The 576,716-nt window shown below is 37.2% G+C and overlaps 1 protein-coding gene and 1 pseudogene across 5 annotated transcripts; one reads left to right on the top strand and one right to left on the bottom strand.

Moving 5' to 3' along the window:
• Positions 1-50,437: 50,437 nt before the first annotated feature.
• On the bottom strand, positions 50,438-50,919 carry LOC105942756 (60S ribosomal protein L21-like; annotated as a pseudogene).
• Positions 50,920-260,985: 210,066 nt separating this feature from the next.
• Positions 260,986-511,101, top strand: TP63 (tumor protein p63). 5 transcript variants are annotated; one of them, XM_004603014.3, is made up of 14 exons: positions 260,986-261,047; positions 354,401-354,529; positions 355,293-355,425; positions 436,370-436,624; positions 481,832-482,018; positions 483,949-484,064; positions 484,995-485,104; positions 485,790-485,914; positions 488,774-488,856; positions 491,089-491,225; positions 504,086-504,243; positions 506,217-506,361; positions 507,972-508,065; positions 510,805-511,101. In XM_004603014.3, exons 1-14 carry the CDS (start codon positions 260,986-260,988, stop codon positions 511,099-511,101), a joined length of 2,031 nt encoding a protein of 676 aa, XP_004603071.2. The 5 variants fall into 5 exon arrangements, with proteins under 5 accessions (XP_004603071.2, XP_004603067.1, XP_012791649.1 ...); XM_004603010.3 differs by having other exon boundaries at positions 485,790-485,926; XM_012936195.2 differs by lacking the exons at positions 506,217-506,361; positions 507,972-508,065 and having other exon boundaries at positions 485,790-485,926; positions 510,805-510,830.
• The last annotated feature ends 65,615 nt before the right edge of the window (positions 511,102-576,716 follow it).

Here is a 576,716-nt window from a genome sequence, read left to right as displayed (position 1 = left end):
GGAATCACCCCTGGCAGTGCTCAGGGGATCATATGAGATGCTGGGAATCAAACCTGGGTCGGCCACATGCAAGGCAAACGCCCTACCAGCTGTGCTATTGCTCCAGCCACAACATATGACATATTTTAGAGGAAATTAAGTTTTGGCTAAAAAAGGTAAAGATGAAAGATGTCTTTTCCAGAAAAGAAATAACATGCAGTAATCTCTAGGGACATAGAAGAGAAGGAGAACAATATAATAGGAGGCTGAAGGGATAACTGGATGAGTTTTCCATTAAGCGGAAAGGTAAGGGGCTTAAGAAGGATATTTATTCTTTTTAATTTTTATTTATTTTAATATATTGTTTATTTATTCATTCATTTATTTATTTATTTATTGCTTTTTGGGTACACCCAGTGATGCACAGGACTTACTCCTGGCTCTACACTCAGGAATTACTCCTGGCGGTGCTGGGGGACCATATAGGATGCTGGGAATCGAACCCGGGTTGGCCTCGTGCAAGGCAAACGCCCTACCCACTGTGCTATCACTCCAGCCCCTATTTATTCTTTTTTTAAAAGTTTCTTAATATTCTCTAAGAAAGCCAATCAGTCTTGAGCTTTTGTTTTATGTGAGACCATTGGTTACTGTCTTAATTCTGTTACTTGTGCTAGGTCTGTTCAAGATTTCTCTTCTATTCTGATTCAGTCTTGGATTGTCTTAGTTTCTAAGAATTTATTCACTTTTGCTGTATGACCAGTTAGTTGACATTTGTAGTACTCTCTTATCATCCTTCATATTTCACAGTATGCTTTAAGTTATCCTCTTTTATTTATAATTCTGTTTATTGAATTATTTTCTCTCTTTCATTGTGATTCTTGACTATTTTGTTCATCTATTCAAAGAATTCAGTTCTTGATTTTATGGATCTTTTGATTCTTTTAGATTTCCATTTTAATAAAAAAAATAAGCTCTTCTTAAAAATTAGCTTTCATTTTCCTACTTCCCTTTTCTCTGTTTGTGTTACTGCACTGGTAGAGGGATGTGAATTTGTTCAAATGTGGTGTCTGAACTTTTTTTTTTTTTTAATCACCATGGGATATAGTTACAAAGCTTTTATGTTTGAATTTTAGTCATCAATGATCGAATACCCATCCCTCCACTAGTGGATATTTTCCACCACCAATGACACCATTATCCCCCCTGCCACTCCCCCCCAGCCCATCCCAACCCTCTGCCTGCCTCGATGGCAAACAATTTCCCCCATACTCTCTCTCTACTTTTGGGCATTATGGTTCACAATATAAATACTTAGAGGCTATCACATTTTGCCCTTTAGCTACTTTAGGTCTAAACTTTTGGTTGTGGTCCTTACCTAAATCGCACACTTAACAGTGGTGCTTATTCGGAGTTATGTTCTTCAGTTTTGACTTTGGCACACATCTTGGGTATTGTGCTTAATGGGGTTCAGTCTGGTGCTCCGAGTGACACATGAATGCTCAGACACACTCCTTATTATAAGTGAAAATGACCTGTGGCACCAGAATAGCCATCACGCACAAATAACAGAGATGCCAGGTTTGGAGTCAGCCTGTTTTGCAGCTTCAGGGATTAAATTTCTAGCCTCATGCTTGAAAGGCAGACACTAGCTACTGAGGCATCTCCCAAACACCTGTCTTTATTTTTATTACTTCCTTCCATTGACTTTCAGTTTCACTTTTCCTTCTTTTCCTAACTTTTTTAGATGCAAGCTCAAATTTAATTATTATTATTATTATTTTTTTACCTTGTATCACTTGTCATCCTGATGCTCATTGATTTGCTCAAGGGATCTCAGTAAAGTCTCCATTCCTCCCAGTCGAGTGCTTGTGTAGCCCAAAGGCAAGGCGTCTGCTCACTCCAGGAACATGAAGAGCCTCAAACCATTCATTCAGGGTCTTGACAAAGAAGTCTGACTGTCTTGGAGGTGGGCGGCCAAGCGGTCTTTTGACGTCCCATGGAATCCAGTCAGTAACAGCTCTAGTCCAGTGGTCATCTCTAAATCACATTACATGTCTGGCCCATCTGATTTTCGACGCCTTGGCAAACGAGACAGCATCCCTGATTCTCAATCATCGATGGGGGTCAGAACTCCAGATTTTTTATCTTATTTTTTTATATTGACCTATGTTAGTATGAATCTAAATGTTTTTTATATGCTATATCTTCATTTTAATCCATCCCAAGTTATTGTTTGGGGCCACTTGCAGTGCTCAGAGCTTATTCCTAGCTCTGCATTCAGGCATCACTCGTGGTAGTGGTTAGGGAACCATAGTAAGTGTTAGTGATCAAATCCAAGTTGGCTGTGTGCAAGACCAGTTGCCTGCCACCTGTATTATTACTTGGATCCCTTAAATTACTTTTTCACTCACCTGTGACTTCCTCATTTACTCAACAGTTGTTCCACAACATATTTTTCTTCTCCACAAATTTGAAACTTTACTCTTTTTATTATTTTTGTCTATTTCTAGTTTCACACCATTCCAACCTAAAAAGATGCTTTTGATGAGTTTAATCTTCATAGACTTGTTGGGATTTTCTTTTTGTCCCATCATATGATCTATCTTCAAGAAAGATCTATGAATACTGGAAAACAATGTGTATTCTGGCATTTGGGGGGTTCGATATTCTATGAATATCTCAAGTCAATTTTGTTTAGTACATCTTTAAAGGACTTTTCTTGCAGATGTTTATTATTAATTATCTGCAATTCTGTAAGTGGTATGTTAAAGCACTCTGTGATTATTGTGTTGCTATCAAGATATCATCTTAGGGCCAGTAATTTTTTGATTTGTATATTTAAGAGTTTCTATATTGGCTACAAAGGTTAATAATTGTTACATGTTCTTATTATATTGTTTGTATATCATAATGTCCATTTCTTTATTTGGGGGGGTCACACCCAGCAATGCACAAAGGTTATTCCTGGCTCATACACTGAAGAATTATTCCTGGTGGTACTCCGGAGACCATATGGGATGCTGGAAATCGAACCCAGGCCGGCCACGTGCAAGGCAAACGTCCTACCCGCTGTGCTATTGCTCCAGCCCTCAAAATGTCCATTTCTGTTTATTGTTTATCCTTTTTGCTGAAAGTTAAATATATCTAACATAAATATAAAGGTTCTTAGCTTTGAAAAGCTTTTGATTGATTGAAATCTAATTTCTATCATTTACACAGTGAGTAGGACATTTGTCTTGCACACAGCTGACCCAGGTTTAATTCCTCTATTCGTCTCGGAGAGCCCAGCAAACTATCTTGAGTATCCTGAACGCATGAAAGAGCCTGGGAGGCTGCTCGTGGTGTATTCGATATGCCAAAAACAGTAACAAGTCTCACAATGGAGACGTTACTGGTGCCCGTTTGAGCAAATCGATGAACAATAGTACTACAGGGACGACAGTGCTACGGTGCTATTTTCATAGCTTACATGAGCTTCTTTTAAACAGCATAGAGTTGGGTTTGATATCGAAGTTCATTTAGTCATTCCGTGTCTTTTCATTGGTGAATTCAATACAATTTCATAGAAGATTGCTATTGATATATTAGGGATGAATATTAACATTATGATTTTAGTCTATTTTTTCTACTAATTTCATTCAGTATTTTTCAATGTCCTTTTTAAGTTTAGGCAGGAAAGCTTATTTAAACATTTTTAGTAAAAGTAGTCTTATGGATGTGACAAATTTCTTCATCTCTTGTTTTTGAAGACCTTTATTTCTTCTTCACATTTGAAAGAGAATCATTCAGATTATAGCATTTTTGGCTGGTCATTTTCTTCTTTATTTTGAATGAGTCATTTCATTTTTTTTGCTGAAAAATATGATGAAAATCTTAAAGGAACATCTTTTATGTTGTCACTCCACCCTACAGCTACCTTGAATATTATTTCACTGACTTTAATATTTCATAGTTTCACTATGATGTGTCTTGGTAGAAGTCTCTTTTCTTTTAAATAGCCAGGTATAACATTTGTTTTGTAGGCTCATATATTCAGTTCCTTCCCCCAAGATTGGCATGTTTTCTGCTATTTTTGTCTGAATAACCTTCTGTTCTCTTCATCACTCTTATCCCTTCAGAATGTCAATTATTCTTGCATTTTTCTTCCTTTTGCCGTTTGAGAGTTTTCAGTTTCCAGATTTAATTTTGTATTTCTTATTTTCTCTATTTCTCTCTCTCTTGCACCTAAATAATTTGAAAATTACTATGTGCTCATTGATTTGGCTCTCCATTTTATCTATCCTATTTTTATAGTTTCCTTTAGAAACCTTTTCTGTGCTTTATCTAGCTTTCTGCATACCCAATTTCTATTAGTATTTACTTTTAATACAGGGATCACACTCAGTGTGCTTTAGATCTTGGGGATATTAATAGTTATGTTTAACCCAGCCTAGATCAGTTTCAGATTTGGCAATTCTCCAGAATTACCACGGCCACATCTTGGTGGTACTGAGGTTCACTAGAGCTTCCGCAGCTGGTACTCTGGAAGCAAGCAATAACTGGGGAATGGACTCAGAAACCTCATGTGTGTAAGGTATCTGCTCTCTTCGTTAAGTTATAAGCTCAGGCCCTTTGCTGTTTTGTTTTATTTAAAGCATTAGCATATACCTTCAGTTAATTAATTTGGGGAAATATTTTGGGTTTATTCCTGGACCTGCACTCAGGGATCTCTTCTGATGGGATTCAGGGCACCATACAGAATGCCAAGGATTGAACCTATGTCAGCTGCATGAAAGAAAAGTGCCTTACCTCTCATATTATCTGTTCAACCCCCAGTTTATTTGAGCTCTTTAGCTTACTTTCTGAGGTTCATCATATATCATTAATTAGATTTCCTGAGTCCTGCTATGTCACTTTAACCCACCTTTCTGAGCTGTCTTCTACCTCTTTGAGTTTTAACATTGCAATAATTTTGAACTTACCATCTTCGTAGGGAGATATGATCACTCATGTCTTTGAGGTTAAATTCAGTAAAGTAGTTCTTTCCTTTGATGTCATAGGCCCTTGGATCATATGTTGTCATGTGTTATATTTCCTCATCTATCCATTATGATGCCTTAAATTTCCTTTTTGATTTTTTTTGGGGGGGTTCCTGGGGGAACTTTTAGCAGTCTCTCCTTACTTGTCTTTCCCAATGGTTGGAGGCTCTTTCAGGGTCAGAGGAATGAGGCCTATAGTTACTGTTTTTGGCATATTGAATACGCTGTGGTAAGCTTGCCAGGCTGTGCCCATGTGGGCAGGATACTCTCGGTAGCTTGCTGGGCTTTCTGATATATATATATATACATATACATATACATATACATATACATATACATATACATATATATACATATATATGCATATATATAAAATTTGTTGCCTACTGTCTAAAATCCATCAAATATGGTGTGGTATTTATGGAAAATGGGTAGGAAGTGTCTTATAATGTGTCCGAAAAGCGGCTTGGAGCTTGGCAGCGGTTGGGTAGTGGAGGTTGGCTGCCAGGGCTGGGTCCCTTGGGGCGGGGTGGGTTCTCACTCCCTGCCTCTGGGGCACCCCAAGTGAAAATAGCCTGGCATGGAGTCTCAATTATTTGGTTGTTTCTTAGGTCACACTGACAGTGCTCAGGGCTTACTGTTGGTTCTTTCCTCAAGACTTACTCCTGGTTGGTATCAAGTCAGCATATCAGGGCCATATGGGGTCTCAGGAAATGAACCCTGTTCAGTCATGTGCAAGACAGATGCGCTACCCACTGAACTGTCTCTCCAGTCTCAAGAATGCTGAGTACTTTAATTTTCATTGCTGTTTGCACTATGTTTACTTAGATCCAATGTTATGTGGTTCTGTTTTTTGGTTTGTGTATACATTTATTTTGGCCTTTCCTTGCAGCTTAGAAGTTTTGGTTTTGTATTTTGTAATTAGTATCAGGTATAGGTGGACTTGGTGGGACCCATTCACTTTTGAGAATTTGCTGAGGGGAAAGTAGCTCTGATTATGTCCCTACCAATACATCTCCTTTGGTGCTGGGAACAGAGCACTCACAGTCAGTCACCTCACTTCACAAGTCCAGAAAGGTGATATGTGGTGCAGAATCTTGTTGAGGCCAGCAGTTTTCAGCCAGGATATCCTAAGGAAGTCATAGGTGAAATTAGGGAAGTAGCGAAGAGCGTAAACATCACAGGACCAGGGGAGAAACTGGTAAGGCAAAGGGGCATAAAAAGTAATTAAGATCAGAAGTGGATCAAAAGAGCAATACCATTTCTGGAAATATATGCTGGGGGCCCACAAACATACAGCAGAAACTCCATATCCACTTCTATGTTCATTGCAGCACTATTCACAATAACCATAGACTGGAACCAACCTGAGGCCCAAAAACAAACAACTGGATAAAGAAACTCTACTACGTCTACACAGTGGAATACTAAGCAGCCACCAGCAAAAATGAAGCCAAGAAATTTGCTTATAAATAGATGAACTCGGAGAGTATCACGAAGAGTGAAATGAATCAGATGGAGAGAGACAGACATAAAATAACTGCACTCATTTGTGAGATATTAAAAAACAAACAAACCCAGAGTATGAGACCAAGAACAGTAGAAATAGGTCTAGGAAGACTGGTCCACTATCAGAAGCTTGCCACAAGTGAGAGAGGGAAGGGCAGTTAGGATAGAGAAGAGACTACCATGACAATAATAGTTGGAAATGATCAGTCTGGATACGAACTGAGTTCTTAAAGTACATGGTATCCTTTCAGTAGTTCCTGTTTTGAAAACCATGTCAAAAGGGGGGGAGAGAGAGAGGGATATGGAGAGAGAGAGAGAGAGAGAGAGAGAGAGAGAGAGAGAGAGAAGTGTCTTCCACAGAGAAAGGCAGGAGGATGAGGGTGGGAAATGTGCACTGGTGAGAGGATGGGTGTTGGAACATGTATGAAGAATAGGGGAATCAAGGTTAGAAAAGGGTTGAGAAATGATAGTCCAGACATTTTCTCTATTATCCTGTCTCTGGGCTGGAGCGATAGCACAACGGGTAGGGTGTGTGCCTCAGACGCAGATGACCCGGGTTCGATTCCTTCGTCCCTCTCAGAGAACCTGGCAAACTACTGAGAGTATCCTGCCCGCACGGTAGAGCCTGGTAAGCTACCCGTGGCATACTGGATACACCAAAAACAGTAGCAACAGGTCTGAAAATGGAGATGTTACTGGTTCCCGCTCGAGCAAATAGATGAGCAACAGGATGACAGTGATACAGTGATACAGTGATCCTGTCTCTGTGTCTGACCCATGTAGAACATGCCAGATCATCCTTCTAGGCTTTGCCTGAATCAAGATCACATACCTTCATGTTATTTCTGCTCTTCTCTCCTCTGGCTAGCTCTGCTGCTTTGCTGCCTGACTCCCACCACACGCTTACAAACCCATGTATCTATCTCCACATACCTTCTGACTAATAGAGCACGAATCCCGTTCTGCTTTGCTGGTCTCTGAGGTGCAGTGAGTGCCTCACCTCACCCTGATCTGTGGGACTCCCTCAGGTCCTAGATAGTTGTTCTTTGGAGGAACAAAGAGAAAACAGCACTCTTCTTTCCATTTGGCCCTGGAAGTCAGTCCTCTGCTGCATAGTTTTAGGAATAATTTGACAATTCCTACTTAACTTCTTTCACATTTATTTTTTATTTGGCAAGTCTTCCCTTTTATTTGGATTTATATTACAGAAAACTTCACACAAGCTGGTAAAGTCATTAGTACAAAGATATTTTTCCCACAGCTCTTTGTTTTGCTTTTGCAATTGTTTATATTTGTTCTTCTGAACATTTCTATCTGTTCTGTACATGTTTATATTTTATATCCTCACACCTTGCTCTACCCTTGTGATAAATTTTTCTAGTTTGCCTGAATGAAAATATTGCAGTACATCCCTAATTCTTTTTTTAAGTAACTATTCTTCCTATATCTTACCTAAGTTCAAATGTAAATTTCTATTTTGATTACCTCTTAGATGCTAACTTTCTCTTTCTTGAATCAACCATGATTCTGAGTTTGCCCAGAATGCAAGAACTCACATAACAATTAAAATGGTTTATTCAAAATGCCATTGTTTCTTATAATTATATCTGGCAATTCTGGGCCACTTTATTATTTAGCTGGATTTTAGACAAATGCCTTTATATAGTTTCTTTTGAGTCATCTAATGAGATTACTTTATTAAGTGGTTGTTGTAATTATTTTCACTTTACAGTTGATGGAATGTAGTCACAGACTAAGCAAATATGCAGCAGAGATAGAGCCAAGCAACGGAAGAGATGAGTTCAAGGATACGCCACATATGTTTTAGCATTCTTACTCATTAGCTATCCACCTAAATGCTTGTTAATACAACTGGGTTTGCTAGCATCTATAAGCTATAGGAGCTTTAAAAGGAATTCAAAGTTTACTGGCTTAAATCTTACTAAGTCTATATATGAAATTTTTCTTCCACTTATTGATACATATAGAAATTTTATTTTGTACAAGGCACTATTCTAAATTCTGAGTAAATAAAATGGATTATTGTTTGGTACTTAGGAGCAACTAATAAATCAGGCAAATGACCACAAAAGTCTTACCATATCCTTACTATAAGTCTGGCATTGTATCAAATTTTTTGCATTATTTTTAAAACTCAGAAATATTATATTATTATTTTTATTTTATAGAGAAATATCTTGAGATTTATAAAAATCAGCTAACTTTCTCAAAGCAGTATACCAGGTAAGTGGCAAAGCCAGCATCCGTATCCTAAAAATTGCTTCTCAAGTCCTGGGTATTTTTTTAATCTTTTCACTCTAGAAGTTCTGAAAATAATATTTCAACTTTATTGATTAAATAAAGACACTTATCGTGCCATCCTCGCTGGGAAAAGGTGTTTTCCCTTCTGCCTTCCCCACCCCCCCCAGGTGACACGGTGGCCACCGTGCATCTTTGAGAGCCTATTGGACAGCTGGGTATGAACCTGGAATGACAAGATACGTGGGGCCTCACAGGATTGGGGGGGGGCAGAACCGGCCCTTCTCTCCACCCCAAAGAGACTCCAAGTTGCCGCCCACAAACAGCAACTCTAGCTCCTAAACAGCCATGATTCCAGAGGCACACAAACCAATCTTGGAATCCAGCGGCTTTTGACAGAAATACCTCCAGATTTAATTGCTAAAATATCAGAAATCCAAAATCACATGGCTGCTATCATATGCTCTTTATAATCAGCAATAGACCTAATGATGTCTTTTTTGGCAGGTCTGATTATTGGGGGAAAATTCCAAATAATAATGGTGGGTCTGTTGCCAAGATATTGAGTGTAATCAAAGTTGAGAGAGAGAGAGTAAAGTGGAAATCACCTGCCACACAGGCAGGGCAATGGTTGGGATGGGGGAGTATATTGGGTTCTTGGTGGTGGAAGATGTGCACTGGTGAAGGGATGGGTGTTTGATCATTTTATTTTTATTTATTTATTTATTTATTTATTTATTTATTTATTTATTTTTCTTTTTGGGTCACACCCAGCGATGCTCAGGGGTTACTCCTGGCTTTGCACTCAGGAATTACTCCTGGCGGTGCTTGGGGGACCATATGGGAGGCCGGGGATCGAACCCGGGTTGGCCACGTGCAAGGCAAACGCCCTACCCGCTGTGCTATCGCTCCAGCCCCTGTTTGATCATTTTATAATCGAGACTTAAACTTGAAATCTTTGGTTGGTTCTTTGAGAAAATAAATAAGATTGATAAACCGCTAGCAAGTCTCACAAGGAAAGAAAGAGAGAAAACTCTAATAAATCGAATCAGAAATGAAAAGGGGGACATCATAACAGAAACCAGTGAGATTCAAAAGATCATTAGAGACTACTTTGAAGGTCTTTACGCCACAAAAAAGGAGAACCTAAAAGAAATGGATGGATTCCTTGATTCCTACAATCTCCCAACACTGAAGAAAGAAGACCTGGAATACCTGAATAGACCCATCAATGTTAAGGAAATTGAAACTGTAATCAAAAACCTCCCCAAAAACAAAAGCCCAGGCCCAGATGGTTTCACTGGCGTGAATTCTTCCAAACATTTAAAGAAGACCTATTGCCTGTTTTCCTCAAACTTTTCCAGGAAATTGAAAAAACAGGAACTCTCCCAAACAGTTTCTATGAAGCACATATCTCCCTAATACCAAAAGCAAACAAAGACACCACTAAGAAAGAAAATTACAGACCAATTTCCCTGATGAACACCGATGCGAAGATCCTCAACAAAATACTAGCAAATAGGATCCAACAACTCATCAAAAAGATCATACATCACAACCAAGTGGGATTCATCCCAGGGATGCAAGGATGGTTTAACATTCGGAAATCAATCAACATAATCCAGCATATCAACAAAAGCAAAGATAAAAACCATATGATCATATCAATAGATGCAGAGAAAGCATTTGACAAGATCCAACATCCTTTCATGATGAAAACCCTCGCCAAAATGGGGTTTGGAGGAACTTTCCTCAAGATAGTCGAAGCCATCTATCACAAGCCTACGGCAAGCATTATCCTCAACGGGGAAAAACTAAGGGCCTTTCCTCTGAGATCAGGCACAAGACAAGGATGCCCACTCTCACCACTCCTCTTCAATATAGTACTGGAAGTACTTTCGATAGCTATTAGACAAGAAAAAGAGATTAAGGGCATCCAGATAGGAAGGGAAGAAATCAAACTCTCACTATTTGCAGACGACATGATACTATATCTAGAGAAGCCTAAAACCTCTACTAAGAAACTCTTAGAAACAATAGACTTATACAGTAAAGTTGCAGGCTACAAAATCAATACCCAAAAATCCATGGCCTTCATATATGCAAACAATGAGGCAGAGGAAAGGGACATGAAAAAAGCAATCCCATTCACAATCGTGCCCCAGAAAATCAGGTACCTCGGAATCAGCTTAACCAAGGAAGTAAAAGACCTTTACAAAGAAAACTACATAACGCTACTCCATGAAATCAAAGAGGACATGAGGAAATGGAAACATATACCCTGCTCGTGGATAGGGAGAATCAATGTTGTCAAAATGGCAATACTCCCTAAAGCATTATACAGATTCAATGCGATCCCTATAAATATACCCATGACACTCTTCAAAGAAATGGATCAAGCAATCCTAAAATTCATATGGAATAACAAACGTCCAAGGATAGCTAAAACAATTCTTGGGAAAAAGATGATGGAAGGCATCACCATGCCCAACCTCAAACTTTACCACAAAGCAGTAACAATTAAAACAGCATGGTACTGGAACAAAGGCAGAGCCGTAGACCAATGGAACAGGGTGGAATATCCCTACACACAACCCCAAATGTATGACCATCTAATCTTTGATAAGGGAGCAAGAGATGTGAAGTGGAGCAAGGAAAGCCTCTTTAACAAATGGTGCTGGCACAACTGGACAACCACATGCAAAAAAATGGGTTTAGACCTTGACCTGACACCATGCACAAAAGTCAGATCAAAATGGATTAAAGACCTCAACATTAGACCACAAACCATAAGGTACATTGAAGACAAGGTCGGCGAAACCCTCCACGATATTGAAGATAAAGGTATCTTCAAAGGTGACACGGAACTAAGCAATCTAGTAAAAACAGAGATCAACAAATGGGACTACATTAAACTAAAAAGCTTCTGCACCACAAGAGATACAGTGACCAGAATACAAAGACTATCCACAGAATGGGAAAGGATATTTACACAATACCCATCAGATAAGGGGTTGATATCAATGTTATATAAAGCACTGGTTGAACTCTACAAGAAGAAAACATCCAACCCCATCAAAAAATGGGGCGAAGAAATGAACAGAAACTTTACCAAGGAAGAAATACGAATGGCCAAAAGGCACATGAAAAAGTGCTCTGCATCACTAATCATCAGAGAGATGCAGATCAAAACAACCATGAGATACCACCTCACACCACAGAGACTAGCACACATCCAAAAGAACAAAAGCAACCGCTGTTGGAGAGGATGTGGGGAGAAAGGGACCCTTCTTCACTGCTGGTGGGAATGCCGACTGGTTCAGCCCTTCTGGAAAACAATTTGGACGACTCTTAAAAAATTAGATATTGAATTCCCATTTGACCCAGCAATACCACTGCTGGGAATATATCCCAGAGAGGCAAAAAAGTACAATCGAAACAACATCTGCACATGTATGTTCATCGCAGCACTGTTTACAATAGCCAGAATCTGGAAAAAACCCGAATGCCCCAGAACGGATGACTGGTTGAGGAAACTTTGGTACATCTATACAATGGAATACTATGCAGCTGTTAGAAAAAAGGAGGTCAAGAATTTTGTAGTTAAGTGGATGGGCATGAAAAGTTTCATGCTGAGTGAAATGAGTCAGAAAGAGAGAGACAGACATAGAAAGATTGCACTCATCTATGGTATATAGAATAACAGAGTGGGAGACTAACACCCAAGAACTGTAGAAATAAGTACCAGGAGGTTGACTCCATGGCTTCGAGGCTGGCCTCACGTTCCGGGGAAAGGTCAACTCAGAGAAGCGATCACCAACTACATTGTAGTCGAAGGCCATGTGGGGGAAGGGAGTTGCGGGCTGAATGAGGGCTAGAGACTGAGCACAGCGGCCACTCAACACCTTTATTGCAAACCACAACAGCTAATTAGAGAGAGAGAACAGAAGGGAATGCCTTGCCACAGTGGCAGGGTGGGGTGGGGGGGAGATGGGATTGGGGAGGGTGGGAGGGACACTGGGTTTACGGGTGGTGGAGAATGGGCACTGGTGAAGGGATGGGTTCCCGAACTTTGTATGAGGGAAGTATAAGCACAAAAGTGTATAAATCTGTAACTGTACCCTCACGGTGATTCTCTAATTAAAAATAAATAAATTTAAAAATTAAAAAAAAAAACAACTTGAAATCTTTGTAACTGTTCTCACTGTGATTCGAATAAATTTAAAAAAAGAGCATTAACTCCTTTGAAATCAGGTGTTCTTTTGGAGATATTAGGAAGTTTTGGTCCATGATCTACTCTGCCCTTACTGTTTATGCCCTGTTTCCTCATGTATCACATATTTATTATGAATTTTTTGCATTAACCAGCTTGAAATCAACCCAAATTTCTATATTCTTAACCTCAAATCTCACCTGTACATTATGTTTCAGATCAAATAACATTGGTTTCATAAGGGCTTTCTTGAAACTCAAAATATATTATGTTTCGGGGCCAGAGCGATATGACAGCGGGTAGGGCATTTGCCTTGCATGTGGCTGATCCAAGTTCTATTCCCAGCATCCCACGTGGTCCCCTGAGTATCGCCAGGAGTGATTCTTGAGTGCAGAGCCAGGAGTAACACCTGTGCATTGCCGGATGTGACCCAAAAAGCAATATATATATATATATGTATATATATATAAATACATGTATATACATATGCATATATATTATATTTCTTTCCTCCATATTGTTGTCTTTATTGCTTCCACCCTCAATATTTGTCATTAGATTTTATTTTTTATTTTATTTGTCATATTTTGCTTTTTGGGTCACACCCGGCATTGTGCAAGGGTTACTCCTGGATCTGCACTCAGGATTTACCCCTGGTGGTGCTCAGGGGACCATATGGGATGCTGGGAATTGAACCTGGGTTGGCCACATGCAAGGTAAACACCTTACCCATGTGCTATCACTCTAGCCCCTAGATTTTAGATTTAACTTTTTAACCTGTTTATTATTTGGCTTTTTTTGTTGGGGGGAATCTGGGACCATACCCAGTGGTCTTCAGGGCTTATTCCTAGCTCTATTTTCAGGATTATCCCTGCAGGTATGAGGGACCATATGCAGTGCTGGAATTAAACCAGAGTTGGTTGTTTTAAAGTCAAATCACCTAAAATCTGTACTAATACTAGACCTGTGATTATGTACTCTTTCTGTGCCTTTCATGAGTATAAAAATGGGATTATGGTTCATTCCTTATGCCTACGATAAGGAAAAGGAGTTGCTTATGGACTATCTTAACACATTCATTTGAAATTTTGTCTAGAAGTAGATTACTATAACCTTTCAAGATGTTTCAATACAATTTTGAAGAAAATATTTGCTATGAAGCACTTGCATTTTTCTTTTAACATTTTAAATTTAGTCATCTGCCATCACTTCAAGCAGGTCTTCTTCCTCCAAAAGAATAAAACATTTCTTGAATTCCCTTTTCCACTTTGTGTTCCTCTTAGGGAAATAAGACCCAAGTTGAAGCAAGTTATGAAGAAGCAATTGAAGTGATAATCAGACCTGGTCATAAATGTTATAGAGCATGTTTCCCAAATGTTTTCATCAAATCTCAGAGATATCCTAATGGTTTAGCATAGAACAGTTCCTTTCCAAAAAGCAGTTCTCCTCATGACATTAAAGAGTAAAGCCAGCCACATTCTCTCGTTTTGTTTTCTCTGCCAAAGATATCCCGGGATTCCGGAGCTCAGTAGTACAAGGTCCATACAGGTCTGACAGAGGTACTTTTCATCTATTTCTGAATTTCTGCATGTTGGTTTTGAGGGGTTAATTGATTTGTTTAAGACCACAAAACTCCTTAGCATTTCTAAAAAACTAACTCTTTCAAATCAGATGAAGCTGAAATGAAGTCGTCAGGTATTGATTATTACTTAAACACCTGAATCATGATTCATTTTCTTTTTTTTCCTCACGGACAAGAAACCCTCCATAGTATACCACAAATCAGATGCTACACAGAAAGGGATATTTTTATTGCGTTTACGGCAATTAAAAAATAGCCTTAGTTTCTGGTTTCCTTATCACTCCAAGTCCCTTTGGATGAAAGTGTCTCCCATCACAGCTAGAATATTAATTTAAGAACAGTCTTCTCGGAAAGCCGTATCTATTTCAAGGTTGTAGCCCTGGCTGTCCCCCTCCTTTTTTTTTTTTAATTCAGAACTGTTGGGCGGGTGAGGGGTGCAGAAGGGTGAGGAGACAGAAGGTGGAAGAGGAGGAGGGAGGGGTTATTTCAGGCCTCGCTTCTCCAAGCTTTCAATGTCTGAGCTCCAGAACAGGCCTTCCTGTTGTGAAACACGGGACCAGTTGTTGCGGTCTGAAGATAAACAACATTCCAGTAGTTCCCCTAGAGACTCTCCGAGCCCTTGTGCTTTTTAACATTTCCCTGGCCCTGTGAGGATCCAGGAGTGAGGATTATTTTATGCCTCCTGCAGCACACACAGCAGAGTTTTGCGGTCTCTGTGCACTTAAACCGGGTTATGGTAATGAGCCTGGGGCAAGGGCTGTGTGCTTCTGCCTGGTCATTAAACTGACGAAACACCAGCATCTTTTGTGTAACTTTGGAAGCCCAATCTGTGCTGAAGGGAGATCGGTCAGAACCAGGGCGCTTTGCCCCGATGTACAAAGTTTCTGTCTTTATTACCCTTTGAGGCGGAATTACTCTTTACTGGGGTTATGTAAGGGCAAGTTTGGAAGCAAGATGTAAGCCATGAACAAAAGCAACCTGGATTTATCATGAAAGGGTTGGACTAAGGTTGTTATGCCCACTAGAACAATCATTTCAAATAAATTTCTCATTTATTTGGTTCTTGGTTCTTATATAGGTAGGTGTGGCTTTAAAGGACATAAAACAACAACAAATCAAAGAATAGCTCAGACTTGCCTTTCACTTTATGACTGAGGATTTGAGAGATGATTCAGGGACTATGAATGCCAGTGTTGGTCCCTGGCGTAGGGCCACCAGCGAACACCACGAGGGCCAACAAATTCAAGACAACACATTCTCCTCTGTTTAGGACAATTTTCTACTCTTTATCAATTGAATTCATTCCTGTTACTATAATTTTTTTCCCAAAATTACCTATAGGGTACCCATAGGGTATTTTAAGCCCATTTTAAATAAGAAACAGATTAAGAGAAATGAAATGACATTTTCAAAATCTTGCATCTATCCTCATAGTTTGTTCTCTTTTAAATGAAGCTCTCATGGGTGTTGAGTATGACTTTATATTTGAATTTTGCATCTATACTAACAGTTCAGTAGTTTGAAGATGCATATTGCAATCATATATCTATAGTGGTCTGCAGACTTGGGGAGCTAGCTTCACAGGTGAGTGCATACTTTACGTTTGAGAGGCCTGGGTTAAATTTCCATTTCCATTAAATTTCCATTGCATGGCATTACAGCCCCTGGAAATGACCTAAGAGCATGAATGTGGGAGTAGCCCTAAAACATCACTAGGTGTGGCCCAATAAAATTAATTAAAATAAAATTAAATGGTCTACAGGAATTTCTACTCCTTTGATCTTTACAGAATAGAAACAAAACAAAAGAACCTTCATGATCAGATTATGGATACTTCACTATGGAAAATCTTGTTCAAATGTTGATGAAAATGGGATGGGAGCCCTCCCTCCATCCCCCTGTTCTTCTGGGTGTGAGGAAGTCATACCCATGAACTGCCTCTGGCACCATATAAGCTCATTTATGGGCTGTGATCCAGAGACTTACAAATAAATCTCGGAAGAGATTAGGAAACTGCAGAGATGCCTCTGGACCCCAAAGTCACCCATCCAGTTAAAAATTTAACTCCAGCTGTAAAACCCCGTTCAAAATTTTAGACTTTTGGAACGCGTGGCCACATGACATCTCATATTCTTCACCACAGGATTAGCACACCACACGGGATGGGATATAACATAGAAGGTAACCAATCTTGATATTAATGCACAAGTCTCAGTCTGTAACAACAGGTTAATAATTTCTTGTGAAAGGGCTTAATGGCTCTAAGGTGAGATACAACAATATTCACACACTTTCTTATATAGGAACCTTTTTAAAATCATTTTTAGTGAATTATTCATAACAAGCAATACAACATAAATTATTTAGGGTCTCCTATTGGGGCAGGCTTGGGTGGTGGTTGGGAATATTGGAAACAATGGTGGAGGAAAGGTGTAATGGTGGTGGGACTGGTGTTGGCATATGTTGAATGTAATTTATTATTGTGAACAACGATAGAAATGAAATAAAATTTTAAAAAGAACATAAAATATTGAAAATGTAATTTTATTTTGAATATAAGAGATGGGGCCTGGAGCAATAGTACAGCAGCTAGCATGTTTGCCTTGCATGCAGCCAACCTGATTCAATTCCCCAGCATGCTATATCGTCCCCAGAGCTGACTAGGAGTGATCCCTGATTACAGAGCCAGGAATAAGTCCCAAACACTCTAACTATGACCCCTTCATCCCCATTCCCATTGATCCCTGCCCCCCTAAAAAAAAACCAGAAGGACAAATGAAGAGAAAAATAACTGACTCTTTGGAGTAGAACTCTCAACCAGAGCACACAGGACCCAAAGCCCATTCCTGATGATACTCTACTAATCAGTACTGGTAGTCCAATGCTCAGTCCCTGGGGTGTGCTACTCCTGCAGTCTCATTGACCACCAGAACTACTCTGCAGTGCTCAGGGGCCTCTGGTTGTGCTTAGGGAACCATTTGGTACCAAGTTTTATTCTTGGGTCCGCTGATATCTGGATTATCTCCTTGGCCTCCCCAAATTAATCTTTAATTATAACACAATGAAACCATTAACCCAATTGTTGAAACAATTACATAAAATAACAAACTTTAGGAGGCAGGAGAAAACACTTACAGAAAGTTTAATACAACCATCAGCTATATAGCTGTAAGATAGAAAAGTAGTTAAAGTTTGCAATATTTATAATATGATGCAATTATTGTCACTGTCACTGTCATCATGTTGCTCATCAATTTGCTCGAGCGGGCACCAGTAACGTTTCCATTGTAAGACTTGTTGTTACCTTATTTGGCATATTGAATATGCCATGGGTAGCTTGCCAAGCTCTGCCATGAAGACTAGATACTCTCAGTAGCTTGCCGGGCTCTCCAAGAGGGGCAAACAACTTGAACCTGGGTCGCCTTGTGGAAGGCAAATGCCCTACCCGCTGTGCTATCACTCCAGCACATGATGCAATTATTACTCAATAATATGGATCAGGGATTGATAAAGGGATAAAACTGAGAACACTTATATCCACAGTTAAAAATGCCTTCCATGTACAATGTCATAGGTTTTCAAAATTATTTTATATTAATAATTTTCATTTTTACAAAAATTCTGTTTTAGTAAAGGGGATATGATAAAGATTATTACTTTTATTTTATCTAAATGGAAACGGAGGGCCAGAGTTGTTAAGCCTTATTCACAGTCACATATAGAAAAGAGATAATCATATAGATAATCACTTGTAGCTTCTGGTCAGTGTTTATAGTTTATAGTTTAACATTTTATGATAAGTTGATTGTTAAATGTGTTATTTTGCTTACAATTAGTTATAATAGAGAACTTTGATGTTCAATAAACATTCACATCCGACAAAACAGTAAAAAAACTGACTTCAGCTATAGTAAAATCCCAAAAGAGTAATAGTAAAACAATTTTGCTTCTCATCAAAAACAATTGAAAACTTTCCATGAAATAAGCATTTGAATAATCTGACAAATGTGTTCATACAAACCTTCCTTTATCCTGTTTTATGTTGTTTTGGTTTGTAGGGATGACAAGTGAGTATCTATAAAATAAACTTATTAAGAGGTATTTTTATCTGAATTTCAGTGTCAGTTAAGTGTTATATATTTTTATTTTATTTTATGAAGTTGTTTACATTTGATTACATCTAATATTTAAATACCAATCCCACCACCATTATAACTTTCCACCACCATATTTCTATCCTGAACCCCAAATTCTGCCCCCAAAGCAGATCTGAAATTATTTATTTAGTATTGCAAGGAATGAATAATCCACAGAATTTGACACTAAAAAAATTTCTTAGAGGAACGTTTGTGAAGATTGTTGAATTTCACTCAGGAGCCATTAAGCCTTTTTATATGAGATTTGTAACATACTGTTAAAGGTTGAGCCTTGTGTGCATATATATATGTATATATATATAATTGTAGAAATATATTTCTACCTAAGATTGGTTTCCTTCTACTTTAAACCCCATCAAATGTGGTGTACTACTCTTGGTATATTGGTGGTGTAAAGTACAAGATGTCCAGAAATAGATTGACAAATGGGTGAGGCTCATCCAAGCGTGTGGAGAGCGGCCGTGAGCCTGGTGGTGATTGAGTTCTGGAGGTTTTCTGCTGCTGGAGCTGGCTCTGTTGGGGCCAGGGAGGGGCGTCACCCACTGCCCTCTGGGTTGCCCTGAATGAGACAGCCTGGCGTGGGGTCCGGCAGCATGGCTATGGCGTATCATTTTATATGCTCTCTTCCGAGAGATTTATATTGAGTCTCTGGATCATGGCTATTAATGAGGTTATGTGGCGCCAGTGGCAGCTTGTGGGTGTGACTACCAAGTGATATATTTAAGTGATATATTTAATGCAATATGCATATTCCTTTTTTAAATGTACTTTAAAATGAATAGAGGGGCCACACCCAACAGTGCTCACTGCTTCTAGCTCTGTACCTAGAAATAACTCCCATCAAGGGGGATTGGGAGATCAGTGGATTATATGGGGTGCCGAGGATCAAACCCCAGTCAGCTGCATGCAAAGCAAGTTTCCAACTAGCTATACTATCTCTTTGACTCTGAAAGGTTCTTCAATGTGTGATGTAAACTAAGCAGACCATAACACCTATTTTGATAATTTGCATGTGATGAGATCTCCTTCAAATGACAACAGCTGGAATCTGATTTACACTCTCACTTCTTCTCTTCATATTTGTTGGAAAGAACACTTCCTGTTCCGATATTCATGGTACTTAGTGACGGAAAGTAAGAACACTGAGTGTCACAAAGTTGCCATAACCTCAGAAGACTATCCTATTGTTCTTATCTTTCCCAGGAAAAAGTATTCCCCCTAAAATGTCTTGGATAGAGACTTATTCATGATTTGTCTGCTTTGCCTCACTGAGCTAGCTCTGGTCTGTCATTATGGTGATGGCAAAACAGTGAATAAGGGCTCAGACATTTGTTTGTGCAGTTTCCATAGGACACCTAAGACCAGTTTCTTAATTTCACAATACCTAAATCTTTTCCATCACGTACATGGGGTCTAAGAGCTCCTATCATGACATCTTCCCACATTTTTTATGAGGATTAAATAAAATAAAGTGAATTAAGATTGATAAATAGGAAGGGCCATACACATTTTAATTATCATTTTCTGTTCCCAGTGGGGAGTGTTGGGTAGTAGTTAGAAACTCAGGATCTATAATTGAATAAAGTTCACTTAAATGCCTCTTACAAACTATTTGAATTCAGGTGTGTTGTGTAAACTTGCTAAGCCTTAACTTTCTCGTTGTGAAATGGTACTACTGATTGTCCCTACTTTATATATATATATATAAATATATATATATTTATATGGTTTTTTTTGTCACACTCAGTGGTGCTCATAGCTTACACCTGACTCTGGGCTGAAGGATCACTCCTAGTGGTGTTGGGAGACCATCTGGGTGCCAGGATCAAACCTGTATTGGTTGCATGCAAAGTAAACTCCCTATTTGCTGTACTATTGTTCTGGCCCCCTTAATAAATTATTTTGAGCAATGCCACAGTAGGTGACTCATAGCAACCAAACAACACATTTCACTTTTAATCTTCTGAGTCTACAAATTACAGTGGTTGTAGAACTGTGGGGTCGTTCGGGAAGTTCCCATTAGAATTCTTTATACTACAGTAATTGGTGCTCTTTAAAGGCAATACTTAATTATTTTTAGGGATTTAATTATTTTCAAAGTATTTAATGTGGGGTTTTATTTTGGGGGGTGATCTCCTAAGTAGCGCTTAGAAGGTCACCTTAATCCCCCCTCCCTGGGATTTTCAGCCAACCTGGCTGATAATGAAATATGACGTCCCAACAAGACAGTGTTGCTCTGGCCGATGGTGTGGAGGATTAGTTGCACTACACTCAGCAGTTCTAGAGCGCCTCCAGGGATGTACCTAGCAATGCTGCAGTGACCAACTGAAGCAGGAGATTCTGATCCTAACATGAAATTACCTTTCTAGTGATCAATAGAGGTAAGAAAGAAAAATCAGAATTGTTTTTCATTTTCTTTTCTATTTCAATGTTTTACAGATGTATCCTAGTTTTTACTAAATGTATTCTCTCTAGATTCTTTTCTGGCAAGATAACCAGTCTTTCAGGGAAGTTGCAGGTTGGGTTGAGATTACCAGGAAAGGGACATAAGCAGACTGGAAAGTTCACCAGACCAGGTGTGGAGTTGTAGTGCTGCTCTTTACCCATGATGTGAGTTGTGATCTTTGCTTTCTTTTCTGAAAACTTAAATTTCTCAATTTTAAATAAGAGATGACTTAGTACTTAAGACTACCCCCCCATAGAGTAAAATGACTTGGTAGAAAGGGTAAAGCATCTAACATCATTTTGGGAACGGGATTAGTAATAAAGAATCATTCTCTTTCACTGTTATTTCATTTTATCAATTATTTAATTTAATATGGCACAATCCAGTAATGTTTGATCAATACCACACAGGGCCTGGCAATGTTGGGAGCCATCAGGACTATGCACGAAGATAGTTGTGTGACCATGCAGTTTCAGGGACCAAACACAAGGCATTGTATGTAGAGGCATGTGCTCTTATACTTTGAAGCGTATCCCTTGTCCCCACTATCCTATTAAAGGAATGCCCATATCTGGACAAGTTACAATGTTATAGTATCCTGTAAACTCAAAATTTGTATATTTGGGTAAAATGCTCAGATATGTAGAGGTGTATAGCCTAAGGTAGATGCAGTGGCAAAGGTCCTAAAAGCCAGAAATTCCTTTCTAGTTTACCCCTAAGATAGCTCGTTCAATAATAACTTTGTGAATTCTTCCCTGTTGAGGCCATAACATTATTGGGTATAAAACAGTATGGTCTTTGAGTCATTTCCCATAAAGTTTTGATACATATCGTGATGATTTGTTATACAGATCGTTTAGAAAGTAATACTCATTGAAAGAGGACTGCACTAAGCCAAGTTCTGCAGACCACACAGAGAATTGAAATTGGAATCCACATCTAATTAATTTCTCTAATTGACCCTAAGTAGCTACCACCATTATAAATCCATTATCTGTGAAAGTAAAAAAAGGACCTTATTTATCTTCCCCAGAGTCAAGTTCCTCATTTTCTAAGAAAGGAAGCTGAGTTGAGAGCCTCAGTGATTATCCAGGAGTCAGAGATCAGTCTGAAATTAGTGCCTTTGCCCCATGACTACTATATTACCAATACCTAGATATAACATCCTGAAAAGTGAGAACAATTTTCTGCATGTTAAACTGAAGTTCCTTTAGTCAAATTTCCAAACCTCCCATAGATATCTATGTGTTCACTTTAGTGACTTGAGGAGAATATTTTTATATGATTTAAATGAAATGTATGATTAGAAGCTTAATTAAAATGGTATTGAGATGTAAGCTACTGCCCTCACTTCACATCAATCTCCTTTCAGTAGTATCCAACAAAAGTGGTGGCAACTCACAAATGCAGTCTCCATGCATGGAATTAAGGGTTTGGGACTGTGTAGTTAACTTGGCTGTTATTCTAGCCATTCATGTACAGACTATATTGTCTCTGACCATATATGTGAGGGGACAAAATAGTTTGTACATGAATAGCTAGAATAACAGACAAGTTAACTGCACAGTGCTTGGTGAACTGCGATGGTTTTAATATAGTTCAGAGGTGGTACTTGGTGCTCCTGCATGTTAGCATGTGTTCCAGTCCTTTGAGTCATGTTCCCAGCCCCAAGGGTCTCATTCTTAATTATAACAGAATCACCTAAAGGCTTCGTATAAGAACAGGACTCTGGCTTTATTCCCAGCATTTCTGACTTGGTAAGCCTTCATATGCCCAGAAAATTTGCATCCTTATCAATTTGACTTATAATGCTGATGCAACAGCATTACCAACTAGAACCGCTTGCACAAAGCTGATGCCCACAGCTGATATCCAGGAACACACAGCTGATATCCAATTATCTGAATGGAATATAAAGAATTCTGGAGGCTTTCTCTCTAATGGGTTCGTTCTGTGGGCAAGGACTTGAGCTTTGTTTCCTTTGGGTCAACTTGGGCCTTCGATAATCTGGCTAGCATTTAGGAAGGCATTTGATATTCTGGTTTTAATGTAAACACTTCCCACCTGTCCCAAGTATGTGTAGCCCTTTCCAAGCACTTCAGCATTTCTGACATTGGTGAACCCTAAGCTCTCTCCACCCCTTCTCACTCTCTCCCTTTCTCCCGGCCAGCATCTGTTCTTCTCACAGCTGTGGTTGTTTCATTCTGTCTGCCTCTATTGCTACTGGTCCCCAACATCACACTGCCCCTCCCCCCACTGGGATCAAAATACTGTTTTTATTTATTTACTTCACAGTTGTCAGTGTTGTGTCTGGGTCACTGCAGTGTGCAATGTGCAGGGAAATGTGATCCATGGGGAGGGAGGGAGGGAGGGAGAGAGAGGGAGTAGGAGAGAGAGAGAGAGAGAGAGAGAGAGAGAGAGAGAGAGAGAGAGAGAGAGAGGAGGGAGGGAGGGAGGGAGGGAGGGAGAAAGGGAGGGAGAGAGAGCTTAGTAGTGCAGATACTTGTGGTAACCAATGTACACACACCAGATAACACAAACACTTCTTCAGCTGCTGGGTTGATCTGAAAAATCACTGGTTTGGGGGAGGGGTGTCAGTGTAACCCAGGAAGAATGAAGCTTAATGGTTCTTAGAATATACACCAGAATCTTCAATGGCATTTGAACATTTTTTGCAAACATTCGACCAGAAAAGAAGGAAGAATTTTCAAGTGGAGAGGGTTCTAAATGTGGACTACAGAAACTAAAAGTTATAATAATAGGTCTGCCACTAGTAATCTGAAAGAGAGTGATCTCTCTTTCATAATTTGAAAATAGAAGACTTGATAGTTTCTAAATTATCTGGTTCTTTTTTTTTTTTTTTGCTTTTTGGGTTACACCTGGCGTTGCACAGGGGTTACCTCTGGATCATGCACTCAGGAATTACTCCTAGCGGTGCTCAGGGGACCATATGGGATACTGGGAATCGATCCCGGGTTGGCCGAGTGCAAGGCAAATACCCTACCCACTGTCCTATTGCTCCAGCCCCCAAATTATCTGGTTCTTAAGAATCTGACTTATAAAACTTTAAGATTCCTATGTGTTAGTTTCACATAGCGATGTCAGGTTGGATTCTAGGCACTTTCCAATCTGTTCCTAGTATATCAACAAACCCAGAAAGAAAACATGTTGAACAGAAAGACTAGAAAAAAGAGGGTGTTATAAATTAATATATCAACCAGTGCAAAGTTGTTCAACAAATTGTTGCTTTAAAAGAATTTTATCAAGGCAACCAGACATTAATTCCATGAGTGGAGGAAAAGGTACTAATTAAAATAAAAAGGAAAGATAAATTCTATGAAATAAAAACAATTATGATACAGAATTAAAATGACTAGATTTTGAATTTGTGCTCTCCTCAATCCTTTATATGCATGTTGTGAAATAAATCAACATGAAAATAAATGGCACAGCACCAAGTTTGACCCTTACCATTTCATGGCCTCACAATACCTCCAGGTAGAGGGGCCAGAGCGATAGCACAGCGGGTAGGGCGTTTGCCTTGCACGCGGCCGACTCGGATTCGATCCCCGGCATCCCATATGGTCCCCCAAGCACTGCCAGGAGCAATTCCTGAGTACAAAGCCAGGAGTGACCCCCGAGCATCGATGGGTATGACCCAAAAAGCAAAAAAAAAAAAAAAAAAAAAAAACCAATACCTCCAGGTAGAGTTCTGAGCACTGTTCATTTGGGCCTAAATGCTGAATCTCAGCACCATAATGGGGTTAGCAACACTATACTACCAGTTCCTAGCTTTTAATTGTCCAACCTGGTTAGCCTAGTATGTTTAGGTCACTACTGCATCCCCAAGAGTATCCAGTTGTACCAATTTCTCATATTAGGACATCTCTTTGATAATATTTTTAGTGTAATATGGTCAAAGAAAAGCAATTCTTTTTGTGACCAAAATAATCCCATATAAATCAAATTAAATATTTTCCTTAGTTCCCTTGTATCTCATATTTTTTGTTACTAAGTACTATTAACCATTAAAATAGAACATTTGGGGTTTCAACATTATTGATTAAAAACTTGTAGTATGCACACACAATGCAATAACACTCAGCAGTAAGATATATTAAAATTATGCAATTTTCCACTAGTGGAACTAAAGGGTATCATGCTGAGTGAAATTAATCAGAAGGAGAGGGGCAGTTATAGAAACAGGTAGGATGTAAAGATACATAGTTAGGGAGCAAGAAATGGCCGGAGGCATCAGAACTGGAAAATTAGTCTATGGAACTGAGATACCTGGGCCAGAGGTTGGACTGGGGATGGGTGAGAGGAGTCCTTGGGCCACTGCGAGAGGAAATCATCATTCTGGTGATGAGTGTGGTGTTGAAAAATATGCGCATAGCACTATCATACCAGTATTGTAAAATACAGCAACAATAAAAATGGTAAGGGAAAGTAGATAGCACATTGCATGAAATAATTCACTTTATAGAAACAATTATAGTTACAATTACAGTACACTGTCAGTACATTTTTTAATTAGATTACTGCAATCAATACACCCATGACTACATCTAAGTAATGCGCCTGTAAGCTAGCCCAATAAATGTTTTCCTCATTAGGAGTTTTCTCATTAGTAATCTAGGATAAGACTGGATATCATGTTTTGCTAAGTTCACAGATAATGATTTTGAAAATGTCACTAAAATATGAACTGAACTTTTATCATAAATTCATTAATTAATTAAATTTATTTTTGTTTTTGGGTAGTGGTCAGGGTTTACTCGTGGCTCTACACTCAATACTGGAGGGTTAAGGGGACCATATGGGTTGCTGAGGGTCGAACCCAGGTTGACCACTTGCTAGGCAAATGCTTTAACCACTGTAGCCACTTTACTATTGCTCTGGGCTTCTTTGCCATTAATTTAAACTCATTTAGTATGTATGTCTTCGGACGGAGCAATAGCACAGCAGGCAGGGCATTTGCCTTGCACGTGGCTCACCAGAGTTTGATTTCTCCGTCCCTCTCCAAGAGTCCGACAAGCTACCAAGAGAATCCTGCCCACATGGAAGAGCCTGAGAAGCTACCCGTGGCATATTCCATATGCCAAAAACAGTAACAACAAGTCTCACAATGGAGACATTACTGGTGCACCCTGGAGCAAATCGATGAACAACAGGAGAACAGTGCTACAGTGCTACATTTTATAACAAAAGTGTGAATATTTGTTTCAAAGCAGTGCTTTCAAAAGTAGGCAACAGAAGGTGCTGAAATAATAAAAGGAGTTGGTAGTAGTGTTAACATAGTTGTGTTAGTAGTAGATTTAAGTTGGTGGTAGGTTTAACACAACTGTGGGGAACATTGTTTAAAGAAGGTAGAGTTTTCAGGAGGGCACGGGTTGCCTTTTTTGTTTTTTCTAAAAAGTGGTGATGAGGGAATAAAAGTTGGTCAAATAAATTTGGAAACCTCTGATTAACATTAGGGAAAGATGAAGATTATGTAGATTAGATTAGTTTACACAATGAATCAATACACCTGTTTAACATTCCCACATCAATATTTTCTATTGAAAGTTATCTTTGGATTTTATTATGATGAAAGACTCTTTTACTAAACATATGTGCAAAATTCCTTCAATAAATAATTACTGAACAAACATAGCTATGTTGAGTAAATGAGTGACGCTCTCAGAGGTGCCATAAATTGATTTCATTAAATCTTTTCATTATAGAGCAGTTCAGTAATTACCACATCATGCCCAATAATTCAGAAAAGGATATGGTGTGAAAATATCACACTGGTAATTTCCATTCTCAGAGGTTGATTTCAACAACTGATGTAAAGTCAACAGTATTTTCAAATAGGTAATTTTCCAAATCTCAACAATTTTACCACAAACGTAATTTAGTCATAGGTTCTTTAGATTGTCCCAAAGCTATTTGGTAATAATGCTTCTTGGAAACTTCAATCAGATATATGCAGAATCCTTAAGCAATTAACTGATCCTAATATTCTAAAAAGCAAGTCTCAGTTTTTCTAGGTGCTAGTTTTATCATTAGTAAAATTATGAGACCATTTCAATGATCTCTGTTTTCTGACACTAAAACTCTAAAATTCAAATTTGATTATTAATGAGATATTCTGGAAGGTATTGACAAGATGTATATTATTAGTATATGATTATCTTGAAGGATGTGTTTGTGTATCATCTATATATTTGGTTGGTGTCTCATTGCTAATTGATTTACTTACTTTCTAGTAATGGTGAGGAGTGGGCTCAATGCACTGAGCACATGTTAGATAAGGAAGATTTGGAATCAATCAGAATTGATTGAGTACCACTGAGTACCCTGAGTACCCTGAGTACCCTGAGTACCCTAAGTACCCCTGAGTACCACTGAGAGGAGCCTCTGAGTACAGATCCTAGAGTAGCCCTGAGCATTACAAGGTGTGGCCCAAATTATGAACAGAGACTCCACCTTATATTGCACCTTTTAAAAAAAATTCATTTTAATATGTTCATGTATTTTTATTTAGTTTAGTATTTTTGGATTTTGTTTATTAAAATATTTCTGTCCTGTGGGAGTGGTAAATAGTTGTAGAAAATTAGCATCTTCCATGGGATCCACTGAAATCCAACTGTGAATAAAGTTAAAACACCTCTGTCCTTTTGTTTATAAAACTGACTGAAGCCTGGCCTTGGTGAAATGAATTCGGCACTCAGTGAGAGGAATTTGGTAGCTAATACCATCCTCAGAGAAGAGACTACAAATTCTTAAGTGGACTGAAGCTGGAAGGGATTTCTTTGTGAATATTTTTTTCATATCCAATTCTCATGATTCTGCAATAACTCCACTTCCTGAATGAAAAAAAAAATAAGCTGTTCACTCGAGAGTAGAATGCTAATTCCCGCCATGCTAGGAAGAATAGTTCTCGGTAAGGTGAGTAATTCACAAAACTGGAAAGGCCCAACTTTCAAACAGACTCCTCTGTATTCAACTTAAGTTGAAATTAGTCACCAGGGCAACGTTTTCATAAGCCCCCAAGTTCTGAAAGGTTGTTGATCTGACTGAGAATGCTGAGTTGTAGTGGACACATTCTTGGAAGTGAAGGGGATTCTAAAAATACAGATATCATTGACCTGGCGTCAATCAACTCTTACTCCATCTCTTCCCTTCCCTCCCCCCATGGTTTATCTTCAGTAAAAGTAGCATCCAAATATAAAGTAGATGGGTCGTGTCCCATTCCATGGGATCTTGAAATATCTGTACTTAAAATGGGATAAAGTTAAAGCTGGGTTTGAAGTGTCCTAAACTAGGGCACCAAGAGCAGCTGCTCTTATTTCCAGATGGATCCTTCAGCCTGGCAAGAAAGAAGGCTAGGGAAGAGTTACCTTGACAAGTTCTCAATGCCAGGCATTTGGAAATTCACTGAAGGCAAAAGTAAAACAAAACATAAACAAAAGAGAACATAGGAGTCAGAACGACAATAGCAAAAAATTCGATGGTGATTCCTTTTATAAAGAAAATGATCCACTTAAAAGACAATATCACATAGTACAATTTGTAGGATTCAATATAACTAATTCTATACTATTGTATAATTCATTTCACTCAGTTGCTTCTGAATTTTTCTGGCTGTTCTTACTCGGGATGAGCAGACAGGCATTCCATCTTTCTCAGGTAGATTTTGATAACTACAGTCAGAAAATTAGATGTAATTTGAGAAGTGGACTATAATAGTATCAGGACTAAAGTAATGAAGAATTACCACAATTTGAGAAAAAAATAGTATTACCTGTATAACTGTTTATAACTATATATCAAGTTCCAGTTTATATCAGATATTATATTAAAATACTGTTATATTATTTTATTTATTATTGTATCTTTATGAAATGAGGCAAGATTACCACCACTTTAAAAATTCATGAAATCAAACTTAAAGAAATGAAATTAACCACACATATTCAGTTAAAAAAATCCAAACTCAACCCAATTGTAGTATAAACTATCTTTAAAATACAACAGTGTGGGGCACAATATATAAATCAATTGGTAAATCTCAAGTCTAATATGGGTGAGACCCTCACTTATTTTTTCTATTATTGAATCACCATGAGATAGAGCATGACAGAGTTCTTGATGATTGCATTTCAGTCATGCAGTGTTCCAACACCCATCCCTCCACCAGTGTAATGTCCCAGCACTAGCGTTCCCAGTTTCCCTCCCACTGCTTCAAGCCCCCCTTCACCGAGATCCTGATTTTAAAACTCCAGCACTGTAAATCTGCCTTTTCTTCTTCTCCCCCAGTATGGCTTACGAATACTGCTGGGAATGGTTGATAAGAAACCAACCAACCAACCAACCAACCAACCAACCAACCAACCAACCAACCAACCAACCAATATTGTATAGTTGGAAAGTAGTTTGAAGCTGTAAATGATAATCTCTTCCTTAATCCTAGTACTTTCTCTAAATTCAGGGTACCAACCTAAGTCAATCTAAATTTGTTAAGAAAAGCAATAACAACTGAATGATTATTTATTTGACTTTGAGCACAAAAATATAGCATTCAGCGAGAGCAGAAACTAGCTGAGTTTTAAATTAGCCCTGTTTTGTCTTTCTACTGGTTATAAAATAGCACTGCTTCTTGGTTTCCTTTAAAGTAGATTGAGTAGAAGTGAGGCGCAGCATGCCCAGCAGAGTATTGTGAAAAATAAAGACTTTATAGAAAATCGTGCTCCAACCTCCCAACCCCCTGACTTGTCACTGGAATAAAAAGACCTGCTTGGCAGACTCTGGAGGCACACCTCACAAGTTTCAGCGCCACAACAGTTTTCTAGTGTTCTAGGTCCCTATATCCTCTTGTGGAAGAGAGCCATCATTTTGGAGAATTAACAGTCTATATTTTATACTTCACTCAGAAACATGTTTCTGTTGTGTTAAACCTCTTTGAATAGAGATTTATCCATCAAGTGCTAAGTGGCTAAAAAAGAGAAAGCATTGCCAAGTTTCAGGAGAAAACTGAGTCACAAAAGTAGAAGTATGTGAATACAATGATATTATGTAAAAGTCTCTGCCACTTTCTCTATTCCAGACCAAAGTCCTGGAAAGGAAAATGGACCCCTCCTCGTATAGATTTGTATAAGTAGAGTGCTGAGAGAGCTGTGCTTTGGTTTCCAGGAAGTCAAATCGAGAATCAAAACCCAGGATGGAAATAATTGATAGGGTCTTGGTTGCACAGAGGCACCACTGTGGCCCAGATGGAGCAGAAGTGGCGAAATAAAACCTGGAGGAAAGCAAAGTTCTTGACTCCAAGAAACAGAAGGGTCAAAAGTAACCTGTGTGGGTCTAGACACATGAATCAAAGTTGGGGGAAATCTTAGTGGCTAGGCAGTAGAGGACCAGGTGTTCCCTGGTGCCTTAGCATTAAACAAATCATTTAAAAATTGGATCAAAACCTGGGAAGAGGTGATAAGCCCTAAAGTGACCTAAATTGTTTTCCAACACCTGGAGAATGGCAACCTAATAGATACAATAGGTTAAATTATATAAAAATAAAAGAAAAATTCTGCCCACCTGCATGTTTGAGTTGCAATTCATACACACTACAATTATAGTGCCTTTCAAAAACCCAGTGATTACTTCCAGCACATTTAAGTACACGAAATGAAGCCCTAAACATATCCTTTTATCTTTCTTTTTCCTCTTCATTACCTTCATCTCAGTCCCTTGAGACAGTTAAATATTTAAATTCGTAGTTCCTATAGAAAATACTCTTCTGGGGCCTGAGAATTCTGGGTGGAAGTCTTCTGCTAGAAACAGTGTGATGAGAAGATAATTCTTCTCTCTGGTCCTGAGTTACTTCTTTAATAAACTGTGGCTTTGATTCCTAATTAAAATTTGAGTTCTCTTGTGATGTTTTCATAAATAATTTCTCAAGTTGGATAATGGATTTGTATAAATGTAATAAATATTGCAAATTACATATATAAATGTAAATAATTTATGCATCATTTATGTCACCATGATGCATACAATTATTTCTTCCAGCCTCAACTAAAAAGCTGTAGACTTCAATTCTTTTATCTTATTCAATTTCAAATATCATTATTGATCACGTGTTTTGAAGGTTTCCCAAGATGATTACAACAGTCCTTCCTAAGGCTTGGTACGTTGACATGTGGATTTTTTTCAAATTTTTTTTTTTCAATTAAGGCATTGCAGGCATACAAGACATCTATGCTACTTCATTAACTACCTAGAAGAGTGGAAATTGAGGACATTACCCCAAATTAGGGTTTTTACCAGAAATAACCTTGCTATCGGGGAAACATGTCTATATAGCAGAACAAACATCTAATTATGAAACATCTGGTGTTTATCATATGAGTCACTCTTATCATGTGAGTCCTTTTCTCTCCTTGAAGCTCCAGACCTCTCTCATCCCTGAGCTTAGGGTATATATGGCATGTTGCCTCATTGTCTTTGGAATATATATATATACATATATATGTATATATATAAAGATATTCCAAAGAATATCTTATGCATGCATTGAATTAGTCTTTTTTTGGGGGGGCGGTCACATCCAGCAATGCTCAAGGATTATTCCTGGTTCATGTACTCAGAAATTACTCCTGGCAGTGCTCGGGGAACCATATGGGATGCTGGGAATCAAACCTCGGTCGGCCGCATGCAAGGCAAATGCCCTACCCGCTGTTCTGTTGCTCCAGCCCCCTGAATTAGTCTTTTTCTCTATTAATCTGCCTGAAGTTGATTTTATTGTTTGACCAGCCTGAACAGAACCTATAGGTTGGGGTATACTTCCTTTCCTTTCCCATAACCTTCTAGCAAGCACTTTGAAAGTTTCTCAACAATTAGGGAAATTCTACATCCATTTTTTGAATGGAAAGGGACACACATTTTATCATACCAAAGCTGTGTGCTTTGAGAGGAGCTTTTCTGTTTTTTTTTTGTTTGTTTTTGGGTCACACCTGGCGATGCACAGGGATTACTCCTGGCTCTGCACGCAGGAATTACTCCTGGCGGTGCTCAGGGTACCATATGGGATGCTGGGATTTGAACCCGGATCAGCCCCGTGCAAGGCAAACACCCTACCCGCTATGCTATCACTCCAGCCCCCACTTTTCTATGATAAGAACCTTATAAACTTGTTTTGAGTGTAAAGTTTATTTTGGGAAATGGTATTTGAACTGGACAGTTTGAGTATAATTTTATGAACATTTGAATTGGAAGAATGGGGAAAGCTATTTCAGGGTCTAGGTGAAGCATCAATAAAGTCTGAGAGGAAGGAAATGAAGAGTAGTGAGTAGGGGAAGAGTACAATATCATTGTAACAGAATCATGGAAAGGTTCTAAACTAGAGCTGCAGTTGTTTTTTTTTTAGTAAAGGAAAAAGGTGATGGTAAGTGTTCTGCAGACACAGAGACTTAAAATTGATTTCAGAATTTTTTAAAATTGTATTTTATTTTCATAAAGTAGTTCACAATATTTGATTACATCTAATATTTGAGCACCAATCCCACCACCATTACACCTTTCTACCACCATATTTCGGATGTTGCCTCCCAAACCCCAACCCCTGCCCAAAAGCAGAACAAAAATAATTTATTTACAAATACAATTGTTTGTTATGAATAAACCACTGATAATGATTAAAAAAATTTCCTTAGAATAAATTGTGTAAAGATTGTTGCAGTACACCTAGGGACCATTAATGGTTGAATCTAAGATTGGTTGCCTTCTACTTTAAACCTCATCAAATATTGTGCACTACTCTTAGAATATTAGTGGTATGAGGTATGAGATGTTGCACGACCAAAATGTGGCTGTGCGTCCAGAAATAGGTTCACCGAGTCAGTGGAGAGCATGGAGGAGGTTGAGTTCTGGAGGTTTTTCGCTTCTGGGGCTGGTTCATTGGGGTGGGGAGGGGAACTCACCTGTTCCCCTCCAGGTTGCCCTGAATGCGACTTCAGAATTTTATATCACTGTATCACTGTCATCCCATTGTTCATCAATTTGCTTTAGTGGGTGCAAGTAACATCTCCATTTGTCCCTGTCCTGTGCTAGTGTAGCCGATGGCAGGTTGGGGGCTCTTTCAGGGTCAGGGGAATGAGGACCATCAGTGTTACTGTTTTTGGCATATTGAGCATGCCACGGGTAGCTAGGTAGGCTCTGCCATGTGGGCAAGATACTCTCAGTACCTTGCCAGGCTCTCTGAGAGGATGGCTTTTGGGGCGGCCTCTAATCATCATTACGGTGTTCCCAGTCTACCGAATGTAAGCTTTCAGTCGACTGGCATGTTGTAACGATCTGCACACTGAAAAACATGCACCTGCCTGCATCTCTGGGCAGCACCTGTGACATCTGCAGCCTCAGGTTGATCTCCTTGAGGTTGATGGAGTGCTCCCAGAGGTTGTTGAGCAGCTGGCAGAGCTAGACCCTACTTCGGAGGGTCTGTGCCAGGTTGAACACCTGTGCCGAGTCCCAGGTCACCCAGTGGTTGGCTGACAGCACCCCACAGTGGATGAGCCACTGTGCGCATTGCCGCCACTGCTCTGTCCGATGGCACTGCGGGCAGGTGGCGATGCTGCAGCCACTGCTGCAGTTTCTCCATGCCCTGTGGATGCCATTTTCTCCGAATCTTGCAAAACAGCTGGCGATGTCCAGCAGGAATCACACGTAGAGTTCTAGCAGGCATCATGCGTAGGGTTCCATGCCTGGCGTGCTGAGCCGAGTGCTGTCTAAGGTGAGATGGTGAGCTGGGTTCAGGAGAGTGCGAGGGGTTCGGGCGGTGTCAGCACCATCTTGCCTTCGTGTCCAGAATTTTATATAGGTATTTAAAAATTTTTCTGTAACAAGGTTAACAAAATACATCCCTATGTTTTATTATAATATAACTGGAAAAGTTATAGTGAATAATTTTCTCTGAGTCACTAAAGATGTGAATAAAAGTAGGCTAAACTTCATTGGAATCATGCATTTAATGTTTTAAGTAGTTTAGGAATAATAGTAGGACTTGGGTGCTACTGTACGGGACTACAAGCCAAAATTTAAAAATATGATTGCGATATTAATTGGAGTGATTTAAATAGTTTTAAATAAAACCATTTGCTTATAAGAACATTAGGGCTGTGTAATGGCCTGAAATAATTCGCAAGCTTATATTTCAAAGAACAGAAACAACTGATATTGTCTACTTTGCTTTTTCTCCCAAGGGCCTAGCACTGGAATATTTTCACAGTATATAAGTTCTATCTTTTTGTAATAAAGGCCAATAATCAATTTTAAAAATTGACAATAGCTTTTCTAGGCTTTAATGGGTTTGTTAGTTTCCATCTGCACTGCCTCTGCTATTGTTTCTGGCTGATACTTGCAAGTAACTATTGGCCCTGGGGAATCAATTATGCCAGAAACATAGAAAAAAAATAAATGAAGTCTGTGTGCTTTACTATGGCAGCAGATGAACCTGTAAAAAAGTTCTTTTATATGTCAGGTAACTTAAAATACTGTGTAAGTCTTAGAGTTCTGATTCCATAGTGCAGTGTCTGTTCTTTTGGTTTTCGTTTCTCTGCTTCCTATATCTGAAAATTTGGCGAACTTTTAATTTATCTCTACCTTCGTCCCTTCATTTTAAATGTGGGGAAAACAGTAGCAGCTATGCCATAGAGTTGATAGAATTGTTTTCAAACTTAAACAGGTTTCTACTGGCAAAGAAGCTAGACTGGTAATTGGCAGACATCCAGCATCATATGATAAGCTAAATATAATATTAATCATTATTACTTATTTGCATCAACCTCTGTTCTCTGCTCCTTACACTCTGACTGTGAAAGATTATTTGTTCTTCCCAGTCATGCTAAGCACATTCCCCTCTCTCGTGATTATGCTTATGCTCTTAGAGTGCTATATTCTATAAAACTCCCTTCCTGAACCTCCTTTTCAAAAATTTCTCATTCCTTAAACTTTGTATCTGTGGCATTTTAATTGTGAACTCTCTTTACACCAGATCATTCTCTAGCAACGGTATACCAGCAGAGTTAACGACTTTTATTATGCCCAAACTGTGTTTCAAATTGCATCATCTTTATTGTCATCACTACAGAAATGTTGGTTAGCTTCATGGGACTGGGGAAGTGGGGCTAGCGTTCATTTCTCTCGTGGACAACGCCTCAAGTAAGGTCCTTGGCACCGCAAGGTCTGACAAGCACCATCAGGCATAGTCCCAGAAATCCCCCAAACCACAGGTGAGGTGGGCAAAACTAAAAAATAAACTAAAAGACTGAGCTGTTTGGGTCCATGTTAGTAAAACATCCTTTAGCCTTTTCTTTACACAGTTTTACACAGATGCTGTTTTTTTTTTTTTTTGCTTTTGATATTTGGGTCACACCTGGCAATGCACAGGGGTTACTCTTGGCTCATGCACTCATGAATTACTCCTGGCCGTGCTCTGGGAACCACATGGGATGCTGGGAATCAAACCCAGGTCAGCCCCCTGTAGGGCAAACACCCTACCCACTGTGCTATCACTCTAGCCCCACAGATGATGTTTTACATGATACATATGTAGCACTATAGCACTGTCCTCTAGTTGTTTATCCATTTGTTTGAGCAGGCACCAGTAACATCTTCATTGTGAGACTTGTTGTTACTGTTTTTGGCATATTGACTATGCCACTGGTAGCTCGCCAGGCTCTGCTGTGTGGGCAGAATAGTCTCAGAGAGCTTGCCAGGCTCTCCGAGAGGGGAAGAGGAATCAAACCTGGTTGGTCATGTGCAAGGCATATGCCCTACCCACTGTGCTATCGCTCTAGCCCAAATAATACATATGTGTGTACATATATATATGTTGTCATTTAATTTACTTATTAGATATCAATGTGTATATTGATATCAGAAAAAGTAAAGCAAGAAAATTCCATTAAAGAGATCAATAAAGTTTATAAACTATAAAGAAATGAGTATTTAAATAATTAAATACCACAACAGAATTATAGCAGAAAGGGCTATCTAAGAATATTCCTTTTATAACAAGCCCAATTAATTTTTATTTAATATTAAAGTAATTATTCATGGTTATTTCTATAAATATCATAAATCTTTTCTCCACAATTGTGAGGACTTATCAATGATATTAACAACTTACTCAAAAGTCTTTTTAGGGACTGGAGGAATAGCACAGCGGGTAGGGCATTTGCCTTGCATGTGGCCGACCCGGGTTTGAATCCCAGCATCCCATATGGTCCCCTGAGCACCGCCAGGGGTGATTCCTGAGTGCAGAGCCAGGAGTAACCCCTGAGCATCGCCAGGTGTGACCCAAAAAGCAAAAAAAAAAAGTCTTTTAGGTAGGTCCACCATATTCTATCTGGCCTCAAAATCAATGTTATGCCTCAGTTGTAGACACAGAAATGCACAGACACATTTACTGCCACTATTACACTAATTCAATACACATTTTTAGAATTTATTCTAGCTAATCATAATTTATTTTCCATACACCCCCATTCCAATGTCATGGTTTTGTAGTGATGATCAATATAACTATTACTTAGCAACCTGGTGAATGTATTAAATAAGAGTACTACTACAGAAATTTGAGGATGATAAAATCCCCAAACTCTTGAATGCTAGAATAAACTATTTTGTCCTTATATTTAAGTGATACTTCATTCAATTAGGATATATAAATATCATTTTATTAGATTATAAATATATTGCTCAATGTTGTCTATAGAATCAGGATCTTATATTTAGGATAGAATATCTTTTTTATTTTCTCTGGAAGTTTTAATCTTTCTGTTTCTGATTTAAATATACCCAGATTGGGGATATCTTTCTTCATCCTTTTTGATAAACTAGCAGACTTTCCAATATAAATAAGTATGTATTCAATTTGGTGAATTTATATTGTTAGTTGTAGCAAGTGTAGTATCATCAAGCAATTAGTGTTATCAAACTACATCTTCCCTTTATTTTCTTTTTTATAACTCTACAATTTTGTTTTGAAATAATTATTAATCGAAAGAATTACATTTATTAATTACAACCTTATTAAAACCTTAAAAGTATTCTTTTTGTTTCTTAACTTTTCTTATTATTCACTTTTTCCCTCTATTTTAGAAAATTTATTAGATTTTTTATTATATTATTTTAATGATATTAAATAAGAATATCATATAATGCTATTCCAGTAACCTACTTATGATTTTTATCTGAACAAACATATTACATTTTTAAGGTCTCTAAATTCCACATTAGAGTTATTAATTCATCAACAAGGTAAACTCATTACCATGCAGATACAAATTTGCATATATCTTTTTTCTTTAAGAATTTTTTTTTTGAGTGTTAGTTTGTGTATTTATTGAAGTTAATTCTATCATTGTATTGCTTTTCCTCAAATATTGATTCCAGATTGTTTTCAAATCTTTTAATTTAAGATTAATTATTCTACTGAGAGTATTATTTTGCAAACAAGAGAAAAGAGTTTTAAATGTAACCAACTTAAATCTTCTTTCTTTTAAATGTAACCAATCATGTGATATTCTACCCTGCCTGGGGTCCAAGTATTCAGTTATAGGTTTGTTTCTTCATTTATTTCGAACAGAAGCCAATTTTATGCCATTGTGCATTTTCTAGGGAGTGAGAGATACAGGAAGATCGATATCCACAGTAGATGTTGCCTCAAGGATTGCCTAGGGATACTTCCCTTCTTAAAATTCTATTACCTTCAAACTTGGCAAACACATTCAGAACTTGCTGTACATTTGATGTTCTTGAGCAGTGATTTTCTCAGTAATCAAACCTGGCATCTATTCATATTTCCCTGTATCACTGTCATCCTATTCATATTTATGCATATAAAAATGATCTGTTATTATTTCTCTTCAACATAGGTAAATTCTCATTTTTACCATTATAAGTCATTTATGTTGATTCAAAATTCATGTTTAATATATATGAATATGTGATATATATTGATATTCATGATTTTGAATAGATAAAAACACCTGCATATATACATATAGTAGAGTAGACTTCTAATGATGTAGAAGGTGAGAAAAGGTAGGGACACATTTATCATTTGATTAACTGAATAAACAAAATCACTTGACTGGTTTAAAATTATACTGCAATCTCCCTAGCAACAGACTTTTACCTAGCTAGAAACTCCATGTGAGAGAAGGCTGGGGAAACCCTATGAAAGTCACCGTGAACAATGCCAGTGTGCATATGCTGCCTGAGCCCATGTGCTGCTTATGCCCACATGGCTGGGCACTTGTGATGCCCCTTTCTCCCCTATTGAGATGTGCACTTTCCTTTCTAACGCTGAGATGTGTATAGGGGCTTATCTGCCTTTGAAGAAGCCTTATTCTCTCTTGAGCACGTTACTCTCCAATCTCTCCCACTTTCTCTCCTTCCTCCTCTTCAAAAACCTCCAAATAAAATTTTAACTTCTTTTTTTTTCCTTTTTGGGGTCACACCCGGCAATGCACAGGTGCCACTCCTAGCTCTGCACTCAGGAACCAGATGGGATGCTGAGAATCAAACCTGGGTCGGCCATGTGAAAGGCAAATGCCTACTCACTGTGTTATAGCTTCAGCCCCAAATATGTTTTTACTTACAATAAAAAAAGTTACAGTCAAAGGAACACAGAAAGACATATCTGCTATTTCAGGATTTTAAATAGCACAAGCTATTTGTCTATATTTGGGTTGTCACTTGTCACTTTTCACTTGTTATCCTGTTGATCTTCGATTTGCTTGAGTGGGCGCCAGTAACGTCTCCATTCATCCCCTGTTGTGTGTTAGCGTAGCCCAGTGATATCTGTTCACTCCAAGAACAGGAAGAGCCTCAAACCATTTATTCAGGGTTTTGACTAAGAAGTCTGACCATCTTATAGGTAGGCGGCCACTCAGTCTTTTGATATCCCATGGAATCCAGTCGGTAGCAACTCTAGTCCAATTGTCGTCTTTGAATTGCATTATGTGTCTAGCCCATTTGACTTTTGACACCTTGGCAAATGAGATAGAATCCCTGATTCTTGAACTTTGACGAAGGTCAGAACTCCGATTTCCATCTCTCACTTGAGTGAAACATGATACTCCAAGCATAGCTCTTTTGATTCCTGTTTGGGATACCCAAATATCGTTCTCATCCTGTTTTTGTAGGGCCCAGGTTTCTGAGGCGTATGTTAGTGCAGGAAGAATGATGGAGTTGAAAAGATGTGCCCAGAGCCAGAGGTTCTTTGTCCTCCTAACCACCTCTTCGACGCTCTTGAAGGCGTTCCACGCTGCTCTCTCCCTCCTGTGCAGTTCTGGCGCCAAGTCGTTCCTTATGTTGAGTTCTCGACCCAGGTACACATAGCTACTGCATTCGGAGATGTTCGTTCCACTGAGAGCAAATGGAACGTCAGGGACTAGTTTGTTTTTCATGAACATTGTTTTGCTGAGATTCAGCTGCAGTCCGACCTTTCCACACTCCTCGAGATCAAAGTCAGCCAACATTTGTGCCACTTGGCTAATGTTTGGTGTTATTAGAACGATGTCATCAGTGAAGTGGAGGTGGTGTAGTTGCTGACTGTCTATCTTCACTCCTATTACTTCTCATTCAAGTCATCGCATGACATTCTTGAGGGTGGCAGTAAAGAATTTTGGTGAAATGGTATCACCCTGCCGAACCCCTCTCTTTACGTCGATGATCACTTCCTTGTAGAATGGTGAGATCCTGGTGGTGAATCTGTAATACAGCTCATGGAGGATCTTGATGTACTGAGTTTGAACACCCTGTTTGGCTAGGGCTTCAATGACTGCTTTAGTCTCAACAGAATTGAAAACTTCTTTAAATCAATGAGCATTAGACAGAGCACCATCTGAAACTCTTGTGAAACTTCAATGAGTTTTGTCACCGTGTGGATATGGTCGATTGTGCTGAATCCTTTTTGGAACCCAGCTTGCTCACAGGGTTTCCTTCGTCTAGTGCTCTGCTTATTATTCTGGATGACACGAGTGAACAACTTGTAGACGACAGATAATAGGCAGACTGGCTGATAGTTGCCGATGTCGTGGATGTCTCCCTTCTTGTACAACAGAACAGTCCTGCTGGTTTTCCATTGGGACAGAACCTTGCCTGTGGACAGGTAGCATATGAAGAGCTGAGTCAGTATATTGATGGGTATTGGCAGCAGATTCTTCAGGTGTTCAGGTCTGACCTTATCTGAACTGGGTGCTGTACGTGTCTTTACCAAAGAAATGGTGTGTCGGACTTCGGAAGGGAGGACGTTGGGGATGACATATACATCCTGTGGTATTCGGTATCTGGACAGGTGGACCTGGTTTTCGAAGAGATCCTAGAAGAAGGCGTAAATAATCCTCTCCTTGCCCTTCTGGAAGATGTGATAGATCTCTCAGGACATCGAAGGGCAGTCAGCTTGGTCTTGAATTTGGTGAAGGAGCCACATCCGCCAACAATGCTGCTCTTCTCTCTTTGAGGTCTTTATCGCTTCTCTGCACAGGTTTGTGTTTGTATGTTAGCATGTGGTTGCCTGAGGCTTGTGCCAACCACACAAGCTGTGGCTGAGCTCGAGAGTTTCTGAACATAGGCGTCTGTTTGTGGCTATTCCACTCTCAGCATTTTTCGAGCAATCATGGAAGTGCTGAACCAGTCGATAGAATTCCTTGTCGATGTTGTCAACAATGGCATCTTCCCACATTGCTGCAATATTGCCAAAGAGCTCCCAGTTGGAACTCATTCTGGGAATTCTCTTCCTAAACTTTAATTTTGCAGACCTTTCTTCCTGCTCTGTGAAGTAGAATTTTGCACAAATTAGATGGTGGTCCGATCCCATTTGGAATTTTGGGAAAATAGCAACATCGGTCAGGCAAAGACTTCAATTGAATATGATGTGGTCAATTTTGTTGTGGAACTGTCCACTGGGAGATTCCCATGTCCAGCGTTTAGATTTGGCCTTCTGGAACTGTGAGTTACCACGAATGGTCTTGGTCGACATGATGAACTCAGACAGTCTCTCACCCTGTTTATTCCATTCTAGGCCATGGGACCCAATGTGGAGTTCTTCGGGTGACCTTCTCAGTCCTATCTTGGCATTAAAATCACCGACAATTATCTTGTAGGGGGTGTGGTCTCCTTTGTAGAACTTCTCCAGCTCCATGTAGAACTTCTCGATTTCTTCTTCGTCATAGTTGGATATTGGTGCGTAGACAACGAAGATAGAAACTGCCTGCAGTGAGCCACATCTATTCAAGCGTAATCGTCTAATTCGGGTTGTTAAGCATTCGAATGAATCAATGCTCATGGCCAAGTTCCTGTTGACAAGGACACCGACGCCACCGATGCTTCTTTGTTGTATGTTCCGAAGAAGAACAGTTCTTCTCCAGTAGAGAAGAACACTGGAGGTATGTAGGTTGTGTTTTTTTAAATGATAATTATAAAATTTTAGTTTTATAAATTTTGAATGATAATTATAAAATACCAATTAGTTCGCATTTTTATTAAAACAAGTTCTGAAATTTGCTTCTCTTTATCAACATGTGTAATTAAAATTAGACTTAAATCATTTGTTAAAAGACTAACTTGGGCCAACGGTGAAGGAGTTGGAATATATCGAATGTACTAAGAGCCTAAGCTGGCTCTGTGCTCAGGATCACTCTGTGTAATGCTGGGGAGACAGTAACTGTGTTGGGAATTGAACTGAAGTCAGCAGCATAAAATGAAAGTGCCTTATATCCTGTATAACCCTTAATCCCTGAAGAGCATTCTCTAAAATTCTAGAAATATAATGAATCATTCAAACTGCATATATATTTTGTACTATGCACCCTTATAAAGATATAAATGAGTATAAATTTATTCAGAATTAGAAAAGTGTGCTAAATTAGGTAAACATTAAAGTTAAATAAAAACTTTATATAAAATTTTAATTCAAAATTTTATGTAAAATCTTCAAATTGAAAGATATTCTAAAGCCTCTGAGAATTTTAAAGCAATTTATCCCATATTATTTTCTCTTTTTAGAGGTCTTCACTGTACAAAGAAATGATATCAATTCATACATTTTAAATTTTGATGATTAACTCATTTATTTTCCTTATGACTGAAATTTTAATTGAAAATTTAACTGTGAAATTATATTTTGTCAATCTATTTCTGACACATCTGAAAATCAATTTTCATTGATAATTTTCATAGAAAAATAATAGTTAATGAATAACTAATTACCTATGATGTTTTAACTTTAAGATTACCTAGGATCAAATTAGCTATTGTAATATATGAGGTTGTTCAGAACTGAACTTGCCAAATGTGTTTCTCAATGAGATTAAAACAAATGCAATAAATTACTTGAGCAAATAAAATCATGAAGATTATAAAGAAATAAAACAAGGGAACAGATAAAGCCAAACTAAAACTAATTCATGGAATTTAACTACAGAACTTAAGTTATCAGAGGACAGGGGAAGTAGAGTAGGATTGAAGAGAACAGAGAGGCATGTAAAGAATTATGTCAGAGGGATACTGGTACTTTTGTTATGGATCCACATCTGTGGTAATATGCTTAAAAGTGTAAAACTGTACTGTTAGATTACACAGTGCTGAGAGCCAACATTACCTCAATTAAAACTATTCAGGGGGAAAGGACAAATGATAAATAACTGCCCTGTGTGTTTAAAGCCCCAAATTTAATCCTCAGCACAGCTTCAACTTTGGGCACAGATGATAACCTAGTTATCATCCCAGTGCTAAGAATCACGTAGGTTCTTGAGTTCACTTAGGTCACCCTTCCCATGACAAAATGTATGTCTTTGGTAATTTGTATTTGATTTTATATTATTTATGTTTGAAAGTGTCTTATTAAAACCTTTGCATCTATTAATAACTTTATTAATATTATCATATCTTATTTAATATTACTGAATTGTTATTGATTTTGTCCCCTTGTTCCTAATCCTTGTTTTTCTTTTTATTTATTTTTTTGTGATGGTTCTTAAGTTCTTCAATTTATCATTTAAATTTTGCTAAATTGTTACTTAGCAACACACATTTAATTTTTCTAAATTAAAAACTTTAAAAATATTTAAAATGTACTAGTAGTGCATGGTTTCAATAATGGTTTAGAAATCAAAATCTAGATTTAGACTGTCTTTTATTACATCTCATTACGTTTGAGATTTGGGACCTTAGTTTATCACTCCAAATTGAAAATTATATCTATGAATAAAACATAGAAACATAGAAACATGGCACAGTTATAATCATTCACATTATTTTTAGGACTTTGGCTTAGCACCGCTATTGTTATGACTCAAAATGAACAACAATGATGTCTTCTAAAAATTACAGAAACACTTTACAATGTGGATGGAAATAATTATTTTTACTGACCTGACAGGTTATGTGTCCCAGTAAAGGAATTGTATTATTTTTGATTTTATCTTTTTAAGTTGGGCTACAGCAAATCAGCTGGTTCTCAGAGTTTATTTGTGGCTCTGTGCTCAGGTGAGCTGGGGGGACTAGATGAGATTCTGGGGATTGAACCTAGGCTGGACTCATGCAAGGAAAAGCACCCTACCTGCTATATTATCTCTCCAGGCCAAGCAATTCTAAATTCTTAAAGTATTCTGAGTTTCTATGTGATGTTCCATGGTAGATACTACCTATTTAAAGAAAGGGAAGCAAATGACTCATTTATCATCCGTCTGAGCTGAGTTCTGCTTATAGTTTTGACTTTGGGGCTTCTTTCTTTCTCTCTGGGATTGCCCACAAAATTTTTCTGTAGTAATCATTTATTTTTAAGTTTTTAACTCATTTCAGGGTCAAATGGATTTGGGGGAAACGCACAGGGTTCTATCTTTTTTTAGGACTCAGTTTGCATGTTAACCTGAACTGTGTAGCTTTATGCAAATTAACTTCACCAATGTGATGTGGGGCAAACCCCGAATTTCATGAGTCACAAATGAAATAGCATGTATGAAAGTTCTCTTCCTACTTCAAAAAAAGTGGAATTAGGAAGTTTAAAGAGGTTTAATCTGGGGTAAGCAGTCAAAGAATTATGATTCCATAAATGCCTCTGATCACCCTTTCAAACTTGAGTTATCTTTATGTGCCTCAGTATCATTCTCTATAGAATGAATAAGCTGGACTAGACTATCTCTGAACTTCTTTCCAGTGTTTATAGTAAATCAATTCATAATTTACATGTGAAGAATTTCCTTTATTTAAAAAAAACACTTAAACATTTTAGGGAATTCTAAACTAAAAATCACAAGACATAATGTAGTTTGTTTTGAGCTGGAAAATTAAACTAGTCAAAAGACAATAATTTGGTTGGTTGTTATTATGTTTTTATGATAGTTTCTCCACCCAACATCTACTTTTTGATCCTGTACATACAGGATGATATAGACAGCTGCCTTGGAAATATATACACTATGTATATATTATGTTTAGCATAAGCAAAACACCCTTATGCTAACATTCTATCCTAATGGGATTTTTTTCATTTTTAATCAAAAGTAAAGACAAGATAAAACTTACCAAAACAACAGCATAGCAAGCAGGCCATTTGCCTCACATTTGGCCAACCCAGGATCTGTTCCGGAACCAAGTATGGTCCCCTGAGCCCTGCCATCATTTGAGGATGAGCAGAGAGCATGGGACAATAAATAGAGTGGGCCAATATGTTTAGTCAAAGAAGAATTCTTGCCCTTTCACGATAAAAATTGACATGATTTAATGCCTCTAAAATACCTATTGGGAGAAAAATATGTGAGCGATATGAAAGATCATTTTATTCTTTATAATTTAATTTTTCTATAATTTCTAGAAAAATAGGCTTTATGAAGCATCTGTGATACCTCTGGAGGGAAAACAGTACTACATCTCACGTTGTATGAGGAAACAAATTTACTGAAAAAGAAGAAACAGTGGTATGGAAATTATAGGACTGAAGGGGTGTTAACGTTGAATTTGTTATGAAAAAATGATGTTCTGCCCCATACATTCTGACTCCTTGGTGTCCCATGATCATATTATTCTTTATTTTAAATTTATTATTTTTATTTTTTGGATTTTGGATCATACCCAGCGATGCTCAGGGGTTACTCCTAGCTCTGTACTCAGGAATTACTCGTGGCAGTGCTTGGGGGACTATATGGGATGCTGGGGATTAAACCCAGGTTGGCCATATGCAAGGCAAACACCCTACCCGCTGTACTATTGCTCCAGCCCCTGTCATATAATTCTTTCTCACTCTCCCTGCCTATATAGTCCCTGTTGTTTAAACTCAAGAAAGTCCCTGTCTCCTATAAGAAGCAAAAATGTGAGATTTTTCAAGCACTCCCGATTGAACTACATTTTTCCATAGATACCATGTTGTTTCTGCTTTATTTTGTTCTGCTGTAGAGGGCCACACCCAGCTACGTTCAGGGCTTACCTGTGACAACATTCAGGTTTATGCTTGGGGGACCATATGGGGTGTGGGGACCAAACCTGGTCAGCCACGTGCAGGGCACGCTCCTTACTTGATGTACCATCTCTCCAGTGCCTACACTGGGTCACATTTGACAGTGGATTCTTAAAAGATAGAGAAGTACACTATCAGAGTTGTAAGGCAGGCTGGCTATAATTATTTCAGTACAGTAATATAAACATATAGTGGGTGAAAAGGGTTTTGATTTTTGATAGTATATACTGAGGTTCATTAATAACATACAGACTTAAGAAAATAGAACCTCAGTTCTAAACTACAGTAAAGAAAAACTGAGGACAATTTTCACCAAATGCATTCTTCAGAGTTGCAGTTAGAAACATATGAATTTTGGGGGTCCAAACAAATCTTGAGTGATACTCTATATCTCCTGAGTCTTGGGACACGGGCTTAACATCTTTGAACTGTTTGCTCAATAGCAAAGCAAGACAGAAACAGTGCCACAGTGAACTGATAGTGGCATCACTAAGTTTCCCTATATGCTCTGTCCTATTGAACCTCTCATTCCAAGAACAGCCGGGCTGCCTTACAACTCTGATATTATACTTCTCTATCTTTTAAGAATTCGCTCACATGTCCTTTTCAGGAAAATATCCCCCAACGCAGCACATACCTCCAATACAAATACATATGACACAACCCCCATGGAGCTTCCAAGTGCTTCCCGCTTTCGGTATTGCAACACCTCACTGTTCAAAACTTGCCTCCTGCCATCACTCAGTTTTTGAGAGCAGGGCTCATTCATAAAATTTCTGTATACCTAAACATGCTGGTCTATGTTAAGTAATCAATAAGTCTCTTGCTGACAATATAAGTTCATAAATGATGATAAGGCCTTTTCCTTGCAAAAGTTAGTCTTTTCTCTTTACCTACTGAGTGATGAGCACCTCCAACCCTAGCTTATTGTTTAGTTTACCTAGGCCAACCATTTCGTGCGTTGGGTCAGTAATCGAAGCCGTTTCATATCCCAGGACTCATTAGAAGGATCCCTGCAGTATTAGACCATGCTCTTTCCCCTCACTCACCCAGTCCTGCTGACAAACCTAGGGAACTGTGGTGCCCAGAGCCCACGCCCTTATTTCAGACCGTACCTTGCCCCTTAGGCATCAAGTGTTCCGAGGGCTGAGTCAGCCACTCTTGCACATCCACATGCCTGGATGCTATCCAAGACCCAGATAAGAAACCACCCAGGTGCTCTGCCTCAGAAAGCCAACAACAAGGTGGTCCTTGCCAATAAAGACCAAATCTACTGAATGCATAATAGAACAGGAAACAAATCCTAGGAGAGTCTCAGGAGATCTGACTTCATCTCTTTGTGGATGAGGATGTCACGTACACTGTATATCATTTTTTGTTTTGTTTTGTTTTCTTTTCTTTTTGGGTCACACCTGGCGATGCACAGGGGTTATTGCTGGTTCTGCACTCAGGAATTACCCCTGGTGGTGCTGAAGGGACCATAAAGGATGCTAAGAATGGAACCCGGGTCAGCCTCGTGCAAAACAAATGCCCTACCCACTGTGCTCCAGCCTCCACTGTATATCATTTAAGCTAGTCATTTCTCCTTGCTAGTCATACTCTCATCATCTGAAAGCAAATTGATTATGCTCAAGGTATTATTTAATTCTCAAATTGTAGAATCTGAACTCAGGGTCAGGCTACATATTTACCACACCTAAAGAGGTAAGGGTATTTGCCTGTGTAACAACCTTGTGGCCAGGGAAGGATCACAAGGGATAGTTTAAGGTTACAACCAGCACTTTTTCAAATTGTACCCTCTCACCCAGATTTCATTCTATGGGACTAGATTCTAAGAAAGCTTAGTCTCACTGTCTCATCAAGCCTTATTTATTATCATGGGTAATATTAGGCATTTCAAGAAAATACCAAGAAATGGCTTTAGTCTCTGCTGTGTCTTTCATTAAAACAAGCACACACTGCTATAATCTACACACAATGTGTGGGTGCACTATCCAAAGTTTTTTCTGATGAATTCCATGGGACACATGGATAAGCTAAGATCAAAACCATATTTCTCTGGCATGGTTCAATAGAACACTGTACTATACTGTCAGCCCATTGCTCATCGATTTGTTCGAGCGGGCACCAGTAACGTCTCTCATTGAGAGACTTACTGTTACTGTTTTTGGCATATCCAATACACATAGGTAGCTTGCCAGGCTCTGCCGTGCGGGCTCCATACTCTCAGTAGCTTGCCGGGCTCTCCAAGAGGGGCGGAGGAATCGAATATGGGTTGGCTGAGTGAAAGGCGAAAGCCCATCCGCTGTGCTATTGCTCCAGCCCTGGTTAAATAAAAAATACTAATAATAGCAATACTTCGTCCAATGGCTTTACTCTTTCCCTCCAAAACTTAGTTTCCAAGAGTCACGTAGTTATATGCTTCACGTATTTACTCATTTTATTCTTAGAACTGCACTACTAAGGAAATATTTTCATCTCCATGATAGAAGACACTTGGGCGCACTGGTACCATAATTTAGACAAAATGCACATACTTACTGAGATGACAATTTTAATCCCTCACATTTGTATAGCATTTTAAGCCTACAAAGATATAGCATCATTCTATGTGGTTTTCACTGGTGAGGTAGTGGTTTAGTCATGAATGTTTCCACTTAAGAAATGGAAAATTAAAGTGAAAGGAGTCTAGGTAGGATACCTCAGAGGCAAAGAGGGACCCAGGCAGAAGGAAAGTTTCTTTAAGCACAGTGATTTGAGTTCATCCAAAGGGTATGAAGCTAAGTTGTTAGGCTTAGGTAATACTGTAGAGGAGATCCTGGCATGAACACATGTGGAAGTAGAAAGAGGACACGTGATAAAAGATCACTTTGTTCATAGTACCCTGTACTATTTGTGGCTAATACCAACAGTATACAGTCATATATGTACTTAGCTCATTTTCAGCAGCACAGTGTAAGATCCCAGAGTGTGGTAAGAGATCATTCTGGGCGGGGATGCTTCTGCTTCTGCAGCCGGGGTTGTGCTCACTCAACTTGAAATTTCTGATAAAACCCATTATGTGTTGAAGAGCAGGTGTTCACTTTCAACGTATTTGCTTGGCCTCACCTTCATCTGTTCTGCATCAGTGTCTCCTTTACTCTTTTACCTAATGTCAAGTCATTAGTGAAGACAGAATGAATCATTCACAATGTTTAGAAAGGAATTATATCTCTGAATCCTTGTAACAAGAAAAATTGACATCTTAGGTTCTGAGTAAAACTAGGATTACCCAGCATCTTTAGTGGTGGTTTTCATTTGATTAAAATAAAATCTTAGAGAATTCGGAGTTTCTCTTATTTTTGACAGAAAGAAGTGTGAGTGTGCAGGCAAAAACCCCATCAAACAACTGAGGGTTCTACTAGTTTGGGGGATTTGATGTCTTTTGATTAATTTATTTAGACATTCCCCCAAAGAGTATCTTCTTCTGTTAATGGCTGATTAGTGTGTGTTTAGGTCATCTATATTGATTATATTTTGTAACCTCAAATTCACTTTTATTGTGGACACTGGCAGTGTTCAGGGTTTACACTGGGCTGTCCCCTCAGAGGTCAATCCTGGGGATTCTTGAGGGACCATATGAACCTTTAACCTGTTCTATCTCTTTATCCTACCCTTTTTTGCAAGTGCTCAGAGATTTCTTCTGACTCTATGTCCAGGGACAATGTCTGTGAACCTTATGGGGTGCTGGGAGTGGAATCCAAGTTGGATGTGTGCAAGACAAATGTCCTAACTACAATACTATCTACCCCCACCCCACACATACTCATTTAAATCCTACTTCTAAGTCTTAAGATTTGACACACTTGATCAAGTGTCTTGCAGTCTGTGGCATTGAACATTTTAGCCTTGTCCAGACTCTAACCTAGGTAAGATTAGCAATACACTACAAATACATTACCCAATGTGTCCTATACTCCATGATTCAGTATACACTAGGTAAAATTCTAAACTGTGCACATTGTCTCCTGAGACAAGATCATTTGCAAGTTAGTCACCTAAGTAGGAACTGAATAACTTGTAGCTCCTCGAATACGCTATGATCATTTTAGACTCTATCTTTAATGATAGTTCTCCTTTCTCCACAATGCATTTTCTCTCAGTGCCCAGTTCTAGATTTATTTATCATACTTCCTCCACAACTTCCTTCTGACCTGCAGCTCTAATTGTTCTCTATTTCAGGTCTCTGCAACCTTTGGCATGCTATATATCTCCTGATAGTTCTAATACACTTATTGACATAAACATTAGCTCATGTATTCATCTCTAAGAAAATACCTATGCTTTTATGCTTTTAGACCCTAAAAACTCAACAAATACTGCCAGAATAAATACTTAAATAACGCACTTTACATTTTAAGTAATATATTTAATTTTTTCCCAGTGTAAAAATTTTAAAAATCTATTATTTGTTTTTTTAATAAATGGTAGAAAAAAGCCCTCTTATTTTTTTTGTTTGTTTTATTTTCTGAGAACAGTTTTGTTTGATAATAAAGTTTGGTTAGTTCAAAAATTTTGAATTCAGGGCTTCACACTGTTGAAATGAATGCAATTTTCATAGTATTCTTGTTTTTTCTCTTTAATGTGTAACTAAGTCCTGGGGATAATAACTTGGGATTCAGCCTATCTATAATTATTTTTACCTCAATATTATTTGTACTTTCAAATTGTCATTCATTGTTTTTTTTTCATTTTTTAGTCCAGGAGTCTCTTTATTTTTAAACAAACACTTCTCATGCCATGAATTCATATGGGATGGGCTCCAGCAGCTCAGGTTCCTTTCCATTGGTTCTTACAAAGTGGGCCTCTCTGCGTGGAACAGGCTGGCGCTTCAGTTGAACCCAAGTCCCTTTCTCTTTGGCTTCCTTCTTTTTTTGATCATTTTCCTTCACCCGTTTCAGGAAGCTGTCTGGACTCTGAGATGCTTAATATGCTCAATGCGGACATTAATTCTCTTGGCAAGAATCTTGCCTTTGACTTGTTTGTTAACAACAATGCCAGCAGCATGCTGGGTAACATTATAGACTCTTCCAGTTTTGCCATGATAACATTTGTGGGGCATTCCTTTTTGGACCGTGCCCATTCCCTTTATGTCTACAATATCACCTTTCTTGTATATACGCATGCATGTTGCCAAAGGAACAACTCCATGTTTTCTGAAAGGTCTAGAGAACATATAGCGAGTGTCCCTCTGCTTTCCCTTTGTTTTGGTCATTTTGGCCATGTACTGGGTGCAGGCGGTTCCGGCCGAAAAAGTGTCATTTATTCTTTTTTGAAAGATATTGGAAAGAAATATTTTTAGTCTACACCATGAATGGCAAGTTGTCATGTTATAATGAAACATCTACTCTTAGAAATACTGATAATATCATGAGAAGGCAAACATGTTTCAGCTTGTTTATAATGGTCATGGAATATAAATGTCAGTTTTACCTCTTTGTTTTCATTTATGGGTATGTCTGCAATCTCAATGCCTTACTCTGTATTCTGGCTCAGCCACCAAATAAATCTGTGGCTTCAGAGAAGTTAATTAACTTAGTTTTTTCTTCATTTGCAAAGTGAGATTTTCATTAAACCTTCCTCCCAGATTATAGTGAGGGCCACAAGACAAAATAACCAAGTGCATACATAGTACCTAGGCAGGCAGAATTTTATTTTATTTTAAAATTCCTCTCTCTGAACTTCTTTACCTTGGGATACTTGGTCATCAATTTCTGACTATAGAAACTACTAAGTGTTACTAAGAACAAATAGATAATTATTGTCACCCTAGATTGTATACATTTCAATGCACATTTTCAAATCTTGTTAATTTCTAGAAAGAAATTGCTAAAATGTTTTATATTTTGGGGGAGTTTGGGGTAATTTAGAAATCAATTAAGGGATGGAGACTATTAACACTATTTTTCCAACCTAAGTATATTTAGTGTCTTCAATACTACACTGTTAATTTATTCAAAAATTATTTCAGCGATGTTTTGCAATTTTCTCTAGACATTTGATAAATTTGCTGATATATTAATTGACGCAATTTTTCTTTTTCTGTTGTTCATTAATTGTGTACAGAAAGAAAAGTGATCAATGATTAGTTATGACTTTAGTATATGCATTTACTCTAAAAGTATTTTTTGTGGATTGCATTAGGTTCTTAGCATTAATAACTGAGTTATTGACAATTATTAATTACAGTTTTACTTCCTATTTCTGATCTCTCTTACTTTTTTTTTCACTTACTTCATTAATTGCTTCAGATTAATACCAAAAAGCTAAGGAAAGACAAGGGTTAAGCGATTCTTTTTTCCTTTTATTTATTTATTTTTTTTGCTGGGGGACCTATCCAGCTTCAATCCCTCTCATCTCATATGGTTTCCAGAGCCAAAAAAAGAAAAAAAATCCCTCAAATCTTGTCTGCAGCCAGGCCTCTTTGTGGAAAATGTTTTGATCAAAAAATTCAAGTGACATGATTCAGAGACATACTTCAAGGCAGAAAGCACACGCCTGGCATGAGACCAACCAACCTTGTTTGATCTCTGGAACCACATGGTACCTCAAGCATAACCAGGTGCTGCTGTGAAGGTCCCCATACACCATGAGATTGGCCCAGGTAATCCCCAGCACTGCAGGGTCTGAGAGATACTACAACCAATGAAGCAGTCATCCACTTAACTGAGAACTGCCAGGAGAGGCTGTCAAGCCTCCTCAGCACTGCTTGGGAACACACCTTTCACCAACCACCAAAAGTAAATTCAAGTGTCTTACCACTTGGGCGAACTTTGAATTTTTTTATTTTTTCTAATGTTCATATTCATTAATTATACTCATGGGCTGGAATGATAGCACAGCGGATAGGGCATTTGCCTTGCACGCACACAGCCATCCATGTTTCAATTCCTCCGCCGCTCTCGGAGAGCCCAGCAAGTTACCTAGAGTATCTCGCCTGCATGGCAGAGCCTAGAAAGCTCCCGGTGGCGTATTCAATATGCCAAAAAGAGTAACAACAAGTCTCACAATGGAGACATTACTGGTGCCTGCTCGAGCAAATTGATGAGCAACTGAATGACAGTGACAGTGATGCAATGATATGTGTACATGAATTTTTAATTCAATTTCACCTATAACATTTATTGACATAATTTATTAATGCCGTCATCTAATTATTCCTTTATTATAAGTAGGGATACCACTACTTATCATTAACATAGCTAATTCCTGCAGTATTAGTATTCTGCTAAATAACCAACGCTTTTCAAGAAAACAATATTTGTCTCAATTTTCCCCCTTTGTCCAATTTATATTTTTTTGCTTTATACAATATTTTAATTATTATTTTAGCGTTCACTTATCTTATTTTGTTGTTTTATTCTAGAACTGTCAATGTTAGAAAGTGATCTTATAAGTTTACATGTCTTTTCTATTATATGTGTTTAAAATGCTATTTTTCATATTTTTCTTTTTCTTCCCTCTTCTTCCTGATCAGTTACATTAAAAATAAAAACTAAACAAAGTGTCTACATTGATATGTTGAGGGAAAGGGAAAATTATGGTGGTCCATATAACATTGGCATACTATCAAGGAAAGGCGTGTGTGTGTGTGTGTGTGTGTGTGTGTATGTGTGAGAGAGAGAGAGAGAGAGAGAGAGAGAGAGAGAGAGAGAGAGCGAGAGAGAACGGTGCAGACAGACTTTTAACACAAAGTACAATTTTTAGAGTTTCAGGAACCGAATTTAGCTCATGGTATTTGAATCTGTTTCTGAGTTTTGCTGTAGGTATTGTCACTTGCACTTAATACCATATTTTTACCAAAATATTGATAATGAGAATTTTATATTTCACTTTAAGTCTGTTTAAATGTGTGAGGTTGAGTTCAAATATTTTAAATTACTATAGCATCAAGGGCCAGAGTATAGCAGGTAAGGCTTTGTGCAGCTGATCTATATTAAATTCCCAGCATTTCATATAGTCCCCCAAACACTACTAGGGGTAATTCCTGAGTGCAAAGATAGGAGTAACCCATGAACACAATTGGGTATGACCCAAAGCCAAAAAAATAAATTAATAAATAAGACAAAACCCAAAAATAATATTGCAGCATCAATTTACATTAGCTTTTAATAAGTTGAACATGACTAGTTTGGTTACATATTTCAGGTGTGTCTCTAATAGACAGAACTTACTATCCTTCATTTGTTCTTTGTGGTTTAACTAGTTTTTTTGGTATATCTTTGTGATTGGGATTATTTAGGGAAAATTCTTTTGTTATTAGTGAATCAGCCTTACATTTAATTGTTTTTACCTTCACAACCTATTTAGATTGGAAGGAAAGAAAGGACTCTTTCCTTTAGTCTAGAAGTAAGTTGAATCTCTTGCAAAGCAAAAGTTTTACTCCTTTCAATTTTAGAAGGTTGTCATAAGTCATCATCTAAGAAAGTTTTATTTTATTATTATTGTTTTATTTTGTTTACTTTGGAAGCCACACCCAGCTGTGCTCACTGGTGCTGTACTCAAGGATCACTCCTGGTGATGCTCTGGGGGACTCTATGGGGTGCCAGGGATTGAACCCAGGTTGGTGGGTATAAGACAAATGTCTTCTTGCTATAATATATCTCCAGCCCTGGATCTAGAAAATATTGAACCAATAAATGTTAAGGAAATAGTTGTAGAGATTTAGTAAGCCAAGTATAACCTCAAAATTTATAAAATAATGTGTTGCTAGTTTTAGAAATAGGAATGAAAAACTGCTAACGCAAATAAGAAAATCTAGTGACAAGAAGTTTGGAGCTCTAAGATTTGTCTCTTATAATCTGTTTTGTTGGTGGGGAGTAAGTTTAAAAAATTATAGGCTCTCCACCGAGATGTGACCTGAGTGGCTGCACATCTGCGGCCTCTCTGTCGCTGGATGACTATGATCCCGGAGGAAGGCTAAGCTACTTTTGGTACCAGCAGCTTTTTGCAGAAATGTCTCTAGACTGTGAACTAAGCCACAACCCCATGCCACCCCAGGAGGCGAAAGGTTTTTCTCTCTCGACTTTTTCTCTCCAGGGGGGAAGGTATGGCGACCGCCATATTATAAGGACCACTAAAGAGAGGTACGAGCTTACAATGATGCTATTTATGATAAAAATTTCCCTGGACTTAGTTACTAAAATACTAAAATACAGAAATCCAAAACCTCATATCTATTCATTCTCAGCAATGGAAAACAAATTATCAAATGCTTCCTTTTCAGCAGGTCTGATTTTGTGGGGCAAACTCCAAACAATAATAGTGAGTTTTTTGTGGAAATATTGAATGTAATAAAAGTAAAGAGAAAGTAAAGTGAAAATTATCAGCTACACAAGCAGGGGGTGGTGGTGGTGGGATGGGGAGGTATACTGGGGTTCCTGGTGGTGGAATATGTGCACTGGTGAAGGGATGAGTATTCAATCATTGTATAACTTAGACTTAAGCCTGAATGCTTTGTTACTTTCCACATGGTGATTCAATAAAAAATAAAATAAAATAATTATATAAAGCAGTCTACGATAAATACAATGGTGTTCAGTGTTTGATATGAAGGGAGTAGAAAATTTTAGAATGCTTTTGAATTTGAACCTTAAATCTCTGACATCATGTTATAATGACATCAAGAGCATAATGAAACCTAGTTTAAATTCCTAGATTTGTGTCTAGGAATACAGGTCTATAAGGAACTTGTTCTTTCACCTCAGAAGACTCATTTTTACCATCTATAGGACACAATTATTTTATGTAAGGAAAAAAATATTGCACATTTAACTTATCTTTCCTATTTTGCTTTATTTTTCACTACATATTTTGTTTGCCTAATATATCCTACTTAAATTGTAAGGAAATCATATTTGCAAATGTCTTAATACCTTAGTCTTAAGGAATTTATTTTAGAAGTGAGTAACAGAAGTCCTTAAGGGATATTTTAGCTTTTAACTATACATTGTGAGCCTATTTATTTAAACATCTCTAATCTCAGAATTCATATAACTTATAACTCTATATACAATAGATATAATATAGCAATATTGTAAATCAGAACAATGAATTGTTGAGCATCTAATATTTGCCTTAAATTTCAGTGTTTTGGAATTAGAAAGACAATATAGCTGATAAGGTTATTTGCCTTTCATGTGGCTAATGTGGTTTCCATATCAGAACAGCATATGGTCCCCTGAGTGTGTGAGGAGTAATCCCTAAGTACAGACCCAGAAGTCAGCCATCAGCACTGCCAGATAAGATCTCAAGACAAAGCAAAACAATCAGTTTTGAGAAAATATGGGATCTCAGGGGGAGGAGAAATGTTTTGATTCTGGAGACTGGAATAGATTCCTAGTATTGTGGAGGAAAAACTAGGCCTCTTCTGTTGGGGTGTGTCGAAACTCAGTGGGCTCTGGGAAAAGAGAAACCTTTCTGGAGTCAGGAACTGAGTCCCCCTCAACTCCATGAGCACATAAATTCAAGAGAAAGCCTTTGCTGGTTGGGGTTTAGAAGCCACAATGAAGCCATCAGATCATCTACATTCTGTCATGAGAATTTCTATAGGACTGTGAAATGCGCACTGCCTACTGTGAGGCATTTTGTCACCTCCCTTTCTTTATGACCTGGACAGACAAGGCAGGTGCTATTTCATCACCCCATTTGCTGCCCAGTAAGTCTCCCAATTTGCTGTCCACTTTTAGTGCCATATATTTGATTTATCTTGACACTTTGCTGAGTGTCCACTTAATTTGTCCAATGGGGAGACATTTTTTTTTTTAATAATTTATTTATTTTTAAATAGAGAATCACCGTGAGGGTACAGTTACAGATTTATACACTTTTGTGCTTATACTTCCCTCATACAAAGTTCGGGAACCCATCCCTTCACCAGTGCCCATTCTCCACCACCCGTAAACCCGGCGTCCCTCCCACCCTCCCCAATCCCATCTCCCCCCCACCCCACCCTGCCACTGTGGCAGGGCATTCCCTTCTGTTCTCTCTCTCTAATTAGCTCTTGTGGTTTGCAATAAAGGTGTTGAGTGGCCGCTGTGCTCAGTCTCTAGCCCTCATTCAGCCCGCAATTCCCTTCCCCCACATGGCCTTCAACTACAATGTAGTTGGTGATCGCTTCTCTGAGTTGCCCTTTCCCCGGAACGTGAGGCCAGCCGCGAAGCCATGGGGTCAACCTCCTGGTACTTATTTCTACAGTTCTTGGGTATTAGTCTCCCACTCTGATATTCTATATACCATAGATGAGTGCAATCTTTCTATGTCTGTCTCTCTCTTTCTGACTCATTTCACTCAGCATGAAACTTTTCATGCCCATCCACTTGACTACAAAATTCTTGACCTCCTTTTTTCTAACAGCTGCATAGTATTCCATTGTATAGATGTACCAAAGTTTCCTCAACCAGTCATCCGTTTTGGGGCATTCGGGTTTTTTCCAGATTCTGGCTATTGTAAACAGTGCTGCGACGAACATACATGTGCAGATGTTGTTTCGATTGTACTTTTTTGCCTCTCTGGGATATATTCCCAGCAGTGGTATTGCTGGGTCAAATGGGAGCTCAACCTCTAGTTTTCTGAGAATCGTCCATACTGTTTTCCAAAAGGGCTGAACTAGCCGGCATTCCTACCAGCAGTGTAGAAGGGTCCCTTTCTCCCCACATCCTCTCCAACAGCGGTTGCTTTTGTTCTTTTGGATGTGTGCCAGTCTCTGTGGTGTGAGGTGGTATCTCATGGTTGTTTTGATCTGCATCTCTCTGATGATTAGTGATGCAGAGCACTTTTTCATGTGAGACATTTATTTTAAGTTTTTAATGCTATTTGGGGAGTTCTTCCAGTGATGTTGAGGAAGCTGGGGTCCTTACCAGAAATTCTAGGTTAACCTAACTGGCGGTCCAAGGAGGGCCCAAGAGTGCATGCTACACTGCTATGGCCCTATGGGAAGAGGGAGCATCCATGGGCCGTCTCTTCAGTGTTGGGGGGAGGGGAATACACCAAAGGTCCTGGGAATCATGTTGCAGTTCTGGGGATTGGACAACTGTGTGGTGCAGTAGTTATGTACCTAATTACAATACTATCTCCTGACCCCTGGAGACATTTGTTTTGGTGTTCCAGCTTAAATATTAGCATTTTATGTGGAGAAGAATGGCAAAACAATTAGTTTCACACAACAGGGTGGAAAGCAAAGTTCTTCCTTCACCTGTACCCCCAAGTAAATATCCATGTTTGTTTATAGCTTGGCAGAAGTCACACAACAAAGTTCTTGATCTTATTCAACACATCATTGATTGAAAAAATAACCACAATAAAGCACCACGTGAAAAATAATTTTGAGAATTGGCTCAACGGCATAGTGCCTGTCTTGCATGTGTGAGACCAAGTGTTTTGATGCTCAGCACCGCCTCACATTGCCAAGTGTGACTCTTGGCACTGCTGCAGTGATCCCCACAACCACCAGCGTGTAGCCCCAACAATGAAGGGTATGCAAACATCACAGCCATAAGTGCAGGCACTGGACATGGCAATAAAAAACCAAAAGAATGCTGCATGTAAACTAAAAATATATCAAGAGACTAAAAATAGGGGCAATTCTCCTTAGGAGTAAAACATAGTGTCATAAAGTTTTAAACTGAAGAAAAATGATGTTACATAGTGAACTCTCATGACTGCTTAGATACCCAGGAAACTTCTCCCAAGAACAAAAAATTTTTTTGTATTTTTTTTTTGTATTTTTAATGAAAACTTCATGGTACTTCAAAGAGCTGAAGTTCTTATACTACCGGAACTATGTCATTAATACCTATTCAAGACAATGTCTGCCAAAAGTTAAGATTCACTGGCTTTTATTCCCTAAAGAATATGTGATTGGTTGGAAACAAGAGCTTTTTTCTCACTATTTAACAATTATTTTAAAATGGGACACTCTTGGAGTCTAGGTTTGCCTCAACCACTTTTATTAAATAATGTAGAAGCATGTTTCTCTGTATGTACTTTTGCAAAAAAATATGGTACATTTCCCCAAGTTGACATTTGTTAATTACTCTGCATCACAGTAAGCATAAATATATGTGATTCTAAACACCAAGTGTCACCAGTCACAGCAATAATCAGAGAACTTACTATTGACACCAGACTTCCTTATTCGGGGTACTGCTTGTGATAAATGGATGAGTACATTCTACATCTTGAAGAAGCAAGGTGAATTTTTATTCTTTCAAAAGAGAAGCTATCTCTTTAGTAACATTCTGGAGTCAGGTTAATACAGTACATTCATGATATCCAATGATTAATGACACCCAAATGTTAACTACAAACTATTGTTAATACAGTGCCATTTCACATCACATATTAGTTAAGTTCAAAGTGACTCATTAGGCATTATACTTTCACAATAGATTAAATTAATTTGTATTTCCCAAATTAATTTTTGTATTTCCCAAATTAATTTTTATTTCCCAGTCAAGAGATATTACCAATATAATCTTGTTTGAATAACGTGGAAGTAAGTTACCTTCATTCAAATTCCTACTACTCCATTATTTATCAAGCCTCTGTTGTATATATCTAAAAGTGTATTTTGGGTGTAAGAGAAGGAAAAGGTGTATATTTTGAAGTGAGTAAGACAAAGGTTCTTTGTTTAAATTTCTCTAGGCCTGTGGAGAAAAAACAGAGACTTTGAATCACAAGATCCCAAATATCCAACTCATAAACTGATTTCATTTGGAACTTCTTCTTTTTGAAACATAATCATTGGGTAATTTTATTTTTAAATGTTAGTAATAATCTACCAGGTTTCAACTGTTATACTAAATGTTAGAGATATAGGCAAGATTAAACAGAAGGCATTTTTGAGCTAACAGTCAAAAAAGTAAGGAATCTATAAATATTGTGCCATAGAGTAAGAATAGTGCCCCCAAAGGAATCCCAAATTGTGTTAAATAGTAGCAGAATTATTTGAATATCTATAGGCTTTTTAAAGAACTATTTTGAATGGAAAAACCCTCATTTACATATTTTTAAAAATATGACTTCTGATCTGTTTTGAAGGCATCAGTAGCAAGAAAAAGAACCCAGAATTGCAGGAAATAATAAGACACTATCCAGTGAACCTTGACATTTGACTTCTTGTTTTATCCTTTTTGCATCATCTTAGAAATTATTTACATAACCTTTGATTATATTTTTTGTGCTATAAAATTAATAGATCTGATTGCTTATTCTCTATTCTCTGGGTCATTTTGATGGTTACAACTACAATCATTAGATATAGAGCAACTATAGTGAACTTCTTTCAATTATTCATCAGCCTCCTGGTGCCATCTTGCCTCATGCTGCAGTGAAGAGTCCCAGTGGGCACCATAGCACCAGAGAATTCTCCAGGCCCCATACAGAACCGATATCACCAGGAGGCCCAGATGGTGGTGCAACCTTTCCTGATATGTGAAGTGAACAATGGAAAATAAATTATCTAGAGTCTGCCCCTGGAAGGCAGGCTTGAATGGCGGCGGGAATATCTGAGCAAAATATAATGCCCAAAAGTAGAGAGAGAGTATCTGAGCAATTGTCTGCCATAAGCAGGGTAAGGACTGGAATGAAAGTGGAGGGGATAATGGGGATATTGGTGATGGAAAGTTTGCACTGGTGGAGCGATTGGTGATCGATCATTATATAGCTGAATATCAAACATGAAAACTTTGTAACTACCTCACAGTGGCTCAATAAAAATTAAAAAAATTATTCATCAGCAAGGTCGATGATGAAAAACACTAAGTATGTTAGCTTAAAAATGACAGGACCAGCTGTATTAAGAGCTTTCAAAAATGAACTGAGAAATGGTACTTAGAAAACAGAGGGACTTCCCAGGGAACTTGGTGAAAATCCCATTTTTACCAGTGCCCAGCTTCTAGTTTCCATTTCAGATATAAAAATTTAAAGCAAAGAAGGCTGCAGATGAAACTTCATGATGGCAAACACTCTCGTTAAGGCTCAGGACATCCTAATCCCTTGACCAGGGCTTGTAATAAATAGAAGGATTAGGGTATTTAATGTGAAAGGTGAGACATCCTGAGTTTAGAGTTTTGAAGTGATGTCACTGTGTTGGTCCCTTAAAAGACCTCAAATAGACTCTATGGCAATATAAGGGATATTTTCTTTTTATTTTTTTAAAGTAATTAAAAAATAGCTTTTAGTTTTGTTACTATTTTCCTGAACTGCATTAGGCTACTGCAGAAGGAATGGTGAAAATACGTGTCATCTCAATCAGCTTTCTTGGGAGAAATATTAGTAGCCCTGAAAGATTGTCTTCTCTCTGACACGCCACTGTTGATTTTGAATTAACTATTGCTAAAAAGATTTAAGTTCTTAATTTACCTTAAATATATGTGTTCTTTGAAATTGTACACTTTCAATTTACTATTTTCTTTTATATTTTATTCCAAAGTTATTTTAATTAGAGCTGGTTTTGGATGCATGAGTAATAAAGGGATTGTTTATATGTGTATATGTATGATCATACTATCATATGTTTATAAGAAAAATTGGTTGATTATTAATCTGGTGCCTTTTATTAATGAACAACTTCTAAATAATTGGTTTTCACACACTCTTAAACTTAGTTCACTCGATGCAAAGTGGAATAAAACAATGAATTTTGCTTTTTCCAAGGAACAGTGAGACAGAATACTTTGAATTATCAAATAACGGATATACTATATTTTTAATTTATACTTTATAATTATATCTATTTATATTTTCTAGCTAAATATGTTTTTATGTACTACCAAAGACTTTAAACTATGAAAAGGTTTTAGTCACTAGAGGGAGATGTAATCAAACTCCCTTTAGCGGACTGGTGTCCATGGGAGGGTTGGGAAGGCTAATTAGCCAGGAAATGACTTGGTTCTGCCAGATATCTCAGTGGTAAGGGAGCTCTGAAGGCTATCTCATGTTAAGTACACTCTCCGGTATCATGATGGCCACTTACCAGAAAACAGCTCATCAATTCAAACCTGCAAGGACATCTCTACTGAAAAATTGGCAGTCTTACGAGATGATGGTTTCCATCTGTGTTTAAGTAAGCACCTGTTACTATTAGATGTCATAGGTTGATGAAAGACTGGGATACCTAATAGAATTATTTTAAAGAATATTTATGATCTCCATCAATATTTTATTCTTAAAGAATCATACAGTTAGGGGCAGGAAATTCATGTATTATATATTATCTAGTCTCATCACCTTAGACTAAGAGACAAAGTCTTAGAAAAAAATTATTTAGAGAGACTAATATGGCAGCTAAGTCTTCTGTCTCAGTTTAATTTAGCTGGAGAAACAGTAGTTAATTTATTTTTACAAGGCTTGAGCTATAGTACAGCAGGTTAGGGCACTTGTCTTGCACACAACTGACCCAGGATTCAATCCCTGACAATCTATATAGTCCCACAGTAAATAAAATTAAACAGAATTAAAGTAGGCAACAGACAATGGATTGAAGAGAAGAAACAACAAAACATAATGACTTAGTGATCTTAGCTAAGCACAGAGAAGCAGGTATATGATGTGAGAAATGAACTTCAACAGCATAAGGACTACTTCAGCAAATAGACTGACGCTGCTTTTGTATATTCCAAACAGAGGTATTGAGTATGAAGTGTGCATTGAATGGATTCAATTTCATAAGCAAAGTGCATTAAGTAGACTCAATCACAGATGAAAGATTTTCCAAAACTGAGAATAAAGTTACAGCTAAGACTTAATTGGAAAAGAATAAAGAAACAAAATTTCGAGACAATTTTAAAGATTCAAAGTAATTTTCAAACCATTAGAAGAATAAACCTTCTGGGATTTTCAGAAGATGAAGCAAGAGAGGGAAAGGAACAGACTCTCTATGCAGAGCTAATTGCTGAGGGATGGAGAATTAATACTAAAGGCAAAGTACTTGCCTTGCATTTGCCCAACACTGAGATAATTCCCTGGTACTACTTAGAGTCCCCTAAGCTCTGACAGCAGTTCACTGCTGAGCACAGAACCAGGAGCACTCCCTGAAAGCCATCATCGGTAGCACACACCCAATTCCCTAGGCCCCAAATTATTAACAGCAGAGCCCTACCCGGAAGATCTAACCACAGAAGAGAAATCACCTACATTTTTAAGCCAAACTGACCTACATAAAGACATATCATTGTTAAATTATTAAAAGTTGATAACAAGGAGAAAAATTAAGACTGTTAGGGAAAACAAAAGTAACAAGACCCACAGAAATAGCTTCAAGCAATGCAAATGCATTACATGCATAAGGCCCTGAATTTTATCCCTAATATTACATGCTCCCCTCCTGTATTATAGAATTTATTTTTTTTTTTGTTCCAAGCACTGGCAGGATGAACCTCACTAGTTGCCCCTCGAACCACTAGAAAGAGAAGCACTTCATCACCATTAATTGTACGTGGCAGGTTGAATATCACTGGAAGTGACCCTGACTCCTTCCCCTAGAAAAGTAAAAGTGACATAATAAAGAGGTCATTATTGAGCAACTATCAAACGTCTCAGCAGAAACCTTACAGACTATAAAGAAAGAGAATGGCATACTCATCCTACTAAAAACAATATACTGGTCAAAATTACTTGACTCAACAAAGTTATTTTTTACTATAGCTGTAGTTATTTATTTTACTATAGTTATTTATTTTACTATACTATACTATAGTAAATAAACTAAAGGATACTATAGTAAAGTTTACTATAGTATAGTAAAATAAAAGCTTTTTATTTATTTTATTAGACAAAAGCTAATAAACCTTAGAACCCTCACACTTCCTGCTCTTAAAAAACATTAAAAGAGATTTTAATATGTCTTTTAAAATATTATTTAAAATATAAAATTTTGTTCAGGGAATAAAAGTAATATAGAAACAAGCATGAAGAACGGTGGTATGAAATAATGATAAGAAGATTAAAAGGAAAAACACAAGGTTGGGGACTGGAGTGATAGCACTGCAGGTAGGGAGTTTGCCTTGCATGCAGCCCACCTGGGTTCGATTCCCAGCATCCCATATGGTCCTCTGAGCACCCACAGGGATAATTCCTGAGTGTAGAGCCACAAGTGACCCCTGTGCATCACCGGGTGTGACCGAAAAGAAAAAAAAAGAAAGAAAAACACAAGGTTGGAATCTGTAGAGTCAAAATATGATAAGCTGATACCAGCACAAAAGACTTTTTCATATGTAGAATGTATGATAAAATATTCATGATACACACAAAATAAAAATCTGAAGCACATGCAGAAAATATAATAGAAATAGAAAGACTCACATTTGCTAAATCATACAAACAAAAACCAGAAACAAAATCAACAATGTATAAAACCAACCATACACAGAAAATAACATTACTGTTAAAGTCCAACTTACTGTTATGTATGCATAATCATCAAATAGTGATTATGAGTGACCTGTGCTCATTAATTAAGGTCACAGGTAACTACAAATGTTTAAAAAAAACAATCCATTTATCCCTTAAGTAAAAGTCACACATCAAATATAAAAACAAAAAAAAATTGAAATTGAAGTACTGGAGCAAAGAACTATATCAATTCAGAGAAAATGGCAGGAACTTCCAACCTCAGATGTGATTAAATTCTGAGGTCAGTATAGACATAAGTGCCATCACTAAATGTATATCCAACACTTAATTGTATAAAGCAGGAATTAGAGACCTCGAAGACCACAATAACAGCAAAAATAATAGTAGGTTCTCCATATTCCATTTTAAGTAATAAACATATTGTTCACACAAAAGATAACAAACAATTACTAAAATAAACAGAGATATAGACAATAAGTTTAAATCAGTTCTATACAATAATGAACTAGGTACACATTTTTGTCAACTTCACATGAAACATTTTCAAGAAAAGATATTGGGTTGTAAAAGATATCTACTATCATAATAAAATTATTTTTTTTAAGTTTTAATATGTGAAGATTGAACGTATGTCAGGTCATTTTTCTGAATATAATGAGACTAGAAACAAATAGGAAAAAGAAATTAGGAAGATCTCAAACATGTGGAGACCAAATGAAGTTCTCCTGAAGAGACGAAAATGTGAATGTTGAAACAAATCTTTGACAACATCCATTTATTTAAAAGTGATCAACAAAATTGGAAATAGAAGCAGGAGTCACTGAATATAGGAAATATATATAAACCTAGAGCTTAAATAATTCTCAATGATGAAAAACTGAAAGCACTTCTCTTAAGATCTGAAGGTAGGCAAAGATGTCTCTCATCTGTTCAATATAGTTTTAGATATCTTTAGTCAGATAAAACAGACAAGGAAAAGATATAAAAAGGAATCCAACTTGGAAAACAGAAAGTATGGCTGTTTGCAAATGGCATACTGCCGCACATTAAAATATAACCTAAAGATTTTTCACAAAATACTACTAGGAAAAATTAGTCTTCATCAAGCTACAGGATAATAGATGAATATACATAAATCTGTTGCACCACACACCAGTGAGACTGACACGCATCACAAAGAACAAAAAGCAAACAATACTGATGTGAATGAACATGGGGAAAAGGGGGTCTGCATCCTCTGCTGGTGGAAATGCCCAATGGTCCGACCTTTTGTCTAATGGTCCAACCCTTTTTGGAAAACAATATGGGAACATCTCACAAAAGCTTGAGCTGGACTAGCAATTCCCCCTCAATTTGAGATGAATCACCAATTCCCCTTCTTGGCATCTACCTGAAAGTTCCCAAAACTCTCTTCAGAAAAGATGCTTGTCAATAGCCAAAATCTGGAAACAATACAAGTGTCCAAGAGCAGAACACTGAATAATGAAATTATGTTTTGTATGTATATGTATACATATATACATATATGTATATTTAAACACACATACACACACACATATATACATATATATATATATATATACACACACACACAGTGAAATACTTCTTGATTGTAAGACAAGTTGAAATCATGCAGTCTGCTGCTACTACATCGATATACCTGGAAAGAATCATGCTGAGTGAAGTTGGTCAGGAGAAGATATATGCAAAATATATACAAAAAAGAACTAACTCTTCTATTTCATAAAGAAACTCAGTAAAGGAATACTAACGCTCAAAAAGCAACAGAAACTGAGAAGTGGTCTTCAGTAGGACTGCCACGGAGGAGTGTGTGAAAGAATACGATTTGGGATGGGGGAGGCTATGTTAAGACAATAGTGGAGGGAAGTAGACATTAGTGGAGTGTGATGTTGAAACATTTTATGCAAAAACTCTACAATTCACTGTATTGCAAATCACAATAACTAAATTAGAAATAAAAAAAATTCATGTGTAAGTACCTTGGTTACATCTTTAGTTATTTTAAAATGTTTTCAGTATATATTTATCAATTTAAAACTTAAATGCATATAATAACAAGTGAAATACAGTAAGGCTGAAAATGAAAATTATAAATTCTGTCTTATCCCTTTACATTGTCATTACACTTAATATTTCTTAGTTCTCACACATCTTTTGGTCTAACACACCTTTTCAAGTTCCTAAGTAATGTGCTTATTACTTATTACCTCTATTATTTTTATTTGCAACTATTATGCGATATTTACTGGCTCTATTTTATGAGAATTCAACAATGCTGTGCTTATTCCTGATATTTAAATAGATTCCTTATTATCTCAGTTCTTATTGATTTTGAGACTTAAATATAAATATAAAATTTTACATCATATAAATATAATGCTTATACCATTTTTTTTTGTTTTGTCAACTTCAGATGCTCAGCTATGCATTCTCTAAAGGGAGAAAATTAGTATTCCTACCCCTATATTCACGCCACCTCTTCCCTCCAACTTCTAGCACCTGTCAGCCATACTTTTGTACTGCATTTCCAGTGATAACATTAACACTACCTTCTAAAATTAAAGATAACACATTTTGTACATTGCTTGTAAATTGACACTAAAAGTTCAATACAGATAGCAGTGCTACAGATAGCATTAGTATCATCCTCTCAATCTTATTATGCAAAATATGCTAATATGTTTTAGAATGTTTCCTTTCCTGAAATATCTAATGTAATGGTCTCTTTGTGTTACTTGATAGATCATTTCCCTGGAATATGTGTTATGTGGTTTCACTTTTCCTATACTCATTTAATTTCTCAAAATTGAATGTCCACTATATTTTTACTTTGAGTTTATGCTGTATTTTAAAATAAGATTCCTTTATACTTGGAAATAAAAAAAGCAAAGATTCACCATATCCTCATATTTTTCAGAGTAATCACACAATCATATGGAACTTCCCTTCCCCCTGCTCCTTTTGAAATTATTTGTCAGGCCCTCTGACATTCCACTACAATCAGATTTTTGTGGCCTTTATCTCTGCTTGCAAGATCAGTATTCTGGGGACTCAAGAGTTCCTTGATTGGATCTTCTCTTTCTTGGATTTCATCTTTTCTTCTTTTTCATTATCTCCTTACTTTCCCGGGATGTGTTTTCAATTAATTTACTCAGATGAGGTAAAGAGATGATAACATTCTGGAGCTGTGTCATGTAGAAAAATCCATTTTATAGCAACACTGGTCCAAAATTTGGCATATTATAGAATCCTATTTCAAAATAATCATGTCAGCCCTTCCTTGTCTTACATGAACCAGATCCCCATTCAGCCTGTCATTATATATGGTCCTCTAGCATTTCAGGGGTGATTCCCAGGTACAGTGGATGTGGCCAACTCTTTTTCCCCTAGTAATCATACTTTACTACTTTGAAGCTATTTTTCTATTAGTTTCTCATTTATGAAGCTCATGAAGACTGAGGTCAGGCTCTAAATCATTCTCCTGTAGGAAAGTTTTCATTCTTTTGGTTATGTTCACTTCTGATTTTTTTTTTTTGAATCACCATGGGATACACAGTTACAAAGATGTTTCTGATTGGGGTTCTGTCACACAGTGTTCCAACACCCATCCCTTCTTCAGTGCACATTTCCCACCACCAATGTCCCAGTTTTTCTCTCACCACCCTTGTAGAGGCAAGCACTCCCTCCCTCTCTCCCTCTTTCTCTTACTCACTAACTCTCTCGGCATTATGGTTTGCAATATAGGTACTTAAAGATTATCATGTTAGTTCCTTTACCTACTTTCAGCACACACTTCTATCAATAATGATCATTTCCAACTATCATCATTATAGTGGTCCCTTCTCTACTCTAACTGCCCACATCCCCATCACTTGAGCTTCCAAGCATGTCCAGTCTCTGCCCTTATTTCTATTGTCCTTGAGTATTAGTCTCATACTATTTTTTTCATATCCCACAAATGAGTGCACTCATTCTACATTTGCCCCCCCTCACGCATTTAACTCAGCATTGTACTCTTCATATTCATCCATTTTTAAACGAATTTCATGACTTCATTTTTCCTAATGAGATTTGTTTCCTTCTAATATTTTAAGATTTCTCATTTTTTAAACTTTGTATTGTTATTTTCCCCTTCTATCATTCAAATACTACTATTCAAATTTTATTCTCAGGATTGTATTTTTAATATACAACAGGTCTAATTCTTAGCTATTTGTTCATTTACTTTTTTGCCTTCAATCTTGTCTTTTAGATGCATTATCCTCCAGAATCTCTGACATGACATTAGAAGTACAAAAATATCATCTTTCCTGTCATTTTGAGGCAACTCTTTGCTCATTGTTGTCTTTTGTGTGATGGCATCTTTCACTTAGCTCTCACAATTCTGTTTCTATCCAAGAATAAACATGAAGGATTCATTGGTTATTCAAACAAGTGGTTTTCTTCTGCTTTTGTGATGTGGCTCTTTACCCTCTGGGCTTCTCTCTAAATGGAAGACTGACAGGTTCAGTGCTCTGGGCAAAGTTTATAACTTGCTACTTTTTTATTCAGACTGTGAGTCAGTGGTGAGTCTTCAGAATTTCCATATGCAAGAATAAAGAGGATGAAACTCTGGTTTAACTAGCACTGACTATAGTTCCCACTGGAAAACTTAGATATTCCAGGCATTCAGTTTACTTAGGAAATAATTTCCAGTTTGAAGGTCCAATGTTAAAAGTTGATAAAGTAATTCTAATCTCTGAAACGTCTAACTTCGAACCTTGCAACTTCTTGGAAGGGTAGATTCCATTTTCTTTATTGAACCTACCTAAAAGATTTAATATCCCAGAAACCTATTAAAATGTCTCTCCTTTCCTAATATTTTTGTTACTCTGAGTTTGTCATTTTTTTGTAGACTTAGTCCCTTTTTAAAAAATTGTCAATATTTTAATTGCTGGTTTATTATGCTAAGCAAGTTGCTTTGACTTTGTAGACTGGAATATATTAGAGAAGCTACTTCCTAAGAGAAGAACAAAAACTTGTGTCTTTACTTTGGAATATAACTAATTTAACTAGTTAGTATTTTCCTGTTATAAAAGAAGGAAATAAAACATGAAACTTGCAGGAATAGATATTCTTGATGCAGGGAGAATGCACTATCCTGTTTTGTACCTAGCTATGGTATTTTATGTATATCTTTGAAGATGTTGAATGAAAAGATTAATTCATATATTTATTGATTATATATTGGCTACCTACTATGGACTACACATAATATATATATATATATATATATTTTTTTTTTTTTTTTCTTTTTGGGTCACACCCGGCAATGCACAGGGGTTACTCCTGGCTCTGCACTCAGGAATTACTTCTGGCGGTGCTCAGGGGACCATATGGAATGCTGAGAAATGAACCCGGGTCGGCTGCGTGCAAGGCAAATGCCCTACCCGCTGTGCTATTGCTCCAGCCCCCAAATTTTTATATTTTAGCAAATGCTTATATGACAAAGTGGAGAGGTGGCCTATCAAGATAAATATTGAGGACAAATGGGTGGTAAACGCCAAGAAATTCCAGAACCTAGAGACAGTAATTTTATGTTTGGTAAGTCAGAGTGACTATACCTTACAGATATTTCTTCCACCAGATGGGATTTATATTATTCACTACACAAATGACAAAATAAAACAACATGTTCTAAAGTATTTGAAAAACATGAGATTCATAAAAAATAGTTATTTTCACATACTTATATCCAAAACTAAATTAAACTTCCTCATTCAATGTTCTTACATATTTTAAAAAGAAAGACATTAATACATAGCTTCAGAACATATTTTAAAACTCTTTAAGAATAACTCTGGAAGTCAATTTCAAAAGTGTTTAATGCTATCTGGAGCTAGAATCCTGAAAAATTAAATTTTCTATTAAAACTTCTAAAACTTCTAAAATGCGTTAAAAATAATAAAATTATTTTTAGGTAAAAGTAGGTTTAATTATATTCAATGCTATCAGATTTATCATGCGCTAGCCTCAAAGCTTCCTCTCTTTATATCTTATCATATAGTTCAAATCTGGTTTTATCAGTTCAAACTTATGAACTACTTGATGAACATCAATTCCACTTCTATAGAATGTTCATCAAGTTGTTCATAAGTTTGAACTGATAAAACCAGATTTGAACTAAATAGTTCCATGTATTGCTTTCACTAGTATGGATTTCCCAAAATACTGACTGTGAGTAAATCAGATAGAGTCAAACATAGACCCTATAGCCAAGATGTTTGCAATGTCTATGAGATAAGATCATTATCTAAATCAGGTTAACATAAGGAGAAATGGAAAGCTATAATAATAGATACAATGAAAGACACAACAAAAAAATAAGAGGTGCATCTGTGAGGTCAGAGCTCTATGTAGCAGAAACTATTTGATTTTGGATTTGAAGACAAGAGAGTTGTTTGTGTGTGTGTGTGTGTGTGTGTGTGTTTATATGTATTGTATTTTGCTGCATTTTGTGTGCTGTATTTCTTTGCATGGAAATGTTACACACAGAATGTTGTATATAATTGTGTAATTAAAAGAATATAAGATTACTTTTTTTTTTGCACTTTGGGTCACACCCAGCAATGTTCAGGGGTTCCTCCTGACTCTGTAGAATAGAATTACTCCTGACAGTGCAATGGGGACCATATGGAATACCAGGAATTAAACCTGGGTCAGCTGCATGCAAAGCAATCACCCTATCTGCTGTACTATAGCTCCAGCCCTAATGATTACTTCTTATTAGTAAAATTCTCCCCAGTGCTCTTCATATATCAAATAGCCAAATGCCTTCACTTTCATAAATGACTTCTCTTATGAATGTTAATTATTCTCTGATTACTTGCCTTTTTAATGTAGTGCTCTTTCCAGTACACTAATGTTAGATGTTAGGTTCAAAGTAAATTTAAAACATTTATTACCTGCTATGTGCCAACTCTTTCAGATATTTGAAATGTACATCTTGTAATAGTAGTGACGCTGGTGTTTATTGCTATTATTTTCAAGAAGTCATTTCCCTTCCCTGCATATTGAGATTTTTCTTTCTTATGTTGGATTCTAATATATATATATGCATATATATGTATATATATATTCGTGATACAGCCTTTACATATATATGTATATGCACATATGTATATACATGTATACATATACATATATGTGTATATATATACACAATATATATATATATAAAGGCTGCATCACTAGTTACCACGTGACTTGGGTAGTTAGCCAATTACTACCTAATGGTAGTAGAAAATGAGGGAAGTTAGACAGCATTTAATGAGTTTATGAAGTCTCAGGACAAATCACTTCAGTACCTAGAGAAGCCAAGTATCCTGATCTCCAGCACACTACGTTGAGATGATTCTATTCTAGGGAGTATCAAATCACACTACACGTTCTACTTTTGTTGAAACAAGGGAAAGTGACACCTAAATTTTCCACCTGGGTTATTCTTATAGGTTAGACCTCTCCTTTTCAGTCACTAGAGGATTGTTTTGGTTTCCTGTCTTCAGCTTCTCTTCAGCCTGGTATGTGACAGCAATGCATGAGGGAAAGAAGGGTGGAAGGCAGTGTGGGTGGGGTTGAGGAATGAAAAGCAGATGACTGGGTGCTGCTTTTGCTGATATTGTCTAGTTCAGATCCAAGATGCGGGCTCTCTTGTTGCTGTGTACTCTTTGCTTTGCAACTCAGAAGTGTTTACAATGACAAGCTGTGAGCAGATGGACTGGAGAGAGGAGAGAAATTTGACCCAACAAGATGTCACTTAAACAGCTGAAGCTAGTATTTCACCAGATGTCCAAGCATTTAACCCATTAAGACTTTATGAAGATCAGTAGTAGTGTTTGTACTTGCTAAAATATTAGCGTCCCCCCCACCCACCACACACACACACACTTAAACTTTTCTTCTAACCAGTTTATGGTAGTGACTATTTTCCTATAACAACACACAATTTACATGTAAGGACATTTACTTATATTTAGTCTCAGAATCTGGGCTGAATTCCCAGTACTGCAACAAAACGTAACAAAGCAACAAAACTTTGCATGCGTGTTATTTACCATTCTCTTAGATACTCTTACCAAACCAGATAGATAATGAAGATACGCGCTATTTACTCATAGTGTAAAAGGTGAGACAATTGAAATATAAATTATTCATATTTACATGAAAGACATAGGATGAGTCCACTCAAGAATCGTGAATGTGGGAGAAACTTAGCAATCACCTGGTCTAAACCTAATGAGAGAACTGAGTTTTAAAGGTTGTTATTTGCTGAGCACCCCCCCTGAACATACTCATTTCATTTGGGACTTGAACCCAGGTCCTTTTCTGGTAGCCCCAGGGTTTCCGCTACCAATTTTTTTTTGTTTGTTTTGTTCTTGCCTGTTCACTGTTTCAACATGCCTACTTTACTAGCTGGCAAAAGAGCAATCCAAAATGCTGGCTGAAGATGAAGGAGGAAAAGGGACTGCCATGTTCTACCCAGTCATCCCGTACAATTGTGTCAAGCTTCAAAAGCCCTCTGACTCTTAATAAGTAAATGGGTTACCTGAAAAGATTGAAATCAAACATTCCTAGTAATTTTGAGAATTGCCTAACTTTCTGAATTTTAAAAACAAGTTCATCTCTTTGATTTCCTTACTCTACCAACATTTGAGAGAAGGAAAAAATATCATATTTTAATGTCCTCCTAAGGGAAAATAGAGAATTGAGAAAAAAAGAGTGTGGTATGAAGAAGAGAGAATTGAGAATATATAATGTGTTAGGAAGCAAAAATTAATAGATAAGTAGTCAAACAACAATTCTCAGAGTTTCAGCTATGTGTCCTAAATATTTTGATTCTAAGTCCAATTTTTGATTATGTAAAATATAACTAATAGTCTTATGTGCTTTCTGAGACTACAGAAAGATCTGTGGTTGATCATGGACTGTTTTTTATAAATTGAAATTTTGCTTATTTAATAGGGTGGCATTAAATATAATATATGCAACTTTTCCCTTGGTATTGTATGAGACATGGAAGAGATTTATAATTAGGCAATATATTGGAGATTCTTAGTATCTGGGTCTCAGTGAAAGCTTTCTAACCTCCCTGTGTGATCTTGGCAAGAAATCTAAGATCATCAGTGAAACATGGCTGATAACAAACTCTCCCTTGCTGGTTTGATATAAGTAGTAAATATATATAGAGTCTTTAGTCAATACCTATTGCATATTGAGAACTAATATGCAAAAGTTATTTATATATTATTAAATAAATATTTTAGAAAATATAATGGGTATTTCAGGGCATTCATAGTACTTTCTTGAGGTTCTTATCTGATGACTAGGCATCACACCACAGATTCCCGATCATTGTGAAGGTGTTAGGATAATAGGAAATAGAGTTGGCGTTATTATACAATTTACTATTCAGATAGGGTAACTGGCACAAATTCTAAGATAACTTGCTTCAAGTTATACACCAGTAATACAAATCCAAATTTTGAATGAGATAATCTGGATAATATTAGAAGTTGTTAGATTAATCTGCCATCCATTTTGTTCACAAAATGTAGGCATATGGCACAATCTAAGTACAAAATGGACTGTTGAATTGCTTACAGTAACAATTCCATTCTATGTATAAAAAACTTGAATATTGGGTACTTGACTTCATAAATTTATTATGTTTTTAAAGTTAATTCACCTCTCTCAATATTAAGACCTATAACAAATCTTCTTATTCATGAATGAGACTTACTTTCTAAAAGATTTACATACTAATTGAATGAAACACCTGTCTCACTGCACACTCTGGCATGGCAGTATGTATTATCATTGAAACTTTCTTTAATTTGTTATTTAAAAGCTTCATCTCAAGGAGAGTCAAAGTGGTCACATAGGACATTGATTACCTCCTCCTATTATCCCAGTGAATACACAATAAAACGTGTTAATCTATGCAGAAATTGTCCTGAAACCTCAATAAAGTATCTCAGAAAGTGACCAAAGAATAGACTACAAATAGATTTTAGACAGAGAAATAGTCTCACCAAGAAAGATCCCTACCCCATGCCCAATGGGATTTATTCCTTATAATCATACATAAAGATTGTCAGAACCTGACTCACGTCTGCCTCTCATATCACTTCTTTTTCCATTCTTCATTTGCTAAATAACTCATCCACAACAACTCATCGAGTCTCCCAAAAACGATTTTGATAGATCATTCATATATTATTAAATAAAAACCCAATAACAACTGGCAATAAAATAACCGGGGAAAAAGTTCTAAACCTTTTAAAGAAATACTTCTTCTCCCAAAGAAGTGCTGAGGGGGACTGGGATTCGTAAGTCTGCCATGAGCCCCTGCCATAGTGTAGACACTTGAGTTACACCAGGCCCTCTAGGCAGCTGTCACTCTGTACCCTGAAGTCCATGTGATCAATGTGAAATGGGAAATTCTAGGGGAGCTGTGTATGCAGGCTGGAATGAGGAATTTCTCTATTCAAGAAAAAGAAAACTTATCTTGACCTCCACCCAGGTTTCCAGGTTTGTCATCGTCCCCTGTAGAAAATAAAGGGAAGAAAACAAATCTGGAATTTCAGGAGAAGGTGAATAACAAAGTAAAATCATTTTAGTTAGAGATAAATATGGAGGAGAGAAAACTACATGTCCAGAGGGAATATAGGTTTCTCAAGAGGGGAGAGAGGGGTTGGAGTGATAGCACAGTGAGTAGGGCATTTGTCTTGCACGTAGCCAACCCAGGTTCAATTCCCAGCATCCCATATGGTCCCCTGAGCACCGCCAGGAGAAACTCCTGAGTGCAAAGCCAGGAAACCCTGTGCATCGCCAGGTGTGACCCAAGAAAGAAAAAAAAAAAAGAGGGGAGAGAGCTGAGAATATATAGCTCCGGTGGAGTTGAGGGTGAATTCCTAAGAACAGACATTGATTGCCTTCACAAACTTGGTTTTGCAGGAATATTCCCAAATCTATGTTGTTAGGCCTTATTCAGGAAAGAGCTTTGGTTTATTGATGGTATTTTCCTGTGTATTTATCATAACCTTTTACTTACCTTGGAAACTCTTTTTTTCTAAGGGGTTCCACCCTTTTTTTTTTTCTACTTATTTCTTGCTGTGTAGTGAGGTGGCTTGTTTGAGTGATGTAGCTGTCAAGTATGGCTCTTTTAAAAATTAGAATCAGAATATTTGAGGCACTAACCCTGTGGAAGATCTTTTGGGAAAGTATTTTCATGGACGATAGTAAGAACATATTATCAAGGGGATTGCATCTCCAACTCACAGATAATAATTTGAGACCAGTATCATTGTTTTGCATGAGTATCATTGCCTTGTATGAGAAGTAAGTGCTAGGGTTAGAATTAAAAGTCCCCGTGATTAAAATTTCTTGCAGTCTGCAGAAAAGTCTTACTGTGAACCTAGGATGGCTCAATAGAAATGAGCTTAACCTGAAAATATGAGGCTATGAATTTTATCCTCAGTACCACCCCACAAAATCTAATGACTGCTATTTGGGATCTTGATATCACAGCCAAGTATACGTTCTGGTGCATTGTTACAAAGTGTGTGTGATCCCTGCTTATTGAAACTGCAATCACAATAAAGAATAGAATTTCATTTGTAATCTTGTGAATTAAGACAAACACATTGATTGTGAGAATTACTACATAAGGACACACACATGAATCTCGGAAGCGAGCAGCTTGCTCCAGAGATGCCTAGAGACTTTGCAATAGGCCACTTTTGCCAGGCCATTCCACACACAAACAGGTACTGTCCCTCCGCCTGTCCCCTAGGAATCTCAGTGGCTGCCATCTTCTACAACTCAACAAAAGCTCCAGGTATGCGGTGGCAGTGGCAGGAAACGCCAGGCCTCACGGGACAGGAGAGGAGCCAGTCCTTCTTCTTGCCGCTGCCCCATGGGACTCTGAGATGACACCCACAAATGGCCACCAGCTACTAAAGCTCCCACGCAGCCATGATGTAGACACACACACACACATACACACACATGTAAAAAACTAAAGAACGCCGAGGGGCGAGTGCACTCGCGGGCTCTCCGGGCGGCTGTGCCTCACCGCCCACGTTCGGTGCTCTGGATCGGGAGTGTGTGGACTGGATCGGGACGGCCGGTGGTCAAGGACAGGCGAAGGAAGAACGAGGACCAAGCTGGTTGCTGATTAGTTACCGTTTATTCAATCTTCAAACTTTCTCATCTCCCGCACTCCCAGCTCCGGCCTCTCTCTGGATCTACTCTGCTCAACTGCTTCTCCCTGGCTTCTCTCTCTCCTCCTCCTTGTCTCTCCCACCTTGCCCCCCAGGCTACAACCAGCCAGGTAGCCAAATCAACATAAGAAAGCCCTTCCTGAGGGCAGGGCACTCCAAAGCCCTTCCTCACTCTTAAGGTTTTTTTCTTTTCCTTAGGAACTTATTAACATCTTAATACTAGTTATTTTTGTATGGACATAGCAAGGGATACATTGAGGCTAGCAAGGCAGCTCTCCTGGCAACATCTTGCCACAGGCTCAGACCACAGCACTCAGGCCAGATTAATCATTCCTCACCTTAGCAGGGTCCAAATCTAGTATCCCATGTTGGGACCGTGCTTTGGGGGTGCTAGGAAGTAAGGGCAGCTGAGGCTTAGGTCAAGAGAACAGATGCCCTGGAGGAAAATATCAAGTAGAGTCAAATGACTCCCAGGTTACAAAAGCATAGCATTTGTTAAGTCTTCCTGTGTCCATACAAAAAGGACTTGCTCTGAATAAACTATGCAAAGGACTCAAGGAGAAGAGAAAAACATTATTTACAAGTCAACAGAACATCAAGAAAGAAGCTACAAATAAACAAAGAGGAATAGGAGCACTGTAACGGGAGTAACCCAATAAACCTAAACTACTGAGGCTATGTTATCCTACACACACACACACACACATACACACACGAATCTCAGAACCAACCAGCTCCCTGCATAGATCTCTCCAGACCCTAATTATTAAAATTTTAGAATTCTTAGAGAATTTCTAGATAGCATATAATAGATATTATGTGTTATCCATAACAAGCAATACAAAACAAAGTGTCTAGCACTGCCTTTTCGGCAGGTTTGAGTGGTGTTCGGACTGATGTTGAAATATCAAATGTAACCAAAGTAGAGAGAGTATTGTGCAAATTGTCTGGCAGGGGGAGGGGTTGACTGGGGGGATGAGGGGGGATACTGGGGCTTTTGGTGGAGGGAAATGTGCACTGGTGAAGGGATGGGTGTTTGATGATTGTATGATCAGAACTCAAACATGAAAGCTTTGTAACTGTATCTCATGGTGTATCAATAAAAAAGAGGGGGAAAAGAATTGTTACATAAGCACTAAGCACTGATAAAGAGCAATAAGTTGATGATACATAAAGTCAAAGGTAAATTGATAGACATAGATAATGCATTTAATAGGATAAGGTTTTTAATGTATTCTGAGATTTACTTATGATATGCCAAAGGAAATTAAGAAGAAATTCTCCATTTGCTACTATTTCTTAATGGCCCCCATAAATGGAGTTACATTTAAATGAGGGACAATTAGCAAGTGCATATTAGTGATTCAATATACTTATTCATTTCCTAAGATGAGTATCTTATCAAAGTGTTACCCTTGAATTGACTAATTTTCAGAATGAAAGCCCAGAGTTCCAACTAAAAAGGATTTTCTTTTAAGTTTTCTCTTCCACTTTTCTTAATGGATATCCTTGTTCCTAAGACAACTAATTATTGAAGTAATTATAGCATCTGTCTCTGAAATAATTTCTGATTTTACAAAAATCTTGTTATCTCTTTTTCTTCCCCAAAGTGAAAAAAAATCACCCTAAAAAAAATGAAATCTCTTTCTCTGTCAGTAACTATTGGTTTTGAACTTAAAGTATTACCCTGGAATTTTTTAAAGCACTTCTATAAGCCTTTTGAAGATAAAGGTCTATTGTCAAAAGGAGAATTCTATTCTAAATGGATGAGGATAAGGTATATAGGAATGGTCATCCTCAATTTACTTTGCTCAGTGCACCTCAATTCACTTAGTTCTCTTGATTAAAACCTTTTCATGACTTTCTACTTTCTTCAGGCATCTTTGGTATTAAAGGCTCTGACTTTGGCTTTTGTCTACCTCTTTATAAAAAACTTCTAGCACATTATTTTCTCTCTGAAAGATTGTTCCATTTACTAATATATATATACATATATACACACACATATATAATTGTCCTTCCTCATCTATAATTTTTTGATCTTTGACTGAGTAACTTTCACCTTTATATCTGCATGATTAATTGCTCTCATTTCTTACAAAATTCAATTTAATCTTTGCCTCTCTTTGAACAACTTTTATTTATTTATTTTTTGAACAACTTTTATATCTGTTCTAATTTTCCTTCAATCTCTAACTTTATTTTTGGCACTAGAAGTTATATCTATTAGACTGATTTGCAAAAGTAAGAGGTGCAGAGGCACGTGGGGGACTCGAGTGTTTGGTAGCCGAGAGCCGTTTCGTCACCTGGGCCAGACGAAAGTGGCAACGGACAGGTGAAGGACCGGGGAAATAGAGAAACTGGGCCTGGGCCCCAGGCTGGTTGTAGATGGTTTATTTCTCTTTTTTCCCCAGCATAGTCCAATCTCTCCCCTTAATGCATGATCTTAGTTGTAGTTTTGGTTGTAATCCTCATAGTTTCATCATCCTACTGTCATAGACCTCAAAGTCCTCTACTTTCAGTCATCGTCATCATCTAGTCCTCCTTCTAGTCCCAAAGTCCCAAAGTCATTATCTTTCTAATCATTAACTTTTTAGTCTTCACAGACCCTCTAGTCATCAGTCCCAAAATCTTTTACAGCATAGTTACATAGAAATCATGACGGGTGGGGATACACAAAGGTGGGATTGAACATGATCATGACAACAGATGGAAAGTCACTTCTTCAGGAGATTAACTCAAGGACAAAATCTCATCTGAGGGTTCAGCATTCCAGATTACTAGGAGATCCACTCAAGTGCAGGATTCCATCCAGGGTGTATTGCTTTCTCCTTTCCTCAGCTAGTAATCCATTTAAACAATCATAGGAAATTTACTTCTTATAATATTTCTAGTTATTTTGTATGAACACAGTAAGAGATATATTATGCTTAAGGGTTGTTTATTCCTGGGGACATCTCCCTATATATTCCAGACCACAGTCATCAGGCCAGGTTAGTCTTTTCTAACCACAGCAGGGTCCTTACTTGTTTTGGGGTCATGGCAGAGTTTGTCCTATTAAAATGCTCTTAACTTATATTCATAGCACTTAGTTTCTCTCCTTTTTTGCCTTTACAGCTTTCCCTGAGTCCATCCAGTCCCTTGGTTGGGAATCCTGCTTTTGAAGTGCTAGAAACTAAGGGCAACTGAGGTTTAAGTCAGTAAATATGGATGCCTAAGAGTAAATATGATTTTGGAGTCAGTAAGCTCTCATGTTACAAAAGCATAGCATCAACTCTCTTCCTGTATCTATACAAAAAGGACATTGCTAAATAAACCATGCAAATCACATAAAGGAAAAAGAAAAGCAATATAAGATTATTAGTGCTTGGTGGAATTGGGTGTGCCTCCTTGGCACTGTTGTGGGAGTGGCTCAGTAAAATTAGGATTCCTATAGGAGGAGCAAGGACAACCAATGTTATCCAACATTAGACTAAATACTCTTCTCTGCACTTTCATAATATTCTATATTACTATTGTTATCAGCATTTTAAGTTTAAAAAGTAATAATAAAAAGGAAAATTTTAAGAAGCAATATAAGTGTATCAGAAAATGTAACAAATGGTAATCTGTGACCTTGATGGAAATAATATCACAAGGAGAGAATAACCCTGCAGAATCCTGTGTCAAATATATAGATTATGTCTCCCAATCAGATAGAACATTCAAAGCAATGAAAACACAATTCAGATAGAAAATTCTCCATGAAAACAGAGGTTTTAAGTACAAGGTGAACAAGATGAATTTAACAGAGACATACAAAGCATTTCATTCTAAAACACTGTACATATTATTTTCAGAGTTCAAAGAAGCATCCTTAAAGATAGACCATATGTTATGATATAAAACACATCTCAATATGTTTATAAGATTGAAATTCTATTTTCAGCTCACAATACTATGATGCTAGAAATCAACTAAATGAAGAAGAGAAAAGCAACAATTTGTGCAGAATAAAAATTTTACTCTATTTCTTAATTTTATATTAATGAAGAAATAAGGCATACAATAAAAATATGCCTATGATAAATAAAAATAAAAGACACATCCTAACCTATCAGAAAGTAAGGGATGCAGCAAAATAAGAAGAAAGTTAATAGTCATCACCGACCTAATTCATAAAAAATGAACAGTGACTGAACATCTAAGTTTGAACCCTAAGAAAAAACAAGAATCAATACACAAAATTACCCAATAAAAGTTATGGAGGGGCTGGAGTGATAGCACAGCGGGTAGGGCGTTTGCCTTGCACCCGGCCTACCCGGGTTCTAATCCCAGCATCCCATATGGTCCCCTGAGCACCGCCAGGGGTAATTCCTGAGTGAAGAGCCAGGAGTAACCCCTGTGCATCGCCGGGTGTGACCCAAAAACCAAAAAAAAAAAGTTATAGGAAATTAAAGGAAATAGATATTTAGAATTTAAAAGATCATTAGAACAAAGAGTTGGTTCTTGAAAAAGATTAACAAAATAGAGAAAGATTTGGCAAACTCAGTAAGAAGAGAAAGAAATTTGTATGAATAGAATTATATGCAACAGATACCACAAAACTACCACAGATAAGGAAATAATAGTAGGAACACAGCAATTAGTTGAATAGTCTAGAAAATATGAACAAGTTCTTAGGAATATACAACATTCTAAACTTAATCAAGATGAAACTGAAAACCTTACCTGTCCCATCTCACTGTCACTGTCACTGTCATCCCGTTGTTCGTTGATTTACTCAAGCAGGCACCAGTAATGTCTCTATTCCTCCCAGCCCTGAGATTTTAGCAGCTTCTCCTTACTCATCTTTCCCAACAAGTGGAGGCTCTTTTAAGGTCAGGGGAATGAGACCTATCATTACTATTTTTGGCATATTGAATAGGCCACGGGTAGCTTGCCAGGCTCTGCCCGTGCAGGTGGGATACTCTCAGTAGCTTGCCGGGCTCTTCAACTCAAGCAACAAAAATAAGTAATAGAGAGCCTTCCACAAAATAAAAACCCAGGACCTTATGTTTTAACTAGTGAATTTTACCAAAGGTTAGAAGAATACCTGTGCTTCTCAAACTCACTTGTGAAATTAACTTAGTTGGGGGAGGGAAGCCAGGGACCAGGAAGTGGGACAGTCAGCAACTACTTCTGGCTCTCTGCTTAGGGGCGATCCCTGGAAGTGCTCAGGAGATTCCTGCATTTTGTGTTTGCCTCCTGTTTATAAAATTTAAAAGGAGATAGAATTTTTCCAACACATTCTATGAAGTCAAGGATTCTTAAATGAGTGAGAGAAAAGAGGAGAGAAAAACCATACACCAACATCTCCGATAAACAAAACTGAAAGGAATTTTGCAAAAATGTAATCAGACCAAATGTAGCAATACTTAAAAGAATCATGCAGCATAGGAAAGTTAGATTTATTGTCATGATAATAAGTAGTTGTCAAAACCAGTTCTGATGTATTTTAAGTTGATTCAATCAATAGTATCTTGTCTTTGTGAACACTATCATGCCAGTTAATTGATTATTACCCTTTCCCCCCATAGTCAGCAAACCAGTGATGGACTATTCTTATATATTCACTTTTGAGTACCAATAAATCAGTAATATCCTTATCTGACTTAACCACATATTCAGATGACATTTATTTACTTATATGTATGTAGGCCATGTGTGTCCCCAAACCATAAATTAGATTTTATGTCTGTTTTCCTCAGAGACTATAATGGAATCCCTCCTACTTTTTAGTAAACAATAAATATAGCTTCATCTTTTGGCTTGGGTGGTGATTGATTTCATCATATTTTGAATGAGTAGCATGAGTAATTGTGAAGCAAATCTCATATACATAGACACTTGATATATAGCAGAGATGACATTACAGGTAACTATGGAATGAATAAGGCTGAGACAATTGGCTGACCTGGTCACACAACAGGTATACAATACATTCAATGTAGTGTAAGACCTTAAATAAAGAAGCCAACACTTAAAAACCTTTCTAAGATAATATATAACAGTATCACATTCTAAGTTCAAAAAAGGATTTCTTAACCTTTCCAAAAGGAAGGAACTTATTAGATAGTTAAGATGAAAGTTGGTTGGGCGACATTAACAGTGGTGGGTTGGCCCAGGGCTACTGTATTTTTGAGGATGTTTAAGGCTCTGAGAGTGGGCTTCCCCCCAGCCCCTGGATGTATTTCCAATTCCTAATATGCATAAAATAATCCTTAGCTTATTAAAAAGCTCAGTTATTTGGCTGTGTCCTATAAAACCACAACTATCATCTATAAACTTAAACTTCTTACATAGCAACGAGAGTAATCGAGTTTTAATGGAACTTAAGAAGTTCAAAAGGTGAAGTCAACTAGGTTCCCTCTAGCAGAAAGACATCGTGAATTGTTCCCAAACACCATTTGCCATGGTCAGCATGGTCAGCTTTTAGCATGACAACGGAAATCCTTAGGTTTGTAAAGGCACCCTCACGGACCATCTAATGCAAAGCCACATGTGAATCTACCATACCTTCACCTTTCTAAGAAGGTGTAAATTGAAACTGTAACAGAGAGACAGTCTGAGAGTCAAGAAGTGTAAAAAAATGATAAAATCAGGATCTCATTTCAGTTCTACTCTAATTATGGCCTCAGCAAGTCAGGGGACCACACTTCCTTGCTGGTGATGAAGAAAGAACCTTTAAACGGCTTCCAGATAGGGTCTATAGAAGCTGAGACATGGACATAGCTTTGTAAATCAATAGTGTTTTTTGTAAATCAATAATGTAAATCAATAGTATAAAGCAATAGTGTTCACAATGACAAGATACTATTGATTGAAAAGCTTTGAGGAGGCAAAATTTCTAAAGAAATTATTTTTTTTCTGTATTCTCCGTGTAGCAAGAAAATAATTTCTTCCTACTTCAATAAGAGTCATTGAAAGTGCTAACAAATAAAAGACATAGCAATATATTTGACTCTATGAAATATTTAAACTTGTATTATCCAGTACAATAATGGAAATAAACAAAAGCCCCATGTGATTGTAGAAGATATTTGAACCATACTATCTAGTCCTAGTACCCTTATTAAGAGCTCTTACAAATATACACTAAAAAGGGATACCATAATTAAGCAGCAGAAAAATGTTTGAATTTGAAAATTATAAAATAGCATAGCTAACTGGCTTGCACACATGTTAAAATATTCTCAACAGAATTAGAAATTGTTGAAAATGCAAGTTAAAGCCATAAAAAGAGTAATCAGATAGATGGTTTAGGGATTAAGTCACTTACCTTGCATCCGACTAACCCTGATTTGGCACCCAGCACCATATGGTCCCCTGAGTTTGCTGAGGAGTCTTATAAAAAGTGATTTGGGAATAGCTCCCAGCACTCCTGGGTGTGACCTAACCAATGCTACTCCTCCCCACACACACGCACACACATCCACATAAAAAAAGACTATCTTCTTGATTATTCAGCAAAACTTAAAGCTGAGAATAGGTTATTATTGATGATCTTACATACTCACTGACATTATTTTTATTTATTTATTTATTTTGCTTTTTGGGTCACATCCAGCATTGCTCAGGGGTTACTCCTGGCTCTGCACTCAAGAATTACTCCTGGCAGTGCTTGGGGTACCATATGAGATGCTGGGAATCGAACCTGGATCGGCCGTGAGCAAGGCAAATGTCTTACCCGCTGTGCTATCCTTCCGGCCTCATTATTTTTTTATAAATTTTTAAATTATTTTTAACATTCCAATACACAGAAGTGGTTTTTTTTTTTTTTTTTTTTGCTTTTTGGGTCACACCCAGCGATGCACAGGGGGTTATTCCTGGCTCTGCACTCAGGAATTACTCCTGGCAGTGCTCAGGGGACCATATGGGATGCTGGTAATCAAACCCCGGTCGGCTGCATGCAAGGCAAATGCCCTACCTGCTGTGCTATCGCTCTAGCTCCCCTTCACTGACATTATTAATAGGCATGCCGTGATGAATACAATATTTGACATTATATGCAGCAAAAGTAAAAATATGAGCATCCAATGATCTAGAAAATTCACTTTTTGGTATACAATATAGTAATACCTTGGAAATAGGCACCAAGATAGCTTTACATAAATACAAGTATAATTTTTAAAACAAAAATAAGCAAAATACAAACAGTGGAATGACAAATACAGAAATGATACATAATTGATGCAATGGAGTACTATACAGTAGAACAAATAAAAAAATCAGAACTTAGTCTGTGTAACATCAATGAATATTACAAGGAAATTGACAAGATGAATAAAAAATACTGTGATTTTATTTGCAGTAAATTCAAATGGAGACAATGCTAAATTATATTACTTAGTGGTAAATTGTTGGTGGGCGCCACGGGTGGCTCATGTGAAGTGGGGAGGATAAAGATGATCACTTTCTCCCCATCCGCCTCTGCCATCCAGGACCCAGGGTTACTGGGTTCTTGTCTCACCTTGAAGAAAGGAATTTCAGGAGTAGACTAGCAGTGAAGTAAATAGATTTTATTTGGAGGGTTTTTTAGGGGGAAAGAATGAGAGAGAGAAAGAAAGTAACACGCTCAGTGCTCAACGGGACCCGGAAACAGAGATCCTCTGCCTGCTTCCACCATCTCTGGTGACCCAGGGGTCACAGCCATAAAACCCACCCTATCCGTGCCAAATAAATTCCTCATTGGCCGACCTCTACTACCCAAGTGCCGCCATGCTCCAGTCTGCTTTTCCGGGTGTTTGGGTCGAGCTTCACACATGAGTGAAGTCCCACAGAACTAGGTAATATGGAATTTTGTGACCTTGGACTCTAGGCTCAATGGGACCTGGAAACAGAGATCCTCTGCCTGCTTCCACCATCTCTGGTGACCCAGGGGTCACAGCCATAGTACCCATCCTGCCAGTGCCAGATAGATTCCTCATTGGCCAACCTCCACTACCCAACTGCTGCCACAATCCTGGCCACTTTTCTGGACTGCGTGGCCACTTTGCGGCCAGGCGACACATTATAAACTCTTCCTACCCCTTTTCCATCATTACTGCACCATATTTGATGGGGTTCAAATATGGTGTGCACCATCCGAACACCTATAATGGCGATTGGAGGCTGCCCTAAAAGCCTCCATCCCTCTCAGAGAACCCTGCAAGCTACGGAGAGTATCCAGCCTGCATGGCAGAGCCTGGCAAGTTACCCCTTGGCATATTCAATATGCCAAAACCAGGAACCATAATGGGCCTCATTCCCCTGACCCTGGAAGAGCCTCCAATATGGCAGCATTAATATGGACAAACAAGGAGAGGCTGATAAAATCACAGGGCTGAACTAGCCTGCCCAAACAAAGATGGATTAAAATGACTGTTTGCACTTTTAATGATCATATTCTGGCATCGGACATTGGAAGCATCCATCGAGGACCTGATGGTGCAAGCATGGAAGATCAAGCATGATCAAGAGATGAGAAGGCATCAAACACATCACGCCATTTTTGACACTCAGAAGAACTGTTTCTCGAAACATGCCACAATAGAGACGTCAGTGGTGTCGATGTCCTTGTCACACAAACTTAGCCATGAGCATTGATTCTTTTGAATGCCTAACAATCCAAATTGGATGTTTACATTTGAATAGATGTGGTTCATTGCTGGAAGTTTCTATCTTTGTTGTCTACGCACCAATGTTCAACTACGATGAAGAGGAAACTGAGAAGTTTTACATGAAGCTGGAGAAGTTCTATAAAGAAGACCACACATTCTACAAAGTCACTGTCGGTGATTTTATCACCAAGTTAGGACATAGAAGGTCACCCGAAGAATTCCATATTGGGACCCACGGCCTAGAATGAAACTAATAGAGTGAGAGACTGTCTGAGTTCGTCATGTTGACCAAGACTGTCCATGGTAACTTGTAGTTCCAGAAGGCCAAATCTAAATGCTGGACATGAAAGTCTCCCAATGTTGTCCCAAAATTCCAAATGAGATCAGACCACTGTCTTCTTTGTGGGAAATTCTACTTCACAGAGAAGGGAGAAAGGGCTTCAACATTTAAGAAGAGAACTCCCAGAATAACCACCAGCTAGAGAATTTGGGAAGATGCAATTGTTGACAACATCGATGAGGAATACGATTTACTGGTTCAGCACCTCCATGATTGTGAGAGGAATACAGAGAGAGAAAGCCAAAAAAAGTCATCTGACTTTGGAATCTCTTGAGCTCATTTGCCAAAGTGGTCTGGCGTGAGCCTCAGGCAATCACAAGCTAACATCCAAGCTCACAAAGCTGTGTGGAAAAGCAACAAAGGAAAACCTCAAAGAGAGAAGAGCAGCAGTTTTAGCTGATGTGGCAGAAGTTGGGAAAAGAATTCACAACACCTGCCTGTCCTTTGCCAAGTGTAAGACCAAGATGACTGCCCTCAGACATCCTGATGATCTATCACATCTTCCAGAAGAGCAATGGAAAAGGTTATCCATGACTTCTACTCATATTTCTTTGATAGCCACGTCCACCTGCCCATATACCAAATTCCACAGGATGGATATGTCATTCCCAGTGTTGTCCCTTCCAAAATCTGACATGCAATTTCGTCGGTAAAGAAGTGTACAGCACCTGGTCTAGACAAGGTCAGACCCGAACACCTTAAGAATCTGCCACCAGTACTTGTCAATACGCTGGCTCAGCTCTTCACATGCTACCTGCCTGAATGCAAGGTTCCATCCCAGTGGAAAACCAGCAGGACCGTTCTGTTGTACAAGAAGAGAGACATCCATGACATCAAAAAGTATTACCCGGTCAGCCTGTTTTCCATAATCTACAAGTTATTCACTAGAGTCATCCTGAATAGGATTGGCAGAACACTCGATGAAGGACAACCATGCGAGTAAGCCAGGTTCTGAAAAGGATTCAGCACGATAGACCATATCCACACAGTGACCAAGCATACTAAGGTTTCACGAGGGTTCAAGATGCCACTCTGTCTAATGTTCATTGATTTAGAGAAGGCCTTTGATTCTGTTGAGACTGAAGCAGTCATCAAAGCCCTAGTCAAACAGGCGTTCAAACTCAATTCATCAGGATCCTCCATGATCTCTATTACAGATTCACCACGAGGATCTCACCATTCTACAAAGAAGTGATCATCAATGTAAAGAGAGGGGTTTGGTAAGGCAATAACATTTCACCAAAACTCTTCAGTGCCACCCTCAAGAACATCATTCCATGACTGGAATGGGAAGGGATGGGAGTGAAGTTAGACAGGCGGCAACTATACCACTGCCGCTTTGCTGATGACATCATTCTTATAACACCAAGTATCAGCCAAGTGGCACAAATGCTGGCTGACTTCAACCGTGAGTGTGGAAAGGTCGGACTGCAGCTAAATCTCACGAAGACAATGTTCATGAGAAACAAACTGGTTCCTGATGTTCTATTTGTCCTCAAGAGTGGAATGAACATCTCTGAATACAGCACTCATGTGTCCCTACATCAAGAACTCAACATGACAAATGACCTGGCACCGGAACTGCGCAGGAGGAAGAGAGCAGAGTGGAATGCCTTCAAGAGTGTCTAAGAAGTGGCTAAGAGGAGGAAGAACCTCCGGCTCCAGGCATATCTTTTCAACTCTATCATTCTTCCTGTACTACATATGCCTCAGATACCTGGGCCTTACGAAAACAGGATGAGAACGCTATTCAGGTATCCCAAAGAGGAATTGAAAGAGCTATACTTGGAGTATCACGACTCACTCAAGTAAGAGAAGAAATCTGGAGATCCGACCTTCATTGACGATCAAGAATCAGGGATGCTGACAGTTTCCCTGACCAGAACTATGATATGGTTATGTTATTAATTAAAACGTCTCATTACACAACACCACTTTGCATTTCACCCACTAAAAGATATACCACTACATGATACATGTGGTCATATTTAAAGGAAATACATTTCACTTTCTCAATCTTCTCACTGTTTGAGGAGGTATGTTTATATGCCCATGGTCATGAACACATGTGCATATACATGTGCATGTGTGTGCATACATTCATCTCTGTGTTACATAGATACTGAGAACATTCGCTTGAAGCATAACTGCAAGATTCTTTAGAGATCATCAGATTGAAATATTATTGGTTTACATCTCTCTCCACCACCAGATGTTGCAATTCTCAAAGCTGGGATCTGAGTCTCAATCATCTCTATAATATCAACTCTATGTATAGGGCTTGGCATTTGTTAGTTTACAACAAATGGTGTTAAAATAACAAGATGTAGGAATTATTTAGTCTAATCTTCTCGTGTTATAGTGAGGAAATATGAGGTACAGGAAGATGTCAAGGTTGAGTTTATAGAATTAGTTAGTAGCAAAGCTATGTAAAGAATTCAGTTGCTGACTTTTATAGAGTGTTTTCTGACTTAAGACTACCTTACAATTTTCAAATTATACTAGAAGTATTTCTCTAAAACAAATTCTCATTAGACGAGGTTAACAGTGCATAGTAAATGAGGGTGTGGGAAAAATCAGAATTTCCTCAGTCTAGAACAATATAGCCACTGCATCCAAGATTAGCCACTGTGAGTGTGTCGGTAAGATTAATCGTGCTTGCTGTTTACTCTTACATTGAGCTTGAAGGTAAACTCTACACCCAATGATGCTTTGAAATGTAGGTGTTTCTTTTCAAAGAGTAGTAAAGCCCATAATCAACAGGGACCACATTGTAAGGAAGATGCATTAGACAAACTAACAAAACCTTGTAGTTTTATACTCCTTTATACTTTGTGCAAGTATTCTCACTTGCATCCATTTATTCCTTTGATCTCTTCAAATTGCTTGTGGAGTAGGCAGAACGGTTATTAACAACACTCATTTGAAAATGGGGAACTTGAAATTGAGAAAAAAAGTTAAGCAATCACCTTACCTTAAGGTCTTATAAGTAGTAAGTGTTTCACTAACTTTGAGATCAGGTACTGCATCTGCTTCCACTACCATCTACTTAGATAGCTTTCGGTTAATTAGTTCTGATTGAGACTTAGTTTTCTTTCCTTACTATGCAATGATACCCAAATGTGAGCTTACGAGAGAATTACCTGGAAAGTATCGACATGCTCAATATGTCCTAAGCATTGAATGAAAGTGAATGAAGTTGTGTTATTAATAATGTTTGTAATATTCCTTATGCTCATCAGAAAGATGTCATTTTATTAAAAGGAAATCTTATTTCTGTAGTCTCAAGAGTATCTTCTTTTAGACAATTGTAATTTTTCATTGTTCAAATTTCTTTTTATTCAATCACTGTGAATCACAAAGTTGGAAAGATTCTTTTGATTGAATTTTAGACATATATTGTTTCAACACCAATCTCTTCACCAATGCCCACTAGCCTCCCCAATGTTCCTAGTTTCTTTACCAACCCCCAGCCTGACTCTGTGACAGGTAATTTTCTCCTAGAACACATTGTACTGGTGTTCCGTTCCCTAATGAAGTCAATTGTTTTATATTGAAAATAAGTACATCATGAAATGGCAATTGTGAATGTGAGAGAAGAGAGTTATTTGATCCAGATGAAAATACTACACATTTGCAAAAGAACAGCTGAAACCAGTTGCAAATATTAAGTGAAAGCAAATACAGAGGAAGGGAAAATGAAGTTTCTTATGGTAGAAACGGGATTACTAATTTTTCTAATAAATGGTAACAAATTGAAACATACCAGTAAATAAGTAAGGGAGATGGAAATAAGAGATTTATTAATATTTCATAAAATTTTTGGTTAGTTGGTCATTATTATCAACTTCAGTGACACCAGAAAATAATGCCACAGGAATTTGCTTTTCTTGTTTTCTAATTCTATTACGTAAGTTATTTGTCAGCCTCTATCTTGGTGCCTCACTCTTATCAGATATGTGTTCTTGGCTGAATTCATTGAATGTCTGCAATCACTTCCTCATTTGTGAACTAGATAACAGCACTGAAAATTTTATAGGTGCTTTTAAGAATAATATACAAGAAGAGTGCAATGTGCCTTGCACAATGTCAAGCATATAACTCTTTCTCCAAAAAGTATTTCTGAAAAGTATCAATACATATATTTTGTAGCAATTGCCAGAGCACTGTATCATGTAGATCTTGCTCCTTTTTCAATATAAGTATAGAAAATATATTCATAGTCATTTATTTTATCAAAGAGCAATATATTTCCAAAGGAAATTGCTCATGCATTAGAAAGTAAATGGTAAGCTATATTACTATCACATACAATATGTATATGACATGTTATTATATATTGTGCTAATGCTTAGTATATGTTATTTGCACTGTAGCACTGCACTGTCTTCCTGTTGTTCATCGATTTGCTCGAGTGGGCATCAGTAACATCTCCATTGTGAGATTTGTTACTGTTTTTGGCATATCGAATATGCCGCAGGTAGCTTGCCAGGCTCTGCCATGAGGGCAGGATACTCTTGGTAGCTGGCTGGGCTCTCTGAGAGGGACAGAGGAATCGAATCCAACTCTGCCATATAGAAGGCAAATGCAGTGCTATCACTCCAGTCCGTGTTATTTGTATATTAAATAAAATATATTAATGTATTTTAATATCAAAATTGGAGTTTAAAACTCCTTTAAAGTTATAAATGTTTATAAAATTAATAAAATAATTTTTATACAAAATTTAATGAAAATACATGGAAAATTATGCAGAACTAACTAATGAATAAAGCCAACTCCTTGAATCTTGGTAAATGTCACATAAAACAGAAAATTAATTCCCAGATGCTGGGATCTGTGTTATCCAATTGTTTGAATAATGAAATTCTAAAAAAAGGAAAAGACAAATATCTAAGAAAAATACTATAAAAGAGACTGATACAATTACTAGATGAAACTCATCATGGAAAATCAAATGCCTAAGTTATTTCATTTCTAAAAGTCATTCTGCAGCAATAGTTGTATTAGGAAGTTTAAAAATGGTTTCAGGCTCTATCTAATATGCAGCAAGTAACAAATCCTAGATGTAATCTTATTTATTACTTTGTGTCTGGTTAATATTTTTATGGGTTAGATAGACATAGTAGCATCAACCGCACCAAATTTTGTCTGAGCTTAAGTAATATATGTGAAGTAACATTTATTAACTTAAAGTACAACACAAATGTGATTGTCTTTCCTCCTCAGTAATTTGAATAGTAGTACTCATTTATTTATGCCTTCCTATCATTAGAATTGAACATATTTCTTTATTTGCAATTATTCATCCAAATCTGGTGAAATAAGAAGACTGGCACAGTCCAAGTCCATTTTACTAATTGGTGTTTCCTTGGTATTATCATGTAACTACAATTTTATGTCCTTTTTAACGCTTATTTATCTGAAAGTTAGGAAAAATCATTTGAAGTACAGTTTTCTCCCATTTTCTTTCCTGAACAGTTTCATACAAATGCTATTTTTCTATTGTATAGATAATTGTTGGCATTTAATGCGAATTTTTAAATGCATTAATTTAATTTAAATGCAAATTTTTAGCGATTATGCTTATGTAACAAATGGGTTTTTATCCCTCAGGGAGGACTTTCAAGGCTCATATTTGTAAAAGAAACGTATGTTTATGACATTAAATACCTGTTATTTGTCCCTCTCCCTTTGAGTTACAAAGTCAAGATATCAGTAAACAAGGGGCTGGGGCTATAGCACAGCAGGTAGGGCCTTTGCCTTGCATGCGGCCGACCCAGGTTCGAATCCCAGCATCCCATAGGTCCCCTGAGCACTGCCAGGGGTAATTCCTGAGTGCAAAGCCAGGAGTAACCCCTGTGCATCGCTAGGCGTGATCCAAAAAGAAAAAAAAAAAAGATATCAGTAAACAAGACTCCCTGTCTACCTCTTAGGTAAAAATTTGTTGTTAGAGGTCAAATAAAACTGGTTTCAACAAGATATATTAAAATTAGAGGGTTTTTTTTTTCACTTAAATGTACTTTCCAAAAGGAACTGCACAGTATCTAGCTTGTCCAGTTTCCATAAATATTAAAGAAATGATTATTGACTGTTTTCAAATTACCATCATTCTGTTCTTCATCCTAGTCTACCAAATGCAATTTTCTATTACCTATTTAAATATCTTCTAAATGGGAAAAAATTGCATTTGACTGCATAATAAAGTAACTGAGGGCCTGGGATCATGCTAGCTGTAAGACTAAAAAAGTGGCTACTTTTTGTTTTGTTGTTATGGGTTCATATTTTTGGACCTTGTTCAAAGTCCATATATGGATAAAAGAAAAGTATGAAATTCCTTTAATTATTTTCACCTGTTGAACTATGCTGGTTAAACTTGATGTGGTTCTTATGCTGATCCACATGGGCCTCTCTGTGCTTTAGCACTGTAATTAAAGGGATGAGTGAAACTATGGATCAATTAAAGTCTGAGAGAGTCTTGAGGCATGTTGTTTAATAAGCAGGAATTTTGGCAACAGTAAACCGTGGACTCTAATGAGCCCAGTGAACTGGCAGCTGTAGCTTCAGCTCCTTCCTTCTCTCTGAATTCCCTTCACCTCCCACAGTCCAATCTTGGATCTGTTGGCTAACTTTTGAGAATCAGATCCAGTGTCCAATTTCATGAGTTTTTCTTTGTGAGAAAGTACTGTTTTAAAAAATTAATCTAACAGAACTAGAAGGCACCATAGTGAGTGAAGTGAATCAGAGGGAGAGGGATAAATACAGAATAATCTTTCTCATATGTGGAATAAAAAGAACATTTAATAATGAAATAAAAAAAATTGTCCCCAGGTTCTGGAGAAATAGTAGTGGCTAAGGTGCTTCTCTTGGAGTGATAGCACAGCGGTAGGGTGTTCGCCATTCACGAGGCTGACCCGTGTTCGATTCCTCCACCCCTCTCGGAGAACCCCGCAGGCTGCCGAGAGTATAGCGCCCGCAGGGCAGAGCCTGGCAAGCTACCCGTGCATATTGGATATGCCAAAAACAGTGACAAAAAGTCTCACAATGAGGGACGTTACTGGTGCCCACTCGAACAAATCGATGAGCAACGGGATGACAGTGACAGTGACAGAAGGTGCTTGTCTTAGTGAGATGTGCTACTCCAATCATAGCTCTTTTGATTCCTCTTTGGGAGACCTAAATAGAGTTCTCATCCTGTTTGCATAGGGCCTAGGTCTCTGTTGCATATGTCAGTGCAGGAAGAACGGTGGAATCAAAGAGGTATGCCCCGAGCAGGAGGTTCTTCGTCCTCTTAACAACTTCTTCAATGCTCTTGAAATATTTATTCAAATATTCTTTCTAAATATCTATCTATCTATCTATCTATCTATCTATCTATCTATCTATCTATATAAATGTATATAAATATCTATCTATCTATATATATAAATGTATATATGTATATATATTTCCAATTGTAACAATCCCTGAGAATTATCCTGTAAAACTTAGTTTGCCAAGGGATGAGAATCAGGGGAAAGAGGAGAAGAGAATCTGGAGCCTTTGTGAAAGGACATTGACATTATAGGGGGTAGGAGGCAGGGAGTTGGAACACTGTATGCCTGAAAATTTTCTATTTAAAGTATTGTAAATCACAGTGCATAAATAAAAATTAGGGGTAGTGGGCTGGAGTGATAGCACAGCAGTTGGGCTTTTGCCTTTCATGTGGCCGACCTGAGTTCGATTCCTCCGCCTCTCTTGGAGAGCCCGGCAAGCTACTGAGAGTATTGAGCCTGAGCGGCAGAGCCTGGCAAGCTACCCATTTGTATTGGGTATGCCAAAAACAGTAACAATAAGTCTCTCAATAAGAGACATTACTGGTGCCCGCTCGAACAAATAGATGAGCAACGGGATGACAGTGATAGGGGTAGTGGACATCTAAAAAATAATCTGAATATACAAAATAGAAATTGTATCCAGGATACCTATCACTGACACATGTAGCAACTGAGAATTAGACACATATCCAAAAATGTGCAACTAAAAATTTTATATAGCTCTATAATGTACTATATAGCCAGACAATTTTGCTGTGAACAAAAATATTTTAATATATAATCAAGCAAAAGGATGTAAATGGACAATACCAAGTGATCCATTAATTATGTTTATGTATGCATCATGTATATAAATATCTACAATGAGTATACTCCATTTGTGTTCAGGAAAGCACACCCACAAATACAGCAAGAAAGAAATGAAAGGCAAAGTTAATAAATTGCTTACTTATTTCTGAACATCTGCTGAAAATTCAGTATTGACGAAAATTATATATTAATTGAAATTAAACACACAAGAAGCTTTCACAGTTAGCTTCTAATTTACCGAGCCCCTCCCACCCACCTCAAAATATAAAGGGGGAAATGAATCCTTGTTTGGGCCGGGAAAGCACGGAGAGACGAAAGGCAGGGAGAGGGAGACTGAAGCCTGCTCATATGTCCTGCTCAACGGAATTTGCCGTTGCCTGCTGTGTTTTAGATGCCAAACATCTTTCCTCAAAGAAATATTGAGGAGCTGCTGTTATGGATGATGAAATCAACCTGACCAACTCTTGTCTGCTTTCCTCCCGGGCCTTCAGTGAATTGTGCAAGAGGAAGTTCATGCTATTTCCTGTCAGGGGGGATGAGACCATCACCAGGGCGTCATGCTAGTGGTCTTCAAGCTTGTAGTGTTGCTGCTGGCCCAAAGTTCAGGCCACCCATTAACTGACAATTTTCTAGGCACAGAATGATCATGTTTTATCCAAAAGACGGAGTTTTAGGGTTGAGAAGCCAGATTTTTGTGTTGTAAGATTGAATAACTAAAAAATACATAGGCCAAATTATTTTCCCACAGGATTTCTACCTGTCAATTTTGAGAAAGACTTCCTTTGCTAAGTGGAATAAAATCTAGCCATTAGTAAGAAATAATAATAATAATAATAATAAAAGAAAAATAAGAAAAAGCAGAATATTATATTTAATTCAATCGAACTTGAGTTATTACTTGCATTTATTTCCAAGTGGTGCCGAGAAGGCCCTTAAATTTCTACCTCTATTTTTATGTTCCTTATCTTTCTTACTACTGATGATAGCCCCATTTAGTCTGAATTATATTGAAACCTCTACAGTGTTAAGTTCTCCAGTTGGTTTATGCTCCCACAAGTAAAATAGGAACACAGATGTGGGACTGACACATTTCGGTGTGTCCCTCATTTACATTTGCTTCTCATCTCATTCAATTCACGCTGGTTCACCATGCGAGATACCTAATACGGCAGCTCCATTCCTAATTTTTTGTGTCAAGAGTGAAAGTTCAGTTATACTTCTTTTTTTTAATTTTCAGGTCTTACTTTAAAAAATATATTTAAAATATACAATGTTTTTTGAAAAGTTACAATGTTTTTCTATTTCACTCTTAATTCTGAATTTGAGGACATTTTGGAAAAGTTGACAGCAAAAGAGGAAATGGGAAGAGTTCAACAAATAGCAAAAAGATGGGGCCAAAGTGATAGCACAGCAGGTAGGACGCTTTTCTTGCATGGCCCACCTGAGTTTCATCAGAGCATTTTATATGGCTCTTGAGCTCTGTCAGGAGTGGTTCAGAAGTGCTCAGGCAGGAGTAGCCCCATAATTACTCCTGGTGTGGCCCCCAAACCAAAACAAAACAAAAGAAAAAGCAGAATATTATATTTAATTCGATCGAACTTGAGTTAGTACTTGCATTTATTTCCAAGTGGTGCTGAGAAGTCCTGGAGGCCCATTTTGGAAATTCTTTGCCAACCACAGTGGCATTTCAGTGTTAAGGCACAAGGATTCTGTTATGCCCAGGCCCAATGATGGTAGAGAATACTTTCGCAGCCTGGCAGTGCTTCGAAGACCTCCAAAGTCACACTCAGCAATGCCCTGGGGACCACGTGGTTCCAGGGATTGAACCAGGGCAGCCACATGAAGGCATGTGCCTGAATTCCTTCCAGTACAATCTCTCCTCCAGCTTCTGAACTTGAGATTTTGGTTCCTTAAAGTTTTCCCTAGGTGCTAGAGAGAGATGAAGTGCGTTGGCAGATCTGATTCTAAAGTATCTCACAAACCTTATCAGGAAGACCAATATGCAAATGCCTAAAGAAAAAAACTGAGTGGAATAGCAATTACCATAGAAAAAGGAAAAGACTGTGATATATCTTACCTTTTTCATTTCCAGAATGGATAGAAAGTTGTAAGTTCTGACATGCTAGGAGAAAACAAGAGATAACCTTGATTCAAGTAGGCCATTTTTCCATAGTTTCAAGCAGTCTCAGGTCATTTATCATCGGAAATGTAGCAAATTTCTTGCTACCTGTCTGCATCTATTTTCAGGCTCCAGGGGCCTTCAGAGCCGACTCAGGGAAAGGCAAATGGAAGCATCTTATGACCCAGTAGCCCAGGACAAGGAGCTCCAGGGGTTTTGGACTCTTGCCAAGCAGCCTGATGAACCTGATAGGACTCCTAAATAACAGCATGGCCTCAAGAAGGGGCCTGACTTCATGCTATTCCAGTCGTGTGACCTGTCTCCTTCACTGATCTAAGATAACACTTATCACGGTCTTGCCTTGGAGTCAAGTTACGTGTGTGTGTGTGTGTGTGTGTGTGTGCCTGCTTTCACCACTAGACAAGAGAGCAATGACCGTGCCTTACTCAATTCTATCACCCACAGCACTTGGCACAAACTCTGGCACTCAGTACATGCCCAGTAAGCATGCAGGGTTAGCTGGAATTTTGGCAGCCACTTCATTTTTCGTTCATAAAACCTATGGCTCTTCTTGCCCAGTTTGAGAATGACAGTGTTGAAAGTTCTGAATCTGCTATCACTGTCCAGGACGCTGAAAGAAATTAAGATCTGTAATTTTTGTGTAACACTGTACAGATTCCAACCTCTTCCACACCTGGTTTTCCTGTAGATGATTATAGGAGTTAATATATATTATTCCCATAGTACATGCTGTTTTTTATGATTTTATGAAAACATAGGGACCGAAGAAAGAGTGCTAGCTGGAATTGATAAATTGGCTTATGCAAAAATTTCCTAAGTTTGTACACACTATTTCATAGAAACAGGCTTGCAGAGCCACTAAAGCTAAAGGTCTTTTGCATAAAAGAAAAAGAAGCAGCAAAAACTCACTCGGACACCATTCTCTCCCTTATTCCTGCTTGGTCTTTACCGTCAGTGAAGCCAGAAAAATGCAAGACTGGTACAAGTTGCAATCTTTGTTTGTTTGTTTATTTGTTTAATGAGAAACTGCACAGAAAACACAATTTCTTCTGTTTCTCTAAAAATACACCTCCTGTTTTAAGAAAAAGACAAGATAGAAGTTTCAAGACACTCCTTCTACCTGTATAAATATTCCCTGAAACAGGCAGGAAGTAGATTCAAGTATTTCTCCTGCTCCCATCATACTGCAGACAGCAAGCAAAGCCAGTGTGGCATGAGTGTTTGCATCTCTGTCTCACCGAGGAGCTAGCAGGTCTTTGTTCAACAGCAGATGGTAGCCACTAAAATACTATCATCCTATTTATCTCCACTTCAAGGCTGGACTCGCCACTGGTGGGGTTATCTTTCCAGACAGAATTTTGCAGCTACCTAGGACTTCTCTAAGAAGTACCTAGCTGTTCTCTTCCTGCCAGGCAGCCAGAGCTATGCATGTCTTTGCAAGGGGAAACTATTTAAACTAAGATACGAGCATGTGGGGCTGGAGCGATAGCACAGCGGGTAGGGCGTTTGCCTTGCACGCGGCCGACCCGGGTTCTAATCCCAGCATCCCATATGGTACCCTGAGCAACGCCAGGGGTAATTCCTGAGTGCAGAGCCAGGAGTAACCCCTGTGCGTCGCCGGGTGTGACCCAAAAACCAAAAAAAAAAAAAAAAGATACGAGAATGTATAAGGCAAATTGTCCCATTATATATTGTGTCTTATTTTGTCCTGGGTGATATTGTTTCTGATTATGGTATGTATCTCACTCGTATTGCTGCTACCTTAGTTGCCTCATATACATTGGTGGTGAGAGCTTTCCGTACAGGTATCCAATAGGGTAAAAGTCCTAGTTTGACTAGGTCAAAAATCTAAGTCTCAGACTAATCAATGACAAAGTGATCTCCCATTTTTTTTTTCTTTTTGGGTCACAACCAGCAATGTTCAGGGCTTAATCCTGGCTCTGCACTCAGGAATTACTCCTCGCAGTGCTTGGGGGACCATATGGGACGCTGGGAATCGAACCCGGATCGGCCGCATGTAAGGCAAACACCCTACCCGCTGTGCTATTGCTCCGGCCCTGTTAACTCCCATTTTTAACCTGATTTGAAGAGCTCTGAACTCTTCTTTTGTCAGTTGTTCGATTTACCTTGATAATTAAGGACTGCCTTAACAGCTGTTTCTTAACCATTGGTCTTGAACTTAACTCAAGAAATTAACTTACTAATGAACTAAGTTTTTTGTTCTGTAAACTTGTCTTAAATATACTACAAATTTGGTTGTTTGGGAGTTGAATTTCCGGGTGACTATAGTAAACTCCAGAACAGAAATTTGCTATCATCACTTACTTTATAATTTGTAATTATGCCCCCGCCCCCAATAATTTTGTTTTATTTTCTCTTCAAATGGCATTATTATAATGTCTGAAACAAATGTTCCTAAGAAATATAATCTAGGATATTTATTGATGAATAAAACATAGTTAAAAGTTGAGGTTTTAATTTTAAATTTCCTTGTCCCTGAAGTCTTAAATTTAGGTGATTTTTTTTTCTGCCTGTGTTGATTGGTTACGAATTAACTCATATAGTCTAAAAGGAGAAATAGCTGATCTCATGTAGATTAAATAAGAGACATTTATTTAAAGCTTGGACCGTTTTATTAAAATACCAATAACTGAATATGGGTTTGGCTTTGAAAGTGTATTAGAATTAGAATTAAATCTATGACTAGATTGAGTCTGTGTCACTTGGATAATTAAAGAAATGTTTATTTCTTCTAAAATGCATAAAATTGAACTTGCATGTCTTCTAAAGTATGTGATAAAGCAATGTTTACAATAAAAATTAAAATATTGAGGATTTTTACAATTTATTTTATTTGGTTTGTCAGTGCTCAGGTTCACTTCTCTCTGGCTCTGCATGCAGGAATAACACCAGGCAGTTGGGGGGAACAAATGAGGTTCTGGGATTGAATCAGGTCAGTGAAGTACTGCATTATCTCTGTATTATATATAATAATACATATTAGCAATATATTATTAATTGTTATTAATTATTAATGTATAATATAATATAGTATTATATATCCTCTGTATTATCTCTCCATTTCCAAAGAGTTAAAAGTCCTTTAATATTGAATGGAAATAGTAAAAATATTTTTAAAGAATGCAGTTTGGACCTGCTAAAAGCAAAACCATGAATATTTATATTCATCACTTGGACATCCTATAGCATTTGATGTCACATTGAGTGTCATTAGCCTTTGAATATCATTAGGAAGACAGAAATATAATATTGTAAATAATGGTTCAGCATATTGACAAAACAGAGGAAAAAGGTGATACATGTGGGATAGAAAAAAGATAAATTATTATGTTTGCACACAAAAAGTTACTATTTTATGTTATTTAAAAAATGTAAGGATATTTTAATAGTATAAAATACAATTAAATTCGAATTGTCAAATTATAAAAAAATATAAAAAGAATGTAGTTTGGGCATAAATTTGTAGAAATATAATATAAAGTTGTAGAATTATTTGTGTTAATAAACAAACAAAAAACTTGAGCAAGCCAATGGATGATAAAACATAAGAAAATTAATAAATAGGTTCAATTTAATTCTACAGTATTCTTGTTTGAGTGTGATACTGGGTAGTAGATTAGATTTCTAGAAAGTCCATTCTCCGGGTGCCTTATCAAACTTATATTTGTTTATTCAACTTTTTTTCTATAATGTCAAAGTTTTACTTGTAATTTGGAAGGTAATATGGTATTTATAGAATAGTAATATCCAAAGTTAGTTGTTTTGATGTTATGTATTTCTGAATATATGACATTTTTTACAAGTCTTTGAATTGGTAATATACAAAAGCATTTTTTGGAGAGAAGTACTAAGGGTTTGTAAGTTAAAATCAGATAACAGTGTTGATATATAAGATTGTTATAATATGGACTTGTTTACAGACCAGTTAATTTTTTCTAGGGTTTTAACTGTTAGCTCACTGGTTTGATGCTACTTTTAAAAGATATTTCACTGATTATACTCTTACACAATGTTCAAACTTATTTGGAAAGGAAAGAAACATTCTGAGGGTACAATAAAAGAGGGTTTAAAGCCTGTGATAAGTGTACCTAGTATATATTTATTTCCAGAAAAGTTCATTTTAATTATTCATATATAACTAAGTTGTGGGTTGCTGTTATGCCTAGTTTATAAATCATTCAACTATGACATTGAAGTTGTCACTTATTTTAATATCAATAGCAAATTTCTCTGCTCTCAAAAACTTTATCTTCCACAGGAATTCACTTCGGCTCTACTTATAGTTGAGTATATTTATGAGTTGAGTTCAACATTAATGACTTCACACATTATCTTCTTCCCTTTGTAGAGGAAGCAGTCACCTGAGATAACAAATCATTTTCAGTGAATTTGAGAAATAATAGGCAAATACTCCTTTTCCTCTTCATTAACTTTGTAATTCCTGTGCCTTGTTACTAGTTACTATAAGCTACACTTTTCTTCCCTAATTTGGTGCTTGACATATGTACTTGAAAATAATATCTACATTCTTTAAAGATAAAATGTATTTGTCTGTTACAGACCGATTTTCCTTTTTCTCAAGTTCTGTAAGTTCACACTGGACAATAATGATTGTATTTAACTATGAACATCTGCATAGCATCTACATTTACGAAGAAAACTCACGTATTCTCATTTGAGCTTTGTATAATAAACTTGTTAAGAAAGGTCTTTTGACATTAATGTTAAAATTTTTATAAAGAATAATCATATACTAAAATCTAACTCACATGTCCTCAATCCCCAGGTATTTTTTATTGCTTCACAGCATTAAATCTAGTGCTATAGCATGACGAGAACCCTAACTCCTAAGAGATTTTGGGGTCTAAATAGAAGAACTTAGTGTCTAAAGCAATAACACTTTACAGAATAAGAGAGCAGCAGGCTACATATATATGGGATTTATACTATAAAAAATGACAGGGCCTTCTACCCGACTGAATGAAAGCTTTAACAAGGTTCACAATTTCAACACAGGAGGACACTGTGAGTATTTTAGAAATGACTAGATTTTGTTTAATATGGATTCTAGATTTTGGATTTAAGATTAATCTCTCTATGAAACCCTCAGAAATGAAGATAGTGAATCAGGAACAAATCCTGATGATAGGGTATCATTCTAAACTATATAAAAATTAATTAAACATGTTGCCATAGAGATAGCATGACTATTGTTTATTCTTTTGTTGTACAAAATTTCTGCATCTCTATCACCACTAAAGTGCCTTCCATTCTACCACTGTCTTTGTGCCACTTTTAGACCTGTGCTTTCTTCCTAATCCCTCATTCCCACATACACACACTTGTTAAATTAATAAGGGTTCTAGAGTTTGTTTTTATTATGTATTGTTAGTCCCTTGCTTGATTCTTTCATATACCACATAGTGTGATATCATCTAGCAATTTTCCTTCTCTTTCTGACTTATTTCACTTAATATGACACACAAGCTCTATCCACATTATAGCAAAAGGTGAGAGATTTTATCTTTTTATATAGCTGAGAAGTATTCCATTGTGTATATATACCATACACTCTTTATCCACTCATCTGTTGGACATTGGAATCTTTTTCACATCGTGGTATTCTTAATAATACTACAATGAGCAATGGCATAAATATATATATAGAAATACATATTCTCATAATAATGTCTTGGAATATAAATCAAGGGATAGAATTGTTCTGTAACATGGACGCTCTATTATAATTTCTTCACAAGTCTCTTTTGTGTCTTCTGTTGAAGCTGGCCAGAGAAACTCAAAACAAGGATCTAGGCCTTCACGTATGTACAAATCCAACACATGGTATATACACCCACGTCATTGAATTAAAGAAACTATATTGCTCACTTCTGAAAGACTAAGTGAAAATCAGGTTAACTTATTGGACAATCCAGGTGTAAAACTGAAGTCAGAATATTCTTTAGATTTCATCACAGTACTCAATAAAAGAGTTTATTTATGGCTTTTTACAAATGCAGAAAAGCTGATTCCAGCAGACCCTAATTACTCAAACAACTAATGGAAGGTCTCAACACAATGATTTTCACAATTGGGAGTAGCTTTATGTACAAGAGTTGACTGTATCATAATACTCCATGATGTCCTAGATGCCAATGTTCTCCCGTCAGCCACCTTCACACACAGAGAAAAACCCATAGCTCTCATAAAACCTTCATGAATATCTTAACCTGGAAAGCTGATATAAGCTCTCATTCCACCTTGCCAGATATTTCTGTGAGTGCAGATAATATTGAATCTGCCCTTCTGAAAGAAGATAAACCAACAAGGTGACTGATAAAAGATTCTTTAAGTTTTGGTATTTTTTATTTTTTCCAATCATTGAAAGATATTCCAAACATTATGTTTCTGTGTGAGCATTAACCTTTTTTCCTATAGTACATCTTATTGTGCTTTAGCTAATTCTTTGTGTTTTAGGAAAATATTTTGACTGCTTTTTTTCTCCAAATATGTACCTACTGTTCTAGTCCTGTTCTAAGAAAGGGTTCTCCCAATAACGTGCAGTTCTCAGCTCTAAATTATGTTCCTTAGTTGGTAGCAATGACAATAATCACCACCCCTAATCCCTCAAAGTTGAAGAATGACAAAATAAAGGGGTATGGTTAAAGTTATAACCTTTAAATAATAGGGATGCCTGACTTTCATAATTAATATAAAAAATCACAATTCTTGTACACTGTTTTGAAAGAACTGTTTTGCAATCTCAGTGAATATGCTATGACTTTTCCCCAGAAAGAAACAATCAGCAGAAACTCAATCAAACATAACCACATTTTTTAAGATCAATTTTTACCTTCAGAAAACCAAGAAAAATCTATGACAAGGGGCAAGTTGAATTTTATATGAAAATGTGCAAAATTTAATTCTAAAAACTAACAAACAAAAATACTGTATTATTTTATTTATCTGTAGATATTCTGATTTTCCTGAAGACCCATATTTTGTTTGTCCTGAAATTCATCTGTCTGGTAATAATTGTTTTTTAATGAATAAGATCCTGGGTAGGCTGCGTGCAAGACAAATGCTCTACCCATTGTATTATCACTCCAGTCCCGGGTTTGATTCTTCCGTCCCTCTCAGAGAGCCCGGCAAGCTACCGAGAGTATTCTGCCTGCACAGCAGAGCCTGGCAAGCTACCCGTGGCATATTCAATACACCAAAAACAGTAACTACAAGTCTCGCAATTGAAACGTTACTGGTGCCCGCTCCAGTGAGTCAATAAACAATGGATGACAGTGCTACAGTGCAGATATAAGACCACAGTTTCAAGACCCCTCTTCTACTTGTATGAGGATTCTCCAAACAAAAGGAGATTTTTTTTTTTTTTTTTGCTTTTTGGGTCATACCCGGCGATGCACAGGGGTTACTCCTGGCTCTTCACTCAGAAATTACTACTGGCGGTGCTCAGGGTGCCATATGGAATGCTTGGATTCTAACCCGGGTTGGCCACGTGCAAGGCAAACGCCCTACCTGCTGTGCTATTGCTCCAGCCCCAAAAGGAGATATATTTGAGCATTGGTCCTGCTGCCTTTGCATTCTGACTACACCAAAAGCATCTTTCTTGGAAAAATTGATATTAAAATGTTTGGGTTTCTGTAGCACTAGGCAGAAGGCTCCTCTTTCACTATTAAGTCAAATTTAAATGTAAAACATTTTGGTTCCTTTCTTTCCCTCTATCTCTACCAATCCTTCAAATAACAAAATGTAAGGTTATTTGATTTTATTAAAGAATATTTAAAAGGTAAACAACAGCAGCAGACTGTAAGTGAAAGAGCACGCCACTATCAATGAGAATAATCATTCATTAACTGGCTCTTACCCTCCCAGCTCGAACGAAAGGTTCTTTGTGAGTATCAAGAGATTTCTTTCATATTACAGCCCTGAGGTCAACTTTGCTAATTCTGATGGACTGATAAGGAAATGATTCGAGGATGTTAAGAAATTCTACATAACTGAGCCACTCAGCAGTAGAAATACAATTCTAGTTCAGATTAAACTTCGACTGTACTACTCTGTTACTCCCACCATTTTACCAAAATTGTTGAAGATCTCTGGAATTCGGTGTGGCTGTAAACAGAATTAATAGTATTTCATAGGATTCATGAAAAATTTAAATTATATATATGCATATGTACATATTTGTGTATATATGTATATATGTATACATATACATATATATGGCATATTTGCTTGACTTTCAATCTCTTTCAAAGTTGAAAGTCAAGCAAATCTAAGAGAGCACCAATTTTGAGTACCCAGACATGTAATGTATGTAACCAAATCCTGCTTCCAAATAAAGAAGTTTGAAAACTGTTGATTTTAGTAAGAGAAATTGCTTGCTCTTGTTTTGCTTAGATTCTTGTAATTTTAAATCCATAGAGCAACTCTTTAAATTACATTTCTCATGAGACCCAGTTTATTTGCCTAAAGAATTTTAAAGAAAAAATAAAAGAAGCAAACCTAACTATTATTCCTTGATTAATTTTGCACTATTGGGTTTGAAAAAAATCAAAATGGTAATTCATACAAGGATACAGTGAAATTGTGAACTGGGAAGTTTCCATGGCTGGAGGGTTCTTGCCCTGTGATGCAAAAACAATTACTTGGCAGAGGTAGGCGAACAAAGAGCAGGTTTATTTCTCTAAGCCAAGCTTAGAGAAAAGGGGAAACCAGGACTGGAAGCTGAAGCCAAATGTCATCCTTGCAAAACAGTGTAGTAGTAATGGACTTTCAGAATTTTCTCTTTTGGGGTGGGTCCCAGTGGTAACTAGCATTTCTGCATCCTAATGAATTAAACTGGCGATAGCAGGTACCTATAGATTATGTCCTACAGAGAAATGTTGTAAGTCAGCTTCTAAGAAACAACTTGCAACTGAATAGAAATTTACAAACAGAAATTTACAAACAGAAATGTACAAATAACTTGATTCTCCAAACTTCTTAAAAATTAGAAAACCCAACCCAATGATAATTTGGGTTTTCTAATTTTTAAGAAGTATGGGGAATCAAGTTATTTGTACTTTTTTATCATAGCAGATTTAAAACCAATTATCTTTTTAAAAATAATTAAAAAATTTATTGTAATTTGGATAACATTGTAACAACGTCAACATGTTCTGCTTTTGACGTACAAAGTTCTTGTACATTTAACACCATCATCAAAGTGCCCACGATGCCCCATTCAAGTCCTTACATCACTCTTAGCCTGCCTCTTCATTTTCATTATCACTCCAGACCCTGACCAACTCTTCTACTGGTTGGTAACTTCAGTTTTGTAGTCAGAGACTAAGGGATGGTCATCATTAGATGTACTGTTTCCTCCCTTGTCTTATTTATATAAAACAGATAACTGGGCTGGAGCCATAGCACAGCAGTTAGGACATTTGCCTTACACGCAGCCGACCCGGGGTTCAATACCTTCTTCCCTCTCAGAGAGCCTGGCAAGCTACAGAGAGTATCTGGCCCACTGGGCAGAGCCTGGCAAGCTACCTGGGGCGTATTTGATATGCCCAAAACAGTAACAGCAAGTCTCACAATGGAGACATTACTTGTGCCCACTCAAGCAAACTGATGAGCAACAGGATGGCAGTGACAGTGACAGTGATAGCAGGTACCATTAGAAGCTGAAGAGTCTCAGATGGGTTTCCCAGGCCTTTTGTTGCAGTGAAGGAAAAAGCCAGAGGAACGAAAAGGCTTATGTTTCTCTGTACAGGGCCTTAGCCTGGCCAAGGCACACAGCATCCAGGCTGTGCTGAAGCCATGCCCGACACACACACATACACACACAAAAAAAGCTTTTGGTGCCACTAACTCTGAAATGATGAAGGAGAGCAAAAAGATTGACGGTTAAAACAGTTAAAACATGATAAAATGGTGACAACTCTAACAAAACTAGTGCCCTCACATACAGATTGATGCCAGAGGGAAAAAAAAGTGAAGTAATTTCTAGATACACTCAGATGATTGTGTTCATAGATATATATTCTTTTGACCCACTAGTATTTCTTAAGATACATACTCAAAAGGGAGAAATGGTTTGGAGATAAGAGAATTTGCTTCTCTCGCTCTCTCTCTCCATATTCTTACTAATTTCCATATCAGCCTGAAAAATTTATAATTTCTAGGTAATAGAAAAATACAGCGAGTAAAAAAGCTTGCTATAAAGAGAATGAAGAAAGTTGAAACTTTAACGTTGCTTCTGAATTCCAGATAGAATTTTTGTTGAGAAGAAGATATGCAATGCAAAGCAAAACTTTTTAAAAAAGGTTTGATTTCCTAATTCTATTGTGTTCAAATAATAGAAAAATATTTCTTGGAAAATCTAAGTATTTTTATTACACCCTACATTTTCTTTCCTCCAACCACCCTCTTCTCAGTTAACTACTTAGTTCTCTTGTCAACTTTTGCTCAATTGAAGAGGAGGTCTCTCAAGCCATGCTCTGGGAATTTGAGAACTTCTTCTGATGCTCAATTCAACTGGATTGATGATTTGGTGCTCGGGCTCAACAACAAAACATTGTTCGATCCCATCAAAGTTGGGGATACAATGGTTATAGCCAGTGCAGAGGGGGGATTTTGTGGTGCCAGGGATGAACTGAGAGTCTGGAAAAGGAGCTATCTACACTAGCCCTTGTATATATTTTGATCTGTTTATACTAATCAGTTTTATATCATTATGGTACCCACAAGGGATCATCCAATAATGGCATATTCTAATTCCAATTTATTTTACTTTGCAGAAACTTCTAGTTTGATGCAAATTGCAACATTCTACCTGTTTTATTATAGCTGAAAAATATTACAATATAAAATGCATTGTATCGTCTTTTTTTTAATTGAATCATCATGTGGAAAATTACAAAGCTTTCAGGCTTAAGTCTCAGTTACACAATGCTCAAACGCTGCCCATCCCTTCACAGTGCACATATTACACCACCAAGAACCACAGTAAATCTCCCCCCACCACCCCACCTCCCCAGCCCCCCACCCCACCTGTGTAGCTGTAAAGTGTAAAATTTCACTTTACTTTCTCTTTACTTTGATTACATTCAAACAAAAAATTCAGTTATTGTTTGGAGTTCCCCCCACACACACTCAGAGTCGGATCTGCTGGAAAGGAAGCATTTTATAATTTGTTTTCCATTGCTGAGAATGAAGAGATATGAGGTCTTATGACCACAATAGCGGCTGCGAGGTTTTGGATTTCTGTATTTTAGTATTTTAGTAACTAAGTCCAGAGGAATTTCTGTCAGAAGTTGTATCGTTGCTAGCTCGTACCTCTCTGCTGCTTTATATTCCTCTGATCTATCAATGTCACTTTGGTTGCTTCCTTATTTTGGTTATTATAAATAATGGGCAATAAACATTGAACTGAATGGGCCATTCTGTGTTAATGCTTTTATATTTTTCCTCCAGTAATAGATACTCAATAGTGATAACTATGGAACCTCTGTACTTAGCTTTTTTTTTTAATTCAGGTTTAAGTCTCAGTCATACAATGATTGAACCCCCATCCCTTCACCAGTGCACATGTTCCACCACCAAGAACCCCAAAATACCCCCTTCCCACCAAGCCCTCACCTAAGTAGCTAATGATCTTCACTTTCTTCTCTCTATACTTTAAATACATTCAATATTTCAATAGAGAACTCACTATTATAGTTTGGAATTTTCCCCCAACAGTCAGGCCTGCTGAAAAGGTATCATTTAATAATTTCTTTTCATTGCTGAGAGTGAAGACACTATGAGCTCGGTTTTGGATTTCTGATATTTTAGCTCAGTTCACAGTCTAGATGCATTTATGTAAGAAGCCGCTTTGGGTGCCAAAATGGTTTAGAAGACCTCTGGGTTCATAGTCTTTGGGGGCAGAGGGTCCTGCACTTAGCTTTTTGAGGCAGCTCCATACCATTATCCAAATGACTGAATCAACTTACATTGCAAACAACAATGCACAAGGGCTTCTTTCCACCCACACCCTTCGTAATATTAGTTGTACCTATTACTGTTGATTATTGCTATAAGCCATTCTCACAGTTGTAAAGGTAGAATCTTATTGTGGTCTCAATTTACTTTTCCCTGATACTCAGTGATGATAAGAATTTTTCAAAACAGAAAAAATAATGTATGCTTATAGGCAATCTGCATGTCCTCTCTGCAGAACTGTTTGTTCTGATCTTTTGCCCCGTACCCTTTTGTGGATTAGATTTATTTTCTATAGTTTAATTGTCTGAGTTCTTTATTTATCTATCTTATATTTAGCTTGTCATCAAAACACGCATACAAATACCTACTTCTATCCTCTATACATTTTGTTCCATTGATACCATTGATATTTTCTCTTGCTGTAAATGAGACTCTTCCTTCCTTCCTTCCTTCCTTCCTTCCTTCCTTCCTTCCTTCCTTCCTTCCTTCCTTCCTTCCTTCCTTCCTTCCTTCCTTCCTTCCTTCCTTCCTTCCTTCCTTCCTTCCTCGCTTCCTTCCTTCCTCCCTTCTTTTCTTCCTTCCTTCCTTCCTTCCTTCCTTCCTTCCTTCCTTCCTTCCTTCCTTCCTTCCTTCCTTCCTTCCTTCCTCGCTTCCTTCCTTCCTCCCTTCTTTTCTTCCTTCCTTCCTTCCTTCCTTCCTTCCTTCATTCCCTCCCTCCCTCCCTCCCTCCCTCCTTCCTTCCTTCCTTCCTTCCTTCCTTCCTCCCTTCCCTCCTTCCTTCCTTCCTTCCTTCCTTCCTTCCTTCCTTCCTTCCTTCCTTCCTTCCTCCCTTCCCTCCTTCCTTCCTTCCTTCCTTCCTTCCTTCCTTCCTTCCTTCCTTCCTTCCTTCCTTCCTTCCTTCCTTCCTTCCTTCCTTCCTTCCTTCCTTCCTTCCTCTCAGGGTTAACTCCTATTTTGTGCGCTTTTTTTCTGTTTTTAAGGTATCTTACCCACTGTGCTATACCTCCACCCACTCTATTTTATTTATTAAAAAATAGTAACTGTGACTTTTATTTTCTATGCTGAATTTTATCTTACTGTGTCCCATTGTCACTGTAAAACATGAGTGAAGAAATCAAATGAATGTTAAATTAGTATATGACATTTGGCCTCTCCTTCAGGTTCAGATGCACTCTTGTTAAAAAATATATTTTGAGTAGTACTATAAATTTGAATACTACAATAAATTCAAAGTAAAAATCATATGACTGATTGAGCTCTTAAAAATTATTCACAACTATCTCCAAACCAACAATAATTGAAAGAGTTTGAATCCATTAGGTTAAACACAGTCATGATGACTTTATATGGTTTTCCATGCCATGAGACTCTGGGGACAGCAAAGGTAAAGATGCAGGCACAGAATGTCCACTTTCTTCACACCTCAAGTACACAGGCCCATCCTTTATCTGTCAGTGCTAGTTGGTTAAAATGTTCTTTTATTGCCCTTCAGTCTCAGCCAAGGTAACACTGACAAATACGGTCAGAGTTGGGGGCCAAGGTAAGCGAAGCATTCTATATTTATATCTGTAGACACACACTACTGTGTATGTTCCAGTGACTTCAGGGGACTTTCCACAATCATGGGTGTCTTGTGTCTTGTATCAGGTAACCAGACCTGGCACACTAAGCTCTTTGGACTAGGGTAAGGTGTGGGTTCCAGGGCTTATGGACTGAGGTGCAAAAGGGTATCTTTTTCAATAAGTGGACTATCTCTTCTGTACCATCTATTTACTGTGATGATAGCATGCATGTACTATTTCTTGATAGAGCCTTTTTTTTCCGCTCTCTATGATTGCTAGCTCCAAGTCAGAATGCATAGACTTAAGTGGCTTCATGAATTCTAGTTTAGATAGGACTGGACCATTTTTGAGTGTGTTCCTTATTTCACAGAGAGAATAAACAAATGATATGAATATCATTTAGAAGAGTTGTTGGTACAAAATCAATGTTTGATTAGAAATGATTATTACTTAGACACTTTATGAAGAAACAAAACTTTCTCTCTGGACTTGAGAGTTTTTGTGGACATAACAAGGAGGGTCTCATATATTTTGAGAAATGGTAGGAAACAACAGATAAAGAAATTTAGAAACATATTCAACTTGTGATTTGCAAGGTACTGATTGAGATGTAGGGGAAACATGATGAAAGAAAATAAAAGTGCTAAAGAAAATAAATAAAATCCCTGCCCCTGAAGAATTTACAATTAGAGGATGCAGTTTAACTGAGTTAACTTTACCTCTCATTTTGAAACAAAATCCTAGTTATTCTAGTATGTCTACTGTAATTCATAGATATTTTAAAAGCAGCTCACAAAAGCTTACAATTTAATAGGGAATTGTCAGGGTCCTTTCTTTATTAATGTATTTAGAAGGCAGAAAATTGTACCAATTGCCCTGGTCTTCTTTTCTCCCTTACTTATATCATCTCTCATATGAGTTTGAATAAAATAAAAATACATTATGGTTGCTGTGGAAGTCATTGATTTCCCACTGAGCATTACTTTCATTTTTTTTATTATCAGCAGAATTTGGTTTAGTTTTGCCTTGAGAAAGCTGTGTACTCAGAAAAGATGCCTTTCAAATTCCCACAATCCCAGTTATTAATTAATTTAAGACTAATGTTTTTGCTATGCCTTTCCCTTTTGCCAATGATTGATTTATCAGGTCAAGAAACTCCTTCTGTCATTAGTGAATGAAAGAATAGAAAGTTTCAAATGAAGGAGCTTGGGGAATTAAGGGTAAATTCGCTCACAGATACCTGAAGAAATTGAATTTCTATGTTGCCTTAAGCATATTGTATTAACCCCATAAGTCTCAGTTTACCTAACATATTATACTAACACTTATTCTCTGTTTAATTAACAGGGTACTTTTGATATTACAGAAAACTATGGCTGTGAATACAATTTCCAATTTTAAATGTTCCTAATATATAAATGATAGTTACTAATTGTAAATTATCTTTAAATATTTAGTTTAAAGCTCATATAAAAATAAATGATGAGCTTTAGGAATTGGGGTTCCAGCAAGTGCTTGCACCCATGTATGGAGACTGTGAACTAAGCTTTTGCCCCACGCCGGCTAACGGAGGAAATAACCTTCCTTCTTGGTCTCTCTCCCCTCCGGGAGAAGCCGTGGTGTCCGACATTTTGTGGGTCCGTTGAGAAGGTATGAACTTGTGGCGCGAAAAAAAAAAAATGTGTGCTTTGAACTTGAAACAGCCGCGGGATACAGGGCCAGCCCCAGCCGGGGCCGGTGGCTTGGCTCCGGCCGGCCGAGTTTTCGGCCCGGGTGCCCATGCCTCTGCAGAGCCGGTTCATGTGGAACGAGTGGGAACCAGAGACAGCTTTAGGAATTGGGGTTCCAGCAAGTGCTTGCACCCATGTATGGAGACTGTGAACTAACTTTGGCTACATGCTGTTCCAGGAAGGGAAATGATTCATTTTCAAACTTAAATCTTCATGGATTTAATTACTATAATACAGAAATTGTAAACCGCGCAGCCGCAGTAGCGGCCGCGCAACATTTTATCTCTTCATTCTCATCAGTGGAAAACTTATTATCAAATATTTCCCTGTTAATAGAGCTGTATTCTTAGGGGATAAATTCCAACAAAAATAGTGAGTCTGTTTTGAAACTCTAACAACAATAGTTAGTTATGTGTTGAAATCTGGAATGTAATCAAGGTAAAGAGAAAAGGAAGTGAAATTATCACTCAAGTATGGGGTGGGTTGGTGGGTGAGGGGTGGGATCTATACCTTTTTGTTTGTTTGTTTGTATGTTTGTTTTGTTTTTGCTTTTGTTTGTTTTTATTGGTGGTGGAATATGGGCACTGGTGAAGGGATGGGTGTTTGAGCATTTTGTAACTGAGATATAAGCCTGAGAACTTTGTAACTTTCCACTTGGTGATTCAATAAAATAAATTAAAAAAAATAAAAAATAAATGATGACATGAAAAATTGGTATTACATTACATGTAGTACAATATACATCTTCTTAAGCAAGGTAAGTATAATCATGTGAAAGATAGTTCTTAAGCACCTATTTATATGTGTGTATTTTTATCTTATTATCTTTCCTTCAACATTCATATGTAGTTTTAGAATTATATTATTTTAAAAGATTCAGTAAACTCATCTTTGTAAAGAAAAGCAATTTTGAGATCTTCACCTCTGCCCTTTGAGAACATTAGGACATTCAGTAAAAGAAGATGAGACTGCTTCATTCTGGACTCCCAAGAAAATGTATATTTTTAATAAAAAATATTTTAATATACAGAAAATATAATTCATCAAACATTCACAATGAATATGAAATAAGTTTGACTCTTTGCCATAATGTTTTCAAATATATCCTTAGAATAGTCATATTTTAATTAGTTTTTATATTTAAATTTTAAATTTACATGTTAATGTTTGTAACTCAAAAATTGTTTTTAATATTTATGACGCATATACACATAGAGAGCTTTTATATGTTTATTCATTTAAATTTTCCTATGGTAGATAAATAGAAGATTTCTAGTTATGTACTCTTAGCAGCAATAGCATTATAAACATCCTTTTGAGCATGAACAGAGTATTTTTCTAACATTTGATGACAAATTTCTGCTCTGTCGGATATCCATGCAAGATACCTACACGTTGTTAAAAGTTGTTTAATTGTTCTTAAGAATAGGCATGCTAATTTACAAGTCTCCTTACATAGCAAGAACGTTGCTCTATCCTCTATGCTTCACTCTTTGGCATTTGACTTCTTATTGATTTTGTCAAAATGATGGAACATAAATTGAAAGTAACTATTACTTAATCTTCATTTTTCTTCTTAAAAATTAGAATAGCTAGAAATAGGTATGATGGCAATCAATGAAATAATAGTGATTACACGATTGAGTTTTTTTCTCACATGTCTAGAGTTAAGTAGTTGCTATCACTGGTTTTGTAAATTACTAATGTAATCAGGAAAATTATGTTCAGTCATATTTCTCTTGCATTATTCTAAGTATGTTGCATTTTCCCCTTAATGTTCTTCTATCCTCAAAGTTGTCCTGCTTGATATGTGTGGGAAATTACCTTCCTAACCACAACCCCCTCATCAAGAAAGTTCCTGATAACCTTTTAATATCTCTTTCAACTTAAACAATGGGTCTTGTGCTGAGGCCAGAATGGTGGAGCGAGATTGTATCCAGTAGATTACCAATCTGTGAGCTCACTCATGGTTGACCCTAAAGCTCGGATGGTTCTTTTTTGTCTCTTTCTCTATGACTTACCTAGCTGGACCAAGGTCAAAAATGCCAATACAATTGACTTAACTGTGGTAAATTTCCCCCAAATTACCACAGGATTCTTCGTTTTCATTCCTGTTGTAGACTGAAAAAGAACGATGATTTTCCCCCAGACCACACTCCCACCACACCAGTACCACAGATATCTGTATCATTCCCTTTATCAAAACTTTCAAGAATTATTTCTTACCAACATTGGTTAATATCACATTAGTTTAAATTTGTTTACAATTAGATTTGTAGCTATTTTCATTACTACTTGCCTCTGCACCTTACCAATTATTATACTTAGGGCACATGTAATAAACAGAATGAAGTATAGAGATATATACTATATCTGAACCAGAATCTTGTAAGGATTTGTGAATACTGTTTTGTACAAAACTAGAATTTTATATTTTGATAAATTGTGATTTTTAAAATGGTCAACAATTCTATAAATAGTCATACTAAAACATACTTCTATAGATAAATCCTACCCTCCCTTTCTCCTTTCCCCCTTCTTCCTTCCTTACCTCTGTTCTTCCTCACTTCCCTCCCTCCCTCCTTCCCTCCCTCCCTCCCTCCTTCCCTCCCTCTCTCCTTCCTTCCTTCCTTCCTTCCTTCCTTCCTTCCTTCCTTCCTTCCTTCCTTCCTTCCTTCCTTCCTTCCTTCCTTCCTTCCTTCATTTCTTCCTTCCTTCTTCCTTCCTTCTTTCCATCATTCCTTCCTACTGTATTACTTGAAAATGATTTACCACATACTACCCCTAAAAATCAATGATAAGCAAAATCATTATTGTACCTGTCCTTATGGAGTTCATAGTCTTAAAGAGTTAGTATCTCAATTATATCTCAGCTAAAAAGATAATATTTATATGCATATGGGTCTATAATACATTTTTATGAATTTCTCTTTAACTTCATTATTTACCAATTAAATTATCTTGAAATCATTGCTTAATTTCTTCACGGGTAAAATAATGATAGTATCTAATTGATAATATAATGTGATTAGACGTAAAACTAGAACAAAAATACCTGGAATTTATACCAGTGCATCGTACTAAAAATTTTACATAAGACATATATGATTCACTTTGAAAAAATTACTTAATTTACCATCGAATTACCAAGAATAGCAAGTTAAAAATGCAAATATATGCCTCACATGTTTGATAATTTCCAAGCCATTCCATCACTGTATCAATGTCACTGTCATCCCATTGTTTGTCAATTTGCCTGAATGGGCACCAGTAATGTCTCTATTCCTTCCAGCCCTGAGATTTTAGCCATCCTCTCCTTATTCGTCTTTCCCAATTATTGGAGACTCTTTCAGGGTCAGGGGAATGAGACCTATCATTACTGTTTTGGGCATATCAAATATGCCACGGGTAGCTTGCCAGGCTCTGCCATGTTGTGGAGATACTCTCAGTAGCTTGCCAGACTCTCCAAGAGGTATATATATATATATACATGTATATATATGTATGTGTATATGCATGTGTATATGTATATGTATATATATGATTTGTTGACTACTGATTGAACTCCATAAAATATGGTGTGGCAATTATGGAAAATGGGTAGGAAGTATCTTATAATGCATTGTGCGGCCACAAAGCTCTCACCCGCCCCACTCTGGGGCATCTCAAGTGGAAACAGCCTAGTGCAGAATTTGGTGGCATGGCTATGGGGCCTCATTTTATATTCCCGACTGGGAGGAGCAGTCGTTGAGATCTGGAGTACATGAACTCCCAAAACGAAAATAGTAGTGATTCTTAAGACTGCCAGCTTACAGGGATGGAGTGCTGGTAAGATTTTACCCTGCACATGACCAACCCAAGTTTGATTCCCAATATTACCTTAGATCTCCCTTTTTTTTGAAAGAACTTACCATTTTTTTGAAAGACCTAAGCCATTCCACACCATTAATAAATTCATTTAAATTTAATTCTCACTTTTTACTTCTTATAATGTGCTATTAGGTGTTTTTTTTCCAAAACAATACATGTAAGATCCTTGATAGTGCTTCTGTGATAGATGGTTTCTAAGATATTATTCCATGATTTCATATACTATTGTTTATGCCCTTAAGCAGTTCCGTCACTTTGAATGTGGATTGGATCAGGGATATGATAGTAAGCAATACAATGTAGAAAAGGTAAAGAATCCTTCTCCCATTATATTACATAAAGCTTCACGTTTCAGGAAGAATTTTTCAAGATAACATATTTGTTAGTTTGGTAAAGTGAGTATCTCTATTGAAATTGTGATTGGTTCCTGAGTGCAGAGCCAGGAGTAACCCCTGAACAGCACTGGATATGGCCCAAAAATATAGAAGGAAAATAGGAAGAAAAGAAATTGTGAGTGGCTTATAGGCACCATTGGAGAATTCCATTTTCCAGCCAACAAGAAAAAAGAATTTTCTGTTCTACATCTGCTAGGAATAAATTCTGACAACTCTCTTCTTAATGTGTTTAGATATAGGTTATTTTCCAGTTGAGCTCTTTAGTTGAGGACAGTGTTCAATCAACATTGAATTATCTTTATGAAATCTCAACTGAAATATTACACAGCTGATGAATGATAGAAACTAAATATTAAATTAAATTATTTTCAGTCACTTAACTTTGTGGTAGTTTAATAAGCAATACTAGATAACTAGCCAAAAAACTCAACTTCTTTCTAAAACTATTTATGGTATATGATTTAGGAAAAATCCATTTAATTCTAATGTATTTCAATACATTCACTTTTTAACATGCCTAGCTTTACACATGCTATTATTTACTACTTATAACACTTGCAACAGGTTTTACTGTTACTTGTTTTATTTATTTTACTTATTTATTTTTCTTTTAATTGATTCATTGTGAGATACATGATTACAAATTTGTTTATGATTGGGTTTGAGTCATACAATGTTTCAACACCCAACCTTCAATAGTGTACATTCCCCACCACCAATGTCCCCAGTGACCTCTAGCCATTCTTCCCCAACCCCAGCCAGCCTGTATGGCAAACACTTTTATTCTCTTTTTCTCTTTCTCTCTCTCTTTTATCTCTCTCTCACGCTCTCTTTCTTTTTGGGAATTATGATTTTCAATACAAGTTCTGACAGGTTATTGTGTATATGCCTTTACCTCTTTCAGCACTCAGTTCTTATCCAGAGTGATCAATTTGAACTATCATTGTCAAAGTGATCACTTTTCTGATATGACTCTTTTTTTCTTTCCCTGAAATCATTCTCAACTCATTAGAGATCCATTTTATGTGTTATCCATATCATGGAGAATTTTCATGTGTACTGGCTAGAGTTTATTTGTTTTATCTAGGTTCCCATAGCATTTGCTTTTTACTACTATAAAACCTCTCTGTTATACCATTACATATTATATTGCGTTTAGTTATTTTTAACTATTGGTTGGGGGGATTCAGGTCTACATCTGGTAGTTTTCTAGTTTTAGTTCTACATCTCTGCTCAGGGGTCACTCCTAGCAATGCTTGGGAGATTAAATGTGGTCCCAAAGATTGAACTGGGGTTCTCTGCATGTAAGGCAGGTATCTTAAACCATGAACTATTACTATATCCTTAGAATGCTGTGTTTCATTTTTTTTATTGTCTTTTGGGAGGGCCACACCCAGCTGTACTTGGAGCTTACTCCCGGTTCTATGCTCAGGAATCACTCCTGGCAGCCATAAGGCAAGGAAGCATCTTATCTGCTCTGTTCTTTCTCTGTCGCATGTTTAGCTGTTTTTAAAAGTTGACATATTTTAAATCCTTAAAATATTTTAGGCTTTTTAGAAATAAAATGTTCAGTTCCCATCATGCAATTTGAAAGGCTTAATCATGTAAACATTATCTCCAGTTAACTGAGTCTCTGCCTGAAAAAGTAAGGGGCAAAATCACAGTCAGTTCTTCAAATTTCTTGCTACCACTCCAATGTTGGCTTTTGTTCAAAATGGTACTTTGGACACTGTGTGTGTGTGTGTGTGTGTGTGTGTGTGTGTGTGTGTTATGTGTGGCTGAGGGTTTGGTGAGTATAACTCTCATGACTATGAGAGTGAAGCAAGTCATTGTAGGATCTTCTCTCTTCACTGATATAGTTACAAAGATCAGATGGGTTGGTGCTGCCCTTTGTATGGCTGCCACTTAAATATGGTTTCCCTGTCGATTTTTTTTTTCCAAATGGGGAAATATGTTGCCGTTTAAAATTTGGCTCTCCTTCCTCTTGATGGTATAGCATGCTACTTTCAAAGTATGCAAATTCATTTTCCCAATACTAAAGAAGAAAAACAAAAACATGTTATTCAGGATTATGTTTTACCCCTCACACGCAGTTGGACAGCATTCCCCAGGTGACTGCGCCTCTATCTCTGTGCAAAGTTGACCTCAGTGCTTCGTTGTGAGTTTGGGTTCTCCAAAAGTTTTTACATAGCCCAGACACTCAAGGAATTGCTCAAAAACGTCTATTTTAGTAGGCTTCTTCATTCAAGTGCAATTATTCAGAAGTCTCTAATGACCCATCAAAGTTTCAGGTCCTTATGTAATAAGAGAAAGAAAGAACATTAATACTTGAACATCAATCTTTCAAGGTGGTGCCTGGCAGACTCTGAGACACTAACTGAACCAATAGTGACTAGCATTTCCAGTGATGCTATATTTCTATTATTGCTTCCTGGTATAGTGTGCTAAGTAGCACACTATGGTTTTCTATCCTCAAATTTGTAACCTATATGATCATAAAAGTTTGATAAGAAAATCTGTTAGCTCTTTTCTGAGGGATATGTTATAAACTGCTTTCAAAACTCTCAAGGTCACGGAAAACAAAGAAGAAAGAAACTTTTAGATCCCAAATGAGACAATGGAATGTGATGAACAAGTGATTAGTAAATATAATAAAATTAGTTGGATGCTAGAAAAAGTAAAATTGCAATAAAATTATAAGTATTGCTAAAAGTAATATAACATCACTTTTTTAAAAAAATGTGGTCATATGAAATGCTAGTATTAGTGGTTGCTAAGGGAAGGGCATATAGAAATCTTTGCAGATACCATGTTTCATTGTGCATTTTCTGTCCATTTCCCCAACATGATAACCTAATTTCTATAGTCAGAGTCTAAGGTTTCGTTTCAATGGACAGTTTCTCCCTAACTTTGTTTCTTTATATGCCACACAACTGAGATTATCTGAGTCTTTTCTCCTTCTAACTTATTCTGCTTATCAAGTTCCTCTCTAGTTCTATCTATATTGTAGCAGAAGGCAACATTTCATAACATCTTAATACCTACGTAGACATGTATTGTGTACATATACCACCTTTTTTTTATCCATTGACATGTCTGGGAACTTGGGTTGTTTCCAAAGATTGGCCCTTGCAAATAGCATTGCTATGAATTAAGTGTGTGTATATAACTTTTCAAAGTGTTTATCCATAGAAGCTCTACCAATTCACATTCTTATTGAATGTGAATGAGGATTCCTTTATTTCCTCACTACATCCCTACCAGTACTTGTTGTTTCAAGTCTTGTTGTTATTGGCTTATTGATATTTTCACAGGTGTGAGGTGATAGCTCATTGTTGTTTTAATTTGCATTTCACTAATAATAGTGATAATGGATAATAGCCTTTCTTTTTCCTTGCCTATTTGCGTTTTGACTTCCAATAGTTCTTCTTTGGAGAGTCAGTTAAACTCCCACCCCTATTTTTGGCTGTTTAACCATGTCCCATGTCGTGCTCAAGAGGTCCCAGAAACCCTCTTAGAAATTCACTGCAAATCAAGTGACTGAATGCAAGAGCTGGAGATTCCAGTGCTGCTTGGGTTTGCAATTCTGGAAATTGTCCTGGACACCTGTGCAGAGCTTGAGGGTGGAGGTTTGTGGGGATTCTCCAAGACTGTACCTTGTGATGCTTGGGAGATCATGTAGTAATGAGGAATTGATTTCATGCAGTTCCAACACCTTGATCCCTCTGTATCTCTCTGGTCTGATTCTTCCTGTATAGGTACACTTCCCAACAATGCTCAAAGAACAAGTTGCTGTGCTCTTTTTGAATACTTTGATTATTTTACATAACAGTCTTTATTCAGACCAGATTTATCAAACTTTAAAGAGCTTCCATTTTTTATCATTTAGTTGGTGTCTAGTATTATAACATTAACAGTATGATGTGCACTTCTGTGACAACTAATGTTTTCTTTTCCAGATACTTATTTTTTTAGATATTCTTGAGATATATGTTTTAGTATTTTGTCTATTCTTATGTGGATTTCTGTTCATTGAATTTCAGAAGTTACTTATGTGCCTTGGCTATCAGTTTTTGTCAAATATATTTATTTGTATGATTTCTCTCTAAACTTTAAAGGCCTTTTCATTCTTTTGGAGGTGGCTTTTTAGTGGAAAAAGTTCTTAATTTTATGTAGTTTAATTATCGCAGTTTGGAATATAAATTTATATAAGAACTTTGGAACTTGTTAGCAAACTAGCTCTTACTGTTATAAATATATCTGTAAGAATATATTTACTTAAAATATATCCATGCTCATAAAAATTATGGTAGAACATTTACCAACAGCAAATATGCTATTTGTAATAATCAAGCATGGAAAACTGAAAAAAAAGCCTATACTCAGTGAACTGTATAAATTGTGGTAGCCTCACAATAGACTGTATTTTACCTCAATGAAAATAATCTAAAATAACATTTAAAATGTGAATCTGCCTCACTAAGAAATTTGTTCTATGAACGATGTCAGTCACAAGAAGACATGTATGTTATCTCATATAAATGCAATTTAAAAAGTAAAGAAAATTTACCTATTTTGTAGAACCATAGTAATCATCAGGCCAAGGCCAATAAAAAACTTGATAGTATTTTTGAAATTATGGGATAATTATATGTCTTTTTCTAGTTATTGAATAGTCAAGTTATTATTCATCATCTTGACATATATTTATCTACATCATGCATAACTATATGCAGCAGTAGAATAGTCTGTGCTGTATAATGCATTGTTAATAAAACTCAACTCTAAGCCTCTAAACAAAAGTTGCAATTTGTGCTTAATTACAAAGCACAAAAATATTGGAAATGGCAATTCAGAAACTATTGCAATTACAAAAGATCATTTCTTTAGAAATAGATAAAATATGGTTTTGAAAACTCAGTTGCATCAATCTAAGGTACGTAATATAAGCAGTTCTTATAGGATAAGTTATAAAATTACTCACAGAAAACATGGCTGAAAGAGGTCATAGAATTTTGTCAATAGAAGGAACCCAGACACCAACACCACATCAGAGAGATGTCAAAAATATGGATTTTGTAGTGTCCTGATTTGGGCTGAGCTTATAGTTTGAACACTTACTCACTGAGTGATCCTGGGCAAATTGCCTATATTCTTTCTTCCTCAGTTCCCTGATGGGAAATGCATTGTTAATCTATGTCAAAGCAAGGCTTTGAGTCTAAATCTTCAAACTCTGGGAGCATGCCCTAGCACACCACCCAACAACCAGTAGTCACAGGTAAGCCACTATCCCCTTCAAAGGATGTGAGGAGAATGACTCAAAGGTCAGCAACGTCTCTTGAATGCTTTTCTGATTCTTTAAATGTGTATAAGCAAGATTTCTGGTCAGGTACACTGCAGATGTGAAGCTCCTGCCATAAATAGCTTGCCCACACTTCAGGAAATCTGCTTGTGAAGTTTCTTTGTTTTATAACCTGTGATTCTGGAGATCTGGCCCAGATGGGAGGCTAAAGTACTGATGATGGTCATACTACTCTGAGAGTAAATAATTCTTTCTGGGAGGAAAGCTGATACAGCTAGCCTGAAAAGCACACGTTCTTGGAGGCTGAGTAGGAAAACAAGCATAGATGAGCCAGGACCACCATCTTGGGTGTGTGATGCAGAGTCTTGGGAATGTGTCTGAATTCAATCCTTCAATCCAGTGACAGTCCTCATCACACTATACACCCCTACGGATTTTGGCAGCTGTCACTGTGATTGATGCATGAAAACTTGACCTTTGCTGTTACTGTCCTTCCTTCTTGTCTTTCATGCACTACTGTCCCGTTTTCCACATACATGTAGATGATATACAGATCTATGAAATTTTGGGAGGGCGAAACCGATCTTTGTCTTAGGACTTCAATCTCCCATTATTTGGAGATAAAAGAACACTCCAGAAGGCCGAACACTGCATTCTTCTCTGTAAAAGTCTCTCACTGCACTAACCATTTTCTCTGCCTTTCACGACGAGAAAGATTTAGAATATATTCCCATCCGTGCAGAATCCTTGTCGCTTATAAAACAACTTTACAACCAATAATTCGTTTGCTCCTTATAGTAGCTCCCTGAGAAAGTAGACAAAGGAATCGTTTCCTTTTCACTGGTAAATCCAAGCTCAGAGTCAGTTTCCTGAATTAGTTTACAAAATGAAGTAAATGACCAAGAGAATACAATTCATGTTGACTGGAAAGCAGTCCATTGCCTTACACTGTGTTTGCTCCATACTCCACAGATTATATGCTTACAGTTCCTGCTGCCCAGACAGCGTATTTATTCCTAACATACTTATGCCAGAAACGCTATCAGAAAGAATTATCTCTGTCATTCAACTTATTCTGTGAAACTAAAGCAGAGGCATGAATAAATCAAATAAAAAATGTGAGGGACTTTTGAGGTTTTGTTTGTGTTCAGTCTCCAGGAAGCTATGTCTTACATCTTCAAACTTGGGTTGTCACAATCTTCTCTTTATGTTCTCACAATATCCTGTGAGACTTTCACACTCATATTTCTGTTATTCATTTCTGTCTGTTTATCTGTCTCTCTCTTTCTTTTGTATAAATAAGTACTTTTTTTCTTTTTGCTGAGGCATCATGAATGTAAAAGTTATGGGTAATTGACTTTCACATGTGCGATTTTCCAACCTCTTCTCACCAGTGTCAGCTTCCCTCTCTGCTAATGTCTTCAGCCAGCCTCTTTAATAGCCACATTTATTTTTTGCTTTTTTTTGGTCACACCCATAGATGCACAGGAGTTACTCCTGACTTTACACTCAGGAGTTACTCCTGGCAGTGCTCAAGGGACCATATGGGATGCTGGGAATCGAACCCAGGTCTGCTGCATGCAAGGCAAACGCCCTACCCACTGTGCTATTGCTCCAGCCCTAATAGGTACATATTGTTGTTTGTTTTTCAACCACACACGGCAGTTCTCAGGGTTTACTCCTACCTTTGCACTCATGAATCACTCCTGGCAGGCTCAGGGAACCACTTGTGGTGCCAGAGATCAAACATGGACAGACCGTGTGCAAGGCAAGAAACCTGACTGCTACACTATCACTCTGGCCCCGATTGGCATATGTTTAAGTTTAATTATTATAGTTTGGATTTCTTGTCTTCAGATGTGTTGGTTCTGTGGTTCACATAAACATTTACACAACTCCTCTACATTGCCAGTGTGCTGGAGGTCCCTGATTCCTATCCCTGGAATCTGTCATTATCTTCTTACTTTCTTCCTTCCTAAGTCTCTGTCCTCTATTTTCAATTCTGAAACCCAGGGACCAGGGTAATATAGGTGTCCCAACTTTGGTATAATGTTTCCTTAAATTCAGGGGTTATACCTTATTCATACATTAGGGATTTGGGTTTATGTGTGTGTGTGTGTGTGTGTGTGTGTGTGCGTGTATGTATGTATACCTGAATACAGTAAAAATAAGAGACCAATTAGATGGTTGATTTACATTGAGAGTCAAACATAAATTGTTCATTGAGAGTCAAAACTATGAAAGAAGATGTTCCTTGCCACTCATTTTACTTGTTATATATACATTTTGAGAGTGAAGAGGACATACGGCAAGACAGTAAGAAGATATGGAGATAGAGTCACTTTTTCAAGACTCCTATGCTGATCAGTTGTGAGATTTTACTGTAATGTTCTCTAACTCTTTGAATCATGCAGTTTAACTATTTCTGAAGAATTGTTTTTATATGTATGTTCCCAGTTAACTTTTCTGGATAAATCACCTCCTTCAGAGGTATCTCTGTATATTTCAGAAACATCTGTAAGTTCTGATAGTTCTAACTGTGACCAAAAGAAAGTGCTTGGTTCACCTTCCACAGTCCACAGTTACTTATGAGTTATGTGTCATCTCTCATTATTCGCTTGCTTTATCAAAAACGAATAACTATCTTAATATTGAACATGAGGTTCAAAGCCTCTTTTGAAGATATTAAAAGAATAAGAGAGCAGAGCCAAAGCAGTTAAGTAAAGTGTGTAGGGGGCATGCTTTTCGGGTTTGACCAGGTTTGATCCCTAGCACCCCATACGGATCCTTGAGCCTGCCAGGAGTGCTCTCTGAGCACAGATCCAGGAGTGAATTCTGAGCACTATTGAGTATGACCCAAATACAGCTCTCTCCTCTCCACACACAGAAAAGAATAAATGGAAAATTCAAAACCAGAATGGGGCACTAAATATGGATATTAGCAAACCATACTTCAGGGAATCCACCTACAAAATCATGTCAGAAATGAACAGTGATGACTTTTGTATTTCTCCCCCCCGTCATACTTCTAGTGCCTGCTCTTCAGATATAAAATGAACTACTTGTATCCCTCTTAATCTATTTTTTTTTGCTTTTTTGGGTCACACCTGGCATTGCACAGGGGATACTCCTGGCTCTGCACTCAGAAATTACTCCTGGCAGTACTCAGGGGACCATATGGGATGCTGGGAATCGAACTCAGGTCGGCCGAGTGCAAGGCAAACACCCTACTCACTGTGCTATGGCTCCAGCCCCCCTCCCTTAGTCTTAATCATCTCTACCCACACTCTGTTCTTTAGTCTGTCTCTGTTACAAGAAAATAAAAGGCACATTTTACTTGAAAAACAGAGTATTTGAGAGGACGTACTCTGCACCTTACCTTCATAATGGGGTAAGTAAATCATGTGGACACTTACAGATGTTTAACAGAATTGGTTAGCCAATGGTCAAAGGTTAGATACTTTTGTGCAAAACCAGAATATTTTACAGAGCAATAGCTTTGAGGAAAGTAAATAAAATGCTTCAAATAAAAAAGCCTTACTTCCTTATTAAAACATCATAAACAAAGTTACAACAACTTTTATATTTATTTCTTTACTTATTTATTTATTTGGTTTTGGGGTCACACCTGGCGATGCTCAGGTGTCACTCCTGGCTCTGCACTCAGGAATTACTCCTAGAGGTGCTCGGAGGACCATATAGGATGCTGGGAATCAAAGCTGGGTTGGCCTCATGCAAGGCAAACGCCCTACCCGCTGTGTAATCACTCCAGCCCCGTTTTTTTTTAATTTTATTTTTTTTTTAATTTCACAATGAGTTTCGGATGCCAACTCTGTTTCACTTTCCATCAAATATCCTAGTGTTGAGCCCCAGAGCACTTCCCCCCAAAATTGGGAATTACCTGATCAGATTGCCAATGGCAACCGTGTAGGACTGCATGTTATGAACAACAATTAATATTTAGTTAGTGGGTACTATATGCCAGGGACCGTCCCTAAACTTACATCCTCCTATTTAATCCACCCAAATTCCTGTGAAAAGGCCCAGTGATGCATCTGGGTGTGGCTGAGGGTGCGGCAGGTTTTGTGTCCAAATCCTACTATTCATCCCTCCTCTTCTCCAGTGTTCCCAGCCAAAGAACATATTCACCAAAGAATTACCAGCCAAAAGGGAAAGAAAGTGCTGATCTTCATGTCTGGGAAAGGCTACAAAGGAAAACTTATGAAATAAGCCTGGAGAAGGCAGCTTAGGTCAAAGCTTATGATATGAGAAGCAAATCCAGCTTCATATTGAATGAGAAATCAGAACGAAACATAGAGTATGGTTAATTTCATAAGAAATGCCAAAAGTGAGAAAAAGATTCAAAAAAATCTCAGTCTGTTAGTATGCTCAGCGACACTTTCTAATTCTGACCAATTCGCTGACAGTTCTGCTCCGTAGCAAGGCTGCAATGAAGTAGGGCAGAGGTGCGGGATACAAGGACGGGCACGGAGATAACCTCATAGAGAGTTCTGCAGAATTGATAAATGCAGAATATGTGAAGACATACATGGGTTTCCTTCTTCATTTTGAAATATTACTGCTTGGTGAAGTTAAATATTTTTTTCTGCCTATCCCATGGATCGCATGGCTGAAGAACAATCTTCAAAGGAAGCTGCTTTGGTTCCAAATTCAACTCTCACTATTGAGGATCTTGTCACTTTTAAAGTATTATTCATTATTTCTAGAGATCTGTAAGGACTATCTCTCATTTGTGTTTTATGAACTTGGCTTGCCATCAACATTTGGTTCATACCTGGTTTTCTTTTCTGTTTTAACATCTAAGAAAGTGTCACCTGTGCAGCAGCTTAAGTCTTTCACAGTTTTTGAAGACTTAAAGAACTGGATAGGACATGGAACTCAGGGGCTGGGAGATAGTTTGGGGCTAAGATACTTGCTGTACATAGCACCAAATCTAGTTTGAACACAGGCATTTCTAGGAATTGTAATTTCCTAAACACAGAGACACGAGTAAGTCCTGAACACCACAGGGTATGAACCAAACATAAAATAAAAATAAAACAAACAAACAAAAAGCCTCACAGAATGTTGAGGGTTATTGATAAAGCGTGTACATTCAATGAATTATTTCAAAATAATTTATTAAGATGCATAACATGTACCAGTAACATAAAAGACTATGATTCAATACTATATGATATAAGAGTCATTAAATTATTATGAACTCATTTATTCTAACAGAAAGAATCATAAATTAATTTGGAAAATTTGACTGCAGCTTGATCTGTGATCATTAGAAATTACATTAGTTTAAAAATGATATTTGTATAAGTTCTTACAAGTAGGGAGTTGAATTTGATATTAAGCTTGAACTGAATGCAAAACTCATTTAGAGAAAATGTGAGTTCAGTAAGGATACCTATTTGGGAAGCAAACTAGGGGATGTTGGTTGCTAATGTCAAAAACTACAAACTATTCTGTAGGGAATGAAAAATCCTTAAATGATTTCCATCAGTGAAACTTCTGATTAGAAAGTGATTTGTTTTTTTTTTTTCAAGCCAAACCTGGCAGTGCTCAGGGATTATTCCTGGCTCGGAGTTCAGGAATTACTTCTGGAGGACTCAGGGGACCAAATATAAGACATTGGGGAACAAACCCAGGTTGGCATATGCAAGGCAAAACTACCTGCAGTACTATCACCCTGGCCCTTAAGAATATGATAGTATGATGTACAATACCGTTGGATGTACTAGGAAGAAAGAAACGGGATAGTTCCTGGCAATCTCCTTGAGTCTACAAGCACTGTTATGCATATATTAAAAATATTCCATATGTCAAAATTATTTGTAATAAATAATATCTTTTCTTGTCTTTTTCCTTATGGTATACATTTTATCTAATTGTAACATATTTGGAAAATTCTGAAAAATTTTAACTTCCCACTTATGAGCATTCATTTCAATACACATTTAATATCCTCTTTAAACCTTGTATCCTAAGCATTTTTATACATTATTTATTATTTTAATCATCCTTTAGAAAAGTGATATAGAATTGAATGGAAAACTTTTTTTTTCTTTTCTGTTCTGTTCTTTTAACCTCGAAGGCAGTGTTCAGATGGCCCCAGGAACTCTTCCAGGAAGTTGTACGAGCTCAGGTAAGCAGTGCTTCTGGGGTCCCAGGCATGCAGTGCTTATGAGGCTCTGCAGTGCCAGGAATTACCTGGACCATCTGAGTGATGCTCTGGAGCCCCCAAGGCCACATCAAGGGAAGTTGAATCACAGTGTAGTGTGGGTAATTCAACTGGAGTTAGTCACCTACTCCCTGTACTTTCAGCCTGGCCACTTAAGTGACTAACTGTAAAGTAATTTTTAAAACAATTAAAAATATGAAAGGAGGAGGAAGAAAATATGGATAGTTAGAATTAAACCTTAGACATAAGCACCGATGAGAACCCCTGGAGCATATTTTAAGGATAAAGCACAGTAAAGGTGGGGTATTATAGTTTAAAATCATTTAGAGTTTTTTCTTGGTTGTGATAAGGATCATTTAGAAATGGTTTAAGTGTTGCATAATTTATATCACATAGATATATCATCATCTATTCTTGCATGACAATAGCTATAATTTATTCATGACTCAGAGCTAAAACTGCACTCAGTGGCAGACTATTTCTTAATATTTTTATTACAAATTACAAAAGAAAGTAACCAAGCACGAAAGATAAGAGCTTAGGAAGACACCAATAAAATGAACTTGAGAAGAGTAGTAGGAAGGATTTAATAAAGATAACACCAAATAGCAAAGCATGGGAAAAAGAAAAGTAATAAACTTCCTAATGAGAAGAGTTGGTAACACTTTTATTCGAAATTAACAGCTTTGGTGTTCAATTTGTACAGACTCACCTCTAGATCTTATAATAATTGTCATGGGGAAGTATAGTTAGATATAATTTCTGTCTTCTTTTCCCTACTCTGTATCAATAAACACTTAAAAAACAATAATCCATAAACGTGAATCTCATTTGGTGGAGATTGAATGAGTATAATGGGCTTATGCAACAACCAATATGTTATTTAAATTTAAAAAGCACTTTACTATAAACTTAAATATAATTTAGAGAATGTCAAATGTCACATCTATAAAAGATGTTTCTCCAAGTCCTAAGAACTCATTTAGAATAGCAAATCCTTGGACCGGTTTTATGAGTAAGGTCTAAAGTTCTTTACTTCTGCTGTGAAATGCAAAAGAAAAACAAAAAAAAATGAAAAAAGTCCCATTTCATAGAGGAGGCAGCTAAAAGAGTTTAGTGGAAGCATCAAACATGAGTCTAATGTCATACTCCAGTGTCAAAATTCTGCCTTCATACATATATAATTTTTTTGTCTCATGGATTTGGGAGAACTAATTTTTCTGCACCTGTTTTAATAATTGAAAAGTGAACCATGAAAGGGTGTTCTGTTTTCTTACAACACACTAAGAAATGGGGCGAGGGAGGGAGGAAGCGGGGAAGTACCATTTTGAAAACTATTGATCAACAACCACTTTTCATTATTGTTCTGAACAATCAGCCAATATTTCATTCATATCCTGTTTATTTTTAAAACAACAATGACAACATCTTTACCAGCCTAATCTATGAATTAAAAAAATATATGTAAGGATATGCAATAGAATATAAAAAGCGCACTGGGACCATGAAAGCTTTCTCTCTCTGCCTATTACACATTTTTTCAACTTCTTCACAACCTGACTTGAATCTTCCTTGCTGAAATTAAACTTTAAGATCAGGAATTCCCTATGAAGAAACGACATCGATCCTTTTTTTTTTAAAGTTTAATTATAAAAATAAAACAGCTAATTTGATTTTCAGTCATCACTCAGTAAACATTAAAAACTGATTAAGCTCTCCCTGTTAATGTTTTGCAAGATACAACAAATAAATAAAACATGGTTTCCCCTCTCTCAGGACTTTTCTCATTCATAAGCAATGCCCTTACACAAAAGACAGAGAAAAGAAGTGGGGATGGCTCTCAGGAGACAGAGTTGATCTGAACTGAATCTTGGCGGGGAGGTGATAGCTAAGCTGCAGGGTAAGGAAAGTAGAATTGTCACTTTTATCCATAAGAGAGGAAGTTTTGTGATGGGTGAGAAATTCTTGCCTGAAGTGAGGCTGATCTTGTTCCATTGTTCTAGGCAATGGGGATGCTTTTGATTCATGTGGAGACTTGTAACAAAACACAATCTAAACTCTAGAAGTATTAATTTGGCCCTAAGTGAACGGGAAGAGGCGGGAAGTTTAAGGATGCAGCTAGTTTCTTTTCTACAGGAAGAGACTAGAAGATCTAGAGCAGGACTTTGGGGGAAAAGCCAGAGAGGCCCAGAAGACATCACCAGAAGAAAGCATTCTCTTCTGTGAATGCCAGCTCAGAAGTGTGAAACAATCTGCTGGCATCCGTTCGTCTTTATTTACCTTCTTTAAAATAGCCGGCAGGGTCTGTATGAATGATCTCTTTCTGGCATGTTCAGATTGCAGAGACATTTTCTTCCCTCAATAGGAAAATAGGCACGTCTGACTAAATCTGGGAAGTCTTGTTGCGTGACTGCAGTCATGCTTTCTACAAAAGCCTGAGAGTGGGCCCTGTGCTTATATCTTTGTAATTGTCGTCATTGTTGTAATAAGCTAAAAATGTGGCACTAGCTCTGGCACACACCCAACCCTCTGCTTAGCTATGAGTTCATCTGAGAAAACATCACCACCTATCTCCACAGAAAGACTGGGAGTTTATTTTGCTCCAAGATTGGAAAGCGAATAATGTTGGAGCAATTTAGACAAAATGGTTATTTTTATCAGGGTATCAGTGGAAACATTTTTGGGGACTCATTTACAAGAAAATGGTTGCGGTGTATTTTAGGAACGAACAGCTTATAATGAATGGTACAGTGGTGGAGTCTAAATTAGCTATTTTTTTTTTAAGTTTGATCTATGCTCTCATGAGTTTCCTTTCTGTAACCTACCTCCGTAATATATAATGTATATCAAATAGATTCAGCTTTATTTCTCTGAGGCATAATATATAGAAATAACCATAGAAAAGAAAAAAATAAAAATATTTTATTTTTCGTGTGTAGTAGGACTCTAAATGACATTCAAGAAAGCACCTACCATGTTTTAGGCTTTATATTGAAGACCAGGTGTTACTTTATTCCTTGCCTCTAAGAATTTTTTTTTTTCTTTTTGGGCCACACCCAGTGATGCACAAGGGTTACTCCTGGCCCATGCACTCAGCAATTACTCCTGGTGGTGCTTAGGGGACCATATGGGATGCTGGGAATTGAACTTGAGGTGGCCACGTGGAAGGCAAACGCCCTACCTGCTGTGCTATCGCTCCAGCCCAAAAATTGTATTTTTATAGTCATGTAAGGCATGCAAACACTTATCTCTATGGTAGTACTACCATACAAAAAGAGTGGAGCATCTAAAAGAGTGGAACACAGAAAAAAAGAATCTTTATCCCATAGCAAAAATAAAAAATATTCACAGAGAACATTATAGATGACTCTAAGGAATGAATCAGGTTAAACAAATTAAAATAAAAAGAACATTTATGGCAGAAAGCATGTGTAAAACAACAGCATAAAACATCTTTGGGAGGGTAGCACAGATTGGTCAAAAGATCCTGGAAATACCAACTTGGGTACAAACCTGGCTCCATCCTAGGATAGCTGAGAAATCTCAAGAAAGTTACTTGAACTCACTTTAAAACAGATAATAATTCCCAACTTTAAGGATACTATTTGAGAAAAAAAATACTGTATGTTAAAGTATCTTGTTTGAGAAGGTGCGATAAATAAAGTCTGTGTTACTAGAGCAATACATGAATCCCTGAAGTGGAGTACAGAATGTGTGGATTAGAATGGAGGAGAAACTATTCAGAATTCATTTCTGAGATTGGACAGGTAGGTTGGGTTCTCCAAAGTGAAATTTCACGAAAATGAATTCGATTTTATTTTCCAGGCAATCAGGAGTCACTTATTTTTGCAAGCAGATTTGAGTTCTGTATTGGCTCTAAGCTACAAGAAAGGAAGAACTCTTAAAAATAAAAATAGATTGTGTATTTATCTGCAGAGACCAAATTGACAGGTATGGGATTATTCAGATGTTGAAATGAAAAGTCCCAAATAATATCTCAATGAAAAGCAAAGAAATTCATGAAACATTGCATTTCCGTATGTAGAAGCACACAGATGCATTGGCTAATTTGTCCAGCTGCTTGGAGTTAGAGTAAACTAAATCCACTCTGAAAGGAACATGGCTATTTTCTGCTGCTAACTCATTCACTGGCAATTACACGTGTAGAAAGAATTTAATTGTGCCATCTACTAAGCCTTTTGCTTTTTATTGAAAGAACTTTTATTATTTGGGAGAACAAATTTAATCATCTAGTAGGTCTCACCTTCATTTCATAAATCAAGAATTTGAACTCAGGAACAGAGAAATCATCTATGAATCATAAGATACAAAACTCCATCCCTGGTTTTTTCTCCCTTACTCAGAAAGTTGTTGAGAAGAAAACAAACACTGTTGAAAGTTAAATATCGCATGTTAATTTGTTCCCCTCCATGTTTACTTCAAGATGTAGATACTAATTTTGCTGTATCTATTTCTTTCAAGCACACATGAAAGTTGAAATTTAATAACATATAACTAAAATATTCTATAACATATATAACATATATAACAAATATAACATATGCAATTAGCAGTGATATGAGTTAAATTATGAAAAATATTTATATAACAAATACACAGGGGCACCTGCTAAAAAATCAAGCCCCCCAAATTTATTTTTTTGTTTAATTACAAATTCATGTGAACTTGTTTACAAAATACTAACTAGAGGCTACCAATTAAAATAGCTTAGAGATCATTCTCCATTAATAGAAAACATTTATCCTCTTAAACTTGAAATATATTAATAGAAAAATTATTATTAAGACACCATTAAGCTAAAAATCTCCTATCCTTTACAGTAACTCATTATTTATCTTTTTTGAATGACACAAATATTGTGCAAAATATGATTACAGATACCTATCTTTTTAAAGGCAATTTAAAAATCAATTGAAAAGTATTCTAGATTCTGTTCATATATTTTGGAATAATCCAGAATAACTGGGTTGGAATTATTATTGTGAATATGGAATCACAGAATTTTTAAATCTGAAGTGTCATTAGCCATTTTTTTTAAATTAACTACTTGTATCCCTCTTAGTCTCTTTTTTTTTTACTTGTTTGGGTCACACCCAGCGTTGCATAGGAGTTACTCCTGGCTTGGCACTCAGGAATTACTCCTGGCAGTGCTCAGGGGACCCTATAGGATGCTGCGAATCAAACCCAGGGTGGCCGTGTGCAAGGCAAATGCCTACCTGCTGTGCTATTGCTCCAGTCCCGCCATTTGTTGTTCTTACTGTCACTGTCATCCCGTTGCTCATCCATTTGTTAGAGCGGGCACCAGTAATGTCTCTCATTGAGAGACTTATTGTTACTGTTTTTGGCATATCCAATACACACGGGTAGCTTGCCAGGCTCTGCCGTGCGATTCAATACTCTGGGTAGCTTGCCGTGCTCTTCGAGAGGGGCGGAGAAATTGAACACAGGTCGGCCATGTGAAAGGTGAACTTCAACTGCTTGTGCTATGACTCCAGCCCTTTGTTGTTCTTAATGTGATAAATGTATATGTAGCTTTGTTATAGATCCTTGTAGGATAAGAAGAATATAAATCTACTGGGTGAAGGTTTGGAGGGTCTCCAGCCTAATGACTTAATAATATACCTTATCCACAGGAAGAAAAAATAATGTAAAGTGTATTTAAAGAGGAAGGGTGGTTTAATTGACCACAGGGAGAGAGAATACAGTGGCTTTGCATGAGGCCAACTCAGATTCAATCCTCACCATCCCATGTGTTCCCCTGAGTACCAATAGGTGTGATGCCTCAGCATACAGCCAGGAATAAGACCTGAGCACCGCCAGTTGTGGCCCTGAAACAAATAAAATGTGGAAGGATGTTTTTAAAAATAAGTCAAAAAAGGACAAAAATAAGCAATAAACTAAGTCAAAGTGAGTTTTCATTGCAATTCTTTCCCTGAGCCAGGTTGGGTTAAATATTCACATCTGGTGATTATGGTAGTTCTTTTCCTTTCTTGTTTTTTTCCTTTGCATTATTGTATCTATAGACAGGTGATAACTATGAATGTCTCTTTCAGATCTGAACTCTAATTATGTGATTCTTTCATTGAAGGTCAAGAAAGAATGATTAGTGAGTAGACTAATTTATTCATAAAATCAAGCATTCAAATTCACTTTTATTTTCATTTTTCCCAAAGGTGTTCTTTACTAAGCATTTATTAAGTGATAAATTGTGTGCAAAACACATTAACTATGGTCATGAAATCTTTTAACTCTATGAAAAAGCCACTATTTAGCTTTAGCAGCTTCTTCACATCATAGGATATTTTTGTCATGTACCTAATAGGAAATTTAAGGAGCCTTGCTAGTGTTACTGTAATCAGGATGTGAATCCAAGAGACCCATCTGAAAGCATTACCAGAGCATCTTTCTTGACTAGAGAGAGCTCATTGGTCATACATTTCCCTGCTCTGACCAATGAGATATCATCATGTCCGGAGTTACCAGTATCACTAGGCTGGTAACACGTCTTAGGAAGTTTACATCATCCCTATATTTTTGTAGTTACCAAATGTGAAAAATATCATGACCTCAGTGTTCCCTTGCTCAGCCAGATTCATAGCATTACCACCACCTGCTCTCCAAAGGTTTCCATTTAATGAAGATTTAAAAATAAGGACTCTGATTTCTCCCCTGCTTTCTTTAGAGAAAAGGTGTAAGTCTCATTGGAGTGTTTAATAAATTCCAGAGTGATGTAGTGGAAAGAACTTGTCTCAGCTCTGCCACTTGACCTTGGACACATCCACCACACAGAGTTTCAATATCACTATGTGTAGAAGAGTAATTGAATAAGACAATTTAGTTGGAAGGTAAAGGATATTGATTAGATCATGTGACAATCAGTTTACTTTTTACAGTCTGTATAAATTCTTTAAAATAAGAAAATGTACACTAATAGATTATATATCAGCTATTAAAATGGTTAAAGCAGATAATTTAAAGTCAATAGTCCACAATGCCCAAAAGGAGAGAGAGAGAGAGAGAGAGAGAGAGAGAGAGAAGAAAGTGCCTGCCCTAGAGGAAGGTAAGAGTGCTGGGAGGGAAACTAGATACATTGGTGTTGGGAAAAGTACACTGGTGGAGAGACCGGTGTTAGAATACTGTATGACTGAAATCCAATCATCAACATCTTTGTAAGGTTATATCTCGCAGTGATTCAATAAAATAAATGTTTTAAAAAGCCAATGGTCCTTCCTTCCTTCCTCCCTCCCTCCTTCCCACCCTCCTGCCCTCTCACCATCCTACCCTCACTCTCTCTTTCTTCCTTCCTCCCTTTCTTCCTCCCTCCTTTCTTCCTTCCTCCTTCTCTTCCTTCCTCCCTCCCTCCCTCTCTTTATTCCTTCCTTCCTTCCTTCCTTCCTTCCTTCCTTCCTTCCTTCCTTCCTTCCTTCCTTCCTTCCTTCCTTCCTTCCTTCCTTCCTTCCTTCCTTCCATCCTTCCTTCCTTCCATCCTTCCTTCCTTCAATCAGTCCTTCCTTCTTGCAGTTTTCCTTCATTCTATTTTTTTAATATAAAATTATCCTAAGCTCTACAAATGCAGTACTGAATAACACATACAAGACATCTTCTATCATCGAACCCATACTGTGATGATGGAAAAGGGCAGTTAACAAAAAAGACACAAATTAAAATAAATTAAAAAATTGTGGTTTCCATCAATGTACATTGAAGTAGCACAGTAGCCAGGATATGAAAACAACCTAGTTGTCTGGCAATGGGTAAATGGATAAAGATATTTGGGTCTATATACACTGTAGAATGCTACTCAGCTTCAAGGGAAGATGAAATCTTTTACTACAACTCATATAGAATTGGCAGCTGTCAAGAAAGCTAGAAGGACAAATTCTGCATTAGCTCATTCTTATTATAATATTAATAATAATGTAAGGAAATTGACAATGGTCATTGAAAACATCCTGATATTTTATTAACAGAGCTGGTGTCATCAGGGGTGGTAAGGGGACAGGAAGAGACCTAGGGAAAGTAGTGGGGCGATGTAACAACCTTGCAGTTTCCATTGTATATTGTAACATTGTATGCCTAAAACATTACTAAGAATGGTATTGTGATTCATTTATTCAACAAGAATAAATAGACAAATTAAAGTTGTGGTTGCAGATGGGTCTTTCATATTTCATAAAGTTGTCTGGGATGGATTTCTGAAGAGGAAACAGTGTGTTGGTGATCTGAATAATGAAATGGAGTTAGCACTGTTGTAACAAGAACGCATAATTGACATAAGACACGGATTGTGAAGAGGAGCCAAGAAACACACCAGCTGATCTAGTCAAAGAATAGAAAGAAAACCTAAGGTCAGATCCATGGTGAACATGAAAGAGAGTGAAAGGAATGAAACCAGAGATTTGAGCATAAGTGGAACCATATCAAGTGAAGTAACAAGATTTTTTAAAAATTCTAGTGTTTATAAAAGTAATTGTAGTATGTCAGGAGAAGTGTGATATATTTCCCACTTTTCAATTTTTACTGCAACTGTGATAGATTGTAGGAGGCAGGAGTAGAAAGATGAAGGCAAGCTAAATAAAATAATGTGAGTGATTTAGAAACACGGGAAATCCAGGACCCAGGAAATAAGTCATCAACACCAGCCTCTTTTCACAGTGCATATGGAACCAGAAAACTAAATTGAAATGGGACTTGAATAAGAATTTTGTTGGAAAGGTTCCATTAGAAGGCAACTTCTTATAGTTGAAGATAACCTGCTCTATCTTTAGGCAGCAATTTTATAAACTAAGTGCCAAAGTCAATCAATTGTACTTACACAGAAAGAATTCAATAAGTGTCAGTTCTCTTATATTTTGCATTGTAATATGAATGTATCAGTTCTAGATTCACCCTTTGAGGTCATACATGATGATTCAAAGACCCTAATTAAACCCCATTCTGTGTATGAAGACTGACTGAGCATTCTAAATTCCTTTAATCAGTCTAATTGTGCAGTTTCATACTTGCTTAGGGACAGAACAACAGTCATTACTCTCCCCCATAGTCTAATTACTGTAGGTTTACATTTTTGTTATATGCGTGCTAGAATTGTACGGTGATTAAAAACATTATTCCGCTTTACCTATATACATGTGTACCATGAAAAGAGGCTGGGCGTGGTGACATGGCTGGGTCAGAACTCTCAATCAGGTTGTATTCCCATTGGTTGTCAGAAATAGGTGTCCTTCCAGTTCACTTTAGTGGTTTAGCGTTTTATAGCTTTAGTTACAGACTGACCAGAGAAGAGTTCATACTCTGTGAAAGGGGAAGCCTTCCATTGCAGTGGCCAAATGGGGTTCTGGAAAATAAGGAGTGAGGCAAGAGGCAAAAAAAAAAAAAAACCAGCACAGGATATTCTACCTGTCTTCTTGGGAGAGTGGGTGTATAGTAGCTCTTGACTAAAATGTTTCAAGTATTAACGGTATATAGAAATGTTTATTATTTATTTTTTAGTCTTAGGTTTGGGGTCATACTCAGCAGTCACAGAGATTATTCTTGAGTTTGCTGAGGGATCATTTGTGGAGGTTCTTTTGAACCAAATGCAAAGACAGGATTTAAACAAGGGTTGGCTGCATGAAAAGCAACTTAACATCTTATACTATCTCCCCAGCCCAGAATTTTTGTAACTAGTCCTTATAAATCATATTGATAGTCATTCATGCTCAAAGTTCCTGCTCATATTGGTCCTGAAGTAAATAACTCAGAAAGTCTCCCATTTGCCTGGGAGAGGTAGTGTGTAAGAATTGGAGGATCCCCATTAGATTCTGTGACTAAGTTGGATCTAGGATTAAAAGTCAGTTCTGCTTGATCCTAGGTCAGAAATATTCCTATGATGTTAAGGTCTGTACTTCACTCCTAAGAAAGAATTACTAAACTGGTGGAAATTTAGAACATCATCCTTGTTTAGCTGTATGGTCTACTAAATTAAAGAAAATGCAAAATTTTGAGATCTAGAATTTGAACTTAAGAAAGTACTCAGATATTCACACAAATCTGGGTGCATGTATTTTAATTAAAGTGTTATTTGTAAGAAAAAATTAAAAATTGAATTCAAAAAATGTCAATAATCAACAATGGATAAATTAATCACTTTGTGATATATATACTGTATCAGTGTCATTCTATTGCTCACAGGTTAGCTCAAGTGGGTACCAGTAACATCTCCATTGTGAGACTTGTTACTGTTTTAGGCATATCGAATACGTCACGGGTAGCTTGCCAGGCTCTGCTGTACAGATGAGAAACTCTTGGTAGCTTGCTGGGCTCTCTGAGAGGGGCAGAGGAATCGAATTCAGGTGGGCCATGTGCAAGGCAAATGCCCTGCCTGTTGTGCTATCCCTCCAGCCTGCTACATATACATGTTCATATGAACATTGTAATATTATGCTGCTTTTTAAAAATCATATCTGGGCTGGAGCCATAGGACAGAGGGTAGGGCTGTTGCCTTTCATGTGGGTGACTCAGATTTAATTCCCGGCACCCCACGTAGCCCCCCAAGCCTACCAGAAGTCATCCTTAAACCCAGAGCCTTGAGTAGGCCTAGACCACTGCTGAGTGTGGACCAAAACACAAAAACAAAATCAAACTCTATTTTTAAATGATAAATACTGATATGGAGAATAATACCTGCTGAAAAAATCCAAAGAAGAATATAAAGCCGTGCATTTATCATAGTCCTTATGTTTTAAGCATATACATTTGGACTAATATATATATATATATATGTATATATATATATTATGCATTCTCTTTCCACAATGCACATGCATATAAAAAAGAAAATTAACATTTTTGAGGTATTAATCCTGGGTTAAGAGTCTGGCAAGCTACTCGTGGCGTATTCAATATGCCAAAAACAGTAAAAACAAGTCTCACAATGGAGACCTTTTTGGTGCCCATTCGAGCAATCGATGAACAACAAATCGATGAAAATATTCAAATGCTTGAATATTTTGGATGACAATGCTAATCCTGGGTGATATTTAATAATAAATTTTAGTTTTTGCTCTTTTTCTTGTTAAATATCTTTTATTAACTAATTTCTCAACGTTATTATGAAATAAGAGGTGAGCATCTCCTAATACAATATGCCTTTAATCATTCTCATGCTTATTTATTATTTTAATATTACTGCTCAGCTGCTGAATAAATTTAAGCAATCAAACCACTATATATCCCTGTTTTTTTCTCCTTACCCAGAGTATTAATCCTTGAGTACAAAATGTCTTATTAGTATAAAACACTCTGTCAGCTAGAACTATTATTAGGAACAGAGAGATAGTACAGTTTTTTGCCTCAGGTACTTGACTTTGTAAAAATTCCATGGCACCATATGTGGTCCTCCCCCTGAGCACTGCCGAGATTGACCTTTGAGCACAGAGCAGGGATGATCTCTGAGCACATCCAGGTGTGGCCTCACTCCTTTCCATACATACAAAAGGAACTGTTACTAAACATGATTATCAACCATGAATTTTCTTGTTTTTAATCATATGTTGGAAAATATTAAATACAGAGAAAGACACAAATTAAAGCTTTATTTTTCACTGTAATTTCTCAATTATCTATGATCTTACATCTTTATTATTCATTTATATTACAGTGATATAAGTATTTCAGGGATTATCAATTACGTTTCTCATGAGATTTCCCCAGTGAATTTATTTTTCTTCAACATGGCTTTGTTAAAGTTGAGAACAATGTTTTCAAGAAATACTATATAAAGTTATTCAACAGAGCTCACTCTGTGATACCAGTATGTCAAAGCATACTATGATGTTTATAGTCTAACAGAACTTGTAAGTTTTGGGGATTATTAGACACTGGAACTCAATCAGAAAATTTTTAAAAATTTACATCAGAAAAACTATGGGTCAGTAGCTATCAGTTTATAGAAGAGAAAATTTTACTCTACTAATACTTGAATATTTTGGAGGTAAGTGTAGGAGAGTTGATGAAGAAGAAGATCTTCCCAAAAAGTATTAAGGAAGAACTTTGGGGTGGAAAATTATATTAATACATGGGAAAAACAAGCTGCTATATTTATTAGAGAATTCAAGAGAGATTTCCCTTCTAGTGCCATTTTTAGTTTTATCAACAAAATAATGTAGAATAAGTGTTCATCCAATATTAGCCCCTATTTACTCCACAGAATAGATTTATTTAGAAAGCTATCGGAATTTAGTTTGAGAGTTCTAAAAGATCTTCTGCTGCCCATCTACACACTCTCTGCCAAACCTCAAGCCAACCAACCAATCAATCAATCTATTTAATCCCAAAGCTAATTTAAGACAATATGAATGAGAATAATAATATTTTTATCATTTTAGTATAGTATTATTGAAATGTCATTATTTAAATTTTATTATTTAAAATAGCATAAAAAATGACCTCTTAAGAAGACTATAGAAAGAATTTTCAATGCTTATAAAATGCTGAAAATTTCAAAAACCATATTTACTCTGCTCTTTCTTCGATTTTCTCTCCTTGTTTCGTGATATGGTTTATCCTCTCTTGTACAGAAAACAAAACAGTGGAATCCGGAAAAGGAATTTGTCTCCAAGAAACATTTGCCTGCTATTCTGGTGAGTATAAATACCCATTTTCAGTAAGAAAGAAGCAGAAACATAGAAGAAGCAAATTATGTGCAAACACAACATGTGTTAAGTCTGATCCAAAGTACTTACATCATGTTACTCATTAAATACTTTCATTACAAAGAAGATGATAGGGATGAGACTCACCAACGTCTTCTTCCAGATATTTTTCCCTCCTTTTTTGCATGACATCAAATCTGTTTAGTATATGGAAGAGGTTAATGTTATGTTATAAATTAAGAATGTGACTTTGATAGGAATACTGTGAAATGTAGAAACATCTTCTTTTTTAAATTTGTTTTCTTAGACCTGGTAAAACCTTCAGCAGACCCTGAAGAGGTTGGACCCCTCCCCATGAAGTTCCTCAAACCCTTGAACCTCTCCCTTAATCTGATTAAAATGTGATTCAGCCCTGAGAAGACTCCAGAACTTCCATATCAAGACAAACCAACAAGAGCCCATAAAAGACACCTTGAATAAAGGAAGGGCACACATATGCTGCCTGAGCCCATGTGCTGCTTATGCCCATGTAGCTGAGCCCACGTGGCGCCCAAGCACATGTGTCGCCCGCATCTCCCCTCTTGAGATGTGTACTTTCATGCATTCATGTCTAATGCTAGGATGTGTGTAGGGGCTCTCTCTGCCCCTGGAGAAGCCCATGTTCTCTCTTGAGTGCATCTCTCTCTCTCTCTCTCTCTCTCTCTCTCTCTCTCTCTCTCTCTCTCTCTCTCCCTCCCTCTCTCTCTCCCGCCCCCTCCACACCTTAAAACCTTAAAAATCCTCCAAATAAAATCTGTTTATTCACACAAATAAATAAATAAATAAACTTTGTTTTCTTTATTAGTAGCAGAGGAAAAGAATTCTAATAATTATTTGGGGTTTTATTTAGTCAGTGACTATATTGTATTGTTAGGTGATAATCTGTGACCATATAGAGCAAAGCAGTACAATGGAAAGGTAGTATCAGGGATGAGAGAAGGATCTGGGGGTTATAATTCTAGTACTTTTTCCAGTATTTGTGATTCTAAGGAGAGACTGTTTATCAGGACAAAAGTACAAGGGAAAGGTTGGGAGTCGTTTTGGGGGAGGGTTGGTTTTATGGGAGTTACTTCTGGATTTGCACTCACAAATGACCTCTGGCAGGTTTGGGTGGGGGATTATGAGATGCTAGCGATTAACCCTGGTGCATCTGTCTGCCTGCAAAGCAAGTACCGTACCCCCTGTCCTGCTGTCTTTCCAACCTTTTCAAAGGAAGCTTTGTGACTCCTGCGTTAAGAGAAGAGAGACAGATAGCCTTTGTGAGCCCATGGAGAATTCAATAAATCTCAGGTAATGCTTCCGGTCTTGACTGAAAAATTAGAATTACGAGGAGCAACCTCAGCTCTTCTCTAAAGAGGTCAAACTTTCATTTTATTTCTCTTTGTTCACTGTTTTCTTCCTTCCTATCTTTCTCTTTGCTTCTTCAGTGGTCTCAGGAATCAAACACAGGGACTTGTGCAAACAAAGTAAGTGCTCTACCATTGAACCACAGCCCCAGCTCATTCTGTTTTCAAAGTTGTCAATTCTAAAGTCCAGTCTGGACTAAATAGTCTTCTGCAAAGGGGCTGAAGAAGTGGCTAGAAGTGCAAATTATAAAAATAAAAAAGGCCAAATGTCAATAAGTACAATAAATAATTTCCTTATGTTTATCATACACTTCATACATACCAAATTTAACTAGATAAGTAAAAACTTTCTTTTTTAAGTAGTATGCCTGACGGCAAAAATTGTTTGAGAGAAATGACAAAATAACAGATGTTTTTGGATAATAATTGTATATAGGTGAAGATTTTTCTATTCCTTCATATTTTTTGTTTCCTCCAAAACCAATTTAGAATGTGCTAATTTTATCATCAGAGGGTATAAATAAGACCCAAAATAAAAATCTGCATATTGGATCATTCTATCTACCTTATATAGAAATATGTACCTATAATTACATGATAATTTGAGATATATTCACATAGGAAAAGATTCTTTTAGCCTTCAAACAATCCAATCTTTAAAAACAGTTCACCATTGAATTTAAATATCACTCACCTTTTTAAATAACAATTTAAAAAATGTCATGAGGCTGGAGCAATAGCACAGGGGGTAGGGCATGTGTTTAGCATGCAACTGACCTTGGCTTGTTCCCCAGCACCCCGTATGAGCCCTGAGTGAGACCTGAGCACTGCCAGGTGTCTCTGCCACTCACTCTCATACAAAAAGCACATGCCCATAAATGCTGACTGGCCACCAACTATTTTGCATTTATTCTTTTCTTTTTAAAACTCACGGATGTTTCTATTTTCTTAGGCCCTTTCATAAAATGGAAAACGGTACATCTGTATTAGTTAATTTGTGGAAAATCAAGAGGCTACTGAATATCAGAGGTAAAGTTGAATCTCAGTCTTGCTCCATGACCTAATCTGGGTGGTATTGCACCTAGTACCGATGTGCCACTTGATGTTTGACAGTTTTCATAGCTCACACAAACCTTGGAACTCAGTACTCATTTCACCAAGGCACTGTTGTCAACTCTTTTTAGTGTTCAGGCAAGCCCCCAAACTTTAAGCATGCTACCAGGTCCTCAGCAAAGTTTGTATTTTAAAGAATTTCAAATGGACCTCAAATCTACATAGTTAATAAATCTTGAACCAATCAAACATTGCATATTCAAGGTAGTGAGTTAAGGGTTAGTTTCCACTTAAACAACAACAGTCCTTGGAGGTGGTGGTTATCAGGCCTCATTAGTCTTCCCTTTAGTTTAATAGCCATTAGTGACAACAGAGATAAATTTTATAGGTGCTAATTGACCCTGAAAGAAGCCTTTGAAGCTCTCCCACTAGTTTAGGACTTCTTTGAAGTTCTGTTTTAGCTCAAGTGCTAGGTCAAAGACCTGGGAAAAATGCACCTTAGTGAAATAAATGAAGATACCAAACCTTTACTCCATAGGAGCAACTGTAAAACTGTGGTTCAATGACTGTGACCAAATCAAAATGTGACCAGCGCTTGACAGTAGAGAAATTCCCCAAGTTGCTCAACGGCTTCTTTTTGTATTGTTTTGTTTTAGTTAAGAGGAAGTGCTTAAGATTTTGTATATGTTCTACCACTGTTCTGGCTCTAGGAAGGATGAAATCGCTTGCATATTTTAGGTGTTTGCATCTTTCACAACTCATTTGAGTCGCATAAAAAGGCCATAGTAAACGGGATGCTCATAGAGGAAAAGAAACTTGACCAAGGTGTCCCTGCCAAAGAACTGGAATCCTTTGGGATTTAGAAGACCAGAACAGGTTATATTTCACTACGCCAAAGTCGCCTCTATTCTTCAGTTGGAGAAGTCGAGTTTGAACAAGTAGAAAGAGGAGACATAAGTCTATTCACAGGTGAAATGAAAAGGAAATTAAGATTTTTGTTTTTGTGTTTGGAAAAAGCACAGTTACCCAAATAGTTTACCTGCTAGTTAAGCTCCATATTGACTAATAGCTAATCACAATGAGATAGAATAAAAGCATAAGTAAAGGTTTGTAATTTGACTCAGGAATTATCCCAAGTTTGCTTTCAACCCATCCTCTTTGTCCCTCATTGATTTCTGGCTCTATCTGATTTCTACATCGACTTAGAAGGTGCTAAATTTGGAAGATGGCAGTCTTCCAGAAGAAGGAAGGCTGGTATGCTAAGAACATTCCAAATAAAGAAAATCAAGTACAAGAACTCTGCAGGGACACAAGTTATCATGGTGGCTGGGCCTCAAGGAGGAGACTTAAAGTTAGTTATTAACTCAATAACATAAAGTCCTCGTAAAGCTGAAAATGATTGTCTCTTGAATAACACCCCAGGTTATTGAACTAGATCTAAGTCAACCAAGAGGCTAGAGTCAGGTAAACTCAAGAGTTACCTTAGTTTATACATTGTAGCTAGGAGGAAGTATTACTTTATCACAGAAGCTAGTGAGAGGAGAGACAAACAGTTGGTGCAATACTGTACGAGTTATCTTCATACTGGGTTGGGGAGATATTTTTCTTAAAATATCAATATTTAAAACAACAAAATAAGTTACGTAAAAGGGAAGCTGGGATTTAAAAACAATAAAACAGTAGAGATGCTTAAGAAAAGGTCGGTGTAGACTTCATATACCTGGAGTATTTTCTTAATTGAGAATAGTTGCCACTGTCGCTTTTTCCTTAGATGGTAGAACAGTGTCACGTGAGCTTTAAAACTACTGTCAGAAATATGGCATAACAATAGAACTATTTTTAAAGCATCACAGTTTTCTGAATATTTGAAGATTACTAATGACAGTAATAGTTTCCCAGAGACAAAGGTTTTCAGCTTCAAAGAGAAAATGAGCACTGCGGATGTAAAAAAGAAACTGTGTGGGCAAATAGAATAGAGAAGGGAGATAGTTAGGTTAACTGCAATTGACTTGCTTAACACCACCCTGATAGTACAAGCAGTGGTGAGGGAGGTTGCTTTAGAACTCTGTCCCAAAAGGATAATTGCAAGTAGAAAGTCTTCTAAAAAAATAGAATTAACTGGATAAAAAACAAAAATTCTGAAATACTGTGGGATTGACTCCACCAATAGTAATGAGAGGAATGGTCTGGTTTCACTGTGAGTGGCTTCAACCCAAAAAGTGCAGTGGATGCACCTCACAGCCCGTTTCCCGTTTGATTTAATATGCAGTCTCTGCTCTTTCATCCCACAGAACATTGGAAAATGTCCAAAGAACAAGTAATCTTTGCACATTTTGTGTCTTTTGAGATCTACGGATGAAAGGGACACATAAATTTCAGTTAGTACTACTACGTGCAGTAATTTTAGTTGAATTTCCCTGACACACCTTGTCCTTTGTAATATTTTTCAGGGAGCACGTATATGTGTGATTGTGCATGTGTATGTGTGTATGTGTGTGCATGTGTGTGTGTGTGTGTGTGTGTGTGTGTGTGTGTGTGTCTAAGTGGCTTTGACCCTAGGGCTCTCTTTGATTTATAGGCAGCTCTATAAGTTATGCTGGGGTGGTTTCAGAGCCTGTTTGTTCTGGCATCCCAATAAAGCCTTGCTTCCCATGGCAACTGCAACCTATGAAGCAAGGCCTAAGGGAAAACACAGTTTTCGTGCCAGAATGAGGCAATAGCACTTTTGGGGTGCTATTTTGCTGGGTGGTAAAGCATTTCTCAAGCAATCTTGATCTTTCTCTAACAAGTTGGGTGAGCCTTTTTCGGCATGGGGATTTTCAGTCGCTCTCTTCACAGTAGCAAGACAGTGGGCATGGTCCTCTGAGTAAAACCAAAATGTGCCCAATTCTTTGCAAACATCATTTCTATTTCTATTGTAAATTCAATGTTCAGTTGTCATTTGCTCTTGGTTCCCTCTGTTGTCTGCATGCAGAAGGAATCTGCATATTCTTAGCTGTGGATATACAATAGAAGTCTGGAGAGTTTTTAAAATATACCAATGCCCAGATGACCCACCTCTGATCTGACCATCTGACATTCTATATTACCGATGATATCTAATCAGAACTTGGTGGTCAGTAATTTTCAAAGGTCCTCAGAAGACTTAAATATGCAATAAATTTATAGTGACACTGACATGATTCAATCTCTGAGATTTTCCGAAAGAAGTAAGAACCTCAATTTTACTAAGAAAATAGGTTTTATTTACCCTTACATGGTGAAATTTTGTAGGTTAGATTTTATGTGTGTAGTTAATTGTGCTCTTCTATTACTTAAATAGTTCTCAGGGATTTTCATGGAAATCAGACTGTGGCAATTGAGTCCTACTTTGCAGGGTGCTAACTTTCATGCACTCTACATCGAATCAGTGAACCAGTTTTCTATAGGAGTATTACTCTGACAAGAAGAAAAGGATGACAGTGGGAAGAGAGATTATTTCCACACCCACATACATAAAAGATATCTGATAACAAATGTATTTTTTACTGGAAAGGTGCTATTCCAGTGACAGAGAGTAAACCTAGGGATCTTAATCCTTTTATGTGCAGCATGTTCTGGTGAAACAGTTTTCTAGTTCTGTTCTGTTTTCCTGCTTTCACTTTATAATGGTTTATCTAGGGAAGAGAGAGAGAGACAGAGACAGAGACAGAGAGGCAGAGAGGCAGAGACAGAGACAGAGACAGGGACAGAGATAGAGACAGAGACAGAGACAGGGATAGAGACAGAGAAAGAGAGAATGTTAGACTAAAAACTTTCTACCGGAATGGGAGAGATAATAGAGCAACACAAGTGTGATGCCCCCGACACCTCATACTGTAGGACGGGCTCCACCAGGAGTAATCTCAGAGTGCAAAGTCAGGGGCAAATCTTGAGCACCACTGGTTGTAGCTCCCCTGAAATAAAAATAAAATAAGAAAGTGTAAAGAGGGTCTAAACAAACAAAGCTAAACTGAATTTTAAACTTATTGCTTTGTGTTTAAAAACAAGACAAATTTTTCTGTTGTTGTTGTTAATTGTATGTGACATTTACTGTGATGATGACTTTTTTTTAAGTACTGTGCAGCTATATATATGTATCCGGACATATATGAATATGTATTTCCTTATGAATAAGATTATGTAAAAGCCAACAGCTATGTCAGACAAGAAATTCTTTGTTTCTAAAGAAAAACAGATTCAGAGTGTATGAAGATGTCTCCATTTCTGTTTTGCTCATTGCAGTACCACATAATCTTTATCAACAAAGAAGGAAATTCTCTGGAATTTGTCTTGGAGTAACCATTGTCTTTTATGTCCAAGTAACATAGATATTTCCATTCACAAAGACAGGAGGATTAGAATTACGCCACATTCTATCTCACAAAATAGTAGAAACTGAATGGTTCTTGGGAAACACAGTATGCAATCTTTCCCTTCTTTCACCTTACTATCTGCTTTTGCTTCATAGTTGAATTCATTGAAATTCATAGAAGTGACTTTGCCATCTTCAAAAAATGCTGTCAAAAGTGGTTTAAGATTAAAAATAGAATGAACAACCTGGGCACTTAAAAGGATATTTGCCCACTCATATTCATAGCAACCTTATTTATAATAGGAAAGATATACACACAACCTTAGTGTTCACCCATGAGTACATGGATATAGAAATTGTGTATTTGTACAATAGATAATTTGTATGCCATAAAAACCAATGAAGTCTTATCATTTCTGACAACACTATCACAAATGAAGGCACAATGCTGTCATGGCAGCACTGTTGCCCCATTGTTCATGGATTTGTTCAAGCGGGCACCAGTAACGTCTCCATTTTGAGACTTGTTGTTACTGTTTTTGGAATATCAAATATGCCACGAGTAGCTTGCCAGGCTCTGCTGTGCATGTGGGATACTCTTGGTAGCTTACCAGGCTCTCCGAGAGGGACAGAGGAATCGAAACCAGGTCAGCCATGTGTAAGGCGAACATCTTATTTGCTGTGCTATCCCTCCAATGCTAAGTAAAATAAATCATAAAGGAACCAGACAGATAAAATAAATGCTATGTGACATTATTTAGTATCTATCAAGCCAAAAAAAACAGTCATTGATATATTGAGAAACTGTTAAGGCATTAATTTCTGATTCTTAACCCAAGGAGAAATTATTTTCTTATTCTTTTATTTTTATAATGTCTACAGAGGAGAAAGATGTTCTTTTATCATATTGTGATAACCATTAACTATAATATATATTTCAAACCATTTTTTCTATATACCATACAGCAATATATGCCAATTATTTCTCACATAGAAAGAAAAACTATTTTATCCTAAAACTAAAACATATTCAATATAAAATTATGTTAGTACAAATTTTATGTGCTCTTAGATATTGTTTAATGTGCATAATATAAGCATATTAATATTATGTGCGTAAATACTTGCTTAACTCTTGCTTATCCAGGCCGCTAGAGGCAACAATCAACTTGATAATCACCAGTCATTGAGAACATAGCAGAGAACATTAAAGCTTGGAGGCATATGCAATATCATTACTTCAACACTTCACAGCAATACATAGACTTAGAAGGACAAGTGGATTCTTGCAATCATTCACATGATGAGAAATAATGCCAGGAGCTATTAATCTTGCTTCATGTTAGGCTTAATACACTCAGAATTCTAAGACTAATATAGCTAATATCATGAATATCAAATTTAACATAAGATAAATCTACCGAGGTCTAGATAATGTGATTTTAGTTCCTTGGAGACATCAGACAAATATCTTCCCTTGTTTAGGTGCCAGCTCTATTGTCAACTGTCATTAGAATGTCAAACAGGGCATTAGGATAGAGGAGTTTTATGGGTCTTATCCTTAAATCACCTTCTCTTCTGGCTTGAAGACCACTATTCAACTGATTCTGATCATTTGAAGGGAGGAGAAAAAAAAATCCTGATCAGTTATGCTCCATGTCAGAAGGATTTTTTCCAAGTTGCAAAGGTCTGTAAAAAAAAACAGTTGGAAAACAGAAATTGAATCCTTCATGTCTGTGGCAGCACGTGGACTTTTATCACCTTCACTTCTTCTAGGTAAGGGACATGATAAGTTTAATGATATGGTGAGCAAAATAAAGAACAAGAGAAACTCTGTAAGTGGAAAAATATTCTACACATTATAATAACATGTGTGTATTGTCCTACTCTGTAGGGTACTTGGGCTACACCCAGCTATCCTCAGGGATGGCCCCAGGCTCTGTGCACAGGACTCACTCCAGGAAGTGCTTACGGCTCCATATCTAGTGCTGGAAAATTGAACTCAGCGTGGTCATATGCAAAGCAAACATCTTACCAAATGTACTATCTCTCCAGCCCTAGATTAATTTCTTAAAATAAGGAAACCTAGTGGTACTTGGTGGCTCCAGGGGCCACTCTCCATGACAGCTGGCCTGTTCTAGTTGTATTTGGCAGCCTCAGGTACCACTCCCTGTGATACCTGGCCTGTCTGTGTGGGCCCAATGGTCTATGGTCTGTTGCTCAAGACTGGTGATGCTGGGTTCACATAGTTTTTGATGAATAATTAATTTTTCTGAAAAGTAGATAATCCTACTAGAGATATCCATATCTATATAATAGTGTATGTAAAGGAAAAGATCTGCATAAAGTCAGCAAGTTTGCAAATGATAAATAACCTAGAGACAATGTTCTTCCAAATACCTTAGCAAGGGGAATGAAGAAATACTTCCTAATCTTCATCACAGAGATGACTTGTATGCAGAGCTTATGAATAAGAAGGGTAGGTGTTAGAAGGAATGGTGCCTAGTAGTGAAAGGTTCAAAAGGTGAAAGTGCAGGTGGCAGGAGCTCATGCCATAGTGCCTGAGTTCCCTTAAATTTCACATTTTCTAATGCATTTTCTGAAGGACAATATCACCCCTCCTCAACCCCACCCCTGCCCATGCAAGTGACCTGCAAAGCAATTGTCAAAGCCAAAATATCTTAATCATGCTGTTGGCTACTTTTTTTTTCTGGCAGAGCTAAAGCTGAATGCAAATTATACACTTACACATCAGTTCCTTGTTCTTAGGGTCAGCCACCTAATCAGTTCAAAGAATTGCGTTTTTGTCTTCCCGGCTACTGAGGAGAGGGAAAATAGAGGTAAAATAGCTTTATTTTACTCCAATGGTTGGATGAGTCTTTGGCTCAGGGAACCAAATTTGTCTCCTGATTGTAGACTGAAGTTTGAGTGTAGGTGTTTGCTTTAGGTTAGGATGACAGCAATGCATACCTTTCTGAGGCGAGGTTTGGGTGTACTGGGTGTGCCTCAGAGGAAGTCAATGTTCAGAGCTTTATTTGTGTGTGTGAGAGAGAGAGAACTATTCAGTTTAATTATACCATGCTGTTAGCTCCCTTTTTATTATTACTCTTATTCATTTTAATATCCACTTCCCTTGGCTAAGCATAGAGAAAACGATTCATTTGTTATTTGAGCAGACCCACATTTATGATGCCCTATTAGTTTGAAAATCTGGAAACTGTACTGTAAACGGGCTGTAATAATTAATACTCAGAGAATACGAGTTCTCATCCAGCTTCTAGCTCGGGGCAGAACAGCTTCAGAGTTGAACAGAATTAAAAGCACTTTACTGGTGTGTGTGTGTGTGTGTGTGTGTGTGTGTGTGTGTGTGTGTGTGTGTGTGTGCAAACGCGCGCGCGCGCGCTCGAGCACACTGGGGAGGCTGGGGGAGTAGTGCAGGAGGATAAAACTGGGCACCAGGAGCAAGATCAGAGGGATGAGAGTGACAGTGCATATGTCTCTGTTCAGTTTTAAGTTGCTAAGGAGAAGAACAGATTATGCATTGACATCCCGCAAACAGCAGCTGTCAAAACTGTCAGTCAGTGGGAGATTGATTTCTTTCCATTACTTGAGGAACCAAGAAGTTAAAAGACAGAGAAGATCTATAGGGCCATCCAACTCACATCAAGTCCCTCTGCTTCAGCAAATTTATTTGTTAGAACCAACATCTGAAGACAAAATAAAAGTTCATTATTATTTTGTGTTGACATAATAGAAAGATGAGGAAGTAAAACATCTATTTATTCTATCATTCATTCATGTACTTAAAAATCTTGTCTCACCTCTTCCCCTAGCTCTTCCTTTAGGTCAGGGCAGGTATTTGGTTCAGGTAGCATAAGCATGTGTTAAACGGTAAATGATGATCATTTGAAGTTGATAAAACCCAGTCCCTGTCCCCAAAGAGCTCCCATCTTCTGTGGGAGTCGGGAAGGTGAGCTAAGTGCATAGGTGCGCTGTGGTGGGTGCGCTCAGTGCAAAGTTGGAATACCACGTACAGGTGCGAAACAACAGAGAATGAGGCAATCACTTCTCTATCTTTGCAGTAGTCACAGAATCACCCTTCTCCAAAATTCAAGCTGCTGAACTGGATCTTAGAGGAGGAGGAAGAATAAGCCTCTGATTTCATTTTTCTCAGGTGGGATCTGAATCATCTCATTAGCTTGAAGCCAAACATACAGAGAAGTCAACATGTAACTCTCTCATTATCTACAGGTTGGAAGCATCTTGGAGGAATGATCCAGCTGTAATAATCACCTGAGAAAATTTAGGGAAAATGTATTCCAATACTTGAATTTTTCAGTTTTTGATGTAGAAGATCCAGGTGGAATTTCCAGAATTTGTACTCTCATGAACTTTAGGAAGTAATTCGGCTGAGCGGTAACACTTAGGCATCACTGTCTGGCATTTATCTGCAAAATGTGACTACCTAGACCAGCAATTTCAGCTGGGAGCTTGTTAGAAATGAATTTTTTTGACAGTCTATCTCAGACCAATTGAATAAGAAATGCAGTTCCAGTAATATACATTTTAACACGTTCACCAGATAATTCTAAAGAAGTTAAAAAATTCAGAACAACTGCTCTGAGACAACTAACCAGCTCATCAGCTGTCACTCCTACGTGGTGGCTGTCGAAAGTTTGCTGGATGCACTGTTTGTATTGGTGTGGGCAGTATTAAGAAGAACAAGGGAAGCAGCAGCCCGCAGTTATTCACACTTGAAGCGGTTGCCACTGCAAGCCCAGGAGACACAGAAGAGACATGGTATTACAGGGATCTATAAACACTGGAACATAGAATGCAGTGTATAAGACCGAATCTACACCTGGATCTGAGCTATACCTTCTGACACTTATTTATGGAGGTGGACAGTGACAGTGGTGGTATAAATGCACAATGTAATCTCTTCTCTCACTTTTCAGAATTTTACCTGTGCTTCCACTTCGCAAATTATTACCTGAAGCCAAAAGGCAGCATTGCCCAGGTGGTAATGACTGGGGAGATCAATTTACCAGGTTATAGGCTAGAAGACTGAAAAGAATGTCTTGAGAAGAGGAACAGACGATGATGTAACTAACATATTATTCACCCTCCTGGACTTTTTTCCTTCTTAACCTCTACTGTGAGGATTATCATTTCAATATTTGAAGGTACTTTGATAAGGCCTATCTTCTGATTTTTTTTCTATACAGCAATTTATAATAAGAAATTCACTATTATTCATAAAAGAGAAAAAAAGTCTTCCTATCCATAATTGGTATCCATTATTTCACATCTTTCTTTTATCTTGAAGAACATCTTCTCATTATTTTTTGAAGATGTATATTTTTCACCAGTAATGTATATCTTGGGGTTAAACATCTACTATTTCTGCTGTTTTGTCTCCACTTACAGGGGTTGAAGTATTTTTAATTCTGATGCTCATAGTTCAATTTGCTTTGTTCCTCAGGTTACACTTAGAACACTGCCTTTTCTATAAAGCAAAGATATTTGCACAGAGCAATCTGATTCAATAAGCATTTCTTGTCAACTTCTTGTGTCTATATGTTTAATAAAAGGAGGACATTTCAAATGGCCTGGCTTCAAGCTCTTCTCAAACCTATACAGATACAAAAAGGATTGAAATTGTATCTTGCTTCTCATAGTATTAAAGGTCATAAGCTTCAGTTCATAAAGCTTTCTAACATTTTAAGGTAGTTTAAAGCAGTAACTAAGATTATTTCTTAGTTTACTTGGGGGTTGCAAAGTATAAGTACACACTATCTTGCCAAATTCATGAAGTAAATGCAAGAATTTGCACAGCACTGATTTTCTGCTTTGCAGAAGAAAGATGTGTGTTTTATTTCAGGAAAGAGAAAAACAGGATGTTCTCTTATATCTTGATTTCTATAGTTGCTGAAATATCTATATCTATATCTATATCTATATCTATATATTTGTTTGTGCCTCAATTTTTTTAGCCAGCAAAGTAGAGAATATTCAAATGTACTTTGTTTCACAGAACTTGAAACCCATAGTTATCCTTAAATTTATCAGAAACGATGTAAATTACAGTGTCAAAAATATGGCGAGTTAAGAACCTTAGATACAGAAGACTTTATGGGAAATCTTTATTCAATTGACCTCAAATTTTAGAATGTATTATGAATCATCTGAAAGGTTTCAAAAGATAGAATTCAGGCCTTACGCTTAGAATTTCTGCTTTAGGTGGTATATACATGAAGCCTGAAAGCTCTCATTTTAACAAGTGCTTAGATAATGGACATTGCTCTGGACAGAGAAACCCTACTTTGACAACCACTGATTTAGTTCAGCCCCTTACGCTAACAATGAGATCACTGAAGCTCAGAATAATAAGGAAATATGCCCTAGGAGATTAAAACCATTACCAAAAGCCGAGTCTTTCATTGCTCATTTCAAGACTTCCTTCCTAACAAAACTGTTTCACTCTTCTGAATGGACATTTTGTTCAGGTTATTCGTGTCAACTTTTTTTTATCACCAGTAGTACCAAGGCACTGCTTTTCTCTCAGCCTACCATTACTTGCACTGAGTAAACATTCACTCTAGTAAAAATTGTCATTTTACACAAAATAGAAAGGCTTCAAAAGAAGTATCCTGTTTGCCCTTTTTTCAGATCTCAATAAACAAATCCCTAAAGATAAAATCTGGAATCTTATACCCTGGTCTTTTTATTTTCTGGGGAATTGGGTGGGGACTTTAATACAAGATTGTAGCATAATTTAGTTTACTCCAGTCCAAGGGCAGATGACTTAAAACTGATTGGGAACTTTGAGAAATAGATTTCATCTCTCTGTGTTTCTGTTCTCTCCATCTGTAAAACAGGGTCAGCTGTATTGTACCTCATGTGCAAATCTGTGTGCTGTGAGGTTTAGCGGGTAAGTGACTGCAAAACAAGTTGCAGATGGATGTGTTATGGAAGAATGCTTAATATCAAAGTGAGATGTCATTTTCTTTCACTCTGCATCTGTAGTTTGTAAAACAAATGCTTCTAAATTCACAGTATTTTTCTCACATGTACTATTTTTTCCAAAGTGATATTTTCCCAAAGACTCATGCTGACTTAAGCTTCTGGAACCTGGTGGGTGGCTCTGCTAAATTAAAGACTTGTATTTAAATTTCTGCATAACACTAGTAGGGTGAATGTATCACCGTGAGTGAGAAAAGTAAAAATGATTTGTAGTTCTTAGAGGCAAGGATAAGACTGTAGGTCAGGAGACCAGGATTCCAACCAAATGTGAAGCCATTTTCTTACCAAAGTGAACAATAGAAGCATCACTGATGCCCTCGGTAAAACTCAGATGTAATCATTAGACTAACCAGCATAATAATAAAGAGATGGTAGGTGAGAGATAGATAGAAAGATAGCATTAGTCTTTTATAAATGTATGTATATATATACATATTTCTATATACACATGTAAATGTGTGTATATACAGACAGAAAGCACTGGAGTTGTATGTATACACATATATGTGCATATTTATTTGTGTGCATATTTATGCCTATATGTGCATAAAATATATGTGTGTATGCATGTATGTATATCAGGACCAACCACTATACATCTTCAGAAAAAATTATGCTGAAAAGTATGAAAATCTGTACTTAGTTATGGGTATATTCTTTTCTTTATGACACCCATCACAAACTTAATTTTCAGTTTATCACTCTTAAAATGGATTAATAACATCTCTCTTATGTTTCAGAAAATACTACTTTAAAGATCATGCAAGAAAATGAAAGTTTCTTGTAAAATGCATCCATATCTAAGTTATTATCAATGTTCATACTTTGTTAATCTACTTCCATTTCATACAGAGAGAAAAACGTTTTTATTTTTATGTTTTTATTTTTTTGTGGTCATATTCTTAAACTGTCTTTAAAGTATCAAGGCAATTGGAACTAAGGAATGAATTTTACTGCAATATGGTTATCTGTGTTTGTGTGTGTGTAAGTCTGTTTGTGTATATTTAGATGCTTTTCAGAGATAACTTCCAGTCCTAGAAATATCTTTGGAAATCATGTTTAAGGAAACACAATGTAGGAAAGAAGGAAAGAATGTTCTATTTGGGAGGAGAAATAGACACGTTCCATATACATCCATGGAGATATTTCTTTTTTTTTTATTTTTTTATTAGTTTATTTTTAATTAGAGAGTCATCGTGAGGGTACAGTTACAGATCCATACATTTTTGTGCTCATGCTTCCCCCATACAAAGTTCAATAACCCATCCCTTCACCAGTGCCCATTCTCCACCACCCGTAAACCCAACATCCCTCCCCCCCTCCCCAGACCCGTCTCCCCCCACCCCACCCTGCCACTATGGCAGGGAATTCCCTTTTGTTTTCTCTCTCTGATTAGGTGTTGTGGTTTGCAATAGAGGTGTTGAGTGGCCATTGTGTTCAGTCTCTAGTCTGTATTCCACCCGCCTCACCCTTCCCCCACATGACCTCCAACCACATTTTACTTGGTGGTCCCTTCCCTGAGTTACCCAGAATGAGAGACCAGCCTCCAAGCCATGGAAACATTCTCCTGGTACTTATTTCTACTATTCTTGGGCGTTAGTCTTATAGTCTATTATTCTATATTCCACAGATGAGTGCAATCTTTCTATGTCTGTCTCTCTCTTTCTGACTCATTTCACTTAGCATGATACTTTCATGGAGATATTTCTTTTCTCCATGATACAAATCACAGTTACTCAAATTCAGACGTTTTGTTCATTTTCTATTATCCAGAATCACAGGTTGAAATGGATGAACATTTTAAATAATAATCTTCTGTGAAGAATTATAAATTATGTGTTCTTGAGTTTCATTAACAAACACAGGCACTCAACCCATAGCTTCCCCAAGGCAGACTCAGTCATTTGCATGCCATACTTTTGTCGGGGTTTTATCTATCATTGAGTGGCATATAGTTGATTTCAGGAATTTTATTGACTTACATAAACATACATGTACACAGGATTATACAGTTTTCTGTGAGCTAAACAATATTAAAACAACCTAAAATACCTAGTGATACCATTTTCTATTAATTGAGAAATTGTTGATGATTTTGTAGGCATTTATTTATTTATTTATTTATTTATTTTTATTGTTCGATTAGTGAATCACTGTGAGACAAAGTTACAGGTTTTCATGCTTATGTTTCAGTCATACAATGATCGAATGCCCATCCCTCCACCAGCGCCCATTTTCCACCACCAATGGTCCTAGCATCCCTCTCACCACCCCCACCCTGTCCCCTTCACCCCACCCTGCCTCTGTAGCAGGGCATTCCCATTTGCTCACTCTCTTTTTTCGGGTGTTCTGGTGTGCTACAGAGGTATTAAGTAGGCATCTTGTTCCATCTATAGTCTATTTTCAGCCTGTATCTCCCATCCCTAGTGGGCCCGCCTAGCACCCTTTGCTTGGTGATCCCTTCTCTATGAGAGCTCCTTCTTCACCTAGTGTATGAGGTCAGCTTCCAAGCTGTGGAGCACTCCTCTTGATACTTACCTCTACTATTCTTGAGTGTTAGCCTCCCATCCTGTTACTTTATATTCCACAAATGAGTGCAATCATTCTATGTCTGTTCCTCTCTTTCTGACTCATTTCACTTAACATGATACTTTCCATGTTGATCCACTTATATGCAAAGTACATGACTTCATCTTTTCTAACAGCTGCATAGTATTCCATTGTGTAGATATACCAAAGTTTCTTTAGCCAGTCATCTGTTCTAGGGAACTCAGGTTTTTTCCAGATTCTGGCTATTGTGAACAGTGCTGCAATGGACATATAGGTGCATATATTACTTTTACTATACTTTTTGCATATCTGGGATATATTCCCAGAAGTGGTATTGCTGGGTCAAGTGGGAGCTCAATTTCTAATTTTTTGTCCATATTGTTTTCCAAAAGGGCTGAACCAGTTAACATTCCCACCAGCAGTGAAGGGTAGTCCCTTTCTCCCCATATCCGCACCAACACTGGTCACTTCTGTTCTTTTGGATGTGGGCCTGTCTCTGTGGTGTGAGATGGTATCTCATTGTTGTTTTGATCTGCATCTCCCTGACGATTAGTGATGAGGAGCATTTTTTTTCATGTGCCTTTTAGCCATTCGGATTACTTCCTTGAAAAAGTTTCTGTTCATTTCATTGCCCCATTTTCTGATGGGGTTGGATGTTTTTTTCTTGTGAAGTTTAACCATTGCCTTGTATATCCTTGATATCAACCCCTAATCCGATGGGTATTGGGTGAATATTCTTTCCCATTCAGTAGACTGTCTTTGTATTCTGGTTGTTATATCTTTTGAGGTACAGAAGCCTCTCAGTTTAAGATAGTCTCATTTGTTTATCTCTGTTCCCACTTGCCTGGTCAGTGGTGAGTCCTCTTTGGAGACGCCTGTAGCTTCAATGTCATGGAGGATTTTGCTGACCTTGTCTTCAATGTACCTTATGGATTCTGGTCTAATGTTGAGGTCTTTAATCCATTTTGATCTAACTTTTGTGCATGGTGTTAGGTATAATCTCTGAGCCCATTTTTTTTTTTTTGCATGTAGCTGTCCAGTGTTGCTAGCACCATTTGTTAAAGAGGCTTCTTTTTGCTCCACTTTACATTTCTTGTTCCCTTATCAAAGATTAGATGATCATATATTTGAGGTTTTGTGTAAGGGTATTCTAACCTGTTCTATTGGTCTACTGCTCTGCGTTTGTTCCAGTACCATACAGTTTTAATTATTACCGTTTTGTAGTAGAGTTGAGGTTGGGGAAGGTGGTTTTAAGTATTTCGTTGGTCCCTCATTAGGTGCATATACATTTAGGAGTGTGAGTTCTTCCTGATGTACATATCCCTTGATTAGTAATAAATGACCTTCTCTGTCCCTTCTAATCTTTTTCAACCTGAAATCTATATTATCCAATACTAGTATGGCCACTCCAGCTTTTTTGAGGGAGTTGTTTGCTTGAAGGATTGTTTTCCATCCTTTGACTTTGAGTCTGTGTTTGCTCTGACTATTCAGATGTGTTTCTTGTAGGCAACAGAATGCTGGGTTCAGTTTCTGAATCCATTTTGTCACTCTATGTCTCTTCATGTGTGCATTTAGACCATTGGCATTGAGAGAGATTATTGTTGTGGATTTTTGTGCCATCTTTCTGTAGGAGTTTGTTGTGCTTGTAGGGGTTTTTCTTTTCTTATAGGAGTCCCTTTAATACTTTTCTTAAATTTGGTTTTGAGTCTATGAAGTTCCTTAGTTGTTGTTTATCCATGAAATTGTGTATGGTTCCTTTGAGTTTGAGTGAGAGCTTAGCCAGATAAAGTATTCATGGTGAGGTGTTCATTTCATTGAGCTTTTTCACTATATCCCACCATTGTCTTCTGGTTTGAAGGGTTTCCTCTGATAAGTATGCTGTGAATCTAAGGGGCTCCTTTGTATGTGTTTTCTTTTTTTGACCTTGCTGCTTGCAATATTGTGTCCCTATCCATGGCATCCATCATTTTGACTATGATATGTCTTGGGGTCTTTTTATTAAGATCTCTTCTAGCTGGCACCCTTCGGGCTCCCAGGATCTGAACATTTGCATTATCCAGCTCTGGGAAATTTTCAGCAATGATTTCTTTAACTGTGGCTTTCTCATTAGGGTTGCCTCCCTGTCCTTCTGGAACTCCAATGATTCTTATGGTTTTCCTCTTGGCATCATCCTCTAGGTCTCTGATTCTCCCTAGAGCTATTTTAAGGTCTTTTCCAATTGTTTGTTATAGCCTTTGGGCTTTCTGTTGCTCATCTTCAAGCTCACTAATTCTATCTTCAGCTGTAGTCATTCTACTGTTGAGGGCTCCCACTGTGTTTTTTATTTCATCTAGTGTCTGTTATTCGTGACATTTCTGAATGTAGCTTTCCTATTTCTGCTCATTTCTTCCTGCAATTTCTTCGCTGACTGCTCCACTGTTTCTTTGAGTTCGATGAACATTCTCAGAATTTCTTCTCTGAATTCTTTATCAGAGAGATCATATTTGTGGGAAACACCTACCTGCTGAGGCTTCTGGACTCTTTCCTTTGTCCTCTCCTTGCTGTGGGGATTTGAGCTGTTTCTTCATGCTGTCATGGTTGTAAGGAGGTGAGACCTTCCAGTTCACTAGAGCTAATTTCTCTTTTCTGTGAGTTTTCGATATTTTGGTGCAACTGAGGTAGGCTAGTGGTTAATTTAGCCTTTTGTGTTTGAGGTAATTGGGGAGATCTCCACAAAGTTAGTTAATAGGGATTGCGACCTCTGTCAAGTATACTAGAACAGGGGAAAATAACTGCAGCTGCATAAGTGGTCACTGCCCCCAGAGACCACGCCACTACCAAAGAGGCCACGCCCCTTCTGGCCACTGGACATTGGATTGAGATTGGGTCCCGGGGCCGGCAGAGCACAAGGGCACGGGTGCGAGAGGGGAAGGGGGCTGGGATTCTCAGTGAGTGGATCAGGCGCACCTAGATGAGGGAGCAGAAAGCAGGGTCAGCCACGGCGAGGGGCGGGGTTCTTGCCTGCTGGACGCTGGCTGGAGATCGGGTCTGGGGCTGCGTTTGCATTTATTTTTGACTGTTTCCCTCACCTCAATTTTCAGGAAATAACAGATTCTCTAAACCTGAAGTAATGAAGTGATCTAGTTTGGGCCTCAAACTTCCCCTAGACAGAAAAAAATCTCTTAATATACATAACTTCTCTACATTCTGCAGATAATTATATTCATCTCAAGTTTTAAAGTTAAATGACCAATACACACACAAGGAGAATTGGTAAAATATATGCTCAATTATTTTCTCAATTAATTATGGAGTCATTCCATTTAGAACTGGGGCATTCTTTTCAGAATAGTGGGATACAGGGAGGTTACATGGAAAGTGATAATTCAGTCTTGCAGATAAACTTAAGTTGTTACAGTTGGCTAAAATGAAGCTACTGAAAAAGAATAATTTTTGCTAAGAGGAGAGGAGACATATAACTTTTCTTTCCCTTTCCAGGAAGTTCTGGGTAAAAAGAAAGTGAACCACAGGGTTTTTCACAAGCACCTTAGCAGTCAAAATTATTAAACCCACTATTTTTGAAATCTGTTTTTTCTTTGAAATGAGTAAACATTGTTATAAAGATCTTCAAACACACTGAAAAAAATAAGTCTCTTCTCAAATGCATAAGCATATTAAGTAACTCTTCTAAGTTCAGTAGTCTAATACCCACAGATTTATCTTATATGTGTCTATAATTTATAGGAGTGAGATTTTGTATTTCATTCTAAAAATAAAAATCTTTATGTATATAGGGACCTAAAAAATTATTTGATTGAGATCCTGCATACCCTACTGATGTTTGGTCATAATTCCAACCAAAATGACAACTTTGTGTCGAAACTAGTGGTATTATAGTAACAATAATAGTAATAGTAACATTAGTCTTACTAATAGCATTGAAGTAACTTTATTTTTTATGGCTCATAAAATCACAGTCTTAGAATTGTTACATATCACTACAGTGATATCATATGATCTCAGCTCCACTATGATTAATCTCCATAGTCTTATATTAGTAATTTAGTTTAACAAAAGAGAAATGTGTAGATGTGTTTCTGTGTTATGAACTCTAAAGTTATGTTATAATTTGTTTGTTTGCATTATCTTATCCATTAGAATTCAAAATTGTATTTTCACAAAATTTTAAAGCACCGTTATTAACAGTTTTAAAGCATAGACTATTTTTAAAACAAACTAATTTTCAGAAAAATTCCAATATATTAAGATTTTAAAATGGAAGGCTATGGTTCTAAAGTGAACTCATACCATACTATCCCCTGAAACTTATTTATGCAAACTTACACACGTATAAACACACAAGCATACATGCACAGCACACACACATATAAACACACAGCATGCATGCACATATGCACCCATGCACACCACTGGTTTAATGGTATCACTAAAAATGTATAAGTAAATCGGGACCAGAAAGATACCTGTATCAAGGTACTTGTCTTGCATTCTGCTCATTTAGGCTTGATTTATATCAGTACATGTGGCATTCTATGTCATTGTGATACAAAGCATGTTGATCAAGATAATATTACATTCATTTATTGATTCAGTTTATATATTTACTTTAATAACACATCAGATTTACATTATATTTCAAGAATTTAGGCAAATTTCATCCATTTTGACTGTGAACTGAGCTAAAATATTAGAAACCCAAAACCGCGCGGCCGCTATTGCGGCCGCTATTGCGGCCGCATGGACTCAAAGTATTTATTTTTAATTTATTCTTTTATTGAGTCACCATGTGGAAAGTTACAAAGCTTTCAGGTTTAAGTCTCAGTTATACAATGCCCGAACATCCATCCCTTCACCAGTGCACATATTCCACCACCAAGAATCACAGTATAGCTCCCCCTTCCCCCCACCTCCCCAGCCCCCCACCCATCATGTGTAACTGGTAAATTTCACTTTACTTTCACTTTACTTTGATTACATTCAGTATTTCAACAAAAAAAAAGAATTTAGGCAAATTGTTTTAGAATTAATTTTTGGTAGGAGCTATCATTTTGTCATATTTAGTAATGAAAAGCTCAAATTAGAGAAAAAATCTATTTTTGTGATCTTTTTCAGTGTGCATTAGCACTATTCTTTGAATAGTCTAAACATATAATGTGATTATATTTCCTTGTTTCTCCAAAGAAAAATGCTAACTTTTGACTGTCTTTGACCGAAAGAATATGATCTTTTGATGAATGATATAGATATATCTATATACTTAAACTTATAGGTGCCCGCTCAAGCAAATCAATGAACAACTGGATGACAGTCACAGTGACAGTTGATGTCCTGTGATTGGAGACTCACAACCTTCAGAATAAAGGTTGAAGATGTCCATACCTTAAAACAAATTTCTCCCGACTTTCAAGTGATGATGAACACACCCATATATGTAGATCTGTTTTCCTCTTATTGAGGAATGAGACATTTAAAATATTTTACTACTGAGCTAAGATGGTGTCAGTAATGTCAATGTTTACACTTTTGGTATATAAAGTTACTGCACCTCCACCACTACCAAAATATCCAAGAACCTCCAATATCATCTTTTTGTCACTTCTAGTTTGCCTATTTTTTTTCCCATTTGCCTGTCTGCTCCCCCAACCCCTGTCACACTGAACTTGATAGCAGTTCTTTTATCAGAGTCCAATAGTATTATTTCATTGGATATTGTCTATTTTGTTCTTTCTTTATATGTCATATATGAGAGAGATCACCTGGCATTTCCCTTCTCCCTCTAACTTATTTTACTTAACACCATTTCCTCTAGTTCTTTTCAAGTTGTATTAAATGGTAAAACTTCAGTTTTTTTTTTCTCACGGCTAAGCAATATTCCACTCTTCACATTCCACAGTGCATTTATCCACTAACTTGTCATTGGACATTTAGGTTGGTTCCTACAATAGCAATCATAAAGGGTATTGCAATAAGCAAATTTTTACATATTTTTACATATTTTCCTAATTAATACTTTTACATATTTTTACATATTTTTCCTAATTAATGTTTTTGTGTTCCCGATATAAATTCCAAAGAGTAGAATTTTTTATTCATATGGGAATTCTGCAGAGAGTCCCTTGCCCGCACGCCTGGCTGTCTTCCCCAGGGCCCCTCGGAGGGGATGGGCTCCAGCTTCCCTCCCCACACTGAGCAGAGCTCCCGGCGGCCGAGGACCACTGGAACCTAGCTACAGCCAGGCTGGAGGCCCCTCTTCACACGTTTGGACAGGCCTCATGCATGAAGGTACAGCATCAGAACCCAGGTGTGTGTAATCCCATCAAAGGTCAACATCCAGAGAGAGACTTAAAAGCAAGCTCTCAGAAGCGATATCTTTAGCCTGCTTCTCCCTTTGGGAGAAACTGGCAGTCTTCTGAGAGTTTCCTGCCCACATGGAACAGCCATGCAAGCTTCCCATGGTGTATTTATATGCAAAATCCAGTAACAAGCTGGATCTCATTCCAGTGACCCTGAAGAGCCCCCAATGCAACATCGTTGGGAGGGCCAAGTCCAGATGGACTTCTAAGATCTCAGGGAAAGGACGAAATGAGATGTTACTGGGCCCGCCCGAGAAATCAATGTTTAACGGGCTCTCGTGATCGTGATCGTGATGGGAATTCTAATGTTAAAATTTTGTCAAGTCTTCGTAATATTTTCCAGAGCCTGAACTAGATATTTCCACTAACATTGAATGTGGTTAGCTCTGATTATTTCTAGTATTTTTGATATAGGACATGGTATGAGTTAATGCACCATTGTTGTTTTGATTTGCATTTCCCTTATAAAAACTGATATCGAAGGCTTTCTCACATACTTATTAACTGCCTATAAGTCCTTTTTGAGTAAGACATTTTAGCTGATGTCAAAGAGAGACATAATCAATTCTTTTCAACCAATTGACCACAAACACTATTTTTTGTGTCAGGTGTGTGGGAATCACACCTGGCTTTGCTCAGGGCTCACTTCTAGTTCTGTGCCTCGGGATCATCTTGGCAAACTCAGGGGGTCATATGGGGAGCTGGGGAATGAAACTGGGTTAGCACCACGCAACACGAGTGCTCTGTCTGCTGAACTATCTTTCTAGTCTCCTCAAACACTACTTAAAAAATATTAAATCACAGTGAGATAAACAGTTACAAATTTGTACATGTTTGGGCTTCTGTCATACAAAATTTCAACATTGTCTTCACTAGTGTGCATTTCCCACCACCAATGTCTCCACAATGTTCTCAATTTTCCTCCTTTCACCTCCCAGTCTGTCTCTACAATACTCTCTCTCCCTGTCTCTGTCTCTCGGTCTCTGTCTCTGTCTCTCGGTCTCTCTCTCTCTCTCTCTCTCTCTCTCTCTCTCTCTCTCTCTCTCTCTCTCTCTCCCACCTTTTAGTTATTACTATTTGTGGTACAGGCATTATAAGGTTAAAATGTGTATCCTTGGGATCACATTTAGCACTCAATTCTTGTTCAGAGTGATAATTTCCAACTGTTATTGTCCCTTCTTTATCCTAATTGCGCTTTCCCACTCTCCCCCATTTGCGACATATTTCCAACTGTGGGCTAGTCCTCTTGACTCTCATTTCTATCTGTTGCCCCTGGGTAACAGTCTCAGTGTTTTTTTAAAAATGTTTTAAAAATTTATTCTTTTATTGAATCACCATGTGGAAAGTTACAAAGCTTTCAGGTTTAACATTTATACAATGTTCGAACACCCATCCCTTCACCAGTGCACATATTCCACCACCAAGTATCACAGTATACCTCCCCCCACCACCCCCACCTCCCCAGCCTTCCCACCCCGCCTGTGTAACTGATAAATTTCACTTTACTTTCACTTTATCATATTGTGTTTTTAGTCTCACAATCAAGTGCAATTCTATGTCTGTTCTCCTTTAATTCATTTCACTCAGTGAGATAAGCTCCATGTTCATCCATCTATAAGCAAACCTCAGGACTTCATTTTTCCCAGCAGCTGCATAGTATTCCATTGCAAATACTACTTTTAAAAAAACTGCACTAAATCTACCCTTCTTTTTCATATGTTTATGGTGTCCTATATATTTATATATATATATATATATATATATATGAGTACTTGTACTCAGTATAAATTCTGTACTTCTTCTACTCAGCACTTGTATTTGCCCTCTCCTTTCTTTCCATCTGTTAGTCCGTTAATCTCAGGTATTATTTATTTCTATAGGATTTTCTTTGTTTCTTGTTGTGCTTTGCACTTTCTACTCTGTCATGCCTAGCCTAGAGGATAATATTTATGTCTTATTCATCTTCATATTTCCTTTCATTTCACTTCTCCCACCCAACTCAGAAATTTTTAGTGTGTAGTAAATATTTGTGGAATGAATAGTTTTTTTTTTTCATCTTCTTATTTTCTTTGTCTACTTTTGGGGGGGAGGTGGGGGAGCTGAGGCATGCTTCCACCAACCCCCATTGTATTTGTTCAAATGTAGATTTGACCATATTTGACCATAGTGAATATTCATTCATTCCAGATCTTTCATTCCCTGTGTTTACTGGGGGCCCCAGCCAGTCCATTTCAGCTGTGTAAACGAAATGTCAAGTCTCAGAATATTTGTGGTTAAACCACTCGACCACCTTGGGATTGTATTAACTCTCTTATAGTTTGAAGGAGTGTGTGTGTGCGGGGGGGGGGTGTTAGAGACTGATTTGACTTAACCTGTCTCCTTTTCCATTTTTATCAACCCCCCCAACTTTAAGAGCTGTAACAAGATAGTGTGCTTCAGGTTCACTTAGGTAAAAATGAGGCACCTAGAGAAGTAATTTTGTTTGCCTTCCATCAATATTTGATATAAAAACTGTGTCCAAACAAGGTGAGAGTTCTGCGAAGCATTCTACTTAAAGAGAAAGTCACTTCCTTTCCAGCACCCAGGTTGAATGTAATCTCAAGAGTTCTTGAAATAATCATTTGTGAGGAGAGGAAGAGTTTGTTCCTTTTGGATTTTGTGGTTGCCTCAGGTTATGAAGATTTCCTGTTAGAGGCAACTCTGGTAGAAGGAGCATAATGGCCAAGAGGGATTACCCGGCCAAGTGGATTGCTGCAGTCCGTAGAGTCTCATTTCTCTATGGTGCTTTTACTTTCATTTGATTTCTCAGTGGTACTTTTCCTTCCTTGGGTTTAAATTTATTGACTAAATCTTGTTATGAAACTGAACCTTTGGCAGCCAGAACAATAGTATGGTGAGTAGGGCACTTGCCTTGCAGGAGGAGGTCCACCCAGTTCTTTCCTGGCTCCTCATATGGTCCCCTGAGCCTATCCCTGAGGTTAGAGCCAGGAATAAGCTCTGAGTCTGGCCAGGTGTGCCCCCACCCTGATTCCTCCCAAAAAAGAAAGAAAATAAAGTGAACTTTTAATCTCTTTCTGCATTTGCCATTGTTATAAGTGGAAAATATGTCTACGATATATGTTTTCTTTCCTTCCTTCCTTCCTACCTTTCTTCCTTCCTTCCTTCCTTCCTTCCTTCCTTCCTTCCTTCCTTCCTTCCTTCCTTCCTTCCTTCCTTCCTTCCTTCCTTCCTTCCTCCCTCCCTCCCTCTTTCTTTCTTTCTTTCTTTCTTTCTTTCTTTCTTTCTTTCTTTCTTTCTTTCTTTCTTTCTTTCTTTCTTTCTTTCTTTCTTTCTTTCTTTCTTTCTTTCTTTCTTTCTTTCTTTCTTTCTTTCCTTCTTTCCTTCCTTCCTTCCTTCCTCTTTCCTTCCTTTCTCCTTCCTTCCTTCCTTCCTTCCTTCCTTCCTTCCTTCCTTCCTTCCTTCCTTCCTTCCTTCCTTCCTTCCTTCCTTCCTTTCTTTCTTTCTTTCTTTCTTTCTTTCTTTCTTTCTTTCTTTCTTTCTTTCTTTCTTTCTTTCTTTCTTTCTTTCTTTCTTTCTTCCTCTCTTTTGTCACTCCCAGATATGCTGAGGACTTCCTCCTTGATGTCCACACAGGGATGAGTCCTAGTGGGGCTTGGCAGACCATATGGGTTGTCTGGGATTGAACAGTCATACAGAGCAAAGAACCAAACATCATACTATTACTCTGGCTTCTTTATTCTTTTCGTGGGAAGTTGCTTATATACCATTATGGCACCTACTGATACTATAAATAAACACTGTTATTAATCTACTGTCTCTTAGTTTATAACATAATATTGTATTTAGTTATAAAATCAATTGAATAAAAAATGTAGGACTATGACAAATGTTAGAAATTTTAAGATTAAGAAATACTTGTAAATTCTTGCCTTCTAAGCCCTTTAAACAAAGGAAAAAGAAAACAATAACACTTATGATGGAGAAATTATTCTCCCAAAACATTTTAGGTGTTCAGTAACAAACCAAAGACAGAAACTATTCTTGGGGCTGGAGGGATAGTACAGTGGGTAGGGCATTTCTCTTGCATGCGACCCACCTGAGTTCTATTCCAAACAACCCACATGGTACCCTGAACACCGCCACGAGTAATTCCTGAGAGCAAGCCAGGAGTAACCCCTGTGCAGTGCTGGGTGTGACCCAAAAAGCCAAAAAAAACCCTATTTTTTATTTTCAAATATGTTAAAGGTAGGAGATTAAAAGAAATACTGAGGAACGAACTAGCTATAAAGAAACTAAATAAAATGATGATAAAAGGCAGAGTATATCTTATAATGAGTGTGTTTTGAAATAACAAACATCATTGGAACAATTCAGTGGGTAGATTATGAGTATTCGATGGTAAAAATGGATTGGATGGATTGGTAACTATTTTTCTATTTTAATTCCTGTATTATGGTTATATAAACTATTTTCTGTAGAATTGCATATTGAAGAATTCAGGGACATATAACTTTAACTAAGTAAGATGACTTGTCTGTTGGATAATTTGTAAGGTTTCTATACTATTGAACTTTTTCCTTTAAGCTTGAAATTTTCAAAACTAACCAAAAAGAAAGAAATTTTTCCACCTTTTATTTATTTTGGCTTTTTGGGTCACACCCAGCACTGCACAGGGGTTACTCCTGGCTCTGCACTCAGGAATTACTCCTGACTGTGCTCAGCGGACCATATGGGATGCTGGGAATCGAAACCAGGTGGGCCGCATGCAAGGCAAGAGCCCTACCCACTGTGCTATCGCTCTAGCCCCTTTCCTCCCCCCGCCCTTTTTAAAAATAAAAGTTTCTAGGAATCAAATCCAGAAAGAAGGCATTTTAAGGAGAAAAACCTGACTATGAAAAATTGAGAAAATTTGTTTGGAGATATCTCAGGAGTATTTACATATATTCAAGCCAAAGTATTCCCTTGCATGCAAAGCTGCATCAACAGCATCAAAAAAATATCAATGTATCTTTAAAATCATTACCTCATATGGGTCTTTCACCTATTCTTCTGAATATTTTGCTCATAATGGGATAACAGTTTATTAAATATTCTTTTATATAAATCTTTGGGAAAATATTTTTAACCATGGGTAAATCTGAGTTTTATATTTAATGTATCACTCAAGCTCTTGACAACTTCTTCGCATTGTGTCCTGTGCCATATTTGAAGAAATATGTTCAGACGAGCCCCCATTTTCCAGTAGCATGGCAGCCACACCCACAAACTGCCCCCAGCGCTGTGTAATCCCACCAACGGCCAACATCCAGAGACTATAAGACCATGCTCCCAGAAGTGCATGGCCACAAAGTGGCCGCACGACATCTAATAGACTTGTTGTCCCTCTTGGAGAACTTGACAAGCTACCAAGATTCTATTGCCTGCATGTGAGAACCTTACAAGCTCCCCATGGCGTATTCATATCCCAAATACAGCAAAAGATATATACATACCTCTCAGAGAGCCCGGCAAGCTACCGAGAGTATCCAGCCCGCATGGCAGAGCCTGGCAAGCTACTTGCGGCATATTCGATATGCCAAAAACAGTAACAATAGTCTCATTCCCCTGACCCTGAAAGAGCCTCCAATCGTTGAGAAAGACAAGTAAGGAGAGACTGCTAATATCTCAGGGCTGAGTGTAATAGAGAAGTTACTGGTGCCTGCTCGAGTACATCGATGAATAACGGGATGACAGTGATGATAATGATGATGATGGGTCCATTTTTCTCCAGAATTTACCTCATTCTGGATTTCTCTCGATCACATAGTATCATTAAAGCTTCTTCTGCATATCCCGCTACCTATGAAGGCTTAAATTACATGTTCTCCATCTTTTAGATCACTGTCACTGTCACTGTCATCCCGTTGCTCATTAATTTGTTCGAGTGGGCACCAGTAACGTCTCTCATTAAGAGACATGGTTACTGTTTTTGGCATATCCAATACGCACGGGTAGCTTGCCAGGCTCTGCTGCGTGGGCTCAATACTCTCAGTAGCTTGCCGGGCTCTCCGAGAGGGGCGAAGGAATCGAACTCAGGTCAGCCGCATGAAAGGCGAAAGCCGTACCACTGTGCTATCGCTCCAGCCTTAAAACTTATTTAAGTACTCTGTTTTATTAATTCAGAGACCAAATATTTTCAAGTTTCATCCTGTTCCTGGGCTGGAGCGATATCACAGCAGGTAGGGTGCTTGCCTTGCACGAGGCTGACCCGGTTCGATTCCTCCGCCCCTTTCGGAGAGCCCTGAAAGCTACTGAGAGTATCCTGCCCACATGGCAAAGCCTGGCAAGCTACCTGTAGTGTATTGGATATGCCAAAAGCAGTAACAGCAAGCCTGACAATGGAGATTTACTGGTGCCCACTAGAGCAAATCCATGAGCAACAGGATGACAGTGAGAGTGACAGTGATCCTGTTTCTAATTCAGGATATCTGGTCTACCACAATATTCTTCAGGCTGGGGGGCAAGAAAGAAACTTTTGTTCAATATTTAGAGATAGCCATTTAGAAATAGCCCAAAGGTCTGAAGCACATGCTGGTGCAAACAAGATCCTGAGTTCCCGGGTTCAGGCTTCCCCACTGCCTGAGCATGAGCAGTTCTAACCCTGGCCACCCTCGGCACTACAGGAGAGGTCCCTCTCAAATTAAACGGAATTATTGTCTTAGTTGGATAATAGCAATGGCATGATGGCATCATGCTTTTAACATTATTCCTCCACATAAAAAAGGGCAATGAGAGAGAAAGTTAAGATTAATCAAAATATGCCAAATATCGTGCACCATATATACAATAAAATCAAATGACAAAATAAAAAACACAAATACCAAAACATTCTAATAATTAACCAAGATATCAAACTATGAGGGGGTGTAAATGGAAGAAATCTATCAGCTTTGTGAGGAAATCTCAAAACAGATCATAGATATTCACTGCAAATCACAGTAGATTAAAATGTAAATAGCTCTTAAACTGAGAAGGGTTTGCCCAGGGCAATAGCAGTATTAGGACGGAAGTTCATAGCAATGCAAGCATTCATCATCAGAAAACAAGAAAAATTCATAATAATAAACCATAGTAATACATAACAATCAATGATTCAAACCCTCCTAATAAATAGGGAGATTAGGGGGTCTAGATTGTAAAATAATTCAAACTATTACTTTTTACAGATGACTTGATACTAAGAATACCTGACTGTTCAAAAAAGTAGTAACAATAAAATTGTGCTATGAAGTGCCAGAGTACAAAATCAATGTGCAGAGATCTGTAACACTTCTCTATGTAAACAAGTAAATAAAAGAGAGAGAGAGAGAGAGAGACAGAGAGAGACAGAGAGATAGTGAAAGAGAGAGTGAGCAAGAGGGGGGAAGAGAGAGAGAGAGAAAAGAATACTCATTTTTTTATAATCGCTCATCAAAAATGTAAGTATCTAGGAATATCATCAACAAAGGAGGCAACAAAATTATATAATGGTAACTATAAATCACCAGTAAAATAAGTAAAACACAAGAAATGGAAAAACATGCTTTGCTCATGGATTTGAAGTTAATATTGTTAAAATAATAGTCCTACCCAAAGCACTATATAGATCCAATTTAGTACCTAAAAAATAGGCATGAAATTATTTTGAGTCATTGACAAAATGCTGTAGAAATTTATATGGAGTAATAACACCTCATTTTAAGATGGAAGGCTTTTTTTCTTCAGCTTTAAGTTATAAAATAAAGTTATAGTAATCTGGACAATGTGGTCCTAGAATTAAGACAGACTTCCAAAGCAATGGAACAGAGTTGAAAGATAACAGTCAAATACCCAGCTATATGGTCAGTTAAGCATTAACAGAGGAGCAAGGGGTATAAAGTGGAGCAAGAAAAATAATCTTCAACAAAAGTTGTTGTTAAAACTTGTCTGTCAAATATATATAAAATGGAAAAAAATTAAACTCAGACTTTTTTCTCACACAATAAATTACTTCAAAATGGATTAAGGGTTTGGGAATCAAGCCTCAATCCATACATTAAAGTTGGAGAAAATATAGGCATAAACTTCATAAATTGATATTTAGAGGAATATACATGATGAATATCACTGGACAAGCAGACAGAAACATATACAATGTCAAACAAAATGGCTTCTGCACTACAAAAGAAATAACTAGAGTAAAAAAAAAAGCTATAGACTTGGAGAAAAGTATTTTCCCACCAGTTATCTGACAAAGAGTTAATATCTAAATTACATAAATCATCTGTAAAACTTAATAACAAAACAAACAACTCCAGGACAAAAATGGAGAGAAACAAGGAAAAGGTACTTTCATTAGAAAGACATTTGCATGGCCAAAAATAAATTCTCCTCATCACTTGTAAAGGGAAATTTAATCAGGAAATAAGGAGATACCTTTGTACCATTGACATTAGGTCACATAAAAGGAGAAGACCCCCAAAGAACCAGTATTGGAATATATGCCTGGGGAAAGGGAAACTTCATTTACTGCTAGTGGAATTTAGACTGGTCCAACTCTTTTAGAAAACAATATGGATGCTCCTCAAAACAATTAAGAATTAAACAATTCCACTCCTGTTCATCCACCCCAACGGCCCCCAGATTTTATTCAGAAAAGACATTTACACTCCTATGTTTCTTGCAGCATTATTCATGATAGCCAATCTGGAAAATATCAAGTATTGAAAACTAGATAACTTGATTAAAATCTATGGTACAACGGGATAGCTAAAACAATTCTGGGGGAAAAGACGATGGGAGGTATCACTCTCCCCAACCTTAAACTTTACTACAAAGAGGTAACAATTAAAACATCATGTTACTGGAAGAAAGGCAGAGTCGCAGACCAATGGAACAGAGTGGAATATCCTAACACACAACCCCAAATGTATGATCATCTAATCTTTGATAAGGGTGCAAGAAATGTGAAGTTGAGCAAGGAAAGCTTCTTCAACAAATGGTGCTGGCACAACTGGACAACCACATGCAAAAGAATGGGCTTAGACCTCAACCTGACACCATGTACAAAAATCAGATCAAAATGGATTAAAGACCTCAACATCTGACCACAATCCATGAGGTACATTGAAGACAAGGTCTGCAAAACTCTTCATGATATTGAGGATAAAGGAATCTGCAAAGATGACACGGAACTAAGCAATCAAGTAAAAATGGAGATAAACAAATGGGACTACATTAAACTAAGAAGTTTCTGCACTGCAAAAGACACAGGGATCAGAATACAAAGGCAATCTACAGAATGGGAAAGGATATTCATCCAATACCCATCTGATAAAGGATTGATATCAAGGGTATACAAAGCACTAGTTGAACTCTACAAGAAGAAAACATCCAACCCTATCAGAAAATGGGCCAAAGAAATGAACAGAAACTTTTCCAAGAAAGAGATATGAATGGCTAAAAGGTACATGAAAAAATGCTCTGCATCACTAATCATCAGGGAGATGCAGATCAAAACAACCATGAGATACCACCTCACACCACAGAGAATGGCCCACATCCAAAAGAACAAAAGCAACCACTGTTGGAGAGGATGTGGAGAGAAAGGGACCCTTCTACACTGCTGGTGGGAATGCTGACTGGTCCAGCCCCCTCAAAAACAATATGGACACTACTCAAAAAATTAGAAATTGAGCTTACATTTGATCCAGCAATACCACTTCTGGGAATATATTCTGGAGAAACAAAAAATTATAATCAAAATTACATCTGCACTTATATGTCCATCGCAGCATTGTTTACAATAGCCAGAATCTGGAAAAAACCTGAGTGCACGAGAACAGATGACTGGTTAAAGAAACTTTGGTACATCTATACAATGGAATACTATGCAGCTGTTAGAAAAGATGAAGTCATGAACTTTGCATATAAGTGGATCAACATGGAAAGTATCATACTAAGTGAAATGAGCCAGAAGTAGAGGGACAGACATAGAAAGATTGCACTCATCTGTGGAATATAAAATGGCAGAGTAGAATAGTAGTATGTATTACCAGGAGGTTGGCTCCATGGCTTGGAAGCTAGCCTCACACGCTGGGGGAAAGTCATCCCAGATAGAGAAGGGAGCACCAAGTAAAATGTGATTGGAAATCCCCAGCAGGGAGGGAGATGCACGCTGAAAGTAGACTAGAGACTGAACATGATGGCCACTCAATACCCCTATTGCAAACCACAACACCCAAAAGGAGAGAGAGAGAACAAATTGGAATGCTCTGCCACAGAGGCAGAGCAGGGTGGGGGGATGGGATAGTGGGATGGGAGGGATACTGGGTTCATAACTGGTGGAGAATGGACACTGGTGGAGGGATGGGCTCTCGAACATTGCATGAGGGAAAAACAAGCATGAAAATGTGTGAATCTGTAACTGTACCTTCACTATGACTCACCAATTAAAAATAAATTATAAAAAATAAATAAATAAAAGGAAGGAAAAAAAACTATGGTACATATACACGATGGAATACTGCTTGGTTATAAAAGACAAATCATCCCATTTGACACTACAAGGATAGATCTGAAGAGCATCATGATGAGAGAAGTTAGTCAAAGGAGAGGGACAGATACAGAATGAATTCTCTCATGGTAGACATTTAGTTATATAGAAAATAAAGAAGCATCGTAAGGAAATAAATTCCTAAAGGCGACAGAAACTGAGAAATGTTCTTTGTATCAAGCTCTCCACAGTGGGAGCATGAGAAGGAATCCTGGTTTAGGTAACAGTGGTGGACGGTAGAAGACCCTCTAGTGGGGAATGTTATGATGGAATGTTTTATGCATGAAACTCTACCGTTAACAGTATTGTAAATCATGGTGTCCAAAAAAAATTTTTTTTAATTATCAAAATCTTGTCCTTACCTTTCAACATTAAAGTCAGTTGTGCTAATATAGATATAATTTCTAGGCTCACTTTTCCTGGACTATTAACAATGTGATACCCTATTTTATTTTTTCTGTTAGAGACTTTACTTGGAGCATCATTCACACTCCACTAGAACATTCTCTTCCTTCCACCATAACCTCAGTGTCTCCCTTCCTGTCCCTGTTCATCAGCCATGGTAAATTCAGTTTTATGTACCAATTTTCATGCTCTCAAACCTTTGGTCATTTATTTTTCTCCTACTGTGTTCCTTTATGTATCACATATTGAGATAACATTGTCTTTATGTCCCTCTTGCTTTGACTAACTTCTCTCATTATGAGAGTCTCCAGAAATGTCCATATAGCAGCAAATTGCACGACTTTATTTTTTCTTTTGATATCATTTATTTTGTTCTAAAAGTTGGATATTTTTAATCAACTAATTTATCATAGAACATCCAAATAATACTATACAATATTTTAAAATATTTTGCAAAATATCAAAATCAATAGTACTATCTTATAAATGTGTTTAATATTTGACTGTCAAATTTTAGGTGCTAATTTGAGAGTAGGATGCTGAATCAAAAGTTCTAAAACTAAATTTATTCTACTTTGTTTGCTAACTACTATTTTTTCAGGGAATCAATTTTCAGAGGCACAGTTATGAATGGGATTTTTTTAAATTCACACTTATATTTTGCATACAGATAAACTGTATTTCATTTTATTGTTATGGTATACTACTTTGACTTGTGAATATTAATCTATTCTTGCATCCCCAGTGTGAGTTCTACTTGGCCATGGTGTAAGATCTTATAGATGTATTGTTGAACTCAATAACACTGTAGCACTGTCCTCCTGTTGTTCATCAATATGCTCGAGCGGGCACCAGCAATGTCTCCATTGTGAGACTTGCTGTTACATGTTTTGGCATATTGAATACATCATGGGTAGCTTTCTGGGCTCTGCCATGTGGGCAAGATACTCTCAGTAGCTTGTCGGGCTCTCTGAGAAGGGTAGAGGAATTGAACCCAGGTTGGTCGCATGCAAGGCAAATGCCCTACCCGCTGTATTATTGCTATTGCTCCAGCTCATGTATATATATATATATATATATATATATATATATATATATATATATATACATTAGCACACAAGGCTCAATCTTTAACAAAATGCTACTAATCTCTTATGTAAAGGCTTAAGGTTCCAGGGTGAAATAGAACAATCTTCGCACACTTTCCTCTAAGGAAAAATTTTTGGATCATTTTTAGTGGGTTATTCTAAACAAGAAATACAAAGTAAATTAATTAGATCCTGCTTTGGGGGGCAGGCTTTGGGGATCAGGTTGGAGACATTTGAAATATGGTGGTAGAAAGGTGTAACGGTGGTTGGATTGGTGTTGGAATATTATATGTGATAAATGATTGTGAACAACTTTGTAAAAATAAAATGTAAAAGCATAAAACAAACAGAACAAAGCAAAGCCAAATGTGTTTATTGGAGACTGAAGAGCTAGTACAGTGGGTAAGGTGCTTGCCCGGCATACAGCGAGCCTGGGTCCAATTCCCAGTATCTCATATGGTTCCCCAAGTTCTACCAGGAGTACAGAGTCAGGAGTAACCTCTCAGCATTGCCACATGTGCCCCAAGACAAAGACCAACAAAAATCAAATATGTTTGTTATTCCATATCACATAAAAAGATAGGAGTTTCATCATCAAGAAAAATTCTTTGTTTTGGGGGCCACTTGTATGCACTGATGAGTTGTTTCAAGCCTTTAAATAAGACTTACTCTCACTCCTTTTCAGGTTCTTTCATAAAGCTGAAGAAAAACAAGAGTGTTCTCAAAAAGTTTTTATGAGTCCAGCATTACTCTGATACCAAAACCAGAAAGAAATAACTAAAAAGTAAAATTATAGACTTCTATCCATGATGAACATAGATGCAATATAGCACTGTAGCACTGTTGTCCTGTTGTTCATCGATTTACTTGAGCGGGCACCAGTAATGTCTCCATTGTGAGACTTGTTACTGTTTTTGGCATATCGAATACACAACAGATAGCCTTCCAGGCTCTGCCTTCCGGGAAAAGACTATTGGTAGCTTGCTGGGCTCTCTGAGAGGGACAGAGGAATCAAACTCTGATTGGCTGTGTGCAAGGCAAATGCTCTACCTGCTGTGCTACCACTCCAGTCCCAGATGCAACATATTTCAAGAAAATATTAACAAATAACTTATTAGTACATACAAGTGAACATGGGATTTTATCTTTGGAGAAACTTTTGATTAGAATTTTTACCTCCTTGAGAACGACACAGAATCTCACACGGCAGAGCCTGGCAAGCTACCCGTGGCATACTCAATATGCCAAAGCCAGTAATAATAATGGTCCTTATTCCCCTGACCCTGAACACGACAGGGATGGATGGAGACATTACTGGCACCTGCTCAAGCAAATTGATGAGCAACAGAATGACAGTGATACAATGACACAGTGATGGTTCCTTGATATAATTTGGCCATTCAAGTGCTCTCTTTCCTCGTGACTAAGTAGTGAAGTTATGGCAGTCCACAAATGTATCCATTTGTTCTATGTTATCAAGTTTCATTGCATAAAAATTTTTATGAAAACCCCTGATGATCCTTTGAATTTCTGTGATATTTGTTGCAACAACCTCCCTTTCAACTCTTATTTGGTTTATTAGAGGTTCCTCTTTTTATTTCTTCGTGAGTCTTGCTAATGCTATGCCAAAATTAAGGGAATACTTTTCCCAAAAAGTGATTTTGAAGATATTATAGAAAATAAGTTTCAGACCTTCAAAAGGTAGAAGAGCCATTTAAAGTATTGGGTTGACTATCAAATAAATAGATATAGAATTTTAAAAACCTAAACGAGTTTATTTAGTTATTTTCAGGGGCCCCATCAAGTGATGCTTGGGGCTTACCCCTAGCTCTATGCTTAGGGATCAGTCCTTAGTGATCGTCAAGGACCTTATATGATGCCAGGGATCTAATTCAGACCAGCCATTTGCGAGGCAAGCACCCTGCCCGCTGTCTATCTCTCTGGCTTCTAAACAAAAGTTTAAAGAGATTACACATAATACATATTGGTCCTATATTCTAAAGAGTAGCTAAAACACAAACATAAAAAAGAAAATGAGGAGAAAAAAAAGAATAAAGAAAATGAGGTGAGCATGGACAAAACATGCTTAGCTGACCTCAATAATTGCATTAATGATGTTAGCATTAGTACTATTATTTTAAGACTGTCATCTGTATAGCTCGAGAAAAAGAGATAAGTAATTCTGGAACATGGTATATCTAATAGATGCTCCATCGTTGAGAAAACTGATTCCCCTTTATGGAAGAAAGGAGATACCGACATTTATGAAAGAGGGTAAATAAATATCTTGTAATGCTAAAGTTGAGTGTCAGTGTGATCTCATAAAGTAATTTGCTTAAAATCCATGTATGATTTCCTTTTGCTTTCCTGGAAAGAACACCTAATGATGTAGCATCGAACATTGCCAGTACCCAGATTGTAGTGCTGAGATATCATTTAGCACTGTAAAAAAAGATTTGGAGAAACAAGTAGCCCCAAGTATGAAGTAGGAAAAGAAGATGAGCCTGGATGTGCATTTTTCTCTAAGTAAAGGAAGAAAAGAAGAAAAGAGATGTAAAGTGCTGAAATTAGAGATAAAATTTCCATCTAATAACTCTTCCTCAAAGATTTTTCCCAATTACCATATTTAATCACTACATTGGGACTAAAAACTCCATCCATGAAGCTTACCTAGATAGCATTACAAGTCTTTGTTTAGAAACTCTCTTAGTCTCTAATATCTTCAGTTCATAGTTATGGCAAATTTTATGGCAAGTACACCTGTTCCTTGGCATCTAAACTCTAATCCATGGCAAGATCCCTTCTTATTGGCAGCAGTAGTTTCCAGCTTCTATCTTCTTGGGATGGATCCAAACAGGTGTCTCAGAGGCAAAAGTCCCTTTATCACATTACAAAATGCTTTGCCATGTGGTAATGTCCATTAATGAAATCCTCCTTGAATTAGTATGAAAGATGTTAAGGGAACTTCTTTCAACAGATTAGAGAAAAATCACCTTTGTTTCTTTTGGCTTCATACATATTTTAAGCAGATTTGATAAGCTTTATTTAACACATTTGATAGCTTATATGTGTTATCATGAGCCATCATGGCTATAGGCTCTGAAGATGACAAACAATAATAACAAAATACCGAAGTTTATTTGGTCTCTAACCTGAGAACTACACTATCTGTTCATCCTGATGACCAAAGAGAAGCTAAGATGAGAAATGTTTGACAATGTTTTTGATACACAATGTAGGATAAGATCTATAAAGTGTCTTGTAGAAATAAAATATTAATTCTAGATCAGTATGTTAGCAGTTATTCCCTTTAGAAAAACAGAATGATATCATTTTCTAAAGGATTGTGAATCCTTCCTACACAAACACACACACATACAATCACACAAAAGCACACACACACACATAGATGAAATAAACAACATGAAGGAAACTGAGTCACTTACTAATCAGATTTTTAGGTTATTCACGGGTGTCTAAAGATAAAGTTAGCAAAGCATGTGTAAATTTCTTGCACATTGAGTCATATTTTAATAGTCCCATTCCTCACTGATGCCTTCATTCTGTCTAGATTCCTAAAATGTCATTTCACTTCCTCTTCTTTCTGTTTTGATCTCAGAGGCTCACACAATAAGTGTGAACAGTTTTGACCCTCAACTTGAATGTGGTGTTTTACATATTACATGTTTTTAGTTAAACATGAGAGCATGGTGATACATGTGTCTATGAGATGAGCAGATAAAAAAATTGATCAAAATTTTACTTTTTAAGTAATACTCAGTGCCTTAGGATAGCTTTTTTATAAAAAAAAGAAGTCTTACTTTGGGTCTTTTTATAAAAATAAGAGAAGTACCAACATCATTTTTATTAGACAGTACTTAGCATTGTGTACTATTTGCTAAAACCAGTATTTGGAGTGCAAATTGTAAGTACAAATATATCATTTCCTATCACTTTCCAGGATTTTGTTGGATCTTGTCTAAGATGTATAGTTGTAACTCACCTAAAAAGATTGTGTTTTTCATGATAAAGCAAGGTCTGACTTATTTGCTTTTTTCTGTCTTCTGGAGGAAAGTAGAAGTTGTTTTTAATTTATTTTCTATTTGGGCCACACTTAGAAGTGCTCAGGGCTTACTCATGTCTCTGTGCTCAGGGATAACTCCTGGCATAGCTCAGGGGACAGTATGGGGTCAAACCTGAGTTCAGCCTGGCCATCTATGAGGCAAATGCTTTACCTGCTGTTCTATTTCTCAGGCTCACAGTTTTAAAAAATTTAATCAGAAGCTTATATCTTGCTTGCAGTTATCTGGCTCAATTCTCCATTAAATTCACCTAAAACATTCGCTATTCATTAAAAGAAAATCAAACTTGGACATAGGTCAGAAGCTAAAGGTGGTAAGCACTTGGTGAACTCTGACAAAACAGAAAGGTTCTCATTCTAAAAAAATGAGCCACTTAATAGAATTAATACTAGTATCAGTGTTTCTGGGCTGGAGCGATAGCACAGCAGGTAGGGCATTTGCCTTGCATGAGGCCGACCCGGGTTCGATTCCTCCATCCCTCTCAGAGTGCCTGGAAAGCTACCAAGAGTATCCCGCCCACACGGCAGAGCCTGGCAAGCTACTCGTGGCATATTCGATATGCCAAAAACAGTAACAAGTCTCAAAATGGAGATGTTACTGGTGCCCACTTGAGCAAATCAATGAACAACGGGAGCACAGTGCTATAGTGCTAATTTTCAAAACACAGTTATTTGAGCACAGTTGGCAGCAGTGCTCATGGGCTACCTGCGTTGCCTGGTGTTCAGGAGAAGCCATAGCTTGGTCAGGGCTCCTTCATGCAAATCATGTGCTCTGGTACTTTGAGCTATCTTCCAGCCCTACCGTTATTTTTTTTCAAAAAATTTTAGAATAAATATGAGAGTGGGTAATTGTCTTTTATTTTACATAAACTAAGAGTCATATAGTAGTGTCCATTTTTAAATAATATGGCATTATTTTATTCCATTATTATGGGTCAAAATACTTTCCAAACTAACCTTACCTCTTACTTGGTATAACAAGTAAGTTTCATGGTATAACAAGTTAATCTTCATATAAGTTTCAATGCCACCCGACAACATTAAAAATAAGTTTCAAAGTATTTTTAATTTTTAAAAGTGTTACATGGACTGAAAAGAAAATAAATAAATAATTGCTGTTTATTTAAAACTTTTGAGGTGTAGTCAGTTTTTCACACATCCCACATCCACCTAGAATTTAGATTGAATATTAATACATATATATTGCTATAAATACAATTTGAGCTTTTTTGGATTGGTTACATTTTTATAGGTTTCCTTTCATCTTTTTGAATATTTTGATCCTGTCAGATTTTCCCATACTGACACAGCAGTGTTGAAATATACAGGCCTGTTTGAAAAATAAAGCCTGAATGCTGTTAAATTTAGTTAGACAACTAGAGGTTACTTATTAGAAAAATTGACACATTGATTGAACTTTAAAATGTAACTCTGTTCTCCAAGATTTGTGGCAAAAGGGACATAAAATAGTAAGTTCTTAATTACCAGTCAGGTTCTATTGGGAAAAAAAATCAGGTTAAAATTGTTACTATCCAACCTTCCTGTGTGAAAAATCAAGTCTATGGGTCAAGAATCATCCCATTACATTCTAAGGCCAAACATAAAAATAAACCATAGCATCTTCATATTTTATAAAATGACTTTATTTCCTGCATATCTATGTTAATTGTCTCTGTCTCTGTCTCCCTCTCCCTTTTATGAAGAAGTCATACTCTCCAGTTTCCTTCACTAAATAGAAACTCTCGCCTATGCCATAGAAAAGGCACTTCAGCTCCTTACTCTGCTCTCAGTTTAATTCATTCTGATTTTCCATTGTGGATGTGTGTCTAAAGAAAGAATCCAGAAAAGATGCTACGAGAATGGTTTTGGCTGCCAAGATTCTGAAAGAACAGAAGAACGTTAAACCCTGGATTTTCCATCTTTTATTCTCTGCCCCTGAGAATAAATATTATGAAGTCAGTCTCTAGATACCAACTCCTGGAAAACAGATGGATTTCTTCACCCGAAATATTTCTTTTGTTTTGATACTTCAAAGGAAGGATCCACTTTGGGAATGGAAAAATTGCTGGGTCACTTTTGCAGTTTTGTAAGCTCCTCAAGGCTCACCTGTTCCTCCCTACATAGTTTGATAGTCTCTCTCCCTGGATGTCGTCTTTCTTTTCCTCTACCTGTGTTCTAAAATGTTCTCAAATATTGTATCTTCAATTTTTTTTTACTACTCACATGAATTCAAACTTTCCATCATTTTTATATAATGTCCATTCTAAAGTTTTTTATTTATATTATTTTCCTTTCTTAACTCCAAACCCTGCAAACAACTGCCCCTTGGAATTCTTCTACAGGATCTTCAAACAACATGCCTGGAAACAGAATTATCTTTTCACCCAAGTTAAATATAAATCAGAGTGAATGTCTGACCCTTGATATTTCATTCTGCCTACATGAATAAAATGTTGATAAACTGAGGCGAGTGGCAATCTGTTTGAATGAACTTCAAAACTAAGTAGAGGAACTTGGAAAAGTAAATGATGAATGTGTTTATGACTTTAATGGGAATTTCAAGCTAAGAGTTCTCCAAGCTTCTGTTAACAGGCAGAGTCCAGTGGTACACAAATCCTTGCTACGGCTCACCTCTGGTTCCTATTAATAAATCATTAAAACTTTCTTCTCTTGGGACTGGACAGGTAGTACGGTAGGTAAAGTGCTTGCCTTAAGCACCGTCAACAGGAATGATTCCTGAGTCAGAATCATGAGTACGCCCTTAGCACGGCTGGGTGTAGCCAAACAATAACACTGCCGCTGTCATCCCGTCGCTCATCGATTTGTTTGAGCGGGCACCAGTAACGTCTCTCTGGAGCGATAAGCACAGCTGTTGGGCGTTTGCCTTTCACGTGGCCGACCCGAGTTCGATTCCTCTGCCCCTCTCAGAGAGCCCAGCAAGCTACCAAGAGTATTGAGCCCACACGGCAGAGCCAAGCTACCCGTGTGTGTTGGATATGCCAAAAATAGTAACAATAAACAATAACAACAAGAATAAAAACAACAATTTCTTCCCTTTATGTCTCTCTTATATTTAATGTCTCTCTTATATTTAAGAGAGACATAAAGTACATATGTCTATGTACCTTAGACATAGCCACCCAAGTTGGAAACTGGAACTATCAGTGTTCTGTTCGTCAAAATTTATCTAGGAAATTTATGGACCATTTTAGACAGAAATCATATTGTAAAGTCCGAAATTGTCATTGAAGATTGGAGATTTGGAATTTTTTTTCCTCATAGATTCAACATATAAGGTTTTTTTTTTATCCATGGGTGCAACAGACAGTTGTGTCTTTAATTAAATACAAGATAAAGTGCTAATCCATATGTAAAAATTAAGTGTCTGTTCCAGAGAGAGTTCAAAGGGTTGGAGTGCAAGCTTTGCTGATGAGAGTCTTGGGTTCGGTTCTGGTTTCTCATGGTTCCTTAAGCAGAGCCTGAACTTCTAGGCTTGCCTCCTACCCCATCAAACAAAGTACACAATTAAGAATACATTGTCTTTTGGGGCTGGAGCAATAGCACAGCGGGTAGGGCGTTTGCCTTGCATGTGGCTGACCCAGGTTCGATTCCCAGCATTCCATGTGGTCCCCTGAGCACCGCCTGGAGTGATTCCTGAGTGCAGAGCCAGGAGTAATCTCTGTGCATCGCCAGGTGTGACCCAAAAAGAAAAAAAAAAAGAGAATACATTGTCTTTGAATCCTTTTTGTTTATTTTGAGCCACATCAGGCAGTGCTCAGGGCTTCCTCCTGGCTCCATGCTCAGGGTTCTACTCCTGGTGGGCTTATGGATCACTCCTCCATGCTCGGGGATCAATTGCCAGTAAATCACGTGCAAAGCAAACGCTCTAGCCACTGTCCTATCATTCCAGCCCCTAATTGTTTTTAAATTTTTAAATGTATGTCTCACATGTAGGTTAATAAAATGATGGTGAGATCGAAGAAATTCAGGAACTGTGGCTGACCAAAGAACTCAAGTCAGCCACGTACAAGGCCGCTGCCTTACCTGCTTTATGATCCAGTCCCCATGCTATCACACAATTTATGTGGAAGGAAATGGAAAATTCATCACTATCAAAGCCATTCTTCAGTGATTTTTGTGCTCTTCACAAGTCCTCTATAATGGCAAGCATTATCTATTTGTAAAAGTGCATATGATGTTGAGAATAAAATTGAAGCATTTTAAGCAGTAAACAAGTTTCTGAGACTAGATGCTTGGAAGGCCCTGTGAGTTGCCGAGCAGGCAATTTAGAACATGGTTTTGGGTTCTGTAGCTACTTCTTCAGCAATGACAGCCTTTCCTACAGGCAGTGCTCACTCATTCTTATACTCTCCTAAGGCTATTAAAGAGGGTGGCACTTCACATGGGTAATGTTATTTCTTAAAAACAATATTTCACATTTTACTAAATTGGTTTCATGGCTTTATCAAATAATGGGCTACTGGGAAACTTTCATGAAACTCTGAAAAATCCCATTTTTAAAAAGAAGGAAAAACAAAAACAACAACAAGAAATGTCCAAAAAATCAGAATGGAAATGCTAAGTGGAAGAAGATAAACAATTCTTGCATTTGAAGATGTACGTAAAATATTGTAATTGATATGTAGGAGTAATTTGTTGGAAGTAGCACAACAAACTTGACAGAAAATTTAGAGTAAATTAACCAAGAAAAAGATTAATAGATCCTTTAGTTACTCCTACCCTTAAGGATTTTGCCAGGTGGTAGCACTGTAGCACTGTCATCCCATTGTTCATTGATTTGCTTGAGCAGGCACCAGTAAAGTCTCCATTGTGAGACTTATTACTGGTTTTGGCATATCGAACACTCCATGGGGAGCTTGCCAAGCTCTGCTGTGCTGGCATGATACTCTCCATAGCGTGCCGAGCACTCTCCTGCTCCCCGAGAGGGATGGAGCAATCGAACCCAGGTCGGCTGTGTGCAAGGCAAACGTCCTACACACTGTCCTATTGCTCCACTCCAAAAAGCTTAACCTCTCATGGGGCTAATGTTTTTATGTTATTTAAATGTATCCATAGAGTGAAATTTCTGTGTTATTTAGTATAAAGTAAAATAATATAGTCTATTAAATGACAGATTATTTCACTAATACAAGGGTCACTAAGAAATAAAATAAGAATATAGGTGAAATCAGGTCAAAACAAATCATTAAATTGAGGTTCCAAGAGAGGGGGAAATCAAAGGATAATGGTAGCCCAAGGCACTTTGGTGAAGGTGTTATTGTTACTGTGGGGGAAGGGGTCATAGTACTGCATCAAAAAGGCACGAAAATGTTTAATGGTTAGTTTTGTAAATCAACATTACTGAAATAGTAATAAATCAGAAATGCATGTATAAGAAAGACATTCATTGAGGATAAAGGCATGATAAACTCTGGAAATGTTTGGCAATATAAAACTTGAATTTACAAAAAAAGTGAAGCACACGATGTGCTTACGAGTGTCACTGTCACTGTCACTATCTACCCATTGCTCATCGATTTGCTCAAGCGGGCATCAGTAACATATCCAATTTTTTATTTTATTTTGAGACTTGTTGTTACTGATTTTTGGCATATCGAATTACACCACGGGTAGCTTGCCAGGCTCTGCCTAACGAGCAAGATATTCTTGGTAGCTTGCCAGGCTCTCTGAGAGGGGTGGAGGAATCAAACCCGGGTCGGCCGATTGCAAGGCAAATACCCTATCATTGTGCTATAGATCCGGCTTATTTAATAAATATCAAAAAATGTAAAATTGTAACCCAACAAGATAACATATTCAAATCAGATATTTGCACGTATGGAAACATGACTATAGTAGAGGTGTCTGTATATCACTAAGGAATTTAGATTTCATTTGATATATGGTAATGAATAAATAGGTTTACCATGAGAGAAATAAATACAGGAGCTTCTTTACTTCAACAGCATACATCATCTTTTCCAGTGTAATAAAAATCTTAAATATTAATGACAGCAGTTTTAAATGCGTGGAAGACAGAAGAGACTGATATATTTGGTAAGACAAAATATATCAACTAAAGAAAACTATTTATGTAACTCATGACATTAAATTTAATATCTCTGGTCTTTGCTTTTGATAAAAATAGAGTAACAATAATAAAAGTACAAGAATTTTTTTTAAAGAAAGAAAATTCTTCAGTGGCATTTAAAAATTGGGCATTTAGAAATAAAGAGAGATTAAGTAAGTGGAAACAGAAGAAATATGTTTACAGACTGGACTGCAATAAAGGGGCACCCAAACAGAGTACTGGACTACCAAGGAGTTGAGCATATGAGAACACCAGGGAAGAAAAATACATGGGGCAGGGCATCCAGATAGGAAAGGAAGAAATCAAACTCTCACTATTCGAAGACATTATGATACTCTATCTAGAGAAGCCTAAAGCCTCTATTAAGAAATTCTTAGAAACAATAGACTTATACAGTAAAATTGCAAGCTATAAAATCAATACCCAAAAATTCATGGCCTTCCTATATGCAGACGATGAGACAGAAGAAAGGGACATGAAAAAAACAATCCCATTCACAATCGTGCCCCAAAAAATCAAGTACCTCTGAATCAGCTTAACCAAGGAAGTAAAGGACCGCTACAAAGAAAACTATAAAACACTACTCCATGAAATAAAAGAGGACATGAGGAAACGGAAACATATCCCCTGCTCATGGATAGGGAGAATCAACATTGTGAAAATGGCAATACTCCCCAAAGCATTGTACAGATTCAACGTGATCCCTATAAGTATACCCATGACATTCTTCATAGAAATGGATCAAGCAATTCTGAAATTCATATGGAACAACAAATGCCCACGGATAGCTAAAACAACTCTTGGGAAAAAGACGATGGGAGGCATCACTCTCCCCAACCTTAAACTTTACTACAAAGAGGTAACAATTAAAACAGCATGATACTGGAACAAAGGCAGAGCTGCAGACCAATGGAACAGGGTGGAATATCCTTACACACAACCCCAAATGTATTATCATCTAATCTTTGATAAGGGAGCAATAAATGTGAAGTGGAGCAAGGAAAGGCTCTTTAACACATGGTGCTGGCACAACTGGACAACAACATGCAAAAGAATGGACTTAGACCTCGACCTGACACCATGCACAAAAGTCAGATCAAAATAGATTAAAGTACTCAAAATCAGACCACAAACCATAAGGTACATTAAAGACAAGGTCGGCAGAACCCTCCACGATATCGAAGCTAAAGGTATCTTCAAAAAGGACACGCAACAGGGGCTGGAGAGATAGTACAGTGGGTAAGGCGTTTGCCTTGCATGTGGCTGACCCGACTTCAATTCCAGCATCCCATATGGTCCCCTGAGCACCACTAGGAGTAATTCCTGGGTGCAGAGCCAGGAGGAACCCCTGTGCAATGCCAGGTGTGACCCAAAAAGAAAAAAAAAAGATGACACGCAACTGATCAACCAAGTAGAAACAGAGATAAACAAATGGGACTGCATTAAACTAAGAAGCTTCTGCACCACAAAAGAAACAGTGACCAGAATACAAAGATAATCTACAGAATGGGAAAGGATATTCACCCAATACCCATCTGATAAGGGGTTGATATCAAGGGTATAAAAGGCACTGGTTGAACACTACAAGAAGAAAACATCCAACCCCATTACAAAATGGGGCAAAGAAATGAACAGAAACTTTTCCAAGAAAGAGATATGAATGGCCAAAAGGCACATGAAAAAGTGTTCTAAATCACTAATCATCAGGGAGATGCAGATCAAAACAACCATGAGATACCACCTCACACCACAGAGAATGGCACACATCCAAAAGAACAAATGCAACTACTGTTGGAGAGGGTGTGGTGAGAAAGGGACCCTTCTACACTGCTGGTGGGAATGTTGACTGGTTCAGCCCTTTTGGAAAATAATATGGATGCTTCTCAAAAAATTAGAAATTGAGCTCCCATTTGACCCAGCAATACCATTGCTGGGAATATATCCCGGAGAAGCAAAAAAGTATAGTCGAAATGACATCTGCACTTATATATTCATCGCAGCACTGTTTACAATAGCCAGAATCTGGAAAAAACCTGAGTGCCCTATAACAGATAACTGGTTAAAGAAACTTTGGTACATCTATACAATGGAATACTATGCAGCTGTTAGAAAAAATGAAGTTATTAACTTTGCATATAAGTGGATCAACTTGGAAAGTATCATGCTAAGTGAAAAGAGTCAAAAAGAGAGGGACAGACATAGAAAGATTGCACTCATCTGTGGAATATAAAATAACAGAGTAGGAGACTAACACTCAAGAATAGTAGAAATAAGTACCAGGAGGTTGGCTCCATGGCTTGGAAGCTGGCCTCACATGCTGGGGAAAAAAGCAGCCCAGATAGGGAAGGGAACACCAAGTGAAATGTGGTCAGAAACCATGTGCAGGAAGCAAGATGCATGCTGAAAGTAGACTAGAGACTGAAAACAATGGCCACTCAATAGCCCTATTGCAAACCACAGCACTCAATTGGAGAGAGAGAACAAAATGGAATAGCCTGCCACAGAGGCGGGGTGGGGTGGGGGGAGATGGGATTGGGGGGTGGGAGGGATACTGGGTTTATTGTTGGTGGAGAATGGACACTGGTGGAAGGATGGGTTCTCGAACATTGTATGAGAGAAACACAATCACGAAAATGTGTAAATCTGTAACTGTACCCTCAAGGTGATTCACTAATTAAAAAACTAAATAATTTAAAAAAAAATACATAGGGCAGAATACCAGAGAGAAGAAGCTGCATGGAAAGAGAACTTTGGAGAAGTGCAGATGGTTCCCCTCAAAAATCCATCAAAGCATTTATTAACATATGCACGTGGAAGCTGCTTAAAGTATTATAGGGAAAAGCAATTAGAACTTGAACAGAGGGGTAGTGTCTGTTCCCAGTAGACAGAATGAAAATTTTTATAAATTAGAGGGAGATGAGATTTACTAAAAAGAGTTTTGCCTCAGTACTGGGCACAGAATTTAAAGAGAAATAAATTCTGTGTTGGGATCATCAAATTTAAATAATAAGATCTTTAAAAAGGTGATATTATTTCCCAAATAACTTAACTTTCCTTGAGAACAGAGCCAACACACATGACTCTTTTAGGAATATAAAAGTCTCCAGTTTCCAACAGGATAAATTTACAGTAAAATATTGCCAGAAAAGTCAGCAAGTAAAGTACGGTTGTTAAAAAAAAAAGTGAAATTAGTACATTGTAATCAACAGAAAATGGCATTGATGTTAGAATTAGCATATACAAAAATAGAAAAAATGTTGTTATCACTGTACTTATCTTGTTCTATAGAAGCCTGGGGAAATGTCTAACATGTCAACTCTGTGCATAGTGAAAACTATGCTAGAAGTGAAAAATAAAATGACTAAAATTAAAATTGTACTGGATAAGATGAACAAACTGAAGATATTTCCATAAACACATATAAAAGAAAACAGAATAGAAAAACAGTAAATTAATTCCACAATACAAGTTCAGTGAGCCAAAAGCTAAGACAAAACATAAAGAAAACTGCACCAATGCATTTTATAATTCAGTTGTTTAAATATTTATAAGTAAAAATATTTTTAAGAGAAATAAAGACACTATTTATAAGGAGGAACCTAAATAAGGATGAGAGCAGATTTCTCATCAGAAATAAAGTAAATTAGGTGTCACAGAATGCCCTGAGCACTGCCTGGCATGGCTCAATGATTTTTTTTTTAACTGAATGTAAAATAGAAGACCTTTCACACATGGACACACGATCTGAAAGCATTTGTCAGTAGAGACCTGAGCAAGAAATTAAAGGGAAATAAGTAGACATAAAACCTGGATCTATTCAAATAAATGACAAGCACACACACACAAAATAGTTACAAGTGGGTAGAAGGAAGGAAAAAAATCTCATTTAAATATTTTTTAAAAAATACTGAGGTGAGCTGGAGAGATAGAAATGGAATTAAGGATTTTTGCCTTGCACACAGTAGAACCTGGTTTGATCTCTGGCATCACATAAGGTCTCCTGAATACCAGCAAGAGTAGCCCTTGGCACAGAGCTAGGAGTAAGCCCTAAATACAGAAGTTTGTGGCTTGAATACTAAAACAAACAACAAAGACAACAACAACAAAAAAAAACCATAGCGGACTCTTTAAAGTAGCATTGAGGAGATAGTATAGAGGTTAGGGCACTTGCTTTGCATCCAGCCAACCCTGTTTGAATCCCAGGCACCAACCCCACCTGGCCTTTGAAAACTGCCACGGAGTGACATTAAATTGCAAAACTGTGAGTAGCCCAAAGCATCACAAAGTGTGGCTGAATAAAAAAAATAAAAAATAATAAAGGGTAATTAGAAAAAATGTGTATTATTGTATAATTTATTCTTAATCGATATATAAACATATCAAAACAATAGCACATTATTTTTTTAAATTCTTTTATTGATTCACCACGTGGAAAGTTACAAAGCTTTCAGGTTAAAGTCTTAGTTATACAATGCTCAAACACCCATCCCTTCACCAGATAGCACATTATTTAAGAGGAAATAATTCTTTAAAAATAACTGTGGTAGGGGCTGGAGCAATAGCATAGCCGGTAGGGCGGTTGCCTTGCACACAGCCGACCTGGGTTCAATTCCCAGCACCCCATATGGTCCTTGGAGCACTGCCAGGACCAAGGCCAAGATAATTCCTGAGTGCATGAACCAGGAGTAACCTCTGTGCATCGTTGGGTGTGACCCAAAAAGCAAAAAAAACAAAAAACAAAAAACCTGTGGTATTCTTATATTAAAATTTAAAACTTAAAAATCATGAACAGAAATATAACAATTATAGGTAGCAAATAAAACTAAAAGTACTTAATAAAAAAACAGGCAAAGAACAATTGGGAAAAATTGCAGATAAATAACAAGATAGATTGAAAACTAAAGAAAGCAAGGTATATAATAGATTTAAATCCAAATATATTATCAGTTACGTGAAAATTTACTTTTTAATTTTTTAAAAATCCTTCATTTACATAACTGAAACAATTTTTTTCTTTAAACTTGAGGCACCATGATTTAAATTGTTAATAATGCAGTTTAGCATATGTTTAGACCCTCCATCAGCATATCTGCTTCATTCACTTCAACATTGTCTCAATGCTCAGCACTCTTTATCCCAGTCTCCCATAGCCCTGCCATTGTAAGCTTAGTTCAATAGCAAGTTCTCAGGGGTTTTGTTGCTTTTGTCCATTTGTATTTGTTATGCCCTTGCTATATTTCTGTTACATCCCACATACAAGAGAGACCATTATGTACCTAATCCTGTCCTCCTGATGGACTTCATTCATGAAGATACTTTCAAGATCCATTCACACTGTGGAAACTTGAATACACACACACACACACACACACACACACACACACACTGGAACACTACACTGCTATAAGGAAAGACAAAATCATGGAATTTTCTGCTATGTTCAATTTAAGTGATCCAAACACTGAATTACAAACAAAAACTAGGACCAGAGAGATATGACAGCAGATACGACATTTCCCTTTCATGTGGCCAACATTGCTTAATCTCTACCATCCATATAGTCTCTCAAGCTTTCCGGAAGTGACCCCTGAAAACAAAACCAAACTAAACCCTTAGCACAGCCAGGTGTAGCCCAAATACCAAAAAATAAATAAATAAAAATACAAGTAAAACCAAGACTATAAGATTATTACAGCAAAACATATGTTGCCAGTTCAGAGTCTAAACTAATTATGAAGAAAATACTTGAAAAAGATAGGCTATGCAAAGGAATTCTAAAGTTGATACAGCTATTTTCATTATTTATAATATTGTTATTTGTTTTCCTCCCACACTTAGTGGTGCTCAGGGATCACTCCTGCCTCTGCCTTCAAGGGAGCAATGCAGTGCCAGTGATCAAATCCAGGTCAGCAGTATGCGATGTAAGTACCTAACCCCCATACTCTCTTATCCCCTATACCATTTTAATACATTGGTAAGTGTCCGAACAAAGAGTATTACCTAGCCATCTCATACTGATAAAGATACTGATCAAGAGAACAAAGCAATGGTCCCAGAGTATAGTGAGAGAAGGAAAGAAGAAAGAATAAATGGGAAGGGAAGAAGAGATGGAAGCAACGAACTGCAGGGGCCACGTCAATGGATTAAGGTACAAAAATGGTCTTTTTTTTTTTTTTTTGGCTTTTGGGTCACACCTGGCGATGCACAAGGGTTACCTCTGGCTCTGCACTCAGGAATCACTCCTGGCGGTGCTCAGGGGACCATATGGGATGCTGGGAATTGAACCCGGGTCGGCCACGTGCAAGGCAAACGCCCTACCCGCTGTGCTATTGCTCCAGCCCCCAAAAATGGTCTTAAAGAATGATGGAGTGGGGCTGGAGCGATAGCATAGCGGGCAGGGCATTTGCCTTGCACACAGCCGATCGGGGTTCGATTCCCAGCTTCCCATATGGTCCCCTGAGCATTCCTGAGCTAGGAGAATTCCTGAGTAAGCCCTGTCCAAGGCCGGGTGTGACCCAAAAAGAAGGAAAAAAAGATTAATGGAGCTAAATATCCAAACGACAGAGTCAACCACACTGAAATCAAGAGACCCAATCTTAACCAAGCTTAGAAAGATCCCTGTCGAGAGGGTAGTCTGAAGGGAGGGTGAGTTAGAAAGGGGGATATGGGATGGGGCCTGGGGACACTGGTGGAGGGAAGTTGAGGCTGACGGTGGCATCAGTATTGCAATACTGTATGTCTAAAACTCAACTATAAGCTTTGTAAATCATGGTGCTTTAATAAAATATTTTTGAAGAGAAAATAAAGTTATCTTTTTTGGAAAAAAAAAGACAATAGTAAAAGTGCATCCACTTAATAAGAAAGCTTCCACAAAGAAAAAACAATCAATAAAATTACAAGAAAAATAGACAAATTAACAGACTTCTCTCAAGAAATAGTCAAACTATACCAGCTATAAATAAGATAAAGAATATTGTATTGGTGTTGCTTTTTGAGCCATACCTGGTGGTATGCTGGGCTTACTCATAGCTCTCTGCTCAGGGATCATTCCAGATGGGGCTCAAAGTACCATGTGGGATGCTGAGGATCTAACTGGATCTGCCTTATGTAAGGAAAGTGCTCTACCCACAGTAAGAGTTCTTCAGCCCCAGGATATAGAAGTATCTATTCATTTTACCTACAATACTCTTTTCAATTAAACCAGAACACATATTTGTTTCAAATGTGAATACAGTATTTATTCTAAGCTTTAATGAAATCAGTAAACTTAAAATGAGTCAAGTCATATGAGACTATATAAGACATATTATTACTATGGATTAATTTTCAAATTTTCAAATCAGTGAGAAAACTTCTGGGGAATCACAAAAAAAATTAGAAATTAAATGAGACATTTAAATTGTCTATTGTCAAATAATAAACTAAAGGGAACATAAGAAAGTTACTCTGAACTAAATAAAATATAACAATATTTCAAAATCTGTGGGATGCCACCAAACAATACAAACTAGTTCTTGTGGTGAAAGGTTTAAACAACAAATAATTTATAAAAGAAAACTGAAAAAAAATACAATAGATTGTCCACCAGAAAAAATATACCATAACAATTTAGTACATGAAGGATTCTGAGCCACATTAGGCAGAAGAAGAAGCAGACCAAAATGAAAATACAATGACAGATACTCTATCAGAATGACTAAAGTTAAGACTGAGCATATTAAGTGTTCACAAGAATGTAGAAAAAGCCTCAAAATCTTAACCACTACTAGTAGGAATGTAAAATGGCAAAAACGTCTTGTAAACTAGTTCAACATATTTCTTTTTCCTCTTTTTTTAAAAACTCAGCTCCACTTTACTTGCCTGTCTAATCAGTTTTCTTTTTCCTTAAAAGTTTGGATAAATATAATTATGTTACTATTATGGCACATGGCATTGATACACACATTGTATGTCTACCTATCTACCCGTCCATAATCAAAACATCCACACATCCACATTTCTCTTTATCACTACTCCTATACTACCTATTATATTATTATTCATTCCCACTCCTCCCACTAGGGTTTGGCAATCAGCATTGTAATCCAAGGTCAATTGCTTGTCTAATAAACTCTTTTACCTTCAACACATTTCTTGAAAGTTAAACTTTGATTATGAGTTCTTTGAGTCCTATACACATACTATGGTATTAATTTACACCTTAGGCAATATTGGCAATATTTACAATAAGGCAATATTGCAAACTAATGTAAAATCAATATAAGCAGAGGCAAAGAAATTATTTAAATATGTAATATAATCCAACCCTTACACTACTAGGTGAATGTTCACCAATAAGACATGTAAACATGTACTCATATAAGTAGTTATCAGTGAAATTCACAACCGATTATAATATCCAATATTGAAAACAACCCAAATGTATATTGCTAAGTAAAAGAGTAAAAATAAATACTGTAAATCCAAACAATAAAATTCTATTTTGAAAAAATAAAAATGTAATTGGTGACACAGCATGTAACAAAGTGGATTTATATCAAAATAATTGTCCTGAGAGAGTTCAAACAAAAAACTGACATGTTGAATAATCCAATTAATTTAAAGGCATAAAAAATGAAAATTAGTCTATCACTATATCGCTGTATCACTGTCATCCCATTGTTCATGGATTTGCTTGAGCACAGAACCAGTAATGTCTCCATTCATCCCTGTTTCGTGATAGTGTAGCCCTAAGGTGTACTGGGGTCTCTTTCAGGGTCAGGGGAATGAGGATCGTCGTTGTTATAGTTTTTGGCTTATCGAATACGCCATGGGTACCTTGTCAGGCTCTGCCGTGCAGGCAAGATACTCTCGGTAGCTTGCCGGGCTCTCAGAGAGGGAGGAAGGCTTTGGGGGCAGCCTCTAATCGCCTTTACAGGTGTTCTCAGTCTACCAAATGTAAACTTTTGGTCGACTGGCATGTTGTAACAATCTGCACACTGACAAACATGCACCTTTCTGTGTCTCTGGGTAGCACCTGGGACATCTGCAGCCTCAAATTGATCTCCTTGAGGTTGATGGAGTGTGCCCGGAGGTTGTTGAGCAACTGGCAGAGCAGGACCCTATAGTGGAGGGTCTGTGCCAGGTCGAACACCTGCGCAGAGTCACAGGTCACCCCAAACAGTGGATGAGCCCCTGTTCTCACTGCTGCCATGAGTCTATGTCTGACAGCGCTGCAACTCCAGGTTCGGGAGAGTGAGGGGTTCGGGCAGCATTGGTGCCATTAGAAATTGAGTACTATCAGTGTCAGGATTTGAGAAAGGGATTGCAAGAAAGAAAGTAGAGTAAGAAGATTGAAACTCTAATTATATTATGTTGATTTAATGCAGACCTACAACTATCAAAAGGTAATCAATTATAGACTTTAAATGTGCCTAGTTCATTGTTTACTAACTATGCCATCACCAAACTGCTTAAAAAATTAACTTCCCAAGAGTAGTAGAGATAAGAACCAGGAGGTCTGCCCCACAGCTTGGAAACTGGCCTCGCACGCTGAAGGAAAAGGCAGCTGAGATAGAGAAGGGAACACCTATTAGAGAATGTTGGGAGGACCCACTCGGGTTGAAAACTGCGTGCCGAGAGTACAGTATAGACCGAACATGATGGCCACTCAATACCTCTATTACAAACTACAACATCCAACAGGAGAGAGAACAAAAGGTGGTGGGGGTTGGGGTGTGGGTGATGGGAGGGATATTGGGAACATTAGTGGAGGAGAATGGGTACTGGTGGAGGGATATAAACAATCATTGATCACTGTATGACTTAAATGTAAACATGAAAGTTCATAACTGTGTAGCTGTACCTCATGGTGATTCACTAATAATTTTTTTTTAAATTAACTTTTTACATTTGCAATATTATATTCTTTTTCTTAACAAGCTACCAGGAGTATCCAGCCCTCACAGCAGAGCCTGGCAAGCTACCTGTGGCATATTCAATATGCCAAAAACAGTAACAACAAGTCTCACACTGGAGATATTACTGTTGCCTGCTTGAGCAAATTGATGAACAACAGGATGACAATGACAGTCACAGATTCTTTTTCTTGCAGAAAAAATAGTGAAGTGACCCTAAGTGTGACATTCTGTTAGCTGGTTGGTAAAGTTACCAAAAGGTTATTCAGGCACTGTTTGGGAATGGTGGCTTGATTCATAAATTTATCTTACCCCCCCCTTAGAGAGTCTTATGTTATATAAATTCTCTTCTTCTGTAGGTCACCTCTTGATGTCAACCAAAGAGTTACAGGAGGCAGTTATAGCTCTTATTTCACCACTTTGCTCTTAAGCTATTTGTGTTATAACATTTTCTTAATTTCCTTCAACAAGTCAGTCTTTTCTGAAGGATTCAAGACAATTGGTATAAATTGTAAAAAAAAAAAATCCTAGAAATCAAAATATGAGATTATTCTCAATAGAATGCTGGAGCTGACTTCCATGGAAATCAAATGTTGAAATGTTCAGTAATTTGACAAGAAACTGCATAGAATCAAGCATCATTAGGTATTACATTAGATAACTTTCCTATTAAATGACACTGCAAAGAGAATAACTACTGGACTTTAGATGTGACTCAAGTGCTAGAGTACTTGGCTTCTGTGCCTAGTGCCCTGAGTTTGATCTTCAGCACAGTACCTTAGCACTGAGCATTCCAGCCGGAGTTACAGCATTCCAGATGCTGTCTCTACACGAACACCCCGGCAACACAAGGTGTGCCTCAGCCCACAACAGCAACAACAACAAAGATAACAGTCACTTATGTTTGGCCACTTTCTACTTTAATATAGTCACTGTGATTTGTGCCTTGAAGTTTATGTCGTTTTCCTATTTTAGTTTCAATACCATTGTGTTTAACTGAAATTAAGCAAACTGAAAGCATTTATACCACTGAAATAAGCAAAAGCCAGAAATACGGACTTGTTTTGTGGATGCGTAAGCAAAGAGGAAAAGAAAAAATATTCATAATGTGTATTAAATTAAAATTGAATCACAGCAGTGAATAATAGCACAAAAATAAAAATATAATATTTTAATATTTAAGCACTAGTATCTGATTCATTAGAAACGTAATTTTGTCATTTGCAAATCAGAGTTAGAGAGAATATTTTTTCAGCTTTGTCATATGCTTTAATATATACTGTCAACCAATATTTATACTAAAAGCATATTTATTCATTGCAAACAAATTTAGTACAAACTTATGGCAGTAGGAACCAAAGAGATAGTACAGGGGATAGGTCAGGCATTTGCCTTGCTTGCAACTGACCTGGGATCTATTCCCAGAATCCCATAAGTTCCCTGAAGCCTCACCAGGAGTGTTCCCTGAGTGTGGAGATAGGACTTAGCCCTGAGCAACAACTAGAGGTGACACATAGCAAACAAACAAACAAACAAACAAAAAATCCAACAAAATCAAAAACCCAGAGAACAAAACCTGATGGAAATAATATATTGTTTTTTATCATATCTATAAATGATGTTTTATGAAAACATCTTGTTGAAATTTGTAGTCAACTTATTGACATAAAAATATGCACTCATTTCCTCTCAGAGATTCAGCTGTGTAGCATTCAACTGCATATTACTAGAGGGCTTTCATACTTCATCAGTGCAGATGAAAACCTCCCTGTTCAGAAGTTTTCCTTCTAAGCACCATCGAGTCATTTGGTTGTAGTTGCCTTCGCTGCGATGGGATTGCCTGCCCCTAATATGGAAACATGGACAGGGAATTTTATTCACATTTATATATACTGAAGAGGTCTTCTGGAATAATATGATCAAAACACAAAAATATCTCATTTTCGAAAAAGATCTTTCTTTATTGATGACTTTTTAGCTTTTATAGGTTTTCTATTGTTGAAGTGAAACACTGAAATACCAAATACCAAAATGGCAATTGTCAAAGCACTGTTGTTAGACTCAGTACATTCAAAAGCAAAACAAAACACCAAAAGATTTCACAGAACAATAAACATTAATACATTTTTAAAAAGTGAATGACTGGGGCTGGAGCAATAGTACAGCAGGTAGGGCATTTGCCTTGCACGCGACGGATCCAGGTTCGATTCTCAGTATCCCTGAGCACCGCCAGGGTTGATTTCTGAAGTTCTGAGTGCAGAGCCTGGAGTAAACCCTGTGCATTGCTAGGTGTGACCCAAAAAGAAAAGAAAAAGAAAAAAGTAAATGACAGACTAGAAAAATGTATGCCATAAATACTTCATTGAGCAAGTGTTTTTGTGTTTTTTTTTTAATCTCTAAGATATTTTAAACATCTATGAGAAAAAAAAAAAAGATGAGATTCTGGGCAGAATGTTAGGAGGGAAAGGAAAAAGTTATGAACCAAAATTTCATAGCCAATAAAACACAATAGCAGCCTTACTAGTAATAGCAATACTATCATTTAAAATGTCATACCCTCCTTTAATATTGAAGCACTTTAAGTCCTAATACTGGAGAAGGACACACCAAAGGGAGAAAATACAGTATGCTAAAATGCTCACAAAGGGACCAAATTGGTCCCTATTTTCAGCAGGGCTGTTTGGTACTGTCCTTCCAATTTCACTTCAAGTATTTATTTGTAAGTAAGCATATGTGGAACTCTCTAGCTTAAAGTATATTTGTCTCAACTTTGTTTATAAAAATAATGCATGTGTAACTGTACATATTACATTTGTAATAGTAAATAATTAACTATGATTTGGTATTTATCTTTAAACAATTTATACGTCTAATAAGACATTTCTAAACTATTTGGCAACAATAAAATTACACAATGAATGTTAATACTTGTCGCGATGACTCTTAATCCTTGTCATGACCGATGTTATAAAATTTTCATGAGACAGACAATTAGGTTTAAAAACTGTGTATAGTATTGTCGCACGTTTGATGGAAATACACATAGGCATCCACATAAACACACCAACAGTAGTTCAAGCTTGTGAATGCAAATATTAGCTGAACTTTTATTTTAGGTGGTTTTAATTCTTTCATGATCATGACTTTCTTATTGGCATTTAATTGCACATGCATTGCTTGGAGAGTAGAATTTTAAAGCCTGTCTTTCTAAACTATTTCAGCACTTTATGAATTTCATAATCAGGTGATTCAAGGACTTGCTAGTGCTCAGAGTCTTTGCAAGAGCAGCTGTTTTGATTAGGGATGCATTTGGAAGTGGCTCAGTTAGATAAATATGACCTAAGAGGGCACTCCTGGAAGGAAGAGATTTCCTGGTGTTTGCATTTTTTTTTTTTTGGCTCTGCAATGCTCTGCAGCCCACAGGTGGCTGCTCTCCGCCTCAGTGAGGAAAACTGAGGAGTCACTGACTCATTTAACTGAATCATTTTACTGGTGGTATGATTTTGGCTTTGGTTACCCACAAGCATTTCTCTGGGACTGGGTACCCCCGGGGAGGTTTTATTTTAACATACTAAGAAAAGCTTTTCAGCCCAAGTGATATGCTGTGAAAGCCACCAAGGAAGACCACGCCCCATTGATACCATTTCCAAGAAATGGGGCAGTCTGACCTCCTGGGCTTGTTTGCTCTGGTGTAGTCTTGGCCCAAAGCCTCACACTTATAACTGATATTAAAATTTGAGCTACAGGATATGTAATATTTGAGACCACTTTGTGCTTATCTCCTTTAAGAGATACCCCAGATCTATCTATATGTGAACCATGAAAGGGCAAACACAAAGATTCCTTTTTGAAATGAAATTAAAATTGCCATTTCACATGTTAAAAAGCTTTTCCTTGATTTAAGTCACATTTGACAGAGTCTGCATTCTGAATTATTATCAGTCTCCCCATCAATTTTTCAGATAAGCTAATTGAGCAAGGAATCTTTAAGAGTAAGAAATTAGCTCTCAACTGTATAATCTATACTCAACTTCAGAAACAAGTCAGGAGTCATTCTGTATGTTGAAAATAAAAATAGGGGTAGAAGGAAGCTAGAGGTCAAATCTAGTAACATAGAATCCACACAGGACTCTTTGTAAATTAATCTGGGTTATCACTAAAGTCTGAACACATCTATTCTCGGCAAGAACTTCTCCAATATGTAAGAATGATAGCAACCTCAGGACTGGAAGTGGTCGTACAGTAAGTAGAGTTCTTTCCTTGCCTATGGCCAACCTGAGTTCAATTTTGACACAACATATGCTTCCCTGAGCATACCAGCACTGATTCCTGAGCACAGAAGCTGGAGTAGGCCCTGAGCACCTGCTGGGTGTGGCCCCCCAAACAAAACAAAACAAACCTCCCAAATGATAACATATCCCCAAGTTTTATAGATATCTGTTGACTATAATAAAATAAGCACTGTGAGGCAACATAATCAAACCCATATCCTTCCCAGTGAATAATTCTTTGTGGTGAAATTAATCATGGGCAAAAGACATAAAGGTAGTCGCATAAGTAGGACATTGAGAATACACTCATAAGGTAAAATATACAGTCATAAAGAAAGGGTATCTATATAAAGAAAACCAGAAGCAAGAGGAGGGGTAATACCCAGTCCCATTTGAGGATAGCAGTTGTGGGATTTTCTATGAAACATAGAGACAGAATGATGTTATTGGGGCTGGGAGACTATAACTCACTGAAGGGACTATAGTTCTAGTTTCCTTCCACTTAAAAATCTATGTGCTGGTAAGCAGAGTTTTTATCATTGTAAGACTGGTGCAAGGGCCTAAGGAGATGGTACGAGAGGCTGGAGCACAAGTTTTGCATGTGAGAGTCTAAGATGTTATGACCAGTACCATATAGTGCCCTAGCACCTCAGTAACAACCTCCAGCCCTTCTGGGTGTGACCCCCTCAAACGAACAAACCACAAACTATGACATATTTTAAGAAAACAAAGCCAAAAACCATTCAAGTGAAGGGTGATGCAGTTAATAGCAGTAACAACTTATAATAAAGGATGTGTTAAGAGAACATCCTTAAGTGTAACTTCTTATAATTCTGTAGTGATTTGCATACTATAAATAGTATAGTGCCTTAAACAGTTCATTGAGGTCTGGGGCCAGATGGAAGAGTTTTCGGGTTGAGAATGTTGGGCCACTTAAAATCCTGAGGTTGGAGATAACCAAAGCCCAAGTTTGGGGTTCAAGGGTAAAATGAGTTTCAGATACCTGACATGAACTGGAAACTTGCTAGAAATGTAGGATTTCTGCACAAACTCAACCCTAATGAATGGTGTATGTTGACAAATCTATATTTATATTATCTGCTTTACAGACAATTTATATTATTTGCTTTATATTGCCTTAATCATTCTGCTTTCTACTGCTTTAATCATACTGCAGTGTAGAGCATAGCAGTGTAGGGCAATGATCTAAAGGGCTGGTTCTGTATTGTGGATGTATATGGACTTAGCTGGGAGTTCTAGGAAGTGCTAATCATTTCCTAGTGTGGGTCAGTATTGCATAGTAAAGACTAACTGGCAATCAGAAGACATTCTCTAGTTATATAGTGTCAGGTACCATGTCTTTGACTAAAGATGTTTTTCTCTCTCTAAAGTGGGGACAAAAATATTTGATTCAGTAGTCCCCTCAGACTTCTGGGATATAATGAATATAAAAAAAGACACTCTAGATATTGTAAAATTCCATTTAAATAAAATAATATGCCGTTAACTTATTCCTTTTCTCTGTGCAATGTGGGAAGTTTCTAAACTGTCATCTTAAATCCTGACACCACCCTATTATTGTATTTTAGAAGTTCTATAGCCCCTGTCTGTGTCAGCCAGAAAGTTCTTCCATGGATCGAAATATGTGTATCAAGTTGCTCACATAAAAATAAACCGCAGCTGTAATTTCCAAGGTTGTTTTGACTTAGCCCCTACATCCTAAAGCCTCTTAGAATTTCCCCCATACACATTCAAAAGCAGGTGGTCAATGGGAAATTCCCATTAAGTCAAATGAACAGCGTTTTTTTTTTTTTAGTCTGCCTTTGGGCGTTTGTATTTTTCTCTCTCAATTTCTTTTTTGCTACTTCTTCCCATGTCTTTTTCTTGCTTTCACATATATTGTGAAATGATAATTTATGCCTTTGCTCCAGATGTCATTCATTTCTCCTTCTATAAACACTTTCTGCTTCAACCCTAAAAGCCTAACTCTAAGGACTCCATTAGCAAGCATACTATCGTGTGTGTGTGTGTGTGTGTGTGTGTGTGTGTGTGTTTGGGATGGGGATGAGGGCTAGCCAGTAAATAGCCCCTTTAGGAAGTTAGAAATGGTAATAAGAGTACAGTACGACATGAACTCTTTGTTTTCTATCTCCTGAAATATCCAGGCTAGTGTGTACCTTCACAGAAGATCATTTGGTCTCTGTAAGGTAACTATTCTCTTTTTGTTTTTCCAGTTAAATTGATCCTACCCTTTGATTCTTTGGCTTTTAAGGCGGAACAATGCTACCAACTGCTACTCTTAATTTTGACACGGTCTCGTTTCCCCTAATCTACACCTATACCTTTACTTTAATTCTCTTTTGAAGATAAATCATTTTGAATCATCCTATTCTGAAGAGAATATTCTGAGTCCTATTGGAATCTACATAGATATCATAGTTCAATCCCAAAAAAAAAGAGTATTGGACTTTGAGGATAGGAACCAAAGTTAGCTCTATTTCTTCCAATAGCTTGCCAAAGGACTTTTTGTATTCTTCATGTCTAAAATAATAAAATTTCAGACTTATAATATTGAAGGTACATTGCCTAGTCACCTAAAGTTAGATAAATTTCTGTACGGTGTGTTTTTTCATCTGAGGATCATTAATAGAATTTGCATGCCTCTGTTCTCCTTAGCGTCATTTCATCAAGCAGGATGAGTGGCATCTGTGCAGGTGGAAAAGGAGCTTTCTGGTGTTTGAATTACTTTGACACTTATTAAGGTATGTGATTCTTGGTGGGCGGTGGTTTTGATCGTTGTTTGCGTATTCAGAAATGGTATGCATATTAAATTTAGAAATGCCTGATTGTTGGCCCATGTTGTTCAAATTTGAATGGCTCCATGAAGGAAATGCAGCGTTTCTTTCTATGAGACATTTCTCATCGTCCATCAATCAATCAACTAGCTGTCTGGGAATATTTACTGTCATTCATACCATTGCTGGCTTCTCAGTTATCAATGTTTTGACTTTGGGGAGGCGAAGGGAAGCACCCTGAGAAGAGGAAAAAACAAGGATTGCTGGGCCACAGCAGCCTTTCATTTGGAGCCAGCAGCAACACTGCCAGTTTCCTTCAAAACAGGGCTGCTCTTTTGCCATGTTGCAGTTCTAAGTGAAATCTCCCTTGAAGGAGGCGAAGTCAGAAAACTTGCAGTTCACTGTTGTTGATTACAAAGGTCTATTGAGCTGATAGGATGGCCTGTCAAGACTCATTCAAGAATAAAAACCAACTTCTGTTTCAGCCATTTCTCGAGAATGCAAGCCTAGAATTATGTTGCTGATTTTTCCTATTCTACCAGAGTATTTATATTGCTTTAAAAAATAATGAGTTGACAATAAGTAATTTTATTAATATATTTCTTAATTGAATCACAATGAGATACACAGTTACAAAGTTGTTTACGATTGGGTTTCAGTCGTATAATGTTCCAACATCCACTCCTTTGTGCATTTTTCACCACCAATGTCTCTGATTTTCCTCAGGCCCCCACCCACCCTTCTGCCTCCCTTTATGGCAGGTACTTTTCTTCTCTCTCTCTCTCTCCCTCTCTCTCGCTCCTTTTGATGTTTTAAAATATATAACTGCCTCAAAGATTTAAATAATTATATAAATGAAATCTTGTAAACGACATCTGAAAATAGTTTTATTTCTCATGCTCCCAATCATGTTCCCTGTTGTCCTGTGGATTTTGTTTGTGGTGGTGACATTTGATAAACAATAGCACCAAGACACAAAGCCAAGTTTGCTGATACAAGAATCGTGTTGTGTAACAGTGATGTAAACTATTCCTATGCTCTCAACAGTGTTACACGGTTAGAGTACAAACTCATATTATTATTTCTGGTTTGCCATGACAGGAGAGCAGACAAATTTGCCTGCATGAGGCAGAGCAGAGGAAAGAGCAGTCTCCTAAATTGCACGAGAATAGCACCTGAGTTCTCTTGTAAAATGTAAAACTTCATCCAAGAAAGCAACTTTAAGTCTACCTCAACTTCCATTCCATTAAATCATCTCTAGACAACCTTCACATGAGACTAACCTATGTTGTTTCAATAATCAAAGTCTGAATTCTAAATCTCTAATGCTATATGTAATCACTTTCTGTGAAAAATTTTCTATCATGGACTTTATCATTCTCTCTCCTTCACTTGACAATAATCTTGATCTAAACACTTATGCTTAACCACATGCTACAATGAGATTAGTCTTTCTGTTCTCATGGTAGAGTTCACAAAGGTTTGCTTGAAGAAAAGCTAATATGTCTGGTGAAAATGGTTACAGGGCGTCATGAAAGCAACAAAGCAACGCTGAATTACTGAAAAATGTGCCATTACTAAATGTTTCTGGAGAAGCTCTGAGGGATGTCTTGGGGTAGAGAGTTTGTTTGAGAGGTAAGGCACCTGCCTCAGACTTGTCCAGTACCAGTTTTCTTCCCGCACACTACATATGGCCCTAAGAGCTCTACTAGGAGTGAACCCTAAACAGAGATCCTGAAATAATGTCTGAGCACAACTGGATGCACAGCCACATACACACACACACACACACACACACACACACACACACACACACATATATATAGTTTGTGTGTATATATGTATATATATGTATGTATACATAGATATATATGTGTGTATATACATATACACACATATATATACATATATATGTATATATATATATACATAGAGTCTCTTGCCCGCATGCCTGGCTGTCTTTCCTGGGGGCCCTCAGAGGGGCTGGGCTCCAGCTTCCCTCCCCACCCTGAGCAGAGCTCCCGGCGGCCGAAGACCACCGGAACCTAGCTGCAGCCATGCTTGAGGCCCCTCTTCACATGTTCAGATAGGCCTCACGCATGAAGGTACCGGCAGAGGAAACCAGGTGTGTGTAATCCCATCAAAGACCAACAACCAGAGTCTTAAAAGCAAGCTCCCCGAAGCACGTGGCTGCAAAGTGGCCACGCAATATCCTGTAGCCTACTTCTCCCTCTGGGAGAAACTGGCAAGCTTCTGAGAGTTTCCTGCCCACTTGGGACAGCCTTGCAAGCTTCCCATGGTGTATTCATATGCTAAATCCAGTAACAAGCTGGATCCCATTCCACTGACCCTGAAAGAGCCTCCAGTGCGACATCATTGGGAGGGCTGAGTCGAGAGAGACTTCTAAGATTTCAGGGAAAGGATGAAATGAGAGGTTATTGAGCCCGCTCAAGAAATCGAAAATCGATGATTAACGGGATTTCATGTGATTGTGATTGTGATATATATATGTATGTATGTATATAATATTGAGACATGCCTCAAGATTTTAGAAGATTGACACTTCAGAGCAATAGTTCTCAAAAGTTTGGTTCCTAGATTCATCAAATCAACATGATCTAGAAACTCATTAGAAAAATTAATTCTAGGGTAGCAACCCATAGTACCCATTTCAGGCTTACTGAATCAGAAAATCTGAAGGCAGTTTCCAGAAATCTTTATTTTAGGAACTCCAGTTATTCTTGTACCTGCTACATTTTGAGAAGCCTTTTCGAACTCATTGAGAACTCATCATGTGGTTACTTAAATTTTTCCCTTATATCTATTCTCAATTTTTATTTTTGAACATAAAAATGTCATGGTGAAAAATATAAATTATAGGTAATCTGTACAGTGACTGATATATAAAGTATTAATCAAAATTGTAGATTGAAGCATGGAAATAAAAGAATAAAGAATATAGACTCTAAAGAGCAAAAGTTCAAAATTGTTTTGACCTATATTGTGTTGTGAGAAGTAAACTGGATGACCCGAATGCTTATAGGTACACTTTTTTTTTTTGGTTATGGTAACTGTCTACAACATTTTTATATATGCCTCTTTGATTTATACCTGTTCCATTCTATAAATATTGTCTAAAAGTCCAATACAAATTTCTTACCAGATTTTTAAGAATATTCTAATATAAAACTAAATAATAGATAAATGGCAGATATCTACATAAAGGGTGAGAAAGCTGATAAACAATATATTATTTCTACTCACTACTCAAACTTTTTCTGTAGAAAAAAGTCAGGGATTTTACTCTTTGTATTCACTGATTATCTTTTCTTATTAACTTCTAGTTCAAAAATTTTTCCATCAATCTCACTCATTAAATTAAAAACTACTCTGCTAAACACTTTCCACAACTTTTATGTCATCAAACATAATTATCTCTATTATTATAAGCTCTATATTTTGCAATTTATTAATCAATTAAAATGCACTAGATTAATTCATAACAACCCTATGGATTATATGTGTTTATTATGCATATCTCAAAGATGACTGAGCAATTAATTTCCACATACTTGTGAAAACTGTAATATTAGGCACGAAATATATGCCAGGGCAGAATTACTCGTGTCCTCACTTCAAAATTGTGGAAAATACTTCAAAATTGTGGAAAATACATTCTAAAATGAATTCTAAATTTTACATAGTAAAATGAAAAAAACAATAAACTACTTTCTGTTGCAACCTCATTTGCCATTATTTCTTTCCTTTACCCTTTTCCATAACTCTGACAGAATCATGCTGAAACTTTATTCCTCTAACATGACATGCATCAATACATCTGCACATGAACATTTCAGATATCCTCTTCTCTAAGAGCAAAATCTCTGTAATCACTCAAGACTCACTTCAAGACTTATTTCCCTAACCATGTTTCTTTCTACTCAGGAGTTTTGCCACACATACACACCTCAGCGATGACACTCACTTACATTTGCCCTAACTAATTTTCAATAGAGTCTCATTCTTGAGTATGAGAATTTAAGAAAGAAGATTATATGATGGCTAAATATTCGGAAAAAAAATAGTCTATACCTGCCTGTTAAAGGATTCAGGGACACTTGAGAACAGCTTATTAAACCTCTAATTCAAGAGCTTTCTAAACAATATTAATAATTATCTCATTATATGATTTTGCAAGAGCTGCCCTCACAAAGTATCAGTTTGGATGTCTTAAACAACAACAGCATTACTTCCTCATGGTTCAACAGACTAGAAGTCCAATATCAGGTGTTAGTAGGATTGACTTTATTTAAAAAACTTTCTCGTTGTTTGGGAAATGGCTTCATTGTTCTCTTTCTTCAGATAGTCTCTTTTCTGTGAATCCATGCTCTACATTTCCACTTTCTAAGGCTATTGGTTAGGCTGAAATAAAGCTATCATGTTAGTGGATGTCAATTTACTTTTTATTTTTTAAAAATAACCAGAATCCTCACCATTAATACCTCATTTGACCTTAATTGCCTCCTTTAAAGCTGTTATTTATAACTCTAATCACATCACATTCTGAGGCAGTAGACTGTTAGGAATATAATACCAAGTTCTCCTTCATGAGTTTTCAGGGACATACAACTAAGCCCACAACAATAACAGACTAAAAATCTCATCTCCGTGTCAAATTTTTTATAGCTCAGTCTTTTGGCAAAATAACTACATTTGTCAGAAGTTTTCAGTGAAATAGAACTAAAAAATATTGGTAGAGACTTAGACAGATAATTGATATTGAGAAGTACAAACTAGAGATAGAGGCAAAGGAGATTATGTGAGTGATTTGATTTTAAATGTAGAAAGTTCCCAGGACTCTATCTGCAAGCTGGAGTTCTTGTTGTATATCCAATGGTAAAATTCAGTTCAAGTCCGAAGATCTGAGAACCAGACAAGTCAGTGTTGCCCTAGACTGAATCCTAAGGTCTGAGAATCAGATGAGGTGATGTCCAAGGGCAGGAGATGCATATTTTCTTTCAAGTAAAGAGAAAGAATTCCTCTATGATGTTTTGCTATACTAATGCCCATTAGCACCAATGAGAGGTGAGAGAGATATTCTGAATTCAGTCTACCTATTCTCTTGCTAATGTCTTCCTAAACATTCTCCAAGACACACTTAGAAAAGTTACAAGAGCAATTGCAACCGTAATCCATGAAAATTTGATATATAAAATTATTTATAACAAAAAATAAATATTAATCAGAGTCCAAATGACTAAAGCAACATAAATTCCCCCCCAAAAAAGGTGTACTTGCAGTTTCTAACATTCATATTAGAATAGCACTCTGGATTACGTTTCCTGAGTCAGGCACTTTAATTCTTATAGAAATCCTGTGAGATAGATAGCATCAGATATCATGGCAATATTCAGATAGCATCACTCTCTTACTCAAAACCTGTCTTTGACTCCCATTCTAATTCAAAATGAAAGAAGAAATCCTTCAAATGGCTTTTAAGGTCAGATGTAATCTTGTTTCTTCATCCCCATTAATTCTGTGATCTCTTTCTTACACAAAGTCTCTTGCCTCACTGGTCTCCAACCTGACTCTCATTCTTGCTGATCTTCCATGATGCAGTGCCATTACAGCAGGAAGTCTCTTGCACTTCCTGCCATTGTGCCTGAAACTCTCTTTATACAGATCTCCACCTGGCTTACCCCAACCTCCATCTTTGTAAATTTCATGTTTTCAATGAAGTCCAATGTAAGAAATTTTATGCCCAAATTTTATGTTCGCTATGAAGCCCAGTGTAAGCAATTTTATGCTATTTCCTCATTTTTCGCCCCAGAAATTCCCAGGAATTTTTTCCCCTTTGATTTCTTTTTTGTCGCATATATTACCGTCAAATTCACAGAACAAAATTTACATATACCCTTAGATTCCTGGTCTGATTATTTTGCCTGTTGACTCATGGCTTCATCCTAACTCTTCCTTGTTTATTCAGAAATCTGGAATCCTTCAAACTCCATTTCCTGGATTTATTTCATAACTAACTAGCTTTGGGACATAGTCCTATCATTGGAAAGTTATTGGAGGAGATTGAAGGATTGGAAGAAAGCGGGGGAACCCTTTTTCTTGTGTCTCTAGTTAAATTTCATATAGTTGAGGCAGCTTTGACTGCCATCCCATAACCTTTTCCTGTCGGGGTCTACCCTGCTAGTCTGATTTTCAACAGAAGCAGCATACACAGTAACAGCTTTGTCAGCAGGATGATGGTATAGCACTCTTGGAATTTGTCTTAGGGACATCATTGTGCTCTTCAACAACTTTGCGCTCTTGAGAGCCTCTTGTGTCAGTAGAAGTGGAGGTCTTCAGCTTTCTGCAAAGCCAGGATAGGAGCTCCCGAAGATGTGGCAACAAGAGGAGGAATTCCATTCCTCCAGCTCCCATGACTCAGCTAACATGGATGTTACATTTGTTTCAGCAAATCCTTATTTCTTCCAGTTCTTTTTTTTTATCATAACACTTTCATCTGCCAAGTTGTTCAGAATACAATTGTTTCAGTCCTGCAATGCCCCGACACCAATCTCACCACTACTGTGACCTTCTCTTACCAACATCCTCCATTTCTACCTGAACCCCCAACTCTGCTCCCTCAGTAGGCAAAGATGAATTTATTTCATATTGCTTTTCATAACATAACTTCGAATAGAATTATCAAAAATAGATTAATAAAAGTCCAAATGTGATCAATATTATTCTATCTGGCAGAGAGTCTCTTGCCCGCATGCCTGGCTGTCTTCCCCAGGGCCCCTCGGAGGGGATGGGCTCCAGCTTCCCTCCCCACCCTGAGCAGAGCTCCCGGTGGCTGAAGACCACCGGAACCTAGCCACAGCCATGCTGGAGGCCCCTCTCCACACATTTGGACAGGCCTCATGCATGAAGGTACCGTACCGATATCAGAACCCAGGTCTGTGTAATCCCATCAATGGCCAACATCCAGAGACAGACTTAAAAGCAAGCTCTCAGAAGTGATATCTTGTAGCCTACTTCTCCCTCTAGGAGAAACTGGCAAGCTTCTGAGAGTTTCCTGCTCACATGGGACAGCCTTGTAAGCTTCCCATAGTGTATTCATATGCTAAATCCAGTAACAAGCTGGATCTCATTCCCCTGACCCTGAAAGAGCCCCCAGTGCAACATAGTTCGGAAGGCCAAGTCGAGATAGACTTCTAAGATTTCAGGGAAAGGATGAAATGAGAGGTTACTGAGCCTGCTCGAAATGATTAACGGGATTTTGTGATCGTGATCGTGATTATTCTATCTAACAATGATGTTACTAAAGTCATTGTCTGAGGATTTACTGGGCTGGTTGGTACTAGCAGAGTCTCCTATGTTATTCTCTTCTCTCATTGAGCTTGATGGTCTTCTGCACAACTACCCACCAGATCTGCTGTGGTCTTACTGGACTGGCAGTACTGTGACATTTGGAGATATAGTGTGCCTGAGAATGCAGCCGTGTACTCCAGGAGGTATGATGGCTGGAACAGTTTGGTGATGGTGGCTTGATGACGTTCACTGGTAGAGTTTGGCCATTTCTGTATCAGAAGGTGTCAGGTGTGGCTGAAGGCTGCTTTGCCCATGGGCAGAAAGGAGAATCTGCCTGCTCCCATTCTGAGACAGTCCCAGCATTTCTTAGCCCCCAGTCTGGTCAAATCTGTAATGAGTCGGCTTCTTATTTCGGTGAGTTGTGGAGCTGGGTCATTTCTAGGCTGGAGGGTATCAGTGCAGCCCACACCTGCTGTGCTCTTCTGCTTCTTGAGAGATAGTTCCTAGTCTCTCAATAAAGTCTCTCTTTTTGTTTTCTTTTCTGTTTGTTTGTTTATTTTGGGGTCCACACCCTGTGATTTTCAGCATTCACACCTGACTCTGTGTACAGAAATCACTCCTGGTGGGGTTCGAAAATTATAGGGGTACAGGGGATTGACCTCAGGTTAGCCGTGTACAGGGCAAGCACTCTTCCTGCTGTGCTATCTCTCTGACCCCCCTTCTTTCTTCCTCTTCTGTTTCAACTTTTAAATAATCACAGTTTTTCTCTATTACATATATACATATATATACAAATATATACATATATATATATATATATATATTTGACTTACTATTAAGTTTCGGAGTACCCATTTAAGCCACAATAGGAGACAGCATTGGCCCATAATCTTTCTGTCATCAAGAATGCCTTGTGTCATGTTTCACAGAACTCAGTCATGAGAATTTTGTGCTCCCCAACGGATGAACTTATGAGTAACTTATCTGCCCGCAAGGCACCCAGTATAACCACACGAAGTTGAGATAATCCCATCTCAAAGTAAAGAAACTTGACATTTTAGTTTAACCTAGGTCACCAAGGAAGTGATCATTGACCTAAGGAGAGGGGTTCAGCAGGGTGATACCATTTCACCGAAACTCTTCAGTGCCACTCTCAAGAACGTCATGAGAGGACTGGAATGGGAAGGAATGGGAGTGAAGATAGATGATCAGCAACTATACCATCTCCGCTTCGCTGATGACATCATTCTAATACACTAAACATTAGCCAAGCAGCACAAATGCTGGCTTTCTTCGACCGAGAGTGTAGAAAAGTCAGACTGCAGCTGAATCTCACCAAAACAATGTTCATGAAAAACAAACTAGTCCCTGACATTCCATTTGCTCTCAACAGAACAAACATCTACAAATGTAGCAGCTATGTGTACCTGGGTTGAGAACTCAACATGTGGAATGACTTTGCGCCAGAACTGCGCAGGAGGAAGAGAGCAGCGTGGAACGCCTTCAAGAGCATCAAAGAAGTGGTTTAGAGGAAAAAGAACCTTTGGCTCCAGGCACATCTTTTTGACTCTACCGTTCTTCCTGCACTAGCATACGCCTCAGAGACCTGGGCCCTAAGCAAACAGAATGAGAACACTATTTGTGTATCCCAAAGAGTAACTGAAAGAACTATGCTTGGAGTATCTTGTTTCACTCAAGTAAGAGAAGGAATCCGGAGTTCTGACTTTCGTCGACAATCAAGAATCAGGGACACTGTCTCATTTACCAAGGCATCAAAAATCGGATGGGCCAGACATGTAATGTGATTTAGAGATGACTGCTGGACTAGAGCTGTTATCAACTGGATTCCACATGACTGCCCACCGACGAGATGGTCAGATACCATTGGGTTACACTAGCATGATAGGGAAGAATGAAAACGTTACTGGTACCTGGTCGAGCAAATTGAAGATCAACAGGATGACAAGTGATACAAGTGATAGGTAACCAAATCTGTAGAAAATGTGGTCTCACTTAGAGGACTTTGCACTCTCAAAAAACAGCTTCAAATCCTGGGCCCCATTCAATGCCTTTCTGAAGACTCCAAAGAGGCTCAGGAAACTAGGTAGAGGGTCAATTTTCAAACTGAATTTCCATTTTCTTTTCTCTTTCTTCCAACTTCTGTTAAATTTTCTCATGAACTATTGGTGTATGTGTAGTCCTGGGAATGGAACGCAGGGCCTTATACCTGCAAGACTCAAACAACTGAATCATAGAACTGAACCTAAATTTTCTTATGAAAATGAAAGTCAATTTTTAAAAAAATCAATAACAACAATATGACTCAGGCAAGCATTATATCAGTACATTCACTGGGATAAAAGGGGGACTCTTTCCGTTGGCTGAGCCTACTGGGTAATGAAATACCAGAAAGTATCAGTCACAGTGAAAGGTACTCTGAAATGGAGTCTTTCAGTTAAAAAGTGGGTGAGAGATTTTTAAGCGTGTCATTGGCCTTGATCTAGAGGCTCAACAGCGAATCTCAGAAGATGGCAGCTCACCAGACCCCCTGCCAAGCCAATTTCACCAGGGCACCTCAGATAGAGTGGATGTCCCCTCTCCATCCACTCCAGGTGAACTTCTAGTGGCTACAAACTTCCAGAAGAAAAGCCACCCAGTTATGAGGAACCAGGAACTGAAGACTCCAGTCCACAAGGTAGTGGCACAGTTAGACTGTCCTTTCCCATTCCCCCACCCCCTTTGGGGTCCTGGCTGTCATCTCCAACAACTGTCTCCAATGGATATTTAAGCCCACCACTGGCCTTGATCTAGAGATTCATAAACAAATCTCAGAATGGATTAGCTCCCTAGAGAGATGTCTCCAGACCCCAATAATTCACAATTTTAGAATTCCAGGAGGCACAGGTCTAGATCAATGTCGTCGTCGTTTACCAAAGAGTGAACTGAGCTTTTGTTACTCAATAAATAAATAAATAATTTGAATTACTCTGCATTTTAATAGGATGTAATGTATATTAAAAAGCCTATTTCATTCTGCTATTTCATCATTTACTCATCATATGGGTGGGTATACTGCTAGGTACTACTTCCATATTTTTTCACATGTAATAGTGAGGAGTCCACCATTTGTTAGCCCAGCAAGCTACCAAGAGTATCCCACCCGCAGGGCAGAGCCTGGCAAGCTCCCAATGGCGTATTTGATATGCCAAAAACAGTAACAACAAGGCTTACAGTGGAGACATTACTGGTGCCTGCTCGAGCAAATCAATGAACGATGGGATGATAGTGCTACACACACACACACACACACACACACACATATGTGTATATATATGCATATATATGTATACTCATATTTTCCTAAAAGAAAGATGTGGTACATCTGGTATATTTGGTACATATGGTACACTTGGCTGCCAGGGTGTGAAGACAGAAATACACACTTGCACACTTGTTGCTATTTTTTTGGCACTTAACAAAAATAATGGAAATTTTTTCTTGTCCTTTGCTTTCAACCTATTCATCAGTATCTTCCACTAGTACTCCACTGTCACTGTCACTGTCATCCCGTTGTTTGTCGATTTACTTGAGCAGGCACCAGTAATGTCTCTATTCCTCCCAGCCCTGAGATTTTAGCAGCTTCTCTTTACTCATCTTTCCCAATGATTGGAGGCTCTTTCAGGGTCAGGGGAATGAGACCAATCGTTACTGTTTTTGGCATATCAAATATGACACAGGTGGGTAGCTTGCCAGGCTCTGCCCGTGTGGGCGGGATGCTCTCGGTAGCTTGCCAGCCTCTCCAAGATGTATGGCTGTCTATCTATCATCTATCTATCTATCTATCTATCTATCTATCTATCTATCTATCTATCTATCTATCTATCTATCATCTATCTATCTATCATCTATCTATCTATCTATCTATCTATCTATCTATCTATCTATCTATCTATCATCACTCTGTATGATTTGTTGCCTGCTCTCTGAACTCCATCAAATATAGTGTGGTAATTATGGAAAATGGGGAGGAAGTGTTTATAATGTGTTGTGAGGCCGCAAGGTACGGAAAGCGGCCTGGAGCATGGAGCAGTTGGGTAGTGGAGGTCGACTGCCAGGGCTTGTTCCCTTCGGGCAGGGAGCGTTCTCATCCACCCCTCTCTGGGTCACCCCGAGTGAAAACAGCTTGGCAGGAAGTCCAGTAGCATGGCTATGGGAGCCTCATTTTATACTGTGTCTGGGAGGAGCAGTTGTTGAGATCTGGAGGGTGGCCAATGAGGAGGCAGGGTGTGGCACAGTGTGACTTATGGGTGTGATCCCTGGGTCACTGGAAATTGGGTGATAGCAGGCAGAGGATCTGGCTTCAGGGTTCCATTGCATCCAGAGTCCAAGGTTACAAAGTTCCAACATTATCTGGGGTCCATGTGACTTCATTCATGTGTGAGGCTCAGCCGTAGCATTCAGAAAGCAGCCTGGAGCAAGGTGGATGGGTAGTGGAGGTCAGCTGCCGGGACTGGGTCCCTTGGAGTGGGGAGAGTTCTCGCCCGCTCCCCTTTGGGTTGCCATGAGTGAAAACAGCCTGGCGCGGAGTCCCAGGCTAATACTAATACTCCAATTCATCAAAATTATCCAAAGGTGTTCTGACAAGACAGTAGGAAGAGTGTCAGTTTCCAGTCCTTTCTATAACAGAAGATGCAAGCAGAAGCAGTAACTCCCATTTTTATCTTTCCTCAAGTAAAAAAGGAGATTTTATTTTGGAAAGATTTTACGTTTCTTTGAATATTATTTTCTTAGCATTAAAATAAAATATGAAAATAGTAACTAATAATTTTTAGTTTTCATATGAAAAGATTGATTGATTGAAGGCTTGGGAAATTACCTGAGTAAAGGAAGACAGAATTCAAATCTCTCTCCATGGGCCAGAGAGAGAGTTCAATGGGTAAGGTGCTTGTCTTGCTCATGGCTGACCCTGGTTCAATCTTTAACACAATACATGTCCATAAATGACTGGTTACAAAAGTTATAAAAAGGAATTTTTTGACTCATAAACTTTTTTTCATTATAACAAGAATAATAAAATAAAATATTAAGAATAAAAAAAAACTATGGACCAAATCTAATACATGCCCTGATTTTGTAAATTACTTCCATTGAGGTACAAAAATGCCTATGTTTGTGCCTTGTATTATAACTGTTCTTACTGCAATGGTATTCTATATTGGAGAACAGGACCAATGAAACTAAAAGTATTCACTACATGGTATCTTTATGGAAAGTTTGCTAATTCTTAGGCAACAAGTTTAGTAGTAGTGAAAAGTATTACCTTCTCATTTTAGGTTAAAATTATTGTAATGCACTTATTTTACTTCTCTCCCAAATGATAAAGCTGAAGGATTTTATCAGGGTAGAATTTGATTAAAGTAAGTCAGAGGAAGTTGGGAAAATCACTCCATTAAAACTGGGATAATTCCAACCTGAAAGAGAGATTTGTAGCTGTAGTATACTAGTATTATTTTATTTCTCTTTCTGAATTCAACTTAATATGGAAGGATTTAATAATAAGAAAAATTATTTCTGATTTATAACTGTCCAAAAGCATAGATAATCTAGTTCTTGGCTGTCAAATTATGACATCCATCTCATCAGGTACAACGAGACTATCATTTCCCCAACTCTTCCCAACCATTGGCAGAACTCTGCAGGAACACTGAGGCAGTCACACTCTCATAGTGTGAGGAATTCTTTATAGAAAACCTTTTTCATTGATTTCTGACAGTCTTTCTGGGCTTTTCTCATATTAAATACCTCTACATAACATTTTCCCTGCTTTATTTAGGTATAATTGACAAATAAAACTATAATGTTTTTAAGAATGCATTATGATTATTTCATCACATCAAATTTTGAAAGGATTTCTTCTAGTTCATTAACACATCCATAAATACATTATATATTCATATATATTAAATGTCTAGTATATATATGTGTACATGCATTACATATATACCTATGATGTGTTGTGTATAATATATAAATGCATATATCTAGTAAGAAAATTTAAGGTTTACTATAAAACTTTTAACTCTACTGTTATCCAATGTAGAATATTACCACCAAAAATTTCAACTCTACTTTTACCTAATATCCAATCACCATGCATTACATATTTAGACCTAAATAACCTCTTTCTTCTATCCTTCTGTTCTTTTTCATTTGGAAAACTATATAGGATCCATTCTAAAAGTAAAACAAAAGTTTTACATGTTTCACTCCATATGACAAAGAAAGAAGCAAAGAAAGTTTCTCGCCCACATAACAGAGCCTGGCAAACTACCCGTGATGTATTCGTTATGCCAAAAACAGTAACAACAAGTCTCACAATGGTGACGGTACTGGTGCCTGTTTGAGCAAATCGATGAACAATGGGATGACAATGACAGTGACAATGATGGAGTCTTTATTTCATTGGTATGGTTGCTTAAATCATTGGACTTTGATTATCAAATTAAATATCAAATCCTACTGGAAGGTGCAGAAAGAGTGGCCTGATTGAAAGTTCTCCCCTTCTAAGACCTAGCTGGCTTCTCTGGAAACCACTCCTCATTAAGTGCTTTCCAAAAGTCAATCTTTTAACACGGAGGGAAAATGCCTTTATTGGTCTTCACTTATCAAATTCTAAGAGTTTAGTGACTTGGCCAGAAAGTAGGACAGAAACCAGGACAGAAACCATATATTTATTTTTTAGTATAAATCACACTATTGCACAAATAAAATCCCTTGACTAAAGGAATACAAGAAGTCTCATCATTGGCTTTTCCAGAGTTGGCACCAAGGGCAAAATAATGAAATATCCATGGTATTAGAATTGAAATATATACATGGGCTTCAAAACATAGACATCCCAGAATAAAGGCCTATTAGATACTGCTGTTGTGAATATTCCATGTATCAATAAGGAAACCAACACAGCAACTTTAGTATAGAACTTTTCCTAAAGACACCAATTGGCTATAGGAACTAGATCAACTATTCCTTGACTTTTCTTACTAGAACCAGAAGGCTTTTTTTAAAGCAGGGAAATATAACCTATTTCACCTTGAATTTTACCATTTCTGTACGTCAGAGTATAGAAAGGCATTTTTACCTTTCCAAACCTCAGTTAGTTCCACTGTTCCTGCCCCATTTGTGTGATCACATGCCCTCAGTATGGCAGTTCCTTTGAGAATGCACCCACTTTTCCATTTACATAGTCTAATCACATGTATATATATATATTGTTCACTAGGATAATTATTTGTAATTAATAAGTTTCATATTATCATGTTTCATTTTATTCTCAAAATAATCTCCTAGATGTTGATACTTTTCCAATTTAAGAACTAAAAAAACTGAGGTAATGAGTCTACAAACTCACCCTCAACATTTAGCTAAAAATAATAGAGAGATTATTTTAATACTGATAGGTATTCTAGTCCTAGAATCTACAGGATTAACTATTGCTAAAAATCTATGTCTTGATAAGTAAACCATGCATTTAAAATGTTTTTTACTTGATAAAACTTTAAACTCATGATAACTAGCAAGTACAAATCAACATAATCATTATCTGGTACTTTCTGCAAATTTATTTAATTTTTAAGGATTTTTAAGTGAAAAAGATACTGGACTGAGACAGTTGCACTTGATTGTGGACATATGTATGTTACATATTAATTTACTGGTATGGAAACTCTAGGGCATTTTGTGACAGTTTGAGGATCCTACAGAAATATTCCCAGAGGCCCAGTTGCAAGATTTCTTATAACATAGCCAATGCAAGTATGTAATGCCATCTTCCATTGCTCAAATGATCCAACTTCAAGGGAAGACAGATTAGTCTTCATATTTCACGGTAGTAGTAGCAAATGTTTTGTGGTCATTTTTAATAAACCTCTCAGCTTTCTACTGGATATAGTTTTGCTTAACTCCATATTAATGGTTTCTTTCAGATCTCATTATTAGATTATAACTGATGACAGATAGACAAAAATGTTCTCCCTTACTTAGCCCTAAGGTATATGCTCAAGCCCAGATAGTACACAAGGTAATGTGGTTTCCTTACATATGGCTTCCCTCACCTACTAAATCTCCTCACCACATCTATAACTCCATGAGCACCGCCAGGGGTCACTCCTGAGCACAGCTCTAGGAACTGCCCCTGGGTAAAGCTGCATATGATCTCACCAAAAACAAACAAACAAACAAACTAAAAAACTCATACAAATTTATCTGTTCTATTGCAGTTTCTCTTGGCACGAGAAAGGACATGCTATTTTTTAATTTTGATATTTTCTGAGTTCCTTATATATATATATATATGCATATCTATAAGTATGTACGTATGTATATATGTCTTTTCATTGTTTTGGAATTGAATCACAGTGAGATATAAAGTTACAAGATTGTTCATGATTGGGTTTCAGTCATATAATGTTCCAACATCCATCCCTTCACCAGTGTGCATTTCCCACTGAAGTCCGCAGTTTAACACCCTATTATGTGTCTTAAGGGGGCTAGTCAGACAGAAGCCAGACCTTTGTAATTGAACAAACCACTTCAACACCTTGAGGTTCAATTTGCAGGGGGTAATTATACCCACTCACAGTTTGTATGAGGTTTCAAATATATTATTAATGCATAGGAAAATCTTATATATTAAAATTTAAATCATATATATTTAAAACTCAGTTTTTATTAATAGATCTGTTAAGAAAATAAGAGCATAATTTAAGTGGGCCATAAGATAATTATAGAAAAAAAACTAACATAAGATAAAGTAGCTGCCTGAAACTAGCATAAATGTGTCGTATTGTTCCAAATGAGAGAAAGATTGCAACAGTAAGGGAAACTTTATTATTATTATAATAATATCGTTATTATTATTCAATGGTTCCAATATCTCAAACAAGCAAACACCTAATGGGTGAAACATTAACATTCAGCAAAATCAGAATCAAGCTGTAACTATAGTTTTCTGTCATATTGTTGCACGGAAAAAAAATAATTTGGCTTTTGGAAATGCAGCTGGACAATTTAGCACTGTTATTAGATTTTTCTCTGTCTTTAATGCTAATAATAGGACCTGAAAAATAATCTGATGAAGAAAGGTATGCAGGATTTCATCAGAGTGGGCTGCACCCATGGCCTCTGGGAATTTTTATCCTGTGGTTCAGAGCTTTGGGTGCCTATCTCAAAATCAAGGAGCCCTAGCTCCTCAGTCATCAGCCCAGTTCCAAATAGTAAAGGAGCATGTTTCCTGCATTAAATACACCTTGCTGCAGTAAATTGACTCAGATGTGGTATTTTAATTGGCATTAAACAGAATTATTATTTAATTAAAGCAGAGGCTAATTAATTTTCTGAGTCATTGTTTGTGCAAAAGATGCTATATTCCAGTCAAAACCAATCTAGTTGAATAACATCAAATACTCAATTTGGTGCCTTGAGGAGGTCTATTTTGGTTCTTTTATTTTCTTATCCAAATTGATACCTTTATTAGGGGTAATTTAAGATAGGATACTTAGATTCATTAAATGTCACAGCAGAAACAGACCGTACAGATATCCACCAGCCTCAACGTTATATAACTAAAAAAGTGAAACTCAGAGAATAAAAAGCAGTTAGCAAAGACCAAATACCTAAGTAGAGCTGAACCTGTTCTGAGATCAATAACTTCTGACTCTCATTCCAGTGCTCATTCTACTTACTTAGAAATATGAGCTTTCTGAGAGAGGACTAAGACCAAGCACACATATTACCCTCTAGTTCTATCATTTTACTTTAAGAAAAATGGGGGAAAGTGGAGAAAAAAATGTGGCCAGGGTAAAACATCTGAGCCAGGAGGACATCTTCAATTTCCATAATTGTAATGTCTGCCACAAGTACACTCTCTAGAGCCAAATCTAGAGAATGATGGGACCCGTTACTTTGAAGAATAAGGATGTGTACAAAAGAAACTTTTTTGTGATTACCATCAATTCCTAAAGTAAAAACTTTGGAAATGAGTCTCTTTTTGTCATGGGAGAGAAATATAGTGAAGTGTTGCATAAGGTAGAACCTAAATCTTTTTTGGGCCGAGTGGCCCAACTAGGATAGATGCCTCATTGAGCATCTTTCAAAGACCTACTCTTTCATGAGCACCGTGTTCATCCTTCCCTCAGTGATTATCTTCGGGCCACCCAAATCCAGTATGAATCACATCCCACAATTCCGAGCTTACATACATTTTGTTGTACCTCTGTAAGTTAGTTTTTAAACTTTTCAAGAGAGAAGGAACCATCTCAGGAGACCATTTCTACTTCTATGACATTCTATCAAGTACTTGCAATACGGAGTACTCACTCCAGTGAAACCTCAAGGAAAGAAATACAACAAATTTGCAAGGACTGGACTACTGGTTTACCATGGAACAGTCGAAGATTCTCTAGAATCAGAGGGAGGAGGATTTGAATACAGAATCTGATACTTAAGGATGTTGTGGCATTCTAAGCCACAATATCTTCATCTGAAAAATGGCCATTATAACACCCACTCTACAATTTGGAAGAATGAAATAAAGTGAATTGATTTTATTTTTTTTTGGGGACCACACGCAGCTGTGTTCAGTAACCCTGGTTCTCCCTAAACGATCACTTCTGGAGGTGCCCCAGGGACCATATCAGTGCCTGGGATGGAAATGAGATCAGTGCAGCCATATGCAAGGCAGACACCTGATAATCTGTACTCTCTCTCCAATCCAAAATGAAGCAAATACATAAACTAATCATACAATTTCTGGAAAAGTGGTAGAAACACAATAACTCTTAGTTTCCATGTGGCCTTTCCGCACACAGGTAAATGTTTCCACAAACCCCTAGCACTTCTGGTAAGATTTTTTTCTTCCTTACAACTTTGCTAAGAATGCGGGCCAATTAAAAAAAACTATATCTCAAGCGTCTAATCTTAGGTTTTCTCACTAATTCTCACTTCTGGGAGCTCTTTTAGGAGGTAGCACCAAGCCTCTGGGTCAAACCTCATTTAGATCACCTTTTTTTCTGCAATCCAAAACCAGGAAGTCATTTGTACTGATCTTCAGTCAAAATCTTCTTGACAATTTCTATCTTTCACAAAGCAAAAAAGTAAGGTGTCTCTTTAAAGACCAGGGTGGAACCAGGGCTTGAATTCAGCTAGAATGAAAACCAAATAAACAAAAAAATCCCCTTTCACCCTTGTCTGAAATGGAAATGTCTTCAGAGGATGTCCTCTTAAGAGAGTTATCAGTTAAACAAAAGCCCCAGCCATGCCCTGGGGAATAAAATGCTGTTGCCAAGTTCTCACTTCTGGAGCGTGACTCTCCTGGACTTCATATCAGGGTGAGATGTGGGCGTCTGGGTGTGTGATGAAGGGAGGTAGGTGAAATCTGTCAGCAGTTATTGCGTCAAGAATTTTATGGGTTTTCCTATACCCGGACCTCCCAAACTTGGGGTGGCTGGCTTGTCTGGAATTATTTCAATGATTGGTCTGAATCTCTAAATCTCAGCCATAGGTTTAAGGGGCATTTTAGCCACTCTGCGGGGGTAATCACCTCTGAATGAACTTTCGAAGTAACTCCATAAGGAAACATGGTCCTTTCTCGAAGGCCAGAGGGTGATCCTAGGGTATTGGCAGTGGAGGTGGAGAATGAGCTATGGATGGACAGAGAGATAAGCAAGAAAACTGGAAGAAATAAAGAACTCCCCCCAGAGAAGAGTGGAGCTCCTCAGACACAGATTTAGAGAGAGGGAGGAAGATGGCTATTCCCACGGGATGAAGCTATAAATCTTGATGCCCTGGAGCAACTCTACCAGGAAGGATTCCCACACATGAGGCAAAGCTCGCCCAGGCTGCTTCCTGGAAGGGTGAGGCTGTCCTCAGTGCTCTTTGCCCTTTCTCATCCAGCCATCTCACCTCCTTTCTCAGCACCCACATGCAAGAAAGAAAGTCTTGTCAAGAAGGAAGGCTTCTCAAGACGTTCCTTGTCAAGAATAAATAGGGTTGGAGCCATAGCACAGCGGGTAGGGTGTTTGCCTTACATGCCTTTGACCTGGGTTCGATTCCCAGCATCCTATATGGTCTCTCAACCACTGTCAGCAGTAATTCCTGAGTGCATGAGCCAGGAGTAACCCCTGTGCATAGCTGGGTATGGCCCAAAAGGCTAAATAAATAATTAAATAAATAAATAAATACCATCAGAATGGTTAATGTAATACTTCCACTAACAATCCTTCTGGGGAAAAAACTAAGAAATTGTTATGGTACCTATTGCTAGGAAAAAATAAAGAACTTGGAGTTGGTTAAGCTGTGTTAAGGTGCTAGCCTTGGATGTGTGTGTGTGTGTGTGTGTGTGTGTGTGTGTGTGTGTGTGTGTGTGTTTGAAGGGAAGGGGTCTATATTTGATCCCTGGTACCACATGCATGATTTCCTGAACACAACCACCAGGAACAAGCGCCCAGAACAGAAGTTAGAGTAATTCCTGAACATTGCTGGGTGTAGCCCAAACTGCCCTCCCTCAAAAAAAAAAAAAAAAAAAGATTGATAGCACAGCAGGTAGGGCGTTTGCCTTGCAAATGGTCAACCCTAGTTCAATTCCCAACATCCCATATGGCTCTCCAAGCACTGCCAGGAGTAATCCAAGTGCATGACCCAGGAGTAACTCCTGTGCAATTCCAGGTGTGACCCCCCAAAAAACCAAAAAAACTGAAAACACCTAGAATAAAATGTATAATTAATTTACCATACACAATATCAATAGCTACAGACTATGATTTTGAGTATCTTAATCGAAATTTGTTTTCTAAATATAGATATTGATACAGTTTTTAAAAAACTCAAAATTATAATGTTTATTTATTGCTTATTTCTGTCTGTACTAAATAAGATCCGTGTGACAGAATTATTTTCTTCGCCTCATTCTTGGAAAAAGGAAATGGAATGACGTTTTAAACTATTCTTCTGTGGCAAGAGTTTTATATTCATTATTTAAATGTGTCCTCACGCAAACACTTCAAATATGTAGATCCATTTCCACTTTACAGACAAGAAAACTGAATCTTAAAGAATTTCAGCTATTTATCCAATTTTGCCAATTGACAATAGAGAAGCTATTAATCCTAAGTACTTTTCAGTGCATTCTCTTAAGCAATTCACAGGTTCTTTAGTATGACAAAGCAAATATACATACATATAATAGTATTTCCTTTCAAGACACTGCAAAAGAGTGAGAAGTGCATAGTTTCAGAAGTCTTTATGGCATTATTTAACATAATTAATATAGAATTATTTAATGCAGTGCAAATAAAGTGGAAATAAACTTCAGGCTTTGAAATGAATAGACAATATATAAGAAAACTAGTAAAATGGAGAGGAAATTGAGGAGATTTTGTCCAAACATGTGTCATATTTTAATTCATAGCACAACTGTTACAAAAGCTTACAAAACTGTACATCTTATTTTCTGAATCTATGAAACAGGGAATGCTTGACAAAAAGCTAGATTCTTAGTGATCAATGAAGAAATAGATTACAATTCAGACTACTTAGATCCAAGAAAATGCGAATCTTTCAGGAGATTATATTGAGAAGGCCTGGGGAAAAAAAAAGAGATCTCATACCTACTTCATTTCAAATACGATTTATCATCTTTTGAATGATGTTTGATTCTTTACAATATTTTAAATTTTCAAACCATACTCTAGTCTAAGTACAAATCCCCCCCTTTTTTGGTAGACGGCAAAATAAACCCAGAGAGGAAAATAAAACTGTAAATTTACAAATCTCTTTTGTAGAAAGCATAAACAGTAATTAATACTATTTCATCTCCTTGGTAAAACATCTTTAAAGATTACAGAAAATCAGTCTCAGGTTAGTGTCATATTCTGAGATTTTTTTATTTAAACCAAATCAAATGAAAAGGGGCTATTCCTGGCTCTGTGCTGGAAGTTTGTTGAGGATTTCTGAGGATAGTCTAGGCACCTCTGGGGATCAAATCCATGATTCCTGTATGCAAATTTGTGGTCCAGTCCATTTAGCTACTGCTATTTCATTGTCATGTTGGTTTGCATTTTTTAAATAAAAAGTGAAAATATGCACATTTTGTTTGTCTATTGGCCATTACATATGTTCTTTAGGGCACTGTCTGCTCAGATTTTTTGGTTTTTTTTTTTTTTTTGGTGGGGGGAGGATACAAACCTTTGTTTTTTGTTGTTGACCTTTAAAATTAATTAATTTTCTTAAATGTCATCACAGTGAGATACACAGTTACAAAGTTATTGATTGGGTTTCAGTTATAACATCCATTCCTTCATTAGTGTACATTTTCCACCACCAATGTCCCCAGTCCTCCCCCTGTTCCCACCCCCACCTCTAAGGCAGGCAGGCAGTTCTCTCTCTTTCTCTCCCTCCCTCCCTCTCTCTCTCTCTCTCTCTCTCTCTCACTCTCTCTCTCTTCCTCTATGTCTTTCTCTCTCTCTGTCTCAGTCTCTCTATGTATCTGTCTTTCTCTATATCTCTCTGTCTCTTTCTTTCTCTCTCTTTCCTTTTGGGCATTATAATTTGCAATACAGACACTGAAAGGTTACCAGGTATATTCTTTTACCTACTTTCAACATTCAGAGAAGGGACTAGTATGACGATAATAGTTGAAAATGATTACTTTGGACAGAAACTGAGTTCTGAGCAGTTTTTAAAAAATGTATAGATATGTTTCTTCTGTTTGTTGTTGAGTTTTGTGAGTCCTTTATATGTCTTGTGTATAAAACATTTTTCAGATCTATAGTACACAGATATGTTCTCCTATCCCATTGGATGTCTTTTTGTTTTAATGATAGTTTCTTTCACTCTTCTGAAATATTTCAGTTTGATTTAATCCCATTTATTTTTGCTTTCACTTTCCTTGCTAAGAGCTTGGTGGTCAAACCCACATCACTAAGGTCTAACACCTAAATTTTTAATCCATTTTGGGTTAACTTTTCTCCATTTATGCAATCCATAAATTGCATCTTTCTGATGCAATTTAAACTTTCTCAAAAGTTTTAATTAAGACATGACTTTCTCACTACACCAATTTAACAAATGTCTCCTAAAACTTTCTGGCCATTGTCTTTCTTGGAAGTTGTGACATGTGTACTCTTAGGAAGTTATAACCACAGTACACTATACTTAATGTGCTTGGAAATACCCTACCATGAATGGAACCTACATTTACAGTGTTTTTTACTATGATTGCTTTGTTGTTCTTTATTATGTATGTATTTTATTGATTTTTTTTAACTTAGAACTCCCATTCTCCATTCTATCTCTTGATATTTTTTCTTTTGATTAGAATTTTTTTATTCATCATTTGCTTGTAGTAACATATGAATTTTCTGGACTTCAATTTTGTACTTTGGTATGTATGTTTGTTTTATACTTACCACTAAATTTCTAGGACCGTTCCCATTATTAGATTGGCCACTTCTATCTTTCCCTCTTACTTGCTTTTTGGCCATTCTGGTAACCATAATCTTTTTTTTTTTATTATTTTCAGAGTCCAATAGCTTCTTTTTTGCCATATGTTTGTTCATTTGCTCGCTTGCTTGTTGGCATCGGTTAAATATGGAACCATCATAATTATCATTTAATTTCTCATTTATTTTTCTTACACAATCACCTCAAAATCAACTTAACAAATCATATAGCTTTGTAAGTTTAAGCTTCCTATGTCAAACAGATCTCTAAACTTTTTGCCTTCGCTTTTTCTAATCAGTTTCCTACTTTGATTTTTTTAATTTTTATGTGTGATAAAAATGCAGAGCAATGTAGCCTTACATTTGAAGTGGTGAAGTATGAGGTATGATTTGTTTTCTAACTGGGACATGTTCCTTTGTGTTCTGACTGTGTCACCCTCTATGTGTTTCCTGTTTGTCTCTGAATTTATTTTTAGGGATTTACTAGTTTATCTCTTTACTTCTCTTTCTAGTCAACTATAAGATTGCATCAAAACTTTTATTTCAGATAATTTGCAACAAAGGGAGCAAAAGGAGCTTGAGGGGAAAAAGAGGGGTATGTTAAATTAAGCTTTTCATCTGCCAAAATAGACAACTTGCCAAGTCTTTTTTGGGTTTTCTGTTCTTGATGATCACCCAAGTCATCAACTCATTTGAGATATGATGAAGGTTTCACTTCTTTCCTGCTAATTTTCACTCAATCTGCACTAATGATAATAATAATAATGTTGTGACCACCTGGAAATCATTTCACATCCCCATAATTATAATCTTCTCTTCAAACCAACTTTGTGACTCAAGTTCTTCTTTGCAAGAACATTTCAGATCCTTTGCTGGCTATCTTTATGTGTTTTCAGAGCTGTCAAGTATAAGAATTAAAATGTGACCTCAAGGGGTAAGCTACACATTTTATTGGGTAAAAATTTTAGTGATGAATATTTACTTTTAAAATAGAAAATTTACTCAGTTAGTGTAATATTATATATAAATAGAACACCCAACTGAGGAAGAAAGTAATCTATTACAGTGGATGTCCAGGGAAACACTATATTTCTTTTCAAGGGCATCTGGAAGGCTATGAAGAAATAACATTTTAAATTTTTTTCTTTGTGTCCTTATCAATCTGAGATTCTAGTAAAAGCAAAATGACAAAAAGAAGAAGAAAACTTGCCGTTATAAATCTATCAATCTGAGATTATAGGAAAGGCAAAGTAACGGAAAAAGAGAATAAAATTGACTTTATACATTTAATATTAATGATAATGTAGTTACCAATCTTTTAAGTGCCCTTTCCCCGGCAAGCTACTGAGAGTATCTCACCCACATGGCAGAGCCTGGCAAGCTACCCATGGCATATTCGATATGCCAAAAACAGTAACAACAAGTCTCACAATGGAGACATTACTGGTGCCCGTTGGAGCAAATCAATGAACAATGGGACGATAGTGATACAGCAAATTTATAAGTTAATGTACCAATATCAAGTCTCTCAAAGAGTTGCAGGAAAAATACCCAGTGCTGCTATACTAGCAGGAAGTTGTTTGTTTGTTCTTTTTATTTTTTTAAAGATTAAATAATGTGCTTAGCCTTATTCCCTCTACTTTCTAATTGCCTCAACTAGTGGAAGAACATGAGTAGCAAACTAGGAGAAAACTCAGTTTGACAATTAACTATACATCATATTGATTCATTTTTTTTGTTTTGTAATAAATAGTGTAAAAAATTGTCAATATGTGTTTGAGGGGAAAGGCAAGAGAATTTTGCTCATCACAGAAATTTAGGAAAAGAGGCTAATTAATAGAGCCTATTTCTTTGAAACAGGGATCCATTATTGCAGAGGAAGAAAAATAAATGGTGAATCATATCCTGACTCTTGAAACTTCTGTTTAGATTCTGGGAAGAGAAGAGTCATGTCATGCCACTTAGTTTTGTAAGCCTTGCCTTTCCTTCTGATAAGTGTTTACTAAGCATCCCTGAGGAAAATTATTTCCCATTTCAAAGGAAATATGAGCAATATCTGCTTTATTCTATAGCATAGAGCCCCAAACTAGCACCAGCCAGAATTTACATTTTCAATGTTCCTTCATCCTGAAGTTGAGAGAAATATCAAATTTTTAATACTTATTTAAAATAATAAATTAAGATACCAGAAAATTAGATCTGGAAGGGGGCTTCACATTTTTTCTTAGTTTTGGGTCACATCCAGCAAGGTTCAGGGATGTTCCTGACTCTGAATTCAGGAATCACTTGTGGTGAACTTGGGGGACATATAGAATGTCAAGACTGAACGTAAGTCAGCAGAGTTCAAGGCTAGTGCCCTACTCTCTGTACTCTATCTGCAATCTTCTGTCTCTCTTTCTCTCTTCTCACTTTCTTCTCTCTCTCTCTCACTCACTTTCTCTCTCTGTGTGTGGAAGTTGTGCTGCAGTGAAAAGCATAGACTTCTGAAGAGCATGGGAGCCAGCAATAGATATCTATCCTGATGTAGATCATTTCTATGTTCTTCCTAGAGCTGTTTCTACACCATGGTCATCCACACACAGCACCACTAGAAAGTATGGTTTTACAATGTCCATTACCTCATGCATAAATGTGAGACATAAGTGAAATCACTCAATCTTGTCCCAATTATTGGATATCCTTAAGACCTTCATCTACAAAAAAATTTTATGAAATCTGTAAGTTGCTAAGAAAGAAGCTATCAGCTTAATCAATAACTGAATAAATAGCAGTACTCCTACATTTTACATATATATATATTTTTAAAAGGAACAGAAAGAAGAATAAACAGTTGAGTGGAAAGTAAATATGACTATTAAATATGAAATTTAGACCCCTCAAATAAAAGAAAAGAAAAGAGGAAAACAAAGAGAGAATAGGATAAACAATATAAGTGGGGGATTGGAATCAGTTCTATTGACTACGTGCCAACAATTGCAAGGCACAACAGTATTTTGCCATGTGCACACATGCAGCTTGACTGAGATTTTTTTCCTTCTGAGCTGAATGACACACAGTAGCATGCCTTGCATGTTTATGTGTACTGTCAGTGCTGCCAAGTTGATTATAAAGGTTCTTTGTTCCAAAGTCTTTGTTAATTAAGATATTACTGTGATGTTACAGATGAATTATGAAAAGTGCCCATGAAATTGGGAATTAGGGTACTAAGATGCCTGGTTATCACCCAACAAAGCCCCAAAGTCCCATAACTACGGTCGTTTAACTCTGTCTGGAAAGTGAGTCCTTTCCTAAAATCCGGAATGGAAAAATGTTCACTTTTACTCATTTAATCACATTTATTTGTTCATTCATTTAAAAATACGCAAGAATGTCAATTTTATAAAAGCACAGCTGTATCTACCAACAGAGAGACTGGCTTAAAACACAGGTATACAGCAGTTTTTACCAGACCACTTCTATATAATCTTTCTGCTAGTAATTTAAGGATACATAGAGAGCAATCTGATTGCATTTTTATTTCTAAGTTTATCAGAGCAATGTGCATAAATGGATTTCAGATACAGATATGGTGAGTTTTGTGATCGGTGCTGTTTGGGGACCACACCCAGTCGTACACAGGGTTTCTTCCTGAGTCTGTGCTCAGAGATGACTCCTGGCAATGCTCAGGATTCTTATGTGGCTTGGAAATGGAACTGCGATCAGGTGAGCTTAAGGCAAGCACTTTAACCCCTATACTACCTCTAGGTCCCATTTTTACAATTATTTTAGGTAAGTTGTCAGTTTGTAAGGGTACTGAGCTCACTCTTGTGCCAGTCTCTGGTAGCTATGTTGTCACTGAGTAAATGATCAACTTTTCATATTTTTTACCTTACTTTTTATCTCATTTATCATTCCCTCTTTGAATTATTTATATTTCTCACCTTTATGTTATTGGTATGTACTAGCTTTCTGGAATCTTCTCTGTTACTTTATAGCAATGGATTTTTTTTTCCTTTTTCACAATCAGATCAATATATCATGCCCTAAACATGGGATTAAAAAGTGGTAGAGGGGCTGGAGCAATAGTTCAGCGGGTAGGGCGTTTGCCTTGCATGCGGCCAACCCGGGTTCAATTTCCAGCATCCCATATGGTCCCCTGAGCACCGCTAGGGGTAATTCCTGAGTGCAGAGCCAGGAGTAACCCCTGTGCATCGCCGGGTGTGATCCAAAAAGAAAAAAAAAAAGTGGTAGAATGTTGAGAAAATAAAATATTTTCTGTAGAGTTGCAAATCCTATTTGAGAATTAGGTTTATGGTATATTTCTGTATCTGAGCAAATAGAGGGCTTCATTCTCCATAAAGTTTGATAGTATTCATTAAAATAAACAAATGCTCAGTAGTTCCGGAAGAGGGAACAGTGAATGGACTGGAGGGGATGGACTCTAATACCAATTTTATCTCTAATCTGCTGTGCAACATTGAATAATGCATTTAACCTTAAAAGGATTCATTTTTTAAAAATCTTACTGGAGGTTATTTACTAAGTTAAAAATTAACATTTATTATTTATTACATATCAGATGTAATGCTATGTACTAGATATACATTTTTAATTATTTTTTGTAGTATTAAGATTCCTCCATCCTTCTTGGAGAGCCTGGCAAGCTACCGAGAGTATCCCACCCCGCATGACAGAGCCTGGCAAGCTATCTGTGGCGTATTGGATATGTCAAAAACAGTAACAAGACTCACAATGGAGACATTACTGGTGACCGATCGAGCAAATCGATGAACAATGGGACAACAGTGCTACAGTGCAGTGCAGTATTTTTTTTTAGTGCAGTGCAGTATTAAGAGGAATTTCTTTTCTTTTTTTTTTTTTTGGTTTTTGGGTCACACCCGGCGATGCACAGGGGTCACTCCTGGCTCATGCACTCAGGAATTACTCCTGGCAGTGCTCGGGGAAACCATATGGGATGCTGGAATTCGAACCCATGTTGGCCACGTGCAAGGCAAACACCCTACCCGCTGTGCTATTGCTCCAGCCTCTAAGAGGAATTTCTTATATGGCAGATGAGAACACCAACATAAAGTGTAGGTACTGTGCCAAGGTAGGTCTGACAGTAGCAGTGGTGAGGGGTGCAAATCTGACACTAATTTCCAAATGCATTATTACACTCTACCCAATTTCCCACTGTTTGAGGTGTTCTGTATAGTCATTCCCCCCCTAATTAATGTCATATCTAGGACTACTGAAACTCCTGACTGTCAGCAAAGTACTCTCCTAACTGAATAAACTTGCCATTTATGGACTTTCCAAAGGTAGAACCAGTATGGGTTGCAAAAAAACACATCTGCAGAATCTAGCAATTATACATTTGTATTTCATCTTCCTATCAGCTTTGACTAAGTGCTTTAGAGGTCACCACAAATAAATTTTTGGAGATCAGCACATATATAAATTCAAATGTCCATTAAGAAGCATACATACCATCTGATGCAGCTGTCTTTGCTATATAGAGAACCTAATTGAATCTCTAATCAGTATAACATGTGCTGAATGTTAGCGTTGTGCTTCTATTACTTTGTGATTTGAGATTTGCACTAGATGTTTGGTAAAAAGCTTACACTTCAGTTTCTGCCTAGAGAGTCAGTGCTTATTTTTGGTCCCCTAGTTGATGTTTCAAACCCTTCGTCAGTTCAATTTCGATGAGTTTTCTGTAATGACTTTGCTCTTGGATTTGAACTGCAATATTGTGAACAGCTAGAATCTGCGCTTTTGTGAAAGTCCAAGAAAGTGAGAGGGAGATGGGGAATTTCTAAATTGTTTCCCTTTTAGCAGCCTTAAAAAAGCCACATGTGTTCATTAACTCTTCCGAAGTGCTCCCATTCTGGCTTCCAAAAAGCATCCCTCCATCTTTCATAGTCAGGTCAGAGTGAACTCCAATTTTAAGACCTTGTTATTTTCTTGAATCCTGCAGCTTTCGGACTACTATTCATTATAGTGAACTTTGCTGGACATTTGATAACCTAATTTTCCTGACTTTTTAAAAGACTATTAAAACTTTTTGAGTTTTTTTGTTTTTCTTTGGAGCCACATGCTTCACAGAGCTCATGAATAACTCTTTGAGTTATTCTTGAGCAAAGAGCAAGAAGTAAGCCCTGATTATCATAGGTGTAGCCAGAAAGAAAAGTTCTGAACTTGTGCCAATGAAACAGTACATAGATTAATGCACTTGACTTGTATGCAGCTGTGCCCACAGCAATGGTTCCAATCTGGCAATCACATACAGTGCCCTAAGCACATTCAGGTGGAACCTGAACACAGAGTCTTTTTCAGCTCTGAGCACTATTAGGTGTGGCTCAAAATTAAAAATATATATTCTTAAGATGGGACCCTAGTGAGAATCTTAATTCTGTCAGATAACTATACTAAACTGGAGCAAGAACACAGCAGGTAGGGCATCTGTCTTGCACACGGCAGACCTGGGTTCGATTCTTCCATCGCTCTAGAGAGCCCAGCAACCTACTGAGCGTATCCCGCCTGCATGGCAGAGCCTGGCAAGGTCCCTGTGGAGTATTCGATATGCCAAAAACAGTAACAAGTCTCACAATGGAGACGTTACTGGTGCCCGATAGAGCAAATCGATGAACAACAGGACAACTATACTAAGTTCTACCAGGTAACTATACTGACTTTAAGATACTGTAAGAGACACTTAAGATGAAGTTCACTTGTTTAGCTTAGATTTTTCTCATTCACAAATAGTATTTCTACGCACATTGTCCAAATTAGGAGGTAAAGGGGACATTGAGTTCCAAATAATGTTATTTTTCTAAAAATACATAAACGTTTATCTCAACTCCAATATTCTGATAAATGATTAACACTTGACTTTTTGAGAAGTAAAGGAACTTGTGATGTGCAGTGTGTCAACTTTGTGTCCCCATCTCGTTTTATTTCCACACACCGACATAAAGTTTATGAACATGGATTGTAGAGTTCCTTAAAATTTGTTCTTGTGAGGTGTATGAGCTATGTTATATATAGTTTTATAGAGAATAGATACAGGATCTAAAGATAGATCCACATAAAATTATAAAACTATAGAATATACAGTTTAAAGCCTTATCCCAAACACTTATCAGCAAGCTTGCATTGAGAAAAAATTTAAGGGGCCCAAGCGATAGTACAGTGGGGAGGGTGTTTGCTTTGCATGTGGCTAAACCTGGTTCGATCCTGAGATTTAATATGTTTCCCAAACACTGCCAGGAATAACCCCTGAGCATCACTGAGTTTGATTCAAAAAAGCAGGGGGAAAAAAAGGAAAAACTTTTAAATGCTGACTTTCCATTAAAATGAAGAATAATGCAGTTTTAATAGTCTTTGTGTGTTTAGTTTTGGCTCACACCCAATGGTTTTTCTGGGTTTACTCTTGATTCTACACTCCAGGATCATTCATGGCAAGCTCAGAGGATGATATGCAGTGTAAGCAATTGAACCTGAGTCAGTTGCATGCAAAGGAAGCATCCTACACACTATATTATCTCTCTGGTCCCTAATCTAATACTCTTCAAACAAATTTGACAAATGATTTATATGCTAGAAATGTAAATAAAACATGAATTTTTGATAAAAAAGATAATGAATATATAAAACTAAACATAAATAAGAAGTTATGGGTAACCATGGCATATGAAGAATTGGCCAATACTTGCATAATAATAGAGGAAGGGAATGATTAATGGGTGAAATGAGCTCATTCACCCCAGAAGTTTTGAAAGAGTAGAGCATCAGAAACTTTTCTTGGTCTTCTCAAACATACAGTTGAAAGGAGAATCCACAGGCCAACAGAGGAGGGAGGAGCTCCAAGCAATCTTGCCATGAAATCCCTCAGATCTTTTTCTTTTATGGGTGGGAGTTGTGAAATGCCTTTTGCATCTATAATTAGGGAATGAAGTGGAGCAGATGGCTACAGAGCAGTTATAATTAAAGTATAATGCACAGTAAAATCACCTTGTGCAGTCAGTGATACATCCACGCCAAAAAAATGTTAGTTCTCTGACTGTGCTTGTAAGCGTCTTCTCTGGTTCTCTGGGCAGTAAGGGAGGGCTGCTCACCATGGCAATGACTTTACACACTTACTTTGTTCCAGAAGTTCTGTCCACGAACTCTGGATTACCCTGGATTCAGTTCTATCGCCTTTGAAGTATGATATTTAGTACTGAACATTTAGCTGTTAGAAGCATGGGCTTCTTTTTAAGAAAACATGCCAGTATGTTGCAATCAAGAGTCTCCTGGATCAGGAATCAATTTATAAACTTTTAAACTTCACTAGTAACTAAGCATGGAAAGACACATATCTAGAGAGAAGAAATTGAGTCTCTATGGGTGGGCGGCAGTTTTCACACTCTGTGGCATGCTTAGGGGCTACTTTAGACTCAGTATGTGAGGAACCAGGAAGTGCTGGGGATCAAACTAGGGTCATCCACATGTTATGATGCTAGTTTCTTCATCTTGTACTATCACTTTAACCCATATGAATAGAGCCTTTGTAGCCATGCTAATTCATAAAATGCTGAATGTGTACTTCTCTTCCCCTCTGCATAAATATACAGCATCAGTAGAACCAGCACAGTGCTAGATGCAGATGGCTGTGATGTTAGTCACAACTCGCCTTCTAATTACCTGCCTATTCCCAGATCAGTCACTGCCTCCTGTCAGTCCCTAGCAAGAAGTCGAACTACTTGTTTAAATAAGTCTTTCACACTCCATTGTCTTTTATTCCCTCACCTTTCCAACCTGTTATGTCCACAATAAATGTGCCATTCCAAATTCTAATTTTTTTCTAGAAAGAAGCATGAAACAGACATTTTTCTTCTTTTGAGGATTTCTTTGTTAAAAAAGGGGATGCAAGGCATTTGTGGTTCATAATCATTTCTGGTTTTCTTTTGCCAGGAACCGTTGGACACTGTACAGGCAGTTAGGTAATTTGGGGAGGTTTAGTCTATCCTGGTTATAACTGCTTTCACAGACAAAATTACACATAATGCTCAGAAATTTTTTCTTTTTGTTCACTCTCTGATTTATACACGTCACTGTATTTTCCCCATTAATTATAAAACAGTTTTCTATTACTCTAACAAAAGCATTGAAAATGAAGAATTTCAGTCCTCATCTAAAAGAGGAAGATAATTTTGTTTTCAATCTCCATCAGTAAAATTAAGAAACAAAGAAACTAGAGAGAAAACCCAAATTCCTCTTTCACTGTGATCGGCACCAACATTTACCTTTCCAATTCAGTGTCTACTAATAATTTCTAAAGTAAGTTATCAGCTATTGAGTAATAGGGCAATTGATAAAATAAATTTTCCATAACAAAGATTTTCCAGAAAAGATAAAGGTCTGTACTGTCTTAGAGAAGCATTGTATAAAGAACAGGTCTTTGGAGACAGCTGGTCACGAATCTGAAAGGATTCATTTACCACCTTATTGTGGTATGGTCCTAGAAGAGGTGGCTTTTTGTTTGTTTGTTTGTTTTAAAGATTTTTAGTTTTATCTACTAAAATAATCTGATAAGTAAAAATTTTAAAAAATCTAGATTGGAGGGTAAGAAGAATGAGGTCTAGTAACTCTATAAAGTGTTTTGCAGATACATACTTATTAAAATTTATTTCTTAGTTCTCATCTCTCTGATATCATCTATCTGATCTATGTATTTTAACATGATCCTCTTCCCAAAAGGAATGCTTCCAAAATCCTAAATATCTAGACACATTGATTACCTTTTAAGTAAAATTTAAGAATATACTAAGAAGGGCCAGAGTGATAGTATAGATGGTACATGGCCTACCTGGGTTCAATCTCTGGCATCCATTATGTTTGCCCAAGCACCACCAGGATTAATTTCTGAGTGCATTATCAAGAGTAGCCACTGAGCATTCTTGGTGTGACCCCCAAATTAAAAAAAAATGCTCAAACAAAAAGTACTATCCCTTTTGACACTAAGATAAATCAAAGGTCACACAGCTAAGCAGAGTAAAGATGAAAAAATAAACTCATTATAATTTGTAATATTAGACTAATTGTATGTAAATTTTTAGTTTAAATTCATATCACCTTTTTGCTCCAAACACATCAGAATGAAACTTCATCTTATGTTGACTGGTGATTTCCATAGAAACTTATTGAAAGTAAGTGCAAATTATTTCTAGAGAAATTCACCTTCACTCCATATCTTGTTTTTTTAATTAAAGAACCACAACTTGCAAAATTATCAATAGTTGTGTTTTAGGTATATAATGTCCAAGCACCAATCCCACTTTCATATCAACTTCTTTCCAACAGTCTTCTCATGTTTCCAGGCAAACTTGATTTAAAGTTTGGTGGTTATAGTTTAGGTCCCATGTTTTCAGTGTTGATGAGTCTGTGCTTTTGATATATATCTAAACTACTTCCACACATTACCAGTATATGCAAAGTTCCTGAACACTGTTCCTCCATTATTTTCATTTCTCATATTCTTCCTGATCCCCTTGATTTCTTTTCTTCTCTGTCCTTCCTCTTCTTATACTCTGGGGCCAAGAAGATATAGCATTCCCCTTTATTACGTTGCATTTCTTGTCCAATTATTCTATATATCACAGATAGGTGAAATACACTTGCATTGATCTTGCTCTGGCTTACTTCGCTCAACATGATATCTTACTTCCATTCATGTTGCAGCACATCGCATGATTTCATCATTACTTACAGCTGTTTAGTATACCATCGACTATGTGTTCATAATCTATTCATCTGTACTTTGATACCTAGCTTGAATCCATATTTTAACTATATAAGGTTCTTACAATGAATAATAATGTGCATATGTCCTTTTGAATGAATAGATTTTATATCCTGGGGCTAGATATCCAAAAACAGAATTGCTGGGTCTTATGGCAGTTCAATTCTAAGCTTACTGAGAAATCCCCATATTGTTTTCCCAGGACTTAAACTATACAACTTGTTTACCAGCAGTGTTTAAAGGTTCCTTTTCCACCACACCTCCACCTATAAGACACAAATAATTTATAGAGAAAGTCACCTTTGTTACACATCTAAAAAAAAAAGCTGCCAAAATATTTCACGTATAAAACTTATTAAAACAAGATTTTCTGGTGTTTTAAAAGAAAAACACACAAGTCAACAAGGAATGATAAGCATGAGCTAAAGCATCATTAACCAAAACATCGAACTGGGCGTGAAGAAACTTTGCATACTAGAAATATTAGGTAAAATTTCTAAAGCAATGGCTTAGTTATATAGGTAGGTTTCTAACTGGCCCTCTATGGTTCACACCTCTTAGTATTTACACAATTGTGTATTTATCTTCCCTTGAGTTGAAGACAGGATGTGGTAATTTCTGATAAATAGAATGAATCAAGATCATAAACATTAACTGGAATGAATTTGCAACCTAAACTGCAATACTTATTTATTTTTTTAAGTTATGGAATGTCACTTCCAGGTTTATAGGTGGCTATACACATATCTCTTTGCTTTGTTTAACTTGATGATTTGTTTAATTGTGATGTTTAAAGAGACCCCTATGGCCAAACTGAGTAAGACTTCAGCTATCTTTTAGGAAGAAAAGGAGCCTCTTGATCCAACGGTCTGCTAGGATTTGAATCAGCACATAAGCACAAGAGGCAAATCTGACTTGAATTCGAATGCCACCTTGTGAGTTTTGCAGTTGGGAACCCAGTTATACGTAACTAAACTTCAGAACCTTAGAAATTGGGAATTGATAAGTATGGATTGTTTCTAGCTGCTCCATTTCAAAGTACAGATATCCCCAAATTTTGAAAAAGTATGTCATGCCATTATATTTTTATGCAATATAAATATTTGTACTATTTATCTAAGTGAAAGAGGTCTGGAAGGAGTTTTGCTTTTACAGCAGAAAGTAGGAAGTAGAATTTTTCTTTAGTGTTTGTGCAGCAGGTCACTACGGAGATTCTGAGCATCAAGTGTGAGACCCAGAATTCCTTCCCTAAAAAATATCTTACTCAACTTATGTATTAATTACATCATTTTTACCTTTCTACATGTTAATGATATATCGATCTATCGTTCTTCGTATGTTAATTGACATGATCTGGTAGGTGATTTTTCTGTATATGGGAATGTCAAGGTTTTATTTTCCCCAGTATAATATAATGGCAACTGCTTTGCCACGTTATGCCATATCACTGACAAAAGTTTTATTTTTAAAATAATTTTAAAATTCAGACTCCTTGATTTACTTAGCTGTTTACTGTAAGTTTTCAGACATACAATGTCCACCAATCTCATCACTGCTCTCTCCATAGCTCTACCATTTACCCCAGATTTCCTCCTACCCCTCTGCAACTTGACTCCTTTACAATTACATTTTTACTTTAATTGTTGTAGAATGGATCCCATATTTACAGTAGTGTTGAATCTAGTGGGTTAGATATAAACAAATGTTTAACCATGACACTATAGGATCCTGATCCTTGCCCTGATGTTACTTCAAAACCTCCGTTTATTCCTTCCATCTTTCATTTCTCTCTTTTCTTGGGCTTGTTATTCCTATAATCTAGAGCTAATATTTTGCTACTATTACTTCTTCCCATTTCCTAGACATGTTATATAGCACAGATTAGTGAGAATGTCCAGTGTTTGTCCTTTTTTTCTTTCACTTACTTTACTTAACATAAGATCTCTCAGTGCCATCCATGTTTCAATAAATACCAACATTCTTTGTATATGAGTAGTATTCCAGGATACACACACACATTCACACACACACACACACACACACACACACATTCCATTACATAATCACTGTATCACTGTCCCTGTCATCCTGTTGCTCATCGATTTGCTCGAGCGGGCCCCAGTAGTGTCTCCATTGTGAGACTTGTTACTGTTTTTAACATATCGAATATGCCATGGGTAGGTTGCCAGGCTCTGCCACGCAGGCGAGATACTCTCAGTAGCTTGACGGGTTCTTCTAGAGGGACAGAGGAATCAAACCTGGGTCGGCTGCATGCAAGGCAAACGCCCTACCCGCTGTACTACTATTGCTCCAACCCAGGGGAGAACATTAGTACACAATTCATCTAATATTAATATTAGTATCCAAAACATAGAAAGCATCAGGAGAAAGTAGATGAAAAAACAAATAGGAAACCAACCCCGTCAATAAATGGAGGAAAGAAATGAACAAAAACATCCTCAAAAAAGACATACAGATGACCAAAAGTTACATGAAAAAATGCTCTGTATTCTTCATTATCAGGGAAATGCAAATCAAAACATTAACAATATATCATTTCACACAGGTGAAACTGACACACATCACAAATATATTTATATTATAGATTCATTATTCACTGATCTGTCATTGGACACGGGTTATTTTCATAACTTGGCTCTTGTACCTAAATGCCACAGTGAGTACAGCCTTTGCAGTTATATTTTCAAATAAATGTTTTTGCATCTTGTGAGTAGATATAAAGACAGCAGTATTGCTGGGTCATGTGATAGCTCTAGTCTTAGGTTTTTGAGGATATCCATAATGTTTTCCAAAAGGAAATTATGACTACTGTGATTATATATTTTTCTTCTAATATATGCCCAAATAAAAAATAAAAATAAAGAATAATAGTGTATATATATATATATATATCTCACTATGAATAAATAAGAGAGTCTCTTGCCCGCATGCCTGGATGTCTTCCCTGGGGCCCCTCGGAGGGGATGGGCTCCAGCTTCCCTCCCCACCTCAAGCAGAGCTCCCGGTGGCCGAAGACCAAGCTATAGCCATGCTGGAGGCTCCTCTCTATACATTTGGACAGGCCTCATGCATGAAGGTACCAGCAGAGGAAACCAGATGTGTATAATCCCATCAACAGTCAACATCCAGAGACTTAAAACCAAGCTCTCAGAAGCGTGCGGCCATAAGTGGCCGCACGATATCTTCAGCCTGCTTCTCCCTTTGGGAGAAACTGGCAGTCTTCTGAGAGTTTCCTGCCCACATGGGACAGCCTTGCAAGCTTCCCATGGTGTATTTATATGCAAAATCCAGTAACAAGCTGGATCTCATTCCGTGACCCTGAAGAGCCCCCAGTGCAACATCGTTGGGAGGGCCAAGTCCAGATGGACTTCTAAGATCTCAGGGAAAGGACCAAATGAGATGTTACTGGGCTCGCCCAAGAAATCGTGTTTAATGGGCTATCGTGATCGTGATGAATAAATATAAATATTTTTATAGTCTTATCCATATATAAAGTTTTATGCCTTTAACGATTCTCAAAAAACTAGAGGTTGAGCTCCCATTTGACCCAGCAATACCACTGCTGGGAATATATCCCAGAAAAGCCAAAAAGTATAGTCGAAGTGACATATGCACTTATATGTTCACCGCAGCACTGTTTACAATAGCCAGAATCTGGAAAAAACCCGAGTGCCCTAGAACAGATGACTGGTTGAAGAAACTCTGGTACATCTATACAATGGAATACTATGCAGCTGTTAGAAAAAATGAGGTCATGACGTTTGCATATAAGTGGATCAACATGGAAAGTATCATGCTAAGTGAAATGAGTCAGAAAGAGAGAGACATACATAGAAAGATTGCACTCATCTGTGGAATATAGAATAATAGACTATAAGACTAACGCCCAAGAATAGTAGAAATAAGTACCAGGAGGTTGTCTCCATGGCTTGGAGGCTGGTCTCTCATTCTGGGTAACTCAGGGAAGGGACCACCAAGTAAAATGTGGTCGGAGGTCATGTGGGGGAAGGGTGATGCGGGCTGAATACAGACTAGAGACTGAACACAATGGCCACTCAACACCTTTATTGCAAACCACAACACCTAATCAGAGAGAGAGAACAAAAGGGTATACCCTGTCATAGTGGCAGGGTGGGGTGGGGGGAGACGGGACTGGGGAGGGGGGGAGGGATGTTGGGTTTACTGGTGGTGGAGAATGGGCACTGGTGAAGGGATGGGTTATCGAATTTTGTATGGGGGAAACATGAGCACAAAGATGTATGGATCTGCAACTGTACCCTCACGATGACTCTCTAATTAAAAATAAACTAATAAAAAATTAAAAATAAATAAATAAATAAAATGAAAAAAATAAAGTTTTATGCCTTTAAAATGTCCTGAGGGAAATGCCAACTATGATAACACATAGTAGAATTATAATTTTTAATTTAATATATTTATGTAATCTTTAAGATTAATATACATTGTTTGATTCCCAAATACAGTCTCTAAAAATACATGATTCTAAAGTTTTATTTAGTAGTAACATTTAATAAAAGGCTAACTAACATAATTCAAAACTTCATTAACTTGAAACAATATATTGAGCCTAGGTGAATTAGTCCTAATAAAAATATGGGAAAGGTCTCTATTTAGTTTGCATATGGGTTAGAAAGATTGTAGAGTGGATAAGGTACTTGACTGGTACAAGGTCAACCTCATTTTGATCCCCTGTAACCATTTTGCACCACAAATGGTCTCCCAAGTACAAAGCAAAAAGTAAGTCCTGAGTATAGCCATGTGTGGTGCAAGAAAACAACCACAAAAAAACAAAATATAATTTAAAAGAAAACTTCAAACTGCTTTGAATAGAAAAGACATATTTGATAACAATTTTTCAGGTTATAACACTATCATCTACTATATCCTGTATTTTAAAATGAAGTACTGTATCTGTGTAATCAGATTTCAGTTTCCAACTAAAAAGGAGGTGTATGCGTGCGCACATGCATGCATGTGTGTGTGTGTGTGTGTGTGTGTGTGTGTGTGTGTAGTAAATTATTTAAATTCTCTTATAAATCCTTAGGGGAGAAATTTGTTGAGTACTATATCAGACCAAGTGAAGAAGGTTTTCAAGGAATTAGAGTGGGTAAAGGTTATTGTAAGAATGTCAGTTTATTAATTCCCATTTTATCAGTTTGTCTATCATCAGTGTTTTAGAAATGAATTTCCTTGTGATTCATGCTTCAGCTCATAGACCTAAATTCTTGGCCATGTGATAAATAGGGTTGCTAAAGTCTCATTATCTTTTAGAAATACAAGGAGACAAGGCAATGATTAAGGCATTAAACCATGACAAATCAAAATCCCAGAGTTCAGTTATAAGAGAATTTCATATATTTTCCTTTCTTGAACTGTTTATTTAACTTGATTCATTTTGTACCTCATTTCCAAACAAATTTAACACAGAATGTGGTTTAAATATATTATCAATTATTTACATAAATTGTCCCTGATGTCATTTTATCCTGTATTTTCCCCCCACATAAAGCTCAAGCTCCAATCAACAATATTATAATTCATTACACACACTGTCTTAATTACTTTGTCAGAATTATAATTTAGAATATTTTAATATAGGTCAAAGTATTCATATTCCTAACACTTTAAAATCAAATGAGTAATTTTTTATTGATAAAATGTTATTTTTTAAAAATCAGAGTGTAAATACTGGGATCAGTGTGGTAGCATAATGGTTATGCTGCATGATGTGACCCCCAAGAATTATTAAATTGGTCTCACTGATCCCTGGCAATGCAGGGCCCTAACATTACCATGTCTTCAGAAATATCCATTGAATCACCCACCTGACTGAATTAAAATAACTGGAGATAATCTTTGGGCCCTCTGAGCACGGCTTTGGAAATACCAACATTACAATATTTTTATGTCTTAGGGTAAAATTTTACCATGACATGTCTACCACTAAGATGAACATATTTATCCTTTTCTAGTATATAAAGATACTTGCCGGTCTCCTCACACTCATTATTAATCTGTGAATCTATGGTTTGCTTTTATTGGACAATGTATATTTCACATTCAATTTATTCATATACTATATATGTATGGTCATATAGTTTTTGTCTTTTTCTTTCTGGCCTATTTTGCTTAACACTATACCCCCAACTTCCACCCATGTAGCAAAAGGTAAGATTTTATCTCTTCTAATAACTGAGAGGGAGGAAACCTAACTTAAAAGGACAATCAAAATTTTTAACTTTTGCAGAATCCTTGATTCTCAATGATAATGCAATAGCCTCTGTCCAAATTTGGAACACCAAGTATGATTTAATAAGTGGGCAAAATTAGTTCTAATTTTTGATTTTATTAAAATTATGCTGCTGTTTTATGCTTCTTTTTCTAAATTTACCCTTTTCTATCTGGGTGATACCAACAATCTGCTCTATTTTATTTTATAAATTTATAATAATTTGCTGCAAATTTCTTATTAAAATTACACAAACTACGAATAAGAAATACTTTTGTATAAATCTTAATTATTGCTTTAAAACTTCATTTACATTTTCTTCTATACATAGTTGGCCATAAGTTTTATATAGTATAGAAAAAATATGATATCAATTTTTACATGTGAATTATTTCCCTTTATTCTTTTGAAAAACAGTAATATTTAATGTGTTGACACCACTAACAGAGAATACATAAGAATCAAATTATAGTGCTTTGTGTGGAGTAGGTATGCTATTATCACCCACTGATAGTTTTCTAGAAGAGTAATTTTGTGGACTACAAGCAGGGTTAAAACATGCTCTTGAGAAATCCCTTTTCTTTTGAGAAGTGTTACCCTGTATGACTACACCAAAAAAATCTGATCAACCCAACAAGTATAAATTGGAACTTCTTTACTTTTAGATTGAATTAGTCTCTTGTAAGAAATACTAATAACATAGATAAATGTAATTCCAAAGAGTTATTTCTTCTTTATCACTTTGGCACCCAGGTTTTATTTCAATCAAGCACTAGGGACAGTGGTCCACGGAGTATATTGAATGAAAATGACTCTAGGAACTGCCTTTCAGAAAACTAAATATTGGGTGTGATGTTTAAGAGTGCATAGGACAGCAGGTAGGCTCTTAGGATTCAGTATAGACTGATTCTCAGAACTACACATATACCACCCGACATATATCTTGGGAATTGAGTTGGTCAGAATGTCAGACATTGGAATGCCAGGTCTAAGAGAATGGCTGTGTCATCCACCTACTCGGTTGCTTCCCACTCAAGGATAGACAATGTAACCCATTCACAAGATAGGGTGTGGTTCTGTCTGACTTGGATTGTTATTAATACACCTGATTGCTATACTTTCTTAACTAATATGTCTGGTCCACTTTTGTTGCAACTCTAATTCCTATAGATATAATAGAGAAATTCAGAAAACTTAAAAATATTAACTTGATTATATCCACCTTAATATACAGTCTTTCTATATTTTCTTATTACTCACTCCTAGAGAAAATTTTTCTTGGCTTGGTATAATGTAGGTCATGAATATATCACTCTTTTATTAGGGCATCTCCCTCCCTCAGTAACTGTATTCTGATGCACACTCAAAACTATCTTACTCTTTTTCCTCCATTTGACATTCTCTTCCTTCATTAAACTAATCTATTGCTTCTAGTCTTTCAATGTGCGGCTTAAATATCACTTTCAAAGATGCTCACATTCAAATAGAGTAGATTTATACTGACACTGCTTTCCCTTTCATTATCCATATTTTCAATCTCTTTCTAGCTCCTTTAATGAAAAAATTTACATAATTTTGTTTATTTCTTTCATCTTCATTCCTGAGCTTTGATGAGAGTTAACATCTGATACAAAAATTTTCATACTAGGGGCTGTAGAGATAGTACAGTTAGATTTGATATTGATATTCTCCAATCTAGTTCCCTATTCTTTAACTACTTAATAATGACAGTAATTATTATTGCTTCTGAAACATTATATTACTTTTATTTACTCTTGTGGTGAACTAAGTAGAGGGCAGTTTCAGAGCTTTCAATTTGACCTCTCCAACCTTGATCATTATAATATTGTTTGTTGACTGGAAGGGTTTTGTGACATACAGGATCCTCTGTGAGCTGTATTTTAATCTCAATTCAAGTTACTACTTAATCTTGTGATCTCACATCAACAGGGTTTCATGAGTATACTTAGGTCTCACACCTCATATTTAGGTCAACTAGGACCTGCTGTACCCAGTGTTCACTAAACCAAGTTATCAATTATAAGCAAAACTGTGCAATTTGTGGAATCCAGTAAAAAGAAAAATATGCAAGCTCTTGCTTCTAAAATTATTTAGAAGTCAAGTTGGTAAAACAAAGATGTTGAGAGGGGGCGCTGGAGCAATAGCAGAGTGGGTTTGCCTTGCACGCGGCAGAGCCAGGTTCTATTCCCAGCATCCCTTATGGGCCCCCGAACACTACCAGGAATAATTCCTGAGTGAAAAGCCAGGAGTAACCTCTGTGCATTGGCTATTGGGTGTGACCCAAAAAACAAACAAACAAAAAGATGTTGGGAGGACCCATTCAGGTTGAAAGATGCATGCCAAAAGTAGACGATAGACCAAACATGATGGCCACTCAATACCTCTATTGCAAACTACAACACCTCAGAGAAGATAGAACAAAAGGGAATGCCCTGCCACAGAGGCAGGGTGGGGTGGTGGGGGTTTGGGTGGTGGTGGTGGGAGGGATACTGGGAACATTGGTGGTGGAGAATGGGCACTGGTGTAGGGATGGGTAAACGATCACTGTATGACTGAAATGCAAGCACGAAAGTTCATAAGTTTGTAACTATACCTCATGGTGATTCACTAATAAAAATTTAAAAAAAATAGAATTAAATTGAATGAGAAACTATCCTAAGTGCAGATGTTGGCACATATCCCTGACACTGGCCCTGGTCACATATATCTTTATAGAAGCCTAAAGAAATTGACACCTAGAATAGGGTGGAGGTTTCATGTTTCATGGATATGGCTACCTCTTCAGTTACATTAATGCAATCAATCAAAAAAATTATATTGTGATTCCACTACCTTCAGTCTTCCATAGCCCCAATCTTTTTCTATTTGGGACTATATATTTATAATAAATTCTTGTCCCTGGATATGATGTGTTTTGTGGAGCATCTCTATAGTCCTTCATGGGTGAAGCCCCTTTAACTACACCTCTTATCTAATGGGTCATTATGATGATTATGGCCTCCTGCTATCTAGAAGGTTGAAGGTAATCACTACCATCTGATCTCCATTATTGAGGGGTGGCTGACCATCATAACCATGGATATGGATGAGTCCATACCTGTGATTGAGTTTTCCAACTGCTAGTCCTGAGCTTCTGAAGGAGCCAGTGCTGAGTTTCCCCTTGATGTTGTCCTTCTCTAAGTACAGTCATGATATTCCTGAAGAACCATGTGTAGGCATTCACCAGCCCACACCCATCTAATAGGTTCCTCAGGTGGTTATTTTGGCATCACATAGTATATGAGTTTAAGCACATCAACATCCCCTGAAATTTTTATAATTTTCCAATCATATACTAGGATGTCAACATATTTTTCCAGACTTATAAGAGCTATTTGAGGACTAGAGAGATAGTACAGAAAGTAAGCTCTCTTGCTGCTGCCCATTTGAGTCTGATCCTCTGGAATTATATATGGGTACCCCAATACTGCCATGAGTGAGCCCTGAGCTCAGATATAGGAAAAGGTACTGAGCACTTCTGTGTGTGGACCCCAAACCTAAAACAAACAAACAAACAAATCAAATAAAAGCTACTTTCTCAGTTAACTTCCCCATACACCTTGGACCCCAGTTAAATGTCAATTCCCCTTTCATGAGAAAATGCGGTCAAGTCAACAAACTTGCTTATACAGTTTTATCCCTTTCAACCAAATACCTTGCACAAGAAGCCTCAATTCTCTGACTTCTGCAGCTGCATATTGGAAAATTATAGAAATTTATTTTGAGATGTAATTTATGTTTCCCTATCTCAAACAGTGGGTTCTGTTAGCATTTAGCCATATTCACTAGAGAGTGTCTAATATAAACACTTGAGTAGGATGGTTGTTGCTTTGGGGAGGGGCTCAGTTTCTGTAGCATTTTCTTATATCTATTTAATTATTTATTTTGGCTTGGGGGCCAGACCAGGTAGTGGTCCAGCTTTGTATTCAAGAAATCATTCATACTGGGCTCTGGGAACCAAATGGATTGCCGAGAATTGAACCTGGGTCTCCAGAGTGCAAGACAAGTGTCTTACCCGCTCTACAATATTTCCAATCCATATTTTCCAGTATTAAGAAGTTCTAAAGTTTAGTAAGAAATAATAACATATATCGATAAGCTCTAAGTACTTAGAGAAGTCTGAAGTTTGTGTCCCCAGTTCATATATTAGAAGCTGAGTGCACAGCATTTGGCATTAAGTATTAGGATATGGTGACTTTGGGAACTGCTGATTAGATCATGAGAGTGGAATTACATTATCAGTGACTTAAAAGATATTCCACAGCATTTCTTAGTCTTATCCACCAAGTAAAGGCTCAGAATAGAGCCTTCAGACTAGAAGAACCTCACCTAACCATGTTGGCTTTCTAATCTTGTACTTTCAGTCCAGAACAGGGAGGATTAAATGTTTACTTGTCCCCAACAAAGTAGAAGAGAGTCTATTGAACCGGTGTATGGAGACATTCTCTCAATGCCCTTGTGCCACATTTTATGGTCTCAGAATATCCAACCAGCCATGTCTGAGTATTTAAATGTCTCTTGAGCTCTGTTGCACTATCAGGTTCTTAGTCCATTGCTTAACTTTGTTTGTTTTTGCAAAGAGGCTCTTATCTTTTTGTAAGCTTTCCGAAGAGGCCATCTGGCTCTCACACTTAGCCTTTAACTGCTTGTTAAGAGCACTCATTTTCTCAATATCCTTCTGCAGAGTGTCAATACAACTTAGTAGTTACATACAATTCCATCTCCCTGTAGGCACTATCTTCCCTCACCCCATTCTTCCTAAAACTGAATTTTAGAACAATTTTAGAACATACTAGAATCTATCCTCAAAGTGGAAGATTTCCCAGGTGAACTTGTAAACTCTAGGTTAATTGAGACTTCTAGCTATGTCATAAAATTATCCATAATGTATATATCTCTGATTGCTATACAATATGCTAGCTGAGTAGGGATTGATCAGCCTTAAATCCTAAATATCTATCTGCATGTTTGAACTAATCTCAAAACCGGACCAGTTTCTATGCTTTAAGAAGCAGAATCCAAGCTACATATATAATAGGGGTCTCTCTCTTTACACAGACACACACACATACATACATACAGACAGACAGACAGACAGACAGACAGACACACACACACACACACACACACACACACACACACATATATATATAGAGAGAGAGCACTGTAGCACTGTGGTCCCATTTTTTATCGTCCCATTGCTCATCAATTTGCTTGAGTGGGCACCCGTAGCATCTCCATTGTGAGACTTGTTTTTGGCATATCGAATACAACACAGGTAGCTTTCCAGGCTCTGCGGTGCAGGCGGGATAATCTCGGTAGCTTGCCCGGCTCTCCAAGAGGGACGGAGGAATTGAACCTGGGTCAGCTGTGGGTTTGATATATATCTATATCTATATATTGCATATATATGTGTATGTATATGTATATATATGTATGTATATATACTCTCTGGCAGTCATGAAGTTGCTGAGTAAAACCAGGAAGACTTAGCAGAAAGAGTTTTAGACTGGTGTGCACTTTCAAGAATGATTTGGTCAGAACAATCAGAGATTCATAAGATAAAATCATCAGTGGGGTTTCTGTGTTTTTGAATGGTCTCATTGGGTTGTCCCATCATATTTAGAAAGAATGTGTTCTCAGTGAGAAATCAATGTGATTTGAGCAGAGCTTGGCTCTCAATTACTAGTCTTCATCAAGAAAGCGGCTTAAAACCACAACACCCAATTGGAGAGAGAGAGAGATCAAAAGGGAGTACCCTGCCACAGAGGCAGGGTGGGGTGGGGGGGAGATGGGATGCGGGGGAGGAATACTGGGTTTATTGGTGATGGAGAACGGGCACTGGTGGAGGGATGTGTTTGTAAACATTGTATGAGGGAAAAACAAGTTCTAACATGAGTGAATCTGTATCTGTACCCTCATGGTGATTCACTAATTAAAGAATAATAAATAAATAAATAAATAAATAAATAAATAAATAAATGGGGGCCGGAGTGATAGCACAGCGGGTAGGGCATTTGCCTTGCACGTGGCCGACCCGGGTTCCATCCCCGGCATCCCATATGGTCCCCTGAGCACTGCCAGGGGTGATTCCTGAGTGCAAAGCCAGGAGTTACCCCTGAGCATCGCTGGGTGTGACCCAAAAAGCAATAAATAAATAAATAAATAAATAAAGAACTCTGCATATGTGGTTTATTTCTATTTTTTAAAAAATAATAAATAATAAATAAATAAATAAATAATTAAAAAGGTGGCAATTTAAAAATTGGCAATTAAAAAATAAAAAAAGAAAGCCGCTTATTGTATTTCAATGCGCAGTAGTCATATTCTGAAACAAAAACATCTCATGAGCAATACTATTTTTCCCCATAATATCTAGTGTGACTTTCTTACACTGTCTTGGTGACATGGAATCTTACCATAAACAACTCCTATAAGCAAACTGTGTAAAATCTGCATTCTATTCAACTAGAATACTAAACTCCTCGCATATTCCAAATTAAATTCAGCATAACTCTTTCTCTTTTCTTGCTATGAACTCTCCATGTAGATGCAAATCCTTCAATGGCCCATGATACATATTTTGAGATTTATTTATCCTGGAATAATTCATTCACTCTTTGTGTGTTTTCCAAAGAAAATTTTTTAACTTTACACTTTTTTATAGGCTACAACTATCTAAGACACACCCTCACATGCAATTATTCCATGACTAAAATTTTGTAGGAAAGTATTTTAATAGTTGTTTCTCCTGTTATTTCTGAATATAAAAGCTTGATTCTTACACACATAAAATCTGAAAACTATAGGAGAGTATTAGCAAAAAGAGGCATCCTTCATTCCATAACATCATTCAAGAAATAATTACTATTCTGAATTTATGAACGTCCTTTCCTTCCTACTACCTTTGTGAAATGCTCATATAATTTTCCCATATAAGGTCAGGGATATACCTCAGTAGCAGATTAAATGCTTCACATACATTATAACCTCTTTTTGAATATATATATAATGCCTATCTCCAATCCCAAATAAAACCTTCAAGTTTGGGAATATAATTTAACTGTAAATTGATTGTCTTCACAAAGAACAATATGGAGATTCCCTTAAATCTACAAATGAAAATTTGTATGATTTATCAACTTCTATTTATCTAATGTATATCAAAACACTAATTCAAAAGAATATATATATGTAACCCTATGTTCATAAAAACTGTTACAATGGTCAAAACGTGACACAAAGGCCCAACATGAGATAACTGAGTGATGAAGTTGTGGTATGTTTACTCAATGAAATACAAGTAAGTTACTTAAAAAGATTATTATCCCTTATATAATGCATAGAAGCCAAAACGATTATGCTAAGTGAAATAAGGAAGCAAATGACAATAAAGCTGAATGGCTTTATTATATGTGCTATATAAATGACCAAGGTGAAAAACTGAAAAAAAAATGCCAATAATCCATAGTATATATGAAAAATAGTGTGGCTGCCGAAGAAAAGAAGAAAGAGAAGAATGAGGCAAAATAAGGCCATTTTGATACTATCATGTTACTTGAATTTGTTGTTAGGGGCTGAAGTGCATAAATATTATAAATGAGTAAAGTCTTACTTCTATAAATATATGTATTATACAAACTAATGGCAAATGAATAAAATGTAATTTAAAATTGAAAAGTAAAAAAAGCTTCTTTACTATAACCTAAATCATCTTCCCTCCCTTACCCTAATCTGGTTCTCATTCTCCTGATCCTGAAAGAGCCCCCAATACGCCATTGGGCTACACTAGCATGTGACAGGGATGAATGGAGATGTTACTAGCACCCACTTAAGCAAATTGATGAACAACGGGATGACAGTGACAGTGAGATGAACCTAAATCACATTGCATGTATTATTTCATTGCTTCCATTATTTTAAATGTTCTTGGTTAACTTTGTCTTGCCTGTAGTAAAGAGTAAATTGGAGCAGCTGGAGTGATAGTACAGCATGTCGGGCATTTGCTTGCAAGTGACTGACCCAGGTTCAATCCCCAAGAACCCCCCCATATAGTCCTCTGAACACAGAAGTAACTCCTGTCTGCAGAGCCAGAAGCATTAACAGGTGTGTCACCAAACCCTCTAAAAAGAGTAAGTTGGAGAAGAAAATTCCTCAGTGAATGATACTTTTACATAGGCATCATAGTCATGTTTATATACTAATCTACTACAAATATATGTGATATAACTATATATGCATGCTATATATGTACTCATGTATTTGTGTATGCATGTATACCCGTATCTTCTAAAATATTCTAAATCTCACACATATTTCAATATGTTTCTCTATAAATGAGTGAATAAATGAACTTTCCTATAAGAGTATCTATCTCATCTTGTGGGTTTTATAAATCTGTGGAGTCATTTCCAGCAACTTTTACACAACTGACTCAGATGATTGACTGCTAGAGCACAAGACCGGGATATTTCCCAGACCCTGCAGGCCCAGAAACTACCAGAATCCCCTTGGAAGTGCTCAAAAATGTCCCCTCAGGGCTATACCTGACTATTGTAGGGGGACATCAAATGATATTAAGGATGAAATGGAGTCCTACACGTGCAAGACAGTCACCCTAGCCTGTGTCTTGTTTCCCTGATCCCGGAAAGGATGCATCTGGCAATAATAATCATAATATAAATGGCATTTCAAGTCCACGAAGAAAATTATTTGTTCTACTCTGTGCTCTACTCAAATAGCTTAAGTGTATTGATGACAGAGTGGCAGAGTGATGTATGGCATATGCAAAGGCAATGAAGGAAAGTTACCATTTCAGACTGATGTTCTGCCTCCAAGGCAACACTTAAATTAACTCCTTAGAAACTTGGCAGAGAAGTACTTTGGTAAACAGACCCATTTAAGGGTCATCCCATGTGGATTCCCCTGTAAAGATACCCTAGGAATCACTTCCATCCCACAGCGGTATTTATCAGTGCATCCACTCCCACATGCTTAAACTGTGTGCACAACCCAGATTTCAAAATAAGTGGAGTTAACATTCTTGATGGCTGGCCCAAATGTGGGTGCTTGTCATGAGCTCATATCTTCCTTTGGGGCTGGCATTTATGGCACTTGTATTATCAGAGGCTAACTGGAGCAAAGTGAGAAAAAGAGAAGGAGGGAGAAAGAGAGGTGCTATGGACTGTACAAGGGATTCTAAGAAATACAAACAAGCATTATGCATTTAAAAACATTTTGGGTATCAAATTGTGATAATGTCAGGAAAACAGGCTGCCTGAATTAAGATCATAGTTCTACAACTGCCTGAATGATAAATGCAGTCATCAACAGATTCTTCCTTTATACAAATGAAGATATTACAATACCTAACTTGAATAGGAATTTTTATGGCGAACTTAATGGGCAATGGATGGATGTGAAAAGCTTTTTTTGAAATACCCCCATACATTATAAAAATGTATAGATTTAAGATAATCTGTTAGAAAAGTGTTGTGTTTTAATTAGCTTTATTTTCCTGAACCCCACACAACACAAATCACAACAGACTTTTAATAGTGTTGTCTGATTAAGTGGATAGACTTAGCACTAGGAGAAATAAGTACAAGGATCCAATATAAGCCAATTTTATTGATGGTATTGGGATAATTGGATTGTGAGTTTGTTCCTAAACTTCCATGGTCTTCTACTTCATGACATTTGGGCGGCTTCAAAGAGATAATGTTTGAGAAAGGGTCATATGAAATTTAAACCATTAATCAAGAACTTATTTTAAGGCCATTCTGTTTGTTGGGACTTGATTTTTTAAATACATGATTTAAAATATTTTTATTTTGAGAAGAGCAAGTTTTTTACAAGACATTTATACAAATGCTTCATCCTCTTTTTTGGGGGAATTGTAAGTAGTTCTCAAATAGGTACATAGAATATCTCAGGAAACTTCACATCAGAATAATATCTGTTGGTTTAAGTAATCACCATGGCATTGTCTTTAGAGAATACAAAGTGTACTTTGCTTCCTTGGCACATACCTACTTCCTTTACTTACACAAGTAATGACTTTTCTTGGCCTTGGATGAACAGTACCCCAACTCAGAAGCAGAGACATGCAAATGTGTGTTTGGAAAAGAAATTTACTCAACAGCTGTCTGTCTGTCTTTCTTTGGTTCAAACCACAGAAACGTAAATAAGAATGATACATTCTATTCTCTGCCACCTACACACACTTGTTTCATGAATTCTAGTAAACATATTCTTATCTCATCACTATTAATCAAGCACCAGATATCCCAAACAAAAACGCCAGCAGGCAAATTGGTCATCAAGTACTTAGTGATACAATTAGGTGATAGTCATTCTTTTGCTATAAAGAATGCAAGAGAGGGAAAGAGAATCATTCTTAAATTTTCTGGGGGCTATTTGAATAGAGTGATTAGGACAGAAGAAAAATACCTGCTTCTATGTCTAAAATATCTAAAATAAATTGATTAGCCATAGTGTCCTGCACACTGATGGCCACCCAGAGGAAGTACCCAAGGAATATAATCTTGAAGTTATAATCAACATTAAGTCAGTGAAAACCTTGAATTATCTGATTGTACATGGATAGCAATAGACCAAAGAGAATCCATATTATTTTAATAAAAGTCTTATGGTATTGATTCTGTTTGCAATTTTAGATGTTTGCTAAAAGGAAGGAGTTCATACAGATTGATTTCTGATTTTATACACGTCAAACTGCTTTTATTCTAAAATTAATATCTTTTCCAAGATAAATATTGTAGGAGCTATCCACATTATAATGTGATCTCAAATCCTAGATTCGGTGATGACTTACCCAATAAGTCAACATTCAGGAGGTTATTACAGCAATCCATGAAAATGAGAGGCAAATGCTTTGTTCATTTATTTATTTATTTATTTATTCATTCATTTATCTTCGACCTAGGAATTTAGCTTAAGATTTCACCCATGCCAATGAGATACCATCCTGACCCATGAATAGCAATAATTTAACTAAGTACCAATATTGATACAAATCACATAAACATACTCTCCCCTAAACAAACATATACTGAAAGTATCCCTTATTTGACTTGTTATAAGCTTGATCCTAAAAATTCCAACAGGCAGTGCAGCAATACTTTGCGTGAGATGAGAGGTGATAGAGAGGAAACTGGGATAGAGTGTGATAGCAGTATTAGAAGATTGCAGTTAAAACAGTACATCAGTCATTAGTAAATTTTGTATAATGACCGTGTAAATATGTTGCTACTGCAATCCTAAGGACCTTGAAGGGACTGTGCAAGAGGAAGTGCATGACATTTGTTGTTATTAGGTTCATAGTAGATAGGCTTCAGAGATGAAGTCTGGTGGACTTCAAAAAAAGTTCCAGATCTGATATGCTGAGAAAAACACAGAATCACTCTTGTGATGTTTCTGCCAAAATTGCCTAACAAAATCCAACATCACTCAAACTAAGATATATGTTAACAATCTAATTGGACTGCATTTGCAGTTGCAAGGAAGAAAAGAAAATCAGTTTGTTGCAAAGTGGGTAGAGTTAGAGATGATTATAAATGAAATAAGTTAGATGGAGTTAGCCATACTAGGTGATCTCATTCATCTGTGAAATATAGAGTCAAAGTAAGAGAATAGGTAGTACTGAACAATGGCAAATCCTTGGCATTTGAATACAAACACAATTACCAAACAGTGGTGGGAAGAGAGATGGGGAGAGATCAGACAAAAAGAAATTCAGGGACAGTGGGGAAGATCATTGCCTTTTGAAGGTGGCAGGGGAAATGTGGTAATTTTTTATATAAACATCATACATTTTAACACCATTGTAACTTCCTAAGCAACAATAAATAAAATTTTAAATGAGAATTTAAAAAATGTGGAAAAAGCAAATTCATTTAAATATGTATCATTTTAAAAGGCTTATGGGTGCATGCTAATTACCAACAACATTATTTCTGATTACATTTGTTTTATTCTCTTTTGATTATGTTTCCAAGTTTTGAAAATAAAATTTATTCTGTTTAATATTTAAAATGAAAATGTGTCATGAAATACAAAGGTAAGGCACACAGTTCGTAATAAAATGAGGTCAAAGAAACATAACAACGGCATGTTCCAAGATTTTTCTCTTTCGCTAAAAGACATTATTGAGACGATTGGCAAGGTTTTACATATACAGAGAAGACACTTCTATCAAGATCACTGTTTTTATTTCAATTATTTGGATTATGTAAACGATTCCTTCATTTTATGAACTACACACCAAACATTTAGAGTGAAGGAACATGATGTCTGCAACTGAAAAGTGATTCAGGGAAGAGAGAAAGAGAGGGAGAAAAAAAAAAAACCTGGAAAGTGCCAAATAAGGACTTCCTGTGTCTCCTTATTTATCTCTCACTCCCGTGGACATTAAGCAAAGGAGAGTGGGTGTGAGGAGCAGCCCCCACACAGCTGTTCAGGGATGTCTGGAAAAGAAGCCCACCCGCATTGCTGTGGGACACTGGGTGTGACCCTGGGAGGGTATCAGGTTTGTCTGTAAGGGATGTTGCCAACCTCCTCCCTCCCCAATTGGCCGCTGTGTTTCCTTGAATGCCCTCTGAGTGGAAAAGTGTCCCTTTGCTCAGGACATCCCTTTTTCCCCAAGCCTCTTCATTCTTCGTAGACCCAGGGGCATTAACTTAGTTGTGCACTTTTTTCTTGCATAATAACATCCAGTGACCTGCAAGGAGGTAGAGACCAAACCAAGGAAGGACACTGCTAGCTTTACAAAAGCGTTTGTTTTTCATCGAAACAAATCTTTTGGCAACATTCACACACATTCGAGTTGGAGATCCCAATTTCTAGATGCCTGCCTGTTCAATAAGCATTCGATTTATAGAGAATAAAGTAGGGGGCGGGAGTTGGGGTTAGATTGATTCCTTTAGATCAGAGCTTCCTTTTCGCTTCTAGGTTACAAAACTGAACTTAAGGTCTGTAGAAAATTGTGTTCGAAAAGCATAAATCATCAAATTCCTCACTCTTGCAATGTTGTGTGACACAGACTTCATTTACTCCATCACCTCTGCTAAAAGGCTCTCTCCTGTAACTGTATTATGAAGGAGGTGACATAAGGAAGAACCTGGGTGCAAAAACAAAGACATTTGGAACAAAGAATTTGGCTTCTCTGTTCACACAGCCTCAGACAGCCCCAGCATTAGAGAATGTGGGAGTCATTCACATTAAGTACTTCATGGTAACATCTGTTGTTTTCAATTGCTCTACATTAATTGTTCTTTCCTTTCTAAGAGAACCTCTTTTTTTTTTTTTAATTTCCAGTCTTGGTTGAACAATCAAAGTACTCCAATTAGTTCTAATTGGACAGGATATCTTCCACCAAATTTGAATACTAATATTCTATTAATTAAAATTAAAATAAAAACAAAAACGACCTGTGATATCTGACATATTGTTACAGTTGGCACTATGAAATGATTCTTTTTATCATCATCCCACTCCTTAGACTACCAAAGCTGTCCAATTTCCAGTTTTTTTCCAAATGGGGTTTCCAACTTGATGCTTCAATCTGCAAATTTTACTTTTAAATGATTTTCCCATTTAATGAAAAGTTTATAGAACCCGTTAGTTCCTTTTGTTCATAACAAAGATTGCACGTTGATGCATTTTCCCTAGTAAAGACCAAGAATATATTTGCCTTACAACAGGTTATCATTGGAGCAAAATCCAGACTAATTACAGAATATTCAGCTCTTTCCATTAACATTTGCTGCTTCCTTTGAGGTGTATCAATATGTAAGAAACGAATCATTTTCTATCATTAAGAGACTCAATGGGGTGTGTTCTTCTTGAGCTTTTAAAATAATTTTTTAATAGGGGTCATTTCTAGTAGTGCTAGGGATGGGAGAAAGAGCATCTATTCCTAGGAGTACTGTCTAACAGTGCACACCTGTCAGTTTAGTGTTTAGGCCCTATAGGTTTAGAGGTTCAGGACCTCATAGAAGTTAGGTATGCATTTCACACGAGCCATATCATTGGCTCAGAGCTATCAAAAAGCTTATTGAAATTATACTCCTTTTTCTTTTTATTTGTTGGGCCATCTCAAGTGGTGCTCAGGGCTTACTCCTGTCTCTTTGCTCAAGAATCACTTCTGGTGGTGCTCAGCCGATCACATGTGGAGCTGGGGGTTAAACCCCAGTTGATCATGTGCAAGGCCAGTGCTTTAACCCCTACGTCATTTCTCTGGTTGCAACTTCTGCCTCCTGGTCATAACTGAGAATCCAAGAGTAAGCTTTGCTTTTAACAGATTAAAAAAAAAAAAAGAACAGTCTTGGGGCTGGAGTAATAGCACAGCGGGTCGGGCGTTTGCCTTGCACGCAGCCGACCCGGGTTCAATTCCCAGCATCCCATAGGGTCCCCTGAGCATCACCAGGGGTAATTTCTGAGTGCAGAGCCAGGAATAACCCCTGTGTGTCGGTGGATGTGACCCCAAAAGCAAAAAAAAAAAAAGAACAGTCTGCATGTTCAACAACAGTTCAAAAGGAACTATTTACTGATCCATGCAACGACCTGGATATGACTCAAAATTAACGTAGTAAACCAAAATAACCTAGATGCAAATGAAAATATACTATGTGCCTCCATTTATGTTATGCTCTAATTTTTAGTGTCCAACAGGGTAGTTATTTGCATTAAGCTTAATAAAATTTTACACTGCAGTTGATTAAACTTTTGCTGTTTGCATTTAATTTGATTGATTTTTCAGTGTAAATACTAGTTTATGCATTCACTGCTTGTGGTGATTAGCTAAGCCAGGGGATATTGCAGGTCTAGAATGTTTCCTTCATTGTAGAAAGTTCTATATAATGTTGAAGTTCTTCTATAATGCTGTTTCAGTAAAATAGATCCCATATATAATGCCCAAAAGCAAACAACATGATTTTTTTTGAGCCAACAATGAGGGATGATTTGCTGCACATGTGCCTGAGGGAAATTTTGAGGTAAAAAAAAATGTGTATAAGAGCAATTTTGAGGTTATAAAAAAAGTTACCTTAGTTATGGTAGAGGATATAGGGCATATAATATGTCGAAACACTTCAAACTGAACACATAATACTTGTGATTTCCATTGCATATAAATTGTGACTCAACAAAATGTGTTCCCAAAATGTAAAATATTTTCTGGAATCTTTTTTTTCAACTTTCTTTATTGAATCACTGAGAGATAGACCTTATAAAACTGGTCATGATTTCTGTAATCTTTAAAATCAATAATAAAAACTCCTATATCTGCCATGACTATGCTACAGGACCACAAGCCAGGCTGTTTCCCTTGGAGTGCCTCAGGGGGAGGGAGGTGAGACCCCCTTCCCCACCCCAAGGGACTCAGCCCCAGCAGCCAAAAACCTCCAGAAATCAACTGCTGCCAGTCTCATGGCCACTATCCACATGTTCAGGCCAAGCCTTAACCACGAGTGAACCTTTTCCTGGACACTTCATAGGACACACCCTACCCATACTCCAAGAGTACTGCACCACATTTGCTGAGATTCAAAGTAGGAGGCAATCAATCTTAGAGGGAAATATTATATTACTTCATTTCTGCTTTGGGGCAAGGATAGGGGTTTGGGATGGGAACACCCGAAATATGGTGGTGAGAAGGTGTAATGGTGGTGGGATTGGTGTTTGAATATTAAATATAATGAAGTACTGTGAGCTACTTTATAAAATTTAAAATATTAAAAAATAACTAATATTTTGCATAGTTATAACATTATATTTTCACTGTACAATATTTCACTGATAAACAGAATCAGAGATGAACAGGTAGCAAACATACCTTCAATCTAATATGCAATCATATAAATCGTGATTCACAATCTAATACAAGTGATTTGTCTTATGAACGAATAGGCAGATTTTAGAAAGAAAGTCACTGTTACTGTTGCATATATAAAGATCGAACAATTCCAGTTATTCAAAGGGGAGCTTGCTTTTACATTAAAAGATAAGAGAGACTTCCTGTTCTTGAAGGATTTGTGAGATGTGATCATGTTCGGATTTTGTTTTGAGTCACTATGGATAGAGAACACAATAGAACCCTGGGCATGAGAGCAGCCAGAAAGATTTCTAAACAATGTTTGGATTATATAAAGAGGAGAAGTTGGGAAATCATTTTCATGGAGATAAATGTAATGTATCAAGTTATGATTATCTGAATTTAGCTGACTGCACATTCTCAACTGCTAGGGAAGGAGGAAGCAACCCTTTCTTTTATAATATGTATGGAGTTCCAGTTCGTAAATTCCAAAGTTCTGTACTTTGTCCACATTATACAATCACAAGCCTTCAACAGACACCATCGTTCAAATACATAGGTAATGGTCAGAAAGGAAATTGTCATCTTTTAGGATTATTTGTAACTTATTACAATCCCTCTTAGAAGCTTTAAAATGCTGGAAAAGCATTGAAACTGCATGCCCCTTCTTCATACACACAAAAAATTATATAGTAACCTGAGTGCTCTGGGATAAGAGAAATGCAACGTAGGTAGTGATTATGGTAATTATATATAATTGTCACTTATTTCCCATGTTGTGATTGGCTGTGTATTATTGATATGTTGTTAAATCCTAAAGTATTTTTTCCCCTTGGTCAATGTACTTCTCTGTTTATTTGCTAATGCAATAGGAACCAATATATTTTATAGTAATTTACATAGCATTTTTCTCATTTAACATCTGACCTCCTTTGCTAAGTAAATTTAGGGTTAATTTTTTTAAACTGTTGTCACTAAGGCATACATTTTAAGTCGTCTTTTCTTTTTAAGTTGGAATATAACATTTTGAAATTAAAAACAATTTAAGTATGTGTGTGAATTAGTTACTTGGTAGTTTAGAGTCTCTCTGGTGATTTAGAATATTTAAAAGTGCTCTTTCTTAGTTCTTCAAAGTAAATACGTTTCAAGACTAAGAAGAACACTTGATCATGCTACTCAGAGTATGAGCAAAGGACATCATCTCTAATCTCACTTGGAAGAGCGTAAGAATTGGAAGAGTGCAAGAAATGCAGATCCTTAGGCCCACCCAGGCATACTAAATGGTAATCTTCACCTACAAAATTTTTAAGAGACACCCAGGTGCATAAATATTTGAGAAGCACAATACTAGAAATCCTTATTTCACCTCTCATCTTCTAAATTTACAAAGGCTGGTTTAATTAAACAACTTGGCCAAGGTCAAAGGAAATTAAGTATTTTCAATTTGAGTACTTTGTACATTCAGGTCATCTCTATTTGCCAATAGCAGGGGATAAAGCCAAACATTTTAACTCTAATTAATAAATTTATAATTAATTAGTAAAATGGTCTTCCCTCCAAGCTTCACATTTTGTAAAACAAGCTGTTTGATTTGGCTGGAGCTCAGGCCGGCATGTTTGTGAATTTCACAATTCACAGATGTTAGACACTCTCAGGCTAAGTAAGGGAAGAGAATGTCAAGTTTTAAATAGCTTCTCTCTTCCATCCTGGCTGAAGAAACAAATGAAATATTTTTATGAAACACATTTTGGAACAGAATTTTGTATTAACAAATGTCAAATTGCTCTGAAAAGGATTTTAGATTGCCTCACAACTATGAGAGCCACTTATGTCACCAGTTTCCAGGTGATCAGAGAGTAGTGGGTGAATGAAGTATGTGGACTTGCCATGTTAGTGACACTTGGACACACAAACTAGTTTTGTTTTTTTTTTGTTGGAGTCTATTTTAATTTAGCTTCAGAATCATATTTCATTCAATTTCCAAATCCACAAAACAGGGATAGGTTTACAGCTTATATCCAGAAAGGAAGTAAATTATTCTGTATGTGAAATGTTCCTAATGTCATATTAATTTTGGTATTTATGCATAAATCTGTAGTTTTATGCCAAAAATAGGCTAAGTCAAAACAAAGTCCAAACCAGACAAAATAAGACAAACATAAAGAGTGACAAACTAATAAAGATCAAAATAAGCTAGAGTATTTTCATTAATAGGCAATTTGAAATACTTTTATAAGTTTCAAGACAGTTTAAAATAAATTAATTTTTACTCAAATCATTTTTCAAAAATTGTATCTAGTTTACAAAAATTTAATGCTGATTTTATTCTTTTATTTGGGGCAGGCAAAACTTCTAAGAGGTTGTGAATGAAACTCTCTCTCTCTCTCTCTCTCTCTCTTGATTTAGGCTAAGAGTGAGTTCTAGGTTAAATATAATCAAGGAATTTCCCTGTCTTTGCTATTTGAGATTGTGACCACAACAGGCGGTTGGCTGAAAGGGAGAACGGGGTGTGGGGTGGGGGAGAACTGAAAAAAAAAAAAAAACTTCCTTAGCAGCTCTATAAAAACTATAGCTCTAAAATCAGGTATAGAAGTTCTCTAATTAAATTCATATACAGATACAAGGAAATGTTAATTAGCAGAGGCATGGTAGACAGCCATCAGCTCAGTACTGTTACAAAAGTCCAGGCTGCTGAAATTAAACTCTGATGCCATTCATGCCAGTATCCAATCACCAGAGAGACCAGAAGTGCAGAGATGCTTCCAAGTTGCCGGCAAGTGTGGCCACTCTACGGCAAAGACTGTGAAGCTGTGTTAGAAGGAGGAGAACAACTTTAGAGAGGATGCCCAGCTGGTAAGATTCAACGGTTTCTGAGGTTTTGGACACTTGATGAATATGATTGGCTCAGACTGAGAGATGCTCCGCCTCTTTGCAAATGTGGGCGAGGGGGGAAGTGTCTATACTTCTATGTCTGATAGCCTTGACCCTATTGCTTTTAGCCGCCTGGCTCTCTTTCTAGATATACACAGGTAGATGTGTATATGTTATATAATTGTCCTCCGCTTGTTGATATCAAAGAGAGTTGAAGGAAATGAATTTTGAAACTTCACGGTGTCCCACCCTTCAGTACTACCCCGACCCTTACATCCAGCGGTGAGTTTAAACCTAACCTAACTTTTAACAAAACTTAAGCGGAGTGCCTTGTGTATTGTTTCTGCTGTGTACAATGAGGGACCTCCCCCTCCCCCGCTTTGTTTATGAGTATAATGATAGTATTTGGAATTTCTGCGGGCTTAAAGTGTCTATACGTATCTTTCTAATTTTCTTTCTTTCTGATCCTGTCTGGATATACAAAGTGACAGAGTTTGAAGACAACTTTCCCATAATTTCTTACGATGTTATCATGCCATTTTAAGATGCTTTAAATGCCATAGCTCCCTTGTTGTGCCCTGACCCACTCAAGAAGAAGCAATTTTATTGGACAGGATTACAATCATCTGGATCATCCTCACGTCAAAAAATAATATTCCATTTATACACGATAAACAGATATTGTTAACCCAGATGCTGGCTTGTTTCCTGAGCTCTAAGGAATACTTTCTTCTTGATGTGTTTCATAACAAAGATTGTTTGACAAAAAATTTCCTTCCCAAGCTTATGATTATTTTGAATCTTATTTGTGTTTATAGGAAGGCACATTTGCCTAGCACTCAGAGGGATGTTAGTGATTGTGCATGATGTGTGTGTGTATGTGTCTCCAATTAGAGTTGGCTATTTTTAAACTGGTAAATGAAATCTGAACAGTGTTTTCCCAGCCATAAAGTTATGGGAGACATTCAAGTAGTATAGAGCAGTGTGATGTTGTTAATTTAACGGCATGAGAGTTGATGTTGGAATTTCATACTTTATTTTATAAGATGAGTGAAAGAGGTCCTCTGAGTGTTGAAAACAGTGAGGCTCCAAAGGGGTTAATGTGTCATTCACCAGCAGTGCCTGGGGAAGCCTCACACCAGCAGTGCAGCAGACGCTCTGGACAAGGCTCATGGCTGTTGATTGCCCAGGAAATTATTGAAGTTGTGTGGTGTTTTTTTCACTAATATGACTTGTCACCCGGATGAGCACTAATTTAGACTACGTAGCCCTTCCTCTGAGGTTTCTATGTGCTGTGTGCGAAAGAACAGATAAAATAAGGCAGAAAAATCAATGTAATGGTGGAAAAGCAAAAACCTGGACATAAATAGAGGGAAAGGAAGCAACTTTACGTTTTCCTGAATTGAAATTGTACCTGTGAAAGGGGATTTGAATCGTGTCTGTCTGTTTATTATGAGCAATAACAATAGTAAAACTTACCGAACACATCTGAATTTGGTTTTTTGGTTTTTGTTCTTTAAGATTTCTTTCTCTTATATATTTTTAAGATAGCTTAAAAAGTAGACTTGAAAGTGGGGGTTGAGTTGTAAGAAGCGAAGCAGCAAAGATTTTCCTAGCTCATTCTTCTTTTTATTTTTGCCTGAAAGTTTTCTAGTTCACTGAAAATTATTTAAAATGACATTTTTAATTGTATCCTTGATAAAATATTAGCCATAAAATATGTATTTTAAGGGCATTTTAATGTATCTATTAGGATCCACCTTGAATTTAGAAGAAAACTTTCTTCTGTTGATTGCAACTTGAACATCAGTGACGCATATTTCTGTCTAGAGGCATTTTCAGTGTTTGAAGAGACTATGTACACAAACACATGAGTAAATTTAAAAAATATATATATAATCCCAGCAGTTTACTAGCTCATTGAACCATTCCAATTTTGATAGATTAAAACATTTCAAATAGTGACAGTATTTTAGGGTAGTTGTAAATTTTTTCTGGAATGTCCTAAATTGTAAACATCTCTTTTTGAGAAAGAAAGAGAGCGTGCTATAGAGAGTTGAGATAAGAGTAATGGAACATTAACTTGCCTTGTTGTTTTAGGTAAGATTATAGAGCTTACATTATAATAAAAAACAACTGGAAAATAAATTTTGAAGAGCAGAAAAATGTTTCTTGAGTATTCAATTTATACTGGAAATTCAAAGTATTTATACTTATACTGAGTATTCAAAGTATACTGGAAATATAAAAATAAGATATTGCAGTATGTTTTATGACAATAAGGTTTTATAGTGTCATATACATCCTTAATTATTTAATATTTTTATCATCAATTTTAAGAACTGAGTTATTCTCATCTCCTGTCCATAATAATTTGTGAAAAAATGAACAAAATAAGTAAAATATCGCTAAAGAAAAATTTTTATTATATATTATCATTGCAAAAATCAAATAGTAATCATGTTAGTGTCTAGTGAGTGAATGGGTTTGAGTTAGTTTTTCTAAGGAGACAACTCTCGTAGTTCTCAGTTTACAAAATCTATTTTAAGAAAGACCAAATTTAATCATTCCATAATCATACTCTTCTACATAGTTAAATTTGTCTTTTTCCTGACCTTGTCTTTAGAAAGAAACCATGAAAGAGACTTTTCAAAAAGAAAGAACAGGATATCATGTTCTTTTAGTTGCAAGATACCTTAATATCAATTCCTTTTTAGCACAGGAAAGAATAAATGACAGATGCTATTATCAGTTATTACTGGGTATTAATGCCATTATGAAAACACCAGTTAATAATTTTCTCAGTTAAAAGCATTTGAATACATTACATTCAAATTGAAAAAGTATTTGAATATATCATATATTCTATATACTACATTATATGTGGCATATGCAAATGGAAATGTATATTTTGCCATACTCTAATATTCACACTAATTTACCTTAGTTTTTGCAAAAATGTTTCTGACAATCAAAAGAACAGTTAAACCATTAAGATTATTTCTCTCTTTTGATGATATTGACCACTACATTGAAGAGGTGTATAAAAATCACCATTCCTACCACTTTATAACTAACATGATTTAAAAAAAATTATTGAAGCACAGAAGAAACTATTAATACCAATACAATTGAATATATGAGTAGACTGGCATTTCTTTAGAAATGAAAACTATTCATGGCACATATTGTTTGGTTACCTTTTATTAGACAAAAACTCAAACCCAGAATTTAGCATTTTATTTAAAAGGTGTATTTAAGCACTTTGATTGACAATAGAATTAATAAAGTTTTATACATGGATGTCCCAGCAATATTTCACCATTGTTACAGTCCCTGCCTCAAAGTCTCAAGGTCCGTTTCCACGTACCACACTCCAGATCTCAAGGCAGCCCCTTCAAGTCTGTCGCCATTGGCTTTTCTTATTTCCTCACCATGTTTCTTTATATTGTAGATAAATATACATGTACCTATGTAAATATAGATACACAAATAAAAGACATTGTATTTGACCCTCTGCATATATCATTTTACAATTCAATTATTTGATAATTCATTAATTGGGTTATACTTTGGAAACTTATGTAACATTGTGTTTTCTTAATTTCCATCTCATTTTTAAAATAGATTCTTGACCCCATAATTCTAACAGAGCAATTGAGTTCTGTGAAATAAATTTTCTATAAACCGGTAAAAATAGTAAAGGAGATAAGATTAAATTCTAAAATAGTATGTTAGTTGAGGATAAAAACTAAGACAAAAGGAAGAACACTCACTATCATCCTTGGTGCCACTTTGAAAATGCTTCTGTAATTTGTTTCAGTTACCTTCTCTTCTACAGAAGCGGGAAACTGTTAAAATGCTAAATGGAGGAGTAATAAATATTTCCTATGTAAGTTTGCATGATGATTGTGAATTTTCTGCTTCACTAGTTAAATAACAACTTTATTAACAAGTCTTTCTAAATATATCCCAAAAGGAAGGGTGATGACCATGACCTGATAGTGGAAGATGATTCCACTTGTCAACTCAAGCCCTCTAAAGGCAGATGCACCCCTTGGCAGTTGACCCTCCTCCATTGCGTTGCCACACGTGCCCTCCTTGCACGATACTCCAGGAAGCTGACTTCTACGGACTCCACTGAGAGTTGCCTTCTCTTCTGATTTCCTCTTGGACAATCAAAGAGCATGAGCAGAGAAAGATTGAGCTAGATTGTTCTCTGCTCCCCTCACTTGTGTTTTTGTTGTTTTTGTTTTTTTTGTTTTTTTTACTTGGGGGTTGGAGCGATAATACAAAGGGTAGGGCATTTGCCTTGCACATGGCTGACCAGGTTCGATTCCTCTGTCCCTCTCGGAGAGCCCAGCAAAGTACCTTGAGTATTTCGCCCACTGGGAAGAGCCTGGCAAGCTACCTGTAGCGTATTCCATATGCCAAAAACAGTAACAACAAGTTTCACAATGAAAATGTTACTGTTGCCCACTCAAGCAAATTGATGAACAATGGGACAACAGTGCTACAGTGCTACAGCTTTTTTACTTAAAACCAAAAATTCCATCAGGAAGCCTTTGCCATGAGACTAGATAGTTTGATGATAAGGGACTTTTCCCTGCTCTCTTGTTCCTTCAAATTTTGGAATCATCACCACTTCTAGCCACCAGTAATTGAAACAATAATAATATTAATATACAATATTTATTGACCAGTAGGTTCTACATGAAACTATAATCAGTTGCTTTTTTATGTACATTTTTTTCCTAACAGTAGGATGTCAGGTTCATGCATTAAAAAATTAAGCCCCGAGATTATGAACTGAGAAAGAGTGTAGGGATTAAGCTGCATGCCTTGAATATGACTGACTCAGGTTCAGACTCAAGTACCAACACCACAAGGTCCTCTGAGTATTTGGGGGCATAATCCTGGAGGTGCTGAGCACCAACATGTGTGGCCCTGGAGCCACTGAACACCCATTAGAGCACCCAGTGGAGCACCACTGAGATGCCCTAGGTAGTACCTAGAACTGCAGGGTCTGGGCAGCGTCACAGCATTACACATTACACACTTGGTTCTTTCCATTAAATCACTGTCCTGACTGACTTAGAATTACCAGAAGGGACCACTGGGTCTCCTGGGTACTGCTTGGGAGACTCAAGCACTGTGGCACTGTAGCACTGTCGTCTTGTTGTTCATGGATTTGCTTGAGCAGGCGCCAGAAACGTCTCCATTATGACACTTATTGTTACTGTTTTTGGCATATTGAATATGCCACGGTTAGCTTGCCAGGCTCTGCCGTGCGGGCAGGATACTCTGCCGGGCTCTCTGAGAGGGACAGAGGAATCAAACCCGGGTTGGCCGCATGCAAGGCAAACATCCTACCCGCTGTGTTATGGCTCCTGTCAGAAATAAGCAAAAAACTAGAAAGATTCCTGTGGTGATGTTTGTGTGCACATGAAAACCTCAAAATTAAATATAACGTAATTTCTGATGTGGGTACAGATACACCAAGCTATTGTGATGAGCAATCGAATTTTGCTAAAATAATAAAATGTTCCCATAATCAACGTTACTCTCTTAGATGAGAAGAATGAACCAATATCCTGTAGTTTGTGGGTTTTGTTTATCTGAGTACTTGACAGAAAGAAAAACAAAATACAGGAATAATTGTTTCATGAAGAAATATGAAGACCCAAGGTGTTAATAGGAACTGATAGATCCACATGTTAAATGGGGGTGGAGTTATTTCATATGCTTCTTAGTGTCACGCCCTTTTCATTTCTAGAAGAGCATCATGACCAGCAGTAGCTAGTTAAGAGTGTAATGTAGGATGACTCTGTCTGCTGCTCCTGAACTGTGAGTGTATTTAAAGGGCAGGAAGGCGGGGGGTGTGTGTGAATGGAGTGCCCACGGGACTTGTTCAAAAATCAGCAAGGCAATTCCATCATTAACTTATATTGTGAACTTCTAGAAATGATTTAAACTATCTAAAGAAAAATATCCTCATACAATGCATAGAAATAATTCCTCACCTCTGTAAACAACTGGCACCTTGACAATAAAATAGGGACCCAACTGAACTCTGAAATGCCCCTCGTTGGTACATTGTTCAGTTCTGCTATTTTGTGGCTAGCCCAGGAGTAGGGGTAGATTTCTCCCCAGTAACCACTGGGTCATCATCTAAGCACGTCGGAAGTTTCATTTTGCTCTATAAGCTCTTTAGATTATTGCGAGTATTGACATATTCTTGGTTTGTCTCAATCTGTGTGTGGAAAAATTGAGAAATTTGAATTCTAGAGCAACTAGGTGATTTTTCCCAAGATCACATTTCAAAGCTGTAAACAGAAACAGGTCTAGGAATGCAAATCATGTGTTGCCTACATTAAAGCTACTTCTACCACCGAACTTTACATTGTATATGTGCATGTATATATGTGTGTGTATATGTAGATAGAAAGAAAGATAGATAGGTAGATACTTTGTGGTTACAAATTGTTCCCCAAGACATGACATATCTGATGCACTGGGAAGTGGATAGTTGTGGTAGAAGAACAGTGTCCTCCAAAGATAGCTGTGTCCTAATCCTCAGAACCTGAGAAAATGTTATAGTACATGTCAAAGGGAAAATAAGGTAGCAGATAGATTTAAGATTGCTCACTAGCTGACCTCAAAATAGATATATTATTTTGAACAAATCAAAGGGGTCCAAAGCAATCTCAAGAGTCTTTGAAAGTCAAAATGCAAGGTGAAAAAGTAATCACAGGGCTTCAAAGTCAGAAAAGACTTGAGGTTTTGAAGATATGGGAGTGTAGGGAAGACTGATATTAGTAAATGGAGAAGAAATATGGTGTAAAGAAGAAGCTAGAAAAGGCAAAGGAAAATATTGTGTGGGGCCAGAGCAATAGTACAATGGATAGGGTGTTTGCCTTATACACGGCGGACACCGGTTCAATCCTTGGCATCCCATATGGTCCCTCAGGCACCCCCAGGAGTAATTCCTGAGCACACAAGTAGGGTGTGACCCAAAGAGAAAAAAAAAAGAAATAAAAATGTTGTGCTCTTTAACCTGTAGAAGAAATACAGCACTGCTATCACTTTCATTGCATCCTAGTTTACCTGAACCAGGTCTTTGACATGGAGAGTTGTTAGACCATAATTTTGCATTGGTTTAAGCTACTAACGCCATGGTAACTTGCTACAGCAGCATTAGGAAACAGAACCATAAATGGCTTGGATCTCCAAAGTCTGTATGAAAAGTAAAACATTTAGGAGTAAATGGTTTGTGATTTGGTGTTCAGGAACAAGTCATGGCTGATTCTGAGTACAAGGATCGTTCCCTGTGAAGCTCAGACGAGGCGGTGCTGAGGTCACATCTGGGCCTCCTGTGCCTACTCAAGCCTTGTATTTACTTTTCTGGCAGCTCAAACTTCTTTTTATTTTCTTTGTTTTTATTTCTTTGTTTCTCTTACTGAAATGTTTTACAAACTTATTTGCCTGTTGGTCCTGATTAGGGAAGGTAGAAAATGCTAATAATATATGATCTGCAACCTCAGGGGATCCAATGCAGAATGACAATTCATAGTGTGAAAAAGTATAGGGGACACTGAACACTATGGCTAAGAAGTGCCGTTGAAAGAACGTACTCAGTGAAGATAATTTTTTTTCCTTCCCTTAGTAGCAATTTCTTTTGTCCATTTAGTTTTGGGACCATACTTAGAGGTGTCCCAGCCATTCTTGGCTCTGTGCTCAAGAAGGAGTCCCAGTGGCTCTAGCAAAACAAGTGTTTAATCTTTATACCGTAGCTAGTAAGGCAAGTGTTTGACTACTCTGCTACCTCTTGGCCCCAATAGTGTCTTTAATTGTACCAGAAAATGCACTACAGGGAGGAATATTTGACTCCTAGACGCAACTCTGAAACTTGAATTTGAATCAGAATTAGAAAACAGTTACACGGGTACTCACTTCTGATGTCAGGCATTCAGAGATGAAACATTCACACTCAGATAACTGTAGTTTGATACATCTCCATGAAATCTGGAACTTACATTGTAAACAAAGGCAACCAAGCTATTGATTCATGTTCACAGATCATTCTGGAAGAAACAGCTGTAAATTTACATTGCTATGAGATTCTAAGTTAACATTTAGATTTTGTTTGTTTGTTTTTTGCTTTTTGGGTCACACCTGGCGATGCACAGGGGTTACTCCTGGCTCTGCACTCAGGAATTATTCCTGGTCATGCTCACGGGACCCTATGGGATGCTGGGACTTGAACCCGGGTTGGCCATGTGCAAGGCAAATGCCTTACCCACTGTGCTCCATCCCCTGACATTTAGTTTTTATGGTTTGCTTGGAGTTTTAGGCCACATACAGTGGTGCCCAGGTCTTATTTCTGGCTGAGTTCAGGGATCACTCCTGGCAGGCTTCAGGGGATAACTTGGAATTCCAGGGATTACACCCTGGTGAACCTGCAAGGCAAATGCCCTACCTACTGTACTATCACCCTGGACCAAGTTTAGATTTAAGCGTATATGAATGCCTCTTTTTGAGAATTGAGTGAAGCCAGTGAATGAAATATTAGCATTTTTATTAAGAGTTCTAGAACAGTATCTCAGCATTACTGCATGTGACTCCAAAGCAATACCACAACAAAATTCTAAATGATTTATTTGCTTTTACATAGAATATTAAGATTTTTACTACAGTGAGGTAAATTTGGACCCAATGACCCAATAGAAGTTCATCAAAAGGTATTCAGTGATATAAATCAAAGACACATGATTTCCCAAAGAGAGACCTCATGTTCTCATTTTACTTAAAAACCAAATGGATTGTGAGATTAAAGTGGCAATTTTCAATCTCTGTTTCAAGTCAGGAGAGCCAGGCTTCTGATTAGCTGTTTTTCAGCTCAAATTTGTCCTGACAGGGTTTCTATCTCCTTTAAAGAACTTACCGAGGACTAGTCCTCAAGCAACAAGTGATGGATGGATAAAGCACTGTAATTATGATCAAAGTCCAAAGACTCCAGTCTATGTAATTATGCACTTCCCAGCCTCTGAAAGTCACTTTGTTCCATTTAACATAGGATGAGGAATGGACATGGGGTGACGTGTACTTATTGGTTAGTCAAAGCTTTGGAAATGACAGTTATTAACATTTTTTTGCTTTACCTTAAGCCATAATATTTGCAGGATAATTTAGATGGAGAAAATTAATTGTCACTCTATTCTTATTGTTTGCTTCCCATTCTTCACTTATATCTGACTCTTTTTATTATGAACGATTTGAACTCTTTGAAGTTCAGAATGAAAATGTTATGCTTAGAAGAAGAAATGTTAAGGCTCAAAATCCCTTTGCCACTTTCAAATTGCTAGTACATTTTCCTTTGTTTCAAATGAGCAAACTTAATTTGTCAGGTTGAATGGCAAACACCCATTCTCACATTCCATTAACTCAGGAAATTTTCTTATAATTGAGGGCAAAACCAGCATCATAATAGAGTTAAGACTGATAAAGTATTTTGTGTTAAAGTTTAAAAAAAAGTGTGATGATTTAATCAGCCTTGTCATTACATAGAATAGATTTTTAATGCAAGGTTTTTTTCTTACAATGGAAAAGGTTTATAGAATAGTAAACTCACCAGTGAGGAAGGAACTTAATATATGACTAATTAATAATGCACCTTTAAAAATTATTATTCCAGTGGACATAAATAATAGCATACAAAAATGATAACAGGGTATAATTGAAGTGCAAACATTGCTTTAAAATGAAGTAAAGGCCTCTATATTATCTAAAATATAATATTTTTATCAGAGGATTTTTCAGGTAATTTTTGGAGCTGTGAATAGTAAAATTATTTCCATGTAAATTAACAGTAGTGTTCCCAGGCCCTCCAAAATAGCATAGAATAAAATACCACATGGAAATATTCTATTTTGAAGTAGCGAGGGAAAATAGACTCTAAGATGATTATTGCCCTTAACTTACTACCACCATTATACCCTGACACTTTATCAAGGTGGTTGATCTGTAGAACTTCGTTATAAAGGAAATTGGTAAACTATTTTATTTAAAATTTATCATTAGCTTTTGGGGCTGGAGAGATAGCACAGCGGGTAGGGCTTTTGCCTTGCACGCGGCCGACCCGGGTTCAAATCCCAGCATCCCATATGGTCCCCTGAGCATGGCCAGGGGTAATTCCTGAGTGCAGAGCCAGGAGTAACCCCTGTGCATTGCCAGGTGTGACCCAAAAAGAAAAAATAAATAAATAAATAAATAAATAAAATAAAATTTATCATTAGCTTTCTTTTTTTTCTTATGTTTTGCTGGCTTCATGAAGCCAGTGTTGTGCTTGAATTAAATTGTGTCACTTACTTCTTAAGTACATAAATAATTATAGTATATTTATTAAAGCTTTCAATGAGAAAAGTCAATTTCTTTCTTTTTTAAAAAAGAGACATGAATAAAATCGCACTCTTCGATGCTTATGAAATGTACTCTTCCATCTCATTTTTATTTTTAACACTCTTATCAAAGCTGAGAACGTTTTGCTTGAAAGAATTCTCATACTAAAAGGTGAGCTACCAAAAGACTGAGTTAAAAGGAAAAATTTTCAGAATCTTGATACTGTCAACGTGATAAATATTTGCACCTGTGTAAGTTACTTTTTAGTATTCAGTAGAGACCGAGTGGCTTTTATTGAGATTCCTTCACTAAAACTTGAAATATTAATGAATGACTTACCTTCAAGTTAGTACTAGCGTATAATCTGACATTACATTTACACATTTTATACAATTTCATGTTTAATCATGTCTTCTCACTAAGGAAAAACCCTCAGTGACTCAGTGAATACACTGCCTATCTCTGAACGTGACACTGACCCTTCCCCCTGGCACTCAAGATTTCAGCTTATCTTCTTATATAATTTTTATATACAACTGTACTTCTGTCTTTAATCCCTTAAAACAACAATCAGAAGCTAATTTATTTTTTCTCCACTTTACTTTCTTTGTTCCTCCCTGTCTTCTGTTCTTTCTGTCTCATAGAACCTCTAACTCTTTTTTGGTTGCTTTTGGGATAATAAAATATGCCTGGGAAATCTAAGAAAAACAGATATTGTCACTATGTTTTTAATCAGTTCAAGTCTTTTTCAGGAAAATAAAACTGCAACATTTTCCTAGGTAAATCTTTATTTTTTTACAGTAGCATATCAAAAATCAAAATATATAGGTATTACTTTTGGGTTTTAAGTTATTTCCAATATATATTTTTAATTTGGGGGTTTTTAATTCTATTTATTTTTACTTATATGAATTAAACACTTTTTAGAGGAATTTTGTAAACTATCTAATATTTAAAAACTTGACAAATATTGTTAGTTCTGGTAAGTAAGAAAGAAAAGAACTAATGTTTTAAATAGTTTAAAGTCCTACTAAAATAAAAAATATTCGGTAATGATTGATGCATAATTTATAAAGTTTAGATAATAAATACCGTAGCATTTTATCACTGTCATCCTGTTGTTCATCGATTTGCTTGAGCAGGCACCGGTAATGTCTCCATTGTGAGACTTGTTGTTACTGTTTTTGGCATATCGAATACACCGTGGGTAGCTTGCCAGGCTCTGCTGTGTGGGCAGGATACTCTTGGTAGCTTGCCAGGCTCTCTGAGAGGGACAGAGGAATCAAACCTGGCTTGGCCACGTGCAAGGCAAATTGCCCTACTGGCTGTACTATCACTCCAGTCCATGATAAATACATGCTAGTAATTTTGAAGTTCAGGGTTTTTATCCACTTGCTTTTATTAATATCTAGTTCTTGAATTAAATGAATTAAGTAAGGGAAAGAAGATTTTTGAAGCTCAGGTGCAAACATAAATATAAATATCAGAACTCTATAGTTATGTTCAGATAAAGCATTTTGGTAAAAGTACTCCTGAGCTTAGGAAATCAGATGGGCTGGGCACGTAATGCGATTTAGAGATGACTGCTGGACTAGAGCAGTTACTGATTGGTTTCCACGGGACGTCAAAAGACCATGTGGCTGCCTACCTACAAGATGGTCAGACTTCATCAAGACCCTGAATGAAAGGTTTGAGGCTCTTCCTGTTCCTGGAGCAAACAGACGCCATTGGGCTACACTAGCACATGACAGAGATAAATGCAGATGTTACTAGCACCTGCTTGAGCAAATCGATGAATAATGGATGACAAATGATACAAGTGATACTCGTGGGCTGATATTATATCACTATATCACTGTCATCCCATTGCTCATCAGTTTGCTCGAGTGGACACCAGTAACATCTCCATTGTCAGACTTGTTATTACTGTTTTTGGCATATCGAATAAGCCACAGATAGCTTGCCAGGCTCTGCCATGTGAGGGACATAATCTCGGTAGCTTGCTGGGCTCTACAAGAGGGGTGGAGGAATCGAACCCAGGTCGGCTGTGTGCAAGGTAAATGCCCTACCTGCTGTGCTATCGCTCTAGCCTGTTAATTATATAAAGTAATTTATTAGATGAATGACATGATTAACAGTAATGACGCTAACAAAGAAAGTGCTCTCAATATGGTTAATTTTATGTTATTTATAATTTTAAATAGTGCTAATCATAAAATAATCTTAATATTGTATTTGCTGTACAAATTAGATAAGAGTTTCTCAATTAACATTATTTTTGCACTTGTAAATGCACTGCAAAAGAATCACATATCGTTACAGTTTAGCACTCTTATCATTTTAGTTATTGAACATTCAAGTTGATTGTAATTTTTGTTATAAATGTGTAAATTGCTTCTATAGGGTTATAACATTGAACAAATATCTAATTGAGCAAACATATACATATTCAATAATAAAATATCCTGTGCAATTTATTTATACTATTGTGGATAAGATATCTCAATGGCTGCTCCTCCCATATACATACATATATACATTTATACATATACATATATACATACCTCTCAAGAGCTCAGCAAGCTACCAAGAGTATCCTGCCTGCATGGCAAGCTACCTGTGGTGTATTCGTATGCCAAAAACAGTAACAATAGGTCTCATTTCACTGACCCTGGAAGAGCCTCCAATTGTTGGGAAAGAAGAGTAAGTAGAGGCTACTAAAATCTCAGGACTGTGAGGAATAGAGACCTTACTGGTGCCCACTTGAGTAAATCAAAGAAAAACAGGATGACAGTGATACAGTGATTATGGGTAAATTTTGGAAGGGAGAGGGTATTAAGTAATGTTTTTATTTTGCAAATGAGGTAAACAATGATCTGACAGAGAACTAATTTAAGTAAGGTGACTTAATGAGTAAGTGGATGAACCTCATTGTATATTTAATTTCAGCTGAGTTAGGATTTGAGTCCAGTGCTATCTTATCCAGACTTTGCTATTTTCTCCTGTAATTCTTCTCAGGTCACCTGAGTAGCTGAGATCAAGCTTGGGAAAATGTTACTCTTTAGTGCATAATTTGTCGGAGTTCAACCTTTGGATATTTAAATATTTTTTTAAAATTTACTAGATATTAAGTATATGGTTTTAATTAGCACATTTTCCATCTGTTAATGAGGGAAATCAAAGAAAATACTATTACAGTTTCTAAAATCTCAACTTTGGTTCTGTATTTTTAGAAATGAGAATTAAATTTTAGTAGTTAGAAATCTACGGAGTCTTACTAAGTATCACAAAGTTTTCTATTGCACTTAGTTGTTTAATTTTATGCATTTATTTCTTTTACCACTTTAATAGTTATTTACAATACAACTGTCTTTTTTAACACTTGGTACCGAGACAATAGTACAGAGACAGGATTTGGACACTGATGTATCTGGTTTAAAATCTTTCTGTGACAGTTGTTCAATCTTCAAACGTGATCTCTTTCTGTTTTCTAATTTATAAATGAGCATGATAATAGCCATATTTGCCACACTAGGCTGTTTCAAAAATGACATGAATGATTGTGTCAATACCTTAAGAGAGCAGCTGGGGGTTTTAGAGAGAGTTTCAGTGGTAGATCACATGCCTAGTGTGTGGTTCGATTGCTGGCACTGCACTGTCACCCAATACAAGTGGATGCAGCCTTCCTGGCTTCTGAACACATCAAGGACTCAGTGACACTTTGTCCCTGGACTCAATTTACTCAAGCAGTAAATCATCAACACGGAACTGGGAATTCCCGGGAGTAAGACTAAATGGTCCGTAGTGTCCCTTAGTAACATGGTCAGGGGACAACACTTGGATGGTATGTGTTGTATTGAAGGTCTTTATTACCCTTATTGTACAGGTAAAGAAATTTAGACCTTGAGAGGTTATGTAACTTACCTGGATTCAAATACTAGATTAATGTACCTTAACTAATTTACTCCAATTCAAATACTAGATAATTAAGATGCTAATGTATATGAGTAGAATCCCAATTTCTTTCACTAATCCTCAGTAAATTCTATGTAGGAATAATTTACAATGCTCTGAGAGACCTTAAACACCAATTATATTCTAGATAAATGATATGACTCAAAGGAGAAAATTTTACTAAGTATCATTTTTACTACTAATAAATGAACATAGGGATATATGTACATATATGTATATACCCGCATGGTAGAGCCTGGCAAGCTACTCGTGACATATTTGATATGCCAAAAACAGTTAACAACATGCTCTTCATGTTCCTGGAGCAAGCAGATACCATTGGGCTACACTAGCATGCGACAGGGACAAATGAAGATGTTACTGGGTGCCCGCTTGAGTAAATCAATGAACAACGGGATGACAGTGATACAATGATACAAGTAAATATATATGCATACATATACATACATAAACACACATACATATATACATACATTCCTAGTTATTCCGATTTACATGTTTATATTTGTATAAATATATATATTTATAATTTATTTCAAAATATCTCATTTAGCAGATTTTATATGGCTTTTAATTCAGTTTGTTCCCCCTTTGCTACAGTAACTTTCCCCTAAGTTCTGGAATTGAAAGTTGCCAATTTAAAATCCTCTGTATATATTCTCCACTCTATTCAGACTCGCCATCTGTTTCCTGTTAATACTCTACCAATGAAATTTTTATTTTACATTGTCATGTTTGGTTTCGTTTTGTGGGAGATGGGTCAGACTCAGCTGTGCTCAGGGCTTACTCCTGGTTTTGTGCTCAAGGTCACCCCTTACAGTCCTCAGGAGACCTCATGGAATGCTGACGCTCTAACTGGGGTCGGCTACATGCAAGGACATTACCTAACCTCTGTGCTATCTCTCCAACCATGACTGTCATATTTTGATTCACTTCTTTATATAAACCTTTGTACAAATCTTTCCCTTTTTTTGACCTCTCGTTACTTTTATGTTTGTGTAAGGTTTATTTTTTGTTTGTTTGTTTGTTTGTTTGTTTTAAGGGGGGGCATCAGTCACATTCAACAGTGCTTGCTCAGGGGCTATTTCTGGCTCAGTGCCAGGCAACACTACCATTTGTTCTCAGAGGACAATGTAGTGCCTGAAGTTGACCCCAGGCCACCTGCATGCAGATCGTTCTGACCAAACAATTGAGGAATCCTCCAGCCCTACCTTTGATTTGTTGTCGTTGTTGTTATAATTTTTCTCTTCCTATTGCCTTTGCTAAATTCTGAACTGTCTCTAAAGATATCCTAGAGGCTATTGTTCTTGAGTGGAAACAAAAGCTTTGCCATATACTTTCTTTTCACATGGAGGAGAGTCAGAAGACTCTATTCCATTTTCTTCAACAGCCTCATGGTTTCTTTACTCTTTATGTTGTTATTTCTGAGCCACACCAGGGACTGCTCAGGGATCACTCCTGGCAGTGCTCAAAGTACCATATGCGTTACAGGTGATTGAACCTAGTTGAGCTGTGTGTAAGGGAAGTTACCTACCCACTGTAGTAGCTCTCTGCCCAATTTTATGATTTTTGAACATTTTGCATCAAAGTGATTTACTAAACCTCATGATCACATATTTCTTCCCTCCCTCCCTCCCTTCCTTCCTTCTTTCCTCCCTCCCTCCCTCCCTCCCTTCCCTCCCTCCCTCCCTCCCTCCCTTCCTTTCTTCCTTCCTTCCTTCCTTCCTTCCTTCCTTCCTTCCTTCCTTCCTTCCTTCCTTCCTTCCTTCCTTCCTTCCTTCCTTCCTTCCTTCCTTCCTTCCTTCCTTATCTTCCCTTCCTCTACCCTGCTCTCTCTTTCTCTCTCTTCTTTTTCTTTCTTTATTGCTCTTTCTCATTATCTTTCTATTTCTTTTCCCTTCCTTCCTTCCTTCCTTCCTTCCTTCCTTCCTTCCTTCCTTCCTTCCCTCCCTCCCTCCCTCCCTCCCTCCCTCCCTCCCTCCCTCCCTCCCTTCCTTCCTTCCTTCCTTCCTTCCTTCCTTCCTTCCTTCCTTCCTTCCTTCCTTCCTTCCTTCCTTCCTTCCTTCCTTCCTTCCTTATCTTCCCTTCCTCTACCCTGCTCTCTCTTTCTCTCTCTTCTTTTTCTTTCTTTATTGCTCTTTCTCATTCTCTTTCTCTCTATTTCTTTTCCCTTCCTTCCTTCCTTCCTTCCTTCCTTCCTTCCTTCCTTCCTTCCTTCCTTCCTTCCTTCCTTCCTGCCTGCCTGCCTGCCTGCCTGCCTGCACTCACAGATAAATTCTGCCTGGGATAGGGACAGTATGGGGCACTGGGTATCAAACAGGTTTGGTTGTATACAAAGCAAATCCCCTACCTGCTGGACTCTCTTTCCAGACCCAGAAAATTTTCTCATCAATGTGGCTACAGTTCCCCCTTTACTTCCTCACAGTTCTTGAAAATTTCAGGATCCCTTTGATGACACCCTTTGATGACATCCCAATACTGTTGTATCACTTGTGAACTTCTCATTTCTATTCCATTCCCAAATTATGCCATTTTATGCTCCCATTCCTGCTCACAATCTGTTGTCCCTTCACCTGTGTCACAACAGCCTTCATTGTATCAGTTTGGTCTGCACACCTCTGCCTACTCTTCTATGAAAATCCAATCCCTTCTTCAAGAATTGTCTTTATTTCTGTTAATTTCATATTATTTTGCTATGTACTAGCTTATAAGTTACAAGTAGTGAAGGTTTACAAACAATCTTTATTACCAGAGAGTAATAATCTGGACATTCATATCAATCTCATTGAACAATAATAATTAGTTTTGAAAAAAACGATGTATTTTTGTTACCACATTAAATTTGAGAAGCACTGCTCTATTCTACTAGTTTTCCAGGTTTGATCCTTATGAGAATGAAGCAATTTCTGTGCCTAAGGATGTTATGAAAATGCACATTCTCTGGTTCTATCTGCTGCTTTACTATGTAAAAGAAACCTAGAGTTATAGTACAACATAACCTAGCATACTTCAGGACATTTTGAAACACACTGAAATTTGAGACACGACCAAGACAATTTCTAAAGGCGGAGTGCCATTTATTTTGCTATTCCTATGTGGTATGTAGTAGGAACTTGATAAGTAGACAAATATTGAATAAATGAGTTTAGTTTCTTCTTTTTATCACTAGTTAGTTTCATTTTCTGACACTCCACACATCATTATGCTTCTATCAATTCTAATTATTTCAAGCACTACATTTTAATTATGTTTGACTATAACCATGTTCAGCAATTACTTGTACTGAATAGGCAGTCAATACTTGTTTTAGGTGAGAGTATTTTATTCTTTATACTTTCGCTCTCTTTTGTCACTCTTCATCTTTATTTCTTGAAATATTGTTTTATAACAAATAAAATGTCAAAAATAAAGGTAAGGCAGACAGTAAACTGAACAGTCAAAATATGTCATCTTATAACAAAATATATGTCTTATGGCAAAGGATAAAAATAAAAGAAGCAAACGAATTATGTTTGAGATTAGAGATGGTTGCTGGACACACACATAATTTATGCCCTGACAAAATATCAGGCCATGTGAGAATGTTAATAGTGCAAAAATGTCTGGGAACCAGAAGCAAGTGGGTCTGAAATAGGGTTTTCTAGTCACGAGGGAGTGACATGATTTTTGTTGCCCAAAGAATTCTTTTTACTTTCAACCAGTGAATACTCTGAAATGAAATAGTCCAGCTGGGTAACTAATGCTACTCTTGGCAACAGCAGCTCATGGATCTTTTTCATTGAACAGGGACACACTATAAATAATAGCATTTGTCGAGTACTTTGTCACTTCCAAGAACTCCCAAAGTCCTGACAAGTAGATACCAATGTTCTTTGCCAGCTTGCAGGTGGATGCTTTTCAACACACAAGGAGAATAGTTATATCTTGAACAGAGAGTAAGACAATTGTGGATGTGTCACCTGAGTTTAATATTTTGGGTTAAAAATTACTATTATGCATTTTAACTCTTCTTAGTCATTTTCTAAGAATATTTTCTGGAACATTAATGCTTTATGAAAACATATTTGTGCTAAGTAAATGACTGATTTATCTACGAGCTCTATGATAGAATTGAATAAAGTCATTAATTATGATCTATGTTCTAATTTGAAACACCTCCACCTAAGGAAGCTAAATCATCAGATTCTTCTCATTGCATATCACAACTCAGGGGCCAGAGCAGTAGTACAATGGGTAGGGCGTCTGTCTTGCATGAAGCTGACCTTGGTTCAATCCGCTGTTTCCCATATGGTCTGCCAAGCACCACCAGGAGTAATTCCTGAATGCATAGCCAAGAGTAACCTCTCAGCATTGCTGAGTGTGACCTAAAAAGCAAAAACTAAAAACAACAACAACAACAAAAAACCCAAACATCTATCACAACTCAGAGAGAACAAATTTACTCTAGTCACCTAGATAGCCATGTACACACTACAGCAGCCAAGCATTTTTTTACTGTGTTCTTCATTCTCTAAGATATAACTGACTGATCATTGTGATGTAGCTCATTAAGAAGACAGAAAACCTGTAAATATTTTTTTTCAAAAAACACTATTATTTTCTACCACTTTTCTGTAAGTTTCCAAGGACAAAAACATCATTACTAAAAATTTCAAGTTTTTCAAAAGAAGTGAATGAAAGAATATTTACTGATGAGTTTATTTACAAAGGAAATATTACTTTATTTAAAGAAAAAATACTAAAAGACCTTATGATATTATTTGTATTACATAAATAAGATTATTTCCTGAAATGGGGAGGGAGAAAGTGAGGGCAGAAGGGAGAGAGAGGGACAGAGTAGAAGAAGAGGATGAAAGGACAATATAAAAGAGTCAGTGATAAAGTGCTCAAGTGTCATGGCCTCTTATTAAATTGCATTTACCCTCTTGCACAGCCACATTCTTAATATCTAGTTCATTAGTGCACTACTTTGCCCTACGAACACATGAACTTGAAATGGCCATTTTGCTGAGTTTTCTGTTATGTTTATTACTACCTTTCATTTAAAATCAATTTTCTTATAGACTACACCCCAATGTGTTCAGGGGACACCAATGATGTTTAAGGTTCATGTGTTGTGAAGAAGTAAACTCAATCTCCATATGCCAGGCATATTCAATATCAACTGAATTGATGAACTTTGTTGGGAATTCCGTGCCAGATATCAAACTCCAAATCTTGAAACACTTGAACAATATCTCTATACACTGCATATCATTCATTATCTGTCTTACTGTACAAAAACATAGTTTCACAAAAGAGGATATTTATCTACTTTGGGCTCTCGTTTGTTCCAAACACTAGACTAGAACCTGACATTTGCAATTATTTAGTAAATAAATGTTGACAGGATGGATTATAGAAAAATCTATTAATATAAAATCCTTATTTGCCTGTATTACTTTTCTTGATGCCTAAGACACAGTTGAAGTGAGGATAAGAAACCTCATCAAACATCAGGGAAATGAACTTAAAAGGTTGAATTAGTGACCCAAAGCAACAGAGAAAGAATCAGTATTTGTCCTTCTAAATGTTATCTCCTATTCTCTTTGTGAGCTAGAACATTTTGTTTGTCCAACTCTTCTTAGAATTGTTCAGAGTTTTAATATGAAAAAACCTTTCACATACAGTATTTTTTAATATACTAAAAAAAATAATAAAACATCTCCCCCAAACTAAACCGCAAAAAGAAAATCATAGACTTAATTCCTGATGATAGAGATACAATGATCCTTAATACAATACTAGCAAACAAATACAACTATAGATAAAAAAATGTCATACTAGGGCTGGAGCCATAGCACAGCAGGTAGGATATTTGCTTTGCACTTGGGCGACCCGGGTTCGATTCCCAGCATCCCATATGTTCCTCTGAGCACCACCAAGAGTGATTCCTGAATGCAAATCAAGGAGTAACCCCTGAGCATCACCGGGTGTGACCCAAATAGCAAAAAGAAAAAAAAAAAGCATACAGCATGATCAGATAGGATTTTTTATTTCAGGTTTACAGGGTGGCTTAATATAACCTTCAATCAAATTATTACATCATACCAAAAATAGGAAAGATAAAAATCATTTGATCATATTAATATACACAGAGAAAGTATTTGACAAGATCACACATAGTATTTATGATTTGTGGTCTCAAGACAATAAAATAGAGCCAATATTCTGATTGATAAAGAACCACAATGTTGAAAGAGTTAATGACTTGCTGAATGCCATTCAGATACCTAATTGAAAACATTGGCAGAATTAGACGATTTGGTGGGCTGGAGTGATAGTACAACGGGTAGGGCATTTGCCTTGCACTTGGGCGACCTGGGTTCGATTCCCAGCATCCCATATGGTTCCCTGAGCACAGCCATTAGTAATTCCTGAGTCCAGAGCCAGGAGTAACCCCTGTGCATTGCCAGATGTGACCCAAAAAACAAACAAAAAAAAACACCAGTATTAGACTCTTTGGATTTAATAAAACTGCCATTTTTTCCTATTATGCATTTATTTATTTATTGTAACTCTTGATTTAAACAACAATAAGAATAAAAATAACACTGTATGTCAAGTACTATCAGGCACAGAAAGGAAAAAAAATCATTTCCTTGTGTCTATAGTTGAGATTTTTTTTTTTAAGAGACAAAATACTGTGTTGAAGAGGGGAAAGTCGCTGTTGAAAATGAGACAAACTATGAGTTGTATAGAAAGAACAAGATTAAAAAGAAGGTGTATTCAAAGAGATGGTCAACCACAAAGTTCTCTAGATGGAGTTTGAGTAGAGGTGTCCTTTCAGTAGAGAAATACAGGGATATCGAGGGAATAAAAAGGAAAGGACTTGGATGAGAAAGAAACTGTAAGACAGGAAGTACAAAGAAATTAAGGCAATAGCAGCATGTAATCCCATCAATCTCATCAACTGCCAGCATCCAGAGAGACTTAAAAGCAAGCTCTCAGAAGTGCCAGAAGTGTGTGGCTGCTTGATACCTTTAGCCTACTTCTCCCTCTGAGAGTTTCCTGCCCACCTGGGACAGCCTTGCAAGCTTCCCATGGTGTATTCATATGCAAAATCCAGTAACATGCTAGATCTCATTCCCCTGACCCTGAAGAGCCCCCAGTGCTACATCCTGTCGAGATGGACTTCTAAGATCTCAGGGAAGGACAAAATGAGAGGTTACTGAGCCCACCCGAGAAATCGGTGATTAACGGGATATTGTGATCGTAATATTGTGATCATGATAATAGCATGAACAGAATGAGGAAGAAAAGATCCTAGATCAATCATCAGCAAATAAGGCTTTGGAGGGTATGTAATTGTGAAAGGTGAGAAAAGGTATTGATTTTTCTATCATGAGGATTCTACTTTTACTTACATTCTATTATTTTAAAAAAATTTTAGAGAGGTTCACCCATCTTGAACAGCCATGCAATGTCATGGACTGAATAGTTTATCTCAAAGCCCTGCAGAAGTTAGACTTTACCATTTGATCGATCTCCTAAGCCCTGTCTTATATATTAAAGAATGACTTTTACTTTGTTATGTCAGAAATAAATGGTAGAGATCAGGTCTATAAGGGTCATTTTTCTAGATGAGTTTACACGATGCTTTGTACTGTTGGTATTTAAAATAATAGGATAATGGTTAGATATCAGAATATGCATACATAATTGGGTCCATTGGTCTGGAACTTATTTTGGCCCTGAATGGCGTCTGTAGGAACGCACCCAGTTCTCACAGAATGACATTAAATAAGTCTATGCCAATTGAAATTTAGCGGTCAAGCTTAAAAACTTGAAAGTCATGTATTTGTGCAAGATCAATTTCTCATTTAGTCCAACATTCATACTAATACATGAAAACAAGAAGGGTTATGTATTATTTCTTATCTTGAGATACTCTATAAATAAACCCCTGTTGTCTGTTAAACACCTTAGTTTTCCTGTGGGCATATTGTAGAGAATCAAAAGTAGATTCCAAATGTTGCTGGATAAATATGAAATATTGGAAAAATAGTGAGTGGATTACTTGATAGTCCAATACATCCATTTCCTTATAGTTAATACACAAGTGTATGTACACTGAAGGAACCATGTAAACACTCATTTCAACCTGTATATGTCAGAATATACAGGTTCCAGGACAGAGCTAGAGACTCAGTAGTCAGAATACACATTTCTTGAACCTTAACCTTGACCAATGAACACCAAATTTGTCTCTCCACTCTCATTAGCACATCATCTTCTTCTTTTAAATCTAATAATGCAGCACCATTGTCCTGTTGTTCATCGATTTACTCAAGCGGGCACCAGTAAAGTCTCCATTGTGAGACTTGTTGTTTCTGTTTTTGGCATATCAAATATGCCAGGGCTAACTTGCCAGGCTCTGCCCTGCGGGCAAGATACTCTTGGTTTCTTGCCAGGCTTTCCAAGGGGACATAGGAATCGAACCTGGGTTGGCTGAGTGCAAGGCAAACGCCCTACCCACTGTGCTATCTCTCCAGTAATTTACTTATTCTTTTTCCTTGATACTTTTGCCAATAAAATCCACTATATTTATTGTTTTACTCACAGAATTCAACTAATCCCTTCTCATTTTCTGAGTTACCTATATTGTAGGTAAATATTATGAACTTTCTTATATAAATAAATTCTTCTAAAACTCTGACTTATAATTATCTTTACAGTTTTACTTGTTAAATAAAAACAAGTACAGTTTTCACTATTTTTTTTTTGGATTTTGTAACTTTCTAGTTCTAGCTATGGTGGTGTTTTAATTATCATAGTTAAATAGCCTAATTTTGCAGTAATCTACCTAAAACTATACCTTTTTGGATATGTGGTACTCAAGATTTTGCTATAATTGTTGAGCAAAGGACTTGGGTTCTTAATTTTCTTAAAGCTTTTGGTCTAAACCATGTTTAATTTATAATAAGATGCTTGTCTAGTTTTCTATAACATTTATCTTTTTTAAGGGATTAAATCCAAGTGGATTCTTAGTCTTTGTTATTTTAGCCCCAAAAGAGAAGCATCTTAGGTCTTTCTTTCATGTGGTCCTTTGTGCTTGGGGGAAAAATGGTTGAATTTCAGCCCACCCTCCAATAGGTTGAAAAGATTAAAAAATCAAATGATGACTAGATCCTCCCTTTAGGTGTACTTATGTTATTCATAGTAAATGCTATATGTCTAATCTCCCATTTTATTTGTGAGAGAACTTTGAGCTTATTAGCTAAACCAAAGAAATCCTGAATCCTATTTATCAGCTACATGTTTTAAGAAAGCATAACCAGTTGAAATATCCCATTTAGCATATAAAATAAATATAAAATAAATATTTATTTTAATATACTAATGTTAACACAAGTTTTATTTTTAAGTTTGCTATTATTATAAAGGAAAACATAAGAATAATTCAAAATAAAAGCAGTATGGATATTTAAGTTGAATTATACATGGAACAGAAAAATAGTTTTACATGCTCTAGGAAAATCTGACGAGAAAATCAGTTTAACTTAAAGTCAATTCATGATTATTTTGTTTACTGGTTTTTATAGTAGGACATAAAAATGTTTCATATAAGTGCTGAGAAAATCTAGAAGAGGTAAGAGTGTATGATTTTTATGTATATATTTTCCTTTTTCAGTAGACTAATTTTAAAAGTATTTTTCAGCTGAGTTTTTGTGGGATATTACTATGTTTACTTTGTAAAAATTGGGGTTCTTGTATATTTCAATGTTGTCAGCTTGCTGTAAAAAATACCTGTCTTTTAAAATCATAAAGATATAATTGCATATATTAAAATCTAGAAATTACAAAGCTCTTTCATATCTACATTAATGACCTAACTATTTAGAAATCTCTTCTGTATTGAAATATTTCACACTCCGATTTCAACACAAAATTTCCTGGCCCAACTCTTTCGTGCCATGCAGTCTTATTTTCCATTGTCACATGCTCTCAACATAATTTTTCTCAGCTTGATGAGCTGGAAGTTATCTTAATTGGCTTAGTGGAGGTAAGCCAACTTTTGACTTTTACATTCCTCTGAGAACACCTGAGTGGGAAGATCACGGGGCAGTTCTTGAATTATAAAGCACTTTGCAATGAATTCTGTAGTGACTTCCATACTTGATTATGAGGACAAAATGCCACAGCATACCTATTCAGGGACTCAAACAATTTATGAAAGTAAAAGAAACAGTAATATTTTATGATATTTTATTGGATGAAAATCAAATGAAAATGCATCTATTTCCATAAAATCTTTAAAAATTAGTAAAACTTCTGGTTTAATTTCATATAAGAAACTCGCATTCATTCCACAAAAAAAAATCTGGACAAGGAGCTGGAGCAATAGCACAGCAGGTAGGGTGTTTGTGTGACTTGCATGCAGCCGACCTAGGTTCGAATCCCAGTATCCCATAAGGTCTCCCGAGCACCACAGGAGTAAATCCTGAGTGCAGAGCCAAGAGTAACCCCTGGGCATCACTGGGTGTGACCCAAAGAGAAAAAAAATCTGGACAAGCTGAAATCCTATAAATTTTTTTTGTACACATAGGAAAATGAGGTTGTATGACAGTAAAACACCAAAATATATATATAGAAAAGTTTATCCAATGACACGCAGAAGAGCTTTAACTAGCTGGAACAAGTCAAAAACTGGTAGGGATGGAACAGTCAAAAATTTTGAGAAAATATAGGGAAAAAATTAACATATTTTGTGTTCTTAGACTACCACAGCAAAAAACAACTTAGAAAAAAACTTTAACATAATATTTGTTAATTAAATGTGGTTGGTAGTTTCCAACACTATAGACTCGCCCCTGCTATCCAAAAGCAAGTGTTTTTATTTGATATGATTTGTTAGATCATTTTGGGAGTCTGGGAATTTTATCATCTTTACTTTGTAGAGAATTGTTCAGTGTTCCTCTAAAATAACTTATCAAATCATGCCAAATAGGAAGTTTCTACTTTCAGATAGAAGAATAAACCTTAATAAACAAACAATCGTACCCCAGAGACTTTGATAGCTCAGACAGTGTGGAGCAGATTAAAAATTAAAAAATTAAAGCACACACATGCATAAACAGAAATATATTGAAAAGGAAGTCTTGAAAGAAAGTGATTTGTGTTTGGGGATGGGTGGGGATTGTCTTTCCTCAGGAAAATAAGAGATTATGTAAAATATGTGACTTATACTTCTTAAAACTATTAATGATATTATTAAATAAATAAAGTCTGAGGAATTACTATACCCATGAAAAGCTTAAGAAGATGTAATGTAGCACTGTAGCACTGTTATCCTGTTGTTCATCGATTTGCTCGAGTGTGCATCAGTAACATCTCCATTGTGAGACTTGTACTAAATATAATGTGATATCATAGGTAGAAAATACACAATTGAAATGAATGAAATCTGGATAAAGCATGAAATTTAGTAATCATGTATTGCTATAGATTCATTAAATATAACAGTGTTACTATATCAATGTGTGTTAATAATATTGTAGCTGGTGGAAGCATATGGGAATCCTATGTAAGTCTTTGTGGTAATTTTATTACATAGTTTTGCCCTATAACACGAATTCTAGATAAAAAATTATTTTTAAAACTCAATTTAAAAGGTATCTTTTTAAAATATTGTTTTTCTAATTCATAGTAGAAGTTCTTATATCCCTATGAAAGATCTTATTATAGTATACTGAAAAAAATTTTTACATATATTGTTAGATTAACAATATATTGTTAGTTAACAATATATTGTTAATCTAACAATACATATATTTATTGTATTTAAAATATATTTTAATATATTTAAAATATATGGTATTCAAAATATATGGTAATTGTAGTTTATCAGACGTTGATTGTCTTATCTGAAGAAAGGAAGTAATAAATTTTATTTCCTAGTTTCACTTTCTTCATATCTTTGGAAGGGAAATACTTTTTGGCTTCGGTTTCTTCAATATATATACATATTTACATATATATATACATATATATGACAAGGTAAATAGAATAATGAATGATCAGACTTCTTTGTCAAAACCCTGAATGAATGATTTGAGGCTCTTCCTGTTCCTGGAGGGAGCAGATATCATTGGTCTACACTAGCACGTGACAGGGACAAATGGAGATGTTACTGGTGCCTGCTCAAGTAAATCAAAGACAAGTGATACAAATAGAATAATATCGACAATGAGGAATATATAGTAGGAATACAAATTTAACCAGTAATAAATTACTTTCTGGGACTTCTTCCTATGTAAAATGACTTGATAAATGAATTTAACTTACTCTGTATCTTGTATAAATCTACAAATTTGCTCATAAAATTAGTTTTTTTGAACTGGATATTTTTCCAGGGTAAACATTTATGGATTTTACCAACCTTTTTGAGACCTCTGTTACTTATGAACTGTTAAACAATCTCTTGCTCTACTGATTTTTTTAGCTTTGTCATCATTTTGTAGAAATATGGGAGATGGTATTCTGATAATGTTTACAAATATTGGTAAAATCCCAAAATAATTTTTAAAGCACCATTCTGGTCTTGTACAGCAGTGATTATAGCTGAAAATACAAACCAGAGTCTGGGAAGACATCAGGTTTGCCAAGAATCATAGAATTTTGAGGGTTTATTTTTCTGTCTCTGAAGAAAATAAAGACTCAAAGAACAATACTTCTCAACATACCAAAGGATTTCAATTTAAAATTTCTATTCTGCCTATCCAGTTCACAAAGATAAGCTGCAATATAGCAGAAAGAATTCTATGCTAGTCCTAGGTTAATGGATAGAAAGTCAATTTATAATTTGAATGCCACATTTCTTTCTTTTATTGTCATACTTTCATTCACTTACACAGTTAGCAAAAAGTTTCCTAATATTTGCTAAACACAGTGTTAAGTACTTTGCATGTGTATATGTGTTTGTATACATATGTACACTTATATAAAATTCCATTTCTTTAATATATTAGTTAATTTAATTTAAAAACATTATAAGGACCTAAAAACATAAAGATTCAAATTATTATATTACTTGTTCTAGGCTATATAGATTTGGCATGCACATCTCAGTTCTCTCTTCAAACATGGTTTTCTGAACTTTTCCCACTTGTGACAACTTTGCATTCAATCAATGCAAGACAGATAAGCCAGAAGCACCTCAAATGTATTTCATTTTTTGATTTTAATAAATTTTTAATTTTTGTTTTGCATTCAGAAACCTTTTACTGTTACCATGTGTTTCATAGTTCCCACGTTCAATTGCACAGTCCTACAGGAGTCATGGCTTGACACTAGCCTTATTATTTCACCCTCCTGAGCTCATTCATAATATCTAATTTTGAATAACTTAGTCTGAGGATAGTTAGACGTGTAGAATCAAAGAGGTAAGTGAGCATTAGCAACTTAGTTGTTAAACATAAATGCATTTGGGGCTGGAGTGATAGTACAGCGGGTAGGGCGTTTGCCTTGCACGAGGCCGACCCGGGTTCGAGCCCCAGCATCCCATATGGTCCCTTGAGCACTGCCAGGAGTAATTCCTGAGTGCAAAGCCAGGAGTAACCGCTGTGCAGTGCCAGGTGAGACCCAAAAAGCAAAATAAATAAATAAATGCATTAAATTATTTATTGAGAGCCTATCACATTGCTCACATCCTCTTTGTAAGTTGGAAGCATGATGATCAGAAAACCTGTATTTAAAGTTACATAGACAATTTTTTCAATCAAATAAAGAATTTTTAAAATGAGGACAAACCTTTAATCTGGCACTGCTTTTTTATGTTTTAACTGAGAAAATAATGCCCTGTAATGTAATATTTCTTGACTAGGATCACATAGGACAGAAGCTTAGGTTGAGGACCATTGACTCAGGATTCAAGATATAGGGTTATATCATTTATTCATTTTACTATTCTCTAGTGTTATTTTCTCTAACCAAGTATCAGTAAGAGAGGACAATAAGGCTTTATTATTTATGCTGTTCTGATCATTTTAAGTTTTTTAAAAGATTTTTAATATTCTGGGTTACTATTTTATTTTGGTTTTGGGAGACTAAATGTAATGGAATTTTATTGTACAGCAAATTAAATATTAATATTTTGTGTATTTAATGCAATAATGATATTTTTCTGTATGCACATGATATAAGGCTTGAATTTGCATAAAAGCAGAAGGTAGATGGCTAGTGTGGAGACAGTGATATGTTGAAGCTAGCTGGTACATCCTCAGTAATATTGATGATTATATTTGCAGGAATTTGTTAGACCAGTTCATTATAGCCATTGTAAAGAATAAAATATAGAAGCAGAGAGATTGTGAAGTGGGTGATGTGCTTGAATTGCACACAACCAACTTCTCAGCCCCACCTATAGTCCACCAGCCATTCCCAGTAGTCATTCCTGTGTGCAGAGACATGAGTGAGCCCTGAGCATAGCTGAGTATGGCCTATCCCTCACCCTTTCCCATGAAATATATAAACCTGTAAATAAATATTCAATACTCAAATAAAAACAATGATGAGAACATTTATTGTGTGTGTGTGTGTGTGTTAGGGTGGGCCACATTGAAGGTAGTAGGGGCTTTCTCTTGCTCTGCACTGAGGTTTCATTCATGGAAGGGCTCAGCTGACTATCTGGATTCCAGGGATCAAACGAGGGTCAGTCACATGCAACCCTTCCATTCTACTAAATCATGAATTCTTTTTTATTGTTTTGGTTTGGGTGCCACTCCTGGTGATTCTCAGGGGTTACTCCTTGCTCTACACTCAAGAATTACTCGTGGCGGTGCTTGGGGCACCATATAGAATGTCGAGGATCGAACCTGGTTCAGCCATGTGCAACACCAGCACTCTTCCCCACAGTACTATTGCTCTAGACCTAAATCATTAATTCTTAATTAATGTCTCACTTTTTACTATTTACCACTCATATGCTTCAACTCTACATTCAGTGACACATTTTCATAGCTTAAAATGGCCCTTGTCGATGAATTTGCACTAGAGAAAGTGACATATGCTATAATTTAGAGATTCCTGCCTCTGACCTTGAATATTCAGTTGTTAAATATGTATCTGAGTGCCACTAGAAATAAAGCAATGTCACAAATGTTGTTCATCCTCAGCTAGACTCAAAGTCACTTGGGTTAATATAATTTTATGGGTATACCTGTTGATCTGAGTTTATAGAAATTTATATTCATAAATGCTATGATATAATCCTCAGTATATTGAACTAGAAGGAACTAAGAAATGAGGTAAATTGATATACTTTCAGTCATTGCAACTTGTCTGAAAGTATAAAAGAGCTCTTATATAGGCATAAGGCAGAATGTTGAAGATGACGGAGCAGGAAAAAAGAACACCATTTATTGATTATTATTAAATTATTGTTATGAAATCAATTCTTAAGACAAGCTGTAATATAAATATATATATATATAAAGTCACATTTAATTCATCTGTTTCTTTTTTATGGCAGAAAGTAACCTAATATGCCAATTACCCATTTTATAGGTAAAAGTCAGCTACTTTCTAGAGCCAAGACAGGAGAGTTCACCTGAGGTCTTATTAACACTTCTATTTTAAAGACTTGTTTTTATTTTTAAATTTAAGTATAACTTTGAGTTAATCATAGCCTCTCATATATAAAACTAGATATTTGAACCTAGTTCTTTATATGGAACATAATCAGAAAAAAATTTTAAAGCAAGGGAGCTCTAAATATGCATTCATATAATGAATGTTAATGACTATGATGCGTTTTAGTACCTAGATTAAAATATTATTTTCCTTAGCAAAGGAAAGGATAGCAGGACGCAGCCATTTAAATATTTACTATTTGCTAGGCCTTTTTAATGTTTGGAAGTTGTTGATGCGTGACATATTTATCAATGTGCTATCAATAAGCATATACACAATTATAAACTCAGACATCTAACTATCATTAATCTAAATGTGTGCAAAATTCTTATAATTTGTACATAATCTTAATTGTCTGATTTAAAAGAAAGTAAATATGGGAATAAAAAGTGAATAAGAAATGGCTGAAACTTCCACAACTTTTACAAAAATCACTTATAAATCACCAAGAGGAATAGTATAAAGAAGGTAGGATATTATAAATACATTATAAGAGTAAAAGATAAAATCTCTTCCCAAATGAATTTTTTTTTTCTTTTTGGGTCACACCTGGCAATGCACAGGGGTTACTCCTGGCTCTGCACTCAGGAATTACCCCTGGCCGTGCTCAGGGGACCATATGGGACGCTGGGATTTGAACCCGGGTCGGCCGCGTGCAAGGCAAACGCCCTACCCGCTGTGCTATCTCTCCAGCCCCTCTTCCCAAATGAATTTTAATTGAGCATAATATTGATATCAAATCTGATAAAAAAACAAGAGAAATTTTCAGAAAATTAACATAGTTGTAACATCCTAATTAAAATATCAACATATCAAATCTAGCAATATATAAGATAATGTGGTTACATAATTCCTTTCCTCTGAAAATTCAAATTTGTCCAAATTTTTGTAAAAAAATCACATTCTTAGAATTTAAAGAAAATTAGATAATACTGTGGATAGTTGCACAAAGTGTATATGACAGAACTTAACTTTCTTTTGTAAAAATGACTATAGGAACAAGAAAACAAAAGTTTCTTAATCTAATAAAGTTCATCTACAAAAAATTTCCTACTAATTTTTTAATTAATGAACACTAATCATAAACACTTAACTGAAGAAAAAGGAAGATGTTTTTATTTTTGCCAATTATATTTAGTGTTATCCTTGACTCCAGTAGAGCTATAAATCTACACAAAAACATAAACAAGTACACTAATAAGAAAACCCATTTAACATGTATGTTTAAATATATAAGATTAAATTAATAACTAGGAGTAAATTTAACAAAATATAAATGAAATGTCTTTATAGGATAAATAATAGGATAAATATAATTATGTGTTTGAGTTTCTGAAATTACTTAATAAATAATAAATACAAATTTCATTAGATGTAGCACTGATGGAGGGAAGTAAGCCATGGTAAGGAGAATTGATGTTGAAACATGTATGCCTGAAGCCCAATCATGAACGGCTTTGTAATCCATGTTAACAAAAAAAAAAAATAAAAAGCAAAAAAAACAACTTCAAATGTAAAACTGTTTTGCTCATGCAGTTAGCTTAAACTAATTCATTATTAAAATCCACTTTGCAGATAGGTTGTTAATGTTTTGAGAAATATGATGTGCAAAATATTTTGTCTGATACTAACCATGACTGAAGATAAAGTTTCATAGTAGTGAGCATATCAGATTCCTATAGACTTTAACTTATTAATAAATGCTAAAGAAAATAAATCATAAAACAATATATGCATCTATATATACTACAGGACCTATATTTTCCCATAACTGCAGCAGTGGCACATGATAGGAGAGTTTGTCGGCAAATTTTTTTCTTAAGAAATTGAGGTAGCATTAAGACAGCAGAGACAGTAGAGTGGGTAAGCATGTATCTGACCCAAGTTCGACCTCTAATACCCAATATGATTCCCCTAGCAAGGCAGGATTCAAAGAGTGATCTCTGAGTGCAGAGCCAGGAGTAAGTCTTGAGCAATGCTGGGTGTGGCCCCACAACAACAACAACAAACACAACAATGACAATAACAAACCAAGATTGAGAATGCATATGCTAGATCCCATTATAGCATATAACTGGGTCCCATTGCAACAGCTAACCTGCATTATGTACATTTTTTAAAAATCTACATATTTTCAAAATGACAACACTATCATTATTTGGATTATTTCTCATATCTTCAGGGTTTTGTTTTGTTTCATTTTTTTGTTTTTTGTTTTTTGCTGGTGCCACGCCCAGCAGCACCAAGGTCTTACTCCTGGTTCTGACTGAATTCAGGAACGATTCCTGGTGTGGTATGGGGCTCTAGGTGATGCCTGGGAACAAACCCAGGTGGGCAGCTTGCAAGGCAAGTACCCTGCCTACTACACTATCCCTCCAATTCTTCATGTCTTCAGTTTTCTAAAAGAAAGACTAGAGTGCAGAGATTAATTTCAGTGATGTATCCAGGAAAAACAGAGGCGAAAGAAGTAGCAGTCAATAGAAAACAATTTCTTGACATTTCCCACTGTGGGCAATAGGAAGTTTGCTTCCATCAGGATCATCTAAGAAACAAACATAATGCCTCCGAAAGAGCTCTATTAGTTGAAGCTTATTTCAAAACCAGTAACTTCCCTGATACTGTTTACCAGGGACCTGCAGTGAATGATCAGATTCTAGCACCATCACATAAAGCCTTGAAGAAGAATGTATACAGGCTCAAAATGAGTTTGAGATTTGACTCCTTTAGTGTGTGGTGGTGAAACGGAATTGGCGTAGAACTATCCTCTATGACTGGGGCTGAAATCAGAGATGAACTGAGGTGATAATGACGTCAAGTTGAAGAAGCTCTCTGTGATACCAAGTTTGAAAACAAGGATTAGGTTCTGTTGACACTACTACTGCTATAGTGTGGATTAGATACTCTGGAAACTCTTTTATCAGAACACAATTATTAAATTAGAATAGTAAATGGTTATTGCAATATAAAAATTCAATATCCATAGATGATTTTTGAATGTTTATAAAAATGTTAGGGAATTTAATATAAATTTCTAAATAGAGATATAATCTAACCTGTTCATGTCCACAGTGCCTGCATTACTTGAAATAATGTAAGTAATATGAAGTCAAATTGTAGAGTTGTATCCCCATATCCCCAAACCATAAACTTTTCTTTTACTCTATACAGTCTGTATTCACATCACACTACTGGTTCTCAAAGTCAATAATGACTTGCAAACAGGTTAAATGAAAGCATCCTGGAGCTTTGAACTGACTGCTTGCTTACGTTCCCCATCTTACCCTCTCCTCTTTTTGTCTAAGTGGAATGACAAAAGGAGTTAAACCAGTTAAAGCTATGAGTTGCAACACCACATAAATCTGTCTTCTGATCGCTGAATGTGACTCATTTAGAAAATAAAACAGGGGCTGGAATAATATAGCTGGTAAGGCACCTGAGTTTCTCAGAACCACCCTGGTTTAGCTCTTGGCACAACATATGCATCCCCTATTCTGCTGGCCTCACCAGAAATGACCCCCAAAATACAGAGGCATGAGTAAGCGATGAGCAATATCCTGTGTGGCAAGAAGAAAGAAAACGAGGAAGAGGAAGAGAAAGAGGAAGGAGGAGGAGGAGGAGGGGGAGAAGGAGGAGGAAGAGAAGGAAAAAAAGAGGGAGGAGAGAAGAGGAAGAAAGAAGGAGGAGAAGTTTAATTATTTTTCCAAATATTCTGCTTTGTTACAGAGTTCTGTTTTGTTTGCTTTTGTATTTTAAGAGTAGAATATTTTTCTCTGTTTTTCCAGTGGGGCCAGGATCCTTTCTGTGGCCATTATCACATCCACCAAACAGAACTCTGAACCTCTTTAAATCTTTTTCTATGAATTGTAATATAATTCAGTAAATTTTTTTAAAAAATTCAAATACTTACATATAAATGTCTTTTCCCCATATCACGAAACCCATATAGAAATTTAAGAGTAATTCAGAAAAATAGCAAACATTAAATACATACAGATGGCAAGAGTTGGATTTTTTTAATGGCATTTCATTATGTGCAGAAGGCTACAGTTCTTCAATGAGATGTGTAGAACTAAACTAATTTAGAAAAAGTAGTATTTTGATAGAAATTCTTGATAATGTAAATATCTAAGTTTATTCCCAAATAAAATTGGAATTTCCATAAAAATTCTGACTCATTGTGTTGTTAGAATTTGGCAAAAATTGAGCACAAAATGGTTAAGAAAAAGCTTCAGAAATATCCAAATTTTAATATTAAAATATACTGTCACTGTTACTGTCATCCAGTTGCTCATCAATTTGTTCGAGCAGGCACCAGTAATGGCTCTGCCGCGTGGGCTCGATACTCTCAGTAGCTTGCTGGGCTCTCCAAGAGGGGCGGAGGAATGGAACTCAGGTCGGCTGCATGAAAGGCGAACGCCCAACCGCTGTGCTATTGCTCCAGCCCATTAAAATATAAAAACATATTAAATAATAACATAAAATATAAAAACAACATGGTATTATAACAATTTTAAAAGTTTAGTATATAGTACATGAGTATATAGATCATTCAAACATATTCAAGGAGAAAATCCTAATAGTTGATAACATGAGTCAGTGATAAGGAGAGGTCATTATTAGTCCTCATTGTTACTCATGTCAATTAAAGAATTAAGAAGTTTGGATAGTTAAATTATAAAATGGAGCAAGAATAAAGCTTTATAGGTGAATATTTATCAGATTTGAATGCCTCTCTAAATGTAAAAGCAAAATTAAATTAAATAAAGAAAAAGACTAATTAATTTTAGTTAAATTTTCTGATTTTCTATATTAGAATAATATAACCATATATAAGTTGAAAGTGCAACTAGCTAAAAATATTTCATTATATTCACCTATATACTTAATGCATGATTACATAAAAATACAAAATGGAAGTTCTGAAAATATAATCAAGGAATATATAAACATCATTAAATTTGCTCCAAACTAAGAAAATTAGGAACAATATGCCTTATTCTGCTGAATAAATCTACACATTCATTTCTAAAATTTAATGTCCAATGTTGCAGATGTTCCTATGAAATGTATTTACCTACATTTATAGTATATCAGGATAGAGGAAGAAGAAAATAGAAACATAGTTTGAAAGATTCTTTAAAATGATCTATATGTGACATTAATTTCTGATAATACTTCTAATAAAAAATAGGTACTAACCGTATGGTGTTGCTAATTAAAATATTAATTATAATATAAAAATTGTTCCCAAAAATTTAATAATGAAATATCTCTATATCTTTAAGTTAATTGATTTTCTCTAGGAAAACTTTGGTCCTTGTTCTGCTCAGAGAACTTTATGCAAAAGTTATGGGTATTACTCCTCCTAGGATCTTATGCTCTTCTTATATGCTACCAGGATTCCCTCTACTCTATTATATTCCAAACACTAGGTTGGATTTCTTAGAGGTTCATTTACTGAATGGTACTTAAGGATGTCTTGCAAATTATTAATGAAAGCACTCAGATACTGTGTTACATAGCATTCATACTAGATAGCTTTCTCATAGCTGTTTCAATTAATCCTAACAAAAATAAGATGTCTTTCTCATTTTTATGTCACATGTGATAAAACTTATGACTGGCAGTTAATGAACTTTCCAGGTCTATTCAGCTGTAATATGGTAAATTTGAGATACAAAAATTTTACCCAATTTCTTATAGTCTTAATGATTATAAAGACATCACAACAACAAAAAGTTATATCTAATAGATACCATATGCCAACACTGTATTAGGTAACTTATATGTATCTATTTAAACTTAAAAAATTCATAGGAGGGGCTGGAGCGATAGCCCAGTGGGTAGGGCGTTTGCCTTGCACGCGGCTGACGTGAGTTCGATTCCCAGCATCCCATATGGTCCCCTGACGACCTCCAGGGGTAAGTTCTGAGTGCAGAGTCAGGAATATCCCCTGTGCATCGCGAGTGTAACCCAAAAAGAAAAAAAAATCCATAAGAAAAATAAGATGATGAATTCCATTTTACAGATGAGAAAATAAGTACAGGACCATGACTCGAATTGTCCCAGGCCTTATGATAATTAGTGGCATAGCTGGAAGGAAGCCACACCCATTGCCCTCTGCTGCCTTGTGAAGTCTCTACCATCTGTGTGAGCTTGAATGGCAATTTATAACATATTCTCAACTCATCCCCTTCCTATAAAGACTAAACTTTTATAGTTCTTGTGCTCTGAACTACACGATGCCAGAGCAACACGTACAGTAAGAAACAGGAACATTGCTTTATCAAAGAGAAAAGACAGTACATTTTTCAGTATATAGTGAAGGAATCTCATCCCCTGTGATATTTAGCACTAGATATCCCACTGCATAGTTGGATACCTTCAGGTCCCAAACACAGCAAAGATGATGACTTCACTCTCTGTTCCTTCGCTGGGAACACAGTCTCCTCTTTAAACTTGAACATGAAGTCATCTCAGTTGCCTGCCACTCGTACCCCCGGCTCACTACTTGTGAATTTGTAGAATCTCTGTCTTGCGTGACCTGGAATAACAACAACTCAGCACCTGCTCTAAAGTGTTAAAGCGCCCAATGTTCTCACCAGAAGGAAATTTGCAGAATTCAGACATGCCACCTAAGATGAAAAGTAGATTTGATATCATTTCATGTACAAAGTTTTGGGGATCAGCAAGATTTTATTAGATTGTGGGCAGCTACAATTTCAGCAACAAAGGAAAGCAGTTGATGAAGTATCATTGTGAGTGCAATATGGTGTCTGAATAAGTGAGAGTGAGTCCATAGTACATATATTTCTTATAGAATTATGTCAGTCCCTCATGATGATTATACCAGATTACCCATAAAGAAATGTTTTCTTTTCATTGTGTATATTCATTAATTGTGTTTGTCCTCCAGTTCAGCAATGCATAACTTATTTAGTATTTAGCATATACCAGGAATTTTGTTACTTGACAGAAATACTGCTTTGAGCATGATAAAGTCTATCTTCAGAAACCTAACATACCAGAGGAAAAAACATGAGAGTTTCCCAGTTATCACATACATTAATAATTCTATAATTGACATTGAGCAGAGAACTTTGTGGGTAATACAGACAGAGTGCACAAATTTACTTTTGAAAGTTTAAAAGAAACAAGAACGAAGATGTTTGACAATATATTCATGTGAACATAAAAGAATTAATAAGACTGAATTTTGAGACAGTTGGCAAGTTTATTATATCTGAAATAACTGTACCAACTGCACGTCAAAGGGATTGAAAGGAAAAGTGCCTCCTATTGATTAGTAGTGAGAAATATAGACAATCTATGAATTTTGGGGAATTTTACAGTTGTTTGAGCTTTGACATATAGATGAAGAAAGTAGAATAGGAAAGTGCTACTGTTGGCCATTGTGAAGAGAGGCATGGAACTATGGCTATACAGGAGGTTTTCGTGTTTTACTCTGTACTCTCTGTGTTTGCATTATTATATTAAGCATGCACTAATGTATTGCATATGTACATACCATAATCAAATAAATATTGAATATATTTATTCAATAATAAATATTGAATATAATAATGAGGGCAGGGAAAAGAGAGACCATAGAATTTAACAGGCTTCTGGAATGCTAGAAATGAGGAGAAATTATTTTCAATATCACAACAATTAGGAGCCAGTATATGTATTACAGAAAGGAGAGATTAGATGGAGAATGACTGGACGGGCATAAAAAGCATAAATAGGTGTTTCTCTTCTGGGTGGCATTAGCTTTGAAAGGCTCAAACAGAGGTTTGCCTGACTCATCACCCTTTTCTTCTGAAAATACTCTATGTCCCAATTGTTACTCTGTTTCCCCAAATTTAACTGTGCCCCCCAATTCTCTCTGTGCCTAAGTCCCAATTGTTTCTTAAGACCAATTGAGAGTGGGGTATTGTTTTGAGAAAAATACACTAAATACTCATACTGTAAAATGCATTTGATGGCATCTTCTTTTATTGCCTCCATAGCCCCTCATTCTTCCTGCCCTCTGTTATTTAAGAAAAGATAAATTTCAGAGCTACAGAAATAATAGAATTTAACTCAAATATCCATCTTAGTGGTCTTAAAGATTTAGAAGTTTTATCAGCAGTTTGAGTTTAGTGTGTGATGGTTCCTAAGATAAGATAGATGTACTCCAGTTCTTTTGTGCCTGGGGAAAACTTGATTACAGACAGATGCTGAGTTGCTTAAAAGGATGCAGTTTATATATTCATCTAAGATACTGGGGACATTGGCTTCACTGCTTCTATTGCTTCTATGTCCAAGAAATAGCTGTTTAGTCGCCTCTGACTCTAAGTTATATTCCTGAACCATTCTCTACTAAATTCAGTTGAGTTCTTACTATAGTATTCTTCAGCAGTTGACAGCATAGCCACTGACTGGGTTCAATTCTTTAGGACTGTATCACTGTGTCACTGTCATCTCGTTGTTCGTCAATTTACTCAAGCAAGCACTAGTAACATCTTTATTATACTCAGTCCTGAGATTTTAGCAACCTATCCTTATTTGTCTTTCCCAAAGATTGGGAGCTCTTTCAGGGTCGGGGGAATAAGATCTATTGTTACTGTTTTGGGCATATCAAATATGCCACGGGTAGCTTGTCAGGCTCTGCCATGCAGGCGGTATACTCTCGGTAGCTTGCCGGGCTCTTCCAAAGGTATTTATATATCTGTTACTGTATTGGGGAAATGAATATGCCAGGGGAGGTTGCCAGGCTCTCCCGAGCGGGCAGTAAACTCTCGGTAGCTTGTCAGGATCTCCAAGAGAAAGAAACAAGCTATTAGATGGTGCAATGCGACCGCGTGCTTCCAGGAGCTTTGTTGTTGTTGTTGTTGTTGTTTTATGCTTTCAATAGTTTTTTAAAATATTTTTTAATTTATTGAATCACCATGGGATAATTACAAGATTTCACAATTGGGTTACAATCTCACAATGAACAAACACCCATCCTTCTACCAATGCACATTCCCTACCACCAATATCCCCAGTATACTCCCCTTTCCCACTCTCCCCCTGCTTCTATGGCAGACAACATTCCCCATACTCTCTCTCTACTTTTGGGCATTATGGTTTGCAACACAGACACTGAGAGATCATCATGTTTGGTCCATTATCTACTTTCGGCATGCATCTCCTATTCCAGCTGGTTCCTCCGGCCATTATTTTTTTAGTGACCCCTTCTCTATTCTATCTGCCTTCTCCCCTTCACTCATGAATCAGTCTTCCAGCTATGGGGCAATCCTCCTGGCCCTTATATCTACTGTCCTTGGGTTTCAGCCTCATGTGATGTTATTCTATACTCCACAAATGAGTGCAGTCCTTCTATGTCTGTGTCTCTCTTTCTGACTCATTTCACTTAGCATGATATTCTCCATGTTTATCCATTTATAAGAAAATTTCATGACTTCATCTCTCCTAACAGCTGCATAGTATTTGTGTAGATGTACCAAAGTTTCTTTAACCAGTCATCTGTTTTAGGGCACTTGGTTTGTTTCCAGATCTTGGCTATTGTGAATAGTGCTGCAATGAACATATAGGTATAGATGTCATTTCTACTGTGCTTTTTTGCATCCTTGGGATATATTACCAGAAGTGGTATTATGGGGTCATATGGAAGCTCAATTTCTAGTTTTTGAAGCACCATCCATATCGTTTTCCAGAAAGCCTGGACCAATCGGCATTCCCATCAACAGTGAAAGAGCATTTCTTTTTCCCCCGCATCCACGCCAACACTGGTTAATTGTATAAGAAAAAAACCTCCAACCCCATCAAAAAATCGGGAGAAGAAATGAACAGAAGTTTCCTCAAAAAAGAAATACAAAAAAAAATTAAAATAATTTAAAAAAAATTTTTTTTAAAAAAGGAAATACAAATTGCCAAAAGGCACAGGAACTTGGTTTTATTGTCTCTGGATGTTGACCATTGATGGTATAACACGGGCCGGGGGCAGTCTCTGGGTTTGACTGCCTAGTACTGGAAAATAGGGGATCAAGGTGGAAGAGGCTCAGTCCTGATCCAAGCAACCTTAGAGATCTCAGCCCCAGGCCCTGCACACCTGGGTTCCTCCGCCGACTACTCCATTCGTGGGACTCGTCTGAATGTGTGGAGAGTGACCCTGAGCATGGCCATGGCTGGGTTCTGGAGGTCTTCAACTGTTGAGGCTCTGTCCAGGGTGGGGAGGGAAATGCAACCCCTACCCTTCGAAGGGCCCCAGTGAAGACAGCCAGGCGCAGGGGCAAGAGAGTACGTCGCTCTCTTCCGGGAGCTTCTTCAGGACTGTATAGTCACAACATTTGTGAAGGTTTCTGATTAAAACAAAAAGGAAAACACAAAGTAATAACTGCTCTCTTAGCATTCCAGCACACCTGTCACACCTATGCCTTTGCCAAGATCAAGCAAGTCTTGTCTATTTAAGTAGTGGCTTGAGAGCCCCTGGCAGGGTTTTGTTTAGAACAGGTGAGTTTTGCTTCTAAATGCTCATTAGGGAGATTAAGCTGTTTCCTACTGCCTAGTTACTTTTCCCTGAATTACGAATCTCAGTACACTAAGGCTAAAATGTACTTCTTGTATTAATTCCTCAGTCTCTAGTTGCAGAGACTAAGTTCCAGAGAGAGAACATAAATCTCAAATCACACATCTGCACTGGTACGTGTTATTTTATGAGACCTGGAATACTTGTGACCCTATTGTGCTGCTTCCATTAACAATATAGAATGGCAGAGTTGCCACACTCATTGTACACCTCGTAGATGGAGACACTTAACTTATTTTTCAGCTAATACACTTAGTTACAAAACAGAAATAAAATTTCTTCATCTAGGGGCTGGAGCAATAGCACAGCGGGTAGGGCGTTTGCCTTGCACGCGGCGGACCCGGGTTCGATTCCCAGCATCCCACATGGTCCCCTGAGCACCGCCAGGGGTAATTCCTGAGTGCAGAGCCAGGAGCAACCCCTGTGCATCGCCGGGTGTGACCCAAAAAGCAAAAAAAAAAAAAAAAAATTTCTTCATCTAAATAGTTTGGGATCCCTTAGTTGGTTTCCATCTTTACCATTGTTGAATTGTGTTGTTTAATATATGAAATTTAGAAAAAAACTTGCCAACTTGTACAAATGTGTGCAATTGTTGAGAGTATGGATAATAGATTTTCAAAAGGTTTATGACCTCCTCCAAAGATAAGTATTTTTAGACCACCTGTTTTTGAGACAGCTGTAGTTTCTGTCGTGAATTATTGAGGGAGTTCCTTCTAATAGTTCATCTTCTAAAAGAGAATATATTTATACTACAAGGTCCACTTGAGATATTATCAACACTCATTTTTGGAGCCACAAAATTGAAGAAAGAGAGAAGGTGCATATTGAAAATAGGTGAGAAGGTTTTATTTGTTCTGAACTTTTCAATATTATATCTTTGTACTTTTATTTTGAATCTCTGGGTTTCTCATCTTCAATATAGCAGTAATTTTTATCTCCTTTCTTGCTCCTTGCTAATCTTTCTTCCCCACTGACAGACATGCAACTTTGGAGAATGACATGACATAGGATTAAAGTTAGGAAACGATACTTTTGAGTTTTGGAAGAATCATTTTTTAAATTTTAGAACAGCAACTTCCTGGAATGACTTTTTATTAAAATAAAATATTTTGCTTTATACTACATGGGTAAAATCACTACACATGCAGAATTCAACAAAGATAATTGAATAGGATAGATTAGAGTAAATATTAATTTAATCTATATGTCTCCCAGCAGTTTAATGGAACTCAAATTAATCAGAAGAGAATACTGATATAACTTAATTTTAATTGACATTACTATTATTACTTGACATATTTATAAGAATTAAACTTATATACATATAATTTAAAATATTTGAATTGATGTTTAAAATTTGTATAATTCTAATATATTAAATCTCACTAAAATGTACTATTAGATTTTTGCCTTTCAATTGTTTTTCAAGTAATAGTCATTCATTGACTAATTGCTTTTATATCTAATTGAATTTCAGGGATTTAGTCTCAATCCTTTATATGTGCATAATTGTTATGGCTCCACCACCAAAATGATTCATCTCACCTTCTCTCACCTTTCCTCCCCATCTCCTCTTGCCTTTTGGTGACCATCATCATTTTTACTGAATCTTTAGAGATAGACTAGGAGAGTTGTTTCTTGCTAGTTTACCTGCTTAAGAATTACACAGAGGCTGGAAAGATAGCACATCCGGTATGCCGTTTGCCTTGCATGCGGCCAACCGGGTTCGATTCCCTGCATCCCATATGGTCCCCTGAGCACCACCAGAGGTAATTCCTGAGTGCAGAGCCAGGAGTAACCCCTGAGCATTGCAGGGTGGGACCCAAAAAGAAAAAAAAAGGATTTATTGCACAGGGGCATGAGAGACAGTCCAGGGGTTAAGGTGCTTGTTCTGCATGTAACTGAGCTCTTTCAATTTTAAGCACCTTTCGGGGTCCCCCAAGTATTGCCAGGAATACATAACCAGGTGTAAACCCTTCTCTGAGTGCTACCTGGTGTGGCACAAACCACACTCACCAACCATAGTAGAGAAGATCTATTACATACGTAATAAAGAATTTCTGTTATATATATGAATGAAATTATCCAGCATTTGTGTCTGTATTATTTGGGGCGATGAAGATGGAGATTTCCACACACATCAGCATGCTTGATGGACCATATGTGTTGCCAAGAATCAAATCCAGGTTGACTATATCAAGACAAGCATTTTATCTGCTGACAGTGCTCTTTTATTTCCTTTCTTACTTCAATTTCCATAATCACTTAATGTTTGATGTTTTATTTTTTTGTCATAGAAATATGGTTCCATCTCCTTATAATGGTGGACTACTATTCCATTATATAGATATGCCACAACTTGTTGTCTATTCATCTATTAATGGCTAATTGGCTTGATTCCATGATTTAATATTGTGAATTATAAATCCCTAAACATAGTACTACAAGTATATGTTTGAATTAGTGTTATCATACCATTCATATATGTGGATAGAATAGATATTATTAGATCATATAAAATTTTTATTTTAATTTTTTCAGAAAAACTTATACCGTTTCTCCCAGAAAACAGGCCAATTTTCATAGTTTTCAGATTGTAGAAAAAATTATTACATACATATAACTTTTTCTCCCCTTTTCTGTTTGTTATTAGCTTGGAAGAGCCTATTCAAATCTTCCAATCTGAGTTTGTTTCTTTTCTGTTGTGAAATTCTTACATACATATACATAATAAATATGATCGATCTTCAGTTAATTCGTTTTTAATAATGTTACCTGTCTTTTTTTAAAGTGCTCAGGCTGTTCACTCTTTAAGTAATTATAACTAACATAGTTCTTACTATCATTCTATCTTTTTTTTTTTTTTTTTTTTTTTGCTTTTTGGGTCACACCCAGCTATGCTCAGGGGTTACTCCTGGCTTTGCACTCAAGAATTACTCCTGGCGGTGCTTGGGGGACCATATGGGATGCCAGGGATCGAACCTGGGTCGGCCGCGTGCAAGGCAAACGCCCTACCCGCTGTGCTATCGCTCTGGCCCCCATTCTATCTTTTTAATTGTTTTTTTACTATTCACATTGTTTTTCTCACAGTTGTGTTTGTCTTTCCATGTGGAAATTATCTGTTACTGAGTCCCCATCTTCACTTTTTCTTCTAATGTCTCTTCTGCAGATTTTTGTTTTGTGATGTCCATGGAGAATGTTCTACATTTTCTATACCTAACATAATCTTCTTATGTTTGTTTGTTCAATTATCAGCTCATCACTATTTGACTCTACAATTTCTGTTCTTTTCTTCCTCCCTTTTACCTTTTTGTTGTTGTCTCATATAACTATTGTTTTTGTTTCTGTTACAATAGTATTGTTTATTCCTTTGATCAAGATTTTGTGATAGCTTCTTTCTTCTTAGCATATTGAATTCCTTTCCAGTTTCCTTATAGAGTGTTATGGTAGTGTTGAAATATTCGTGTTCTTTGAATTTTTTGTCTAAGAAACACTGTATTTCTCCATTACATTTGAATGATAGTTTTCCTGGGGAAAAAATATTTCTTGACTGGCTTTTTTTTTGTGTATTGTAGTAGTGTGAAACTACTACATATTTTTTGCTACACTGCCTCTGACTTTAGCTTCTTGGTGTGCTTTGATCTCTCCTTCATCTCATATCTAGGGAAATCAGTTTGGGTTTCTTAGCTTAACGTTGGGTAGATAAAATAAGTAATATCACCTTTATTTGTAGTAGAACATTCTTTGGCCTTTCCAGCTGTCAATAAAGTTTCATGGGGTAATAATGGAAATTGCTGCAATGAAATTTTCGCAGTCATACCTGGAATAACTTCTTACAGACATAATTCTTTGTACTGATCTTTGGTAATCACAATTGAACTTCTCAGAAAGAAATATAATCTTGGCTGGAATGAGGGGGAATAAGAATGAAGAAGAGTTGTTGGTGCAATTAGATATTCTGTTTTATTCTTCTCATCCAGATGAATTCAAAGATTATATATTTATTTTTTTTGTGAAATCACTCTACTAATGCATTTTTTGATAATTACAGAATAGAATGTAGATGCATATTTAATTATCTCTGAATTACCTGCATTTGAGAGACACTTCCGTATATTTGAAATTTTTTCCTGGATATTTTACTGGACTATTCTGGACTATTCTGCTTAATGCTTAATGTGTAATAAAATAACACTAACAGGAGTTGTCATTATCATGAATTTTCAGAGTCTGTTCCATCATGACAAGCAAAATAGAAAATGACAAATAATTTAGTGCATATTTAGTAATGTAACCTTCTTCTTTACTGACAGAAAACTTTAGAGGTAAGCAAACTGTTCAAGACAAAAAAAAAACTCAAAACTTATTGACCTTGGGACTACTATAATTTTAAGAGTTGTTTGTTTGTTTGTTTGTTTGTTTTTGGGGGCCACACCTGCTAGTGCTCAAAACATATTCCTGGGGGCTGGAGTGATAGCACAGCAGGTAGGGCATTTGCCTTCCAGGCGGCCAACTCAGATTCGTTTCGTTCACCCTCTTAGAGAGCCCGGCAAGCTACCGAGAGTATTTTGCCCGTACAGCAGAGCCTGGCAAGCTACTCTTGGCGTATTTGATGTGCCAAAAATAGTAACAACAAGTCTCACAATGGAGACATTTCTGGTGCCCGCTCAAGCAAATCAATGAGCAACGGGATGACAGTGATGACAGTGAAAGTTTTGATACGGGGTACTCTTCTGTGAATTGTAGGACATTTAACAGAGATGTTGATCTTTTGTTAGATACCAAAAGTATAACAAATCCCCAAGTACAAACAACTAAAACTTTACATTTACAAATGTTAGTGTTTGGAGGGGGTGTGGAGGTTAACCCCAGAAATTAAACAATTTTTGAGTTCTCGATCTCTCTTTTTTTTTTTTTTTTTTTGTCAAAGCTGCAAGGTTCACTTTGGTTGGGGAGGAGGAAGAGAGGAAGCAGATTTTCCACTTAAAGCATCTATCTTATTGTTTTCCAGTGTTTACAATACCAGATGTTTAATCCATAAGACTTTCCCCTTTTGTTCTGTTGCTGTTGTTCGAGTCTCTGCTACTATTTGCTACGTAAATTACCCAGGGTTTTTTTAATTGAGTTATTAATAAAAGTGTAGAACAAAATACCCATGTTCAAGGATAAAAATCAAAGCCAGAGAATGAGAGTGGGCTGCTCATAGCAAAGCATGTTATTGCCAGGACTATAACAGAGTTAACAAACAACAGATTTCATCTATATATACAATATTAGATTTTATTTCGACCAGTATCTTCTTATATTTATGATATAATTGACACATGGTATTGTATAAGTTGAAGGTCATCATCATCATCATCATCATCATCCTGTTTATTGTCAGTTTTCTCGATTGGTCTCTGTGATGTCTCCATTCGTCCTAGCCCTGAGATTTTAGAGGCCTCTCTTTATTCTTCCTTCTCAACAGTGTCGCATTGGAGGCTCTTTCAGGGTCAGGGGAATGAGAACCATCATTGTTACTGGTTTTGGCATATGAATATGCCACAGGGAGCTTGCCAGGCTCTCCCCTGTGGGTAGGAAACTCTCTGTAGCTTGCTAGGTTCTCGAAGAGGGAGAACTAGGCTATAAGATGTCACCTCCCGGAACTTGGTTTTATAATTTCTGGATGTTAGCCATTGCTGGGATTACACGGCACTGGGGACAGTTTCTGGGTGTGACTGCCTAGCTACTGGAAAATTGGGGATCTGGGTGGAAGAGGCCCAGTCTCGATCAGAGCAGGCTTGGATGTCTCAGCCCCGGGTCCCACACATCTGGGTTCCTCTGCTGGTTTTTTCATGTGTGAGGCTTGTCCGAACATGTGAAGAGGGTCCTTGAGCATGGCTGTGGCTCAGTTCTGGAGGTCTTTGGTTGCTGGGGCTCTGCTAGGGGCAGGAAGGGAAAAATCAACTTGCCCCCTTCGAGGGACCCTGGGGAAGACAGCCAGGGGAGGGGGCAAGAGACTCAATGTTGCTCTTTTCCAGGAGCTTGTTTTTTTTAGTTTCTGGATGTTAGCCATTGAAACTATAAATTAAAGTTTCATGTGGTAATAATGGAAATTGCTTCTATGAAATTTCCTCACAGTCATACCTGGAATAACTTACAACAGACATAATTCTTTGTATTAATCTTTGGTAATCACAAATGAACTCCTCAGAGAGAAATCTAATCTTGACTGGAATAAGGGGGAGTAAAGAAACTTAAAATTAAATTATAGTGTATATAATATGATATATGTATATACGGCAAAGTGACAAAATTAGTTTAATGTCAATCTCCCCATGTGAATATTTTCTTTCCTGTGATAATTTTAATTTTTACTTTTAACAAGTTATAAACATCTGAAAAACTACTGTCAGGTTACATGTCACTGTGTAATACATATATCACCAAGACTTGATGGTTTTATAACTGGTACTATTCATCTTTGATCACCTTAACTCATTGTCATCACTCTCCTCCTCCTCTCCACATTGGTAACCACAATTTTTTAAATATTCCTGCTAATAGTTCAAGTAGGGCTGGAGCGAAAGCGCAGCCAGTAGGGCATTTGCCTTGCACGCTGGCTGACCCGGGTTTGATTCTTCTGCCCCTCTTGGAGATCCTGGCAAGCTACCGAAAGTATCGCACCCTCATGGCAGAGCCTGGCAAGCTACCCATGGCATATTCAATATGCCAAAAACAGTAACAAGAAGTCTCACAATGGAGACGTTACTGGTGCCCGCTCGAGCAAATCGATGAGCAACAAGATGACAGTGATTACAGTGATTAATAGTTAAAGTAGTTTTCTCGGGGACTTCACAATTATTTCAGCAGGTACTGAATTCTTTAAAAAGACTTAGATTTATGGGATGGAAAGATATTATAGATGGGAATGTGCTTGTCTTGTATGAAGCACACCTGGGTTCGATCCCTAGCACCCCAAATGGTCCCCCTAACCCACCAGACAATTCCTAGGCAAAGAACAAGGAGTAATTCCTGAGCATCACCTAGTGTAACCTAAAAACAAAACAAAAAGAACAAATACTGCTGTAGAATAAGTATATCTATATTTATATTACCTTTCTGTTACCCCTTCTTTTGTCATGTCTTCCTTGCATTTTTTAACTTTTGTTTAGAATCTCACCACTCACATTCCTCTTCCTCTTTCAATTAATTCTTAAATATACTATATCTACATTGTATATATATCATATAATACCTACATAATATAGGTTATACTTCCTATAAAACAAATTTGATGCAACAATATGTTAAACATAGATAATACTATAAATTATAGTATTGAATAAAACACAAATGAAATACTTTATGACCATGGTTTCTAAGGTGTCTTTGGAATGGACTCTATTGACAGTGAGACAAAAGCAAAAATAAATAGGATGCTAATGAAAAAACAACTCTTTATAGTGAAATAAACTATAATTAAAACAAAATGACATACTGCAGCATGGGAGAAAAAAATAATCATATTACATCAAATATCTATACACAAGATATATAAAGAATTCTCAAAGCTCAACAAGAAGAAACAAATAATTTCACTTAAAATAAGTATTAATTCTGAGTATTTTTCCAAGGAAGACATATAGAAAACCAAAAGACACATGAATAAAAGTTCATTATCACTTATGATCAGGGAAATGCATGCAAAATTAAACTGGCCCAACCCTATGGGAAACAGTATAGAGATGTCACAACCAATTAAAAATAGAACTACTAAATGACTGAGAATTTCCACTTTAGGGTATTTACCAATGAACAAAAACACTAATTCAAAATGATATATGCATACCTATACTCATTGCAGTGCTGTTTACTATATCCACTATTTAAAAATAATCTAAGTGACTAACAGCACAAAAATGTGTATATATGTACACAATGGAATACAACTTAGCCATGAGAAATGATGAAACCTTATCTTTGACTAAAACATAGATGGAATTGGAGGGAGACATACTAAAAGAAAGAAGCCAGACAATGAAAGCAAGGGGATAAACTAATATTAGATGATCTCACTTGAATATGGTAGATAAAGAATAGAGAAAGATGCAAGCTATTATCCACAGAAAACAAATCTTTTGACTCTCACAACAAAACTGAGGTTATTGAGTGGGGGAGTGTGGCCAGAAAGGGTCCCGTGAACTGTTGCCAAAGAATATTGCACTTTGGTGGTGGTTGTGATGGGGTAACATTGTACTTCTAAAACCTGTAAACATTTACAGACTTCTCAACAAATATTACCACAACGATTTGTGTTTGGTTTTTAAATAGCGCAAATGCTTTTGTATATTATTTTTAATACTATACACATAACAGCTTTTTAAAAAATTGTCTTTTAAAATATCTTTGTTTTTATTTTAATTTATGGAATGAGGAAAGGTTCATTTTTGCCTCATGGTCATTGACATAAACAAATATTTGTTTATTTGTTTTGGGTTGGGGCCACACCCAGTGGTGCTCAGGGGATTCTACTGTCAGTGCTCGATGTACTGATCATATAGTACCGGGGCTGGAGATTGAATCGGAGATTTCTACATCCAAAGAATTTTTTTACAGTCTTCTGAGCCATCTCCCTGACCTCTTTTCTTTCCTTTATTATTACTATGTTTTAGCGAGGCAGCACTGTTTTACAAGACTATAAATTTTCATGTTTTACTTATATATTTGCTTATTTGTTGACTTTTGAGAAACTTGTTGTGGTACTCAGGGTTTATTCTTGGCACTGCTGTCAGGGATCACTGTTGCAGGCTCTGGGGATTGTATGGGGTGCCAGGAATTGAACCAGGGTCAGCAACATGCAAGACACGTGCCCTACCTGCTGTACTATCATTCGAGCCCCTAATTGTCATTTGTTACAAACACAATGTTACACAACTACTAAGCCTATCACCCAAATACAAATATCCCACCACTATAGTCCATTAATCCCCATCCATCCTTCAGCCTCTTCTCCTAAATTCAGTTCTGCTGAATCTAAAGGTTGTTTTCATTGATTATTAGATCTTTCCTTGCTTAGTTTCTTTATGTACACATAAGTGAAATCACCTATTATTATGCATTCTCCTTGCTTTCTCCTATTTTATTTCATAAAAATCATCCAGTTCTTGGAGCTGGAGCAATAGTACAGCGTGTAGGGCGTTTGCCTTGAATGTGGCTAACCTGGGTTTGATTCCCAGCATCCCATATGGTTCTCTGAGCACTGCCAGGGGTGATTCCTGAGTGCAGAGCCAAAAATAATCCAATTCTTACATGCTACAGCAAAAGGCAAGATTTGTATCATTTTCTGTGGTTGAGGAGTATTCCAATTTGTGTGTGAGTAATATCCTTCCCTATTCTGCTGTTGGAAACTTGGTTGTTTTCAAATAATGGCTATCATAAATAGAATTGTGATGAACATAAACGTTCACATATTTTTTTCATATTAGGTCCTTTTTGTATGTTTATTGGGTAGATGCCTAGAAGTGGAAATTTTGATCTTAAAGGTATTCTATTTTTATTCTCTTTTCCATAGAGACTGAATCAGTTACACTTTTTTCTACAGTGGATGAGAAATCTTTACTCTCTATACCTCTACGAGCACTAGTTATTTCTGAACTTTTTTTTATATAAACCATTCTCACAGGTGTGAGATGATCACATTGTAACTGATTTGCATTTCCATGATAATAAGTGAGGATTAGCTTTTTTTTTTTTTTAATCAGCCTGTGGGCTGTGTATATGTCTCTTTGGGGATATGGCTATTCAGCTCTCCCCACCACTTGGGGATGGTTTCTGTTGTTGAATTTTGTGAGTTTACACATCTTTGGAATTAGTCCTTTCTCAGATATATGCATGGTATGAAAATAATTTCTTATGTCTTGTACCCCCACTGCCCACTGTTTTATACCCCTCATATGAGAAAGTTCATTCTGTGTCTCACTCTCCCTCCTTCACTTAGCATGATGCTCTTTACTTCCATCCATGTAGCAGCAAATTTTATAAGCCCATCTTTTTTGTTTCCTGCCCTTATGAGAGAACCTCGCAAACTCTCCATGGTGTATTCATATGCCAAAACCAGTAACAATGATGGGTCTCATTCCCCTGACCCTGAAAGAGCCTCCAATGAGGCATCGGTGGGAAGGATGAGTAAAGAGAGGCTTCTAAAATCTCAGGGCTAGGACGAATGAAGACATTACTGAGACTGCTTGAGAAATTCGACCATCAACAGGATGATGATGATGATGATGATGATGATGATGATGATCTAGTATGATAATATAATATTATGCAAAATATATGTTATTAAAAGTGTTTTTCTTAGAATATCTATAACTGAAATTGTGGAATATCTATGTGATGCTTCTTTGAAAAGATAGGCTAAAGTGAGAAACAAGTTTGGCGAAGGAATTAAATATGATTAACCAACGATAAATTCTTTGGTTCTTTCAATAAACCTCTTTGATTTAAATATCATGAAATTTACATAAACTTTGCAAAGATATTAAAGGTAACTTCCATATACCTTAAATCTAGCTTAATTCCTTTAGTCTCTAACATTGATCATGTTCAAAATTTTAATGAGGGGCTGGAGCAATAATATATGTGGTGGGGCATTTGCCTTGCATGCAACCGACCTGGGTTCTATTCCCAGCAACCCATATGGCCCCCTGAGCACCACTAGGAGTAACTCCTGAGTGCAAAGCCAGGAATAACCCCTGAGAATTGCTGGGTGTGACCCAAAAACACCAAAATATTTACAAAAATATTAAAGTAAAAAGAAATAAAAATTGAATGAACCATACATTTATATTGCTTTTAAATAATCACCGTATCACTGTATCACTGTCATCCCATTGTTCATTGATTTACTCAAGCAGGCACCAGCAATGTCTCCATTTGTCCCAGCCCTGAGATTTAAACAGCCTCTCCCTACTTGTCTTTCTTAACGCTGCCATATTGTTTAAGCATTTTTAAATAATACCCATATTTATTTGGATTTTCTTGCATAATAGCTATTTCTGTTTCAGGGTCTCACCCATTATACTAGTTTTTTCATTTAGTAATCATATATATTTAGGTTCCTCTTTCCTATGACATGTTCTTAGAATTTTGGTGATTTTAATGACCTAATGCACTAAAGAGTACTCATCAAATATCTTATAAAATGATCACCAATTAAAATTTGTTTGATTTCTTTTTAACTATAAATTTTGGAACATTGGCTTTTCAGGGCAACTACAAATGTAATGTTATATGCATTCAGATGTATAACTATAGCATATTATGATTGTATGCTATCAATTTGAGTTAACAACTGGTTATCACCACATTAATGTAGTGGTTATAATTTTTGCACTGTGATGATAATACTCATTTCTTCCACATCCCGTTTGGTTTTATTTGGAAGAAAATCACAAAGCAAAAATTATTCTTTCAGGCAAGTTGATTTTTCTGCCTCTTTCAGTGTGAGTAATTTGCAAAATTAGTTTGAATCCTTCTACTTGGAATATTTGTATTTTCTCTTAAATATATTTTTTATTTATTTACTTTTTTGGGTTGGAGTCATGCCCAGTGATGCTCAGGGCTTATACCTGGCTCTTCTAGCAGTGCTCTGGGTATCATATGTCATGCAGGAGATCAAAATCTGGTCAGTCACAGGCAAGCAAGTCCCTTTTTTGCTGTAGTCTCTCCAACCTCTTAAACATATTATTAAGTCATGGACTAGAGCAGTAGGACAGAGGATAGTGGGTTTGCCTTGCATAAGGTCGACCCTGGTTCGATTCCTTTGCCCCTCTTGGAGAGCCCGGCAAGCTACTGGGAGTATCCTGCTTGCACAGCAGAGGCTGGCAACCTACCCATGGCATATTTGATATGCCAAAAACAGTAATAACAAGTATCACAATGGAGACATTACTGGTGCCCGTTTGAGCAAATCTATGAACAACAGGAAAACAGTGCTTCTACAGTGCTTCTTATTTATATGTAATTTTCTGTTCCCTGATTTCTTCTTCAGAGTTTTCTTTCAAGAATTTTGTTTCAGCTCTGCTTGAGGTGAAAATCATTTCTTTATTTAAGACAGAAACTATAGCTTACTCATTGAGGTGGCAGAGAGACGAGAGACACCACATCATGATACTTTTGTAAAAACTATATCTAAGCTCATAGTTCTGCTTACATTTTTAAGTTATCTAGGCAACCATACATGCATGATATTCCCTTTCCCTATCCATAAATATGGGATAAAATAGGACCTGCTTGATTATGACAATTTACTGGTCAATATAAAATTTCTATAATATTTGAATATAGTATATTAATTTGTTAATATAGCTCTTTAACTTAACATTATTTAACTCAGTTTTTCAATAGCATATCAAGATTTACTTATTTTTAAACATGTTGCAGCTCAATATAATTTTTAAATACTTAATATTACAACTTGTAAGGTTATAATACTGTGGTAATTACAGAAATAGAAAGAATAGTATCCTATATGTGTCTCAAAGTAATTTTATTTAAAAAAACTAAATAACATATATTATTGCCAATAGGTTTGATAAAATTATAGAACATCTACCAAGTGATATATAATTAAGTAATATACACAGACGTGAGATTCAGCTGCAATCTAACCTTTCCACTCTCGTGGTCAAAGTCATTCAGCATTTATGCCACTTGGCTAATGTTTGGCGTTATGAGAACAATATCACCGGCGAAGCGGAGGTGGTGTAATAGCTGACCGTCTATCTTCACTGCCATTCCTTCCCATTCCAGTCATTGCATGATGTTCTCGAGGGTGGCACTGAAGAGTTTTGGTGAAATGGTGTCACCTTGCTGCACCCCTGTCTTTACATCAATGATCACTTCCTTGTAGAATGGTGAGATCCTGGTGGTGAATCCACAATACAGCTCGAGGAGGATTTTGATATACTGAGTTTGAACGCCCTGTTTGGCTAGGGTTTTGATGACCACTTCAGTCTCAACAGAATCAAAGGCCTTCTTTAAGTCGATGAAAATCAGTCCACGAGTGTGGAAAGGTTGGATTGCAGCTGAATGTCAACAAGACGATGCTCATGAAAAATGAACTAGTCCCCGAAGCTCCATTTGCTCTCAATTGAATGAACATCTCCGAATGCAGCAGCTATGTGTACCTGAGTCGAGAACTCAACATGAGGAATGACTTGGCGCCAGAACTGCACAGGAGGAAGAGAGCAGTGTGGAATGCCTTCAAGAGCATTGAAGAAGTGGTTAAGAAGACGAAGAACCTTTGACTCCGGGCACATCTTTTTGATTCCAACGTTCTTCCTGCACTAACATGTTTCAGAGACCTGGGCCCTACGCAAACAGGATGAGAACACTATTCAGGTATCCCAAAGAGGAATCGAAAGAGCTATGCTAGGAGTATCACGTCTCACTCAAGTGAGAGAAGGAATCCAGAATTCTGACCTCCATTGACGGTCAAGAATCAGGGATGCTGTCTCGTTTGCCAAAGCATCAAAAATTAGATGGGCCAGTCACATAATGTGATTCAGAAATAACCGTTAGACTAGAGCTGTTACCGACTGGATTCCACGGGACGTCAGAAGACCGCATGGCTGCCCACCAACTAGATGTTCAAATCCCTGAATGAATGATTTGAGGCTCTTCCTGTTCCTGGAGCAAGCAGATATCATTGGGCTGCACTAGCACGCGACAGGAACAAATGGCGACATTACTGGTGCCTGCTCGAGCAAATTGAAGATCAACAGGATGACAAGTGATACAAGTGATAAGTGATACACAGTCATAAAACAGTCAACATGAATTCTGTTTATGGAATTTACATTATTAATATAAAGAAATAATGATCAATTTTCTTTTTGTTGTTGTGTTAATAAATTATTTTTTTCAAACAAGATTATGAACTCATATTTCTGAAGAGTTCCACATTAACTGCTTCTTGTTAACCTTCTGTTATTGTTCCTTTACTCATGATTTTATGCCAAAGAAGCTAAAACAAAAGATTTGTCATGGGTAACAAAGCCAATGAGTCATTTAAGCTTACTCATTTGCTACTTTTTATGCAGGAGAATTCTGAATAATAATATATCCAAATTTGTAAAAAACTAAGGCTCCCCGAGGGGCAAGTGCACTCACGGGCTCTCTGGGAGGCTCTGTCTCACCACCCGCGTTCGGTGCCCTGGAACCGCAGTGTGTGGACTGAATCGGGACGGCCGGTGGTCAAGGACAGGCGAAGGAAGAACGAGGACCAAGCTGGTTGCTGATTAGTTACCGTTTATTCAATCTTCCATCTTTCTCATCTCCCACACTCCAGGCTCTGGCCTCTCTCTGGATCAACTGCCACTTCTTTCTCGATTCTCTCTCCTCCTATCTCCCACCTTGCCTTCTAGGCTACAGCCAGCCAGGTAGCAAAATCAACATAAGAAAGCCCTTCCTGAGGGCAGGGCATTCCAAAGCCCTTCCTCACTCTTAAGGTTTTTTTCTTTTCATTAGTCCAGGAACTTATTAACATCTTAATACTAGTTATTTTTGTATGGACATAGCAAGGGATACATTGAGGCTTACAAGGCAGCTCTCCTGGCAACATCTTGCCACAGGCTCACACCACAACACTCAGGCCAGATTAATCATTCCTCACCCTACCAGGGTCCGAATCTAGTTATCACTGTTTGGATCATGACAACATTTGTCCATGATCAAGCTCTTAACTTAATGTTAAGCATTAGGCACTTTGGCCAGGCCCATCTCGATGCCAGGGTAGCACACTACTCACCACTTGCCCTGGGTCCTTCTCGTCCCACGTAGTCGGGACCCAGCTTTGGGGATGCTAGGAAGTAAGGGCAGCTGAGGCTTAGGTCAAGAGAACAGATGCCCTGGAGGAAAATATCATGTAGAATCAAATGACTCCCAAGTTACAAAAGCATAACATTTGTTAAGTCTTCCTGTGTCCATACAAAAAGGACTTGCTCTGAATAAACTATGCAAAGGACTCAAAGAGAAGAGAAAAACATTATTTACAAGTCAACAGAACACTAAGAGAGAAGCTACAAATAAACAAAGAGGAATAGGAGCACTGTGACGGGAGTAACCCAATAAACCTAAACTACCTGAAGCTATGTTATCCTACACAAATTCAATGTCTAAACATTCTTTTATTATGTGTTGGGATAGGACAACAAAATAAAGACATCAGTCAAATGATTCTAACATACTAGTTTTGAATGCAGGTGCCATTACTAGTCAAAGAGTTGTTTATTATATGGTTCATAGTAATGATGTAAAAAAATCAGAATGATCTAATATTAGTAAATATGGTATAGCAGGATTTCATCAATAAATCTATGGAGGCAGAGCTGGAGATTCTCAGGAGATACTTCTGGCTCTGCACTTGGGGATCATTCTTAGCAAAGCTCAGGAAGCCATATAGAGTGCCAGAGACAGAACCTGGAACCTGAGCTGGTCAAATGCAAGGCAAGGTCCTACCACTGTACTATCTCTCTGGCCCTAATGTAGAAACTTTGACAATATTTATGCAAACCACTACCGATTTTGTTGATAGTTACTACTTCTATTATAAAAAATCTGAACATCTTTTCTTGACTTGAGAAAAGGAAAAATAAGCATCTTTATATCTAGCATTTTAATGTTAAGTTGTCAATTAAACTTCCCTTACAATACCTTACACAGATATTTCTCAGCTTTGATTTCATGTACTCAAAGAATATATTCCATGTCATCCCAGTTTGGGCACTATCTTGTTTTAGAAACAAAAGAGTTATGTGTGCAGATGCTCTTTGGTGACTAGGGAGCACTTGTATGACTTCTGTGCTGAGTGGATAAATCCCCTGGTACCTTTTAGAAGTCTTAGTTGCTTAATCTACATGGACATTTGAAGTGTCTGGAGTGAGCCTCGATAAAAGGTGGATCAACAGGTTATGCAATAACTTGAGGTTAAATGCCTGCCCAGAGGCTCCTAAAGATGATCCTTTTGATTTTTCTAATTGAGGTTGTTAAACAGCAGCTGTAGCAACAGCTCTGTGATGAACGGAAAAATGAGCAGGATGGCATTCTGTTTGTCCATTTAAAGTAAAATGGTCTTTATGAAAAAGTGGTACTATCTGTGCTGTTCTTCACAGATTCTGTTTCAAGAGAACATTTAACACCTTGACCTGGCTCAGGTCGTGTGCTTGCTGCTTCCTCAACTATTGTCTTCTTTATTCTCACTAAAACACTGCTATTTATGTCTGATTATTATTAACCCCAAATTACAGATGAGCAAAGGAAGCCCCACATGGTGAAGAACAATAAATTACATGGCAATTTTCTAGGGGCAAGTGCAAGAACTCTAGTTTGAGGTAGGTAGTTAGATTGGTATCATGGCTCATCTGTGGCATCAGCATTTGGGATCAGAGATTCATGGGAATTATTGAGTGGGCAGCTATGACACAATAACGTTCCTTCTGCCCCTTGATGTGGTCAAAGTAAACCTTCCATTTGCATCTTAATACCAACTTGCTCTAATGAAGCTTTGATACACTAGAAATAGGGTTGAGTAGCACTGATGTTACTTGCTTCTTGAAGTTAGGATAGTTCTTTTATAACCTCTAACTAAAAAATGGTCAATTTTTAGGGGAAAATATTTTGTTTTGGGGCCACAGTCATCGGTGCTCAGGTCTTATTCCTGGCTCATTTCTCAGGAATCATTCCTGGTGGTTTCTTTAAGGGGTCACCATATGCAGTGAGGGATCAAAGGCTGGTTGGCTGCTTTCAAGTCAAGCTTCCTGCTGGTTTGGCCTTTGGGGATTCCTTGTGGGGATTCCTTGGTTCTGTAACTGCAGTTATTCTCTATTCTCTCTCTCTCTCTCTCTCTCTCTCTCTCTCTTTTTCTGTCTCTCTCTCCCTCCCTCCCTCTCTCTCTTTCCCCCTCCCTCTCTCTACCTCCCTCTCTTTCTCACTCTCTTTCTCTCTCTCTCCGTCCTTCTCTTTCTCTCTCTCCCTCCCTCTCTTTCTCTCTCCCTCTCTCTGTCACTCTGTCTCTGTGTGTGTGTATGCATGCGTGCGTGCGTGCGTGTGTGTATGCGTGTGTGCGTGTGTGTGTGTGTGTGTGTGTGTGTGTGTGTGTGTCTAAGATTCCAATGGACTGGCCTTCTGTTGTTTTAGTAGCTTCCCTTAGGGAATTAATGGTTTTAACTGAATGTGAAACATCAGACAGAAACTGTAGGGAAGATTTATTGACAATGAATCTCAACTTTCCAAAAGTTCATTTGAAACCAACTTCCTTCTCAGCCAAGGAGATTCAGATTTGAAACCCTCCAAGGGGGCCTCTCAAGACTTTAGGGCATTAAGGAGATTTTGACTTGCTGTCATAGATTATCTTTCCATTGTTTCTTGACTTGTAGAGGGGGGAGATTTGATTGGTAAGTCCCCTCTTCCCTAGGGCCTTAAATTCTTTTCTCATTTGGAAGATAAGTAGGACTCTGACAATGCATTCCACGAAGCTTTCTCCCCTGTATTAATCCAAAAGCAACTAGCCTGAGCTATGCCAAGAGAGTAATGAACCAATAAAACACAGGAAGATACCAAATGGAAGGGACCTAAGGAGAAAGTCTCAGTTAAACTGTACGGGGGCTGCCATGCCTGCTATAGTGTTTTTAACTAGATAAAGAATCAAGCTTCTGCAAAGCAAAAGAATAAACTTGAATGTGAATATTAACTTTGTCATTTGAAAAATGATTCTGGGAAACTAACTTAGCTCATGCACCATTTTCTCCTTTACAACGTGTGCTGAGTATTTTTCTTTGGAAATGTTATTGATATTATCGGAAATAATGATGGGTCTCATCCCCCTGACCCTGAAAGAGCCTCCAATGTGGCACTGTTGGGAAGGGCAAGTAAAGAGAAGCTTCTAAAGTCTCAGGGCTAAGACAAATGGAGATGTTACTGAGACCACTCAAAAAATTCAACCATCAACAGGATGATGATGATGATGATTATCAGAAATAATATCCAAACAAAAAATACAAACAAGTTAATATATCTTGTAATAACCAACTCATCTCTTTATGTCAGGCTGTGCTTTATACCTTATTTACATTTTTACATTTCTTTCTCTTGAAATCTACAAAGTGGGCACCATTGTTGTTCTAACCTGACAAAGGAAACCAGTAGTTTGTGAAGTTAAATAATTTCCTTCACTTACCTTTTGAGTGACATATCTAGGTGTGGAATAAAGAGTAATTCCAAAGTACATGCCATATTTATAAATCCCTTTCATTGCCTTTTTTCAGGAGGCCAATCCATGGGCCTCATGTAGGCTCTGCCTATTTAAGAGGAAAAATAGAGGGAAGTGAATATCAGTCTGAATAGGATTTGCTTTTCAAAATAGAGGTGGAGGACAGGTGGTTTAGAACTTTAAATAAAAATAGTTTACAAAATCCAGTTACTTAATTACTAATGCAGAGGAAAGGCATGAGAGTGTATCAATATTCCATAGCTTAGTGATAATGTCATTAGTATTCCATAGAGAAACTAAAATATCTTCTTTTCTCTCTCTCTCCCTCTCTCTCTCTATATATATATATGCGTGTGTGTGTATATATATATATATATATATATATATATATATGTAAAGTAGCAAATAAGCTCAGAAAGTGTTCATAACTTATTCAGTCACACAATTCAATTGTTGGGAAAATTTAGGCCAAACCACAAGCCACTATCATACCAATTCACTATCCCTTGTGCAGTGATACTGTAACCTCTTGTGAAATGACTTTAATCAATAAGATTAACTTAGCATCTCTAACAAAATGTTTTCACTGGAAAGGATCTGAAAGATGACCGAGTATATTTTAGTGTGAATTGAAGACACTTTCTTGTTTTCCTCAGAGAATGTTTCTCTGAGTTGCATTTCAATAAAAATGCCACTTGCATCCATTTTCTCCTTACAAGCTAGATTTGACTTACACAAATAGGCCAATCTTGTTTAATAGACTGGGAGAAGTGTGTCTGTGATGTCAGGTGTGATCAAGCCAGTGTGCAGGAATATGAATCTGTATACATGTGAATGGACATTAGCATAAACATGTCAGTTTCTGTTCTCTGATTTATAAAGATTAAATGGGGTGTCTTGAAGGATCATGCCATTTCTCTCTCCAAAATGTTCTTCCTCTGGTTCTCTATATGTCAATATTGAGTTAACTTTTCCATCATGAATTTACACCATTCCCTGTGGAGCTATCCACCATTTTTAAGTAGTTTCTCTAGTTTTATAGATAACTCAAGATTTAGATAATATTTACTAACACCTACTTCATATCTACGGGAAATTGTCACTGTATTAAGCAAACATATCTTGATACCAGACTCAGGATCTTCCTGATGTATGTGTTCATTTTACATTATGTCTTCCCCATACACTGGTCAGCATTTTATCAGTGATTACTTTGTTGATTGATGCTTGAGTCACTTCCTATTTATTGTCTAATTTTAAGGAGAACCAGTTCTCTTTCATCTATAGCCCATTTCCTCAGGACACTGTATGAAAACACACTCATTAAGGATTTCTAGTTTGAAAAAAAACCCTGTAACTTTTTATTAAATTCACACTAATGACATTATTATTGATTTATTTCCTTATAAGTTTAAGATAATATTGTCACCAACATTATTGGGTCATAGAAAGAATCTTGGAGGAGTCATGCTTATTATTGTCAAGTTAAATTAGAACCTCTACTAGGATGAACAGCATATGGACTTCATAACAACAGATTCAATGCAAAACATAATTTATATTTGGAGAGTTTAAAATGATCCTATTGCTTTTAAGACCATTGATGCAGGAAAATCTTCATAGTACATGGGATTTTCCAATTTGAATTATTTGTATCGAAATATTTTTATACATCAAAAATTAGTAACTGGAAGATGGATTAGAACAGAGAGATGATTTGCACTGTAAATTGCTCTTTTTTTGAGAAAATATTAGTCTGTTTTGAATGATAATGTCAGCAGTTCTTTGATAGTAATTGTAATATTTTATGATCGGCTTTATGTATGAAAAAGAACTGATTTAATGTTAAAAACAAATTTGATGAACCCATATTGTCTATCTTATTTATAAAAGCATAGACTTCTCTCACATTGTTCTGATAATTATGTTTTAATGATGGAAAATATTCACATAACATTGTAAGAGTTCATAATTGCTTCAGGTTCAGTTCCACTCTAATTATAAAGTTGGTCCACAGTGACAAATACAATAAAATATATAAGGAAATAAAGATGTCAGTTTACCTGTAACTATAGTCCTTAGTTCTGTTTTTTTTTTACCCTGGCATACTTCTCCATCTACATTAGACCCAGGATTCTCTATCTCAGACATATCACTTAGATGAAAGGGAAATTCTGTTAGACCAAGAAGCACAAGTTGTCACCAGCATTTTTTTATTGGTTAATGTAGAAATAGAAATGAAGAATGTAGTAGAATTACCCAAAGCTATTACAGTTTGGACTTCAGATCCTTTCAATGGATCTAGGGCCTTCCAAATTAAAGCAGAAACACTCTCCATATCTTATATCATTTATTTTAATCATAAAATAGATCTTGCTTTACTTTTATTTTTCCCTATGGTTCTTCTTACTCACAGTTGCTTATTATTCACTATCTTGAAAATACTTTCTTGCTAGCTCATTTGCTTAAGATGATTTAGAGATAGATAAAAGCAGCTTAGAGTTGTTGATAATTGTTGCCACATTGATAATATTTTAGAACCATATTAAGATACTTTTAATAACTTCACTTGTCTTGTCACTTGCCATCCCGTTGATCTTCGATTTCTCCAGTGGGCGCCAGTAACGTAGCCATTTGTCCCTGTAGCGTGCTAGTGTAGCCCAATGATATCTGCTTGCTCCAGGAACAAGGAAGAGCCTCAAACCGTTCATTCAGGGTTTTGATGAAGAAATCTGTCCATCTCGTTGGTGGGTGACCATGAGCTCTTTTAACATCCCATGGAGTCCAGTCGGTAACTCCTCTAGTCCAGCGGTGCTCTCTGAATCGCATAACATGTCCGGCCCATCTGATTTTTGATGACTGGGAGACAGTGTCCCTGATTCTTAACCATCGATGGAAGTAGGAACTCCAGATTCCTTCTCTCACTTGAGTGAGACGTGATACTCCTAGCATAGCTTTTCCCATTCCTCTTTGGGATACCCAAATCTCGTTCTCATCCTGTGTGCATAGGGCCCAGGTCTCTAAGGCATACATTAGTGCAGGAAGGATGGGGGAATTGAAAAGATGTGCTCAGAGTCGAAGGTTCTTCGTCCTCTTAACCACTTCTCCAATGCTCTTGAAGGCGTTCCACACTGCTCCCTTCCTCCTGCACAGTTCTGGAGCCAAGTTGTTCCTCATGTTGAGTTCTCGGCTCAGGTACACATAGCTACTGCAATCGGATATGTCCGTTCCATTGAGAGCAAATGGAGCATCAGGAGCTAGTTCATTTTTCATGAGCATCGTCTTGTTGAGGTTCAGCTGCAGTCCAACCTTTCCACACTCGTGGTCGAAGTCGGCCAGCATTTGTGCTGCTTGGCTAATGTTTGGCATTATGAGAACGATGTCATCAGCGAAGCAGAGGTGGCGCAGTTGCCGACCGTCTATCTTCACTCCCATTCCTTCCCATTCCAGTCATCACATGACATTCTCGAGGGTGGCACTAAAGAGTTTCTGTGAAATGGTATCACCCTGCCAAATCCTTCTCTTTACGTCAATGATCACTTCCTTGTAGAATGGTGAGATCCTGATGGTGAATCTGAAATACAGCTTGCAGAGGATTTTGATGTACTGAGTTTTAATGCCCTGTTTGGCTAGGGCTTCGATGACCGCTTCAGTCTCAACAGAATCGAAGACCTTCTTTAAGCTGATAAATGTTAGGGCGGCATCTTGAGCTCTCAAGAAAATTCAATGGGTTTGGTCACTGTGTGGATATAGTCCATCGTGCTGAATACTTTTCGGAACCCGGCTTGTTCGCATGGTTGTCCTTCATCTAGTGTTCTGCCTATTCTATTTAGGATCATACGAGTGAACAACCTGTAGATGACAGACAGCAGGCAGATTTGATGATAGTTGCCGATGTTGTGGATGTCTCCCTTCTTGTACAACAGAACAGTCCTGCTGGTTTTCCACTGGGACAGAACCTTGCATTCAGACTTTTAATAATAGTTTATGATAACATTAGCAAAATAAGAATACTTTCAAATTTTCTGTTTTATTACTCTAAAACAGATTAAACATTTCTATATTCCTACTTCCAATATCTAACTAGATTCTTTCGTAATATCTGAGTAGCTGCAATCAGCACAGATAAAACTGTGTATTTAAGCGTCTTCTGTTTTCCTAAATTTGCAGTGGACTGGTCATTTTGAGGACTGCATTTTATAGTAGACTGGAGCAATAGCACAGCAGGTAGAGCATTTGTCTTGCATGCAGCCGACCCGGGTTTGATTTTCCGCCCTTCTTGGAGAGCCTGGCAAGCTACCGAGAGTATCCCACCCGCACAGCAAAGCCCGGCAAGCTATCCGTGGCGTATTCAATATGCCAAAAACACTACCAACAAGTCTCACAATGGAGACGTTACTGGTGCCGGCTCAAGCAAATTGATGAACAATAGGACAACAGTGCTATAGTGCTACATTTTATAGTATGCCTTGTAGATTTGCTAGCATATAGTAAAACCAGTCTGTTATATTCATTTTTAGGTATATAATGTACCTTTTTGCTTTTATTACCAATTTTATAGTCATTACTGATATACACTCATTTATTCTCTTGTTTTGAAAATTTTCCTCTGAAAATAATCATAGGCATAGAGTTTGTTGTACCAGGGGGTAATGATATGTTTATGACTATGGCATAATCAAATTTTTGTTGTTACCTATTTCATAGTAAAATCTTATTAGGTAGGATGTTATTAATTTAAAAGTTAGTGCAACATCCTGAAAGTTATTAAAAGCATAATATTATGTATTTTAATAGTAATATTATAAGTACTATAAACTATAAATTTATATTATTAATTCAGGTAAGGTTAACCTATATTTATTTTTTATTTACTATAATTATGTAAGAAGAAACTAATTTAAAATGGATCTTAACTATTTTTAGAGTGTTATAATACATTTATATTTTAGATTACAAGACACACTAAAATGCTAATTTTGGAGGATACATAACTGTGTGAGAATGTATATGAACATACATATATACATATAAATATTTCTTTAATTCATACTCCAAACTTTATAAAACAATGTTCATCCATACTTTTTACTATGGAATCTGATTATTTTATTCCAATGTTATCTGTCCTCTTTTTCCTTTCTTTCTTTTTCTTCCTCTCTCTCACCCTTCCCTCTCTTCCTTTCTCCTCCTTTCTCCTCCTTTTACACCTCTCCTTCTTACCCTCTCCCTGCTCTAGCTATAGTCAACAAACTGACCTCATGACCTTGGTTGGGAGATGCACCCTTAATAAAAAGTCTTGAAAAAAACTTAAAATAACTATGTACTGTGCTTTAACTTCATATTTGAGAATAGTTTTAGTAAGTAAATTCTTTATCACTCTGCTAGTTGTAACAGTCATGAGAAATCTCTTAAGAAAATTAATTTGTGTGAACAAAGTTCTTTTAAAAAGAACAATATATCTATTTCCTTTTTTGCTCATTGGCAAACATCGGATTGTCTGTCATTTGTACATTTTATACAAAGAGCTAAAGTTTGGTGAAGAAAAATTTTGGATTTGGCTATAGTGACCCTTTGAGGAAAATATCAGGTAACATATACTTACTGGGATGTGATATATACCCTATCAGGTATGGATCCGTACTTATCCAAAGCAGTATATGACACAAATTAGACTCCTAAGGCATGTTTTATGACCTCAAAGTAACCAGTTTTGAAGAGGAATATATGCCAAGACATTTTAAGTGGGCTTATCAGGATTTAAAACCCAAGACCATAAGCCCCACAGAAACAGATTCATTCTCTGAATTCACTCATATGTACTATTTTACTAGGTTATCACAATAATGCTAAACTTCATAGAAAATAACATAATATACAAATTATTTTTCAATGCTTCAAATATGACTACCACTTTTAGACTTTCCCATACCCATAAATGTCTCCTGACTCAGGAATGTGACAGGTCTATAAATTAAGCCATTGTGTTCAAGAAATTTCAGTATGCCCATTAACATTTTCACATTTTTACAAAAAGGAACTGTCTCACATATCTAAAATATCTCATTATTATTATATTTATTTAACGACATAATAGGTTTAGATTCATGGCTCCCTGTAATTTTCAGTTCTTCCCTATTTTTATTTTCCTTCCTATTCATATTTAATCTGGTATAGTATATTATTTAGCATTTTCATAAATTATAATTTATCCTGTGATATTTCATATGATAGATTCATAATTTCAACTAAACTTTATTAGAAAAAACTCTTGCATATGTTATCTTTCTTGGTAAGATTTTTTTTATTGCAAACTAATGTGGCCTTTCATATTTTTAATTGATCTAGGATATTTTCCAACAAAATTACTGAGTTCACAAGTAAGTTATAGCTTTTATACTCAGGATTTTGGCAAAATTCAAGATTGTATTTCTAGCAAACTTATTATTCTTTCAGTTTTTTTTATCATTTTAAGGACTAAAGTATCACTGTCACTGTCACTGTCATCCCGTTGTTCATGGATTTGTTCGAGTGGGCACCAGTAACATCTCTCAATGTAAGACTTATTGTTACTGTTTTTTGGCATATCCAATATGCCACGGGCAGCTTGCCAGGCTCTGCTGTGTGGGCGCAGATACTCTCAGTAGCTTGCTGGGCTCTCCGAGAGGGGCGGAGGAATCGAACACAGGTCGGCTGCGTGAAAGGCGAACACCCTACCGCTGTGCTATCGCTCCAGCCCAAGGACTAAAGTATAATGAAAAACTTTTAACTTTCATTTTGTTTGTCTTTATTTAATAAAGGTTCCTGTTATTTTTTGGTATATTTTAATTCCCCTGTCCTCACTCACTCACTTCTGTTTTTACCATGACCTGAGGTCAAATGCACTTGGTTGTGGATCTCATGGACTTGGTTGTAATGCGTGCACACTCACAGACACCCACAAACACAGACACACTTATGCATACACACATATACAAACAGGACACACACATGTACACACAGACACAGACACACATATACACACACAGACACAGACACACATACACTCATATGTACATATAGACAGACACACACACATATACACACATGCATATACATATACACACACTGACACAGACACACATATACACACACATTGAAGTCACACGCCAACTGTGATGTCTGCACACGTGTGGTTGTGATGAACAGAAAAACACACACCGTCTTAAATGCTAACGATTTCAAACACTAGGGCTGCCTGCATGGACAAAGGGGCAATACGGGGGCTTGATCTTGCAGTCTTGCCTGTTTCAGACTTTAAAGGCTGGCATTTGCCACGGAGCTCTCCTGGAGCCCTGTATTATTTATTCTTATGAAAAGTATATGAAATAGAATATTAAGTACTAAGGCTTTTAAATTTTACAATGCACAAATTAAATATTTCTGTAGATCATCTGTCTAATTTTTGATTTAGAACTCCAAAGAGAGTGTTTTGAAGCAAGGATAATGTAGAAGATACAGTGAAAATTATATAGCTTGGGCGTTATAATTCATCTTTAATTACTTGACTCACAGCCCTTAACCTTTATTCACATTTAAACATTAAAAGGAACCTAAGATCTTGGCTATACTTCTTAGGGATATATTTTCAAATGAGTGGATACATATGTCAGTAAATGGTTTAAATTTGTTGAAATAAAGATAATGGTTGAAATAGAGGTAATAAATGATCATATAATTTACTCAGAAATAGCAAGAGAAAGGACTGGAGCAACAGCACAGAGGGTAGTGCATTTGCCTTGCACGCAGCTGACCCGGGTTCGATTCCTTCATCCCTCTCGGAGAGCCCGGCAAGCTACCAAGAGTATCTCACCAGCAAGGCAGAGCCTGGCAAGCTACCCGTGGTGTATTTGATATGCCAAAAACAGTAACAACAAGTCTCACAATGGAGTTGTTACTGATGCCTGCTCCAACAAATCAATGAACAACAGGATGACAGAGCTACAGTGCAGCAAGAAAAAATGTATTTTGTGGCTCACCAAATAACAAGTACTTTTACTCAAATCTATTGAATTTCAAAATGCTACTTAAATTTGTGGTTCACCAGATATCAAATACTTTTACTCAAATTTATTAAATTTCAAATTACTATTTTGTGTTACTTAACATGATTATAGTCTTAGGTCATGTCGCTCTACATTTGTATTTGTGAAAAAGGGATGAGAAGGAAAGAAAGAATAAAGGTCACTAGGTATCACCGCTTGTCAGTGCGCTTTCTCAGGTAACCCTCATAAAAGTTCTCTAGGGTAAATACTACTCTCCTGTGCTGTATAAAATGCAGATCAAAGAGGCAGAAATCTAGCCCCAAAAAGCATGATCAATAAGTTTGAGAGGTAGAATTAAAACCCAGATACAAAACTTAGATATTTAGGGCATGACAAAATTTCTCAACTTTCAAGTTTCTGCTCTGTATACTTCTGTTTGCAGCTAAAGTAAGAAAGGTCAGGGATAATTTAGTCATCCCATTGTGCATCGATTTGTTCGAGTGGGCACCAGTAACGTCTCTTGTTGAGAGACTTATTATTAACTAAAATTATTCTTAACTAAAAAGAAATCATTCTTGATATTAGCCAAAGAGACTTCATTTTTCGCTTCCCTCAATGTTTTTATTAGTTTTAGCTGACAATTTGGATCACTTTCTATTTTATTTTGCTGATCTCAATTCAGCTCCAGCTCCTGCACTTGCAAAAATATGCTTGCTAACCCTGAATGGAAGGCAAGACTACTATTTTAATTTATCTGCTTGGTTATTCAGGCAATTAAGATGATCATTTCAGAAAGCTCGTGAAGTCTCAGCTACAAGAGTGCTCGTGGAGAGAAGGAGGGGCAGCTCCAGCACCTTAGGGAAATTCCACACGACATGATTGCCAGATTTCCTGCTGGCCATTTATTGCCAAACTCCTCCTCCTGCTCTTCTTACACAGCTGTGTGCTTCATTAAACAGGGATGTCTACAAATCACAGCAGTGATAAAATGCAGAGCAGGGGGAATTCCTATACATTGCCTGCTGCCAAGTTCCTAGAGTTTTAACAGGACACTCACCAAATTGTCTCCCTCACCTCTAAAAACTATAAATAAGTTCAATGTCGAGTATATTTATCAGTCATAGGGTCATTCTGTTCTCTTAGAGAGTATTAAATGTCATATAGACACATCAGGAAAGTTTCCTCTGTTTGAGGCAATGTGGTAAAGGTCTTGTGTTGTTAGAAATTGGAGAATCTGACATTGATTCCATTATTTATCACTAAACCAGTTGAAACAGTAGAGGGGGAGAGAGGGGAGAGAGAGAGAGAGAGAGAGAGAGAGAGAGAGAGAGAGAGAGAGAGAGAGAGAGGGAGGGAGGGAGGGAGGGAAGAGAAAGAGAAGGAGAGAGAGATTTGGGATTTTGTTGTTGGAACATTTGGTGGCAATCCGGAGAAAATGCATATTCCACCTGAAGATATTGGAGAAGTTCTAAGGGGAAGTAGCATTGCTTCTGAGGTTTGAGACAGCTAAAGATGAAGGTACTTTAAAGGGAAAAAAATCAAAATAGAGAGAATAAAGTTAATCAGATTAGCAAAATGGTATCCTACCTTGTAGTTCCATTATAATAACATTATAATACAGTAATTTTGATTGGCAATTAAAAACAACTAACCTGTTTGCCTTTATGAGGCATATTGTCTGCATTTAACCCATCTACTAATCTTACAGCACTGGTGTTACATATCATGTGTGTTTTGCTTATAGGCTATTTGGATTTGTGACTTCTGAACTTGAACAAAGATTTGAGGAAGAAAGGTGAACTTTAGTTCACTTTAGTTTATATAAAGAGAAATTTAGTACCAAGAGGTTGTTAATATGAGCCCATGTATGTACAAAAGGAAAAGTAGCAATCCAAGAGAAAATCCAAGTGAAGAAGTGCTGAAAGAAAATAGCTGGTAGGCAATGCTTGAGTCTACCTTCTTCTGGATTAATTTAATACTTGATACGTATAAAGGAATCAGAGTAATTAAAGTTAAAGTGCAGTTCTTTTGAGTACCTACCAGCAAAAACAAAGAGAAAGACTGTAAGATGCAAGTTTTGTTTTGCAATATTTTTTCAGAAATTAAGATTAGTATACAAATTGCATTTTATTGGCAAGAGGTATTTTAGACCACACCAAGCTGGGCTGGCTTATTTCTGGATCTATACTCAGGGATGACTCTTCATTGGGGACTATATGTGGTGCTAGGGTAATCCACATGCAAGGATAACACTTCCTGCACTATATCTCTGGTTCAAATTATATTTTATCGGGAAAATGTTAGAGTTTGAAAATAAGTCACCTCGCAAGCCATGCTACTAAGTTTGTATTTTAGAGTTGATTGAATGCCAGTGAAGATGACTAAGATATGAAGTGACACATTCAGTTCTATGTATAAACACAAAGATGCATGTTTATACATAAAGATGCACTCCATTATTTTTGTGTCTTATACCTCCAAGAAATAGTCACTTGTGTGTGAAATTCCTTGGGCCACCAAAGCAATAATCAGAATTGGAATTCCTGATTATTGGCTTCAGGGTCATATCTATACTGAGATGCATAAACCATTAATGTGGGTTTGATAGTTACTCCATAGTTATCCCACCCAATCTTTGACTCTCTAGCAAGTAGATCTTTTTCTTCACCTTTTTATTATTAGTTTTCATTTCTGGCACTTAAGACACGGTGTGACGATCAATAGTTACACACTCAATGTTTTCCTGAAGAAATGGAACTCTATTAATTTGTTTTGAAAAGTAGGGAAGGGACTTGGTTATCAGCACTTGAGTTAAAACAATCTACACATAGGCATCCCATTTTGAGCAGGGCATAAAGCTAGCTGTTAATGTTATCTTTGGTTCTTGACTCTTTGCATAAATGACTCATTTTCCTGAATAGATATTCTTTTCTTTAAAACAAGTTTATCTTAACCCTAAACATTAGGGAACAGTCTTTTGTTTGGGGGGTGGTAGTGGGGGAATGGGGTAGTTTTGCTATGCTGGTGATGGTAGGGGCCTACTTCTGACTCCATGCTCAGGGTTCACTCATAAAGGTGCTCAAAGGGATCTTGTGGTGTGGAGGATTGAAGCCAGGGTCAAAGTTTGCAAGGCAAATACCTTAATCTCTGTACTGTATTGCTGGCTGGAAGTAGTCTTAAATGTACTCCACCCACAATGGACTGATTCAATTGTAATTTCAGAAAGTCAAGTTATTTACCTCCTGATTTATGTCTATCCTATTTGAATATTGAATGGATTGGAAATTGAAGGCTGCCATAAAATGACAAAATATTCTTTTAAAATATCTTCTTATGAATCACTGTCACTGTCATCCCGTTGTTCACTGATTTGTTCGAGCGGGCACCAGTAACGTTTCTCAATGTGAGACTTATTGTTACTGTTTTTGGAATATCCAATACGCCACGGGTTGCCAGGCTCTGCCGTGCGGGCGCGATACTCTCGGTAGCTTGCCGGGCTCTCCGAGAGGGGCAGAGGAATCGAACACCGGTCAGCTGCATGAAAGGTGAATGCCCTACCGCTGTGCTATTATAAATACTGCTGTTAAATAATTAAATTATAATTTTATATTTAAAATTCATTCATTCATTCATTACATTCTTCTTATTGTGTTAAGTATTCATTTCCTGGAGAAATTTGAAATCCCTTTTATTCATTACTATTGATGTTCCTATTATATTTATATTGCACATTTTATTAATAAACAAGCAATGTTTATATAAGTACAAATAGATTTCTAAGTCTTGCAAGAGACTTTCCAAAGTACTAATAAGGAGTACTTGACCCACCGATTAATTTTTGCCTATGCATCTTAGAAGTAGTAGTGAAGACTTTGTTGTTGTTGTTGTTATCCTCTACAAAGTATTATTTTAACAATTCAAACTTTGCTTAATACATCCAAATCTGAAAAGCAGCTGGGTGAAATTGAATTAAAAAGTCTTTGGCTTTTATGGGGTTTTACAGTTTTCATTTGTTATTGGTTTATTTGTTTTTGGTTTCAGTCACACCTGGTAGTGCCTGGGGCTTCTCCTGGATGTGTATTTAGGGATCACTCTTGGTGGTGCGTAGGGGGCCATAAGCAGAGTGAACCTGATTCTACCACTTCCAAAACAAGCTCTTTACCCCGGCACTCTTTCTCCAGCCTCATTTTATATGGGCGTTCAATATATTATTCACTGGACTATTGTTATATATAGATGAATTACAGGCACCACTTAAATGGAATTATGTGTTTATGTGCGTGCATGTATCCAGTATATTATAGAATAGAATCCTCATAAATGATACTTTATAAAATTGTCATTTAATTTTGTTTCTAATATTCTTTCAGTGTCTGGATTTCTTTTTTCCTTGACATGACATTTGGAAAAGTCACGTTCTCAGTTTTCTCCTAACCCTAATGTTCTCCTTATACCGAAAGCTTACTAAGACAATTGAAGAGGCGGTCTTGGCCCTGGTTCCAGGAGCCCCGTCATTGTAGCACTGTCATCCTGTTGTTCATCGATTTGCTCGAGCGGGCACCAGTAACGTCTCCATTGTGAGACTTGTTACTATTTTTGACATATCAAATATGCCATGGGTATCTTGCCAGACTCTATCAGGTAGGCGAGATACTCTTGATAGCTTGCCGGGCTCTCCGACAGGGACAGAGGATTCAAACCCATGTTGGCTGCATGCAAGACAAACACCCTACTCGCTGTGCTATGGCTCCCTCCAGGAGCCCTAACTGTCCTAACCCAAGTTAGAGCTCAGTGTCAAGAAACAGAGTATACTAGAGAATACTACAGAGATAATCATCATTCAAAAGTTAAATGCATACACAAAAATGTTTAGGCATATATTTGTTAAGAAATACATTTGAAGATAAGAGCCTAGAAATCCTACCAATTTTCATTTCTGGACACTTTTGATCTTTGAGTGCCTTTGATTTTGTCATAGATTTCTTTTTCATCATTTTTCATCACAATTCTATTAGATTGTGGTGTATACACCACAGTCTAATAAAATTACTTTTGTTGAGGATCATCCTTATGTATTTCCCAAACTCTTCAGAATATGAGAATATGTACACCCCTGTTCCTTGCCATGACTCGCTTGCCCAGAAACTATGAAGTAAAGAGGTGAATTAATGCCAGAGTCCATTCAATATGTTTCTAGAACAAATACTCAATATTATTCCTATACACACAAGCATACAAACACCTATGTAAAGAAATCTTTGTTTAAAGTGCTTAAAAAATTAAACACTTCCCCTGCCAAAGAATTTCAAGGAAGCACTTCTTTTGTATGCATCCAGTAACATGATCTGTTTTTTTCAATCACTGCCTCAGTCAGCTTTATTTCTCATTCATACAAAGATTTACAAGGATATTTGGAACACAGTTGGATATATTTTCCAGTGTCTCTTCAAGTTAGAAGTAACTATGTGGGTTGGTTCTAACCTTGCAGAATAGCTGGGAGCACTGTTCACATCCAGACTTCCTGTTGCACTGTAGCACTGTCATTCCATTGTTCATCGATTTGCTCAAGCGGGCACCAGTAACAAGCCTTCATTGTGAGACTTGTTACTGTTTTTTGGCATATCAGATATGCCATGGGTAGCTTGCCAGGCTCTGCCATGTGGGTAGGATAGCTTGCTGGGCTCTCTGAGAAGGATGGAGGAATCAAACCTGGGTCGGTCGCGTGCAATGCAAATGCCCTACCTGCTGTGTTATCATGCCAGTCCAGACTTCCTAAAATGCGTTGGGGTATTCATCCTTTTTTCTCTCTCCTCTTTCCTGTCTCTACTTAGAGGTTGTCATGACAGAGCCTGGCAAGCTACCCATGGCGTACTCGATATGCCAAAAACAGTAACAATAACGGTCCTCATTCCTCTGATCCTGAAGACTCCCCAATATACCATCAAGCTACACTAGCATGCGACAGGGACTAATGGAGACGTTAATGGCACCTGCTTGAGCAAATCGATGAACAACAGGATGACAATGATACAGTGATACAGTGACTTAGATGTTGTATAGATAGGAACCAAAGGAACTGTTTGAGGTCCTACAAGATACGTTGCCATTTCAAGAAAATGTTCTTAGGAGATGCTGACAAAGAAATATCCTTATAAGTCTTTATGTAAGTGAAAAATAAGATTGGGCACTAATTGGGATAAAGGAATTAATTTTTCACTGCAGTTTGTTTGTGCTCAGGAATAAGGATTGTGTTCTCAGTGAAGATACCTGTGGTCTCCATGAATTTGCAATAAAGGCATATCCCTGATCAACACAAAGGTATACAGTGTATCTCTATGCTAGTCCCAAATTATTTCAATCATATACTGGCATTTACTGTGGGTCAGAATAAAAAAGTCTGAGAAACTATTCCTGTGCCATTCTGAAAATTATAGCAGCCAGCCATGTGAAGAATATGGGCACTGTACATAAACCACAAAGAATATTAGTGTAGAATAGTAAAGATTTATCACTGCATAAATTTCTATGCAAGGATCTGGTTTGTTTGTTTTTCTTTTATTAGAAAAATCAGGAGACCATAAAATTGTCTAGAAATAAATTTTTGTGATTACTGAGGCTCCTGGGAACCATGCTACTTATTGTATCTTCGATGACTCATTCTTCAGGGAACGGCAATATAACTTTGGACCACAATTAAAAACAGTGCTAATCATGACCTACCTCTTACTGAGTATCTGTGGTATCTTACTTTATAATATCTTATGCTAGCACATTCGTTTTTATATTCCAGTTCTTCAAATGAGGAAAGTGAGGTTTAGAAAGCTCAATTACTCATTCAAGATCGAACAGTTTTTAATATGGCAAAACTAAGATTCTAAAGTTAATATTTTTAATCAGTGTTAAATGTTCTTTTACAGATTCTGTATTCTTATAATTAATTGTATTAAGTTCCTTTTTGATGTCATTGATGTTTTCATGAAATAAATTTTCTTAAATGAGGCAAAACCCCAAAGGATAGATTTCTTTTCAAGAGCATTTGTCAAAATTAGTTTGTGTCACATTTTTCTTTGATTTGCAATCACTAACCTTTGGACTCATTGTGGAAAGTGTGTTGAACCCCCATTTTGAGTTTGGATTTCAAAAAAGCACATGAGTGTTACTGCATGAAAACTCTCCTTTTAAGAGAATTGTCACTCTGTTTTAATCACTCACTACCAATATTGAAATGGGTACATTAGACAAGGAAACTTATGTCTTCTCATTACCATAGCAGAGATACGTGAATAACTCAAAAGCTTTTTGTGAGTAATTATAAGACTAGGAAACTTTATGATAATTTTGAATTTTACAACCAACTTTTGAAAGTAGTTCCAAATAAAATAACTGCACCTTTATACTTTTTTCTCATCGTAGATAAATTTTTTTCCCGAAAATTGTTACTCAACTATAATCTTATCTTTTCCAAGAAAGATTCATCAAAATATCACATATCTTTAGATATTATTCAAATTATTAATTGCAATAAATCCCTGACTCATACTTGTATACATTTGTATAATTATGGGAATTACAAAGGGGGTTGTTTATAACATATGTTTTCTACCCTGAAATTTTTCCCATGTCTTGGCATTTCTGATTTTAAATAATTACCACTACTATTTAATAACTTTTCCAACACACAAACACATACCATCATCTAGACCAATCACACTTACCTCATAATAAATATTATGGCAAATACCATATTTCTATGCATCAAAACACTTATTTACCTGAGAGAGGGTTCAAGTAACGTTTGCAGCAAGCATAGTAATAGGAAAATAGTAGGTAAAGTTGTTTTTTGATGATTGTATGTGTGGAGCATAAATATAGATAATACTTGACAATCTAGATGGAACTTAATGGATAAGAAGTGAGAACATCTACATTATTTTGATTCAGCTATAGCTATAGCTTTGATTTTCTTTACACCAATGTTAAATTTGGATTTGTCTAAGTTTAATATACTTATGCCATAATTCCACAGGCCTGAGGGTCATAGAAAATAACTGAAATTAGGGCTACAAATATCCTGTTTAAATGAGTTCAGTGTCATTAATCAAAAGCAGCCATGCCTGTTCAATCCTTAAACTGTTTATTGCTTCTGTAAACCTAGGAATTAAGCCTGAGGATATCTGTTCTGAAGTAGATAAGTCCCTGACTTTAGAAAAGTTATCTTTTCTTGCTTCCCTTTGAGCCTAAAACAGGATTCAGCCTCCAAAAGTCAGTATTTATTTTGAGCTTGGAAATAAAAGGTATAGCATTAGTAGTAACAGGAATCATATTATGTGCATGGGATAGAACTGAAGGATATATTAATATTTGCTTTCTGCAAAAATCACTCTTTTCCTCACACTTTGTGAAACTTAATTCAAAAAATGGAGAAAGTGGATAACCTAAGAGGATATTCTGATGGAGAGATGATACATATTAACAAATAGGAAGTGTTAATCTGTGACTAAATAAACTTCAAGGATCTGTCACAAGACTCTTTGAGAAATGGACTTTACAGATCTTTTATAGTTAAATGTTTTAAGGGACTATTTTCTTCCAGTGACTGGAGAGCTGGGATTAAAGTGGAGAGCACAAACACTTGAAATAGGACTAATTAGATATTTATCTTGTGATAAAATATTTACAAGAAAAAATAAATCTAAGAATGTTACCCAAATAACAATAAAAAGCCAAACTGAAATCTCTAGCCATATCATGTAGAGACATCTAATGGTAACCATACAAGTTATTCCTGCAGTGACAGAGACAAGGGACATATTTTACTTATTCAAGTAACAAGTTTCACAATGATATAGAGACATTATGAGTGAGGAACTGGATTATGGGAATGGGGGTAAGGAAACAGATGTAAATAAAATATCAAAGAAAGAGAGAAAGGGGAATATTCTATGTTTTTATAAATCAAAGTTAAACTCGTGAACATTCCTGCTTTTTTTTTTTTTTTTTTTTTTTTTCTTTTTTTGGGTCACACCTGGCGATGCACAGGAGTTACTCCTGGCTCTGCACTCAGGAATTACCCCTGGCCATGCTCAGGGGACCATATGGGATGCTGGGATTTGAACCCGGGTCGGCCGCGTGCAAGGCAAACGCCCTACCCGCTGTGCTATCTCTCCAGCCCCACATTCCTGCTTTTTTTATCTGTCAACTTTTATTATTATTACTAAAGTTTATCTCAACTACTTGTGAAAAAAAATCCCTGCATATTTATATAACATGTATAAAATAGGAGTGTAAGTAGCCTTAGATGCCATCCTCTCTCCAATATCTTTAGCTAAAGGACTTCTTAGTCAAAAGAGGCAGGAAGCTAGAGAGGAAGCAATAAGAGGGAACCCTGCTTACTATTTCTCTTACTAATTAGCATTATATACTAATATAATGCTATATATTCATTGGTCAGCACCTCTAAGCACTTCATCTCACACTAGAGCAAAGCAAGCCCCAAGCCCCAAAGCCACTCTGCTATCATATTGTAACCAGCTTCTGAGTCCCCCCCCCACACACCAGTGTATAGCTAGATCGGTAACAACAAAATTTGTCTCCACAAATTAGATTAGTCTTTCTGAGCCATGTCTATGAAAGCAGCGTGTCTATGGAACCCAGGAGAGAGATAATTATTTTTGGACAAAATTGCTATGATAAAGCTCTGTCAGGGAAGCTCTCTGTGGATATTCAGAAGCAGAATCTGAAGAGAAGTTTTGTCCGAGATACTTTCCCATAGAGTAAGGAAGTTTGAAGTGGTCTTCAAGGTTCTGGGATGTTTCCATGAAGGGAGTCTGTAGGTTTGGGTTGTCATCTGAAGGAAGGACAAATGGGGACTGGTTATATAAAAGTTAGGGAACAATTGGTTGAGGGTCCGAAAATTAGAAAGAAATTGTCTGGCACAGACTCTCTGCCAGGCACCAGAGTTCATAATTACAACAACCTAAAGAAAAGAATGAGTCAGCAGTGTGTTCGATACCCCTTAGTTTAGCCTCTGCTGCTGTACTGCTGTTATGCTTGTTTGGGTCTAGCTGACATTACATAGGGGTGTAAATAATGCCTGCACAGGGTCAGGGAATCTATTCAGGTATCCCTTACAACCTCCCCACCCCACTCCGGAAACACACACACACACACACACACACACACACACACACACACACACACAGAGGAGTATCAGTGTTTGTGGTTACCTAAGCTTTGCTTAATCATGCCCCTCTGAATGCTAGGTCTAGTTGAAAACCAAACGGTCAGTAGCTTAACTTGTGGCCATATGCCCTATAAAATCTTAAGTAACTGGATAACTCTCACATATAAGAAAAAGTAAACCCTAAACCTTGATTGGAAAAACAATATTCTAGGTCTTGAAAAAGAAAATGTATATGGTCTTAACTGTTGATTACATTTTCCTCTGGATTGATTGGTTTTCATGATTGGAAATATTATGGTAAGGTTGGCAATGACAAACCTTCAGGTATTTTGCTATGATTATCCAACCAAGCATGCTATGTAAACTTTCATTTTAGCATCATTATCTATTGCCTTATTTATTGGAGTGTGTCATCTTAGTAAAGTTTCCGAAACTTCTGAGGTATCTCTCCCTCTCTCTCTAGTTCTTATGCTTCATTGTTGCAAAACACTTACTTTTCTCTTCACAAAGACCATTGTGCTCTCTAAGAAAGAAAAAATAGTATGTTTTCAGGAATATATTCATTCTAAATTTGCCTACTAGCCCTGCTAGTACCTGGGAATTAAGGCCATATACACATTAATTAAAAAACGTTAATGACTCATTATGAAGTCACAGATTTTTATTTATGATACACATATGTTAATTTAGATTTAAGAGACACACTGCAAGGCACAACATTTTCCCTGCATCTTTAAGGTGGACAGAAGTAATGATTAATGTCTAAATGTTAGGAACTTGGGGGATAAAGTGGGGTTAAGAGAGAGATACAGTTAAGTGTGCATTGGCATTCAATCCTCTCCATGTCTCATGCTTTATTTCATCAAATAAAAGCATGAGAGATTGACCACAATGATCTCATAATGACCTACCACAATGACCTCATTACTTCTACAGGCCTCACCTCCAAATAAACATCATATTGGGGATTGAATTTCAATGTCTGAATCGGTTATTGTTGGGAGGGGAAGACACACAAACATGTATTCTGTTGCTATAGCCTGTCTGAGTGCAAGAAAGACTTGGTGGGGGGTGGATATTGGTGATGTAGAAGAGGCCAAGGTTTGCAAGAACTTTAATTGTAAAATGATCTGTAGGCTACAGCTCAATTGAATAACTTGTGGGAAAAGGAGAATCTGTTGAAAAGAGGAAAGAATATGTAGGAGAAAGTTCTTAAAGATGAGTGCTTATGAGTTAGAAAGGGAGATCTAAATAAATGATACGTGTTGAAGGCTGTGTATACTACATTGTGAGAGAATGCTGACAAGTGAAATGAAGACCAGGGAAAGGTTCTTTGGGATGGGAGCTTGAGAGAGCAGGCTATAATCAAGTACATTATTGCCTTTCAGGCCATCATTGTTAAGCTAGAAAATGGGGCACAGCATTTGAGAGTTAGATGTTTTTGTAGTTGAGAGAGAATAAAAGGGTTACTCCCTTAGAATTACAAACTGAATTAGTGCTAGCAAAACAAAATTTTAATGAGATAACAGGATTATGAATTGTTAGTAAATTGTAATGGTATATGTAAGTTGTAGACTATCAGGTATTTTTCTTTTTTTTATTGTTTTGTTTTTATTGAATCACTGTAAGATATAGTTACAAAGCTTTCATGTTTGAGTTTCAGTCACACAATGATTGAACACCCATCTCTGCACCAGTGTATATTTTCTGCCACCAATGTTCCCAGTATCTCCCCTTCTCATTCCCCCCGCCCCCCGCCTCTGTGGCAGACAATTTCCCCCATAGTCTCTTTCTACTTTTGGACATTATGGTTTGCAATACAGATACTGAGAGGCCATCACGTTTGGTCCTTTATCTACTTTCAACACACATCTCCCATCCCAAACTATCACTCCAACCATTGACTTAGTGATGCTTTCTCTATTCCAGCTGCCTTCTCCCCAACTCATGAGGCAGGCTTCCAATCATCAAGCAATACTTCTGGCCCTCTTCTCTAATGTCCTTGAGTGTCAACCTCATGTTATGTTATTTTATATTCCACAAATGAGTACAGTCCTTCTATGTCTGTCCCTCTCTTTCTGACTCATTTCACTTAGCATGGTACTCTCCATGACCATTCACTTATAAGCAAATTTCATGACATCATCTTTCCGAACAGCTGCAAAATATTCCATTGTATAGATGTACCAAAGTTTCTTTGACCAATCATCTGTTCTCAGACACTTGGGTTGTTTCCAGATTCTGCCTATTGTGAACAGTGCTGCAATGAACATACAGGTGCAGATGTCATTTCGACTGTGCTTCTTTGCACCCTCAGAATATATTCCCAGAAGTGATATTGCTGGGTCATATGGAAGCTCAATTTCTAGTTTTTGAAGGAATGTCCTTATTGTTTTCCAAAAATGCTGGACCAGTCAGAATTCCCACCAACAATTACAGAGAGTCCTTCTTCCAATATCTGCACCAGCACTGGTTGTTCCTGTTCTTTTTGATGTGTGTCAGCCTCTGTGTAGTGAGATGATATCTCATTGTTGATTTACATCTCCCTGATGATCAGTTACATAGAGCATTTTTTCATGTGCCTTTTTTGAGGAAGCTTCTGTTCATTTTTCTCATGTTTTGATGGAATTGGAGGTTCTTTTCTTGTACAATTCTACTGCTGTCTTTTATATACTGGATATTAACACCTTATCATAATGGGTATTGGGTAAATATTCTTTCCCATTCCATGGGCTCTCTCTATATTTTGGTCACTGTTTCCTCTGAGGTGCAGAAGCTTCTTAGTTTGATGTAGTCCCATTTGTTTATGTTTGTTTCCACTTGCTTGGTCAGTGGTGTTTCATTCTTAAAAATGCTTTTAGCTTTAATGCCATGGAGGGTTCTGCCTTCATTTTTCTCCATGTACCTTATGGATTCAGGTCTAATATTACAGTCTTTAATCCACTTTGATCTGACATTTGTGCCTGGTGTTAGACAGAGGTCAGAGTTCATGAAGAAGCTTTCCTTGTTCCACTTCACATTTCTTGCTCCTTTATCAAAGATTAATTAATCATACATTTTAGAGTCTGTGACAGAATACTCAACTCTGTTCCATCGGTCTGTGGGTCTGTTTCTAGTCCAATACCATGCTGTTTTAATTACTACTGCTTTGTAGAAACAATAGGTTTGTATAGTAAAGTGGCAGGCTACAAAATCAACACCCAAAATTCCATGGCTTTCCTACATACAACTAGTGAAAGAGAAGAAAAAGATATTAAAATTACAATCCCATTCACAATAGCACTTCAGAAAATCAAGTACCTTGGTATCAGCTAAAGAGGTGAAGGACCTATAGAAAGAAAATTACAAAACTACTACTTGAAGAGAGGGTACAAGGAAATGGAGACACATCCCCTGCTCATGGATAGGGAGGATTAACATAATCAAAATGGCAATACTACCCAAAGCACTATACAGATTTATTGTGGTCCCAATAAGAATACCCAACATTCTTCAAAGAAATAGACAAAACACTCCTGAAATTCATCCTGTTGCTCATTGAGTTGTTCACGTGGGCACCAGTAATGTCTCTCACTGAGAGACTTATTGTTACTGTTTTTGGCATATCCAATACACCACAGGTAGCGTGCCAGGCTCTGCTACGCAGGCGTGATATTCTCGGTAGCTTGCCGGGCTCTCTGAGAGATGTGGAGAAGTTGAACACGGGTCAGCCGCGTGAAAGGCGAATGCCCTACCGCTGTGCTATTGCTCCAGCCTGGAATTCATAGGGAACAATAAACCTCCATGAATAGCTACAGCAATCCTTGGGAAAAAGAAGATGGGTGGCATCACCTTCCCCAACTTCAAACTGTACAACTGTCAGGTCTTAAGAAGGTGTTAGTGGTAAGAGAAAAGGCTTATGATGATGAAAGGAATTCAATGATGGCAAAATCAAAAAGAAATTAATGTCAAAACATAGAATGAATTCATGAAGAATTTTGCTCATTGGAGTTAGAGAGAGAACAAGTGACCTGGGTTTACCCCTGGCATACATATGGTCTCCAGAGCCTCACCTGGAGTGATCCCTGGGTTCAGAGCCTGGGATAAGCTCTGGGCACCAGAATATGAATCTCAAAATAAAAATAAATAACAGGAAAATGTTGTTACTCAGTCCAATAATATTATGCAAAAATTAACTTTTTACTTATAACACTTTAAATTGTGGCAAGTTGAAAAGTTAATGAATAATATATATAATTTTTATTTATTTTACCCCAAAATTTTGTTTTCTAAGAATGAATGAAGCTGGCCTATGAATTTGAGGGGTAAATAGAGAAGAGGCAGACTGGTCAGTTTTTAATTTGAAGTTGAGAGATGAGATTTCTATCAAGGGAAACATGCTCAATTGATCTGATTTAGACTTTGTGAGTGATTTCCTGAGGGGTGGATTTATATCATGTATATAAATAGGGTTCTTGCCATTAGTGGGTACAATAAGGAGGCATTTTACTAAAAAGCATTGAGGTCATCTCTGTGACATTTTTTAAAAAATAAGCATTGTAATTATTAATAGTGGCTATAATAAGAGAAAACTAGATACATGGAAATGATTCTAAGATAATAAATATAAAAGGTCAATGTTTGGTATCAACCACAAGTGTGTATGTAGGAAAGAGTAGGTAAGATGAAGAAGGGACCAGGATGACAATAATAGCTGGAAATATCATGCAGTACCGAGTGTTAAAATTAGGTAAAGGGGTATTCTGGATAACCTTTCAGGATCTGTACTGCAAACCACAATGGCCTAAAATGGGGGATTGCAGGGATGAGGGGAGAGAGAGAGAGATGCCTGCCATAGAGGCAGGATGGGGTGGGAGGTGATGGCCGGAGACACTGGGGACACTGATGCTGGGAAATGCACACTGGTGGATGGATGGGTGTTGTAATACTATGACTGAAGCCAAATTATGAGCAGCTTTGTAAAGATCTATCTCATAGTCATTCAATAATAAAATTTTAAGAAAAAATTAAGGATCCTCTAATCTGTAATATTTCTGTAATGCAGCTGCAAAAATTACTATGGGAAAGATCCAGAGAGGTTGGTAAAAATATTTAGAGTCTGATGAAATATAGACAAAATAAGAAAAATGCATATTAAGATTTTGAGGCCCTTGTATCTGAATATTGGGAATACTTCCATAGAATTTGAGTATCATGGTCCTCTGGGAGAAAAATTGGGACCTTTTTTACTCTTTATTTGAAACCCAGCTTCTGTTAATACTAAAAGAATGATTGTGATGAAATAGAATTAGTCATTTTTAAATCCCACAGGAAAAGAAAAGTCTTCCTGTAGTGGGAGCAACAGTGTAATCGGTAGTGCACTTGCCTTGTATGCAGCTGACCTGGGTTCGAGCCCTGGCGCCCCATAAGGTCCTCTGAGCCCACTTGGAGTGATCCCTGAGCACAGAATCAAGAGTTAGCTCTGAGCCCATTTGTCTATAGCCCCAAAACAAAACAATACAAATCTTCCTACGAAATTTCATATTGCCCAACTTTTAGAATGAAAATTAGAAATTGTATGTGTAATAAGGCAAGAACCTTTAAGCTATACTGTCTTAAATTTAAATTTAAGCTTCTGTTTAAATTTGAGTTCTATTTTTGGCTGAGCCTGGCAAGCTCCCTGCGCTGTATTTGATATGCCAGATACAGTAGCAATAACAGGTCTCATTCCCCAAACTCTGAAAAGAGCCTCCAATCGTTGGGAAAAACGAGTAAGGAGAGACTGCTAAAATCTCAGGGCTGGGACAAATGGAGACGTTACTGGTGCCCGCTCGAGTAAATCGATGAACAATGGGATGATAGTGATAGTGCTAATGATTTTTGGTTGTGCAAACTTGTTCAAATTCCTTAGCTTTTTTGAGTCCAAATATTCTCATGTGTGTCCTGGAGAAGGAGGTCCTGTAAAGTATTAGCCTGAGAGAAGCAATAGTAATTCTTTTCTGTCAATCACCAGGCAAGTGGAGAGCAGACCAAAATGAATGATCCACCCTAGCATTCTTGCCCTTCGGGAGCTCAGTACAGTGAGAAATTAGAAACTGGAGCACAAAGGTTATGACAAAAGGTAAAAAACTAGATAACTATTGAAGCTTAACTCTTATTTTTAACACTATTATATAAAACAGTCCAAAAAAATGCAATAGGTCTCATTTATCATGAAACATCCTTATCCATAATAAAGTTCATATAGACATAGGTGTATATAGTTTAGATATTTTATTATATATTGTATACACATCTGAGTAATTTGGACAGTTTCATTAAAATAGACTGTCAAAACAGGACAGTAATAAGAGTTTTGTTATTTTTTAAAAATCTGAGCAATTGTGTTACATTCAGTTTTTAAAATGGAGCTGGGGCTCTAGAAATGTGGCTGCATACTACAGGCTCTGAATTCAGTCCTCAGTACCACATGCCTCTCTCATGGACCTATGAGAGAGGTGTCCCTGTGTGGCCCTGGTGTCCCTAAAACTGTCCAAAAACAAGATGTTAGCAGGCCTGAGCATAAATGGTCAAGCACATGGGCACAACTAAGTAACGCAAAGACTGGTCCCATGTCCTTGAGTACTGCCTGGAGATGCCAAAGGGAAAAAAAAAAATAAGAGCAGAGAAAATAATTGAAAGAGTTCAGTATTCAATGTCTTCTTTATTCTCAATATAATTTTAGTATTTTATATTAAACTATGGTAATGACAATGCCTATAGTAATGAGCAACTTAATTATGAGACATAGTTTGATCATGAAGTAAGGGTCTGGCACTAGACGGTTTCTGAGGGCATAGCCAACTTTGATAGTCTCTGAGGTCATCAGTGGTGTTTTCTCATGTGTGACCCCATCTTTCCAGATGTGAGCACAGGTGATGAGATTCTTCTTCCACGCTGCTCTGAGATTCCTGATGTCATGCTCCTTCTCGGAATGGCAGATGCCCTGTCAAGTGAACCTTTGAGTCAGGAAATCCAGAAGCAGTCAATGCTCTTGTGGACTAGATCCTACTAAGCACGGTTTTGCTTTGCTTCATGAATTAGGGCATGGCTTCTTACACTTTTATTCACCCACAAACCCATTTCACCTGAGAAATACAACACCGATAATCATTGCCAGAAAAACCTAGGATTCATTCGACATTTAATTTTGAAATCCCTTTCAATTGTTTTTGTACATTAAGAAATCTTTCACTGTTGCCAATATTTTTGGTGGCAACCATGTTCAGTTATGTGTGCCCATGTGTTTAACAAGCTAAGAATGAGGGAATGTCTGTGTAGAACGAAGTATATTTCTTTGGGGGTAGACCAAAAGTTAAATATTCTAAAGGGATTAAGGAGATTTTTGTTATCCAGAAAAATGATAAATTGGGTGATTCATGCAAGCCACCAAGAGTTGCATAATTCATAAAAACTAATATATGATGTATAAATTAATTTTTCTATCAGATTGAGAATAAAGACCTATGTTGAGTAAAACAAACTGTTTTATATATTCACTTTTAATATTCTAGCTTGAATCATTAAGACATCTAGATGTTTTCTTTGGTATATTATTCCTAAATATCATCTACAAAATTAGTGTGGCTTTATAAAGGAATTCTAAAATTTTAGACATTTCATAATTTTTTTGTCAGGATTATGAGAAAACTACATTAGGGCAAATTCAAGTGGTGATCTATGGGACAGCACAGGAAAAGCAATGGGAAGTTAGAATAATGTTTATCTTTTTTTTTCTTTTTTTGCCTTTTGGCTGCAGTAGATTTCTGTCTTTTCCTACCTCAGAGAATCAGAACAAATAGGAGGCTTTGAAAATCTGCTAATCCTTAACTTTCTATTTATAGAACTCTTTCTATAAATACAATTTTCTCAGAACCTGATACATACACACACACACACACACACACATACGCATATATATATGCGACAAGAATGAAACTCTTCAATTTTAAGAAGAGACAGGAAGATCCCAACTATTTTATAAAACTATCTAAAACACAGTGAGGCTTCAGGAGCCCTAGGTTTATATGAAACCCGCTTGCAAACCAGGATCTACTTCAAATCCCATCCCCATCTTTAGCAGCAAAGACTTCTTGAAGGTTACATGGAGGTGGAGGAGGGGGTTGTAGTTCCCCATTTAATATACCGGACCTGAGACAAAGTTGATCTAAGAAAGAGATGATAGATTATGGGGCATTACTGTGACCCAAGAACACAATGGAGAAAATAATTTAAACTGGACAAAATGAAAGCTAATTCATGTTTTACATAATTATTTTTGTATGATAGCATTAACAGAACTTTAAAACTTACTGCTAAAATAGTTCATTTCAAGAAGCTTTTTCTAGGCCTAAGGAGATGGTATGGGGGGAGATCACTTGATTTTTTTTTTCTTTTTTGGTCACACCCAGGGATCCTCAGGGGTTACTCCTGGCTTTGCACTCAGGAATTACTTTTGGCGGTGCTTGGGGGACCATATGGGATGCCGGGGATCGAACCCAGGTCGGCCGCGTTGAAGGCAAATGCCCTACCCGCTGTGCTATTGCTCTGGCCCCGAGATCACTTGCTTTGACCTCACCCTGATCTCTTCCCCTGATCACTGCCAGCTGTAATCCCTGAGCACAGGACCTGGAGTAAACCCTTAAAACAATCACATGTTTTAAAATGTGGATTTTTTAGAAAAAAAAAAAGGAAGAAGGAAAAAAATTGAGAAAGAATCCTCTGTATTCAAAGTATGAATAACTTGACAGAAAAAAGATCAGTGTATTTACAACCAGCCCCTGTGTAGACAATATATGGAACATTAAATTAAATAAGGCTTTCAGCCACCCTAGTAAAGAAAACATAGTCAAAGGAATTAAGGTCCAGAAATAACCTAACTTTATCAGAGCCTCACAGTAAATCCATACTAGAGCTCATATTTGAATCCGTGTCTGTCTCACTGCATTCTCCACTGACCTTCTACCCTTAGGGAACAATAAAATTGAAAGAAATACAGTGTTCAGGAGAGAGCTCAAAAGGGCACATGCCTTGCATATGTGAGGTCCTCAATTCAATCCCTGGCACCACATGCTCCCTGTTTCACAAAGCACTTATGGGTGTTCCTGGTGGCCCTCAGCACTGTTGAGTGACACAGTACCATCTTAGGCCGGACCACCAAACCACCCAGCCTAAAGCAGTAGGGCCTGGCATTCCTGAGTGGCCCCTAGCCCCCTGAGCACTGCTCAGAAAGCCTCCCACAATATTTTTTTTATCAAAAAAAAAAATTGGAAGACGTACAAAATGAGTGATTGTAGTCCTGTCCTCAAGTTTCATAAAAACCTCTACAGAAGATTAATGTTGCAGTGGAAAAATAGGCTCGATTAGCATAGAGAAAATGTAACAAAAGACCAAGATAATTCAAAGGAGAAAGATGATATTTCAAATAAGGGACCAGGAAATACTTGTGGGGAGGAGAGCACTGAGGGCTGGGCAGGCATTTGAAAGGCAGCAAAGCCGAGATGAGAGATGATTATCCCTCCGACACTCCTCAAGGAAGCGGAGGCTTACAGCGCTGGAAGGCTTGTCCAAGGTTTCAAAGCTGTGAGTGGTGACAGCAGAAATTCAGGAAAAGTCTTTGAGGAGTCAGTGATTAAAAGGGAAAACGTGGGCAATACAAGTAAGCACGGACGTGGATGGAAGGGCAGTCCAGAAGGCAGGGCACTTGCCTGGCAAGTGGATGACCCTGGTTCCATCCCCTGAACCTCACAGTGTCCCAGGAGCACTTATCCTTGAGCACAGAGCCGGGACTAGCCCTGAGCAGTGTCTGGTGCATTCAAAAAAAACAAACTCACCCAAAAATAAGTCAGCACAGAGAAATCACAACTTCCTTGTGAAACCTACGAAAGAAGGAGAATTAAAGGAAACGTTCACTCTTCCCTGAGCACAGAGCCAAGAGTCAGCCCCAGAGCACTGCTGGGTGTGGTCCAAAAACAAAAACTAAAGGTAAAAGAAAGAATGAGTTTATTCCACCTAACAAATTTTTTTTGTCAGTCCCATATGCTTTATTCTTTAAGATCTAGGTCATATTAACAAACCCTTTTAAAATGTACTAAGTTTGACCAATTTAAAAACTTACATATTTTCATGCTGAATGTCATGAACTAAAAGTTATTGGGGATATTCTGAGTCCTTTCTGTTTATTCTTCTAGAATTCACCTGGATCTTAGGTTATAATACCTAGAACTTAGGTCTTTGAATAGTTGGGATGTATTTGAGGGCCCACATACATAATAATTCATGGGGGGGTATATTCACATTTATTATTGTATAATCTGTACGTTTTTCACCTAGCATTTTGTCCCTGCTTAAGAACTACTTTCATTTTTCCTACTTCCTTGTCTTCCAGTTTCATCTGAACTAAGAATTTAATGTAAACAAAAAGTGTCGAAAAATACCATCCATGGGATTATGCTCCATAATTTCCATTTCAGCGTTGGAGCCACTATATTTCATTCCACTCTATTTTACTAGTTAAACATTTCCTATCTTTGTGCCAAGCTGTATCACTGTATCACTGTCATCCCATTAGGATGACAGTGATGAATAACTGTTCATCGATTTATTCAAGGAGGTACGAGTAATGTCTCTATTACACTCAGCCCTGAGATTTTAGCAGCCTCTCCTTACTCGTCTTTCCCAACAATTGGAGGCTCTTTCAGGGTCAGGGGAATGAAACCTATCATTACTGTTTTTGGCATATTGAATACGCCACGGGTAGCTTGCCAGACTCTGCCGTGCAGGTGGATATACTCTCAGTAGCCTGCCAGGTTCTTCGAAAGTTATGCATATATCTTTTACTGTATTTTGGGATATGAGTACACCATGGGAAGCTGGCAAGGCTCTCCCATGAAGGCAATAAACTCTTGGTTTGGTTTTCCAAGAGGGAGAACAAGGCTATTACATGTTGCACGGCCACAAAGCAGGAGCTTCCAAGAGCTTGGTCTTACAGTCTCTGGATGTTGGCTGTTGGTGGGGGCAGTTTGTGGGTGTGGCTGCCAAACTACTGGAAAATGGGGGGTCTGGCTGGAGAAGGCTCAGTCCCAATCCAAGCAGGCTTGGAGACTTCAGTACCAGGTCCCACACACCTGGGTTCCTCTGCTGGTCCCTTCATGTTTGAAGCTCGTCCAAGTGTGGGCCAAGCTACAATTCATAATTCCTTCAATTTTCTGATAACCAATACCAAAGAAACAATCAGTATAATAGCTTTATCTATAGTTTTGTTCCCACACTCTCAAGTGTATAAATCACCAAATCTGGACCATGCAGATTAATGTTTCTTAACCTCAGCAAATACGCTATACATTTTTCTTTCTCCCTCAAATAGCTAACCTACTTCATCGCATCATCATGGCACTGTTTTTTGTTTTTATCAGTAATCCCACCATCGTTGAAATAAGAACTTCCTGTAGTGGTGGCATCCAATCCACCTCTTTACAAAAAAAAATAGAAAAAATCTGTGATGATTTTGCAGCAAAATGAGGTACTCAGTTTGTTTCCCCATATTTAGCCAATACCTCTGCCTCCTGCTTAATAAAAAATCTGAAAATATCAAGTAGATCTTAGTTTGTCTCCTGTTTAATTTTTAAAATTTTGGTTTGGGGACCACACCTCCACAGATGACTGTGCTCAAGACTTATTTATGCTTCCCAGGGATCATTCTTTGAAGGACACATGGGACTATTTACAGTGCATAATTTTGTCTCTTTCTTCTATATTAAAATAAGGGAGTTCAGGTATTAAATTCAAGCCTATCTACTCTACTTAAATATTTCAACTGATTTCTAGCTGTTTCTTTTTTTTTTTTTTTTTTTTTTTTGGTTTTTGGGTCACACCCAGCGATGCTCAGGGGTTACTCCTGGCTTTGCACTCAGGAATTACTCCTGGCAGTGCTTGGGGGACCATATGGGATGCCGGGGATCGAACCCGGGTCGGCCGCGTGCAAGGCAAACGCCCTACCCGCTGTGCTATCGCTCCGGCCCCCTCTAGCTGTTTCTTATAAGATCTTTCACTGTCCCCTCTCTACTAACTACCTCTCCCATTGCTTATTTTCTTTGGTTTTAGATTTTTAAGTATAACTTTAATTGGTTTTATCAAAATATACCTTAAAACATTTACCTTTCATCTTTATTTACTCTTCAACCACTAAAATTTTCTTTGTGCTACACTCATCTATGAGATGTGTTAGTGGCAAGAATATAAATGGCCTTCTTAGATACATTTTAGATCTTTGTGTTTTCCTAGCTCTTTCTGACTCCTTCAATGTCTTTGCTGCTTTTTAAAAAGTGTTTTACCTCCTTGGTTTCTAAGATGCCATGAACTTTTCAGTGTCTATTAATTCTTAGATTCTTTCAATAGTATCCCTAGGATCTGTTCTGCTGAAGTCCTTGTAATCACTCTTAAGGATTAATTTTCACTTTGTGGTGAGGATTTCTGCATCTAAACTTCTGACCCTTTCCACTCAATCCTCAGAGCTTAAAATTTATTCAACTATCTGGTTTGCTTATTAAATATCTCATAGGTACTTCAAATGCAACACACTAAGATTTCACTCATCTCTTTCTCTCCTAGACAGCTCTTCCAACTGTATTTGCTGAATTCATAAGTGAATCATCAGCCACTATATCCAAAAACCTTGGAAATATGAAATCATCCTTGACTGTCTTCTTTTTCCATTAGAAACGTCAACAAGAGCTGATTTAACCTTTTTATTACTAATTGAATTTGTTTCCACTTTCTCTATCTCTCACTTCTGCTATATTCTAGTTGTCTCATTTAGAACAGTACAATAATTGATTTAATTACAAATCGATACGCTGTAAATGATCCCTCCATAAAACTTCAAAATTTTTCAATTAAGGCATGTGTTTATAGTTTCAGGATTCAATCATTTAATAGTGTAAATTTAGAAATACTAACCTACACTTATGATAAAAAAATAACAATAAAATTAAAACCATTCTTAATGTTCACAAATAGATAAAAATTAAATGGATACTCTTTGAATCATATCAGTTGATTAAATAAATGGCAATATCCTATTTGTACTCTTATTTGATAGATGTATAAAATGTTTATGTTTGCTGTTAAAGGAAACCTATAAAGCTTGGATGGGCTCTCTTTATTATTTTTTAAAATTGCATATAAATTCCAAATTATCCTTTTAAGTAGGTTTCCCAAGCACCACTCAGAAGGCTTGAAAGCCACTTTCATTAATACTTGGTCCATTGGGGTTGGAACGATGGCACAGAGGGCAGGGCATTTGCCTTGCATGCAGCCGAACTGGGTTCGATTCCCAGCATCCTATATGGTCCCGCAGGCACTGCCAGGAGTAATTCCTGAGTGCATGAGCCAGGAGTAAGCCCTGTGCATCGTTGGGGGGTATGACCGCCCTCCACCCCCGCAAATAAAAGAGACTTAACCCATTGAGCCAGACAGTTCCAAGCTTGGGCCAGTGATGCAGGGCTGCTCAGGCTCAGCAGAGCTGATGGCCACCAGGACCACACCCAGTAGCCCTCAGGAGACATGCAATCCTAGAGTTCAAACTCAGGTCTCTAGTATGCTAGGCATGCACTGCTCTGTGGAGATCTCTCCCCAGCCTACAATTACGTGGGCATGCAAAGTTTATTTAATATTTTTAATAAAAATATTATTTGATATATATTGCACGTATTGAAATAGTTATGTCCTTTATAAAAACGTATCATGTAAAAAATCAGTGACTATAGGTCTCATTCCCCTGACCCTGTAAGAGCCTCCAATCGTTAGGAAAGATGAGTAAGGAGAGGCTGCTAAAATCTCAGGGTTGAGTGTAATAGAGAGTTTACTGCTGCCTGCTTGAGTAAATTGACGAACAGCGGGATGACAGTGATACAGTGATCATGTAAAAATGTTGGCTTTCTTCCCCACCATTGTCTCCCTCACAGTATTCTCTGCCCATAACTTTGTTATTGTTTTTGTAGTTGTTTGGCCACACCCAGCTTTACTCAGGGCTTACTCCTGTATCTCACTCAGGTTTCACTCCCAGCATGGCTCAGGGGACCATAGGGATCAAACCCAGGTCAGTCACGTGCAAGGCAAGCATCCTACTCATTGTACCTATTCCGGTCCCTCTGCCCACAACTTTTCAAGTGTGCGATCAGTCATTTATAATTTTTTGTGTATACTCAACTATTATCTATTCTGAGGTTTTATATATCCTCTTCACATAGACCATTCATTTATGTCATGAGTCTTTTTCTAACCTGACGAATTTCCTCGCATTATTTAAGAATATTTCCTTGATCCTTCAAAAGATATTCTGTTTCTATGCTTTTACAATGTCACTGATAGAAAATTTATTAAAGACTCCTTTTCCTGCTTGGCTTTTCCACAATGACATTCTAGAAAATGAGGTAACTACATTCTAAAACAATCTTGCCAGTAATTCAGAGTATGGTAGCTGGCATCATATGAGAAAGTTCATCATGTACCTCATGTGTATAGAAATAAAGGTAAATTATTTTAAGTAATGACAAATGAGGATCTAACAACAAAAAGAAGCATGTGAAATGAAGCCAGAAGATAAACACAGGATGATATCGCTTGTATGCACTATTTAGAATAATCAGATGAGTAAAAACATAATTTAAAGTGGGAATTCCTAGATCCCCCTTGACCACAGAGTATTGGAAGAGAAGAAAAAAAAATAATCTTGTGATGGGAAAGAGAAAGGAGGAGAGAGGTTAGAAGCAACGAGGAGCAAGGATCAAGGGGATTCAGGTACATCAGTGGTGTTAGGAATGATAGAGCTAAATCTGAACCAAAGGGAAAACAACACTGGAATCATGAAACCCAAACTTCAGAACCCAACTAAAAAGATGCCTTTCAAGATGGCAGGCTCTGGGTGGAACCTGGAAACATTGGTAGAGGAAAGTTGACACTGGTGGTGGAATTGATACTGAACAGTCTAACACCCAACTATGATTTGCATCTCGCTGATGATTAGTGATGCAGAAGTATTTTTTCATGTGCCTTTTGGTCATTTCTTTAAGGAAGTTTCTGTTCATTTCTTCTCTCTGTTTTTTGATGGGATTGATGTTATTTTTTCTTGTAAAGTTCTGCCATTACTTTATATATCTTCTATATTAACCCCTTATCAGATGGGAATTGGGTGAATAGTTTTTCCAATTCCATGGGATGTCTTTGTATCTTGGTCACTGTTTCTTTTGAGGGGCAGAAACTTCTTAGTTTAATGTAGTCACATTTATTAATAATCATTGCTTTCACTTGCTTGGCCAGCAGTGTTTGATCTTTGAAGATGCCTTGAGCTTCAATGTCATGGAGTGTTTGACTGTGTTTTCTTCCATGTACCTTATGAATTCAGGCCTGATATTGAGGTTTTTAATCCATGTGATTTGACTTTAGTGCATGGCGATGTGCCACAGAGACTGGCACGTATCCACATAAACAAGAACAACCAGTGCTGGCATGGATGTGGGGAGAAAGGGACCCTCATTCATTGCTGGTGGTAATGCTGACTGTTCCAGTCCTTTTGGAAAACAATATAAGTATTCCTCAAAAAATTAGAAATGGAGTTCTCATTTAATCCAGCAGTACCAGTTCTGGAATATACCCTGGGGATCAAAAAACACACAGCAGAAACAGCATCTTCACCTCTATATTCATTTTAGCACCATTCATAATAACCAGAATCTGAAAACAACCTGAGTGCCTGAGAATGGATAGATGGATAAAGAAACTATGGTATATCTACACAATGGAGTACTATACAGCTGTTAGGAAAGATGAGGTCATGAAATTTTCCTGTAAATACACAGATTGGGAGAGTATCATGCTAAGTGAAATGAGTCAGGAGGAGAGTGAGAGATATAGAATGACTGCATTTATTTGTGTTATGCTAAAAGTTAAATTTAAATTTTCATTTTTGTTTTCTGGCTCTGCTTTTTAACTTGTTTAGACAAAAATTATAAAGCTAATGATTTGGATAACTGGAGAACTGATCTACACATCAATACAATTGCATTAGTGGCTTGGGTGAGGGAGGTGGGGGGAAGAAGGGAGGGTGCAGAGATACTTGGAAGAGGGAAGAGCATACACTAAAATAATTATTAATAAACCACAGAATTTTAATATATATAGAATATCTATCTGTATATGTACATATTTAAAAACTAGCTTCTGTAAGACTTAATGAGAGAAATTTGGTGTTTTCAGTCTGTAGAACTTTGTGTTGAATGTGATAGTATAGGGTGTAACTATGTGTATTAGAAAAAAATGCTCTGGTAATAGATGTGATTGATTTAATGAAAAATAGGACTCATAACGTTGCCAAAAAAAACCCCACTAGTTCATTTGTGTAACTTGTAAACTGTTTTCTACAGGCCTCTAAGATTTTGAAAATTGTCTTCTTGTTTTCTGTATCCAATATGCTTTAATTTTAACGTTCACTATCTTAAGTACAGAAACTATAACCATTGTTTCTCTTTTTTAAAGGTTTGTAGAAACTCCAGCCCATTTCTCTTGGAAAGAAAGTTATTACCGATCCACCATGTCCCAGAGCACACAGACAAGTGAATTCCTTAGTCCAGAGGTTTTCCAACATATTTGGGATTTCTTGGAACAGTAAGTATCAAGGAAGCCAAAAGTTGTAATATAAGTGAGAAATTGTGAGTGCTCAAAATATTGTGTATTGCGAACTCTTTCTAGAAACAGTAAAAAATAATGAACATTTGTTGAGAAAATTAGTTCTCGCAATAATATATCTGAGTTTAAAATTCAGAGGTGATTCTTTCCATTTCTAACACCAAAATATTTATTATTATTAATCATTCTAAGTGGCATAATTTTGGAGGTTCAGAAGGGCTCTTCTGCCCAATCAAAAATAACTTTTCCAGGGACTCCATGGTATTCATATCCTATGCCTTTGACTTAATGACTTTTATCTCTGCAATGTGAATACCTCCTGAGACAGCAAAACATTAAATTTTGTTGCCATTTGTGCCTTACTAGGAGAATGAGTTTCATTTTCTTTGTAAATTCCCATGTTTGGATAAGTGAGTAAGTTAATGGAAGGAAAAATATATTAGAGTACCAGGGATCCTAAGGAATAGTGTGTAAAATATTCTTTCTCTGGTATCCATCCTATCCTGTGTTTAACTTAATAATTCTTTAATGTGACAGGGATCATAATTCCCAGTTTTAAAATAGGATGTGTATTTTAACTGCCTAAGATTATCCATCAGATAATTGGTTGAGTCAAGAATCCAACCTTAGGTGTCTGACTGCAGTCAACGTTTAAGAAATAGAGTGCTCATTGTTACCAATTTAATATGTCTGTATTTTGTCCATTTCATTGAATAACAGTTTTCTTTTTACTTTGTGGTAGGCCCATACGTTCCGTTCAGCCCATTGACTTGAACTTTGTGGATGAACCATCTGAAAATGGTACTACAAACAAGATTGAGATTAGCATGGATTGTATCCGCATGCAAGACTCGGACCTGAGTGACCCCATGTGGGTGAGTGGTCTGAGTTTCCCCGTTAATCTGTGAGCCGTGCTATCAACATCTTTTTCAAATCTGTCTTTTTCAAGGCATGTGAAAAAAAAAGCAAGTGGCTGTGAATGTGCAAGTCACTGCAGAGAGGAAATGTGGCTTGCAGAGGGATGTGACGCTTATGGATTCTAGGTCTGCCTCAGCTTTCCTTGGCACTTGTTCCACTGCCTTAAAGAGATTTGAGATAACTACTTATCTGTTTTTAGAATTAAGTCAATTTGGATGTTAGCCAATTTTCTGAGGGACCACTCCTGATGATAGTTGGACAATTGGGCCATCAATTCCATGCTAGGGCCAAAAGATTCAATGTTGTTCTGGTCTTGCATTGCTGAGGGCAATGTGGTCTCAGTGGAATCCAGGTAACTTCAGGACTATCCCTGTAGCTGCTCTGGAGATTATGTGGTGCCAGAGACTGACTGAACCTGAATTAGAAGCTTTGATAAGCATGCATCCCCATTCTTGTGATATTTACTCAGTTTGATTTAGTTGTTTTATTTTTAATTAAAATTTATTAACATTGAGGGGGCTGGAGCAATAGCACAGCAGGTAGGACATTTGCCTTGCACACGGCCGACCCAGGTTCGATTGCCAGCATCCCATATGGTCCCCTGAGCACCACCAGGAGTGATTCCTGTGTGCAGAGCCAGGAGTAACCCCTGTGCATCGCCGGGTGTGACCCGAAAAGCAAAAAAAAATATTATTAACATTGAGGTAACATTCTAAAATGAAGTTAATGACTAGTTTTTTGTCTTTGTTTCTGGTTTGGGGGCCACTCTGGCAATGCTCAGTACTTGTGGCTCTGTGTCCAGGGGCCACTCCTCTACATTCTCAGGGTATCATATCCACATATGATAGAATATAGAATTTATGTCTATATTTATGTCTATAATCCAGTCTTCTATCCCAGGATAGAAGAAGTTCTGGCTACAAGACAAAAACACCTTAACCCCTGTACTATCTGCTCTGGGCCCAGTGTTAATGCTTTATCTGAATTGTTGCTCCTGTCTTTTCTATTAGAGAGGACAGTACAAGACCAAGCCTTTTACAATTAATACAAGCAGTTTTATAATCAGAGTCTATAGCTGAATGTTAGCAAAACACTTTTCATAAAATTATCTATCTCATGGATTCCTGGAACTATCCTTCTTTTCTAAAGGGTGAAATAAATTCTCTATTGACATACTTATTTAAGTATCTGATAATATAAGAAGAGAAAAGTGGCTCACTTACCTAAAATAGACATTTTGCTTAAACCACTCATTCCCCTGTGACCTTCAGCCTCAGTTTCACATCTATAAAATAATTCAAACTTCCATGGGGCACATATCTTCTAAACAAGATAAAGAATGTAATAGAATATAAAATACACTTTCCTAAGATGCTTCCAGATTTACATCTGTTTTTGTGTTGTTAACCATCTGTGCTCTCCATGGTGCTAGATTATTTATTTATTGCTTTTGGATCACTCCCAGCTGTGCTTAGGGCTTACTCCTGGCTCTGTGCTCAGGGCTCTCTCCTGGTAAGCCTCAAGAAACCGTGTGGAGTGCCTGATTTCAAATCTATGTTGGCAGCACCCAAGGCAAGTGCCTTAGCCACTCTATGATATCTCCTGTCACTAGGAACACAAGGATTATTTATTAATAGCAAACCAATTAATACAATGAACATCAACAAAATGAAAGATAAATATTACATAATCATATAACATATATAGGAAAATCAGTTAACGATTACATTATGGAAAAAATTAACAAAAAGAGACTGAAAAGAATATACACTAATATTAGTAAGACAGTATATGTCAAACTAACAATAATATCCTATTCAGATAATAACTGAAAATTTTACTTTACAATCAGGAATATGGCAAGGATGACCATTTTCAACACCTTTATTTAAACTACTATTGAAAGTTCTAACAAGAGCAATTAGACAAAGGAAAGATAATAAAATATTATCAAAATTCAAATTGTAGAAGTAAAATTGTCATTGTTAGCTTATGACATTAGAAAATATGTGGAAAGGGGCTGGAGCGATAGCACAGCGGGTAGGGCATTTGCCTGGCACTCGGCTGACCCAGGTTCTAATCCTAGCATCCCATAAGGTCCCCTGAGCACCGCCAGGGGTAATTCCTGAGTGAAGAGCCAGGAGTAACCCCTGTGCATCATCGCCGGGTGTGACCCAAAAACAAAACAAGACAAATATATATGTGGAAAGTTCTGAAGGAACCACTAAGATATTTTGAAATAATTAATACAATCAATCTGATGACTACAAAATCAATATATTAAAATCCATTGAATTTTATATTAAAGAAATATATACAGCAGAAATAGAATTTAAGAAATCAGTCACATTTTATATTGTATCAAACCAATGAAATACCTTAGAAATATGTTTAAAAGTTCAAAGACCTTTGATCACTGAGATATGTCATATTAAAAGTAAAACTAATAAAGACACACTAGACACACTAATAGAAGTTTATATCATTCTATTGGATTGGAAGAATTAACAAAGTTAAAGTAATGATGTAATTTAAACAACATGCGAATTCAATGTATCACCTATTCTAATTTTAGCAGTACTCTTTTCAGAATTAGATAAAAGTTCCTTAAATTCATATCGTATTCCTAAAAGGCCCTGAATATTCATAGAAAATACAGAACAAATAAGAACAGAAGTAGAGATATCATCTGTATGACTTCAAAACTATATTGAGAAACTAAAGAACATAGAATTGAATAAAAATGGTATGTAGATAGCTATAATTTACCCATCTTTTAAATCTATTTAAATATACACAACTAATGTGTGACAAACAGTATATAAAGAAGAAAATGAAGCCATTTCAGTATCACTGGGAAAACTGGACAGCCACATGAAATTTTTTTTAAAAATCACCACTTCACACCATGTACAAACTTAATTCAAAATAGATTAAAGACTTGAATTTATGATCAGGAACCATAAAACATACTGATATTATGATTTTCATATTGGTTTCAGCAATGTCTTGTGGACTACAATGCCAAGGAAAATTCTATATTCCACTATTATTAAATGGCAAAAAAACCCCAAATTCTCCAGCAGTGAATTTAAAAGTTTATGCAAAACCAAAGAAACAATCAAAACATAAAATTACTTACTTAATTGGAGAAGGTATTCATAACTCATTGTCTTAGTAGGGGTTAATATAACAAGTGTTTGAAGAACTTATGCAATACAGGATGAATGAGAAAAAACTGATTTTAAAAATGGGCTAAAATTCTGATAATATGCTTTCCAAAGATGATATGGAAAAAGTTAATATGAAAAGAATAAAATTGCCATGATTGATTATTAGAGATATGCAAATTAAAACATCAGATATGCCTGTTAATATAGCTAATATACAAATTAACAGTTTTGGCAAAAACTTAGAGAAAGAAAATGAACCTTCATATACCACTGGAAAAATTTTAATTCATACAGATACTATAGAAAATTGTTTGAAGATGTCTCAAAAACCTAAGGAAAGAAGAAATGTCATCTGCTCCAGGAAATATAGTCATGAGAATTTATCTGAAGAATAGAAAGAAGAAAAGAAACACTAGTTAGCAAAGAAATAAGGACTCCTTGTATTCATTGAAACAATATTTCCAGTATCCAAGTTTTAGAAACAAATGTGCTCAGTGATGGATGACTAGATGAAGATCTGAATTATATACACAATTGAATATTACTCCACTACTCTAAAAAATGCAATTTTGCATTTACAACAGCATGAGGTTCGCGCCATGGGCTTTTAAGAATATATCCTAACGTTTGCACTTCTATGTTCATTGCAGCACTATTCACAGTAGTCAAAATCTGGAAGCAACCCAAGTATTCAAGAATAGATGACTGGATAAAGAAACTATGGTATATATACACAATGGAATACTACTCGGCTAAAAGAAAAGATGAAATCATGCAAATGTCTGCTATGTGGATGGATCTGGAGAGTATCATGCTGAGTAAAGGTAGTCAGAAGGAAAAGGGCAAATGCAGAATTATCTCTTTCATATGTGGGATATAAAGAAACATAGTAAGAGAATAACAATTGCCCAAAGGCTACAGAACCTGAGAACTGGTCTACAGAAGTGAACTGTACCTGGTGAAGGGCATGAAGGGAAAACTGGTCTGCAGAGAAACTGTAGAATGTTGTATGCATGAAACCCAAAGTGAAATAAATCAGAGAAAGACAAATACCAAATTATTTCACTCATGTGAAAGATAAAGAAATCAAGCAAACATGAAAATAATCAAACTGCAGGAATAAAATGTTGGTTACACGAGGGGAAGGATAAAGACAAATTGATTGAGTGTGGTCAGTGTATTGAAGAAATGGCAGCTGTACTTTTCTTGGTGAACATAGCATAACATGTCTTGAATTTTAAAGCATTAAATTCTACCTGACCTAACCTATTAAATTTAACCTAACCAAAGTATCACAAATCAATGTTACTTTTAAAAGATCATTGTCACTGTCACTGTCATCCCATTGCTCATCAATTTGCTCGATCGGGTACCAGTAACATCTCCATTGTAGGACTTGTTGTTACTGTTTTTGGCAAATCGAATACGCCATGGGTAGCTTGCCAGGCTGTGCTGTGTGGGCGAGATACTCTAGGTAGCTTGCCGGGCTCCCCAAGTCAGGTGGAGGAATCGAACCCAGGTCGGCCGCATGCAAGGCAAACACCCTAACCGCTTTTAAAAGATACATAATTAAAAGGGCATATTTCAGTACTGGAGAGATAGTACAAGGGTAAAGCACTAGCCTTACAGACCCTGGTTTGATCTCTAGTACTACAAATGGCCACAGTACCACCAGGAGTGATCTCTGAGCACTAATTCAAGAGCATAGCCTGAGCACTGATCCTTGAGCATAGTTGAATGCAGCCCTAGACATATTACCCCCTCCAAAAACAGATTGTTTGATTTTAAAAAATTTGGTGCAAAAATTTACTTAAAAAACAAAATAATTCATTACTCCCCCAACAAAATCGCTTTTGGGGGAAGTGGGGTCTGAATGATACCAAATCATTTTTGTTGAAGAAATGAAACAAATGGAGCTCTTGAAACTATATTTGGTATGTCTTGCCTTTTTTTACTGGAATTTTAACTATCCTCTTTTGGATATGAGCTGTAGTTTATGATATTGAGACAAGATGAAGTGGGAAAAGGGAAAAGAAAACAGACAAAAATAGAAATCTGTTACTTTGTACATACAAAGATATTTTGCCAATAAAGTGATAAGGGAATTATATAATACAGAATTGATGCCTTCTATTTCAATATGTCACATCTTTTAGTTATCTTTAAATTAGTGTAAGGAAACTGGCAGATAAATCCAATAATATGTTCATTTAAAGTCTTTATGTGTATTGTAGTTGAGCATAAATGTAGCGCAATTCTGATTTTATAGTGACTTAGAAGTCAGGATATCTCCAATTTATTAATTTGTTCACTTCTTAAGTTAATGCATAGAACCTATGTAGGAAAACTGATCTCTCCATCTTTTTCCCAAGGATATCCCAACTCATCAAAGTAAGTAAAGTTTATAACATTTTAGTTGAGTCAAGAATATTCTTTCAGGGGCTGGAGCGATAGCACAGCGGGTAGGGCGTTTGCCTTGCATGCGGCCAACCCGGGTTCGAATCCCAGCATCCCATATGGTCCCCTGAGCACCGCCAGGGGTGATTCCTGAGTGCATGAGCCAGGAGTGACCCCTGTGCCCTGTGCATCACCGGGTGTGACCCAAAAAAAGCAAAAAAAAAAAAATTCTTTCACAGTTCCTATTATCTTATCATATACTGAAGCATTTTTTTGTGTGGGTGTGAAATTCTGCTATGTATATGTATAGCACTGTCGTCCCATTGTTCATTGACTTGCTCGAGCAGGCACCAGTAATGTCTCCATTGTGAGACTTGTTACTGTTTTGGGCATATCAAATATGCCATGGGTAGCTTGCCAGGCTCTGCCATGTGGGCAGGATACTCTTGGTAGCTTGCCGGGCTTTCCAAGAGGGAGGGAAGAATCGAACCTGGGTAGGCCACATGCAAGGCAAACGCCCTACCCACTGTGCTATATATATATAGTTAATCTTTTAATTAGGAAGTTTCTCCATAAGAACATAGCAATTTTTCACTAGTTAAGTCCTACCAACCATCAACACCCAGTTTGTCATAATTCTTCCTGTAACATTTTTGCTTCAGTATTCTAAACTAGAAGACCTCCCTATATATCAATGGAGGTATATTTGTAGTCATGATACTTTTAAACAGTATTACCGTTGTTGATTTCTCTGTCTATAAAGGGTCCAGGACAAAGAATGAGCTCCCTCATATGCAAGGTAAAACGTTGGGGAACAACAAATGTCAAAAGTCATTGTAACTGCATGGTGTGGGGTAGGGAAGGCTAGTCTGGGAAGAAAACCTTAGATAATTGCTCAGGAAAGTGGTCAACTTAGAGAAATACAGAGGACAGGATGACAAAAGGAAGAAAAATTATAGGCATACTTATACATATCATGTGATATGCGTGATCAGCAGAGTATTGTAAAGCACGGGGCTTAAAAGATAAATAAGGGGCTGGAGCGATAGCACAGTGGATAGGGCGTTTTTGCCTTGCACGCAGCCGACCCAGGTTTGATCCCCGGCATCCCATATGGTCCCCCAAGCACCGCCAGGGGTAATTCCTGAGTGTAAAGCCAGGAGTAACCCCTGAGCATCACTGGGTGTGACCCCCCCCAAAAAAAAGCAAAAAAAAAGATAAATAAATAAATAAGCAAACAAACAAACAAATAAATAAATAAATAAAATGAAAGAAAAGGTGCCTTCCATAGAGGCAGGCAGGGGAGAGGAAGAACAGGAGGAAAATCTGAGGACATTCTTGGAGAGAAGTGGACACTCATGAATGGATTGCTAAAACTTTGTAAGGCTGGAACTCAACCATGAGTAAATTTGGAACTTTGTAATTAACTGATTCAATTTAAAAAAATTGAAAATATGTAAATGGATTTGATCCCAAGAGGGGGAACACAAACAAATAGAGGGGCAGGAACTCTTAATTTGCAATTTTCGGAATTTGTTAAACACTGACTAGATCCCCGGGAATTTTTGAAATCATGATAATGAGGCCTGATGATACTTTAAAAAGTAAAATAGGTAAATAAATAAATCTTTCAAACAGTTCTATTTAAAACAAATGTTTTCAGTGACTGAAATGCTGTTCAACATGGTAGTCCCAAGCCATATGCTTCTTAGGGGCATTTGAAATGTGATAATGGAGGAACTCAATTTCATTTAATGTTAAGTTTTAGCTAATTTAAATGTAAATGGTCACATATGACAAATTTAGGGTAGCATTTGGATTTCACAAAGCCAGGTATTATTCAAACAGAGGTTTGAATAAACTTAAACTTCCATGGCAACAAAGCTTACTGTCATGTTTTTCTCTTATTTTCCTTTTAATTTTAATGTGCTAGTATGAAATGATGTGTGTTTCTAAAAACCTTGCCCTAAATTTTTATTTCAGTTGTTTGATGACTGTGGGAGAACGGTCACAAATCTGGTTGTGCTGCTTGCACATATATCCACTATGTATTGCACTCATTGAATGCGGTGCCCGATTTCCACTGTGGTGCTCACAGATGTGATCTGACTCTTGGACATAGTACTTGCACATCTTTAGTTGTGATTGCTCACCAGAGATCATGGATTTTAGCTGCAGTGCTTATCACATGTATAGATATTTATCACATGTATGGATATATCCTGGAGGTCTTCACTTTGTGCTGATGCTGGGGACCTCAGCAGCAAAGACTTGAGGATCATGCTTTGCTCACCTGAGTGTTAGCAGGCATTGAATTAATGGCCTCATGCTAGCAAGTCCAGGAACATGAAGAGCATCAAGCCCTTTGTCCAGATGCAATTGAGCTACACTAGTGTGAGACAGGGACAAAAGGAGACATTACTGGTGCCCGCTTGAGCAAATCGATGAGCAGTGGGACGACAGGTAATACAGAACGCCTGGCCACCCACCTACGAGATGGTTGGACTTCTTTGTCAAGACCCTGAACAAACGGCTTGATGCTCTTTGTGTTCCTGGAGCAAGCAGATGCCATTGAACTACACTATCACGCAACAGGGATAAATGGAGACGTTACTGGTGCCCACTTGAACAAAACAATGAGCAACGGGATGACAGTGATACAGTGATACAGTGATGCTAACAAGTCAGGGTCTTTGAACCCTGAACATCCCCCCAAACTCATCATTATTTTTTAGTTCCATTGTTTTCTCTATTTGGCTTGAAAGTACCCAGATTTGCCATCTAAATTTTAAAACTTCATTCAGATAAACTCTTGGTATTTTCACAAATAACTAAAGAAGCTATGGTGGAAACCAGTAGAATATATAAAGAAGGTGTTTATTATACAATAATGTTAGACTAGAGTAAAGATAACTAAGGGGGGAAATACCAGAAAATACAGAGATATAATTGCTCTCATGGTTATTTTTTTAGCTAGAAATGCATTGACTGATGATTTTTAGATTATTATAATTTAAAAAATTATAATGTTTAAGAGGATTATCTTTTTGCGTTTAAATTTTCGGAGGATCATTTCTCAAGATAGATAAAATGACACTGATTCTTTGAATAGATTTTTAGTAATCCTCAAAAGGGAAGTGACATTTAAAACTGAGCTTTCAACTTGAAATCCTCCAAATTTTCTTATTGTTTAAATTACCAATTTTTGAAACTATATTTCTCTTACACCTCTATATTTGATGATAGTGACAAAGTCTAATAAAGTCTTCTATATTTGACAATATTAGAAACACATCTATCACACTTGTAAGGTATAAATAATCCTTATTTTATAAATTAACAGATCAAAAGAAAGGAGATTAAATAAATTTCCAAAGATGACATTATACTCAGCATCAAGCAAAATATTCTACCCAAAACACTGAAGTTTTTTTTTCTTTTCTTTTCTCATTCTTCTTCAAAGGTATTGTGATTGAAAGGGATCTGAAGTCTGTATTTACTTTTCCAAAGAACTGTAATATGCCTCAAGAGGGAAACATCCACTCTTTCCTAATAGCAGGGGGTTTTCACACTGAGCCTGAAACTATTTGCCAGATAAAAATGACAGTAATAAGGAATCAGGAATAAGACCAAAACTAATAAAATTTTCAATGAGTAGGGGATTGATAAGATTCAGCGGTGGGGGGAATACAAGCAAGAAAACTGGAGGTCTGCCAGTATGAGAAATAGAATGGGTCACTGGGGAACAGTTGCATTGAAAGAAATATGTAGAGTGAAATAAACTTAAATAAACTTGCCTTGTACCCCTCTCAAACAACTGAAACTCTGGTAATAAACTATAGAGAGACGCTGATAGTTTCCTTGTCTTAGATTCATTTCTTCATTTTTAAAGATGACCTTGTGTGATGACCACATTCATGTGGTTAGACAACAGTTTCACTCCTCAGAAGTGGGAAGACAAAATGGTGAGCTTGCTTGGGATGTTACAGAGTTAGGAAGCCTTGAATCCTTGATCTTCCAAACTGACAAAAGATGCAGCTGTTATAAGGTTCTTTTCTTCCACGATTTGATATCCTTTCCTCTCTTATCTGTAGGTTATAACTAAATAATTCTAAAGCTCGTCACATAAATTACTTTTACCTTCAGCATATGAAAAATATTTTGGAACTCAGCCAAGCATTCTTTCACAGCATAAAAATATGAATTTGTGGACATGAAAAAACATGTCAGATTATTAAGAGCAGCAATCTTAAAGCTTTTGTCACATAGTTATTGATTTTTTGGATACACCCTTTAACAACTAATCATAAAATGAAATCATTATTTTTTTTGACTACTAACAAAAGGAATCTGAATTTCCAGGGATGGGTATGTCTTCATTAGAACACTGATGTCATTAACAAATGAATTACCATGAATGAGCAAATGAAAGTAAAAGGGGTTTCTCAACTACTTTTATAATTTATGTTCCTAAGATACTTACTGATTCTTGACTCTGCTGTCTATTATATTACCTTTTATTTTAGCTTTTCACTATGCATAACATGGGCTGGAGCGATAGCACAGCAGTAGGGTGTTCACCTCTCACGCGGCTGACCCGTGTTCTACTCCTCCGCCCCTCTCAGAGAGCCCGGCAAGCTACCAAGAGTATTGCGCCCGCACAGCAGAGCCTGGCAAGCTACCTGTGGCATATTGGATATGCCAAAGACAGTAACAATAAGTCTCACAATGAGAGATGTTACTGGTGCCCGCTCGAACAAATTGATGAGCAACGGGATGATAGTGACTATGCATAACATAAAACTATATAAATTTGTTTTGAATTATTTATAAACTAAGCATCTCAGCTTTGTCTACAAAAGGTATATGATAATATTAACAAAGAAACTGTCATATTATAAAAACTATTTAGCTCTTCTTTTTTGATTTCTTTATACCCTTCTGGGGGGGCAGGGGGAGGGTGGTTGAGCTATACCTGTCAGTACTCAGGGATCACTCCTGGTGGTAGTCAGCCACCAGGTATAGTGTTCGCACCTTAGCTGCTGAACTCTCTCTTCTGCCTTGCACTTAATAGTTTAAATATATTTTTCCCATTTCACCCTAAAAGATTAATAGATAAATTGTTTATGGTTTCAATTTCCATATAAGCCAACCTGGCAAACTGGCACTAAACAATGATGCAATGATGCTTCCAATAGAACTATTTTGTCTACTTCCAAATTTTAAGTTGTACTTCACAAGAAGGTTTATTTTAAGGGGCTGGAGAGAAAAGAGCATGTACAACACCTGTCTTGCTCATGACTGATCTGGGTTCCATCCCAGCACCCCTTATGTACCCCTGAGCACCTCCGGCAGTGATCCATGAACATAGAGCCAGAAGAAAGCCTTGAGTAAAGCTCGGTGTGGTCCTAAAATAAAACTAATAAAGAAGGTTATTTTAAGATTTAGGAACTTGTCTTCTATATATATCTAAGTGGAATGTCTGTGTATCTTTTAAACAAGTATTGCCTAATATCTATACATGCAATGCATGGAACATTCGTAAGACTTTTACTATGTAAAATTTATAAGTTATCAATTTAATTTTTAGTTTTATTTTGAAATGTTTTATTTCTTTATTGAAATAGTTGTTTTATACTTTCAGGATAGTTATAGCAATCCCTCCACCATTATCCCACTTTCCTATTCAATCTCCCACCTATTCTTAAGTTCCTTAGTTCCCATTAATCATGTATGAGGATTTATTTTCATTTTTTAAAAACTTCCTTTGCTCTTTAATAATAAAAAATTGAAGTTGAAACAATCATTTTATCATCTCTCTGGTTAGCAAGATTCAAATGATTGAAAATATCTAGTGAGTTAGGAAACAGTCCATCTTTTCACTTTTTTTTTTTTGGTTTTTGGGTCACACCCGGCGATGCACAGGGGTTACTCCTGGCTCTTCACTCAGGAATTACCCCTGGCGGTGCTCAGGGGACCATATGGGATGCTGGGATTAGAACCTGGGTCGGCCTCGTGCAAGGCAAAGGCCCTACCCGCTGTGCTATCGCTCCAGCCCCATCATCTTTTCACTTATTGTCGGAGTATAAATTCCAACAATATATTTTGGAGTGAAATATGTCTATTCTCTCTTATTTAATTTTAAAGTTTCTCTTTGACATATGTACAGCTACTAGAAACGAATTCGGATATATAAATACATGCATATTGACATGAATACATTTAAATAGAAACAAAAGTTTTAAAATGATATACATTGCAGTTAAATGATAATAGTTTAAAATTATGTGTACCATAAAAATACATAAAGTTGCTATTAGGGGCTGTAGAGAGAGTACAATAGGGAGGGCACTTACCTTGCTCATGGGCTTGAATTTCTGGCACCCCATAATGCCCTTCAGCAGTCTCCTAAGCAGTGCCAGGTGCTCCCTGAGCCAAGAGTAAGAACCAGGAGTAAGCTTTGAGCGTCATCCCTGCGTATTCCCCCAAAACAAAGCAAACCAGAACAAGGAGTAAATTGCCCTTGGGCCAGAGCTGCTGTGCATCAGTAGGATGATTGGCTTGTGCAGAGTCGACCTGATTTGATCCCTGGCACAGTCCCTGAGTCCTGCCAAGTGTGTCCCCACACCCTCCCCAACCAAATAAGCAGCTGTTTAAAGCAAAATGAGAGTTAGCTTCGCCATTGTAAGATGATACTTGAATTATTATATTTGGTTATTTTTCTATTGCCAATCATATGATTTATGATTCTTTTCTTGTTTATGATTCTAATTATGATATCTGATTTGATGCTTTGTGTAAGACATCTTTATACTCTGGAAAATATTTTGTAGAATTGATGCAAAAATTTAGTGTTTGATAGAATTTACTAGTGAAATCATATAGGCCTAAGAATTAATTTAGGGGGTATCTTTAGTAATAAATGTACAGAGATGGCTTATTTAGGGTACATTCTTATAAATTGTCATTTTGAGGAATTGGCGCTTTTACAGAATATTTATTCCCCTAACCCTGAAATGGTATTATCTTTCATTTCTGGTTTTGGTAACTTGCAAATTTTTTTCTCAGTCTCACTGGACATATATCAATTTTGTTGGTCTTTATAAAACTCAGTTGAACAATTTTGTTTTATTGTTTTTTTTCTTATTTTTCTGTTTTCAGCTTCCATACAAATGCTTTGTTATTGATTGTATTTTTTATTTGGGGATTATTTTTAGCTTTTCATTTTCAAGTTTCTTATATTGGAAGTTAGCGTGATTATTGAATTGAGCTTTTCTCTTAATTTGTGCTTACATTTATGTGTTTTCCATAAATATGGATGTAGCTATGCTATATAAGATGGTTTTTTTTTCTTTTTGTTTTTTTTGAGGGAAAGGGAAGGGCATAAACAGTGATGCACAAAGGCTACTCCTTACTCTGTTCAAGGGTCACTTCTGGTGGTGTATAGATAATGATACGGTTCTGGGATTTGATTTTTTTTTTGGGGGGGGTCACACCCAGCGATGCTCAGGGGTTACTCCTGGCTTTGCACTCAGGAATTGCTCCTGGCAGTGCTTGGGGGACCATATGGGATGTCAGGGATCGAACCCGGGTTGGCCGCATGCAAGGCAAATGCCCTACCTGCTGTGCTATCGCTCCGGCCCCGGTTCTGGGATTTGAAATACATTCAGGAACATGCAACGCAAGCATCTTAACCACTGTACTAGCTCTCTGACCCTGTCCCATACATTTTTGTTATTGTCAGTTTTGTAGGGGCCACGAAGACACTAGATAATGCAACCAGGGTTAATCTCAGTGAAGTTCAGGTAACCACATGAGAATTTTTTTTAATTTTAATTTATTTATTTTTAATTAGAGAATCACCGTGAGGGTACAGTTACAGATTTATACACCTTTGTGCTTATACTTCCCTCATACAAAGTTCGGGAACCCATCCCTTCACCAGTGCCCATTTTCCACCACCCGTAAACCCAGCGTCCCTCCCACCCTCCCCAATCCCATCTCCCCCCCACCCCACCCTGCCACTGTGGCAGGGCATTCCCTTCTGTTCTCTCTCTCTATTTAGCTTCTACGGCCCGCAATAAAGGTGTTGAGTGGCCGCTGTGCTCAGTCTCTAGCCCTCATTCAGCCCGCAACTCCCTTCCCCCACATGGCCTTCGACTACAATATAGTTGGTGATCGCTTCTCTGAGTTGCCCTTTCCCCAGAACGTGAGGCCAGCCTCGAAGCCATGGAGTCAACCTCCTGGTACTTATTTCTACAGTTCTTGGGTGTTAGTCTCCTGCTCTGTTATTCTATATTCCACACATGAGTGCAATCTTTCTATGTCTGTCTCTCTCTTTCTGACTCATTTCACTCAGCATGAAACTTTTCATGCCCATCCACTTAACTACAAAATTCTTGACCTCCTTTTTTCTAACAGCTGCATAGTATTCCATTGTATAGATGTACCAAAGTTTCCTCAACCAGTCATAATCAGAATTGAGTCCCAAGTATCACAATGTATAGGCCAAAACACAAAATAAAGAAATTAACAAATAACATTTACATACATCAATATGAGGTATATGTCAATAATTATTTTGTGGGTACTTTAAAAAGCATGTATTTGCTTTGTTGGGTGCAGTGATGCACTGATGCATTAAAGTAGATTGGTTAATAGCTGTAATTCTTCTATCTTCTTGCTTGTTTCCATTCTATTCTGTTATGAGTTTGCCTATAGTATAGCGGGTAGGACATTTGCCTTGTACTTCGCTGACTCAGGTTTAATCCTCAGCATCCCATCGGATTCCTCCAAGAACCACCAGGAGTGATTCCTGAGTGCAGAGCCGGAAATAACCCCTGAGCATCACCGAGTATGACCCAAAAAGAAAAAAAAAATATCTATCAGTGTTTGCTTCATGTGTATTGAAACTCTATTGTTAAGATCATCATATTTAAATCATGGTGAATTGGCCGTTCTATTATATTATTTCTCTGTATCACTCATATTTTATCATATTCTATTTTTCTCTAAAGATCACCTTGTGTTTATATTAATACAGCCTAATCTGTCTTTGGTAAATTTTCCATGCTAATACTTTTTATAATTTTACTATGATATAGTATTTATCATTTCATCTGAAATCAGTTTTAACATAGGATCATTTGTATTGATTCGGGAAATCTATGTCTTTTAGTGTATTTACATCATGGACCTTTTATTTTTCTTCTCTTTTTTTCAAAATTTGAAGCACGGTGATGATTGGCAATCCTGTCCATGATAGGGTTTGGTGCATACAAGATTCCAACAATACAACACCCTTCTCCAGAGTGTCCTCTTCCCTCTACTGTGGTCTCAGGGTCCCCGTCCACCCACCTCCACCCCCCTAGACACCCCACCCTTGGTAAGCTCAGTCCTGTAAACAAGTTCTCAGGTTCTGTTGTCTCTGATAGTTCGTTATTCTCATAGTATGTTTCCTTACAGCCCTTATGTAAGAGATCATTCTGTATCTGACCCTCTCCTGGCTGACCTCACTGAGCATATTCCTCCAGTTGCATCAACATAGTAGCAAATGGCATAATTTCATTTTTCTTATAGCAGAGGAGTATTCTGTATATATACCACAATTTCTGTAACTGGTATTTCTATAAATATATGTGCCATAAATTCTGTAATAATTTTGTAATAATTTTGAGGCACTTGAATTGCTTCCAGTTCTTGCCTATCATAGTGCTGCAATGAACACAGCACATAAGTATTTCAAAATATTATTTGAGGGACATTGAAATAGATGCTGAGAATTGGAATTGCTGGGTAATATAGAATTTTAATTCTTAGTTGTTTCAGATATGTCTATAGTATTTTCCAAAAGCATTGACTCAGGCAATATTCTCACAAAACAGTGAATGAAGGTTACTTTTTTCCTCACATACACCTCAATACTGGTTGTACTTGTTCCTTTTTATATTTGTCAGTTTTGCTAGTGTGAGATGGTGTCTCATTGTTATTTTGATTTGCATTTCCCTGATGATAAACAAAGAGTATATTTCATATACCTATCGGTCATCTGAAGTCTTCTGTAAGCAAGTTCTTATTAATCTTTTCTTATCAATTTTTTATATTTGCTAATACCCAACTTTAACTGTGATACTATATGCAGTTACATAGATGTGCAGTGAATATCTTCCATTTTTTTTCTGCTTTCCTTTCACTTATCTTTAGGGATGGGAAAGTTGGACCATTCCCTGTGGTGTTTACTCCATCCTTTGTGCTCAGGGTTGCTCCCGGTGATACTCAGAGGACCATGCTCTGTGAGGAATCAAACTTCAACATCCTGCATGCAAAGAATCTACTCAACCTGTTGAACTACTCTTTTTTCTTTTTGGGTCACACCTAGCAATGCACAGGTGTTACTCCTGGCTCTGCACTCAGGAATTACTCCTGGCGGTCCTCAGAGGACCACATACGATGCCGGGAATCGAACCTGGGTCCACTGCGTGCAAGGCAAACGCCCTCCCCGCTGTGCTATTGCTCCAGCCCCGTTGAACTACTTTTTCAGTCCACACACTTATATTTTTAAAGACAGTTGTGCATAAATTATTTTCTTGTGCCAGATATTTAGATGTATAGTAATATACATATAATAATGGTGGTGTCTAGACTAGTCAAATAGTCTAGACTAGTCAAATAGTCTAGACACCAACATTATTGAAACACTGTCAAATTTATTTTATAATATTTTGTATTTTAATTTACACTTCCAAAAAGAGTGCAAATTGTCTATAACTTAAAACCAATTTTGATTGTACAACCCTCTTAAATTTTTCATCACTTTAGTTAGCTAAATTAGTTGTTTAGTTATTCCTGCATGAAGATTAAATAGTCCCACTGAGGAGGTGTGGAGAGAGGCATGGGGTCTGAGTTATGTGTGCTGGGCCACACAGAGTCCAAGGCCAAAGGGAAGAACTCAATGCAGAAATTAGATTCCAATGTTAACTGGAAGAATCTATTGCAGAATGCTCAAGAGTGCCCCAGGTAAAGTGCTCTCTCAGGCAGACTTGCTTGGGGCCAATCCAAAGCAGTACAGCAGAACCTAGTACAAGTGGGTTTGGCAATGGGCTCCAACCAAGCGGGTGTCCCTCCCAAAGTAAAAGGTAAAGTCCATTGGTGTGGCCATCTGTGACTGACAGGGCTTGTGCAGTAGCCCTCTGTGCTCGGCAACCTGCACACTGAAGCCAACTCTCCCAAGGGAGGAGAAGCACTGCCATGGAAGCTTGTCAACACTGGCTGCTATGTGATGGACTAAGCAAGAACTACAGGATTGCCTGGCGCTAGAATGACTATCAAGACACCCCAAAACAGATCCAGTAAAAGATCAGTGTCTGAACGCTTTCTCCCTGGACTGGACTGATGAAAAGCCTTTCGGAAGTGTCTGCAGTGGACTTGGAGGTGGAGTGAAGTGCTGTGCCTCGCCCCCCGCTGCAGCCTGTGCCGTCACCCAAGGAGCTGCAGAAGCCAGTGTTTGCAGCCAGGAGGTGATGTGACTGCAGACCGGGTTGGCCAGACATTTCAGAACAGAGATGACACACACAGCCTCGCCCTTCTCAGAGGAGTGGACTGTCTCTGGGAGGCCCCAAGTGTGGGAAGGCGACAGCTGCTGTCACCGTAGTAGCTGGTTGGTTTGAAGACTGGGTAAAATAAAATAAGGCAATTAAAAGAATTTTTTAAAAATCCTTCTTGCTCTCACTTTGATTATATTCTGTAGGAAAGATAATAGGTTTGATTAAAGATGAGTGAGATTGGGGCCGGAGAGATAGCACAGCAGGTAAGGCATTTGTCTTGCACGCGACCAACCCAGGTTCGATTCCCAGCATCCCATATGGTCCCCTGAGCACCTCCAGGGGTGATTCCTGAGTGCAGAGCCAGGAGTAAGACCTGTGCATCTCCAGGTGTGGCCCAAAAAGCAAAAAAAAAAAGATGACTGAGATATGTTTGAGAATGTGAGTCTCAGCGAGATGGACAGGTCTCATTGGTATGAAACTATATGGAAGGAGATGGAAAAGCAGAATAAAGTATATTTTCAGAGTAAATCCCAGGATTTGCCATGAACACAACATATTCTCTTTTCCTATCCAACGCTTCTTAATCCTTTTTTAAAATATTTCCCTGGTATCTCAGCTAATATTGTTAAAACTAATCAGTCATACCTTGGCCCAACTAGGTTTTTTTAAATGCATTATTACTATGAATACAAAGGGAATAAGCAAACATTCCAGGTAGTGAAAACCTCCTAAATTTTGGAAGGTGGCTTTGTCCCTAATGTTGCTTATGAGATGTCTCAGTAATCACTGGGTTTAGACTGAGTTCAGGTGTCTCCAGAAGAGAGACTTTTTCTACCCTCTTCTTTGTACAGTGTAACCAATAGGAAGACATCACTTTGTTCAAGAGTGCCAAGCCAGGGACTTTACCCTTAAACACAAGTATGCATTTCAAACCTTGAACAAACAGTCTGCTTAATAAAATAAGGGAAAGGGTGCTCTCTGCCCTCCCTCAACTCCCCCCCACCCCCCACCGCCTCTTCTCTAAAAATTCACAAACATCATTTGACAGGTGACAGCTCCTCCCTTACAAAAAGGGCTGTTTGCTTTTTGCTTTGGTGTTTGGGTAAACTGCAGCGTGCACTGGCAGAGAATTTATTGCCTGGGGGAAGGTGTTTGCAGTCACTCTGTTTAATCTGAAAAGAAACCCTTTTCCTTCTATCCCCTCCCTCTGTTTTTGAGGAGAGAGAGTTGGAAATGATAGCCCCAGGGGAATAGTTCCCCTAACACCTGTCTTTGGTGTAACCTCAGCAATGTTACTTAAGACACTGTGCTCAGTGTGTATGCATTCAGAATGACAAAGTTGAAGAGGGCAGATAAACAGAAAGGGATTTCAGCAGAAACACAGAAGCTGGTTCTGACCTTGCATCCTCTTAAAAACTGATCAGGTTGAAATCATAGAGGCTGACTTAAAGGGAGTCTCCTTTGTTTGAAGTAATACACATGCTATTATCACCCATCATTCCTTTCAGCAACCAGTTTAATATCGTTTTAATCGGCAAAACTTGAAATATTCTAGAATATGGTTTTCTATAGCTCTAGACAATCTAGTTATTCTTCAGCCTTCCTTTATCAGACAGAAAAAAAGAAACTAACCTTCGAGTTGATTGTTGTTGATTTCTCTAACATTTGTAGTAGCGTGAGTGGGAGAATCATTTGTAAATATAACTTTCTGAGTTTATAAAGCTATTGCTCTGCTCCTATTAGAGGTAGCTGAACTCATTTGCTCTCAGGAGGAAAATGGTTTTCTGCATTTGAATTTTGCTCTATTTGAATAAAGTTTGTTATATTCTAGTATGTTTCTTAGCTCACTTTCACATACACAAATGAAGAGTGATGCTATAAGAGACAAACCACTGAAAAGCTGATTTTGGGAACTGAGAAAATATGCAAAGCAGTTACCACAATGCCTTGCATGTGGTCACATCTCAGTAGTGATAGTAGTTTTCTCTTGTTCTTTAAAGCATGATAAATCTGGAACTAGAAAATTAACAGTGTATTTGCGTGGATTTTTATGTTCAAAATAAGTTAATGATATTTGAAGATATTCTAGCATGATGCTCTAAAATTTAACTAGACCACACATTGCCGTTTCAACTATATATACTTGAGTTGTTGTCAAGCCAAAGTAATAGTTGAAACACACTTCTTCTAAAAGTCAAAGTACTCTTATGCCTGTTAAATTGTCATAGGACTTGGAGAAAACATTTTAACTTAAATATTGTTTTAGTTATTTGGATACTATTCAGTAATCTTATCGTAATGACACACTGTCTTTTCTAGTCTAGTAATTAAGGAATGAGCTTTGGTATTGTACAAACTCATATAACCAGATTTAAATATTTTAAATCTAAGAGTAATAATGAAACCAGAGCTGCATAGACTCCTAGACAATATAATCTGTTGGTTTTCAAACTGTGATCTCAGAGCCAAAAACATATGCAAGGCGAGCAAACAAAGTAAAATAGGTTGTTAATAATTGCATGTTCTTGGGTTCCACTCCAGAGCTAGAGAATCAAAAGCTAGAAGAGGAGGGCCACAGGAATATTTTAATACGCTCTCTGGATGATTCTGATGTTTGAGAACCACTGGTGCAATCCAGTTATTTAACATATTAATGTTTTTATAGAAGTGGGGAGTGCCTTGCCCCCAGGGAACACAGCGCTAATGATAGAGAAGAAACTTGCATCCAGTCTCTACTTTCAAACAGACATTGTTAGCTGTGACTCATCTTAAAACATGTCGATTGGTTTACTGGGTTCTTCCATATAGAAAATAAAAAAGGAGAAAATAATAATTTAGGGGTCATTAATATATGTATTATGTAGTCGGCTACAGGTATCTTTATCAGTAAGATGTCATTAAATGCGTTCTCATACCAGGATTTCTTTCACTGGAGGGATGGTTCATATAATCTTGTCTCTGGAAAAAGAAAATGTCAAGCTTGCTTTTTGTGTTTACAATTCTATAAGTATTTGCTGATTATTATATTCAAGATAGTTTGTAGGGATACCAAATTTAAGGGGAAAAAGCTGAATTTATTAATGTTGATAACTGAGTTGCATGAAGTCAATGATAGTGTTGTAAATATTTCCAGGAAAACATTTGTTGCTTAGGTTTTTGTTTTGTTTTATTTTGTTTTAGTTTTTTGCTTTATGGGTCACACTCTGCAATGCTCAGGGGTTACTCATGGCTCATGTACTCAGGAGTTACTCCTGATGGTGCTCAGGGGACCATATGGGATTCTGGGAGTCAAACCCAGTTTTACCACATGCAAGGCAAATGCCTTACCCTCTGTGCTATTGCTCCAGCCCCTTGTTGCTTAGTTATTGACCTACAAATGGAGAGATTAGTAAGCGGGACTTTTCATTGTAAAATAGCTGAGTTCAGTCATCAGATGTGTTGGTAATAGTAACTAATGAGCTGCATAACTTTAGGGACAGTAGTATTTAAAGTTCTCTTAGGTATTAAACAAATCAGTGGTGTTACACCAGTAAACACTTAATGCTTCCTATACTTGAAACAATCTGAGTAATTAATAAATAAAAAGAGGGTACCACTGGCTTTCGGGGACTGCAAAATTTATTATGAGAATGGCATAACATTTGCCAGAAGAGGGTAAACTTCACTAGTAATTGTGATCATCATTTCTATTTGAATATTCAGCAAGTGTTTTAACCAAATGTATCAACATTTGATATCAAACAAGTATATCAGCCAAGCACAGAGAAAACCCTTCTGACCTAAATGTAGACATTGATTTGATCAGAAGTCAATTTGGTTTGTCCAATAGTCTAGATGATGAGAAATTAGCAGAAAATTGAGTATCAGCTCAAGATTGTTAATATAGTTGAACCTAGTGGGTTTGCTGAACTGAACAAGGTATGGGTAACTCTAGCATGAGTGGTTAGAAACAGAAAGGTGTGTCATGCGTAGAAACTCATACTGAGTTTCTTGCTGTCAGGAAAAGTGGGTATTTGAGAATTATGAGTAAATTTTCTGTGGACTTCATTTTTAAACCAAAGATACGGCTCAATTTTTACCCCCCATTATTTAGAATATACTGTCAGTTCTTAAAGTAAGAAGAGAAATAAAATGATTCTATTAATGTTGCAAAATAAAGGAAAAAGGGAAACACCCCACTAACTAGATTACAAGAACCATCCTGAAGAAACACTGAAATGAAGACAGAATGCTGATAAATAATGCTAAACTTTGATTCGACTAGTAATTTTCAATATAAGTCTTTATCAGGTAACATGTGTATACACTTATGTGTGTGTGTCTGTGATGCTTTAGTTTATGGACTATGAGCCATATTTTGTTCAATTAGATTATAGAGTGATGTGTGCTTAATTCTGGTCTCCTTGTATATGTATTCATGTGTGTGTGTGTGTGTGTGTGTGTGTGTGTGTGTGTGTGTGACTCCTCAGTGGTGCTTGGTGATTCTTGGACCATTCCCACCAATACTCTTCCTGTCTGTGTATCCTCTAATGGAATACACAGGAAATGGTGTGATGGTGTGAGTGCCCAGAAGGCTACTCCCACCACTGCTCAGAAGGCCACATAATAACATGGGCCCAAATTGTCACCCTCAGGCAGGGTAGGAATGTGCTCACCCTATTAGAGTTAATCTTTTGGGGAAAAAAAATCATCTGTAGATTAAACACACTCACCATTTTTACCTTACTTTATTCCTTTATAACCTTACCCAGAAGCTGAGAACTCTTAATAGATCTTATTCAAGTGACATTTACCATGCCCTCTTGAAGAGGTAGAAAGGAAATAGGTATTTTATCACTTCAACTGTGTATACCTCTGTGACATAGGATAATACATTAGAAATAAATTTAGAAAGAATATTCGTATGGTTTGTTTTGAAATTAAGTTCACTTCATTCCAGTAGATTTTGTTACCTGTTATATTTTATTTATTTATTTTTCTTTTTGTGGGGTCCACCCGGCGATGCACAGGGGTTACTCCTGGCTTATGCACTCAGGAATTACTCCTGGTGATGCTCAGGGGATCATATGGAATGCTGGGAATCGAACCAGGTTGGCCATGTGCAAGGCAAACACCACTCCAGCCCCACCTGTTATATTGTAAAACAGAACTAGATGGTCCTATCCAATGTCACTTACAAAAGCAATATCTTTAAGATGTCTCCACCAAGTATAAAGTGCATTTTCTGCATGATGAAATATGTTAGATTCAGTTATTTTGACTGTCCTTGATAAAGGAAATCAGCACAAACTAGATTTGAATTAAGTAGATTCTGTCAGTTTTCCATTTAAACAAGGGTTTTTATTTGCCTCTTAGCAGTAGCCTAGAAAAAGGGACAGCTTAAAACCTCTCGGGGAGAGAGAGAGAGAGAGAGAGAGAGAGAGAGAGAGAGAGAGAGAGAGAGAGAGAGAGAGAGAGGAAAAACAATTGGGGAAGGTTTTAGTTTGGGACATTACATATTTACTTCAAATATTATCTACTGCGTTTTGAGAGATGTTCAAACTTTAGTAGCAGTGATGTTTAATGAAGAACAAAAAAACCCAACTCTGGTCTGGGAGTGAAAAAAAAAAGCTTCAACTTCTAGTCCTCAGGCTGCTGTCACTAATTGGCCTTCTGCTGATGGACAAATAACTTCCCCCTCTGGTCTTAGTTCCCTTATGTGTAAAAACATGGACCTGGACTGTGTGATTACTCAATCCTCTCATCCTCTGTGAGATATAAATCATCACTGCCTAGCTGCTGAATGCAGTTTTTGCCGGGACACCTTATTTCTCAATGTGGCATTGATGGGAACTTAGCAGAGGCAAGCACTTTTTCCGGAAGCTTTTCTGGAATGCACACATAAATGTCTGTGCCCCATTTGAAAGGTATTGGCTGAAAAGAAGAAAGAAGAAAGAAAGAAAGAAAGAAAGAAAGAAAGAAAGAAAGAAAGAAAGAAAGAAAGAAAGAAAGAAAGAAAGAAAGAAAGAAAGAAAGAAAGAAAGAAAGAAAGAAAGAAAGAAAGAAAGAAAGAAAGAAAGAAAGAAAGAAAGAAAGACAACCTCTTCTAAGAATTGTGTGGTTTGAAACCTCAAGAGTTTTGAGACCTTCTCTCATTTCTATTCTCTAAGCAAGGGAGTGGAAGAACTTTAGAAAACTCAGAACACAAAAGCAACATCTTTTTTATATCTGAGAAAACGAATACTTCCTAATCATGCTTTTTGTGGAGGTGATGTGGGCGGTGAGGGATTGTGCTCATAAAGATTAGTCATAAATATGAATACTGTCTGGAACTGCTGAAAGGAGAAGTAACTAACTTCTGTTACTCTCCCACTCCCGCGTCTAATGCACTCCCTCTATCTTCCTAGGCAAGTCCTGAGGCACTGTTCCTTCCAAACAACTACTTGCCTAACCAGTTCATTGGAATGCCTTTCTATAGTCTGTCTCCTCATTCAAATTTCTTTTGAAAGTGAATCTCTCTAAAAGTATAAATCATGTTCTTTAAAAAAAAATGGTAAGTGTTGCACAAAATTTCTTTGGTTTAAAAATTGCACAAATAAACTTACCCATAGCACTCCAAAAAAGCAACAAGCAGAAAGCTTTCAGGATCATAGCTGCCCTGCTTGTTTTAAAGAGAACACTTTGGTCCTGGTTGCATTTGTTCTCTAAGGTGACAGGAATCAAACTCTCTTGATAGAATCTGTGCTTCTTATCACAGGCACGCCTTCATCGTTCTCTCATCGTGCAGCCTAGGGGTAACTTTATGAAAATATTAAGTATTTGTTGCGTTGGCTGGAATTTTTAAATTAACAGATAATGATATGTGAAGCAAAAGATATAAACTGTGGATTGACATGAATCTTGCAAGACAACCAAAAGATACAAAAAGTCATTAATATATGCTGACAAATTTTATAATTATGGTGCATAGATTTTTTTTTTTCATTGTAAAATAGAATCTTAAGCAATAGCTGAAGTAACAGTGGCAGTCAACTTCCATTTTCTTTTCTGATCCATTTTCTTACCTAGTTCTACTGAAAAAAGCCTTGATTTCTAAGGATTTGTATAATATTTTCTTATTCTTATGGTTACGGTTCTAAGTAAGTAGAGATGGGTTTTTCATTTGAATTTGGCAAAAGGAAAAAGAAGACTGAATGTGTGCCAACCTCCCTGTTTATGGTGAAACTGGGATGATCTTTAATGTTACAGAATTTGGATAACTTAATATATCTGGTGAGAGTCTTAATGACAAAGGATAATTAGTTTGTGGGAAAGAGGAAGGGGGTGCAAGTGATTTTTAATTGATGCATCATAGTTTATAATAATTGCACTGTTGCACTCTCATCCCATTGTTCATCGATTTGCTCAAGCGGGCACCAGTAACGTCATCATTGTGAGACTTATTGTTACTGTTTTTGGCATATAGAGTATGCTATGGGTAGCTTGCCAGGCTCTGCTGTACGGGCGGGTTACTCTTGGTGGCTTGCTGGGCTTTCCAAGAGGGAGGAAAGAATTGAACCTGGGTCGGCCGCGTGCAAGGTAAACACCCTACGAGAAATTACTGTTTTATACTTGCAATTCTGCTCTACCAATCCTTCCACTATCATCTCAATATTGTTTCCCCAGTCCCCTTAGACCCCAGTTCCTAGTTTTGCTGACGTTGTCAGGATTTATCTCTACTGGGTGCTAAAATGGTCTCATCCCTTTCTTTTTTACTTTATGCTCTGTGGTAGATGAGATAAATAAAATACTACTCAGTAATGAGAAAAGATCAAGTCCTTCAGTTTGCTGAACTTGGTAAACCAACTGGTCTTGCTTTTGAAGAAATTCCACAACCAAGGTTTCACAAATTTGAAGTTTGTTTTGGGAAGTTTCTAGTTTCTTGTTTGATGACTATTATAATTGATCTTTCAAGGTGGTAAAATAAAGAGTCACTCATGGTTGGAAACTGTAAATTCAAATTTTTACTACATACAATCTAAGTTACTAAAGTGTCTGAAAGCCAATAGGAACATGTTCTATCTTATGATTAAGATACAAGAAGAAAGAAGCTCTCTCTGGAGTCATTAATTCCTATAGACTTTTCCACCTAAGCACAAATAGACTGCTGTATGGCAATGAAGGTGCTATCTTAAATATTACAAATATTGATTCTGATTATGAATTCTGTAAGATTTATCTGAATGGTTGGACTCACTTTAGTTTCAGTTTCTCCACTTATGAAATAACCTAGATAACTGATAGTCAACTCTAGATACCACCATAATATCTGCAGCTATCAAGGTGTCATAGACTAATGCATAAGCATAAAATGCCATGAAATCCACTACTAACTAAAATTTAGTACCATTTTATTATTAGAGATTTACTATAAGGGAAAAGTACTTTGGGTCTTCTGTTCAGATGCTTAGGTATTGAATAATTAATCCATTCTAAGATTTTGCGTATTTTTAATATTTTTTGTTTTCTTGCATTAAAGGATAGTAAAAGTATTTGCGTATTTTTAATATCTTTTGTTTTCTTGCATTAAAGGATAGTAAAAGTATCATTGTGAAAAGAAACTTAATAGAATAAAATTAATTTTTTTTATTTTTTTTTTTTTTTTTTTGCTTTTTGGGTCACACCCAGCAATGCTCAGGGGTTACTCCTGGCCTTGCACTCAGGAATCACTCCTGGCGGTGCTTGGGGGACCATATGGGATGCCGGGGATCGAACCCGGGTCGGTCGCGTGCAAGGCAAACGCCCTACCCGCTGTGCTATCGCTCCGGCCCCCAGAATAAAATTAATATTAAGTAATATCAACTAAAATAATGATTAAAATAATTTTCATTCATATTGTATCACAAACCAATAAATGTTGACTTTTAACAATTTTATGTTTTATTCAGCCCACCATGACACATACTAGTTGTTCAAATTTATGAGTGGTTTTGTGTAGAAGTTACAATATTTCACCAGCCTCAAATTATGGTTCTTTTGATGTTTGGTAGCACCATTATTTTTATTGCTGTGTTATAAAATAAGTCTTAATCACAGAGATCTTTAAATGTTGCAAAATTTAATTTTTTTCACTTTCTGCAGAATTATTCACCAAACCACCTGAAAACAAACAGTAACAGGCCAATAGTTATTGTGTATATTTGTTATGTTGTATTTATGAAAGCCAAAGCACTATCTTTAAGCAATTGGTTTCATTTCTCATACATTATAAATATAACCAAAAAACCCTGCCATATCTACTAAAACTACCTAGATATAATAAATGTCATTTACTACATAGTATATGTGACCTTATCATTGTATATGTTGACAATGTTAGGTTAAGACAAGGACATTTTCTGAAAATTTATGTGGATGTGCCAAATGGATGAAATAGTGAAAATGCATATATAGATTAAAGCTTATGTAATCAATAAATTGCTGCTTTCAAAGAGAAAAATAGACCCCAAAGGAACGTACTCCTAGTCAGTGACATAAATAACAGTGTTAGAATGTGCCAGAGATGGACAGTGAAGTTGTATCCTATGCCTTATGTAATGCAAATTAAGTTGACTTATACAGCCAACTCTGTTTAAAACATCTCACCACTTCACTATTTGTATGGTATTGTTATCTTATCCCCCTCTGCTACATTATCATTATTTATAAAATATAGATACTACTAAAAATGTAAAATACTGACACTTTTATATTTTAAGCAATTATTAATAATCCAGGCACCAAAATCATGCCTAGCCTTAAGAAGGACTTCATCGTCACTATTTCTTTCTGACACTATCTGTGTATACTTATATTCTTAGTATATTAATGTTACTATAAATCCTGTCACTCTCTAAGGTTTTTATTCTGTATAATAATCAACTGAAGCAGAAATCTATATTGTGTGAAAAGAAAGTAAATTTTAATTAATTTTATGAGTGGTCAGTTCCTTTTGAAAAAAAAAAGTGCCTATAAAACCCTAATATAAAAGTTATCTATGTGTATATCTCTGTTGTAATTTACATGTTATAAGCCGCTCCACTATGTTTAAATTATATTTATATGCCCAGTCAATGAAAGAGCTATGTTTGATCCTTCATTGACATTTCCTCACTTAGTTAAAAGTTATTGAATCATAATAATTTGTTTAAAAGTTATAAGGTACATAAAAGAGAAGGGTATCTGAGTAAAAGCAGTACTATAGTAAACATTTACTCTCAACAGTTATATAATTTATCAAAGATTCTTCAAATAAGAAAACATTTTCAGGTGTCTGTGGACATTTAGACATTCAAATATATCCTTCAAAGAATCTGCCTGAGGTGGTTCTGTTGGCTGGACATTACCCTTGGCATTCGTTTTCAGTGAAAGCTTATTAGGAGCATAATATGGCTTTATTTTAATGCAGATTTTTTTCTGAGATAGAATAATTATATCCAATTTGATCAAGGTATACACTGAGTTTGGCTATGCTAAAGGCATTTTTGGTTGATTTTAAGACTGATCATTTGTCAGTGTTGACTATAGTAGGAAAATGAGTCACAAACCACTTAATAAATTAGAAGCAGGTTATTCACAAGACACAAAGCTCCGTGAAAGCAGCAATAATTTCTCTTGCTTGTGTGATACATTATAATGTCTGGCTCCAGATAGTGTTGAGCACATATCTGTCACATGGTGAGAGGTACAAAGCGTGTGCTCTTTAAACTGTTAGGTCCTTGAGGAAGTGGTGCAGGCAGAGGCTCCTGAATCCTCACAGAGAATCTCATGAAAACTCCCAACTCAATGGTCTTTAAAAGTCAGTTTATTTAGAATTGACTTGGTTCTGCATTGTGATTGTTGATGCAAATTTGGAAATCTAGACATAATACTTTCAATAATGGTTTTCACACATATTTTGTAAATATTACTATTCCCAGATATTACTTGCTGCTCTATTGTTCATCTGCCATGAATAAATATTTATTTTAAGTTCTTGACTTCTCTTAAGTAATTGTAATTGAATGAAGCAACAGAAGTTTGGACACGGGGAATTAAGAAAACTGTAGGGTAATAGAAGGCTGTTTGTTTTTCTTCTGAAGAACATATGTCTCTGAGTTTATGCAAGTTTGAAAAACTAATCCAAAAAATTTTTAATAATACGCACGGAAAAATGTTTAATGTTACATATTTACTTCTAATATATCACTTCAAGGTCTCTGCCCAAATTTTTATGTCATTAAATTAGAGCTTATGACAATAGAAATTTGAAAAACACAATACATTTTCCCCAAAACAAACTCATATTTGAATAACCCTCAGATCCTAGAAAATATCCATTATCACCCATGATTATTATAAAGGTGTGATGTAAATGTAAGGTCATAATAAGCACAATATGTCTATGGAAGTTGATAAAATTTAATGTTATTAAATGTCATTTCAATTAATAAAATAATATGCTTGACTTTTTTTATATCATCAATAATCAGGTAACAACAGTCAAGCACATATGATTTCTATATGTAGGGACCCATTGGAGCCTTGCTACTACATGCATGCCTCCCTTCCACCCCAGTACTACCGGAACGGGCCAGGTGGATACCAATGCTCTTAGCCAAAACCCTGAGAGCTTTGTTGGGTCTAAGCATTGATTTGTTTGGCCCAATTGGCCTAGATTCATGGGGAGTGATATGCAGACCCCCTGAGCATTTCTTGGGAGCAGTCCCATTGCCCTAAAAGACTTTCATAATATTTTTAACTGATATATAAGTAGGCAGAATCTCCTGCCTCCACGCCAGGCTGTCTTTACTGGGGTCCCCTGGAGGAGGGCGGGTTGAGTCTTCCTCCCAACCCCAACCAGAGCACCAGCAACCAAAAACCTCCAGAACCCCGCCACAGCCATGCTGAAGGCCACTCTCCACATGCTCTGACAAGCCTCACCTATGAAGGAACTGTCAGAGAAACCCACGTATGCAGGACCCGTGGCTGAGATCTCCAAGCCTGCTCAGGTTGGGACTGGGCCTCCTCCACCCAGATCCCCAGTTTTCCAGTAGGTTGGCAGCCACATCCACAAACTTCCACCAGCACCATGTAATCTCATCAATGGCCAAGATCCATAGACTATAAAACAAAGTTCCTGAAGGAGGGAGATGCAGAATCTCGCACGGCAGAGCCTGGCAAGCTACCGGTGACATATTCGATATGCCAAAAACAGTGAAAATAATGGGCCTTGTTCCCCTGACCCTAAACGTGAGAGGGACTAATGGAAATATTACTGGTACCCGCTCAATCAAATCTATGAGTAACAGGACGACAGTGATACAGTGATACATAAGTGTAGTTATTTATCCTATTCTGGTATTCCAAGTTATAAGCTTCAGTCCTGCAAGTATGTATGTATGCATATATATGTATATAAATATATGTATGTGTGTATATATATATACATACAGATGCCACTCCTCATGATTCTAGGCTAATGTATATATGTGTATATGTGTATGTATGTATAGATATGTATACATATATATATTTTACCATATTCTACAGGAAGGTAACATTTAAAATATAGTTGACCACAAAAGATGTTTTTAATGCTAATCATCTGCCTGATATGGACAGAGGTTCTTAAAGCTATTTGACCTATAGCACCATTTAAAATAGAAAAATAATCACTTTGTACTTCTGTGGAAATTTATGTTCAGTGGAAAGACAGAAAACAGCCTATACCATGGCTACTAATCCACCCCTATCATTCCAGTGTACTCCAGGTATAGTCCACTTTGGGAAAACTGGACTAGAAGAAACCTTCACTTTCTTAAATTACTCATCAGTGTCTTGTTTTTAATGTTACACATGTTTGTAGACCTCACTGATATTTGATATCAGTGATAGCCACTGTCACTCTCACTGTCATCCCATTGTTCATCGATTTGTTCGAGCTGGCACCAGTAACGTCTCTCATTGAGAGACTTATTGTTACTGTTTTTGGCATATTCAATACGCACAGGTAGCTTGCCAGGCTCTGCCGCGCAGGCTTGATACTCTCGGTAGCTTGCTGGGCTCTCCGAGAGGGGTGGAGGAATTGAACTCGGGTCAGCCGCGTGAAAGGCGAACGCCCAACCGCTATGTTATCGCTCCAGCCCTATCGGTGATAGCATCAATACTAATTGAAATGGAGTTAAAGGTTTGGTAGTTAATTTTTGGAGTTGGAGAACATAGTTTTTATTCAACTGAAGCAGATTCTGCTGGGTAATGCCTGTTCATGTCAATTGATTGGTCAGTTTTCATCAACATTCATCCAATTATTCACTTCTAAAATTGTTTTAGACCTTTCTCTTTATAATATGTCTATTAGAGATATAACCAGGGGTTATTAGGGATTGGAGAGAGTATAGAACACAGTTGGTAAGGCTCTTGTCTTGCTGCTGGTCAGCTCCAGTCTAATCCCTACCACCTCACAGTGTCCTGTGAGCACTGTCAGGAGAGATGCCTGAGCACGGAGCCAAGAGTAGGCCTTGACCGCAGTCAGGTGGGGCCCCTGAAAAATCCTACCAGGACTTCTTTAGTACTTGTGTGTTCATCCAAATGTTTTAATTTCAGATACTGTCGTTGGCAGGATTTTATAGTATATCAGGAACTGTGTTAGTTAAGCATTCTCAGTTGATAAGTTGTGCTCTTGTTTGTGTAACTAACTGTAATGGTTTGGAAACACTCCCTTAATATACTAAGAACAACGAACCATGACGTTAAAAAAGCAAAACTTTATAGTGAAACTAAGGGTCTTATACAGAAACAGTCTGTTCGCTAACTTCTTTTCCGGGGGCAGACTTGTAGCTATCTCTTCCCAAGATGAAAAACTGTTCTGAATTTAATGGAAAACCAATTTGCTTTTCTTCATAACCGAATACTATATTCAGAATATCTGTATCTGAGTCAGCTTTGGCATTTTCTAATAGCTATTGTTCTGCTGTTTTTGTTTGTTTTGTTGTTTAATCAATATGGAATCTCAAACTCAGTGAAATAAAGGCCTCAGATTACAAATCAGATGATGAATTCAGTTGTCCTTGTAGCTTCCAGATTGTGTCCTCTAATTTGATCATGCTTCTTTGCAAAAGAAAAAATTGAGAGCTACATAATATCTTTTGACACTAACTCTATTTCACGGGTGTGTCGGACCCAGTTTGAGACTACCAAGCCTTTTGATGGATAATGTTACATAGTTGCTTTCACAATGTCCTTTGGCCTAACTTTAGCATATATTTACTTTAGAGAAAGTATCAAGATTTTTCCTCTAATATGTTTTGGTTCTTATTCAATGCCAAGTTGACTGCCTAGACTATCGCATTTGATGGAAAGGTAGATTGAATTTCTGCCTCACTTTCAGGAACTGTGCTCTGAGAGCATGCCACTCCCAGCCCCCGGATAATCTGTCCTGCAGCCTGAGTACTGTAATGAATTAGTCTTGCACGAGTCTGGTGCTTCTGGAGGGCTAAGCAGGGGATCAAATCTTCCTTTGTAGTTAGACAAGCTGCCAGAGGAATGATTGATATTGCAGACAGAAGTAGGACTTTAAGGAAGGAATAAGCAGATAAGTGCGCTAATAAGTAGATAATACTACTACTTTGCACTTGGTGCCTTTTATCTGAGCATCTAAAGGCAGCTGTATTTCCAAACACCAAGGATCTTTAGTACCCTATTTCTTTTTCTTCTTTGGGCTCTTCCATGATCAATAAAGCAGTGAAAGATTTGCAAAGGAAGACCAGTGATATGTGTATGTATATATATATATATACATATATATACATATATACACATATGTATGTGTGTATATATGTATATATATAGAAAGAGAGAGAGATGAGCAATGGGATATATATTTTTTTTTTCTTTTTAACTCATCCTACAGGGACACTAAGCCACCAGGATCTGAAGCAATCACTTTTAAAAGTTATCTTGATCTTAATACAACATTCTGCATGCACTTTTCCCTACAATATTTGACTCTGAAAAAAGAAACTTCTAGTGGACCAAATAAGACATTTATTATATTTTTGATTCCTTCTAATTATATCAGACTCCACCCCTTTGAATGATTCTTTCTTACATCATTTTACTCTTCAAAGTTTTCTCTTGTAAGCCTTAATTTCAGTCAAAGTGTTTAGACAGGAAATCTTTCAGATAACTTCAGGTCATTTTGACTCCAAGAAAACACTGTGAAATGAAATTGTGTTTGATAAAGTTGACGGACCCAGTTAGAGACCTCTTTGAGTGTGTCTTCATTAATTTTATGCCTATCTTACTAATTCAGACAAAATGGACAAACTGTAAACTGCCAAACCAAGTGTTCAACTTTAAAGACCAAATGTCAATTTATAGTAAAGTTGAGGGACAATACTGGTTAGAACAAGGATTTGTGAGTATCTTTGCCGCTTATTTAACCTATTGCATTTTTTATGGTATCGTCATCAAAATAAATACTGAGTAATATTACAAATATTTTTGAAGTGTCAGGAAAATAGCACAGAGATCAGCATTATACACTTTGCCTTCTTAGGACCATGAACCTATGCCTAGCTTCTATACTCCCAAGTACCACCACCAGGTGCCCACCTGTTGTAGCCCTTAGAGGTTCCTGGGTTGATCCTAGTCATTCCTGGTACTACAAGGTTCAACCAATTTCACATCCATAGTCCTTAATTCACTAACTCATCTGGTTCAATTGACCAGTATCTTAGGGGGTGGCCAGTTACCAATGCTCCCTCCCCCTCTCTCCCCACCCTCCACCTTGGCATCGCTTAAAAAGAAAAAAGAATAGAAAATAATTTTAAGTTGTGGAAAGTCCCTCTGTATGTTTTGCCAGTTTGATTGTAATCTGGTGGCGGTGTCACATGGAGGAGGGAGTGACATTTTTTCTGTCAGTTATCCCAATGAATCTGAGATTTCATGAGATAGAAGCAATCATCTGATCTAACAACCCAAATAATTTGGCCTTTAGATCCATAATCCCAAAACTTAACTAGCTGGCATAAATTTAGGAAGTAAATAGGAAACAAATTCTTCTAGCATATGTCCCCTGAAGCCTGGAAAAATCTTACTCTGTACAAAAAAAAAAATACAAGCATTTAAATGATGGTCAAATATGTGACATTTTGTGGTTTTTTTTTCTTAATAAACATTAGCTTTCCTTTAACAAACAGCATTTTAAAGCAAACTCCACACTTGGCAGAAGATAAAATAGAACTATGTGCACTTAACAGTGCCTCTGCCCACTATATTTCACTGTTACCAAAATCTTTTGTGTATTAATAGTTTTCAAGATGATGAAATTAAAGATAAAATGTGAAAGAAATTTTAACTTTCTGTTTTCGAGAGTGGAGTATTATAAGAAGAACACACTCTTTGGCAATCTTAATATACTATTGGTAATTGTAATCTTTTTCCTTTTCTGTTCAGACTTTTTCAAAATAATTTTACCTTATTTAACAATCTTCACATTTATCTTGAAAAGAAGTGATATGAATAGAGGTACCCTTCATTGGTAAAAGAAAAATAGAATTATGGTGTTTCCCTAATCCCTAAATTCTAAAACTTAATATAGAATCAGGATCTTGAAAAATAAGAAAAGAAAAATAGAATTTTAAACAAAATACTAGAAAAGGAGAGAGAAATAAAGAACAATAAAATTAGGATCTTACTATGCATCTTTCCATTTGAAACCACTTGCTCTCTGGCTTAACAGGTGAATAGGTGTTGCCATTCCAAATATATTCTTCCTTAAATAAGTCTTGTTTTCTTCCTGTCCCGTACCCACTCAACACACCCAGAAAATGCTGCTCTCCTTGATAGCTAGTTCCAATCCTTTCACTATAAGGTGAAAACTACTTTGTAGACACTATATATACATAATGGCACTTTCAAAACTATTTTGACTGATGTTAGTGTACAAGGAGTGGCATTAAATATGTTCAAATTGTTGGGCAATGATCAAGATCACTCATCTCCAGAGATTAATCCTCCCAAACTGAAAGCCAATCCCCAGTACATATTCTCCCCAAGTCCCCTCCCTGTAATTTTTTCCCTCTACTTCTACTACTTTTAGTTTTCTCTTTGTCTTTTAGGGGTGTTATTAAAACCCAAGCTTTTGTATGATACTTTATATTTGGCACTCATTGTCTGAATTATCATCTTATCAAATTTAACTGATATCCACTCAGTTCTTTATTGTTTAATTCACACATAAATTGTCTTTTAAAATGTCCAGACGTGGGAATGGAAATACTTTCAACTTCAGAGAAAGACATTACCATTGTATAAACATTATCTCAGCTGAAGTTCTAATTCTGTGCACTTGGAGTACAAGCCACATCCACTCTGTAAAGATGTTCATCTCTTGGTAAAATGCAATAGATAATGTAATTCAAATAAGGATGTAATCCTAAGAATGAGGAGAGCTACTTCATCTACAGAAGTAGTTGAAAAGGATTGAGACACTTAATTTCCATTTTATGAGTTTATATTTTCTGCACCTGAAATGAAAAATGTTTGGTTATATGCTTTAAAGTCTTAATGATTAGATATACTTCAAAATTATAATCTGTTCTTATTGATGTACAGTCAGTTTATAGTACTATAAAATTCCAGGAGTGTGCTGGAGTTTATTGGTTTATTTTATTTTATTTTTTTGGAGAGGGGCTGGAGGTAGGGAGGACTTTCTTGCTTTTGTTTTAATTTTGAGGTAACTTAGGTTACCTCAAGAAGTTTACAAGAGTATGAATGTTGATCTGTTTGAGGGGTATGCAGTTGCTACACCAAACATACCCCCATAAGTGCCAGTATTGTTCCATCACAGTTCTTTGGGCCTATCTCTTCTTGGCATTTTGGCTAAGATCAAGTGTCTTGTGAGTCTTATCAGCCCTTTCAGCCCTACTCAGTCCCCACCCACCTGTGTCATCAGTCCTGTGGTCAAGGCCAAAGGATTTGCTCTACTTGGGAATTGTTTGTTCCCCAGCTTTGCTTCCTTATGCATCAGGTTATGAATGAAGTCATCCAATATTTTACTTAACATGTTCCTCTCCAATTTCATTAATGCTGTAACAAAAGGCGAGTTTTCATGTGTTCTGATAGATGAACAGTATTCCATTTTGCTTATGTTTCCACTTATCTATTCTAAAGTGTAAAAAACTATGGCACGCCGAAGAGCGTGTGCACTCTCGGGCTCTCTGGTGGCTCTGTCTCACCGCCTGCATTTGGTGCTCTGGAACCGCTGTGTATGGACTGGATCGGGACGGCCGTTGGCCAAGGACAGGCAAAGGAAGAACGAGGACCAAGCTGGTTGCTGATTAGTTACCATTTACTCAATCTTTCATCTTTCTCATCTCCCGCACTGCCAGCTCAGTCCTTTCTCTGGATCTACCTCAGCCCTCTGGATACTCTTGTCTCTCTCCCATTTTCTCACTCCCCCTTGCCCCTAGGCTACACACAGCCAGGTAGCAAAATCATCAGAAGAAAGCCCTTCCTGAGGGCCAGGCATTCCAAAGCCCTTCCTGACTCTTAAGGTGTTTTTCTTTTTTCCTCAGTCCAAACACTCATTAACATCTTCACTGTCACTGTCATCCCATTGCTCATCGATTTGTTGGAGCTGGAACCAGTAACATCTCTCATTGAAAGACTTATTGTTACTGGTTTTGGCATATCCTATATGCACGGGTATCTTGCCAGGCTCTGCCACGCGGGCTAGATACTCTCGGTAGCTTGCTGGGCTCTCTGAGAGGGGCGGAGGAACGAACTCGAGTAGGCTGCGTGAAAGGCAAAAGCCCAACCGCTGTGCTATTGCTCCAGCCCCAGCAGTACTCCTACATTAAAAAAAAAGATTAGGCAAAAGGAATATATATTATATATAGTCTCATTTGTTAAGAAATGTTGGTAGGGAGCTGAAGGGTCAATATAGTTGGCAGGGCATCTGCCTTACACTTGGTGGACCCGGGTTCCATCCCCAGCATCCCATATGCTCCCTGAGAACTGCCAGGAGTAATTCCTGAGTGCAGAGCCAGGAGTAAGCCCTGAGCACTGTTGTGCACCCCCCCCCCCAATAAAGGAGGGGCTGGAGCAATAGCACAGCGGGTAGGGTGTTTGTCTTGCACATGACTGACCCAGGTTTGATTCCCCATTAACATCTTAATACTAGTTATTTTTGTATGGACATAGCAAGAGATACATTGAGGCTTGCAAGGCAGCTCTTCTGGCAACATCTTGCCACAGACTCAGACTACAGCACTCAGGCCAGATTAATCATTCCTCACCCTAGCAGGGTCCGAATCTAGTTATCACTTAGTTCTTGCTATACCTTAGCCCTGATAAAGAGTTCTGCAATTCAAATGGATGTACTCATATATATGTGAACTAGTGCTTTTGGGTTCTTGGGTAGATATCTAGAGGTGGAATTGTTGAATCGTATGGTAATTTTACTTTTGAATTCTTGAGAAATCTCCATATTGTTTTCAACAGGGACTGGACTAACTTATGTTCACACTTATGTTTAAACCTTTTTAAAACACTTTGAACATATGTTCCGACTGAAGGTATATCCTCTTAGTTTATATTCCCACTTATGTTTAAGTATGTTATATTATGTTCCCATAAATATTTTCCCACAACTTATGTTTATGTATGTAAATTCCCTTTCTCCAGTCCCACCTATACTTTTTTCTAAGTCTTTTGTTTTTATTTGGGGGACACACCTAGTGGTGTTCAGGGCTTACTCCAAAATCTGTGGTCATGTATTACTCCTGCTGGTGCTTTGGGGAAGTATATACAGTACTGCGGTTAAATCTGAGTTGGAAGCATGTATATCTCCCTACCTGCTGTACATGTTCTGTTTCTCTTTCTCTCTCTCTCTCTCTTTCTCTGTCTCTCTGTCTCTCTCTCTCACACACACACCCACACACACCCACCATGTTTGTCTTTCTATGTGTGTTTCTCTCTGTCTCTGTCATTGACCATCAGAATTTTTATAGGTCATTCCATACAGTATAAAGGAATTTCTCATTAATTTTAATTTTCACTGTTATTTGAGGGGCGTGGTTTACGGGTCATACCTGGTGATACTTGGATTACTCCTGGCACTACAGTCAGAAATGACTCCTGGTAGACTCATGGATGACTTGGGATGCCAGGGATGAAAACTGGATTGGCTGCTTAGAAGTCTAGCATCCTCCCTGCTGTACTATATACTCTCTTCAGCCTCCCTATGTCTTCTTTGAGGAAGTTTCTTTTGGTCTCCCGCTTTAATTTTTTTTTAGCAACTCCTGGGTTTGGAGCTATAAAAATTTTTTTTTATTTTTTTTATTTTTAAATTTTATTTTCATAAATATATACATATCTCTCGGAGAGCCTGGCAAGCTACTGAGAGTATCCCACTGCAAGGGCAGAGCCTGGCAAGATACCCATGGCATATTCGATAAGCCAAAACAGGAACAATAGGTCTCATTCCCCTGACCCTGAAAGAGCCTCTAATCATTGGGAAAGACGAGTAAGGAAATGCTGCTAAAATCTCAAGGCTGAGAGGATTAGAGATGTTACTGGTGCCCGTTCGAGTAAATCGATAAACAATGGGATGACAGTGATACAGTGATACAGTGAAATAAATAATACTGAGCACTGTTCATGTCCTTTTGATCATCTGTATGTCCTTGCACGGTGAAATGTCTTTTACGCTCTTTTTGCTGCTATTGGTTGGTTTGATTGGTGTTTCTGTTGTGGGATATTACGAATCCTTTATAAAATCCAAATATGTGCCCTTTAACAGATGTGTGGTATGTGACTATTTTATCTATTTATAGGTTGTCCTTTTTTACAAATTATTGTTTCTTTTGATGTGTAGAAGTCTTTTAGTTTGTTGTCATCTTAATTTGCTTATTGTTTGTTTTTCTTGCTAATAGTGTCATATTGCCAAAGATACCATTAAAATCGATATCATGGAGTTTTTTTCTGTACTTTGTTATATTTGCTTTATGGTTATAAGTCTAAAATCTATGCCTTAATTCATTTTTAATTAACTTTTGTGTATGGTATGAGACAGTGCTCCAGTTTTTTGATTGATTAACTGATTGCAAGAAGCTATTAAGGTTTCTCAGCACTATTTGTGAAAGAGAGTTTCTTTTCTTCACTTTGTCATAAATTAACTACCATTTTTGTAAGGTTTACTATTTGGCATTTAGTCCACGTATCTGCTTTTACTCAAATACTGTATTGCTTTTAATAATATACCTCTGATATCATTTTAATTTGAGAAATGTGATGTTTACCTTCTTTTGTAGATGAATTTATAAATGGATTTGTTTATTATCACCAATACATACAGAAATGTAGCTCATATATACATAAATGTAGCAAAGTCTGCTGCCGGAAACTTACCGTATTGATTTATTTTATCTACTATTTATTATTTTTGATACAACCTATAGGGTTTCCTGTTTAATACTATTGCATCTTCAAATAGTCATGGTGTTTTTCTTTTGCCTAATTTGCGTATTAAATTTTTTTCATTTCCCTGCCTAAATATTATAAATTAGTACATCATATGCCATATTAAATTATAGTGGTGAAAGTGAACATTTTAATGGTGTTATTAGGTGGTGCGCTCAGAGAAATTTTAAATTATTTTCTACCACTGGCTATTATGTCATAGGTGGAATTTATTTGCATTTTTAATATAACTATGTGATTTCTATTTTTCCTAATTGATTTGCACATGTAGAACCACCATTATGTACCTAGAATGAATCCCACTTATTCATGATGTATGATGCATTATACATTATATGTAATTGAAGTTTTTCCCAAAGACTTTTTTATGATGACCTTAATATCTTTCTTCATCAGGGACAATGGAAAAAAGTTTTCTTCATGATACCTCTGATTGCATTTATCAGGTTAAACATAAAAAAAGGTATTGGAAAAAATTCAGTTTTCTTGAGTACTTTGGAAGAATTTGAGAGAAGTAGGCAATAATACATTTTGAAGGACTGGGCTGGAGCAGTAGTACAGTGGGTAGGGCCTTTGCCTTGCATGCGGCCTACCCAGGTTCAATTCCTCCGCCCCTCTCGGAGAGCCTGGCAAGCTACTGAGAGTATGCCGCCAGCATGGCAGAGCCTGGCAAGCTACCCATGGCGTATTTGATATGCCAAAAACAGTAACAACAAGTCTCACAATGGAGATGTTACTGGTGCCCGCTCAAACAAATCAATGAACAATGGGATGACAGTGCTACAGTGCTACAGTGCAGTAGAAACTAAACTGATGTTTGGGGGAAGATTGTCAGTTTCTGTTTCAATTTCCTTGCTTGTAATAATCCTGTTTATGTTTTCTATTTCATTCTGATTGAGTGGTGGTATAATTCTAAGTAGAAAAACTGTTTCTTCTTTTGTACATTTCTTCTAGGTTCTGATAGAACCTAGAAATTTCATCATATTCTTCAATATTCTTCAATTAACTCTCTTACAACCCTTTTTCTTTGATTAGTATCTGTTGTAATATCTCCCTTTTTTCTTTCTGTGCCTACCTAAGACTTTATCAATATATTTTTTTACTTTCATATAAAACTCTAGGATTCATTAATGGATTATATTTATTTCTTTACACTATTTTTCATTATTTCTCTCCTTCTACTGATTTTGGGTCTCATTTGTTCTTTTTTTAATTATATAACTATGATCATAAGTTGTTTATTAGGGATTTTTCTTATTTTCCTTGCAAGGCCTAAGTTGCTATGACCTTGCCTATCAACATTTCTTCTTGCTGCATCCTCTATGGTCTGAGAGCTTATATTTTCATTCTTATTGCTTTCCAGAAGTTAAAAACAATAATTTTGATTTCATCAATGATGTAATAGTTACTTAGTATTATGTTTAGTCTCAAAATACTTGGTATTTTTCCAAGGTTTTTTTTCTTTACTTTTTGGATCACTCCCAGTGATGTTCAGGGCTTATTTCTGACTCTGCACTCAGGAATTACTACAGGTGGTGCTTGGAGGACCATATGAAATATATGGGATGCCAGGAATTGAGCCCTGGCTGGTCATATGCAAGGCAAATGACCAACCCACTGTACAATCACTGTGGTGCCTTCAGTATTTTAAAATGTTAATTTCAATTACTAGTCCATTGAGATACAAAAAGGAATTTACTATGATTTCAATTTTCATGACTTAATTAACACTTTCTGCATGTCTGAATTTTGAATTCTCCTTGAGAATTTTCTATATGTTGTAGAAATAAATATGTATTCAGCTTTTGGGGCATGTAGAACAAAAGTTTATTAAGCCCAGCCCATCCAATTTCTCAAGAATATTGTTTTCAGGGCTGGAGTGATAGTACAGTGGATAGGGTGTTTCCTTGTGCGCAGCTGACCTGGGTTCAATTTCCAGCATCCCATATGGTCCCCTGATAACCACCAGGAGTAATTCCTGAGTGCAAAGCCAGGAGTAATCTCCGTGCGTTGCGGAGTGTGACCCAAAAAGCAAAATCAAAACCAACAGATAAAGAATATTGTTTTCTTCATAGTTTCTTTCTTTTGGCTGATATGTCCAATAGTGAAGGTAGTTTGATAAAGTCAACCACTACTATTAGATGTAATCATTTTTTTTCTCTCTAATTGATAATGTACTATTGAAGGCCAGAGTGGTAGGGCTCAATGAGTTTAGCACATACTCTGCATGTTCGCGTCCTAGATCTGATCCCTTCTCCTCATGGTCCCCTGAACACGACTGTGACTTCTGATCACATAAGCCAGGAGTCATGCCTAAGCAATGTCAGTCATGATGCCCAAACAGTCCTCAACTTGGTGTTATGTATGGTATTAATTAGTATTCAATCCTTTTGATGTTTGTTTGTTCTTAATTGCTATTTAATGCCTGTTTCTATCTTGTTTGGGGGGAGGGAGTGCTCCTCAGGGATTATTACTGGCTATGGGATCAGGGGTCACTCTGGCAGATATCGGGGGATCCAGTAAATCAAAGCTGGGTTGACCACATGGGAGGTCAGTTCCCTACCTACTGTACAAATTCTCTTAAGCTGTTCCTATTTCATTATATTTGTTAGTTTGAAATTTATTTTCAAAATGTATTATAAGCACAAATATGGGCTCCCCTATCATTTGGGGATTACTATTTGTGAGTCCTTGAGCCTATGTTTATTACTGGAGTTTGAGCAGCTATCCTGTGGAGAGCAGAAGATTCGATTTTTTGTTCTGATCCAACGGAACACTTTGCATCTTTGATTTATAATGCTGGTCATTGACCTTTAGTGAAGTTGTATATTGGAAATAATTTATTGCCATTTTTCTTTATGGTTTGGGATATTATTGCAACTTGTCTGTGTTCTTTTATCATGACCCCTTGACCTTGGATATAGGTCTTCTCGTCATGCTTGGGTTCCATTTGCCTTTTTGTATTTGCTTCTTCTAAGTGATTTTGCTTTAAAATTATCATGAAGCTTGCATTAAGGGTGCTATTCTTATATCCCATTTGAAATTTAAAGTATATAAATATTGTATGGCTTCTAAAAGATCCCAATATTGCTTCTCATTTTGTTCATTTTACATTTTATATATCCTTTTGCTTTCAACTGAGCTTTCATTTTTAGAAGACCCTTTAGTCTTTCTTGATGAGATGGTTTGTTGGCCATAAATTCTTTTAACTGCTATTTGTCTAAAAGCAAGAGTAACAGGAAGTTTTCCTAATCACTTCTTAAAAATCTATGTGTATTTTTGGTTAGAAGTTATTTCCATTCAACACTTATAATATATATCATACCTTCTGGCTTGTAGAGTTTCAGGTGAAAAATCAGATTATATACTTATGGATTTTCTCTTGTACAATACTCTTTGACTTTTCTTTTGCTACTTTTAGGATTCTCTTTATCCCTCACAGAGCCATTTTAATTATAATGTGTCTGTATGGATTTATTTTGTTTGGGCCTCTTTGAGCTCCCAGGATCTAGATATCTGTCTTCTTTCTTCTTTTCTGATTGTTTTTTTTTTCCTTTGGGGAAATTCTTGGCCATTACTTCAGATAAAGTTCAACCAAGTTGTCATTTTTCTGTCTCTTTATTTGAAACTTCTATGACGCACAGTTCTAAATTATGTTCTTCCCTCTTCTTTTTTGATATTTTTTGCTTTATTTATTTACTTATTTATTTACTTAGTCTTGAGGTCACATCTGGTGGTGCTCAGAGCTTACCCCAGCTCTGAACTCAGGGATCTCTCCTGACAAGGCTCAGGGAACCGTATTTCAGGAATTGAACCTGATTTGGCCATATGCAAGGCAAATATGCTGCCCTCTAAATTATTACATTTGTTTTAATTATTTAAATAATTTTTCTGATCTTTATGTTAGTTTCATCTATCTTGTCATTGAGTTTACATATTTCATTTTCAATTTTTATCATTTCACTGGCTGCATTTTCAAATTCATCTGCTGTGTTCTTCACCAACTCCTTTTCCTTTATTTGGTTGCTTGTGTTGTGATGACCAGAGTTGACCCATCAGACTCAGTCACAGTACTTTCCAGGGGTTGCATACTTTAGTTTCAGTTCCTGCAAACATGCTTACTGGGAGCCACACTTTTGTTTGTGGTCTTTGCACATGTTCTGATTGTAGAGTTTATTGGGGATCTCTGTGATGCTCATCATATGCTCTCTATGGGTCACACGTCCTTGTCAAGAGCACATATACCTTTGGTTGCACTGTTTGCTGGAAGGCTCATACTCCAGTTATGCTGCTTGCACACACCTGGCAGTTTACTAGATTGTGCACACTCTATTGTAGTGTCATGTTCTCTTCATCGTATCGGGAGATCCAAGTCAACGCTTTCTGCTTGCAAGACTGAAGTATTTTCTGCCATAGAGCCATTCCCCAACCCTATTAACTACTGCACTTTTTATCTCAATGATATCCATTTGAATATTTATCATATTTTCTATGTCTTTGAGAAGTGCTCACGTATTGATTTCCTCATCTCAGTGAACATCATTGGAATTGTTCCTTTGAAGTCTTCATCAGAGTGTTTACATAGATCTGACATACTGGAGGCTCTTCCCAGGCTTTTGTCTTCAATCATCAGTGTGGGATAGTTTCTCTCTCTTCTTGTATTTGGTTCTATGTAAGTAGATAGTCAAGGGTTCATTTTCAAGCAGGTCTGTAAGGTTACTAGAGTTCATGACTATGACTACTGGGCAATAACTATGGCTCTGAGATTGCTTGTGCCTTTTTGACCACTGAGAGTTTGTGTCTGTAAGTGCTCTGAAGCAACTATACCAGTGAGGTCCAATAGGAAAGGGACAGTGACTGAGGGTTCAAGTTGTTAGTGATTCACAGCAACTGCAGCATCAAAGTTACGCATGTGTGGGTAATGATTAGGGGCTCATTGTCATGACTTCCCAACAATGGCTATCGCACCAAATAAGACTTCACAACCAGGGGATTGGAAGGAAATACTGAGCTTAAGTGAGCCTGAGTAATATCTGGTTGTGTGAGGTCAAGAGTATTTAGCAACATATGTGACATTAAATTTGATTGGTTCTTGGTTATAATCAAAGGATCAAATATCATGGGTGCCTTATTACCTGTGTGCCAAGTTTGAGCACCTCCAGACAGTGACCAGTGCCATGTAATAACTGCTTAGCAGCATTAGTGTGCCCCATTCAGACAGACCTGAAGGGTAGTGCAGGATTCAAATTACCAGTGCCCAGGGGAATGTGTGATCTAAGTTCAAACAAGCCCAAACAGTGACCAGGGATGCACACTTTTAAATGCCCTGTGGCTACTGTTTGGATAGCTCTGGGAAGTGACCCAGAGTTCAAGATCACAAGTGTCCAGAGGCACCTGTATACTGAGTTTGAGTGTAAGGTGACATCCTGGAGATCAAAGTCATCAGTCCATCAGCCATCAAGTGCTACCCAAGGAGATTGCTATGGAACCCATGCCATGTTAGGTTCCAGAGGAGACGGGGTCTCATCACAGAGTATTCCACAGCATATGATAAGCAAATTTCAAAGCAGAGAGTGAGACCACCCGGACAACTGGCAATGCATTAGGAAATCAGCAGATACTAGGAATTTAAAGATATGGCTTACTTACTGGCAGTCAATAGCAATTTGCGAGGGACATGCTTTGTTTTTCTAGTGGGCAAATTGTCTACTAAGCAATTTTGGTAAGTGTCTCTCACCCACCAGCTAACTCAGCTATTTATCCAGGGTGGGTGAAGCTCTTCTCAGGAATTTACCCTCAAGGTCTGTTGCAGTGGAGAGTGAAATTCAATAGGGCATCCACTGGTAATATGACAGAGGTTGTGAGAGGTCGCCAAGATGGTACCTGCTGGCAACTCCTGTTTATGCAGTTTCTTGCCACCTATTTAGAGCTCTAAGGATAAGATTAGTAGGATTAGAGTCCTGGGCACTTGGCACACTACCTCTGCTTCTCAAGGTAACATTCTATCTTATAAATCTCTTCCCAATTAAACTTGTCCCATTGTGAAGTTTTTTTCTTGTTGAGGATCTCTCTCTCTCTCTCTCTCTCTCTCTCTCTCTCTCTCTCTCTCTCTCTCTCTCTCCCTCCCTCCCTCCTTCCCTCCCTCCCTCCCTCCCTCCTCTATTGGATCTTTGCAGTGAAATCTTTGTTAGGATTTCAGGTTAGTTAATTTCTATATTAACTAATTCAAGTTTTAGTATAGAATTTTCTGGGATCACAGCATGATGAAAATTTAGCCACCATTAATGGTAAACTATGCTTTATTTCTTTTGGGGGGATTTGGGGGAGTTGGTGAACTGATCCACAACTGGCTTACTTCTGGCTAGCTCTGAGTATAGCTCATAGAAATTGTATAGCTCAGAGAACACTCCTGGAAGTTTTTGAGTTACTTTATGGAGTTCTAGAATTAAACCAGGGTTGGCTATTGCAAAGCAAGTGCCCTTCCTCTTATACTATCTCCTGGATTTCTATTTCTATTTTTATAGGTGCTTACAATCACTGCACATACTTTGGGCACTTGGGCTAGGTGTTCTTGTTCATACATTACTTTGGAAGGATATATTTTTTTCCAGAGAAAATGAAGGTGGCCTTTCTTCTTCCCTCTTCTTGCTAGAGCATAAGAAGAGACAGTAGCATAGTCATTATGGTCATGTCCATAATGAAATAATGGGGACAAGATTTATGAGTAAATACTCATGATCTTAAGGGAAGAGTACTGGTATAGAAAAGGTCCTTATGAGTGGCAGAATTATCCTGAGAATGTGGGCCAACCCTGCTGGCTAAGTCTTCCAAGGCTATAGACCTCTTAGAAAGAGTGGGATAGCTTTACAGTTCTAAATCTAAATGCTGGTCCCAAAGGGCAGAACATTGAACTCTAATTAGTCCTTAAAGAAACAATAGCATAGCAATCAACAAGTTAAAAAAAAGGCTTTCTGTCCATTGTTTGCTGAAGGTCAGAGGATAAATGCTGTTGTGACAGTTGGATGGACTTGTCAGGTAAGTGTACTTTCATACTGAGGTTAAGAGGAAGGAGAGCAGTGGATAGATGGTGATAGCAAGGATAGAAGGCAATTCTCAGCTTTGCAAGGTATGTTTCATATTCTTGCAATTTTCATGAAGATTTTTAATTTATGGATCAAGAAAATTAGACTTATAGGAGACAGTAAGCTATCAAATCCAGAAAGAGATTTATCCCTGGGAGGTATTAAATTATAATTCATTATTTTAGATTACAAATGAGAGAAGCAAGAGATTTCAAGACTGCTATACTCTTTTCATTTTTTTAATTTTATTTTATCTTTTTAAAAAAATTTTATTAGTGAAACATCATGGGGTACAGTTACAAACTTATGAACTTTCATGTTTGTATTTAGTTTGCATCCCTCCACCAGTGCCCATTCTCCTTCACCAATGTTCCCAGTATCCCTCCCACCACCTCCATCCCAATCCCCACCACCTCATCCTGCCTCAGAGACAGGGCATTCCCTTTTGTTCTCTCTCCTGTTGGATGTTGTAGTTTGCAATAGAGCTTTTGAGTGGCCATCATGTTCTGTCTCTTGACTACTTTTGGTACGCAGCTTTCAACCCGAGTGGGTCTTGCCAACATTCTCTACTAGGTGTTCCCTTCTCTGTCTCTGCTGCCTTTTCCCCCAGCATGTGAGGCCAGTTTCCAAGCTGTGGGGCAGAATACCACTCCTGGGAATATATCCCGGAGAGGCAAAACGGTATAGTAGAAATGTCATTTATTTTTGACAAACTCTTTTGTTTGTTTGTTTGGGGGCCACACCCAGGTGTGTTCAGAATTTACTCCTGACTGCACTCAAGGATCGCTTTTAGCAGACTCATGGGACTAAAGGAGTGCTGGTGATCTGATCTGTGTCTGACCTGTGCAAGGAAAGCATATTCTGCCCGCTGTACTAACTCTTCAGCCCCAGCATACCATAGTCTTATTCAAACACTATTCCCATGTTTCATCTTTCATTACCTGTCTTCCAGGGTCATGTAACTCAATATTTTTGTTCTAGTAATTTTGTGGGTTTTTTGTCTCATGCTATTGTTTTAATTTAGAAAATATCTTTTTCCTCTTTTTTTTGCAAACTTTTTCTAAATCTTAGAAACCCAAGTTCTTATCATTTCTCCTTATCGGCAATTAATCAATTCTCTGCTTTGTTTCCATAGAATTATGAATAATGCTTGTATGTAGTATTTATATTTGTTATCATTGTACATATATTTCAGCCAAGCTTATAATTATATTAGGTATTCTCATAGCTCCCCCCTTCATCAGAAATTCTGAGAGCTATATTTCCCTTGGATATAAGAAGTATGTTTCTTATTCTTGCAGTCATCATTGAATCCTATTCACTGTATCACTGTCATCCTGTTGCTCATAGATTTGCTCAAGTGGGATTCTATTGCAGGACCATATATAGTAAAGTATTTTTTAGTGTTTAAAGTGAAATATGTATGCATATGCATTGTATATGCATACACACACATGCGCATGTGTGTATGCATATACAATGGGGGAAAGAAGCAAAATAGTTTCTTAGAAGGGTTTGTTATAACCCACTATGATTAGTGTATCCCCAATAAAACTGGAATTTTAAATCTTTTCAATCAAATCAAAGCACCAACTGCTCTTTAGCCTTGAGTTTCATTATTCTGTCAAAATTTTCCCAGTTATTAAAGGAAAAAAGACAACATTCAAATTTGATCATTTTCAAATGAGGTAAGTGATAAGCACTTTTGACTTTTTTTTTTCAGTAACAGTAGAAGCAAATGAGCTGGATTATGGAGAAAGAGAATGATCTGATATTTGATGATATCGCTCAAATTTACCGTATCTTAATATACTTTTATCAGTTAGGCTGTAGCAACAATTTTCTTATCATTGCTAAGTAAAAGTTACAAAGTAAATGGGCCATTTGAGGAGAATGAGCCTCCTATGCATCTTATTTTTTAATAATGATAATCACATGCATATACCAGGGTACCCACTTTCCTCCATGGAGGTCCATCTTTCAACTATCCTTTCTCCCCCCCCCCCCATAAGCTCTGTTCTATGAACCAATTCTCCAGTTCTGTTGCCTTCAGTCATTTGCTATTCCCTTAATGAGTATATTTAAATCCCTCATATGTGAAACCATTCTGACTTCACTCAGTATGATAACCTCTAGTTCCATTGATGTAACGGCAAATTGCATGATTTTATCATTTCTTAAAATTGCATAATATTCCACTGTATATAGATAACTTCTTGATCCATTCATCCTCCACTATTAAGCATTTGGATTGTTTCTGTATCTTGGCTATTATATTAAGCTTAACTCCTATACTGTAGTGAATGTAGGTATGCATATAACCTTTCAAATGTATGTGTGCATATGTGTCTATGTTTGTGTGTGTGTGTGTTGTTGTAGATGCTAAGAAGTGGTGTTTGGTAGGTCTATTCAAAATCTCTATATCGCCTTTCACAGAGGTTGAAACAGACAACATTCCCACCAATAATGAGTGAAGATTCTTTTCTCATTATCACAATCCCATCAATACTGACTGTTTTCAAACATTTTGCTCTAATATAGCTTTTTAGGATGCTCGATCTGATGCCACAGTGCCGACTTGATCATAATCATACTGTAGTTCAAATTTCTTACTCCTAGAAAAATCTACCTGAATCACAAACCTTAATAAATAAATTAACATATATAATAATAGAGAGCCTAATCATCTAAGTAAGATGGAAGTAGGGTCCAGAATGGTAGTATAGTGGGTAAGACACTTGCTTTGCTCATGGCTGCCCAGGTTCATTCCCTGGCATCCCATATGGTCCCCCAAACACCCTGAGAACAGGGTCAATAGTATTGCTTGAGTGTTACCAGGTGTGGCTACAAACCTTGACCTCAAAAATATGAAAGTAGTATAATTACTTCATCTCTTTAACACATTAATTACAAACATTTTCTTGGATTTCATTTTTTTTTTTTTTTGCTTTTTGGGTCACACCCAGCAATGCTCAGGGGTTACTCCTGGCTTTCCACTTAGGAATTACTCCTGGAAGTGCTTGGGGGACCATATGGGATGCCGGGGATCGAACCCGGGTCGGCCGCGTGCAAGGCAAACGCCCTACCCACTGTGCTATCGCTCCGGCCCCTTGGATTTCATTTTAAAAGAGCCAGATGCTTCTAACTTCTTTTTAGGTTGTTGTTTTTTTTTTTTAATTCACATTATAAAGTCTGATTTTGCAACAGGATTCTTTTAGTGATTTGAGCACAACACTATACTTGTTTTATTTTAACTAAAGATTTCACTTGGATGTTTCATTTCCTAATACATCTTAACATTCACACAATATGTGTTGTAATATGAAAATAAAATGTATTTTTTGCTGGGAATTACCTACATGTTTTTAGAGGTGGCATTTTTCTTGAGATTTTGTTTTGTTTCAATCTCTGTGACAACTCTCAATTGATGCAGTGAGTGATCAATTCAGGTAAAATTTCCTTACAAATCTAATCTCTGCATCCATAGGTGAGAAAATCTGGCTTAACCACTCAAGTTACAGAGGCACACCTACTTGGTTGCTCCTCTTTCTCATCAAGTTGTAAATCAGGCTTGGGAAGCTGGAGCTAAGTCTGTTTGTTGTTTCTGCAAGAGTAAGAAGCTCAGAAGACCAACATTTGGGCAGGAAAGTTGCTGAAAGGAAAAGACTATCTGTTTGGTAATAATTTATGGCAATAGAACTCCTTATTTTTTTCCAACAGAGCATCCAAAGTTGATTTGTTTGAAGACCAATTCATTGTTGGGATCCATGTGATAAGGCAAATTTCTTCTGTGGTGGGGCAATTTATATGGTAGAAAGGGTGAGGACTTAAGGATATTTTTTATGAGGGGGAGAAAGGGAAGGGAGGGAAGGAGAGAGTGGAAGAGTGAGAGGAGAGAGAGGGCAAGGAGAGAGAGAGAGAAGAGAGAGAAAGAGAGAGCAAACCTGCTGTAGAGGCAGGTGAGGGGTCATGGGGGGTGGGTGAGAAACTGGGGATATTGGTGGTGGGAATAAACTGGTGAAGAGATGATTGTTGGAACATTATATGACTGAAACCCAATCATGAACAACTTAGTAATCACAGTGAGATACAACTGTGCATCTCACCAGATTCCAAAAAAAATTATTTTAAATAGATTTGAAGATCCTATTTATCCCTTCTGTAATACTTTTCCTTCTCTTTGAGTTGGGGTAATAAAATCATGCCTAATTCACAGGCAACTCTCACATATCAATCTAGAAAAGCCACTGGCAGACAGAATTCGATGCTTGTGCTGCAAGCTTTGCAATGTGCAGGAAGTACAGAGCTAAAATATAGAGCTGGCCAACTCCTTTGCTCTTAACTTGTATCCTAGTGTGAAATTCACTAAAACATAATGAAAAAGTAAGAGAACTATAATAATATAGGTATTTCCACTTGGATAAAAACTTAAAAGCAAAAGAAACTGGATACCTAGATGTGTCAAAAATCATATACCACACACAGAGCTGGTAACACTAAGGCACAAAGGTGTTTAATAAAATGGCAGAAACAAGCTATAATAATTTTGAAAAATTCATTTGAGCTTTCCTGTTGGACGGAACAGAGTCTAGGTGGGCTAGAACTACAAACTTGTGGAATGTAAGATATGGAATATGAAATGCAAATATAAGCTCTAAGTTTTTGTACATGATGCACACCCTAATATTATGTTTCTATAAACTCAAATTACTGTATCCTTTTTTGTGCATTAATAAGAATTTCCCAGTGAAAGTTCTAATAATAATCAGATAGCGAAGAAATAATATTTGAAAGGTAAAGTTGGTCATGAGATTATTACAAAAACATTTTCATGTGGTATTATAATTGAATTTGGTTTTCCCATTTTTATAAATAATTAGCTCCAAACCTCACTTACTAGGTCTGGCTTTTTAATTCCAACTTGGCTTCCCTTTCTTCTGTGCACAGTTTCCTTGGGACAAAAATGGAAGGAAAAAGTCATTTGTTTCGTGTCATCATTATTTTTAGAAAGAGGCCACCTACATTTCACACTTAGAGGAATGGAAATGGTTTTCAGAGACAGGTATTTTACCTTTTCCCACTTCATGGCCTTTTCACACTAGGGAAGGTTGCATAGTCTGGCAATGTTTATGCTTGGGTGAATAGAAATTTCATGCTATTTCCCCTACTCTGAAAAACACCATGCTTTTTGTACCTAAATTATCTCTACCCTTCTGCTGGGGGTGGTAGCTATCCTAAACGTCACTTATCCTGGTGTGACCTTAGGGTTTCAATATTTCTTTTTCCTGGTACTTTTCCTCCTCTTCCTTCTCCTCCTCTTTCTCCTTAATCATTTTTTTAACCACACCCAATGGAGCTCAGGACCTCCTCATGACTCTGATCTAAGAAGGTCATTCTTGGTAGTTCCAGGGATTGAACAGAGTCAGCATCTTGCAAGGGATGTGTCTTACTCGCTGTACTATCTATTGATCCCGTATTCTTTTTTCAAGTGTAACTTTTCTTGTTTGATGATGAATTTTGTGTCAGTAGATTTTTTTTTCTGCCCAAACAGACAATATAAAAAATGGTTACATAGTAGAAGAATGCTGTCTCTTAAAAGACATTATGTGTCTAAGTCTGTTAGACTGAGAAAGAACTTTGGGTCCCTATAGAATTTGGCCAATTCTTTTTTGTCCTTGTAGAAAGCTAAAATTCTATAAAAATTAGAGATCAGCTTCAATGTCAAATTAGCTATGGGACACGTTAAGGGGAACTCAAAACTTTCATAAACCTTGTTTCCTTACACTATTTTTTTTATACATAGAACCTTTTAGAATAAGCATGGAATTTAGCCAAGAGAATAAATGGTACAGGGCTCCTGAAATGGCAACATTCAGCTCTCAAGCCACTAATGTAGAAGTAGACCATATTCTAGGTGGGAGATTTATAGATAGAATGATTGAAGTTTTTCCCAAATCACTAAGCAATGACTTAGTCATCCTGTTTCCTGGAGCTAAACTCTAGCCACCAATAGACCAATAGGGAACATATCACAACTAATGAGCACAAACCAATGAGTTGGAACTCTCTGACAGTCTGAATTAAAAGAGGCAAATTATGATTTTTCCCCTGGAGTTCATCCAGGACTTCAAAGTATGCACACCTCTGGTTTTTTTTTTTTTTTGTCTTATTTTGCCTAGGGATTTTTTTTTTTTTTCCTGAAAAGGGTGGAGAGTATTTTAAAAAGAAAGAAAGCTGAGTTGTCTCAAAGTACAGCCTCGAGGAAGAATGAGCCATCCCTTGCCCAACCTATTATTCTTGCTGAGGAGAGAAAAATTAAGGAATTAAAAGTGGAGCCTAAAATCTCCAGAGCTGGAAGCTTGATAGTTATAAACTGTTCTTTAAAATCAACTATCTCCCCAGCTCTTTAGGGAGAAAATACAGTAAGGAAAACATCTCTGCTACAAAGCCAATATGTATTTATTTTAATACATATTAAATATGTATTAAATACACATTAAAGCCAATATGTATTTATTTATTTTAATCAATAGGAAAACTCAGATTGTGATCAAATGGGTTGTTTTAAGTTAAATTAAATTAGTTAAAATTTCATATCATTTTGGAATGTATCTGCTATGGGACCAGAAGGAAAAAGATCTGCAATTTAATTAGCATGAAAGAATATATGTTTACTATTTTTTCATTCAACATAATGGAGTAACACAAAATCACAAGTGAGCCCGGGACCCCTTATTTCTGCTATTTTTTTCCTGCCCACTCTTCTGCCCTAAATTTATAGTTGACTATCATCAACTTTACCTCCTACAATGCAGCAACTGTTTATGACAATTATATTAAGTCCAAGGACTAAATACAGTTTTAATCAGATACTATATAATAAAATGCAAGCTAATCTACTATTTTTCAAGAATATATAAAGGAAAAGCATTAACTATATGGATTGGATTAAATTAAAATTAAAAATAGTGAATTTTGTTGAGATCGTCTCATAAAGTAAGGTTGTTGGCTTGGTTGGAAGTTGACTGTTGTAATGTGAATTGATAGTTTTACAGGTGACTGTTCAAAGAAATTAAGTAAATGCAATAGTTTTTCTTCAAAGAAAGTATTGATTTTTTAAAAATTAACAGCGACTTTCCATAGCTCTACAAATGCTAATTCTTCTTATATATCTGGGCTAGTAAGAGAAGAAAATCATTTAACTTTGAGTACATTAAGATTATTAGTTTTGAAATTGTGTTCTATTGTCTACCCCTTAACTTTAGGAGTATTTTCTTAAAATGATGAGCAGCTTGGAAAGTCCTGACTTCTCTTAACTTTCACACTTGTTCAATAAAACTTTAGTCTCTTATGAGTATTACTGATTTATAATGCTGACAATTTTTGTTACTTACAAATAAATTTTGAGTAGTGTGCTGCTTGGATTGAAAGTATCATTTAACTTTTTCCTTTGATTTTATTTATATCTTGTGCATTTATCACCACAGTAAATGCATCTTTATAATATTTTGGATATAGAATATATTTGTTACTAAAATAAACTGTTCAGTTGGACTTACATTCACCAAGATTTTGTAACTAAACACATGACTAAAGCAATACACTCTGGGTCTTGAAAAACAGTATAAGAGCTAAGGCATTTTCAAGTGGCTGACCCTGGTTCAATTCCCACACCACATACAATCCTCTGAGCACTGCCAGGAGTGATTCCTGAGAACAGAGCAGGGAGTAATCCCTGGATATAGCTGGTTTGGCTCCAAAATAAAAAATATATATACACAGACTCAAAAGTTTTTAGCATAGTGGGGCTGGAGTAGGGTGTTTGCCTTGCACAGCGGGTAGGGTGTTTGCCTTGCACACGGCCAACCCGGGTTCTAATCCCAGCATCCCATATGGTCCCCTGAGCTCCGCCAGGGATAATTCCTGAGTGAAGAGCAGCCAGGAGTAACCTCTGTGCATTGCCGGGTGTGACCCAAAAACAAACAAACAAAAAAGTTTTTAGCATAGTTGGGACATAATATCTCCACTTAACATCATAGGGAGAGTCTTGGAAAGTTTCAAATCAAGAGAAATGACATAGAATGAAACCAAACTTTGAATAACAAACTGTTTCATTCTATGTTGATGTCTTCATAAATGGTAATGGTGCAAAATTGCATTATTAAAAAACCTAAAATGTTCAACTTTTATATTATAAATTGTTTAAAATATTTTATGTACATTTATAGGAAATAGAACTGCATTTTAACTAGGATATTGAAGAAGTAAAAAAAAAAAAGAAGCATTTAAAGAATTAGAAAATTGGGCAGGAGAGAAAACACTTTTGCCTGGCATGGTGCAAACTTTTTATCACTGGCACCCCATATAGTCCCCGAAACCCTACCAGTACTGATTCCTGAATGCAGAGCCAGGAGGAAGCTCTGAGCATAGCCAAGTGTGAGATAAAATCCAATTTAAACAAAAGAATCTGAAAATATTGGAATCTATGAAGGCATGCCAAATTGGTGGACTTTTTTTTTTTTTAAGTAGAGAGGTGAAGAAAAGATACTAAGACCAACAAATAGCAAACAGAATACACAGAAAAGTAGGTTGAAGATGTAGCTTAGGGTCAGACTATAAAGTTCTGTGAAAGTCTATGAAAACAATTAGATTTGCCTAATTTATATTGAGGCACCCTAAGAAATGAGATGATCTGAGCTGCTCTTCTGTTTTTGCTTTTCTGCCCTTCCAAACAGTGCTCAGGGTCCTGGCGTTATTCCTCTTGTTGATACTTGGCAACTGGACCTGATGGTTCAGTGGTTAGTCCTGGTGGTGCTGGAAGTAACGGAGACACAAATAACAGTATGTGGGTGCCTCCCAGGGCTCCTCTCAATATTGCTTAGTGGGCAATGTGTGATGCTGAGGTTCAAACTCTGGTGCGTGCACATGCAAACAGGTGTCTCTGACCACTGGGATTTCTGGCCTCCAGATCTATTATTTAGGAAGACAGAAATAGTGATGATGGGTTTCAAGATGGAATGAGGAAGCAGAGGCATTGTTAGATATTCATTTTTCTCCTTTATCCAGGTGAACTGATATGTTTAAAAATATGCCCATGTTTCTGAACCTTAATTGCTGCTATTAAAACAAGGCCTTCATTTTTTTGTCTTTAATTGATGACTACTTCTCCTAGCTAGATTTATTTTGTTGACCTCTTATGATTTCTCACTACTCTTAGTTCAAAAGAATTAAGATCTTCATGAAGTTGACTTTCAATAAACATGATCTCATTTTATGGCATTTTAAAATCGAAGCTTTTCCCTACTGTTTTACCTACTTCCAGCCATTAGGTGCAAATAGATCCAGAAACAAAAATTGCTTATTTTTTAAAGTTCTTAGTATTGTTGATACTGTGTTTTCAATACCCAACCTACTATAGTGTGGCTTGCTGGCTCCGCACAGCAGAGCCTGGCAAGCTACCCATGGTGTATTTGATATGCCAAAAACAGTAACAGCAAGTCTCACAATGGAGACGTTACTGGTGCCTGCTTGAGCAAATCGATGAACAACAGAATGAGAGTGGTACAGTGCTACTATAGTGTGGATTGTAAACTTCAAACAAATATTTTCTGTGTGCCAAGAATGTATATACTTGCTTAACTCTTTTGCACAAGAATATAAAACCAGGGCCTGGAGCGGTAGCACAGCGGGTAAGGGGTTTGCCTTGCAAGCGGCCGACCCGGGTTCAATTCCCAGCATCCCATATGGTCCCCTGAGCACCGCCAGGGGTGATTCCTGAGTGCAGAGCCAGGAGTAACCTCTGTGCATTTCCAGGTGTGACCCAAAAAGAAAAAAAAAGAATATAAAATGCAGCCATTCGTGGCTAGTATATTATTTAAAAAATGGTTTGTCAAATTGAAAAAATTAGTTTTTCAACAAATAATGTAGATAAGTTATCTGTTGGGGTGGGGTTACAATTTGCTTTTCATACCAATATGAACTGAAAATAATTTAAATATTTAAAAATTAGAATTAAATTTTTCAAATAAATTAATAATATGATTTAAGAGTTTTTTGGGCTGAATTGATAGTACAGCAGGTAGGGCATTTGCCTTCCACGCAGCCAACCCAGGTTCGATTCCAGCAAGCTACCAAGAGTATCTCGCCCGCCTGAGAGTAGCCTGCCTGCACGGCAGAGCCTGGCAAGCTACCCGTGGCATATTCAATATGCCAAAAACAGTAACAACAAGTCTCACAATGGAGACGTTACTGGTGTCCGCTCGAGCAAATCTATGAGCAATGGGATGACAGTGATACAGGGAAGAATTTTTTAATGTTGGAGTAGAATAGCATTTCAGAGTTTGCTTGAAATAACAAGTACAAGGGAAACTGGTGAGTGCTAGTATAGAATAAAAAAATACCTTTCACAAAAGAAAAATCAGAAAACTATGCACAATGTAAAAAACAAATGCTCGCACATGTATATTTATGTGTAAACACATACAGTCAGATCAGAAAGTTATTTGCTCACCTATGTTAATACTTTAAAAATATATATACTGTTAAGCATATTTAATAGTGTAAACAATATTTTTTCAAGAAAATGTATGTGTCAATTTTATATGTTGTATGACTTTACCTAGCTCACTGGGTTCACAGAGATCAGTAGTATTTTGTTCAGACGATGCACTAACCCCTAATTTTTAGGCCGTGAAGCTCTGAGAAATGGAGAAAAATGACTGAGAATGAAAAATTATGAGCTATAAATAGAGATGTTCTGACTCCTGACGACTTGGGAACCCAGTTAATATCTTTGAGTTTGTTTATATACCTGAAAATAGGGGTAATAATACTTACCTACATCACTAGGTTGTTAGGAAAATTAATGTACATTACTAAACCTTGAGATCTCAGGATAAGCATTGTTATGGGGTGAGTGCAGAGATTTGTTAGTTCTCTGTAACCTCCTGTGTAAATAAACACTGATTTTTACATCAGGTAATCCCTTATTCTTAAATCATACAGTAATTAGCTCTTTTGAGGAAATGTTTGCACAAAATTAAATTTTAAATGGAATTTTATTTTTTATTATGATAATATCGTAACGCAAACCCCATCTCCTTTCACCTATACACAGACACATACGCGCGCGTGCGCTCACACACACACACAAACACACACACACACACTAAATCATTGAATCTTTTCCTTTATGTCATCTAAGCATCTAAGAATCTCGGCAACTAGACAGCTCAAATGTATAGTTTGGGGATTAGTATATTGGGCTACAAATATCCAAATAAAATAACCTTAATGTAATAATCCTCTGAAATCACTTCCATGATTTCTGGACAAAGAGACTCTTATCTTTGCAATGGTCTTTAGAAATCATTTAGTTCTGCCCTTATTTCACAAATGAGGAATCTGAATCCAGAGTGGTTAAGTAATATGCCCCAAGGGCACTGAGCTAGCTAAAGGCAAAGCTAGGAACCAAGCCCATATCTTTTAGTTACTCTGTAACTTCCAGTATTATGCTCTAGCCCCTCCACTACCCAAAACCCTCAAGTAAACCCTCAGGTAATTATCAGACATATTATACTTTATATATGTGGGGGGGGAGCCTGTGTAGAATATATATGATATGTGTGCACAGAATTCTCAGTAGACATGCCAGAGAGCATCGTCAGACTTGTTCTTTTGTTTTGTTGCCTTGAGTCTCTCAGGAAGCCTAGAGGCTCCACCAGCAAGTTTTAGCCAGCAGGGGTGAGGGGGAACCTCAAGGCCTGCACGCAGTGATGCTCTGTAAACCTTGTGCAGCGCAGAATCCAGCCTGAACCTGGCTTGGGCTGTCCTCTTCATGGTCTTGCATTTTGAAGGTTGAGATGGTGCACAGAGAGATTTTTACTTTGAACCCATCATGCTGGGGATTCTTTGTGTTTATGAGGGATAAGGTGCATTTGAGAAAATATGCTCAACATTTGGAAAGGGAACTCTAGATTCAGGAGTTTAAATGCTCCTGAGTGCTGAGATGAATCCAAAACCGACTGAGAGGGCAGTTGTGCTAATGATGTTTGCTCTAGAATCGAAAGCATTGATTCTGTAGCTGGATGTACTCAGAACTGCCTGATGGACAGTATAAAATACAGATGGAGGAGCCACGTTCCTCCTCTTGCAGTGTCTGAGTGAGTAGATTCAAAGTTGTGTCCCAAGCTGTCTCTCAATATGACGTGGCTGGTTCTGAGGGACATCTAAGTTTTTTCCAATACTGGGATAAAAAACAATTTATAACTGAAGCACCTTTTCTGTGCTTCTTGCTATCGACCTTGGAGCTATCAAGGAACGTGGAATTTAAATATGTGCAATGTCTAACATACTACATTTTGAAAATAATGTATTTCCCCCATACCCAGTACTCCTTTTATCGCCCCCTCTCCCCATTTTGGAAGAGGTGGGGGTTGGGGGGCAATATTCAGCTCTGCTCAGGGCTTGCTCCTGGCTCTGTGCTCTGGGAACACTTCCAGGATTGCTTGGGGGATCATATGTTTTGCTGGGTGTGTAAAATATGCACCATAGCCACTGTACTGCTTCTTTGCACCATCATTTTCTTATTTTACAATTTTTGCCAATATTTCAGTAAAGAAGTGAACACTGCATTGGATATGTTTGCGGTGACGAAATTGCCATCAGATTCCTGAACCCTTGAAGTCAAATGATACTACTTATTTCTTTTTTCTTTTTAAATTATATATTACTTTGCAAAGAAGTATGCTTACCACTAATTCAAAGAATTTGAAATAAGTATCTCAATGATGACACCTTTTTATGTAAATGAATTGTATGGATGCAAAAGTAGATGTAAAACTTAAATCCAAGTTTATGAATATGTCTGCAAACTTTAATTCTGAACAATACATGCCAGTATATTGTGATTTCTACATTTCTTCTGAAAATTTTTATCTTCTAAATTTCAGAAAAAAAATTGAAATATCCACATATTTTTGACTCTTTGTAGCTTTCAAACATGACAAATTGACTTTCGGAGTTGATGGTTGGAGGTAATGTTTAGATATAAATATAACTGAATTATGAAAAATAGTCAGCAATAATAAGACTATTTTAGTGACTGACACCTTTCGTATGCATTTCATCTGCACTAAATCATGGTAACCAAGGCTGGATTCTTTCTACATACATGTTCTTGAATATTTATGTAAATAAATTTTTAAGGCAAAAACTACTGGGTTTCTCACCCTATAGGATTTAATGTTTCCATTAGTAGTTTATTGATGCATACTTAAAGATATTATCTTCAAACAGTAAATAAAAACTAATAATAATTGATGAAATAATAGTCAAATAGGCAAACTACTATATTGATTCCATGTCTCAGGAAATAATTAATTAATGAGTCTTACAAAATATCTCCTCCACCTCTAATGTACACTTTCCTCAATATTTCAATTTCTGCACATAGCATAGATGTTTATTTGTTTTTGCAAGTTAACAGGACCAGAGTCTTGCCATTAAAGTATGCTCTAAAAAAATCCAGAGCTTATGAGAAATCAAATAGCTTATATTGCTTGACATAGCTTTATATAAAACTACTGGCACTTCTCTGAGGAGGATAAGATAATATTTTTAGTTACCTGACAGTAAATTTTATAATAATAAAATATAATTCTGGAACTGATTCTTTCTCCCAATTTTCCTAACTTTATGTATTCATTCTTAAAACTCCACTTACAGGTTTTGTGGAGATCTTTTGAAAAAAAAAAAAAAGATCAACAACTTCAAAAAACTTTCCTTGAAGTTTTACTTCTCAGTTGCAAAGTGTAAAAGAAACTTTCTGAAATGCCTCTGCAAAGTCCTGCTGGTCTTACCGTCTGTGGTTTGTTTGGGGGATATTTTGTTTTGTTTTCAAGAGAGAGTGCACTTTCTTAGGAAAGAGACAAGGGAAAGTTTTACCTGTCTGTCTCTCTCCAGTGCTTTTTTTTTTCTTCCTTTCTTTTAAAGATTGGTGATAAGGAATTCTAACTACTTAATGAGATGGGAGAGGCTTCACTCCATTGGAGTGGAGGAGTCCAGGTGGAAGTTGATGGATTGGACAGGTAAAGAGGAGAGTCCCGCCCCCTCATGCCTATAGTTGGGTATATATTAGGGAACCTAAAATTATGTACACAGAGAAGAAGAGAGAGAGGGACTTGAGTTCTGTTATCTTCTTAGTAGATTTGTATTGTAAGGGTCTCAGAGGGGGTGGGGGGGTTGGTAAAATCCTGGAGCCAGAAGAGAGGACAACGGCATTGATCAATCTCACAGCTAACATGTTGTACCTGGAAAATAATGCCCAGACTCAATTTAGTGAGGTAAGGACTTGAGATTTTTGTACTCAATTTAGAGCTGCTTTTTCATTTTTATTAAGAAATGATAATAGCTTAGGTATTTATGGTTTTCGGTCACTCAACATAATGTTTTTACATGGTGTCTATAGAAATTTTCTTTTTATTTCTTTCTTTTTTCTTGGTGACTAAGTTTTTTTTAAAAGTAGGAGATGAAACAGGATAAGAAAAGGGCTAAAATAAAATTTCTAACTGACAGTATGTTTTTGAAGAAATCCAATACTAAGGAATTTATAAAATTTCTTTTTCAAATATGAGTAGACTGAGAAATCAGATCGCATTCTGCTAGATACATTGAAATAGCTTCTCTGTGTGTATTCATATACATGACATGTTAGATGACTGTCTTAACTCAGCTAAGTTCTGAGATCTATCTCTAGACTTCATCCTAAAAGTAAATGAATTTTTTTCGAAATTATCAGCTGAGTTTTTTTTTTTAAATCCATCTTCATTTTGCTTTCTTTCAATCTAGAGACCAACCTGAATCTTGACTTGTCCTCAGTCATACCCCTAATCTTTATTGATTGACTTAGAACCACTGTATAATGGCAAAGTTTATTTTGGAGTGATACATTACTAACTGTATTTGCATACATGGAAATATGTACTATAGCGGTATAGGATTTTGATTAGGGAATTGATGGTTTGCCTCTTCGCTCACTCTCAGGGATTTAACTCACTGGAAAAAGGGATAAGGAAAAACCTCCTGAAGAGTCTGTAGGGCTTGGAGGAAGTTTCCTAAGGTTGAGGGAGGTCTAACAACAATATTAGTTTACATTCCTCAGAATAGGGCAGCTGTGTTGACACTAATGAGATTGGGGGTGTGCTGTGTGTGGAGAGTGAGTTCAGTGTTTCAGACGAGAATGCTTGCAGGCGAATGCTTGGAAAAGTAGGCTAGAGTAATCAAATTGAACTGAAAAATAGAAAACAAATGCATGGTCCCCTGTTAGAGAAAGCAGAAGGAAGAGGCGCACCAAAGGCAGCCACGCCGGGCCAGAACTGTCGTATTGACCAGGCTATTGTCTAGACACCTGAGCTGTGTAAATATAGCAGGGGAAATATCAAGTTATCTAAAGTAGGAAAAGGAAGTGCCTATTTTCCTTTAAAACATTCAAGTACGCTAGCTTGTCCTAGTGGAGAAACTTGAGTTTCTTGTTTTGCTTTAATGTAGAAAGTTAGCTTAAAAAGTTACTAGACAATTAAAAAAAAACGTGGTCACTTTTAAAGATATGTTTGTTTCTTCTGATGCAATGTGGTTAGGCTTTAAATATTAAATTCACTCTCTGTCATATCATAGATGGTTTATGTTTGTTCATGAGCTATTTACACACCAGTCTGGGATCTATGTGTGTCTAAATATGAAGGGGTAGAAGCAATATTTGGTTTAGAGATACCTATTAAAAAACATTTAAAGTTTGTGTAAAGTGAAAAATAATTACTAATTCTCAGAAAGGAGAAACTCTGCTTAAATGATATGATTAGAAGATATCTGTAGGAATTATTGCCTTTTATGGAAGCAAAAGAATCATGCCTTAAGAGAGATACGGCATCCTTATGATGAAAGAAAATACCTTTACCAGGGTTTGAGTTTTGCAAAACTTTGGGTAAATGCATAGCCAGGAGCTCAAAAGGTAGCACTTGTCAGTTTTCAGGAAGAGCGCTGCTAATGTACTATAGGATATCTACGAAAAAGCAAAAAGCAAAAAAAAAAAAAAATCCTAAACAACCTTAATAGCTCAGCTGTCCCTCGTCTTAAAAAAAAAAAATTCGTCCATCATATATTTTATGCCCTTTCTCTAATGTATGCATCCTATGGTATCTTTGGGGCTTAAATTTTATTCTACTAAGAACAGATATTTTTCCTTAAGAAAGATATGATGCCTTAATATCTATATTTTTATAAAAATGTAATTCTGCATCTTAGTATATGAAACGCTAGATATTGCACAGTCCTGAGAATCCAGGATTTTAATTCAAAAGTTATAATGTTGGCTTGGACTTTACTGTAAGATAGTGATGAATCATGACTGTCAGCACAGAAAGAGCAATTCACTTTTATCAAATAAGGAATGTCAAAACTTGGGCAGATTTAAGTAGCATTTAACAAGAACGAAAATCATTTAAAACTGTAACCCGTTCTCCGAGTCCACATTTAAAATTTTAATTCTCTCAGTACTTCTCTGGTTTGGGAAGTCAAAGACAACAGAAGAACATTATTCGTTCTTGATACTATTTCTACAACTTTTCAGTTCTCTCCCATCCAGCCGTGAGATGCTTTCGGAAGCTGTAAATGAGCAGAAGAGGTTCTAGAAGGGAGGAGAGCACAGGCAGGAAATAACAGGCGCGGCTTAAGGTTCTTCTCTTGAGTTACAATAGAGAGGCTTCAAGCCCTACTGTGTGCCAGGCTTACAATGAGTCTCTGGGACAGGTCCTAGTCTTGGTAAGAGAGGCTAATATGACAAGTGAAAATTAACACATGTTGGTGTTATGTGTGTGTATGTGTGTGCACGTGTTAGTGTGTGTGTGTGACAGAAAGAGAAACAAAGAGAGAGATGGAACGAGGAGAGGAGAGAGATTCCCAAGCACTTCCTTCCTTAGTGATATATTTGTATTAACATTCCCTCTCCGGTGGTGTGGATGAAAAGGAAAAGGAACTTTGATAATCGAGTTGCCGTATTCCCACACAGAGACAACTTCAAGATTCAGAAACTGTAACACCTCCTTTTTCCATATAGAAGTTACAGGAGCATTTTTTTTGGCTGTGGTGAGAGTTATACAAATGAATCCCATTCACTTTCCATTTCTCTTTAAAAAGCAAGCAGACAAAAACAAAAAGAAAAAAGCGATGGGGGAGGGGATTGTGATTATAATAAGTGTTCAAGAAAAGTTTCCATAAAGAACTCATGTGCACGAAAAAGCGCTCAGAAGACTGAGTAAGCTGCCTGAGTTTAGGTCATTGTCAGCCATGGACCTGAATGGTTGAAAAAAACAATAACCTCTCCTAGTCTGGTTCTGTTTTCCTGGGTTGAATATTTTTCATGTGAGAGGGATTTTTATCCTTCACAGTGAATCGAGGTTTGAACGTAAGCTTTCACGGGTTGTGCTTCTGCAATGTTTAGCACCATAGGTAAAAGCAGAGTAAGTAAGTAGCTGAAGCTGCAGGTTTGATTTAGGTACCTGGCGGGCTGTGTTCCTCCCTCCATGCTGCGGTCGTGGATTGCACTACTTGTTTTACAATTGGTTGCCCTCGAGCCCAGAGGGGACTAGGAGAAAGAGATCTTAGATCACAGATCATAGGTCATACCTTCCTTCACTACGATTGGAAAAATGATTTGGTGATGATAAATCACTTATCCTTTACCCAGATAAGGCAAAAGCATGTTTGTTTTGTTTTGTTTTTTAGAAGAGCAGTCATCCTCAACAGGGGCGTGGAGAGTACAGTAGGAAGTATGAATGAATGTCTGGTTAGCAATAACAACCCAAAAAAAAAATTGATGCTTTTTGTACCATATCACATACATCTTCTGGATGTGTGCTACCAAAATGTTCTTATAGATGCTCATACACAGAATTTGCATTCTCGAGCCTTCCAATTAAAGAAGTTTACATCTGAGGTTATGAGGCTCTGTGTTATCAAGAAAGGCTATGGGTCAAGGAATTCAGAAATATGTTACTACAAATGAACCGGGCTTCTTTTGATGTACGTATGATTGTTTTGGGTGGGACTAAAGCTAGTAAACGGAGGGATGGTAAAATATTTCCTTTGTAGTAACACTTAAATTCAAACGTTTTCCTCCTTGTAATTTTTCAACTTCTAATTTTTAAATCAAAAGAAGTAAATAGAAAAGAAGAAAAAAATAAAAACTCAATGAAAAATAACTTTGTTATTTACATAATTATACTGTTCTGAAGATGAAAATGTTTCCAAACCAAATGGACTCAGAATTTTCTTTCAAAGTTATAATGGGGAGAAAGGTCAAATGACACATGTAGTTTTTTTGCCCAATGTCCAATTTAATGAATGAAAGATCTCCTAAACGTTATTTAGTAGTCTTGTGGGTTTCAAAGCTAAAAGTGAATGAATAGAATTATCAGAAAAAAAAACAGTTGGAACCAAAATTAGAAACTTTTGATATGATTATGATTTGTGTTCTCTTTGCAAAAATTGGGGGCATAAGAAAATAGTACAATTTAGTTTCTTTGTCTATTATCTTTCTAAACATTTTTTAAGTTTTACATAATATTTAATTAAGTATTTTGTCAATATTTGTGTTTAGTCATACTGAGAATAAAGATTTTAGGTTAAAAAGCAATTTTCTTAAACTTTTAAAATGTTTAGTGGACATTAGTTATGTGAAAGACCATACATAGGACATAAGTAAGAGCAAGACACAGTTCCTACACAAAGAAGTTGATAGTGCATGTGGGGAATAACTAGATAACATTTAATATCAAGCAAATCTTCAGTGGAAATAGAGAAATGTAAGATCATATAAAACCTTGAACAGTTAGAGAATGCCTTGAAACTGGAGGACAAAAAAAAGGTCCTCTGTATGGAGAATGCAGCTGTGCTCTGAAGAACAGGTAGAGTGTTTCAAGTCTTAGAAATATCGAAGAAGAGGAGGATTCCAGGTGAAGACACAAGCATTAACATAGGCACAGGAACGGGTTATTGTTAGTGAACTCAAACATGTTGACTGGTTCAAATGGAACTAAAAATGTGAAAAAATAGAAAGTAAGTTAGAAATGTAAGAGAGGCTCATAGAGAAGTTTGTTTAATATAGTGTCAATGAGGAAACTTGAAGGATTTTGAACAGAGCTGGTGTAATTGGAGCTGTGTAGGATGTGCTTCGGGAGAATAAATGGATTGAATCAGTACGCCTAGAAAAATAAAAATGCATTTCTCTGCATTGCACACTGGTTACCTGTTTTGCAAGAATACCCATTACTCTTTAGGCCCTTGGAGAATTGTTAATGATTTTTTTTAAAGTCTTATAGAACTCATGTATTCTTTGCCAATCTTTCTTTTTAATAACTGATGTCTGCTATAGAAAAGTTGGTTTGGGTTTGCCTCATTTATGCCTGTTATTTTAATAATATAGCACCCCTTTACTTTCAGAAGTGTCCCAGTTCACAGCTATAGTATGCAGATATCCTGTGAATAAAGATCAACCTCTTCACTTTATCTTCCTCCAACCTCCCACCCCACAATGAAAAGCAGTATAAATTTATTATAAACTAAGAAAGTATGATTCTGATAGTCAAGTCACAGACCATCTAGATAATTTCCCCCATCAAAAGAAGCATTGTTAAAAAAAAAAGCTAACCTAACAGTGCTCACAGCTAATTAAGAACAATTACAGTGCTAGGAAAGAGGACATTAATTACTTGCAGCTACTGGCCTCTACAAATTCACAATCTTAGGGTATATAAGGTGATTGTAAATAAATTCAAAATAAAAAAAATATTGATGAAATACCAAAGTCTACCCAAAGACAGTGAAGTGGATGATAAACATGATTATTAAGGCATCATTTGCCATAGTTAGTTTGGGGACTAGAATATAACAAAGCAGAAAGGTTATTCAGAATAGAGGGTAGAAATTTAATAAAATTACAAGGAAGAAGTGCTTAGAACCATCTGAAAGTAGAATATATTTGTTTTAATTGCAAAAGTTTTTATTTTAGACACTGATATGTATGTTAAAAATAAGAAACAACTTTCAGTAGTGAACTTAATGTGGTATATAAACATGCTGATTTTTAATGATGCATACCTGAGATTTATATGCTATTTTTAAAGCAGTGTTGCTTCCAGTAAGTCAAAGTAGAGCTTTGGTAGAAATACCAAATAAAAAAATATGGTAGGGACTTTTAACTCACTCAGATCTAGAACTCAAGCATATTTTAAAGCCATAGGTATTGTCAGAATTTGAGATCCATAACTTTGTCTACATGATCTAAGGAAGATATGGAGCATCTTTAAGGGAAGGAGGGAGGGAGAGGAATTTGTTTAAGTGATTACCTGGGTTGGGTAAAGTGGAAAGTTTCCTGTTTCCATACCTCAGACTTCTAGAGTGACAGATAAGGAGTCTTACTCTTACAGGAACTTCATAAATACATTTTTAAAAAAATAATCAAAGATGAACCAAATACAAACTCTTTCACTGTTCTAATTAGGATTAACTTTATTAAGTAGTCCTCTTAGAGTCAGGACAGCAAACTGTTTTTCTCTGTTCACTACTCTAAATTCAAATAGCAATTCTGGAGCTTAGTGTTGAGAGGCCATAGCAAGTAAGAAATTTGTCCAAGAGTCCAAACTGAGTCATACCAGAGGAAAAAGAATTGTGGATGGCTCTAACATCTTCCCAACAAAGTAGACACCAATGATCTGAAACCTTGGAATCATAAATAAATCGTTGCCATAAAGTTTTCAGATTTCATTTTCAACAGGGTCAAAGTTACATGGAAGTTTGCAGAGAAAAGTTGAGGAAGACATGACTTTCTACATGTTGGTTTCTTCTACCGCCTTCTTCATCACTTCCATCTTATGCAGGTAGAAAATGTAGGCCATCAAGACAATGGTAAACAAAGGGTGGGTAGTTTCTTGGGAAGAAAGGTCAGAACTTGACTTAAATGGTAAGAGTTGAGAAGGAAAAAGAACTGGGTTCTAAGACAAATTAAGGGCTATGCACTCTCTACGCTTTGATCTTCTTTCTCTTTCTTCCTTACCAATATAATACTTCATTTGCATAAAGTGGACTTGGAAAGAATCCATGTGATTGGCTTTTGCCTCTTTGCAGACATTTCTTATACAGAATTCTAGCATTTGTCACATGGCTATACAGATTTCTTTGAAGAAATTAGTTAAATGAAATGACCTTAACATCCCTAAAGTCCTAGAAGCAAACTTGATTCTTTCCCATATTTGATTTGCTTTCTAACCTAGCATACTTATACCATTAAAAAAATATTTATTTTTTTATTTCTAAGCTCCCCTACCCCAACATCTCACAAAGTTATGTCTTAATTTGCTTTAAACTTAATGACTAACTTGGTAAACTCCATTTTAGTTTCTTTTCTAAAAACAAAATAAAATTAGACGATCATGTAGATTCTGAGATTGCTTCAGCAGATAATATTCACCTGTCAATTTAAAATTCAGGAACTGAAGGGAAGATAAAGGACTTGTTGGTTCTAGGTGAGGGAATAACTGGCAAAAATAAAGTATTTTTGGAATGTTAGTGGCTATGTGTAGAGTGTAAATTGATATCTCCTGTAAAACATGTGATCTGAATTGCATCATGTCTATGTTGTTTGGAAGAAAAAAATCACATTTCATATAAAATCTGAAAGAGGGAATTTTGAGTCAAGCTGTGGTGCGTTGCCAGGGGCGGAAATTTATGAAACATACTCATCAGCTCTCCTGGAAACACTACAAAAGAAATAGTTCTGCTTTCTTATTGGTGTTAAAGCCACTAATAGGTGCAGTTTAGTCTAATACCTCTATGAGAATTACCACCCCCAAAGTGAGCTTGCTTTGGAAAGAACTCTGTGCAGGCATTTTCTCTTTCCTTTTAAGCTTGCGCAAAACACCCAAAGGGGCCATTTCCAATCCAGGTAGTGATCTTTCTCGAGTTTATTCTTTCTCAGATCACAGAGACAATGGGGAATATGCCTTGTTTACTCAAATCAGTCTGGATTAGTGTCACTCTATTGATGGAATCAGAATTAAAAGGAAAACCATTATGCTCTCTCAAAGGGCAACATCAGATGTTTGGGGAATGGCTTGATTACTTTTAAATAGACCATGTGAGACTCAGTCACCAGATTAAGGTGGAGGACTCCACAAGACATACACAGAGAGAAATAGTCACATGGGTAAAGCAGAAAGCCCATTGTAAATGTTAGGAAATCATTTCAATAAGCAATCCCAAAAAGAGCGTGAAAGTCGCAAATATGAATAGAGAGAGTTCAGAGAAAATACTTGTCCTGCTTGCTTTCAACTCACAAATATGGATCTCGAGGTCAAATTCTTACTAACATTGCTGGGGGCCACTTCACTCTGAAACACTTCACATTCAGACAACAGCCCCCACCCCATCCCCTATACCCCTCCCCTCAACCCCCACTTATGGAGTAACTCTTCTTTCTCTGAATTCTTTTTCACATCTCTGACCTCCCCATTGTACCATGTCTAGACTGAAGCACTCAGGGAAGAAGAGTATGTGTGTGGTATTTTCCTCTCTATCTTCTCCTGAGAAATAATATCCCTGAATTCAGTGGAAGCCTATGTCTGATGCTCTTGCTTGATGAGTATGTTTAGATGAAAAAATATTGCATATCATATATACTTTTAAAAATAGGTAGCTTACCTGTGCCAAAAAAAAGCAAAAACAATTGCATATGTTATACAAGCCTTGCCTCTTCCTGTACACTCTGAATCTTCTAGTTTTCTTACCATCTTGCAAGTCTTTTTGTCTTCTTTCTTTTTAATGTGTCTTGGTATTTCTATTATACCTCAAGCGATAAGAATGTTTTTGAAATGACAGGGCAGTTTCCTGAGTAAGGAATGAGTTGTACTTGAACAGAGGTAAATAGTGTAAAGTGTGTGCTGTTTTCACTTAAGTGATTGCCCACGAGGATAGAGAATGTGTTTGATTTGTTTAAAAAAGAACAGATTAGATTTTTATCTTGCTTTGCAGTCACTTTAAAAGTGTTTACTTGCTTCCACACTATTCTCCTGATTCATTTTACCCTCTTCATGTCTCTTCATTATCACCAGAGATGTGGGTGGTTTGCTCTGCGTGAATAAGCTTGATGATTTGCAAACACTTTCCCATTTTATTTTCAATGTCTGATAAATCTTTAAGTAATTTTGCTTTTAAACATGGTATCCCCGGGTTTTTTTTGTTGTTGTTGTTCAAATAAGAGACTAATGAGCTATTGTGATTATTAAACTGATTGATTGCTACTTCTCTAATGGGGCAAATAGAATGAAATGAATGGATGAATGTCTTTTCAAAGTAAGTCATGACTTCTGCATAGCTGGAAACCAGTTTGATTTTGCAGTTATAAAATGTCAGCTTAAAGGAATGCTCCAATGTTACATAAGTCACCATGTCTAATTACAAAGCATGGTAAATCACTTGGAAACTTTAATTATCTCAAATATAATGAAAAATGTAGCAATCAGCAAAGATGTTGACAAGGAAAGGCAAACTAGAACCCAGAAAACAGAGTTCCTCATTTAAATATGTATATAATATAGGACTGAGCAGAGTACTCCTTGTTTCAAACTTTTGCTTTCACTTGCAGATAGAGGCTAGTATTTCCATCTCTGAGTATGAGTTACACAGTCTAGGGAATGAAGTCATGAATTTAGACCATTTGCAAGAAGTGGTTTGCAAGTCTGATAAACTACAATCTCAGTTCCTCAAAACATACCTTTGTAAGCCCTTAATTATGGCATTATTCTAAATTGAATTCTAGCTAACTGGGCAGAAAATCATGTAAATTAGAGGGGGAGGAACCAAGTTTGTGGCCTATCTACCAGAAACTAACGTCTCACTCTAAGCTTGTTTCTGGGTGGTTTCTTTCCCAGGCAACCTGAATTTGACCACAAGCACCGTCCATAGGATATGAATAATTACATGACTATAAAGATTTGGATTCTTTTTGTTGACCTAGATACATTAGAAACAAAATCTAGACCATCAGGTTAAAAAAAAAACCTGCCTTGGCACAAAAATGTGTATATGTTTGTTTTAAGGAAGTAGAAGCTCATTAATAAACTTCCCAGCTAGGTGTGAGCTACCAAGTATTACTCACTGCTCTGTGAGTGACAGGACTGGCTATTCTGCTACTAGTTCCCATAAAAGCTGAAGCTGAAAGCACAATTCTCATCTACCAAAACAAAGCAAAACAGAAAATAAAGGCCATAGAGATTATTTGGAGATGCACTATAAAATTCATTTGGTCTGCCAAACAAGAGGTCAACTTGGAGACAGATTTAATTTAGCATAAAAATAAGTACCTTGTGCACTAAAAGGCATATGCATGAACACTTTTGTAATACCATTGTACCCATGTGAGTTGAAATACAAAGCAAAATCAGAATTTACTTGGATTAGAATAAAAGAGATATTTTCTGAAAATGATTTTCATATAGGAAAGCTTTGCTTTTATTTTTATAATCAATATTTTCTAAACATCTACTTTTTCTAAGGCACTGTTCCACATATGAAGTTTAACACTAATTAAACCATATATAACCTCTCGTAAATTTACACGCAAGCAGAGATCACCAACATTGAAAAATATTTATTGCAATGCATAATTTCGGTTACAATTGTGGATGCAAAGGAGAAATCAGGAGTATTTTGAAAGCATGAAATAAAAGGAGAATACTGTCTGGGCAGTTAGAAAGCCTTCTGGGAGATGAAATTAAAAAGTAGCAAAATGAACCAGCTAACATGTATATGTAATGTAAGTGTAACAAACAGGTTGAGAACTGAAAAGGTTTTCTTTAAAAAACTGAAGGATATCTATTTGTGCTCTGACAAAGGAAAAAGTTTGAAATTATTAAAAAGGCCTAAGCGGACTAGGTGTCTTTAACAATCTGGGTTTTTTGTTTGTTTGTTTGTTTGTTACTTTAAAGAAAAAGAGAAAAAATGGAACAAATTTCAGGTCTTCTGGCTTGAGAGTGCCATGGCCACAGTGATTTTTTCAGATGGTATCTCCACATAGGTGAATCTTTTAACTATGTAGTTACACAAGTTCTAAAACTGGATTAGTTTTATTTTCTAGGGTTAATGTAACAACAAGTCTCACAATGGAGACGTTACTGGTTCCCACTCGAGCAAATCAGTGAGCAATGGGATGACAGGGACAGTGATAGTGACAGGGTTAATGAGTGAAAAAAATGTATAAAATGTATTTTCCTGACTATACAAGAGGTACTCATATTGAACATTGCTCTAGGTGCTTAATTCCAGGCAGAAATTTGCATGACTCTAACTTACATGTAATCAAAACGAAGGATTCCTATGAACATGAGTTCTCAAGACAGATTTACTGATTTCACATTTGGGTTGATGTCAATACTTTTTTCTCTATGGGTCATACCTGGTTATGCACAGGGGTTACTTCTGGCTTTGCACTCAGTAATTACTCCTGGCGGTGCTTGGGGGACCATATGGGATGCTGGGAATCAAACCCTGGTCGGCCGCATGCAAGGCAAACGTCCTACCTGCTGTGCTATCACTCCAGCCCCCTGTCAATACTTTTACCAATTTATTTAATCTTGTGGAATTTCTAAGAAATTTTCTCCTCTGAAAAAAAAAATAACTAGGAAACATAGGATATCAGTACCAGTTAAAGGAGATTTAAATGGATAAATACATATAACATTCTTGAATTGAATAGTAAAGTCTCAAAAACTGTATTCATAGAAGTAGGTAGTATTGAGAGAAGGTGAAGGAAGGGTGTGGTGGAAGGGTAATAGTGGTTGTAGTATTAGCAGTAGCAATAGTAGTAGTAACAGTACAGCAGTTAACGTTAGTTACTAACATTAGTTGGTTAGTAGTATTAATTAACATTCATTTCAGAGAGAGGAATCAGTATGGATAAAAAAATATGCATTTAAAAAATCTTGATAGTCACTATATTTTATTGAGTTAGTATGTTTCATTTTCATGCCTTTTTTATCATTTGGTGAATGAAGCAGTATTCTGTGATAAAATATTAGTCACATTTAATTACCCCATTTTTGTCATAATTTATAATGTAGCCAAGACTGATATGTTAAGAAAATTATTTTTAAATATTAAAGCTCACTTTAAAATCACTTATGCCCTTAAACTCACCATAGTTTTCATACTCGTGGGCTAACCGTTACTAAATATGTTCAGTTCTCTGTACACTTACCCCTTCACACTATCATTTTTTCAAAAAGTGTTATTAAAATAAAGATTTTTGTGGATTGATAGAGGCCTCAACAATTTTAATAAATACCTCTTAGTTCACTTAGAAAGAATGAAAATTATATGTTTTACCTAATATTTTTGTCAAGAATGACTGAATATTAAAATTGTACCTGTTTGTATATGCTTTCTCAGTGTATAGTGGTGTCAGTTTCTCTCATAAATGAGATAGCCTTGACATTTTTGCTTTATTTGTTATTACTAGAACAATGTGTATACTGAAGTAATTCTTAAAATTTGATTTTTCTTTAACAAAGTACTGTGTAATATAATGTAGTCCTATTTAGATTGAGTTTTTACATAAGTGAATTTTACTTTCTGGCTTTTCAAATGCTATCCTTAATATCTGTTGACATTTGTTGCCTACCTGATCAGCCAACTCTGTATTTATTTGACTCACCTGTCTTTGTCTGGCTATGATTAGGGCTCTTAGAAAACTCTTTTCTAAATTATGGAATGCTAGTCCTCAAAAGAATCTTGACACTTTTTGTCAGGGCATAAAAACATAGTGAACTATAGCCCTACTGTTTTTCTGGTTCCATTTGTGCTTAAATGCTTTGGTTTCCATTTTATTATACTATATTCCAAACATTCACCTTTTCTTAGGGTCATTAGAAACAAAAGTACTGAAATATTTTACATCAAAGTCTTATTTTGAGAAAATGTGATGCAAAATAAATTCTTCAGGTGGAAAAATAGTGCTTTTACCTGACACTATGGTACAAATATCTTATTGACCTCAAATAGAGTACTTTAAATCATTTGTACTTAATTCTAGCATAAAACAAACCATCATTCTTTGAGGCGAGGCAGGTGGTAGAAAGTGAAAAAAAATGACAAATATTTCTCCCTAAGGCACTGTTTGTTGAAAGTCACCATTCTGCCAATATTTGGAGATGAAAAATCTAGTACTGTCTGCTAGAGTATAATCGAATGAATGCATTGTAAAGCCAGGGGCATGAAGAAAATTGTTTTCTTTTTCTAGGATGAACTTTAAAATGTTCGCTAAAGCTTCCCCTTGAAGCCTGAGGTGAGAAGTTGTATCAGCTGAGAAAACTGCATGTTTCCTGAAACATTTTAGGTGTTTAGATTTGACCTGGAAAATCAATATGAATAAAAAGCACATATGTCATATCGTGAAAGTGTTATAGCAATTGAAAAAAGAAATGTGGGGCTGCACCTGATGTTTCTCAGGGGCTATGCCAACCTTAGTTCTTTGAGGGTTACATCTGTTACTCAGGGGACTGTATAATACTGAGGATCAAACCTGGATTAGCTGCATGCAAAGCATGAACACCGAACCATTGAACACACACACAATCTCTCTCTCTTTCTCTCTCTGTATACACATAGAATTAAAATATCTAATTCTTCATTGACCTGCATTATTTTACATTATGAAATTTCAGGAAGGATTTACCTTATCCCTCCATATATGTGTAGTTATTCTCACCAACAAAATGTCAGTGTCATCCAATCAATAAAATAACTTTGCTCATTTCTCTAGTGTACCCTTGACCCCATTCCCACTAATAAGAACACAATGTTCACAGTTTGAGTTAGTTTGCTGTTTCTTGGCAGTTTATATTAGTAATTAATATGCTACATATGATAACTGTCATTCGCTTACTTATTTATCTCAATGCAATCACCTAGAGTTTGTAAATGAGCATATACCTATCAGAAAGTTAAAATTAGCACACCGTCAATGTCTGATCATCCAAATCAATCTCTTAGAAAACTTAGGTGCCAGTGGTTCTGAATTCCTAGGAATATAGAGAACAACATGACAGTGTTGGGACTTAGATCTCTCATCGCCAAGTCTAAGTCCAAAGCTCTTTAGTTCTAGTAGAACTCTTTAAGAAATGCAAAGAGTTGGGGAAAGTGAAGCCTCTCTCTCCTTTGTTCCAAAGATTGCTTTTGGTTTTGCAGAAGGATGTTGGGGGAGGCGTTGTTCCAAGTGAATTTCAGGAGTGTTTGGTCAATTTCCTTGAAAAGTGGCATGGACATCCTTATACAAACTGCACTGAGTCAGTATAATGCTTTGGGGAGTATTGCTTTTTAATACTATTAACCCTCCTTATCTATGAGCAAGGGATGTGTTTCCATTTACTTGTATAATCTTTTCTTTCGTGAAGTGGTGTTTTATAGTTTTCTGGTATAGGTCTTTCACCTCTTTAGTTAAGCTGATTACGAAGTATTTCATTTTCTGAGGCACACTTGCAAAATAGATTTTTTAAAAAATATTTTTCTTCTTTTTTGTTTTTTTGTATATGGGAACACAACAGACTTTTATATATTAATTGTATAGCCTACCACTTTACAATGCAAATCCATTGTTTCTAGGAGTTTTTGTGTCGAGTCTTTAGGGTTTTCTAAATATATTATCGTGTCATCTGCAAATAGTAAGAACTTGACTTCTTCCTTTTTGGATACCCTTAGTATCTTTTTCTTGCCTAACTGCTATGGCAAATACTTTCAATAGGATATTGAATGGACATGGGAAACCCTGTCTGTGCTTGATCTTTGGTAGAAGACTTTTACCTTTTTCACCCCATTGAGTGCTGAAAGGAGGTAAAATGATACAGGGTAGCCTTTTAGTAACAGTATTGCAAACAACGGTGTCTAAAGAAACTAGAGAGAGAGAGAAAGAGGAAGAGAGAGACAGAGATGGAGACAGAGAAGAAAAAACGTCTGCCACAGAGACAGGCTGAGGGTGGTTGGGAGAGAAACTGGGGACATTAGTGGCAGGAGACATACTGGTAAGGGGATGGGTGTTTGAACATTGTATGATTGAAATCTAATCATGAACAACTTTGTAAATATGTGTGTCATGGTGATTCAAAAACAAAATAATTTTAAAAATATAAGGAGTGCAGAAGAATGCTCAGTTCCCTAGCTTTATCCAGTAGCCAAGTAAGAATTATGACTAGAAATTGTTTCAAAAGAAATATAGGCAAGTTATTATTTCTATGAAAAGGAATCAGTTGAGTTGAGGAAAAGAATTTTGACTGTTTACCTTTATAGTACCCTTATTACCCTGATTTGGTATCCATTCTCATTTATTATTATTAATATTTTGCTATGTATTTTTACCTATTCTTACCATACTGCTACAACTGATCTATCCCAACTAATAATATCTCAGAGAGGTAGTTCATAAAGATTTTTTCACAGAGATAAGTTAGAAAAGAGAACTATTTAAAAACACATTATATTTAAGTCCTCTTTTGCTATTGTATTAGCCAAATGACTTGATTATAATTTTTTACTTTCTGTTGTGAAACAATAGAAAAGTAATTACATTGTCAACCTAAAGTGTATATAAAACCAGTTTTTCTTTATTGAGGATTTTTCAGCATTATCCATATCAACATTTTCTTACTTGTTGATGTAAAAAATCTGAAGCACATCATACAATTCAGAATTTTGTATTATTTTTTAACCCTGTAGCCGAGTAGAGAAAAATAAACCTAAATAACTCCACTTTTAAAGTAATAACCAGTAAGGTAAATGTAATTATATTTATCAATATCTTAAGTTGAGGTATCCAAATTGCAGCTTAGTGAAGACATAAATCAGAGTACTATAGACGGTTGTGGTAATGCAAAAGATTATAGGATGAGAAAAGTAAACCAAAAACATTCTTTCTTCCTACATTTAGTAATGGCAGTTAACTGTATGCTTCTCTGATCATGAGAGCCTGAAAAGTTTGAGATTCAGTTCCTACGTCTCCCTAAGCTTCCTGTTTCAGATCACTACAACACTGCTTTATGATAGTGTGGAATATGTAATTTCTCTATGAATCAAGGTGTATGCTATTCTTTCTGTGGTCACATCCACTAGCTTGTGATGAAAGTCCACTTCTACATATATTTTTGTAGAAGGTGTTTATTTTCAAGGCTTTCTTCATCTAGCCTTCTACTTCACTTATTTTATATAAAATGAACCATCTCTAAGAACCTGAGAAAATTGCATTCTCTTATCAGGCTTATGATAAATATCAGACTAACTTGTTCAATATTGCCTTTCATATATTATTCAAAGAAACTAGTTCCTATTTCATATTTGATAGGATAAATGTGTCACTTCTTTTGAGGAATACAGAGTGGGGAGAGGACAGGGTTGCATCATATCCAGTTGTGCTCAGGGGCTATTTCTGGCTCTGTGCTTAGGGTCACTCCTAGTGGTCCTCTGAGAATCATACATGGTGCTGAGGATTTGAATCAGGTCAGTTCAATGCAAAGCAACATAGTACAGCTTGTTCTGTCCCTCTGGCTCCATGCTACATTTCTAATAATTTACTATAGAGTATAGTATAGTAATTTATATATAAAAATGTCTTCTAGTTAAAAAGGCATTTTGTTTAAAAAAGGTATTTTCTAGTAAAAAAATAAATAAAGGTTGTTTTTAAAATTCCATTACATTTAAATATCCTAACTAGTTTTTGTTGCAAAAAGGAAGTCATGGGACATGTATTCTGCCAAGACAGTTTATAAATGTTTAACTTATTGAGGTGAAATTGACTTATAGGTGTGTAAATTTTTCATATGCTTTAAGGATACGTTACCAAGCCATGTGTACCACCAAGGACCAGAACCCCTCCATCAGTGTTAATAAGTAGAAAAGTATCACGTTCAAGTTTCTGAGACTTTAATTGTCATTGTAAATGCACATTAAATTAGTATATTGGCATAGCACAAGTTACATCTTTCTGTGTTTATGGGGTTACTTAAAAGAATGAAGGGACATGAGTACAGTTACTTTACTTTCATAGAAAATAAGATGGACATTTTTTCACATAGATTTTGCAAACTGTAAAGTGAGGTAGGTTGCCTTGTTTAATGCCCTGCTTTTACTATTTTTGAAAGTTTTAACAATTTGTGAGCAAATTTTGATACAATAATTTATGAAAACATCCTGTGTTTTCATTTTGCCTAGAGTCCTGCAAACTTTAGTTGGCCCTGCCTATTAACACTTGTTCTTTTTTGGCTACGTTGACCTGCCTGCCCTTGACCTCTAATCATATTTTGTAAATACAGTCACTCTCTTAAAATAAATAAATAAATAAATAAATAAGAAGACTTTTCTTTCAATAGTTACTCTATTTTAAAATTAACTTCAAAGTTAGTATTTCCTGCAATAGGTTTATGTTCATTGATTTTTTTAAAGTAAAACTATGGGAATTATCCAAATAGATTTCTAATCATGCAGTTCTTCTGTTGGTGGATTTGTTGTTGGTTGTGGTTTACACAGACTAAATTTAAGTTAGTAATATCGCGTTTATTCCTCTTGAAACATTATTTGGCCTATGCTTATTTAAAGTAAAATTGATGGGTTTTTTCCTCTGAAAGATCTTGAAACTATTTTTTTAAATGATAGGACTCCAAATCAAGGGCTTATATGTGTGAAGTAGACACACAACTGATGAACCATAACTATGGCCAGTATCTATGTATTTTTACCTCAAATTGGCCTGTATCTGTGTATTTTAACCTCAAAAACATGTCTCACCCAAACCTGAGAAATGTACCTGTATGTTTTAAAATGAGGCATTTTCTTTTTTTTTTTAATTCTTTTATTAATTCACCATGTGGAAAGTTACAAAGAGTTCAGGTTAAAGTCTCAGTTATACAGTGCTCAAACACCCATCCCTTCACCAGTGCACATATTCCACCACCAAGAATCACAATATACCTCCCCCCTTCCCCCCACCTCCCCAGCCCCCAACCCCACATGTGTAACTGGTAAATTTCACTTTACTTTCACTTTACTTTGATTAAATTCAATATTTAAACAAAAAAAAATTCACTATTATTGATTTGGAGTTTCTCCCCCCTAAAGTCGATCTGCTGAAAAGAAAGCATTTGGTAATTTGTTTTCCATTGCTGAGAATGAAGAGATATAAGGTCAGGAGGCCGCACTAGCAGCAGCATAGTTTTGGATTTCTGTATTTTAGTATTTTAGTAACTAAGTCCAGAGAAATGTCTGCCAGGAATCGAAACATTGTAAGCTTGTACCTCTCAGCTACTTTATATTCCACATATGAGTGCGATCTTTCTATGTCTGTCTCTTTCTTTCTAAAATGAGGCATTTTCATTGAAAGCAAACCTCGTTGCTATTCAGTAAAACATTTTACCTGGAACTGTATAGAACTTAAGACGATGGCATCCTAAAATATCCCTATCAGTACCCACTGCAAGGTTAATGACTTTTGAAAACTATCTCAAACACAGGTTTCTTGGTGCCACCCAATATATTCATTCTTCCTGCAGTGCCAGAACCTTTTTGTCCCTTAAGTAAATGGAGTTTCCATTTCACTTAAGTCCTCCAAGAAGCAATGAGTGTTTGCTCAGGGGCTTTTAAAGCTGGGTCCCCAAACTTTTCTCTTTACTTACATTGAAAAAACTTTTTCTCAAAGGGCTGTTCTTTGTTCTCTTTCAAGCCCACAATTAGCTGAAGTTCCATTCTGTGTAGCTAGAAGGAGGAGGAGGAGGAGGAGGAGGAGGAGGAGGAGGAGGAAAGGGTTGGCCCAACAGGCTTTTGACTGCCAATGAGAAAGTGCTCTGTGAGTGTCTTTGTCTTTTTGTCAGACATGGCTGCCTCCCTAATTGTCCTGCCCTAGGGAAGCACGTGTCTCCGGGAGTATTATCTGATTCCTGCAGGATGCTCAACCCTGCTCTGTATACTGACCCCTAACTTGAACACAAATATCTTTTCAGGTCCCTTCCCACGCTTTAGCCACAAGTCCGGATATCTAAGAGCTTTACTTCTATCAGGGATGTGGATACCCCTGCTGGGACCATAGTATTGTCTTGTTTTGTTTTGTTTTTGCTCCCCTGGTTGTTTTACCTGTAGTTTTGCTGCACCTGTCAAAAAGTGAAGCTGAAAGGGGAGATAGGGAGAGAAATAGAAGCTGGAAAAGCAGAGGGGAGAGAGAGGCGAGACAAACAGCTGTTCTTGTCAGCACGGGGATAAGTGTAAAGAGATTAATAGTGATTTGAAGAGCAAATGGGGACATGGCATTTTAGCAGTGGAATGTGAATGTATAAATGTATTGGAATGGGCATGCGACTGTTAACGTTTAGACAGATGCTCTCTGGACTGAATGGAATGGCAGAGGCCATTGCTCCTCCCCATGTGAAATACTTACAGTTCAATAAAACAAGGTACTAAACTTAGCTTAACTGTTTTCAAGCTTTTGTGTTTTTTTGTTTGTTGTTTTTGGGGTTTTTTTTGTTTTCTTTTATCCTGTGTAATTATACTGAATCTAGGATTCCCAACATTATAATTCACTCAAAGAACCACAGTCTTACTCCTTTTCTAAAATATCCACTGACAGGACAATCTTCCTCTTCTCTGCTTGAAATTTGATGGCCCCTTTGCTATCCTGAAAAGACAATGAGGTTTCCCAGTGTCAGTTTTCATAAAGGGAAATATGTCTCTTTACATTGTCAATTCTCGAAATGACCAATTTGACTCAAGGTTAGAAAGGCTTCGGATTTTCAGATCAGGTTGGCATCTGAAACGGGTTCTAGATTTTGAAATTCTAGATTCCAAAAGATTTGGTTTCAGAGTACTCACATTTTTGCTCATTAGCTAGTGCATGAGCAAATTCCTTCCATGCTCTGATAATATTGCAGTAGAGTTGGTATGGAGGTTAATGAGACAAATCTGTTCATTTTTTCCATGAGCCTCTTATTGAGTGCCTAAGTCAGTGCTTGGCTTCCACAAAAGATATAAACATATCTAGCAAATGAGCAATATGAATTAACGTACATTCAACTTATATCAAGTGATACATTTTAATCACAACTAAACACATCTTACATATATTCTGATCACTAGTCATGAGCAAATGCTATAAAGAAAGTGAAAATCAGATGAACTCTTAGCTCATACTTGAATGATAGACCAGAATTCATTCTTTGTGTGTGTGTGTGTGTTTGTGTGTGTGTGTGTTTCTTCATAAACCTGTGAGTCATGCCCTTACAGTATTTTTAAGATGGTCTTTGAGTTAGATGAGGATACTTTGTACCCCAGGACATAATTTACAATTATGAGACTAAAAGGCAAATTTTAGAAATGGTTTTATACCTTGCATGGTTTGACATGTCATGGACCTAAGCTAGAATGCTCTAGAATGCATGCACCAAACGTTGCTCTTAATAGTGAGAGGGAAAACTGTATCATTGATGGTTCGCCTACCACCTACCAGTTCATTCAATTCTCTGCCAATGACTTTAGTAACACCATTGTGAGAAAAACACTGTAACAATATAAAGTGAATTATTTTTTGCCTGCTAAGGGGGCAGTATTGGGGGGTAGAGAAATGGGACACTGGAGATATCGGTGGAGGGAAGGTCATACTGGTGGTAGTACTCTATTGAGTATTGGTGTTGTAAAACCAGTTGGAATATTGAATATTCAAGGTCCATGACATTTTACAATGGAGATAAGATGATTAATTTTTGATACCCGATGAGAAGCATCAAAAGTCATGGGAGGTGTGTGTTTTGTAATGAATTTCAATGGTGACACAGCTTTTACATACACTCCAATGTTGGAATATCAAATACCCGAAGTGAATGCATTAGGGACATCTTTGTAGATCGCTGTGTTAAAGTCTCAAATGTTGGGCTGGATCTATAGTACAGCTGGTAAGGCATTTGCCTTGCATGCAACTGACCTGCGTTCAATCCTCAGCATCCCATATGGTTCCCCGAGCACCGCCAGGAGTAATTCCTGAGTGCAGAACCAAGAGTAACCCCTGAGCATCGCTGAGTGTGACCCTTAAAAAGTAAAATTTCAAACGTTAACAAAAAATCAAGAGCATCCATCCCCTTACCTGACTAATGGGCAGTGTATCTGTGTACCCTACAGCCACAGTACACAAACCTGGGGCTCCTGAACAGCATGGACCAGCAGATTCAGAATGGCTCCTCATCCACCAGCCCTTACAACACAGACCATGCACAGAACAGCGTCACGGCACCCTCGCCCTACGCACAGCCAAGCTCCACCTTTGATGCCCTCTCACCTTCGCCCGCCATCCCCTCCAACACCGACTACCCGGGCCCACACAGCTTCGACGTGTCCTTCCAGCAGTCCAGCACTGCCAAGTCTGCCACCTGGACGGTAAGAGTGCCCGGCACCCATCCATGTTTACCCCCGACCTCCTGTGTTTGAAACAATTGTCTTCTGGGGCTTGCTCCTCTCTCACAGCCTAGAGATCTGTGTTGAATGAGGAAAACCCTCTTCCGGCTCACTGAAGGCAGCTGGGTTGGGATATTAATAATGATCTGATACAAACCAACCAAAAACGCATGATATTTAGTTGGGAAAAAGTCCCTTATCTAAAAAGCAGCAGGCCAGTGTTACAGCCTCCTAGTAATTTCACTCGCTGCTGTTCTTGTTTTTCATGCTGCTGGGGAATCTTTGGAAATTTCTAGAAAGTTGTGAAGACAGCAAGAAGTGTCATAGTTATAGGATATGTGTTGGCAGGCCCCAGAATGCAGAGTAGTTTTATTATTTTGAAGAGGTAAATGGCACATGAAGGTGTGTTTTTTAAAACGTGAATAAAATAATAAATTTAAAAATAAAAATCTCATTAAGGAAGAGTTGAATTTGTTTATCCATATTGATAATATGAATCATAGAGTATTGATACACATCCTTATAATATTTAAAATCTCCCTCTCCAAAAGAAATTCTATAAAACTATGTCCTAGGGCTCTAAATTGGTCCAAAGGGATTCTAAATTTAAATGTTGGGGTAAAAATCATCTTTCTATATATAACTTCTATAAGAAAACATCATTTCATATATAACATCTATAAGAAAACATATCTTTCCATTTATAACTTCTGTAAGAAAACATACATATTTACAAAATTTAGAAGAAGGCACAGGAGTATTTATTGTTTTAAAGTTTATTTTGCAATTTATCATAATATGATAAACCTCTAATATAAAGAAGGAGACCTATAGGACTGGTTTTAGCTGATTGATCAAAGAATGTCCAAGACCAAAGTACATGCATGTTTGCCAAACAATTTAATGTTTATGTGAATTATAGAAATGGTTCCAAATAGTATCATCTGTTTGGAAAGAGATTCAGAGTTGTTTTGACATACTCCCCCTTTTCCCCACCCCATCTTTCTTTGGAAATTGTGTATCTTTCGAAAGCATGTCTCTTTTTCTGTTACAATACCTCGTTTACTATAGGATTAATCCAGGCATCTAACACTTACAAAACAAACTGTACTTGTAATATTTACTGTGTTTAACATAAAAGTCACATTTGACCCTACACCTTTCTTCCCTTTTTTGCCCACTGAAAAGGATAGGTTTTATCACTCCCATTTTACAAATAAAGAGAACTAAAGAATGGTCAGGTGAGCTGTCATCTAGTTAACAAGGCTTTTGTGTCCTTGAACCTACTTCTGATTGTGCCCTTCCTCAGAACTGAGGGAGATCTTATTTCCTTTTCTACCATTTGACCTAGATGTCCCCAAACTACCTACAAATTAATTTTATTTTAGTGATGAAAATAAACTTTCATGCTTGACAAGAGGTTTTGTCATAAAGCATAGCTAACCATACTAGAATATCAAGTATACCTGTAAGATTAACCTTGGCCAATCCTCCTTGTGCTGTTGGTCAGTCAGGCAGAATCTTTTGTCTGATTTACATTGACCATCCTGCAATTGACCTCAACAGGTGAGTACTTCCTGAGTGTCTATGCATTATTTAAATATTGGTTGATAGATATAAAAACTTTGACTGAAGAGCCACCCAGGAAGGCCTTTCCTAAAAGAAATGCTTACATGTTTTAAAACAGGGGCTGGTCTTGCATTAAATGATTATAGTGCCTGATTCCTGGCTGGTTGTTTTCTGTACTCCGTATTTAGGTGAGACACATTATTAGGACTGAGGGATGAGCCTTCGAGACCCTAAATGAATAATTATTTCCTTTCTAAGGTGACTTCAGAATCACTGGTTTGGAGATTGATGCAAGCACAACATTCAATCAGGCTCTCTTTTCCTTCTTCACACCCTCCTCATTCAGAATCTTTTAGTATTATTTTTTTTTCAGATTTAGTTCAATCTTTGATCAAACCTGTGTGCTCAGAGGGTGAATGCAGACAGTCTCTCTCTCTCTCTCTCTCTCTCTCTCTCTCTCTCTCTCTCTCTCTCACACACACACACACACACACACACACACACACACACACACATTACACTGGCGCGCGCAATGGGAACTATTTACCAAAGTGATAATTAAAAAGAAAATGAGCAGGTACTATCTCCTTACACATGACAACACCGAAACAGTACACTAAAGAAAAGTGGGAAAGTGTGTGAGTGGGAGTGGGGGTGGCACTGTAGATGAGAAATGAACCTTTTTTGAGAGCCATAAAACCTTAATTTTAGTCTTGATTCTTTAGCAAAGTCACTCCTTTTGCTTGAATTCATTCTATCCCTGATCAGACCAAAAATGAATATGTTAAATTTGCTCCCTTTTCCTATGTTGTGATGATAATAAGGAACATAGAAAGTGCTTGGCAATACTAACCAGGATGTCATAAGTTCTGTTCTCTGCTATTGATGAGTAATCTTGATTCAGGTTTTTACCTTTACTGGAGGTGGAGGCCTGGGGTCAGAGGTGGGGTTCTGTTCAGTTGTCTGCAATCTACACTACAGATTTTACAAAACAGTTTAATTAAATTCTATACCTATTGTGTCCAATTTGTATAACACTTGGTAGTTATATTGCCATGGATTATCTTCCTTGTTTGCTATCAACTTATTTCAGACTTAGTTGCGTTTTTTTTTTTTTCTAAATCTAGGGCACATGAGCCCTTATCTGAGTAGCTGCTGAGATCACCAAAAAAGATGTAAGTTCTTAGCCAACAACAACAGGATCTTATACATAGTAGCATCTAACTCTGTGAGCCAAATTACATATCATCACATTTATACTTTATATATCATCACTTTTTTTAAAAAAAGTATTTTCTCACACCTTTATCCCAGATGAGCCTTAGAACCCAGACTGCTATCCCCAATTTTATAAATGAGGAAACTGGGAAGTAAAGGTTATAGGGATTTTAACCAGCCAAAGAGGGAGAAGAATTAAGGGCCTCCTCATTCCTGAAGTTGGTTTTCCTACTGAAACTAGATTCCTTTTCCTCTTGATTGACAGAATCCAGGACTCCCAGGAACAACTAAGCCCTCAGCACTATGCAGCTGTAACCCATAATAGAGTACATTTTTATCCTATCATGCAACACCTATTTCTTAGGCATCTGTGCACTTTATAGCAATTTTTCAAAATTAAATGCTGTGTTTTAAAACTGTCCACAAACTAAAAGCAGCAGAAGTCGCTGTCATTAGGAGAAGGCTGCACTTTCTGCATCGTCTTCTGGCAATTCTTTAATAAAAATCTTTTTAGTACCATTTTATCACTTGTCATCCTCACATGTTGAGTTTTCTCTTTTCACTTATGGTTGTACTCAGGATTACTGCCAAAACGTAATTAATATACTTAAAGTATATATGCATATTCTCTTTGCTTTCTGTGTTTTAAATAGCGTTTGTGATTGTGTTTCCAGTTCCATAAATTTATGGCTTTTATTTTAAATTTCTCCCAGTGAATTCAAATGAAGTGTGAGAACATTTTTTTTTTCTTGCATATTCTGTGTTTCACACACACACATAGATTAGCACAGAGTTTAGGATTTACTTTTAGTTTCATTTTTGGTGTTTTGTTTTGATAGAGGGGACAACTGCAGTGTTTCTCAGAGACGAACCCTTGCTTTATGATCAGTGGTCATTCCTGAAGGTTTCATGGATTCAACTGGGGTTAGCCACAGGCAAGGCAAATATCTTAACTCTAGTCTCTCCAGCTGCTAAGACTTTATTATTTCCATAATGTAACTGCCACTAATTTTAGAGACATCCTTTTGAATCTAAGGAAGCGCTAGACTGATTTGTAGCTTCGAATCATAAACCATAGGGCAGTTGACAGAATGATAATTTGGGAATGATAAAATACCTATTTGCAGAGTTTAACAGTGAAATACACTAGAAGCATAGGACCTGCCAAGTAAGTTTAATCTCTTTAAGTCTCACTTTTCTCACCAATGGGTGGGGATGTCAAGACTGTTCATATCATGAGAATTACAGTTGTGGATATGTGCACCTAATGGTGAGGTAAGCTTATGTTTATTGAGTAGGACTCTAAGTCCCTTTTTCTTATGAGTAATAATTTTTAGAATGCAAAGAAAAGGACCCTATATTTTTTTCTCTTCTGTGCTTTTGCGTTTTTAACATGCATACACCAGCTCCAAGGGACTTTCATGCTTTCATTATCCCAATATATGAATAGATAATTAAGGTGATAATAGGTATTTTTCTACAGGCTTCCTGTGCTGCTCTTTCTTTGGTCTGCCCCCAGAGACACAGACTGTGCTTGGAAGCAGAAAAATGGCCCTCTCTAGCTTTCAGGACTCATTGACTGACTTCTGACATTCCTTTCTTCATACTCTGACTATTTCATTATTGGGACATCCTTGTGTTCATTCTTTCTGTTAGATGAAGATAGAGAATACATAAAGAACTCACTTCTTGAAGATTTTGGCATATAAATTTGTAGTAGCAAAATGCCACAAACAACCTGGGTACCCCTAGGAAACAGGTTCACCAAACTGGCATATCCATCTACATAAGTACTCCAAGCCCATCACAAGAATCATATGTACTAAATATTGATGATTTTCATATTGCCTGTAACAAGGTTTTCCAAGGTACTACTTGAGAACTAAGAGAGTGGATTAGGACACCACTTCCGGAGGACTAAGTATTTTCTTTTGTTGAATTCTAGTGATGAGGTCTCTTTGTGAGTGTAGATCCATTTCTCTTTGCTTATTGACCTAACTTTTGTCTTTTTGAGAGCTATATTTTTCACATCTCAAGATGATCAGTGTTATCTGTGTATTTAAAAAAAGTAAAAATCTTCAGGTTAGTATTTTCTTCTAGGCTCAATTTTTAAAGAATGACCTGGACCTGGGAGGGTAAGATCCAATTTTGTTAGATGGGTTTGTCTCTTCATAGATGCCAGGGTTTTATAGAACTGTCAAAATGTGTCCAGCAAAATCTCTGTAAATAATAGTCTCTTAATATTAATAACTTTGTTTATCCTTCATAGCTCAATTAGATATGATTCTCAGCAGTATCTCTCAATTATAAATATAATCGTTAACCATTCAGAAATTTAGTACTTTTCGCCTCTACTCAAGATTTAAGAGAGATTCCTTCGTGTGCTTTTCCTACTCATGCCAACTCAGTTTGATGTTTGGAGCTTTGAAGAATTTGACTTGAGCAAGTCAAGAGATTAGGGAGGTGGCATTTGGAGGGAGAACAGCCAGTTCCCAGAGAGATTCATTGATCCCAGCTTGTGGGTCTTTCAAGCTCGCTCCCTTTGGCTCTCCAGGCAAGCTGAGATTCGTGCCTGTGGCCCACCCCCCCACCCCGTCATCAGATTACCTGTAATATAAGACTTCCAGAACAAGGTTGCCAGCTCTGCAGAAATCTAATGCAAGCCAGCCCATTGCGTGGCCCTCTGGAATCTCGAGACTCTTAAGAATAGCCCATCAAAGGACATCATGTACAGACAAACTTTCTGATGATAAATATGATTTATCAGCTTCCTTTCAAAAAAGAACACTACTCATAGTTTTTCAGCTTTAACTGGGGCTTGAATTAGTTGTATAATTGAATGGCTGCTAGAGTTCATTGGTGAGTGACAGGAAAGAAGTCAGCAAACTTGACTTATGCCCATGGTTGATTTGCTCACCATAACGGGGTTATTTTCATTTCTTGATGTAGCTGTCCCATAAATCTCCCAAGGTACATATAGGTATGTCATTTTATACTTCTTCCAAGTGATGAAAATAAGAACCCAGAGCATTTTCACCTGTTAGCCAAGCTATTTCTTTCTTTAGAGCATTGGGGAATGTCCTAAGTAGAATATTTAGATATTCGTGTGACTGTTCTATCTTTTAACCCTAGGTTTTACACTTACAAATAAGTTTCGGTTGTAGGTCATGTACAGAGGTGCTGTTCCCAGTCTGGAACAGAATAACTTAATCAGTCTATTGATCCTGATTTGTTTAGATTTACTCTGAATTAAAGCATTTATGATAAACCTGCTTCACCCAGTCTAATGTTGCCTTCTTTTAAATATTATGTAAAACAAAAAATGTTTTCTTTTACTATTCTCGAAAATTGACTTGTTTCTTTTACTACTCTAGAAATAGCAGAAAGTCTTTTTCTCCCTACCCCCATTTTCTTTTTCCTGCTACTAATCCACTACTTCCCCTTCCTCTTCCTTTTTCTCCTCCTCCTCCTCCTCTTCTTTCTTCTCCACCTCCCCTTCCTCCTCCTCCTTCTTCTTCTAATCACTGGTAGTGGGTATTTAGTTTTGCAGATTTTGGTTTGCCACTGTCCCCATATAGTGGGTTAATATGAAGAGGTTCGTTGCTAATCAGTTACCATAGAAACTTGATCAAGAACAGAATCAGATTACCTGATCCTTTCCACTTTCACTAGTAATCAATTATCATAGAGTGGCAACCCTCAAGTGTCACTGGTGCCAGGGAAACAATATCAAAATTGTTTTGATCAGCTCAGAATGAGCAAAGCAATGACTCAGGAAGATCTCCCAGTCCCTGTGGGGTGTTAGGGGGACGTGGGGGTGCAACTGCAGGTTGCAACACCAAACTCTTTCCTTACTTTTCATGGGGAAGTAGCACTGTCTGCAACACTGTCAATCTGCTGTTCATCGATTTGCTTGAGCGGGCACCAGTAACATCCCTATTGTGAGACTTGTTGTTACTGTTTTTGGCATATTGAATATGCCAGGGGAGCTTGTCAGGATCTGCTATGCAGGCGGGATATTCTTGGTAGCTTTCTGGGCTCTCTGAGAGGGACAGAGAAATTGAACCCGGGTTGGCCTCATGTAAGGCAAATGCCTTACCCTCTGTGCTATCACTCCAGCCCATAGGGAAGTAAAATATGAATTTATAAAGAGAAGTTATAATCTGATTTTGCTATCATATCTCAATTTACTTTATAAAAATAGTAGTGAATATTATTGTAGAATACTACAGATCAAAAGAATAGGTAACCTGAATAAAATTCTTGCAGTGTATTTAACAGTGGCTAGAAATCATTATTGAAGCTTAAGTAAAGAGAAGTAAACATTTAAAGGAAACTTTACTTGTAAATATAGTTAATTCATAAATAAATTATGTACCTACCAATAATAATATATTAATTTCTGGCAAAAAAGTAAATAACATTATGAAAACATTTTCCTCTATTTTTCTTACATAAAATTGACCTATTACACATTTATACAGTTTTACTTTATATAAAAATTCAGTGGTATGTATGCACTGTTGGATCCTTTGAAGAAAGAAGCATTTTTTAATCACTAGATAATGTGTAATTCCTTTGTAACTGAATGTTCTAAGGTTGGCCAAAGATGCAATCAGAAAGAGCAGTGAGATTTAGAATGTCAAATCAATTTTCTCAGTTCACTTGCTAAAGACTTAATTTTAAATGCCACATAAAGTGTACTGGAACAAAAATAACTTCAGAATTGAAGTTAGAAGCAATAATAATATATATTTTAATGACTTGGGAAAATATAGTGTATCATTAAGCTTCGTAGAAATCCATTAATCTCAGCCTTGAGTAATGTGTATCATAGTTACTCTTGGTGCATTTCTGTCTGTGAACTTTTGCAACTTCTCCTGTTTGAATCCTTCAATATTAGTCATTTTCAGAGCATGACTAAGGTTTTGAAATTGTTCCCATCCCCTCTGATGGAGAAGGGCAGCTGTATTTATCTTCTGAAATATATTTAAATATCAACTGGGAAATGACAAATACAAGCAACTGTATATAAAATAAATCCTCATAGTTTTAAATCAGCAGAGAAAAGTAAATCTCTCTAGGTCTAGGTCACTATGACTGATATTCTTTTTTCCAACAATATTCAATTCCTTATTATTAAAGAAAATTTTGCAGAGGCTGGAGAAATAGTATAGCAGGTAAGGTGCTTGCCTTGCAAGTGACCAACCCGATTCCACCCCTGGCATCCAATATTATCCCTTGAGCACCAACAGAAACGGTTCCTATGTGTAGAGCCAGGAGAAACCTCTGAGCATCACCAGGTGTGGCCACCAAACAAAAACAAGGCAAAACAAAGGGAAGAGCTTATAGGAAAATGATAAGGAAACTCACACTTCTTTAAACTATGCAGAAGTTGGTAGGTAGGCATGAAATGTTTTAGAACAAGGGGTCCTGTGTGGAGGCTGAAGGTCTTTGAGCAGCAGTAACCCTATGGATTTTGGTAGTGATTATTGACCTACCAGAAAGAATCCCTTCACTGAAATCAAAAGGAAATCTGATATTTTCCATGAGATAAATTAGGGAGGCTTTCTCACTTGACATGTAGACTGAGACTTCTTGATTTAGTTTGAATCTAATAATGATGACTTGTGATTTCTTAGTGAAAAGTGTCAGTTTTCCATCTTACTATTGTATTCAAAAGAGGATAAAAGAATCAAGCATAATTTCTGATTGTTAGCTGGTAATCCTGAATTGTCAAGTTCATTATGAGAGAAGTGTCTCTTTTGAGGTTACTCATTTAGTTGCAATTTTTTTAAGTCATTTAAAAACATTTTGTGAAAACAAGGAAGAATAAGATAAGGCTAACACTTGAAGAGATTTTAGGGATTTTTTTTTTTTGGTAAGGAGATTGTTATTCAAGATGTATGAAATAAGAACAGTACACTATTGCTTAAGATTCTTATTTGAATTTGAAAAAGTCAAGTCATCTGACAGGCTCTTGGGGAGTGTAACTTATTCAGTAGCTATCCAGGTCTTAGAAGGATAACTTTAGAATGCTGAGTCTATTATTCTGGAGCAAAGTGCTGTGTTTATGCCCATCTGTTAAGTGGGTACTATAATGTTTACCTGATAGGGTTGCCATAAGGCTTAATTAAAGTCTCTGAATTACTTGGGGAGTCTGACATATGAAGCACTAAAACCATAATGTGTTATTATCAAACTCTGAATTTTGTTTTTAGATTTACTGGAATTAATACAAATTATGGACTGGAGTGATAGCATAGCAGGTAAGGTTTTTGCCTTGCACGTGGCTGACCTGGGTTCGATTCCTCCATCCCTCTCAGAGAGCCCGGCAAGCTACTGAGAGTATCCCACCTGAACGGCAGAGCCTAGCAAGTTACCTGTGGTGTATTTGATATGCCAAAAACAGTGACAGCAAGTCTCACAATGGAGACGTTACTGGTGCCCGCTCCAGCAAATTGATGAAATACAAGTCATATCCATGCTTACAGTTCATAGTATTCTTAGATTTTCTGTTTATAGGCAGATGTGACATGAACAAAATAGATACATAAATCCCTAAGAAATAGGAAGGTTTTGTGATAATGTAAAATACTTTAGTTTTAAAACATTTTAATTAAAGTATGTAAATTATTAATTAGCTATATTTTTCATAAAGTCTTTTTAGTGTTGCTAATATTGCAGAGGAATGAGTAAAAAAAAGAATTAAACTGTGACAAATTTCCCTGAATTATTTAAATAAATGATAAAGCATAAATAAAATAATAAAATCTCATTTGGGGGGAAGTTTTGAAGAAAATCCCCAATAGTTTCTACCTCTGTGCTCCAGACTGATCTTTCAGTGCCCAGGGCATCCCCCGTGGCACCAGTGGTTTGAACTAGGACAGCAGCCCCACAGATGCACCCAAGGCAAATGACTTACCTCCTGTACTGTCTCTTTGATCCTCTCTATGTTTCCCATTAAAACATAATACATAACATACAAATCCAAGTCTCTTGCTCTAGTAATAAACGATTGTGTGGTAATAAAAATTTGTGCTAGTAAGGTATTCACAAACATTAGTTCATCTGTGCTCTTCTAACTGTTAGAATAATATAACAATTGCTCTCCCTGGAGATCCTGAGGTCTCAAGATTTAGACCTAAAGAAAGAGGAGAGCGAGAGGGAGAGAGAGAAAGAGATTCAGCAGTAGAAGGAAATATCTTTTCCCATCTAGTTTTCCACCAAGAATATTTCATGTATATGTATACGTGTATATGCTTTTTTTCTGCAATAAATGTACATAGATATAATTTTCTATAGATTTCTATGACATGTTCATACAGGTAGGGTGTTTGCCTTGCATACAGCTGACCCTGGTTCAATTCCTCCATCCCTCTCAATGAGCCCAGCAAGCTACTGAAATACCCTGCCCACACGGCTGAGCCTGGCAAGCTACCCGTGGCGTATTCGATATGCCAAAAACAGTAACAACAAGTCTCACAATGGAGACGTTACTGGTGCCCGCTCGAGCAAATCGATGAACAATGCGATGACAGTGCTACAGTGCTACTCTATGCTATTTAATCATTACATTTTTTCTTTTAAAAATCATTTCCCCACTTCACATCTCCATCCTAATGTTGTGATGATCGGGAATCATATATTTGGGTTGTGGTCTTCATCAGGGGTCACAAGGTCTGAGCTTGGTAAGGGTGTGAGCCTTATTCAGTCGTGGTGCTCACCAGCATGCAAGTTCTTCAGCTGTGGTTTTCACACACAAGCTCTCGAGCAATTGCACTCCCCCTGGCTGTGGTTCTTGCATACTCTTTTATTTGCAGCAATCACTAGTGTCCCTCTTTAGTTAGAGACACATATATCCAGCTGTGCTGAGACTGAGAAGTAGTTGTGGCATTATGGCTAGAAGACAGCAGATTTGTAAGCACAAATAACAAAAAATGCCAAAGTGTGCTCACTGCATGTGGGCAGCACTGGAGTTCAAACTTAAAGTCTCACATGTTCAAGAGAAGCCCGTTGGCCAACTAAGCTATCTCTTGGCCACCAAAACTATTTTATTCTTAATGTGGCTAAGGTTGAACCCAGGAACTCATGCCAATAATTCAGGTAGATAAGGCAGCTCTTAATCAAAAAGTAGAATATGGAGCTGGAGAGATAGTATAGCAGAGAGGGTGCTTGCCTTGCATGCGGACGACCCAGGTTTTGTCTTAGGCATCCTATACAGTCCCGTGAACACTGCCAGGAGCAATTCCTGAATACGGAACAAGGAATAACTCTGGAGCATCACCAGGTGTTCTCCTTTCCCCCAAAAAGAGTTAAGATAACAGAGCGTAAAGAATAGGAGAGTGAAAATCATTCACTAGAAAATAGTATATGAACCTGTGTAAACAATATAACATGCACATGTTCAACTTCATGTTCATTGGAGAGTTTCTTAGATGCTTTGTAGCTCTTTGAATATTTATTTGTGATATGGATTTCAATTTCAAGAAGAGTTCTGTTGATTCAGTAGGCTTTTCGAATTCAATCAAAAATCTTTAGTTCTTTGATTTTTTTTCTTGTGTGTGGTATATTGGAAGTTTTAGAGTCTGTACATGAGGACACATTCTTACTTCATTAGGTTTTCATCTTAGGAGAATTGACCAAGCTATTTCAGACAAGGAGAGGAACGGGCCCTTCATATTTTTCTTCACTACTGTTCTTTTTTTTAATGGGTTCTAGGCCACACCCATTGGTGTTCAGGGCTTATTCCTGGTTCTGCACTCAGGGAAAAATCCTGGCAGGGCTTGGGGACCATAAGGCAGTAGGGTCAAACCAAGGTCAGTCATGTACAAGGCAAGTAACCTACCTGCTTTACTATTGCTTTTGCTTCAATTGTTCCATTTGTGAGAACTATGCAGATTTTGTTCCAAAAGGTACCAAATACTGGGTGGTCTTGGTAAATCAATACAGTGGTAACATATCATTCTCTATACTTTCCTAAATGTTTTGAGATTCCCAGGAAAGACCATCTCTGTAATTATCTCCCTGTATTACCTGTATTTTAGTGTAACAAGCATAAGGACTAAAATCTTACAGCCATTTCTCCACCTGTAGTAGTAATGGTATTATTTTGGTAAGTGTGGGACTTAATTCTTAGTTGAAGACATAATGATGCAATATCATCATGTAGATATTCTTTTCTATTTACATGTTTCATCTACCTATTCTATGTGCTTTTTAAAAAATATATATGATCACTGCTAAATCTAAGTTTTCTTTCCCAATAACCCAAAATGAGACCTAATTTCATGAAACTTAGATCTGAGTTCAACACTTTGAAAGTCCTGGAGAGAGTTAATTCACAGATACAATGAAATGATGAGCTTTACATGTGTATCTGTTGCCAGCGGTCCCGATATAGTGAGCATACCACATGGTAGATGCTTCAGACAAAATTAATTAGACAGGGAAGAATTAGCATGGCCATATTTTGTTTCAATACTGCCAACACTGTTATATGAACACTGAGAGGGGTTACATATTTCTAAGACTTGCTTGCAAGTATTACCAAGCTAACATATTTTCTTTCTTTAATTGGTTTGAAAATTTGTTTTGAAGTTGTCATTTGGGCATATGGTTACAAGACATAGATCAACTCCCAATTCATTGTTTCCTTAATTGGTTTTATATCAGAATTGAGACTTCAGAAATATAAGATTTCATCCTTTGAAATCTTGAAAGCTGAATTGGAATGATCTCTTTTATTGCAGATTCTGAATTGAAAATGAAAATCTTCTCTTACTTGCTAAATTATGAGACATGATACAGAACATAAAAATTCTATAAAATATGGCAGATATGTACATCTTAATTTTCAATTATTTCATAAGCTGTTTTGTTCTATTAGTTCTCCAGAGTGTCTTTGCCTCTCCCCAAATGCAGAGGCTGGGCTGTGATGGACCGGGTCTCTTATTAAAGAACAAAGTGCCTGAGGAGGCAGAGTAGTTTAGTGGAAAGAATTCTGACTTTGTAGTCAGATAGACCTGGGGTTGAATTCCACCTCTATCTACGTGGCCTTGGGCAATACACTGTCTGTCTGTCAAGCAGCTTCTTCACCCTGAAAATGGGGTAATATGTCTTTCAGTAGAAATGATAGGTGTAATGATTTGAAAGTACATGACAGTCGGGAAAATGGTGACTTTCATGAAAATGGTTAACAAAATAATGAATATTTCAGTAGCAATGATAGATATGATACTAAAATGCTTAACAGAGTCACAAACATGATGAATTTTAGAATGGCTAATAAATTTGAAATTAGAGTTTATATTCATTCTATTAGTTAACGTAAAGGAAAGTCCTCTCTGTTAATCCATTTTAGCTTCCGATGTCTTGTCTTCCAATGTTGGCAAAAGTGATATTTAGTTCAACACTTTAGAGCTTTTACCCCCAATTAAGCACTATGGAATATAATGTCTTTCTTGGATATCTTGAGGGTTTGCTCTGAACTGGTATAGAGAAGATACAGTATTTTTTTCTTTTTATATGTAAAAATATATCTCAATTTTCATTCTAATATACCTTCACCCTCATTTAAAATTTTTTAAAAAGTCTTTAAAACTGAAGTTCCAGGAAGATGAATAATATTTATTTTGAAGTTTTCAGTTACAACTAGGTATACTGCCGTATGTACAAGTATCTCGAACAACTGTTGAAGGAGAAATTGTGAGATAAAAGAGGTTTGCTTCGCTCTGAGAGAGAGAGCACTGGGGATATTTTCTATTTTACCACCTGAACCTTAAAAGAACTAGGACTCATGCTATGACATTGCTAATCAGTTGTGCAAAGCTCTTTTCTTTATTGTTTGCATTCATGAGCGTAGCTGCATTCTAGGCTTCTTTAGATGGCCCCAAAGGGCACAATTACCAGCAAAAGAGAGGAAGTTGCAGAACAGCAGATTCCAGCTCAACTTGAAGAATGTTCAGGATTCTCTAGCCCCGGAATGCACTGCCTCTAGAGGGAACACTCAGCCGAAAACAGGTGGGCTGCGGGGCCCAAGTCTTAGAGGAGAATTAATCAAGTATAGACTCTGACATTCTCTTTGAATAAAAAAGAAAGTGGTTTATCCGCAAGAGAAGTTACAGTGTGGCTGGACATAAATAAAAGGGCGGTGATTAACCTACTCCGTGCCAGGAAGAAGAAAGTAACTCTCCATGTATGCAATGGGAAAACTTGAAGTAAAAGCAGAGGCCAGCCTGGGGTGCTCTTCCTGCATCATACCCACCGGCTAGTGGGTGTGAAAATTTATTGGAGAGGGACTAGACATATGGAAAAATTCACAGACAATGCAGAGTGCTAGTGAAAGGACTGATGACTCGGTCTGTCCATTGGATTTAGGGCGGTGGGACAAGGAAAGACTTCAGGGAGGGGGACAAGGGGAGGACAGGGGGAAGAGACACAGAGAAAAAGAGAAAAGTTGCTTTCTGAAGTCACTGCTTCTAGGAGCTGCATAAGAAAAGAAGAAGGCAACCAAAAACTGACTCAGAGAAGGGAAGGAAATTATAAGCAATCTAACTAGAGGGAGAATCCTAAGGACTGTCCGACAACTTTCTGGCCTCAGCCTTTGCACGACTTTTAACCTCTCTGGTGCCCTAATCTTCTTAGAATCTGGGTAATAACCTCATTCTGTATGGTTGTCATGAAACTAAAGATTGTGCAGTGCCAGTTGGGAAATCTCTTCTCTCGCAAATGGCTGCTGCTTCCTTGGAATCAAGGTGGCTGGGAGGACTCCCAGCTCCCTGCTTGGCCAAGTTCATGGAAAGCATGTGCTAAGTGAGGTGATTCTTTTTTTTTTTTTTTTTGCTTTTTGGGTCATACCTGGCGATGCACAGGGGTTACTTCTGGCTCTGCACTCAGGAATTACTCCTGGCGGTGCTCAGGGGACCATATGGGATGCTGGGAATTGAACCCGGGTCTGCCGCGTGCAAGGCAAATGCCCAACCCGCTGTGCCATCGCTCCAGCCCCCAAGTGAGATGATTCTTATGCACCCCAATTCAAAAGCTTTCTCTGGAGTTTTCTCACCCCTGGTGGAAACAGTTAAAGCCTACCAGACCCTAAACACTCATGTTTTCTTCTTTCCCCTCCAAGGGAAACCCACTGTTCTAGATTCCTGTATGGATGAAAATGACTGAGTTTTGGACAGGCATTTCTAACGGGGCTGTGCTGCAGATCCCGTTTTGCGAAGACAGTTATTCTGTAACTAAGGTGGCTACTGTCATGCAGACTGTTTAGCCCCACCACCCCACTTTCAACGATCATAGTCACATTTGTGATCGTTGTGCCTGGTCCTAATGCCATATCTTCCAGGAACTGATTTCCTTCTTGAAGCACCAGGGAAGGGAGAGGCTCTTGTCAGGATTCTCATGACTAAATCACTACCATGAGCTAACGTCTCCAGCGTTATGAGTCAGTGCTGGCCCAGGCCTCCGTTTTGTAGGGCAAAAGAATGAAGACGCAGGTTAGCCTGCCCTATCGTCATTAGCTTGTGCAGTGGGAAAGCAAACTGAGCAATCATCAGCTCGTGGCATCTTGGAAATCAGATGTTTGGTTCTTCTCCTTTATAAGAATGTAGAGTGAGTAGAAGAGTTTAAGAGTTAATCATAATATTTTTAAAACCCTGTGATTTTTGTGTGTGCGTGTTTTGTTTTGCTTCAGGCAAAGTAGGCAAAATGATGTGTTTAGGAGATGAATGTTCTTGTTAGAGGCAAGATGTAGCGTGCAGGGGAAACATCTGTAACTCACCCATTCTATCTGAGAGAGGGCCAAGACTCGTTTCTGTCTTAGAGCCTGTTCAAACATTTCTAACTTTAAAAAATATTTATACTGTTTGAGAGGATTGCCCTGAAAATGTGATTTCTTCATATAACAAGTAGATACATTAATACCCCAGTGTTTACAATATACTGCCTCATGGTGTGTGGGCAATCCTGTCACTGAGCTGAGTGTCAAGAGGAAATGTCAAGAGGGAGTGGATGCGGAATACTAGGGCTACCAGGAGGAGCTGATGGATCTCTCCATTTAGCCAGCAGTAGACAGAAAGAATTTGTGCTTTGTGGACTTCTAAAGACCCATGATTGAGATTTTTGTGCGAACAATAATAAGAGAAGTACTTGGATTTTTGCTCCTGACCACTTGGAAGTAATGGTCAAAACTTAATTAAATAGAAAAGAGCAGAAGAAGCCAAAGTTAGTGAGAGATGTTGTTTTTTTTTTTAAAGCAATATAAGTTAAACGCCATTTTTTTTGTTGTTGTTGCTGTCTTTTGGACCACACCCAGCAGTGGTCAGGGGCTGCTCTCCGCATATTGCTGAAGGTGATTATTGGGGACCATATGTTACTGGCCTCTCATAAGCAAAGTATGTGCACTAAGTCTCTGAGCTATCTCCATGCCTCAATAATAGAATTTTTAATTGGCTATATCCCTTTTTCCCCTTCTGTCTTTATATATATGCTTTAAGAGAATCGTGAGATTTCTACTTGTCTTAATATTTGTATTTCTCCTTAAGTCTATGTTTCAAAAGCAGTGATATGTTATGGCAGTGAACCACTACTTGACTCATCTTCTGAGATGAAGGTTGATGATGCATGCTCTGATTTGTAACAAATATTCATAGTTGACAAGATATCCTGTGCCTCCTTATGACTGCAGCACCTCCTGTGACCCCAGGTTTTTCCTTCTTGCTTCCTTTTTCATTGGGTCTACCTGGAGAAAATTCAGAGAAAATAAAAAAGTTGTGCCAAAAAAGAGGATTTAGGGAAAATTTAGTAAAAGAACTAGAAGTCAGTAAGTCTTTTTTATTTTTTTGTAATTTTAACTTTTTAAGCTTAAAAAGGAAAATTATTGGAATGAAACATTCTTTTCCTAAAAAACAATTTTTAAAAAATATTTTCTTAGACATCTGTGTGGGTTATATAATTTTTTTCTTCTGTCTGAGCAATACATTGCACAGCTGGTAGCGCATTTGCCTTGCACTCGGCTGACCCAGGTGTGATTCCCAGCACCCCATATGGTCTCCTAAGCACCACTAGGACTAATTCCTGAATGCAGAGCCAGGAGTAACTCTAGTGCATCACCAGGTGTGACGCAAAAGGCAAAAAAAAAGAAAGGTTGAGAAACATTTTGTCACTTACTGGAATTAGGATTCACTGCATGTCATCAGTTTCTCTGAAACAGCATTGGTTTACATCTAATTTAATTTAAATCCCCTTTGGATCATACATCTTTCAAAATGGGGCTTCAGAGATATTACAGTAGTAAGGTACTTACCTTCATGCAACTGGCCAAGGTTCAGTCGCCAGAATCCCATATAGTTCTCAGAACCTCAGCATGACTGAGCCCTGAGTGCAGAGCAGGAATAAGCCCTGAGCACCACTGGGTGTGGCCCAAAGCCACACAAATAAAATAGAGTAATAAAAATGCATGATCTCCAAAATATAAAAAATGGGTCTGAAAAACAAGATATGTATATTCTTCACTATAAATATTTTTCTACTTTTAGTTTTTCTAGGCTTTTCAAGACACATATGTTTCACATATGTTTCATTTGAGGAAAATATTAATGAAGCAGTTTGAAGATAGTAATACATAAAGAGGAATCTGAGTAAAATGCAAATCTAAATGAAATATCTATAAAAAGAGCAGAGGATTCTTCATCATCTTAAAAAGTGAGGACTTCACCAAATACAGGAAAAAGATAGATGGTGTTAAAATAATTTTACTCATCCAGCAAGGACAACCACCAGTAAATTTAAAATAATTGTCATAGGATTTCCCCCAACTGGTGCTTTGTATGTTTTTCACCATATGCACATGTGTTCTCAAGTACCCAAATTCAGGTTAAGTAGTTGAAGACCCCATACCATTAGGTCACAGTTGTTACGTGTCACTGAGTCAGAATTTTAGTTTCAAAATATACCTCTTTATCATCAGAATTTGTACTTTAGAGAAAAAAGGACCTAACTCTGAATTTTGCTAGTTGGAGTGGCAAAGCAAAAGACCAGAAACTATAGATGTTCCATTTTCTTTCTCTTTTTCCAGTGTAAATGATCTCCCTGTTTGGGAAAAATGTGCCAACTTTGAATCCCACATTTCAATGACTAATATGTAGGCAATTGATAAATTATACCAATGGGTATCAGAGCTGTATGCCACGGGGGAATCATATTAACAGGTAGGTTAGCATTTCAAAGGGCTTGCAATATCTCTGGAATACAGACAAACCTAGCTGTAATTTAATGTGACAGGTGCTATCATCTGTCTGGAACATCCCCTACTTTGTCTCCTGGGCAGACTCCTACTCATCCTTTCAAACTCATCTCCTCCCTCCCCTCTCCCCACCAGGTATCTCACACACACTCAGTAGTTCCTTCTCCTGTGTCATTATTTTATTCTGTTTTGTTTTCCCCCTTTTCTTTCATCTGTTCACAATGTTTTAGCAGTGACTAGGGTACAAATACATAGTTGACTTAGCACACATTTGTTTGGGGTGCTCATGTCCTTAGTCACAGTGCTCTGCAGGGGTTGCACTGTGTTAGTGGTGGTATTTGCACCTATGCTTCCCAGGAGTAAAACTTTGGTGTACACACACATGCTTGCCAAAGGTCATACTCCTGGCCATGGTTTGCATGTATCTTTTACATACTTGGCAGGCTTGGCAGGAGTTTGTCCCTTAAGATGGGATACTTATATGGACCTTGCTACACTGAAGCTGAATATCATTCACAGCACAGGCAGGCACATATACAAGAGGATCACATAAAGTGCTTGAGGGTGACACTAGGGATTGAGCTAGATTGTGTCATCCTTGCAAGACAGAACTCTGGCTACCAAGCAACCTCCCTGTCCTCTGTTCCTTACATTTTTTATGTAGATCTAACCTCATGGTGTGTGATGGCATAGCACACCTGTGTCACTTATGAACTCAAAAGCTTAGTTCTGTATTGTATCGTTACCTTTGTACGTTCCTGCTGACATAGATCATCTCAACATATATTTGTCCAAATAGCAAGCATCTTGAAACAAAACATGATATGATACATAAAATTGTTTGATTTGCCTAGGACTTAGAACTCAAAGTTTGCTTTTCAAAAATGAGCAGCATCTTGCCAAGGGAAATTTAAAACGGGATAGCATAAGGTTTCAAAGGCCTGGAGATGGAACTGTGGTGTGTGCGTCTAAGGGTAGGAAGTGAGCTGGTCTGCCGGGACCATGCAGGAAGGAACAGAGAGAAGCAGTAAATGAGGCAGGAGTAACATACACGGAAACAGGCCGAGAGGGGACCCTGGATCGTCCTCTGAGTTTGGCTCAGATTTTATAGGTACTAAGGCAATTTGGAAAGAATATGTGTGTGGGGAGGGTGACATCATACAGTATCGGAGGGAGATAACTGATGACAATATGGAAGTGGGAAGATTGGAGGCAGCAAGGCTGATTGGGAGGCTATTGGAATACTTCAGATAAGAAATAAAGGCAAGGGATCCAAAGGTGAATGTGAGGTTGCAAGTTAAGTTTTCAGTATATGGAAACTGGGAAATGAAATGGGAAATGAAACCCATTTCCCAGTATGTTGAATGCTTCAACCTCTAATCCTGAATTGGAATGTAGCAGTAATGTTAACTATTGCGTTTTCTATACAGCTGTTTCAGAGCTACCCCATTTGTGACAATGAGACTAATGGTACATCCCTCAGATGTTTAGGACACTATGTTTTATTTTTTCCTCTTAGGATTAACCTTGGCTATTAACTGGTTTGTGTATTAGAGTATTCACAAGTCTTTAAGTAACCAGATAATCGAATGCTTTCTCTTCTACATGGCATTTTTTTTTGGCATTGGAAATATCTGGAAAGAGTTTATAATCAATAAGAAAGAGTTATGGATAGGGTTCCAGTGACTGATTTGAGAGCTTCAGACTATTCAACTGCTTTGCATTTCAGGGTTCTTATCAATGAAAGATGATTATTGGACAAAAATTGTAACTTTCTGTCCCATTTCTTATTCTGAGTATAGCAGTAGTTACTTTGGGCCTTTTATTAGAAAAAAGCATCTAATAAATAAAAAGTAAATAAAAAAATACCACTCTTATTATTTATTTACTTCAGATCTAGTCATTAAAAATATGTCATTTAAAACTCACAGACATTTTACAAAATCAGTATTGCTAGAAAAAATGTATTTTTCACTGATCATAGGCTAGTCCCAATTGAATTGAATTTTAAAAATTTCTACCTTTTTATGCTAAATGTTAGAGATGATGAATTCATTACAAAACATATTTACTGTTAATGAACTACTTTTGTTTTTACAGTTACCCAAAAGAGGATTTGATATTCATGTCATATTAGAAATATAAATTTCTAATGTGTCCATGGGAAGTAAACCAAGAGAGCCTATAAATATGCATGCAGATGAAGTGAGGAATCAGAGAATCCACTATACCTTGTTTTTCCTACTTTAGTCCTTTGAATCTATTTTTGAGACATCTACTAGAGAGATTTTTCTATTTGACACTGAAGCTAATGTGGTTCAAAGCTTTAGGCAGTTATTCTAAAAGCTATAATCACAAAAATAATTCAGAGCTATCAACTTTCAGGACTCCATTTCCCAGTTTCCCTGCCTAATTATTTCACCCAGATATAAATGGAGAGAATGGAAGAGCAAGTGAAGAAAACACAAATCATTTTAAAGGAAAAGTAAAGCAGTAGTTGAAACAACTTCTATTAAAAATTTATTTAGTTCTAACTAAATTCAGTGTCAATAATTTCTACATTTCTCAGACAAATTTCTTCAGATATTTTTCCTTTGAATTTTTTAGTTAGCAAATCAAAATGTAACTTTAACTTTTTCAACCAAGACAAATGATTTATTCTGGGGTAAATTTGTATCTATTTTATACAACTAGAGTATGTACTATATGAATAATCTTATACAATTTCAGAATTATCAATGCTGATTAAATATTGACTACATTACAGCTTTATTTTCTTGGACTCTGAAAATAAAGGCAAATATCCATTTCTGAAGACAGGTCTTTGGTGTTAATATATTACACTACTGTTTGCAGAAAGTTCATCCTACTTAAAGTTCAGGTTATTGAACTAAGACAATCTGCTTGGCAAATAAAAGTTAACTTTTATACAATCTAGGTAAGAGCTATCTTTTAACAGTCTGTCACAAATCTGATACAAAGGATTGATATGTATGATTTGAATTGTAAAATAGAACAATAAACCACCTACTTTTCACTTTGATTTGCCATAACACTCATTTCCTGGAAAGAGTTAGGGACAAATTTATTTAACTAATATATATATATATATATATATATATTCTGAAACTACCTGGAAATTGATACTGTTATTAATTTGGTTAGTTTTTGATTTTGTATTTGTTGACCATAAGGCTTACTTCTGGCTCTTTATTCAGGGATGACTCTGACAGTGCTCAGAGAGCCATATGTGGTACAAGGTAAGACTGTGCACAGTACCTTACCACTATACTATCTCTCCTGTCCGGTCAATCATTTTAGTACAATTCAAACAGTAAAATGACTACTCAATATTTATTATTAGCATCAGGTTTTCTAAAACAAATTAAGAAATAGTTTATAAAAGAACATATTATTAGCAAGATAGGGTTTGTATCACAGATCTCAATGGCATATTTAATAATCTCAAATCCATGGTTTCACTTACTTGCTCTATATGTGTTATTTCACTTAACGTGCAATTTTGTTTTTGTATTACGCTTACCACTTCAGTGGGAGATGGATAAGGTAAGATTGCCCTGTGGAAGTTTAGTCTCTTGGCAAGAAAAACAATTGGAACCTATCATTATAATAAAAGACATATTAATATATGTCATAAGAAAAATACAGATAAATTTCTTGGGGAGTTAAAGAGAGCAGCCATATATTTAGTGTTGTTAGAATAAATGAATGTATAAAAGTAGAATGATATCACTTACAGGGAGCAGTTGAAACAAAGTGATCATGTAGAAGTTCGTAAGATTTAAAACACATTTGTGAAAAATTGCCCTTTATGGCACTAGTGAACTTGAAACACTTCAAGTGTTCTTACACCAGCTTTTTCTGGATGAAATAAGCCAGAAGTAGTCACTCAGAGAAACACTCTGTCGATCTGTTGTCTCTGCGGTTTCCTGTTCAGTGCCAATGCTGCCAGCATCCTCTGAAATGAAAACCAATACGGGGATCAGCGTCCTCCTAGGTGAGAACAGACTTGTACTCTCTGTGACAGCAACAGAAATCCTTGTAAGTTTCATATGGGAGAGAGTTCTTCAGAGCAGCTGTTTGAGGGCCGATGACTCCTGATTTTCTCATGTTATTTTCAGTTGAATTGATTCATCCTATGTGTTATTAAGTTTGCACACAAGTTGTTGGCTTTCATGTAACTCTATTGAAAAGGATCATTTGTTTTTTCGCTTGAAGACCACACCTGCTCATCCTCAGGAGCTATGCCTGGCTCATTCCTGAGGGTTTGCTCCTGGTAGGGCTCAGAGGACCATGTGCTGAGGGGGCTAAAATCCCACATGCAAGACACGTGCTCCTCCCTATGAGGCTCTAATTCTCCAACCTCTGCAAAGGAATTTTAGGGAGGCAGAAAAGTCCCTGATTCTTTTTTTTTTTTTGAGCCATTTATTAAATTGTATTTTAAGTAATGATTTTATTTATCATGACAGATCTTTTTTATTCAACACTATGATTTGAGCTTCACAAAAACTTTCTGAAATCTTCCTGCTGAGGATAAGGACACAGAATCTCATGGATCAAACCCGAATATGTAGGCCACTGGATGATGCAATTAAAACTGATTTTATGCTCAGGACCTCATTTTACAGTAGCGGTATAAGTCTCTTCCTGAGTGAAACAGCTGTGCCCTCCCCTTTCTTAAACATACACACACATATATATATATATTCATGTATAAGAATATGTGTATGTTTAAGAAAGTATATATGCATAGAGTATATAGTGCGTATATGTACACACATATATACATACATATATACTATATATGTATACTGTATACTATATATAGTATGTACTATATGCAATGAAAGAAGTTGGCATTTGGCTGATAAATAGTAAATTATAGTTCACAATGTATAGGGATGGATTTTTTTTCATATTTTGGCTGGAACTTGCAGTGTCATTAAAGTTAAAATTCTCATTAAAAGAAATGAATCTGCAAGCAATATACTTATTCTAATTTCTCTTTTTAATTGTGATTTACTGACACCCTAATGAGAAAGCAAAAATGTGTTACCTGAGACTCCCCTGCATGTGGCATGAACACTGACACTATTCTCCCCAGAGTTATAGCCAGGGACTGGCAAATGGACAATGTGAAGAATCCAAGTTCTCAATCTGCAGAGGCTTTAACCTTCCTGAGTAAATGGCTCAGGTATAGTCTCTCTGGTACAACTGAGGTACACTAACTGGAACCTGAAGACAGCTCACTAGAAGAAGCGTACTAAAGGAAGAACAAAATAAAAAGCTGTTTGTTCTCCCCTATTTTTCTAGTAAAATATATTTAAGACTTTCCCATCTGGCCATATAGTCTATTATGCTTCTTGAATTTTGTAACACTAATGGCCAACTCCAAAATTTAGATGATAGAGATGAAATTAATAGTTACTGGGTATTGTGCATCAGGCCCAAAACTCCATGTAGTAGTTCACAAATAGTAACTGATTCATGTAACAATTCTATAAGGTATGTTGTTGATATTCACATTTTATAGATGTAGAATAACTTACCTGTCCAGACTTAAAATCACCAAGCAAATAAGTCACAGAACTATGCTATAAATCTAGGAGTGAATTACCTTTGGGACAAGGTATTTCTTACTAGAATCTTGATTTCATTATTTTGTATTTGTTACTATTTTAGAGCTGTCATTTTATCCAATCAAATTTAAATGCTCCCAATAAAATAAAGAGAGCAGGGACAAAAGTAGTCTGCATCTTCCTTTATTTCCAATTGATAAATAGTAATAAGTATCAGATTTGCTAAAGTCTTCCCTCCTCCTTGGATCCTTTATTTCCACCACTGGTATAGAGAAACAATACCAGTTCAACTTTCACACCTCAGAAGTGATGATAGTCAAACTCTCAACAAGACAAAGGGCAGATGAGTGGGAGCAAGTAAGCGCTTCACACCAATATGTAATAAGTTGACCTTAAGTATAAAACAATATCGTATCTTTGGCTTGAAAACTATCTTTTCAATTTGTATTAATGGTTCAAATTACAGGAAAGCAGTGTCTTAATTAGAAGCCCAGCATCTTTTGGTGAAAAGAGGCAAAGTACTTTGCAAACAGAGCTCACAATATCTTTGTGGTCTCAGGAAATTATTTTTAAAGCTCTATTTTATAGGCTGGAAAATCAACTTAAGAAGATCTGCTGATCCACATAGATAAAATGCACCTAGAACTCAACTCTAACTGATATTACTTCCTAGACTAAGAGGGCATTGGAAGACCAATCTGATGCCCCCAAGATCAATTTTCTCTAATTTCTTTTTAATAAGGAAAGTGCACACTATATGTTTGCAGTATGCAAATTTGGAATTTTTTTGTTTTGTTAAGTCGATAATAGTACGTATTTCCCAAAAGAAGATAAAAGAAAAATCAGATCTCTGCCCCAGTAGATTTCAAAACTACAGCAATTTTAACAATTGCTCTAGTTATTATCATTATTCTGTTGCACCCAGCCACTTCTCCTCACCTAAAGAAACCATCAATTCAAAGTGGAAAAAAATTTCATTTTTAAAGATGCCTACGGAAGAGATATTGAGAATGTAAGTGTTTACTAATTACAGGTAAAAGGAAGAAAACAAGTGAGATGTGTGTGCCCGCGTGTGTATGTGTGTTACAGATAAAACAGATTTCGAGGGCTCAGAGACATGACGCTACTTGTAAGGTATGAAGGAGACAAGACCAGAGGCGCCGGGAAGCTCGACTCCTGTGGAGCGCTGAGTTGAGACTTGTCTTTGCCCCATGGCCTGCAGCGTTTATGTAGAAATTGGGGACGCTTTTACTTGTTCCAAAGCCTTACCTGATCAGACCTGCCCGGGTTTGAGTTTGGGAAAAAAAGTGTTTGAAGTAAACAGGAAAATTACTCACCTTAATGATGTGTTTTACTGGCACTGACAATGCTTTGATAGTCTGAGGGATTTTTTTTTTAAGGTTTTGGAGAGGAGACACTTGGGGGCGGGGGATTCATTATGATTCCAATTGGAAAATAGAGATTTTTTTTTCATGCTTACCTGTTTTCTATTAGAGGATGGGGGAAGAGGGAGTGGGCTTTTGCACCATTCAAATTCATGGGATTGCTCTTCCTCCGAATAATGTTCAAATCAGGAATTTTCTACTTAAGATTTCCACTGGGAATCAATAAAAAATACAAGACCACTTATTAGGTGTACTTTTGTGTATGTGGCTGATCACTTACACTGCTGCTATTTCATAGAGCGGATTCTTCCTACCACTTGCTCTCTGGGTTTTGCAACTGAGAGAGTGCTTTCATCTTTGGTGGTGATTAAGATGCTAATACATCTGGTTTAATGGAAGAGTTTAGTGCTCCCAAGAGAATATGCAGACTCTATGTGTGTGTGTGTGTGTGTGTGTGTGTGTGTGTGTGTGTGTGTGTGTGTGTGTGTGTGTGTGTGTGTGTCTGTGTGTGTGTGTTTAAACCTGCAACTTAATTCCTAAATTTCTCTATCTGAATTTCTTGTAAGAATTGGAGGGGGTATGTGGATTACAGGCATTTTGCTATTTAATATTTACTCAAGTATAATTAAATGTTGATTTGGGTGGTCTGATCCCACGAAAGGAGTTCAATGTAGTCCCGGGTATTTAATCTGATGTGTGCCTGATTCCCTGTGACCTGACTGAATCCAATTTTATACTTAGATGGAGATCCTACGAAAAAAGAGTTTTAGGATTTGAGAAGTCAATTCCTTTGAATTTCATATTCTCAGATTCTGTATTTATTAAGCTGCACTTTTGCAGTCTGAACAAATACACGAAGATGATTAAATCTTACACTTTCAAATCTTTATGCTAATAGACTTACAGGAGGTGAGGGAGAATAAATTATAGGTTATGAAAGCCTTTAAAATAGAGATGTTTTAATAGCTCTTTCCCCCTAGTTCTCTGAGAATAAACTTAGCATTGTTATTATTATTGTTGTTTTTATTATTATGGTCTGGGTTCTAATTGAAAATCAGGAGATGGGTAAGATAAAGTAAGTGGAAAGATCAACTATGATGCATATACTGGCCTCATGGCAACTCAGATATAATGAGTATGATGCAAGATTTGCATTATATTCTCCCTGCACATATTGGCCCTGTTCTGTTAGCAACAATTTGCCTGCAACTAGAGAAAAGTTGCACTCAAAACATAAAATAATCCATAAAAGTGGAGTAGAAAATATTGACCTGCCAGATATTGTGGTTGAGTGTATCTTTGTAGCAAGAGTGAATTCGGCACATTCCATTGGTTGATTATATAGAGACTTATTTCCATAAAAATGCAATTCATTTTTTTTGAAAGATTTTTTTGTTTGTTTCTTCCATTACTGGAAGTGTCAATTTTGGAAGGAGGGGTAGTTCTGGTTTGATTCTTCTAAGAAGAAAAATAAAAATATGTAAATATGTAACTTAGAGTAGAAGAATCTTCCTTTTCAGAGTAATTTCCTTATTTCAGTTGGAATGTGACATAGTGAATGTGCCCATAGTATTAGAGGATGAGAAGACTTGTGTGCATTTATGCCCACATAAAAAAGGCAGCTTTCACATAAGGAAAATTCAGCTGTTTAGGTAATGCCACCGACCATTGAGAATAGTAGCAATTGAAAATGCCTCTTTTAGGGTTGAATAAACCAGTTTTTTCCTTATGACCTGTGACATAATGATGTTGATCACACAAGTTAAACTACCATCTCTCATCCCATTTCCTGCCCCAACAAACGTATTGCTAACATCATTTTGCTGATTTTATTTGGGCAAATATCTCTTGTTGCTTCAGCTTCATTTTCTCGGTTCCACAGCGAGCTGGAAGCTTTTCAACAGCACGTACAATTGACCTTCCATTCTTGTCTCTCCCAGCACGTGTCTTTTGTGTCAGGCCAAGGGATTCTAACACACAGGCCAGATCAAGGATCACTGAGGTCCATTGTCAGTGACTCTACACTGACCTCTAAGCGTGTCATGCTCGGATCAAAGTGTTTCTTTCTGGCCCTCGTCTCTCCCTGTTCACAGTAATCCCTTTATGTTTGTAAAATGCTTCATATTTTTCACCACACACATGTATATATTATCACATTTAATCCTTATAACAAACCTGTCAGGTTGGCAGGTATCACCCGCACGTCGCAAATGCCGAGTTATGTAACGTTTCATTTGATGCCTATGAAAGTGCACCTTCTGCCTCTGTGTGTTTTTCCCACTCTGCTGTGATTCTAAGTGTGTGCTTGGCACAGTCAGGGCTGAAGCCTCACTCCTCCGGAGGTAAATGTTTCCCTACCCTCATCACTGGCTCCCTGCTGTTCTCACTTGCCACATATACCTTTCTCTTCCCATTTATTCTTGCTGGATAAAATCCACTTTCTCAGGAAATGCGATGCAAAATGTTAGTATTTGTGGAAGATATATTATGGTATTTAATGAATTTAAACATTTTCAGTGATAAGAACTGAAGAAAATTTGTTATAGTCTTTCCAGCTAGCATTGTCAGATTCATAAAAAAAAATTCAAGATGTCCTGTTACATGATTTCGGATAAATGGCAGGAAGTTTATCAAGAATAGATGAAGGGCCTTCATATGTTAAAATGATTTTGAGACTGAAATTTAGCTGGACCTGTTGAAAATTATGTGATAATGTCATTCCTAGCTCAAGGCAACACATTTTTAAGCAGAAGTAGATTTTTCATTCTGATCACTATACTGAGTAAATATTTGCAAGGTGACAAAAGGTTTGCATTTGAGTTTAAATCCAACTATGATATTTGTCTTCCAATAACTCTTGAATCTGTTGCCTTTCTTTAGTACTTCCTTGTCCTCTTTCTTGCCATCTTTCTACCTTCCATTCTTTCTTTTTCTTTTCTTTCTTTTATATTTGTGTCATCATATCTATTGCCATCCTCTCTTACTTTTCAAATTTGTTGACAAACACAGCTGCTCACATCAAATTTCTTTTATTATTTTTTCTCATGATTGCTAAAACATTTTAATAGGTATATGGCAACTCAAAGGCAGAACTGCACAGTTAGGTTGCGTTCTTTCCCCCCACTGGGGCTAATTAGAATATTAAGTTTATAAAGAATGCAGTCAAAGCAAGCTGAAGCATGTTTCCACCTTAAATAAATGAATGGTAAAAAAAAATAAGAAGTAAAATTATGAAAAATATTTAGAAGGTGTTACAAGTAAAGTGTTTGTTTAAATCTCTCTCCGCTTACCTTCTCCTGCCTCTTATTCCAGCAAGCAGAGACACATTCATATTAATGGTACACAGAGTAGATAATTATCAACCATGAGAATAGACATCTCAAAATTATGTTAGTGCTTACAGATTTATTTTAAAAGTGGGAGGAGAACAAAAGTTTAGGGTTTGGATTAAAAGCATTAAAGAACAAATTTGATCTAATTTATTAAGTTACACCATTCCTTTTTTGGCAGTATTGTAACAATACCTCTAGGATCTCAGTATTTCAATATGTTGACTTCCTGTACTTATCTGGAATAATGCAACATAGCAATTTGCCTAGGAGATGGTTTATCCTTGAAAGAAATGTATTTTGTCATCCTTAGCTCAGGACCTTACGAATAAATGTATTCGAGGAGCCCTGAATTTCTTTAAATAGTCTGCAAGTTCATTATAATAATCCTAAAAGCATCTGGTGTCTTAAGGGTAATAAAAATGAAGTAAGTCGAAGATCAGCAAGCATGACCTCTGTTTATGTTTTAAAATCCATTTGCTACTCATTTCCATCCTTTCTAAATCCTATTATATTTACACCTGGGCATCCATTTCTCTAAAGTAAAGGAATGAAGGATATAAAATATCAGAGTAACAATGATTCTTAATAATTATTGTTGGTACTCTTTCATGGAGGGATTTAAAACTCTTTGCTAATCTGACTGGGTTCCTGTCAGAAGGACAGTAATGTAGGATTATAGTTTGAATATATAATAAAAGCATAAACTAGGACCTTCACTGCATCCCCCACTCTGCAATAATAGAAACTTGATGTATTCTTAGGAACATCAAGAATGAAATTTAGAATTCAGCTATATTTATTTTGTTGTGGTAAAATTTGTTTTCTGACGTTTTTTTTCTATCTCTATTTAGTATTGAAATTCACCTAAGAACTTTATATTTCCATAAAATAATATTAGCTAGAATTTTACTCTAGAAGTTAGAATATTATTGTGAAAATAATTTTTGTCCCTAAATGTATATATACACACACACACATATATACATATATATATATACATATATCTGTTTGTATCACTGTCACTGTCACTGTCATCCCATTGTTCATCAATTTGCTTGAGTGGGCACCAGTAACATTGCCATTGTGAGACTTGTTACTGTTTTTGGCATATTGAATACACCACGGGTAGCTTGCCAGGCTCTGCCATGAGGGTACGATACTCTCAGTAGCTTGCTGGGCTCTCCCAGAGGGGCAGAGGAATCGAACCTGGGTCAACCGCATGCAAGGCAAATGACTTACCGCTGTGCTATCGCTCCAGCCCATATATGTGTGAATATACATATATATATACATTTTTTCTTCTGGTTGCTAGTTGAACACTAAGGTGGCACAGTAGAAATATATTTGAGATAAAAATACAGTTGGGATGACTGCATACTGAGAGGAACTCTGTAGTGGCATTTGCCTTGGGTCATGGCCATACCATCAACATTGAATTCCTCCACTGCTGTGTCTCTCTGATGGCAAGTACATGGTAGAGTGGTAGAGGGTAGCTTTCTTCCTTACAGCTGAGTAACCTGAGGGTGGAGCAGGTCACCTAATTGGGCTGAAGTCCCACATTGGTTTGCAATTAATTGGTTTGCTCCTTCTCTGGCATCTGAAGTAATCCCCATGCATGTTCCGAGCAAAGACCCTGCCTTCAGGGGATGGCGGTGGGCAGAGGGGACACGATGATTTAACTTAATACTGTCATTTAGCTGATTTGCTTTTTTTTTAAACTTTCTGAGTCTTAGTTCACAGATCTGGCCAATGAGAGAAATAATGTCTTCACAAGTTATGTGAAAATTATGTCATAAAGAACTTAGTCTTAGGCAAAATTATCTTGTCTAAGGGTTACCTTAGACAAGGCAGGTTCAAAGAGGCCGCACGACATCTTATAGCCTAGTTCTACCTCTCAGAGAACCTGGCAAGGTACCGAGTTTCCTGCCCACATGGGAAGCTCCCCATGGTGTATTCATATGCCAAAACCAGTACCAATGCTGGGTCTCATTCCCCTGACCCTGAAAGAGCCTCCAATGTGGCACCATTGGTAAGGACGAGTAAAGAGAGGCTTCTAAAATCTCAGTGCTAGGACAAATGGAGACGGTACTGAGACTGCTCGAGGAAATCAATGATCAATGGGATGATGATGATGATGATGATAAGGGGTTACCTTAAGACAGAGGAGATATATATATATATATATATATATATATATGCACAAAATGTAGACCCTATTTCCTGAAAGGTACAGATTCTAAACTTTTATTTCTCATCAAGTATTCCTCAGGATTGTAGATTGTCATCATAGTTCAGTCAACTAAGTGAAACCTGAAATTTCAAGTTTTACAATTGTTTTAGTATTGAATCCACTTATACCACTTTTCTTCTAAAAATTAAAACATGTGCTAAATGACCAATGTTCTAAAGTGGAATTTAGAGGGCAGAGAGACAGCTCAAGTGGTACAGCACATGCCTGGCCTGTGTGAGGTACTGAATTGGTCCCAGATGCTACATGTTCCTCTGAGTATCACTTGGCATAACCTTAGTGAATCCTAAGTGTCATGGAGTCCACACACTATGATTATGACCAAGCATTAAATCAATCATGCCCTTACCTCCAGGCTAAGCTTTAGGGTGAGTGGCCTCAGGTGCCCCCAAGTTTTGTTGTATTTTATTTAGAAAAAGTGAAAGGAACAACGCAGAATTCTATGTGGGGCTATGGAGGGTGTGGGGATTGTGAAGGGAAAGGAGAGAAGAAGGGAGAAAGAAAGAGAAATGGTGGATTACTAAGCATATATAACAGGGGTGTGGAGAATATTTTTTGCACATTTTATAAGTTTCAATCCTTGTAAGATGAGAAATGATGAAAAAAAATTCAATGCTATTCAGAATGTCCCAAGACTTTGCAGCCATTTTGGTGCTCAAATCATTTTGGTGCTCAAATATAATTTTATTGTACTATATTCATGTTTTCCTCTCTTTCATGTTTTGTGGTGGAGGCATCCTGAGCAGTGCTCAACAGGTCTGGGGTTTCACCAGTGATTCTCAACCAAGTGGGCTATGAGTTCAGAGCAAGAGTAAGAATGTGATGATGCTAGTTAGGAAATACTCAGGCCACCTGTTATGTCTTATTCTTATGTCTTGTTGTGTGTTCATAACATTTGTGTGTAATAATATTTCAATGTACTAAGTTTCTGATTGTAGGGACTTGGTCTCCATCCCTTCTGATCCTAGCCTGTAGTACAATGAGGAGCCCAAAAGAGGTTCCATAAATGACAGAGAGACGTAGAAAAATAAACACAAAAGATGTCAGAGTACATAGGCCCCCTGGAGTGTTAATGCCACGTAGATAGTGAGGGAAGTTGGTAAGGCCTGATACCTTCCATACTGTCCAAGCGTGCTTTCCGTCTCAGAAGTCCGATTTTCTTACCTGTCACTCAGTAAAATGACAGCCTGCAGTTCCAGAAAAGCCATCATGATTCGCTTAAGTAGTTCACCTTCCGAGTTCTCATACAACTGAAACTACAGAACAATCATGGATTTTTTTCTGAGAGAGAATAAATATTTGGTATTCCATTACACATGGAAGTCTGGTTTGTTAACAAAGAATTATCTATGAATGTGTTTGCATCTGTTGCAAAGATGCAACCTTCAGCAGGGACAAGAGAGTATGCGTGGAAGGAGAGACAGCAATTGTGAAATCTAGGAGAGATCCAAGGTGAGCAACAGGGAGGAACTCCCAGTGCGTTCCAGAAGTCACAAGGAGAAGCAATATCCGGGACCTGAGGATCAAACAAATTTCTGGTGGGAAGTGCCTTGAGCTCTGGGCAGGACTGACTCGAGTTCTGATCTAAGGTTTTCTTCTTGCTATGCCAAGATTGGGGCTACGGAAGGAAAAGGGGCATCCAATTTGGGCCTGGAGGGGAGAGAAATGACAGGGCAGGAGCGCAGGGCTTTGAAGTCTGTTGAGAAGAGTGAGTCACTCTGAGCAGGGAAGGAAGGAAAACGGTTTCCCTCCAGGACAAATGACTGCAGAAGCCCAGATCAGTGCCTTGGAGCAGAGGTGGGGGGGGGGGGGGCCTGTCAGCAGGTGTGCTACTGTAGAGAGGGAGAAGGAATCCATGCATCTCTCACTCTCCCGACCCCCCTCAACCAACATAACTTCTTGACCAGAAAAGATGCAGGTATATTTTACAGTGAAGGTGTCTTGGGTTTGATAGGTAGGAGCCTCAGGTCTTATTGTCTTATGCTAAGTCATGTCTGACCTTTCCCAGGAATATTTTCTCTCATTTATATCTTGAACTGCTAAACGAGATTTGTCGAGTGCTGTGTCCAGTAAGAGAGCTCTGTGCTCCTGGCTTTCTGCTAGGAGAGCTGTTCACTCCCTCAGTAAGTCCATCTTCCTGTGCTCTTTGGAAATGTCCAGTTCCATTTCATTAAGGGACTTGGAGTGTGGAGTAAACATCTGGCAAGAATTTAGGAGGGTTGTACGCCCGTGCTTATTCAGCACCAAGAATATTCGCTCCCCAAATATCAGTGCTCAGTCCTCCCCTTCACCTCAGTGCTGTATTTTAAAAGCTTTGAGCCTAGTATCCACAACATAGAAAAATTAAAGAGAGAGACACCTTATTTCAACTCTCTACTCATGCTGTGAATCCAGGAGCAATAAGGTAACATTTATTGAGCACCTGCTGTATACCAGTCATGCCGACAAATGTCTTCCAACATCTGTTATTTTTGAGGGTAAGCCTAAAGAAGGTGAGGTGGGGGGAGACTTGGTAAGTGAGGTTGGCTGGGGGTAGCCCTTGGAAAAGAAGCCCAATGAAAGGTCCTTTTGGTCTCCTAGAGAGATAAAGTTGCAAAATCACCAACTGGATCTGTCAAATCATTTCAAAGTGGCTTTCCAAATTCGTGCCTTTGGGCAACTGGAATTAGGCTGGCAGGCTCCACCCCCAGCCCTTCCAGTGGTACGTGCCAACATGCTGTCCTCCCGCAGGGAGGCCGCCTCTGTCTCCTGGGCTGGTACCCAGGCCTGACCACAGAACTACCTTAGCCTCCCAAGGCACATTCCTCCCCGCTTCAGGTCTGCTACTTTGCGGCAGCCTTAAGTGTTCCCCCCGCCCACCCCCCAGCCCCCAGTGCCTCTCTCTGCTGGGCCCCATGGGCTCCCAGAGGCTGGTCTTCACAGTAAGCAGGTAGCAGACAGCCCACCTGCTTGATGTCAACATCTGTGGGAGCGGCCCCAGGAAGAATGCGCCGCTCCCAGCCCCGGTTCAGGTAATTAATCCCCACAACTGACAGGTGGCAACAGGCGGCCCTTTGGCTGGGGCCATCAGGAAAAGTGCTTGGAGGAAGGTTTTTTTTTTTTTTTCAAACTCTCAAGAGCACAATTCGTACATGTCTGGCAGCTAGACGGTTATGGCAGGAAGGGAGACAGGGAGGAGAAGTGTATACTTTGCCAGATGACTGGGGGGGGGAGGGTGGGCAATTTTAGGATCTCTTCCTGCCTGATGATTATGATAGGTCCAATAGGAATAGGGTGGCCTGAGATCTGGTAGTGAGACCAATTTCTAGATTTTGCCTCCCTTTGAAGTCGATGTCATTTTGAATGGAATATGGTTTTAAGTGGAACGCCTTAGTTGTGAAAAAAAAAAATTGGAACCCAAGTAGAGAAATGTTTTGCCTAAGGTGATGCCAGAAAGTGGTGTGCAGGTAGAGGGCTGGACCCAGGAATTCTCAATTTCCTCTTTCTGACTCTTTGGAGAATGTTTATTGGCCCATTGTATGCCAGCAGTGTGGGATGGGAATAATTTGTTGTGGTCTAAGGAAACAGTGGGCTCTTAAAATGAAATTTTAATTTTGATTTACCCTTCAAAACAAGTATACAGGTCTCCATTTCCAGTTTTGTATACTGCACATCATGGATGGACTGGAGCGATAGTACAGTCCATAGGGCATTTGCCTTCATGAGGCCGACCCGGGTTGATTCCTCTGTCCCTCTCGGAGAGCCCAGCAAGCTACCAAGAATGGCAGAGCCTGGCAAGCTCCCTGTGGCATATTCGATATGCCAAAAACAATAACAAGTCTCACAATGGAGACGTTACTGGTGGCCGCTCGAGCAATTCTATGAACAATGGGATGACGGTGCGGCAGTACTACATAATGAATATATCTCATGTTTGAGCATAAATATTTAACTAAAAACTTTAAAATCAATACTATCAAGAATAGGAAAATGAACTTGTTGCCAGTTATGAGATTTTTAATGCCTCTCAAGTCAGTTGATTTGTAGAGGACAAACCAAAGTATATAATTATCCTACACTCTTAAATATTATCGGGTTATTTATAATATTTCAACCAAACTGCATTGCCTTTCTCTTTATAACATAGGCTTTTGTATTTTAGTGAATACATATATGTATATATATTGAATTATCTAGTTTCCTGAAAAAATTATGCTATGACTCTTGCATATGATTTTCAAATTTCACATATATCCTCTCTGTTATTCTTTCCTCTGACCAAGACAGTCATCAGAAGATTATTTTGTCTTCTCTGATTATCACATCTGTTTGTGTGTCATTCTCTTTCCTCCCAATGTCAAATATAGACCTTATTACATCTGTCCCTTGTAAAAGGGCTTTTGAAATTTGTCATAATTCAATAATGTAATTTATAAAAAGAAAAAAAAATCACTGAATATCTGATGAAAATGTTCTCTCTATCTATATTTTTCCTTTGAATTACAAAATTACAAATATATTTATGATTGAGTTTCAGGCACATATTGTTCAAACACCATGCTTTGTCTATATTAAGACACTTTATACTTGGTGATTGGTTCATTAAAATGAATAGAATTTATGTAACCTTCAGCTTTTCCTTTCCTGTTCTTGTCATGTATTTTAGATCACTTGACATTGTACAGACCTCACCTTTAAACTCCCACAGTCTGAACTCTAAAACTAAAAATGATAAATTTGCATGCGTAACATTTCCTGTTAGTGAAATGATTCTTTTTTAACATTATTATTGAATCCCATTCTTTCTTCAAATCAAACCAAACACATATAAAACTCTAGAATTAAATGATATTAATCTTTTTTTAATTTTTAAACTTATATTTTATATATTTGATTCTTAAAAATCCAGTCATCCTCAGCATATGTTATTTCCCCTCGGAGTTATGAGCCATAGATATATCTAGTTTTATACAATAGGATTAATTCCGTGTGGTAATGGTCAATAGATCATAATAAATATTGCAGTACATAAGAAAAGAAAGCACATTTATTGTACCATGGTGGCCTACCAAAGTGGTTTTTTTCAGGCAATAGTCATTGTAGCAGCAAGATTGCTATGACACTATGTTCTGTAGCCGATTTCCGTGGTGATGACCTAGTAGTGAGGTGGTGTATCTAATTATTTCTTTAAAATGATTTTATCAATATTCTTAGACATTTGTGGGTCATGGTAGTCTTGCCATTTGGGATTTGTACATAATATGTCCTTTTCTTCTGGGAGAGGCTGAAAAAGTAAATTTCTTTTTTCTTCTTGATCGAGTTGTGGGGGGAGAGTCTTTGTTGCACTATTTGGAAAGGAAGCTGTTGAAAAATTATGCAGGTGTGTGCTGATACTAGCTGGCATCTCTATGCATTGTAATACTGAATTACCAGTCTGGCAGCCAAGAGCTTGTAATATAGTATGTCTACTGAGGCAGGTGGCGATGGTGGGGTCCTAGTTACTGGAATGCTTTTGCCCCCTTTCTCTTTGCAACATATTATTAGTAAAGGAGCTGAATTTACTCTTGTTTTCCAAAATCCCCCGGAGTTATTTTATTTGAACATGATATTTGTCTTTGAGCAGCTCATTCCTCAATATGCCAAACCTCCTCCCCTCCCTCCCAACACAAAACAAAACTGAGGGAAAGCTGCCTTGCCATTTTGTCAGGGATATTGTATAGCAAAGCAGAGTCTAGTTCATTTCTTAGCTTGGAGGCACCTCGGCCCCATGCCACCGCAGAAATACTTTATACATGTGGACGCTCATGGCTATGTACTGACTTTGATCGAGGCCCAACTAAACATTTGGATCTTCATTCCTGCTCATAGGCTAGTAGCTCCCAGGAATAAACACATGATAGAATATGCAGACATAGACATAAGTACAAATATTGATTCTTCCTCTCTTTATACACTTAGGATAAGAAATCCAAAACCTTATCCACACTGTGTTTTTCACTTTTTTTTTCAAAGAAGAACACCAGGCCAAAATGAAGCTGGTTTCTGATTTCTGTAACATTTTCCCAATATATCATGGAATATTCAAAATGCCAAGAATATTGAAGATCAAGTAATGGGCTCCCTCATGTTTTTCCCTCTGTGTGATTAGATTCGGGTTCAAAGAGATTATCTGAGTTGCTTGAAGTCCCACAGAGCGAGTGTCGGAGTGTCCAAAGTCTATGACTTCTTTTGAAGATGCATTATTTCATTTTTTGAAAGAAAAAAAAGGAGTTTCTTTCTTTTTCTCCATCATAAGCTTTCATTTTCTAGTCTCACACTAAGACTTGCATAATTTGAAGAGTTGCTATAGCATTTTGCAATCTTCCTAAAGTGTGTGAAAAGAATAAAACTCCCTGCTGGCTACGAAACTTAGAAATTCAGGGTTCTTATACTGTAGGCACACCGCGTGCCTATATTCAAGAAAATATAGTTAGAGTTTAGGGAGAAGAGTCTCAATCCCTAGGCAAACATAATTTCTATGTATTATAATTATATAATATTATATAATTTCTAAACTAAAATGGACATGCCATGGAGGCAAAATGCAGTATAGAATATCCTTGTAATGATATCAGAAGTTAGAGATATATTTTTGATAGCTTCTAAACTTTATACTATGTTTCTAAGCACAATTTAAGTGTATCTTAAAGTGGGACACTGAGATGAAAACTACAGAAGTTTCCTTTTGCTTCTGTTCTTGGAGCAATGAAACTGCATGGCCCCTAGGAGGAACATTAGTATGTTTCAACACAGTCATACTTACCTACTTTTTGTATCCACATTCCTTTCAGGGGCTCCAGATTCTTCTTCTTTATTGAGAGTGCCATGTGGAAATGATCTCTAAGGTGTTCCTCATGTAACTTTCTAAATAAAGCTAGCAATTGAATCTAAAACTAAAAATTTCTTGAAACTAATGACTGGATCATAGAAATATAGAGTCAAATCCTTCATTTAAAATGTCAGTTTAGGTTTAGGGGAGATAGCTCAAAAGACTGTTAGCATGTCAAACTTACTGAAACCCTGCTCCATATGGTCCCTGTGTAAGAGCTAGATCGACCCTGAGCACAGTACCTTGAGTAGCCTTGTGTAGTAATAATGACAAAGTAGCAATAATAACAGTATATTAATGAAAGCAGTAATCTGCACTGTTGCATTGTCCTCCCATTCATCGATTTGCTCCAGCAGGCACCAGTAACGTCTCCATTGTGAGACTTGCTACTGTTTTTGGCATATTGAATACAACACGGGTAGCTTTGCCAGGCTTTGCCTTGAGGGGGAGATACTCTCAGTAGCTTGCCAGGCTCTCCAAGAGGGGCAGGGGAATCAAACCTGGGTTGGCCATGTGCAAGGCAAATGCCCTACCCACTGTGCTATCGCTCCAGACATGTTAATAATACATGTACTTTCAAATATCCCCAGAAGTAATAAAATCTGATTTCATCTAGACATTGCCTATATTTAATTGTGCAAGCCATAAAAATCTTTTTTTTTCAAGGATACCGTCCTTGGCCTTCCAACTATATGGAAGCCTATGTTCTGTTTCCTTCTGCCCTGAAAATACTTTACTTACCCTTTGCCCTTCTTTTTAACCAACTCAGAATTAGAGTTATTGCTTGTTACCTGGAACCCAGGACAAAACTTTGCCTGAATCAGGTGCCCTATAACTAATTATATAACTAATGAACCAATTTCTAAGCATGAATTTTAGATTTGAAAATTAAGAGATGGTCTGGAAGAGACATGCTAGCTTTTTTCTTGATTCTTTGATTTTATCTGCAGCCCCTGCCCTCTAATATCCCAAGTCTGATCATTTATAGGTTGATGATACTTATTTATTTAAAATTTTCATTTAATATATATTTCTTATAGCCTAAAATAGATTTTCACTTTCATGTTTACACAAAGACAAAAAAAAACCCTTTATTTATATTTTTATTTTATTTATTTGCAATTAAATGTTTTTCTTGAGCACATTATCCATATCATATTTAAAGCAATACTGTATAACTTAATTTTTCTTAATGTTTTACTTAATTTTGCAGCACACATAATTCAATATTTAAGAGACAGGAAATATTTTCAACATAAAATTAGTAAAATTTGGGAGCCAGAGAGATAGTACGACAGGCAAATCACTTACTTTGCACAAAGGCAACCTGGGTTGCCCTGGTACCACTTATGGACCCTAGAGATCCACCAGGAGTGATCTCTGAGAATAGCCATTTGTTACCCCAAACCAGGAAAATTTGGAAACTTATAATAAATATTATAGCAGAACTTATAACAAAGAATATAACAAAATATTAACTCATTGTCATATTGCTTCAACCATTTTCTTAAAATATTGCCGATTCTACAACAGATCTTCCTCTATTCTTTGTTACTCACATAATCTCCTTCCTTTCAACTATTAAAATGATTTTTTAAAAGTCTGTAATATATATATATATATCTGGAAAACACAGAAAGTGAAGTGCAGATAAATAAAATCAGATTTTGAACATTGATAGTTAAGTAAATTTTAATGGTGTAAAATACATATTTCATACTATGTTCATGCATATTTAAAAGTGAATGAAATAGCATAGACCAACTCATTAATTATTTTTACAAATGAGTATTGCAATGAAGTGATTTAGAATGTAGTGATTACTAGTAAGTAACTATAAACCGTAAGTCATTTGTAACTGGTTAGTATTCAAATTTCAACCAACTTTTATCATCTGACAATTTCCTGATTAGGTTGAAATAGTGTATTCACATTGATGCTACCTAAATTGCTTATGCTGCAATAAAAAATGTATATAGGAGTACTTAGAACAATGAAGCTTCAGCAATACTTCAGTGCATGCCTTCATGCCAGCCAAATATTCACCGTTAAATGAGAATTTCCTATATTCATAATTTCCTTTCCATTCTAAGACACATATTTTGCTCAGTCTTCTATTTGTGAGAGGTAAAGTGACTAAAGAAACTGGGATATCAGTGGCGGGGAATGTGCACTGGTGGAGGGATGGTTAGATCATTTTGAGATTGTAACCCAAACATGAAAGCTTGTAACTATCTCACGGTGATTCAATAAAATTTTTTAAAAAATGGAAATGTGGTGATATATGTAATTCAAGTTCTAGAGCATATATTTGCCTATGAGAGGCCAGGGGTTCAAACCCTACTATCACATGGCTCCTCAGTACTGCCAACATTGAGAAGACTCATGCTTATTAAAAAATAAAAATAAAACTGGTAATAAAGATAATAGACAATTTAAGTCAGGTCATTTGACCTCTAGTCCAGTAAATGTTGCTCACTGTTGTTGGTGTTGGCTAAAAATTCTTTTCCAGTGCCCTTGGCTCTGACAATCAAGTCCTTTCTGCTTTCACAACAAAAATCAGTTGACATTTTACCTCTTGTTAGTTTTTTTCCTTTTTCCAGACTCAAAGCCAATTATATTTTCGCTTCTCTATTTGTTAAAGAGTCTAAAGACTCTTCCATGTCAACTGACTAATAGAATTTTGAGCTTTGTTTTTTTAAAAAAAAAAAAAAAACTCCTTCTCTGAGTTTAGCAAAAAAGAGGTAAGCAAATAACTGGACTTACATTTTTCAAGTAGCATTTGTTCTCTTGAATGACACTTTGGGTATGTCTTTGTGCTTTCATACCTTTTTATGATGAACACTCAAGGTTAAATTTAATTGAGTCCAAAACACTCCTCCCTTGGTAATACATTTTTGTTATTGATTTCAGCTTCAGACCATCCTCATTTCTTGCTGAACAGTTTCTGAAGTGTGTCACATCTTTCTGCTTTGTTTCAGTTTTCCTGTGGCCAGATTTGTTTTACTTAATCTGTAGACATCATTAGGCCCTTTTCAGTTCTTAATAGTATTCAATGACTCTTGGCTTACTAGTAGTATCAAGATGTTTCTAGACCATCCAAGGATTCACAGAATCTGATAACTAACTGCCTAATTTAGCACTGTTTCCTGTTCTTTCCTTATACTCACACACAAGTGCATGTGCGTGCAGGCACACACACATATAAACACTTATATATTATATAGTAAATGTACATATATATTTCAATTGTATATCTCTTTGCTTATACTCATAATGCTCTCTGTGGAAAACCTGTCATCTGGCCCTCCCTCTCCCTTTCTCCTTTTGTCAGGCATACCAGCCAGTTGGTGAACATCTATCCTTTAAAATTTTTTTTTTTTTGCTTTTTGGGTCTCACCTGGCGATGCACAGAGGTTACTCCTGGTTCTACACTCAGGAATTACTCCTGGCGGTGCTCAGGGGACCATATGGGATGCTGGGATTCGAACCCGGGTCGGCCGCGTGCAAGGCAAACGCCTTACCCGCTGTGCTATTGCTCCAGCCCCTGTCCTTTAAAATTTTAAGATATGCCACCTCTGAACTCTTTTCTCTGCCTTAGTAGAATGCGCTTATCATTTTTCCCACTTTATCTCTCATCCCTAATCAATCCATCCTTAAATGTCATTAAAGTATACTCAGAAGCAAACTTTTCTCTCACACCACTGCTGTTAGCCTAAGCTTACAGCTCTTGAACTGTGAGCAGTGACCCCATATGGGGACACATAACTGAATGTGAGGATTGTGAAAAATTTGGCAACGGTAAAGTGTTTGCAAATATGCAACAACTGAAAGTTAATTCAGAATCGAGCACATAATCTATTTGAGGTGTTTTGGGTAGTATTCACTCATGACGCACTTTTCAGGTAAAAAAGAAAAAAGGTCAAAAGTTGCAAAAAGTTTAAGAAAGTTAGTCTAATTATTAGATAATTTGCAAATAGACTACTGAACTCTTGTTTCTGCATCTTTGACATATAACTTTCTTCACTAATAGACACTTCACAACTGGATTAGTAATAGGCAAAATAAGTCATATTATCTGCAAACCATCCACTGGTTTTCTATTTCCTGTTTAAAAAGTCTAAAATCATTGCCTTTATGTAATCTGGTCCCCGTATTCTACTGAATCTCCGATTCTTAACCCCTATACTGCAGCCTTTGTTCACCTCTCTTCATTAGCAGTAGACTCCATGACAAAAGCACTCATTCCAAGAATTTAGCTTCTGCCATCTTCAATAATTTTAACTCTCAAGTGAATTTTTTTATATATTCCTTCACATTAATAAATAGACAAAGAGTTTGGAACTTTAACTAAAGCTGTACTTAAAAGAACTTTATTGAATTGAATACCTGGTAAAACATCGAAGTCTATAGCAGGAGTCTAAGATATAACTCTAAGAAATGAGAACAATGGAAAATCTAACCATAATTCATTTCTTGCCTGTAAGCAAGATTAAATGTCAAATTGAAGATCTGTTCACTTATTTAAAAGGAAGAAATCCTGTCTTTGTTCTTGCTTGACATGATCTCCTATGTAGAAAATTATAAAATAATCTACAAGATCTGAGCATCACGTTAAATGTAGGTATATGCCATGTGTTTGGATTAGAAGGTACAGTGTTGCTAAGGTAGCAAATCTGCACGAGAGGAATTTAATATATTCTCATATAAAATCTTACCAGTCATTCTTTTGGGAATTGAAATACCACTTATAAATTTTACACGGATTTTCCCAGGACCTAGAATAAACAAAATACTTTTGAAGTAGAATTATATCAGGGGACTCCAATTGCCTAATTGTAGCCATGCTAGAAACACATAGTGTTATCCAGGCAATGTACTGCTGGTGAGGGAGTAAGACATGAATCAGTAAAAAAGAAGACACATAATGCATTACTTCGCTGAAAAACGATGCTATGTTAATTAAAAAAAAATAAGATAGAATATTTTCAACAAGTGGTAGCACTGTAGCACTGTCGTCCATTGTTCATAGATTTGCTCAAGCAGGCATCAGTAATGTCTCAATTGTCAGACTCGTTGTTACTGTTTTTGGTGTATTGAATATGCCACGGGTAGCTTGCCAGGCTCTGCCATGCCGGCAGGATACTCTCGGTAGTGGTACGGGCACTGAAAAAAGAGGTTGAAGAAAAGTAAAATAATTGCAAATACATATGGTACTTAACTTAAGGTATAAGCCTGTAAATCATCAAGAAGGCATAGGAAATTCTTTTTGCATGGATTAGGTCATAGTTTCTTAGGATTTAATAAACATAATATTAATGATGCAGATAATTCTCCAAAATTAACAGTTTTAAAACAGCACAGAAAATGTGATAAAAGAAATACCAGCTATAGATCAGAGAAAATGTGTTTTATATATATATATATGCATGTGTGTGTATATATGTATTTATAGTATTTATATGTGTGTATATATATGATAAGGATAAATTGAGAGGGTCTGGAGACAATGGGAGTAGGACAAACTTCATTATATGAGTTGTCAACTTTCTTCCTTCACCTCAGGAAGTCAACTTTATATCTTACTTTTCTTATCTGAAAATGAGGATAGGAACATTGGGCTATTATCTATAATTCTTAATTTCAGTTCTCAAAGGTTAATTTTGTTTGGATTTACTTTCACACATTTTGTTACAAATTTATTTTACGGTGAAACTGAAGCTGAACTTTGAAGCTTTGTGGTGATTTTCTAGTTGGTGTGAAATTTTCTTGAATTTTGAAGGAATATGAAGGTTTGGTAACAGGGCACTTCCCTGAATCCTGCTGTTTGTTTATAAAATAGGCTATATGAACTTTACTCCCTTTCTAAACTCTGAACAATCCTGGATTCTGAAACATCTGGCCCCCAGGGTTTCAGATAAGAGATCCTATCCCTGGAATAATGTCATCACAGGGCTGTGTGAGGATTAAATTTCTTTAAACAAAGCTCAGAAAATGATGAGACTAAATTCAGAAATTAGATTCGCCACTTCCATCTCTGAAAGCGAAGGCTATGATCAGTTTATTCTTATGCATTCTTAGTACATTTATATTTAGTCTGTCACTTGATTTATAGTATATCAATTATTGAAATGGAATGTTTCTCATAACTGTCCTACTCTGAATGCTTACCCCCGCACTTTTTTTTTGCAATCTTTACATACTTGGAAGGATGCCTTATTTGCCTTCAGGTGTTAGCTGACAGCCATATTTTTCAATCATCTTTCCTAAGGTGAATCTTATGAAACTCATGGCGATATATAATCTTCTAACTAAAACACAAACAGATATGCTTATTTTCTTGAATTTCTCAGAAAAAGTAAGTTTTAACCTACAATAAGATATATCTTTCATTTACAAGATCATTCATTTAAAGCACAAGCTTAAAAATATCTACCTAGAATTTCATTAAGTGTTCCTAAAATATCACCGTATTTTTGCTGCTTGGTTTTGGCATACTCCCTATTTCTTCAAGCTATGTATGTAAAACTCCTATGAGTTTTTAATTCTTGACCTGTGGGCATGGAGAACTGATAATGCAATTTGTTTCTGGTATTAGGAAATTTTCAACTGAACATTTTATATAGTGAAATACTTGGGAGAAGAAGAAATGTTACTTAAATAGATAATGTATTTTTAAAGAAAATAATAAAATTGTTGCTTTTATGTGAATTTTTATGGAAGGGTATTTAGTCAGAGTTGGGTTGGAACATAACAATAACGAAGCTCTTCAACTTTGGCTTCTGCTTCCTGGTGACTTTTTTTTGAAAGGATGACACTGCCAATTTATTATTCCAAATTGTGCATGTATTTAACTTTTGTTCACATAAGTGTTACTAAGTAACCCTGCTCATGGTCACTGGGTCCACTGCCTCAATCCTTTTACCTAGTATCTAAATAAGTAGTAAAATGATGATGGGATATTGACCCAGAGGACAGTGATTTGAGGGTCAATTTTCTGTATGTGGATTGGAATAGTGCATTGACAGAATGGTTGAAATGCACAAAGAGCCTGAAATATAGAATGGGAAGTTTTTTTTTCCTGTTTGTTCTGCTCCTCAGTTTGTCTCTATACTATATGCTAAATATACAATTAACCTACCAAATGACCGCTGAATGCTTTTTACCTGCAAATGGCTTCTTTTGAACTCATTTTTACTTACAGTATGACATTCAAAGACAAGTACAGTGGTTTGGGAAGTGCTTTGCAATTTCTAACTGGCAGACCAGGGTTTAAATATAATCATTCTCTGATGTGCCTTTAGAATTCTGTAGATCCTAATTCATATGAATCTTTCCAGGACATTGTTAGAGCATACTTATGATTTTTTCATGTCATTAAATACATGAGAACTTTATTTTTCCTTTGAATTTCTATAACGCTGTCTTTGGTATTTGTCACTAACATTTCCCTAAACCTGAGTTTATCCTAGCAGGAAAATAACAGGATAACGGTGTCAGTATGTTTTGATAAATATAAAATCTTTTGTAAACATGGGATCTTAAAGTAGAACAATGATCAGTTTGATTAATAGATAAAATTATCTCTAAAAAAAGTGCTGGGTATCATACATATAAGTAGCCAATGAAAAACGTGTAGCTAACAATGCAATAGGAAGTGGACCTATTTTTCTTGCTCTGATTTGGAATGTAACAGTATCTCCTATTGGTTCTTCTCTCCACCCTTGGCCTATCTCTAAGCAGTATTCCACTGAACTGAAGAAGCTCTACTGTCAAATTGCGAAGACATGCCCCATCCAGATCAAGGTGATGACCCCACCTCCTCAGGGTGCTGTCATTCGTGCCATGCCTGTCTACAAGAAAGCGGAACATGTCACAGAGGTGGTAAAGCGATGCCCCAACCATGAACTGAGCCGCGAATTTAACGAGGGTAAGGAGAATCGAAATCCTTGACTTTAATTCAGCTGCTGAAAAATAAACATCATGGAAATTTTTGTTTGGGACCTACACACCTACTTCCGGTCTCAGCAGTCAGATCCATTGTGCCTCTATCTACTTCTTTAAACTGACAGAATTTGGAATGAGATATAAAAATAATTTTATATACCAGTAAATGTGGACCTCTTATGGTGGCTTAACCACTTAATGTTGATGACCAGATGACCTAGACTAGACATACCGATTTACCCCTCAAGTATCTGGCCTCTTATTAATTTTTACAATAATAATGTCTAAGTAAAACAGTCTGGCTTCTAGAATGTTCAATCTTGACTAAGGAATATTTTAATTTTAGTGATTTTTCCAAGTGATTCTCAAGGATAGAGCAATTGAGATCTGAAAGAGTATAAGGAAAGGGAATAAAAATGGAGAAATATTTTTAAACATTTTTTAAAAATGGAAAAGAAAGAAATTAAATGAGAAAAAAAATCAAGGATAAGAGGAGAAAACAAAAGGAGGTAAACAGTAAGAGGGGAGATTATACAGTGAAGAGGGAGAAGGTGTCTTGGGGCTTTCTTTTAGCTCTATAACCACCATTGATCATACCATATTATATTCTGAGACTCAGATAAATAATAGATTTATAGAAGAAACCAGTACTTCAAAGTATTCCTTTACATATGATATTATGTGATTTTTAATTCTATAAGTTTCTATGAAATAAGGATAAGCTAATAACAGAGAAACATAAAAAAGGAATGAAAGAAAGCATGATAATTTATCAAAGTTGAGAGAATGTAAGAAAGTTTGGAATACACACTATATAGGAAACTATACCTATATGTACAGAACTAATATAGATTAGTATATGTAGATAAAATATATAATATAATTGATAATAAAGAAAACCAGTGGTGGAAGAAAGTAGATAAATCAAAATTTTAAGAGAAAACGAGTTAAACTGTACACAGCACAACACAATTATTTTCTGGACATTAGTTTATGGTTCTCTACATGACATCATTTTTCTTACAAAAACCAAAAACTTTATTATACATAGTAAGACTTCATTATAAGTTTTTATCACTGCCTTTGATTCATAAGGCATCATAGCAGTTTACTTTTTAAATTGTTTCTTCGTTGTTTGAGGTTAGTTACTTTTAGTTTGGACTGTAATAGATCATGTTTCAGAGGATCATGGTTCATTTAACTTTTGATTTTCATATAATACAAGTGTATGCTGTATGTGTGAGAGAGAGAAAGAGAGAGAGAGTGAGTAACAGAGAGAGAGAGAGAGAGAGAGAGAGAGAGAGAGAGAGAGAGAGAGAGCAAGTTTCATGAACACAGCTAGATATGCTCAGAATTTACTCCTGACTACAACTCAGGGATCAATCCTGGCTGACTTGGGGAAACATATGAAGGGCTTGGATTTGAACCCGGGTAGGGAGTGTGCAAGGAAAGTGCCTTATCTGCTTTAACTATCACTCTGGCCTCAGAATACGAGATTTTTGGAGTAGTGATTTTGCCGAATTCCAAGCTGAATTCAAAAATTAAATTGCTCCTTTCCTTCCATTTTACAGGGAAGCACACAAATTTTCAACTAGGGATCAGGTCAGAGCAAAAGTCATAAGTGCTGCAAGAGCTTGAATCACAGTATTCAAGTTCCACAAACACAATATTCCCATAATTATGGTTTAGGTCTAGCCCTTTCTGTTGCCGTAAGTCTTAAGAACATCTTCACACATCAAATATCAGGCAACAGGATCTACTCAGTTCCTATTCCCACTCAATATGAATTTTTCCTTTAGCTTACAAGTTTCTCTTTATAAAATTTCTTTAACCATGATTATGCTAAATGTGTAGTTTTATGTCTTTTTTTATCTTGACAGAAAATAATTATTATTTCTCTCTCTGTTAAATAGGACAGATTGCTCCTCCTAGCCATTTGATTCGAGTAGAAGGAAACAGCCATGCCCAATACATAGAAGATCCCATTACAGGAAGACAGAGTGTTTTGGTACCTTATGAGCCACCACAGGTAAAATGATAAGAATTGGGCTCACATGGGAGAGTATTAGTTTTAGTGTGACAAGGTGTGCTTCAAGTATTCATATCTTTTTTTAGCCCTTGTCATCAAACATGTGGTTTTTATATGTGTATTTTTATTTCCACAGAATTGTTCTCTATCTTTCAAAGTGTTCTAAATATGCATTAAATTAACCGGGTACCATAGTTCTGTGCCTTGATTCCACTTTAAAGACAGATCATAATTGACCTTGCAATTCTTAATACCTGACATTATCTGACCCAGGGAATTTAGCTGACAGTTGAACTGGCAGTGGATATGCACCAGTATTAGCTGCATGTTTCTTTACTGGCCTGAGAATGAGAGAATGTAAGAGGACTCTTTTAGCAGGTTTGAATGAACAAAGGGCAGATTTCAAAAAATAAGAATAGTGAGGAACATCGGAATACTATCTTTTGGTGATTGTGTGGATTTTAAACTGTGGCTTCCCTCTAGACTTCAAATTGCCTACTTTTGAATGAGAAGATTTAATCTGGGGCATTTTACTTAAGCCTCAGAGTTCCTTTATAAAACTGTCCATTCAGATCTATGTCATACCATTTCATCTACTAAGGAAAGTATTCCTCTAGCATTTAAATTATAGTTGGCCATTTATTTTAACAATCTCTTGTTAAAAATATACAACAAGATATACAGTAGGTGGTCACCCTGTTGGAATTGCAGGCCAAGTAATTTTTATTAAGTTCTTCTCAAAATACACTGTACCTAGTGCTTCGACCCTCCCAGGAACCAGGAAAATGAGGAATCTACATTGAGTTGCAGGTCCTGCTTTCCTAGAAGAAATAAGTTTCCACAGAAGTAGACTACTTTCAGTAGAAGAAATAAAGATTAACTTGAATTCACACCATTGTTAACATAAATATTTCCCCCCCCTGTGTGCAGGTTGGCACTGAATTCACGACAGTCTTGTACAATTTCATGTGCAACAGCAGTTGTGTTGGAGGGATGAACCGCCGTCCAATTTTAATCATTGTTACTCTGGAAACCAGAGAGTAAGTGACATATGCAGAACTATCATTCTGTAGAATATATGTGCAGAGGGCAAGGTGAAATAGTGTCTGCTTTGTTGTTAATTTTACAAGTATATCAGTGAACTACACTTGATTTTGTCCTTTGTGCTTTAAATCCTTGCCGCAAACATTTACATAAAAGATCTCAGAAAGTAGAGAAAGGGCAACTAATGATGAAGAATAGAGGGAGTAGGAAAAAAAAACTGGGAAACTGCAAGTAGCTTCATAGTAGAATCTTGATATTTGACTGGAATAATTTCTGATGAGATATGTTTGTTTTCATGTGAACCCCCTTTGCCCCCACAAAGCATTTAACAAAGCATTTAACAGTTTAAGCCTGAGATGCCTGTGGGAATTTTATCCAGACACATCCACTAGCTTAACTCGTTTCCTTCTAAATATGTACCTAAATATAGCTGGTCAACTTATGGCTCCAAGGGTCTTTGCAGAGTCAGTGGAATCCTATTCACTGATTGCTTGTGGCATATAAGAGCATTTGTGTTCTGCCAAGTGCCCCAGGTCTATCTTGAGAGCAGCTATGACTGACTTGGTGGTTGGGGTGGTATATTGATGATAGCTCACAGGGGACATGTGAATGAGCAGCACCCGGGAATCAAAAAAATAATTTTCTCTTTACCCCTTCTTTCCTCTCTCCTCTGATTCCTAGTGGGCAAGTCCTAGGCCGACGCTGCTTTGAGGCCAGGATCTGTGCTTGCCCAGGAAGAGACAGGAAGGCAGATGAAGACAGCATCAGAAAGCAGCAAGTCTCGGATAGCACAAAGAACGGTGATGGTACGAAGCGCCGTAAGTAGCTGTAGAGGCCACGTTGGGTAGGGCAGAGAAGAACGGGATTTGAGAAGCTGTATAAGATCAAAAGGCCCTGGAAACAAGTGTGACTTGAGATTCAAGAGCCAGAGAGAAGGGCCATCCCGTTGATGAGTGTTAAAATGGACTCCAGGTGTACCTTACAGCTTTACCAGAGCCAATCATTGTGGTGAGAGTTTCTTGATCCAACAATCCCCAAAATGTGACTCCTATTCCGGTAGCGTAAGCATTGTCTGGCAACTAGGTAGAAATGCAAATCACTTCTCAGACTTGCTGAATCAATTCCCCTGCGTGTGTGGCTTCCAGATCTGTGTTTTTGTAAGTGGGTGACTAATACTAGCCGAAGTTTCAGAACCAATCTCTTTGCCTGTTAGTGTCAGTTTATCTTTCCATTGTTTAGCTTGGGGACTGAAAATATGGCACCAACCTGCCTTGTGAGTCTATGAGGGAAAGTAAAATTTAAGAATATGTTTTGTGGGGCTGGAGCGATAGCACAGCGGGTAGGGCGTTTGCCTTGCACGCGGCCGACCCGGGTTCGATTCCCAGCATCCCATATGGTCCCCCTGAGCATTGCTAGGGGTAATTCCTGAGTGTAGATCCAGGAGTGACCCCTGTGCATCATCGGGTGTGATCTAAAAAGCAAAAAAAAAAAAAGAATATGTTTCATAAAAGGCGAATGGGAAGATATGTAATTTATTGAATTTGAGCTAAATATGGATGATCTTGGACCCTCAATTCCCTCTTCTGTCATAAACCCCAGTGATTTGGTCAGTTGTTTTCAAACTAATTTTTCATGCAATAAATGTAACTGAAACAGATTAGTTCAAGGAACTTGCAATAAAAATAGATGGAAACAGATCTATGCTTGTTGAAGAGGCCGGGAGGGGTCTCTGGTTCTTCGTTGTGCTTGCAGTAGCCCTTGACTACATATGTCCCTCTGAATTCCCAACTGATAAGTAGTAAAATGTAGAAAATACTGACTGAAAAATCAGAAAATAATACTGTGGGTAAGGAATTTGCCTGTGTGCAAGCATCCAAAGTTCAGATACTAGCACAGTATATGGTCTTCAAGTCCCAGTAGGAGTGACCCTTAAACAGAGCCAGGAGTAATCCCTGATAGATTAAGTATGGTACATACACAAAATATTTAAAAAAATACTAATTCACGTTCTGATTTATGAGATTTGATCCTTAATGATGCCTTGTCTAAGCCTGATATCATTAATGTATTTAATATATCACACTCTGGCATTGTGAAAAATATTTTATTACTGACATCCATAAGAAATTGAATTTTTTCATCAAATAGCAAAATGTTCTGACAACTGGTTAACATCAGCTTCTAAGTGTTCAGCAAAATTTGCTTTTCCTGTTAGTTTTTTTTAAAAAAAATCATTCATCAAATTGTGTATTTTACTACCCATGGCGTATTTAATATGCCAAAAACAGTAACAACAAGTCTCACAATGGAGATGTTATTGGTGTCCGCTCAAGCAAATCGATGAAGAGCGGGATGACAGGGCTACAGTGCTACTATGCTAATTTTTTTTTTCCTGCCCAAAGTTTATTCTTGAATCTGACTAGTGGCATTATCTGCATAGTGTTCTTGAGTTAACTGCAAATGATTGACTTTCTATAAGAGGAGATGATCTGATAATAAAAAGAATTCTGAATCCTAAGCATATATTTTAATGTACCAATTGTGGGGAATTTATAAGCTCAATTCACTAATTTTCTCCAAAAGAAAACTTAGCTTCTGGAAAATGCAACTTTATCAGCAGCTGTGTGATATATATGTTGGCCTGGGTGGAGAGAATGCAGAAAGCTGAACACACTGCCAAGACAACCTCTACAATAGGCCTTTACCTCCTCGGAAGATAAATGATCTAAGAAATAAAGCACAGAACCAATTTATCTTCCTTTCCTTAACATCTGTTCATTGATACCTACCAGTGAGATATGGGGAATCTTACAGCATTGCTTAAGTCAAATCCCAGCTTCCAGGTTTCTTTTGCATGTTCTGCCCCAACTGCACCTCATTTTTTCTTATAGTTAATATAAAAATAATTCATTACCAATTTAAATTGGTGCTTATTTATTTATTTATTTATTTTTGCTTTTTGGGTCATACCTGACGATGCACAGGGGTTACTCCTGGCGCTGCACTCAGGAATTATTCCTGGCGGTGCTCAGGGAACCATGTGGATACTGGGAATCGAACCCGGGTCGGCCGTGTGCAAGGCAAATGCCCTACCCGCTGTGCTATTGCTCCAGCCCCTGGATGCTTATTTCTGATAACCCTGCAGTATCTGTGTTGCAAACCATAATGCCCAGAAGAAAGAGAGGGGAACAGAGAGAGAGAGAAAGAGACAGAGACAGAGAGAAGAAAAGCACCTGCCATAGAAGCAGACTAAGGGATGTGGGTGGAGGGTGATGGGTGGGTGATTAGTCAATGATGGGTGGGAACTGGGGACACTGATGCTCAGAAATGTACACTGGTGGAGGGATGGAGGTTGGGGCACTGTATGACTGAAACCTAATCCTGAATAGCTTTGTCAGTGATCTATCTCACATTGATTCCATAAAAAAATTTAAAAAATCAATAACAATAATCACCTTCAGAGACTGCTGAATAAAACTATAGAGGGATTATTACAAATCAATGTTAAATAATGCCCTTCTCAGAAGTCAAAGTTTAAGAAATCTTGAAAGAAAGAAATGGATGTTTAGAACAGAAACTTCTATCACAGCTTTGCCAGATACTAATTATCATTATATTTGCTTCATATATGATCCCACAATAAAACTTGTATTCTCTTCCACCAGCTTTTCGTCAGAACACACATGGCATCCAAATGACATCCATCAAGAAACGAAGGTCCCCAGATGATGAACTGTTATACTTACCTGTGAGTTTCTTTTCAGTACTCAAGATTACTTCATTTTCAGTTTCTTTAAATGAATGTTTATTCTCTGGTCATCACTTGATTATCTGGAACAATAGGAAAGGGGTGTAGTGGCTACTATGTTAAGATTCAGTACACTTGTTTTTGAAAGTTCAGGAATATTTTTTCTTCTCTCCACAATTTTGGGATGAAGGATCTGTCTTCTACTTCTCTAGTTAGAGTTCTCTTCCTAACAAAATTTTATTTACCTAAATTAATTTATACATTAATTTATGCTTTATATTTTTCCACACTAAATTGATATTAAAATTTCATCATGAAGTACTCATAAAGTTGATAATAAAATTATAGGGAATTGACGGATTTCTTTTTGGACTTGCAATAAAGCCAAGAAGGGTGGAATTTTCCATTGTAAGTGGATAGACAGAGGACCCAGACCAAGTTTTGTGTAAGGACATTTCTTGGTGAGCCTTCCTGAACTCACCACATTTACCTGTTTAAGACCACAGTTGCAGTTCAGTGAATTCTCATCTCTTACATCTTTGACATTATGAATATCAGCAAAGTTTTGGTAGCCAGTATAATTCCACACAAACTGACATAAGAGATACAAGTAGGTCCAGGAGATTTGTCTGAGAACTGCCACCTAAAATTAGAGCTGAAGAAATTCAACAGGTTTGGGTGTGGCCTACCAGCTTCCCTTGCCTTCTTTGAGTTCTGGTCATCAGAGTAATGATGCATTACTTGCTAGTGGAACAATTAGACTGTGAATTTACTAAGATTCTCAATATCTTGTTTCTCAGGCTGCATATGAAAATTGACTTATAAACTTGAAAGCAAACATTTTTCAGTTACACTAAGTATTCCAGAAGATCTAATGTTTTTAACTCCTAATAAAGGACCCAATATGTTTTGTTTATATGTTTTTTCAAATAGCATTTTATACTAATGAAGTGGGTACACTACATATTTTTTCATCTTTATTAAATAATCAAATCAGAATACAGGGAAAAAATGAATAAATTTACCATGAAGTTACTTGGTATTTCCAGGTTACAACTGTATTATACTCTCAGTGTTTAGAAACACAAGTTTTCCCTTTAAAGAATATATCTTTTGGTGAAAAAAATAGCTCTGCTCAATCAGAGCAGCAGTAGAAATAGGCACAAAGTGGTTAAAACACACAGGATAGAAACTTGGCTGAAAGAGTAAGAACAGTAAAATCTTCTCGAAGCATCCTAGGGATGGCATCGCTCAGAGTTCAGCTAACAATAAAAAAAAAATTGATATTTTTGAGTTCACAAATTTTCTCAGGAATATGGATACTAGATCCCTACCTGGTCCTTCCCTCTCTCTAGCCCTGGCTCAAGTTTTAGTTTTACAGACGCATAGTATAGCTCAGCTCAAAACTGTCATTTCACAATAAGTTTATTCTTACATTTTTGGTGAGGTTTTATGGAGATGCTTTGAAAACAGTTTTAATATGCACTGAATCACTGCTCCTATGGAAAATACATTCTAAATTTCTGTAAGGTCCTGGTCCCATAATTTTCTTTCACCTATTGATATTGAACCTTGCTTTTGGACATGTTTAAAGACACAGTCTTGAATAGATAGTGTTAATTCATGAACGTTTGACTCAGAACTTATAATACTGAATACTGTGACTCATTTTGAATGAAGCTTGTCACACCCATTTTTCTATGTGGCATTTCCCATTTCACATTAAACAGCACTAACTATGGAACTTTTATTTATTTGGTTGTTTTGGGCCATCCCTGTTTCAGGGGACCATATGGGATATTGGGGATTGAATTCCAGTTGGAAGCATGCAAGACAAGCACCTTATCTTCTATATTGCTCCAGCTCCGGGAACTATTAACAGAGAGTTAATCCAGCACAAAAACAAACAAACAAACAAACAAACACACACACATGAAATCCTACACCAAAACTATTCAAAAATGTGGCATAAATAGGCAAAGTACACTTGTACACAGCCTGAGAGCATAAATATAAAGACAGTTCTGTGTGAGCTGAGAGACTGCATGAGCAACACACATTTCTTATCACTGCTCTCATCTGCAAATGAACCCCAAGCATCATTTCTGGTGTTACCAAAAAAAATGGCTAACAATTTGCCAATATGGAATCCAAAGATAATGAGGGTTGATGGTACTTCTCAGAGTTCTACAATTTCTCATGTTCATGTTTCCCTTCTGCTCTCTTGCTAAGGTGAGGGGCCGTGAGACGTACGAAATGCTGTTGAAAATCAAAGAGTCACTAGAACTCATGCAGTACCTGCCTCAGCACACAATCGAAACGTATCGACAGCAGCAGCAACAGCAGCACCAGCACTTACTTCAGAAACAGTGAGTGTGTCTCTGTGTCATTTCAGGACCTATGAGTAAGCGTGACGGCTTATTTGCCCGCAGGAAGGTGACTGGGGTGACTGATGGGCGAAGTGGGAGAGGAGTTTGTGAGATAGGAGAATATAGGCTCAGATGAGCCAGTGCGGGGTCCTTTTACAGTTTGAACTACACTCCATGTTTCTTATTATTATCACCCCTGTAAGGAAGTTCCACCTATGTGGTCAGAGAGAGAGTACAGTGGGTAAGGTGCTTTCCTCACAAATGGTCGCATGAGCCCTGCCAAAGTTTAGCCAGAGGGTGGGTAAATAAGTCCTGAGCACAACTGCTGTGACCCAAAAGAAAAGAGACAGTAAAGGAAGTTCCAAAATCTGAAATTAAATTCAGATCATTTTAGGTGAGCTACAGAGACTACATAGCTTTCCTTCTCTACTATCCTCTAACCCATATATGTCTATCAATATAGCATTTGAGTTTATGAACTATTCTATTAACGTTGTGCCTATTAAAAACAATCTTTGCTTACCCCAATTATTTTTCTTGGACGTTTCCTGGGCGGGAAAAATATATTGTTTGTTTTGGAAAAATCTTTGGAAACTAGGGATAGAACATAAATTTTACTACCTGAAGTCATTTTTCTGAGTGCTGTGTTAAGGATTCTGAGAACTAGAGCATGCTCACTGGTAAAATGCCTGATACGGGCAAAGTATATCAGATTGCCATGTTCTAGCATCCTTAATTTAGGTTGTCACCCAACTGAATATTTAATTATAAATTTTGCTAGATTTTGCAATAATATTAGAATATATCTACAACTTCTTTCTATGTTAAATTTTACTTTGGCTCTTCTGTCTTTGTTCACTTTGTTTTATGACTAATCAGAGTAGAATATATCTTAGGAAAAGGACAGGAATTTGATGAATGAGTGATGTTTATACTTATTCTTCTGTGAGTACTATTTATAGTTAACCTTCTGTGGTTAAGAATAACTAGGTTACTGTATCTCTACCAGAAGTATTGACCAGAGTATGTAGATAAACATATAGTTTGGGTGCATTTGACTAATCGAAACATTTGACTTTACTCTTAATGGAAGGAAGGAAGGATATGGACACTAACTTACCTAAAGTGAAGATTTTAATTTACAAGAAAAAATGTAATGTAAATAAGTAATAAATTGAGAATTGAAGACTTTTTTGCCTAGGAAGGACCCAACTATTTGTTTTTAGCAATCAACTTTGCAAACAGTAATTATAAGGTTTTATATGTAAGGAAGGCTGTGTGAAAATTTTAATAAGCAGATTCCATGGGGACAGAGTATTACAAGGAAAATTCAAACTTAGAGTCCCAGATAGAACTGACATTGGAAATTCACATAGATCTTTAGTATATTGTAGTAATATATGTTAATATATTCATGTGTAAAGCTGATGTAGTTCTTATAAAACCATATAAGGATCAAAGGAAAACAGCCATAACGTTATTTGAAAACTCAGGAGGATAATTACATTTCCTATTAAGAAATTCTCCCAATCATTTTCTATAAATGCTTGGCTCAGCCAAAATGACTTAAGAAGAACCCTACAATAGCATACCATACTGAGCTAGTTACTCTGCAAGTCTTTTCCTATCTTTATTCCAGATAACAAGAAAAAAAACTATAAGGATAAATTAATTCTTATCAGAGACTAAAGCTTAAAAGGTTCGAACTTCTGGTCAGGGATCAGGAACCTTATTTTTGCAAATTATCAGTAGTAAATATTTTATATTTTCTGCCCCATTTGGTGTCTTGCAGGTCCTCAGTTCTCTCAGTATAAGAGAAAAATGGTAGACAACAATGGTAGTCAGTGGATGAGATTAGTTCTAACAGTGAAGCTTTATCTTGTGGACTCTGAAATATCAATTTTATATGTTTATGTCATAAAATAATATTCTTCATTAAATTGTCTTATCTTTTAATAATGGTAGACTCATAGACTCATTCTTAGTTTGTGGGCCAGACTTGACCCAAAGCACTGTAATCTATCAATCCCTTTTCTAGATTAATGTGTCATTCTTCTTTTAATGTTTCTTGAAGCCCAGAGGTGTTTTCTAAGAGCAGTTAGAAGCTAATAGGAATATTCTAAATTAGAATTGTATTTGAAATATTTTTGGAAACCTTTCAGTAGCAGTTCAGTATAGAAAGAAACACTCTTAGTTTTTTTTTTTTTAATTTATTTTTTAATCGAGTCACCGTGAGAACAGTTACAGGGCTTTTAGGATCGAGTCTCAGTCATACTATGCTCAAACACCCATCCCTTCACCAGTGCATATGTTCCACCACCAAAAACCCCAGCATACCCCAACACACACACTTCCCCTCTGCCTCTGTGGCAGATGATTATCACTTTACTCTTTCCTTACTTTGATTACATTCAATTTTCGACAGGAAACTCACTGTCATTATCTGGAGTTTTTCCTCCAACAGTCAGACCTGTCAGAATGGCATCATTAGATTCTATGTTTTCTATTGTTGGTAACAAAAAGCATATGATGTTGCATGGTCAAGAAAGCGGCCGCCCAGTTTTGGAATTCTGGTATTAAGTCCAGAGGTATTTCTGCCAGCAGCCGCTGCATTCCGAAATTGGAGAAACTCTCTCAGCTTTTTAACAGGAATCTCCCTTAACTAGAAAAGTAATTCTTTATACTAATATGATACATGGTTGCTAATGCCTCTCTCTTCAGCTAAACGTAACAGTCAACTTAATCCATGAAATAAAGATAGTGGGGGAGGAAGGAAAGGCTTTCTGCCATTCCATAATTCAAATTAAATGTTCAATCCCCAATTAGTACAACTTTTCAGTCTTAAGAGAGTTCTGATAAATGTTTTTGTGCCAGGACAAACTTAAACATCTAAGTCATACAATAAAGGACAATATTTAGTATCATAATTTGAGATTTTAAAGCTGGGAGGATCATCTTCAGTCAGTCAGAAAACTTAGGCAATTTTTACTTATATGGCAACCAAAAGAATACATATAACTGTGTTCCCATATGATAAGTTATTCAGTGTTTACATCTGAGTGGCTTCCACTACTATAAAAGGGCATTGTTCTGTATTTCATATTTCAGAAAATAATATTCTATCAAAGAAGAAAATGAATCTTGAAATTGTGCTGTAATAAAGAGCCACCATTTTTTTGGCAAAGCAAGATAGTTTTCATTGAAAATTATTTAGAATAATGTAAGGGGAAAGAAAGAGAATTATATGTTTGAGAGAGAACACGGGCGTCTCCAGAGTGGAAATAAGCAAGCAAAGAAACAGAGATGGCAAGTGAGATATGTGTTCAAGGGGGAACACCGGCTTGAAGAGCAAGCCAGGAGTCCAATTATTTTAAAGACATATTTTTATATTTTGATATATGAGGTCAGAGAGAAGTTGTGAGGAAATAGTAGCCTCATACTTCTTTGGCAAGCTTCTTTAAAAGTATCATCAAATAGTTTTGAATTGTTATCCTATAGTACATAATAGCTAACTATGCATGGAAATCTAAAAGGCTGCAAAAATGCAGTCCTTGCAAAATATAAGCTTTTGGTCTAATTATGCCTTTTGCTGCATTAGATATGCACGTGTCTCTAATGATTGAAATACATCTGTATAAATTATCTACTTGCTATATTCTTCAGATGAGGCTTTTCAGCTCTTTTATTTTTATGCAAATCTCTAAGAAAGAACTTGAATGACTAGACAAAGAAAATGGTAATCTAATTCCCAAGCAATCATGTGGAAAGAATAAATAGGCTTTAAAGATGCCTATAATATTCTTTCCAAAAACATGCTGGTAAGGTATCAATATTTTATATTCCTTAGAGTAGAAGGAAAATTAGTGGAACGGATGCATACTTTCTACAAGGTGGTAATGAAACGTTTTCAGCATAATTGCTTCTAATAGTTTCCTACTATGTGTTTTCTCTCTGCTTACTTTTCATTTGTGCATGGTTTTCCTTTTTTCAAAGATTCCTTCATAATTGCCTTCATGATCATAGGATTTATGTAATATTTTACACTCAGTTTTTATTAATAAAATTGTAAACTATTTCATTGTAAAGAAATTTCATTTCAGTGATTTGTTCATATTGGATCAGATATAGGGGTTGTGTTTAATAAAGTCAAAAACTAATGAGGAGACAAATTAGACCCATCACTAGAAGTAGCCTCTTTGATTTTAGATTTTCGAGGGACATTTTTAACTTTTCATTTAGTTTTGCAGAAGTCACCTGATATCTTTTCAGCAATATTTTGACTTATGTAACATTAAATCAGTACTATTTAGAAAATTATTTTTCTGTAGTTTTATTCTTCTGTACTGTTTCTTGGCTTCCATCTCAATCTCATACCAGGTCACTTTGTACACATCTTACTCATGTAAATTGTTTTCATCTGGAAAATTATTTATGATGTTCCTACAGGATTTATTCATTCAGAGTTGAACTTAAATATATAACAACTATAACAATAGCACTGTAGCACTGTCGTCCCGTTGTTCATCAGTTTGCTTGAGTGGGCACCAGTAATGACTCCATGTGAGACTATAACAATAATATAACAAATATCACAAAAACATAACATATATAAGTTTCCTTTAGTTTATCATTTTCATTGTGATTACTTGATAAATGTAGGTCATTAATGACACAGGATCAGAGAATATTAAAGTAGAGATAAATCTTCCAGACCACAGTTACGACATCCTTGTATCATAGCTAGCAAAAGAGACACCCAATGAGCAGCACCTAGGAATTCAGTGTAATTTTATAATAAAATGAAAACAAAACAAAACTTTCATTTAGAAAATAGCTCATTGAAATATTCTGGTCTATTTTATTAGTTGAGGAAGTTGTAACATAATAAGTTAAGCCTCCGTTCCATTTATTCTATTTCTGTGTCAGTATACTAGTATATATTTTCGCAATTTGGTTATAAATTACTATCTATTTAAACTCATTTGGCTGTGATTTTATTTAAGGATATTGATACTTTTTTCTAAAATTCACTTTTGGAGGAGAGATTAGCAATATTTTCAGAAATACCTATGTAGACAGAGCAGAGATCACAAATCTTTCTGATGAACATGAATAATACCTTGTCTGTTAGATTGATATAGAAGTTCTCCACATTTCCAATATATTTAGCTGAAAACTACTTTCAAATTGTTAGTTCCATAAGGAAAAGGTGAATATTTTCAATTTAAGGTGCAGCACACTTATAGGTTACAGAACTTCACAAACCTTGGCAAGTTCCTCAGCTTTACTTTCTGAATTCACAGCTATATTACAAAGTTGTCAGGGCAGAGATATATTAGCTCTGGATAGGTAACGAAGAAAATATATCAAATTAGTTAACTACCAACAGATTAAATAATTTTCCTACCAGTTTCCATGTCTCATTGCAGAACTGATCCCATTTCTAGGTCTTAAAATGGAATCCCTGTGGTCTACCCATACACTTTTATCAGTAACTAAGAAATGATTTTATATATTGTTTCATTAAGTCTTTGCTGCAGGAGAAACCAAGGAATATAGTATTCAAATACCCCACCCCAAAATAAACAACAACAAAGACTCCAACTTTGATTTAGCCATGCCACTCTTGTTGGTAAAATGGTTTTCTGAATTTTAACACCAACCTAGGAAAATTGGCAGTTTATTCAGTATGAAATAACCAAAGTGATTCGAAAACTATCTGGAAAACAATCCCTAAACAGTTCATAGGGTTACACAATCTTCAGCAAAATAGAAAGATTTTTTTTCCTGGCATCATTGTGCCATAAATGACTTTTAATTATGCAAACATTGCTTTCATGAGTTTGATATGTGAGTTTATAGGCCAAGTTTGTGACTAAAAGGATTAAGATATTTATCCATTTCAATCGGGGCCCATACAAGATGCTCATTAATAGTTCTTTAAGAATGCATGATGACACAGCCCCCAGACTGATAAAATCGTATTTCTTCATATTTTGTATTTAAGCTAGACAACAATAGTAATGAGGCATCATAATTGGGCAGATGACATTTTACAAAAGATTAGTTAATTCCTGTCTCTACATTGCCTTTTTCAATTAGTCAATTTCAGTATGCCAAACACTGTATTAGACACTGTGACCAATCTTGTCTCAAGAGTCCACAGCTGAATTACTGTGGAAAACGTATATGCTTGAACCCCAGTCTAGCCTTAGGAAGTACCTGGGAAGACAGTTTTGAAGTTCTTCAAGTAATTTAGATACATACTAAACTACTACAATCACACCTCATCTCTCCCTTCTAAAAATCTTGAGAAATTCATTTCTGATTTTTCAGAAGTATTATGGAAAAAAGCAAAATTAGCTTTCAAGGCATTTCATTCTATGTAGACTATGATCATGAAGGTAGAAGGACATGTTTCTGTGTTCAAATGATTTCAAAGTGTGAAGTCCTAAGACTTTATCTTTTCTTTTCTCTGGTTTCCTCTCTACAGTCTCTTTTCAGCCTGCTTCAGGAATGAGCTTGTGGAGCCCCGGAGAGAAACTCCGAAACAATCTGACGTCTTCTTTAGACATTCCAATCCCCCAAATCGATCAGTGTACCCTTAGATCCCCATCTCTGTAATCTGAGTGGGTGTTTTTGTTGTGTTTCTGTGGTGTGTGTGTGTGTGTGTGTGTGAGTGAGTGTGTGTGTGTGTGAGAGAGAGAGAGAGATAGAGAGAGAGAGAGAGAGAGAGAGAGAGAGAGAGAGAGAGAGAGAGAGAAAGGGAGAGAGAGGAAGGCAGAGAGTATGTACATACAGCCCTCATAAGCAGGACTTAAAGAAGCTTTGGCTCCGTGATCCAGCCGCTCAAAGCCAGATAGCCTCTAGTGAGAAAATTTCTTGAAGGGACTCAAAACTTTACAAGAAAGGACATTTTCTGTAGATTCTTTATCCTTATCTTTAGTGTTGTTCAGTCGGGACCCCCTGTGTTTGTCAGTGAGCTTTTGTGTTGTTTCTTGGAGGGAGGACTCAGGTTGGGAAGAGAGGCTGTAAGATGTTTATCAGAACCCTTTTCTGTTCCCTCCTGTTGCGTTTCTAAACCTCAAAGAAGCTATTGAGCAGGTCTCAAACTTAAAAATGTCTTTTTAAGAAAAAGGAGAAAAAAAGTTATTGTCTGTGCTTAAGTAAATTGTAAGTGACTGAGAGATTCGTCAGACCCTTTCAATGCCGGTCCTGTAATAATAATCTTGCAAATACGTGCCAACTAAGGTGTCAAGGTAATACTGGAGAGAGAGAGATGATATTTGCTAAAAGTAGTAAATGTGGGGGATATTCTTTTCTTCTTTTTTGAGAATTTGCATCATTAATATCCTCCCCTTATCCAAAATAGAAATTTCATTGATGCTCTGTCAGATCCTACCACTGCCATAGTATGTCAGCCTGATGTGATTATTTTCCTCACCTATGGAAACCCTGGAGACAACTTCCACAGAATATTATTAGGCCTTGAGGCAGGTAATATCTTGTCATTTTTACAAAGGAGGGTAGAGCTATACAGGAAATGTTGTTCTCGGCAATTATATATTGTTGTCCAAAATGAAACTCAAAGTCATCTCCCCAGTTTTTTGATTATTTGTTCAACTGGAGCTTTTATTCCTTAGTACTTCTACATAAAGAAGTGCCATAATACTGACAGTGATCAAATGACTTTTTTCCAGGTGACATTTATTTTCCTTCAGTGGTATCCAAGTTGACATGTAAAAATGAATATTCTTGTCCTGAAATTTTTAAGGAATAGACACATTTTTTTTCTAAAAGTTTAGAGAATATATTTATATTCATTTTAAAACTCAGTTTTAAGGGCCGGAGACATAGTACAACAGGTAAGGTGCTTGTCTGGCACCTGGCTGACCTAGGTTTGATCCCCAGCACCCCATAGAGTTTGTAGCGCACCTCACAGGTGATCCCTAAGCACAGAATCGGAGTTAGCCCTGAGCACAGCTGGGTGTGACCCCCAACCCAAACACCTCCCCAATTTTCAAAAATATAATAACAAAAGACTTAAAAATCTCCTCTCTGCCCCATCTCCCCGCTCCAGATCACCAGCTTCTCATCCTGTGTCACCATAAAATTTATATCTTGTTACTAATGCTATTGCTTTATGGATGTGTGATTTTAATTTTCAATAAACTTTTGCATCTTGGTTTATTTTGCAGTTTTTCTTATCTGTTTCTCTTTATTGTTTTTGATTTTTTAAATATTAGAATATGTTTATTTTAGTGCTTAAGGGTCTATGAGCAAATTTAAATAACAAGAGCAATAGAATATTTATTTTGATTCTACATACATTCTAATAGTATTTGGTGTTTTTATTGAAGAAACTTTGTGGTCAAGATTATTAACCACACAACACCAGTCACTTTAATGCTAATTTGAGAATATATTTTATTCTTGTGTTCTCTATAAGGAACCAAGAACACTAGTGTTACTTGCTTACATCTCTGATCAAATCTCTAGTTGCATTTGAAGTTGAGTTTATACAAAGAAATTTAAAACAGGTGCAAATGTACTAAATAATGTTTCTTCAGTGATATAGGCATTATTGAATATTCATCCAAAAATACAGGGTAATCCTTGTTGTCCAATATTTTAAAAGAAATTTTAAGTATACTCCCATCTTTGATTGATTTATTTCGAAGCTTAAATATAAGTATTCTGGATAAGTTAATAGCTTAGAAAAATAGTTAGATGTGTGTCTTCTGTATATTAAACCCTGGATTCAAGCCCCTACACAATCTCATACACACATAAATATGTTTATGTTTGGGGTAGAAACTTATTAATGAAATCACATGATCTTGTTACATGGGCTACATTGGTAGTGCTTTTGGTTAATTTGAATCTCATGTTACTCTAATAATTTCTATTTCAAAACCCTTAATCAGTTCATGATATGGTCAGCTTTCTTTAACATTAACTTTTCTTTTCAGAAGCTTTTTTTCTCTTTGATCCCATTTTTATGTAAATGATATGCTTATAGTAACTTTCATCTAAGTGTCCGTATCTGAAGTGATGAAAAATCTTTTTCAATTAAAGTTGATTAAATAAGGAATGAATATTCCTCCTTCTTTTTTTGGGCATGACTACCTGCCTGAAGAGAAATATTAAAGTCAGGATTTTTTTAAGCAATATTTAAAGGACACTCATTTGCTTTTCAGATGTATTGATGTCTTTCATTACATTTTCTACTTCCCTCTTCCCATGATGTTTTTTTCTTTATGCCCAAATCTCATACTCCTCTCAAATTCTTCACTCCAGAAATGGTTTGGTAAAGAGAGTTACTGTATAGCATCAATAAATTTCAAAGTTGTTTTTTAATTGAAAAAAGAATATTTAAAACCAAAGAGCGGAATTCACTGGTAAAATTCTAGGCATCTCCAGTATTGTAAATAATTGAATTTTTGTCTCTTTAAAAACTTTAACTTTTTACCCTATTGTCACTAGACTTAAAATTAGAGAAGTGCATTTCTATTCTATAATGACTTAAGTATAATTTATACTTCTGAGATACTGCATATAATTCTGACTAAGATACCAGTGGGGCTGGAGCGATAGCACAGCGGGTAGGGCATTTGCTTGCACGCGGCTGATCAGGGTTTGATTCCCAGCATCCCATATTGTCCCCTGAGCACCGCCAGGAGTAATTCCTGAGTGCAGAGCCAAGAATAACACCTGTGCATCGCCAGGTGTGACCCCCCCCCGCCAAAAAAAATACCAGAAACTGGAGAGATAATACAGTGTGTAAGGCACTTGTGCATGCAGTCAACCTGGGTTTGATCCCTAGCACCGCTTATGATCCCATGATCTCCTTCAGGAATGATCCCTAAGTGTAGAGGCAAGACTAGACCTGGACTTACAACTAAATAAATAAGTGCAGGAAAACAATATTGTCTGATTTAATAACTGGAATATAAATTGACCAAAATTTCACATTATAACTAGAAATGCATGAGCTATGCCTTTATACATTTTGTCTATAGTAAGTGGATTTCTAGAAAAAAATGTATACTTCAGAAGAAAACTTTTATTAATTTTCTGAGGCAAACATTTTATAATGCGTGTGTACATATATGTATATATGTGTGTTTGTGATTAGTTGTGGGAAAAAGAAAACCATATTGGCACAGAAACTGCTGGTCTTGGTTACATTTTATTTTTGTTTTGTTTTGGGCCCATGCCCAGTAGTGCTTAGGAGTTACTCCTAGCTCTGCACTCAGGAATCGATCCTCGAGGGCCAAGGGGGGTCATATGGGATGCTAAAGATGGAACTCAGTCTGGCTATGTGCAAAGTAAGTGCCCTACCTGCTGTACTATGTCTCTGATCCCCGACCCTGGTCACTTATTACATGTTTTCAGATGCCATAGTAGCATTTGGCATTATCTGCACAAAAAGTAAGACATAGCACACACACATATATATGGTACTATATATACATATATACACATATGTGTGTATATATATACATATATATATCTGCCACACATTGTGAAGTTGATACAGATCACCTTTTGTTGTTAGAAGAATAAAATGCCTTTGGAATCTGTACTGCCTTGTAACCTAGGTGCATTGTGGTAAGCAAAAATTTATAAGACACACCTAACAAAGCATTACTTGGCTACGTGGCCTTGTGCTTTCCTGCACTTTGAGATGTAATTAAAGAAGGTCAGAACTATAGCCAGTTGAGCTGACTCAGGTGCAGGCATTCCACATAATTATGTAATATATTTGAAAGTAGTTGGCGATTTTTCTCCTATATTTTTCTTTCTAATGCCTCAATTCCTTGATTATATAACTCACTGTACACTGTTGTCTTATTTCTAGAAAAGTTTCACAGAAACAAGATAAAGTTCTTAGGAGTCAAGAGACTTTGCAACTCATCATGTACTGATATGTGACTTTAAACAGCTATGAATCTTAGAACCTTATATTTATCCATTTATAGGACACAGAATTATTTCTGCCATGACACACACAGCTCCACAGGATGTGTGAATCATTTGAAAAATGAATAAAGGAGAGCTTCAACCTGATGTACCTTACAGTGGGGAGGGTTGATTACATAAACTCTTGTTTATGCAACACAGAAAATCAGTGCCCTCCTACTTAAAAACTGTGATTATAAAATGCAGCTGTAGTGTTAATTGCACATCAATTGTCATGTTCGCTTATGCGAATATGTATATAGAATACTGTTAAATTATTCCAGCTCTGGTTTTCAGTGCTATGGAATTGAACTTTATCTTGAATTTTCTTATCTTACAGAGAATGCTAAGTAACAAATTTAAAGACTAAACTTATATCTCTAAAATATTATAGTCACTCTTCTTGGGTGGGGGTATTTTAAAATACCATATGCTGTATTTTCTTGAGACATAGGTTTATTTATAGAATCTTCAAAAATTTTATCAAATATCTATATACAAATACACTTCAAAGAAACATTCTTTCTTTTTTTTCTTTATTCTTTGTGTGGTGATGGGGGGAAGAGACAAACAGAATTTATACTTATTTGAGGTATGTGAAAGAGGAGCTTCTTTCACAGTTTAGAAACATACTTAGAATCCAGTTTTTATTTTTAATGCATACTAATTACTATAAGTGGGATCTATAAAGGTCTTCATCTTTTTCAGTTCTCACCACAGTTCTTCAAGGTAAGTTGGATTGTTACCCTTGTGTAACCATGGTTTTCTCTAAAATGTAACCATTTCTTGTTAGTTTTCCTCTCTTAATCTAATAACAAACTCATGCAGTAATTATACATAGATATGTGTGGATATATATATAGTTGTTTTCTTGTTAAAAAAGCAGAAGATATTTTGAGGTCTGCATAAACATACTGCTTCCTAAAATGTTCCAGAGGATAGCTTAAGCTTTGGCTTTCTTTCTATTGTGGTTCTAATAGTCATACTAGTTACACACACACACACACACACACACACACACACACATACACACACACACACACACCAGCATTGGCCATTTCAGTTGAATGGAAAATACCATATGTAGTAAAATGCATAGCTGACAATCCAATTTGAATTGAGCTCCAAATAGAAGTTTAAATGGATGAAAACCTGATGTTATTTTGTCTCTCATGTGTCTTGTCAAAACTCAATAGAACATGTTTTGGGCTTCAGGAATCTTCTGCATCCTCCTGTACAGAAAGCCTACTGACAGTCAGTGAATTCTCTTATGACTCATGGCTATCTCTGTTGAGGAGCATATTATCATGGGCGGGTATGGGGCGTGTCTCTGTGTCATGTGGTTCATACTGACAAATGTCCTGCTTGAGTATCTTTGCAGTTACTTTTCACATGTATTAAATAGTCTAAGAAGCTATGGTGAAATTCTAGTCTCTGCTATCATTTGAGCTTGGCATCTTCATGTTTTTCATAAGCTACTAGGTCTTCCTTCACTCCATTCATTTTCCATTTTGATTTTCAAAATTATTTGAGTTGCAGGACAAGAGAAAGTAAAAGTATAGATAAAAGAATAGAGGAAAAAGAAAGATACAGTTAGTTTCCCTCTGACATAAGAAAATGCTTTGTACTATACATTTTTATGAAATATACTACTTGATGACAATATAGTACAGAAACAAAGATATATATATATGTGAATATATATATCTTTATTTCTATAAAGTAACTTTTTTTCTGACACTAGAGGAAACATCCAACTGTCATCAAATAGTATATTGACCTTAGATGAATGTTTTTGTATGTATACAATTCAAAGTTATGTTTTAATCTAAGAAAGGCTTGTTGGAAATAACTTGACCCATTCTCATCATCATTCTCCACATTTGTGTTTCTAGGACCTCAATGCAGTCTCAGTCATCCTACGGCAACAGCTCTCCGCCACTGAATAAAATGAACAGCATGAACAAGCTGCCTTCTGTGAGCCAGCTTATCAACCCTCAGCAGCGCAACACCCTCACGCCCACCACTATTCCCGATGGCATGGGATCCAATCGTAAGAGACTCTCCTTTCAGCTGCATCTTAAAGACTAACTGGGCTAGTATGAGAGGACTTCTTGAGGATGGAGGAAGGCTTTGGTTTTAAACTAAGTAATAGGGACCATGGAATGGATTATATTATTATATTGGAGGAGTTTAGTTCTTAAGGTGAACTGTTATCATTGTGTAAAGAGTATGGTTCATTATAGAGCACAATAGAGATGAAAAGACTACTTATTTCATAGAGATAATGGTTTCAAAGAAAAGAACAGTCTACTTCCTGCCAATTCTGATGGGGACACAATTCCTATATCCAATTAGACAAAGGGAAATCTAATCAACATGTGGTAAGGAGTGTTGTGTTATGGAATAAAACCTAGAAAAATAGATTATACTCTGGACTCCACTCTATGCACTAGTAACTGTGTAACTACAAACAAGTCACTTCTCTAATGATCTTTTTAATTTATAAATTATCATGGTTCTGTACTTCTATATTCTTCATTTTCTCAACTCCTCATTATCCTAAAAATAATCATTAAGTAACTAATATAAAGAAATGAATATCGCTTTTACATATTTACACATAGTCTTCACATGCAGAAAATGTAAATGTAATAAACAATGTGAGGAATGAATGAGAAGTATAGACCCTTACTTTAAATATAATTATCTTGTCCAAATTACCTTTTCCAGGAGAACTAAAACTAGTAAAGTAGATACTTAAATTTGAAGTTAAGAAAGTTGAAAAATGGTTTAAAAAGAATATAATAATATATAAATGAATATAATATCCTCATGGATAGAGAAGCATGAATACTATACATATATCCTGTGATAATCCTTCTTCTGAAACACTACTTCAGTATTTCCCTTGGAAATCTTTCCACATTTTGATCAAGACTTCAGACTTGCATTTTAGTAAGTTTGAGGAAGATCCTAGAAAGCTGAAATATTAGAGGCTAGAATTGTGACCCTGTGTGATCTGATAACCAATGTCCAGATTTTAGTGAGTTAGAGAGGTATACGAGATAGCTTCCTGGTGTCTCAACAAAGGCTAAAAAGCCAGACTCTTAGTGCCAAAATAATAAATGGATTCTGTAGCTGAAATATGATCCCATCACAGTTCTACAACTTTGATGTTAAAAGGAATAAGATTCATTTATATTTTATTCTTACTTTCTAGTATAAAAAATAATAATGGTAGGGATCCTTCCTATTTGTATAAGTTACAGTTTTCCTACTTTTTAAAAAATTTACACTCTACAAGTATTCCAGGATAAAATCAGGGAAGTTCAAGGGGTAATAGTGAGGCATAAGTCTGTATTATTTAACCAGTTAATGGCAGAAGTTACATCCCTTCACTAAAATTGAGGGTATATTGCATTACTCTTTTTCCTAGGTGTTATTTGGTAAAATTTATTGGACCTAAATGTTCCTTATCAGTTAAGTGAATATTCACAGTTTATGGTTTAGCAAAGAAAAGCAGTTACACATTGGCATATTCCCAAATACAATCCATAAATGGAACATAGGGGAGAGTTAGAATCCTTTTCTTCATTATTAAGCTTATGGTTTCTGCAATGATTATAAATCCCCTAGTTTACACATATTTCAAATGTCACTCAACAAATGTTTCTACTCTATTGATGTTTATTGAGCATCCACTTGGTGACAAACTCACTACTAGGACTAATCACTAGGTTTGAGGAGACTAGTCCAGAATGGAGTAGAAAATGTCACCGATTAATACAAATGAAAGGAGCATTGCATTCATCTAGAGACAGAACATTAGAAAAAAAAGGGGGGTGGGAAGAGATTATCCTGAAGAAGCATTTGGAGACTACAAGGATGCCATGTAGTGAGAGATAACTAAAGTAAAATCTAATTGTTCTGGTTCTTGGTAACAATAAACAAGGCAAAGGGGACCACTAGGATGCTGGTACGTGATGAAGGCAGTAACCCTCTGTTCCTCCTGCTTCTGTTCAGTTCCTATGATGGGCACCCACATGCCAATGGCTGGAGACATGAATGGACTCAGTCCCACCCAGACCCTCCCTCCCCCACTCTCCATGCCATCCACCTCCCACTGCACCCCCCCACCTCCGTACCCCACAGATTGCAGCCTTGTCAGGTGAGTCCACAGCACGTGCCCCTGAGGGTCTGTCCTACGTATTTCTGGGTGGTGGAGGGTGGACATTATGAAATAAATAGCACACGTGGAGAGAGAGGAAGCAGCCACGGTTGAAGTTCAACCACTTTTGTCTCTGATCTGTGAAATAGTCAGCCAGGCTTGATCAAAGAAAACCACTATAATCAGTCTGGGATCAATTAAAATGTGAGTTTATAAGTATATTAGTTTTATATTTATTATACTATGTTCAATTACCTTCCTCCCCCACCTCATATTTTTACACTGGTCTGTTGTGGCCATTAAACTGGTGCTCAGGGCTGGGTTTCCCAAAAGGGCAGTAAACTTGCTCTCTTGCTCCCTTTTCTGCTCTCTAGGCTTCACAGCTCTCAGCCATCATGGGATCAGTATTTTAGAGTTGTCTGTCCATTAAAAAGTTTGAATGTTAGTATGATAAGAACTTTCTAGAACCTGCTGGTCTCTGCTGTCTTGCCACATAGAATATGGTTCTCCTTCAGGCAAAGCAGTTCTGATCATCAGACTTTTAAAAGTTCACTGAATCCAAAAGATCTGTCTCCCATCGATAAAATGAGCAATTGCCCAAAGCATGCTTAGTGTACACTGCATTCTGTGCTTCATGGGCAAGAGGTTCCTTTGATTCATATGTTGAAAGTATGCAAGTGCATGTATTTGATATAATTACAGTAGCAGTGTCAGAGATCTCAGAGTGAAGGCTGTTAGCTCTGGGCAGCTGGCATCATCAGTCTGAGATCAACACCCAGTATGAGGTCATTATTTTGAGGAGGACACAAATAAAAAGTGTTAAGACTTCGAAGTGTGTGGCCTGTAATGTTTTTCTTAAGCACAAGAGCCAATCTTAGAAACCTTCTGTAGCACTGTCATCCCCTTGTTCATTGATTTGCTTGAGCGGGCACCAGTAACGTCTCCATTGTAGTTTTTGGCATATCAAATATGCCATGGGTAGCTTGCCATGCTCTGCCATATGGGTGGGATACTTTCTGTAGCTCGCCAGGCTCTCAGAGAGGAACGGTGGAATCAAACCCAGGTTGGCCATGTGCAAGGCAAATGCCTACCTGCTCTACCCACTGTGCTATCACTCTGACCCCTTACTTACCTGGCAGGGGAGACTCCATGATCACGTACGTGGTTTTCCTAGGGTGAGGTTCATATTGCACTTAGAAACCTTAAATGAAAAAAATAAAAATTTAAGTAGAAAATTTTCAATGTTTTTATGGTAAAGAGCCAGGAATCAAAAGGGCTGGGAATTTCACCACTGAACTCACCCCTTTTACCCCTATGGCCGGGGGATTTATACAGAACCTGTACAAGTCCAGAGATCACCATACGAAAATCACTGCTTGAGAAGGAATTTATTGAGTTGATTTTAATTTCTATAGACTTAAAGTTTAAGTCATTAGCCATTCAGAAGCCTTAAATATGAGAGCCTCCTATAATTGTATATTTTATCTTGCCGTAAGCGCTTCTGTAGAGCATCCCAGTGCAAATGTTGGGTTTTCTTTGATCTGGCCAATGCAGTTGGGGTGAACTTTCTTTTTCTGTTTCCTCCTTCCTACTCCCACCTCCCTCTGCAGTTTCTTAGCAAGGTTGGGCTGTTCATCATGTCTGGACTATTTCACGACCCAGGGGCTGACCACCATCTATCAGATTGAGCATTACTCCATGGATGTAAGTAATTGTTAGAATTTTGAGTTTCATTTCTTCATTTCCTTGGTCTGGTGACATCCACATTATAGTTCAATTCCCACTCATTTAAAATTTGTTTTTTCTAATATCCCTGATGACCAAATTTATTGCAACCTATAATCAAATAAGAAATAGTTCCCGAGGCCACAGCCTTTACCTGAAAAAAAAAAACAGTCTTCAACTTTTTTGATAGATCAACAGTTGTGTCATATACCTACACTTTATGCAGAACAGAGAGGAGATTTAATGTCTACCTTCAAGAAATTTATAATCTCTAAAAAGTTCAAATAAGTATTGAGATGTTCTCATTAATTGGTGTGAGACCCCAGGGAAGTTAGCAGGAAGCAGGTGATATTATTCTCACTTGAAATCATGGAGAAATGGCAATACAGTAATTTGCCATGATGAGTTAGTAACAACCAGGAAGAGAACCCTGAAGTGTAAGATACTAGTTTTAACTCAGTGACTGAGTTTTTCTGCCTCCACTAAAGTAGGGCCATAAGAGATTTTCGGCAGTTCTGTTCAATTAGAACTACATGTTCATTTAAGTCCAGTTCTATCAAAATAAACCCAGTCACTATCTAGGGTTATTGGGAAATATCAATATCAGTAGGTTCAAGCCGCAGATAGGCTTTTTCGTAGCAGTGAAAATGTCAAGTTATGACTTTGCTTCACTGGGCTACAGTTAATCAAATCGGGTTCATAATCACTACCCTCTTTGGCATTGATTGATTTGTCTTTTGGAGTAAGAGCAAGCTGGATGGGAGAAGACTCTTTCTTGCTTCCTAGATCACTTCTTTAATTGCTGTTCCTAAAAAAGCTTAATTTTTTTATTTATAGCAGTCTGATTATTCTTGCAGGCCACTCCTCATGCTTTTCTCTTTGGGGATTGCTATCCTTTTTTCTAACTGCCAGAGGGCTCTTTGGATGATGGATAAAGATACTCTCTGCCTCTGCTGCTGCTTCTAGTGGTTGGGATCTCTTCTTCCCCCCTTCCTTGAGCACCGATGCCAGAGATGTCCCTGCAGCATGAGAATGCCCCAGTCCTGTGTTGACAAGTATATTCTGTGCTTCCCTATGTCTATCCCTATATGCCCCAAACTCACTAATGGAATTAAATACAAGTTAAAGCTATGGAGAAAACTTTAGAAATAAGTTCCAACAGAATTCAAATAAGTTTCCAATGGCATCCACCCACTAAAGAAACGTACTTGACCTATATTTGGGACAGGGAATTTGTCCCTATAAATTTGTAAAGTTATTTTTTGGACTTGTTCACTTTTCCCCACAACATAATATGTCAGGATGCTCTCTCTTGACTATTTGGACCTTCCACTACCTTCTACAAATCCATCGCAGCTGGTGTTGCCTTGATCTTTTGCTAGTCTTTGGCCCCTAGTTTTCTCACCTGTCAGTCATCAGCACAAATCTATCCAGAATCCTACATACTAGTGGAGCCTGGTTTACAATGAGTTTTGGGCCTATAGGAAGTTTTTAAAGTATAAGGAACTGTGCTTATGTGTGGCTTAACTTTTTAGTAATGTTTCATTCTGCTATAATAGAGTATTAGAGTATTCATACTGGACATTTTTTTTAAGTTTGGGAATCTACCTAATTTCTGCATTCTCACTTCAGCTTCTTCTTGCTCATTACTGGAAATAGACAACTCTTTTTCAGCTTGTCTCTCAGCCCCAGTCTTAGTTTTTCAGTACCCTTCCTGGAGAAAGGAGTGTGGTATAAAATGGGGAGTTTCAGTCAATATCAGGCAAACACAACATAATTTAATCAAAGTTAAGATTTATAGGGTGTACTTATACAATTCCAGAATATTTTCATTTGTATGTGAATTCATAATGTGTATTGATGTAATGCCCTTGTATCCCATCATACTAATGAACTGAGGCAAGTAAAGAATAAGTCACGTATTGAAGTTCTAGTGCCAGTTTGTCACAAAGAAGCTGTGTAAGAGTCTTGTGACTGTAAGGACAGCAAATGCCACCATAGTGAAGATTGACCATATCTACAAAATCTTCTATCCTCATGAATGGAACAGAGGGAGTAATCTGCATTTTGAGATCCTGTTTTATTAAGCACCAAGAGACCTTGGTTTATTTGGGAAATTTCAGGCTCAGAGGTTATGTAGATTTTCCAGTTCATTCATTTAGTTATCTAACTTTAGACTTGTAGGCCTTACTGACATTCAGCTTTTCTATGAAGTGGTATAATAACATCTACCATGAATATGAGAATTAAATAGAACATAGTCAGTTCAATGTTTGACACACAGAAAATGATGAATACCTGTTAGTAATGTTCTCTTCCTGTCTCCTCATTTGAGTGACAGCGCTGTTTTGTTACTAACTTTTTTCTAATAATTAAAGCCAGCTAGACTTAAGAGTCAGAGAATACTTTCACTTTATATTTTCTGTGTTTAGATTTTGTGCCCTTTTATCTAACAATCATCCCTATTTTAGCAATGAAAAAAACTGATACCTATTAGTCAAGAACGAATGAAGTGCAATCGACACATAGAGATGACTCCTAAAGTCAGAAATTCGTACTTTGATATTTTGAATTCTATAGGTTATCGAAAAGCTCACTTGTTTCCCAAGTTAGGAATCAATAAATTCAGGAAAATAAAAACAATGCGAGAGAAAATGGCAAGATGGCGTGTTCTCAATGTCAACTTGTCTTTCCGAATTCTTCCTGACTGTTGCACAGGATTTGGCAAGTCTAAAAATCCCTGAGCAGTTCCGCCATGCCATCTGGAAGGGGATCCTGGACCATCGACAGCTCCATGATTTCTCCTCCCCTCCTCACCTCCTGCGGACCCCAAGTGGTGCCTCGACAGTCAGCGTTGGATCCAGTGAGACCCGGGGGGAGCGTGTCATAGATGCTGTGCGCTTCACCCTCCGCCAGACCATCTCCTTCCCACCCCGTGATGAGTGGAATGACTTCAACTTCGACATGGATGCCCGTCGCAACAAGCAACAGCGCATCAAGGAGGAGGGGGAGTGAGCACTCCTCTTGTGCTCTTCCCATTTTTTTTCTCACCTGTCCTCCGCTCCGCCCCCTGCGGGGCACTGCTGCTTGACCTTGAAAGCATTCTTCCTGGCAACTCTCCTTCCTTTCCTCAGTCTAGACTCTAAGGGATGGAGATAGAAGAGTCAACCTCTTACCTAATGTCCAACATGGCATCTGATCCTGACTCTGGCTTTAAGCCTCCAAATCTGTTGCTTGTAGGACTTGAGACATCATGGTTAGGTAGAAGTGACCCCCCCAAAAAAAAATGAAAAGCAGCATGTGTCCCCTTGAGCTGCAGACGTTTATAAAGCTTGTTCACCCTTATAGTCTAAGACTATATATATAAATATATAAATATATGGTATATATTTTAGGTGAGGGTCATTGAGTATTGTTTAAATGTAATTTAAAGGTATGAAAATTAATTTGCACTTATCAAACTACTTTTCAATTCACTTGTTTTGGATAGTTTATCTATATTCCTTCTCTCAAGGGGTACAATGTATGGGTATAGATATCTAGAGTTTGATGGTACAAGTGAGTGAAAATGATGCTAAATACATACTACATCAAATGTTTGGATATATTCACTTGTGATTCGTTGCTTATTATGTGGGTAAAACTATGTATATATGTACACATTTATTGATGTTGGTATATTTTATGTTACTGACATCACTAGTAGTTGTAAGGGTTTATTCTGGGATATTTAGTCCAATTACTAGGAAAAGTACATATTCACACTAGTAAAGACAAGAAGAAATAAAATAACTTTTCTTCTTAGGTAGGGAATGGAGAATGTGGATTATGACTAAAATTTGAAAGATCCAGGGCAGCTAGTTAAAAAAACAAAAACCTGCTATGAGAAAGCTGCCTCAAATTTAAATATTAATATCAATCTTTCTTTCTCTCTCTCTCTTTCTCTCTTCCTCTCTCTCTCTCTCTCTCTCTCTCTCTCTCTCTCTCTCTCTCTCGTGGTGCCAGGAAATCACATAAAGACTTGTGTTCTACTGATAAACCACACCCTTGGCCCCCAAATATTGCATTTTCTATCTCTTAATATTTATTGTGAAATATTTGCTCCATTATAGAAGTCTTAAAGCTAAATTTTGATACTAGATTGACTAATTCAATTAAACATTTGCTACTCTTCTCAAAATGAAGGTTGATTTGATTGAGATGAATATCATCAATGTCGCCTGTACAGTGAAATTGTAATGTCTCTACTGAACACCAAGATAATTCAGTGAGAGCAAAACAAAATTCTTAAAATATCTTTTGAAATATAATATTGGTTTGAAGACTCACTTATAAAATTAATTTTTTCCTGGTCTAAAATAGAAGTAGTTAACAAAAAAATATAAAATAATGAGATAAGATATCTTGTAGCATGATTTATATCATTATCCTATTTTCTATTTTTGACAATATGATTTTTATTTGTTGGAAAATAACTGTGAGAATGCAATTTCCTGCCATTCTCTCTTCTGGACTGTGCATCGACATAAAAATGTCACACAGATCAGGGCATAAGCCTTTAATGAGAGATGTTGCTTGAACCACATAAAGATTCAGACTTTGGGAAAATATGTAAGTGACAATATTCCCTTAGATATTTCAAAAGTATAGTTTGTTACCATTTTGAACTAGAAAATAATTTTGTAAATATGCTAATGAGCTTTAAAATCTCCCTCTGCATTCTGATAAAGGGTGATCATTGCACATATGTTTCCATTTTTATTTTAAAGTGCAAATGGGCTCAAATGTGGCTCAAAACTAAAATGTATTAGTTTCATCTAAAAAATGTATATATAATTTTTGTGTGAAATTACATGAGTTGTATTCCTTTTTTTTTCTTCTTGGGATAGTGGGTTTTTCAGAACCACAACTGAAACTTTATTATTATTATTGTTTTTATATTTTCATGAAAACATCATTTAGTAAAACTACAAGGTCAAGTAAAAATGTTATAATTGTAATTGGGGGGAAGGGAAAGTTGTTTTTTTATTATTTTTATTTTGTACGTTAAAGACAATGAGTCCTTGATTTCAAAGTTTTATTGTGCTTCAATGGTAATGAGCACTGTTAATTGTAAACAAGCATACAGCTTTGAAAACCCATTATGAGGAAAAAACGAGAGCTGTGCCTTGGCAATGCTAGGAGGTCAGATGGCTTCCTCTACTACTGTCCTTTTTGATTTAATAAATCTAGGACAACTACCGAGCAATTTCAGCACTATTTAGGTGGCACTAGGGACTCGGAAATTCCTGTACTATATTTTGTGCATTTGGCTTTAGCCGAGGTGCAAGTACTAGGTTCACATTCTAGTGACTTCTGCCCTTTGAGTGTCTGAGTCACTAGAATAAGGGGTGAAAGAGTATTAAGGACAGACACAGGGATGGGTTTAATGGCATTCTCATGACTTCAGCAGCTCAACATAGCAATAGAATGGAAAGGTTTTGTTTGAAAGTGATTAGAAACAAACTCATCACTTGGAGCAAAAAAGTGGAAATAAAAGCTTTTTGTCATGAATTCCATTTTCTTTCTGTTGCCTTGATATTCCCCCAAAATATAGTACAAGGTATGTTTTGAATGTTAAAAGGGTGTGTTTTGTTATTATTTCAAAAAATGTACAAAACTTAAGTAAATGTTAAAGGTTTTATATGCTTTATTAATGTTTTTTGAAGATTCTTTCTTATAGACTTTTTTTTTAAGAGCTTCAATTGCTTGTCTTTGGTATATTGTGTTATGGGCTTTTGGTGAGCCAGAGGCAAATCTATAAGCCATTTATGTTTGCCAGGACATGCAATAAAATATGAAATAAATAAAACACATTGAGAGATGTTGTTATTTAGTACTAGTGGTGTGTCTGGGTTTCTTGGTCATTTTTTGCCTATTTTTTTATCAGCAAAGGACAAGAAAGAAAGATAAAGATGTTATTATAAAGCTGTCTAATGTTTGATGAGAGAAACATTAGTAGGTTCAAATATCAGTGCTACTCATCAGAGAACAAATAGTCATTACTTCTTTTCACTATTCATCTCTGATATTGAAAAAAACAAAGAGATCCCTATGATCCCTAGATTTAACTTTTTATTTTATTAAATCAGAATCAATTTCATTGTAGTAGGGACTATACTCAATTTCAAATAACATCCAATTTAGAGACCTTACCAGTTTAGAGGTCTTAGTGTTGTTGGGGGAGTTGGGTGATTACCATTATAGTTGTATATAAAAATAACATCATATATGTTAGGTGCCAATTGATTGGAGAGGTTCCCTTTAAAATGTCACCTTTTTGAGCCGGAGCGATAGCACAGCGGGTAGGGCGTTTGCCTTGCACGCGGCCGACCCGGGTTCGATCCCCGGCATCCCATATGGTCCCCCAAGCACTGCCAGGAGTAATTCCTGAGTGCAAAGCCAGGAGTTACCCCTGATCATCGCTGGGTGTGACCCAAAAAGCAAAAAAAAGATAAAATAAAATATCACCTTTTTATTTCATATATTGAAGACCAGAAATTATATTGGTTAGGGCATGAACCTTGCATGTGGTCAACCCATGTTTGATCCCCAGTATCCCATATGGTACCCCAAGCACTACCAGGAGTGAGCCCTGAATGCAGAGTCAGGAGTAAACCTTGAATAGGGCCAGGTGTGGCCCAGAAACAGAAAAAATAAAGAGAAAATAGACATCAAAGATCTGTATTTTAATCTTTTTTTGCTTGAAAGCAATTTATTACCTAATAATAATAAATAATTTTAGTATAATATTACAAATAATATAGTGTTTAGTTTATCAACTTGTTTTTATAGTTTTAATCACATAAATATAATGTATATATACATGCACATATGTATACATATAAATATAATGTATGTATACATACATATATACATATATATACAAATATATATATATTCCCATAGACAAGGAAGATTCTATTTAAAATTAGGGTGCCCAAATATTCTAATTAATTTTGGGGGGGTTAGCAGCTAGGCCACACCCTATGACATAATACCCGAGTGTTGCTCGGGTATTACATCTGGCTCTGCATTGAATATTCCCGGCAGTTCTCAGAGTAGAATGTGTGATTACATGGAATGAAACCAAAGTCAGCCCTGTGCAAGGCACATGCCCTACCCACTATACTCTTGTCAGACCCCTAAAATAATTTCATCATTAAATTGATAAATGCCCCAAGTGAGATGGTCGATAATAATATTGTCAGTGTAAGCAAAAGAGTTATAAAAAGTTTGATTATAGTTTATTTTGATTTTGTAAAGCATTTCTATTTGTATGAACTAGATTTACTGGGTTTTATTCTTAAAGTTTTTCTCATGTTCAAAGAAAAATATTTTTCAATACACTTTTAGAGTACAGTTGGTAGGAAAATTGAGAGGAAGTCTTTAAGTATGGTAACATAGAAAGTAGTTTCACTGTCCTAAAGAGTCTGTAGTTTATTTATTCATCTCTACCTTCCCCAAGCTCCTGAAAATCAGTTAGTATCTGGAAATTCCTTTAAAGTTTCCATAATATTATGTTGTTTCATTTTTGTTTGTATGGGGGCATACCTCATAAGTGCCTAGGGCTTATTCCTGGTTCTCTACTTAGGGATCATGCCTGGTGGGGCACAGGGAACTATGCAGGGTGCCAAGGATTGAACTTGATTGGGCTACCGGCAAGGCAATCACCCGATCCACTTTATCTGTGACCTGAGTTTCCAAAAATTTAGCTTTAAAGAATATCATATAGTTTAAAGGTACGTAGACTTTTCATAGTAACTTCTTTCACTTCCTGTTGTACACATAGGATTCCTTCATGCTATTTCTTCTCATTATTCAATACCTTTTTTAGCACTAATATTATATTGTCTGGCTATATTTAAGCACTCGCCTTATCTGCTTCCAAATTTGGACAGTTTTGAATAAAGTTAAGTGTTATGTGAACAACTTTCAAATCCTTTGAGTAATTGCCAAAGATTATGATTGTATGGTAGGAATATGTTTAATTTTGTAAGAAACTGCCAGTCTATCTTCCTAAGTAGCTATGGCACTTTGTGTTCCAACCAGCAATGAGATTTTCTGGTACTCGGCATCCTCATCAACGTTTGGTATTGTCAGTGGTTGGGATTTGCACATTGTAATAGGTACATAGTAGGGTCTTCTTGGCTTTTGTTTTGCTTTAAAAAGGATATGAGCCACAATTAGAGGCACTCATGAGATGCCAGCGTTACTCTCAAGATTACTAGAGCCAGTGGTGTAGATCTGAGCTGTTGGTTGGTACTTGGTGCTCCAGGGCTAAATATGATAGTGTTTGGGTTCCCTGTGCTACTAGGAATGGAACTTGAATCCATTCTATGCTAGCATGTACTCTATCACCTAAGGTATATTGCTAACCCATCATTAATAATTTTAATTGCATTTTCCCAAAGCCATATATGATACAACTTCTCATGTATTTATTTCTCAACTGTATTTTTTTTATATTAAGGTGTCTCTTGTAAAGTGCTGGAGCAATAGCACAGTGGGTAGGGTGTTTGCCTTGCATGAGGCTGACCCAGGTTCAATTCCTCTGCCCCTCTAGGAGAGCCCGGCAAGCTACCAAGAGTATTGGTTGCAATATTAAGATAATTTTGAACAATTGTTGCTCCTCTTTAATTTTTAATTCCCCTCTTTTCTTTCCTCTGTGAGTACTGGGCTGTATCCAGCAGTCTTAGACATGCCCAACTATGATGGTTATCAGGGTTTAATACACATGCTCCCAGGGAGGTCCCACGTATGCCCTGATACTGGCATATCTTTTTAGCTGCAGAATTCAAAAGGGGTTTGTACACCTTTTAGTTCCTGTGTTGCAAGGAAGGAAGGAAGGAAGGAAGGAAGGAAGGAAGGAAGGAAGGAAGGAAGGAAGGGAGGGAGGGAGGGAGGGAGGGAGGGAGGGAGGGAGGGAGGGAGGGAGGGAGGGAGGGAGGGAGGGAGGGAGGGAGGGAGGGAGGGAGGAAGGAAGGAAGGAAGGAAGGAAGGAAGGAAGGAAGGAAGGAAGGAAGGAAGGAAGGAAGGAAACAGGAGCAATGGAAGGGAGGGAGGGAGGGAGGGAGGGAGGGAGGGAGGGAGGGAGGGAGGGAGGGAGAGAGAGAGGGAGGGAGGGAGGGAGGAAGGAAGGAAGGCCATTCTAGTAACTGCAGAGTTATCTGAATAACTCTGAGTAACTGAGTACATGCTTTGCATGCAGGAAGCCTAGGTTCAATTCCTGGTATGGCATGAACCCCCAAGCACTTCTAGGAGCAATCTCTGACCACTGAACCAAGAGTAACCCCTGAATAATACAGCATGCAACCAAAAACAGACAAATAAAAACTAAAAGTGATACAAACAACCAAAAAAAGGCCTAAGTATTCATTATTGTTTTTTCTCTACCTGATTCATACTAATTTTTATTCTTCAATTCAGACTCTCCCACATCAACCAAAAAATAAGTGTTATTCAGTCATATATGCACTTATATGTATTTTCATAGAACTATTAAGAGCCAAGTTAAAAAAAAATACTGAACAGAAAGAAGTGTGGTGATGGGGTGAAGGAATTACTTCTTTGTGCCTAAGTTCTAATGTCTATGCAATGAGGAATTTGAACTCCTAACTTGTCTTCAAGTTATTCATGTATTTCAATAATATGTTTTAGAAGAAATGTGAAGATTGCCAAAATAAGACCTGCTAATATAGATTGAAGTTATAATTTTAAATTAAATTATAGTCTCAAAGCTGTAATCTCCATAAAATGTGGGTCTGATATCACCTAGAAATGTGCTCCTTCTCTAAAATATAAAAAAGATTTTCATAAAGCACTACACACACACACATGGATACATATTTATTTCAGATAAGAGTATTCATTAATTTAAAATGGTACTTTTAGATTCAAAGTTGGGCGTGTGCTTGAAATTTATGAGATTTTGTAACTCCAACACTAATCCTGAATCTGTGTGCCAAACAGGCGGCAAGTACTGACAGGTGAACTTCTCTTTTGTGATTCTGATCGGAATTCTAGGCTAGAGTCTTGTAGGTTCAGCATTTTTTAATTTAGTAAAAGTTATATACAGAAGACCAACAGTGGTAAACTCACTTCTTCTTAAGAAATTAAATTAAACTTGAGCTGACATTAATCATGTTTGATAATATGATAATTTTCACTGTAATATAATTATTTTCAATTGTAACTTTATATTATTGAATTGTAGGTGCTACCGAATTTAAATCAGGCTTTCATAACTTGATAAATCTAAATTCTAGGTGCTACCTTTTATGCATTGATTATTCTACTATTTTTGGCTAATTTCATTCCAGTAATATACAAAATTTCTACAATTTACCAAAATCTTTATACTATGCTCCATTAAATAGTAAAAATTGGACAGCACACAGTAGTACTCAGAATACCTGCAGTCATGGAAACTCCAGATTTTAAGTGACAAGTAAAAAAAAGAATTATCAGATTCTGGACTGTGAAATAAACTGGGAAATTTTTGCTGTATCATTCAATCGGGACTTTTGCCAAATTCACTTTAGAAATGATTAGAATGTTTGACTTCAACAATTTTATAATTATAGTATCATCAAGGTGGGGTAAAATAGTACTGGGTATTTGTAAATATTCAAGAGAAGTTAGAAAATAATATTTTAGAGAACTTTATGAATCTCTCAGGCATTCCCAATATCTGATATTTAAAGGTTTTTCCAATCATTGAATGTGTGGATGTGGATGTGTGTGTGTGTGTGTGTGTGTTTCTTACTACATTTTTGGATAGGGAAATGTTCTTTTGCCTCTCCTTTGCTCTTTAGATTTATTTTAATGAGTCAGAAAGACAGGATAGCCTGTCAGGTTCTTACCTTTCATGTAGTTAACCTGGTTTTGATCTCTGCTTTTGATCACAAATGGTCCTGTGAGCCTCACCAGAAGTGACCCCTGAGCACAGTGTCAGAGGAAAGCCCTGAGCATGCCAAAGGTGGGCACCGAAAAAAAGCAGAAAGAAAAAGGATAGATTGGGGCTGGAGTGATAGCACAGCGGGTAGGGCGCTTGCCTTGCACGCGGCCGACCCGGGTTCGATTCCCAGCATCCCATATGGTCCCCTGAGTACCGCCAGGGGTAATTCCTGAGTGCAGAGCCAGGTGTGACCCCTGTGCATCGCTGGGTGTGACCCAAAAAGAAAAAAAAAAGAAAAAGGATAGATTTATTCAGAAACAGCACAGACTCAAGAAAATTACATGAAGTATTCTTTGGAACATTCAAGTTTCTATGTGGGTCTATAACCTTTCTCTAAACAAAGAATGTCCGCATGGTGTTCTATTCTCCACTAATGCTTGATGTTCAACGTTGGATGGAAGTTTTTTTCTATGGTGGAAAGGGAACCAGGGTGATGTGCTCCTTGCCAAGAGTTTCAAACCTTATATTGAGGTAGTTGCCAGATACCTCATTCTTGTTGACCCCCACCCTCAAGTCTATGACATCTTCAAGAGTCACCTGCAGGTCAGGAAGTCACGTCCAAGTCTAGACTCACCAAGACTAAGTAGACGGCATTATATTGTACCAATCCTGGCTAGTTTTCAATCAGCATTTGGCAATCAATGGGAGTTCTGTCTTCTCGAATACTGGCCTTCTTCTTTCCTCATATAATATCCTATTCATGAGAATGTAACTTGGCTGCCTCTTTCCTCCATCTTTCATCTGGTTAGCCTCATTACTTCTTGTCCTAGGGTATAATACCATAGTCTTTGCTCATCATCACAGCCTCTGTAACACTTTGACCTTCCTCAGTGAGGGTGGTAAGACCGGTGAATGTTTGCCTCTCTCCCATGGTTGTAATGCATTCTTTCCTTCCTGAAGGAAAAGAGCTCCCCTGTCTCTTGATGGAAAGATTATTTTCTTACAACTCCATCCCAGTTCTTTCCATGGTACTCTTGTGCAATACCTGTTCTTCTCATGCTAAGTGGGTCTGGGGCATTCATGAGGAAAGCAGAGGTGGTAAACTTTGGTAAATTATGAGAATCTGATAGGAAGGCAGAGCTCAGAAAAATCTGCACAGAGCTCGTATATGAACTTTGGTGTTATGAGGGTCCTCTGGTGTTTTCTCCACTTCAAAGAGTTGCTCAACTTCCATTTCTTGTCTATGCAATGCAAATTGGGGAATTCAGAGTTTAGAAAAAACAATATCTTCTTTTGTATTTTTAATAATACTGTTTATTTAGAAATTTATTTTTTTAGTGTCCTTTGAAATGTATTCATTTATTTTTAGAAAGACACCAGGGTTTACAAATTTGTTCAGAAATGAGCTGTTTCAGGAATACAGTGTTTCAACATCAATCCCAGGACCTGTATGATCTTCCCTCCATCTATGTCCTCAGATTCCTGTCCAACACCAAACAGGCACAAATGAATTTATTTCATATTACTTGTTTCAAAAATGTTAAATGTCAAATGGAATTAGCATAAATTAAATCAAGAAAAGTCGATTATGGCCTTATCCTTTTGTGATTAAAGAAATTCAAATAATTTAACACAATATGTGGTAATGCCTACTCTAATTTATATAAACAAATTTTCAATTCGGAAACCTGAAGTATATTGCATTAAATTTTATTTTGTACTTGAATACAGTGGTGATATTATCGTGCCTCTCATGCCATTAGTAACACTTTTTTAAAATTATGTGCTAATATATCTTACAGTTTACATAAAAAAGGCAAATCTACTATTGTGAAATAGTAAAATTGAAGAAAATTAAGAATATTTAAAAGGGATCATCTGAATAAGACTATACCAAAGTGTTTGATCCTAAGAAAAGGAATTTTGGTTTTACATTAGAAAATGTAGTATAGATATTGCTTAAGTATCTGCATTAATAAGTAAAAGATTTAAATAATAATTTCTATGACTAAAGAAAACTGATCAGATTTAGAACATTTACTCTAACTTTGATGTTAGTTTGCTGTTGAATAAATATAAAATCCCTTTGTACTTTTTAAAAATTGATGCAACTTTGTTTTATAACATTTTATTCTATATGACCCTTTTCTGTTTAAGAAATACAATCATTGCCAGAGGCACCTTGAATTAATTATGCATTTAGTTTGAATTATCACTGTATCACTGCTACTGTCATCCTGTTGTTCTTCGATTTAGTCAAGTGGGCACTTGTAATGTCTCTATTCCTCTTAGCCCTGAGATTTTAGCAGCCTCTCCTTATAGGTCTTTCCCAGTGATTGGAGGCTCTTTCAGGGCCAGGGGAATGAGACCTATTGTTACTGTTTTTGGCATATCGAATATGCCACAAGGAGCTTGCATGGCTCTGCCCATGTGGGCAGGATACTCTAGGTAGCTTGCTGGCTCTCCAACAGGTATGTATATACTGTCATACCATTGATCAACGATTTACTTGAGCGGACCCAGTCTCCATTTATCCTAGCCCTGAGATTTTAGCAGCCTCTCTTTACTCATCCTTCCCAACGGTGCTGCATTAGAGGTTCTTCAGGGTCAGGGGAATGAGACCCATCATTGTTACTGTATTTGGCATATGAATATGCCACGGGAAGCTTGCCAGGCTCTCTCATGCGGGCAGGAAACTCTTGGTAGCTTGCCAGATTCTCCAAGAGGGAGAACTAGGCTATCAAATGTCTTTTATTTTATTTATTTTATTTAAAATAAAATTTAATGGGAGAAAATTATTTATGTAGCAGTCAGTGCCTGTGTTCAAATATATACATATCTATATACATACATATGTATTTTTTACTGTGTATGTTACTGATGGGTAGGCAGTGTGACTTAACTGCCACCAATGGAAAACAAACCAAGAAAATAAGGGATATACAGCTCTAGTTGACAATAAGCTAAATTTAGTCTGACAGCAACAAATTCAATTACTGTCACTGTCATGCCCTTGCTCATTGATTTGCTCAAGCGGGCACCAGTAACATCTCATTGTGAGACTTGTTGTTATTGTTTTTGGCATATCGAATATGCCAGGGTAGCTTGCCAGGCTCTGCCGTGCGGGCAAGATCCTCTCGGTAACTTGCAAGGCTCTCTGAGAGAGGCAGAGGAATCGAACCTGGGTCCGCCATGTGCAAGGTGAACTTCCTACCCGCTGTGCTGTCACTCCAGCCCACAAACTCAGTATGAATTTGAATTGATTTAATTATGAATTTCTAATATTTTATTATTATAAATTTTTTAAGATTCCCACACTTAGTTACATGATCATATATGAAGTGATGACGCACAATTTAAGAAGCTAGGATTTTAGAAACTGTTAATACACACACATATGTACATAAATATATATATGAGGAGTATAATTACAACTGTCTTCTAATAATAAGAAAAACAAATCTAAAAGTACTTTTAAAATATAGAACAAGTTTTTATACAATAAAATAAACTATCAATAAACCTAAAAAACATCATACTAAAAGGGGGAAAAGATTTTCACATCATATATATGAAAAAGGAATAATATATCCAAGATATATAAGGAAACACACAGAGCTCAACAAGACTATCTCATATGTATAGAGCAAAAGCACTTAAGGATTATCTAGTCTTAAGCCCTTTACTTTAAGGAGTAAGACTGTGGTAAGTCAGGAAGTAGGACTGTTCTGCATCTTAGAGCAGGGATGTGTTTACTCATCGATAGTCAAGAAGATATATTGGTCTTAAGCTTCCTTTCCCAACAAACTCAACTTCTACTTAGAAGTGTCTTTTCAATTTGAATAAAGGCACTTATTCTTACTCTTTGCTTTTCTCTATTGAACTTGTTAATGGGTAGTTTTGGGTACTGCTTACAGATAAATCTTTTTTATGGGTCTCTATTTGCTTTAGTTCGCCTAAAGCTGTCTCTGCATGCACACAAAATGGAGGTTAAAGCCAATTATGTCTCTTATACTATTGGTGCATCATAATATCTCCTAATTCCTTGACCACAGGTATCACAGGAGTTGGTCTTTTTATGTTTACTTTGATTTCTAATAGAAAAGAATTTACTCTGCTTGTGATTAAGAAAAATCAAACAACATATGGCCCTGTATTCAATGCCCTCCACTTTGCTTGCCCACCCCTGTATTCAGTTCCCTCCACTGCTTGCTCATCCACGTAAACAAAGACTATGTGCTCGTATGTATGTGAGTGTGTGTGTGTGTGTGTGTGTGTGTGTGTGGTGCACACATTCTCGCACATACACACATTAAGTAATAAGTTCCATTGCTTGTTTTAGATGTTTCTTGATCAGAGTAACACCTTGTTTGTGCTTTAAATTTAGTACCATTTAGAGGGATTGGGGTAAGTATCATTCACGGTCAATCTCCCAAAACCAAAGTAAACCCGTTCCTTATAATTCTGCCTCATATATCTCTTACTGTAGAGAAATAAATATTTTTCCCTGAAGAATGTATGTATGATTTGTTTCATAAAAAGGTGTAACGAAAGCTTAGACTATTTTGTCTGATCCTTATGTTTTGAAATATACATCACCAATAATAAGCTGGGGATATTGGAAAGTCACAACTTTTCTTTCCCTAGTTTATCTTTTGTGTACAGCAAGAATTGGTGTACTCATACGTCTACTGTGAAAACTACAGAATTCCTGATGGCATTTTTAAGTTAAAGCATAATTGCCCATCTCTAATCTTCTTTTTTTTAAGTATTTATTGGTGGATTTCTTTTTTTTTTAATTAGTGAATCACTGTGAAATACAGTTACAGACTTAAAAACTTCCATGCTTCTGAGAACATTGGTGGAGGAGAATGGGCACTGGTGGAGGGATGTAAACGAAATGCAAACATGAAAGTTCATAAGTTTGTAACTGTACCTCAAGGTGATTCACTGATAAAAATTAAAAAAAAAAACAAAAAACAAAACAACAACAAAAAAACCTTCTGTTCTTTCATTTCAGTAATATAATGGTCAAGTATCCATCCCTTCAACAGTGCCCATGTTCCACCACCAATGGTCCCAGCATCCCTCCCACCACCACCACCCTGTTCCCCCTCCCCCCACCTCGCCTCTGTTTCAGGGCTTTCCCTTTTGCTCTCTCTCTCTCTCTCTCTCTCTCTCTCTCTCTCTCTCTCTCTCTCTCTCTCTCTCTCTCTCTCTCTTTGGGTTTGGGTGTTGTGGTTTGCAATAGAGGTATTAAGTGGCCATCATATTCAGTCTATAGTCTGCTTTCAAGGTGCGTCTCCCATCCCGAGCGGATCCTCCTAGTATTAATGGTAGATTTTTTTATCTCTGTCATAGATGACTCCGAGAATCCTACCAAACTAAAATTGCTCAGGTTTTAAACTTTTACTTGGAGGACTTTCTCTGAGAGCTTTTCACACTTAGACTTTCTATCTCCATTTCATGTTTAGAAGCATCAGGGAATCCAATTCTGTTTCTTATAAGGGGGCAGTCTGAATAAAGAATTAGCAGAGCTATACTCTAAGGAGTGGGAGTGATGCAGATTGAGTCTAGATTTTTGGTTCTCAGTTTATGTCTGCTAAGAACTCATAAGAATCTTTGGATATAACATCTATGTCCTAGTTTTCCACCTTTCTGCAAGGAAAAAAGAATTTACAAAAAGAGTTTCTTATTGTTTCAATATTCTATTATGCATGTTAATATATTAATATACATTTATCAACTAAACATATTATTCTACCCACCTTTTGAGAAAAACAGCAAAGACTACATACTGGGACTATATAACTAAACATAATTGGCTGCAGAAATGAATATTATTTTAGGAAAATATGTGTAAGTGCTAATCAAAAATTCTTGGACAAAACCAAACATTGTGCAACAGCTGTAAAATTTTCTATAAAATTATCCCTTTATATCATACTTTTTCCAGAGACAAAACCATCTTCTCTAAATATAGAAAAAGTTCTAGAGTATTCATTCAAAAATACCAATAGAAATTCATCTAAAGCAATTCTGGTTCTGAGCTCTATATTTAGACTGTGACTGTAAAAATATTCAATCTTTCCATTTTTGTATATGTATTGATTCACAATTTTTTAATTTTAATATCACATGAATTTTCTATTTCACTTCCAATCCTACTAAATCGGTATAGCATATATTATCAGCAACTGTTTATAGTTGACAAAGCAAAGCTTCTCAGGGGTTACATATATGCACATATTTATAAAGGTTGATTTTGGTAAAACCAAAGATAATAAAAAAAATAATAGAAGGATCTCAACTATATTTCTATCACAGGGTAGAGTTATTTTCTACAGAAGTACTATCTCCAAATAACCAAGTAATTTTTCAGTGGGTCACTCCCTTGAGTTGAATATATGCCTATCCAGGAAGCAGAAGTTTAATACTGAGTAGTTCCAGAATCTGTCATCCCTAGATTACTCTGGTTTCTATTTGAATGGATTACCCTTCAGTAGCTAGCCATTGCCAATAGAATAAAATATCGATATGTTGTCACTGATAACTCTATAGATCTAAAACCATGTAATTTTAACTATCCCACATTACTAAAATGTTATTTCCCCAAGCATCCTTTGTTTTTCACTAATAAATTCCAATAGTCTTCATCAATAATTATTTGTGAAATAAGCAAATTCCTCCTGAAAGTTCAAGCATCCGTGTCTTTGTTGTACATTCTATGCAATTTTCTACACCAAAAAGTCTTGAGAGTCCATGCTCACTCATAACAGTCTATAGAATTGAGTAACATACTGCCACGGCCCAGTCTCATTGATCACAAACCATAAAAAGTGACAATAACTTTATTGACAAGTGTGTGGGGGGCTAGAGGACAGTTAGGATAGAGAAGAGATCAGTATGACAATAATAATTGGAAATGATCACTCTGACAAGAACTGAGTAAATGGATATAACTGATAACCTTTCAGTATCTGTATTGTAAACTATAATTCCCAAAGAGAGAGAGAGAAGAAAAGTTTCTGCCATAAAGGCAGGAATTAGGGTAGGGGATAGGGTGGGCATTAGTGGTGGGCAACGTACACTGGTGAAAAGATGAGTGTTGTAACATTATTTAACTAAAACCCAATCATGAACAACTTTGTAACTGTGTGTCTCACTGCGATTCAATTTTAAAAACCAAAGAAAAATAAACCACTTCAGCCTTTAGGTACATATATAGTGTAGCATTTGAGAAGGTAGTAAAAGATACAAAAGTGAGAGCTAATACATATAAGACCTTTTTGGAATAAAATTATGGTATGAACTTCTTGGGAGGGTCTAAAAGATGAAGTACTATCTACAGAAGTACTATCTCCAAATAACCAAGTAATTTTTCAGTGTTTTCATTAGAGAAATATGCAGAATTTGGATCATCTTGTGTGATGGACACCTCAGAGTCAAGATGCGATGATGCAATAGGGACCTGACCAACTGGTGGCTTCATTAAACTAATAGGTATGAAAACATGTAGTGTCATGTCCCTACATGAGTAGTGGCCAAGAAATAGAGGTCACTGCATCTCCAACTGGAATTTTTATTCAGCTAGGATAACAGAATGTTAGAAAAGGTGTGGTTTCTTGATATACAGTTAGTATCTGCTAGTAGATATAAGCACCAAAATAGATATATTCGCACCATTGTTTAGTTATCTCTGGACTAACTTTTGGTTTTTGTTTGTTTGTTTTAATCTCTGAAGATACAGAAGGAAATGTAGAAAAATTTTAATGCTTTTAGGTACATATGACCATTAGTCTGAGTTGAGACAAACTGATAACAAAAAAATGTTCTATTGTTCTCAGAACAGTGGATATTACTGAGGGAGTGACAAAGTCATAAAGTCTTGCAGTGGTGTTTTCAAAGAAGGCACCTTATTCTTCATATGAGGACATATTGCCTGGGTAATTTTTTTTTTTTGCTTTTTGGGGGGTCACACCCAGCAATGCTCAGGCTCTGCACTCAGAAATCATTCCCGGTGGCGCTCAGGGGACCATATAGGATGCTGGGAATCGAACCCGGGTTGGCCACATGCAAGGCAAGCGCCCTCCCTGCTGTGCTATCTCTCCAGCCCCCTGTCTGGGTAATTTGGATGTAAGCAGTTAAACAGGGAAGGGCCCATGGCAATGGAATTCCTAGGAAGTAATAAAACCAATAGGGCCAATGGTGCAAGGAATCAAGATCTGATGAGACTCTTACCTGGTGTCAGCAACAGACCCAAAGAAGGCAGGACCCCCCCCTCAGAGAGAAATTCCAGAAGGAACAAAAGGCCAGAATTTCAAAGAAGACCATTGAGCACTCCCAACTCAATTACCTTGGATACCACCCTAGCAATTGACTTTTACCTAGCTTGAAAGCCCCACGTGAGGACAGCTCAGAGAAACTCTATAAAAGCCACCTTGAACAAGGGAAGTGTGCACATACGCTGCCTGAGCCCATGTGCTGCCTGTGCCCACATAGTCGAGCACCTGTGGCGCCTGAGCACACGTGTCGCCCGCATCTCCCCTCTTGAGATGTGTTCTTTCCTGCTTCCCTATCCAATGCTGGTGTGTGTGTAGGGGCTCTCCTCACCTTTGGAGGAGCCCACGTTCTCTCTTGAGCTCGTTACTCTCTTTCTCACTTTCTCTCCCTCCTGCCCTTCCTAAAATCCTCTAAATAAAATCTGTTTTTAATTCGCTGCTCGTGTACTCCTAATTTTTTTTTTTCCTGTGAGGCAAGACAAGGATTCAGTGACCCTGGGCAAGGCTTGGGACTGACTCTGTGCAGGGGCTTGGGACTGACTCTGCGCAGGGGCTCACTGTAGATTTGATCAGGTCTAGTTTTCCCAGTCGGTCCAAGTGGCAGAGGTGTATCAGGACAAAGTGACCTCTCTCCTCTCTGAGTCACATAAGCCACCAGTGGGGGCCCACCGACTTCAATTTGAGTCAGTCCTCTTGGGTCACCCAGCTAGTGACTATTTGGAGTAATGTCCAAGTAAGAAATTTCATATATATAGAAATCTTTTTTTTTTTGACACCGTGGGATTGAAACCCACACCCCTGAAGAGACTGGAGCCTTAATCCAGTGCCTTAGACTGCTTGGCCACACACAGCTTGGTCTATAAGACCAAGCTCCCAGAAGAGAGTGACTCAGACAGTCCCTTGACCCCGAACCTGGCTGTCTTTCCCGGGTGCCCCTCAGAGGGGGTGGGCTTCAGTTTCCCTCAACACCCTGAGCAAAGCCCCTGCAGCCGAAGACCTCCAGAGCCCAGCCACAGCCATGCTCAAGGCCCCACTCCACATGTTCAGACGAGCCTCATTCATGAAGGAACCGACAGAGGAAACCAGGTTGTGGGAATCAGGGATAAGATTTCCAAGCCTACTTGGATCGGGACTGGACCTCTTCCGCCCAGATCCCCCATGTTCCAATAGCTAGGCGGTCACAGCCAGGGACTGTCCCCAGCAGCCAACATCCAGAGACTATAAGACCAAACTCCCAGAAGTGCGCAGCCGCAAAGCAACATCTTATAGCCTAGTTCTCCCTCTGGGAGAACCTGGCAAGCTACCAAGAGTTTCCTGCCCACATGAGAGAGCCTTGCAAACTCCCCATGGTGTAGTCATATGCCAAAAACAGTAACAATGCTGGGTCTCATTCCCCTGACCCTGAAAGAGCCGCCAATGCGGCACCATTGGAAAGGACAAGTAAAGAGAGGATTCTAAAATCTCAGGGCTAGGACGAATAGAGACGTTACTGAGAAATTCAATGATTAACGGGATGATGATGATGATGATGATGATGATGATGATGATGATGATGATGATGATGAATGTCCAAGTATTTTTTTCAAGTTCACTGCAATACTCTGCATCAATTCATGCTAATAACCTTCCTGTTTCTACAGTTTTATTGTGCAAAAATGTGCTCTAGTTTTGTATGAATAAAGTCATAATATACTAAGAAGATTTGGGGAGTTAAAAGTGTTTCCTAAGATATCAGGTATGGATGACTGTTAGCCTTCATTATTCGGGACTTATATGGTAAAGAGGTAAGCCTGTTCTTCCCCAGCCCTTGGAATTGCTTATGAACTCCACCTGGTTTTGGGGAGAGAGAGCCTGCTCTAGTCATCTGATGTAATTAGTTTGTGACACTGTATCCCTACCACTGTTCCTAGAATATTTCTATTGCAGAGACAGAAATGACACAAGAAATCACCTACTTCTGTGGACCCAGTTAAGATATAGTCCCTTCGAAATCAGAAAAGACCTGCATTCTTCAAAGATTTTAAGCATACAAGTAGCTCAGATATAGCTAAAGACTCTCCTTGAAAGCCTTGAAAGGAGACGTAGCACGCATTTTTTGCAGCAAAGTTAATCCCACTAAAAGCTTCTTCAATTAAAGCCAGCTCTAGGGGCCAAGAAACAGACAAGTGAATAAAGCCTTAGTGACTCAGCTCCTTCTTCCTCCCTGCCCTTGTCCATCAGCCAGGAATGTGGGGAGGAAATGAGTTAGGTCAAATCTATGCTTAAGCTCCATGAAGCAAAGAATTAGGATCTGAAGATGCCCAAGGTGATTTTGCTACAAAATAGTATGCCTGTAAAAGTAAGTCTTTCTTGGCATTTGGCTTCAATGAGGAAGAATCTCTTTTCACAGTTCTGAGAAGAATGTAAATGGATGAGAAGGAATGAATGCCTATCAAAAGTCAATTGAGGTATGACACTAGTACTTTTTGCATGAATAGGCCATCGGGTGATTCAGTGTTTTAGATTAGTATGTCTATTATTAAACCCAGAAACAAAAATTCACAGTACACAAATGATTTATTGGTAAAGTTCCACAGAGAAAAACAAGTGAGAGAAGGTAGGATGTCATGGAAAAGTAGAATGAGTGAATGCCAAACAATAAAGGGTACAGCGCCAGATAAAATTCTAAAGTGAGTAGCTTCGGCTTTAATTTGATGGAACATTTAAGAATATCAATCTGACTTCAATAGATTTCAACTTGAAGTTAGAGAATTTACACTCATATAATGCTATGTCTATTGTCTGTTGGTTAAAGGCTCTCCAAGGAATATATATTTCCATGCAACTTTGAGATTTCTATGTTTCCAAGAAAAAATTTCTATATTCTAGGAGTTGTCTTCCAAGAACAACTACACTTTTATGATATTGGGAATAAACTATCCTGAAGGATTGAAAATATTTGTAAGAAAACATTTTTAATGAAAAAAATGATAAATCTTGTTCTGAAAGGACCTAGACTTTAACCCATTAAGCTCATTAATTAGTCGCATTCCTCAATTGTCTTCTGACATGGAGAAGTTACCCTTCAAAAGAGTTGCCTCCATTTACTATTTGCTGGTACTGTGCTATAATAATGTTATTGCTTTTAGCTGACAAGGCAGCATAGTGGTTAATATATATGTGTATACACACAAATATATACATATACATATATATATATATTACATGACATATTAAGACCAAAGAAGATTGCAATTCAGAACTAAGATTGCAGTTCAAATCTTAATTCTTCAAATAACTGAGTAACCTTTAAAAGTTACGTTATCTCTATGTTTCAAACACTAGGGAAATTACTATATGTAAGAAATGAAATAAGCAAATGCAATCTTTGGTGATCCATTCATTCTGCATATATAAAGTTTAAGCAAATATTTATTGTTATTAAGAATTATTATAACAATTATGCCATTGTTCATTTATGTAATGTTTCTACTAGATATTAAAACCTCCTGTAGGCAATTACAGATGCCAAAAACTCGTCCTGTAATAAATTTTTATTTCTCTTACTAGTAAGAAAATAAAATCACAAAATAATTAAGAAAATGTTAGTATCTTGATTAATGCAATAAAGATATATGAGGGAAGACAAAAATAAAAAGAAGAATGATGGGATGGGAGAGAAGTTATTTTCAGACACTACAGTCAAAGAAAACTTCTCTAGCACAAAACACTGAGTGGAGACCTAAATAAATTGAAGGGGAAGCTATTGAAATATCTGAAGAGTCATGTTCCTGGAAGAAGTCACAATTGGAACAAAAAATCCTGCATGAGAATATACTGAGCTGGAGCGTGTTAAGGAAATAGGAAAATTCCCATGTGGTATAGTGGAGTTAAGTAGGTCAAAATTACTGTGGTATAAAATCAGAGTTGCTAGCAAGAACTACTTGTTCATGGAGAGCTAAATTATCCATGATTAAACTTATGAGTTTCATATTAAATAAAATATTATAATGATAACAAGTCAGGGGGTGGTTTTCAGTGAACAGTGACAAATCTGAGTTGCAATTTTAAAAGATAAATCACGTCCTATGTGTCTCCATTAAACATAAGAGCATCTGTGCAAATCACTTTCTAGGCGGAGCCCTGGAGTTCACAGTATCCCAGTGCTCTGTGGCTTAACTAAATGTTCATAGTAAACTTGAGCTAGTCATTCCTGTGACAGTGTTGTCTTTTATGCAATGATACAATAGTACGGTTTTCAAAGCAAGTATATGTACATGTAATCTCCAAGATAAAGATAAAGCTACAGATGTATTATCAGAATATTTCTAATTCCCCTATTTGGCTGATTTCCAGATTAATCTTCAGTTTTTCTTCCTTTTTGGAGTTTTGTCTCTTCCACTAAAATAGCTGCTTTAGGGTGATCTTATGTAACAAGTCTGCCTAGTTGCCAGAAGCGAAATTACACTGGAATTAGTGTTTTTGATGTATCCTGTTTCACAAACTATTCCTCCATTCCCACACCTTGAATGGCTCCTCCCAGGCTACATATTGAAGATTAATCCTTAGCTCAGCATTGCATACTTCCTCCTTTAGATCTGGTAAAACTCTCCAGTGTGCTTTCCCTACATTATAACAAGAGAATCACCTGCCTTAATACTATTCCCCATTGTTTCTAAACACATTGTCCACGCATTAACAATCACTTCACGGTTTCTTTTCTTTTACAAAGTGTTAAGCTTCTCTCAAAGACAAATTCAAACCCCACTTCTGCTGTGGGGACGTACTGACAAACTAATTTCTTCACTGTTCATTCTCTCATCGGAACAACTTCTGTAATTACACTGATCCCTTGGATTATTACCTGTAAATTAAAAAAAAACATGTCTATCTGTATAGGTTGGCTGTGAACTTATTAAGGGTCAGAATCTCATGAGTGAACACAGAGTATCTCTGTATTGCCAGACAACCTGAATGTATTATTTGACTTTTCCCATCAGGCTCATCATTGTTCAATTATGCTAAGCTCCAACTCGGTCCACCTTCAGCACACCTACTTCTGTTTTTGCTTCTGACCTTTTATAGCACATGTGAATATCAATCAAAACTTAGATGGGCAAGACAGATACCTGCTTTTATTCTTATTAAGCCTTGACTTACTTTCGAAATCAATTTTTCCTTTTCCCTATGTGTGCAAACAGTCTGTAGCACTTGTTGCTTTTCCTCCTTTATTATCTAATGTTTAGTCTAAGTTATATTAGGGGAACCTAAGACACATTCACTCACGTGACCACTAAGTCAAGAATGATTGAGGGCCATTTATGAGAGCTTCTTTTCTTCTATGCTAATGTTCATCTAAGTCCAGAAGCACTTTCTCTGTCAGGGATAAAAGCATGGTAATCTCTGTTGTTCCATAAGGTTATACTGGATAGCCTCACCAATTTTCAGAGAAACTTGTCACTCTTTCACCTTAAAATACAATGTGGCTGGGGCTCGAGCGATGACACAGCAGGTAGGAGGTTTGCCTTGCAAGCAGCCAACCTGGGTTCAACTTCCAGCATCCCATAGGGTCCCCCGACCACCGCCAGGAATAATTCCTGAATGCATGAGCCAGAAGTAACCCCTGAGCATCGCTAGTTGTGATCCAAAAAGAAAAAAAAAAAGAAAAGAAAAACAAGAAACAAACAAAAATGCTCAGCAATGTGGTTTCTTCCTATAATCTCAGGTTAGAAAAGTCAGAATCTCATGAACCTCTGCATGCAGGTTTAGAAGAAATGGTGGAATATTTTAATTTATATTGTCAGTGTACAGACAAGTAATAATTATTAGACCTATGTATTAAATAATTTTTAAATTTTCCCTTCAAAGTTTTGATTTGAAGAATCACTTCTGTTGGTGATTTTCTTCATACTAGCAGGTTAGGAATATACCAAGGACGCAGTTATTCAGTTACACAGAGGGTGTGGCATAAGGGACCTCTAAACGATTGTCTCTTTTCACAATCTGTTATTAACGTATGAAAAGCACGGTATTAAGCAACCACCTTGCAGGAGCCAAAGTAAGATTATAGAAATGCGTGAGCTAGTCCTCATCCTCAGAAAAATTTATAGTCTAACTTACAAAATGAAACAAAAGCAGTTTGAGAACATGTGATGAGAGGCATGCCTAGTACAAAGCGCAAGGCGGAGGAAGCACCAAGAAAGAGATGACTAACTCTCCCTGAGGGGCTAGCAGAAAGCATCAGCGAGGAAGTCACATTTCACCTGAATACTTGAGAATGAGAGGGGACTTCTCAGGCAAATCCCTAGGAAAGAAAACTTCCCAGAAAAAGCAAAACAGCCCAGGACTGTTTCAGGGAAGTGAATGAATCTGCTACAAAATATTTACCGAAGCTGAACTTTGGGGTTCGTGGGGTTTAGAGATGTGTGTCAAGAGGCAAATTCTGCAAGTTGGGTTGAACTCTAGTGAGATCTTGAGTTTTCTGCAAGGATAACAATTTTTATTTTCTATGAAAATGAAGCAGAGAAACGTAACCTTATCAAGAAGAAATTTCAGATCCTGTTGAAGATGAGTAAAGGGATGAACTCAGGTGTTGAATTTTGGAAATGTCTGTAGGAAGCATTGTGGAGATAGAGAAAACCAAAGTAATAGTGGAGGTAGAAGAAAGACAAGGTTAACCTCAGGCTTAGAATATATGATGGAAAAGTCTTAACTGTCTTGAAAACAATAACACAATTTTTATACTGTTCTGTGCATAGCACCAAGCAACAGATGCCAATTTCCTGTCTACCATCCTGAGACTCACAGATGAGTGGGTTTTTTGTTATTTTTGTTCATTTGTTTGTTTTTTCACATTCATGTATCACCGGCTTTCACAGAACTGTGCCTCATTTTCCAGAGAATTTCACTCATATTTGGAAGGTCTATTTTTTTTTGACTCTGTGCTTATGCGTGATTATTTCACAATGGTCTGATGATCCTCATTGAGATTAATCTTTAAAAAGTCAAGACTGGGGCCTATATTTTGCTCATCACAATCTCTGAAGGCTAACAGAGAGCCTGACATATGCAAATGCTCAATAAATGTTTGCTGAAAATAGGTTGACTTAATACTGAGAAATGGTTGCGTTATGGTATGCTTTCAATCTATTTTTCTTGTTTTTTTTTAAAGTCAAGATACTCAATCTTAATTTAATTAGAGTTCAAGCAATTGTCTCTCTTTCTATCCAAATGTGTCTTTCAAACCTGTGTGAGAACACTAGCTCTGTCTGTGAAATTCCTCATCGGAATTTTACTTGAAATGGGAAGCAAGTCTGACTTTTATTTTACTCTCTGAAATTTAAGTTCTCAAAATAAAATAATACCAACTGCTTCGCCTGGTTTTAATTATTAGTATTCTCTTTCTCTCTTTCATTTTCTTTTATGACTAAAGAGGGATTTTTTAAAAATTGAAGTCAAACCACTTTTTAATCATGAGTTTAATTTTGACGAGGTTCTATTAAGAAACGCCGTGCATGTCCTACTTCTAACAGTCACACATATAAAGAGACAGTCAAAGCACTTCATTAAAAGCAGAAAGATTAAGGCAAAAGATTACACAACAAAACCACCCACATTCAGTTTTGCAAGTCTACCAGTCACGTTGAATCATCACACGAGAGCAGCTCGCTTCTCGTTCCAAGTCCTGGCTGCAGCTTAGCATTCAAGTCCCAAGAAAGTAAAATATTAGTATTGGTGACCAAAAAGGCAGGTGTGCTTCTCCTTCCTTGATTACCTTTAGCCCTGAAGGCAGCAATTGCTTCTCGTTTTTTAACTTGGTAAACACAACTCTTGGGAGGTAATAAGAATCAGCAAAAATTTTAAGATTACTAAAGAACACTTGTTCTCATTTGGAGCAGCAGAATCCCTACTCAGAAAGCTCAGGACCCAGTTTTAAATCAGCTCTACCCATCTGGAATCACTCCCACAATAATAAATGCCACATTATTCATCCCATCTTTTACTATACTCTCCTCTATTATCCAATTTTTCTCTTTTACTGAACGTATTACCTTCAGCTGATGTAATGGCCTCTCCAGGCAATCCTATTCATTTTCAAGTGTCCACTCAAATGTCACCTTCATATTCTCCCTCATCATTCTAGGAAAATTTCTTTATTCTTTCTGTCTGCACATTTTTTGGGGGGTCACACCCAGCAATGCACAGGTGTTACTCCTGGCTTTAGACTCAGGAATCACCCCTGGCGGTGCTCAGAGGACCATATGAGATGCTGGGAATTGAACCCTGGTCAGCCGCGTGCAAGGCAAATGCCCTACCCGCTGTACTATTGCTCTAGCCCCTGTCTGCATTTTTTATAGCATAGAGTTTATATATTGTGATGTAGTCTTTTGGTTCTCTTCCATTCTAGTCATTGATCTACTACCAGATTGCAAACACCCTTAAGTCAAGAAATGTGAGAGTCATCCCTATCAGCCTACTTAAATACCAAATTGGTGCCTAAATTGTTTTGACAGATGATAATAAATGATGAGAGAATAAATTCTAGAAAATATTTGGGAATCTTTACAACAATATATGGGAAAGTATACACAATTAACTTATAAATAAAATAATTTTAAAGTAACAGAGTTCATATATAAAGCAAAATCAATATAGGTATTTCATATAAACATTAAATTGCTAGCACACAATCAAAAGCTTTACTAACAGATAACATAACTAGTGTAGCTAATGTGACCATATTAGGAGTTAGGCAATATTGGAAATTGACCAGTCCTCACAAAAATTGAGGCCAAATCTAAAATTAACAGAATCCATTATAGACCTGATATGATCCACCTGCTTGTGAATCAAAAGAAAACAAAAGTCCCCTTCAGTAGAAACAAATATGGAAAAAATGCAAAGATTTTTATTGATAATAACGAGATTTGAAGCCAAATTTACTAATGAGGGCAGAGATCACTTTATCACTGTCATCACTGTCATCCCGTTGCTCATCGATTTGCTCGAGCGGGCACCAGTAACATCTTCATTATGAGACTTGTTGTTACTGTTTTTGGCATATCCAGTATGCCATGGGTAGCTTGCCAGGCTCTGCCATGCGGGCGAGATACTCTTGGTAGCTTGCCGGGCTCTCTGAGAGGGGCGGAGGAATCGAACCTGGGTCGGCTGCGTGCAAGGCGAATGCTCTACCCTCTGTGCTATGACTCCAGTCCGAATGTATTGATGTTTACAATTAATTGATCACAGCACAGTTACAGAGGGCAGAAATAAGAAAAAAAAATACTGGTACCTAGGAGGATAAAGGGGTTAAGGAGGTTGGCTTGAATGAGGCCAATCCAAGTTCAATTCCAGCATCACTTAAGGTCAGATTCCATCGCACCACTAGGCATAATTCCTGAGCCAAGAGCTAGGAATAAGTCCTCAGAACTGCTGGGTGTGGCATCCAAACAAATACAAACAAACAAACAAAAAAGATAAAATGGTTAAGAGAGAAAAAATACTACAAATACTTCAAAGGTGAAAAACAGAAAAAGAAAGTTACTTTTCTCCCTGAAAAAAATAAGTAATACATATATTCAGAACAATCTGTATATCTTAGTTAAGATCATCACAAATAAACCCACCATTAGAAAAACTCAAGAAAACTACTTAAAAAACAAAGGTAGGATTTTCATTTTTATTTTCAGGGAAAAATGCACGCATTTATTTCAAAGAAGCAAAAGGTATGAAAGAGTTCTTCAAAGGAAATTATGAAAGCAAAAGGACAGAAAATAATGTTATTGGACTGGAGAGTTACTACAGCAGGTTGTTGCTTGGCATATGGCTGACTCCATTTAATATCTGACATCACATATGATCCCACAAGCCACACCAGTTCCCTGAGAACAGAGCCAGGAGTAATCTATGAGCCTAGAGCCAGGGGTGATCCCTAAGCACTGCCAGGTGTGGCCCCCAAACCAAGATAAATAAATAAATAAATAAATAATGTTGTTAAAGTATTGTAAAACAACATACAACTTAAAATTATATGCCAAACAAAAATTTCAAAAATAAATACTTAATAAGAAAAAAAGCATCAATAGCAGACATGTACAGAAAGATTGACTAAAGAAATATAATTTAGGGGCTGGAGCGATAGCACAGCGGGTAGGGCGTTTGCCTTGCACGCGGCCGACTCGGGTTCGATTCCCAGCATCCCATATGGTCCCCCAGCACTGCCAGGAGTAATTCCTGAGTGCAGAGCCAGGAGTAACCCCTGTGTGCTGCTGGGTGTGACCCAAAAAGCAAAAAAAAAAAAAAAAAATTAAAAAAAAGAAATATAATTTAGGCAGGAGAAAATGATCCTTAATAGAAATACAAAAAGAAAATTATACTGGACATAATGTATATGTAAAAAGCATTGCACTCATATGTGGAATATAATGTAGCAGAGAGGTACAAGCTAGCAATGATGCAACTTCTGGCAGAAATTTCTCTGGACTTAGTTACTAAAATACTAAAATACAGAAATCCAAAATCTCATGGCCACTATTGTGGCCACACAACCTCATAACTCTTCATTCTCGCAATGGAAAACAAATTATCAAATGCTTCCTTTCCAGCAGGTCTGACTTTGTAGGGGGGGAAATCTCCAAACAATAATAGTGAGTTTTTTAGTTGAAATATTGAATGTAATCAAAGTAAAGAGAAAGTAAAGTGAAATTTATCAACTACACAGGTGTGTGGGGGGGTGGGGGGATGGGGGATGGGGGGGAGGTTTACTGTGGTTCTTGGTGATAGAATATGTGTACTGGTGAAGGGATGGGTGTTTGAGCATTTTGTAACTGACATTTAAGCCTGAAAGTTTTGTAACTTTCCACACTGTGATTCAATAAAAAAAGTTTTTTAAAAAAGGCATTGCAAATAATATATTGGTAAATATAAAGTCATATTATATTTGCATTAAGCAGTAATGGTAATAGATCAAGATACATGTCTAATTAAATTGTTTCACAATAATACCAAATTACTGTGAGGAAATGGAATTTAACTGTTAAATTCTTGCTTTTTCTGAACTGGACAAAATACTAGTTAAGAGTAGGTACTACTAATTCAAGAATTGATGTTTTAATTCATGGCATGACCCTTAGAAAAGAAACACATTGTAACTAATAAGTTAATTAATGAGTAAATGGCTGCTAATTGAAAATAAAAATTTTGGCAAAGAAACCTGCAAGTGAGATAAGAGGAACAGATGGAACAAACAAAATGTAAATAACAGGTGGAAAATTTCAATTTAAAAATATCAGTGATAAATTATCTGTAAACAGATTATATATTTCAGTTTTGATCAAAATTAAAATGCACTTTCAATTTATATAACACCTTAAACATAAATATATAGAGAGGTTAAAAATAAAACAATGGGAAAAGATATGCTAAGCAAATATCAACCAAAAACACCTGGTATTGCTCTATTATACCAGGCAAAGTATGTTTATAAGAAGAAAGCACTGTTAGAAATCTAAGAAGTCAAATTGTAATAACTTAAAATTTGTACTTAAAAACTATCTCAATTTAAGATATGTACTAAAATAATTCGAGGTGGGGTTGAGGGGTTGATATGTGTTCCTTGAAAGCTTCTAATCAAGATTTGATCCCATAACTGCATATAGTTCTTTGATAACTACCCGTGGTCGTTCTTGAGCAAAAGGACAGGATTAAGCCCTGAGCAATACCAGGGCTGCTGTCTCCAACCTTCCCTACCCCAAAATAATAATAATGTAAGATGGAGCAGTAGCATGGCGAGTAGGGAGTTTGCCATGCACGTGACCGACCCAGGTTCGATTCCTCCATCCCTCTCAGAGAGCCCAGCAAGCTACCGAGAGGATCCCACCCTCGTGGCAGAGCCTGGCAAGCTACCCGTGGCATATTCAATATGCCAAAAACAGTAACAATAAGTCTCACAATGGAGACATTACTGGTGCCCACTTGAGCAAATCGATGAACAATGGGAGGACAGACAGATGCTCACCAGAAAAATATTCTACACTGATGTCTACAAGACACACAAAAAAATTAAATGTTTGCATATCAAGTATTTTACTTCTAAAATCATTGAAAAAAAAACCTAAAGACCCAACATGGGATCAATTGTGTGGTCTCATTCATGCAAAATAGGGGTTCTACCATTGAGTTACAGGACAGAGTCCCCAACATTTGATGTTTTTAAACAACTTTGTAATTTTAAAACTTTTCACAAAACATTTTTCAGACACAGATAACTTTGAAATTAATTTAAATAAGTTTTCTAAACAGCAAAGTTTAACAAAAGAACAAACGAACTGTTAGCATGGTCTAATAAAATACTGAGTACTATAATATAAATATGGGCAAAATGGGTCACAACTCTGTGAAAGGAAATAGAATAAAGAATGGACATGCACCTATATGAGTCCTGATTTCTATTCCAGGTATAACATAATTTCCTGAGCACTGTCAGGGTGCTTTGGCAAGGCAACCTGGAGTTCTTCCAGACTCAAGCATCCCACATGCCCAAGCACCAAACCACCCGCTTGACTGAGGCCAGCTGCAGAGGGAGTGGACCCCAGCCCTGCCTGTTCACCAGCACTGGGAGTGGCTCTATTTTTAAAATCAAAACATTAGATAAAATCAACTTAAACAAACCTGCTTCATTTGAAAGATAAATAACATTGCTAAACCTACAGTCAGGCTATCCAAGAAATGGAGACAGAAGATGCAAAATAAAGGATAGGTCATTATTACTTACCTCAAGAACATGAAAAGTATCGTAAAGAAATACAATAGCAATTATATGCTTAGGAATTTGATGAACAAAATTTGCCAGTTCTATGAGAGATACAATGTACCAAAACTCACATAAATCAAAATGTACCTTCTAAACTGGCCTATACCTATAAAAGAAAATGAAACATAGTCATTAATCTTCCAAAAAGAAACAAGTAGACAAGATATTTTACTAACCAAGTCCACCAAACATAAGGAATAAATGATGCCAATTCTTTCCAATATCTTTTAGAAAATAAGAGCAGAGGACACATTCTAAGTCATTCTATAAGGCCAATGTCTAGTGTCAAATCTAGGAAATACAATTACAAGAAAAAAAATAGAATTAAATTAAAGATGCATGCAATATGTGAAGTAGATGTAACAATTTCAACAAGTTAATAACAAATTTAATTTAACAATGTATAAACAGTATGATATAAAATCACCTAGTAAGATTTACTCCACCTAAGCAAGACCGGTTCAACAATATGAAAATCAATCACTATAATCCACCACAACAAAAAAGCCAAAGGAAACAAAAATATCATATGACCCAATGCAGAAAAAGCATTTGACAAAATACAAGTCCATTCATAATTTTTAACAAAACAAAAGGTTTAGTATGGGAGGATTTATCCAACTTGATAAAGAATATCCTTCTGGATAAGAACTAAATGCTAAAGGTAGGTAAAGGGATATACATGATAATCTTTCAGTACCTGTATTGCAAACCATAATAGGAGAGAGAGGGAGAGAGAGAGAGAGAGAGAGAGAGAGAGAGAGAGAGAGAGAGAGAGAGAGAGAGAGAGGAGAGAGAGAGAGTGGGGAAACTACCTGCCCTAGAGGCAGGCTGGTGGGCTGGGGAGGGGAGTTTTGATAGGGAAACTGGGGGGTGTTGGTGGTAGGAAATATTCACTGGTGAAGGGATGGGTATTGGAAAATTCTATGACTGAAACCAAATCATGAACAACTTTGTAATCGTGTATCTCATAGTGAACTGATTTAAAAGAAATTCAATTAAATAGAAGGAAACAGAACACTTTCTCCTTGAGATCAGGAACAAGGAGCCAGGCAAATATTTTCATTCTCATCCTTTGTATCCAAATTGTTGCAGAAGTTCCTTCCAGTGGTTAGAAACAAACAAAAAATATTTATAAATCAAGAAGAAATTAAACTATCTTGGTGTGCAAAGAGATTGACTCTACAGATAATTCCCAAAGTGACCCAAATAACATGAATAACAGCAAGACCCAACCCAAACACACAGAGCTAATATGCAAGTAAAACAAGATGATGGGACTAGTGCCCAAACCTTTATTTCTTCCCTCTCTATTAGCAACAAACACTGGGATAAGATTTTTTTTTAAGTATGTGAAAGAAGGGTGGTCAGAGAGAAAGTGAGGTGTTAAAGCACGTGCATGTAGCTGACTCTGGTGTTTTAGGGATATTGTTGTTTTTTATTTTTTGGTTTTTTTTTTGCCCTGGCACCACCATCCACGGTCCCCAACCAGAGTCAGCGCTCAATTCTGAGCACTAAGAACTAGCCCCCGAGCCCTGTCTGTTGTGGCCCAATCCTACTTCCCCTGTGGTTGACCAAATGAAATGAAAAGTAACAGTAAATGTTTCGGTAATAATTAGAAATGAAAATAGTTATATGAAAATGTAGCAAAATATCTGTACAATCAAATTATGGAAAAGTGCTAAGACAGTAATTTTTATTAATTCTGCCCTAGAGGAATCATTATTGTCAAAATATCAATTCATTGATGCTCTATCAATCAAATGCAATGCAAGCCAAATCTCAGCAAGCTATTCTCCAGACTTCAATAAATTAAATACTAAAGTTGTTATTTTGTAGCTTTAATTTAGATGTTATTATTTTCCTCAATTAAGTTTTCTTCATAATTGTTGTACCATGTTACCATGATTAACAAATTTATTCATAGTTGAGTTTAAAGCCCACAATATTAAAATATCAATCCCTTCACAGTATTTAAAAGCAAAGACCTACAATAAAATACACAAAAAGTATAGTTGGAGGATTAATCTCAAGAAAAGAGTAGAGGGACAACAAACAGACCAATATAAATACAGCCATGTGAAAAGGTACAAAACCAAGTAGTGAAAGGTAGCTGTTCAGTAAGTGTTTTTTAATACTTCAATGCCAAAAAGCAAATATAATAAAATATATTTTATTCTTCAAAAAATGTCCAAATCTATTGTAGTCCAATTTATGAAATGCAGACCTACAAAAATTCTAGAAAAAATGAAATTTACAGATATAGCACCAGGTGTACAATCATTAATTTTGAAGTTATGAATTAAGAAGTCTATGTTAAGGGGGTCCGAGCTATAGGACATCAGGTAGGGTATTTGCCTTGCAAGCAGCTGACCAACCCAGGTTCAATCTCCAGCATCCCGTATGATCCTCCAAGCACCACCAAGAGTAATTCCTGAGTGCTGAGCCAGGAGTAACCCCTGAGCATTGCTGGGTGTGACCCAAAAAACAAACAAGCAAACAAAAACAAAGTCTATATTAAGATAGGGCTGGAGAGATAGCACAGCGGTAGGGTTTTTGCCATGCACTGATTCCTACGCCCCTCTCGGAGAGCCTGGCAAGCTCCCTGTGACGTATTCAATACACCAAAAACAGTAACAAGTCTCAAAATGGAGATGTTACTGGTGCTTTCTCGAGCAAATCGATGAGCAATGGATGACAATGATATTAAGATGGACAAAAGTATAAAATTATCAACATTAAACTTACATAAAATATTTTTAAAGGGTTTATGTTCCAAATGTTCAAAAACTAATAATGAATAAAACAAAATGTAAAAAGGATCTGAAACAACACATTCTTTAAGATAAATAAATGCCAAATCATCACATTAAAAGATGCTTAATTTAAGACTATTAGTTTCTACTATACATGTGTTAGAATGGTTAATATACAGCAACAACAATCTTATAACGCCAATTGCAGGTGCAAATACAAAGAAATATATTTTCATCTAGTACTGGTCAAATTACAGAATTGCATATCCTACTTTGGAGTACATTTCACCAAATTCTTAAGAAATGAAATTTAATCTTATAAATTTAATCTTTTAATCACTGTATCACTGTATCAATGTCATCCCATTGTTCATCAATTTACTCGAGCGGGCACCAGTAACATCTCCATTCCTACCAGCTCTGAGATTTTAGCAGCCTCTCGTTTTTTCCAAAGGATTGGAGGCTCTTTTCATGGTCAGGGGAATGAGACCTGTTATTGTTACTGTATTTGGCATATCGAGTACACCACGGGGAGCTTGCCAGGCTTTTCCATGCTTGCAGGACACTCTCAGTAGCTTGCCAGGCTCTCCGAGAGGCGCATATATATAGCAGGCAGAGTGGGTCCCCTAATTTCTGGCAACCCAGGGGTCACACCCATAAGCCACCTCCTACCATTGCAACATAATCTCATTATCGGCCACCCTCCAGAACTCATGGCTGCTTCTCCCAGAGGGAACATAAAATGAATAAAATGAGGCCCCATAAAGATGCCACCAGGGGTGCCCGGGGGGAGGGGGCGGAGAGCCCTCCCCACCCCAAGGGAAGGAAGCATAAATCTTATAATAGATTCATTAATTGCATCCTTATATTTGTAAATAATCTGAAAAGCTATAAGTGAACCAAAATCTTAATAGAAATGCTTATAGCAGCTTTATTCACACTTGCCATTCCCGGATATCTGTCTTTTAGTAGGTGAATGAATAAGTGTGTTAATGAAAGTATGCACCTGAATATGACTTAAGGATAAAAGTAAATTTAAAATTCTGAACATATATAGAATAAACCTTAAATGTTTATTGCTTTGTGAATAAAAAGTCCCCGAAAGCCTCATACTGCAAAATTCCAATGCATGTTTCTCTGGAAAAGATAAAATTACAGAGAGAATTAAAATATCAGAAGACTGGAGAAATAGTAAGGGATTAAATTGATTGCTTCGCACCAAAGTTTGATACCAGGCATCAAATACGAATCCATTGAAAACAGCCAAGCTAGTAATATGCAGTGAGTATCACCAGGTGTGACCCCCAAACCAATAAATAAATAAATAAATAAATATTAAAATTAAATATGAGTGGCTTTCAGGAGCTCAAGAAAAGTAATATTAATCAATTGGGGGCAGTGAAACTATTCTGTAAGGTATTGGTTTAAAACTAGATAATGGGATGCATAATATAAGCAATAAATAAGGAAAGTTTATTATTGAAATGGAGTGCGCTTTTAACAAAATTCATTTCCCAATATTGGTTAAAAATTCTCCTAAAATTAGAAATAGAAAGTTATTTAGTTTCACCAAGGACTTCTAATAGAAATGGATGGTAACTTCATAATGATTAGATAAACTGATAAAGTTTACAGGGATACTGGGAACATTGGTGGAGGGGACTGGGCACTGGGGGAGGGATATAAACAAAATGCAAACATGAAAGTTCATAAGTTTGTAACTGTAACTCATGGTGATTCACTAATAAAACAATTTTAAAAAATTACAAATAAAAAAATCTGAAAAAATAACACCTTTATTTATTTTTGCTGTTGTGAAACAAGCTCTTAGTCACTTTGGAACATAAATTTGTACAATCTCCAAAAATTCAGTTGTTCAATCTTCAAAAATTCAGTTGAGTAACTTGTTCAAGGAGCTGTAAATTGACCACATCCTTTGACCTACAATTCATTTCTTAGAATCTACCAGAAAATCTTATCAAAGATAAAGGTAAATATTTATGTATAAGAAAGTTCACTGAGTTATTTGTTTTTATTCGTAGCACCATATATTGAACTTATACTATAAAACTAGATGTCTTAATTAGATACCTTAACTTTCTTTTCTACAGCACACAATTTACCTTCAGGTATGTTAAGGAATGCAATTATTCTTCCTTCCTTGAGCAAAGAGAAATGAAAGAAGTTCCACTGATCTGTTACATGTATTTAAAAGGAAAAAATTAATTTAAAAAAGGAGTTTCCTAATGGTAGTATGTGTGGCCTAAAAAAATCACAGCTCAAAGGCAAATGAACAGATGAAAAAAATGTCTGCTTCTTAAAGCTTTTCAAGGAGAAACTGAAGCTGTCTATCTTGGAGCAACTTGATTTAAATGTTTAACCTTCAGTTCAGTAGAGTACTGAAGTGACAAGTGCTAAGTAGAAGTTAGACACTATACTCAACCAGTTGGAATTTCTCCGTTAAAACTAAAGTCACAGAATCATTACAGTATGAAAATTATTTAGCTCCTGTATAGCACAAGAGAGTTGAACACCTAGATCACCACTGCAAGGTCACACTACCTCAAATGCCAGCTACACACAAAGAAGGGGGACAGATGAATACACAATACCCAGTCCACTGGAAAGAGGTTTGTTCTACTTATGTTTGATATTTTTTTAATGCTCTTCGGTCATTTCACCCATTTGTAGCTTTCAGGGATTCTCTTAACTTAGTGACTTATATTTCTGATTAATGCTTTCTTGGTCATATTTAGGTTGTTTATAGAAATGCAAGGTTATTAACACAAATGACAAAAAGGTGCAAAATGAATGTATATATAGTGTGTACATTGTGAATTATAAACATATACATAAACGTTGGCTGTATTGTTTACTACTTAATGTGAGATATAGATAATAAGTCTTAGAGACGTTTCTCTGAGAAGTAAGGATTTTTCTGAAATCTCACCATAATCTTACAGCAAATGTTACAATCAAAATAACCAGCAAGAAGGGTGAGGGACTTAAATTGTATGCAACTGACCCGGGTTCAATCCCTGACATTCCATATAGTTCCCCAACCCCTGCAAGGAATGAACTCTGAACACAGAGCCCGGAGTAATTCCTGAGCATTGCTAAGTGTAACACTCCCCCCACCAAAAAGAAAAAACAAAAAACTTATATACGTTCTTTGAGAACTCAATTCTTAAGTGACCAAATATATTTCATTGTATGCTAGTAAACAAATTGGAACTAACTACAATAAAATACGGTATTTTGGCCTAGGGATAAAAATAGAGTTAGGTGAGCCAGAGAGAGAATAGTCTGGTTAGAATTCTTGCCTTATACACGGCCTACTGATGTTCAATTCTGACACCAAATACAGTATCCCAAGCACAGTCAGGAATAAGACCTGAGCACAGATCAAAGTGTAAGCCCTGAGGACCCCCAGTGTATCCCAAAATCTGAGAGAAAAAACATTAATGAGACAGTAGTAATTCTCCCATAATTTCCTTATACTGCATAGATGATTGTTATTAGCAAAATGTCAGAATGCTTTATTAAGATGTACATATATACGCCTCTTAAAAAAAAAGTGTCGGGGGGGGAAGAAAAAAAGAAAAAGAAAAAAAAAAGTGTCCCACCTAAAATCAGGTCTCTCATTACCCCAAAGTAACCAAAGGATAATGCGTTTGGAATAATGAAGAATAATTATGTTTATTTATCACTAGTTTAAAATGCCATTTTGTATTGTTTATTATTTGACAATCATAGCAACCTAATATATTATATTGGCATGGCAGGCACTGATGCCATTTTAAAAATGAAGGTTCTGAGATCAGAAAAGTTAACTGACTTACCCAATGACACCTTGATAATTAGTGGTCGAGGTATGGCTCAACACAAACTCTCCTAGGACAGGCAGACTGCTGGCTTGCCTTACAGAATCAGCAGGTGTCACAATAACACACTTGTCCTTCGCAGAACTCCTGGGATGCTGACATGAAAAACGTTGACCCGTTGGATTTTGATTTCTTCTTTCACATCCGAGGCAGAACCAAGACGGTTGTCACTTGAGAAAGAAAAGTTGAGAGCTGCTGAGAACTTTTGAATCTCTGAATTTTTTTAAAACGCGCAGCTATACTTTTTGACTGGAGACACTCAACATGAATTAGAGAAGAGTTTGCAATGGTCACCAGTGGGTAGGTGCTAGGGGGTCTGGGAAGAGCTCTCTTTCTCAACAGAAAAGGATTCACTTTGCCTGTTTATAGGTGAAAATCCCATGAGGAAACCTATTTTGTCATGCTGTAACAAGGAAGGGACAAGTTGGAGCATGATTTTATCCCTCTACAGGATCCTGCATGCATCTCTTTGACTGGGCTGAGTTTGGCCTTCATAGCCCTTTGTCCTCTTCATTTCTTGCTATGATAAATCACAGATGCTTTTGATAACTTATTTTTAGCTAGGCGTTCTTTTATTTATCATTTACAAAATCTAATTATATTCTGATTATTACCATTAGAAAACATTGTTTTAAATAAAGCATTTTCCAAGAGACAGAATTAAAAAATTTACACTAAATATTATCATGCTAAAAGGGATTTTAACAGTAGAATCTGTGAGTCAGATGGAGAGAGACAGATATAGAACAACTTCATTCATTTGTGGGGTATAAAAAAATAGTATGAAACTAATATCCAAGGCCAGGGAAAACTGGAAATTACCAAAAGAGTGTGGGGGGTGGAGGTTAATTAAGATAAATGAGAATGCATTCTGAAAACTTTAGTTGGAAATGATCATTTCTGGATAAGAACTGAGTGTTGATTTTTTTTTTTTTTGCTTTTTGGGTCACACCTGGCGATGCTCAGGGGTTACTCCTGGCTCTGCAACTCAGGAATTACTCCTGGCAGTGCTGAAGGGACCATATGGGATGCTGGGAATCAAACCCGGCTCAGCCGCGTGCAAGGCAAACGCCCTACCCGCTGTGCTATCGCTCCAGCCCCCAAGAACTGAGTGTCGAAAGCAGGTAAAGGGGTATACATGGTAACCTTTCAGCATCTGTATTGCAAACCATAATGCCAAAAACAAGAGAGAGAAGAAAAAAGAGAGAGAGAGAAGAGAGGTGCCTGTCACACAGGCAGGCTGGGGTGGGGGTGGCTTGAGGGTTAGGAGGGAACCTGGACACTGGTGCTAGGAAATTATATTGGTGGAGGGATGGTTGTTGGAACATTTTATGATTGAAACCCAATCATGAAGAGCTTTGTAATGTTTTATCTCACCATGATTCAATAAATAAAAAGTTAATATTAATTAAAATTATAATGATAATAAAATATATGCAACTTATCATAATAAAAAAACAGCAGTAGGATCTGTGTGCACAAAGGGTAAGGCATTTGCCTTGCATGCAGCCGACCCGGGTCAATTCCTCTGCCCCTCTCAAAATTCCCATCAAGCTACTGAGTATCCTGCCCGCACATTAGAGTCTGGCAAGCTACCCGTGACATATTCGATATGCCAAAAACAGTAACAACAGGTCTCCCAATGGAGACATTACTAGAGCCCACTCAAGCAAATAGATGAACAATGGGACGACAGTGCTACAGTGCAATATGGAAAATCAGGCAATAAACAAAAGGGGGAAAATTCTGGTGACAGAGATAAAGGTCCAGGAAAAGAGATGTGAGAGGTGGCAAGGTAGGGAAGATTAGAAAATATTTGGCCCTACTCATCACATTGGGTCTGGGCAGAGACCGGGTCCCAGAGTTTCTCTGTAATACTTGTATCCGTGCCCAGGTGCCTTCAGTGGGAGGATATAATTCTATTCACGTTTGCCTTTTTTTTCCTTTGTATTTTGTTCACCAATGAATAAAGCATTGCTTTATTTAAAAGGTCATGCATACTCAAAAATTTAGAGGAGCTTGGCACCAAAAATCATATCTCAAACATCAGTGAGTGAGGAATGTGCTTCAATATATAGCCTACTCAGGAAAGAATGTTTAGAGGAAATAGTGTTTTCCTGAATCTGTATTCCAAATGAAGACATGAAGGGAATTCCATTTTTTCTACCGTCAGAGCCCCTAAATCTCTCTGGGATGTATTTTAATATATTTTTCTTTTCTCCCAGCCAGCTAACCTTTGGAAAAGCATTTTAATTTTAACACTTGAATCCTATTTCAAGTATAAGACTAGACCTTCCCCTTCACTATTTCTCCTATGGAATCCCTCCTAGGTAATCAAACTATTTAGTTGCTTGGTCTTTGATTTCTTTATTAACTGATGAACATTGTTTTTGCTCTTGAAGGCAAGGTGATTCAGCTAGATTGTATTTATTTGATATCTGTCTGACCACACATCTGTAGGCTTCTTACATGGGCAAAGAGTAAAATCAAATGGTTAAAGCTGTATCTTTTTCAAACTGAACTCTGTCCTAATGTGTCATCATTTCTACCAGATAGACCAGTTATAAAGGCCCATCGTAGACAAAGGATAGATACCAGTTCATAATAGGGCAGAAATTCTGACAGACTGTTCTCCTAAAAATGGGAAATAAGTGGGGTCATGGTAGTCACAATATCCTTTGGTTCAAACTGATACATAACTAGTGTCTAAATACCAGATCTGGTGCTTGGTCCTGTGTGCAACTCATCATTGGTCCTGTGTGCAACCTCTGGGTACTAAGTTACACTCTGTCCTGAATCATGAAAAGCATCTATAACTGAACAGTTTGCTTCAGTCTAACTCCTGAAGGCTAAAACGCAAAGATATCACACATTGTTGGCTTTTTATCTGGTACCAGCCTCCTCCATCAAAAATATATGTTATCAGCAAATTATTTTTTACATTGTACAGGTACTAAATTTCCAATTTTTCTACTAGCTCTTTATTCCTAGAGGTTACTTGTAGTTCTCTGCCATGTGGTGACCATAAACAATGCTCCAGCATGAGGTTGGCTTTAACCTGAACCCCTGAACCCGTCCGACTGTTTTCCTTCAACTACCACATTTTAAAGTGTTCCCTGTTCTCCTGTGCAATAGTAGTGAAAGAAAGGCTGATCAAGTTGCTAAATAATATTCTAACTTCTAATAGATTTTCTAGAATGCAAATAGAATGGTAGCCTTTCTGTAGAACTAAAACTGGGCAGTGGTTCTCTATCTTTAATAGACATACCAATGACCTTAAAGAGTTTTTAAAGATTTTCAATCACTTTAGTAATTTATCTTATCAGATACTCATGACTTTGAACTTAAAATCTACGAGGACATTAGTGGTTGGAAATGTGCACTGGTGTTGGAACATTATATGACTGAAACCAAATCATGAACAACTTTATAATTGTGTACCTGTATCACTGTGATTCTATTAAAAAATAAAGATTAAAAGTTATCATAAAAAAACAAAATGAAATCTATATTTTTAATAAGACCTCCAGGTAATTGTTGTGGAGATACACATTAATAACTTTTTGCAAGTATAAGACTATCTTATACTTGTGCTGTAATTTTTCAAAAATCTGAGGTATTTGGAAAAAGTGTACAAAAAACATGAGTTCAAGTGTTCTACAAAGACTAAATTCCATATAACTAAGCCTTCTTAAATAGAAATCCTGTCTCTAAATATTTTTAATCATTTTTCACAAGGAGAATATTGCCTATGAAAGGCAAGAAGGGATCAATTTAAAATTAGAACACTAAAAAAAAAATCATGACAATGACTGCTATCGATGTGACTGTCAGTAAAACAGAGAATTATCTACTTGCATCAGTCAATGCGCATAGCAGTTGTTGCAATTAAATTGTATAACACAGTGGTGAAATAGTTTTAACAACAAATTTCCACAATAAAAGGATACTTAAAAGATATTACCAAACTTTACTTCATATTAAAACCTAGGGAATCATTATGCAAAAATATTGTTAAATTTTAACCACTTAGGTGATTTCAAACTGCATATAAATCCAGGAAAGGAGTATTAGACCTACCCCTTACACTTTTATTTTTCTTGTATATTTCAGTCTCAGTAGAAATTACCAAGGATGCATAAATCACTGCTATCAAATTATTTCATTGGAATATCTGAGATCAGTCTCATTTTTACATTGAGTCAGCAAGTTTTGATAAGCATGAAGAGAGCTTTCAAATGGCCTTTTATTTTTATTGTCCACTGCCATAGGTTTCTTTAGGTACTGAGAGAACTTAGTTTAAGGGAATTGGCCACCGACTCAGGGAATTTTCAGGTAAACAGCTGCCATACTGTACATCGCCATAGGGGAAAGAACAACCCTCCGTTTCTGGGAATGCTTAGTCACCAACACATATGTCATCAGTCCTACCTCCTGCTCAGTTCCATTTCCCTTCAGGTTAGACTGAGTCACTTTTCTAGAATGATGACAGCAATGGAAGATGGTGGAAAGAAGTATTAACCAATGTGGGGATAAGGATAGCTTATCTTGTTTAATTTATTCAACGTATATGCCTCTGGGTGTAATTAGTTTAGAAAATCATTAAATTATTCAATCACCAGTCTAGATAAAATCCTTTACCTCATTAAATTTACATTTAGGTTTAAAGGAGGCAGTGGTTTGATTTTGATAAAGATTAGCCCCTAATCCCCTATCTCAACCCTATCTTGAAATTAAGAAGCATCACATGACTGAAGAAACGATTTAAACCAAAATGACCTAGTAAGCGATTTTATTCCTCACTCTCAATCTTCTGATAGTTTCAGAGACAATGGGATGTTCTACCAAGTTCCCCCATCTTTTCCTGCATAAAAATGTGTCCAAAAATTCACTATTCCGCCATTTTGAAATCAGTTCTAATCCCATTCCATCACTATTAACACTATTTCTGAACTGTAGCCCTGTAGCACTGTCATCCTGTTGTTCATCGATTTGCTGGAGCGGGCACGAGTAACATCTCCATTGTGAAACTTGTTGTTACTATTTTTGGCATATCGAATACGCCATGGGTACCTTGCCAGGCTCTGCCGTGCGAGCAGGATACTCTCGGTAGCTTGCCAGGCTCTCTGAGAGGGACAGAGGAATTGAACCAGGGTCAACCACGTGCAAGGCAAACACCCTACCCTCTGTGCCATACTGTACATCCAGTCCACTGTTACTGCAAAGTCCAAAAATGGTAGCTTTTTTTTGCATCCTCTCTTTTTTGTATTTCTTTTTTCCTTCAGTTTTACGATGCTCAGGAGTCACTCCTGTCTTCGTACTCAGAAATAACTCCTGGTGGTGCCCCAGGGACCATATGCAATGCCAGGAATTGACTCCAGGTTGGCTATGTGGAAAGCAAACACTCCACCCACTGTACTATTGCTCTAGCCCTCTTTTTCATCTTCTCTTAAAATATAAGTTCACACCAAGAATATGAAGAGTCCTATTGAATGATAGTTGTATCAAGCTATATTACTTAATTTACATAATGGTTTTCAAACTCACTTTCGACATCTGTAAAATAAAGCAATTCTGATTTAATAAGATGTTGGAGATTTTCAATGTCAGGTTAAAGTGAAGCAGATACTTTCTAAACTAAGATCCCAGTTATTCTGGACAGAACACCTTCTGGGACTTAATCTCATCATTGCTATTAGTACTTTCTATTTTTATATTGTAATTTCTTTTCTGTGAAATTGGGGATTGAAAGAACAACCTCTAAGACTTGTTTTAGAGCTTTGTATGGGAGATTGTATGTAAAAGGACTTGTGAATATATGTATGTATATGTACATATATACAAATTATGCAAACATTATATATAAATATATGCAAACTATGCAGAGTCTCTTGCCTGCATGCCTTGGCTGTCATCCCTGAGGCTCCTCAGAGGGGATGGGCTCCAGCTTCCCTCCCCGCCCCGAGCAGAGCTCTTGGCGGCCGAAGACCACCGGAACCTAGCTACAGCCGTGCTTGAGGCCTCTTTCCACACATTCGGACAGGCCTCATGCATGAAGGTACCGGCAGAGGAACCCAGGTGTGTGTAATCCCATCAACAGCCAACATCCAGAGACTTAAAAACAAGCTCCCCAAAGCGCTCTGCCGAAAAGCCGATATCTTGTAGCCTGCTTCTCCCTCTGGGAGAAACTGGCAAGCTTCTGAGAGTTTCCTGCCCACATGGGACAGCCTTGCAAGCTTCCTATGGTGTATTCATATGTTAAATCCAGTAACAAGCTGGATCTCATTCCCCTGACCCTGAAAGAGCCCGCAGTGTGACATCCATCCTTGGGAGGGCCGAGTGGAGAGAGACTTCTAAGATCTCACGGAAAGGACGAATGAGAGGTTACTGAGCCCACTCAAGAAATCGACGATTAATGGGATTTCGTGATTCGTGATTCGTGATGCAAACATCCAATTATGGTACAGGGTAATAAGTTTTAAATAGTGAAATGATGAACAATCAGACTGATAAAATTTCTGAGATAATAATTTCAGCTATTTTAATACATGTCTATAATACCAAAGATTTAGGATCCAAATTAAAGTGGCATAAATTCCAAGTTAATAGCCTTTGAATTATTCTCATCTCAGCTTCTTAAGATTCACAATATATTTATAAACATTATATATAAAAATTCTTGCAGCAAAAGTCTAGGTTTTTACTTCTTCTTTGTTACAAAATCCACCCATCATATTTCATGTGAATCTCTCCTCCATTGGTATTATTTTTTTGTTTTGTACAAGTATCTTTATTGCTTTTTTTCTTCACCTTACACATGTTTTTATTAGAAAAATATATCCAGTTTTACAGTTTAGACAGATACACATTGATTTATTTAACTTGGCAAATGAATTTAATATATGTCCATTTCTTTTTTATTTTCATAGCTTGACACTTTATTTTTTAAAGAACTAATAATCTATCACTTGAATTCACCTAAATGTATTTATATGCATATACCTAAACGTTTACATTGGTAAATTTACCTAAACATATTTACCCATTACTTACTGAAAGGCATCTATCTTGTTTCAAGATTTGCTAACTATGAATAAAAGTACAACATTGTGTATAGATGTTCATGTGGACACAATCTTTCAATTTATTTGATTAACTACCAAGAAAAATGACTGTTATATTATATAGTAAAAAATATCTTTAGTCTTATAAGACTCTTCTAAAATAATTTCCAAAGGCTATATAATTTTGCATCTCCACAAATAATAAATGAGTTCCAGTTGCTCCTCACCTGAGCCAGTGTTTAGTGTTGTCAGTAGTTTGCAACTTAAAGTATCTATAGGCATGTATGCAATTGTATCTCAACGGTGTTTGAACTTAGAGTTTCATAGTCACATGCAGAATGTAGTACTTTACATATGACTGTAGATCTTCTCTAGTAAACTAATTGTTCACATATATTTAAATGGGATCACAGCACGCCTGTTTGAGTTCTTTGCACACCACGCTGTATTTTTGGCACATGTTCTCATTGAAGGTCATATTCTGGTGTGGCATGCACACATTCTACCTATAGCACTCATTGGGTGTCACACTTTCAGGCAAATACACACACATAAATATATATATTTATAAAATGTATATATAATATTTATTAGTGTAGATATTTGTAAAATGTATATAATATATGTGTGATATATGTATAAACATCTGTGTAATGTGTAATATATGTGTATAAACATTACGTGTATCACATATTATATAATACATAATATATATTGTATATAAAACTTAAATGTTTATATTATGTATATCATATTTCTATTATGTGATATTGTGCATTATATCTTATATATGCATAAGCACAATGTATGTACATATGTAATGTTTAGGTGCAACACCCACTTTTCTACTCAGAGCTCACTCCTGACTTTGCACTCAAGGACCACTCCTTATAAGACTTTGGTTTTTGAGTATCAAATCCAGATCTCTGCATGCAGGGCTAAAGCCCTACCCACTCTGTACTGTCTCTTTGGCCTCATGAATATTTTTAGTTCTGGTGCTTACTATGAATTGTGCCTCTTTGTGATATTTAAATACCTAGCTAAATCACTTAGAGCACAGGGATTGTACATAACAAAGTTGTCAGGCTCAAAGATCAGAAGTTTCCAGATTACACACAGAACGTGTGATGACCACATGCTTGCAACTCATAGGTTCTAAGTCATTGAATGATTTTTCTGGACTCCAAGAAATAATGCTTTTACTGTGCTAGGAGTCTAACCCAGGGCTTCACATAAAAAAAAAGTATGCAGGCATGCACTCTACCACTGAACATCCTGGGGGCCCTGCATCCTGGGCCCCCAAATTTTGAAAGACAAAAATATCTTTTTTTCCCCTTATTTTACAGCGCCATCAATAGAATCCATGTCTTATTCAGCAGCAAGGCAAGCATTTTGCCACTGAGCCATGTTTATATATCTCCAATCCCCAAATTTAAAACATATTAATTGGTAGCTATTCCATGTACATGAATGAAGAGATTTAACTTTATCTATATAGTCTATGCAATTCCAATTGAAAGCATGGCAAATTATTGTGTGGCTATAGGCAAGCTGTTTATTCTAATTTGCATATGGAATCACAAAAGACCAAGAACAGCTAATGCAATAGTGAAAGAAAGTAAAGTTCAAGGAAATACTGCCTGACTTCAAGAATTGCTAATTTTATAATTAACTGAACAGTGTTATATTGCTAAAAAAACAGGCCAAATATCAGTGAAACAGGGACTGGAGTTATAGGACAGTGGGTAGGGCATTTGCCTTGCCTGCACCGACTCGGGTTCGGGTTCGATCCCCAGCATCCCATATGGTCCCCCAAGCACTGCCAGGAGTAATCCCTGAGTGCAAAACCAGGAGTAACCACTGAGCATCGCTGGGTGTGATCCAAAAAGCAAAATAAATAAATAAATAAATAAATTTTATTGAATCACCGTGAGATAGTTACAAGCTTTCATGTTTGGGTTACAATCACACAATGATCAAACACCCATCCCTCCACCAGTGCACATTCCCCACCACCAATATCCCGGGTATATATTCTGTATTGTATATATGTATATATATAACACATATATAATATATATAGCATATATACGTATATATATAATATATAACAACAATATACCCCCCTTTCCCACACTATCCCTGCCTCCATGGCAGACAATATTCCCCATACTCTCTCTCTCTCCTTTTGGGCATTATAGCTTGCCACACAGACACTGAGAGGTCATCATGTTTGGTCCATTATCTACTTTCGGCATGCATCTCCCAGCCAAACTGGTTCCTCCAGCCATCATTTTCTTAGTGATCCCTCCTCTATTCCATCTGCCTTCTCCCCTCTACTCATGAAGCAGTCTTCCAGCTATGGGGCAATCCCCCTGACTCTCCTTGGGTGTCAGCCTCCATGTAATGCTACCCTATACTCCACAAATGAGTGCAGTCCTTCTATGTCTGTCCCTCTCTTTCTGACTCATTTCACTTAGCATGTCTATCCATTTATAAGCAAATTTCATGACCTCATCTCTCCTAACAGCTACATAGTATTCCACTGTGTAGACATACCAAAGTTTCTTTGACCAGTCATCTGTTTTAGGGCACTCAGGTTGTTTCCATATTTTGGCTATTGTGAACAGGGCTGCAATGAATATATAGGTACAGATATCATTTCTACTGTACTCTTTTGCATCCAAGGGATATATTCCCAGTAGTGATATTGCGGGGTCATATGGAAGCTCAATTTCTAGTTTTGGAAGGACTGTCCATATTGGTTTCCAGAAAGGCTGGACCAGTTGGCATTCCCACCAACAGTGAAGGAGCATCCCTTTTTCCCCACAGCCACGCCAGCACTAGTTGCTTTTCTTTTGAATGTGTGCCAGTCTCTGTGGTGTGAGATGATATCTCCTTGTTGTTTTGATTTGCATCTCCCTGATGACTAGCGATGTGGAGCATTTTTTCGTGTGCCTTTTGGCCATTTATATTTCTTTTTTGAGGAAACTTCTGTTCATTTCTTCTCCCCATTTTTTTGATGGGGTTGGAGGTTTTTTTCTTATACAATTCTACAAGTATCTTGTATATCCTGGATACTAATCCCTTATCAGATGGGTATTGGGTAAATATTCTTTCCCATTCTGTGGGCTCTTTCTGTATTTTGGTCACTGTTTCTTTTGAAGTGCAGAAGCTTCTTAGTTAGTCCCATTGTTTATGTTTGCTTCCTCTTGCATGGTCAGTGTTGTTTTGTCCTTAAAGATGCTTTTAGCTTCAATGTCATGGAGAGTTCTGCCTAAATTTTCTTCTATGAGCCTTATATATTCATGTCTGATATTGAGGTCTTTAATCCACTTTGATCTGACTTTTGTGCCTGGCATTGGACAGAGGTCCGAGTTCATTTTTTTTAAAGTTATGTTTCTACTGGGAAAAAGTTAACAGAATTCCAAGGATATAAAGGTGACGTAAAGAGCACAAATTATAAGCAAAATATGTATACATGTATATACAAGTTAATTGGATACTATAGTCTGTGAATAGAGAACATTTTGTAGTTTTCTTTTTCTTTACTCTTTAATGACATAATTTAAGTACTTCTTTGCCCATCTTTCTTCTTCACTACAATACTTCTTTTAATTTCATATTAAACAGTGAAATGGATATTTTAGAATATGAATAAAACTTTGGCAGAAGTGCTTGAAATAAGAAAATATACCTTGGGGCTGGAGCAATAGTACAGTGAATAGGGCGTTTGCCTTGCATGCATCCAACCCGGGTTGGATTCCCAGCATCCAACATGGTCCTCTGAGCACTGCCAGGGGTGATTCCTGAGTGCAGAGCCAGGAGTAATCCCTGTGCATCGCCAGGTGTGACCCTGTCACTGTCACTGTCATCCCGTTGCTCATCAATTTGTTCGAGCGGGCACCAGTAACGTTTCTCATTGAGAGACTTACTGTTACTGTTTTTGGCATATCCAATAAGCATGGGTAGCTTGCCAAGCTCTGCCATGCGGGCTCCATACTCTCAGTAGCTTGCTGGACTCTTGAGAGGGGCGGTGGAATCGAACTCGTGTTGGCCACGTGAAAGGTGAAAGCCCAACCGCTGTGCTATCGCTCCAGCCCCAAAAATAAAAAAAAAAGAAAATATACCAGATATCTATTGTTTTTTCCACTAACAGGCACAATCTTGTCACAGAAATCTAAAGGTACACTTAAATATAAAAAATGCAGGCATTAAAGAATCAAAAAGCTATTGTTTGTGATCAGCTCTCTATAGATTTGTTTTTACATGATGCCATTTCTTCAATCAATATTTACCAAATTCTTAGTATATTTTGGTTACTATCCTAAGTAAAGTATGCTTCCATGTTTTCAAGGAGTATATTATCAATTGTAAAAGATAGCACATGAATAGAAAACTCTGGGAATATCTGGTAACAATGTAGGTGCTTTAAAAAATAATTAATTTTGTGCATCAGCTCTTGTGAAACACCATTTTGTGTTCTTGGGAATAAAATCAAGTCAGACAGAATAAAGGTGTTGCCTCTAAGTGGTTTCTGTGACAACAGAAGGAAAATAAAATGCTATTGAAAAAGAAAATTTGCAATCACCCTAATTAGAAAATATAAAATATTTCATATGTAAAATATTACTAACATCAGACAGAGTGAAAGAGACTGAACTGGGGGAGTCAAAAGAGATTGAAGGCAATGATCTAATTTTTTCTCTTTTCTTTCCTTTTTCTTGTACTGAATCTTAAAACAGTTTCTTGTGAGTAGATGGGTGTAAAAAACTAAAGCACGCCGAGGGGCGAGTGCACTCGCGGGCTCTCCGGGCGGCTCTGTCTCACCACCCGCGTTCAGTGCTCTGGAACCGCAGTGTGTGGACTGGATCGGGACGGCCGGTGGTCAAGGACAGGCGAAGGAAGAACGAGGACCAAGCTGGTTGCTGATTAGTTACCGTTTATTCAATCTTCAAACTTTCTCATCTCCCGCACTCCCAGCTCTGGCCTCTCTCTGAATCTACTGCTCAACTGCTGCTTCTCCCTGGCTTCTCTCTCTCCTCCTATTTCTCTCTCCCGGTGGATCTGCCCCGTGGATCCGGCCCCCGGAAAGAAGATACAAAACCAAAACCGAAGCCCTCTTTGGGCTGAAAGCACTCGGATTTACATCCCAAAGACCAGGTTGGGCTGCAGCAAGAAATCTACATGTCAATTACAAACTAGACAGCACCTGAAATTTACATCCCAAAGACTAGGCTGGGCCAGAGCCTGGAATCTACAATGTCAAGTCAAGCTGGCTCAAAGATCAGCTAGGTTTCTGTGACAAAACTCCAGAAGGCAGCTGGAAAAGGGGAAATATTCCAACAGATGGGCTGGAATCTGGGTAGAAATGTTAATACATATAGTTGGAGAGCTACCCGAGAATCTAGGGACTTAAGTACATAGTTGTATAGGTTGGATTTTATCTTACCTGGAAGAAATATAATGAAGCTCTTAAATCAGAATAGTATGATTCTTTCTGAAATATGAATATAGGGTCTTGCTGAGAAGTAAAGAAAGGAATTGGAGGAAAAGGCAAATTTTTATTCACTTAGAAAATTAGAATAGATCTTTATTCTAATTTAAGAACAGATGCCAAAGAAGCTTCCCAAAGACTGCATCAATGTTTGTGAACTTGGAAAAGGATACAAAGATACAGGGTTTCTTTGCTTGTTTTTTTGTTTATTTAGTTTTGGGGCTGCACCTGGCAGTGATCAGGACTCTGCACTCAGGGATCACTCTGACACAACCCAGGCTGCCATATGAAGTGCCAGGAAACTAACTCGGATCCACCATGAGCAAGGAAGCACCTTATTTCATGTAGTATCTCTCCAAACCCAGAGAATAAGAAGATACAGAAGAATATTCTGGAAAAGCATGAATGCCCTTTCTATGCTTACCCTATTTGTGACTTCTTAATTCTACTTTCTCTAGAGAATGGGATAACAGTCCAATGCAAATATTCCTTGAACATTCCTATGATTTGTTGAGTCATGAATGTCAAGGGGTCCATCTTAAGAATTGTTCATGTTCACATTCATGCAAAAGGGGGTGGCATTCTGGTCTCCAAGAATCATCTCAGCAATTATACTTTACCTATTTTCTTTTTATCTTAAGCTGACAATATAATAGGGAAACAGAGGAAATAAATGAGTAGAAGACTACATCACTTTTTATCCTACTAGTTAGTTATTCTCAAGAGAGAAGAAAAACTTGGGGACATCAATGGAATGAAGTCAGTACATAAAATGGAGTGGCAGGCACATAACTGTCTCCCAAAGATGAGGAACAGGAATGCTTACATCTCCTTACACACCCAAAGTCAGGGCGTGTTGGGAAATAAGGAAAAAAAAAGACAAAAGATAATACATGAGAAATAGTAACATTAGATGACAGCGATGCAAATAGATGGCTTCTGGGTGGTTCCCAACCAATCTAGCATAAAGCTATCAAATAATTAAGTTGGCAGAAAGAGTAGAAGAATCCCCAGTACCAGAAAGGTCTGGCTCCAGTGAAAAGACACAGTTCTTCAATTTGTTCAACTCTTACTTTTCCTCCTCTACTTCTTTAGAATTGGTGACTACCTTGGAAATATCAATTTTCCCATGAATTTTAGATACAAAGGTAAAACAGTCATGACTGTTATTAAAGAATAAGATGATTATAAAATAGTAAGTGAAATGGACTTAAAAGAGCTGGATCATTTTCTCTGTTAATTTGTTCCTGTTTATTTACTTATACAAATGTGCCCCACTAGCTGGCATGCTTTTCACTGTTTGGCAAAATCCTGGCCATTCCTCAAGACGCAACTCAAATTTAATTGCCATATGTCTTTGCTTTCCCTTTAATTCTAAGCTATTTTTGACTTTGCATTCCTGTGATTTTTTAAAAAAAAATCTGTTTGTATTTATACAAGTTATGCAATATTTAATATTTTGATATTTATCCTTCCCCCTAATTAGACCTGAGAGTCAGGACTGTCTGATTCATCACTGCTTTGCCCATGGCAAATAACAGAGCCCTTGTAACACTAGGAGCAGATGAGATACACAAACAAACAAACAAGGGAGCAGTGGGTTGCTTGTCTTCTTCCTTTCTCTTCTTGGAAGTCTGGGTGTATCTCGTATAACTAGTACTTTCTGGAGCACTTTGAGCACCTGCCACACCCATGCACTATAGATGTGGCTGCCTCCGTGGGAATTTGTCTAGCTTTTACCACTTGGTCATCCTTAAACCCTCACCTATGGGGAGTAATCGGGTCTGGGTGTTGGGAGTCGGCTGGACCATTGAGTCACAGTGCCTTTGGCACAGTAGTTCTACATGTGAAAGGTTTCTCAGCAGCATTCTTACAAAGTGAGTTTTCTAATTAGCCTTCCCTTATAAGGTGCCAGAGGGGATGGTTGGTCTGAACTGAGGCCCACAGATGGGAAAACAATGGCAAGAGACTTTGCCTAGGGCTATTGGGTGGGCTGATGCCTTCCAGTGAGCAAAGGGTGAGAATGCAGTGAGTCAGTGCCCTGGTCCCCACCCCAGGTTTCCTAACCCATAGGCTCTCTTCATTTTGCCTGGCCTGAGCCTCAAGAACATAAAATGGAGTGATGTGATTCTAGATGGTATGACTAAACTCGTGGTCAGATTTTGCATTGGTGAAGGGAGGTGACTTTAGTGAGCTATTACCGAATAACTAGAAGATCCTACAGAGTATCCTTTGGGTCTGAGGTTCTTACAGAAGCTACTCTCCAGAAAATACGGTGCCACCAGGTCTAAGAATGTAAAGAATACTGATTGTAATCACATTTTCATGGCTTTAGTCTTTTTGTTATTTAAAATAAGTATGCACTTCGATACACTACACTATTACAAAGTAGCAATTAAAATTGTATCCACATGTCACAACTAACAAAGAGTTCTTTGCTGAAAGTTGAGAAAAATGAGAGAAAAACTACATTTACTTGTAACCCAAATATCTAAGAGTATTTTTTGTTATGTTTAGTAATTTCTCATACCTTAAATGTTATATTATGATTTTATTTACATGAGTGAAGCTATGAAACCATTTGGTAGTTGAAGAATGGTTCAAGAAAAATTTAGTAGTCGAGACATATACTAAGTGAACTTAAATTTATCTTAAAATTTCTCTTGATCCTTATATTTCTTTGCAAACAAGTAGAGAAAATTCAGCCAATGTCAAACAAACCCATAGCTTTGGAATGAATGTTGACCTTTAAATTCCAAGTACTAGTGTGATGAAAAGTTTGTGTACACTTAATGGGAAAAAATGAGAGCTAAATAAACAGCTTCAGACACACTACTAGATTCCTACAAATTAAGAAATAGGTTTTCTGTGTTATCTGACCTATATCCTGTTTCATTGTTCCCAAACTTCAGTTGCCAAGGTATAAGAAGAGAAGGGGATAAGATAAATGAAAATACAGTGACAGGAGGCATCAGCTGTTATTTTGATGTAGGGAATAACCAGTATGTTAATTATAGCATCAACAGGCCCTATACAGGTAGTTAGGTATAGTGCAAAGGTAATTTTATGCATTCATGTGATCTCATAACTCATTAGAACATATATATTTTAATAGAGATTGTATAGTTTATAATATTACTAATAATGATTACTCATGCACATAAATTCAGCAACACTCCCATCACCGGTGTAACCATTTATCTCCCCCAAGATTCTCAGTGCTCTTTTTTCTCATCCCCCCAACTTAGTTATGTGGATCTATTCTCCCATTATATTGTCTTCGGCCTCTTGTTGCTACCTTGCTGTGTATATTTAAGTCACGCAGTTGAGAGAACATGCTCTATCTGTCCTTTTCCTTCCCACTGACTTTATTCAGGGTGATATCTTCCAGTTCCATCCATGTTGTGGCAAATTGCATGATTTTGTTCTGTTTTAGAAGTATGTGGCATTTCCTTTGAACATATCACCATATCACTGTAACCCCGTTGTTCGTTGATTTACTCGAGCAGGCACCAGTAACATCATTATTACACTCAGCCCTGAGATTTTAGCAGCCTCTCCTTACTCGTCTTTCCCAATGATTGGAGGCTCTTTCAGGGTCAGAAGAATGAGACCTATCGTTGCTGTTTTTGGCATACCGAATATGCCATGGGTAGCTTGCCAGGCTCTGCCGTGCAGGTGGGATACTCTCAGTAGCTTGCTGGGCTCTCCGAGAGATATGTATATATCTGATACTGTATTTGAAATATGAATATGCCACAGGGAACTTGCCAGGCTCTCCGGAGCAAGCAATAGACTCTGGATAGCTTGTCAGGTCCTCCAAGAGGGAGAACAAGGCTATTAGATGTATTGCAGCCACATTGCTGCCTCACGCTTCCAGAAACTTGGTTTTATAGTCACTGGATGTTGGCCATTGATGGGATTACACGGGGCAGTTTCTGGGTGTGACCACCTAGCTACTCGAAAATGGGGGATCTTGGTGGAAGAGGCCCAGTCCTGATCTGAGCAGCGTTGGAGATCTTGGCCCTTGGTCCCTCACACCTAGGTTCCTCTGCTGGTTGCTTCATGCGTGAGGCTTGTCCAAACATGTGGAGAGTGGTCTTAGGGTCTTGCACTGTGTAAACTTGAATGAGATCTCAGGTGAACACAGGGAAAGATTCTTGGCTTCTGTTCTCTCTCACTCTTCAATATAGGGTCATCTGGGTGTTTGGACGCATCTAGAAGGGAATATTGAGCAGACAGTCTTCATGGTTGGAAGGGGAGGATGGAGCCTAAATCTTCTTCCCAAGACCAGACAGCAGAAATGCACCAGTCACTCCTACAGTTCTTGATAGGTGGCCAGAGGCTACACCGAGTAGAGCAGAACCTCTGATGACCTGCTCCTCAGTGACGTCATTGAAAGCTTGTAGGAAGGAACCGACTCTCATCACTTGTGTCAGATGCCAACTTCAACGTCCTGGGCTGGCCACATGCATGACAAGTTTTGTAGAAAGTTCCTCAATTAGGAAGTGGTAAACCTTCCAAATACAAATGTGAAAGGTGGATCTTATGGAACCTTGGTCAGATCTTTTGTTGGCTTAACTTAAACTTCAAATGTCCTAAGATTGATCTTAATTCCTAAAACTCTGATATATAGGTTTCACTGAGACCTTCTAATGAGTGAGAGTCAAGGTCTGTGTGTTTGTTTTGGGTTTTGCAAAACATGCGGAAAAGCTTATACAGGTGTTGGAGGACTAGCTCTGGTGAGGAAGTACAGGGTCTGTAGCCTAACAGTCAGCTTCTAAGGATAGAGAGGAGAAGCTGGTGGCTGGAGCCAGCCCCCGTGACAGTTGTGGTGCGAGCAGAAAGGTTTCCTGGCTAAGGAGCACGTGCCTTTGAACATATACATTCCCTAATACACTTCTCCAATGCCTAGGCACTGTGATAAGACAATTTCACCTGAAATAGGTAAAACATTAAGAAGGAAAAATGCCCCCCCCATCTTTGGGGGAGGGGGAGCATTCAGGAGGACAGGAGCTCTGTCCATGATTCTCAACCAACAAGGCCCAGATGTTCAATCCAAATGGCCTAAGCATGCGGTTTCCAGAGGACTATCAGATGCCCTCTTGATTATAGCAACCATACTCACCTGTACTACATGGGCCACCAGACTGGAAAAAGCTTCTGGGTTGAGTAAAAGTCATTTGGGGCTTTTGATTTTGTCTTAAGGATTAGAGGTACATATGTATTTAGGCAAAAACTTTGGAGAACCAAAGGAACCTGAGGAGGCTAAGAGGAGAGTCACAACTAGGAGCCTTGAGTTAGTCCTGGACTGGGATTCTAGATCCTTCTGTTGACAATTTGGTGCCTCATCAAGCATAAAGTAGAAAACAGGTTCTAAAGACAGAATTAAGTTCCATTCATGAACAAAGGTTGAGCATTTTTTATATTGTGTCTCTATTGAGAGAAAGGCAGAGAATATCTGTAATTGCTGATTAACTAAAGCGTTGAGTAAGAAAGAGATGATGAGGAATGATCACAATTAGTTCCACTGAGTGTGATCTATATGTCATTTGATCTATGTATCATTATGTCTCCTCTACAAACCTAGAAGACATCTGTATTTTATTTTATTGCATAGATGCAGAAATTCATCTTCATGCGAATAGTAATTGAAGATCACCCATTCAGTTAATAATGGGGGCTGAGAGTTGGGTTTTCACAGACTGATTTTCATAGACTGTTATGATTCCACAAATCATTACACCCAATTCTCTGTTAGAGCCTTAGCTGCACCCATTAGTACTGATGCACCCCCCAGACAGAAAATTCAGAACCAGAAGGCAGAAGCTGATTTTCTCCCATGCCCAATACATCAAGATGTCTCATCTTTGCAGGCTGGTCCAACTTCAGTGGGTGGCAGAGTGAGATGATGGCATTCCGGAGCTTAGGCTGTGGCCTGAAGGGAAGAACACCCTTATGAATTGCAAATTATTTTGTTAGGAGAGAAAGGCAGAAGGTGGGTCTCAGGGTGGTTCAGAGAGGGGCCTGCAGCAAGGCCTGGGATAGATGCTGGAGGCCTGGAGTTATTCCCTTTATCTGCTCCCGCAGATCACGGCTCACTTATCTCCCTTCAGCCTCCAACAAGGACTTTTCTTTTTTAATTTCGAAAAGAGATTATCTCGAGACAAAAGTGGCACCAATATCCTGCCACCCTGATTAAAAGCAGAATGAAGATAAAATGATTTCTCGCTCCCTCATGGCCTGCAAAAGCCAAACCCTCCCAGGGAAATGGCTCTCTCCCAGCGGCAGCCCCAACGCCAGCCTTTGAAGCTGTCTGTAAACCTGTTTGCTTTCCGAGCACCAATAAGATCTGTGCTCCCAGGCCCAGGGCTGGCCCAGCTCGACTGCTCATGCTGAGACCCTGGCTGGGTTCCCAGCTGAACAACCATGACAGTTAATTACATCAACCCAATTAGCAGCGGCTCCCACCTTGTGCAAGCAAGTCTCACCTGCAGCCTTACCCATGTCTGGACAAGGGCCCTCGGGCCCTGGTGGGGAAGCTGGTGAGTTGAGAGACTAAATGCTTAGTGACCTCCTCTCAGAAACTTCTTGACTTCGAGATAAGTGAGGGGTCTGGAAAGAGACCAATCTCTTACACCATCGTCTGCTGAGCAGCCTGCACATCATAATGGTTTTCAGATTATTCCATGGGGTAGGAACACAGTCTTCCCTCAGCATCTAATGAATGATCAGAGGTGGAGTTTTATCAGATTTCGCCTTCTGTAATGAGGCTGTGTTTGCCTTGCCTTTCACAGAGGAGGAAGGACAGGGCCTCCTCTGTGGCAGCCTGGAGGTGGGCGAAGGAACGAGACAGCTGTTTTTCTTGGCTCTCCAGGCCTGCTTTTCCACCTCTCCAGGGAATCCGAAGTCTGGGTGCAAGGCAAAAAATCTAATCACCCATGAACTGCTTACTGGAGCAAGTTGCTAAAACTCTCTGAGCTTTGGTTTTCTGTTTGCTAAAAAAAAATGTGATGATATAAACTTAAGAGGTAGAGGGCAAACTCGTGACTGCCAGAGAAGGGAAGCATGAAGGGAAATCGTGCAACGGGAAGATGGAGATGGCATGACTCAGTGCCCAGCTTGGACTGATGGTTACAGGATGTTTCATTGGTCATGGACTAAAATGGGTTTATCATTTTCAAAATTAATCAAGTTCAGTCTAGGGATGAACGCAAATAGAAGAGCTCATGTGCTGTGTGAGGCCTTGGGTTTGACCCCTGGAACCTGTCCTGGAACACCATATTGGGTTTGATCCTGTACAAACTCCCAACAGAACAACCCAGTGCGCCTCCTCCCCCCACACACACCTGTCACAATAACAGCCACTAAAATAACACTTAGAAATGTGATTAAAATTATTTCAAAGATTACCAAAAATCCAGATGACAATAGGCTTGTCGGTACCTAGAACAATGAATGGCCATTCATATGTCCTATATATAACTCACATCTACCCTACTTCCCTGAGTCTATTTTCAATGCATTATGTAGAAATTAAAACGTTATTTATAAGCATATTTTATAAGTATTTTATTTTCCATAAATATGCTACAACCGTAACATGAGTTTATCAGCAATCTAGAAACAGCAATGAATAGATATTCATTCACCCAGATGTTTTGAATGCTTTCCACAATTGTATTAGACCAATGAATACATGTAGCTGTCTAAACTCAGAATCACCGTCCTGTGTGATGGGGAAGGGGTGAGGGGTCCCTGGGTGGGTGTGCATTTGAGGCCAATAGCCATTTCAGATCGGGTACATTCAGGGTGGACTGGAGCAATAGCACAGTGGGTAAGGTGTGTTTGCCTTGTATGTGACTGACCCGGGTTCGGTCAGGCAAGCTACCGAGAATATCCATCCTCACGGTAGAGTCTGGGAAGCTACCCGTGGTGTATTCTATATGCCAAAAACAGTAACAACAAGTCTCACAATGGAGACATTACTGGTACATATCAAGCAAATCAATGAACAACAGGACAACAGCCATTCCAGGGTTGATAGACAAGGATCAGTTGCAGACAGATCACCAGACAATAATCAACAACCTTTATTCCCAATTCCACAGACCAGATATAGGGGCAAGTACCTGCTAGAGAGTGAATGTGGTTGGGGGTGGAATGTTGGGGGGAGCATTGAGAAACAATCCTTTCCACTGAGGTGGGAAACAATGCAGAGGAAGTATAGCACAAAGGAGAAGTTTAACACAGGAAAGGGGGATTGTGAATATTCCTGGGGAGTCTATAAACCATGGAAGCCTCACACTGGGTGAAACACAAAGGTGGCCAGTAACTCAATTAATATATCTGCTAGCAAGAGGACAGATGCCTAACAGGAGGAACCCAGCTGACCCAGGTTAACCTGCTCATAAGAGAGGAGCAGGGATCACAAATTATAGGGGTTCAATGCCCCTTTCGGCACTGTCCTTTGCTTCTGAGAAGTGTCTCCAAGCCTTTCTTACCTCAACAACAACTCTCAGTTGTACAATCTACAGGGCTGCATCATTCAGATAGTTCAGGAACGCTCCCAGAGGGGAATCCGACACATAACAGACCAATCTCTCTGCAGCCCAGGATTCAGGAAAGGAGGGAGAGGTAGATACATCAGTGTAATGAATGCTGCATGCATGTGCTTCCAGTGCCCTTAGAAATGGATCTATGCAAAGTCTAATAAAACCTTTAAATATTTTCTGAAATAAGACTTATGTGGCAAGTGAGATATGAAACTGAGGAGCATTAAAAAAAGAGGATGGATAAATAAACTATATTTAGAAAGATCTAGGAATCAGAGATACTAAGGCCCATTTAAGCACAGGTTATCTTTCAGTCGGGTACGGGTTAGAGATGGTTCATTTTGAAAATGTGAGCTTTAAATTTGGGGTCAGACAAAGTGACTATATGGAGGGTTCTGATCTCAGTATTATCTAATCTTTCCATGATTCTTTTTATTTAAATTATTTTTTTTGTGAAATGAACTATTTAAATACATCTAATTAATGATTGCTGAGGGAGGGAAAGGAGACAGAGATCTACGTGTTCAAGAGAGAACAGGCGCTTCTCCGGAGGGGTGAGAAGGGGGAGAGACTGATGATTTTTGCATTCCTCTTCACACCTACTCAGAGCCATTGGAGTCTCCGGTCTCTCCTTCTGCTTGGTTTTCCGGATTAGAACCTGGGTGGGGTGGGGGAACCGCTCCCTGAAGTAATGTGAACTTTAGGTTTGGTTTTGTTGTTTTATAGTTTCTTTTGCATAATCATCCCACTTCCAGGCTAAGATTTTTACCATCAGATGGGAGGTGACAGGAACATGGAAATGATCAAATCCTCCGCAAGGTGATGTCAACCCAATTACTGAAGACAGCTCTATCTGTCTGGTGAAGCCCCTCAGGTATCTACACCTGCGTGGGCTTGGGTGGAATTCTTTGATGTGACACTTGGCTGGCAAAACTGCTGATCTCCCAGACTCCTTTTTTCCTCTCCTGAAAAGGAACCAACATCTGCAGTGGGCAAAGTCCTGGTTACTTAAGATGTTTTGAAATTTTAAGTAACCCCTGCAAGGTTAGGTATACTGATGAATGAGCAGTTAAAGGCAAAGGCTAATATTCCACTAGTATGTGCCAGGATTGCAATACTAATTATTAAGTAAATTCAGACTATTTATAAACTTACTTCCTTCAATTCATTCCTGGACCACCCCAGCCTCAACTGCTCTAGCTTCTAGCGGCCTCTGTCCTTTTTATTTTATTTTATTTTTTAATGAATCCTGGGATTTACTTACAACCCAACAGCAATTAATGGCATAGATCCTGGAATAGAGCGAGACCCTAGGCAATGCCTCAGAAATCTATATGCTCTTACAACTTAGAATGCATGAGTTGCTATAGTTTGTAATTACCACATCTCTGGAAAACAGAGGACAATTGACCAACTTAAAACTGGGAAAACCATCTCTTCTTCCAGAACTTCTACTAGTTAATAAAAATTAAAATCATTATCATTTTATGGGTGGCTCTAGCACGGGTCCTGAGGAGGGAGTTCATAGCCTGCAGCTGGCAGGGGGAAAACATTCACAGAACCATCAATGCAAAGCACATAGGAATGAGACACAATTTAGAATTCCTCTAACCAGTTTTCATGACAGTACATGCTCATAGGAGATCAGAAGAGGGGCTGAATGATACTACAGTGACCAGGGCACTTGCTTTGCATATGGCTGACCTGGGTTGGATCTTTGGTATCCCACATTGTCCCCAGAACCTTTCCAAAAGTGATGCCTGAACTAGGATCCAGAAGTAGTTCTTGAGCATTGCCCCACCCCCCACCCCCCAAAAAAGACCAGAAGAATATGAGAAAAGCCAAGTGGTCAGACCTCTAAGTCCTATCTCCTGGTTCAATATAAGTTGTCCAAGTTTTCTTGTTTAATATCTTATTTTGTATAGTAGTAACTTCATCAAAATTTGTTTGGGGCAGGAGCCAATGGATGGATAAGGCATGCACCTCGCATGGGATTGACCCCACATAAGCATCCTGTATAGTTCCCAGAGAACTCCCAGGCATATTTCCTAAGTGCAGAGCCAGGAGTAACCCTTGAGCATCGCTGGATATAGCCCAAAGAACAAAAACAAAAAATTGTGCTTGAACTTTTGTGAACAAATGTTTTTGTATCTGGAGAACAGATTCTAATATCTCTAAACATGGTTAGTGTGGCAATGTGCTCTCATGATTGTCTTGGGAGCCTCAGTTTCTTTTTTAAATTTTTTATTTTTATAAAGTTGTTCACAGCGATTTATTGTACTCGATAGTGGTAGCACAGCCGTAGGGCGTTCGCCTTTCATGCAGCCGCCCCTCTTGGAGAGCCCAGCAAGCTACCTAGAATATCTCGCCCGCATGGCAGAGCTTGGCAAGCTACCCGTGCGTGTTGGATATGACAAAAACACTAACAATAAGTCTCACAATGAAAGATGTTACTGGTGCCCACTCGAACAAATCGATGAGCAACGGGGTGATAGTGACAATGATCACAACACCAACCCCACCACCACTAAACATTCCCAGCACCATTATTCTCAATTTTCCCACCCACCACTCAAGTCTGCCCCAATAGCAAGCCTTAATTTATTTTTTATTGCTTGTTTTGAATAATTATTCATAATTGAATATGATTGAAATGATTAAAAAAAAGAATTTCCTTGGAAGAAAGTGTGTGAAGATTGTTGTATCTCACCCTGGAGTAATTAAGCCCTTGTATAAGAGATTACAAACATATTGTTACAGATTAAACCTTGTGTGTTAATATTTTCTTAATCTAAGTTGGTTGCCTTCTATTCTATATTCTTCCAATGTGGTTTGCTACTCCTGTTATATCAGTGGGATAGCATTGTCAAAGCAACACTCTCCAGGAATTCTAAAATTTTGATGGGGTGATACAGTTGGAGTTAAATTTTTAACTGGATGGTGATGTTGGGATCCGGAAGCATCTCCACAGTTTTACCTGGATGGTGACTTGGGAGTCCCGAAGCATTTCTGCAGCTTGCTGATCTCTTTCAAGATTTATTTATGACTCTCTGGATCATGGGTGGTTAATGAGATTATATGGCAAAAGAGGCAGTTCATGATGTGACTGCCTGGCTTCTGGAAGAACAGGGGGAGGTTGTCCATGCCCGACTCTGTGAGAGTCTGGGAATTTGGGTCACAAAACCTGTTTACTTGAGTTTTCCAACAGATTCAGTCCTGGGTAAGGCTTGTCTTAACCACCTTAGTTTTCTGATCAGTGAAAATGGATATTTATTTTTATTCCTTCGCACATCAACGTATACTCATTCATGGGATTTTAGGGCACAGCAAAGCATTCCATAAGTCAAGAACTAGGTGTTTTATATTTATCAATAAGATTTAAGTCCAATCCCTGGTTGCTTCCTTGTGATGGAAATCAAACACCTAGATCTGTGCTGTGAAGAGGATGGCAAACACACACACACACACACACACACACACATACACAAGTATGCACACATGAATGCATGTGAACATGCACACAGAAAAAAAATCTGTTAAGAAGATATTCTTTTTATTTATTTTTTTCTTTTGAGACCATACTTGGCAGTGAGCAGGGATTACTCCTGGCTCTGCACTCAAGAATTACTCCTATCAGGTGCTCAGGTGACCATATGAAACACCAGGGATCGAACCCAGGTCAGTCACATGTCAGGCAAATGCCGTACCACTGCACTATCATTCTGGCCCTCAGAAGACATTTCAAAAGCAGCAGTTACCCTCACAGTATTTGCCATGGCTGCGTTACCAAACAGGGTGACAACAGCAAAATATTATTTAACCTCAACTGCAGAGAGAGATCACCCTGATAATCACCGCAACACCAGGGATTTGGTTACTACAGAGTAACTCACTGACCTTACTGGGTCAAGTCTGTATCTACTCAGTAGCTCTGCAGAAGAAGTTGACTAACCGGTCTGGTTCCCGGCGCTCCGGGTGTGGCAGCTGAAGCAGTTGAAGTATCTTCTTTAAACGGACTAATTTAGCTCCTTTCACGGTCTCTCTAACTAACCCCTCTAAGATGGTGGCAGGGTTTGTTTTTCCCACCCGAGATAGCATGGTGTCTGGAGCAGAAGGCTGTGTGCATTTTGAATTTTCTCCCTTTCCGGGTACCTTCCCAAATGGTAAGGGCAACCTAGAATCTCTCTTTTGTGAACACCACTGTTTTCTTATGACTAATTCGAGATCCACCCACTACTCTGGGGGCCAGCAGGAGGGTGTGAGGAGAGATTTCCAAGCAGAATCCTAATCACAACTTGTATCAGCACAGGGCTCTGCAATCAGATGGAGATTGGCCCACCCTTGATGCCACTTTCCAGGCTGCTAGGGCAACTTATCCCTAGGCTGAAGTTCAATGCCAGCCTTACAATGAATTGCCTGTGTCAGCTTGGCTCAGTCACCCGTGTTCTCCGCACTGCCTTTCCTCTAGACTTTTCCTAGTCCCTGTACCTATATATTTTTCTCAATTGGAACTTACATGACGTTTTGCTTTTCTTTGTATTATACTCTAGCTTTAAAAACCTACTAATTAACAAATTTAGTCAATAAATCTTACCTATTATTATTATTTTTTTTTGCTTTTTGGGTCACACCCAGCAATGCTCAGGGGTTACTCCTGGCTTTGCACTCAGGAATTGTTCCTGGCAGTGTTTGGGGGACCATATGGGATGCCGGGGATCGAACCCATGTCGGCTGTGTGCAAGGCAAATGCCCTACTGGCTGTGCTATTGCTCTGGCCCCAATCTTACCTATTATTAACTGGAAGACTTTGGGAATACCACTTATGCTAACATCCTTAAGTCCCATGTCTTCATAATCATTTGGGGAAAATCATGGCTAAAAGGACAAAATAATTTTCTCAGTCACACAAATCCAAAGTGGTTGAATTAAGTTCTGTGACTCTTAGGTCACTGCCTTTTCTTGTCTACATTTAGTCTTGTATGCACAGAGTCAGGAGTAAGCCCCAAATACTGCAAAATGTGGCCAAAGATAAAAAAAGTAAAATAAAATTTCTTGGAAAAAAATCTTTAAAAATAGGATTACTTGTTTATTTCTTTATTGTCACTGTCTTTATTAAAGAAATAAAATATATATGCCCTACAAGCTATGTTCTGAGTGGACAGAGATAGAGAACAAATAAGGTGAATTGTGTAAAATATAACTAGGGGCTTATATGGTGGTATTAATGTAGAACTGTCATCCCATTGTTCATCCATTTGCTCGAGCGGGCACCAGTTACGTCTCCATTGTGAGACTTGTTACTCTTTTTGGCATATCGAACATGCCACAGGTAGCTTGCCAGGCTCTGCTGTGCGGGCAGGATACTCTTGGTGACTTGCTGGGTTCTCCAAAAGAGATAGAGGAATCGAACCCTGGTTGGCCACGTGCAAGGCAAATGCCCTACCAGCTGTGCTATTGCTCTAGTCCTATATGGTGATAGTGCCATAAAAATGCAGAGAAGAGGATGTAGGAGATGTCTGTTGCAAGCTCATGTGTAAAGCGAGGTTATGGTATCCCCTGCTCCCCAGTGGCGAGCTTTCATCTAGACTTGATGGATAGAAGGATGAGCCAGGCCGACACACCTGCAGGAAGAAAGGTTCAAGGAGAAACAACAGTGACTGCAAAGGCCCTGAGGCAGGAGCACACTGGGTGTGTTCTAGGAATAGTACAGAAGCAAGTGCTACCGGGGTTGACTCAGAAAGTGGTTCGGGAGTAAGAGCAGAGAGGTAACTGACTCAGATTCCATGCAGCATCCTCATGAACCAGCAAGTGAGATGGAAAGCCATTGAAAGATTTTGAGGCAATAAGGGATCAGATCTCTGACTTAGGTTCTTTTATTATTATTATTATTATTTAAAAAAAAGAATGCTTTCTGGTTGTGAATACAACACAAAAGGTCAAAGGTTGGAATAAGAAAAGAAGAGAGGCGACAACTTCAATTGTTCAACAGAGAGGCCACATTTGCTGGCACCAGAGTCCAGAGTGGAGGAGGCAGAAAGACAGCTCTGTGGAGTGCAGGGAAGGTGGACCATACACTCTGCAATTAGGATTGTGAAAAGGGTCATGGAAGTGGAATGAAGGGTGGGGCTGGACAACTCAGAGGGGGGATGAAACATAGCCCGAGGCCGCAGTGGGTCAGGCAAGACTTCCTACAGGAAGAAAAAGGCTGACTCATGAGGTAGGTCACTCTCCAGCTTCTCCCCGGGACAACACTGATTTGAATATCCCACAATTCCAGTCGAACCAAGATAGTTTGCTGCCTTACTGTAGGAGTTTCCTGAAAAAGCCGGAGAGGCGGCATGGGGAGGAGTAAAGGGAAGGAAAGTGGAACTGCGTAGAGCAGAGGGAAATGAAAAATGGTCCTGAGTGTATAATTCTATAAGCCATAAAAACAAAAGATCCGGGGGCCAGAAAGAGTGCAGTGGCTAGCGTGCTTCTTGCACACAGCTGATCCAGATCTGATCCCAGTGCTGGATAAGGTCATCCAAGAGCCAAGAGTAAGTGATGAGCACTGCTGGGTGTGGCCCAAAAGTACAGGAGCAGGGCACTTAAGAATTAGTTTTTGATGTCAGTGAAAGGTCTGGAAAAGACATAGTAACATTCAGTACTTGACCTTTTGGTGTCATCACAGTTCTCTTAGATGTGAAAGAACAACTAAAGAAGAAAAAATAACAGGATCAGGGAGATTGCTCAGAGGCATATGCCTTACTTGCACGCTGATCTTGATGTCCGGGGGCCCCACGGGCGGCTTACATGAAGTGGGGAGGAGGAAGACAGTCACTTTGTCCTGATCCGCCTCTGCCACTGGGACCCAGGGTTATTACTGGGCTCTTGCCTTGCCTTGCAGAAAAGAATTTCAGAGTAGACAAGCAGCGAAGTGAAACAGATTTTATTTGGAGGTTTTGAAGCGGAGGAAGAAGAGAAAGTGAGAGAGACTGGAGAGTAATGTGCTAAGGGACAAGCTGGGCTTCTCCAAGGGAGGAGAGAACCCCTACACACATCCCAGTACTAGACATGAAAGAGTGAAAATACACATGTCAAGAGGGGAGATGCAGGCAACACATGTGCTCGGGTGCACATGTGCTCAGTCCCATGGGCGCAAGCAGTACATGGACTTGTGCAGAGTATGCGCGCACTCCCTTTGTTCAGGTGACTTTTATAAGGTTTTTTCAACCTGCTCCCATGTGGGGCTTCTACCTAGATAAGAGTCTATTGCTAAGTGGGTAGAATTGGGTGTGGCCTATGAAACTCTTTTTTTTTTTTTTTTGCTTTTTTGGATCATGCTCAGCGATGCTCAGGAGTTACTCCTCCTGGCTCTGAACTCAGGAGTTACTTCTGGCAGTGCTTGGGGGACCATATGGGATGCCAGGGATCAAACTGAGGTTGGTCACATGCAAGGCAAACACCCTACCCGCTGTATTATAGGCTCCAAAACTCTTTTTCTTGATCTTTGGTCCTGCTGGATCTTCTCTGGGCTGAATTACACTAAAGTTCATTGGATTAAGGAAGAGTTCTGAGGGTAGTCGAGGGGTTTCCCTGATGGGGAGGGGACCAATATTCTCAGAGTCCACTGCTGAAGGTTTGTCTTATCTCTGGTCTTGGTTTCTGTATCCACAAGGTGGGCTAGCCTTAGAACTTTCCTTCCCACATATTTCGTTGGCCTAGGTTTCATTGCCGAGGGCCTTTCCCTATCTACCTGCCTGTATCATATTCCCCCATGGGGCCCACCAACATCAATCTGAGTTTGATCCCCAGCATACCCCCTCACTCTGCAATGCCAGTGCAGCCCAGGGGCCTGGGGCACCCTAGTGTTGAGCCATCCAGTCCAGTTGTCTGAGTATTCAGAGAATAGGCCCTACCCACCTTAGTATTGCTTGGAAATGTCCTTCTGAAAAACAAGCAACAACACAAACACCTAATATTTATTGATTTTAGACGAAAAGCAGGGACATTTTTTAAAGAAAGAGTTGGAACTAAGTTTACATACAAAAATTCCAGCTGAAAGTTCAGTTGGGGGGCTGGAGCAATAGCACAGCGGGTAGGGCATTTCCCTTGCATACAGCTGACGTGGGTTCAATTCCCAGCATCCCATATGGTCCCCTGAGCACCACCAGGAGTGATTCCTGAGTGCAGAGCCAGGAATAACCCTTGTGCATCGCCGGGTGTGACCCAAAAAGCAAAAAAAAGAAAAAAAAGAAAGTTCAGTTGGTACTTGGAAGTCATCAGGTTCTAGTAAGACCAAATTCCAGACGCTTCCAGGTTCCTCTACTCCCCCACATTCCTTATTTGCGTCAATGACATCTCCATTTTCCTGGGTTTAAACATTCACAATGATTTCCGCCTTTTCCCTTGGATGCTTCTCTCAGCCACCAAGTCTTTATTTCTGTTTGCTTCACTGTGTCTTTCCTTTTCTTGTGTTTTGTGGTGACTAGCCCCGATTCAGATGTTCAACCTTGTGCCTTTGTGGTATCTTGGGGCTGAGGGCTAAGGGCAGGTGAATAGTGAGTCTCGACCTCCCTGGATACAGGCAATACTGGAGGCAGGTTGTCTGCACCGGGTTATAAAGTAGCCATTCTCAAATCAGTCTGCTTTGTTTTATTTCTCTGCCAGCAATTACCACCATGATAAAAATCTCCCCACTGGAGTAGACCACTCCTATGGCTTCCCCACCCCTGTGCTAACCTCTATAATATTTACTTCATTGGTCTTCCTGATTCATATCCTTTTCTTTCACTCCCTCCAGAGCCAAATTTTCTAGGCAACTGCGGTGTGTAACCACCTCTTTCTAGCTTACCAAACCTCAGAATCCTTCCTGAGGTTTATT

This window comes from Sorex araneus, chromosome 2 (genome assembly GCF_027595985.1).
Source record: "Sorex araneus isolate mSorAra2 chromosome 2, mSorAra2.pri, whole genome shotgun sequence".
NCBI classification, from domain to species: Eukaryota; Metazoa; Chordata; class Mammalia; order Eulipotyphla; family Soricidae; genus Sorex; species Sorex araneus.
The sequence above is the reverse complement of the archived record's forward strand: the minus strand, read 5'-3'. Positions and strand labels throughout refer to the sequence as shown.

Excerpts from the sequence above, each read along its gene's own strand:
- TP63 (XM_004603010.3), top strand. The coding sequence starts at position 260,986 with ATGAATTTTGAAACTTCACGGTGTCCCACCCTTCAGTACTACCCCGAC. Across the intron at positions 484,065-484,994 it reads TACCTTATGAGCCACCACAG|GTTGGCACTGAATTCACGAC; the intron begins GTAAAATGATAA and ends CCCTGTGTGCAG. Across the intron at positions 508,066-510,804 it reads TTGAGCATTACTCCATGGAT|GATTTGGCAAGTCTAAAAAT; the intron begins GTAAGTAATTGT and ends ACTGTTGCACAG.